General features: G+C 38.7%; 4 protein-coding genes and 1 pseudogene across 20 annotated transcripts in view; 4 read left to right on the top strand and 1 right to left on the bottom strand.

The window, feature by feature from the left end:
* Positions 1–9,885: 9,885 nt before the first annotated feature.
* Positions 9,886–11,177, bottom strand: LOC137248506 (kelch-like protein diablo; annotated as a pseudogene).
* A 117,937-nt stretch (positions 11,178–129,114) lies between these two features.
* east (enhanced adult sensory threshold) lies at positions 129,115–463,661 on the top strand. 12 transcript variants are annotated; one of them, XM_067781718.1, is made up of 9 exons: positions 129,115–129,658; positions 308,168–308,193; positions 415,873–419,412; positions 420,358–421,014; positions 421,077–421,203; positions 423,395–423,640; positions 423,704–424,140; positions 449,521–449,687; positions 450,357–463,661. In XM_067781718.1, exons 3-9 carry the CDS (start codon positions 416,146–416,148, stop codon positions 453,394–453,396), a joined length of 7,941 nt encoding a protein of 2,646 aa, XP_067637819.1. In that variant the 5' UTR covers positions 129,115–129,658; positions 308,168–308,193; positions 415,873–416,145; the 3' UTR covers positions 453,397–463,661. The 12 variants fall into 12 exon arrangements, 11 of the variants coding, with proteins under 11 accessions (XP_067637819.1, XP_067637820.1, XP_067637815.1 ...); XM_067781719.1 differs by lacking the exon at positions 129,115–129,658 and adding an exon at positions 307,903–307,919; XR_010952555.1 differs by lacking the exons at positions 129,115–129,658; positions 308,168–308,193 and adding an exon at positions 383,193–383,348 and having other exon boundaries at positions 450,357–459,576; positions 459,639–463,661.
* A 43,545-nt stretch (positions 463,662–507,206) lies between these two features.
* On the top strand, positions 507,207–514,859 carry LOC137247912 (general odorant-binding protein 28a-like). Its single transcript, XM_067778838.1, has 3 exons — positions 507,207–507,428; positions 507,508–507,596; positions 514,415–514,859. Exons 1-3 carry the CDS (start codon positions 507,293–507,295, stop codon positions 514,637–514,639), a joined length of 450 nt encoding a protein of 149 aa, XP_067634939.1. The 5' UTR covers positions 507,207–507,292; the 3' UTR covers positions 514,640–514,859.
* An 11,656-nt stretch (positions 514,860–526,515) lies between these two features.
* Polr2E (DNA-directed RNA polymerases I, II, and III subunit Rpb5) lies at positions 526,516–527,305 on the top strand. The gene has a single exon (XM_067778837.1). The coding sequence runs from the start codon at positions 526,610–526,612 to the stop codon at positions 527,240–527,242; it is 633 nt and encodes a 210-aa protein (XP_067634938.1). The 5' UTR covers positions 526,516–526,609; the 3' UTR covers positions 527,243–527,305.
* A 24,122-nt stretch (positions 527,306–551,427) lies between these two features.
* The window catches only part of LOC137249799 (zinc finger protein 892-like), a 185,026-nt gene continuing 159,737 nt past the window's right edge, over positions 551,428–576,716 (top strand). For all 6 annotated transcript variants that reach the window (XM_067781728.1, XM_067781727.1, XM_067781726.1 and 3 more), the window contains exons 1-2: positions 551,428–551,812; positions 552,396–552,529. In XM_067781728.1, the coding sequence (XP_067637829.1) occupies positions 551,580–551,812; positions 552,396–552,529 (367 nt within the window). In that variant the 5' untranslated portion in view covers positions 551,428–551,579. The remainder of the gene's footprint in view (positions 551,813–552,395; positions 552,530–576,716) is intronic.

Below are 576,716 nucleotides of genomic sequence, written 5' to 3'. Positions count from 1 at the left end.
TTGACGCAAAATATAACTTTAGAAAAAAACTTTGTAAAATGGGTGTGACACCTACCATATTAAGTAGAAGAAAATGAAAAACTTCTGAAGGGCGAAATCAAAAGCCTTTGCAATCTTGGCAGGAATACTGTTCGTGGTATTGCATATATAAATAAATTAGCGGTATCCAACAGATGATGTTCTGGGTCACCCTGGTCCAGATTTTGGTCGATATCTCGAAAACGCCTTCACATATACAACTATCACCACTCCTTTTTAAAACCCTCACTAAAACCTTTAATTAGATACCCATATCGTACAAACGCATTCTAGAGTCAACCCTGGTCCACCTTTATAAGGATATCTCAAAAAGGCGTCCACCTATAGAACTAAGGCCCACTCCCTTTTAAAATACTCATTAGCACCTTTCATTTGATACCCATATCGTACAAACAAATTCTAGAGTCAGCCCTGGTTCTCCTTTATGGCGATATCCCTAAATGGCGTCCACCTATAGAAATATGACCCACTCCCTTTTAAAATACCCTTTAATACCTTCCATTTGATACGCATGTCATACAAACACATTCCAGGGTTACCCTAGGTTAAATTTCCTACATGGTGTTTTTCCCTTATTTTGTCTCCATAGCTCTCAGCTGAGTATGTAATGTTTGGTTACACCCGAAATTAGTCTTCCTGACTTGTTTTAAATAACTTTTAAGCGATTAGAAAGAGTTAAGTTTCGAAATTGGATTCTTATAACTGGCAGTGATGTGCATCCGTTGATACCCATTTCGACTATATCGGACCAATTTTCGACATGAACAATGAATGACCAAACAGTATTAAATGAGTAGAAAATATAGTACCGCGCCGGTACTTTTGATATTCGGCGGCGGCGTATGAAAAACGACGAAAATCGGCGGCGGCGGCGTTCATCGGCGGCGTATATCTCTAGTACCTAGGACCTAACTAATTATTTTCTATCATTTAGTATTATTACTACTTAATGTAAGTATTGTTTTCAATAAAACCGTTTAACTTAAAATTTTTTTAAATTATTTTTTATCAAAAACTTGAGCCGGTTTACTTTGATTAATTTGGAAAAACCTTTTTTTGATCAAAGTATATATGTTGTAAAGTATTTAACTTTTGCATAACCTTAAGTTTGAGAACGATAAAAGAGAAAATTTACTTTACAAAAAATTAGCTTGGACATATTTTTTCATTAAAATAAATTTGAAAAAAATATTGAATTTTCATATTCAGTTATCTCAGACACACTCCAACTACTAACTAAAGAAGTAGCTTAAAGTCATGTTTCTGGCATTTGCCAGATATTCATCGATATTTCGAGAACATGCCATGTAGAATACAACTTAAAACAAGTAAGGACGGGGCTTTCTTCGGCTGTGCCGAAGACGTGATACCTTTCATGATGAACTATAATCCGATTAAATTTGTCCTGAGGTGTACAGGGTAGTGTGCTGGCCTAACTAATAGTGGGGTTCCGACTCCAATAACGGGACAGCTCACATCAAAATACTTTAAACAATTATTCTAAAACATGGACGCTAGTTGTAAGTTGTTCGGCATGCTCTTCGAGTCCCGAGAAAAGCAACATCAATAAACCTGAGTGAAAGAATTCTAAGCGGGGTCGCCCCTCGAGTGCATTTCTTTCTTCTAAAGTTTCTGAAGGAAAATACAATCCCGCCAATTTGTAAAAAAAATTTTCTGAACAATGGATTTGTATGGGATATATCCCAGCCAGCATTTTTTGAAAATTTTGATCAAAAAATATTCAAATATCATACCCCCCGATGATTAAAAACGTTCAAATTTAAAAGCATGGGCTTTAATTGTTTTAGAGTAATATTTGAATGCTTTTCACGGTCATTTTCTGATCATATTCGTGAACATATTTTAATCATTTTGGTTGAGATTTTTGAATGCGATTATCATGCACTTATTCTTCATATCTCATACAAAATAAGATACTACCTACATGTTAATTTTATTTCATCACGGGAAGAAAGCATGCGGAAGTGAGCTATTTGAACCAAAGGTAATTCGCAAACAAACTAGGCCAATATACATCTGCGAATACAACATCCAGCATCAGCTATGATTGTCAACATCTTAAAATACGATATGGTACGGGGTGTCGAAGCCATATCCAGGTACATATGTCAAGAGAGTTTCACTTACCTGGGGTTCAAATAGTTCACAACTTTTGTATTGTCCAACTATTTACGTATTTTCTGGGAAACCGAAGGTGGAGAAATGGTTGGGGAAACCTTCGGGCAAGAGCAGCATTTGCATTACATTGTCTTGAAGAATGTCTTAATCATTGTACAGGTTTACAAGTATGATATGTATGAGAGGGAAACAATTTCTTTCCCTTTCTAACACACGGCAGTTTGACACTTCGGTCAGTGTCAAACTAGCGTGGAACCCTGGCACCTGCATGGAACATGAGTTTTGACACTGAACGAAGTGTCAAAATTACCGGGGTTGCTTCGTTGAAAGCGACACAGGGAAGCAAAAAAGGGATCGGAATATCAGAAATGGGTTGCTGTGATGGTAAATTTTTTTGAACGAATTTAGTAGGAAATTTTAAGTGCACCCATATGGGTCCTTCAGAAAATTATAAAAAAGTCTTCAATTGGGGTATCTGAGGACGCGTAGTTATTTCAGTATTAAGAATACAAACACGGTAGTTAAGTTTTTCTACCCGTTCAAAAGTTCTCCGCGAAAAACAGTTTGAAACCGAGGTCGACTGCAATAACCCGTCCAAAAAAGCGGAAAGAAAAATGAAAAGACGCGTTTTGTCCTGTTATCAATAGTCCAAAGGCGGAAAAGTATTCGAATTATTGGAAGCGAGGCAAAAACGCGTCTATTAATACCTTCCCCACCGGTTTTGGTCGTGTTTTGGCAATCGGTATACCGGTAATAAAGTAATAAAGTATCACAATTTGTTAATTAAAATTGTCCAAAACATATGGATTTTAAAGAGAGATGTAATTAAGTGCTCCTTTGAAAATAAATAAGGATATTTCTTTGTAATATTAAAATTGAGGAATGAGGGCTTCTTTTGAATTTTTGCTGAGAATGATACTTTTTGCAATCATCCCTGTACGCAAATATATGTATGTTTTATGTGCAAAACAGTTATTTTAAAACAAAATTTCTGTGGATATCGTAAGTTTTTAACCAATTATTTTGATTTATAACAATTATACTGCCTTCTACGCAATAAAGTTTATATAATTCTCTATTTCAGACATTGCTGTACAAGAAGACTGAAGAAACCAACTTGGTAAGTAACATTTCAGTATAATTTACAAGTTATATATATGTGCATACATTTAACTAAACCATTTGATTATTTCCAGAAATGTCGGATCACTGCTGTATTTTGGGATGCGGATTAGGAGTCCCCCGGTACCCTTTTCCGGCGGAGGATGAAATGCCCAGGTGAGTAGAAAAAACTTTGGTAACGTTTTACAAGTCGGTGCACCACCTTATTTTTTATCAAAAATGGTAATTCTATACGGCAGCATGACACTGTTAATACGCGTCCAAAAATATCGAAAGAGGTGTCAAAAGACGCGTATTAATCTCGGCAACAATATTCCAAAACCGGAAAATAAAATTTTTATCCCTATCCGGAGATATTTGCAGTTGAAGTTGGCGATTTTCATGTGGTTGTAATTGTACCCACAAAAAAAATTGTGAACGCAGAAGGATATCACCGTGGCGGTAGCCACGGTTATACCACACCCGGACGTGGCATGGCGTAGCCCAGGGTTATTTTTTATAAGCGCGGCCGAAGGCCGCCAACGCAGAAAGGTGTTCTGCGCAAAAATACAATGGATTTCACCCCCGGTTTCGGAGGGACCCGTGGGTCTTTTTTCGGTTTTTCGTTAATATCTTTTGAACGAGTTCCGGTTTCGGATTATTAATACTGATGTCAAGGCGCGTCGTTTGACACCTCTCTCGATATTTTTGGACGCGTATTAGCAGTGTCATGCTGTCGTATAGAATTACCTCAAAAATTATCAAAGGTGATATCAAAAAACGCGTCTTGACCTCTGTTTTTAGAACCCGAAAGCGAAAATGTAAATTTTTAAAAGATATAAGCAAAAAATCGGTTCAAAATTTCATGTGGTATTTGTAATTTTGATGATTTCGTGGAACCCACAAAAAAAAAAAAAAACACTGTGGGTAAAAGCCAGGCTAAGCTCTATAAATTTATAATGTCTTAGTTTACAAATTATTTATTGTTTATATGTTATTGTAATATTATTGAATTTTTCGCTCTTGTTCTGTTACTGTTCTGACTAGCACTATAAAAAATTTTTGCCAAATTGTTGTGCTAGGAAAACTTAATAAAATACAAAATACAAAAGTGTTTTGGGCGGATATGGATTTGGTTTATGCAAAATTTTTGGGTTTGTAGGTAATGGTATCTCCATTGTACCTACCATACCTTCGTTACAATATATATGTATATCATATGCTGGTGTGTCCTGTAAAGGAATTTTTTTAGGACGGTCATACTCTTGTCAGTGTGTCACGTATAAGGGATGGTTGCACCTGACAGGATGTTCTGGGCTAGATCCCAAAACCCGACTTCCCGTTAAAAAAAAAAAAATAAAACTACTAATATGCATCCAAAAATATCTGAAGTGGTGTCAAAATACACGTATTGACCTTGACAACAATAATCCGATGGAGGAATAGAAAAATTTTATCTCTGTCCCGAGATTAAATAATTTTAACATCTAAGTTTGTTTTTTAATAACGTTTGTTGTTTTTTGTTCCAGAACAGATGTTATTCCAAGCGGAGAAAAATGGGTATTATAACAATTCCTTTTTTTGCTTAATATTCCCGCACTGTTTTCCTGTTTTATTTAAAATTTCACTTTGTTTTCTACTTCAATTTTTCATTTCATTCATATATTAACATGCTTCATGAGCTCAGGTTGATTTAAGCAACACAATACTTTTTTAACTAACCGCTTAACTTAAAACGGCTTAAGTCTTGAATTATATTATGAGTACGCATGCTTTTTTTCCGACAGGCGGCTTGAATGGCTTCGTTTGTTGGGTGTGGTTGGCCCAACAGCTAAGAATATTTTTGCATGCCAGAGGCCTTTCTCCGAACGCATGCGACTGGGACGATTCCTAAGGAAAAACGCGGTTCCAGATATAAATTTAAGTTTATGTTCACCTATAGCGATAGTTGATAGACCACCTGAGCTTAGTGATAGTTTCATTGAAATCGGTAGTGATGATTTCGCCCCGGTACTTTCTTCTACAGGACTAATAGCAAGCCCCTTGGCTTCAAATAGTAACGAATTTGAAGCTGAGGGATCCTTGGAGGAGGCTCATCAACCAATTAACCATGTAGAGCATCCATATGCTTCCACTTTAGAAAATTCTACTTTGATGAGGACATGGGCTAATAGTCGACAAACACAGACAAATAATTATTTAAGCGATGGCACTCCTAGAAAACGAAAGTATCGGGAAGAGATAAATAGATTAGTTGAGGAAAATGTTCGACTCCACAATAAGGTGCCATTTTTAGAAGAGAAGGTTGAAGCTTTAGAAGGGAGTAGAAGTGTTGCTGTCCTTGATCGGGATACACAAATAACAGAGCTAATTGGCAATTTGCCCAAACATCTTCAGGCATGTGTGAAGAATTGCCTGATAAACACACCCCGCACTCCGAAAGGTTATAGATTTGATAGGGAATTAAAAACCTTAGATCTGGTCGTAAAGTTTTTAGCACCTATCGTATATAGATATTTAAGGCCCATTCTAAACTTTCCTTCGAGGAAAACTCTTGAACTATTTGTTCAAGGATGGCCTCGAAATCCTGGCTGCAACTCTAGCAGTATTAAAGCCCTGGAGCTTAAAAGCCGTGGCTTCACGGACGCGCAGAGGTATGTTTCAATATGCATTGATGAAATGTCTCTGAAAACCCATGTCCAGTATGAGAGAAGTAGAGATGTAATAATAGGTCTGGAAGATTATGGTGACGAAAATCGCACCTCCAGAGTTGCTTCAAGTGTTTTGACGATATTGGTCCAAGGTATCGGTGGGGAGACTTGGACTCACCCCCTAGCTTATTTTTTTGTCCACAAAGCGTGCAAAGGAGATATTGTGAAAAAATATATATTCGAAGCCATTGGACAGCTCCAGGGTATTGGTCTGCGTCCGTGCCAAATTGTTTCCGTTCAAGGAGCAAATTTCGTAGGGTTTTCTAGGTTAGTTGGTGTGACCAAGGATAGGCCTTTCTTCGAAGTAAATGGTCAAGAGATCGTTTACTTTTTTGACGCTCCCCATCTTCTTAAAAATACCCGAAACTGTTTAGAGAACAAAAAAAACCACGTCAGTTTTCAAGGACGTCCTGTAAATTGGAAGGACATCATCCAATTGTACAATCAGGGGAAAAATAGCGATTTCTCATGCACACATAAGTTGATATCGGTACATATTACACCAAAAAATCAAAATAAAATGAGTGTGAAATTAGCTTCACAGATTTTCAGCAACTCAGTTGCAAGTGCAATGTTCGCCCTTTATAGCTCCGGGCTTTTAAATTCCGCAGAATCTTCTTCATTTTTTAATACAGCCGAATTTGTACTTTTTTTGATAAATTATTTAATATTTTTAACAGTCTTGTTTTTGGAGCAACTGGAAATTTCAAAGAACCTTTCACTGCGTCTGCGGAGCAACTAAGATTCCTTGACGAAGCTGAACTTTTTTTAAAATCCATGAGAGTCTATGAAACCGATAATAGTAATGTAGATCATGATATCACAAATAGCTTTCAGTTCATTAAGGGGTGGCTCCTCAATATAAGTAGCTTGTGATATTTTTGGCGATTTTGGTCACGTGAGGGATTTACCCATTTAATGACACGGAAATTAAATCAGGACAAACTAGAGAATTTTTTCGGACACATCCGTAGAGGTGGGTCTTTTAATCCAAAAATAGCTCCACAGCGTTTTACATACCTTTTTAGACAAACCTGGGGCGTAGGATACATAAGATGTGTTGATAAAGGAAATTGCGAATTGCTTCCAGATCTGGGGCGTCACTTTCGACTAGCACCCTTGAGCAAGCATGTAATGACGATTTGGTCCGCGACACCTCCTGGCAGACTTTTCAAGGTCTTCCTAGGCCCACCCCAAGCTCTTTTCAAAATGTTCAAGTTGACGTATATGTTGATATAGATGAAAGCAGTTTTCTTCATCGAAGTGCCTTTATATATTTTTGCGGTTATTTATATTTCAAAATGCATAACTGTTTAATGCCTTTACCCAGATTCGATGGCGATATAAGTGAAAAAGACTCCCTCTTCACGATGGGTAAGCAGTTTAGTAACTGTCAACTTGTTGAGCCTCCGTCCGAATTTATTGACTTTATCAAAAAGATAGAGCAAATTTTTTCAGAGAATTTCGATTCCACTTGCCATAGAGTCGGATTTTCCCAAATACTATTTGAGAAGATGGTGGATGTTGAGCCTTATTTTTGTTGCGAAAATTGCAACCCAGACGTAATTAAAATAGTTTTTATTAGAATTAGAACATACTTTTTAGTAAACTATTTTAATAAAAAGGCTAATGAGCCAAATTTAAAAAATAGAGAATTTGATGTTTTAAAACGCAATTAATTCCAGCTTTCAGTCTGGGGTCTGTCTGCTTTAGTCAGAAGTTTTGTGAGAAATAATTTAATTGAATCGTATTTTTTAATATATTGATTTAAACATTTGAAAAGAGCTTAAATTTTTTACTTTTAATTCTAAACCTTAACCTTAAATTTTTCTTAAGCAGATTTCGGGTATTTTTTTTAGCAATAGCCCCACCCTTCTCCCCACCTTTCTGATATTTCCGGGAAAAGTTTATAGGGTTTCGCTGTGGGTGATTTTGTATATACTGTAAATATTCATTTTTGAATTATGTACCTGATTTATTTTTATTAAGTAGTTTTATTTGCCTGGAATGTGCAATTTTTGTTAAACAAGTAGTTTGTTTTGTTTTGTTTTTTTATGTATTAATGTAAATATTATGTATATTATTTATACGGGTGAAAATAGGCCTACAGGGAAACCGAACACCCAAAAAAATCGGTAATGCGCCTAAATTGCAAACTCCTGGATGGTGTGGAAAAGCAATTATAATAAATAAAGCGATAATTGATAAACTCTGAGTTTTTTATTTAATATAGTAGTATGGTATTACATACATATATGATTAAAATACTTTGCGGGCTTAGCTGAGCATAAAAATGTGTGGCCAATATTCCTGTTATGTCAAAATTCCACAGTAAAAACATGGTTGTAAAAAAATCCATAGGAATATTGTACCATTATAAATTGTTAGCTTAATTAATCCTTAATTTAATTCATTAATTTTTATTTAGACATAGACAAATATTTTTCAGAACTTCCCGGTCTTACACATCTGTTTTATTGTGCTAAGACATACAATTATTACCGGCTTCATAAATCACAGGAACTTACTTAAACAAGGAAAGTATTCGTGATGATAAGCGCCCACCATTATTAAGTGCATTTTGTACGTCCTTCATTTCTGGTAACTTTCCTATATTGCCTCTGACGGCCATTGATGGAGGTGTAGTTAAAAGTCGGTGGGATACTCGCTGAATATCAGCTTGGCTGATTTTTTCTAAAAAAAAAAATAACATGTTATAAAAACAAACTAAAAACACTAGAATTTTATTTACCGATCTCGCAAATGAAATGTTCAGGCCGTTTACGATGACCTGTGGCTAAAACTTCACCCTCAACTACAACAGGTCTTGATTCGAGGTTCATTAAAAGGATTGATTGAAGTTGTATTTTAGAGCGGTTTAATTTATCTTTGCTTGATTCACTAGCCATATTAAGAAGTTCGCTTGTAATAACCTCATCAATCGTAAAACTGCCTCCGTTATTGTGCAGGCTGCTGCTTAAACCCATACGTAGCTGCTGCAGGGGCGATCCATTCGCGTGCATGAATACCACTCTCGATGAATATTGATTTATTTGAAGCATTGCGCGACAGGTTCATGCCCTTTATGGGAATACCTTGCGTACTATTACCCATGTCAACAAGTGAAAGATCATTAGGATGCTGTGCCACCATATAGTGCAACCATGAATTGATCGTTTGCAAATGAAAAAAGTGTTTCCAATCGAATGCAGAAGGGACGGTGTCAGCAGGCAATACTTTCTTCATATTATGATCGATTTTCTCTTGAAAGTTGTATGTCTGAAAATTTGTATTCCGCTGTTAGTGGAATTTCTTTAGAGATGGTATTTGCTCTTCTAAGCCTAGTTAAAATTATTATTATTTTTTGTTTATTTTCAATTAGAAGGCTGTTAAAATTTCTATTAATTATTTTTTGTTAAACTTGTTTTTAACTACTGTGGATTTATCAAGTTTTATTCATAGTATTTTTATGTTTTTGCCTATTTTGTTCGTTTACAAATATGTAAGTAAGTTTTCGTCTAGTCCCGTGCATTGCAATAGCAACTAAATGTTCAATAATTCTTGTTTTACTTGCTATAACACTACACAGGATATATAGCTCTTCACAACAACTCATACTATGTGGAAGTGTTTTATTAAGAATTAATAACAGGATATATGACTGCGCTTTTTGTAGTTGAATCTTGGGATGTGATTCAATCACACGGATGTGATACAATCCACATCATCATCACAGATTAAACAATGCATCTCGTTCGATCTATAAATGTTATTTATGCGCATAAGCTCGTACATATTGTTTTGATTAGCTTTAAATATGCAGATTCGATTTTTTCAGTTTAAGTTTGCTTACGACATGGTTATGGCTTTAATAACGTTTCTCTGCGGCATCTAATCAAACCACAGAATCTTTGCGTATCCTAAAATTTAAAAAATGATTTATTAATTTATTTATTCATTTGTGTAAACATTAAGAAATGCTATTAAAATTACCACATATAATTTTCGGTCTGTGGTGCCCTCATAACACCAACTCCTAACCTAAACTCTATAATTCATACAACCGCACAAACGCCATTGATTTCTTTCAGGATCATATACTTCAATTGCGGAGCCATCAAAGCCGCCAACTGTATACAACTGACCATTAACTACGGCTATTCCAACCTAAAAAAGGTCAATTAAGTCTTACTTTTCCCTAGATTTTAGTCAAATTTACGCCACTGCGACGCGAAGTCATAGCTACTATGGGCTCCAAGTATTTGTATGGGGATTGTAGCGTTCTGCTGAAGATAATTCCATGCAATCATCACGTCCACCCACTGCATAAATGTACATAGTTATTGAAAACAGCACAACCCAAATGTTTGCGACGGGTGGACATTGGCTTGACGGCACACCACTTATTTTGTCTAAAAAATTTGAAGTTTAAGTAAAAATATGAGATAATATTCACGCAAAATACAAGCAAACATAGTAGCATAAGACAGAATACCATCGTTCCCGAGATGGTCGGGCTAGTACTTTTATGATGCTTTGTTACCGGAACGTACCGGATCTGTATCCGGCACCTTCGGGGAGTGTCTTTATCGTTAATACAACAACAGAATACCATGACATGTATAACATGGCATTGCACGATTAACTTTTCTATTTAACTTACCTGGGATCATAACGCTCTACGGTGTTAAGGGGACACTGGCCGTCAGAGCCACCGATTGCATACAGATAGCCGCCCAATACAGCTACGTCCACGCCCAAACGGCGCGTAGTCATCGGACCAACCTGTTTCAAACAAAAAATTTTATTAAGATCATACATTTAAAATTTTCGTGCACATATACTATGCACCTTCGACCATTTATTCTCTTTAGGATCGTAACGTTCAACATGATTCAAACATTGTACTCCATCTTGTCCGCCAACTGCATATAAAAATCCATCAAGCACCGCCACGCCCACACTGGTACGGCAGGATGTGGTTGGCGCAACATCACAAGACCATTGATTTGTTTGTGGATCATAACGTTCAATACTATTCAAATAACTTTGACCATCATGTCCGCCAACAGCATATAGTAGATCATTTAATACACCAGCACCAACACCACAACGACGCTTACTCATTAGATTCTTCAACAATGATATGAGCAGTATAACAGAAATCAATAAGTAATTCCATAGCATTCTCGTCAATATCTCGTATGGTTACTTCGGTTTGTCTGGACTCTTCTAATTCGCCAGTAAACATGGCGCGAAAGTATGGACTGCATGCCGAACACGATGTGCAAATATTTTATGACCGCCAACATGTAGTACAACATCACATAGTTCACGATGACGACGTAACATATTCAATCCGGATAATGTTACCTTGGGATGTTTTTCGGAGGTGTGCGATAGTCGTGCCGGTGATGGTGGACGGTCAATGGCACCAGTTGAGGCACCTGCGCTGCCACCTGTGCCAGGCAACATAGGATCGCCCATCCTGTTCACCGCTAAACGCAGCGGGGCAGAAGCCCAACCCCACACCGCGTCTATCTGTAATACAAAAAAGTTATTGATTAACTTCGACCTAGAATAATCATAACAAAATTAGAATATATATTTGAAATTGAGGAACTTGGGCCCGCCAGAGCCTCGCCTGCTAAATATGTGTATGACACATTCATATTTGTAACAGGATTCTCCTCGAGTAGATGAGGTTCACAATTGTGGAAGCTTAGAAGCTATAAAGTTTTGTATTGCGCTTATGAACCCCTTGAATCCCTAACCATATGCCTATTTTTTATGAGCACCCGTTTCATGCTTAAACTTTGACGGATAATGGGAATGTCACTGTTACACCTGAGAATCCGATTTTGATCGCGAACAAGAGATACCTAATGGTGTGTTCTTTTCTAGAAAACCCAATTGTCAACCTCACCTACCCGTGGCGTATCCTGTTTAATAAACATAAGGGATAGAGGCTGTCGGTGGGCGGTATGGCCTAGGTTTCATGCGGGTGGTGCTTGTTACCAGAACGTACCGATCTGCATCCGGCAAAGGACCATCAACATCGATTACACTCCCCAATGACAGTGTCCTTATCGCTACAACAACAACTCTTAAATTTGAACTGGGTTACCTGGAAGTTGGCAAAATATCTCTGTTTGTAAGTAATGAGACCCCTTTTCTTATTCAGTAGAACATATTTTGTGAAAGGAGCACACAAACTCACAAGAGGGTTTAGAAGAAGCAAAATGGCGACATTATGTTCAGAAAAGAAAACGCCATAAGAGTTTTCGAGAATTAAGAGTATGATAACGACACGTGTTTTTAACACTTTTAAAAGAAGGATAGTCGCCACGAAACATATTCCTATCCCACAATGTGTTTGTTATTTTGCAGTAAGCTCACAATCGTCGAGATTCCTTGCAATTTTTTTGAAAATTTAACCGCTGAAGAAGGTTCAACATCATTCTCATCATCAATACTTCATCTCCAGTTTTAATCCAATGATCCCGAATCGCACCATTTCCACATGCATGATCGTACAACATACGCAAGTACATAAAACTGTGCACAAAATAAACTAAAACAAACACCTTGCCTCGCCCACCATGGCAGTTGCTGCAGTGTTAATGTGCCCACAACAGCTGTGAATAGACATTGCCGCCCTACCTACATTAAACCCATCTTATTACTATTCAAAAACAATAAAAAACAAGTAAAAACGGGACTGTCTTCGGCTGTGCCGAAGACTTCATACCTTTAATGAATGGGGCTGAACAATAATCTTATCCCGCTAGTAATCTCCGAATAATCGGATGTATAAGATAAGAAATATATAGTGAACAGATCTACATACCTTAACCATTTTTAAGATAAATATAAAATAAAAAACAGGTAGGTACTTTGTGTGAGGATGCAAAATTTCAGGTTTTTTGTGGTCTGCGTGTAAAAACTATGACTACGAATCACGTATTTCAACAATATATGACGTAAACGTAACTATTTGATGAAATTTGATGAATTTTGAAGCTTCTAGCCGTAAAAAGGGGGCAAAAATTAGAGTTTATATGGGGTATATAATATATATACCACCGATCTCTATGATTTTTTCAGACAACAATATATGCTATATACGTAATAATATGGTGAAATTTGAAGCGTCTAGCTGTTAAAAAGGGGCAGAAATTGCGCACAGTTTCTTATCTGAACAATCGGTTGTATGATATATATACTATATATACCACCGATCTTTATAATTTTTGAGACAACAATATATGCTATATACGTAAGCATTCGTTGAAATTTGAAGCCTCTAGCTCTTAAAATAGGGCAGTAATTACGAAAAGTTCCTTATCTGAACAATCGGTTGTGGGGGATATATACTATATATACGACCGATCTCATCAATTTTTTCAGGCAACAATACGTGCAATATACGAAAGTATATGGTGAAGTTTGAAGCTTCAATCTGTTAAATTGGGTAAGATATTACAAAAATCCTCTTTTTCTGAAAAATTGGTTGTATGGAGGATATATTCTATAGTGGTCCGATCCGGTCGGTTCCGACAAATGTCTAATCGGACACCCAAATACACCCGCTCACCAAATTTTATCAAGATATCTCAAAAATTGAGGGACTAGTTTGCATACAAACAGATTATTTCGGTATACTTAATGGTGGGTCTATCTATTTTCCTTTAAGGACTTACAATTTTCGGTTTCGTGACGAAATTAATATACCATTTCATTTTCATGAAAGGTATAATGAGCAATAGCAAACATATCTGTGCCACTGGCATTGTATGACGACCGACTGTACAAACGTGCATAAATGGTCTACCTATTCTGAGCCAATTAAGATTTAAAATAATTAATTATTTGATAAATACGTCCACTTGCAGTTAATAAGGTTTATACATAAAGATATATAGTAATTGTGCAGTTTATGGGCCCCAACCTAAAATTGGGCCTTTTTTTTGAGTGAGGTATCAAAAGACGCGTATTCACATCTAGATCAAGAATTCGGAAGCGGAAGTAAACTTTTTTTTACCCGTTCAAAAGATATTAACGAAAAACCGAAAAAAGACCCGCGGGTACTTCCGAAACCTGGGGTGGGAGTCATAGTATTTTTGCGCAGAACACCTTTCTGCGTTGGCGGCCGCGCTTATAAATAATAACCCTGGGCTACGCCATGCCAAGTCCGGGTGTGTGGTATAACCGTGGCTACCGCCACGGTGATGCACAATTTTTTGTGGGTACAACACAACCACATTAAAATCGCCAACTTCAACTGCAAATATCTCCGTACAGAGATAAAATTTTTCTTTTCCGCCTGCGTAGTATTATTCTCGAGATTAATACGCGTCTTTTGATACCTCACTCGAAAATCTTGGCCCAACTTTAGGGTGGGTACCGTAAACTGCACTACTACCCAAAATAATCAAAATTACACCAACCACATGGAAATTGCAATTTTGTTTGCAAATATCTCCGGAAAGTTATACAATTTTCAATTTCCGCTTTCGGATTCGTGTTCCTGGGTCTTTTGACACCCCTCCCGATATAGAAGAGTTTTATATTGGACGCAGTTATATCGGCAAGTAATCTTGTCGCTGATTCAATAGCTCTGCTATCTATACTTGCTGCATAAGTGAGTGTCTCGTGAACTTTAACAATCACATATACCACCATTTTTTTCAAGCTCCTTCAAGACTGCATCTTTATTTGGAAATTTGTCGGTAGACTATACAAATTTTAATGAAATAAAGGTCTGCCAATATATGTACATATATTGTTTACTTACATTAAACGCTAACTTATCTAAAAAGTACGAAGCACCGGTTTGATATGTAACTTCATAACAAGGGCCTGAGTCAATTACCAGCCGGACAGTCTAAAATTTCCGAATCTTGGTGCATTTCTTGGTGCAACTCGCAAGTTGCCATTGTTTTAATCTACAATCCACAGCAATCAATATATATAAGACATTTTATTGTAAACAAGCAAGAACAAGAGAAATTGTTTTTCTTCGTACATGGTTGCTTTTTCCGTACTTCGCCAACTTAAAACAAATTTTATAAAATTATCAAAAAAATTTAAGAAAACATGGAAATTTTTGACACAAACTATATCTCTTGTAAGAATTTACTATAAATTATAGTTTTTAAAAACTTTATTCCAATATTTCAACATTTTTTACGCAGTTTTCTTTGGCAGCTAATACGCTTTTTTTGCATCTATGAAGTACAACAGTGCCAAATAGCATCCACAAAAAAACGAACAAGAACAAGCATTTTCATCAGGTGAGCGTGGCTGTGTATGTGCGTTCTGCTACATATCCTACTTGTAGACCTGTACAATGGTCTTAATAATAAAAATTTTATATACATATTTTTTCTGAACTTCATGAATCATGATTGAAAAAATGTGTGTATGTGAAAAAATAAGATTTTCAATGAAAAGTAAAATTTTAACAAGTATAAAATTCATTATTCAGTCAACAAAGATTGTCAGAAAAGATTCAGAAAGCTGAATGAAAAATTATTAAAATTTTTGATCACCTAAAGAAAACACATTTGATTCAAATATGATTCCAAAATGTGAGTGAAAAACTATATTCAGTTTTTGATCATCAAAAGTATTCATATTTGATTATTTCTTTTGTTCAGTTGTATGATAACTCATTATTTAGTCAGAAAGAGTAATCAAATTGTATTGAAATGTACGGAAATTCCAAATCTAATCACCTAAATGCTGAGTGGATTTATGTACATTAGGGTGGTCCTTATTTGTATGGAGACAATTTTATCATCAGATTTCCAAAGTCTCAACCCCTAAATCGATAATAATATAGCCGAAGATATAACACAAAAAATTGTATCCCGATTGGAGATGGTTTACGCGTGTCGCAGGGGGGTCAAAGTTGAAATTGCTCTATGGAGACTCAAAAAATAAAAGTGCTTTTTCTTTTTATCTAATACTCGAAATCGGTAGCCCCATAGTAGAAAATATCAGATGCAAATTATGGTCCCGATTGGAAACGCCTAAGGGGTGCCGCATGGGGGGTTGAAGTTCAGACTACCCTATGGAGACTCGAAAAATAAAAGTAATTTTTCTTTTTATCTAATACCCGAAATAGATAGCACTATGGTCGGAGATATCACATAAAAAATTTGGTTATGATTGGAAAAGCCTAAGGGGGTAAAAGTTCAGACTACCCTATGGAGACTCGCAAAATAAAAGAGAAAGGGAAAAGAGAGGAATGGTCTTATGGGTTTTTTGTCAATATTATAAGCAAATTAATTGCATAAAGCAAATTACGTTTTCGCGTGATCAAGAACTGAAGTTGATATTTCGTTTCAATATGGTATCGCGACAAAAAATTAAGATTTATTTAGTGGGCCTCATCGAAAACCAAATTACGGGTGCCAAGTTGCCTTCTAATGGGCAAGTGTTACGGGCTTTTTCTACAGTATTAGAAAAATAAAATTAAGTGTTCGCGAGAGTGCATATCTTGTGATAAAAGAGACGGAAGTGTTTTGGCAAAAAGCACGCATCCCTCTCAAGCCTAAACATCATGGTGTTGCGAAGTTAGAAGCGTTATATATGAGATGGCGTTCGATTTTTAAAAGCAGTAAACGCCATTCTGCACACCAAAAAGTGAAAGAGTCGAGATTTTGCGAATAATTGGACAATTTATTTGATATAACTCACGAAAAAGCATTGAACACGAAGTAACAACCAAACTGATAAGGAGTTTCTTATCAATCAGAGGAAGAAAGTACGTTTAGGCGCATTTTCAAGAATAAATTCTACCGGAAATAATAAAGAAGTGCTTAAAAAAAGCTGCGATGTAGACTCGCCTGGAGGTAATAAACATTCTTTGTTACTTTTTACAATTATGTAATTCCAAATATTATTTCAATACTGCGTTAGAAGAAGCCGTTGCAGACAGCGAAAATGAAGATTTTGATCGGGGAACAATTGCTCACTAGAAATATCATGTCGAAATGAACCAGAAACAAAAGAGGGCAGAAAAGTTTAATTACACCCAAACAAGTATCAGTTCGTGATAAGCGTAAAGTAAGTTGCTCACTAGAACGATCAAGTCGAAAATTGGCAAAAAACAAACGAGGGCAAACAAATTTTATTACACCCAAACTAGTATCAGTTTTTGACAGTTGTAAAGTCAGCGATCGAAATGTAGTCAGAATACTAATTGCAGTATCCGAAGCCCTTGGTGCAAATGTAAAAACTCTAACCGTAAACCGGAGTAGTATCCGACGAGGTCGTCTGCAAAAGCGCCGATACATAATGAAGCAGCTAAAACGATCGTTTGAATCCAAAGCAATTACGTCAGTTACCGTTCACTGGGATGGGAAGTTGTTGCCTGCAACAGAAGGAACAGGAAAAGTAGACAGGCTTCCAACAATTATTTCCTGGGAAGATGAAGAACAACTACTCGGTGCTCCAGCAATTTCGAACGGAAGTGGTAAAGCACAAGCTTCTGTAGTATATGACTTACTTGTTAGGTGGAAAGTAAACGACAAAGTTGAAGCGGTATGTTGTGATACAACGGCGTCGAATACGGGCAGGTTACAGGGAGCTTGTGTTTTCTTGGAACAAAAACTTCGCAAAAGCTTGTTGCATTTGCCGTGTCGTCACCATATATACGAAATAGTGTTACGCAGCGCTTTCGAAGCAAAAATACCCTTATCAAAAGGACCTAATATTGAAATTTTTAAAAATTTTAGAGACGCCTGGTCCAATTTAGACAAACGTAATTTCAAAGCTGGAATTGAGGACGGCTTCGTCAGAACAGCAATACCTTGTAAAGAAGAGCTTGTAGATAGCTTCCATCACATTTTAGTATCAAGACAGCCTCGTGAAGACTATAAAGAATTTGTAGATTTAGCACTTGTTTTTCTTGGTTTTTCTTGGTTTTTCTCCAAAGAGCTATACATTTTCAGCACCAGGCGCCTTCCACCACGCTCGGTGGATGGCAAAGGGTATTTATACTCTAAAATTATATATCTTTTGAGAAGAGTACATATTGGAAAAAAAATTAGAAACAGCACTTCGCATAAAATAGCAGTTTATAGTTAAAATTTATTTAGAGAATTGGATGCACGCTTCTAAATCCATAGCTGCCCCAGGCGATAACTTCTTTTTTGTTAATGAGTTATACAAATACAAAAACTTTGGCAAGGTGATAGGTGAAGCCACGTTCTCGAAGTTCAAAAATAATTTATGGTATCTCTCACCGGAAACAGTTTATTTGGCACAACTTGATGAAAAAACTTTAAAAGAAACAAAGCAAAAAATGGTTGCAGCTCTAGGAAAATACAATTACTTTGTAGGAAAAAATTATGACTTTGTAATAGGAAGTGAAGAAAGAGTATTTGCCAATGCTCTAGATCAGTTTGAAGGTAAAAGCAGCTTAGATTTTTTCGATAGGTTTTGCATAAATAAAGAGTTTCTTCATTCAGACCCAAATTCTAGGGGTCGTAAATGATACGGCAGAGAGAGGAGTTAAACTTGTAGAAGAGTACAACAAAATCTTATCCAAAAACGAAGAGGACAAACAAACAATACATATTGCAGGTAGTCAAATACTATAAAGAAAAATGCCCAAACGCTACAAAGCAATCTTTATCACAACCATTGGTTATTTAGAAATTTATTGTTTAATTATGATGTAAAATAAACGAACATGATTTATACTAATTATTCACATTTTTTGAGCCTCCATCGGTTAATCTGGACTTTCACCCCTCTGCGACACGCCTTAGGCTTTTCCAATCGTAACCAAATTTTGTATGTGATATCTCCGACCATATGATATCTATTTCGGGTATTAGATAAAAAAGAATCACTTTTATTTTTCGAGTCTCCATAGGGTAATCTGAACTTCAACCCCCCTGCGACACCCCTTAGGCGTTTCCAATCGGGAGCAGAATTTTCATCTGATATTTTCTACCATAGGGCTACCGATTTCGAGTATTAGATAAAAAGAAAAATCACTTTTATTTTTTGAGTCTCCACAGAGCAATTTCAATTTTGACCCCCCTGCGACACGCCTAAACCATCACCAATCGGGATACAAATTTGTGTGCGATATAGTTGACCGTGGTGCAACCGATCTAGGGGGTGAGACTGCAAAAAATAATACATTCGATTATAAGGACCACCCTAATGTACATATACTAAATATTCGAGCGATTTTGACGAATTGAAGCTACTAGAAATTAAAATTAGGAGGTAATTCCCTGTATTCTATGCGCGTCCACTATCTATCACAACTGATTCAGCTATATGTTATACACAGAAATACAACAGAGGGTTGTGTTTCCGCTTTTCGAAACGTATACGCGTGTAAAAAAAACACGGCTATTGTAAGTCCTTAAAGGAGAAGAGGTAGGCTCACCAGAAACCATACCGAAATGAACAGAATGAAGAGCTGGGGTTATTTAAAGGCTAATTAATGGTGACTTATAACCACGGTTGCCACTTTGGGTCCATTTGGACCAAAAATGGTTCCTTCCAACCTCATTTGGTCCACTGGTCCATTTTCTTCAATTTTGGTAATTTTTAGGCAGTTGCCACTGTTTTGGTACTTTTCTTTCTTTTTCACTCAGGTAAAAATTCACAATATTGCCCAAAAAATTTGCAGCACATTCGTTCACCCACATATAATTTTGAATTTACTTGAATGAATTTCTCGCCACAAAAAATTGCTCAGTCAATAAAAATGTACGAGAACAGTGACATTTCACCTAGGAAACAATTTAGGCGAGCCATTAAAAAGAAAAGTGTTGGCAAACACACTGTCGTAAATTGTTGATGAAACAGCCGACTTATGAAAAAAACTCCTGTTTAATATTTATAATAATAATGACTAGATATTTCCATCGATTATTAAACACTTAGTGAAAGATTTTTGTCACTAGTAGAGCTAAAAGTATGTATTTCAAATGCACTTGCGCCTCTAAGAAATTTGACAAGGCTTGCAGCTGATGAAGCGTGGAGTTTAATGAATTGAAAACTAAGTAAAAGAATGAAACTAATTTATTTTGTATTAAGTGTACTTGCCACTTACTTATTCAAGCGAGAGATATTGAGAGTTTGTGAAGGCACGCCGATATTTAAATGTTTTTCACCCAGCACAAGAAATATTTTAACTGGAAGGCAGAAATACTTCCTGAAGGCGATAACTTTATAAATGTAGAACGAATGCGATTAAAAAATTTTATTTTTATATTCAGCAAATGCAAAAGAGATTTGACTTTGGAAGAAATATTTTGTGTAAAATTATCCCCGTAGGTGCTAGCATTAACCCCTGATGCCAGGTATCAAAACTCACACTTACTGAATCTAGGCTATGATATAAAGTTTAACCGTTAAGAGAAAAAGTAAGCATCTATAGAAATAGAACTAACAAAATTGCTTAGTTTCATTTATGCTCTACTGAGTTTTCCACATAGTTCGACCAGAACGCAAATTTTTGAACCCTTCCTTACTAAAACTTACCTGTGCTATACATTTTATTTCATTTTATTTTTGTTTGTTCCTTGAATTTAAGCAAAGTATTTATTATGTCCAGTAAAATTTTATATAGGAAACCATGGAAACATCCTAAAGTTTTGTATTTTACAACGATTACGACCTCCTTATATACCAATAAAATGAGACCAAAATTTTGTCGTTTTTTTGAGATTTGGTCCTTTTTTCCGTGAATTTTCATCCCAAATGAAAACATGGTATGGCAACCGTGTTGGCGATGGAACAGAGCAGAGATCTGCAATCAGTAGTTGTAAACTGAACGCGACATAGGCAAAGTCACAATAAAATATGATTTTAAGTTAGTTAACACTCGAATAGAAGAACTTGACTGTTCAAAGTTGACTTCGAAGAAACCTTGTAATGTTGATGCATTAAAAGAAATGGATAGGATGAGAAACGTTACAAATAACTAAGAAAAGATTACATAAATAATTTAAAAAATATTTTACCCTACTAAAAATTAAAAAAAAAAATCATATTTAAATTAAATTTAGGAAAAAAGCTTTTCTAAGAACAAGCTTATATTACTTATAATAAAACGATCTAAAAAGTAAAAAATAAAATTAAAGAAAAAAAAACTTTTTTAAAAATAAGCTTTTATTATTGGTTAATAAAATTAACTAAAAAGTAAAAAATAAATTGACTGTAAGGAAATATAACACTTTATAAGTTCATTGTAACCCTTAACGATAATTAGGCTTTTTTGTCGCATCATTGCACTTCTGGGTGCAGATTTAATGTGGGAAAAGCGTCTTTCATTAAATATAGGTGCTTTTTTACATCTATCTACGTTTACGCTTAAACTTTATATGGACTGCTAAGCGTTGAACTTTATCTATTCTTCTGAAATCGCTGCGCATAAAATTAGTACTCCTACATTTCAATACGCATTATACTCAGATGTAACTGAAATATGTGTCTATGTTTCACCTCTACACTAATTCTATTGATTACCTCTACAAATGGTGTGTATTCACTATTCATCGCAACCGATTCAGCTATATGTTGTATACTATGGCCACCACAGGTTTGTGTCTGCGCTTTTCGATACATGTTCTGTAGTTTCCGCTAGATGGGTCTCCTAAGCAATATCTAAGTGGGGATAAGCGTTTTTTTTACGCGGAAATGTAAACGTATATACGTGTAAAAAAGCAGGGCTAATAGCTGTATTTTTTTACATCTATACACGTTTACGCTTAAAATTTATATGGACTCCTAAGCGTCAAACTTTAAATACACCTCTGAAATTGCCGCGCATAAAATTATAAATAAAAAATAAATGTAAGGCGCGATAACTTCCGAAGAGATTTTAGGCCGAGCTTCTCTTCCAATTTGCGTCGTGCTCCTTTTTTAATTCTTCCTACAAATTGGCGGGACAAGACCTACTTGTTTTATGCCGAACCTCGTGTGCACTTTGCCTTATTCTACACCTTTTTACTTTATAATGAGAAAATTAAGATTATATTGAGAGTATATAACTTAAAAATGAGATATATGATTCTGTGTTGAGAAAATACAAATTGATAATTATTTTTTTGTTGTTTTTTGACCTTTAGTTTGTAAAAATGTTTTTAATTGTCGAGCTCGAGGCCATACAATATTAGATAACACACAAAAACTTTTTATTTATATATGTTATATATTGTCGTTTTTTTATTTATCGAGATTTCGCCTTCAATTAGAAGTCATCTTCAGGAATCATTGGATGTACCAGGTCGACTGTGTGTTTTTTTCTTATTATGACTTTACATTTTCTCATTATTAATTTATATATGCTCATTATCAATTTGTATTTTCTCATTATCAATTTGTAAAAATGTTTGTAAATTGTCGAGGACTGGTACATCCAACGATTCCTGAAGATGACTTCTAATTGAAGTCGAAATATCGATAAATAAAAAAACGACAATATATAACATATATAAATAAAAAGTTTTTGTGTGTTATTTAATATTGTATGGCCTCAAACTCGACAATTTACAAACATTTTTACAAATTGATAATGAGAAAATACAAATTGATAATGAGCATATATAAATTAATAATGATAAAATGTAAAGTCATAATAAAAATAAAACACTTTTTTCTTTGTTTCGTTTACATTTAAGTATACTGCAATACGTTTTACAATTTTAAATTGAATATAGAAAAAAAAAAATGGATTTTAAAGATGATTCTGCGATATGCAGATTAAATATGAAATATAAAGGCGCATAAAGTTTTCTAGTTGCAATCACCTTTTCCATACGAATTGCGTGGAGTCTTTTATAGCGGGAAGTTCATCTTGTCCGATTTTTGATTGGAAGTAGTTGTTAAGCGTATTTGAAAACAATGCATGTCATACACATGCAATTATTCACTTGTATTTTACGAATTTATGTGTAATTAAATTTACGTAAACTTTTAGCAAAAGAGCAATGCCAGCACGGAACGTAAAAACAATAGTCAGCAAGATAGGGCGCGCATGATCAATGCAGGTTATTCTGGCATAATCTTTGGGAGTTATGTACAAAATGGCAGGGCATTTTTTAAGGATTTTTCACTAGGTGGCCAAAAGAAAAATATCTCCTCGACATGACTGACCATACCGGTCAGCTTTTGAATATTGCCATTTTTGGTCAAAAAAAAAAAAAACATGCTGTGGCAACCGTGGTTGTGACTCACTCATACCAAAACATTTGCAATAAAACAAGTAATCCCAGGAATAGTTATTTTTCATATCCAACTTATTACATACTTGGCCAAAATTTTTTTATTATATGCTGACAAAAAACCCTCGAGCACGTGCAGAATTTATATATGTCACGGAAGTCGTGAGTACCTATGTTCTTTTCCATATAAATCCTCATTGATAGTATATTTGATGAACTATCATTAGAGTTGGGATTCTACCGGGTATTTACCATTTTTATGGGTAAATACCGGGAAAATACCCGGAATATTCCTTTTTTGTATCTTTTTTTGCGTATTTAAAAATCGATTGAATCGAGGCTGCTTGGAATTACAATTCAGCAATTAAATTTATACGCCATTTGAAATTAAAAAAATTTCGTTTTTATTTTAAACAAACAACCCAGCAAACACTCGGAGTCAACAATTAGTCTGAAAGGAGTCCAAACTTTGGATCGTTTGCACTCGTTATGAACTCATTTAGGAACCTGAAGCGAATGCTATATGACCTTCTTCCGATATCATATATGAGCCTTATTGGCGTCATATACTGCTAATTTTGAGCCTTTTAATGACACTACTTCAGGGCTTTTAGGAAGAATTTTTGACATACATATATCCGAAGCGGAAAACATAGGGGAGAATGTGATAAAACTCACATGAGGATAAGATAGAAATGAAATAAGTATTAGTTGAGTTAATTATTTATTTAGAATAAATTGTCGCAGAAAAATTTCAGAGTTTTTTTCCGGAGCTGCCTAGTTTACTAATTCTAATATTTTTCGTTTGTTTATAATTTCATCAAATCGGAGTCATAAAAGACTCTAAGGTGATAGCATTTTTGAAGCTTTTAAACCATAGTAAACTCCAGAACTGTATGAGAATATTTATAAGGGACACATATTTACCCAAACAAACAGTCTCACGGCGCTCATAATTTAAGAATCCGAAACGAATCCAAAATAAGTGGGCAATATAGGAATAAGAAAAGCGTCGAAACGCGTAGGAGGGTAAAAGAAAATTTAATTTTTGCCTTTTATTTAACGGCCTAAAAGCTCCTAATCTTGCATGCAAAAATTATCATTTATCAACTATTTATGTTCGTCACAGCGAGTTTGGAACAAATTTTGAAACTTTGTTACGATCACTGTTCATTTTAATACAAAATGAATTACATTTGTACATTATTTTTACCCTTCCTATTCTTTTATTGTATAATAGGCCGGGTCGATTTATGGGGAGGCAAAAAAATCGCCCATTGATCTGTGAAAATCATATTCTAGGGATCAAAATAAGAAACTTTTCCGAAGGAACCATACCTCTAAAACGAATTCTGATGCCCCCCCTTTGGGTCGAACTTGCAAATTTTGAAAAATCCCACTTTGAAATGCCTATGTTTTTTTTTCTTTTTGGAGTTTATTTTTCTCTTTAGAAATTTATTTAGTCAGAACATATGTAAATGAAAAAATGAATTTAACTTAGTAATAGAAAAGAAATTAAAAAATTATTAGAAATTAGCGTTTTTACAATCCCCTTTTAAAAGCAAGGCACCACTGTGATGCATTTGCATGTCGTAAACATAGTTGTGTGGGTTTTTTATTCAACCATTTTAAAAAATGAAGGTATCACTGTGACACAATTGCAGATCGTAAAATTACTTGTGTTGTTGTTTTTAAGCCACCACAAGACACAGCAGGTATAATTAAAATTGCCCCTACCCAAAAGTTCGACCCAAAGGGACATCAGAATTCGTTTTAGAGGTATGGTTCCTTCGTCAAAGTTCCTTATTTTGATCCCTAGAATACGATTTTCACAGAGCAATGGGCGATTTTTAAATCGACCCGCCCTATTGTATAAGCATCTTTTTTAGGCTCAAATGATTTACGTTAATAGGCTCATATAGGACGACCATTGCAAGAAGGAAATACATTGGTTTCGGCCTCCCAAATGAGCACATACAGGCTGTAAAGGCTCCAATTTAGATATTTTTCCGACTCTTTTTCGACTCAAAATGTTTACTGGGTAAACTTAAATATTTGCAACGGCATGCATTATTGGCTAAATATTTTTGAAAAACGCTGGATTACAGATTAAAACTAATTCAACCGATAGCATAATGGATAACTACCCACCAATATAGGACAAATTGGATACATATTGGAATGAATTTGTGTGTTGGTTTCCCATATTTTCCAAAAGATTATTTTTACCCTTAAAAATATGTAAATAAATAAATGTAAGGCGCGATAACCTCCGTAGAGATCTAAGGCCGAGCTTCTCTTCCAATTTGCGTCGTGCTCCTCTTGATTTTCCCTACAAATTGGCCGGACGGGACCTACATGATTTTATGCCGACTCCGAACGGCATCTGCAAGGCAGATGAGTTTTCACTGAGAGCTTTTCATGGCAGAAATACACCCGGAGCGCTTGCCAAACACTGCCGAGGGGCGACCCCGCTTAGAGAAAATTTCTTCTAATTGAAAAACCTTATTTCTAAAATGTTTGATGTTGCTTTGCCCGGGGTTTGAACCCAGGGCATCCGGTGTGGTAGGCGGAGCACGCTACCATCACACCACGGTGGCCGTCGTGGGTATTTATTTTGGGTAAATATTTGGGACTTTACCCATTTTTACCATGTATAACCAATTTACCGTGTATTTACCATTTGGGTATTTACCCCTTTCCCATCTCTAACTATCATTCATTCGTTGATAAATTTCTTCGATTAGTACCAAAAACTTCATTAGAATTAGCAAGTTATATATTTTTTGACATTTTGGGGAAATCATGTATGTTCAGAAAATTTCTGACATTATTTCAGTTAGGTGTTGTTCACGCATTTTCGAAATTTAGTTGTGGCCAGATTATGATTACTAAGTGGCCACGTTCGTATTACTTAAAAAATGCCCTGCAAAATGGCATATCGTTGGGTGGTTAACGGAGAAACGGCGGCTAAGCAAAAAGGAGGTAGAAGGTCGAAGAACTTAACCAAAGAAAACGTTACGGTAATGATATCCTGGCTCAAAAAATATAATAGTCTGACCCCGAAGCAAATTAAAATAAAGGTACATGGACAGTTTAACGTGGATTTGAGCGCGATGTCAGTGGCACATTATTTGGAAAGTACAATGTACAGCTGTAAATAAATGCACACTCAATCCGTAGGAATGAATTTGTAGGATAATAAATAAAAAACGAGCAGAATATGTAGGAAACTAAATACGTACATTCAAAACGGTAAGCAAATAGTATGGATGGATGAAACAAACTTTAATTGTTTTTATTTATTTGTAAGAGCTTTTTGGTCGTTCAATTTAAAGCAAAAACATTAGTTTTTCTTTTTTTCTCCGACGCGTTTCGACACGTTATTGTGTCTTCTTCAGGGAGACTATGCATTTATTTTGACAAGAAAACATAATTAGAAAATATTTTTCTAAATTATGGTACATACATACCATAACATAAATTTTAGACTGCAAATTAACTACACATTTTTACAAAAATATATACATTTAACATAAACAAAATTTTTACATTTAAAAAACCATCTACACTCTATCCCAGCTGTTCGTCAATTGTTGGTTATCACACATTTGTATGCAAAGCTGATATTATCTACATCCTCTTTGTAATTCATTGCATTATTTATCTGCTGTTGGATTCGAAACCCTTCCAACGTTAATCTTTTCTTCATTTTGCTTTCCACATCTATTATTCGTGTATTGTCGAAATCAGCTGATCAGCGCCAAGGCTGTCGTCATCTTTCTATTTTTTGCGTCTGCTTTATGTTCGCCTATTCTCACTCCCAAAGTTCGCTTCGTTGTTCTTATACATATATATTTTGTCGCAGGGTTCGCCTTTTCCATTACATTTAATTTCATAAATAACGTTGTGTTGTTGTTCCTTTTTTGTTCCGTCTTTAGTTTTTGTAAATATTGTATTAAGTGTTTGATGTGGTCGATGAGCAAAAGCTATAGTGTTGTTGGGTATGTATGTGCCTAACGTTTTCATGCCTGTTATTCCTGGTACATATATTATGCCGGTAAATATTTTCTTTTGGTTGTCTGCTTTTGTGTTCTGATTTGAATGTTTGCTATTGTTCATTTTTGCTGTGATCCATTTTTGTATTAGAGTGCTCGGGAATCCATTTTTGTATAAAAAGTTCTTGATTTTAACATTGTTTTATTTTCTGAACTCCTGGTCGCTGAGATTATAAATTTTTTCAATCAGGTTCAACGCAGTGTTTCTTTTTTGAGTCCAGGGATGATTCGAGTTAAAATTAATCATCCTGGACGAGGCATACCAGTTTGTTTTTATGCCATTGTTGAATCTGTGGAGTTGGATATCCAAAAACGCCAACTTTTTATTTTCTTCTTCTTCACAAGTAAATTTGATTTTTGTATGTTGGTTATTGATGGTTTTCAACATCATTTCTACGTCCGTTTTCTTAATTATAGCAAATGTGTCGTCTACATATTTCTTTATGTATTTTATATAGATTCCTTTTGATCTTAATTCAGCTATACTATCGTCTAGTATTTTGTCTAAGACAATGTCCGCTACAGTCGGGGATAGAGGATTCCCCATTGGCATTCCAAATATTTGTCGATATATTATTTCGTCGCTAACAAAGTAGTTGTTGTCTCTCAAACAAAATTCTAGGAACGATAGAAATTGCTTCCTCGTAAGAGTTGTTTGGTTATCTAGAGTTGGCCACTGTTGCATAATTGTTCGGATTGCTAAGTGGATTGGGATTTTCGTAAAAAGCGAAACGACGTCAAAGGATACCAGTATTTCGTCGTCTTCGATTCTAGTTTCTTTTAAATTTTCTTTCAGTTGTAACGAGTTCTTGATATTATAATTTTCCGAGACAATATTCTTTAATATTTTTCCAATAAATTTAGCGAGTTTGTAGCATGGGACGTTAACTGACGATGAAATGGGTCTAAGTGGAATGTTTGTTTGCCGAATGTTTATTTTGCCGAATGTCACACTGCCAATGAGAAGTTGGCCATCGCGCTACTCTACAGCTCCCTGCTTCCAGAGGACTTGACATCCACGCAATTGGTGCAATAACGACGGCTGGCATATTGCATATACAAATACGACGGACGAGGTGCGTTCGTCGCGGAAACATGCTCGCAATGGATAGCGGAAATGATGGCAAAGTGGTTAGAATTAGGAAATAATCTTAGTGATTTAGTTTTAGTTTGTGATAAGGCGCCCTGCCACTTCAGAATTGAAGAAGCAGTTGCAGAGCATCTGGACACATCTGTTTTTACGAAGAACCTACTGAACATGGTGGAACAAAACAAGACAAGGCGACATTTATACAAGTAAACATAATACTTATACCTGGTGCTTTCAGTTACTGAGTATTTGTAATGGTAATGGTAATTCTTCTTGACTCTACCAGCTCTGCTACAAAGTCACCCACCATAACCCTTCGCAGTCTGCATAACAAATTTAGGTCTCAACAATTTTTATATACGAAGTTAAAGTATGCTAATTGTAAATTGTAGGAAATCTCTTTGGAGAAATATCGCGCAAAATTATTTTACTACTTTTACTTTACTTAAAGCGGTATATAATGACAGAGAACGATGCATGACTTTCTGTGTCATGGTTGCCAATTTGGTCCATTTGAACAAAAAATGGTCCCATTCAACCCCATTTGGTCCGCTGGTTCTTTTGAGGCAGTAGCCGGCGATTATGGTACTTTTAATTATTTTTCTTCTCTTTTCACGGTTATCAAACTTTTCGTGATAGATTTTTTCACTAGTCGAGCTAAGAAAATGTTTTTCAAATGCCCGTGTGCCTCTGAGAAATAAGGCAGGGCTTGACATTGTTGTAGTCATTACGATGACCGCCGAGTTAAATGAATTAAAAACTAAGTAAAAGAACGAAACTAAGGGCCTCATTCTCTATTGCGAAACGAACATTCGTTTCGCCTCGGAAACGAGTCGCTATTTATTTGCACTATGTCAAACGATGGCAACCATTGTAAATTTTACCAAGTAGCGCAACTAACAGCTGATCGGTGAAAATTCGCACATTCACACGCACAGTTCTCGACTCAGTTTTAGAAAAAAACTTTCGATTATTTAATTCAAATTTTAAAGTGAGATAATCCTTACAAATTTATGTATACAGAACATATATAGCATTTTTGTTGTTATTAAAACAAGAGTTTTATTTATATTAAAGCTTTTATAATTTTTTTTTTTAACTTTGAAAAATCTCCGAACACCATTCCTTCATTATATGACATTCGACTGCCTAGTCCACTGCCTTCCACCCTATTCGCAACATAACCTCTACTTAAGCTGCCAAACTATATAGTAAAAAATGATGGCAACGTATCATTTGACAATTGATTTCGCCTTCTTGTTTGACATAAAGTAATAAACGCAAAGGACGAACGAAAATGACAGGAAATACCGTTGCTAGACGAAATCGTTTGGAGACGAATCGTTCACCTGAGCTATCGATCGAAATGCAGAACGAAGCCCTAATTGGTTTGTTGTTTGGTGTACGTGCCACTCACTTAATTTATGTTCAAACATACCGAGATTTTGTGAAGGAATATATCAACGCGCCAAACAAAAAGTAACACTTTCAGAGGTTTTTTACAAAGAAATTCTATGAAAAAATTGCATGTCGATATTTAAAACTTTCTAACACAGCTCAAAGTAACTCAATGAGATGAAGGAATTCCAGGAGTATTGTGGTGTTAAGGTTAAGTAGCTTGGCATACAAAATATTTTATTTTAACTGGGAGTAAGGCAGAAATCACTGATGACCTGATACGAAATATTCATTCTCTCTCAATTCGTTTCCAGGAATGGGTCTTGAAGTTCATTCGATTGTAGACAAAAGTTCATTCGTTTCCAAGAATAGGTCTTGAACATCAGATGGCTATAGAGTTGCCTAAAATACGCAAAAAAAACTCCAAGAAATCCTTTCGGTTTCATTATTTTCAAATAAATCAGCATGCAAGCTGATAAAAACTTATTAAAATTTATAAAAAAGGCAAAGTTTTGTAGAAATATTTTGTGGTAGATAAGTGAAAAAATATGAAATAATATTGTCACGGATATTAGCATCACTAAGCTATACCATCACTAAGGCGATGCTAAGGCCATGCCAAGCAGTATTTACGTTAATAATCAAATCAAGTATACACATATATAAGGCAGCCCAGAGAGATGTCACACACAGATGCATTTACTTATACGCCTATGTGCGCGCGAGAGACTGTAAACTACAAACATTCACATCAATAATTCAATCTTTATGTATCTACATAAACGAATAAATAATTGCGTCTACACATATGTACCATGTACGAATACGAGCAGCGGAGAGTCAATGCGCAAACACATGCATATATCTGAGAAGTTTGAGAGCTACTGGACTAGTAGATTCTGGAAGCGCCTAAAAGATGTATAAAATTGTGCAATTTTAGTTTTAGCTGAGAAGTTTGAGAGCTCATGGACAATGCTAGTACATTCTGGAAAAATGCGAACGAGGAAACCAAAGGGTATAAAAGGCAACAGATGAAGAGGCGCTGTAATTCAGTTTGATTTGAGTTGATCAGCAGTTACGACTAAGACGATATCTAGCGAGCAATAGCAGTATTATTTTGAATAGTGGAGTTTAATTTGAGCTATCAGTTTGGTTATTAAGCTATTCGTTGCACAGTTACTGTTGTGAAGTATTTTAATAAAGGCCATTTTTCCATTATTCAATATTGGAGTTATTTATTCAACAGTTTAGTGATTCGAACTTAACAGAGGATTGCAAATAAGAGGATTTGCAGCAAATTCGTTACAATTGGTGTCAGAAGTGGGATTGTTGAATAAATTCCAGAGGACAACAAGGACATGGCAAAGTTCAGTGAATTGAAGATCCAGCAACTAAAGAAGGAGTTGGAGAGCCGTGGATTGAATACAAGCGGCGTTAAACTCGAACTTCAGGCACGGCTACGAGAGGCAATGGAAGCAGAAGGAATTGATGTGGACGAGTATGTCTTTTATCCTGATGAGGACGAGACAACAGCAAAAATTGAAGAGAAAAATGAAACACCGCAGACAATGGCGAACACAGACCTGAACATGATGTTGGCTGCAATATCGGCACAAATGTCCGAAATGTCATCACAAATTTCTACACAGCACGAAGAACAGAAGACATATATGGCATACCAACTGGAGTCGCAAGAGACACGTATAACATCTAAGATGGAAGCACAAGAGGAGCGCTTATCGTTGCAGGTGGCGCAAATGTCTTCGCAGTTGGAAGCACAGGAAGCAAGGGTAACATCAAAGCTGGAAGCACAGGATACAAAAATTGTGCAGCTCGAGGACAAAATTGATGCTGAGATAGAAGCTTTGAGAGGTCGTATACAGGAGTTGCAATTAAATCGCCCAACTGCTTCGGCGAGAAATACGAAGGTAAAAACTTCATCTTTTGACGGTTCTGTTCCTTTCCAGGTCTTCAAGCTACAGTTTGAGAAGACCGCAGCAGTGAACAACTGGAATGCGGAAGATAAAGTTGCTGCACTGTTCGTGGCACTGAAAGGGCCTGCCGCGGAAATCTTACAGACCATCCCAGAGTACGAGCGGAACCACTACGAAACATTGATGAGCGCTTTAGAGAGACGTTACGGAAGCGAGCATAGGAAACAGATATTCCAAATTGAGTTACAAAACCGCTACCAAAAAGCAAATGAGACATTGCAGGAGTTTGCTTCAGATATTGAAAGATTGGCTCATCTTACAAATGCAGACGCACCCGTGGAATACACTGAAAGGGTAAAAATCCAGAGCTTCATAAATGGCATACGAGATGTGGAAACGAAGCGGGCTACATATGCGAATCCAAAACTAACGTTTGCTGAAACGGTATCGCATGCACTGACTCAGGAAACAGCCTCACTTTTGAGTAAACCAGCGTACAAAGCACGCCGTGTGGAAGCAGAAAGGCCAGAGTGGGTAGAAACAATTTGGAAGCACTGAAGGGATCTCAACAGAAGAATGCCGGAGTTATTAAATGTTTCAAGTGCGGCAACCCAGGTCACATTGCACGTCATTGCGATCTTGGTCCTAATAGTTCCAACAATGTGGGTGGCCATAAACGCAAAGCTGGAGGAGATGAGCAAGAGCGAGTAAGAGATAGAGAGCTAGATCCAGCTATTGAATGCCCTGTGATATCTGTGTCGCAAATTGGTAGAAAATCGAGCAGTCTTACCGTCAGAGGGAATGTGGATGGCAAAGAACGAGTACTGACTGTAGATACGGGCGCATCTCATTCCTTGATCCGATCTGACTTGGTCAACAGGAGAGTAAAACCGTTACCTGGAGCAAAGTTGCGTACGGTCACTGGCGAGTATAACCAAGTTCAGGGAGAAGTGATATGTGAAGTATTGATTGGGAAGGTCATGGTTCTACACAAATTGAAAAGATCAGTGATACCATCTACCGCATACAAACCACTGGGAAACCACGGGTTAGAAGAGTGGTACATTTGGAGATGCTAGCGGCAGTTAGATCGGGAGATTTGTCTGATCGGGACGATCAGACTTAGGTGGAGGGCAGTGTCACGGATATTAGCATCACTAAGCTATACCATCACTAAGGCGATGCTAAGGCCATGCCAAGCAGTATTTACGTTAATAATCAAATCAAGTATACACATATATAAGGCAGCCCAGAGAGATGTCACACACAGATGCATTTACTTATACGCCTATGAGCGCGCGAGAGACTGTAAACTACAAACATTCACATCAATAATTCAATCTTTATGTATCTACATACATAAACGAATAAATAATTGCGTCTACACATATGTACCATGTACGAATACGAGCAGCGGAGAGTCAATGCGCAAACACATGCATATATCTGAGAAGTTTGAGAGCTACTGGACTAGTAGATTCTGGAAGCGCCTAAAAGATGTATAAAATTGTGCAATTTTAGTTATAGCTGAGAAGTTTGAGAGCTCATGGACAATGCTAGTACATTCTGGAAAAATGCGAACGAGGAAACCAAAGGGTATAAAAGGCAACAGATGAAGAGGCGCTGTAATTCAGTTTGATTTGAGTTGATCAGCAGTTACGACTAAGACGATATCTAGCGAGCAATAGCAGTATTATTTTGAATAGTGGAGTTTCATTTGAGCTATCAGTTTGGTTATTAAGCTATTCGTTGCACAGTTACTGTTGTGAAGTATTTTAATAAAGGCCATTTTTCCATTATTCAATATTGGAGTTATTTATTCAACAGTTTAGTGATTCGAACTTAACAGAGGATTGCAAATAAGAGGATTTGCAGCAAATTCGTTACAATATATTTCGATTGCGTTGCTTTGCTTTGTTGCTCTGGCACCGCCATAAGATAACAATGAACGGCTAGCCCCTTTTTTCACTTTGATGCGACCAAAACGTTTATGTACATATATCCACATACAATAAAAAACGCAAAAAATTTATAAGAAAAATTCGAAATTAGATCACTTGGTGAAGTATATGCGTTGTCGTCCGCAAAAGGCTGTTAATTAAACATGTTGTATTAACCTATACGTATACCTACAATTTATCTCAGCTGTCAAAAATGGAATGTCGCAACGCGCCACAAAAACATGGCCTTTATGCATCCATTTACATCAATGCGAAGACTAAGAAGCTGACTTTTTCACCGATCGAAAGTCGCTACCAAAACCCGTTTCGTGTGCAGCCCTTCGATGAAAGGTGTTGTCACAGATAAATTTTCCACGGGTGAAAAAGAGTTATTTTTTGCTTTGGGTTTGTAATCCTGACATCAATTCGAGTTTTTTGATATTCCAATGGACAATTTTGAGCAAATTTCCGGTGAAAATCATAAGTTAAACCTTTACCATGTAAAATACCCCAACGTTATTCTGAAATGCCCAAATATGATTTTCAGCATGATGGCATCTATGGCCAATATTATAAAAAATGCACATTTTCCCGCGCTCTCAGAGAGCGAGAAGTTTCATATAAAGTCATCAGTGACCGAAATACTTGTCGAAAGCGATAACTTCTTAAATGAAGAACTAATTGCGATTAAACATTTTATTTTTATATCCAGATTTTGGTTGTATGTACAGAACCCCATAAACTTCAATAAAAACACTGTTTACTAATTTCTAGTACCTAATTAAATGAAATCAGGTTCCGTTTTTGCACAGTTGAAACTTTTAAAACGTTAATCTGAGACCTGGGGATAGATTCGGTAAATATGAGTATTTCAAAAGCACACTTCCTGAATCCAGGCTCTGATATGAAGTTTCAACATTTAGGAAAAAGGTAGGCATCTATAAGAATAGCATTACCAAAACTGCTTCGAATAATAGCTTGATTTCATTTATGATTTATTGAGTTTGCCACATAGTTCGACTCCAGAACGCTAATTTTTTAACTGTTTCTTATTAAAACCTAATACTGTTTTCACACAGACGGCTTATTGAATAACAAAGGCATTTTTCTACATTAAGACGCTTATTGAGCTCAATCTTCCCTACAAATTTCGAATCTATAATAATTTCATTAGTAGCTAATCGAATACCTAATGAAGTCAAAAGCATAATGCAACTCTGTTGGGAGCGTTCAGTTTCTTAGTTTTTGGTGTGTTCAGTGCTTAAAAATGTCATTTGTCAAAGTAAATGTCATTGTCTGCATGGCGGAATGATACAAGGTGGCCGCATCGAACAGCTGATTATAACCTTTTTTTTCATTTGATTAGATACATCAACTTCCGGCGCAGTACGATTTTGACATTTGTCCATCGAATTTACAAAAACAAAGTACATGGAATTCTTATTTATGTATGTAGGTATGTCACCATGCTGCCACCTTGTATCGTTCCGCCATGATTGTCTGTCATATAGCATTGTCATTTTATTCGCTTGACATTTCATCCTTCATACTATTCGAGCAGTTACTTCTGTGTGAAAGCAAAAAATTTACGATTTCATTAGAAGGTGAAATGAGATCATTAAGTTTCTGTGTGAAAACAGTATAACTGCGCTATACATTTTCTTCCATTGCAATCAAAAACACAATGCTGGAACTAAGAGCTTTGTCAGCAAAACTATGTTTGTAGGTTCAAAACGTTGGGATGGTGAAAGACATACTTAGATTTATCTTAAAAATGTGAAAATGTAATACCTAAAAGTACACCTAATTTTTGTGTGTGCAGTTTGAATTAAAGCAAAGCCTCCTATTCGCTATGTTTAGTAAAACTTTGTATAGGAAACCTTGGGAATATCCTAAAATTTTATATTTAACAACCACTACGACAATTTTGTAAATTGGCGAATTGCTTGTGTCACAATAAAATGAAATGAAAGACTGCTTGTATTAGACAAACGAAGTACTCCAACGGATGGTTTGCTTTAAAGTCTGTTTTTTTCTTCCAAAAATTCATTAAGTTTCATAGAGGACAAGTTGCCAACAATGCCAACAATAATAGGTAATTTGATCAGACGATACAAAGACAACCCGTTTTTTTTTTGGGTAGTGTTATCCATGTTGATGTTTTTCCGGATATAGATCCGATACGTTCCAGTAGCAAGCACCATTAAGAAGAAACTGGCTCGACCGTCTCGGGAATGATTTAATATGACTACATTGAACCTTCTAGGCCAACCCGCCTCCTACCCTCTAACTCCGTGAGGAACTTGGGATCAATAGTGCCTCGCCTGCTAAATATGTGCATTAGGGTGGCCCATATTATATAGGCGAAAAACTAAATCGGATTTACAGATCTGGGCACCCCCCAAATTTTTTGCTATCGCCGAAACAAATATTCTGGGAAAGTTTCAATTTAATATTCCAACGGGAAGAGGGTGCTTAATGGCATATAACATTAAGGAAAAAAATGGAAAAATCCGCAATTTTAGTAATTTTTTTTTAAATAACTACAACTACGTAGGAAGTAATGAATTAATTTATTTTATAGAATAATGTTACTAAATAGCGCAATCTTATATAATAACAAGTAAGGAAGGCTAAGTTCGGGTGTAACCGAACATTGCATACTCAGTTGAGAGCTGTGGAGACAAAGTAAGTGAAAATCACCATGTTGTAAAAAGAACCTAGGGTAACCCTGGAATGTGTTTGTATGACATGTGTATCAAATGGAAGGTATTAAAGAGTATTTTAAGAGGAAGTGGACCATAGTTCTATAGATGGACGCCATTTAGGGATATCGCCATAAAGGTGGACCAGGCCTATTTGTTTGTACGATATGGGTATCAAAGGAAATGTGTTAATGATAATTTTAAAAGGGAGTGGGCCAAGTTCTATATGTGGACGCCTTTTCGAAATATCGTCATAAAGGTGGACCAGGGGTGACTCTAGAATTTGTTTGTACGATATGGGTATCAAATGAAAGGTGTTAATGAGTATTTTGAAAGGGAGTGGGCCTTAGTTCTATATGTGGACGCCTTTTCGAGATATCGCCATAAACGTGGACCAGGGGTGACTCTAGAATTTTTTTGTACGATATGGGTATCAAATGAAAGGTGTTAATGAGTATTTTAAAAGGGCGTGGGCCTTAGTTCTTAAGGTGGACGCCTTATCGAAATATCGCCATAAAGGTGGACCAGGGGCGACTCTAGAATTTGTTTGTACGATATGGGTATCAAATGAAAGGTGTTAATGAGTACCTTAAAAAGGAGTGGGTCTTAGTTCTATATGTGGACGCCTTTTCGAGATATCGCCATAAACGTGGACCAGGGGTGACTCTAGAATGTGTTTGTACGATATGGGTATCAAATTAAAGGTATTAATGAGGGTTTTAAAAAGGAGTGGTGATAGTTGCATATGTGAAGGCGTTTTCGAGATATCGACCAAAATGTGGACCAGGGTGATCCAGAACATCATCTGTCGGGTACCGCTAATTTATTTATATATGTAATACCACGAACAGTATTCCTTCCAAGATTCCAAGGGCTTTTGATTTCGCCCTGCAAAACTTTTTCATTTTATTCTACTTAATATGGTAGGTGTCACACCCATTTTACCAATTTTTTTTCTAAAGTTATATTTTGCGTCAATATACCAATACAATTACCATGTTTCATCCCTTTTTTCGTATTTGGTATATAATTATGGCATTTTTTTCATTTTTCATTTCATTTTTTACACCAATACAAAGTGAGTTCAGGTAAGTACGTCAACTGAGTTTAGTAAAGATATATGGATTTTTGCTCAAGTTATCGTGTTAACGGCCGAGCGGAAGGACAGACGGTCGACTGTGTATAAAAACTGGGCGTGGCTTCAACCGATTTCGCCCTTTTTCACAGAAAACAGTTATCGTCCTAGAGTCTAAGCCTCTACCAAATTTCACAAGGATTAGTAAATTTTTGTTCGACTTATGGCATTAAAAGTATCCTAGACAAATTAAATGAAAAAGGGCGGAGCCACGCCCATTTTGAAATTTTCTTTTATTTTTGTATTTTGTTGCACCATATCATTACTGGAGTTTAATGTTGACATAATTTACTTATATACTGTAAAGATATTAACTTTTCTTTTAAAATTTGAATTTAAAAAAAAAATTTTAAAAAGTGGGCGTGGTCGTTCTCCGATTTTACTAATTTTTATTAAACAGGCATATAGTAATAAGTATAACGTTCCTGCCAAATTTCATCATGATATCTTCAACGACTGCCAACTTACAGCTTGCAAAACTTCTAAATTACCTTCTTTTAAAAGTGGGCAGTGCCACGCCCATTGTCCAAAATTATACTAGTTTTCTATTCTGCGTCATAAGTTCAACTCACCTACCAAGTTTCATCGCTTTATCCGTATTTGGTGGGTGTGGTTATTGTCCGATATCGTTCATTTTAAATAGCGATCTGAGATGAGTGCCCAGGAACCTACGTACCAAATTTCATCAAGATACCTCAAAATTTACTCAAGTTATCGTGTTAACGGACAGACGGACGGACGGACATGGCTCAATCGAATTTTTTTTCGATACTGATGATTTTGATATATGGAAGTCTATATCTATCTCGATTCCTTTATACCTGTACAACCAAACGTTATCCAATCAAATTTAATATACTCTGTGAGCTCTGCTCAACTGAGTATAATAAAGTGGGATAAAAAAAACATGCCTTATTTCTCTGAAGTTGCCGACCCCAAGCTTTTAACAACTCTCTTTGTCGTTTTTGTCGGAACCCACTTTCTGTTAGCTGCTACCACTTGTAGGAGCAACTGCTTCTCTTCTTCATCATTTGTTAGAAGCTTATTGAAGTAGTCAAACAGTTTGTCCCCATGCTCAGCAATATCAGTAACAATTTTAATGTTTCTTACGATTTGTTTCCCTCCAATGTAATGCTGATTGATGTTCCATGCATTTGGATCTGTGTTTAAACACGTTGAATTTATCTTTAACTTTTCAAACACCTGTAAGGATCTTTGATTGGAATAATCGGCCAATTCGGCTTGGTCACTTAAAAGTGACGAATGACCTCTTACTTTTCGGTCAGTAGGTTCACACCTTATCTTTCTATCGCTTTATTTGTTACTTTATCTGAGAACAAACTCAACCCAACTAATTCATCAGAGAGGTACCAAAGATGTGATTTTATAGAATTTTTAACCACTTCACTTATTTGTGGATCAATAGCTTCATAAGTGGTCATGTCTTTCCATAGAGAAAGGTCTGCCCAAGGAGCATTTGTAGCCATAGGGACCTCAAACCAATACTTCACATATACAAGCATTCCAAATTTCACAAAGCGTTCTAGCTGTGATTTTTCCCTTTGTGTGGTTTTAAAACCATCTTCCTCATGAAACAAGAAGATTTTGATGGCGTGTAAGAGTGTTGCCATCCAGCGAGCACGGTGTAAGGCACCTGGAGCTCTCCAATGAACGTTATCTAGAGAATGTCCCAGACCTAGTAGTGATAGCTCTATTAACTCAATGTAATCGTCTCTGGATTGGGTTTTCGTCATTATGATTTCTAATAAAGAACTTACTGCATTCAAAGTTATTTAAGTGAATTGATGGCCATGCTGCCTGGAACCTTTTAAACAAGGGAATCTCAGGAGAGCTAGATGGTCCAAAACAAAGAGTAAATATCTTACTGAGAACAATCTCTAAAATATGATGCCTGCATGCTAGCCATAATAGATCTTTGCCAGTTTTATGTTCCAGCAAAACACAAGCTCCATTTTTCAACCCTGTATTGACTGCTGCCACCGTGGTGTGATGGAAGCATACTCCGCCTACCACACCGTAAGCCCTGGGTTCACACCCCGGGCGAAGCAACATCAAAATTTTAGAAATAAGGTTTTTCAATTAGAAGAAAATTTTTCTAAGCGGGGTCGCCCCTCTGCAGTGTTTGGCAAGCGCTCCGAGTGTATTTCTGCCATGGAAAACTCTCAGTGAAAACTCATCTGGCTTGCAGATTTCGTTCGGAGTCGGAATAAAACATGTAGGTCCCGTCCGGCCAATTTTTAGGGAAAATCAAGAGGAGCACGACGCAAATTGGAAGAGAAGCTCGGCCTAAAATCTCTTCGGAGGTTATAGCGCCTTACATTTATTTATTTATTTTATTGACGGCTGTAGTGTCAAAACACATGCCGACTATATTTTTCTCCAAATCCCATTCTGCTAGTACGTCATGTACTGCATTAGCTGAGTTATCGCCAGTGCCACTTACAAGTTTTGGTACTCCAAGCAATTTTTCCTTATCATCTGCAGAAACTAATACTGGCAAAGGATCTACTTTTTCATTGCTCAAAATATCGGGAAGAATCTTACCATCCCAATGAACTATAACTGGATCATCAAAAGAAACAGATTGCTTTATTTCCTCAAATATAGCTTTTAGCCCTTGTTTTCTTTGGCGTTGAATAATGCTGCGTGATAATGGCAACGAGCTAGGGTCTTGGCCCAGTGCTGCTGCGATTGGGACCATCAATCTTAAGGCTTTCCATCAGACATTTTATTGTGGTCTAAAGACCTTATCACATGCTTAGAAAACAAGTTTTGCTTAGCAGCTTTCACAGGTTTGTCACTGCTCGGTTCATTAGCATGATGGTCAGTGATCTGGTACCGGGAGCTCTTCTTTACAAAAGTTGAAAATGGATATTTTCATCTTCAGAGGAACAGGAAGTGTCGCTAGAGAGTGCATGAGCTATATCAAATAAAGAGTCAAGCTCACATGTAAATTCATGATCACGAGCTTTTTGATGTTTTGAATTAAGATATTTATTATTTTTTTAGCAACACCCACTTTGAATGGAGTCTCTCACTCTTATCAACGCAGTGTTTAATTAATGTTGTTGGTATGAGAGCTCTTCCCCATAACTGAGTTACCTCCTCAACTGTCATATGACTTGCACTATGCACTAAGTTAAATTTATGCAAGTGCCAGTGAAAATGCAAAAGCACTTGCCGATTAGTAGGTAGTTGATTTAGTCTTAATAGAGATTCCACATCTGTAATACCAAAAAGGAAAACACCATCAGACTGCCTTGTTGCAGTAGAATTGGACGCCATGGTTTGTTATAAGTTATTGATGAAATGTTTAAAACAGGTATAACTTTGGGTACTGTTATGAGAATTGTTTCGTAATAATATTAAGTTTTGTCAATCTAGATCTTATTGATGATATTTTTCGGCAACTGTTTTAGATATTTAAAACACCTGCAACAAAAAAAAATAATAATTATTAAAATAATAATTTTTTATTTTTTCGACTTTTTGTTATCAATCGTGAAACTTTGGGTTCTTTGAGATCCCTTTTCCCATCCATAAAAACATCTGAAAAAATTACAGAAGTATATTGAACCCCATTCTAAAAAAATGGAGGGGTTCCCAGAGTGAATTTTTGAAGTTAGTTTTTTGGGCCACCCTAATGTGCAAGATCCATTCACATTTCCAACAGGATTCGCCTCGCGTAGGTGAGGTTGACAATTGGGTTGCGGACACTGTGAATTGCGCTTATCAACACTTAGAATCAACCGGATGGTCGCTCTTGGTACTGGTCCAACCACTCTAGCCCAAAATGACATGATAATTTTCTTACAAAATAATGATCCCAAGCATAATGTAAAAATCGAAAAAATTTGCTGAATTTTCCTTCCTGATTTTTTTTTTTTTTTCTCGGACGTTGTGGCAGCGCACTGCCCTCAAGTGGCCCGATGAAACCAGGCTAAACCTGTTTTTGGTTTTTTTTAATTCATACATACTGTTTTTTTTTTTTTTTTTTTTTTTTTTTATGTATCCTAATTCTTATTTATGTGTTATTTATAATTTTTTTGTTACCGAGTCTTTGAGAGGCAGTGGCTTCTTAAGCGCCGAGATCTAAAACCGCTCAGCTACAGAGAAACTCATCAGCTGAGAAATATAGATTCACAAAATACAATAGACTAAAACTAAATATAATTTTTTAATTATTAAGAGAAGATAGAACCGTCTTTTTTATGGCAAAGAGCGAATCCGAAACATCAATTATTCTCGAGTGAGAGTTATAATCTTCACACAAACATAGAAAATGTTCGTGTAGTTGGAAATTGCTTCTGCATTGTTTAAGAATTATAGGTTTATAATGCCTTGAAACTCGGCATGGAACATTCAAGTTTACTTCGTTCAAAAGAAATGGGCTTGAAATCGATCAATTTAAAAGTCTAGCCATAAATAGTACACCTAGCATTTCTCTACGACTTGCAAGTGTAGGAAGATTTATTAGTTTTAATCGATTAGTGTAAGGAGGAAGATTATACGGAGAGTCCCATTGAAGATTTCTCAAGGCGAAAAGTAAAAACTGTTTTTGAATTGATTCTAGTCTATCCACATGAACTTGATAACGCGGATTCCAAATTATTGATCCATATTCTAATATCGGCCTCACCAATGATGTAAAAAGGGTTTTTGTAACGTAAGGATAATTCAATTGGGAATTTGTGGGGCCATTTAAAACGGCAATTAGCAAACTGTGCTAATACGCCATATCATCTGATTATGTATAGAATTTATATGAAAGTATGCCGAGGCGCTTGCAAGAACTAAAAACAATCGAGTTAGGTGGTTAGGTTGAACTGGCTGGTTCATAAGGACCTCACATAGACTGATTGAGTCCGTAGTGTTACCAGAAGTTTGTTTTAACGACCAAACTGAAAAACCCTATCAAAAAGCAGGACCTATGTTATAAAATAACTCCGTCCTCTTGGCAAATACTAGAAGCTTCCTAGGACTTAAGCCACTTGCTGCTTCTAGATCTAACACCTGTATCACTCCTAATAGCTGGAGTCTTAGCCTGGCAGGTGCAGGGCACGAGCACAGAACGTGCTCGATCGTTTCATCCTCCAACCCGCACTTTCTCCATCTGCTATCACTGACCAAGCCTAATTTAAAGGCATGTGATGCCAGAAGGCAGTGTCCAGTCAGAATACCCGTCATGAGTCTACAGTCCTCTCTTTTTAATGATAGAAGCAACTTTGTTAGTCTAAGGTTGTAAGACCTACACATAATCTTCTACAATTCGACAATTTACAGCCCCGCACATGAACCCACGCCTTTCCCGCTTGGTCGATCAAGTGCACCTCTCGGCTTCGCTTAATCTTGCCCAGTCTAATTGGGACGTCTACGGAGCAAGCTTCAAGGGATGCGCCCTTCTTAGCTAGTTCGTCCGCTTTTTCATTCCTATCTATTCCCATACGCCCTGGGACCCAATATAGATGTATGCTTCTCCCTGTCCCGATTCCCTCCAGAGACTGCTTACACTCTAACACGCATTTAGATGCTGTGCTATGCGAGAATATTGCCTTAATTGCTGCTTGACTGTCAATATAAAAGTTAACACGGTTGCAGCTTAAGCTATTCTCTTCCAGGGTTTCTACTGCTTTGGTTACGGCTAATATTTCCGCTTGGAAAATGCTACAGTAATCCGGCAGCCTGTAGGATCTGCTTATTTCCGGATCAGCACAATATACCGCACACCCTACTCTTTCCACTACTTTGGAACCATCTTGGCTTGGTTTAGTTTTGCAGACCGACAATCCTTCTTTTGGATTCGTTTTTCACCTAAGTCGGACGTCTTTAAAAAACATAAGCCTTTGGACCATAATTGGTAAGTAAGAATTTACTAAATAAAAAAATAAAGTTTTTTATATACCATTTTGTGTATACATATAAAAAAAGAAAGAATAAATATAAATGCTTTGTTATAATTGCATTGAAATATGTAGCACATCTAGTCTTCAGTTAAATTCCTCCACTAGTTGACAAAAAAATTTTAAACTAGGACAAATCTAAAAATTCAAACTAAATCCTTTCACCCAATTTCTCGAAAGATATATCCGAGTATAGGTTTCAATTAGTTTTTATTAACGCTAATAAAAAATATTTTCATTAAACTATAACAAAGAATTTTCTAAAAATCGTAGATTATAAACTTGGTAATCATCGCATATTTAGTTGGAGATACACCGATCGGGTACAGTTTTACTCTCTCACCACAATTTACAACGTTTTTCAAGAGGTGGTTGAGATATTGATAAAAACCACGCGGACGGGAACATGGCAGCAGAGTGGAAGAGTGTCAAAAAATACATTTAGTGCCTAAAATAAAACATTTGGCAAAAAAAAAAAAATAACCCTATGTACAAAAAAAAAAAAAGGGGGAATAGCAAAAGAACGGTCTATGCATGTAAAATGAGAGTATCAAATGAAGTTAAAGCCCTTCTCATTATAATAAAAAAAAGTTAATATTTGAAGCTAAAAATAGTAAGTGCTATTAAATGTTGTTTTATGTAATAAATAGGCGACACTAAACCAAAGAAAAAGGTTTAAAAAGGTGTGGTTAATTCACTATACAAAAAAAAAAAGACACATATTTACGTAGGATTAATCATCCTATCGGCCATAAAACAAAAAAAAAGGAATTTCATAAAAATTGAGTTGCGGCAAAATTTCAGATACCCTAATATTATTTACGCGGTTTCTTACACTCATCATACTTATATACATATGTACATACATGGTTTCTCAAAAATAAATGCAGATCAACACACATACATGGAAGCGCCTTCATCGTGGACTGTAGCAGTAATTCAAAATGTAAGTCAACCTTTAGTAAATTAAATTTTTCTCTTTGATTGTGTTTGGTATTTCATTACTCAGAGAGTGTGTTATGTTAGCATTGTTGTAGAGGTGAGTTGGTTGGATAGGGTTTGAAAAAAAAAATGTTCGAAGTTTGAAGCACCAATGTTGCGAAATCACTAAAAGCCTTCCGCGATTTACAACCAGATTGACTGAATTTTTTTGTGTGTGCGTGTCGGGTATTTGACGCTAGCCCCACGACTATCAAATAAAAAGCCATCAATCAACATTTGCAATGAGAAACCGTAGCGTTCGGACGTGAATATGTCGTCATCGGGTGATGACTTTTTTTTACTTGCAACTACAGCAGTTTTATTAAATAAAAAGAAAAAGAGTGATAAAAAGAAATTGTGGATGAAAAGCTTGTACGCAAAACGTAATAGGTTTACACATGTGCATCTTTTAAACCAATTAAAATTGTCATGTAAAAAGGAATATAAAATTTGTTTGCGAATGGACTCGGAAACATTTGACTAACTTTTGTATATGGTGACGCCGTTAATTGAAAAGAAAAATACAAGGCTCCGAGCTGCAATAGCACCCGACATGCGGTTGTCAGCAACATTGCGATATTTGGCGACTGGAGAAAAATATGAAGACCTCAAGTTCTTAACAGAAATGTCTCCAAAAATCCCTTGGTTTGATTGTTTTGGAAACTTGTGAGGCTATTATTTCATGTCTCTCAAATGCTATCAGGGTAAGTACCTTAAAACAAGTAAAAAATCTAGGTTTAAAAGAAGCCAAATAGGGATGTGACAAATTTACTTAATATAGCTTGATTACTTTTTTATAATGTTTATAACTCTTTAAAAATGCCCATAATAAAATAATGTATCTTATTTTTTGCTGTTTCAAAAATAATACAACTTTTATTACCATATAAAAATATCCATAAAATTGTGTACATATAATTAATAAATAAAAAATATATAAACTTAAAACACTTTCAAAAAAAGTAATACTGAATTCTATGAGTCTCTTGTTGGCTTAACATTAAAATTATATTGTTTTTAATATTTACGAGTCAGTAAATGTAGAGAAAAATTGTGAAATTGATTCGGAGCCTACACTTTCATCTTCAAAATTAGAGCTGCTATTACTGTTAAACTGAATCGGTGTGGAAGTATTTCTCCTGGATCTGATTGGTGTTGATTGGTATGAGTACTGCATTATTGGTGAATTGGTGCGGCTTGATGTTGTTGGTGTTTGGTAGGAATATCCTGCGTTTATTTGAAAGGAGTTTCTGTGCAAAGTTCCAATCTGCCCCTCAAACATTATTTCGTCTACAAATTTTTCCACGAGAACTCTTTGACCAGGAGTCATTCTTTCCAATTTTACTGCCCATGAATCAGTAATTGTTGTTGAAATATTTTTTTCTTTCGGAGAAAACCGTTTTGGCGCAATTTCCCCCAAAGCATCGACAGCATCTGGCTTCCTCTTGGCTTCTCTTCTTACCGTGTTCCTAAATAGATTCTGAAATGAAAACAAAATAGGGTAAAAAATAAATACTATTTTTTAATTTTGAATTTTTTTCAGGTTCCGCAGTCAGAAGATGAGCGGAAGTCTATAGCCCATGGCTTTGGTGAGGCTTCGAATTTTCCAAATTGCATTGGAGCGACCGATGGAAAACACATTGCGATCAAAAGGCCACCTGACTCCGGCTCACAATACTTCAACTATAAAAAATTGTATAGCATTGTCCTGATGGGAACAGTGGATGCCAACTATGAGTTCATAGTTGCGGATGTTGGAACAAATGGCCGCGTATCAGATGGTGGTGTTATAAAAAACACGGAATTTGGGAGAGCTATTTACAGAAAAGCTTTACCACTTCCTACTCCATCACAGTTGCCAAATAGCGATAAGGTATTGCCATACGTTTTTGTTGCTGACAACGCTTTTCAAATGCAAGAAAATTTAATAAAGCCCTATCCTGGTACCAACCTAACTAACACACAGCGAATATTCAACTATAGGTTGAGTAGAGCACGACCAATTATCGAAAATGTGTTTGGGATTTTAGTAGCACGATTCGGAGTCCGGCAAACGACTATTCAGTTGGCACCAGAAAAGGCGCAAATAAGAGTTCTGGCTTTGTGCTATTTGCACAATTTTTTACGCCAAAAAAAATGCTATTCCTTTAGCCACTTAATTGACCAAGAGGATGTAAACTCTGGAAATATAGTTCAAGGGTCATGGCGCAATAATGAAACACACCTCAATGCATTGGAGAGTACATATTTAAGAAACTCCTCGAACAAAGCGAAAGAAGTTCGCAAAAATTTTGCACAGTACTTTATGAATGAAGGAGCGGTTTCGTGGCAAAAAAAGTACATCCGCTAATACATCCAACAATAATACGGACAACAATGTATATTTAATATTCCATTTGATTAAATAAAAAAGCAAAACATTTGAAATTGGTATATATTAGTATTTTATCTTTCATTTAGGGGGAATGCGGCAATATCTAATTTTGTAAATAGCACACCAATACCAAGGACTTTCTGTGTTTATACTATTACAATTTCTTCACACCCATCTTTTTTACTGCTCGCTACTGTATAGCGATTGTATTGCACAACACTGTATACTTTATAAATTCCACAAGTGAATTTAAAAATGCAATTTATTTAACTCACTTCTTTCCCTGCGGTGCTCTTTGATGCACATGGAGTGTCAATATCATTTAAAAACTCCATTTCATTATAGTAAAAGAGAGTTGTCTCAAGCAATTCATCGGCGCCAGCCCCACTTCGGCTAATTTCAGCTAGACGTTGTTTTTCCCGGCGGTAATTTGTACGCAAAACGTTAATTTTTTTTTACGTCCTCCACTGTGGCGTTAGGGTACTGTTCTTTATAAATTTCCAGCAGAATTTCGTATTGTTTTGCTTTTTCCTCACGAATCGAATATGCTTCCAGCTTTATATTCCATAATGCTTATAAACATTGATAATTTTCAATAAATTTTAATATGAATTGCTGTTCTTCCGCGCACTTGTTCATTTTGAATGTCGACACAAACTAAATACAACACTGCGTTTTGTCAATCATACCCCGCGACTATCAAATAAGCTAGCGTCAAATGAAAAAATCAAAAATTTTTGATTTTCATCAACGTGTAGCCGACAACAAATACGTGTGTCACGAAGCCACCCGACTGCACTAACACACACAAAATTCAGTCAATCTGGTTGTAAATCGCGGAAGGCTCTAACATTATTGCTCTCTGCTAATGTGAAATAACAACCACACATGCATTATAATTTATTCCCCGAATTTAATATGGATTTTACCAGGCATGCTTAACGAACGAAACGAAATCATTTCGTTACGATAATCAACGCTAATAAACGAAACGAAGTCACTTCGTTTCGTTTATTAACGTTAAGATCGTACAATTAACGTTAATTTGACGTTCTTAACGTTAATAAACGAAACGAAATGACTTCGTTTCGTTTATTAACGTTGATTATCGTAACGAAATGATATCGTTTAGTTCGTTAAGCATGCCTGGATTTTACATTGGTCATCTCTGTAAAAATTTATGGATGAGAAGGTGGGTGACCGTGGTGTTACATGGACATGCACATAGATTACGTGGTGCACCTTTAGCGTTGCGTGTGAAGCGTTGCAAGTGAAGCTTTAATTGTGTACACTTTTTTGATAACGTTAACACACGATAACGGTGTTTGTACAATTATTTTTACGCCTCCTATAAAACAACATTAGTAGCATAAAACGGGGCAAATAAGCTTTAAAAAAAGGAGGAGGTTTCAATCCTTTTAATTTTAAGGTTATGCGAATTCCACACAGAAGCTTTATTAGGTTAGGTTAAGTTCAAGAGGCTGCCGTCCACATTGGAGCGGCACACTTAGGCCTTTATAGGCCCATTGTGAAACCACACGGATTTGTTCCCACTCTCCTAATCAAACCACTTCGTTGAGTTTATGAAGCTAACTAAGTGTCGTGTATTGACCTCAGCTATATCAGTCAGATCTACGAGAAACATCTTGCCCATAAAACATTGCCTTCTTCTACCGAGCGCTGGACATTCACAGAGTAGATGCCTAACAGTTACAGGTTCTTTTTCGTTGCCGCAGCTTCTACAATAATCATTAAATGGAGCGCAAATCCTTTCCGCATGCGGTCCAATACAAACATGACCCGTAAGAAGACCTACAACTAAGGAAACATCCCTCTTACGGAGGGTGAGAAGCTCTCGCGATCTCTTCTCATTCCATTCCGGCCATGTGAGTTTTGCCGTGTGGCATCTATCATGATTCTTCCACCTGGCTCCTGCTTCCATCAGTAGAGCCTCCTTTATCTTGAGCTTGCAGATGGAGAGCGGCATGCCCAACCTCTTCCAGGATAGCGAAAGTGGAAGGGAGGTACCCTTTCTTGCAAGCTCATCTGCCCTCTCATTACCTGGTATGCCCTTATGTCCCGGAACCCATACCAGATGCAGAGTACACTGTTCAGCCATCACGTTAAGTGAACTGCGACAGCTTACTACAGTTTCAGAATTATCTGTGACAGAGTCAAGGGATTTGAGTGCTGCTTGACTGTCTGAGAAAATGTAAATGTGCTTCTGAGAGACTGCCTTCTCCCTAAGGCAGTCCACAGCGTCTGTTATGGCCGCAAGCTTGGCCTGAAATACGCTACAGTGATCCGGAAGGCGAAACGATCTTTTGTATCTCCAATCGTTCCGAATAGACATCCCCTCCGACCCTGTTATCCAGTTTAGATCCATCTGTGTAGATATGAATGCTGTTAGTGGGCCAATCAGAGTCATTCACCCACTGTTTCCTCTTAGGGATTAATATCTCGTATCCCTTGTTAAATTTGGTATGTGGTTTGCAGAAATCTGTACATTCTGGTATGCAAAATCTGTCGAGAATTTCAGTATGTTTGCAGTGCGCCCATGTGGTCAGTTTCCTCAGCCTTATAGCTGCACATGCTGCATATTTAATGCCTACTATATCTATGGGTAGTAGGTTCAGTATTACATTCATAGCTTCCGTTGGCGTTGTGCGGATGGCTCCGCTTATGCATAGTAGTGCAGATTATTGCACCTTTTGAAGAGCAAGAACCGTTGAGGATTTATTCAGGCTGGGCCACCATACCGCCACCCCGTATAGCAATATTGGCCTAACTATGGCCGTGTATATCCAATGTACTATCATAGGGGGCATACCCCATTTCCGTCCAATTGCCCCTTTACATGTGTAGAGGGCAAGCGTGGACTTACGGACACGTTCCGTGGTGTTTTGTGTCCAGTTCAATTTCTTATCAAGTGTGAGCCCTAAATACTTGGCGGACTCACTTAACTTAAGCACTGTGTTTGCCAGCACTGGAGTTGAGAGACGTGGTATCTTATACCTCTTCGTAAAGAGCACCAGCTCTGTTTTATGTTGGTTCACGCCCAGACCATTATCAACGGCCCATGCTTCGACCCTTCTTAATTCCACCTGCATCATATCGCAGAGAGTTTGTGGAAACTTCCCACTTATCACCAAGGCAAGGTCGTCAGCATATGCTATAGCTTTACAGCCCCTCCCCTCCTCCATGTCCCTTAACAGCTGATTCACCGCCAAGACCCACAGCAGAGGGGATAGGACTCCACCTTGGGGAGTTCCCCTACTGACGAACCTGCTCACCGATACCCCTGTAAGTGCTTCCTGTACTACCCTGTATAGCAGCAATTGGTGCACAAGACCCACCAGCTGAGATTCGATGCGCAGATCAGTCAGTACCTTAATTATTGAGTCGGGTTTAATGTTATTGAACGCTCCTTCTATGTCTAGGAAGGCGGCCAGGCAGTATTCCTTGAAGGAGAACGATCTCTCTATGCACGATGTAATTTCGTGCAATGCCGTTCCCGTTGATTTACCCTTCATATAGACGTGTTGTGCTTCAGAGAGTTGGTCATTCACTGCCTCCCTGATATATGTTTCCATCAGCCTCTCCATCACCTTTAGTTGAAAGAAAGATAGACTAATGGGTCTGAAGTCCTTAGGCTTCGCGTGGCATGCCTCACCTGCCTCAGGAATAAATGCCAGTTTAGATATTTTCCATATACTTGGGATGTGGTTTAGTGCCACGACACCTCCTATTATAGCATATAGCCAGCTAGTGCTCCATTCCAGTGACTGTTGCAGTCGTATAGGTGTAACTCCGTCCGGCTCTGGAGTTTTGAATGGTTCAAAAGATTGGATGGCCCAAGATACCTTATCCCTTGTAATTAAGTTGTCCAGTATAGGTTGCACTGTTGCTTGAGTCAAGCTTTGTGTATCCCCTGGTTCGTTCCTAGCTGCACCTGGAAAGTGTGTATCCAGCAGTAGATCCAGGGTTTCCTCCCCAGTTTCGGTACACGAACCATCAGGCCTTTGCAAGCATCCTGGGGCCGTATTAGCCGATCTGAAAAGTACTTTCCTGAGTCTATCCCCTTCAGACACTGTTTCCATACTGCTACAGAAATCTCGGCCGGAGGATCTTTTGGCTTTCCTTAGCTCAAACTTATAGTTTCTAAGATGTTCTTTGTATACTTCCCAATGCTGCTCATCGCCAGTGGCTTTAGCTGCATTGAAAGTGGTCCTACTTAATCTGCGAAGGTTTTCGATTTGTGAATTGCACCATGGTGGCTTCTTTTTACCCCTTTGAATTCTCTTGGGACAGACTTTATCTAGTGCCTTGCGGCATTCCCCCGTGAAGTTATTTACCAGTCTTTCTAGTTCTGGTATGCTACGTGGTGTTTCGGGTACGCTCTCAAGTGGCAATATCTAATATCTATCCTATTGTATTTTTGCCAATTTCTATTTTTAATATTTCTGGTGGCAGCGCTCTGCTTTTTCACCAAGCCTAAGTCGAATTGGATGTAACGATGGTCAGAGAATGAGTGGTCCTTAAGGACCCTCCAGTCTCTGACCAACTCTTCCGCATCTTCTGAGACTAAGGTGACATCGATAACTTCCCTTATTGTCTTTGTAATAAAGGTTGGTTCAGTTCCCCTATTGCTTATGGTTAGTCTGAAGTTTAGGATGAAATCAAGAAGTAACTCACCCTATTCGTTTTCATCATTACTCTCCCAGGTGGGGTGGTGCGCGTTTACATCTCCTCCCAGTATCAGCGCACCTGATGTAGCTTCCACCAGCTTCCTAACGGTCGATGTCGGCACCATCTTCTCATGGGCTAGATTAATTGATGATAGCCTGATTTTACCCATACTCAGGCTCAGGTTGATAGTTGTTGTGTCTTCATCACTAAATTGAGGAAGAAACAAAACATTAAGCTTGGTATTAACAAGTATACACGATCTTGGCTTTCCCGAGGTGCCACAACTTACCAGTGTGTAGCCGGTGGACTTGAGTCCGTAAATGTTTTGTCCTACCATACACGGCTCTTGGATGAGGACAATATCAGCTGCCCCTTTAGATGTCAGTCGGAGCAGCAGTGCAGCGGAAGCTGCTTTACTATGGTGCAGGTTTATCTGGAGGACCCGCACCAACATCGCACATTTTCTCCTCCTCCTTGAGCGTAGAGTTAGCTGCATCCTCCATCATCAGCTCCTCCTCCATATAATGCAGGTGTAACCCGCCTATCCCCATGGATGAGGTAGACGAGGCGTAGCCGTCCAGCGTATTCGGCTCACGCCCACCTGCCTTCGTAACCACGTCCTCGTCGCTACCTTCTTCTTCTGGCTCCAACTCGACTGCCAAGTTCCTAGCGGCGTTGACGTCGTTACTGTAGACCCTTACAGTCACGGTGTCTAAACCATAATTTATTTCGCCTCCAGTTTTGTCAGCGATTCCTCATTCAGTAGGAGGACAGCCTGACGTGTGGTTGTGTCCCCCTTCTTCACGCTGACAACTCTCCAATTGGCGGCTGGCAGCGTCGGGTTGAGGATCCTTATCATACTGAGTATCCTCTCTGGTTGAGCTGGTTTTGGCGGTAGCCACACCCTTGCTCGTGGCCGTGACGGTATGTCTTTGAAGTCGACCGCCCTGAGCTTCGCTCCAGCGTAGACTTCACCTACAGACTCTACCGCCTTTTTGTATATGGCTGCGGACCTCTCGTCTCCGCATGCCACGACTTTGATACTACCCTGAACCACCCTGCATCCGGTGGCGGTCCAGGATTGCGCGTAAGAACGTCCGGGGTAATATTCGACAGCTCGATTTTCATTTCACCCATTTCCATTTGTCGTTTTTTATTGCGCCGTCTTCCTGATTGACGTCAACCTTCGGCCTCTTTGGTTTGGTAGGCACTACTTCCGCCGACCTTGCCCTTTTGGTTGCCACTTGTGGCCCCCTTTCTTCTGCCAGACGAAAGTCGGGTATCACTTCTTTCGCCCATTGAATCTCTGCCAGTATTTCTCCTACGCTGTCGCTTTCCGCTCTACTCTCAAGGTCTGGCATACGTGCGGATCTGGTTAGGATCCTAGCAGCCGCTCTCCTGTGCTTGTATCCAACTACACTGGTATTTGGCCGCTCACTAGGCTTCGTGAAGGCCGTGGGTGTCAGGGGTGGGCCACGCGGCACCAGCTTCAACCGAGGCTGCATTCTGCATACCTGCTGGGTCTCTGATAGTGCCAGGAGTATCCCGGAGAACACCCCTTTGTCCTGGCTCACTGCCTAAAGTTTTGTTGGGGAGATGGTTCTTACCCGGCATCACAACTGGTCTTGAACTATCCCCTTTTTTAGCCATATTCTGGCGGTTAGAATGACCCTGCATCGTACTGGTCACCGTTGTGGCGGGCAGAAGCCCTCCCGGCCTTTGAAGAGAGCCGGTCTCTTTTTGTTTTTTTTTTTTTTCTTTTTATTACATTCGTTCATGTTCCCACGAGTGGCGGAGAAAAGGAACGTCCACCCGGGCAGAGATCCGCAATACCCGGGTAAGGTCTTCATACAACCTGGTGCGACCTGGTGCCAGGAGGGCTCCGTTCGCGACTGGACTATTTAGGGGCCCCCAGCCTGGCTGATCCTCGGCACGGAAACGCATAACGCCTTGATCCAGCCCCCGAGAAGGAAAGGAAACAGGAAAGAAGGAAAGAGAGAGAAAAAGTAAAAGAAAAAGAGAGAAAGATACCCCAGAAACCATGGTCAAGAATCATTTCCGTGTAGCCAGGCTATTAATGAGTCAGGCACACAGCCCTGATTCCTTATCTTAGCTGGACACCGTCCTGACTTCGCACAGGCTCAGTACTGTAGTGTCCATTTCCAGTCGGCACCCTCGTGGAGGGTTCAGTTGGGGATTTGCGCCAACCCCTTTATTAAATCATAAAAAATTGTTTATGAAACAATTGAATTTTCCATCTTTTTACATATGTACAACCATTAGCTTCATCAGTTGCTACACGGTAAAATTTCATATTTCTTTTTTTATATACAAAAAATAAGTCAAATGGAAAATTGTCTTTTTTTTTGGCCGTTGTGAACAATTTGAATAGAACGCAGGTTTAGTTATGTATAGACATCACACCTGAGCGTAAAGGTACTGGTTTTATTCAAAAGCCGTTTTATCTTGTGCTGCCAATGCTGCAGGAGTTCAACTGCAGATATTTACTTTTTCGGCTTTTTATTAAATATTGAAAATAAAAAATCTTTAACTTTCATTTGTTGTTAGAAAAAACAATAAAGTTTTAAGCACCAATCTAAGTTGACTAGATTTGGTATTCCATTAGGCATTCAATATTGCGCTGATTAAATAATCAGAAACCTATATTTTTGTGTAAGGAATTAAGCTCAATAAGAGCCTTGATATAGAAAATCTGATTTATGACGTCGCAAGCTGTCTGTGTGAAATTGCGATTAGGTTAAACATATACATATAGAATTTAGAACGTATAAGTTACCACTGCATACAAATTTTTTTTATGTAAATAAAATGTATTGATTATGTGAATGAAGTGAAATCCAATATGATCGAGTAAATTTAATCGTTGTGGTAACCAAGTAAAAGGGTAAGTGATCCTCACATAGGGACATTAACAAAATTTCATGTGCAGATTTGAATGTCAAGGTAGGGAGGGTATAGAAGCACGAGCGCCCCGACATCTAGGTAGCTCATTTTTAGCGGAAGGAATTTTTAAGCCAGGAGATTGTATCGCCTTTATTAACAGCAGAGTTTTATTTTTTGTTTTTTGTTCGTTAGTGGGAAATTAGTGCACCAAATAAATTTTTTTTGTGATAAATAAACAGGGACTCTGAAATAAAATGTAATGGGGTCTGGTGCTGTGCGGAAAGGGAACCCCCCACCACAGTTTTGCTAGCCAATAGACGGGTCCCGATGGACCCACTCCTCGCAGTGTGAGCAAGTTAAAAGACCTTAAGTCCTTTTTGGATATTTTTCAATACCAAAAACATTACAGGTTTCTCCTGTAAGGTCACCCCTCCTAACTTAGGCCTGGTCTAATTTGAGACCTTGTACCTCTTTGTAAACAAGACCATATTCGTCTTCTCCGCATTGACTTTCAACCCGACATTAGATGCCCAGGTATGAATATCCCGAAGCGCCCGATCCATCAAAGGACTAATCGTTGGAAGGCACTTTCCACTTATGACAATTGCAACGTCATCTGCGTAAGCCGTAAGTTTTACGGGTCCCTCATCGAATCGCCTGAGCAGTTGGTTGATGACCAGCGTCCACAGCAGAGGTGATAGCACCCCTCCCTGCGGCGTGCCCTTGTCCACTGATTTCGTGGCCTCTTACAATCCCCATTGTGATGTAATCTTTCTGCAATTTAACATGCAACCGATCCTTCTGATTAAGGCAGGATGTACTTTAATGTAATTAAGACCATCCATAATCGCCCATTTAGAAACATTATTGAAAGCCCCGGCAATGTCCAAGACGACTCCTAGAGCATACTCTTTATATTCCAGGGATTTCTCTATGCTTATTACCACCCTATGCAATGCGGTGTCTACCGACTTGCCTTTGGTGTACGCATGCTATGTTGTGGAGAGCAGCTTTTCATCCACGTTGGATTTTATGTACACATCTATCAGCCTATCAAAGGATTTGAGCAGAAATGATGTTAAGCTAATGGGTCTTGAACTCAGCGCATTGCTCCACCATGGTGGCTTTGCTTTTCCTCTGAATCTTCTTAGAGGGCAAGCTTTGTTATACGCAGTCATAAGCGTCCTTGTTAGGGATTCATTCGACTCCTCCAGTTCCTCCACATTGGCAACATCTTTGTGTTGTCCCAGTTTTGTTTCTACATGTTTCTGGAATTTAGTCCAGTTCGTTGACCTAGGGTTTCTAAAGGTTCCTCCCTTCTCTATCCTCTTTAGGAGGATGCTGAAGCTGATATACGCATGGTCGGAGAAGGATGATCTATCAAGAACCATCCAATCATACCTTGATATATCACGCTCAGAGCTCAATATAATATCCAGAACATTGCTTGATGTTGGACCAATGTATGTATGTAGGGACATTTCCCTTATTGGCTACCTGCAAATTGGTTTGCAAGATGTACCAAAATAGAGATTCACCTCTCTCGTTCGTATCTGCTCCTCCCCACGCATTGTGGTGCGCATTTGCATCTGCGCCTATGACCAACCTCCCTTTGCGCCCTTCCTCCTGTACTAGCCTTTTGCACTCCATCGGTGGAACCTCCGCAGCATGGCCATGTAGCAGGACGCCAGGATAAATGCCTACTTATTCAATTGCTCAACGGCCACCGCTACGAGGTCCTCAGTGGTGTAATTAGGCAGCATATATGAATGCAGCTGTTTCCTTACCATTACTACAGCTCGCACCCGTCCTTCCGTTTGTGCGTAGTAAACGCCAAACCCGCGCGCGCTAAGTCCAGAAACCTTTCCTCCCGATGAGAGCCACGGCTCCTGGATCAGCACCACGTCAAACGAACCCTCCTCAAGGGTTAGGAGGAGTTCACTCGACGCCATTTTACTGTGTTGGAGGTTTATCTGTAGGGCTCGCAGCACCATTGGGCTGTTTGTCCCCCTCCAGCACCTTCGTCGTGACGTCGTCCACCACTTGCCCTTTTGGTTTAGAGTATTCGAGGCCCCCTTCAGCCTCTCGTAACTGTTGTGCCGGGTGCTCTTCTGTGCGAGTCACAGCACCATTTGGCGGTTGGTCCTCTTCTAACACCTTCGTGGTGACGTTGGGGACCTCCACCTGTCTTGTTTTCCCTTAGGCTTTCGAGGTCCTTTTCGACTTCGCCCGCCTCTAGCGTGTTCGGCTTTTTATCCTCGGGACTTCTTTTCCTGAGTCGCATGTAAACTTTGCCAGTGCCAAAGGATATTTTGCCAAGCTGCTTGTACAAAATATCCTCCGCCTGCTTGTTTATTTGGAAGATGTAGAACTGACCATAATCGGTAGGCCGAGATACAGTAAGTACCTTCCAATCCTGTGTCGGTATGTTCATCACGCATGGTATCCATACCCCAAATTTTGGTACCGTGGGGATTTGCGCTTTATCAACCACCTCAAACCACGCATTTGTGCCTTGCCTTTGGAGGTTTGGAACCATTTCCTCCACCCACCGCAAGCTCGCGATGTTGTCGCACGCTATCATCTTCACACCATCCCCCCGAATCAAAGGTTGGAAGGGGCTTACTTGGTTGTTCCCGAATCATCTTAAGCATTAAGCTAATAAGCTCCCTTTCCACAGATCTCCACCTTTCAGTAGTCATTTTACCGAAAGGACTACTTCGATCAACCAGCGCCACAGTCAGTGACTGCTTTACCACATCGCTCATCTTCTCGGGGAAAGCCGGACTCGCTTTAGCACCTCCAAGAAAGCCGGAGTCTTAGCGTTATCTCCCTTTGGCTTATCTCCTACTTCCGTAGTTGGAACTTCCCTCTGACTCGCAGCTTTCGAGGTAGTTGCTACCTCGCTATTGGGGCCCATCTGTCTTACCACTTTGGGCCTACTTGTCTTGTCTATGCGCCTGCCCTGCCTCGCGGCTCTAGGACAGTGGTCTTTCTGCCTCTTGAAAGCATGCTTGTCGCCTTCCGCCGAACGTTGCCTCTTCATTCTGCCATTCGACGCTTCTTCCTCCTCGTACCGGTTGCAGAACCGAGGGTTTCTCGCAGCAAACCTTTTGAATTGCCTTCGACCTACTTCTACCGTCTCCTGGGTCCATTCCAAGCGCTCGATCTCCACTTCTCCCAAGCGTTGTACAATTCTTAGTGCTGCACGGTACTGCGAGAGAGCTCTTTTACTTCCTTTGCTCCGTACTCTTCTCCACTCTTCTACTCCGTTTCCATTTGGGTGCTTCTCCAACACGGAGTTCATTGAATCAGCACTACTCTCGCTCCCCGAGTCCGACGCACCGCTTAAATCGTATTTGTCGTCCTTGGATTGCGACTCAGTCCTCCTCTTTACAGCGTCCTTATTAGAATCAGGTAATGAGTTGTTCATCTTGATCGTACGACCACCTGTCCGACAAGGCGGGCTCAGCGGTCCAGTATTATAAACGGGAAAAGAACCGTCCGCCACCGCAGTGCCCCTTACTATGGTAAGGCCATAAATACTTCCCGAGGTGGCCCGGTATCGGGAAGGCTCCGTTCGAATACAGCCGAATTTATCCCCTGGCTGCAAATCGTCCAATAGGCACGGTCCGCATAACACCCTGGATTAGGGGGTTGGCAATTCTTGGTCACCGACATCCCGCCGCCCTCCTATGAGGCGAAACGGCGTAGATGTCAGTCCTAAACAGCTCCGACTCATAGTCGGGCGCTATGGAGTTCGGCTAAGCCCTCACACCAACGACAAGGTGCCTACCCTAGTGAGGGGGAAAAAAAACAATCGAGTGGTTTGTAAACCAGAGTATATTAATTTTGTTCGCATAACGGTACTTCGTAACGGCATAAACTAATCGAGATAGAAATAGACTTCTATATTTATATCAAAACTAGCAGACCCGGCAGACGTGGTTCTGCCCTAAATTTGGCCTATCTGCATATATTTTAATAAGCTTTTTCCGTCTAACTCTGCCCTACCCCTCTACACTTCTTCCTAATCTTTTTATTCACTCCCCCTCCGTCTTTTTCGCTTCATCTCCATCTTCGTCTCATTCTATCTCTTTCTCAGTCTCCTTCTCTCTTCTCTCAAGTTTTTCTCCTTCTTCTTCATCCCTTATTGCCAGTCCCAGAGGGTGGTATGTACCTATTTTGTTCCAGTCCCATTCCGAGCCTCAGTCCCACTCCGAGTCTCAGTCTCAGTCCCAGTCCTATTCCTAATCCCAGTCCCAGTCCGCCTCTGGTATACTTCCCGGAAAAAAGCATCGTAAATACTAATATAGGCAAATTTATATACGAAATTTCAGCAAATCGAATAGGACGTATGTAGTAAATAGGTATGTGGGTATTATTAATTCTTGTCTTTATTTCGGCTTCGCATGCATATTTATCAGTTTTGCCAGGCTGATGCGACTAAATCGAATATCACAATGAACTTTAGAGCTCTCAGCAACAGCCTTCATTTGATATCCATAATACACACACATTTTAGGGGTATCCGGGTCCATGTTTTGACCTATATCTCGAGGCCCTAGTCACTCAGCGGCGTAAAACTTACTCTCTATTATAGCACACATCAACAGCTTCAATTTGATACCCATAATGTAAAAACACATTCTACGTGTATACGGGTCCACGTTTTGGGCTATATCTCGAGACCTTAGTCTCCCAGTTTTATAAAAATTATCCTTTACTATAGCACTCATCAAAAGCTTTCATTTGACATCCATATTGTATAAACACATTCTAGGGGTACCCGGGTCCACGTTTTGGGCTATATCTCGAGACCCTAGCCTCCCAGCTGTATGAAAATTATCCTGTACTATAGCACTCAACAACAGGTTTCATTTGATATCCATATTGTAGAACACATTCTAGGGGTACCCGGGTCCACGTTTTGGGGTATATCTCGAGACCCTAGCCCCCCAGTTGTATGAAAATTATCCTGTACTATAGCACTCATCAACAGCTTTCATTTGATATCCATATTGTGCAAACAAATTCTAGGGGTACCCTGGTCCACGTTTTGGGCTATATCTCGAGACCCTAGCCTCCCAGTTGTATGCAAATTATCCTGTACTATAGCACTCATCAACAGCTTTCTTTTGATATCCATATTGTATAAACATATTCTAGGGGTACCCGGGTCCACGTTTTGGGCTATATCTCGAGGCCCAGCCTTCCAGTTGTATGAAAATTATCCTGTACTATAGCACTCATCAACAGCTTTCATTTGATATCCATATTGTATAAACACATTCTAGGGGTACCCGAGTCCACGTTTTGGGCTATATCTCTAGACCCTAGCCTCCCAGTTGTATGAAAATTATCCTGTACTATAGCACTCATCAACAGCTTTCATTTGACATCCATATTGTATAAACACATTCTAGGGGTATGAAAATTATCATGTACTATAGCACTCATCAACAGCTTTCATTTGATATCCATATTGTATAAACATATTCTAGGGGTACCCGGGTCCACGTTTTGGGCTATATATCGAGACCCTATCTTCCCAGTTGTATGAAAATTATCCTGTATTATAGCACTCATCAACAGCTTTCATTTGACATCCATATTGTATAAACACATTCTAGGGGTATCCGGGTCCAAGTTTTGGCCTATATCTCGAGACCCTAGTCATCCAGGGGTATTATCATGTACTATAGCACTCATCAACAGCTTTCATTTGATATCCATATTGTATAAACACATTCTAGGGGTACCCTGGTCCACGTTTTGATCTCAAGACCCTAGACACGTAGCGAAAAAAAGGTAGACGTTGGCCGATTCTCAGACCTACCCAATATGCTCACAAAATTTCATGATAATCGGTTCAGCCGTTTCGGAGGAGTTCAGCCTCTAAAACCGTGACAGAAGAATTTTATATATTAGATGATCTGGGCGAAAAAGGGAAATTCATATAGTCATGTCCGTCTGTCCGTAAACAAGATAACTTGAGTAAATTTCGAGGTATCTTAATGAAATTTGGTATGTAAGTTTTTGGGCACTTGTCTCAGATCGCTATTTAAAATGAACGAAATCGGACTATAACCACGCCCACTTTTTCGATATCGAAAATTTCGAAAAACCGAAAAAGTGCGATAATTCATTACCAAAGACGGATAAAGCGATAAAATGGTAGGTGGGTTGACCTTATGACGCAGAATAGAAAATAATTAGTAACATTTTGGACAATGGGCGTGGCACTTTTAAAAGAAGGTAATTTAATTTTAATTTTTCCCCAAATTACCTATTAAATAAATTATAAAATTAAAAAATTGCTTCAAATAAATGTTTCCATACATTTAAAAAAAGCAATACGGGCAACCCCCGATTAAATCATACAAACAGACGAAATTGGTTAATTCGTTGTAGTTCTATAAATAGAACAAAAACAGCAACAAAACCAAAGTTTTTTTGAAAACCGCCGTACCAAGCATAGCTTTAACACATAATTGCATACGAAGTACCTATGCAATGTGTAAAAGATTAAAATATGCAAAAAGAAGGCAATTGGGAAAAACTTTACAACAACTAAGGCATGAAGTAGCTGAATGCGTTTATAACCATTTCAACTATCGTAGGAGTGCGGGTTCGAGTCCCAGGAGAAAAGGCTTCGAAGAGATTTACAAGGTATAATCGAAACAGCTGTCGCCTTGTCCGTCCTGATATCACGTTGTTTAAATTTTTCCCAAATATTAAAGTAATTTAAAAGTTTTGCAAGCTGTAATTTGGCAGCTGAGTATGTAATGTTCGGTTACACCCGAACTTAGCATTCCTTACTTGTTTTTTTATAATTCCATATATATATATATAAATATTTGTTAATATCGACTTGCACACCATTGCTTAAATTTTTATTTTCTCTTTTTATGATCATACCTATTGTTGTACTAGAGAAAGACTTCAACATCTTATTATACTAATATCTTTTAATAAATAAATACTAAAATGTTATGTTATTTTTTGTATTGGTCACGAAAAACATCTATGCTGAATAAAGCACAAATAAATAAACTTAACGGATAAGACGATATAAACCCCGTATTTATATAACCTGCTTTTTATGCTCAGCTGAGCAAATCTCACAGAGTACGGGTGTGTTCGACCAGCCCATAAAAAGCTCAATATTGATAAAGTGCTACTTTATTGATGGAAAGTTGTTGATACTCAAACTGATAATTTGCTGGAGGATTGTTATGATGAGTTTGATTTGCTAATGCTTATCAATGGATTATCAAAACCATCAATTTGCGTTTGAGCGTAACAAGACATGCCAGCTATCCCTTATTTAACATAACTAACACCCATTGCGAACACCAAAGGATATCAAGTCTTCCTGGTGGAGGTCTCTCCTTCGTCTGCCCTAAATACGGTTGCTGATATGAATACTTTGTGTAACATGACCTAGCGGTCAGCATTACGGATAGGACCATAAATCGTTGACAGGAATTTTCTCTCACACACTCCAAAGGGCCAAACCATCGTCTCTCGACACAGACGAGGCACACATCTGGGCAGGTATGATGAGAGATTGATATAGCATGATTGACAAGAGTTTGATTTCTAAATTAATATTGCTTTCGCTGTTAATTCTGGTTCCTAGATATAAAAAGTCCTTCACAATATCGAATTTAAATCCGCCAACGCAAGTACATCGTCCTGTCCTCGTTGACTTTTTTGCCTTTATCCAATCCAGAGAAGGCAGAACTTACTTACATTTTATTAATTAGAAAATAACTTACGTCTAGCGGCCCTGGCATAGTACTCTAGAAAAGAATCGGTAAAAAAAAAAAAAAATTAGCTTTAATCTTTCACAAAATACGCGTGCCACACCCTTGTATACGATACCAAATAGACTGATTTCGCGATAGTTGGCGCAGTTGGCAGGACCATATTTTGCAAAGCAGCCGATGAATGCGTCTTACCAACTCCTTGCCGCCGTATTTGAATAGCTTCACAGGCAACCCATCAGCTCCCGGTAGAGCTGGATTTCGATTTGATTCTTAATCGATTTAATCGATCTTTTTTTCAGAAATGTAGAATCGATTTAAAAAAAAAAATTGTTCGATTCTTTAGGCATTGAAGTTTTCATCACTATCTACTTTACGGACGCTTCAGGAAATACATATTCTGTAATTTTTGTTTTTATAAATTTAGCTTTATTGTGTTGGTGGCTTCGAGATAAAGGAGAAAGATGAAGAAATTTCTTCGCACTTCTGGCAAGCAATATATTGAACATGTGTTTATCTATTTCGTGGTATGATATTGTGTTCAGTACGAAATGAAAACTAAAAACTAACTAGAAATGTCTTCGTCAAGAGCTCCTATAGAATCTTTTTTTGAACCTAATAACAACAACATAAGGAACCTCAGTCTGTAGATGAGCGAAAAACCAACTGGATTGTGCTTTCATTAGAAAGATTGCCACAGATATGCAACCCTTTAGGATTGTCGAAGATAACGGATTCAGATCTTTTACACAATCTTGGATCCTCGGTACGTTTTGCCTTCACGAATAAAACATTAAGAAACACACTTTTAACAAATATATAAAATCAATACTTTTTAAACGGTTTTATTTAGCTTGAGTTGACAGGCAGGCCGCATGCACGGCCGCACGCCGCTAGGTGGCGCATGGATCGAGATATTCACAAAAATCCTATTTGTGGTCCGATTTGGCTCATATTTGGAACACATATTACATGCAAGAATAAAAAGCGACTTATGAAAAAAAATCGCCGCGAGGTGGCGCAAGGATTGAGATATTCACAAAAATCGTATTTGTGGTCCGACGTGGCTCATGCTTGGAACACATAATACATACAAGAATAGAAAGCGACCTATCAAAAAAATCGCCGCTAGGTGGCGCAAGGATCGAGATATTCACAAAAATAATATTTGTGGTCCGATTTGATTTGGTCCATATTTGGAAGACATAATACATACATGAATAGAAAGCGACCTATGATGCCCGATTTGGCTCATATTTGGAACAAATATTGCATACAGTCCAGTAGAAGTTACATCAAAATATTTTGGAGTTGGAGAAGGGACAAGCATACGTGGCGCAGAGTCGAGTAAAATCTTTGGAAGGATTATGTATTGAGGACTTAGGTTGTAACAAATTGTCAGGAAAGAGTCGTTGTAATAATGAGTCACTAAATGAACTAAATATAATGAGAAATAATAGGCAATTAAATAAAGACTAAAAACTTGAAAATAAAATAATTTAAAAAAAATTTTAAGTTAAACGGTTTTATTGAAAACAATACTTACATGAAATAATAATAATACGAAAAGCTAGCAAATAATTAGGTAGGTCCTAGGTACTAGTCATCACACACCTTATCAATCTACGGCGTTGATCATACAATTAAATAAAAGCGTTGGACGGGTCATATTTCTATTGATAGTCATAAGTAAAACCAACTGAACCTTAATCAGGTTATGCTACGCCTCACATTTTTAGAAATTTCACGCGCCTAACGCTTTTATTTAATTGTCTGATCAACGCCCTAGATTGATAAGCAGTGTGATGACTAGTACCTAGGACCTACTTTCTTATTTTATAGCTTTTCGTATTATTATTATTTCATGTATGTATTGTTTTCAATAAAACCGTTTAACTTAAAAATTTTTTTTATTATTTTATTATGACATAAGACAGCAGAAAACACGAAAACAGAAGTGGCAATTTTTATGAAATTTCGTCAATTAAATTCCTTATTCCTTTTTATTTTCAATAAGCTAAGAAAATACTACTATAAGTTGTTTAACTGAAACTAACGCAAACCATGACACAAATTGCCGTATGTTGTCAACTGAAAGTTCCGTATACCTTATTGGTTAAATAGCTGCACACGTATACTCAGAACATGTTACTTAATAAATACTTCCTTTTTATATGACGCTGAACATAGATCGATTCAAATGCCGTTAATGTTCCCAAGGTTTGTTTCCCTACATTTGAAATAAAAGATTCAAAAACACGCAAAAAGTTTGACATATCGGTAAGGACTATACTAATTATCTCACTCCGATGAAAGGATCAAATGAAGACCCATGTGGCATTCCTTGATGCGAGAAGAGAAACTGTCCAGCTTTATTTGTCAGGAAAAATCGTGTAAATGGTTAAGTACGTAAGCAAGTACACTGTTACAAAGAATAAGCAAAATTTAAATAAACTTTGTTTGCTTCGATTTAATCGACTAAATCGATTTTTTTCTAGAATCGAATCGAAAAAATCGATTCTTAAAAAAATCGAATCGAATCCAGCTTTAGCTCCCGGCCATGTTCTTTGTTAACCTGGGGAGGTCGGGAAGAGGAACATCTCCATGCTAAATTCTTTAAGCATGTAAAAGGGAAAGAGGGCGAATTAGTATCGGTTCCGATTGCACCTCGTAGTTCAGAACCAGTCATTTTACCTACAGGGGAGCTATAACAAACATTTTATAATATAGGATGTTAACTTTGTTTCAAAATCTATAGATTGTACTCTATAGTGCTGTTGCAGAACGCCCTGTGTTCAATAATTTTAGTAGTAAATTTTATAATCTGGTAACCTTGCAATGTGAACTCGCCGCTGTCTGCCAAGTCCCATTTTGTGATATGAAAAACCGCCATTCGTTGGCAAGCAGTTGTATAAGGCACACAGCGGTAAGTAAAAAATTTGTCATTTTGTAATGTGATTTTATTAACTTGTAACCTGCGTTTACTGCGCCTTCACATAACGCCATGTCCGTAATTTGCCAATAACAGCAGCGAGCATTTATTGCTAAAAAAATGTTCTCCGTCTAAATGTACAACAGGTGTATATCAATGTTTGTAATTGTTCGCCATTTAACGCCAGTAACATAACACCGATAAAAGCCACTACAACGCCACGTCAACATCGCCGCTTCAGTCAGGAACGTCGCAGCGCTAGCAAAGTCGTAGCACCAATTCGCAACGCAAGGTAAATGTATTGTGACGAATATTAGTGACACTAAGTGATACTCACATCCCTAGTCTGATGCTAAGTAAATGAAGTCAAAACAACAATAAAGCAGTCACTTGTATCTACATAAACGAATCAATCATTATGTCTACACATATGTACGTACACGCAGCGGAGAAGCAACGCACAACTACATGCATATATCTAAGATACTCCCGAAAGTATGCAATGAGAGAAGCTATAAAATCGTGGATCGCATTTGCGCCCCACATATCAAATAAAGATTCGGGTAATTACTAAATTAATAGTCACCAATCTCCGTGGTTAAGCCACGGATCTGCATCTATACATATATGTAATTTAATAGCCAGGCTTCTGTATTAAGTGCTTCTATACACCCGCCAAATATGTTGCACACTCCGCCACGTAGAAGTGATCGCCTTATGAATACTAGTAACATGGTTAAGAACGCCGCATTATCCCCAATAACGGAAACGTCATCCAGCACATGTGAATCTGCCTCAAGGACACGTTCAGAAACACAGGTAGGTATACAATACCCCTAGTAAGTCCACGGTAACCGAACCAGTACACATCGATGATGGAGCCCCAATTGTCTCAGCCAGCCAAACAGTTATAACCACGGGTACTTCGTTGACGCCAAGCCATACCCAAAACACGTATAGCCATGATGGAGCTCCATCTGAAAGCAACTCAGGTACAGTTACAAGAACGGGAGTCCCAGAATTATGCCCTTCGGTCAACGGGATTGAATAACGGTAGTTCTGCTGTTACCTACGCCAGCAGCGTCGTCGCGCAGTCGCAAGTAATGCTGCCGCAGTCAACGCAGACGCGGATTGAGCTGTCGCCAATGCCAACTAGCACACATTCATTATTTTCAGCTCAGTCTTCAGCCGCTCCAACGTCGACACCTAAAGCCAGTGGGGCTTGCAATAACATACAGTATGTACCCTATAATTTGTACCCTCCCAAGAAATTGTTAGATTTGCCTGAATTTAGCGGTAGGGCTGCCACCGGCCCATGTTTTATGCATCTTTCGTAGAGTCGACAGCGGCATACATATATAGCAACTTCGAAAATAACCAGCGTCTCCAAAAGTGCCTTAAGGGTGATGCACGTGAAGCGGTCAAGTCGCTACTCATCCACCCTCTCAATGTAAATTGCATTCTAGAACAGTTGAAGTTTAGGTTTGGACGACCAGAGCAGCTGGTTCGTAGTCAGTTATCGCAGATTAAAGAGATAGCACCATTTTCCGAGAGTATGTTAGGGAAAGTTATATCGTTTGCAATGAAGGTAAAAAACATCAGCGCACTTTTGGAATCTGCCGGTTCCGAGAATCATATTGCCAATCCGATGCTACTCGACGAACTTATCGCAAAGATACCCATGAGCAAACGCATTGAGTGGGGTCGGCATGCAGCCACCATACTTGCTCGAACCACAATATTACATTTTAGCGACTGGCTCACCCCACTCGCCAATGTCATATGCACCATCAATGATGACTGTCAACTCGCTGTTCGTGAACCTAAACGCCGTACAGTCCTCCATGTAGATCACAGTGGGCAAAACGGCTCGTATGAGCCTTTTGCTCATACGGGCACGCTTTGCACTTTTAAGTGCTAGGTGAGGGACGATCAAGTGCAGGTATGTGGGGCGAAGAGCACAGGAAGAGAATAATATAAAAATACACATAAGATTGATAAAGAGAGAGTATTTGTGGAAAATAGAGCCGCCAGTGCTCTTATTATGTTCAAATTATTATGCGTTTTAGGATAAACTAGCCTTTACCGGCGGCTTCGCTCCCAGCAAAGGCCACAAATATGTAATGTCGCTTTTATGATTCACAACTCGAACTGAATTTTCAGTTGTAGTTTTAAAAGTTCCTTTATGATTCAAATCATAAACAAAGCAAGTTTAAAAATTAGAAAAATGGTCGCCTTAAATTAAACACACATCCAACACATGCTCCAACAATTTTTGCAGTGTGGATTTAACGATATATGTATGTGAGCTGAAGAAATTTGAAAATTCCTCCATAATTTGAAATCTATAAATGAAAGCAGTTATGTTTATAATAAAACTGGTAAAGTTAGTCGTTGTTTATGCGATTGCTAACTTTTTTATTTGTAAACTGATACATTTCTTCCTAGGCTCACGGCAACACTGCCAACAAGTCTGAAAAAGGTTTCGTTTTCCGCCGATTGTATACGAAACGTGCATTAGTACGTTTTTCTACTACTACTTCCTCTAATGCTACTACCTTAAAAATACTTTTTTAAATAATTTTATGTATATATTGCAAAATTAATCGGCTTGCATATAACTAAATGTATGTGAAGGCGAAATGAATGTCAATAATGCGCTGCTTAACATAAAGTCGACTTCAGTCTATGGTTATTCCGTTTTTCGTATTTCTTGCCAAAAAATGTATGTTTTTGTTTTCGTACTATTGCAACACAGTTTGGGAATTGGTTTTCGAGGTTGAGAGAGAATATTTTCATTTCAGTTTTTTAGTGTTTCCGCAACCTTCTTGCGGTGAATATCCTTTGAGACGAAGCGTACCATATTTTCAATGTATTTTTTTACTCCCCTAACACCCCAAAACACACAAACGTCTCCCAAGCACACTCTGGCACTGAAACTGATTTAGGAGCCGAAAATAGACCCATCCCTGATCTAGATGATACTACTCTGCAGAGTTGTCCTATTTGCCAAGGTCAACACAAGCCATCAGAGTGCAAACGCCTAACTGGAGCCCCGGTAGCGGACCGATTGACCCTAGTTAAATCAGATTATGTTTTGCCTTCCTAAATGGGGTCACATCACCAGCAATTGTAGAAGACGAAAGGTTTGGGGCATCGATGGATGCAGTAGAGCACATCATAAATTACTTCATAAGTCCCGGTCAGAGCGTCTGACAGCTCCATCAACATCGTCGTCACGAAGCGCCTCCCTTGTTACGTCTAGGTCTACGTTGCCACTAAACAAAGCTCAACAGCAGCCACTTAGCGATAAGGGAGCGACCGTTTTAAGCTGTTCTACCAACTCGCCGAAAGTTAAGTTACTCTACCGCATTCTCCCTGTCACACTGTACGGAAAGCAACGTCGCGTGGATACATATGCCTTACTAGATGAAGGTTCGTCTATAACGATGATAGAAGACAGCCTCGTGAAGGAGTAAAACCTAGTAGGACGGCCCTACAGTCTGAACGTTCAATGGTTTGGGGGACATTCGGTTCAAGAGCCCGCAATTACAAATAAGCGGTGCTGGTATGAACAAAAAACACAAGCTGCGACAGGTCCATGCCGTACGTAATCTAAAGCTGCCTACAAAAAACCTTAGTTGGAGTGACTTGGAAATGGACGACAATGAAGCAAGTCAACTGCCAGTGCAGCCGCACTCAGGAGCGACACCTCGACCTCTCATCGGGATTGATAACTGCCACTTGGGCATAGGTTCAACAATCATCACGATGAGGAAACACGGTCCGTTTGCAGCCAAAACAGAACTGGGTTGGGTAGTGTTTGGTCCTGTCAGTAAATCCCCTCCTTGCCGATGGTTGCCGATTTTTTTGAGACCGAAAGTTTTGGCGTTAGACCATCGCCACCAATCGAAAGCGACGCCGAAATCCGCGCACGATCTATTTTGGAGTCAACAACTTGTCGTGTTAGACGAAGATTTCAGACGGGTCTTACATGGAAGGGTGATAATATTCAGTTGCCGAGCAGTTACAAAATGGCGCTCAAGAGGATAAAGAGCGTTGAAAGGAAAATGAACTGCGATGCCGATTTTGCTAAAGCTTATAAGCAAATCATTGATAGCTATATAAGGAATGGGTTACGCACGTAAACTTACCACGTCGGAATCTATTTTGTCATCGCCGCGTACCTGGTACTTTCCCCATTTTGCCGTAGTAAATCCGAATAAGCCTGAAAAACTTCGATTCGTGTTCGATGCCGCCGCCCAGGTCAATCGTATCTCCGTTGAATAGCTTCTTACTTAAGGGACCGCAGGAGTATAAGCCTTTGCCTTCGATTCTCTTCCGCTTTCGTGAACGACCGGTGGGCCTGTGTGGCGAAATGTTTCACCAGATATTAATAAGTCCGGAATATAGGTATGCCCAGCGGTTTCTGCGTAATGGTGACTCTGGCCAACCACCCGATATATACGAAATGTGTGTCATGAAGTTTGGAGTTGCTTGCTCCCCTTGCGCGGCTCATTATGTTAAGACGCGAAATGCGTTGGAGCACGTAGACGACAATCATTACACGTCACGGGCCGTGACTGCAATCTTGGAAAATCACTATGTAGACGACTTGGTAGATAGTTTCGACTCAGCAAAAGCGGCCATAACCGTTGCAAAGCAAGTAAGGGAGATCCACAAGGATGCCGGTTTTAAGCTCCGTCATTTCACCTGAAACTCGGAGGAAGTGATTGCAGCATTGGGTGGAGTGGACGTCGATAAGGTCATCGGATTAAAAGATGGACTGGAGACTGAGAGAGTTGCATTGGCATTCTACGACGGGCTGTTTTAGGTTTGGACTGAAGTTTAACAAAGTAAGCGAGGCGGTAGTGAACGGAGGTAGGTGCCCTACAAAGAGGGAACTTCTCAGTGCGTTATGTCCATATTCGACCCACTGGGATTTCTAGGTAACTTCGTTATAAGAGCAAAGTTATTGATGCGAGGAGTGTGGAGGCACGAAACACATTGGGATGATCCACTCCCAGCAAACATAGGCGAATTATGGGAAAGATGGCGAAAGCAACTGCCAGCGGTAATGGAGTATACCTGCCCTCGCTTCTATTTCCGAAATGGGGTGCCGAAATCTCTACAGTTACACGTATTCGTCGACGCCAGCGAAAATGCCTTTGCTGCTGTCAGGTATTGGAGAGCGACGAATGCCCGAGGTGAGATAGAGGTCACATTCATCTCCGCGAAATCAAAGTGCGCTCCACTAAAAACTTTGACCATACCGCGATTAGAGCTGCAGGCCGCATTTTTAGGAGCTCGTCTTCAACATGCTGTGCGAGAAGCACGTTCTTTCAAAATCGAAAAATGTTTTCTTTGGAGTGATTCGGGAACAGTGATCAAATAGATTCAAAGCAAACATCGTAAATATAAGCGCTTCGTGCAGCATAGAATCGCCGAAATCTTAGCCGTTACTCACGAGTCCGATTGGCGTTGAATACCCACAGCACAAAACGTGGCCGATGTTGACACCCGAGCCAATCATAATATCGTGCTCGGTCCTACGACTCGTTGGGTATAAGGTCCATCATTTCTGCGCGAAGAGGACTATGCCTGGCCTACTGAAGATGGAATCTCTGCCGATGTTGTTCATGAAGAAGAATTGTGAAAATTTTATTAACTTTGATCGCTTCTCTTCATACAATAGACTATTACGAACTACCGCCTCGGTTGTGGTGTTCGTCAAGATATGCAGCCGAACCCAAATTAAAAATCCGTATGATCTCAGAGCTGACAATCTCGAAGCAGCGAAGCTTCTCCTATGCCTCACCGTTCAGAACGAATGCTTTCCCGAAGAAATCCAACAGATCAAAGATGGAAATGAAATACCAAATAAGAGCCCTTTGGTGCAGTTGTCGCCGTATCTGGATGAGAATGGTGTGCAACGTGTTCTTGGACGTATAGATGCAGCCAGCTGGCTCCCGATATGTACTAGACGCCCTATAATATTGTCACCGAAACATGCGTACAAGAAACTGATAACGGAGCATTATCACATCCTCATGGGCCATCCAAATGCGGAAGCCACCATATGCGCTATTCGCCGAGAGTACTGGGTGCCGCGTCTAAGAACGCTTATACGAAATGTCGTCGCTAACTGTAAGGTTTGCCGCCTACGCAAAGCAGCACCAGTCCCGTTATTAATGGGGCCGTTGTTAGTGGATCGACTTACGCCCTACGTAAGGCCACTTAACGTAACAGTGAGGCGGAGTACAGAAAAGCGGTGGGTAGCACTCTTTACATACCTAACCACGCTGGGTGTGCATCTGGAGGTAGCTCACGACCTGAGCACTGACTCCTGCATCATCGCAATCAGAAATTTTATTAATCGTAGGGGCGTCCCTACAAGGTTGAGGTCAGAAAATGGGAAAAACTGTGTTGGTGTGAACAACGAAGCCAAAAGATTCGCTGAGGTATTCGATTGCGAGCGTGTCCAGGGCGAGCTTTCTCGACGAGGCGTAGATTGGGTGTTCAGCTCACCGTATAACCCAGCTGAAGGTGGTGTTTGTGAGAGAATGGTGCAGTGTGTCAAGCGAGTTCTGCATTAAACGCTTAAAGAGGTTGCACTTCGGGAACATACACTATATAGCTTTCTTGTTGAGGCGGGAAACATCGTCACTCGTGGCCTCTAACGCACTTGCCCATCTCTTCGGACCAAGAACAGCCACTGACACCGAATGACTTCTTATTGGGGCCGAACAATACTGCGCATACGCCCAGCGTGGACAACGTATTGGCAGGTCAGCTCAGAGATCACTTCTGGAAAAGGTGGGTGCTGGAATATCTCCCCACGCTAATACGTCGAACGAAGTGGTGTCAGTCTGCGAAACCGTTGAAGGAAGGAGAGCTGGTGTTCATCTGCAATCCAAATGTGCCAAGAAGAGAGTGGTGCCGTGGGGTGGTGGAGCGATTGTATCCTTCGAAAGAAGAAGGTGAAGAGAAGAGCTGTAGCCAAGTTGGCCGTTCTGGAAGTTGAGTCTGGTGGATTGAATGATTCACGGGGGCGGGGATGTTGCAGAACGCCCTGTGTTCAATAATTTTAGTAGTAAATTTTATAATCTGGTAACCTTGAAATGTGAACTCGCCGCTGTCTGCCAAGTCCCATTTTGTGATATGAAAAACCGCCATTCGTTGGCAAGCAGTTGGATAAGGCATACAGCTGTAAGTAAAAAATTTGTCATTTTGTAATGTGATTTTATTAACTTGTAACCTGATTTAGAAATAAATCACGCAACCTACCATCAAATAAACTGACATCAATTTTTTACAAATGGGTGCGTTAAATTCGCAAGTCCGAGCCAACGACAAGTCCAGTTTTGGACAACTCAAGGTAATGTTTCCCCATAAATGGCGAAGACGAAAAAATATTCTCCCTAAAACAACCGTTTAACAATTTTCTCCTTAAGCGCTACGGACTTGTAACCAATTTGTCACCATTCAATTTGACAAAAACTGCATTTAAGTATTCCAAAATCCTTAAAAATTGTGATGTCGACTTGTAAAGACCCCCTTCGGGAAAGTAATTGACATATGTGTATGTTTTGTCGTTTACTTCAGTTGTCCTCGCTCCGAATTGCACCAAACCCATTTTTGATACGAGATAGCCGACAAAATTTTCAAGTCCATGATATTCGACATCTTTTAATGGGCTGATGCGCTGCAGGAATTCTTGTTCCTCACGCTCTTCTGTAAGCTATTTGGAAAAATTACAAAAAAGTATAATTTTACCTCCAACATTTCTAATCTAGGAAAGATGTTAATTTCTGTAGACATGTTCTGGCCTAGTAAGTCGCTATTTATTTCCATCAATGAAATGCCGGTTCGAAATTTGCTTCAGCACATAAAATAGTTTCGTAACGTCCTTTTGAAATTATTAACACATGTATGTATGTATGTAAAAAATTTAAAAGGTAGTGGGCCTTAGTTCTATAGGTAGACGCCTTTTCGAGATATCGCCATAAAGGTGTACCAGGGGTGACTCTAGAATTTGTTTGTACAATATGGGTATCAAATGAAAGGTGTTAATGGGTATTTTTAAAGGGAGTGGGCCTTAGTTCTATAGGTGGACGCCTTTTCAAGATATCGCCATAAAGGTGCACCAGGAGTGACTCTAGAATGTGTTTGTACGATATGGCTTTCAAATTAAAGGTATTAATGAGGAGCTTAAAAGGTAGTAACCCTTAGTTGTATATGTGAAGGCGTCTTGAGATATCGACCAAAATGTGGACCAGGGTGACCCAGAACATCATCTGTCGGATACCGCCAATTTATTTATATATGTAATACCACGAACAGTATTCCTGCCAAGATTCCAAGGGCTTTTGATTTCGCACTGCAGAACTTTTTCATTTTATTCTACTTAATATTGGAAAGTGTCACACCCATTTACCATCATCATCATCATCATCATCATCCTCCTCAACTCCTATTGGAGCATAGGGCCTCGACCACCGACTTAAATCTTATTCTGTTAGGTGCAGTTCTTGTGATGTCATTCCACGTATATCCTGCGTCTTCGAGTTCTTTATCCACAGTTCTGCGCCAAGTTTTCGCAGGTGCACCAGGTCGTCGGCTTCCTTGTGGATTCCATCGCAATGCTTGTCTGGCTATATTTACTGGAGGTCTTCTGAGAGTGTGACCAATACACGACCATTTACGCTTGGTTATTTCTGTGGTAGCCTTAGGTTGATTTGTTCTAGACCATAAGTCGTCATTTGAAATTCTTTCCGGCCATCGAATTTTCAGGATTCGGCGCAGACATTTATTAATAAAAACTTGTAGACGTTTCTGAATTGAAGTTGAGCTTTTCCACGTCTCGCAAGCATAAAACAGTACTGATTTAACATTCGAATTAAACAGTCGAAGCTTCGTTTTTAAAGATATTTGGCTGGACCTCCACACGTTTGCCAGTTGCCCAAAAACCATTCTTGCTTTGTTTATGCGAGACTGAACGTCCTCATCTGCACCGCTCTTATTTGAGACAATACTACCAAGATAAACAACGGACTCTACACCTTCGATTTCATTTTCGTCAACCGTAAGCGTCAATGGCCTTGATGAAATACTATAGCCGCATCTTATGACTTTGGTTTTCGCTGTATTGATGCTTAGTCCGGCCTCCTTTGCATGTGTGTTGACAGCTTCTAAATTGTGTTGAAGGTCAGTACTTCTGTGGCTTAGCAGACAGACATCGTCTGCATATTCTAAATCCCCTAGCTGAGTGAAAGGCGTCCACTGTACACCGTGTCCACCATTTTCTGCGTTCCTCATAATCTCGTCTAATGCCAAGATAAACAAGAGCGGGGAGAGTATGCATCCCTGTCGCACCCCGCTTTTAATTTCGAAGGGTTCTGAGAGGCGCCCATCGTGACTGACCCGGCACTTAAATTCGGCATACATTGCCTTTATAATGTTGATTATTTTATTGGGCATCCCTCGTTTTCGTAGTATTTACCATTTACCATAGTTTTTTCTAAAGTTATATTTTGCATCAATAAACCAATCCAATTACAATGTTTCATCCCTTTTTTCATATTTGGTATAGAATTATGGCATTTTTTTTCATTTTTCGTAATTTTCGATATCGAAAAAGTGGGAGTGGTCATAGTCAGATTTCGGCCATTTTTTATACCAAGATAAAGTGAGTTCAGATAAGTACGTGAACTAAGTTTAATAAAGATATAGCGGTTTTTGCTCAAGTTATCGTGTTAACGACCGAACGGAAGGACAGACTGTCGACTGTGTATAAGAAGTGGGCGTGCTTCAACCGATTTCGCCCATTTTCACAGAAAACAACTATCGTCATAGAATCTATGCCCCTACCAAGTTTCACAAGGTTTGTTAAATTTTTGTTCGACTTATGGCATTAAAAGTATTCTAGACAAATTTAATTAAAAAGGGCGGAACCACGCCCATTTTGAAATTTTCTTTTATTTTTATATTTTGTTGCACCATATTATTACTGGAGTTGAATGTTGACATAATTTACTTATATAATGTAAAGGTATTAAATTTTTTGTTAAAATTTTACTTAAAAAAAAATTTTTTTAAGTGGGCGTGTTCGTCATCCGATTTCGCTAATTTTGATTTAGCTCACATATAGGAATAGGAGTAACGCTCTTGCCAAATTTCATCATGATATCTTCAACGACTGCCAAATTACAGCAAAACTTTCAAATTACCTTCCTTCAAAAGTGGGCGGTGCCACGCCCATTGTCCAAAATTTTACTAATTTTCTATTCTACGTCATAAGGTCAACCCATCTACCAAGCTTCATCGCTTTATCCGTCTTTGGTAATGAATTATCGCACTTTTTCGGTTTTTCGAAATTTTCGATATCGAAAAAGTGAGCGTGGTTATAGTCCCATTTCGTTCATTTCAAATAGCGATCTGGGATGAGAGCCCAGGAACCTACATACCAAATTTCATCAAGATACCTCAAAATTTACTCAAGTTATCGTGTGTACGGACGGACGGACATGGCTATATGGATTTCTTTTTTCGCCCAGATCATTTTGATATATATAAGTCTATATCTATCTCGATTAGTTTATGCCGTTACGGATTACCGTTATGCGAACAAAGTTAATATACTCTGTGAGCTCTGCTCAGCTGAGTATAAAAATTACCTAGAATGTATCGACGGGTGGTCGTGAAGCCCTCCTTTTGAGCGAATAGCGCTGAAAAAGTTTTCAAGGCAATCTTGGTTAAGCTTGGTAGTTAATATATATGTAGCTTGCACCGCAAGTATTCTGCAGATACTCAAATAAATTTGGAAGGGCTGTATTTGATTGCAGTATACCGCGCTGGAACGGTAGAAACTTTTGTTTTGTTTATGCCGTTACGATGCACCGTTACGCAAATAAAATTAATTTACCCGAGCTCTATTAATTTAAGCTTCAAATTTAGAGGCGAGCCTTTTGGAACATTTCTACGCAGCACAATGTATATGTATATGCATCGTTTTTGAGTTAAAATACATATATATTCCCAAAACGTGCAATTATTAACAAGTATCGTGTTATGGAATTTACAACAATAGTGCTTCCAAAAAGTGGTGGTGTAAGTAAGATATATATACCAGCAGAGTTTACGTCCAACATCTGCATGGATAACACTGCGGTACAAAATTTTGCGGTCGGAGATTTTTAAGTCGATTAAGGGTAATTTGGAGGCGCTGATTACGAAAATAATATCAGTTTTGTCAAATTGGCTCTAGCTTTTGAGATAATGACTTTTAAATATTTCACGAAAAAACCTAATTAAAAATACCAATATGGTTTTAAATTATATTTTTATTGCGCGCCTGCAGAAAAATATTACAAAAATAAAAAAATATATATTATTTTCATTAATTAATTTTAAAAATATTACAAAAAAGATTTTCTGTAGGACCTCCTATAATGTTGTTGCTCAGGACAATCCCGTATTAAGTTCCAGCAGTAGTCTGCCATCATGTGGTCGTCCCATCGACCTTGGTATCTTTCTTCCATTATTTGTATGTCCTGGTGGAACCGTTCACCTTATTCCTCACTGTAATCGCCTAGGTTGTCCGGAAATTTGTCCAAATTACTAGGTATGTAAATAACATAATTTAATGCTCATTTTAGCTCCCAGTTTGTGAAAATTGAGAAGCATATCAGCAACAAGTTTTGCATAGTCTGGTGATTTATGATTACCCAAAAAAATTTTGACTACATTAACAAAGCTTAGCCAGGCTTCAGATTCAATTTGTGAAATATGGTTTAAGAATTTAATGTCTTTTATAAGGGTACGAATTTGAGGACCATCGAAGACTCCCGCTTTAAAATTTTCCATACTAAGGACTGTAAATTTTTGCATACATATTCGAAACAGTCACCTGTCTTATCCAGAGCTTTGATGAACTGATTCATTAGTCCCAGCTTGATGTGAAGTGGTGGAAGAATGATTTTTTCTCGGCTTATGAGTTGGTCATGAATCATATTTGCTGTTCCTACCTCCATATTTTCTCTCACCGGCCAGTCCTTTCTAATCACATTTTCACTTCTTGCACGACTGTCCCATAAACATATAAAACAGGGGTATTTAGTATACCCACCTTGTTGGCCCAATAAAAAATTCACCATCTTCAAGTCCACGCAGACTGACCACTTATGTTTTGCATAAAAAATCTTTGCTAAAACAATTTTTACATTTTCGTATTCTTCTTTTAGTTTGGTACTATGACCGATTGGAATCGAAGCAAGCTTATTTCCATTGTGCAATACACATTTCAGACTTCTTTTTGAGCTATCTATTAAAAGCCTCCAATGTTCGAGGTTATATTCGGGAAGGGACATAGCACTTAAGAGTCCAGAAATATATTGTTACAATATATAAGATTTTCTTCTTTGGTGAAGTAAGGCAGAAGGTATTGCTCTTTGTTCCTAAAGGATTTAATAACAACACCAGGTTGTAGACAAAATTTTTGTTTTAGCCTCGAAGCCAGAAGTTCAGACGACTTTTTCGATAAATTCAAGTCACGAACCAAGTCATTGAGCTCTTCTGTAGAAAATCCCTGTTTCGTACAACTACTGTCTTCGAACTCACTTTCACTGCTGTTTGTCGAATTTTCTAGTGTCTCTAACATTTGAGCATCATCACAGTTTGCGGTAGATGGTAATAAAAATACCGGAATTGGCAAATCATGACTGTGCAATACGGGGGGCTCAGCCGATTTTACATTAGGATAACCCCAAGTACGTTTTTTATGGCTGTTGACCTTTTACATTAACTGCACAAAAGTAGCAATCATTTAAATTATTAGTTAGCTCAGTCCATATCATGATTAGGTAGCTCAGTCCATATCATCGGAACTTCAAAATGAAGACCTTTACGTCCTCCTTGGCTACAGTATCGCAAAGATTCTACACAAGACTTACACACGATATGGGGCACCAAATTCATTTGTGTAAGGTTTCTCTCAAAGTATGCTTTGTAGGTATTTTTCACAAACTCTGTGTTTGGGTTTCTTTGCGTTTTAAGGCAAAATTTCCGAATTTTACAGTAGAAAGTTCTTTGTAATTATCTTCTGACAAAAAGTAGCTGCTATCATGAAATTTGGTATGTGTATAAAATATTTCTTGAGCCTACAATCAAGACTTTGGTTTTTGACCACACTGTACCGAAAGTCCTGTTATCTGTACTTACGTTTTTTTTTGCTGTCATGTTGGCTCACTTTCCAAACACTATTTTGTTGGTTACCTTAAATTTTAAGTTATTCAATTATATTTTTCAGATTACATAGGGGCACATTAAAGGCGTATTTATTGTAATTTTTTAGTACATACATACATTTGAAATTAAAGTAAACTTATACAATTCCAAATTTAAATACAATATATTAAACAGTATTGTTGTAAACAAAATAATTCAGTCATCTTCGTCTGTCTCAGGCAATGTATCTATTATCTTTCCAGTATGGGATAAGCTAATCAGCCCTATTCTGCATTTCGACTTGGATTGGAACTTTTTCGATTTGGCAATTTTGGTATTCTGTGTTCCAATCTCTTTCGATCCAACTTCTCTGCATTTCGATCGTAGTTCCGTTTTTCTAAGTTTGAAATTAGTTGGCGGAAAATATTTTATTTTTATTTTTTTATTAACTTATAACAAAAAATGTAAGTAAAACTTGTTAAGAAACGTAGAAGGCTTGATGATGATTGTTTTTTATATGTTTCCAGGTCAAAAACAACATGTCGATGTCGAAGTCCTTGGACGTATTTGCCCCGCAAAAGTATCTAACACATACTTGAAAGCAGGCCCGACGAGAGGGGGGAGGAGGATTTCCCGGCCCGGGGTTTCTCAGGGGCCCGCGATTGAGAGGTAGGTACTAAGACATTTTTTTTAATCCAGGAGAGTCTTTAGTTGTTCCATGTGCAAATTTTAGGCCGAATTTCAAAAGCAACGAATATTAATGATGATTTTTTGCCTGGGCCTGAGGAGACAATAAAAACATCAAACAAAAATGTGTTTCACAGGGCAGCCGCGATTTAGAGGTACTAAGACATTTTTTTTTTTAATTCAGGAGAGTCTTTAGTTGTTCCATGTGCAAATTTTAAGCCGAATTTCAAAAGCAACGAATATTGATAATGATTTTTTGCCTGAGCCTGAGGAGACAATAAAAACTTCAAACACAAATGTATGTTTACATGAATCCGAAATTGTAAAGTTTTCGTGGTGACACTGATGAAGGTTCACCTTCAAATCTGAAGAAGTCAACGAACTAATTCGTCGAAGTCATCAAAAGTGTCCTGTTATTTGTCCACGTGATTGTCATGACGAGGCATTTCCTACCTCGTTGATGCTTTATTAGCTGATTTGAAGTTGATCAGGAACCAATGGGAAATAATGTTAGACGAATGCAAAACAGTCGCTATTCAATTGAACATCTCGCCAAAGTTTCCGGACATTCGAAAGAGAAAACCCAAAAGACGTTCTTAAGATAATTTAAATGAGATGATTACGGATGATTCAGAGTCTGATTTTAAAAACAATACATTCTTGGTGATCGTTGATTCGGTAATCACTGGCATTACTGAACGATTTTCAGCTATGAGAAATTTGAACGAGACGTTTTCCTCTTTGTGGCAATTTGAAGACATGGATGAAATTACGGTTCGGGCGAGCGCAGCAAATTTTGTCAAAAAATACAAGTCGGACATTTTTCAAAGCTTACAATGCGAAATAATTAACTTGAAACACATTTATGAAGCAAATTTTGATAAAGGTCTGTCACAAATCTCGCAATATTTGCCTTTCTGTTCTCGCCAGGCCATTTTCGTATGCGTTGCTTTCCAACTCCACAAATAATGCTGTGGCTATTGATTCCATTATAATAGACAGCCATAATCTGTGTCTGTTCGTTGGGTCCAGTTATATGCCAAAGCAAGCTGTCGGAGTAGAGGAAGGTGAAGCGAAAACGGAAATAATCATTGCGGAAAGAATAAATAAATCTTTATAAAGTATTTTAGGGCAGTGCAATGAAATTAGCATCCATAAAATTCAGAAAATGTCAACTATATTCGTGCAGTAAAAGAACGACAAAAACACACATACAATTATAAAACCACTTCACTTAAAAAAATTTAACACTGCGGCAATATATTCTATTGCTTTATTTTTTGTACAAAATGGCGTGGATAATAAAATATAAACGTTTTTCAGCATTTTTTACAAATTTTCTTTAATTTATTTTGTTCCAATATTCACACATTCCGTACAAACAGCTGATTTCGAAAAATCATTTGCTCTTCCTCTTCTCGTTACGATTCCGTCGTAATGCAGAATACCCAACTTCGATTAAAGCGGAGCGTAGAACGGGAACGTAATCGAAATGCAGAATACGGTTGAATATATTCATAGTGAAATTGTTTTGGTGTGATATTTTTTTCGCAAAGAGCTTTTAGGTCGTTATATTTTGAAGATGAAATGTGTAAGACGTTATCATACAAGGTAAGTATGAGAGAATTTCGTCTTGACCGCACAATTGTACTGAGATCGTACCTATACCTTTTTTTCGCTATCATCAAAATAACCATAGTGTACTTTAACCAATGGAGAATTTTTTTCGAAGATTGCGCAACGCAAAGACGTAAATGATATTTTAACTGAAGCTGGAAGCAAAGCTTGAGAAAAGGTTTTCCAATCATTAAATCCGAATTATGAATTGAAATGCATGTATAATTTTCTGGTATAGTTCTAGCGTTCGAAATAATTGTATACCATTCACTTGCTATGTATGGAGTCCACGGGCATCATGGTATGCCCAGGCAACAGATAAGTTAATTTAATGTGTTTTATGTTAGCAGCCTTCTCTAAGAAACATATTATCATTGCTTGCATAGCTCTGTTCCTGTTCTGCCCAACACAACTATCACAATAGAGACTTATATCAGAATGAGTCCCCCTTTCATCCACGATATTTAAATATTTGAAAATTGCACTGGAAATTTCGTTACATCCTCGTTTTCCATCCGATTCACCCCATAAAAAGCAATAACCCTTTGTTGTGCCGTTTTCGTAAACGTTTTCATTATAAAAAGCATATTTTCTTGAATAGAAAAGGTTTACGCTTTTTCCGTGTGGTGTATTCAATACTTTCTGAAGGTCGAAGATAGCGCAGATATGCGTCCCATTCTCTTTGCTTTTTCTTTGGTCCTCTAAGAAAATTTCTTTTGATTTATCTCTGTCCCGTATGTGCATTTTATTTTCCTCAGTTTGTTGCAAAAGGTTTTGTACTTCTCTGTCCGAATTCTTATACTTTTCACAAATAATGCATCTTTTCTTTTTTTGCAAATGGAAGCCTATATGGTATTAATTTTTGAAAATGGTACGAAAAACTCTTAGGGATAATTTAGCTTGCTCCTGATTTGTATTTATCAAGTGCTGCGTGTAACACATATGTATACAAAGTTGGCACGTTTCGAAAGTACTGTGGAAGATATACATAACTTAGTACTTTTGTCCCTACAATAGTGGGAAGGAACTGCTGGTAGGTGTTCAATGAATGATTTCAAAAGAGCCACATTTATTTCCTCAGACTTATTATGGGGAGGAGGTCTTTTTTTGGTCAGGCAAGAGGTGTTTGAAGAGTTATGTTTTTTTGTAACACATATTAACGTGTTTTGGGAAATATTAAGTGTTTCAGTAAAAACTGCTGACAAACTTTAAAACGCTTTTCGTTATAGGTAATGGAATATGCATAGCTCCACTGTTTTTTAAGGCTCTCTGATGTTCTTCTTTGAATGCGTTTTCGGGTCATGCACAAAGAAGCCAATCTCTTTGTCGTATCTTGTTGCCTAAGCCCCAAAAGTGTTCATTTAGCACCAACCCATCTTGCTCACTAAGCTTTTCACAACACTTGTTTCCACACTTTTTACTTACGCAGGGATTTGGTTTAACTTCATACAGCTTTCGTTTTTTACCCCGAAGTCTTTAAGGAAGTTTTTGTTTCTTCTTATACACTCTTGTTCCAACGCATATCTCGTTTTCTAATTCCCTAGAATATGTTTTCAGACTAAGTATCGCTATATGGCACCAGTGAGTTATTCTTGATCGTTAACTGGTATAAAAACACAGTTTTGTTATTTTATTTTAAAGATAATATAAAATAATTAATCACCTTATTTTGTAAAAGCTCCATATTAAAATAATAAAACAATTTTATTGGATTTCACGAACTTCAGCAGAACTGATTTGTATCAAACTAAAATATATATTTTCGTTTTCAGCCATATTTTTTTATTTTTGCAAAATGGTTGCTTAAATCATGCATATAGGCTAGAAGGGGGAGGCTTCGACATGAGGGAGGCTTCGAAATTTTCAAATTTGGCTCGCATTATAAATGTTATTTCTTTCATTCCAAGTATGAACAGCGGCGAAGTTGAGTTCGATGCTTGCATATGAATTGATCAGTGATTGCTTGAACGCGGTAGTGAATAGAACATTTTTTTTACTTTTGGTAAGTGTACATATAAAAAAATGGGTGCAAGTATTAGTGTGTAAAAAGTGCAAATTACGACGTATAGGTTTCGTTTTTTGCCAAATAATATTATATTAGAAGTGTGATTTGGTGCTTTTGATGATGTTTTAAGAAACATGAGCAAATATATTTTTAAGCGGAAAACTTGAAACAAGTGCACGAGGGAGGATTCGACAAGGTTCTTTGGGAGGTTTCGACAAATTGTCGAAGCCTCCCTTCGGTTCAATTTTACTAAGAAAATAATATTTTGCAGCTATCAAGATGCCGAATGTGTATAAAGGGAAGTATCCTGACAGAGTGATCGACGAGGATAATATGGAAAAAGCCCTGGAGGATGTTAAGAAAAAGAAAGAATCCCCTTCAAGTGCTGCTCGCAAATATGGAATAAAGCGAACAACTCTTATATCTCGATTGTCAAAGCAGAAAACAAATATGGGAGTTTTAAAAGATTTTCAATCAAAGTTTTCGTCGAACCAAGTTCTTACGGCATCGCAAGAAAGAGATTTGGCAGCTTATTTTGAAAAATGTTCAAATGTGCATCACGGACTAACTTACGACCTAGCCAGACGATTCGTTTACGAATTCGTGTCTATATACAAAATAAAACATCCAGCAAACTGGGAAAAGGAAAAGAGAGCTGGGGTAGATTGGCTGAAGTGTTTTATGTATAGAAATAATGAAATAAGTCTACGAAAACCTGAAAACACCAGCATATTGCGCATTTCTGGATTTTCCGAGGAAGCGGTTTCAATTTTTTTTTCAAACTTAAAAAAGTATACGAATCACACAACTTTACTTCTGATCGAATATACAACGTAGATGAGACTGGAATAACTACTGTGTTAGATTCTCCTAAAGTAAGCATTGGTTTGGTTTTATGTTTGAAATATACCTAATGTTAGTACATATGTATATAAAAATTCCAAGGTTATTGCTGAGAAGGGAAAGCGAACGGTGTCTCAAGTCGCATCCGCAGAGCGGGGAACTTTAATAACTATGGTAGGGATTGTCAGCGGATCTGGTAACCATATTCCACCGATTTACGTTTTTCCCCGGAAGCGAATGAATCCGAATTTTCTTAGTGGATCAGTTCCAGGCTCAAAAGCACTTCTATCGAAGAACGGATGGATGAACTCAGAGCTTTTCATAGATGTGCTTATCCATATTAGAGGCTACGCTCGCTGCACTATCGACGATCCTATACTGCTTTTGATGGACAATCATGTTTCGCACTGTAGCCTAGACAGCATCATTTATAGCCGCGATAACGGAATATGTTTAGTTTCTTTTCCACCACATACCTCCCATAAACTTCAACCACTAGATGTATCAGTTTTTGGACCTTTAAAAAAATTTTGTAAACAATCCTTTAACGATTTTATGGTGAATAATCCTGGAAAGAAAATAGACATTTCACATATCGCAGAGCTCACAAAAAATCCATTTTTGAGAGCTTTTTCTCCCGAAAACATTGTAAAAGGATTTTCAGCCACTGGGATATTTCCATACAATTCATTAATCTTTCCTCAGTCAGACTTTTCCCACTCCGAAATCGAATTAAACTCTGATAGTGCCGCCGAAAGCCACGAAGTCGAGTGCTTGTCGTCCGAGATTATTCAGAAGCCGTCATCTGAGCCGAATTGTTTTTCTCCAGAAGTTATCCGTCCAATTCCTGTATTGAGAAAAAAGAAAATCTTCCCAAAAACCAAGGAAAGTCGAGAATTTATACGGATTCTCCAGAAAAGTTACGCTTAGAGGAATTGAAAAAGCAAAGCAGTGATAAATTGAAGTTACCGAAACTAAAAATGTGGAAGAAAGTCAAAGCATTGCGAAATCCAAAAGCTAAGAAACACCGAAAAATAAGTTCCTCATCATCTAGTGAAAACACTTCCTATAGCTTGGCTGATTCTGATAACTCATTTGACTTTGGTGAGGATCTCAGCAGCGAGCAAACGGCATTGGAGGTTGCTGAAGAAATTCATATTGAGGACAAAGATCCTATGAAGGAGCAACTATCTGTGGAGAACGAAATGCAAATCGAGGAAAACAGATTTGTACTGGTTAAATTCACAGACAAAGCCGATTTCTTTTATATTGGTGTAGTCGTAGAAGTGGGAAGTACTACGTGCATAGTCAAATTTCTTAGACGGCAGCTCAAAAAACAGCTATTTTATGAACCGATTATTGAAGACAAAAGCTTGGTTTCAAAGCAGGACATATTGCGTACTTTGCCAACACCTGAACATCCACCAGGAACTTCACGAGCGCACAGAAAATTTATTTTTAACTGCTACTTATCGAATTTAGATGTGCGTTAAAATATGTAATGTTATAAGTAATTTTAATGGATAAAATGTATTTATGAATTGAAATGAGTGAATTGCATTGAATTAAATGTTATAAGTAGTGCTAATGGATAACATGTATTTTTGAATTGAAATATAAAACACATAGTATGCAAATTAGTTTGAAATATTTATTATACGGAATATATTTTCCAAAAATTCCACTTAAAATGCATATTTTACTTATAGGTTTTACAAGTGTCGAAACCTCCCCTTCACTGTCGAAGGGTCCCATAGGGCTGACGAAGCCTCCCTGAAAGTGGGAGGTTTCGTCAAATATTCCCGTGATAGTTTTTTGATTAAAAGGTTGAAAAAAAATTTGATAAGAAAAGTAACGACAAGTTGGGAGTGTCATAAACATGCATAAAATCAATAACTATGAAAGAAAATAACTGCTTCGTACTCCAGTTTCTCTAAAAACAGCATTGTCTGTTAACCTGTCGAAGCCTCCCCTTTCTACCCTACAGTATAATTGCAACAAGTGCTTTTGCGAACAACATAAATATACACGATCAAAGTGAAAATAAACATTACTCGTAAGATACCACAGAGAAGCACTTTTGAGGTAAGTAGCAATTTGCGATCACAAAAATAAATATAATGAATAATGAAATTAATACAACTGGATGGGTCATATAATTTTTTTTAAAAAGTTTCGTAATCTTGCGCATAAATAAACAAAATTATACGATGTTACCTCGTTGCTTGCTAATAGGCGAATGAATCGTGCATCAAGTGATTCGTACGATCATCGCGCTCCGACTAATACAGTCACAGTTTCAATTTTGGTTATCCCTGCTAATACCAAACTCCAATGAAGAGTAAAGATATTTTGTCAGGATAGCACAATAGCTGTATTTTTTTTTTCTCATCTATATACGTTTACGCTTAAACTTTATATGGACTGTTAAGCAACAAACTTTAAATACACCTCTGAAATTGCTCGTATAAAATTAGTACTACCAAATTTCAATACGTATTATACTAAGATGTAACTGAAATATGTGTCTTTTGCCGTCATCCGGTGGCAAAATCCTGGGCCAGATAAATAATTTTGCATGTAAATGCAACAACAACGATTTGAGCCAGATAAATCCAGATAGAAGTCTGGTTCAATTTGTGAGCCAGATAATTTGTTAATTACTTCTTTTAAGTTTGGCAATGCTACCTTTAATAAACCTACTTTTTCAACAATAGATGGGGCTGCTTAGCCTATCGCCGTATGAGTTAAATGAAAAACAGCGGCGACATCTGCCTATCACATTTCACGTGTGCGAAAATTTCACGACATCTGCTTCTCAAGTCTCTCGATGATCCAGAGCATTCCCGTGAGAATTGAGCGTGAGCCAGAGCTGTAAAACTCACTGGAAGGCGGCATTTGTTTCACCGGGTGTACCGAAAAGCGAAGACACAACCCTCTGTTGTAATTCTGTGTATAACGTATAGTTGAATGAGTTGTGATAAATAGTAGACGCGCATAGAATACATAGAATTAGTGCAGAGGGTGAAACATAGAAACATATATCATTTACATCTGAGTACCTATAATAGCCGTGTTTTTTAACACGCTCGTATACGTTTCGTTTGCGCGTGTTAAAAAACGCCTATCTTCGCTTAGATAATGCTTAGGAGACCCATCTAGCGGCTGTGGTAAAACAACTAGCTACAGCAACAGGGTGTACCGAAAAGCGGAGACGCAACGCTCTGATGGCCATAGGGTGTAACATATAGCTGAATCAGTTGCGATGAATTGTGGACACACATATAATACATAGAATTAGTGTACAGGGTGAAACAAAGACACATATTTCAGTTACATCTGAGTATAATGTGTATTGAAATTTAGTAGTACTAATTTTATGCGTAGCAATTTCAGAGGTGTATTTAAAGTTTATCGCTTAGCAGTCCATATAAAGCTTAAGCGTAAACGTATATAGATGTGAAAAAAAACACAGCTATTATTTCATTGCATTACTTCAAAAGTACGTCGAAACTCGCGTTTTAAGTTCTTCACATTCACTCGATTGCATACAGAAAACTTGCTCGATTGAAGCAAATACCATCTTTGTTCTATAGTGAATTGAATTAGATTATTTAACTTACATAGTACACTAAAAACCACCACTCTGAAAATTGAAATAAAAATGTTACCATACCCTGTTTGTGCCCTGACGGAGGTATTATATATCAGCTTAATCTTCCATGAGATCCCATTTGTCGCATCGCATGTTATTGCTTTGTTTTGCCTTGACATAAGCCGTGTTTTTTAACACGCATATATCCGTTTACGCTTAAACTTTATATGGACTGCTAAGCGTTAAACTTGTATCTACTCTTCTGAAATTGCTGCGCAGAAAATTAGCACTCCTAAATTTCAATACGCATTATACTCAAATACAACTGATATATGGGCAAATCCCAAAAACGTTTACTTTTTTGTATACTCGGGTTTTACACACGGCCAAAAAACTAAAGGCCAGAAAAAGTACAAGGACATTAAGTTTGACCTTCTGATTATCCGATCTGATGATTTTACAAATCAAAAAAGTTGATAGTAAGTTTTTGCAGAACTTCGAAACGTAAAAAACGTCGGTTTTACACTTTTTCAAGCGATACCTTGATTTTTTTCGATAAAATTTTGAGGCATCGCTAGAACGCTATGGAACTTAAACTGAATGTTGTTTTTGAGACGGAGATTCGAAAAGTATGAGCAAAATTAATGTTCCCCTCCAATACTCAAAACTATAATCAATCAAAGTAGCGATACTTTTTTTTGTCATTTTCAATATTGACAGTTGTTTGCTTATAGCTTTTTGAGGCAACTGAGTATTGAAATTTGGATTATGCACGATAATAGCCTAACAGGGACTAAAATACCTGGGGCTTAAAATTCGATGTGCCCCTTTCCAGTTTTGAAGGTAGAGGCAGAAAAGTCGAAGCACTTGGTTGCGTAAATTTTTTTCAGGAGAATGTTTTTTTGTGGGCACAGCTACAATTTTATTTTATCACTTCTTACCCGTTGCTAATTTTTTCTCTACACCACAGTAGTATACCATCAATTGCCGCATCTTGGAATATTCACCCAAGGAAAGTTATTGATGTTTGTACATGGGGCAAATGCACGAAATTTTCGACAAAAATTGGCAATCGTCAAAAAGTGTAGACAAAATTTTTATTTTTTTAAACCAGGTTAATTAAAAGTAAATGAAAAGAAACACAAATTTGGTACAAAACTTAAAAAAAAATAATTTTTCTACACTTTTTGACGATTGCCAATTTTTGGCAAAAATTTCTTATATTTGCCCCATGTACAAACATCAATAACTTTCCTTGCGGCTAAGTATTCTTCCTGTTCGAAAACTTGGTCAAAGTCTTGACTGGAAAGGATGCACAAATCGTTTAGTATTTAAGCTTTCAAACCATAAAGGAAAGTCCATTTCTTGGTACTGGACTTTTTGAGAGAACAGTTTTATTCCTACTCTTGCTTATGTCCGTTGGAGCAAAATGTTCGGAGCAAACGCAAGGACATTTGGGAAGGATTTCTTCCCTTACTTCGAGCCAATTTTCTTTCACAAACGAAATTTTTGGGAGTTTGAAAACCCTATACCTACAATACCTTCATTTTTTCATTGGTATTTTCTATTTGCGCATTTCCAATGCACACAGCTCATTTTTTCGCGTTAATTTAAAATACCAATTAAAATATTTGGCGGGTATAGGTTAATTTCAAATCCATCAAAATCACAAAAAATTGTAGCATTTTTCAATCTGGTAACTAGATTTTCATGAGATTGTCATTGTCCCCGCAAAAGTTAAGTGGCTAACGTCACATTAAATGAAACTACCTCCATTTTTAATCATGGGATATATGTATAATCTTTTTTTAAATATTATTTGGACTATGAATAAAAACATTTTGCGATGAGCCAACTCTGGAACAAGCTGGGTGAAACATGAGTTGATAAGATTGACTCCCAAAATTGAAAGGCATACATATATGTTGGTATTAATGGAATCCTTGGTATGAAAACTTCATTTTTTTTTCAAAATTTCCCGATAAAATCATTGCTTCAATGACATTCGGTAAAAGTTTTGTGATGACAAAGAGTAATCGAAGAATAAAGATGTTGCAGGGACGAAAAATAGTGTGAATCAAGCTTCACAAAACCTCTAGTAGGTCACATTCACCACTCACCACAGCAGAATTTGTTAAACTACCACTGTCTGTATTTATTATTTAACAATTATTTGTACACTTTTAATTCAGCTATGTGTTCAGAATTTACATTTTTACCCTCTAAACCTCCAATAAGTGTATTTTGTGTACTTAAATTATGTTAAAAATTGTGATAAAGTTTTTGGTGTGGTGAAATTGGCATACTAGAATTTTGTTACGCTCCGCTGCTTTCCACCGAAGTTCGCGCATGCAAAATCTTTATTCTTCGATCATTTGGTGATGATAAGCATTTCACTTTATTAACTTTATGTTAACTACGTATATGTTTAGTCTTTTGCGTAAATAATTATTTTGATACGATCGCACTTCTAAAAGCTTTTCGTTTCCAAAGAATGAATCAGCTGTTTCTGTTTACTTATTTATAGTGATGGCTGAGTAAAGGGCCAATTAATGGTGAAATATAACCATATAACCATAATCAGATAAAACAGCTGATCGAACCTACCTTATGGAAATCAATGTAATCGATTAATGGTGCCATATCATAACACTAATGCCATAGCCAACCAATTGGTTTTTGGTTTCTCCCCATATCCATAACCTAAAAATATTTGAGTCGGTGAATTTAATAACTTTTTGTAGATTTTATTCATTGTTTTGGATACGTTAGGACTAAGAGACTTATTTGTTGTGGAATATGTTTGTAATTTTTTGCGTTTTCTTCGTTTTTATGAAACTTTCACGATTTTTAGGTTAAGGCACCATTAATCGATCACATTGGAGATGGTTATGGATATGGGTATGGTTAAGACTATGGCGTTAGGGTTTACTTACTTACTTACTTACTTAATTGGCGCTTAACCGTCTAAACGGCGTAATACTAGGTTCAAACACACACCAAATTGGCAATTTATACTTTTTGGGCAATTTATTACGCAATTTGTCATATAATAAATTGTAATAATAAATTGCCAATTTAAAAAAAATTGCGTAATGAATTGTTTCAAACTGCAAATGCAACATTGTAAAGTGTGTTTATTGAGTATATTTAAACGTCAGTTACGCATGGCTGAACTATATGGTTGGCTCATCTCATCAGCTGATTTTATGTCTTTCATTTCACTGGAGTAGGGATTGTCAAAAGAAGATGGGAAAATCAAAATGAAACAAAAACATTGAATACATTTTCTTACAACACACAAAAATTTCAAAGTTTTATGTTTTCATTCCATTCCATTCACCTAATACCAACACGCACATTTTGACAGTCTCAACAAAGATATGTTGTTACTGTAGAGATGAGCCAACCAGCTATCAAATTACTATTGTGTAAGCTAAATCGAGTTGTATGAACAGCACTCAATTCAAATCGAAATTTCCTCAATTTATTTTTCTGTTTGAACATAGTATTAGGGTTAAGGAAGTTTAATTAGCCCTTAAGTGACGATTCCATAACAGGTAGTGTACACTTTCAATTTGTCACGGGCCTGCTTTTCCGCATGCTGAACTTGCATTTTAAGTTTATTTGTTTGAATTTTATATATGTAGATATATATAGATAGAAGATGTAGATAAAGTGAAGTTAACAAAATTTTTTAACGGCAACAGAATACTAAACGTTGAAAAGGAATAACAGCCAAACTCAGCTCTGCAGTCAAACTTTAGCTGTTTAAAAAAAACGTAAGTTTGTACGGCAGCCATAGTTCTGAAAAATCTCATTTCTAGCGAAGGTGCCACGCTCCCTTTTCCCCAATTCCACATTTCAATGGACGTGATAGGACGTCATATAGCTCCTTACCAATTTTCATTATTCTACCAATACTACATCCAGAGATATGCAGTATGATATATTCCATTTGTATGGATTGTTAGGGATTGACCGACCTCATATAATTCCTTACTGAATATCAATGTTCTAGCATGAATACCTTCAGAGTTATGCAGTACCAAAGAATGTATGTAAAATCGAAATTATTTTTAGCCTACGACCATCCTTGAAATTTTTATAGTGGGTGGTGCAAGTTTGGTCGTGATCGGTCGGTCCGTTTAGGACGCAACCTGATCTATACCTACACACATATGTACATACACCGATATTAACAATTTTTTTAGACAACATTGTATGCCTCATATGTATGTAAAAACAGCCTATGAAATTTCTTCTAGCAGTTGATATGAGGAAAAAATGTACAAAACCCTCTTATTTGCTATAGTGGTCCGATCCGGTCGGCTCGGACAAATGATTAATCGGACACCCAAATATATGAGCATACCAAATTTCGTCAATATATATCAAAAATTGATGGACTAGTTGGCGTTCAAACAAACAGATGGACAAGGTTTAATCAACTCAAGTCGTCATCCTGATCTTTTCGGTATACTTATTCTTCTCCTTTCAGGACTTACAATTTAGAGAGTCGAGACAAACTTGATATACCATTTCATTTCACGATACACAAAATAGATCGGTACTTTGTGTGAGGATACAAAGTTTCACCTTTCTTGTGGTCTGAATGAGAAAGCTGTGAACATATGCCGTGTACCCAAGTAGTTGATGAAATTTTAACTTTTTGCTGTTAAAATGGGGAAGAAAAGATGAAAAGCGATTGGTTCTTATGGGGTCTATAATATTTATACGACCGATCTCTACGATTTTGCAGACAATGTGAAGCTTATAGCTGTTGAAATGGTGAAGAAATAGCGAAATGTTCAAATTGTTGTTGTTGTAGCGATAAGGACAATACCTGAAGGTTTTAACCCTCCCATAGATTGTGGCGTCTGGCCAGACGAGAAGGCTTTATTTTCGTGAATAACTTTACTGCTACCCACCCAATACCAAAGTTGATTATTTCACATTTTAGCGTTGTCGTCTGCCTAAACGAACATATTTTTAAACCCATAAACCTCACATTTCGTATTCATTTCAAAATTTATCAATAAAAATTCAAACTTATTTCTGGGTAATCTGGGTGTGCAACGAGCTTTCTTCAAAATTTAAATAAAAATTCAAATATTTTGTATAAAGCTCAAAGTGTCAAATTTCGTCTGGCCAGAAGATAACGCTAAGATGTGTTAAATTAATTCACCGCCAAGCGGAGGGTTAGGGAGTGTTCTCGATGTTGATGGTCGTTTGTCTGATATTGATCCAGTATGTTCCGGTAACAAGCACCATTAAGGTACAAGGCCGACCATTTCAATAAAGATTTAATATGACCACATGCAACCATCTAAGCCATACCGTCCTCCCACCACCTAGTTCCATGAGGAACTTGGGGTCGCACGAGCCTCATACTAGGTACAAACACACGCCATATTGGCAATTTATACCATTTGGGCAATTTATTACGCAATTTATCATATAATAAATTGTAATAACAAATTGCCAATTTAAAAAAAATTGTGTAATAAATTGTTTCAAACTGTAAATACAACCTTGTAAAGTGTATTTATTGAGTAGATTTAAACGTCAGCTGCGCATGGCTCAACTATATGGTTGGCTCATCTCATCAGCTGATATTATTTTTTTCATTTCACTGGAGTAGGAATTGTCAAAAGAGGATGGCAAACTTAAAATGAAACCAAAACATTGAACACATTATCTTACAACACACAAAAATTTTAAAGTTTTATGTTTTCATTCCATTCCATTCACCTAATTCCAACACGCCCATTTTGACATTCTGAACACAAGTATGTTGTTGCTGTAGAGATGAGCCAACTGGCCATCAAATTACTATTGTGTAAGCTAAATTGAGTTGTATGAACACCACTCAATTTGAATTCATATTGCCTCAATTTATTTTTCTGTTTGAACATAGCATCAGATGTTAAGGAAACACGATTCGCCATCGGTGGGTGAAGTTGAAAATTGGGTTGGAGAAGCTATAAAATGCGCTGGCAACCCTTGAATAATATGGATATTTTAGTTGCCTCTTACGACAGGCATTCCTGTCGCTGGTATATTCAAAACCCTCTAACCTGTTGTGGTAAATGTTTCTTATCTTAGCAATCGGTTGTATGGAATATATGCTATATAAACTACCGATCTATAAAATTTTTCAGACAACAATGTATGTATATATAAGCAGTAGGTAAAATTTAAAGCCTAACACTGGCTGTGTTTTTTTTACACGCGTATACGTTTCGTTTGCGCGTGAAAAAAACGCCTATCATCGCTTAGATAATGCTTAGGAGACCCATCTAGCGGCTGTGGTTAAACAACTAGCTACAGCAACAGGGTGTACCGAAAAGCGGAGACACAACGCTCTGATGGCCATAGGGTATAACATATAGCTGAATCAGTTGCGATAAATTGTGGACACACATAGAATACATAGAATTAGTGTAGAGGGTGAAACAAAGACACATATTTCAGTTACATCTGAGTATAATGCGTATTGAAATTTAGTAGGACAAATTTTATGCGCAGCAATTTCAGAGGTGTATTTAAAGTTTGTCGCTTAGCAGTCCATATAAAGTTTAAGCGTAAACGGAAATACGCGTGTTAAAAAACACGGCTACTGTTAATAAAATGGGACAGAAGTTACGAAAAGATTATATTCTGAACAATCGGTAGAATGGATATATGCTTTATATACTACCGATATCTACGATTTTTTCAGAAAACAATATGAAAAATCGATTTTATAGTAGATATATGCTATAGTGGTCCGATCCGGTCGATTCCGACAAATGTACAATCCGACATCGAAATAGATCCGCCGAAAAAAACTTCATCAAGATATCTCAGAAATTCAAGGACAAGTTCGCGTTCAAACGACAGACGGACATGGCTAAATCAACTCACCTCGTCATCCTTATCCATTCAGTATACTTATTGGTGGGTCTATCCCCTTCCCTTAAAGGACTTACCATTTTGCGATTCGTGAAAAACTTAATATACATAGGTACAATTTAATTTTTTTTTTTTTTTTTCAAAAAACTTATCGACAACGTTTTTAGCGGACATTTTTGGGTCCGATAGGGTATACATATGAAAATTTTTTTAGTGGGTCATGAAAAAAACATTAAAAATCGAAGTCGAAAAAAAGTCAAAAAAATTAAATTTCGCAGGCTCGAAAATTATTTTTTTGGGTATGCGTAGTGGAACTTTTTTTCCTGAGCCCAAATCCTATCGAAAAATCGATGGCGCGGTATCGGTAAAATTTCGTCCATACAAATCGACCCACCCTAATGTACATACAATTTTCAAACATAACAAAAAGAACCTCAAGTATGGCTTACAAGAGGAAAGTAAACAATGGTGAAAACGGAGCTCAGTTGAAAAAGCCTCACTCAAGGTTTATTTACAATTAGAAGTTGGAAAACTGACTTCATGAAGTGCGTATATAGAAGTACATACAGCAACATCAGAAATAAACACTTCCACTTTGATAAGAGAAGAAGTTGAGGAAAATTTTGAGGATATGACGATTCAATATTTTCAAGCAGTGAAAGTGAGGAAGATAACTATGACATTTGCGAAGAACTTGCAAATTGGGCTAGTGCATACATGGTCACTTTTGGTACCTTAAATGCTTTATAGCGGTTACTTATAAAATGTAAATTTAAAGTTCCGAAAGACGGTAGAACCATATTGAAAACGCCAACCATAGTAGTGCAAAGAAGTCGGTGATGGTCGTTATGTGCATTAAGGCTTGGCTTCCTCCAAAAGTGGTGCCACTATGTTACAACCGCTAAAAAGTAGCCGGTATACTCACCGTTTTCAGCGGCACCGCTTTGTTGGAAACTACGAGCAGTTACGGCAGACAAATTCCAAAATTTTGTTTTGCAAAAATGTCTTTTCTTTTATAAATAATTTAAATTATTTGACAAAAATGTTCAACAGCGGTGGCAAAAAACGGTGATTTACGAGTTTCTAGCGTGACGGCCGTAATATTTAATGATCTGCCGCTATATTACGTTACGATGAACATCTTCGTGATAAAAAAGCAAGAGCGTTAAATAAACCCGACTGCTTTTGTCTAGTTCATCATAAAATAGTAAAAATTACTAAAATTAACTACATACAACGAAAAAAAGGCTGGTATTTCAAGGTACACTAGTAAATATCATGCGCCTTATTTTACTCGTCCACTACCTTCTAATTTATTTAACCCTTTCACTACCGCCAGCTAGTACGCATTATAAGTATATTTCTAAGTAATGGTAATTACTGTAAGCAGCTTCGAAAGCACTTAAGTGAAAGCAAATTCGCCTCCTTATATGGGCGTCGTTAAAATTTCATGTCCACTTGAGTGGACATGGGTAGCCAAGGTAGTCAATTTAAAAGGCAATTCCCCGCTTCCGCTTCTGGGGTACTTATTTTTCTAATGAAAACTGAAACTGAACGCAATACTCTCACGGAAAAATACTCATTTTGTGGAACATTCTCTCCGCTTCTTATTGAGGATAGTGTTGAAAAAGATGATTTTCAAATGCTGGACTGAGGTCTCGTTCCATTTCACTTTCCTCACAACTCGTATCGTCACATCCCACTTCTTCATCTCCTTCATAAAGTTTCCTAGTTAGTGCTGTGGAATCAATTTCATCATTATCTGACTCATCGTCTAAATCTGAGAAATTATTTAGAATGTCAAACATCTCGTTTTCTGTCAACACTTTGCGCCTAGCCATCATAACGTTTTCCTACAAAGTATTATTATCTTCCCTTAACTCACAACTTTTGACTACTCATGTCCATTATAAAGGATATAAGGTTTTATGTTTCTAGAAAACTCGCCTGTATTACAATCTTTTTTCACTTACAACCGTTCAAAGAGAGAATTTCGAGCTAAAAAAAAAATTAAAGAACAAACACACCAATAATAATATAACAACCACTGATGACATGATACGAAACTTTTATTCTCTCTCAATTCGTTTCCAGGAATGTGTCTTGAAGTTCATTCGATTGTAAACAAAAGTTGGTTCGTTTCCAAGAATGGGTCTTGAACATCAGATGGCTATAGAGTTGCCTAAACTACCAAAAAAAAACTCCAAGAAATCCGTTAGGTTTCATTATTTTCAAAAAATCAGCAAGTAAGGTGATAAAAACTTATTAAAATTTATAAAAAAGGCAAAGTTTTGTAGAAATATTTTGTGGTAGATAAGTGAAAAAATATGAAATAATATATTTCGATTGCGTTGCTTTGCTTTGTTGCGCTGGCACCACCATAAGATAACAATGAACGGCTAGCCCCTTTTTCACTTTGATGCAACCAAAATGTTTATTTACATACATATGTATATCCACATACAATAAAAAACGCAAAAAATTTATAAGAAATTACGAAATTAGATCACTTGGTGAAGTATCTGCGTTGTCGTCCGCAAAAGGCTGTTAATTATACATGTTGCGTTAACCTATACGTATACCTACAATTTATCTCAGCTGTCAAAAGTGGAATGTTGCAACGCTCCACAAAAACCTGGCCTTTATGCATCCATTTACATCAATGCGAAGACTAAGAAGCTGACTTTTTCTCCAATCGAAAGCTGCTATCAAAACCCGTTTCGTGTGCAGCCCTTCGATGAAAGGTGTTGTCACTGATAAATGTTCCACGGGTGAAAAATAGTTATTTTTTCTTCGGATTTGTAATCCTGACAAAAATTCGAGTTTTTTGATATCCCATTTGACAATATTGAGTAAGTTTTCAGTGAAAATTATAAATTAAACCTTTACCATGTAAAATACCCCAAAGTTATTCTGAAATGCCCAAATTTGATTTTGAGCATGATGGTATCTATGGCCAATATTATAAAAAATGCACATTTTCACGCGCTCTCAAAGAGCGAGAAGTTTCATATCATGTCATCTGTGATAACAACCTTCTTTCACAAAAGCATTGTACAGGTTTACAAGTATGATATGTATGAGAGGGAAACAATTTCTTTCCCTTTCTAACACACGGCAGTTTGACATTTCGGTCAGTGTCAAACTAGCGGGGAACATGAGTTTTGACACTGAACGAAGTGTCAAAATTACCGGGGTTGCTTCGTCGATACCGACACAGGGAAGCAAAAAAGGGATCGGAATATCAGATATGGGTTGCCGTGATGGTAAATTTTTTTGAACGAATTTAATAGGAAATTTTAAGTGCACCCATATGGGTCCTTCAGAAAATTATAAAAAAGTCTTCAATTGGGGTATCTGAGGACGCGTAGTTATTCCAGTATTAAGAATAGAAACACGGGAGTTAGTTTTTCTACCCATTCAAAAGTTCTCCGCGAAAAACAGTTTGAAACCGAGGTCGACTGCAATAACCCGTCCAAAAAAGCGGAAAGAAAAATGAAAAGACGTGTTTTGTCCTGTTATCAATAGTCCAAAGGCGGAAAAGTTTTCGAATTATTGGAAGCGAGGCAAAAATGCGTCTATTAATACCTCCCCCGGCGGTTTTGGTCGCGTTTTGGCAATCGTCCCCGGTAATAAAGTATCACAATTTGTTAATTATAATTGTCCAAAACAAATGGATTTTAAAGAGAGATGTAATTAAGTGCTCCTTTGAGAATAAATAAGGATATTTCTTTGTAATTTTGCAATAAAAATTTTACACAGTTTTCGTTAGCAGCTACTACACTTTTCTTGGACCTAAGAAGTACAACAGTGCCAAATAGCATCCACACAAAAAATTAACAAGAACAAGCATTTTATCAGGTGAGCGTGGCTGTGTATGTGCGCGCTGCTACATATCCTACTTGTAGACCTGTACTATGCACAAAAGTCTGCACAATACTACAAAATTTTAAAGCAATTACCGAGAACACTGTTTTTATACTTAAAATAAACCTCTAGGCCTGTTTTCATAGACAATAATGCTTAATTGAAAATAACACTCACTTCAAAGTCATGTCCACTGTAGTGGACATCAGTAGCGAAAGGGTTAATACATATTGTGTTACCGACATTGCACTTGACGATGAAATAAATTTATTTAAAAATGATGTTATTAAAAAGATATATGTCTAAATAGTTCAACAGGCAAGCACTTCGACTTTGCACCGCATATAGAAAAGTCTCAACATAATAACTTCCTTCGCACTCCTACTCAGTTCTCATATTCTTCAAACAACCAATTAGCCACAAGTGGGTTCCAAAAAAATGGCAAATTAATAATTGCGTACAGTGTTGAACAAAACATTTCAGACTGAACATAATAGCTTAAACTTTATATGGACTGCTAAGCGTTAAACTTGTATCTACTCTTCTGAAATTGCTGCGCAGAAAATTAGCACTCCTAAATTTCAATACGCATTTTACTCAAATACAACTGATATATGGGCAAATCCCAAAAACGTTTACTTTTTTGGATACTCGGGTTTTACACACGGCCAAAAAACTTAAGGCCAGAAAAAGTACAAGGACATTAAGTTTGACCTTCTGATTATCCGATCTGATGATTTTACAAATCAAAAAAGTTGATAGTAAGTTTTTGCTGAACTTCGAAACGTAAAAAACGTCGGTTTTACACTTTTTCAAGCGATACCTTGATTTTTTTCGATAAAATTTTGAGGCATCGCTAGAACGCTATGGAATTTAAACTGAATGTTGTTTTTGAGACGGAGATTCGAAAAGTATGAGCAAAATTAATGTTCCCCTCCAATACTCAAAACTATAATCAATCAAAGTAGCGATACTTTTTTTTGTCATTTTCAATATTGACAGTTGTTTGCTTATAGCTTTTTGAGGCAACTGAGTATTGAAATTTGGATTATGCACGATAATAGCCTAACAGGGACTAAAATACCTGGGGCTTCAAATTCGATGTGCCCCTTCCAGTTTTGAAGGTAGAGGCAGAAAAGTCGAAGCACTTGGTTGCGTAAATTTTTTTCAGGAGAATGTTTTTTTGTGGGCACAGCTACAATTTTATTTTATCACTTCTTACCCGTTGCTAATTTTTTCTCTACACCACAGTAGTATACCATCAATTGCCGCATCTTGGAATATTCACCCAAGGAAAGTTATTGATGTTTGTACATGGGGCAAATGCACGAAATTTTCGACAAAAATTGGCAATCGTCAAAAAGTGTAGACAAAATTTTTATTTTTTTTTAAACCAGGTTTTATTTAAAAGTAAATGAAAAGAAACACAAATTTGGTACAAAACTTAAAAAAAAAATAATTTTTCTACACTTCTTGACGATTGCCAATTTTTGGCAAAAATTTCTTATATTTGCCCCATGTACAAACAGCAATAACTTTCCTTGCGTGAATATTCCAAGATGAGGCAATTGATGGTATACTACTGTGGTGTAGTGAAAAAATTAGCAAACGGGTATGAAATATTTGACGGTTACCCGGTTTCATATTTTTGCCGATATCTCCAAAACCGGGTTTCGGGTATCAACAAAATTTTACCTAAATATACCCCACATAGATATATACATCGTGATCAAATTTCAACACAATCGGTTAAGAAGTGTTTAAATATCTAAAAAAATTAAAGGTTTTCCGGGTTTATATTTTTATCAATATCTCCAAAACCGGATCTCAGGTATTACAACTTTCTTTCCTAAACATACTTCGTTCACATATCTATACATTTTTAAAGCAGGAATGCACCTTAACGTTAAGCTAATCGTTTATCAAAAAATTTCCACCGTTTCCGTTGAAACACTTCGAAATATTGTCGATAAAGAAATTATCAAGATAAATTGTATCTCGTTTTTAACCGAAACGAAAAGCTTTCGTTAACGTTAAAAATGTTAACAAAAATGTGATACTTTATGTTTGAATTGTGCTGACAATGATATAGCCAAGGTGAAGCCGTAAGGTGGTAACAGCGAGCGGACATACACACACAAACTCCATGTAGTTTGTTTGTGTAATTCGTTGGTGGTAATGTCAAAAATACTCTGAGAAATGTTCGTACTGTCAAAATTCATGAGAAAAGTTGCAATCAGCTAGGCTAATGCTTTCACCTTTAATGACTCCGCCATCAATCAGCTTTGCCAGCGTAGTTTAAAATTAATAATCAACATAAACGATTTGATTTCGTTTTGATATGGCAGAAAACGAAACGAAATCATTTCGTTAATTTGACGTTCTTAACGTTAATAAACGAAACGAAATGACTTTGTTTCGTTTATTAACGTTAATTATCGTAACGAAATGATATCGGTTCGTTGGTTAAGCATGCCTGTTTTAAAGTTTCAAAAGAATCGGTAGAAAGGTGTTAAAATAAATGTGTTCCAAACTTTGCAGTAAAAAATATTCGGCGGTTATTCGGTTTTATATTGTCACGAATATTAGCAAAACTAAGGAGTAGGATAGGATAGGATAGGTTATGTGGTAGCTGCCCTGATAAGGATAGCTCACTTGGACAACACGAAGGTCCGTTGTGATACCACATACACCAAAAATAACGGCGACTTAGATCTAGCTACTTAGAGAATCGTTGGGTAGCAACGATAAAGCTCCGAATGATCCCGATCTCAACTTTGGATATCGGGAGATCCAAGTGAGTCGCGACCGAAGTACTTTCGCCTAGTTCTGGCAAAAGCTGGACAATCAAGCATAAAGTAATTTGGTGATTCCACCTCATCATCCTCCATACAGCTGCAGCAGGATGGAGTTTCCAGTATATTGAGACGTACCGCATGGATACCCATGGGACAGTGCCCTGTCAAAACCCCAATGACCATTGATAGGTGAGCCTTAGTGAACTACTAACTAAGGAGTGATGCACATCAATAATTCAATCATCATGTATCTACATAAACGAAACAATAACTGCGTCTACATATATGTACCATGTACGTGTACGAGCAGCAGAGAGTCAATGCACAAATACATGCATATATCTGAGATACTCCTATAAGTATGCAATGAGAAAAACTATAAAATTGTGCAATTGTAGTTACAGCTGAGAAGTTTGAGAGCTACTGGACTAGTAGATTCTGGAAGCGTCTAGAAGATGCGAACGAGGAAACCAAAGAGTATAAAAGGCGACAGATGTAGAGGCGCTGGAATTCAGTTTGATTTGAGTTGTCAAGCACTTTCGATTAAGACGATATCTAGCGAGCAATAGCAGTATTATTTTGAATAGTAGAGTTTCATTGAGCTATCAATCAGTGTGGTTATTAAGCAAGCTATTCGTTTCACAGTTTCAGTATTATTTTGAAGTACTTTAATAAAGGGCATTTTGCGTTATTACATATTGGAGTTATTTATTCAACAGTTTAGTGATTCGAACTTAGCAGAGGATTGCAAATAAGAGGATTTGCAGTAAATTCGTTACAATATTTTGCTCGATCTTTTGACTATATCTTTTTGAGGCGTTACGTAAGACGAGTAACGGCGATGCACTATAGTTCTAATGTACCCCTCAATGTTCCTAACAAAAATATATTTGCGTGATACCATGTTTAAAAAAAAATGTTTTCCTCCAAAAAACCAAAGTTTGGCGGATTTCCCCATATGTGTCTACATATGTTTCACCTCTATGTATTACCTCTACAAATGGTGAGTGTTACACTATTCACTGCAACCGATTCAGCTATAGGTTATACACTATGACCACCAGAGGTGTGTGCCTCTGCTTTTCGGTACAACATGTTCTGTAGATAGTTGCCGCTACATAAGTATCCTAAGCATTATCTAAGTGAGGATAAGAGTTTATTTTTACCCACAAACGTGTAAAAAAAACACGGCTAATATTTATGAGCAGAAAGTCAGTTGTCTTCAAAATAAATTAATTGAGACGCTGGAAGAAATGAAGGGAGTAAACTAAAAAACTTAGTTGAGGCCAGTAATAACATAAAAAAAATATAGTTTAGAAAAACTAAACAACACGCCGTAGCACAGAGGTTCGTGTATCCGCTATTAAATGCAAATCGTTATGTAGCGAGTTATTTAACCGCTGCCTTGTTCAATAATTGCGGCTAGTTGCGTCTCTTTGCGCGCATAGCGTAGAGAGTTACAAACATACTGTTACGAATATTAGCAAAACTAAGGAGTGCTGCTAGCTCCAAGCCGATGCTAAGCAGTGACGTGAATGCACATCAATAATTCAATCATCATGTATCTACATAAACGAAACAATAACTGCGTCTACATATACATATGTACCATGTACGTGTACGAGCAGCAGAGAGTCAATGCGGCGAGGAGACAACAAAAATTGAAGAGAAAAACGAAACATCGCAGACAATTACCAGCACAGAGTTGAACATGATATTGGCTGCAATAACTGCTCAAACATCGACAGTAACATCCAAGATGGAAGCGCAAGAGGCACGTATAACAGAAATGTCATCACAAACATCCACAAATATGGCATCCCAACTGGAATCGCAAGAGACACGTTTAACATCCAAGATGGCAACACAGCTCGATGAACAGCAGACATATATGGCATCCCAACTGGAAGAGCAGAAGACATATATGGCATCCCAACTGGAATCACAGGAGGCACGTATTTCAGAAATGACGTCGCAAGTGTCATCGCAAGTGGAAGATCAAAAGACATATATGGCATCTCAATTGGAAGCGCAAGAGGCACGTATATCTTAAATGTCGGCAGAAATTTTGGAACAGGAATCATCAAAACTGGAAGCGTAGGATGCAAAAATTGCTCAATTTCAGGCAGAAGTAGATGATTTAAAAGGTATGGAGCGGTTACAACTAAATCGGCCAGCTGTTTCAGCAAGCAATCCAAAGGTAAAAAGACCATCTTTTGACGGGTCTGTTCCTTTCCAGGTGTTTAAGATTCAGTTTGAGAAGACCGCAGCAGTGAACAACTGGAGTGCGGAAGATAAAGTTGCTGCACTATTCGTGGCATTGAAAGTATCTGCTGCTGAAATCCTACAGACTATTCCCGAGGGGGAACAACTACGAAACATTGATGAGCGCTCTAGAGAGGCGATACGGAAGCGAGCATAGGAAACAGATATTCCAAATTGAGTTACAAAACCGCTACCAAAAAGCAAATGAGACATTGCAGGAGTTTGCTTCAGATATTGAAAGATTGGCTCATCTTGCAAATGCGGACGCACCCGTGGAATACACTGAAAGGGTAAAAATCCAGAGTTTCATAAATGGCATACGAGATGTGGAAACGAAGCGGGCTACATATGCGAATCCAAAACTAACATTTGCTGAAACGGTATCGCATGCGCTGACTCAGGAAACAGCCTCGCTTTTGAGTAAGTCAGCGTTCAAAGCACGCCGTGTGGAAGTAGAAAGGCCAGAGTGGGTAGGCACAATTTTGGAAGCACTGAAGGGATCTCAACAGAAGAATGCCGGAGTTATTAAATGTTTCAAGTGCGGCAACCCAGGTCACATTGCACGTCATTGCGATCTTGGTCCTAACAGTTCCAACAATGTGGGTGGCCGTAAACGCAAAACTGGCGGAAATGAACAAGAGCGTGTCGGATGTAAAGAACGAAAACTTGCCCCGGCTATTGAATGTCCTGTGATATCTGTGTCGCAGATTGGAAGGAAATCAAGCAGTCTTACCATTAGAGGTAAAGAGCGTGTACTGACTGTAGATACGGGGGCATCTCATTCCTTGATTCGATCTGATTTGGTCTACAGGAGAGTAAAGTCATTACCTGGAGCAAGGTTGCGTACGGTCACAGGCGAGTATAATCAAGTCCAAGGCGAAGTGGTATGTGAGGTATTAATTGGAAAAGTCATGGTTCTATACAAATTCGTTGTGGCGGAGATCGTTGATGAAGTCATATTGGGAGTGGACTTCTTGGTTGACCATGACGTCAGGATCGATATACGGAGAAAAATTATGCGCTATAAGAACCAGGACATACCACTTAACTTTAGTTTGGAAAAAGGTTTCAGCAGTAATCGGGTACTGGTGGAAAAGACTCGACAAAGACCACGAAAGTCAAAGGCAAAGGTTGACAGATCGAATGGGCCAAATAAATCAAAATCAAAAGTACCTGCGAGAGAAACACTGGCATTGACAAAACCTAAAAGACGCAGGAAAACGAAGCAACGAATTTCCGAGAAAGAATGCGAGGGTAGTTTCAAGCCAGAGCGCACTACTGTGGGGAAACGTGGGAACGATACTGATTATGCAAAGCAAATCCGTCCAGCGAAAGCTCTACGAAGTAGTTCATCGGCCAAACAACAGAGTGTGAAGGAACGAACCAGGGTATTGAGTGGTACGATGAAACACAGGTAACATGAGAACAATAATTCGAAAAGTTTATTGGCGGGAGATTTGGTACTGTTATACAACCCTCACCGGCGGAAAGGTGTTCCATCCAAATTTCGGTGCAGTTGGGAAGGCCCGTACAAGGTTGCGAAGAAGATCAGTGATACCATCTACCGCATACAAAGCATTGAGAAACCACGGAGTAGAAGAGTGGTACATTTGGCGATGCTAGCAGCGTTTAGATCGAGAGATTTGTCTGATCGGGACGATCAGACTTAGGTGGAGTGCAGTGTTACGAATATTAGCAAAACTAAGGAGTGCTGCAAGCTCTAAGCCGATGCTAAGCAGTGACGTGAATGCACATCAATAATTCAGTCATTATGTATCTAGATAAACGAAACAATAACTGCGTCTACATATATGTACCATGTACGTGTACGAGCAGCAGAGAGTCAATGCACAATCCTATAAGTATGCAATGAGAAAAACTATAAAATTGTGCAATTGTAGTTACAGCTGAGAAGTTTGAGAGCTACTGGACTAGTAGATTCTGGAAGCGTTTAGAAGATGAGAACGAGGAAACCAAAGAGTATAAAAGGCGACAGATGTAGAGGAATTCAGTTTGTTTTTATACTTAAAATAAACCTCTAGGCCTGTTTTCATAGACAATAATGCTTAATTGAAAATAACACTCACTTCAAAGTCATGTCCACTGCAGTGGACATCAGTAGCGAAAGGGTTAATACATATTGTGTTACCGACATTGCACTTGACGATGAAATAAATTTATTTAAAAATGATGTTATTAAAACGATGTATGTCTAAATAGTTCAACAGGCAAGCACTTCGACTTTGCACCGCATATAGAAAATGTCTCAACATAATAACTTCCTTCGCACTCCTACTCAGTTCTCATATTCTTCAAACAACCAATTAGCCACAAGTGGGTTCCAAAAAAATGGCAAATTAATAATTGCGTACAGTGTTGAACAAAACATTTCAGACTGAACATAATAGCTTAAACTTTATATGGACTGCTAAGCGTTAAACTTGTATCTACTCTTCTGAAATTGCTGCGCAGAAAATTAGCACTCCTAAATTTCAATACGCATTTTACTCAAATACAACTGATATATGGGCAAATCCCAAAAACGTTTACTTTTTTGGATACTCGGGTTTTACACACGGCCAAAAAACTTAAGGCCAGAAAAAGTACAAGGACATTAAGTTTGACCTTCTGATTATCCGATCTGATGATTTTACAAATCAAAAAAGTTGATAGTAAGTTTTTGCAGAACTTCGAAACGTAAAAAACGTCGGTTTTACACTTTTTCAAGCGATACCTTGATTTTTTTCGATAAAATTTTGAGGCATCGCTAGAACGCTATGGAATTTAAACTGAATGTTGTTTTTGAGACGGAGATTCGAAAAGTATGAGCAAAATTAATGTTCCCCTCCAATACTCAAAACTATAATCAATCAAAGTAGCGATACTTTTTTTTTTTGTCATTTTCAATATTGACAGTTGTTTGCTTATAGCTTTTTGAGGCAACTGAGTATTGAAATTTGGATTATGCACGATAATAGCCTAACAGGGACTAAAATACCTGGGGCTTCAAATTCGATGTGCCCCTTCCAGTTTTGAAGGTAGAGGCAGAAAAGTCGAAGCACTTGGTTGCGTAAATTTTTTTCAGGAGAATGTTTTTTTGTGGGCACAGCTACAATTTTACTTTTATCACTTCTTACCCGTTTGCTAATTTTTTCTCTACACCACAGTAGTATACCATCAATTGCCGCATCTTGGAATATTCACCCAAGGAAAGTTATTGATGTTTGTACATGGGGCAAATGCACGAAATTTTCGACAAAAATTGGCAATCGTCAAAAAGTGTAGACAAAATTTTTATTTTTTTTAAACCAGGTTTTATTTAAAAGTAAATGAAAAGAAACACAAATTTGGTACAAAACTTGAAAAAAAAATAATTTTTCTACACTTCTTGACGATTGCCAATTTTTGGCAAAAATTTCTTATATTTGCCCCATGTACAAACAGCAATAACTTTCCTTGCGTGAATATTCCAAGATGAGGCAATTGATGGTATACTACTGTGGTGTAGTGAAAAAATTAGCAAACGGGTATGAAATATTTGACGGTTACCCGGTTTCATATTTTTGCCGATATCTCCAAAACCGGGTTTCGGGTATCAACAAAATTTTACCTAAATATACCCCACATAGATATATACATCGTGATCAAATTTCAACACAATCGGTTAAGAAGTGTTTAAATATCTAAAAAAATTAAAGGTTTTCCGGGTTTATATTTTTATCAATATCTCCAAAACCGGATCTCAGGTATTACAACTTTCTTTCCTAAACATACTTCGTTCACATATCTATACATTTTTAAAGCAGGAATGCACCTTAACGTTAAGCTAATCGTTTATCAAAAAATTTCCACCGTTTCCGTTGAAACACTTCGAAATATTGTCGATAAAGAAATTATCAAGATAAATTGTATCTCGTTTTTAACCGAAACGAAAAGCTTTCGTTAACGTTAAAAATGTTAACAAAAATGTGATACTTTATGTTTGAATTGTGCTGACAATGCTATAGCCAAGGTGAAGCCGTAAGGTGGTAACAGCGAGCGGACATACACACACAAACTCCATGTAGTTTGTTTGTGTAATTCGTTGGTGGTAATGTCAAAAATACTCTGAGAAATGTTCGTACTGTCAAAATTCATGAGAAAAGTTGCAATCAGCTAGGCTAATGCTTTCACCTTTAATGACTCCGCCATCAATCAGCTTTGCCAGCGTAGTTTAAAATTAATAATCAACATAAACGATTTGATTTCGTTTTGATATGGCAGAAAACGAAACGAAATCATTTCGTTAATTTGACGTTCTTAACGTTAATAAACGAAACGAAATGACTTTGTTTCGTTTATTAACGTTAATTATCGTAACGAAATGATATCGGTTCGTTGGTTAAGCATGCCTGTTTTAAAGTTTCAAAAGAATCGGTAGAAAGGTGTTAAAATAAATGTGTTCCAAACTTTGCAGTAAAAAATATTCGGCGGTTATTCGGTTTTATATTGTCACGAATATTAGCAAAACTAAGGAGTAGGATAGGATAGGATAGGTTATGTGGTAGCTGCCCTGATAAGGATAGCTCACTTGGACAACACGAAGGTCCGTTGTGATACCACATACACCAAAAATAACGGCGACTTAGATCTAGCTACTTAGAGAATCGTTGGGTAGCAACGATAAAGCTCCGAATGATCCCGATCTCAACTTTGGATATCGGGAGATCCAAGTGAGTCGCGACCGAAGTACTTTAGCCTAGTTCTGGCAAAAGCTGGACAATCAAGCATAAAGTAATTTGGTGATTCCACCTCATCATCCTCCATACAGCTGCAGCAGGATGGAGTTTCCAGTATATTGAGACGTACCGCATGGATACCCATGGGACAGTGCCCTGTCAAAACCCCAATGACCATTGATAGGTGAGCCTTAGTGAACTACTAACTAAGGAGTGATGCACATCAATAATTCAATCATCATGTATCTACATAAACGAAACAATAACTGCGTCTACATATATGTACCATGTACGTGTACGAGCAGCAGAGAGTCAATGCACAAATACATGCATATATCTGAGAAACTCCTATAAGTATGCAATGAGAAAAACTATAAAATTGTGCAATTGTAGTTACAGCTGAGAAGTTTGAGAGCTACTGGACTAGTAGATTCTGGAAGCGTCTAGAAGATGCGAACGAGGAAACCAAAGAGTATAAAAGGCGACAGATGTAGAGGCGCTGGAATTCAGTTTGATTTGAGTTGTCAAGCACTTTCGATTAAGACGATATCTAGCGAGCAATAGCAGTATTATTTTGAATAGTAGAGTTTCATTGAGCTATCAATCAGTGTGGTTATTAAGCAAGCTATTCGTTTCACAGTTTCAGTATTATTTTGAAGTACTTTAATAAAGGGCATTTTGCGTTATTACATATTGGAGTTATTTATTCAACAGTTTAGTGATTCGAACTTAGCAGAGGATTGCAAATAAGAGGATTTGCAGTAAATTCGTTACAATATTTTGCTCGATCTTTTGACTATATCTTTTTGAGGCGTTACGTAAGACGAGTAACGGCGATGCACTATAGTTCTAATTTACCCCTCAATGTTCCTAACAAAAATATATTTGCGTGATACCATGTTTAAAAAAAAATGTTTTTCTCCAAAAAACCAAAGTTTGGCGGATTTCCCCATATGTGTCTACATATGTTTCACCTCTATGTATTACCTCTACAAATGGTGAGTGTTACACTATTCACTGCAACCGATTCAGCTATAGGTTATACAATATGACCACCAGAGGTGTGTGCCTCTGCTTTTCGGTACAACATGTTCTGTAGATAGTTGCCGCTAGATAAGTATCCTAAGCATTATCTAAGTGAGGATAAGAGTTTATTTTTACCCACAAACGTGTAAAAAAAACACGGCTAATATTTATGAGCAGAAAGTCAGTTGTCTTCAAAATAAATTAATTGAGACGCTGGAAGAAATGAAGGGAGTAAAATAAAAAACTTAGTTGAGACCAGTAATAACATAAAAAAAATATAGTTTAGAAAAACTAAACAACACGCCGTAGCACAGAGGTTCGTGTCTCCGCTATTAAATGCAAATCGTTATGTTGCGAGTTATTTAACTGCTGCCTTGTTCAATAATTGCGGCTAGATGCGTCTCTTTGCGCGCATAGCGTAGAGAGTTACAAACATACTGTTACGAATATTAGCAAAACTAAGGAGTGCTGCTAGCTCTAAGCCGATGCTAAGCAGTGACGTGAATGCACATCAATAATTCAATCATCATGTATCTACATAAACGAAACAATAACTGCGTCTACATATACATATGTACCATGTACGTGTACGAGCAGCAGAGAGTCAATGCGGCGAGGAGACAACAAAAATTGAAGAGAAAAACGAAACATCGCAGACAATTACCAGCACAGACTTGAACATGATATTGGCTGCAATAACTGCTCAAACATCGACAGTAACATCCAAGATGGAAGCGCAAGAGGCACGTATAACAGAAATGTCATCACAAATATCCACAAATATGGCATCCCAACTGGAATCGCAAGAGACACGTTTAACATCCAAGATGGCAACACAGCTCGATGAACAGCAGACATATATGGCATCCCAACTGGAAGAGCAGAAGACATATATGCCATCCCAACTGGAATCACAGGAGGCACGTATTTCAGAAATGACGTCGCAAGTGTCATCGCAACTGGAAGATCAAAAGACATATATGGCATCTCAATTGGAAGCGCAAGAGGCACGTATATCTGAAATGTCGGCAGAAATTTTGGAACAGGTATCATCAAAACTGGAAGCGTAGGATGCAAAAATTGCTCAATTTCAGGCAGAAGTAGATGATTCAAAAGGTATGGAGCAGTTACAACTAAATCGGCCAGCTGTTTCAGCAAGCAATCCAAAGGTAAAAAGACCATCTTTTGACGGGTCTGTTCCTTTCCAGGTGTTTAAGATTCAGTTTGAGAAGACCGCAGCAGTGAACAACTGGAGTGCGGAAGATAAAGTTGCTGCACTATTCGTGGTATTGAAAGTATCTGCTGCTGAAATCCTACAGACTATTCCCGAGGGGGAACAACTACGAAACATTGATGAGCGCTCTAGAGAGGCGATACGGAAGCGAGCATAGGAAACAGATATTCCAAATTGAGTTACAAAACCGCTACCAAAAAGCAAATGAGACATTGCAGGAGTTTGCTTCAGATATTGAAAGATTGGCTCATCTTGCAAATGCGGACGCACCCGTGGAATACACTGAAAGGGTAAAAATCCAGAGTTTCATAAATGGCATACGAGATGTGGAAACGAAGCGGGCTACATATGCGAATCCAAAACTAACATTTGCTGAAACGGTATCGCATGCGCTGACTCAGGAAACAGCCTCGCTTTTGAGTAAGCCAGCGTTCAAAGCACGCTGTGTGGAAGTAGAAAGGCCAGAGTGGGTAGACACAATTTTGGCAGCACTGAAAGGATCTCAACAGAAGAATGCCGGAGTTATTAAATGTTTCAAGTGCGGCAACCCAGGTCACATTGCACGTCATTGCGATCTTGGTCCTAACAGTTCCAACAATGTGGGTGGCCGTAAACGCAAAACTGGCGGAAATGAGCAAGAGCGTGTCGGATGTAAAGAACGAAAACTTGCCCCGGCTATTGAATGTCCTGTGATATCTGTGTCGCAGATTGGAAGGAAATCAAGCAGTCTTACCATTAGAGGTAAAGAGCGTGTACTGACTGTAGATACGGGGGCATCTCATTCCTTGATTCGATCTGATTTGGTCTACGGGAGAGTAAAGTCATTACCTGGAGCAAGGTTGCGTACGGTCACAGGCGAGTATAATCAAGTCCAAGGCGAAGTGGTATGTGAGGTATTAATTGGAAAAGTCATGGTTCTATACAAATTCGTTGTGGCGGAGATCGTTGATGAAGTCATATTGGGAGTGGACTTCTTGGTTGACCATGACGTCAGGATCGATATGCGGAGAAAAATTATGCGCTATAAGAACCAGGACATACCACTTTACTTTAGTTTGGAAAAAGGTTTCAGCAGTAATCAGGTACTGGTGGAAAAGACTCGACAAAGACCACGAAAGTCAAAGGCAAAGGTTGACAGATCGAATGGGCCAAATAAATCAAAATCAAAAGTACCTGCGAGAGAAACACTGGCATTGACAAAACCTAAAAGACGCAGGAAAACGAAGCAACGAATTTCCGAGAAAGAATGCGAGGGTAGTTTCAAGCCAGAGCGCACTACTGTGGGGAAACGTGGGAACGATACTGATTATGCAAAGCAAATCCGTCCAGCGAAAGCTCTACGAAGTAGTTCATCGGCCAAACAACAGAGTGTGAAGGAACGAACCAGGGTATTGAGTGGTACGATGAAACACAGGTAACATGAGAACAATAATTCGAAAAGTTTATTGGCGGGAGATTTGGTACTGTTATACAACCCTCACCGGCGGAAAGGTGTTCCATCCAAATTTCGGTGCAGTTGGGAAGGCCCGTACAAGGTTGCGAAGAAGATCAGTGATACCATCTACCGCATACAAAGCATTGAGAAACCACAGAGTAGAAGAGTGGTACATTTGGCGATGCTAGCAGCGTTTAGATCGAGAGATTTGTCTGATCGGGACGATCAGACTTAGGTGGAGTGCAGTGTTACGAATATTAGCAAAACTAAGGAGTGCTGCAAGCTCTAAGCCGATGCTAAGCAGTGACGTGAATGCACATCAATAATTCAGTCATTATGTATCTAGATAAACGAAACAATAACTGCGTCTACATATATGTACCATGTACGTGTACGAGCAGCAGAGAGTCAATGCACAATCCTATAAGTATGCAATGAGAAAAACTATAAAATTGTGCAATTGTAGTTACAGCTGAGAAGTTTGAGAGCTACTGGACTAGTAGATTCTGGAAGCGTCTAGAAGATGAGAACGAGGAAACCAAAGAGTATAAAAGGCGACAGATGTAGAGGAATTCAGTTTGATTTGAGTTGTCAAGCAGTTACGACTAAGACGATATCTAGCGAGCAATAGCAGTATTATTTTGAGTAGTGGAGTTTCATTTGAGCTATCAGTTTTGTTATTAAGCTATTCGTTGCACAGTTTGAGTGTTATTGTGAAGTATTTTAATAAAGGCCATTTTTCCATTATTCAATATTGGAGTTATTTATTCAACAGTTTGATACGAACCTAGCAAAAGGGCAAATAAGAGGATTTGCAGCAAATTCGTTACAATACATACAAGGTGAAGCTAATATAGGCGTGTTGAAAATAGAGAAGTTGCATGAAAATGTTGAAAACTGCCAAAAAAAGCATTAAAAATTAATAGAAGAAGAAACTTCAGTAAAACTCGAGATTAGGGGACACTAAAACTTATCATTAGCCGTGTTTTTTTTACACGCTTATACGTTTCGTTTGCGCGTAAAAAAAAACGCTAATTTTCGCTTAGATAATGCTTAAGAGATCCATCTAGCGGCAGTGGTTATATAACTAACATAACAGCACAGGGTATACCGAAAAACGGAGACACAACGCTCTGTTGTATGTCTGTGTATAACATATAGCTGAATCAGTTGCGATGAATTGTGGACACACATAGAATACATAGAATTAGTGTAGAGGGTGAAACAAAGACACATATTTCAGTTACATCTGAGTATAATGCGTATTGAAATTTAGTAGGACAAAATTAATGCGCAGCAATTTCAGAGGTGTATTTAAAGTTTGACGCTTAGCAGTCCATATCAAGTTTAAGCGTAAACGGATATACGCGTGTTAAAAAACACGGCTAATACTAATTATTAATATCTGTTAATTTTTCTATCAATTTATAAATGAATATAATTAGTATTGTAACGAATTTACTGCAAATCCTTTTATTTCCAACCTTCTGCTAAGTTCGAATCACTAAACTGTTGAATAAATAATTCCAATATTTAATAATGCAAAATGGCCTTTATTAAAGTGCTTCACAATAACACTACTTTTGCTTACTGATAGCTTGCTTAACTCAAACTGATTAGCGCGCCTCCACTGTCGCTGCTTTTATACTGTGCGATTTCTCGACATAATGATTGAATTATTGATGTGCACGCAAATCACTCCTTAGCATCGGCTTAGAGATGATAGTATCCCTTAGTACTGCTAATATTCGTTACACAGCCCTCCACCTAAGTCTGATCGTCCCGAGCAGACAAATCTCTCGATCTAAACGCTGCCAGCCTTTTCAAATGCACCACTTTCATTTTGGTTCGTGGTTTGCCAATGGTTTGTATGCGGTAAACTACATATATCGTTGATCCGTTTTATAACTTTGTATGGGCCTTCCCAATTACACTGCAATTTCGAGAACAACCCTTTTTTCGTTGTGTATACCAGCACCAAATCTCCTTCCTGAAAACCTTCCGAATTAATGGCTTTATCGTACCTGGCTTTCATCTTGTCACTCATAATCTTTGCTCGTTGCCTTACAAGATCGTGTATCTCTCTCAGCTCTTCTTCCAAGACACCAGTGGATTTCTTGACATTTCTCTCCGCATCGGCATCTACCCCAAACTTCAAATCAGCTGGCAGTCGAAGGTCATTGCCAAAAATTACCTTTGCGGGAGTTTGGACCGTTGTGTCATGTACTGCCGATCGGTAGGCCATCAAGAATAATGGTATGCGGGTATCCCACTCCTATGGTACTTGTCTACTACTTTCCTTAAATGCTCCTCCAAGGTTCTATTGAAACGTTACACCATACCATCGGACTGAGGATGCAATGCAGTTGTCCGTGTTTTTCGAATGTCCAATGATTTACACATTTCCTGGAACATAGCTGATTCGAAATTCCTGCCTTGGTCAGAATGTAACTCCATTGGTACCCCATGCCTTGCAAGCCAATTGTTTATAAACACTTCTGCTACTGTTTCCGCTTCTTGATTTGGGATTGGGTATAGCTCTGGCCATTTGCTGAAATGATCCATAACCACCAGTACATATTTGTTTCCGCAGTTGCTAGTAGGAAATGGACCTGCGACATCCATAGCGATCCTTTCAAATGGCGCACCTGAGTTATATTGCTTCATCTGGCCATGACTTCGGGTTTTGGGCCCTTTCGCTCTGCTGCAAACCTCGCAGTTCGCAATCCACTCAGTGACCGACTGACGGCAACCAACCCAATAGAATCTCTGTTTAATCTTCTCGAGCGTCTTTGTGATTCCAACCTCCGTTTGGAGCTCGCTGAGCACGTCAGGAATCCTCTTTCTGGGAACAACTATCAGTTTCTTCTTGCATTGACCATCCCCACTCTCCCATACTCGATGCAAGCAACCGGATATCAATTCTAAACTGTTCCACTGTGCGCAATATGACTTCGCAATGGGACTCTCTGCTGACATCTCTTCTCTGTTTGGTCTTTCGTTTCGTTCGAGCCCTTGCGTAACATGTGACAGATCTGTATCTTCTAGCTGACACTTTCTTAGTTGTTCCTTGTCCCATTTATCCCTCATTCATAGCCATTAGCCGGACATCTATAATGTCTTCTTTAGCCTCGGCCTTTGAACAGTGCTTGCATTCCAAACTACATGGTCTTCGTGACATTACATCGGCATTCCCATGGGTACTACCTTTCCCATGCTCAATGGAAAAGTTATAGCTTTGTAGCCGCTCGATCCACCGTGCCAATTGTCCTTCTGGATTACGGGATTGCAGAAGCCATTTCTCCGCTGCGTAATCTGTCCTGACGCGGAATCGCTGGCCGTAGAGGTATTTGCGAAAGTGTTTAATACACGCAATAGTTCCTCTCTGGTTTTCCAATTGAACGGCTGTAATATGCAACTACCTTCTCTTGTCCATCGACCAGTTGTGATAAAATGCCTCCTATAGCATATCCGCTCGCATCTGTATCTAGAATAAAGGTTGCTCCTGGAATCGGATATGCCAAAATTGGGGCAGTGCACAAACGCTCTTTCAATGTTTGGAAAGCCACTTCTTGCTCCTTCTTCCATTCAAAAGCTTTATTTTTTCTTGTAAGCTCATGGAGGCTATGGGCTACGCTGGAAAACTTTGGTACAAATCGCCGGTAATATGTGCACAGTCCAAGGAAATTTCTTAATTCATGCAAGTTCTGTGGTCTTGGCCAATCCTTTACTGCCTCTATCTTTTCATTCGCTGTACGGATACCTTCTGTCGTTACCTTGTGACCCAAATAATTTACTTCCTTTTTAAACAGCGCACACTTTTTGGGACTTAGTTTCAGACCAGCGCCAGCTATTCTCTGGAAAACTTCCTCCAAGTTTTTAAGATGTTCTTGCCCAATACGATGATGTCGTCTAGGTATACCAAGCATGTTTTCCAATGCAGTCCTTTCAATACCTTATCCATGAGTCTCTCAAAAGTAGCTGGTGCATTACAAAGTCCAAAAGGCATTACTGTAAATTGCCAAAGACCATCTCCTACGCTGAAGGCTGTTTTTTCTTTGTCTTCCTCCTTTACCTCCACTTGCCAGTAGCAACTTTTCAAGTTCAGTGTGGAAAACCATTTCGTACCAGAGAGCGAGTCCAGAGTGTCGTCAATTCTTGGCAAGCTATTCTTTTTCGTGACGTCGTTCAACTTGCTCTAGTCCACGCAAAACCTCATTTTCCCATCCTTCTTCTTCACAAGTACCACAGGTGAGCTCCATGGATAGCTGATGGTTCGATGACGCCGCTGTCGCTCATTTCTTGTACGATTTGACTCACAACTTCCCGTTTTGCCAGTGGAACACTACGAGGAGCTTGACGTACCGGCCTCGCGTCTCCAGTGTCAATTTGATGTTTCACAAAATTAGTGCGGCCTAGTTTGGAACTGGTCAAATGCAAGTTCTGTGGTCTTGGCCAATCCTTTACTGCCTCTATCTTTTCATTCGCTGTACGGATACCTTCTGTCGTTACCTTGTGACCCAAATAATTTACTTCCTTTTTAAACAGCGCACACTTTTTGGGACTTAGTTTCAGACCAGCGCCAGCTATTCTCTGGAAAACTTCCTCCAAGTTTTTAAGATGTTCTTGCCCAATACGATGATGTCGTCCAGGTAGACCAAGCATGTTTTCTAATGCAGTCCTTTCAATACCTTATCCATGAGTCTCTCAAAAGTAGCTGGTGCATTACAAATTCCAAAAGGAATTACTGTAAATTGCCAAAGACCATCTCCTACGCTGAATGCTGTTTTTTCTTTGTCTTCCTCCTTCACCTCCACTTGCCAGTAGCCACTTTTCAAGTTCAGTGTGGAAAACCATTTCGTATCAGAGAGCGAGTCCAGAGTGTCGTCAATTCTTGGGTAGCTATCCTTTTTCGTGACGTCGTTCAACTTACTGTAGTCCACGCAAAACCTCATTTTCTTCTTCACAAGTACCACAGGTGAGCTCCATGGACTAGCTGATGGTTCGATGACGCCGCTGTCGCTCATTTCTTGTACGATTTGACTCACAACTTCCCGTTTTGCCAGTGGAACACTACGAGGAGCTTGACGTATCGGCCTCGCGTCTCCAGTGTGAATTTGATGTTTCACAACATTGGTGCGGCCTGGTCAAATATGTTTGCGTACTTAGGAGCAGTTGCTTTGCCTTACCCTGATAATCTTCCTCTAGCCCCTTCGTCCATACCGTGATGTCATTTGAAAGATCAGTCTTACTAGATGAAACGTGTTCCTGGAGGTGTTCACTGTTAATAACTACTTCAGCCTCTTGGCATCTTCCCAAAATAGCTCCTTTGGTCGGTTTCAGTGGTGAATTGAACTCATTGAGTACTCTTACCGGAATACGTCCATCTTGTTTTGTCATAGCCAGGGTTTTTCCTACAAGTATGTTCGGTGTTGATTTGTTTGCTGCTTCGACAACCCACAATTTGTTTGTCCCACAATCTCCATCAACCTTTGCCCAGATGACTGCTTCTGATTTTGGTGGTATTTGCTGACTCTCTTCCACCAGCACTCGCTTACTGCTGTAGCCTTTCTGGTAGCTGAAATTAAGTGGCACAGCCATGTTCTTATATCACATCGTCTTGCTTTGCATATCGATTTTGATGCCTTGGTCGATTAAGAAGTACACTCCAAATATGATTTCACCAACAATCTCTGCCACTATAAAATTCTGTAGTACCGCGACGCTCCCAATTGCCACCTCACATGCTCCTTCTCCAATTACCTGGGTGTCCTCTCCCGTGGCTGTATGTAATCTTGCTCCAAGCAATGGTCTCATCTTCTTGTTGACTAAATCTGATCGAATGGGATGCACCCGTATCTACAGTCAGTAAACGTTCCTTTCCATCCACATGTCCTCCGACAGTAAGATTGCTTAACCTTCTTCCAATTTGCGATATAGAGATTATGGGGCATTCAATTGAGGGAGCCAGCTGTCGCCCCTTGCGGCTGACTTGCTTTAGTTTAACGATTGGGTGGATTTGGAGATTTGCTCATCTCCTTCAGCTCTGCGTTTACGGCCATCCACATTGCTGGGACTGTTAGGATTGGTACTGCAATAACGTGCAATGCGCCCTGGCTTTCCACATTTAAAGCATTTGGCGCCACCATCGTTTTTCTGCTGCGTTCCTTTTAATGCTTCCAAAATTGTGTCTACCCAGTCTGGCCTTTCCACTTCCACGCGATGAGCTTTGTATGTGGTCTTACTCAAAAGTGACGCTGTTTCCTGAGTCAATGCATGGGATACCGTTTCAGCAAATATTTGCTTTGGGCTTGCGTATGTAGCTCGCTTTGTTTCGACGTCCCGTATGCCATTTATAAAAATCTGAATCTTTACCCTTTCAGTGTATTCCACAGGTGCATCCGCATTTGCAAGATGAGCCAATATTTTAATGTCTGAAGAAAACTCCTGCAAGGTCTCGATAGATTTTTGTTAGTGGTTTTGCAATTCTAATTGGTAGATTTCTTTCCTGTGTTTGCTTCCGTAACGTCGTTCTACAGCAGCCATCAATGCGTCATAACTGTTCCGTTCGTACTCTGGAATAGTCTGTAAGATTTCGGCAGCTGGTCCTTTCAATGCTACGAAGAGTGCAGCGACTTTATCTTCAGCATTCCAGTTGTTCACTGTTGCGGTCTTCTCAAATTGTAGCTTAAAGACCTGGAAAGGAACAGAACCGTCAAAGGATGGTGTTTTTACCTTCGTATTGCTTGCTGAAACTGCTGGGCGATTTAGTTGCAACTCCAGTATATGATCTTTCAAAGCATCCATCTCGGCCTCTATTTTATCTTGTCGGTCACTAAAAGCCTCTAGCTGCGATGAGACTTTTATTTCCTGTGCCTCCAGCTTCGTTGAGATACGCTCTTCCTGTGCTTCCTGTGTTAATTGTTCTGCAATTTGTGACGCCATGTGTGTTTTCTGTTCATCCAATTGTGCTTCAATCTTCGATGTGATGCGTGCCTCCTGCGATTCCAGTTGGGATGACATTTGTAACAACATTTATGAAATGCGTGCCTCCTGTACTTCCAATTGTGATGCCATATATGTCTTCTGTTCTGCCAGTTGAGATGAATGTCTACATATATATGTCACTAGAGAGCATGCATTAATATACATAAGAGCATCTAACGTATAAGAGAATTTACGGGTTGCCACCTCTATGTATATTCTTACATCTTTCCTCCAAGATATTACGTACAATTCTGTGTTTTATATATACTTACATATATAAAATAAAATAACATTCTTAAATTCATACTTTTACGTCTTATATCTTTCCCCCAAGAAGTGATGTAAACTTTAAAAGTAATAATTCATATGTGCAAATTATATATCATATTATCAAATTAAAATTTTTAGCTTTAATTTCAATTTTTCAATTTATGCACAAACATCACTGTAGGTTAAAGAAAATGGAATATGAAATATAAATGAATATATTAACGTCAGTAATATTTTTACTTTAGAAAATTTATGAACTTAGTTTAAAATTTAATCAGTGGTCGACTGAAACCGTGATCTTGGTCGTAAAAGATAAGGCGAGCGTTCTGTCGTTGCCTCTTTTTTAGCATTAGCTTTGTTTTGTGTGTTTGGCAAAACTGGCATTGTATCATATGATGAAATATTTGACCCTTTTATGTGCCGTGTGTTTCGCTGATACACTTCTCCTGTGCTTAACTTGACCAAGTAAGATCTCGGCGTATTTAGTTTTTCAATAATTACACCTTCTACCCATTCATTTTTAGCCCACACCCACACCTTTTGCCCCTCCTTAAACATTTCTTTTTGTTTTGTCTGTCTATCAAAATACTTTTTATTTTGTGCATTTTGTTTTCCAATTCTGTTAGGCACCTCTGTAACTATTTTCGGCTTTAAAGATTCCTCTGAAATTGGGATTGGGGTTCGAGTTATGCGCGACATCAACAGTTGTGCAGGCGAGGCATCCATGCCTTTCACAGGGGTGTTTCTATACTCTAAAAGCGCCAAATTTAAGTCACTCTTGGAATCCGAGCATTTTTTAAGTAATTTTTTGGCTATTTGTACGCCCTTTTCTGCAAAAACTCTGCTTTGTGCATAATTTGGTGAACAGAAAATGACTTTGAATTCATATTCTTTGCTAAAACTTCTAAACTCATTGCTGATAAAAGGATTGTTGTCCGAAACAAAATATTTTGGTATTCCAAAAGTCGCAAATACACATGTAACCAATTCAGGACAATATTTTGCAGGCTTTTGGGTACCACTATTTTTTCACCCAATAAAACTAAGCCTCCTTCACAAATAATATCATTTTTAAATCTACTTAAATATTTTAGACATGGTGATAAAAAATTTGTTGTCTTAGGCCAACCTATTTTAAAATATTTCATTACTTCTTTTACGTCGGAATCCTTTTGAGTCTCATTTTCAAATAGTTTTCGCTTTTCATCCGACATACTTATCAATACTTTTTTCAAAGAGGGGAACTAAAGGTTTATGGTCTGTTTCAACCACAACTTCACGCCCATATATAAAGTAATGGAATTTTTTACAAGCAAACAAAATTGCCAGAAGCTCTTTTTCAATTTGGCCATAATTTTTTCTCTGTGTCACTTAGTGCACGTGACGCCCATGAAATTGGTTTTTTATCTTGCAATAGGCAAGCACCTATCCCATACGAGCTAGCGTCAGTTTGGATCACAATTCTTTTCAATTGATCAAAATTTTGTAAGGACGTAGCATTTTCCAACAGATTTTTAATTTGGTTCACGCAATCCGTGTGTTTTTGCAACCAACTAAAGTGCACATTCTTCCGTAGCAGCTCTCTAAGGGGTTCAGTTATGTTTGCCAAGTTTGGCAAAAAGTCCCGTAAATAATTTATCATTCCCAGTATTTTTTGTAGACCCACCTTGGAGTCAGGATTTTTTAATTTTAAAAAGATTCAATTCGGTTTTCATTAATTTCCAAGCCGTCCTTTGAAAGTGTAAACCCCATGTACTTCACTTTTGACAATCTGAACTGCAGTTTGTCTTTGTTAAATTTTATATTATTTGTAGCAGCTACCTGCATCACCTTTTTAAATATTTTGTCGTGCTCCTCTAAAGACTTTGAAAAAGTAAGTAAGTCGTCAAAATAAATGAATACGCCTTCTATGTTTCCAAAAATTTTTGTGGTATACCTCTGGAATGTCATTGGAGCAGGTTTAAGTCCAAAAGGAAGCCTCAAATACCGATATACCCCAAATGGAGTACTAAAAGAACAACGTCCAACGGGATATGGAAATAGCCATCTTTAAGATCAAGAACCGAATACACTGTCATGCCTACAAGCTTTGACCTAAGCTCTTCTAATGTCGGTATATTAAATTGCTCTAAAACCAATGATCTATTTAAATCTTTAGGATCAAGACAGATACGTATGCCATTATTTGGCTTTTCAACAATGACAATGTTTGAAGCCCATTCAACGGGCTCTGGAACTGATTTAATAATTTCCATTTTCTCAAGTTGATTTAGTTCATCTCTTAGCGGCTGCATTAATTTTTGCGCAACTCTACGGGCTGGCTTAGCGATAGGTGTCGAACCTTTCTTTAATTTTAGAGAGTAAGAACCTGGAAATTGTCCTATCCCAGAGAAAACGTTTTTGTACATATGAAGCATCTCGTGATCTCCCCTATTTTTATTATTGTTGCTATATTGAACTTCTGAAACCCTTTTAATAAATTTCAATTCCTCACATGCTTCTCTTCCTAATAATGGTACCACTCCGTCGTTTTCCTTAACAATAATAAATTTGTAAGACTTTTTAACATTATTAACATCACATGTTAATTTTATCTCCCCTTTTACATCAATCTCATGCCCACCAAAAGCTTTTAGTGACACATTGGTTTTTTTCATCATATGATCCATCCCTAATTGCCTGATATTTTTTTCGGAGAGAATATTCTCATCCGCACCCGTATCCAACTTAAATCTAATGCTCTTACCCTCAACCTTTATGTCACCGTACCACGCTTTCACTCCACCACCAACAGCAGCAACAACATCAGAATAATACACTGCTTCTTCTTCTACAGAGCTGTTGTCATCACATGAAGAAGAACTGTCGTCTAGTTTGACGGCATTAATTTTTTTTCTATTACGGTACTTACAGGCAGCACCAAAATGGTTAAGCTTTTTGCAATTGAAACATACTTTGTTATAAGCTTGACACTTGTTCTTCACGTGACGAGTCAGGCATTTCTTACAATTTACAAGTTGAATCTCACCTTTGGGTTGTTTTTTAACTTTACCATTTACATTTTGTTTTCCTTTAACAACATTTACAAAACCCCTAGTTCCCGAGGACGAAGGTACCTCTTGTATAATCCTGGTGTGCTCTTTGTTGAGCTCGTACAACTTACAAATTTCTAAGGACTTCTCCAATGATAGCTCCCGATCAGCCAACAACTTTTCCTGCAGTTTCTTGTCGAATACACCCATCACTATGCGATCTCTCAAAATAGAATCCTCCAATGTACCATAGTCACATGATTTCACCAGATGCCTCAGGTCTTTCACAAATAGCTCAAATGATTCGCCATCTTTTTGTATTCTTGAATTAAATACAAAGCGTTCAAATATTATATTTTTCTTTGGAATGCAGTATTCGTAAAATTTTTTTAAAACAGTTTCCAAGGACTTCGCCTCAGTTTCGGAGAGGTTTAGAACTTCAAATATTTCAATGCCGCCTTCTCCAACCAATAACATAAATACTGCCACTTGCACCTCTTTTTCTAGTTTCACTAATCCAATTGCTACTCCATCTGTCAAAAAATTTTGCTTGAACTTTTTCCAATTGTCCGCCAAGTTTCCAGCTATAGCTAATGGGATTGGCGTGGGCAAATTTGATGGCATCATTCTTTGTGGATTAGTGATTGGAACTTCCTTCTCCTTTGTGTCGTTGGTTGTATCAGTCATAAAAGTTTTTGGGCTTTTTTTTTTCTTGAATAAAATATAATTTTTTTTTTTCACACAAGTGTATAACCTTAAATTTTATTTAAGTATATTGAATACACCCAGATTCAATAATTTGTCCGCAGCGCCATGTAAGATCTTTACTTGTACTTTATTGATTGACTTCATTTGAGTTTTACAGTTTCGCTTATGCTATAATGTCTACATATATATGTCACTAGAGAGCATGCATTAATATACATAAGAGCAGCTAACGTATAAGAGCATTTACGGGTTGCCACCTCTATGTATATTCTTACATACTCTTCCACGTTAATTCCCTCTGCTTCCATTGCCTCTCCTAGCCGTTCCTGAAGTTCGAGTTTAACGCCGCTTGATTCAATTCACGGCTCTCCAACTCCGTCTTCAGTTGCTGGATCTTCAATTCACTTAACTTTGCCATGTCCTTGTTGTATTCGAAATCTTCAGAATTTATTCAACAATTCCTCTTCTGACACAAATTGTTACGAATTTACTGCAAATCCTCTTATTTGCAACCTTCTGCTAAGTTCGAATCACTAAACTGTTGAATAAATAACTCCAATATTTAATAATGCAAAATGGTCTTTATTAAAGTACTTCACAATAACTCTGATACTTGACAACCAAAAGCTTGCTTAAATGAAACTGATTCTCGCGCCTCTAATGTTGCTGCTTTATACTGTGTAATTTCCTCGTTACATCTTCTAGGCACTTCCAGAATTTACTTAGTTACTGGTGTATAATTATAACTACAGATGCACGTGTGTAGCTCTCATATGCGCGTGTATTTGTGAGCGACACTTCCAAAATTATAATTGCACTCAGATAAAATACCTGCATGTGTTTGTGCGTTGCTTCTCCGCTGCGTGTAATGATTGAATTATTGATGTGCATGCAAGTCACTGCTTACATCGGCTTAGAGATGATAGTATCTCCCTTAGGGCTGCTAATATTCGTTACAGTATATTAACATAATGTATAGAAATAACCTTGATATTTATAAATACCAGTATCGCCTGTGGTCGAAATTCGACCAACGTGTATTTTTTCATCTCAGTCTATGCATCAAGTGTTCGAAATATAGCAAACTGGTCTAAGTTACTTAAATTTTTCATTAAAATTTTGAATTTGATCCAAGACGTTGTACTTTTTGATTGTATTTTCTTAAATTTTCTACAAACTTTTAAAATGTAATTATAACGTTTTGGTGTGGAGCTCCTTAAACAAAAATATAAAAAATATGTAAAATCAAATGAAATTAGCATATAATTATGGTGAAATTACTTGAAATTGAATTGAAAAATAGGGTTTTCCACACCATCCGGAAGGTCCCCGTTGGCCCGCTACCGAAGTTAGTTTTGGGTGCTCGGTTCCCCAGTAGGCCTATGTCACCCATATCGCTCATTTACTTCACAAGTGTCATATTTCAAAAAACACGAACTTTTAGTTAAAAACGAAGAAATGCGCTAAAGGAATTTAGCCTATTTCACGCCACCCGTTAGGTATGCAGCTGGCGCTTTACCGAGTTTAATTTTGTATAAATACATATGTAAGTGTGACACAAAACGAAAATTTCGAATAGAATAGATGATACCTTCATAAAAAATAAAATAAAAATATAAAAAAAAAATATGTAATGAGAAGGAAGGTAGAGTTTACTAAAAAAAATTTAATGAAAGAAAAAAAAAAAAAAATAAAGTACTTGAAGTGCGAAAAAATTAAGTGAAGTGAATAAACAGCACTTAGACTTTTTTCCGGGTTTTAATGTTATCATTGTGGAAATATAAAGATTCTAATGTTCGGATATTTAATGTTGGGGTTCACATTGAGATCTATGTATGTATGTACGTAATTAATTTGTGTTAAATTTGTAAACACTCCTTTTCATGAATATATATGACCATATCTACCATAATTACTAGAATAAATTAGAAAGAAAAGAAAAACAAACAAAAACATTGATATTGTAACGAATTTACTTCCAATCCTCTTATTTGCCCTTTTGCTAAGTTCGAATCACTAAACTGTTTAATAAATAACTCCAATATGTAATAATGCAAAATATTGCTCGCTAGATATCGTCTTAGTCGTAACTGCTTGACAACTCAAATCAAACTGAATCCCAGCGCCTCTACATCTGTCGCCTTTTATACTCTTTGACTTTAACATTCGCATCTTCTAGGCGCTTCCAGAATCTACTAGTCCATTAGCTCTCATACATCTCAGCTGTAACTACAATTGCACAATTTTATAGCTTTTCTCATTGCATACTTATAGGAGTATGTCAGATATATACATGTATTTGTGCATTGACTCTCCGCTGCTCGTATACGTACATGGTACATATGAGCCGTTTATTTTGAAAGTGCATTCACGTCACTGCTTAGCATCGGCTTAGAGCTGGCAGCACTCCTTAGTTTTGCTAATATTCGCAACAATATATGTGACCCGGTCTATGAAAAGGTGGCTTATGACTCAAAAAAAATTTTTCCTCTTTTTTTCTGGTTTCGTTAGTTTTCGAGACGCTCTTTCACATTTTAAATTACATACAACAACAAATTTTGAGTGTTTAGGTACTTCTAAAAAGGATAAGGAGAAAGTATATTAATCGTTCCCGAGATGGTCGGGCTAGTACCTTTATGGTGCTTAGTTACCAAAGCGTACCGGATCTGTATTCGGCAAACGATCATCAACATCGATAACAATCCCCAAAACACCTTCGGGGAGTGTCTTTATCGTTAATACAACAATAACAACATCACACAAATGAATATAAAGTATTTAGGAATATAAATGATAAATAATTATTCCAGAATAATCAAATTTAAGGTACATTTTTGCTCCCGACGATACATTAATTTTAGAAAAAGAAACGGAAAGGAGGGGAAGGAATGGAGAAGCAAATCGGAACGTAAAATGAAAAGGGGAAGGGAGAGGGAAAAGAAAAGGAGGCAGAGGAAAGGCGGAGGTGAAGGGGGAGACTGAGGGGAAGGAGAATGAGAGGGAGGGAGATAAAAAGATGGAGAAGAGGAAGACCAATAAGAATGAGGCTAAAGAGATGCTCAATGCCCAAAAAGAAATCAATAATAAATTAGACGCACTAATTGACAAAATTCTTTAAAAAGTTGTTTATTATTTACTAGGAGATCCACTGATATGGGCTGTGTGCTTCCAGTCATTCCCCGAGAGAGGAATGGAAAAAAGGACTCATGTGGGGAAGGGGACCGGTCTACTTGTTCAAGGATGAGTCGAATATGGACGGAAAGGTTGGTGGGGGTTCCTTTGTCAAAAGTTAAATGTAAGCCGAAAATTCAAGTTGGCTGGTCACTGCATCATCTGACATCCTTTGCTCTGAAAGCAATGGAGAAGATTGTATACCACGAGATTAGATCAAAGGCTCTCGATGGAATACTACTACGATCAGCATGCATATAGGACAGGCAGGTCGACATAAACTGCATTGTGTCAGCTGTCCACAGAAATCCGAAGTGCTTTCGAATGCGTGAAGGTTGGGCTATGCGCATTTGTGGACATAGAGGGGGTATTCGATCACGCGGCCCACGAGAGTGTGAATGGGGCAGAAAAGGGAGTGAAAAGGGATACAACGTCCAATCCGTATGTGGATAAACCTCGATTAGGGACGGTACAGTAGAGATCAAGACAACGAAGGGATGTCCACAAGGGGGCGTCCTGTCCTGGTAGTAGATGAACTTCTACAGAGTCTCTCACAAAACGGAATCCGATGTCAGGGGTACGCGTATGATATTATTATAATTGTAAGAGGCAGAATTGAGAGCACCCCTAGCGACATAATGCAAAGGGCATTGCGGTTAATGAAAGAATGGTGTACTGAGGTAGGGACACGACCAAGGTGAAATACTTGGGAGCAACGTCCGACTCTGAGCTCTTATGGAGGAAGCACGTCGACAACATCATATCAAAGGCCACAGGAGTAATAATGGTGTGCAGACGTATTGCAGGAAGATCCTGGGGATGCAGCGCAAAGATCCTAAGATGGATGTACACTAATATAGTTAGACCTAATATATAGTGTATGAAGCAGTTGTGTGGGCATCAAGGACAACCATGGTGACCGTACAAAGTCACTCACAAAGCTTCACCCTTGACATTATGAGCTTCAACGTCTGCATGCGAACATGCCCGATGGCGGCAATAGAGGTGCTGTATAATTTAACGCCTCTAGACATAATAATTTAGCAGGCAGCCAGGAGTACTTTAGTAATGATAGCTAAAGAGGGATGTGGAAGAGGCAAAGTGATACAGTCATGGAACATGGAGAAGCTGAAGGAGCAGGTTCCACTCATCCAACTTCCCAGCGATGACACGAGGAAGCTAACTAAGTTTGAGAAGCGCTTCACAATAGAGCTGGGGAACAAGTGTGCGGGGCACACCTCTAGAATTGAAGCGCTTCACCAGGAACAAACTATAATATGGTACACCGATGGTTCGAAGACACCGAAGGGCATAGGAGCGGGAATCTTCGGCCTCTGAACCAAAATATTCCTACCACTTGGAAAATATCCGAGCATCTTCCAAGCCGAAGTTTTCGCCATAAGCCGGTGTGCAGAGATAAATTTACAGCGGGGATATACAAACGAGAGAATCGCTATACTCACCGACAGTCAGGCTGCGCTCAAGGCAATGTCTTCAGTCGAGATTAAATCATAAACAGTCCTTGAGTACGTAGAGAGGTTAAGCAGTCTAGGGGCCAACAACATCATCCGTTTAGCCTGGATACCTGGACACAGAGGAGAGGATGATAACGAGCTTGCCATGTTGGCGGCGGCTGAAAAGCCAATAGGACCCGATCCCATCATGCCAATAGGGTCACACACAATAAGGGAAGAGTTCAGGCAAAAAGAAGCGTACCTCAGAGAACGACATGCGCGAAAGTCCAGGATAGGAGGGTACATCTCAAAGCGATATAAAGGCATGATTAACCTCCCAAAAAGCAACCTTAGAATTTTAACAGGCATCCTCACAGGTCAATGCAGTTTAAAGAGTCTCATGCATAAGCTAGGTATATCGTCTAGTAGCCTCTGTCGATTCTGTGATCGCGAAGATGAGACTGTAGAACACATCCTGAATGCGATGCAGTCGCGAGAGAGACTTAGGATCCTAGGATCACCAAAATTAGAAAGTAGTCATACACACTCTTCGAAGTCGAGAACCATTCTGGATTTTCTTAGAGAAGTCGGTTTGGACGAGGTGTTGTCAAGAAAATTAGGGCACAATAAAAAAATAGGTCGCAGTACTTAACCTCACAACATATTTATGAATCTATCTACTGCAGTGTCTTCCCACTCTCCTCTACTCTCTCGTTTTCCTCCCCTGTTCCTTTTCTTCTCTTTTCTTTCTTTTCCACTCCTCTCCCACACGGCGGCCATCTCCTTCCACACTCTTCCTCACCGTTCGTCTGTCCCTACTTTGCCACTACTTCTCATTCTCCCTCTTCCTATTTTCATCCTTCTCTCTATCCTCTTTCCTCCCTCCACTGCACATTTAAATAATAAATGGTAACAAATGCACATAGCTTTGATATTCTAGATGAGAATTCATAGAAATCAAAAGGCGACTATCGGGCATTTTCTTCTTTTCTTATTGAAAAGTTGGAAATATTTACTACTTTTATTAATAAAATTTTTTTTGACAGAAAATATTTTTTTTTTACTCACAGTGCTCGTTATTAGATTTTCACAACGAAAGAACAGGGGCCCTATTCAGTAACTATGAGTTTTGAAATGTACATTTTTCTTTCATACAAATTATATGAAGAAAAAGTGTACATTTTAAAACTCAGTTACTGAATAGGACCCCAGGAATCGTCCAATATGAAAAACTGATATGATAAAATGAAAAAATTAATTTCACAGCGAGCATGAATTTTTCTTTTTTCCACTTCATCGAATGTAAATTGACCCCCAGGGGACATGATATTTGAATATTTTTTTATCAAAACTTTCAAAAAATGCAGGTCGGGTTATATTTTGTGAAACACGCCCCTGTCTTTTAATTCGATTTAAAATAAAAATATATTTGTTGAATTATGATTCCTTTTTACAATTTGTATACTAAAATACTAAAGTCCACTTGCAGAACATTTAAACTCACGTTCGTTTTAAAATTTTCCTAAATTGTATAAATTTAACTGCTCGATATAAGCAAACTCTGAGTTTAGAAGATAATTTACCGTTCTGCGGGTGGATCTAAATATCTAAAGCTTTCCTTCATGACTCATGTGTAGATATCAGTTTACATTCCAATAAACAAGTTCTTAAATACCTAAAATAAATTTATACAACATCAACAAAATTGTGAATGACTTAACGTATTCGTAATAGCTAATTGGATAAACAAAACACACCAACGATAATAACGACAACATTGCCAGAAACATACATACATATGTACATTAAATAAAGCAAGCAAGCGCAAATCGCCATATTGAAACTAGTCGAAATTAATAAAGTGAAATTATTTGTAAGCAGTAGGAACAATGAATTTCCAAAAGCAGCATACGTACATATGTAAACATTTTCAAGGTTTCGCTTGAATTTCTCACCCTGTCTACCGCCTACCGCCAACCCCACGAACATCCATACAGTCATACAACGCTTGGCAGCAGCAGCACGTCATATTAAAAACAGCACCGCTACAAAACGATTCAGTGATAATTATAAAAATATATACATATATTAAATTGTAAGAAACAAACGAACTGTGCATTCGTCGGATCGAACCCAATTACACGAAGACTACGAGGCCACAAAGCCACGAAGTGTTCGTATTTTTGTAGTACGTCAGATATACGAAAGCATATCACATCAATCGACTGAGAACAGAAGAGCACGTAAACGCTGTCACAAACGTCGACATAACAACGCACAAATGCTCAAAAATATATACGCCAACAACAAATATCTACATATATAACTGAAAATAGTTGTAGCAATATCAAGAATATGGAGTAAGTAATGACGCCGAAGAAGGGAAGTGGCAACAAGTAGCATAAGATAACTTGCTAAACCACAAAGGATATTAGAGAAACAGATAGAGGTGACAGAATTGTTGCTTTATCCATAGCGATAGTCGGAGCCTTCGCCTTCATAGTATAAATATTTATTCGTATATGTACAGTGAACTAACCTTCAAACGACAAGTGACTGTCGTGCATACATTATACACATGAACATAGTGTTCGTGTTTGAGCGTATATTTTGTTGTTGTGCATTGAAAAATTCCTAATTGTGCACAACTGTTGTATTCTAGCAGAAAGCAGCTGCATTTAACGAAAGCGATAAAAGAGAGATTGTAAAGTTGAAACAAAAAACAGATATGGAAAGCGACGAATATGATGATTGAATGCAATAATAAAGGAGACGAGTAGTATGCAGTACCTCAGGTAAGTGTATATACATATGTATATTCTTATATTGTTTGTACATATATATGTATGTACATATTTGTATGTTTACCTTTCATGCAGTTAGACACTCCTTGTAAGATTCAATACTTTCGAGAAAATTTTTCATGGCTTTTCCTTATTTCATAAGCTTAAATGTTAGAAGTAAGATTTACATACATATTTAATAATGTATAAGGAAATATAAAGCGTGAAAAAAATTATAATAAGTTGATCTAGCAATTAACTAGATCAGCTCTAAAAAAATGCTATGTGAGGTTGTATCACCTGAAGCTAAAGATGTTCAAATATTTTGTTTATGAAAACATTTCAAAACAGATATGTATGTACATATGTACAACAAAAAAAATGTGGGAAGTTGAGTTCAAAAGATTGATGTATATGTATACTTATTTGTAGTTTTAAAACAGATAAATATGTATATATGTATACGTGTCGGTTTGTATATGCAATATCATGGTTTAAGATTGTTGGCTTTGTTGGTAGCTTTGTATTTAGTTGGCTGCTCTGCTCATCTGCCACGACTCTTGATGTTATTGCTCTGTTGACTTTGCCCGCTGATCAGATCGCCAAAATAAAAAATGGAAAAAATAGTTCATAAATAGCTGCAGAAGAAAACACGATGTTCGCCAACGAATCGAAATTTTGCGAACAAAGCACTACAAGAGCAGAAATGACGTGTGTTTGTTCTGTTTTTTGCTGCTTTTCTCCATTAAATGCTGTTTTCGTTTGCTTTTTTCATTTCTGGTTTTTGCATTACTTTCACATATACAGCAAAAAAGGTACGCCCTACATATAAACTTATATATGTACTTACATATCTACATGCACTATTTGTAAGTTGGCTTCGTTTCATACGAGTCACAGCTGTTAATAATACACATACGAACAGCGTGAATGCTATTTCAAATCACATCGTTTTCAATACGGAGGTTTTTGCTTATTCCTCATTCTATACACCAACGACTGTACATAATTCGCAAATATCGATGGGGTCAAAGTGCAGGTAAGAAGCATGCTTGAACAATTGATATTCAATTTAAATAAGGGGGAGAGGTACAAAGGATCGTTAATGAATGAGTACAATAATCAAATTTTGATAGATGCGCCTTTGAAGGTAATTGGTTATCAAAAAGCTTAGTCGCTATGTACATACATATGTTACCTACATGTATGTTCCGGATATCGATTCGAATAGCTTTTCCTATTTTCACAAATCGGTAAATTTTTTCGACTTCGATTAGGTAACTGTTCAATGATGCAGTAACATAGGCGGTTGAAGTCAATATTACAAAATGGAGTCGTGTTTGACAATACACGCCCTTCTTAAGACGTATTTTGAGTATAACTTCCTGATTTTTTTTTCAAATTTTTTATAAAAAATACTTCATTGATTCCGTTTGGAAATATTAAATAATGCACAGGAAAATAACCTGTGGTCTATATCTCCTTTTTGAATATGAAATAATGCTCACTGGCATTACTTATGTGGTACCGAGACCCAACATTTACCTATGTAGACTAAGCGCCAAGAGGGAGACTCTTTTTTGTTAAACTCACCTACCTGTGGTTAGTCCCGTTCCTTTAGCAGGCGAAGTTCTGCTGAATTTGAGGGTGGGCGGGATTTCGCAGAAGTTTAATATGGTCACATTAAAACGTTCCCGAGGTGGTCGGGCTTGTATCTTAATCGTAATTGTAACCCACGTACCGGACCGGATCTATATTCGGCCAAGGATCATTAACACCGATAACACTCCCCTAATCCTTCGGGGATTGTCTTTATTGCTAACACAGCAACAACAAGGGAGGCTTCTTAAGCTGAACAAAATCGTAGAACTTTTCCTATCTATCACCGGCCTCTCGTTTGTCTCACAATCCTAATTCTAACTATAGCGGAAAGAATTCCCGAAGGTTTTCGGGAGTTTGATCGATGTCGATGGGCCGTTGGCGGATATAGGCCATCAGCATCCAAAAAACAGCTCCATTAAGATACTAACCCGACCATCTCGAGAACTGTTTGATACGACCACGTTGAACCTTTTAGATCATCCAACCTCTTGAGAAGGTTGCGCTACTTAACCCCTTGAATTCCCAACTTCTACCACTCTTATTTTCTTCTTATTAGCTTCTTTTCCACTTTACATTAATCGACCCACTCAGTTTCCCTTTCTCTTTAATTATTAAATGAAAGGTGTTAATGAGTATTTTAAAAGGGACGCCATAGTTCCATAGGTGGACGCTTTTCGAGATATCGCCATAAAGGTGGACCAGGGGTAACTCTAGAATGCGTTTGTACGATATGGGTACCAAATGAAAGGTGTTAGTGGTTATTTAAAAGGGAGTGGGCCTTAGTTCCATAAGTGGACGCCTTTTCGAGATATCGCCATAAAGGTGGACCAGGGGTGACTCTACAATTTGTTTGTACGATATGGATATCAAATGAAAGGTGTTAAGGAGTATTTTAAAAGGGAGTCGGCCTTAGTTCTATAGGTGAATGCCTTTTCGAGATATCGCCATAAAGGTGGACCAGGGGTGACTGTAGAATGTTTTTGTCCTTACACCGCGAGTCATTGTGCCTCTACCTAGCGTGATTCTTGTGCTGACGCAATGCGAAATTCCTCAACGTGCTTGTTATTTAAACCGCAAAAACACTCCCCTGTGGTATAGGAATATAACGGATATGACAGCCTTTTGCCCGATTGAATCAGGTACGCTCCGGTACTAGAGCCTTTTGAAATTAGCCCGACTTCCTCGGGAACGATTTTTTTTACCCCTCACGCTTTCAATTCCGTGGTGTTTCGTCGCCTCTTATGACAGGCATTCCTATTCTGGGATAGATGGTAGACCCTATTTGTCAACAGATCGGTCTTTGCAGGAGTGTGGGTTCGGATCCACCAAAAAGGCTTTGAAGAGATTTAAAAGGTATAATCGAAACAGCTGTCGCCTTGTCCGTCCAGCATTGCACTAATAATGATTGTGTTAAATATGTTTAAGCAGCTTTCTTTGTAGGATTAAAGGGCCAATTAATGGTGACTTATAACCATAAAACCAAAACCAGATAAAACAGCTGATCGAACCTACCTTATGGAAATCAATGTAACAGATTAATGGTGCCATACCATAACGCTAACGCCATAACCATACCACAGCAAATCAATTGGTTTTTGGTTTCTCGCCATATCCATAACCTAAAAATATTTGAGTTGGTGAATTTAATAACTTTTTGTAGATTTTATTCATTGTTTTGGATACGTTATGTTATGACCAAGAGACTTATTTTTGTGGAATATGTTTGTAATTCTTTGCGTTTTCTTCATTTTTATGAAATTTTCACGATATTTAGTTTAAGGCACCATTAATCGATCATATTGGAGATGGTTATGGATATGGGTATGGTTACGACTATGGCGTTAGGGTTAAAGAAGTTTAATTGGCCCTTAATTGCGACCGGAAAGGGGCCATATGGACCCTTCAGTGTGTAAGCATGGTGATGTACGGCACCGCCAAAGTGTTATTAGTGTTATTAGCGTTAATACTAAACCCTCAGATTGGGGACCGAATACATCTTTGGTAACCATGGCGTATTTATCTATAAAATGATCAGAAGTCAGATCCAGGAGAATACACCTTTGGTAACCATGGCGTATTTATCTATAAAATGATTAGAAGTTAGATCCAGGGGAGGGGGGCGATAGGTGATCACAGCTGTTTACTATTGTGAACTTTTTTAAAGCCTTCTACACTTGTAGGAATTCATAATGGGCGCTTTCAGCAAACACAATCGTTGAGTGATAGTTTTCTGAACGCGCCGTTGAGTATTATAATCCACTGAACGGATGGGACTTTACGTAAATTTTTTAACGTGATCACCGTGTTTATTCGGCTATCTGACAGTTCTTTGACCTTTTTGGTTATGAATTAAATTTTTCCCTTTTGATATTATAGTGAAGTGTGAAAAATAGTTTAAGGATTGTTATTTTATCACTCAACTGACGGAGACATTTGCAACGTATCAACAACAAGTAAGGAAGGTTAAGTTCGGGTGTAACCGAACATTACATACTCAGCTGAGAGCTTTGGAGGCAAAATAAGGGAAAATCACCATATAGGAAAATAAACCTAGGGTAACCCTGGAATGTGTTTGTATGACATGTGTATCAAATGGAAGGTATTAAAGAGTATTTTAAAAGGGAGTGGACCATAGATCTATAGGTGGACGCCATTTCGGGATATCGCCATAAAGGTGGACCAGGGGTGACTCTAGAATGTGTTTGTACGATATGGGTATCAAATGAAAGGTGGTATTGAGTATTTTAAAAGGGAGTGATCCTTAGTTCTATAGGTGGACGCCTTTTCCAGATATCGCCATAAAGGTGGACTAGGAGTAACTCTAGAATGCGTTTGTACGATGTGGGTACCAAATGAAAGATGTTAGTGATTATTTAAAAGGGAGTGGGCCTTAGTTCCATAGGTGGACGCTTTTCGAGATATCGCCATAAAAGTGGACCAGGGGTGACTCAACAATTTGTTTGTACGACATGGATATCAAATGAAAGGTGTTAAGGAGTATTTTAAAAGGGAGTTGGCCTTAGTTTTATAGGTGAATGCCTTTTCGAGATATCGCCATAAAGGTGGACCAGGGGTGACTGTAGAATGTGTTTGTACGGTATGGGTATCAAATGAAAGGTGTTAATAAGTATTTTAAAAGGGAGTGGGCCTTAGTTCTATAGGTGGACGCCTTTTCGAGATATCGCCATACAGGTGGACCAGGGGTGACTCTACAATTTGTTTGTACGATATGGATATCAAATGAAAGGTGTTAAAGAGTATTTTAAAAGGGAGTGGGCCTTAGTTCTCTAGGTGGACGCCTTTTCGAGATATCGCCATAAAGGTGGACCAGGGGTGACTCTAGAATGTGGTTGTACGATATGGGAATCAAATGAAAGGTGTTAATGAGTATTTTAAAAGGGAGTCGGCCTTAGTTCTATAGGTGAATGCCTTTTCGAGATATCGCCATAAAGGTGGACGAGTGGTGACTGTAGAATGTGTTTGTACGATATGGGTATCAAATGAAAGGTGTTAATAAGTATTTTAAAAGGGAGTGGGCCTTAGTTCTATAGGTGGACGCCTTTTCGAGATATCGCCATACAGGTGGACCAGGGGTGACTCTACAATTTGTTTGTACGATATGGATATCAAATGAAAGGTGTTAAAGAGTATTTTAAAAGGGAGTGGGCCTTAGTTCCATAGGTGGACGCTTTTCGAGATATCGCCATAAAAGTGGACCAGGGGTGACTCAACAATTTGTTTGTACGACATGGATATCAAATGAAAGGTGTTAAGGAGTATTTTAAAAGGGAGTCGGCCTTAGTTCTATAGGTGAATGCCTTTTCGAGATATCGCCATAAAGGTGGACCAGGGGTGACTGTAGAATGTGTTTGTACGGTATGGGTATCAAATGAAAGGTGTTAATAAGTATTTTAAAAGGGAGTGGGCCTTAGTTCTATAGGTGGACGCCTTTTCGAGATATCGCCATACAGGTGGACCAGGGGTGACTCTACAATTTGTTTTTACGATATGGATATCAAATGAAAGGTGTTAAGGAGTATTTTACAAGGGAGTGGGCCTTAGTTCTCTAGGTGGACGCCTTTTCGAGATATCGCCATAAAGGTGGACCAGGGGTGACTCTAGAATGTGGTTGTACGATATGGGAATCAAAAGAAAGGTGTTAATGAGTATTTTAAAAGGGAGTCGGCCTTAGTTCTCTAGGTGGACGCCTTTTCGAGATATCGCCATAAAGGTGGACCAGGGGTGACTGTAGAATGTGTTTGTACGATATGGGTATCAAATGAAAGGTGTTAATAAGTATTTTAAAAGGGAGTGGGCCTTAGTTATATAGGTGGACGGATTTTCCAGATATCGCCATAAAGGTGGACCAGGGGTGACTCTAGAATGTGGTTGTACGATATGGGAATCAAATGAAAGATGTTAATGAGTATTTTAAAAGGGAGTCGGCCTTAGTTCTATAGGTGAATGCCTTTTCGAGATATCGCCACAAAGGTGGACCAGGGGTGACTCTAGACTGCGTTTGTACGATATGGGTATCAAATGAAAGGTGCTAATGATTATTTAAAAGGGAGTGGCCCTTAGTTCTATAGGTGGACGCCTTTTCGAGATATCGCCATAAAGGGGGACTAGGAGTGAATCTAGAATGCGTTTGCACAATATGGGTATCAAATGAAAGGTGTTAATGATTATTTAAAAGGGAGTGGGCCTTAGTTCTATAGGTGGACGCCTTTCTAGATATCGCCATAAAGGTGGACCAGGGGTGACTATAATGTGTTTGTACGATATGGGTATCTAATTAAAGATATTAATGAAGGTTTTGAAAGGGAGTGGCCCTTAGTTGTATATGTGAAGGCGTCAATAAACCAATCCAATCACTATATTTCATCCCTTTTTCGTATTTGGTATAGAGTTATGGCTTTTTTCATTTTTCGAAATTTTCGATATCGAAAAAGTGAGCGTAGTCATAGTCGGATTTCGCCCATTTTTAACGCCAAGATAAAGTGAGTTCAGATAAGTACGTGAACAAAGTTTAGTAAAGATATGTCGATTTTTGCTCAAGTTATCTTGTTAGTGGCCGAGCGGAAGGTCACTGTGTATAAAAACTGGGCGTGGCTTCAACCGATTTCGCCCATTTTCACAGAAAACTGTTATCTTCATAGAAGCTTTGTGCTTACCAAATTTCATAAGCATTGGTAAATTTTTGTTCGACTTATGGCATTAAAAGTATTGTAGACAAATTAAATGAAAAAGGGCGGAGCCACGCCCAGTTTTTATACACAGTCGACCGTCTGACCTTCCGCTCGGCCATTAACAAGATAACTTGAGCAAAAATCGACATATCTTTACTAAACTTTGTTCACGTACTTATCTGAACTCACTTTATCTTGGCGTTAAAAATGGGCGAAATCCGACTATGACCACGCTCACTTTTTCGATATCGAAAATTTCGAAAAATGAAAAAAAGCCATAACTCTATACCAAATACGAAAAAGGGATGAAATATAGTGATTGGATTGGTTTACTAGAGTTGAATCATGACATAATCTAATATATAAAATTCTTCTGTCACGGTTTTAGAGGCTGAACTCCTCCGAAACGGCAGAACCGATTCTCATGAAATTTTGTAAGCATATTGGGTAGGTCTGAGAATCGGCCAACGTCTACCTTTTTTTTCGCTACGTGTCTAGGGTCTTGAGATCAAAACGTGGACCCGGGTACCCCTAGAATGTGTTTATACAATATGGATATCAAATGAAAGCTGTTGACGAGTGCTATAGCACAGGATACCCCTGGGTGTCTAGGGTCTCGAGATATAGGCCAAAACGTGGACCCGGGTACCCCTAGAATGTGTTTAAACAAAATGGATGTCAAATGAAAGCTGTTGATGAGTGCTATAGTACAGGATAATTTTCATACAACTGGGAGGCTAGGGTCTCGAGATATAGCCCAAAACGTGGACCCGGGTACCCCTAGAATGTGTTTATACAATATGGATATCAAATGAAAGCTGTTGATGAGTGCTATAGTACAGGATAATTTTCATACAACTTGGAGGCTAGGGTCTCGAGATATAGCCCACAACGTGGACCCGGGTACCCCTAGAATGTGTTTATACAATATGGATGCCAAATGAAAGCTGTTGATGAGTGCTATAGTAAAGGATAATTGTCATACAACTGGGAGGCTGGGGTCTCGAGATATAGCCCAAAACGTGGACCCGGGTACCCCTAGAATGTGTTTATACAATATGGATATCAGATCAAAACTGTTGATGAGTGCTATAGTACAGGATAATTTGCATACCCCTGGGTGACTAGGGTCTCGAGATATGGGCCAAAACGTGGACCCGGATACCCCTAGAATGTGTTTATACAATATGGATGTCAAATGAAAGCTGTTGGTGAGGGCTATATTACAGGATAGTTTTCATACAACTCGGAGGCTAGGGTCTCGAGATATAGCCCAAAACGTGGACCCGGGTACCCCTAGAATGTGTTTATACAATATGGATTTCAAATGAAAGCCGTTGATGAGTGCTATAGTACAGGATAATTTTTATACAACTGGGAGGCTAGGGTCTCGAGATATAGCCCAACACGTAGACCCGGGTACCTCTAGAATGTGTTTATATACAATATGGATATCAAATGAAAGCTGTTGATGAGTGCTATAGTACAGGATACTTTTCATACAACTGGGTGACTAGGGTCTGGAGATATAGGCCAAACGTGGGCCCGTGAACGCCTAGACAATGGTTTTACATTGTGGATATCAAATTGAAGCTGTTGATGAGTGCTTTAGTACAGGGTAGTTTTCATACTTTTTGGTGAATAGGGTCTCAAGATATAGGCCAAAACGTGGATCAGGGTAACACTAGGATGTGTTTTCACATTATGGGTATCAAATTGAAGCTGTTGATGTATGCTTTAGTACAGAGTAAGTTTTACACCGCTGAGTGACTAGGGTCTCGAGATATAGGCCAAAACATGGACCCGGATACCCCTAGAATGTGTGTGTATTATGGATATCAAATGAAAGCTGTTGCTGAGACCGCTAAAGTTCATTGTGATATTCGATTTAGTCGCATCAACATGGCAAAACTGATAAATATGGATGCGAAGCCGAAATAAAGACAAGAATTAATCATACCCACATACCTATTTACATACGTCCTATTCGATTTGCCTGAAATTTCGTATATAAATTTGCCTATATTAGTATTTACGATGCTTTTTTCTGGGAAGTATACCAAAAACGGACTGGGACTGGGATTAGGACTAGGACTGGGACTGAGACTGAGACTAGGAGTAGGACTGGGACTGAGACTCGGAATGGGACTGGAACAAAATACATACCACCCTCTGGGACTGGCAATAAGAGATGAAGAAGAAGGAGAAATATTTGAGAGAAGAGAAAAGAGAGAAGGAGAGAGACGAAGATGGTGATGAAGCGAAAAAGACGGAGGGGGAGTGAATAAAAATATTAGGAAAAAGTATAGAGGGGTATGGCAGAGCTAGACGGGAAAAGCTTATTAAAATGTATGCATATAGGCGAAATTTAGGGCAGAACAACGTCTGCCGGGTCTGCTAGTTTACTTATATACTGTAAAAAAAAAATTTGACTTAAAAAATGTTTTTTTTAAAGTGGGCGTGATCTTCATCCGATTTTGTTAATTTTTATCAAGGACACATATAGTAATAGGGGTAATGTTCCTGCCAAATTTCATAATATACCGTCAACGACTGCCAAATTACAGCTTGCAAAACTTTGAAATTACCTTCTTTTAAAAGTGGGCGGTGCCACGCCCATTGTCCAAAATTTTACTAATTTTCGATTCTTCGTCATAAGTTCAACCCACCTACCAAGTTTCATCGCTTTAGCCGACTTTGGTAATGAATTATCGCGCTTTTTCGATATCGAAAAAGTGGGCGTGGTTGTAGTCCGATATCGTCCATTTTAAATAGCGTTCTGAGATGAGTGCCGAGGAACCGACATACCAAATTTCATCAAGATACCTCAAAATTTACTCAAGTTATAGTGTTAACGGACAGACGGACGGACGGACATGGCTCAATCAAATTTTTTTTCGATGCTGATGATTTTGATATATGGAAGGCTATATCTATCTCGATTCCTTTACACCTGTACAACCAACCGTTATCTAATCAAAGTTAATATACTCTGTGTGCAAAGCACGCTGAGTATAAAAATAGTGTTCGTTGAAAACGCCCAATGACAGTGACTGAAAAACTGTCACAGTGTTAGTGGTTGAACTCTTGGGAACTCGCCCGAAATTTTGTGAGCATATTGTGTAGGTCTGAGAATCGGATCTTATCTTATGCCCCAAAATGGTAAGGGTGGTCCACCCCATATATTGTTTTAGACAGTTTTTGTTTTTAATTAGCGAGCTTTGCTCATATTGCTTTATACAATGGTTTTTGTTTCTGTTTGAAACAACTTTAAAAAAACCTTACAACCCTTATGGAGGGTGGGAGTAGGAATGTCTGTGAGAGCCCTCCCCCCTGTGACTGGGAATAAGGGATGAAAAAGAATTAAAAGAGCTAGAGATAAAAAACGAGAGAAGAAAGAGACTGAAAAAGATAGAGAGTTATACTACGTTTCCACCAAACTCAAACTCCGTGTTTGACAACCTTTTCATGCTAAATATCTCTTGACAGAAATTGAATTTTTCATTTTCGCGTTAGAATTATTGATATTGAGGTTAAAGCGTGTATTTTGATACCTCTCTCTATATTTTTTGGCATGTTTTAGCCGCCGTATGAATTAGGCAAACACGGAGTTTGGGTTTGGTGGAAACGTAGTATTAGACGAAGATAGAGAGATAAGAATAGATGGATCGTGGGAGGGGAAGGACAGGGAGCTAGTGAAAAAAGAAGGCTCGGAAAAGGCGGAAAGGTAAATACAGGAAGAATAAATGATTTTATTTTACCTGCTTTTAGAACACAAGCAGACAAATGTAATTTGTACTATAAATGGCTAAAATTCTACAATGAATTGCCAAATGATGTTAAATCTAGTAATATAATGGAATTTAAACACAAATTGTACAATTAATGTAGAACACTGCCACTCTAGTGCAGGGTGGGCAAATTTCCGAATCACCAATAGCATTGCATACATCCCGAGTACTCTACGCTGGCACTAGAAAGCTTTCCTACGTATACAAAAGTAGCCGAAGCTCATACTGTAACGCATCACTCAACCAAAGGAGTGTATCGCCGTTCAGATGTTGCCTTCGCACTTTAAATACGTTAACAGCGTCAGATACAACAGGTAAAATCCTTGCATTGGTGTCATTCATCTGCTACCCATCTCTCACTCCATTTGAGCAGTCAATAGATGCATATAAATAACTTTAATTATATTATATACATATTAATTACTATAAATAGGTACAAATAAGCTCGGCTTAGTATAATAAATAAATAAAATAAATAAACAATTAATGGAATGAGAAGAAGGCAAAATACGTTTACAAGCAGGTTACGCAGTGTTACGGCAGGAATAACGAGCGAACGAAAGTAAAACAACGCATATCATAACATGCCATTTATTCACTTTTATATTGTGAACACCAAGTCAGGCATGCTTAACCAACGAACCGATATCATTTCGTTACGATAATTAACGTTAATAAACGAAACAAAGTCATTTCGTTTCGTTTATTAACGTTAAGAACGTCAAATTAACGAAATGATTTTGTTTCGTTTTCTGCCCTATCAAAACGAAATCAAATCGTTTATGTTGATTATTAATTTCAAACTATGCTGGCAAAGCTGATTTATGGCGGAGTCATTAAAGGTGAAAACATTAGCCAAGCTGATTGCAACTTTTCTCATGAATTTTGACAGTACGAACATTTCTCAGAGTATTTTTGACATTACCACCAACGAATTACACAAACAAATTAGATGGAGTTTGTGTGCGTATGTCCGCTCGCTGTTACCACCTTACGGCTTCACCATGGCTATAGCATTGCCAGCACAATTCAAACATAAAGTATCACGTTTTTGTTAACGTTTTTAACGTTAACGAAAGCTTTTCGTTTCGGTTAAAAACGAGATACAATTTATCTTGATAATTTCTTTATCAATAATATTTCGAAGTGTTTCAACAGAAACGAAGGAAATTTTTTGATAAACGATTAGCTTAACGTTACGGTGCATCCCTGGTATAAGTAATGCTTCGTTAAATTCTATACATTAACGAAACTAACTATAGTGATGCCATCTTAAAATAATCAAAGTTTTCAAAGAATACTATCTTAACAAATATCGATAGAGAAGTGTATAATAAAATGTAAATCTAAGTTAAATTGGCAACACTCAGTAAAATAAAATTGAGATAATAAAATAAGCTACATACCCAGAAAAATGGAGTAAACGTTTATAAGGAATATGTTGGCAGCATTATGATACGCCCTATATTGTCAAAACTTGTATCGTATCAATGGAAACTGGTTATGTAATGTTCTCTTTTTGTGGTTCGATTTTTATTTACTTTGTCGTTATTGGTTGTATAGATCAGGGACCCAATTTACTTATTCTTAAACGGTTTTATTTAGGTTAACTTGACAGGCTGCACGGCGCTGCAGCGCGAATTTTGTAATTAAAATTTAAGTAACTTCCCGATAAGCTAAAAGCTTGAAACTTGGAATATAGTAAAGAACCCGATGACAATGCAGTAATAAGAAAAAATCGCCGCTAGGTGGCGCAAGGATCGAGATATTCACAAAAATCGTATTTGTGGTCCGATTTCGCTCATATTTGGAACACATAATACATATAATAGAAAGCGACCTATGAAAAAAAATCGCCGCTGGGTGGCGCATGGATCGAGATATTCACAAAAATCGTATTTGTGGTCCAATTTGGCTCATTTGACATACAGAAATAGAAACCGCCTTAGTAAAAAAAATTCATGCTAGGTGTCGCAAAAATTGAGATATTCAAAAAACTCGTACTTGTCTGTCCGATTTGGGTCTTTGAACAAATATTATATACATTCCGGTGGAAGTGACATCAAAATACTTTGGAGCACATACATAAGTTCAAATTTTGTTAGTGAAATTTCTGTAAAAAATTCATTTCGCGGTAGAACTGACGTCAAAATCCTTTGGAGCACATAAGTTCAAATTTTGCTAGTGAAATTTCAGTATAAAAATTCTAGTCCCGTTAGAAGAGACGTCAAAATACTTTGGAGCACATAAATTCAAATTTTGCTAGTGAAATTTCAGTATAATAAAATAAATAAAAAAATTTTTAAGTTAAACGGTTTTACTGAGAATAGGGCGTTGATCAGACAATTAAATAAAAGCGTTGGGCGCGTGAAATTTCTGAAACTGTGAGGCGTAGTATAACCTGATTAAGGTTCAGTTGGTCTTACTTATGACTATCAATAGAAATTTGACGCGTCCAACGCTTTTATTTAATTGTCTGATCAAAGCCCTAGATTGATGAGGAGTGTGATTACTAGTACCTAGGACCTACCTAATTATTTTCTATCTTTTAGTAGTATTACTACTTAATGTAAGTATTGCTTTCAATAAAACCGTTTAACTTAAAATTTTTTTTTAACTTATTTTATTTAAATTTTAAAATTGAAAACCATTGCGTACAAAACAAATGTGATATCTTATCCGTCAACTGCCCGACAAGATGATGGCTACCTTTTATCGTTTTGGCAGTGTTTTAACAGGATGTTCAGCGTCACTCTGGTACAACTTTAAACTGGATACTGTATTAGAAAGAACCCCGACATACGCAGTATATATATATCTCCAACCATCTCTTCAATTGTGATGTGGGACCAACTCCTCTAATACCCTTTCTTCAATTCAACCCTGTCGAAACTGCACGTTTTCTTGGACTGCCGTTTTTTGTAATTAATTAATTTATTAATTTTGTGTTTTGACACAATTTTTGTTCAGCTTGCGAACCCAAACTAATGTGTTCATATTCACGCTGGTATAGAGATGGGATTTTATTTGTATGGGTAAATACAAGGTAAATACCTGGAATATTCCTTTTTGTATCTTTTTTTGGATATTTAAAAATTATTTGAATTGAGGCTGCTTGGAATTACAATTCAGCAATTAAATTTATACGTCATTTGAAATTCAAAAATTTTCGTTTCGATTTTAAACAAACAACCCTGCAAACACTCGGAGTCAACAATTAAACTGAAAGGAGTCATTTAGGAGCCTGAAGTGAATGCTATATAAATTCCAGCACGCTCATATTTTGCCTCTAACATAAGTCTTATACAGGCCTCCTTCCGATATCATATATGAGCCTTATTGGCCTCCTTCTTTAATGACACTACTTCAGGGCTTTTAAGAAGAATTTTTGACATATATCCGAAGCGGGAAACATAGGGGAGAAAATTATTGTGATTCATCATGCCAGCTAAAGTCAGACGGTTGCCTACGTCAAAGAGTGAATTTATCTCGTGTTCTTATACCGTATATATACAAGTACCGTCCATTTGTTCTTTAAAAGACCAAACACCCAAGTTAAATTTGTCTATCTGACATTATTTTAAGAGGGTATTTTGCTAAAAATAAATCATATCTGTTTACAAACCGTTTAAGCCATTTTTTTTTGTATTTAATTACCCAAGATTTATGCTGTTCCGCATCAATTGTCTTCCCACTTCCAGAACTAGGGCTTTCTGTTTGAGTTCCCAAGTCGGAAATATAAATGGTATATAGCTCAATTGTGCCCAACTTGAAGGATTCGAATCAGTTGGAATGGAAACAGCTCCTGTATACTACCGATCACGTTTGTAAATACTCACATCTGACGGACAGGTGATAAAATCAGTTTTTAAAAATTATTTTCGGTAAGACGAGATGGATTTGTTAATACAACCCCATAGCTCTCTTTTTCACCGCTTCCGTCTTTGTTCGCAAGCTGGCGCTTTGGAAAAAAAATGGCTACTTTGCTGTCCTCTCTGTTGTAATACGCACGGCAATCTTCATACCTTGAGCTCTATCTTCTATGATCTAAATGGAACTGTAAGAGCATTCAAGGGGTTGATAAGCGCAATAAGAACCAATTGTCAACCTCACCTACCCGAGGGGAATCCTGTGAAAGTATCATACAAGTGTTTAGCTTCGTTATGGAACTAGAGGTGGGTGGTGGGATGGCCTAGAAGGTTCAGTGTGGTTATTTAAATCGTTTCGGGTCGAGCTTGTATCTTAATGGTGTTTGTAACCGGAACATACTGCATCTATGTTCGAAAAGGACAATAAGCATAGATGTTTGTTGTTGCTACAACAACAACACGTACTTGTAAGCTGCCAAATATTATAAGTGTACTTGTACATGTGTACAACACAGAACAGTAGGCTGTTCTTGGCGTATTCTTATCGCAAATGATGGTGTTTTATTTAAAAATAATTCACAATTTCACAAATTTAAAATTTAAAAATCTTGCAAAATATTCTATAGTGGTTAAGATTTTTTTCTTTTTGACAGTCCGATTCTTTATTCAAATGCAATCACACTTTGTATGAAACAACGTTTATGCGATAAAACTTAAAACTATTTTGTCCCTGGTATAGGTTAATAAAAATCATATAAGGTTGGCATATTTGATATAAGCCTTTTTCAAGGTTAATATTTTTTGGTGGGTACAGCTGCGAAGCATTCTTATTGATTCACATAACATGACGATAAAACATAAAAGACAAAAAGGAACCATGACGATGGTTTCCATGTTGTCTGACTTAAAAAGGGAATCTGTGAAGATTAGCGCTCTTTAGCCATAAGTCACAAATTGCGACAGCAACACAATCTGTTGTACCCTAGCGGGTTTGAGGGTTAGAATATACCCGCGGTAGGTATGCCCGTCGTAAGAGCCGACTAAAATACCAAGTAGATTCAAGGGGTTGTGAAGCGCAACCCTTTCAAGGGGTTGCCAGCGCAATATATTCTACAAACCCTATGGTCGACCTCACCTATCCGTGGCGAAGGGGTGCCACAAGGTTGTGTCCTATCCCCACTTTTGTTTAATTTCTATATATCTAAGCTACCTTCGCCACCAGAAGAAGTTACTATCGTTTCCTACGCCGATGACTGCACAATAATGGCCACAGGCCCAGGCCCACAAATCGATGAGCTTTGCAACAGAATAAACGGCTACCTCCCTGATCTCTTCAGTTTTTTCGCCTCGCGAAACCTAGCATTATCGCCGACTAAATCCTCCGCGACCTTATTTACAACATGGACGTCCCAAATGTCGACCATTTTGAACATCCACGTCGATGGCACTACGCTAACACTGTCCCATACCCCAAAATCTTGGGTGTGACGTTTGATCAGGATCTACATTTTGGTGAGCATGCAGCCGCAGTTGTACCGAAAATCCAGAGCCGTAATAAAATCCTCAAATCCCTTGCTGGCAGTACTTGGGGAAAAGACAAAGAAACGCTCATTACCACATACAAAGCAATTGGCCAGCCGATTGCATGCTACGCGTCCCCTATATGGTCGCCAAGCCTAAAAACTACTCACTGGAAGAAGCTACAGGCCTACCAAAATACTGCTCTCAGAACCGCCACGTGCTGTCTTCTTATGTCCCCAGAACATCATCTACATAATGAGGCGAGAATACTCCCCATCAGGGAGAGAAATGAGATGCTAACCAAACAGTTCTTGTTGGATACCCAGAAACCTGGGCATCCCAACAGACATCTGATTGATGAGCCAACTCCGCCTAGGGGCTTAAGGAGTCATCTCCGCATTATGAGGAAATACGGCACCTGAGAACTCAGCCGCATGAAGCAAAAAACACAAGCAGGTCGTCAGTGAACTCCACAAACAGGCGTCGGCCCTTTATGCCAGGAATTGGCCGGTGAATCCAGTACTCAAAGAACAGTACTCAAATCTTGCGGAAGAGGAACGCATACTCCCCATGGAAACGCGAGTCACTCTAGCTCAACTTCGTTCTGGATACTGTAACAGGCTAAACTCTTACCTATCCAGAGTCAACCCCGACATACAAAATGTATGCCCGCTTGCAATGTGTCCCCACATGGCACCAACCATCTCTTTAATTGTAATGTGGAACCAACGCCTCTAACACCCCTTTCATTATGGTCCACCCCTGTTGAAACAGCAAGTTTCCTTGGATTCCCGTTACAGGATATTGTAGACAATTTGTGATTGGTCGCACCTATTAGGTGGGGCGAAGCACTGCTACAACAACAACTTGGTCGTTGTATGCGACAACGCGCCATGTCATGCAAGCATAGGAGCTGTCATAGAGGACCATACGGGTGGAAGGTCCAAACTTCTACGGCTGGGGCCATATAGCCCTATGCTAAACCCAATAAAAATTATTTGGGCAAAAGTGAAGAGCTACGTGAAAAGCCAAATGGAAGTTCCCATTACAGTAGGTTCCGGCGTATGCGAGCAAAGGTTACAATTGGTGGAAACGCTTGTAGACGCCGCTAAGGCCACGATAACTGGTGGAAATTGCGCCAGGCCAATACAGCACAGCTCCATTTTCTACGCGGCTGCAATGGCAAGAGAAGACATGCCGGTTGGTGAATGAACCTTTATTTTTCTTTGTTACATGAGCTATTTGTATGCTTTTTCTTATAACTCTTACTTACTTAAAATAATCGTATTAACCGCCTGTTATAACTCGTGCTTATACTTATTTAAACTATTCATATTCACATTTTAAATGTATGTACATATACATATATACTTATACTGCTATTCCTTTTTCATTATCATCTTGTTGCTATTGTATGTATACGTAGCGTGTGAATTAATAAAAATTTACTATTTCCAAAGTACCTACAATTGACGCTTTCTAAAATCCAATTTACACTTTCTGAAATCCAATTTACGTTTTGTAAAATCCAATTGACGCTTTCTAAATTCCAATTGACTATTCTAAAGTACAATTGACGCTTTCTAAAATCCAGTTTACGTTTTCTAAATCCAATTGACGCTTTCCAAAATCCATTGACGTTTTCTAAAATCCAATTGACGCTTTCTAATTTCCAATTCTCAAATACAATAGACGCCCTCTAAAATCCAGTTAACGTTTTCTAAAATCCAATTGACGCTTTCTAAAATCCAAATTGAAATGGTGTAGTTCACGTCATTAATCCGATCCAACAATTCAGAGATATGGTATTTAAAATATTTCGGGCCCAGCATTTTCAATATACAATTTTTGAATGTTGTTGTTGTAACGATAAGGACACTCCCCGAAGGCCTTGGGGAGTGTTATCGATGTTGATGGTCTTTTACCGGATGCAGATCTGGTACCAACCCCGACCATCTCGGGAACGATTTGGTATGACCACATGCGAACTATTAGGCTATATCGCCCTCCCACCCCCTAGCTCCATGAGAAGTTCGGGGTCGCCAGAGCCTCGGCCGTATCAAAAGCTTTTGATAGGTCTAGCGCAACGAGTACTGTTCTATGGTGGGTTTGATTTAAACTGCAATTTATCTGGGTGCTAATGGCATTTAGCGCGGTGGTGGTGCTATGGAGTTTTCTGAAGCCATGGCGATGACAGGCTAGCTGCAAATTTGCTTTGAAGTAGGGGAGCAAAATGGCTTCAAGCGTCTTGGCTTCTGGCGATAGGAGAGATATAGGGCGATATGACTCCTATGTTAGCTGGTTTCCCAGGCTTTAGTAACGGAACCACCTTGGCCATTTTACATTTTTCGGGAATGACAAAGGTGGAAAGAGACAGGTTGAAGACATGTGCTAAATATTTGAAACCCTCTTTCCCTAGGCTTTTAAGAATCGGCATGGCTATGCCGTCTGGGCCCACTGCTTTGGATTTTAGCATGACCGATGGCATCCTCAACCTCTTTGGCGGTGATGGTAATTGGTGACGCGCTGAATTTATGTTTATGTGCGTGTCTGTTGGCCCTCCGGCTATCTTTGTCGACCGTAGAATGCATTATATATTGTCGGCAGAAAGCGCTCGCGCATTTTTTTTGCATCCGACAGCACTTTATCGCCAAAGGCGATGGAAACTTTGTCATTATGCCTAGACGGATTCGATAGGGACTTAAGGGTCGACCAAAGCTTACCTACACCGGCAGAGAGGTTACAACCGCTTAGGTGCTCCCATTTCACCCGCTTGTGTTCATCCACAAGCATTCTGATGCTTTGGTTTATATCCCTTATTTGGGGGTCGCCAGGATCAAGCTGTCTTATAAGGTCACGTTCTCTCGCCAAATTTGCGGCCTCCGCCGGAAAGTGGGGCCGAATTTCGGGAATTCTACCGGCGGGAATGGTCGGATGCGAATGTTACCATCGGCTGCTAGTTGACTCAGTTACGAGTTCTGCGCTCACGATTGATATATCCAGCGAACTTTGACAGCTTCCTACCATACGTGTGGGGGCGTCTCCGTTAATTGTGCAGAACGTCGTTTCTTCTAATTGATCCGCCAACATCTCAACCCCTACTGTCCACCCGCAAGTTTGAATGCCATAGATCGTCATGGGTTGTGCCGCTTCATAAAATCGACTATCTCCTTGATCTTCCCAGTTAATCCATTACAGTTTAACTGCAGAATTCTGAAGTGCATGGGGGAGACGTCGTCACTCTGGGAGTAAGTGACGGGTGACTATACCTGGGTTGTGGAAGGCTAGGACGCAACTGCTGTTGTGGCCCTGGGACTGAACGTCCTTGGGTAAGCATTGGGGTACCCGGTGTATTTGGGTATGCGGCCTGGCAACATGGCGCAATGAAACCCGTCGGGGGGTTGCCGTCGCGGAGACCACAACATCTAGGAAAGTGGCACCGTCCATGGTAGGAGCTGCATTGGGCGGATGTCGCAAACATATATATTATGTGCTGGCAAACGGTGCAAAGGGAGGTAGGGACTAATAGTCTGTTTCTCTGACCTACACAATTGCTGCCGGAAAAGAGGGGGAAGAAGACGGGGGCAGGGGCTGATGCTCGGCATTGCTCCCGACTCTACTACGGAGATTGTAGGTATGAGTGGGAGCAGCCGTATGAGTTGGTGTCGCCGTGGAGCGCGAGCAGCAGCGGGTACTTCTTGTGGCTTGATGAACAGCGGGGTTGCTGGAAGGTAGTGGGGGGGGGGGGGGGGGGGCGCTAAGGCGTAGACAACGGGACGCCCTAGGGCGTGAACAGCAAGGAGCCACAAAAGATTTATAGAAGTTACATGGACGTCTGGTTTTGGGATCTAGCCCAGAACAACCTGTCCGATGCAACCATCCCTTACACGAGACACACTGACAAGAGTATGACCGTCCTAAAAAGATTCTTTTCCGGCAGATGCAGCATAACCATTTCTCAGGACCGGGGTCAGGAGACGGACGCGGATTGGGTTCGATACCTTCAGGGAGCAAGAGAATATGGAGTAGTCCTGCTTCGAGGAGCTGCTGGGAGGATGACAATTTGTGGGAGGGACGCAACATATTAAACGACCAAGTCGCTAAGGCTGTTTCCCTGTTGCTCCCACAAGTCCAACATATTGCGTGCCCATAAAGGACAGGCAGATGAATTAACTTATCCTCGTTGTCTGTCGACATTCACAACCCCTGATGCTGCGATTGCTCCTATTAAGTGGACGTTTGGTCCTCTGGCTGCAGGAACCTGCTGCACAGCACGGCTGCCGACCTTTATCCGCTCTTTAGTAAGGCAACAAAACAAGTTGAAGTTCGTCTCGTCGATCCAAAATATTTGCTTGCGCTCTCTAATGTAATTATTTAGTTCACCAACGTAGCTAGCGCGCTTCTCCTTGTTCTCTGCGCTGTTCATTGTAACAGGCTGCACGTGAACCGTTTTTAACCTACAGAGCTTATCCCCGAGGTAGTTTCCTACGGTGGTCCGGGAGAGGACTACTTCGAATTCGCTCACAAATTTCCTTCAGGGTGGGGTGGCTTGAGGAGAAATGTAGCATGATTTCTCCTCAAGCCACCCCAACATAACGTCAACCTGATCATTCGTGAGAAATTTCGGCCTATTTCCGCCTCTTGGTTTGAATATCTTTTCACCGGCGTTCACCCATGACCATGCCGTTTTGTAAGCGACACCCAAAGTCTGAGCCAGAGCCACCCAATTTTCGCCCCTTGCACCTACGTTAACAATCCTCTCCCGGTCATGCGATGAGGTTCTCATGTGCACTCTTCTATTGCGCGCATTCATTCCTGAGTAGGTACACAGAGTCCTCTACAATCGTTTGTACACAGGTTGTGTGAAAGGAATGCCCACACGGCGAAACTGTACTGACCTCTTTGCCGCGACGCATACAGCTTAAACAAATGCCACAGTCATCTTTCATTTGCATTTTATCAGTTTTTTTTTTTAATTTGATAACAAAATGTATGAATTTAGCACAGACCGATACAATCTTCGCTTGAAAACAATTATTTTACATATAAAAAAAATTTTGCATTGACAAATACCGCTCATAAAAGTATATTTCCAAGTGATGCATAATGTGAAGTGAAAATTTTCTAAAATCCAATTTACGCTTTCTAAAATCCAATTGACCGTTCCTAATTTCCAATTTACGTTTTCCCGATCTTGGAATTGACGCTTTCTAATTTCCAATTGACTATTCTAAAATCCAATTGCCGCTTTCTAAAATCCACTTCACAATTTCTAAAATCCACCAACAAAATGGTGTAGTGACAAATAGGACCCGTTAGATCCATAACCTGTTATTATACTCAGTTGAGCAGAGCTCACAGAGTATATTACCTTTGATTGGATAACAGTTGGTTGTACAGGTATAAAGGAATCGAGATAGATATAGACTTCCATATATCAAAATCATCAAGATCGAAAAAAATTTGATTGAGCCATGTCCGTCTGCCCGTTAACACGATAACTTGAGTAAATTTTGAGGTATCTTGATGAAATTTGGTATATAGGTGCCTGGGTACTCATCTCAGATCGCTATTTAAAATGAACGATATCGGACTATAACCACGCCCACTTTTTCGATATCGAAAATTTCGAAACACAGAAAAAGTGCGATAATTCATTACCAAAGACGGATAAAGCGATGAAACTTGGGAGGTGAGTTGAACTTATGACGCAGAATATAAAATTACTAAATTTTTGACAATGGGCGTGCCACCGCCCACTTTTAAAAGAAAGTAATTTAAAAGTTTTGCAAGCTGTAATTTGGCAGTCGTTGAGGATATCATGATGAAAATTTGGCAAACGTTACTCCTATTACTATATGTATGCTTAATAAAAATTAGCAAAATCGGAGAGCGACCACGCCCACTTTAAAAAAAATTTTTAAAAAAATTTTAATTTCTTTACAGTATAATAGTAAATTATGTCAACATTCAACTCCAGTAATGATATGGTGCAACAAAATACAAAAATAAAAGAAGATTTAAAAATGGGTGTGGCTCCGCCCTTTTTCATTTAATTTGTCTAGGATACTTTTAATGCCATAAGTCGAACAAAAATTTACCAATCCGTGTGAAATTTGGTAGGGGCTTAGATTAGGACGAAAACTGTTTTCTGTGAAAAAGGGCGAAATCGGTTGAAGCCACGCCCAGTTTTTATACACAGCCGACCGTCTGTCCTTCCGCTCGGCCGTTAACACGATAACTTGAGCAAAAGTCGATATATCTTTACTAAACTCAGTTCACGTACTTATCAGAACTCACTTTGTATTGGTATAAAAAATGACCGAAATCCGACTATGACCACGCCTCATTTTTCGATATCGAAAATTACGAAAAATGAAAAAGTGCCATAATTCTATACCAAATACGAAAAAAGGGGATGAAACATGGTAATTGGATTGCTTTATTGACGCAAAATATAACTTTAGAAAAAAACGTTGTGAAATGGGTAGTAGAAAAAAACGAAAAAGTTCTGCAGGACGAAATCAAATGCCCTTGGAATCTTGGCAGGAATACTGTTCGTGGTATCGCATATATAAATAAATTTGCGGTACCCGACAGATGATGTTCTGGGTCACCCTAGTCCACATTTTGCTCGATATCTCGAAAACGCCTTCACATCTAAACTACCACCACTCCTTTTAAAACCCTCATTAATACCTTTAATTTGATACCCATATCGTACAAACACATTATAGAGTCACCCCTGGTCCACCTTTATGGCGATATCTCGAAAACGCGCCCACCTATAGAATAAGGGCCCACCCCCTTTTAAAATACTCATTATCACCTTTCATTTGATACCCATATCATACAAATAAATTCTAGAGTCACCCCTGGTCCACCTTTACGGCGATATCTCGAAAAGGCGTCAGCCTATAGAACTAAGGCCCACTCCCTTTTAAAATACTCATTAACATCTTTCATTTCATCTCATATCGTCCACACAAATTCTAGAGTCACCCCTGGTCCACCTTTATGGCGATATCTCGAAAACGCGCCCACCTATAGAATAAGGGCCCACTCCCTTTTAAAATACTCATTATCACCTTTCGTTTGATACCCATATCGTACAAACAAATTCTGGAGTCACCCCTGGTCCACCTTTATGACCATATCTCGAAAAGGCGTCATCCCATAGAACTAAGGCCTACTCCCTTTTAAAATACTCATGAACACCTTTCGTTTGATACCCATATCGTACAAACAAATTCTAGAGTCACCCTGGTCCACCTTTATGGCGATATCTCGAAAAGGCGTCCACCTATAGAACTAAGGCCCACTCCCTTTTAAAATACTCATTAACATCTTTCATTTCATCTCATATCGTCCACACAAATTCTAGAGTCACCCCTGGTCCACTTTTATGGCGATATCTCGAAAAGGCGTCCACCCATAGAACTAAGGCCTCCCTTTTAAAATACTCACTAACACCTTTCGTTTGATACCCATATTGTACAAACGCATTCTAGAGTCACCCCTGGTCCACCTTTATGGCGATATGTCGAAAACGCGTCCACCTATGGAACTACGGCCCTTACCCATTTAAAATACTCATTAACACCTTTCATTTGATACCCATATCGTACAAACAAATTCTAGAGTCACACCTGGCCCACCTTTATGGCAATATCTCGAAAAGGCGTCCACCTATAGAACTAAGGCCCACTCTCTTTTAAAATACTCATTAACATCTTTCATTTCATCTCATATCGTCCACACAAATTCTAGAGTCACCCCTGGTCCACTTTTATGGCGATATCTCGAAAAGGCGTCCACCCATAGAACTAAGGCCTCCTTTTAAAATACTCACTAACACCTTTCGTTTGATACCCATATTGTACAAACGCATTCTAGAGTCACCCCTCGTCCACCTTTATGGTGATATCTCGAAAATGCGTCGACCTAGAGAACTAAGGCCCACTCCCTTTTAAAATACTCATTAACACCTTTCATTGCATACCCATATCGTACAAACAAATTCTTGAGTCACCCCTGGTCCACCTTTATGGCGATATCTCGAAAAGGCGTCCACCTATAGAATTAGGTCCCACTCTCTTTTAAAATACTCATTATCACCTTTCGTTTGATACCCATATCGTACAAACAAATTCTGGAGTCACCCCTGGTCCACCTTTATGACCATATCTCGAAAAGGCGTAATCCCATAGAACTAAGGCCTACTCCCTTTTAAAATACTCATGAAGACCTTTCGTTTGATACCCATATCGTACAAACAAATTCTAGAGTCACCCTGGTCCACCTTTATGGCGATATCTCGAAAAGGCGTCCACCTATAGAACTAAGCCCGCGCCCTTTTAAAATACTCACTAACACCTTTCTTTTGATACCCATATCGTACAAACAAATTCTAAAGTCACCCCTGGTCCACCTTTATGGCGATTTCCCGAAAAGGCGTCCACCTATAGAACTAAGGCCCACTCCCTTTTAAAATACTCATTAACACCTTTCGTTTGATACCCATATCGTACAAACAAATTCTAGAGTCACCCCTGGTCCACCTTTGTAGCGATATCTCGAAAAGGCGTCCACCTATAGAACTAAGGTCCACTCCCTTTTAAAATACTCATTAACACCTTTCGTTTCATACCCATATCGTACAAACACATTCTAGAGTCACCCCTGGTCCACCTTTATGGCGATATCTCGAAACGGCGTCCACCTATAGAACTAAGGTCCACTCCCTTTTAAAATACTCATTAACACCTTTCGTTTGATACCCATATCGTACAAACAAATTCTAGAGTCACCCCTGGTCCACCTTTATGGCGATATCTCGAAACGGCGTCCACCTATGGAACTAAGGACCACTCCCTTTTAAAATACTCATTAACACCTTTCGTTTGATACCCATATCGTACAAAAAAATTCTAGAGTCACCCCTGGTCCACCTTTATGGCGATATCTCGAAAAGGCGTCCACCTATAGAACTAAGGCCCACTGCCTTTTAAAATACTCATTAACAACTTTCGTTTGATACCCATATCTTACAAACAAATTCTAGAGTCACCCCTGGTCCACCTTTATGGCGATATCTCGAAACGGCGTCCACCTATAGAGCTAAGGTCCACTCCCTTTTAAAATACTCATTAACACCTTTCATTTCATACCCATATCGTACAAACAAATTCTAGAGTCACCCCTGGTCCACCTTTATGGCGATATCTCGAAACGGCGTCCACCTATGGAACTAAGGATCACTCCCTTTTAAAATACTCATTAACACCTTTCGTTTGATACCCATATCGTACAAACAAATTCTAGAGTCACCCCTGGTCCACCTTTATGGCGATATCTCGAAAAGGCGTCCACCTATAGAACTAAGGTCCACTCCCTTTTAAAATACTCATTAACACCTTTCATTTCATACCCATATCGTACAAACAAATTCTAGAGCCACCCCTCGTCCACCTTTATAGTGATATCTCGAAAATGCGTCCACCTATAGAACTAAGGCCCCCTCCCTTTTAAAGTACTCATTAACACCTTTCGTTGCATACCCACATCGTACAAACAAATTCTAGAGTCACCCCTGGTTCACCTTTATGGCGATATCTCGAAAAGGCGTCATCCAATAGAACTAAGGCCTACTCCCTTTTAAAATACTCATTAACACCTTTCGTTTGATACCCATATCGTACAAACAAATTCTAGAGTCACCCCTGGTCCACCTTTATGGCGATATCTCGAAACGGCGTCCACCTATGGAACTAAGGATCACTCCCTTTTAAAATACTCATTAACACCTTTCGTTTGATACCCATATCGTACAAACAAATTCTAGAGTCACCCCTGGTCCACCTTTATGGCGATATCTCGAAAAGGCGTCCACCTATAGAACTAAGGTCCACTCCCTTTTAAAATACTCATTAACACCTTTCATTTCATACCCATATCGTACAAACAAATTCTAGAGTCACCCCTGGTCCACCTTTATGGCGATATCTCGAAAAGGCGTCCACCTATAGAACTAAGGTCCACTCCCTTTTAAAACCCTCATTAATACATTTAATTTGATACCCATATCGTACAAACACATTCTAGAGTCACCCCTGGTCCACCTTTATGGCGATATCTCGAAAAGGCGTCCACCTATGGAACGAAGGATCACTCCCTTTTAAAATACTCATTAGCGCCTTTCTTTTTATACCCATATTGTACAAGCGCATTCTAGAGTCACCCCTGGTCCACCTTTATGGCGATATCTCGAAACGGCGTCCACCTATGGAACGAAGGATCACTCCCTTTTAAAAAACTCATTAACGCCTTTCTTTTGATACCCATATTGTACAAACGCATTCTAGAGTCACCCCTGGTCCACCTTTATGGCGATATCTCGAAACGGCGTCCACCTATGGAACTAAGGATCACTCCCTTTTAAAATACTCATTAACACCTTTCATTTGATACCCATATCGTACAAAAAAATTCTAGAATCAACCCTGATCCACCTTTATGGCGATATCCCTAAATGGCGGCCACCTATAGAACTATGGCCCACTCCCTCATAAAATACTCTTTAATACCTTTCATTTGATACATATGTCATACAAACACATTCCAGGGTTACCCTCGGTTCATTTTCCTACATAGTTATTTTCCCTTATGTTGTCACCATAGCTCTCAGCTGAGTATGTAATGTTCGGTTACACCCGAACTTAACCTTCCTTACTTGTTTAACGTGATTCATTGTTCGTGTCTTAAGACATGTTTGTTCACATTTTACTTACAGTTTTTGTTTTTATACTCAGTTGAGCAGAGCTCACAGAGTATATTAACTTTGATTGGATAACGGTTGGTTGTACAGGTATAAAGGAATCGAGATAGATATAGACTTCTGTCCGTTAACACGATAACTTGAGTAAATTTTGAGGTATCATGATGAAATTTGGTATGTAGATTCCTGAGCACTCATCTCAGATCTCTATTTAAAATGAACGATATCGGACTATAACCACGCCCACTTTTTCGATATCGAAAATTTCAAAAAACCGAAAAAGTGCAATAATTCATTACCAAAGACAGATAAAGCGAAATTTGGTAGGTGAGTTGAACTTATGACGCAGAATATAAAATTAGTAAAATTTTGGACAATGGGCGTGGCACCGCCCACTTTTAAAAGAAGGTAATTCAAAACTTTTGCAATCTGTAATTTGGCAGTCGTTGAAGATATCATGATGAAATTTGGCAGGAACGTTACTCCTGTTACTATATGTACATTTAATAACAATTAGCAAAATCAGAGAAGGACCACGCCCACTATTAAAAAAAATTTTTTTTAAAGTAAAATTTTAACAAAAAATTTAATATCTTTACAGTATATAAGTAAATTATGTCAACATTCAACTCCAGTAATGATATGGTGCAACAAAATACAAAAATAAAAGAAAATTTTAAAATGGGCGTGGCTCCGCCCTTTTTGATTTAATTTGTCTAGGATACTTTTAATGCCATAAGTCGAACAAAAATTTACCAATCCTTTTGAAATTTGGTAGGGGCATAGATTTTATGACGTTAACTGTTTTCTGTGAAAATGGGCGAAATCGGTTGAAACCACGCCCAGTTTTTATACACCGTCGTCCGTCTGTCCTTCTGCATGGCCGTTAAACGATAACTACAGCAAAAATCGACATATCTTTACTGAACTTAGTTCACGTACTTATCTGAACGCACTTTATCTTGGTATAAAAATTGAACGAAATCCGACTATGACCACGCCCACTTTTTCGATATTGAAAATTACGAAAAATGAAAAAAATGCCATAATTCTATACCAAATATGAAAAAAGGGATGAAACATGGTAATTGGATTGGTTTATTGACGCAAAATATAACTTTGGAAAAAACTTTGTAAAATGGTTGTGACACCTACTATATTAAGTAGAAGAAAATGAAAAAGCTCTGGAGGGCGAAATAAAAAACCCTTGAAATCTTTGCAGGTATTAAATATATAAATAAATTAGCGGTATCCAACAGATGATGTTCTGGGTCACCCTGGTCCACATTTTGGTCGATATCTGGAAAACGCCTTCACATATACAACTACCACAACTCCCTTTTAAAACTCTCATTAATATCTTTAGTTTGATACCCATATCGTACAAACACATTCTAGAGTCACCCCTGGTCCACCTTTATAGCGATATCTCGAGAAGGCGTCCCCCTATAGAACTAAGCCCCGCGCCCTTTTTAAATACTCATTAACACCTTTCATTTGATACCCATATCGTACAAACATATTCTAGAGTCACCCCTGATCCACCTTTATGGCGATATCTCGAAAAGGCGACCACCTATAGAACGAAGACCCACTCCCTTTTAAAAATACTCATTAACACCTTTCATTTGATACCCATATCGTACAAACAAAGTCTAGAGTCACCCCTGGTCCACCTTTGTTGCGATACCTCGAAAAGGCGTCCACCTATAGAACTAAGGCCCACTCCCTTTTAAATACTCATTAACACCTTTCGTTTGATACCAATATTGTACAAACGTATTCTAGAGTCACCCCTGGTCCACCTTTATAGCGATATTTCGAAACTGCGTCCACCTATAGAACTAAGGCCCACTCACTTTTAAAATACTCATTAACACCTTTCGTTTGATACCCATATTGTACAAACGCATTCTAGAGTCACCTATCTTTACGGCGATATCTCGAAAAAGCGACCACCTATACAACTACCACCACTCCCTTTTAAAACTCTCATTAATATCTTTAATTTGATACCCATATCGTACAAACAAATTCTAGGGTCACTCCTGGTCCACCTTTATGGCGATATCTCGAAACGGCGTCCACCTATGGACCTAAGGATCACTCCCTTTTAAAATACCCATTAGCACCTTTTTTTTTTGATACCCATATTGTACAAACAAATTCTAGGGTCACCCCTGGTCCACCTTTATGGAGATATCTCGAAACGGCGTCCACTTATGGAACTAAGGATTACTCCCTTTTAAAATACTCATTAACACCTTTCATTTGATCCCATATCGTACAAACAAATTCTAGAGTCAACCCTGATCCACCTTTATGGCGATATCCCTAAATGGCGTCCACCTATAGAACTATGGCCCACTCCCCCATAAAATACTCTTTAATGCCTTTTATTTGATACACATGTCATACAAACACATTCCAGAGTTTCCCTCGGTTCATTTTCCTACATGGTTATTTTCCCTTATATTGTCACCATAGCTCTCAACTGAGTATGTAATGTTCGGTTACACCCGAACTTAACCTTCCTTACTTGTTTATACTCAGTTGAGCAGAGCTCACAGAGTATATTAACTTCGATTGGATAACGGTTGGTTGTACAGGTATAAAGGAGTCGCTATAGATATAGACTTCCATATATCAAAATCATCAGTATCGAAAAAAAATTTGATTGCGCCATGTCCGTCCGTCCGTCTGTCCGTTAACACGATAACTTGAGTAAATTTTGAGGTATCTTGATGAAATTTGGTATATAGGCTCCTGGGTACTCATCTCAGATCGCTATTTAAAATGAACGATATCCACTTTTTCGATATCGAAAATTTCGAAACACCGAAAAAGTGCGATAATTCATTACCAAAGACGGATAAAGCGATGAACTTGATAGGTGAGTTGAACTTATGACGCAGAATAGAAAATTAGTAAAAGTTTTGACAATAGGCGTGGCACAGCCCACTTTTAAAAGAAGGTAATTTAAAAGTTTTGCAAGCTGTAATTTGGCAGTCGTTGGAGATATCATGATGAAATTTGGCAGGAACGTTACTCCTATTACTATATGTATGCTTAATAAAAATTAGCAAAATCGGAGAACGACCACGCCCCCTTTAAAAAAATTGCTTTTAAAGTCAAATTTTAACAAAAAATTTAATTTCTTTACAGTATATAAGTAAATTATGTCAACATTCAACTCCAGTAATGATATGGTGTAACAAAATACAAAAATAAAAGAAAAAAACGAAAATTTACCAATCTTTGTGAAATTTGGTAGGGGCTTAGATTCTAGGACGAAAACTTTTTTCTGTGAAAAAGGGCGAGTTTTTATACACAGCCGACCGTCTTTCCTTCCGCTCGGCCGTTAACACGATAACTTAAGCAAAATTCGATATATCTTTACTAAACTCAGTTCACGTACTTTTCTGAACACACTTTGTATTGGTATAAAAAATGGCCGAAATCCGACTATGACCACGCCCACTTTTTCGATATCGAAAATTACGAAAAATGAAAAAAAAAAATGCCATTGAAAATAATGTCAAATTTGTATTATATTTCAAAATAGGAAATGTGTATGTACTTCGAAAAAATGCTGTAAATTTAGTATTATTTAAATGTGGAGAATAAAATCAAAGCACGAGAATTAGTATCGCTTAGTTCGGCAAACAAACAGAAACGTAAGCAGTGCACGGACTTTACCACTTTATTGGTAGATCTACCAACTTTTTAGCCCATTTTCATTTTCTACCACTTCCACCACTTCCACTACCACCAGCCAAAAAATCTACCAACATTTGCCTTTGTAAGGAAATTAAGAAACGATTCAATTTCGAAGACGAAAAATTACACCTTTTGGAATATTTTGATGCAAATGATTAGGAAAAAACAGAAAAAATATTTTCCGACGATATTCTTAAAGGATGGATACAATTGGGAACTGAAAAGAGTCTTCTAGTAGAAAATTGATTTGAAAATTTGAGTGAATAGATGTGATCCTTAGCAATATTACCTCAAAGTTATGCAGCCGCAGAAAGGTCGTTCTCTATATTGAACGACATAAAAACCGCCAAGCGTAACGGATTAAAAATTTCAAGCATTTCAAATCAAATATTAATAAGTAAAAGAGTATTGTGTCGGGCGGACTTTAGTTCAGCCTCCAATTGAATTAATAAGATTTTATAAAAAATTTTAATTTGTAGAAGGTGATTTTGTTCCTTGTTTTTAATAACACCCATATGGCACTAGATTTTTCTTTTGTTTTTTTTTCTGCCAATTTTCTTTTGTGTAAAATTTGGTTTTTCTTTTGAAATATTTGTGCACAAATTCAATACAAGAAATACATTTTTTTATGAAAGAAAGTAGTAGTCATCTACTCGCAAATATTTTCCTGCGCTATTTTCATCAGATATTAATGAACAATTTTGAACGAAAATAAAAAAGTTTTAAGTAAACGATAACATGCCAGTGTGGCAGAAAAATACTGGTACATTGAAAATTGTTGATGTAATGAGACGTATCGTTAAATTTTCCTCAGTATTTCAAGCTCAAAATACAGAAAAAAAGCAAGTATCATATAGGCATAAGCTATATATATACAAATTTGCATACATTTTTTTGTTTTGTTTACATGTTTTTTAAAGTGTTATTTCCGTGAAATGTGCTTTATTTGTTTTACAATAAAATATGAATTGTTTTGTACAAATATAAAGTGTAGCTATAGTTTTCTTGTAGAAAAAATCTACCAACTTCTACCACTATTTTAATTTTTCGTCTACCAACATTCTCTTTTGAAAATTCCGTGCACTGACCGTAAGCAATGTTTATATGTAGCTTGTCGCCGTGACGTAAGGGCAGAAGAATCATGCAAATATTCAGACGCATGTAGTTTTCATATTTGCCTTTTCATTCCGAGGAATGTAATCGCGGTTGAGGCAAACGAGCAAACGCCTGAATTGATTATATTCACGCATGCAATAAGTTGGTTGATTTTAAATCAATGTCGATTATGTTCGTATCAAGTTGGGTCATTGAACACGATCATGTTGCCGAATGTAATCGAACGTTGTCGTGTTCGATTTTTGCTGTTCTCTGATATGTATGTAGATGGTCGTTAGGCAAATTTACAAGGAAACTTCTTTATGAAATTATAGTAAAAGTTTACATGTACATTTGTATATTTAATAAATTGCAGAATTACTATAAAACAGAATATGATTAAAATATAAGTGTTCACTTCGTACATACATATACTTGCATATTAAAAATATAATATCACCAACAAAGTAAATACGTAGCAGAATTATAAAGAAATTTATTAACATAGACATAAAAACATCAAATATTTGAATTGTAAAGACCTAATCAAATGATCCTGAGGCAAGGGGGAAGGGTTTAACTAACGCCCACTCCCTTTTAAAATACTCATTAACACCTTTCATTTGATACCCATATCGTACAAGCAAATTCTAGAGTCAACCCCTGGTCCACCTTTATGGCGATATCTCGAAAAGGCGTCCACCCATAGAACTAAGACTTACTCCCATTTAAAATACCAATTAGCACCTTTCGTTTGATACCCATATTGTACAAACGCATTCTAGAGTCACCCCTGGTCCACCTTTATGGAGATATCTCGAAAAGGCGTCCACCTATAGAACTAAAGCCCACTCCCTTTTAAAATACTCATTAACACCTTTCATTTCATCCCATATCGTACAAACAGATTCTAGAGTCACCCCTGGTCCACCTTTATGGCGATATCTCCAAAAGGCGTCCACCCATAGAACTAAGGCCTACTCTCTTTTAAAATACTCATTATCACCTTTCGTTGGATAACGCCATATTGTACAAACGCATTCTAGAGTCACCCCTGGTCCACCTTTATGGAGATATCTCGAAAAGGTGTCCACCTATAGAACTAAAGCCCACTCCCTTTTAAAATACTCATTAACACCTTTCATTTCATCTCATATCGTACAAACAAATTCTAATGTCACCTCTGGTCCACCTTTATGGCGATATCTCGAAAAGGCGTCCACCCATAGAACTAACGCCTCCTTTTTAAAATACTCATTAACACCTTTCGTTTGATACCCATATTGTACAAACGCATTCTAGAATCACCCCGCGTCCACCTTTATGGTGACATCTCGAAAAGGCGTCCACCTATAGAACTAAGGCCCACTCCCTTTTAAAATACTCATTAACACCATCTATTTGATACCCATATCGTACAAACAAATTCTAGAGTCACCCCTGGCCCACCTTTATGGGAATATCTCGAAAAGGCGTCCACCTATAGAACTAAGGCCCACTCCCTTTTAAAATACTCATTAACACCTTTCATTTCATCTCATATCGTACAAACAAATTCTAATGTCACCTCTGGTCCACCTTTATGGCGATATCTCGAAAAGGCGTCCACCCATAGAACTAAGACCTCCCTTTTAAAATACTCATTAACACCTTTCGTTTGATACCCATATTGTACAAACGCATTCTAGAGTCACCCCTGGTCCACCTTTATGGAGATATCTCGAAAAGGCGTCCACCTATAGAACTAAGGCCCACTCCCTTTTAAAATACTCATTAACACCATCTATTTGATACCCATATCGTACAAACAAATTCTAGAGTCACCCCTGGCCCACCTTTATGGGAATATCTCGAAAAGGCGTCCACCTATAGAACCAAGGTCCACTCCCTTTTAAAATACTCATTAACACCTTTCATTTCATCTCATATCGTACAAACAAATTCTAATGTCACCTCTGGCCCACCTTTATGGCGATATCTCGAAAAGGCGTCTACCCATAGAACTAAGGCCTCCCTTTTAAAATACTCATTAACACCTTTCGTTTGATACCCATATTGTACAAACGCATTCTAGAGTCACCCCTCGTCCACCTTTATGGTGATATCTCGAAAATGCGTCCACCTAGAGAACTAAGGCCAACTCCCTTTTAAAATATTCATTAACACCTTTCATTGCATACCCATATCGTACAAACAAATTCTAGAGTCACCCCTCGTCCACCTTTATGGCGATATCTCGAAAATGCGTCCACCTATAGAACTAAGGCCCACTCCCTTTTAAAATACTCATTAACTCTCATATAATCAACGATTTGTCGTTGTGTGTGGACGTGTTTCTTACCGCTCTCTCGTTTTATTTTGTTTACTTTCATTTTATTTTGTCATAATGGACGATTGTTGTGCCAAGTGCAATAAATGCTATTCGAAATCTGACTCTAATATCGTGCCGTGTAATGGTTTTTGCAAAAGATTATTTCATCGTGCATGTTGCAAAAATATATCGGATTATGATGTGAGACTAATCAAATCTAATCGTCACTTGCTCTACTTGTGTGAGGAGTGCGTTGATATGCCGGATAAGCTCTGCAAATCACTTGACTCTCTGCTATCTGCTCAAAAACTTGGTTTTGAACTAATTTCAAGTGCTATTGACAACAAATTTTTTAATTTTTCAAAACAATTTGATTATCTCAAAGAATTGTTAATGAACTCGTTGAAATCATCCAACAACAATCTGAACGTTGCTGAAAGTTCTCCGAATGTCAACAACAAAAACAATGCGTCAACTTACCCGTCTAGTCCTATCATACACAACAACAACTCATGCGTCGCCAGTTTGCAATCAAATCCTCTGCAAATATCAAACGGTCTTTCTTCCAACAATAGTCGTGCTCTGCCTACATTTTCTTCTTCGTCTACATCTACTTATTCTAACGAATCAGATATGCTAAACGCTTTCTCAAGTAATCAATCTTCTGTTTTAATCTCTCAACATCCATCCACACCTACACATACAAATGAACAAACACAATCATCAAAATCTCGCACTAATAACATTTCTACTTCTGCCTGTACATTGGCATCTACAATTTCTACTTCTACACTTGCATTTAATACGCAACCACTCGTGTCAAATACTCTCACTATCAATAACGATAATACTCCTACAAATACATCAGCAGCAACTAAAGCCGGAGTCATTGGTGCCGTATGTCGTATCGCTGTATCCGTATCCCTAACGTAATCAGCTGTTTATCGTTACGACGGTAAACCAAAACCCAATTGGTTGGCTACGATACGGTTACGACCTTAGCGGCACCAATAATCGATTGCATTGATTCTCATAAGGTTGGTCGAATCAGCTGTTATAAGGTTACCGATACGGTTACCGATAAAGCACCAATGTCTCCAGCTTAAGGTAAAGTCTATTGCCAACTCCAAGCAGAGAAGAAATATGAAAAATTCAAGCAATCCGTCTACTGCCACTAACAGTGAGTTATCAAATACTAGCACCGTGCCCTCTTCTTCTTCCGCTACATCATACGCCAATGCTGCTGCCAGCGCTCTTAATAAATCACCTCTGCCATCAAATGCCCACATTACAGTGAAGCCTAGCATAAATGCACCAAAAGAAAAAGTCGTGTATTCATCAGTAGTTAGTGGCAATAACAATAATGCTGAGTTAGATGTCTTTGTACCATACAAGTGGATTCATTTATCTTCATTCAAGCCTTCAGTTACAGAGGAGAAAATTGTCAAATACATATCTGAACACATTAAAATCGATGCCTCTGCTTTGGCTTGTTTTAAGTTGGTGAGGCGGGATGCTGACATCAACTCCTTGGTCAGGGTTTCTTTTAAAGTGCGCGTGCTATCAGCTGATTATAACAAGCTATTCGACGCTGCTTTGTGGCCCTCTAACGTCACTGTAAAGCCTTTTCGTTTTTTTCCAAAAAACGGAGGAAACCAAATAGTGTCGTAGGGTTACCTAGTGATATGTATTGCAACACTTATGACATCCCAAACTTCGTCTCGGGTGCATCTCTGAGAGTCTACTTTCAAAATGTTGGCGGCATGCGCACCAAATCTAAAGACTTTCTTTTAGCTACGTCTCGTTTGGACTACGACGTATACGTCATCGTTGAAACGTGGCACAACGAAGACATCTTTGATGAAGAGTACTTTGACCCTAAGTTATTCCTAACTTTCCGTAAAGACAGAGACTTCGCGAACACCGGTCAAAAGAAAGGTGGTGGTGTCCTAATTGCAGTTAACAGAAGCCTGCATTCATTAAAGTTTCAACTACATAATCAGGATACGCTGCTCGATCAGCTGTGTGTCTGTGTTTCCAGTTCGTCTGGCTCTACTTTCATTTGTTGCTCGTATATACCGCCCAATAGTGGTGATTACTTATATAATGGTCATGTGGAGAACATCGTTAATTTATGCGAAACTCATACTGATGCCAACTTCTGTATACTTGGAGACTTCAATCTACCAGATATTGTCTGGTCAGATTTTCAATATAATGGAATTTTCACACCTACCAATGTCACGCGTTCTAATGAAATTAGCCACATAGATAATACCTTAAGTTGTAATTTGATTCAAATCAATAATTTATTTAATACTCTCTCGAGGTTACTTGATCTTATATTCGTCGACGAGAATTTAATATATCAACTCTCTGAGAGTACTTTTCCTGTATGTCTATCTGATAGGCATCATATACCAATAGCTATTCATCTACATAACTTTGATGCTATCCCTACATCACCTGCTTTAGATAATTCCTCTTTCAACTTTCGATCTACTGATTTCGGCGAGCAACAATGTATTATTTGAAATTAACTGGGAAAACATATTTCCTCTAATGACGTCAGTGTTTGTTATGATATTTTCTTATCGAATTTGACTGAAACATTTCAAAGTATAGTGCCTCGTTTTGGGCCCAGGCTTCATAAATTACCATGGTATAATAAAACTCTTAAGAGGTTGAAAAATAAGCGTAACAAACTCAATAACTTATTCAAGGCAGATTCAGATAATATCCTTCTCAGAGAACAGTTCACTACCAGTGTGCGTCAATTTAATGTCCTTGACAAATTCCTTTACAATCGCTATATGGGTAGGCTCGAAAATGAGCTTAAAGAAAATCCCAAAGCCTTTTGGAACTTTATCCGATCCAAACGTGGTTCGACGAATATACCGATCTGCATGAGCTTTAATGGTGTACGCTCCCAGTCCCTACCAGAAACAGTTGAGCTGTTTGCTGATTTCTTTAAATCAAACTTTGATGATGCTACTGTAGATCTGAATGACTCTTATTCGCGATCCGGGCTCTATAATCGTCTAGATTTTGGCTCCCTCGTGATCTCCGGCGATGACGTCAGCAATGCTATGTCCTCCCTTAAACCCTCGTTAAAATGTGACAGTGACGGCCTCTGTGCCTTTGTCCTGAAGTTCTGTAGTTTATCTTTGTGCATACCTCTTCGGCATATATTCAATTTATCCCTGTCTTCCGGAACTTTTATCGATAGGTGGAAAAAAAGTTCCATTTGTCCAATCTTTAAAGCTGGCAATAAAAATGACGTCTCTAATTATAGGCCTATCGCCAAACTAACAGTTTGCTCGAAGCTTTTTGAGAAAATTATAAAAGATAAGCTAACTTTTGTCATCAAAAGCGTCATTGAGCCGTACCAACATGGGTTTGTGGCTGGTCGCTCGACTGTTACGAACCTAGTGTCGTTTTCTGATTTCTGCATCTCTGCATTTCAGGACGGTTGCCAGGTAGATACGATTTCACGAAGGCTTTCGATAAAGTATCGCATAAAATCTTATTATTTAAACTGGAATCCATTGGATTTCACTCTGTTTTCCTATCATGGTTAAAATCTTATTTGTCGAATAGGTCCTTGTGCGTCGAAATTGAAGTCTGTAAGTCCCAACCTTTCTTGGCAACATCCGGGGTACCTCAGGGTAGCATTCTTGGTCCTCTTTTATTTGTGCTCTCTATTAATGACATTGGTTCCTGCTTTAATTCGTCTGATTTCCTTTTATATGCAGACGATCTTAAGATTTTTCGTAGAATTAATGGCCCGTCAGATGCAGTGCTCCTACAAAATGATCTAAATAATCTTGTTGCTTGGTGTAATGCCAATAGTCTCTACTTAAATGTCAAAAAACGCTTTCAAATGTCTTTTTCCAAGTCGTCTACCCTGCATACCACGCCCTACGGTATATCAGGTGTTCCACTGGCTTCTGTCAAAGAAGTTATTGATCTAGGTGTTGTCTTCGACACCTCTTTCTCCTTCGTTAGTCATATCTGTTATGTCCTTCCGAAGGCTTACAGAAACCTTGTCTTCCTTCGCAGATATGCAAAAGACTTCAAGGATCCCTATACCAGGAAGGCACTTTTTATCTCTTTAGTTCGCTCAAAATTAGAATACGCCTCAGTTGTCTGGAATCCCATCTATAGTGGCCACTCTGCCAGAATAGAGAGGGTTCAAAGAAAATTCATTAGATTTTGCTTAATTTCTATTAACTTTGACGATCCAACCCCATCCTATTACTCGCGATGCATGCTTATCAATCTCCAGTCTCTTGAAATCCGGAGAGCTGCGCATATACTAATGTTTGTTTATGATCTCATCACTGGCTCTTTGGATTGTTCAGCTCTTCTAGCTAAAGTTAATTTTGATGTACCTAATAGGTGTCTTCGTACTTTCTTGCCCTTTTACTTGCGTGTCGGTAGAGCTAACTATTGCATGTTTGATCCGCTTTTCCGAGCACTTACCGTATTTAATAAACTCTCAGGGAGTTTCCTTCTTGATTTTTTTTTGTCGAGAAGTACGTTCAAGTCTTCTCTGGATTTTGGCTGTAATTTATTTTTATTGTTTATTCATCTCATTGTTATCTTTTTTCTTTTCTATTATTTACACGGTAATTAATATATAGTTTGACTATTTAGTTTTTATATATTTCTATTCATTTGTATCTAGTCTGTAAGATTCTTTTCGATCATAGACTTAATAAACATATATATACATATATATATATATATATATATATATATATATATATACATATACATATATATACATAACACCTTTCATTGCATTACCGTATCGTACCAACAAATTCTAGAGTCACCCCTGGTCCACCTTTATGGCGATATCTCGAAAAGGCGTCTTCCCATAGAACTAAGGCCTACTCCCTTTTAAAATACTCATTAACACCTTTCATTTGATACCCATATCGTACAAACAAATTCTAGAGTCACCCCTGGTCCACCTTTACGCCATATCTCGAAAAGGCGTCCACCTATAGAACTAAGGCCCACTACCTTTTAAAATACTCATTAACACCTTTTATTTGATACCCATATTGTACAAACGCATTCTAGAGTCACCCCTGGTCCACCTTTATGGTGATATCTCGAAAATGCGTCCACCTATAGAACTAAGGCCCACTCCCTTTTAAAATAATCATTAACACCTTTCCTTTGATACCCATATTGTACAAACGCATTCTAGAGTCACCCCTCGTCCACTTTTATGGCGATATCCCTAAATGGCCTCCACCTATAGAACTAAGGCCCACGCCCTTTTAAAATACTCATTAACACTTTTCATTTGATACCCATATCGTACAAACAAATTCTAGAGTCACCCCTGGTCCACCTTTATGGTGATATCTCGAAAATGCGTCCACTCCCTTTTAAAATAATCATTAACACCTTTCGTTTGATACCCATATTGTACAAACGCATTCTAGAGTCACCCCTCGTCCACTTTTATGGCGATATCCCTAAATGGCCTCCACCTATAGAACTATGGCCCACTCCCTCTTAAAATACTATTTAGTACCTTCCATTTGATACACATGTCATACAAACACATTCCAGGGTTACCCTAGGTTTATTTTCCTACATGGTAATTTTCCCTTATTTTGTCTCCATAGCTCTCAGCTGAGTATGTAATGTTCGGTTACACCCGAACTTAGCCTTCCTTACTTGTTTTTTTTTCGTACCGAATGAAAATAGAAGGAATAAAATATAGGCAAAAAATGTGTCCGGACGTGATCTGTAATCCATGCCAAAATTCAGCATACAGCACTTGAAGATTTATATAAAAATGAAGTGCATTGAGTCAGAGTTTTGCGATAAAAGTCGCCAATTGGGAGCACCAAGCGAGGTCAAATCCTCTCCCAACTCAGTGAAGCTCTTCACTTTCCTCTGCTTACAAACTGCGGTTACTTTCTTTCTGGGCAGGAGCGTATTTGTCTACCCGCGTAACATGACCTGGTTAGCGAAGCATTTTGTTTTTATTCGCTGCACTATCGACATATCTGCGTACAGCTCATATGGCTCATCATTAAACCTCCTTCGATACTCGCCGTCGGCATCATAGACAGGACTATAAATCTTCCAGAGAATTTTTCTCTCGAATATTCCAAGAACCGTCTCATCTTCTATCGACACCTTCCATGATTCCGAGCCAAACATCAGGACAGGTATGATGAGTGATTTTTAGAGCGCGATTTTTGTTCGTCGAGAGAGAACTTTACTTTTCAATTGCCTAAATAAGCACTTGTTGGCAAGAGTTATTCTCCGTTTGATTTCTTGGCCAACAATATTTTTGCTTTTAATGCTGCTTCCCAAATAGATGAAATCTTTCACAGTCTCGAATTTATATCCGTCGACTGTGACGTGGCTAAAAGGGCCACTATGCCAGCAAGTACTTCGTCTTGTCCTCATTTACCGCAAGACCCACTTTTTTTGCTTCTTTGTCTTATTCCAACTCTTCGCCTCCATAATTGAACAGCCCGGCTGGTATCCCGTCATTACTTGGCACTTTGTGATTTTTAATTCGGGATATTGGCATTCTCACTTCGCCATAGTTGGATGCCGGAGAGTGTTTTTCATCATCGGCGATCGGTTCGTCTTTCCCCGCACTCTGTTCGCCAGTTACCAGGTCGCCATTATCGTTCCTGCAGGAATCTGTTCCGGTCTCCCGTCATTAAAAAGGCATGAAATATGTATGGTAAACCGAAAATAAAAATAATATTTTTTCGGGATAAATGTCCGGGGAGATAGAGCCCACTTTTCTTCCAGAATATGGTGTGCTAATGGGAACAATAATTGGTCATCCTACACGTTTTAGGCCGACTCCATGTGCATCTGATAAGGCAGATAACTTTTTTGCTGAGAAACATTTCATAGCAGAAACACAATCGAAGGGTTTCCCAAGCCACCAAATCAATTTGATTTTCGTTGTTCGCCTGCTTTCAAAAAAGGAAGAAAAGATATGCTCCGAAATATAATTTTTGCATCGGCGTAGTCGTTTACTCAAGTAACAGTTTTAAATACTCCGAACACTAGTAGTGAAATATGAGAGAAGTGCAATAAATCGAAATATTTCAAAAGCGCTACGTCATAAATTTTTTATTTTTTTTCAAATTCGATTACAAATAGGTAAGTAAAACAATTCCGGAATGCACGATCTTCGCTCATTTGTTTATGCGTTCAACCAGTCATTATGAATAGTGCGATAAACAAGACCAAGAGGGCGGCAGGATTGAAAGAGCAATATATATGAATACTTCAAGTGCAAGAGAAAAGTTTTACGCTTGGGGCCATACAGCACAATGCTTAATCCAATAGAAATAGTATGGTCCAAAATGCCATGTAAAGGCTGACTTGTTTGTCCTGGTCTACAAGTAGGATATGTAACAGCACGCACATACACAGTGACGCCCACCTGATAAAATGCTTGTTCTTGTTCGTTTTTTTTTTTTTTGGGGATGCTATTTGGCACTGTTGTACTTCTTAGGTCCAAAAAAAGTGTAGTAGGTGCTAACGAAAACTGCGTAATCTTTTTATTGTTATATTACAAAGAAATATCCTTATTTACTTTCAAACGAGCACTTAATTACATCTCTCTTTAAAATCCATTTGTTTTGGACAATTTTAATCAACAAATTGTGATACTTTATTACCGGGGACGATTGTTAAAACACGACCAAAACCGTCGGGGGAGGTACTAATTGATGCGTTTTGGCCACGGTTTCTATAATCGGAACATGTTTTCGCCTTTGGATTATTGATATCAGGACAAAACGCGTCTTTTCATTTTTCTTTCCACATTTTTGGAGGGTTTACTGCAGTCGACCTCGGTTTCAAACTGTTTTTCGCGGAGAACTTATGAACGGGTAGACAAACTTAGCACCGGTGTTTGTATTCTTAATACTGGAATAACTACGCGTCCTCAGATACCCCAATTCAAGACTTTCGTATAATTTTCTGTAGGGCCCATATTGGTGCACTACATTTTCATACTAAATGCCTTCAAAATAATTTACCATCACAGCAACCCATATCTGATATTCCGCTCCTTTTTTTGTTTCCCTGCGTCGATTTCGACGACAGCAACCCCCATAATTTTGACACTTCGTTCAGTGCCAAACGCATGTTCCACTGAGTTCCACAATAGTTTGACACTGACCGAAGTGTCATAGCTCCGACACATAAGCAGTTTTTCATATAGATGAGTTGAACACATGCTTATGCATTATTAGTAGATTGCACGTATTTTTATGGAGAATGGTAGAATGAGCGACACTGGCGCCATCTGATATTTAAAAGTAGCCAACTCCCCAATTTTGTTCCAAGCAAATCATAATAAGAAGAATTTGACATTTGCTTTCGCTAATGGTGTTGGCACACTTTGCAAGTGAAATTATTTTTCCTACTGGTTGGTAAATTTTCTAACATTTTTCGTAATTAAAAACTGCAATATAACAATGGAATACGACACAAAATATGTTATATTCTTGTTGTATAGGGAGAATATTTACAACAGTAATTCGCGAAATTTTGTATGTGAATGGGCAAAGCGTAATAAACTTCAATTGCCAAGTCTGAAGTTCCTTCATATTTACAAACGCAACATCTTGGTTGATTGTGGCGATGTTGTTGGGATGCATAAGCTTGTGTTAAACGCATCTATATGAAAAATGTCATTGTACCGCTGCCTTCAAACTGCAGTGTGTTAGAAAGAGAAAGGAATTGTTTTCTTCTCATACATATCATACTTGTAAACCTGTACTATGGTTTCGGAGCAACGGCTCTAGTATTTGGAAAGAAAAATAGACGTAGCAAACTCTAGAGGGAAAGGAGGAGACTTTGCTCGGGCAGCACAGATGCAGTAGCCTTCCGAGATTTCATAGTTGGAGAATAGCTGTTTTTAAAAATTTTCAACATAGATATATGTATATATCTTATTTGAACTTATATTATTACATGTTTTAAAGTATGTTCACTAGACTAGGTCGATTTATTAACCGATATCGCGCCATCGATTTTTCGAGAGGATTTGGGATCATTAAAAAAAGTTACACTACGCATACCCAAAAAAATAATTTTCGAGCCTGCGAAAAAAAAAATGGCGAAAGGGTAAACTTTTCGACCAAAACACTCTCCAAAACCCAAAAAATATTTTTTTTTTTTCAAAAAACTGTTATCGCCAACGTTTTTACAACAATTATATGAGCCCTTTATTTTGAAAGTGGTATAAGTCATTTCCTACTCATGGTCTTAAACGCATTGTTATTTCTGAACGAACGCATATATAGATGATTCTACAATTATATACTAACTAGCCTTTACCCGCGGCCCCGTCCGCAAGGAGAAAATGAAATATGTGGGCTATTCACGTTAGCCTGCTTATAAAGTTATCTGTTTAAAATTTTTTTTCTGTCTAATGCATTTTATTTTTGTAATTGAGTAAAAAAAAGAACTTTATGAGCTGATAACCTGATAGGATCCCAAAATGATAACGAAATTATCCAGAAAAAGCCACGAAATGACCCCGACGCTATCGCGGACGGATCCCGAAAACCATCCACAAAAGCCCCGGAAGAGTTTCCAAAAGTTCCCGAAGTAGTCCCAAAAAAACCCGAAATGACACGATTCTAGACTTATCCAGATAACCACACAGAAATGATGCCTGAAGGGTACCAAATTGATCCCGAAATAGTCCCGAAAAAGTTCCGAAATTACCCTGACGGGCTCCCGGACGGATCTCAGAAACCATCCAGAAAATATCCAGGAAGGGTCCCTAAATTATCCCGACTAACTCCAGAAAAAGTTCCGAAATGGCTCCGAGGGGATCCACGATGGATCGCGAAAACCATAAAGAAATGATTCCGGAAGGATTCCAAAATGATCCCGAAAAAGTCCGGAATTGACCCAGATGGGATCCCGCACAGATCCAGAAATGATCCCGGAAGGGTGCAAAAACTATCCCGGAAAAGTAACAAAAAATTCCGAAATGGCTCCTACGGCATCCCGGACGGATCCAGAAATGATCTCGGAAGGGTCCCCAAATGATCCCAAAATGGTCCCGAAATGACCCTGATGGATCCGGCAAACCATCAAGAAATTATGCCGAAAGGGTCCCAAAATGATCCCGAAATAATACAGAAAAAGTCACGAAACGAACTCTAGAGGATCCCCAAATGATCCCGTATTAGCCCCGAAAAGGTCCCGAAATAACCCCGACGATATCCCGGACAAATCCCGAAAACCATCCAGAAATGATGCCGGAAGGAATCCCAAATGATTCCGTAAAAGTCCCGCATTGATTCCGACGGGATCCCGAACGGATACCGAAAATCATTCAGAAGTGACGCCGGAAAGGTCCTCAAATGATCACCTAATAGTCCCGAAATGACCCTTAAGGGGTCATGGACGGATCCCATAAACCATCCAGAAATGATCCCGATGTATTCCCGAAGAAGTCCCGAAATGACCCTGACGGGATCTCGAACGCACCCCTAAATGACCCTGACGGGATCCCGGACAGATCCCGAAATCCATCCAGAAATGATCTTGGGAAGGTCCCAAAATTATCCCGAAATAGTCTCGGAAAAGTTCAGAAATTACCCTGACGGGTTCCCGGACGAATCCTGAAAGCCATCTCTAAATGATCCCGAAAAAGTCCCGAAATGACCCTGACTAGACCCCGAAAGAATCCCGAAAACTATCCAGAAATGATGCCGGAAATGTCCTCAAATGATCATTTAATAGTTCCGAAAAGACCCTGACGGGATCCCGAACGGATCCCGACAACCATCTAGAAATTATGCCGAAAGGGCCCGCAAATGATCCCGTATTAGTCGAGAAAAATTCCCGAAATGAACCCGACGGGATGCCGGACGAATCCCAAAAACCAGCCAGAAATGATGCCGGAAGGGACACCAAATGATCCCGAAAAAGTCCCGCAATAATTCCGACGGGATCCTGAGCGGATACCGAAAACCATCCAGAAGTGATGCCGAAAAGGTCCTCAAATGATCACCTAATAGTCCCAAAATGACCCTGACGGCATCCCGGACAGATCCCGAAATCCATCCAGAAATGATCTTGGGAGGGTCCCAAAATTATCCCGAAATAGTCTGGGAAAAGTCCAGAAATTACCCTGACGGGTTCCCGGACGAATCCTGAAAGCCATCCTTAAATGATCCCGAAAAAGCCCCGAAATGACCCTGACGGGATCCCGAAAGGATTCCAAAAACTAACCAGAAATAATGCCGGAAAGGTCCTCAAATGATCTCCCAATAGTTCCGAAAAGACCCTGACGGGATCCCGAACGGATCCCGACAACTATCCAGAAATTATGCCGAAAGGGTCCGCAAATGATCCCGTATTAGTCGAGAAAAAGTCCCGAAATGACCCGGACGGGATGCCGGACGAATCCCAAAAACCATCCAGAAATGATGCCGGTAGGTATCCCAAATGATCCCGAAATAATCCCGAAATGACCTCGTCGGCATCCCGGACGGATACCGAAAATTATCCACAAATGATGTCGGAAAGGTCCACAAATGATCCCCTAATAGTCCCGAAATTACCCTGATGGGATCCCGGACGGATCCCGAAAACCATCCAGAAATGATGCCGGAAGAGCCCCCAAATGATCCCGAAAAAGTCCCCAAATGACCCCGACGATATCCCGGACGGATCCCGAAAACCATCCAGAAATGATGCCGGAAGAGCCCCCAAATGATCCCGAAAAAGTCCCCAAATGACCCCGACGAGATCCCGCACGGATCCCGAAAACCATCCAGAAATGATGCCGGAAGAGCCCCAAATGATCCCGAAAAAGTCCCCAAATGACCCCGACATACTCCAGAAAAGGTTCCGAAATGGCTCCGAGGGAATCAACGACGGATCGCGAAAACCATACAGAAATGATTCCGGAAGGATCCCAAAATGATCCCGAAATAGTCCGGAAATGACCCAGATGGGATCCCGCACAGATCCAGAAATGATCCCGGAAGGGTCCAAAAGCTATCCCGGAAAAGTAACAAAAAATCCCGAAATGGCTCCTACGGAATCCCGGACGGATCCAGAAATGATCTCGGAAGGGTCCCCAAATGATCCCAAAATGGTCCCGAAATGACCCTGATGGATCCGGCAAACCATCAAGAAATTATTCCGGAAGGGTCCCCAAATGATCCCGAAATAAAACAGAAAAAGTCACGAAACGACCCCTAGAGGATCCCCAAATGATCCCGTATTAGCCCCAAAAAAGTCCCAAAATGACCCTGACGGGATCCCGAAAGGATTCCGAAAACAATACAGAAATGATGCCGGAAAGGTCCTCAAATGATCCCCTAATAGTCCCGAAATGACCGTGACGGGATCCCGACAACTATCCAGAAATGATGCCGAAAGGGTCCGCAAATGATCCCGTATTAGTCGAAAAAAGTCCCGAAAGGACCACGACGGGATCCCGGACGAATCCCAAAAACCATCCAGAAATGATGCCGGTAGGTATCCCAAATGATCCCGAAATAGTCCCGAAATGACCTCGTCGGCATCCCGGACGGATCCCGAAAATTATCCAGAAATGATGCCGGAAAGGTTCCCAAATGATCCCCTAATAGTCCCGAAATTACCCTAATGGGATCCCGAACGGATCCCGAAAACCATCCAGAAATGATGCCGAAAGGGTTCCCAAATGATCCCGTATTAGTCGCGAAAAAGTCCCGAAATGACCCCGACGGGATCCCGGACGGATCCCGAAAACCATCCAGAAATGATGCCGAAAGGGTTCCCAAATGATCCCGTATTAGTCGCGAAAAAGTCCCGAAATGACTCCGATGGGATCCCGGACGGATCCCGAAAACCATCCAGAAATGATGCCGGATGAGCCCCAAAATGATCCCGAAAAAGTCCCCAAATGACCCCGACGAGATCCCGGACGGATCCCGAAAACCATCCAGAAATGATGCCGGAAGAGCCCCCAAATGATCCCGAAAAAGTCCCCAAATGACCCCGACGATATCCCGGACGGATCCCGAAAACCATCCAGAAATGATGCCGGAAGAGCCCTCAAATGATCCAGAAAAAGTCCCCATATGACCCCGACGAGATCCCGCACGGATCCCGAAAACCATCCAGAAATGATGCCGGAAGGGTCCCCAAATGATCGCGAAATAGTCCCGAAATGATTCCGGAATAGTCCTGAAAATGTTCCAAAATAACCCCGACGGGATCCCGGACGGATCCCGTAAACTATACAGAAATGATCCCGGAAGGGTCCCAAAATGATCCCGAAATAGTCCCGAAAAAGTCCCGAAATTACCCCGGCGTAATCCCGGACCGATCCCGAAAACCATCCAGAAATGATCTCGGAAGGGTCTCGATATGACCCTTACGGGATTACAAATAAGGTGAAGCTAATTATAAAACCATGTTAATAAGGCAGCAGGCGCATTGGAGCGAATACAAAGTTAGATAGAAACATACAGGTAAAGCTAATAAAAGCGTGCTAATAAAAACAATTGATGGAGGGCGGATGGCGGGAGTAGAGGAGAGGACCACTGATCGTTCCTCCAAAATTGTCTAGATCTCGTTCTGTATGTACCAGATACCAAAAACTATTGATTTAGGAGAAAATTTAGATTGAGTTATAACAATTTATGGATTTTACACCAGAGGGGTAGATAAAGGGGGGCGGGCGGAGGGTGTCACTGCTTACTTTGAAAGCCCTCGACTTATTTGACCCCTTGAGTCTGTGATATTGGTGAAGGCCAGTATACGTAAAGTTATAATGTGTAAAAATTATGAAAAATAATTTCTCGAAGGGTCGTGGGACCCCCACCCCTCTATCCATGTTCGAAAAAAATGTCGCTAGTAGACTACTGTCTATGTCCCAAATTTCATCAAAATCCGTGTAGCCATATAATAATTAAATTATAACTGTTCCTAGGGGGCGGGGACCACGCCCCTTTTGAAAAATATATAGCTAGTAGATCCTTCTAGACTATTGGCTATATGTGTGCAAAATTTCATCCAAATCGGTCCAGCCGTTCTTGCGTTATTGAGTCACAAAGACACACGTCTGGACAAACATCCAAACATCCAAACATCCAAACATCTAAACATCCAAACATCCAAACATCTTAACATCCAAACTTTCCCATTTATAATATATACTAGCCTTTACCCGCGGCCCCGTCCGCAAGGAGAAAATAAAATATATGTGCTATTCACGTTAGCCTGCTTATCAAGTTGTCTGTTTAAAAATTTTTTCTGTCAATGTATTTTATTTTTTAATACAGTAAAAAAAAGAACTAACTGAGCTGATGGGCACGCTTACATGAATAGTACAATACACTTTTTTCGAATTAAAAAAAATACATTTTGTTTCTAAGTTAAATTAATTGATATGACAGGGGTGAAAGAATTACTACTCATAGAACAAAGGAGTGAAACTACAATTAGCTAAAACCAAAAAGAAGTTTTTAAATGAAAGCAGTGTTGCTTTTTCGGGTATTTAGTTGTTTAAAATATTACAAAAATTTTAATTATAGTTGTAATAGTTCGTTACAGGATTCATTTAAAAATAGAACGAAAAAGCTGTGATATATTAAAGATAAAACATACCGAATTTTAATTACGAATAATTTGCCGTAAATCAACGGGCATGTGTGCTGAATTACCGGTTTCGAAGAGACCTAAAATGATCCCGGAAGTGTCCCTAAATGACACCAAATAGTCACGAAATAATGCCGACGGGATCTTGAACAAATCTCGAAAACTATCCAGAAATGATACCGGAAGGGTCCCAAAATAATCCCGAAGTAGTCACGAAAAGTCCCGAAATGACCCTGACGGGATCCCGGACGGATCCCGAAAACCATCCAGATTTGATTCCTGAACGGTCCGCAAATGATCCCGATATAGTCCGAAAAAGTCCCGAAAAAACTCTGACGGGATCCCGGATAAATCCCGAAAATCGCCCAGAAATTATCCCGGAAGGATCCCGGACGGATCCCCAAAAGTATACAGAAATGATGCTGGAAGGTGAAATGATCCCCTTAAAGAAAGATGAAAAATGAAATGATCCCCCTATAGTTCCGAAATGATCCTGACGGGATTCCCGACGGATCCCGGAAACTATCCAGAAATGATGCCGGAAAGGTTCCCCAGTTATCCCCAAATAGTCCCAAAATTACCCTGACGGTATCCCGGACGGATCACGAAAACCATCCGTAAATGATGGTGAAAGGGTCCCCAAATGATCCCGCATTAGTCTCGGGTTCCGAAATGACCTCGACGGGATCCCCGAAGGATCCCGGAAACTATCCAGAAATGATACCGGAAAGGTTCCCAAGTTATCCCCAAATAGTCCCGAAATTACTCTGACGGTATGCCGGACGGATACCGAAAACCATCTAGAAAAGTGGCCGGAAGATACCCCAAATGATCCCGAAAAAGTCCTGAAATGATCCAGACGGGATCCCGGACGAATCCCGAAAACTATCCATCTAGGTATCCCAAATGATTCCGAAATAGTCCCGAAATGACCCCGCCGGGATCACGGGCGGATCCCGAAAAAGTCCTGAAATGACCCCGACGGGACCCCGTACGGATTCCGAAAATCATCCAGAAATGATGAAGGTAGGTACCCAAATGATCCCGAAATAGTCCCGAAATGATCCCGACGGGATCCCGAAAACCAACCAGAAATGATGTCGGTAGGTACCCCAAATGGTCCCGATATGACCCCGTCGGGATCCCGAACGGATCCCTAAAACTATCCAGAAATGATGCCGGAAAGGTCCCCAAATAAAACCCTAATAGTCCCGAAATTACGCCGATGGAATCCCGGATGGATCCGGAAACAATTCAGAAATGATGCCGGAGGAGACCCCAAATGATCCCGCTAAAGTCCCAAAATTACCCCGACAGGGTCCCGGACGGATCCCGTAAACCATCCAGAAATGATGCCGGTAGGTACCCCAAATGGTCCCGATATGACCCCGTCGGGATCCCGAACGGATCGCTAAAACTATCCAGAAATGATGCCGAAAGGGTCCCCAAATGATCCTGTATTAGTCGAGAAAAAGTTCCGAAATGACTCCGACGGGATCCCGGACGGATCCCGAAAACCATCTAGAATTGATACCGGAAGGTGCCCCAAATGATGCCGAAATAGTCCCGAAATGACATCGACGGTATCCCGGACGGATCCCGAAAACCATCTAGAAATGATGTCGGAAGAGACCCCAAATGATCCCGCAAAGGTCCCAAAATGACCCTGACAGGATCCCGGACGGATCCCGAAAACCATCCAGAAATGATGCCGGAGGAGACCCCAAATGATCCCGCTAAAGTCCCAAAATGACCCCGACAGGGTCCCGGACGGATCCCGTAAACCATCCAGAAATGATGCCGGAAAAGACCCCAAATGATCGCAAAAGTCCCAAAATGACCCCGACAGGATCCCGGACGGATCTCGTAAACCATCCAGAAATGATGCCGGAAGAGACCCCAAATGATCCCGCAAAAGTCCCAAAATGACCCCGACAGGATCCCGGACGGATCCCGAAAACCATCCAGAAATGATGCCGGGAGAGACCCCAAATGATCCCGCAAAAGTCCCAAAATGACCCCGACAGGATCACGGACGGATCCCGAAAACCATCCAGAAATGATGCCGGAAGAGAACCCAAATGATCCCGCAAAAGGCCAAAATGACCCCGACAGGATCCCGGACGGATCCCGTAAACCATCCATAAATGATGCCGGAAGAGACCCCAAATGATCCCGCAAAAGTCCCAAAATGACCCCGACAGGATCCCGGACGGATCCCGAAAACCATACAGAAATGATGCCGGAAGAGACCCCAAATGATCCCGCAAAAGTCTCAAAATGACCCCGACAGGATCCCGGACGGATCCTGTAAACCATCCAGAATGATGCCAGAAGAGACCCCAAATGATCCCGCAAAAGTCCCAAAATGACCCCGACAGGATCACGGACGGATCCCGAAAACCATCCAGAAATGATGCCGGAAGAGACCCCAAATGATCCCGCAAAAGTCCCAAAATGACCCCGACAGGATCCCGGACGGATCCCGAAAACCATCCAGAAATGATGCCGGAATGGACCCCAAATGGTCCCGAAATGACACCGACGGGGTCCCGGACGGATACCGAAAACCATCCAGAAATGATGCCGGCAGGTACCCCAAATTATCCCGAAATAGTCCCGAAATGACCCTGACGGGATCGCGGACGGATTCCGAAAACCATCCAGAAATGATGCCGATAGGGTCCCCAAATGATCCTGTATTAGTCGAGAAAAAATTCCGAAATGACTCCGACGGGATCCCGGACGGATCCCGAAAACCATCTAGAATTGATAGCGGAAGGTACCCCAAATGATGCCGAAATAGTCCCGAAATGACATCGACGGGATCCCGGACGGATCCCGAAAACCATTCAGAAATGATGCCGGAGGAGACCCCAAATGATCCCGCTAAAGTCCCAAATTGACCCCGACAGGGTCCCGGACGGATCCCGTAAACCATCCAGAAATAATGCCGGAAGGTACCCCAAATGATCCCGCAAAAGTCCCAAAATGACCCCGACAGGATCCCGGAAGGATCCCGTAAACCATCCAGAAATGATGTCGGAAGAGACCCCAAATGATCCCGCAAAAGTCCCAAAATGACCCCGACAGGATCCCGGACGGATCCCGAAAACCATCCAGAAATGATGCCGAAGGAGACCCCAAATGATCCCGCAAAAGTCCAAAATGACCCCGACAGGATCCCGGACGGATCCCGTAAACCATCCAGAAATGATGCCGGAGGAGACCCCAAATGATCCCGCTAAAGTCCCAAAATGACCCCGACAGGGTCCCGGACGGATCCCGTAAACCATCCAGAAATGATGCCGGAAGAGACCCCAAATGATCCCGCAAAAGTCCCAAAATGACCCCGACAGGATCCCGGACGGATCCCGTAAACCATCCAGAAATGATGCCGGAAGAGACCCCAAATGATCCCGCAAAAGTCCCAAAATGACCCCGACGGGATCCCGGACGGATCCCGTAAACCATCCAGAAATGATGCCGGAAGGGTCCCCAAATGATCGCGAAATAGTCCCGAAATGATTCCGGAATAGTCCCGAAAATGTCCCAAAATAACCCCGACGGGATCCCGGACGGATCCCGAAAACTATACAGAAATGATCCCGGAAGGGTCCCAAAATGATCCCGAAATAGTCCCGAAAAAGTCCCGAAATTACCCCGGCGTAATCCCGGACCGATCCCGAAAACCATCCAGAAATGATCCCGGAGGGTCTCGATATGACCCTTACGGGATTACAAATAAGGTGAAGCTAATTATAAAACCATGTTAATAAGGCAGCAGGCGCATTGGAGCGAATAAAAAGTTACATAGAAACATACAGGTAAAGCTAATAAAAGCGTGCTAATAAAAACAATTGATGGAGGGGGATGGCGGGAGTAGAGGAGAGGACCACTGATCGTTCCTCCAAAATTGTCTAGATCTCGTTCTGTATGTACCAGATACCAAAAACTATTGATTTAGGAGAAAATTTATATTGAGTTATAACAATTTATAGATTTTACACCAGAGGGGTAGATAAAGGGGGGGAGGCGGGCGGAAGGTATCACTGCTTACTTTGTAAGCCCTCGACTTATTTGACCCCTTGAGTCTGTGATATTGGTGAAGGCCAGTATACGTAAAGTTATAATGTGTAAAAATTATTGAAAAATAATTTCTCGAAGGGGTCGTGGGAACCCCACCCCTCTTTCCATGTTCGAAAAAAATTTCGCTAGTAGACTACTGTCTGTGTCCCAAATTTCATCAAAATCCGTGTAGCCATTCTGTCGTGATTCAATCGCAAAAACGAAAAAATATAATAATTAAATTATAACTGTTCCTAGGGGGCGGGGACCACACCCCTTTTCAAAAATATATAGTTAGTAGATCCTTCTAGACTATTGGCTATATGTGTGCAAAATTTCATCCAAATCGGTCCAGCCGTTCTTGCGTGATTGAGTCACAAAGACAAACGTCTGGACAAACATCCAAACATCCAAACATCCAAACATCCAAACATCTAAACATCCAAACATCCAAACATCTTCACATCCAAACTTTGCCATTTATAATATATACTAGCCTTTACCCGCGGCCCCGTCCGCAAGGAGAAAATAAAATATATGTGCTATTCACGTTAGCCTGCTTATCAAGTTGTCTGTTTAAAAATTTTTTCTGTCAATGTATTTTATTTTTTAATACAGTAAAAAAAAGAACTAACTGAGCTGATGGGCACGCTTACATGAATAGTACAATACACTTTTTTCGAATTAAAAAAAATACATTTTGTTTCTAAGTTAAATTAATTGATATGACAGGGGTGAAAGAATTACTACTCATAGAACAAAGGAGTGAAACTACAATTAGCTAAAACCAAAAAGAAGTTTTTAAATGAAAGCAGTGTTGCTTTTTCGGGTATTTAGTTGTTTAAAATATTACAAAAATTTTAATTATAGTTGTAATAGTTCGTTACAGGATTCATTTAAAAATAGAACGAAAAAGCTGTGATATATTAAAGATAAAACATACCGAATTTTAATTACGAATAATTTGCCGTAAATCAACGGGCATGTGTGCTGAATTACCGGTTTCGAAGAGACCTGAAATGATCCCGGAAGTGTCCCTAAATGACACCAAATAGTCACGAAATAATGCCGACGGGATCTTGAACAAATCTCGAAAACTATCCAGAAATGATACCGGAAGGGTCCCAAAATAATCCCGAAGTAGTCACGAAAAGTCCCGAAATGACCCTGACGGGATCCCGGACGGATCCCGAAAACCATCCAGATTTGATTCCTGAACGGTCCGCAAATGATCCCGATATAGTCCGAAAAAGTCCCGAAAAAACTCTGACGGGATCCCGGATAAATCCCGAAAATCGCCCAGAAATTATCCCGGAAGGATCCCGGACGGATCCCCAAAAGTATACAGAAATGATGCTGGAAGGTGAAATGATCCCCTTAAAGAAAGATGAAAAATGAAATGATCCCCCTATAGTTCCGAAATGATCCTGACGGGATTCCCGACGGATCCCGGAAACTATCCAGAAATGATGCCGGAAAGGTTCCCAAGTTATCCCCAAATAGTCCCAAAATTACCCTGACGGTATCCCGGACGGATCACGAAAACCATCCGTAAATGATGGTGAAAGGGTCCCCAAATGATCCCGCATTAGTCTCGGGTTCCGAAATGACCCTGACGGGATCCCCGAAGGATCCCGGAAACTATCCAGAAATGATACCGGAAAGGTTCCCAAGTTATCCCCAAATAGTCCCGAAATTACTCTGACGGTATGCCGGACGGATACCGAAAACCATCTAGAAAAGTGGCCGGAAGATACCCCAAATGATCCCGAAAAAGTCCTGAAATGATCCAGACGGGATCCCGGACGAATCCCGAAAACTATCCATCTAGGTACCCCAAATGATTCCGAAATAGTCCCGAAATGACCCCGCCGGGATCACGGGCGGATCCCGAAAAAGTCCTGAAATGACCCCGACGGGACCCCGTACGGATTCCGAAAACCAACCAGAAATGATGAAGGTAGGTACCCAAATGATCCCGAAATAGTCCCGAAATGATCCCGACGGGATCCCGGACGGATCCCGAAAACCAACCAGAAATGATGTCGGTAGGTACCCCAAATGGTCCCGATATGACCCCGTCGGGATCCCGAACGGATCCCTAAAACTATCCAGAAATGATGCCGGAAAGGTCCCCAAATAAAACCCTAATAGTCCCGAAATTACGCCGATGGAATCCCGGATGGATCCGGAAACAATTCAGAAATGATGCCGGAGGAGACCCCAAATGATCCCGCTAAAGTCCCAAAATTACCCCGACAGGGTCCCGGACGGATCCCGTAAACCATCCAGAAATGATGCCGGTAGGTACCCCAAATGGTCCCGATATGACCCCGTCGGGATCCCGAACGGATCCCTAAAACTATCCAGAAATGATGCCGAAAGGGTCCCCAAATGATCCTGTATTAGTCGAGAAAAAGTTCCGAAATGACTCCGACGGGATCCCGGACGGATCCCGAAAACCATCTAGAATTGATACCGGAAGGTGCCCCAAATGATGCCGAAATAGTCCCGAAATGACATCGACGGTATCCCGGACGGATCCCGAAAACCATCTAGAAATGATGCCGGAAGAGACCCCAAATGATCCCGCAAAGGTCCCAAAATGACCCTGACAGGATCCCGGACGGATCCCGAAAACCATCCAGAAATGATGCCGGAGGAGACCCCAAATGATCCCGCTAAAGTCCCAAAATGACCCCGACAGGGTCCCGGACGGATCCCGTAAACCATCCAGAAATGATGCCGGAAAAGACCCCAAATGATCTCGCAAAAGTCCCAAAATGACCCCGACAGGATCCCGGACGGATCTCGTAAACCATCCAGAAATGATGCCGGAAGAGACCCCAAATGATCCCGCAAAAGTCCCAAAATGACCCCGACAGGATCCCGGACGGATCCCGAAAACCATCCAGAAATGATGCCGGGAGAGACCCCAAATGATCCCGCAAAAGTCCCAAAATGACCCCGACAGGATCACGGACGGATCCCGAAAACCATCCAGAAATGATGCCGGAAGAGAACCCAAATGATCCCGCAAAAGGCCAAAATGACCCCGACAGGATCCCGGACGGATCCCGTAAACCATCCATAAATGATGCCGGAAGAGACCCCAAATGATCCCGCAAAAGTCCCAAAATGACCCCGACAGGATCCCGGACGGATCCCGAAAACCATACAGAAATGATGCCGGAAGAGACCCCAAATGATCCCGCAAAAGTCTCAAAATGACCCCGACAGGATCCCGGACGGATCCTGTAAACCATCCAGAATGATGCCAGAAGAGACCCCAAATGATCCCGCAAAAGTCCCAAAATGACCCCGACAGGATCACGGACGGATCCCGAAAACCATCCAGAAATGATGCCGGAAGAGACCCCAAATGATCCCGCAAAAGTCCCAAAATGACCCCGACAGGATCCCGGACGGATCCCGAAAACCATCCAGAAATGATGCCGGAATGGACCCCAAATGGTCCCGAAATGACACCGACGGGGTCCCGGACGGATACCGAAAACCATCCAGAAATGATGCCGGCAGGTACCCCAAATTATCCCGAAATAGTCCCGAAATGACCCTGACGGGATCGCGGACGGATTCCGAAAACCATCCAGAAATGATGCCGATAGGGTCCCCAAATGATCCTGTATTAGTCGAGAAAAAATTCCGAAATGACTCCGACGGGATCCCGGACGGATCCCGAAAACCATCTAGAATTGATAGCGGAAGGTACCCCAAATGATGCCGAAATAGTCCCGAAATGACATCGACGGGATCCCGGACGGATCCCGAAAACCATTCAGAAATGATGCCGGAGGAGACCCCAAATGATCCCGCTAAAGTCCCAAATTGACCCCGACAGGGTCCCGGACGGATCCCGTAAACCATCCAGAAATAATGCCGGAAGGTACCCCAAATGATCCCGCAAAAGTCCCAAAATGACCCCGACAGGATCCCGGAAGGATCCCGTAAACCATCCAGAAATGATGTCGGAAGAGACCCCAAATGATCCCGCAAAAGTCCCAAAATGACCCCGACAGGATCCCGGACGGATCCCGAAAACCATCCAGAAATGATGCCGAAGGAGACCCCAAATGATCCCGCAAAAGTCCCAAAATGACCCCGACAGGATCCCGGACGGATCCCGTAAACCATCCAGAAATGATGCCGGAGGAGACCCCAAATGATCCCGCTAAAGTCCCAAAATGACCCCGACAGGGTCCCGGACGGATCCCGTAAACCATCCAGAAATGATGCCGGAAGAGACCCCAAATGATCCCGCAAAAGTCCCAAAATGACCCCGACAGGATCCCGGACGGATCCCGTAAACCATCCAGAAATGATGCCGGAAGAGACCCCAAATGATCCCGCAAAAGTCCCAAAATGACCCCGACGGGATCCCGGACGGATCCCGTAAACCATCCAGAAATGATGCCGGAAGGGTCCCCAAATGATCGCGAAATAGTCCCGAAATGATTCCGGAATAGTCCCGAAAATGTCCCAAAATAACCCCGACGGGATCCCGGACGGATCCCGAAAACTATACAGAAATGATCCCGGAAGGGTCCCAAAATGATCCCGAAATAGTCCCGAAAAAGTCCCGAAATTACCCCGGCGTAATCCCGGACCGATCCCGAAAACCATCCAGAAATGATCCCGGAGGGTCTCGATATGACCCTTACGGGATTACAAATAAGGTGAAGCTAATTATAAAACCATGTTAATAAGGCAGCAGGCGCATTGGAGCGAATAAAAAGTTACATAGAAACATACAGGTAAAGCTAATAAAAGCGTGCTAATAAAAACAATTGATGGAGGGGGATGGCGGGAGTAGAGGAGAGGACCACTGATCGTTCCTCCAAAATTGTCTAGATCTCGTTCTGTATGTACCAGATACCAAAAACTATTGATTTAGGAGAAAATTTATATTGAGTTATAACAATTTATAGATTTTACACCAGAGGGGTAGATAAAGGGGGGGAGGCGGGCGGAAGGTATCACTGCTTACTTTGTAAGCCCTCGACTTATTTGACCCCTTGAGTCTGTGATATTGGTGAAGGCCAGTATACGTAAAGTTATAATGTGTAAAAATTATTGAAAAATAATTTCTCGAAGGGGTCGTGGGAACCCCACCCCTCTTTCCATGTTCGAAAAAAATTTCGCTAGTAGACTACTGTCTGTGTCCCAAATTTCATCAAAATCCGTGTAGCCATTCTGTCGTGATTCAATCGCAAAAACGAAAAAATATAATAATTAAATTATAACTGTTCCTAGGGGGCGGGGACCACACCCCTTTTCAAAAATATATAGTTAGTAGATCCTTCTAGACTATTGGCTATATGTGTGCAAAATTTCATCCAAATCGGTCCAGCCGTTCTTGCGTGATTGAGTCACAAAGACAAACGTCTGGACAAACATCCAAACATCCAAACATCCAAACATCCAAACATCTAAACATCCAAACATCCAAACATCTTCACATCCAAACTTTGCCATTTATAATATATATTAGATTAGATTAGATTAGATTAGATAATAAGAATTGCATCTTTTGGCTATTGGACTCTAATAAACAGGAGGCGAGGAGAGATACCAACAAATTACCCCTGAACTTAAACGACATGAAATGACTTATACCACTTTCAAAATAAACAGCTCATATGGCCTTAGACCTAAGTAAATGCAAATTTATGAGTTTAACTAGAATATCATATCAGCTACATATTTAGTTTGTCGAGGTCATCAAAAGTGTCCTGTTATTTTTCCACGTAATCATCATGACGAGGCATTTCCTACCTCGTTGTTACACAGAACCTTACCAAATGAGGAGAAAGTGGAGCGGGACTGGTTAGTGTGTAGTGCCAGTAGCAATGCTTTATTGCCTACCATGTCGTCTGTTAAGCACCAATACTTTAAATCGACCTAAAATTTGTTCAGCGGATATTCGAAATTGCAGGTGTGGAAGAAGCTATACGATAAACTGCCGTCACACGAAAATACTCAAGATCACATTAAATGTTATATTCAATGGCGATCTTTACAAAATCTAATTCAAAAGGAGGCTACAATTGATACACTTACCAATGACCAGCTAATCACTGAAACTGAAAAGTGGAAAGACATTTTATACAGAATTTTGGACCCTATTTTATTTTTGGGTGAAAGAGGCCTACCTTTCAGAGGCGAAAGTTTATATCTTGGTGAACGAAACAATGGACATTTTTTGGACATCTTAGAACCCATAAGCCATTATTATCCGATCATTTGGAGAAAGATAAGATTTCACAACAGCAGCACAAACTTTTACAAGTTCACTATCTTTCCCCAGACATTCAGAACGAGTTTATAGAAATTTGAGCAAAACACGTGAGGGAAACTATATTAGATCAAGGCAAGAAAGCCAAGTATTTTGCTATTATCGTTGATGCTGTGTTTGATGCTAGTCACGTTGACTACGTTCATTTTGTGCTAACTCCATTTCAATTCGAAAGCAACAAATTTTACAATTCAAGAACGGGTTTTGGCTTTACAATGCACCAAAAAACTGGTCAGAAAATCGCTGATTTAATTTGCCTTACTGTAGGTAAACATGAAATCCCATTAAAAGATTACTCGCCTTGTGCAACCCACAGTCTCAATTTATGTGCTGTTGATGCTGCAGAATGTTGTACGGCTGCAATTACTTTCTTCGGAGTTGTACAAAAATGTTTTACTATTTTCACCAGCAGTCCACAACGATGGGACATCCTCAAAAAAATGTACCGAGCTCTCTTCACAGTCTTTCAGATACTAGGTGGTGGGTCGGCTACAATTGAGGTATTTAGACCATTCGCAAACCATGTTTCAGGATTAACACAATCACTAAACGCATTACTTAAGCCAAATTTGACTGCACAAGCGTACATCAACAAATTCGAATGTATGTATCTTGCTGTCCTCAATTTTGTTCAAAATACTGACTACCATTAATGAAAGAAACGTCGTACTCCAAGCTAGAGACGCCACCATAGATGTTGAGGTCCGACATATGGTTCCCCCATAAATTCAGAAAACAAAAATTCGGAAACACATTTTTTCAGAAAACATTAGTCAGAACCCTTTTTTCAGAAAGCCAAAATTCAGAAGTCAAAAATCCGGAAACAAAAATTCAGAAATCAATATTCAGAAGTCAAATTTCAGAAGTCAAAATTAAGAAGTAAAAATTCAGAAGTAATCAGAAAGCAAAGAAATATCTTTTTGCGCAAAAATTTTACGTTTTTTTGCTGTCTGATTACTTTCTGAATTTTGACTTCTGAAAATTTTCTCAGCCTGTAACACAGCAACGTCGGAAGAAGACGTCATATCCAATCGAATTATGGAAATTGGGTGAACTCCGTAAAAATAATTCTATCTAAAGGTGGCACAACGTCATTCAAAGTGCGTTTGGGACACACCCTAACATATTTAATTTCATAAATAAAAAATGAACATGCAATAACAGAAACAAAACTGGAGCAATTTTCAGCTGGAGACGAGCCATATCGGAAACGCAAGATAAAATATAAAGACTTAGTAGTTTTTTTAATATTGTAAATTCATTTGAAAAAGATAAACGCAAATCCTCTTATTTGCAATCCTCTGCTAAGTTCGAATCACTAAACTGTTGAATAAATAACTCCAATATTGAATGATGGAAAAATGGCCTTTATTAAGTACTTCACAATAACTTATATTTTGCTATTCGCTGGCTTAATAACCAAACTGATTGATAACTCAAATGAAACTCTACTATTGGCCGCCAGATCGCGTGCTTAATCAAACTGATTGATAGCTCAACTCAAACTGAATTACAGCGCCTCTTCATCTGTTGCCTTTTATACCCTTTGGTTTCCTCGTTCACATTTTTCCAGAATGTACTAGCATTGTCCATGAGCTCTCAAACTTCTCAGCTATAACTAAAATTGCACAATTTTATACATCTTTTAGGCGCTTCCAGAATCTACTAGTCCATTAGCTCTCAAACTTCTCAGATATATGCATGTGTTTGCGCATTGACTCTACGCTGCTCGTATTCGTACATGGTACATATGTGTAGACGCAATTATTTATTCGTTTATGTAGATACATAAAGATTGAATTATTGATGTGAATGTTTGTAGTTTACAGTCTCTCGCGCGCACATAGCCGTATAAGTAAATGCATCTGTGTGTGACATCTCTCTGGGCTGCCTTATATATGTGTATACTTGATTTGATTATTAACGTAAATACTGCTTGGCATGGCCTTAGCATCGCCTTAGTGATGGGATAATTTAGTGATGCTAATATCCGTGACACTATTGTACACAATATAAAATTTTAGATTTTACTGTTTTTTCTTTATACATAATTCTTACCAAATAAATAAAGGTTTCTAAAGTTTGGGAAAAATTTAATGTTTTTTCTGTCGCCTGATTACTTTCTGAATTTTGACTTCTGAATTTTGCCTTCTGAAATTTGACTTCTGAATTTTCACTCCTGAAATTTGACTCCTGAAATTTGACTTCTGAGATTTCACTTCTGAGTTTTGACCTCTGAATTTTGTCTTTCTGAAAAAGGGTTCCGACTAATGTTTTCTGAAAAAATGTGCTTTTGAATTTTTGTTTTCTGATTTTATGGGGGGCACCCGACATCTAGATGCCTTATTAGCTGATTTAAAGTTGACCAGGAACCAAAGGGGAAACAATTTTAAACGAATGCAAAACCGTTAGGTTAGGTTAGGTTAGAGTGGCTGCCTCCGCTGTCCGAGCGGAAACCACGCGGGGGGCCCCTATTTCCTGTTACCCTACTTTCGAAGAAGAAGAAAGTTTAAACCCCAGTGAGGCTAAACCAGCGCGTTTGCCTAATGAAACGCAAGATGTCGTTTGGGTTTATAGATTCAAGCTCCGCAAGGCACCCAAAAGAGTGCCTGTGGAGGCATTGGTACCAGGTAATTGACAGTGCGGGACAGTGGCACAGATAGTGCTCAACGCTTTCTATCTCTTCCTCGTCCCTACAGCTGCGGCAGAAGTCATTTGTCTGCAGGCCCATATAGGCACCGTGAGTGCCCATGAGACAGTGACCTGTAAGAAGGCCGACTAGTGGGCTTATAGAGATACGGTTGAACAATATCACCGATCGCGATCTCTTTTCATCCAGCTTAGGCCAGATTTGCTTGGATATACTACATGTAGGTCCCCTCGCCCATCTGGCGTTTGCCTGATCCGTGAAAAGAGATCGCAGGTGGTATTTGCAAGTGTTTAGAGTAGGGCTGGCCCAACCAGCGGAGGTTATTGTTTGCAAGTTGGTGGCTTCCCTAGCTAGCTCATCCGAGGCGCAGTTTCCTGAGATGTCACAGTGGCCAGGAACCCATATTATGCTTAGGTTGCAATTTTCAGCTAGTTTGTTGAGGGTTTCTCTGCACTTTAATGCCACTAGTGACGAGGTGTTACTGCACCTCAGCGGGTTAGGGGATCAGAATATACCCGCGGTAGGTATGCCTGTCGTAAGAGGCGACTAAAATACCAGATTCAAGGGGCTGTGTAGCGCAACCTTTCAGGTTGCCAGCGCAATATATAGCTTCTCCAAACCCAATTGTCAACCTCACCTATCCGCGGCGAATCCTGTTTCACTAACAGACGAGGCTCTGGCGACCCCAAGCTCCTCATGGAACTTGGGGGTAGGGAGGGAGGGAATGGCCTGAAGTTTAATGTGGCCACATAAATCGTTCCCGAGATGGTCGGGCTAGCACCTTAATGGTGCTATGGTACCGGAGCGTACCGGATTTGTATCCGGCAAAGGACCATCACATCGATAACACTCCCCAAAACCTTCGGGGAGCAACCTTATCGCTACAACAACAACAACAACAACAGGTGTTACTGCATTGCAGGGATTTTATGGCAGCTTGGCTGCCAGAGAAAATTGAAATAGAATTGGTCAACTGCAGGTTAGCAAGATAGCGGGCTGCTTCCCAGATAGCTATGAGTTCAGCCTGAAAAACACTGCAGTGATTGGGTAGGCGAAAGCTCTCGCTTAGATTGAGCTTCTCCGAGAATATTCCGCTGCCGACTCTGTTGTTTAGTTTAGAGCCATCTGTAAAAACAGAGATTTCGTGTGATCCCGGCTCCACGCCGTTTGCCCACTCGTTCCTCTCTGGGATTCTTGTGGAAAATTTGTTGTCCCAGCAAGGGGACGATGTTGTATGGTCCAATTTCAAGAAGGTTTCGGGGACTTGCTTCAGGATCCGTGTGTGACCAAACCTGCAGTCCCTCCATGGTTCAATAGCGTTGAGCCTTGCCACGTTGCAGGAGGCACAATATTTACCATATAGATCAGTTGGGAGAAGGAATATTATGGTTTCAAGAGCTTTGGTGGGATTGGAGGGAAGGGCACCACTGGTGAGCATTGCCGCCATCCTCTGCACTCTCGTTACTTTACTCTTGTTAGATTCGATATCGATATACTGCCGTATAGATCCAATGGACTATGAGTGGCTGGAGACCCCACCTTTTTCCGATTGCCGACTTACAAGCGTAGAGAGCCATTGTGGCTTTCCTGGATCGTTCCTCCACATTTCGCTTCCAGTCCAGCTTCCTGTCTAGAATAACTCCGAGATATTTAACCTCGGTAGAGAGTTTGATTTTTTTCCCGTTTAGGGACGGGAGGGTAAATTCCGGTATACTGCGTTTGCGGGTAAAAAGCACCATCTCAGTTTTTTCACTGCTGATGCTGAGTCCCCATTCCATAGACCAAGTGTTTGTTATATTAAGAGCATTTTGCAAGAGTTCGCCAAGCACCGGAAGGTGTTTGCCGGTAACTGTCAAGGCTATGTCGTCGGCATATGCAATGACTTGGCATCCGGTAGGCTGTAGTATAGATAACAGAGCGTCACCGTCAGGTTCCATAGTAGAGGAGAAAGAACGCCCCCCTGGGGGATTCCTCTGTTGGTATACCTTATTAACGATGAGCTGCCCAGCTCAGAGATAACGATTCTCTTATTTAGAAGGAGCTCGACGAATTTCACAAGAGGCTCTTCCACCCCTAGTGAACGTAGAGATTTTGTAACCGCTGCTGGGAGAACGTTGTTGAAGGCTCCTTCTATGTCGAGAAAGATACGCAGCGTAAATTCTTTAAAGGCAAGACCCTTTTCTATCTTAGTAGTGAAAGCATGTAGAGCTGTCTCTACGGATTTTCCCTTAGAGTAGGCGCGTTGGTTGTTGGAGATAAGTGCCTTATTTGCCGATCGTCTAATGTAGGCGTCCAGCAATCGTTCTAGAACTTTTAGGAGGAAGGAGGTCAGACTTATTGGTCTGAAATGCTTTGGACTGTTGCCCGATATCCTGCCTCCTTTGGGTATGAAGACTACCTTTGCCTTGGTCCATTCCGTGGGCATATAGACCAGGTTGAGGCAAGCCTTTTAGATTTTAGCTAGCAGCGGGCTTATAAGATCGCTTGCAGCTTGCAATTCAGCGGGAAATATTCCATCCGTTCCCGGAGATTTGAAGGGTTTAAAGGACTTGATTGCCCAGATAACTCCTTTTTCGCTTACAATGTGGTCCAGGGGTTGAAATGGCCCTGGGTTAGATTGCGTGTTTAAGATGTATGGTTGAGATCTGCAGCCTGGAAAGTGAGTGCTGATCAGGGTTTCCAGAATTTCCGTACTAGAAGTGGCCCATTCTCCGCTCGTTGTGCGAATGCAGCTTGGAGGTATGGGGTTTTTGGAGAGGACCTTTCGTAGGCGCTTGGCCTCTGAGACTTCTTCGATGTCATTGGTGAAGTTCTTCCAGGAGTCCCTTTTGGCCTTCTGGATTAACTTCTTAAAAGATTTTAAGGCATCCCTATAATGGGACCAGATTCCCGTGCGCTTAGCCTCGTTAAAGAGTTTTCTGCTGTTTTTCCTCTGCTCGGAGATTGCTTGGTTCCACCAATAGGGTTTCTTTTTACCCCTCACCTTAATCTCCGGACAGGCTACTGTGAAGGCAGCGTTACAAGATTTGGTGATAAGATCTACTGCTTCTTCTATTTTTGACGATGAGTCTAGCTCACCGAGAGAAGCAAATGTTGTGTCTAAAGGAGGCGCTTCATCAGTTGTTATCGGTAGGCTCGGCCTACCGTGAGAAGCGTTCTTTAGGAGAGTAGAGGATAGGACTTGTTTATAAAGGTTCCAGTCCGTACGTCTCCTATTCCTGTAAGCCACCCTAGGCGGTGTACGCAAGAGCAGAGTGAAAATGATATACATATGATCAGAGTAGGAGTTTTCCTTGGAAACTCTCCAATTTTTAACAAGGTCAGAGAATGCCCCAGAAACTAGAGTAACATCTAGAACCTCCTTCCTGTTTGAGGTGATGAAAGTTGGTTTGTCTCCAGAGTTGCATATACTTAGATTGTTACTTATAATATAATCAAAAAGAGACTCACCACTACTGTTAATATCGCTAGAGCCCCAAGCAGTGTGATGTACGTTGGCATCGGCCCCAATTATTATCGGGAACCCTTTACTGTGGGCCTCCCGTACCGCTTTGCAGAGCCGGTCCTGCACAGAAGTTGGGCGATCGTGCGAGAGATATGCGGACATCAGCCAGATTGTTTGACCCTGTAGCTCGAGGCTAATACAGGTAAAGTCCTCGTCGCTAAAAAGAGATAGTAAAATAAATACTAGATTTTTCTTTACTAGAATACAAGATCTGATTCTTCCTGCCACGGGCGGTGTCACCAGCCGGTAGTCCTTAGAAAAGAGTCCACAAACCTTGCTGCCAACGACCCAAGGCTCCTGGACTAGAACGACGTCCTAATACGTTGTGCTGAGGTGTAAGATTAGGGCAGCCGAGGCTGCCTTAGAGTGGTGCAGGTTTATCTGCAGTACCTGCGCGCCCGTTACGGTTCGTTTGCGGCATCGACGTCCATCCTCTGCTGATCCGCATCGTCGGATGCCTCCTCTACGATAGTATCGTCGAATGCTGTTGATGCTGCTGCTTGTGCCATTACAATCACGTCGCCTAGTGTTGTGACGTCAGTGCATGCGGATACAATAAATAATAATGTTGTGACGTCAGTGCCAGTGAGTGCCCAACCATCCGTACTATCGACAAGTGCTGCTGCTTGCACTACTAAAACTTCAACGCCTAGTGTTGTGACGTCAGTGCCTATGAATCCTCAATCATCTGTAGTATCGATTAGTGCTATCTCAAATATTAGTACTGCAGCTGCTTGCACTACTAATACAACGGTGTCCAATGCTGTGACGTCGACGCCTCAGAGTGTTATTTCAACTTCAAATAATTCTCGCAATACGTATGCATCCATAATTACGGCCTTGCCAATGACGGGTATTTCGGCTTCTTCTTCATCCACTCATGCGTCTATTAAGGATGATGGACAGGGGGCAAATGTGTCTAAAACTAGAACTAAAATGAAAAATACTAATTCTCGAATTCTTATTAGAGGATCTAACGCATCGAGCGATTTGGTGGTTGCTGATCGTTACAAATGGCTACATATATCGTCTTTTTCGCCATCTGTAACTGAAGATAATATAATTGAATATGTGGCTAGGCAAGCTAGTTTAAATAAAACCGCATTAAGTTGTACGAAGCTAGTAAAAAAAGATGTTGCGTTGGCAAATCTGAATAGAGTTAGCTTCAAGTTGGGAGTTCCTGAGTCATAATTTGACAAATTGCTCAGCTCCGAAATTTGGCCGACTAATGTTACGGTTAAGCCTTTTCAGTTTTTTCGGAAGGCTCACAAAAAGCCTCCTCGCACACAGTAGGGAGAAATCGTCCCGCTAATAAAAGCAATAACGACTTAAGGATATATTTTCACAATGTATCTGGCATGGGAACCAAGCCTGATCTTGTGTATAATTTTAGTGCGCAAATGGATTTGATATCTTTGTCTTCATCGAGACATGGCTCAATGAACAATTTTTTGATAGTGAGTTCTTTGACCCAAATCTTTTGAATGTCTATCGCAAGGATCGGGATGCTGGGAAAACTGGTTGCATTCGCGGTGGTGGTGTTTTAATTGCTGTCAAGCGGCAGCTGCGTTCATTTTTATTTCCGCTCAACAATGACGACTCGCTACTTGACCAAATCTGCGTGTGTATAAATGGTTCTGGTTCTGGTGCGCAAGGCTCCCTATATCTGCTTGCCTCGTATGTTCCACCAGGCAGCGCATTTGATGTATACAAAGCACATGCTGATAACATAATCTCTCTTGTTTTACGAAACCTTAATGATGACCACCTCTGCGTGCTTGGAGACTTCAACCTTTGTAATATTCGCTGGTCAACAAATAATTCTAGTTATGGTCTCACACCTAATAATCTTTCTTTGAATCACGAACTGTATTTCATTGATAATTTATTGAGTCTCAATTTAAAGCAAATTAGTAAAAGTGTTAATGCCCTAAATAGATTATTGGATCTAGTATTTATAAGTGACAACATTGATTGTGAAGTCAGCGAATGCTCTAATGCAGTTATTCCCAAGGATAGGCATCACCTACCCCTGGTCATTACTTGTAGTTTTTATTATTATGCGTCGGATACTTCAGATAGCAGATTAACGTTCAAGTTCAATTCGTGCGATTTTCCTAGGTTTAACGATTTTTAATGTAAATAAACTGGGACGAACTACTGGAGGGACTTGATACCTCTAACTGCTTCGCCACGTTCAAATCCATTCTAATTAGTCACTGTTTGGATAAAATTCCGGTAAACCGAAAGAGGCCGTATAAACTTCCGTGGTATTCGAAAGAATTCAAAAAACTGAAGAACATAAAAAATAAATATTTGCGTAACTTCAAACTATCAAAGAATCATATATTCTTTACTAAGTACAAGCACTATTTAAAGATATTTAATCATTTAGATAAGTTTCTGTACAATAACTATATTTATAATATTGAGTTGAATATTAAATCGAATCCTAAAACTTTTTGGAACTATATAAAGTCAAAAAAAGGTGGTTCCAGTGTACCCTCTGGAGTTTTCCTTGATGATCAACATGCGCGATCTCTAAGTGAGGCAGCGAACTTATTTGCTGAGTTTTTTAAGTCAAATTTTTCTCAGGATGATAATAATAAAGCGGTTGATTTTTCATTGGATGCCGTTAGTATCCTGAACTTCTGTACGCTTACTCTCTCCTGTGAGGATGTTAGTAAGGCTATTATACTTAAATCCTCATCCCAAACTGACGTTGATGGGTTTTCTTCTGTCTTGTTAAAAAACTGTCCAGCCTTGGTCTATCCGTTGACTCTGATTTTCAATAAATCATTATCATCTGGGACGCTCATCGATGATTGGAAGCTCACCTCGATTATGCCCCTTTTTCAAATGTGGAAATAAGAACGATGTGCGTAACTATAGACCAATATCCAAGCTGTCCACAATCTCTAAAATTTTTGAGCATGCTGCGAATGCCAAGTTGAGTTTTGCTGTTAAATCCCTTATATCACCCCACCTGCACGGGTTTGTTGCTGATAGGTCCACGGTTTCAAATCTTGCTGTTTTTAGTGAATACTGTGTAGATTCTTTCTCTGCTGGACTACAGGTTGATTGCATTTACACTGACTTTTCAAAAGCTTTTGATAGAGTTCCTCACACAGTTCTGATAAAAAAATTAAGTTGTATCGGTTTTCATTCAACGTTTCTTTTGTGGATTCTTATTTAAGTAATAGACACTGCGTTGTTACCATTGATGGGAAAATGTCTAGTCCGTTCGTAGCGACTTCTGGCGTTCCCCAGGGAAATATACTAGGCCCACTTTTATTTATATTATTTATTAATGACATCAGCAGTTGTTTTTCGTTTGCAAAGTGTTTACTTTATGCAGATGACTTAAAAATATTCTCAACTATTAAATCGCAAGAAGATGCCATAAAGCTGCAGGATGATATAAATAAGCTTCACCAATGGTGCCTGAATTCCTGTCTCTCTTTAAATACGCAAAAATGCTTCCAAATTGTTTATTCAAAATCAACTAACAATTTGTCTACAAAATACAGTATATCTAACTATGAACTTCAATGTGTTGATGAGATTAAAGACCTGGGTGTCGTTTTTGACAAAAGGTTTTCCTTCATTAATCACATTAACTACGTAACATCGAAAGCATATTCTATGCTCGGATTTGTACGGCGCAATGCTTCAAAATTCTCAGACCCCTATACCTTTAAGCTGCTCTACACGTCATACGTTGGATCTCATATTGAATATGCTGTCTTCATTTGGAGACCAAGCAACCAAACGGCCATTTGTAGAATTGAGAGAATTCAAAAAATTTTCCTTAGATATGCCCTTCGCCCGTTAAACTTTTCGGAGCCGATTTTTTCCTACTCTGCACGTCTTTTACTTTTAAGCCTCAAGTCTTTGGAAAATCGTAGATCTATACTGTGCTTGTCATTCATGTATAATGTTATTAATGGCTACATTGATTGCCCTTATTTGCTGGAAAGGATTCGATTTAATGTTCCCCAAAGATCTCTCAGAAATTCCTTTCCATTTTATTACGATTATTTCAGAACGAATTACGCTGGTAATGCTCCCATTACGCGTGCTATTCGGGAGCTTAACTCAATAAGTAATTCCGCTGCTCTTGATTTTTCTATACAAAGAGCTGAATTTATGAATATTTTGAAGTCTGCTTTCTAAGTAAACCGATTACTTTTAGGCATAAGTATTTTTTAAATTTTCATTGTATCATAGTCTGTAAGGATTAAAATTCATAGACTTAAACAAATAAATAAATAAATAAATAAATAAAGTTCGGCATCCGACGGGTCGGATTCCAGCAGAAGCTGCTCGTCCATGCCCGTAAAGAACTGACCCGCAAACTCAGATACCGAGAGTGTATCGGTATCGTCATCCGGAGTGCTGCGTGCCAGTTCGATATCGGCCCCATGTCCACTCAAGGTGTTGCATGGGTCCGTGAGATTCGTTGTGGCGGTTGCGGGTTCGCTCGAGGCGGTATCCCCAATTACCAGATCCTCCGGCGCGGTGGCGGCTCCTTCCCCAGTGCCATGGGCAGCAGATCCACTCGGGGTGTTTCTGTCTGACCCCTCGCCCTGAAGTACAGGCTCACCTTCGTCCGGTGTTTCCTCCTTCGTACCATCCCTTCAAATTTTCAACGTGATGGAGTAGAAGCCGTAGCTTAGTACTCCACCACATTCGTCAAGCCAAGGGAGAGAAGCCTCGTTTATGATGAAGCCAACAGAACGCTGCTTCGCCCTTGTCTCGCCGACACGGACTATTCTGCAATCGTTCGAAGGTAGCCCCTGATTCGACTCCGCGATGGTATCCAGGATCTCGCCAGGATCCGCTATGCCGTCTGGGACCCAGGCCCAAGCTCTCGGTCTGTTCGGAATTTCTTCCACACCGACCGCATCCAACCTGGCCCCAGGCCACAGCTGTCCTAGCGAAGCTATGGGGAGTTTGTAGAGCTTGCACGAGCGTTCGTCGGCGCAGGAAACAAGCTTGACCCTACCCTGGTACCAGCCAGCATCACGGATAGTGGGAGCCGGCCCCGGATACTTGGTCATGATGTCCTTAAATATCTTGAGAAGGCCGTTAAGGACATCCTTCCAGTTATCCGGGGTTATGTTCCCATCCGGGTGACCGCGATTCAAAACTGCCAGCGTAAAGTTGGCCTTAGCCGCCTCGCTGAAGGTTTTGGTCAGGGCAGGGGGAGTAGAGGTCGAAGGCCGGTGCCTTTTGGGATCGCTCGAGGCATTTTCCATAGACCTTTGTCTATTAAGGGCCGGCATCTTCGGGTCAGAAGGTAGTTTGGTGGCAGAAGAGGAAGGGGGGATGGGGTTGTTGTTGCTGCTCTTCTTGGCAGCAATAATCTTCCTGGCCCAGGCCAGAGAACTTTTTTACTCTGCCGTTAACTTGTCGCTGGGAGAGTTGCCAAGTTTCTCAACGATTTTGACGGGATTGCGAATGTTCCGCTGGATGCGGACCGAAGTCGGGGTTCGCTTTTTTGCCTTGGAACCCTCAAGGGGTTCAGCCGGCTTGCGAGGTAGCTTTGCAGCGGTGGAGGTAGTACTTTTGTCCGTGGAGGATTTAGTGCTGTTACCAGCCACCTGCTGACAAGAGGTCCCCGGTACGTTCGTGGGACGGGCCTCCTGTGCTTGCTCAGTCGGATGTTGCTTTCCCTCTTTGGGGCTAGCTTTGCCGGCTGCTGCGGAATTGGACTTGCCCTCGAGGGGTTTAGTTCTTCCGCTAGCTTGCACAGGTGGCCGAAGATTTGTTTGTTGCCGTGAAGGCCTGGTCGGCGCCGTCTGTGCGGTTCCCGACGAATTGTGGACTTTTTTATTGCCTAGTCCAAGGGCGGCATCTTTACCCGTGCAGGGATCCGAGGCCAGATTTTTGTTGTTCATGTTACATCTGGTTCGTCAGCTGCCTACTAAGGTGAGACCGTTCGGCAGCCAGAAAGTTAAGGGATAGGGGAAACAATGCGGTCGACTGCGGCAGAGCCCCATACCGCAGCAAGTCGCTGTTACTCCCGGAGGTGGACCGGTATCCGGGAGGCTCCGTAAGAATACAGTCGGATGCCCCTGACTGCAAACCATCCAATGGGCACGGAATCGCATAACACCCTGGATTAGGGGTGGACCACCTTTTCAACTGGGCGTGGTCCAGTTCCCACCTTGAGGCCACGTTTAAAAACCATTTCCATATGCCTGAGCTATTAAGGAGCTGGGGCACAAATGGAAATGATTCCTAAACTTAGCTAGCACTCCCCTGGAAGGGGAAGCTGTTGTGCATATTACCAGCCGGCACCCTCTGGGAGGGTTCAGCCCAAGGATTTGTGCCAGCCATGCAAAACAGTTGCTATTCAATTGAACATCTCGCCAAAGTTTCAGGACATTCGAAAGAGAAAACCCAAAAGACGTTTTGAAGATAATGGAAATGAGATAATTGCGGATGATCCAGAGTCTGATTTTAAAAACAATACATTCTTGGTGATCGCTGATTCGGTAATCACTGGCATTCCTCAACGATTTGCAGCTATGAGAAATTTGAACGAGACGTTTTCCTTTTTGTGGCAATTTGAAGACATGGATGAAACTACGGTTCTGGAGAGTGCAGCAAAATTTGTCGAAAAATACAATTCGGACGTTTCTCAAAGCTTAGAATACGAAATAATTCACTTGAAACACATTTACGAAGCAAATTTTGATAAAGGTATGTCACCATTGGAATTGCTAAATGCCACTATGTAGCTAGTGCAGAACGTTCTTTCAGCGTCCCTGCAAGAATCAAAAACTTTCATATATCGTGTTGAAGAGCGAGTTTCAGGACTTGCCACGTTTTGTGTCGAATTAAATTTCGATATTATTATAAAAAATTTTGCATCGAGAAAAGCAAGAAAAGCCACTCTTTGATATCCGAACCTTCTATATTTGAATAATTAAAATTTATAATCATCATTAAGTTTATCAGAAATGTATTAAAATGTTACCAAATATCTAGAAAAGATTATTTGAAACAATATGTGGCTGTTAAAAGAGAATTATATTTCTACGTTACAATAAAGCGGTATAAATAGTAAATATTCTGTGTTAATTTTATTTTCAGCTCTTAGTTCAAAAATCATTTAGTTGATGTGGCATTTTTTTTGATGTAATGCATCAATAATGTGTCATGAATGAGACGTCATTAATTCAAATTAATCAAATGTATTGGAGTTCTTTTTATAGGGGGCCCGCAAATTTTTTAGTCCCGGGATCTTGACAACCCGAAATCAGTTTCAAAACAGTTCCTTCTCTTTTCGTTGAGTCATTTATCGTGGGATCCGACAAGAATTATCTGCAAAAGCCGGCTGAAGCTAATAAACCTTCCTTTTCTTGAAAGCCGCAGGGAAATGTTAGGTTTGCTGTTCATGCCGAAATTATGATAAAGAGTTATGTTCGTTTGGTGATTCTTTCAGAATTTGTTTGAAGAATGCCTTATGATTCAATAACACGAGGTTTTGCATGTAGCTTTTTTAAAAATGTGACGACACTCCGCACTCATGGTGGGTTTTAAGAAGAAGTGCAGAAGTGTGGAAAATGAAATCCCCTTGTTCAAAGAGGCACAAATTCGACAAAAATCTCCTTTTGAGACATGACGATTGATAAAGCTTTAGCCAAGGGCTTTGTTAGGGATTGTGGCCGTAATTTGACACTGAGGGAAAATGATGATGTGCATAACGCGTCATAGATAAATCCTAAGATGTATACATGGACTGCGGTTTAGGAGCTGAAAGCTTCTCAGTAATTTTAGCTGTCGCTGTCAGCTCGTCTTTCAAACTCCGCTAGTATCTTCCAAACAGAAGTCTTGGGTCTTATCCTGTAACTATATTCGAAGAAAAATGCTCACGAAAAAAATTCTTTCGAATAGAGTTACACAATAACACACCCTAGCACTTACTCAAGCAGCGCTCATGACGCTTAACTCCCTCATCACTTCGTCTAAGATCGTCGAGATACATCATTTAAGAAAATAAATCTTTAGGATCATTGCCACAATCACTGCCCACTGGCCTGCATGGAGAAATAACTGAGATCCCTTTTTACAGCATTGGCATGAGTTGCGCCGAGAAGAGCTGCAAAGGAACAGTCACGCACTGCCTTTAGCTATGTCCAGCTTGAGCACACGCTAGGTTTCAAACTATTGGCAGTTACACGCAGCCGGAACTTCCGCAAGTTGCTTAGTACTCCGTAAGCGAGATCTGGAAGTTCAAACGGCGAGCCGATTGTTTTGAAAAGGGCGCCGAACATTCTCTTGACCAGCAGCAAGAAAGTGCACCAAAACAGCACCTCGTTCTTTGCTTGCGCGTCTTTAGCATATACATGGGTAACCTTTAATAATTAAACAATGGAATGCCGTACGTTAAAATTTTATTCAAAAATACGCTATCTCAAACTTTGTTTCAAAAACTCCCTATCTGAGCATAAGTTCAATGCATTTTGACACAAGAGGGAGTTAATGAAAAGCAGCTGTACTTGTACACAGGGTATTATAACTTTGATTGGATAACGGTTGGTTGTACAGGTATAAAGGAATCAAGATAGATATAGACCATATATTAAAATCATCAATATCGAAAAAAAATTTGATTGTGCCATGTCTGTCCTTGAGATATCTCCACCAAATTTGGTACACGAGCTTACCTGGACCCAGAATAGATTGGAATTGAAAATGAGCGGAATCGGATGATAACCACGCCCACTTTTTATATATATAGCATTTTGGAAAACACAAAAAACCTCATTATTTAGTAAATAATACACCTAGAATGTTGAAATTTGACGGTGTTTTTTTTTAAATTTATAACTTTTTTTGAGTTGGATGTAAAAATTTGAAAAACTTCTGAAAACCGTCTTTCGTAAGCTAGAAAAAGAAGAAAAACTTTGAGCCAATTCTAAAGAGGTCGGGTTCAAAATTGGTCGAAATGGGATGGAATACCCCATATGTATTATTGCGCAGCCTTGTAACACTATTAAGCATACAAAACAAACAACAACAGCATTTCAAGTGCACTAGGTATGTAATTTTCGGTTTCACCCGAACTTAGACTTCCTTACTTGTTCTTGGTGTGACACTATACTCAGCAGACGCAATAAACTAACAACAAAAGAAATAAGTAAGGAAGGCTAAGTTCGGGTGTAACCGAACATTACTTACTCAGCTGATAGCTTTGGAGCAAAATAAGGGACAATCACCATTTAGCAAAATTAACCTAGTGTAACCCTGGAATGTGTTTGTATGACATGGGTTTCAAATGGAAGGTATTAAAGAGTATTTTAAAAGGGAATGGGCCATAGTTTTATAGGTGGACGGCATTTCAGGATATCGCCATAAAGGTGGACCAGGGGTGAATCTATAATGTGTTTGTACGATATGGGTATCAAATGAACGGTGTTAATGAGTATTTTAAAATGGAGTGGGCCTTAGTGATATAGGTGGACGCCTTTGACATGGGTTTCAAATTAAAGGTATTAATGAGGGTTTTAAAAGGGAGTGGCACCTAGTTCTATATGTGAAGGCGTTTTCGAGATATCGAACAAAATGTGGACCAGGGTGACCCAGAACATCATCTGTCGGGTACCGCTAATTTATTTATATATCACCCTGCAGAACTTTTTCATTTTCTTCTACTTAATATGGTAGGGTTCACACCCATTTTACAAAGTTTTTTCTAAAGTTATATTTTGCGTCAATAAACCAATCCAATTACCATGTTTCATCTCTTTTTTCATATTTGGTATAGAATTATGGCATTTTTTTCATTTTTCGAAATTTTCGATATCGAAAAAGTGGGCGTGGTCATAGTCTGATTTCGGCCATATTTATACCAAGATAAAGTGAGTTCAGATAAGTACGTGAACTAAGTTTAGTAAAGATATATCGATTTTTGCTCAAGTTATCGTGTTAACGGCCGAGCGGAAGGACAGACGAACGACTGTGTATAAAAACTGGGCGTGGCTTCAACCGATTTCGCCCATTTTCACAGAAAACAGTTAACGTCATAAAATCTATGCCCCTACCAAATTTCACAAGGATTGGTAAATTTTTGTTCGACTTATGGCATTCAAAGTATTCTAGACGAATTAAATGAAAAAGGCGGAGCCACGACCATTTTGAAATTTTATTTTATTTTTGTATTTTGTTGCACCATATCATTACTGGAGTTGAATTTTGACATAATTTACTTATATACTGTAAAGATATTAAATTTTTTGTTAAAATTTGACTTAAAAAAAAATTTTTTTTTAAAGTGGGCGTGTTCGTAATTCGATTTTGCTAATTTTTACTTAGCACACGTATAGTAATAGGAGTAACGTTCCTGTCAAATTTCATCATGATATCTTCAACGACTGCCAAATTACAGCTTGCAAAATTTTGAAATTACCTTCTTTTAAACGTGGGCGGTGCCACGCCCATTATCCAAAATTTTACTAATTTTCTATTCTGCGTCATAAGCTCAACTCACCTACCAAGTTTCATCGCTTTAGCCGTCTTTGGTAATGAATTATCGCACTTTTTCGGTTTTTCCAAATTTTCGATATCAAAAAAGTGGGCGTGGTTATAGTCCGATTTCGTTCATTTTAAAAAGCGATCTGAGATGAGTGTCCAGCAACCTACATACCAAATTTTATCAAGATACCTCAAAATTTACTGAAGTTATCGTATTTACGGACAGACGGACGGACATGGCTAAATGAATTTCTTTTTTCGCCCAGATCATTTTGATATATAGAAGTCTATATCTATCTCGATTAGTTTATGCCGTTACGGATTACCGTTATGCGAACAAAGTTAATATACTCTGTGAGCTCTGCTCAGCTGAGTATAAAAATAAAAGAAAATAGCTTATTGTCTGAGGACTTTATACTCCGGCCTTGACTTTGACAGAAGAGTTAAGTCTACAAGAACTATTCACCTGTTTATTCTGAAATTTCGGATAGCTCTTTTCCTTTAAGTATTCATGCAAGTGTTCCGGATAAACCGTTAGTTTAGAACATTCGTTTGATACTACCTCACGAGGTCCGAATATATCAAATAAATGTATGCATAATATTTCAAATATAAACCGATTCCACAAATTCTTAAATGGATATGAATGTTCCAAACATACGGAAGTAATAAGTTAACATGCTCAATAAGTACCTTTTGTTATGGCATCTCCATTATTTACTAATGGCATTTTTACGTGAATCGATTTACTAGTCGAGTTTTTGACGTTGAATGATGCATTTTGAATTGGTTTAGGTTTCGTATGTTCATAGGTTTACCAAAGTGCACATCGGCTGCATGTTAAATTGCAGGAATATTACATCACAATGGGGATTGTACGGGGTCACGAAATCAGTGGACAGGGGAACGTCGCAGGGAGGGGTGCTATCACCTCTGCTGTGGACGCTGGTCATCAACCAACTGCTCAGGCGATTTGGTGAGGGACCCGTAAAACTTACGGCTTACGCGATATTCATACCTGGGCATCAAATGTCGGGTTGAAAGTCAATGCGGATAAGACGGATATGGTCTTATTTACAAAAAGGTACAAGGTCCCAAATTGGGTCAGGCCTAAGTTAAGGGGGGGGGGGGGCCCTACAGGAGAAACCTTGCACAAAGTATCTAGGAATCATCCTAGATAGTAAGCTGTCATGGAAGCTCCACGTGGAGGAGAGGGTGAAGAAAGCTTCACCGGCACTTTATGCATGTAAAAGAATGCTGGGGTGTACGTGGGGCAAGGGTGCTCAAATGGCGGACGAGGCAATGCATGTGTACACAGATGGTTGCAAAGTTGTGGAAGGAGTAGGGTCTATGGTATACTGTGCTGATCCGGAAATAAACAGATCCTACAGGCTGCCGGATTACTGTAGCGTTTTCCAAGCGGAAATAGTAGCCGTAACCAAAGCAGTAAAAACACTCGAAGAAAATAGCTCAAGCTGCAATCGTGTTAACTTTTATATTGACAGTCAAGCAGCAATTAAGGCAATAATCTCGCATAGCACAGCATCTAAATGCGTGTTAGAGTGTAAGCAGTCCCTAGAGAGAATCGGGACAGGGAGAAGCATACATCTATATTGGGTTCCAGGGCATATGGGAATAGATGGCAATGAAAAAGCGGTTGAACTAGCTAAAAAAGGCGCATCCCTTGAAGCTTGCTCCGTAGACGTCCCAATTAGACTGGGCGAAATTAAGCGAAGGCGAGAGGTGCACATGATCGACCAAGCAGGAAAGGCGTGGGTTAAAGCGCGTGGCTGTAAAGTGTCGAAGATTATGTGCAGGTCTTACAACCTTAGTCTAACAAAGCTGTTCTGTGCTCTTGCCCTGCGCTTGCTAGGCTAAGACTCCAGCTATTAGGAGTGATACAGCTGTCAGATATAGAAGCAGCAAGTGGCTTAAATCCTAGGAAGCTTCTAGTATTTGTCAAGAGGACGGAGTTATTTTATAACATAAGTCCCGGATTTTGTTAGGGTTTTTCAGTTTGTTCGTTTAAACAAACTTCTGGTAACACTACGGACTTATTCAGTCTATGTGAGGTCCTCATGGACCGGCCAGTTCAACCTAACCTAACCTACCAAAGTGCACGATTCCTTGGAGTCCGTACTTTTCATAAAATTACCTATGTTCGGCCACTATAATAGATCATGGTATAGTTAATAAATTCATCATAAAATTAAAAAAATTGTTTTAAGGAATTATGCAGTTCTGTACTTATCGGGTATTTGTAAACTGATTGCTTCCTATTTCTACTAATATTTTCCGAAAAAATCGCAAAGAAACAATACAGTTAACGGGTGTCCATTCGATTTGGGAGCAAAATGGCTGCAACTGTCAAACAATTTGTCAGCCGAAGAAACCTCTTGTGATTGAATAATGATTCTCCCTGAGTGAGTTTCGAACTCGAGTCGTCAAATTCCTTACACCACAGGACTGCCATTTCTAATCGTCGCCTATAATTTTTCTATACCTTTAAATAACCAATTAACCGAGTTCCAAGCTGTGATGAGAATAAATAAGTAAAGCTTAATAGTAAGAACCTAAAATTGCTTTCGCCAAATATTAACGATGTTACCTTTCTAATGTTGGTTGGGTTGAGTGAGAGTTGGGTGAGAAACATGAGTCGGCTTACAAGTACGTATATACCATGGTGGACACCAGGTGAAGTAAATAAAAAAGGACAGAAGATGTGCTCTATCTGAAACGGTAGTGATGTATTTTCGACGGGCAGAAGAGGGTAAAATTTTTACCCGCTTTAAAAAAATAGGAGTAGAAAATTAAATACCTTGCTACGAAAGCCATTACAGAAATTGCTTTTTTCAGCGTATCAGTGCCACTTAACGCCAATGCAAAATTGAATACAAAGGACCAGTGCGAGTTAACATTAATTTTAGGATCGAATAAAAATAAAAAATTCAATTGCAGTTGAAACTTTCATTGAAAAACCGACATAAAAGAAACATGTATTATTCATATAAAGTTCATATGTACGTCAGTTATTTATTTGAACTTTTCTGCCTTTGGCGGAACTTAAAAGGGTTTCGGGTTCGATGAAAAGTTTTACAGTCACACTTGGAAGTGATGGTGATAGCCTTAAATGTGTTTCCGCCCCTTAAAATTCATTGGCATGTTAATCTGCTTTATTGATTTGTCGTTGAGAGTTGGGATTAAAACAAATGCTTTTCCAATATATAATAACAAACTTAATCAGAAGATTCCCCAAAAATTCTTGGCAGTTGAATTCATTATGTATTATTAATATTACAAAGTTATTATTTACCAAAATATATCAGGGGATAGACTAGCCCAGCGGCATTCGGCCTAGAACCATAATATGCTGATCCGAAGCGAGCTGGATTCATATATTCTAAATTACAATCCTTAAGTGTAACATTCCTCTTATCTTAGTGTTCTGATTTTTAGGGGCCAAACAGCAACAGTGAGTTACAATTTTTTGTATATTTATAATACCTCTGTTTAGGCGAAGTTTTTTCAAAATAAGGTATAATATGATAATTTCCGGGTTCTTGAAGGAATGAGAAAAACATTTTAAAACAATTTCAAAAGCAACGAATATTGATAATGATTTTTTGCCTGGGCCTGAGGAGACAATAAAAACATCAAACAAAAATGTGTTTCTCAGGGGGCCCGCGATTTAGAGGTACTAAGGCATTTTTTTAATTCAGGAGAGTCTTTGGTTTTTCCATGCGCAAATTTTAAGCCGAATTTTAAAAGCAACGAATATTGATAATGATTTTTTGCCTGGGCTTGAGGAGACAATAAAAACATCAAACAAAAATGTGTTTCTCAGGGGGGCCGCGATTTAGAGTACTAAGGTATTTTTTTTTTAATTCAGGAGAGTCTTTGGTTTTTCCATGCGCAAATTTTAAGCCGGATTTCAAAAGCAATGAATATTGACAATGATTTTTTGCCTGGGCCTGAGGAGACAAGAAAAACATCAAACAAAAATGTATGTTTACATGAATCAGAAATCGTAAAGTTTTCGTGGTGACACTGATGAAGGTTCATCTTCAAAAAGTCTTCCAACAATACCACCAACTCTGTATCAAAGTTCAGATTATTTAAACGAATTCGATATCGGTACCTTGAATAATGAGTTTTTTCGATCTGAAGAAGTCAACAAAATAATACATCGAGGTCATCAAAAGTGTCCTGTTATTTTTCCACCTGATTGTCATGACGAGGCATTTCCTATCTCGTTGTTAAACAGAATCTTGCCAAATGGAGAGAAGTGGAGCGTGACTGATTAGTGTGGAGTGCCAGTAGCAATGCCTTTTTTTGCATACCATGTCGTCTGTTAAGCACCAATACTTCAAATCGTCCTAAAATTTGTTGTGCGGATAATCGAAATTCCAGGTATGGAAGAAGCTATACTATAAATTGCCACGAAAATACTCAAGATCACATTAAATGTTATATTCATCTTTACAAAATCTTTCAAAAGGAGGCTACAATTGATACACTTACCAATGAACAGCTAATCATTGAAACTCAAAAGTGGAAAAAAATTTTATATAGAATTTTGGACACTATTTTATTTTTGGGCGAAAGAGACCTAGCTTTCAAAGGCGAAAGTATATATCTTGGTGAACGAAACAATCGAGACATTTTGGGCATCTAAGATCTCATAAGCCATTATGATCCGATACTTAGAGATCATTTGGAGAAAGTTAGGATTTCACAACGGTAGCTCAAACGTTTACAAGTCCACTATCTTTCCCCAGACATTCAGAACGAGTTTATAGAAATTTGTGCAAAGCACGTGAGGGAAAATATATTAGATCAAGGCAAGAAAGCCAAGTATTTTGCTATTATCGTTGATGCTATGCCTGATGCTAGTCACGTTGACTACGTTAATTTTGCGCTAACTCTCATTTCAATTCGAAAGCAACCAATTTTACAATTCAAGAACTGTTTTTGGCTTTCGTGCATTGTAACCAAAAAACTGGTCAGAAAATCGCTGATCTCAACTTGCTTCAAAATACTGACTACCATTAATGAAAGAAACGTGGTCCTCCAAGCTAAAAACGCCACCATAGATTTTGAGGTCCGACATCTAGATGCCTTCTTAGCTGATTTCAGGAAGCAATGGGAAACAATTTTAAACGAATGCAAAACAATTGTTATTCATTTGAACATCTCGCCAAAGTTTCCAGACATTCGAAAGAGAAAACCCAAAAGACGTTCTGAAGATAATTTAAATGAGATGATTACGGATGACTCAGAGTCTGATTTTAAAAACAATACATTCCTGGTGATCGTTGTTTCGGTAATCACTGGCATTACAGAACGATTTGCAGCTATGAGAAATTTGAGCGAGACGTTTTCTTTTTTGTGGCAATTTAAAAACATGGATGAAACTACGGCTCGGACGAGCGCAGCAAAATTTGTCGAAAAATACAAGTCGGATATTTCTCAAAGCTTAGAATGCGAAATAATTCACTTAAAACACATTTACGAAGCAAATTTTGATAAAGGTCTGTCACCATTGGAATTGCTAAAGGCATAAAATAAATTAAAATAAATGTAAGGCGCGATAACCTCCGAAGAGATCTAACGCCGAGCTTCTCTCCAATGTGCGTCGTGCTCCTCTTGATTCTGCCTACAAATTGGCCGAATGGGACCTACATGTTTTATGCCGACTCCGAACGGCATCTGTAAGGAAGATCAGTTTTCACAGAGAGCTTTTCATGACAGAAATACACCCGGAGCGCTTGCCAAACACTGCCGAGGGGCGACCCCGCTTAGAAAAATTGTCTTCTAATTGAAAAACCTTATTTCTAAAATTTTGATGTTGCTTTGCCCGGGGTGTGAACCCACGGCATACGGTGTGGTAGGCGGAGCATGCTACGATCACACCACGGTGGCCTGTGGCTTCCATCTACATATGTTCAAAATCTGTATACGATTTTCCCCAACACTTGTGTTGCTTTACGTATCTTTTGCACTATCCCGTCCCTGTTGCTAGTGCAGAATGTTCCTTCAGCGTTCTTTCAAGAATCAAAAACTTTCGTAGATCGTGTTCATCTTAAGAGCGAGTTTCAGGACTTCCCACGCTTTATGTTGAATCCGTTTTGGCAAGACAGTTAAATTTTGATATTACATATTATACAAATTTTGCAGCGGAAAAAGCAAGTAAAGCCACTCTTTGACATCCGAACTTACTATATTGAATAATTAAAATTTATAATCATCATTAAGTTTATCAGAAATGTATTAAAATGTTACCAAATATCTAGAAAAGATTATTTGAAACAATATGTGGCTGTTAAAAGAGATTTTATTTCTACGTTAAAATAAAATAGTATAAATAGTAAATATTCTGTGTTAATTTTATTGTCAGCTTTTAATCCAAAAATCATTTAGTTGATGTGGCAAAATTTTTTTTTGATGTAATCCATCAATAATGATTCATGATTGAGACGTCATAATTTCAAGTTTTTCTCTACGGCCCTGTGTACAGGGGAAGATCCTTGGTTGAATACGTGAATGGAAATAGTTGGTTTTAACAAGGACCTGTTTCAATTTTTTTGGGAACAAATTAAACATCTGTATATGTGACCCGGTCTATGAAAAGGTGGCTTTTGACTCAAAAAAAAATTACTATTACTAAGAAACTGAAGAAATGCATTGTTTATCTTTAACAGCTGTTTCTCGCAATTTCTTTTTTGAGTTATAAGCCATCTTTTCATAGACCGGGTCACATATAATGATACTATCAAAAATATGGAAGTATAAGTTTAGCACGGCCTTACTTATGGAAGCGAACATCAAAGATACCCTAAATGATGAATTTCTGTAATTAAATTCAGTAAAGGTCCATCGATATTAACCTAATAGTTTATGTGAAAAAAGCACTAAAAGTCGCATATTTTACTCCTGTAAAGCGCAAAAAGGAACACTTTTTCGGGGACGACATTGGTGAACATTTTTCAGATAGCTGAATGACAGAACAAAGAAGAATTTAGAGCAAGACAACTGACGGCTTACTTCACCTGGTTATTCCACCATGGTATATACATTCACTAGTAGGCGCCATATTAGTTTTGGTTTGAAGATATCATACCAAAATGCTGACTGGATATTGTTTGCAGGGATATACTATGTTAATTTCATAACGCATTATGTTCATATTAGTGTCTTTTATTTTCAGATACAATTTTATTTGCTTAATCCAATCCAAAAAGCTGATTTCTGTTTTAATAAGATAAATATTATGGTATTTAAAGAATGATTTTTAAATTAAACGATACCTTCTGTTGTACCAAAAATACCAGAAAAACTATAATAAAAGCCGTTTCATAGGTATTTGCTTATAAAGCTTTATGTAAACAATCTACAGCTACACTATTTAAATAAATTTTAGGAATAAGTCGGTCCCTGGTCCACTTCCCGGGAAGGAAGATCTCCAAATACAAACCAAAGCAAAAAGCTACCCTTGTACCAAATTTTATGCAAATCGTTCAATTCAGAAATTTTTTTGAGATAGGTTGGTCCGTGGTCAACTTCTCAGAAAAAAAGTTTCCTTATTATTAACCCAAGCCATAACCTATCTATGTACCACATTTCAACCTGCGTAGTGAAACACAAAACTCCTTGGAATTGTGCGTGCATTTGTGCTTGCACATTAAGTTGCCGGTTTTGTGTATTTCAATGCACACTAAGAGTTTTGTGTAACTTTGTGCCGCACATATACAGTACACAAAAACAATTCGAGCTTCGCCAAGTATTTTATTATTTTGTGTTTGGCAGAGTGCATCGTAAAGTTGAATACTATACAACTGAACTGTGTAGTTTTGTGAGGATGCACACTCTGTTTCCGAGTCCATACATCCATATACAAACTAATCAAACCAAGCTTGCTGGTACAATTCACAGCGAACACACCCACGAACTGCATTTGGACTTTCGTGTTACATTTTTGAAGATTTCATTCTAATAAATTTTTCATAACACTCCTATAGAAGTATACCTTCAAAAATCGCGCGATTTTTATTCTGCGCATTTAAACATTTTTGGAGATTAATGTCTTAAATCGCATCATAATATAAAATAAAAATTTGGTCGACTCAACACCAGATACATCGGCCACTATACTTTTTGGACGGTCTAACAGCCGCAACGCAATTCAGTCTTATGGTGTGCGGTGTTAAATAGTCCCAAAGCGTTCCTAAATCAATTGACATTTATTCTTTTTCCCAAGAAACCAAGTGTCAATTGACATTGGTTTCATAGACACTATTACACGTCACCATAGAATTATTTCGCTAAGCATACCTATGCAGCACTGTAGTGCCATAGTAAATTGCATTAAAATAAATTGTAGTTGGCAACCCTCTTTAGAAATGTGCAAGATGCAACCACACATCAGATGCACTTGGCATCACTAAAATTGTTAGAGTCGAGCAACTTGGAGAGTTTCTGATTGGCTGAAACTGCCGTTGCTCGACGCCATGATTTATTTCGACGCCATCATTAGTTTCGTTGCTAAGCAATGTAAGAAAAAATATGCCAAGCCGCAGAGTTGCGTTAGCGGCAGTTTTTAGTTTGAAGTGAACCGGCAGCTGCATAAGCACGAAATAAAGAAAAACGTAGAAGTGGTTAAAAAAGACTAAAGTATAAAATAAAGTTGTAAGAGAATATAAAAGGAAAGTGCTACATATATGTAGTTATAAATAAGGAACTAAAAAGTGTACGGTTATAAATAAAGTTTAAATAAAGAAGAATACAGAAACTAAAAACTGTTTTTACTGAACTACGGAAGTAAGGAAAAATTAAAGTAAGAAAAAATTAAGGGTGAGTGTGTGCGCTTGGCAGCCGGGTGAGTGCGTGCAGAACGCTTCTGCAGGATCCGAATATGGATCCTCCACATGGCGAGCGTGGGCCGAAGCCCTGTAAAAACGGTGTGTGGCCGAAAGGAGGCAAGCCTCCCAACAGGCGTGGGTGCTCAAAGTAAAAAAGAGAAGCCCTGCACAAAATTTAAAAAAATAATGGAAAAATGAATAATCTACAAAAATTACAAAAAATATAAAAGTTAAAAACCTATCTACAAAAACAATTAAAAAAAAAACATCAAAAATCTACAAAAAAAAAACTACAAAAATTTAAATCCATTTACAAAAAAAATACAAAACATTTAAAAATTCTTACAAAAAAAATATAAAACATTAAAAACTATTACAAAAAAAATATAAAAATTTGAAAAAAATATATAAAAAAATTTAAAAAATTTGGAAAATCTAAAAAAAAATACAAAAATTTCAAAAACCTTTTCACAAAATTATAATACTTAAAATCATTACAAACAAAAATATATAAAACTGAGGAAAATTTACAAAAAAAAATTTTAAATCATTAAAAACCAAAAATATGTAAAAATTAACAAAACCCCACAATTTGAAACTGTAAAAGAAAAAAAACTTTACGAAATCAACAAATAAGGCAGTGGTGGTGGATTTTTTTGGTCGTGGCTAGTGGTAGAAAAAAAAAAATCGGTTGGAAAAATATACATATACACATAATACCAAGACTTAATAAAAATCGGAAATAATACGAAAATTCAAAGCTTATAAAACAACAAACTAATCGGCAGCAGAAATAATAAAAGAAATTAGAAAAAACTGGAAAAAATGAAATTTTGAACTATAAAATCAAAAAATTGAAACTGTACCAAAAAACTAATGGAAAAACGGCACTAGCCACGCCATTTCAATAACGGCACTAGCCACGCCACGGTCATAACGGCAAACCACTATACATCGAAAAACCGAATAGCGGAAGGCTAGTGACGCCATCAGGAACAGCAAGTGCAGCGGCAGAATATCAGGTGGCAGCAGCAGAACAGCAAACGCAGCAGAAAAACAGCAAACGGTAAAACGCAGAGGCATTTGGTATGGAATTTTTTCTTAATTATTATACTCACTTTTATACTATTTAAACTCATTTTATAAAAACTACTTAAAACTACTTTTTTCAATACGTTACAAATCCAATTTTCATACCATTTTCTATTATATTAACTAAAAAAAAAAGAGAAAAAAAATTAATTTTGATTAATAAATACATACATACAATACATCCATCAAATTTATTAAAGCTTTCAAAAATACATACTTTCACAAATTTCTTTTAAAATATTTTCATAAATTCCCTTTAAGAATACTTTCATAATTTTCTTTTGAGCTCAACTCAACTCGTTCCAATTTAATTTCCTTTAAATGCAATTCTCTATTCAAGCTTCATAAATAAATTCCACATATCTAGCAACAAAAATTTTAATATTTTGTCTATTCGTTCCAACGCGTATGGACTTAAGAAGCGGGAAGGTTGTTTCTAAAGATTCCCATCCGAGTTCAAGTTCCAAAAATTCAGAGCAAAATTTAGATTCCGAAAACTCAGAGCAAGATACAAATTCCAATAATTCAGATTCTGATTCATCTTCAAGTGCATCGTCAACTGATACTTTAACAAGCGAACGTAATTATAAATTATCCCTGAGCGCAGACTTTTTAGGATTTGCTGATCAACCTGTAATTCCAAATTCTAGTTTTTCTATTCTAACTCCGGTTCTTAACCTTACAACCATGGCCACAATAGAGGAGAAAAAATCGTTTATTAATACTTGTGCCTCGATTATGCGAGACAACTGCAGTGGAAACCCGTTAGCACTTGGCTCGTTTATAAATAAAGTTGAATTAATGGAAGTATTCTCTAACGAAAATTTAACTCCTACTTTTATTGCATTTTTAAAATCCAAGCTCGAAGGCAAAGCTCGCGAAGTCCTACCAACGCATATAGAATCAGTCAACCAAATTAAAGAAGCGCTATGTAGTGAAATTAGGCCAGACAACTCGAAAGTTGTCGCGGGAAAAATTGCAGCCTTAAGAGTAACCAATAACAATTTTTCAGAATTTTCAAAGCAGGTAGAAGAGCTTTCTGACTCGTTAGAGCGCTGTCTAATCATTGAAGGTATGACGAAGCCCATGAGATGGCAGTTGAACAAACCATTAGCGTTTGTAGATTAAATAGTAGGTCAGATATGGTGAAATCAATCCTTGCGTCAACAACCTTCAAAGACTCAAAGGACGTAGTAGCAAAAATGATTATAGAGCGAGATCAGGAATTTAAAGAGCGGCAAGTGTTAGCGTTTCGGCCACGTCCGATAAGATATAATAATTTCCGTGGAAATTCTAGAGGTAACAGTAATTTCAGATATAACAACAATAGTAATTTTCGATTTAAAGGTAATGCAAATAGGCAACACAATAATACAAATTTCCGAAATAACAATTATAACAGAGGCAATAATCGCAATTACAATAGAGGCAATAGCAATTCCAACAATAACAATAATAATCGGTCCGGAAATAACAGAAATTCAAATAATCAGGGTTCAAATTCTAGAAATTCAGTCAATGTTCGTTCTTTAAATGTCGAAGCCCCTCAGGCGCGAACACTGAAGGAGCAGGAGCAATTCGACTAAATACTTCTCAATCAATATATTGTCTAAATTTAAATTTTTCCGATTTCGTCGAAGTCGCTTGTGGCGATTCTCATAAAATATGTTCTTTTCTAGTAGATTCACAGGCAGACATTTCATTAATAAAAATTTCCAGTTTGGCAAATACAAGTATAATCGCATCAAATACATTTTTTCCTCTGACTCTTCACGTTGTCAATGACAACTTTAATATTCCTTCGGACGGTATAATAGGGAAAGATTTTCTAAAAACGAACAAATGCATAATCAATTATACTAATGACACAATTACATTCGGACAAGGGACAGAAAAGGTAAATATTTCAATTTTGCATAGCACTTTAACAAATACTCTTGTAATTCCACCAAGATGCGAAGTTTTTCGTGTTTTTAGTTTGAAAAATTCGACAAGTCCAGTTTTTGTTGATTCTCAGGAACTTTGTAACGGTGTTTTCACAGCAAAATGTATCGTTGATACAAAAAATCCAATAATAAAAGTTATCAACACCACCGACGAGGTCAAGTACGTAAAAGATTTCAATATTCAAACTGAAGACATTAAAAACTTCAATGTCTATTGCATAAATGATACACCTATTGATTCAAAACGTATAGAAGAGCTTAAATCAATTTTGGCAAAACAAATGCCTTCTTATGCTAAAAAGAAATTACTTGATTTATGTTTGAAATATTCTGATATTTTTGCATTAAAAACCGACTTAATGACGCTTAATAATTTCTACGAACAAAAACTTAGATTAACTGACAAAAATCCTGTCTATATTAAAAATTACCGTTTGCCATACACACAACGCGAAGAAATCAATAAACAAGTCGAAAACCTATTACAGAATGATTTAATCGAACCTAGTTTTTCAAATTATAACAGTCCTTTAATTTTGGTACCGAAAAAAGATCCAACAGGCAAAAAGTCGTATCGTATGTGCGTAGATTTCAGAGCAGTCAATAAAAAGCTTATAGCCGACAAATTTCCACTAGCACGCGGTGATGACATACTCGACAATCTTGGCAGAGCCAAATACTTTTCAACTTTAGACCTTTTTTCTGGATTCCACCAAATACCCCTTCACCCTAAATCTAGAGACGTAACTTCTTTCAGTACAGATCGAGGAGCTTTTCGTTGGAAAGTTTTACCTTTCAGGTTAAATATTGCACCAAACTCTTTTTCTCGTATGATGTCAATAGCATTCTCAGGCATTTCGCTAAACCAGGCTTTTATGTATATTGACGACGTTATCGTCATTGGTTGTAGTGAGACACACCACCTTAAAAATTTAGAAAAAGTTTTCGAAACCTGTAGAAAGTTTAATTTAAAGCTGAGTCCAAACAAGTGCAATTTCCTTCGTTCCGAAGTAACTTTTCTAGGCCATAAATGTACGTCAAAAGGTTTGCTGCCAGACGATTCAAAAATAGACGCTATTAAAAGGTATACTAAGCCCAAAGACAAAGATGCGGTTAGGCGATTTTCGCATTTGCAAATTATTACAGGCGACTTAAACCGAATTTTGCGTCACTGGCAGCGCCTTTAAATCGTTTAAATCGGAAAAAAGTTGAATTTGTTTGGGACGAAGCGTGCGAAAACGCTTTCGAAAAACTAAAATTAGCATTAATGTCTCCTCAACTACTACAATACCCAGACTTTACAAAAGAATTTATAATTACAGTAGATGCTTCTAAGAGTGGGTGTGGCGCTATATTAAGCCAAAAGCATGGTGATAACGATTTACCAATTTGTTTCGCGTCAAAATCTTTTAATAAATCAGAACAGAAAAAAGCAATTATCGAATTAGAACTCCTAGCAATACATTTCGCTATAAAGCATTTTCGTCCATATGTTTATGGTACAAATTTCACAGTAAAATCCGATCATAGACCACTAGTTTATCTTTTTAACATGAAAGACCCTTCGTCTAAACTTTCTAGAATTCGATTGGAACTATCAGTATATAAATTTACGATTGAATATATAAAAGGAAAATCTAACGTTGTGGCTGATGCTCTTTCACGCATTAGTATAGACAAAATAAAAGAATCTACAAAGCACGTTTTAGCAGTCCAAACACGATCACAAACCAAACAAAAGGAATTACAAAATAAAGGCGATAATTTTACTGATACTTTTTGCGAAACGCCTAAAGTACAAGTTTATGACAAATTTTCATACAATTTTTCAAAAAAGATACCGCGAATAACGTCGACTATACAATTTAATAAAAATAATGAGATCTCTAATATACAAATTTATGCGCATTTAAAACATAAAAAACTAAATTTACTTAGTTTTGTGAATGCTAACGGAAAAACAAATTTAGATGAATTATTTTCGAGGCTTGAAAAAGCAGCCGGCAGTCACAATATTAAGCAGTTAGAATGGCCAAAAAATTATATATTTTTCAAAGAATTTTCAATTACAAATTTTAAAATCAGCGGTAATAAAATTTTAAAATCATTACAAATAATATTAACAGACCCTGTAGAAACTGTAACAGAAACAGAGCAAAAACAAAAACTTATGACAATTTATCATGAGGACCCTTTGTTAGGCGGTCATTGCGGTATAAAACGATTATATTCCAAATTAAGAACAAAATACTATTGGAAAAAAAATGACAAGAGACATTGCGAAATTTGTCAAAAATTGCAATAAATGCCTTTTGAATAAAGTAAAACCAAAAACAAAGGAAACTCTTGTCTTGACTCCAACGCCCTGCAAACCCTTTGACATAGTAATTGTCGATACAATAGGTCCACTTCCGGAATCCAAATATGGGAACAAGTTCGCTGTTACTATGATTTGTGACTTTTCTAAATACCTGGTAACAGTAGCTGTACCAGATAAATCAGCAAAAACTATTGCTTGCGATATTTTTGAAACCTTTATATTAACATATGGTACAATGAAAGCTATTATATCCGATTTAGGAACGGAATATAAAAACGAAATATTCTCTGAATTGACAAAACTTTTAAAGATTGATCATGATTTCTCAACAGCTTACCACCACGAAACTGTTGGTACTGTTGAAAGAAATCATAGAGTCTTTAACGAATACTTGCGTGCTTATCTAAATGAAACGTATTCAGATTGGGATACATATTTAAAATACTTTACATTTTTACACAATACTACAAGTAGTTCGGTTTTTGATAATAAATTTACTCCCTTTGAATTAATATTTGGCAGAAAAACTACAATGCCACATGAATTGCAAAAAGAGCAAATTGATCCGATCTACAATGTAGAAAACTACACAAAAGAGCTTAAGTTTAGAATGCAAAAATCGCATAAAATGGCAAAAAATTTGATTAATAAGCATAAGATTAGAAATAAAGATTTATACGATAAAACGGCTAAGCCTTTAGAAATTAAAATTAATGATAGTTTTAGTAGAAACAGAACCTAGGAATAAACATAAAAATATATATCAAGGTCCCTACATAGTAAAGAATATTGATGGGCCAAATTTAACAATTTGTGAGATAAGTAAAGAAAGAGAAAAAATTGTAAAATTAATTAAATTGAAATTGGAAAAAATTAATTAAATTGATAGTATATTACTAATCATCTTTAGATATAAATATCTTTTAAAAATCCGCCAATGAAGGCTAAAAATGTAACAAATAAATATACATTTAATTAGGTAGATTTTACAATAAGAAAAAACCGGTTTACTTCAAACATTAAATTCAATTTTCAAACTAACTTTTATATATTTCATTTTATTAAAAATTTTCTTTTCATTTTTAATCATCTTTTCAGAAGTTGCACTGTGATGAACGAATGAGTCCCGGGTTAGAACACCCTAATGCTAGCAAACTCCTTCGTTCATAACATTACAACAACATATTAAAGCCTAAAGAAGAATGTGGCAAGATTAATTACTAATCTCACCAAATTCTTCTTTTCTAAAGGGGGATGATGTAGTGCCATAGTAAATTGCATTAAAATAAATTGTAGTTGGCAACCCTCTTTAGAAATGTGCAAGATGCAACCATACATCAGATGCACTTGGCATCACTAAAATTGTTAGATTCGAGCAACTTGGAGAGTTTCTGATTGGCTCAACTGCCGTTGCTCGACGCCATGATTTATTTTTGCGCTTGGCAATCGGGTGAGTGCGTGCAGAACGCTTCTGCAGGATCCGAATATGGATCCTCCACAGCACGCCCAAGTTATTATACTCAGTTGAGCAGAGCTCAACAGGTATAAAGGAAACCAGATAGATATAGACTTCCATATATCAAAATCATCAGTATCGAAAAAAAATTCGATTGAGCCATGTCCGCCCGTCCGTCCGTCCGTCTGTCCGTTAACACGATAACTTGAGTAAATTTTGAGGTATCTTGATGAAATTTGGTACGTAGGTTCCTGGACACTCATCTCAGATCGCTATTTAAAATGAGCGATATCGGACAATAACCACGCCCACTTTTTCGATATCGAAAATTTCGAAAAATCGAAAAAGTGCGATAATTCATTACCAAATACGGATTAAGCGATGAACCTTGGTAGGTGAGTTGAACTTATGACGCAGAATAGAAAACTAGTAAAATTTTGGACAATGGGCGTGGCACCGCCCACTTTTAAAAGAAGGTAATTTAGAAGTTTTGCAAGCTGTAATTTGGCAGTCGTTGAAGGTATCATGATGAAATTTGGCAGGAACATTACTCTTATTACTGTATGTGTGCTTAACAAAAATTAGCAAAGTCAGAGAACAACCGCGCCCACTTTAAAAAAAAAATCTTTTTTAAATTCAAATTTTAAAAGAAAAGTTAATATCTTTACAGTATATAAGTAAATTATGTCAACATCCAACTCCAGTAATGATATGTTGCAACAAAATTCAAAAATAAAAGAAAATTTCAAAATGGGCGTGGCTCCGCCCTTTTTCATTTAATTTGTCTAGGAGAATTTTAATGCCATAAGTCGAACCAAAATGTACCAATCTTTGTGAAATTTGGTAGAGGCTTAGATTCTGGGACGATAACTGTTCTGTGAAAAAGGGCGAAATCGGTTGATGCCACGCCCAGTTTTTATACACAGTCGACCGTCTGTCCTTCCGCTCGGCCGTTAACACGATAACTTGAGCAAAAATCGATATATCTTTACTAAACTCAGTTCACGTATTTATCTGAACTGACTTTGTATTGGTGTAAAAAAAGGCCGAAATCCGACTATGACCACGCCCACTTTTTCGATATCGAAAATTACGAAAAATAAAAAAAATGCCATAATTATATACCAAATATACCATATTAAGTAGAAGAAAATGATAAAGTTTTGCAGGGCGAAATCAAAAGCCCTTGGAATCTTGGAAGGAATACTGTTCGTGGTACTACATCTAATCTAATATCTATATCTAATATCTAATCTAATATATATTATAAATGGGAAAGTTTGGATGTTAAGATGTTTGGATGTTTGGATGTTTAGATGTTTGGATGTTTGGATGTTTGGATATTTGGATGTTTGTCCAGACGTTTGTCTTTGTGACTCAATAACGCAAGAAGGGCTGGACCGATTTGGATGGAATTTTGCACACATATAGCCAATAGTCTAGAAGGATCTACTAGCTATATATTTTTCAAAAGGGGCGTGGTCCCCGCCCCCTAGGAACAGTTATAATTTAATTATTATATTTTTTCGTCTTTGCGCCTGAATCACGCCAGAATGGCTACACGGATTTTGATGAAATTTGGGACATAGACAGTAGTCTACTAGCGACATTTTTTTCGAACATGGATAGAGGGGTGGGGGTCCCACGACCCTTCGAGAAATTATTTTTCATAATTTTTACACATTATAACTTTACGTATACTGGCCTTCACCAATATCACAGACTCAAGGGGTCAAATAAGTCGAGGGCTTTCAAAGTAAGCAGTGACACCCTCCGCCCGCTCCCCTTTATCTACCCCTCTGGTGTAAAATCCATAAATTGTTATAACTCAATCTAAATTTTCTCCTAAATCAATAGTTTTTGGTATCTGGTACATACAGAACGAGATCTAGACAATTTTGGAGGAACGATCAGTGGTCCTCTCCTCTACTCCCGCCATCCGCCCTCCATCAATTGTTTTTATTAGCACGCTTTTATTAGCTTTACCTGTATGTTTCTATCTAACTTTTTACTCGCTCCAATGCGCCTGCTGCGTTATTAACATGGTTTTATAATTAGCTTCACCTTATTTGTAATCCCGTAAGGGTCATATCGAGACCCTTCCGGGATCATTTCTGGATGGTTTTCGGGATCGGTCCGGGATTACGCCGGGGTAATTTCGGGACTTTTTCGGGACTATTTCGGGATCATTTTGGGACCCTTCCGGGATCATTTCTGTATAGTTTACGGGATCCGTCCGGGATCCCGTCGGGGTTATTTTGGAACATTTTCGGGACTATTCCGGAATAATTTCGGGACTATTTCGCGATCATTTGGGGACCCTTCCGGCATCATTTCTGGATGGTTTTCGGGATCAGTCCGGGATATCGTCGGGGTCATTTGGGGACTTTTTCGGGATCATTTGGGGGCTCTTCCGGCATCATTTCTGGATGGTTTTCGGGATCCGTCCGGGATCTCGTCGGGGTCATTTGGGGACTTTTTCGGGATCATTTTGGGGCTCATCCGGCATCATTTCTGGATGGTTTTCGGGATCCGTCCGGGATCCCGTCGGGGTCATTTCGGGACTTTTTCGCGACTAATACGGGATCATTTGGGAACCCTTTCGGCATCATTTCTGAATGGTTTTCGGGATCCGTCCGGGATCCCGTCGGGGTCATTTCGGGACTTTTTCGCGACTAATACGGGATCATTTGGGAACCCTTTCGGCATCATTTCTGGATGGTTTTCGGGATCCGCCCGGGATCCCATTAGGGTAATTTCGGGACTATTAGGGGATCATTTGGGAACCTTTCCGGCATCATTTCTGGATAATTTTCGGGATCCGTCCGGGATGCCGACGAGGTCATTTCGGGACTTTTTTTCGACTAATACGGGATCATTTGCGGACCCTTTCGGCATCATTTCTGGATAGTTGTCGGGATCCCGTCACGGTCATTTCGGGACTATTAGGGGATCATTTGAGGACCTTTCCGGCATCATTTCTGTATTGTTTTCGGAATCCTTTCGGGATCCCGTCAAGGTCATTTTGGGACTTTTTTGGGGCTAATACGGGATCATTTGGGGATCCTCTAGGGGTCGTTTCGTGACTTTTTCTGTTTTATATCGGGATCATTTGGGGACCCTTCCGGCATAATTTCTTGATGGTTTGCCGGATCCATCAGGGTCATTTCGGGACCATTTTGGGATCATTTGGGGACCCTTCCGAGATCATTTCTGGATCCGTCCGGGATGCCGTAGGAGCCATTTCGGGATTTTTTGTTACTTTTCCGAGATAGTTTGTGGACCCTTCCGGGATCATTTCTGGATCTGTGCGGGATCCCATCTGGGTCATTTCCGGACTATTTCGGGATCATTTTGGGATCCTTCCGGAATCATTTCTGTATGGTTTTCGCGATCCGTCGTTGATTCCCTCGGAGCCATTTCGGAACCTTTTCTGGAGTATGTCGGGGTCATTTGGGGACTTTTTCGGGATCATTTGGGGCTCTTCCGGCATCATTTCTGGATGGTTTTCGGGCTCCGTGCGGGATCTCGTCGGGGTCATTTGGGGACTTTTTCGGGATCATTTGGGGGCTCTTCCGGCATCATTTCTGGATGGTTTTCGGGATCCGTCCGGGATATCGTCGGGGTAATTTGGGGACTTTTCCGGGATCATTTGGGGGCTCTTCCGGCATCATTTCTGGATGGTTTTCGGGATCCGTCCGGGATCCCATCAGGGTAATTTCGGGACTATTAGGGGATCATTTGTGGACCTTTCCGGCATCATTTCTGGATAATTTTCGGTATCCGTCCGGGATGCCGACGAGGTCATTTCGGGATTATTTCGGGATCATTTGGGATACCTACCAGCATCATTTCTGGATGGTTTTTGGGATTCGTCCGGGATCCCGTCGGGGTCATTTCGGGACTTTTTCTCGACTAATACGGGATCATTTGCGGACCCTTTCGGCATAATTTCTGGATAGTTGTCGGGATCCGTTCGGGATCATTTGAGGACCTTTCCGGCATCATTTCTGGATAGTTTTTGGAATCCTTTCGGGATCCCGTCAGGGTCATTTCGGGGCTTTTTCGGGATCATTTAAGGATGGCTTTCATGATTCGTCCGGGAACCCGTCAGGGTAATTTCTGGACTTTTCCGAGACTATTTCGGGATCATTTTGGGACCTTCCCAAGATCATTTCTGGATGGATTTCGGGATTTGTCCGGGATGCCCTCAGGGTCATTTTGGGACTATTAGGTGAGCATTTGAGGACCGTTCCGGCATCACTTCTGGATGATTTTCGGTATCCGTTCAGATTCCCGTCGGAATAATTGCGGGACTTTTTCGGGATCATTGGGGTCCCTTCCAAAATCATTTCTGGATGGTTTTTGGGATTCGTCCGGCATCCCGTCGGTGTCATTTCGGGACTTTTTTTCGACTAATACGGGATCATTTGCGGGCCCTTTCGGTATCATTTCTGGAAAGTTGTCGGGATCCGTTCGGGATCCCGTCAGGGTCTTTTCGGAACTATTGGGAGATCATTTGAGGACCTTTCCGGCATCATTTCTGGTTAGTTTTCGGGATCCTTTCCGGGTCCGATCAGGGTCATTTCGGGACTTTTTCGGCATCATTTAAGATTGGTTTTCAGGATTCGTCCGGTATCCGTCAGGGTAATTTCTGGACTTTTCCCAGACTATTTCGGGATAATTTTGGGACCCTCCCAAGATCATTTCTGGATGGATTTCGGGATCTGTCCGGGATGCCGTCAGGGTCATTTTGGGACTATTAGGTGATCATTTGAGGACCTTTTCGGCATCACTTCTGGATGGTTTTCGGTATCCGCTCAGGATCCCGTCGGAATTATTGCGGGACTTTTTCGGGATCATTTGGTGTCCCTTCCGGCATCATTTCTGGCTGGTTTTTGGGATTCGTCCGGCATACCGTCGGGTTCATTTCGGGACTTTTTCTCGACTAATACGGGATCATTTGCGGGCCCTTTCGGCATCATTTCTAGATAGTTGTCGGGATCCGTTCGGGATCCCGTCAGGGTCTTTTCGGAACTATTAGGTGATCATTTGAGGACATTTCCGGCATCATTTCTGGATAGTTTTCGGGATCCTTTCGGGGTCCAGTCAGGGTCATTTCGGGACTTTTTCGGGATCATTTAGAGATGGCTTTCAGGATTCGTCCGGGAACCCGTCAGGGTAATTTCTGAACTTTTTCGAGACTATTTCGGGATACTTTTGGGACCTTCCCAAGATCATTTCTGGATGGATTTTGGGATCAGTCCGGGATGCCGTCAGGGTCATTTTGGTATTAGGTGATCATTTGAGGACCTTTCCGGCATCACTTCTGGATGGTTATCGGTATCCGATCAGGATCCCCTCGGACTCATTGCGGGACTTTTTCGGGATCATTTGGGGTTCCTCCCAAGATCATTTCTGGATGGATTTCGGGATCTATCCGGGATCCCGTCAGGATCATTTAGGGGTGCGTTCGAGATCCCGTCAGGGTCATTTCGGGACTTCTTCGGGAATATATCGGGATCATTTCTGGATGGTTTATGGGATCCGTCCATGACCCCTTAAGGGTCATTTCGGGACTATTAGGTGATCATTTGAGGACCTTTCCGGCGTCACTTCTGGATGATTTTCGGTATCCGTTCGGGATCCCGTCGGAATCAATGCGGGACTTTTACGGAATCATTTGGGATTCCTTCCGGCATCATTTCTGGATGGTTTTCGGGATTTGTCCGGGATCCCGTCGGGGTTATTTCGGGACCTTTTCGGGGCTAATACGGGATCATTTGGGGATCCTCTAGGGGTCGTTTCGTGACTTTTTCTGTATTATTTCGGGATCATTTTGGGACCCTTTCGGCATAATTTCTTGATGGTTTGCCGGATCTATCAGGGTCATTTCGGGACCATTTTGGGATCATTTGGGGACCCTTCCGAGATCATTTCTGGATCCGTCCGGGATGCCGTAGGAGCCATTTCTGGATTTTTTGTTACTTTTCCGGGATAGTTTTTGCACCCTTCCGGGATCATTTCTGGATCTGTGCGGGATCCCATCTGGGTCAATTCCGGACTATTTCGGGATCATTTTGGAATCCTTCCGGAATCATTTCTGTATGGTTTTCGCGATCCATCGTGGATCCCCTCGGAGCCATTTCGGAACTTTTTCTGGAGTTAGTCGGGATAATTTAGGGACCCTTCCTGGATATTTTCTGGATGGTTTCTGAGATCCGTCCGGGAGCCCGTCAGGGTAATTTCGGAACTTTTTCGGGACTATTTCGGGATCAATTTGGTACCCTTCAGGCATCATTTCTGTGTGGTTATCTGGATAAGTCTAGAATCGTGTCGTTGTCATTTCGGGTTTTTTGGGACTACTTCGGGAACTTTTGGAAACACTTCCGGGGCGTTTCTGGATGGTTTTCGGGATCCGTCCGCGATAGCGTCGGGGTCATTTCGTGGCTTTTTCTGGATAATTTCGTTATCATTTTGGGATCCTATCAGGTTATCAGCTCATAAAGTTCTTTTTTTTACTCAATTACAAAAATAAAATGCATTAGACAGAAAAAAAATTTTAAACAGATAACTTTATAAGCAGGCTAACGTGAATAGCCCACATATTTCATTTTCTCCTTGCGGACGGGGCCGCGGGTAAAGGCTAGTATCTAATATATATTATAAATGGGAAAGTTTGGATGTTAAGATGTTTGGATGTTTGGATGTTTAGATGTTTGGGTGTTTGGATGTTTGGATGTTTGGATGTTTGTCCAGACGTTTGTCTTTGTGACTCAATAACGCAAGAACGGCTGGACCGATTTGGATGAAATTTTGCACACGTATAGCCAATAGTCTAGAAGGATCTACTAGCTATATATTTTTCAAAAGGGGCGTGGTCCCCGCCCCCTAGGAACAGTTATAATTTAATTATTATATTTTTTCGTCTTTGCGACTGAATCACGCCAGAATGGCTACACGGATTTTGATGAAATTTGGGACACTGACAGTAGTCTACTAGCGAAATTTTTTCGAACATGGAAAGAGGGGTGGGGGTCCCACGACCCTTCGAGAAATTATTTTTCATAATTTTTACACATTATAACTTTACGTATACTGGCCTTCACCAATATCACAGACTCAAGGGGTCAAATAAGTCGAGGGCTTACAAAGTAAGCAGTGACACCCTCCGCCCGCCCCCCTTTATCTCCCCCTCTGGTGTAAAATCCATAAATTGTTATAACTCAATCTAAATTTTCTCCTAAATCAATAGTTTTTGGTATCTGGTACATACAGAACGAGATCTAGACAATTTTGGAGGAACGATCAGTGGTCCTCTCCTCTACTCCCGCCGTCCGCCCTCCATCAATTGTTTTTATTAGCACGCTTTTATTAGCTTTACCTGTATGTTTCTATCTAACTTTTTATTCGCTCCAATGCGCCTGCTGCCTTATTAACATGGTTTTATAATTAGCTTCACCTTATTTGTAATCCCGTAAGGGTCATATCGAGACCCTTCCGAGATCATTTCTGGATGGTTTTCGGGATCGGTCCGGGATTACGCCGGGGTAATTTCGGGACTTTTTCGGGACTATTTCGGGATCATTTTGGGACCCTTCCGGGATCATTTCTGTATAGTTTACGGGATCCGTCCGGGATCCCGTCGGGGTTATTTTGGAACATTTTCAGGACTATTCCGGAATCATTTCGGGACTATTTCGCGATCATTTGGGGACCCTTCCGGCATCATTTCTGGATGGTTTTCGGGATCCGTGCGGGATCTCGTCGGGGTCATATGGGGACTTTTTCGGGATCATTTGAGGGCTCTTCCGGCATCATTTCTGGATGGTTTTCGGGATCCGTCCGGGATATCGTCGGGGTCATTTGGGGACTTTTTCGGGATCATTTGGGGGCTCTTCCGGCATCATTTCTGGATGGTTTTCGGGATCCGTCCGGGATCTCGTCGGGGTCATTTGGGGACTTTTTCGGGATCATTTTGGGGCTCATCCGGCATCATTTCTGGATGGTTTTCGGGATCCGTCCGGGATCCCATCGGGGTCATTTCTGCTTTTTTCGCGACTAATACGGGATCATTTGGGAACCCTTTCGGCATCATTTCTGGATGGTTTTCGGGATCCGTCCGGGATCCCGTCGGGGTCATTTCGGGACTTTTTCGCGACTAATACGGGATCATTTGGGAACCCTTTCGGCATCATTTCTGGATGGTTTTCGGGATCCGTTCGGGATCCCATTAGGGTAATTTCGGGACTATTAGGGGATCATTTGGGAACCTTTCCGGCATCATTTCTGGATAATTTTCGGGATCCGTCCGGGATGCCGACGAGGTCATTTCGGGACTATTTCGGGATCATTTGGGATACCTACCGGCATCATTTCTGGATGGTTTTTGGGATTCGTCCGGGATCCCGTCGTGGTCCTTTCGGGACTTTTTTCGACTAATACGGGATCATTTGCGGACCCTTTCGGCATCATTTCTGTATTGTTTTCGGAATCCTTTCGGGATCCCGTCAGGGTCATTTTGGGACTTTTTTGGGGCTAATACGGGATCATTTGGGGATCCTCTAGGGGTCGTTTCGTGACTTTTTCTGTTTTATTTCGGGATCATTTGGGGACCCTTCCGGCATAATTTCTTGATGGTTTGCCGGATCCATCAGGGTCATTTCGGGACCATTTTGGGATCATTTGGGGACCCTTCCGAGATCATTTCTGGATCCGTCCGGGATGCCGTAGGAGCCATTTCGGGATTTTTTGTTACTTTTCCGGGATAGCTTTTGGACCCTTCCGGGATCATTTCTGGATCTGTGCGGGATCTCATCTGGGTCATTTCCGGACTATTTCGGGATCATTTTGGGATCCTTCCGGAATCATTTCTGTATGGTTTTCGCGATCCGTCGTTGATTCCCTCGGAGCCATTTCGGAACCTTTTCTGGAGTATGTCGGGGTCATTTGGGGAATTTTTCGGGATCATTTGGGGCTCTTCCGGCATCATTTCTGGATGGTTTTCGGGATCCGTGCGGGATCTCGTCGGGGTCATTTGGGGACTTTTTCGGGATCATTTGGGGGCTCTTCCGGCATCATTTCTGGATGGCTTTCGGGATCCGTCCGGGATATCGTCGGGGTCATTTGGGGACTTTTTCGGGATCATTTGGGGGCTCTTCCGGCATCATTTCGGGATGGTTTTCGGGATCCGTCCGGGATCCCATCAGGGTAATTTCGGGACTATTAGGGGATCATTTGTGGACCTTTCCGACATCATTTCTGGATAATTTTCGGTATCCGTCCGGGATGCCGACGAGGTCATTTCGGGATTATTTCGGGATCATTTGGGATACCTACCGGCATCATTTCTGGATGGTTTTTGGGATTCGTCCGGGATCCCGTCGGGGTCATTTCGGGACTTTTTCTCGACTAATACGGGATCATTTGCGGACCCTTTCGGCATAATTTCTGGATAGTTGTCGGGATCCGTTCGGGATCCCGTCACGGTCATTTCGGAACTATTAGGGGATCATTTGAGGACCTTTCCGGCATCATTTCTGGATAGTTTTTGGAATCCTTGCGGGATCCCGTCAGGGTCATTTCGGGGCTTTTTCGGGATCATTTAAGGATGGCTTTCAGGATTCGTCCGGGAACCCGTCAGGGTAATTTCTGGACTTTTCCGAGACTATTTCGAGATCATTTTGGGACCTTCCCAAGATCATTTCTGGATGGATTTCGGGATTTGTCCGGGATGCCCTCAGGGTCATTTTGGGACTATTAGGTGAGCATTTGAGGACCGTTCCGGCATCACTTCTGGATGGTTTTCGGTATCCGTTCAGATTCCCGTCGGAATAATTGCGGGACTTTTTCGGGATCATTGGGGTCCCTTCCAAAATCATTTCTGGATGGTTTTTGGGATTTGTCCGGCATCCCGTCCGGGTCATTTCGGGACTTTTTCTCGACTAATACGGGATCATTTGCGGGCCCTTTCGGTATCATTTCTGGATAGTTGTCAGGATCCGTTCGGGATCCCGTCAGGTTCTTTTCGGAACTATTGGGAGATCATTTGAGGACCTTTCCGGCATTATTTCTGGTTAGTTTTCGGAATCCTTTCCGGGTCCCTTCAGGGTCATTTCGGGACTTTTTCGGCATCATTTAAGATTGGTTTTCAGGATTCGTCCGGTATCCGTCAGGGTAATTTCTGGACTTTTCCCAGACTATTTCGGGATAATTTTGGGACCCTCCCGAGATCATTTATGGATGGATTTCGGGATCTGTCCGGGATGCCGTCAGGGTCATTTTGGGACTATTAGGTGATCATTTGAGGACCTTTTCGGCATCACTTCTGGATGATTTTCGGTATCCGCTCAGGATCCCGTCGGAATTATTGCGGGACTTTTTCGGGATCATTTGGTGTCCCTTCCGGCATCATTTCTGGCTGGTTTTTGGGATTCGTCCGGCATCCCGTCGGGTTCATTTCGGGACTTTTTCTCGACTAATACGGGATCATTTGCGGGCCCTTTCGGCATAATTTCTAGATAGTTGTCGGGATCCGTTCGGGATCCCGTCAGGGTCTTTTCGGAACTATTAAGTGATCATTTGAGGACATTTCCGGCATCATTTCTGGATAGTTTTCGGGATTCTTTCGGGGTCCAGTCAGGGTCATTTCGGGACTTTTTCGGGATCATTTAGAGATGGCTTTCAGGATTCGTCCGGGAACCCGTCAGGGTAATTTCTGAACTTTTCCGAGACTATTTCGGGATAATTTTGGGACCTTCCCAAGATCATTTCTGGATGGATTTCGGGATCTGTCCGGGATCCCGTCAGGGTCATTTAGGGGTGCGTTCGAGATCCCGTCAGGGTCATTTCGGGACTTCTTCGGGAATATATCGGGATCATTTCTGGATGGTTTATGGGATCCGTCCATGACCCCTTAAGGGTCATTTCGGGACTATTAGGTGATCATTTGAGGACCTTTCCGGCGTCACTTCTGGATGATTTTCGGTATCCGTTCGGGATCCCGTCGGAATCAATGCGGGACTTTTACGGAATCATTTGGGATTCCTTCCGGCATCATTTCTGGATGGTTTTCGGGATTTGTCCGGGATATCGTCGGGGTTATTTCGGGACCTTTTCGGGGCTAATACGGGATCATTTGGGGATCCTCTAGAGTTCGTTTCGTGACTTTTTCTGTATTATTTCGGGATCATTTTGGGACCCTTTCGGCATAATTTCTTGATGGTTTGCCGGATCCATCAGGGTCATTTCGGGACCATTTTGGGATCATTTGGGGACCCTTCCGAGATCATTTCTGGATCCGTCCGGGATGCCGTAGGAGCCATTTCGGAATTTTTTGTTACTTTTCCGGGATAGTTTTTGCACCCTTCCGGGATCATTTCTGGATCTGTGCGGGATCCCATCTGGGTCAATTCCGGACTTTTTCCGGATCATTTTGGAATCCTTCCGGAATCATTTCTTTATGGTTTTCGCGATCCATCGTGGATCCCCTCGGAGCCATTTCGGAACTTTTTCTGGAGTTAGTCGGGATAATTTAGGGACCCTTCCTGGATATTTTCGGGATGGTTTCTGAGATCCGTCCGGGAGCCCGTCAGGGTAATTTCGGAACTTTTTCGGGACTATTTCGGGATCAATTTGGTACCCTTCAGGCATCATTTCTGTGTGGTTATCTGGATAAGTCTAGAATCGTGTCGTTGTCATTTCGGGTTTTTTTGGGACTACTTCGGGAACTTTTGGAAACACTTCCGGGGCTTTTGTGGATGGTTTTCGGGATCCGTCCGCGATAGCGTCGGGGTCATTTCGTGGCTTTTTCTGGATAATTTCGTTATCATTTTGGGATCCTATCAGGTTATCAGCTCATAAAGTTCTTTTTTTTACTCAATTACAAAAACAAAATGCATTAGACAGAAAAAAAATTTTAAACAGATAACTTTATAAGCAGGCTAACGTGAATAGCCCACATATTTCATTTTCTCCTTGCGGACGGGGCCGCGGGTAAAGGCTAGTATATTATAAATGGCAAAGTTTGGATGTTTAGATGTTTGGATGTTTGGATGTTTGGATGTTTGTCCAGACGTTTGTCTTTGTGACTCAATCACGCAAGAACGGCTAGACCGATTTGGATGAAATTTTGCACAAATATAGCCAATAGTCTAGAAGGATCTACTAGCTATATATTTTTTAAAAGGGGCGTGGTCTCCGCCCCCTAGGAACAGTTATAATTTAATTATTATATTTTTTCGTTTTTGCGACTGAATCACGCCAGAATGGCTGCACGGATTTTGATGAAATTTGGGACACAGGCAGTAGTCTACTAGCGAAATTTTTTTCGAACATGGAAAGAGGGGTGGGGATCCCACGACCCCTTCGAGCAATTATTTTTTAATAATTTTTACACATTACAACTTTACGTATACTGGCCTTCACCAATATCACAGACTCAAGGGGTCAAATAAGTCGAGGGCTTACAAAGTGAGCAGTGACACCCTCCGTCTCCCTCCCCCCTTCTCTCCACCTCTGGTGTAAAATCTATAAATTGTTATAACTCAAAATAAATTTTCTCCAAAATCAAGAGTTTTTGGTATCTGGCACATACAGATCGAGATCTAAACAATTTTGGAAAAACGATCAGTGGTCCTCTCCTTCTCCTCCCGCCATCCGCCCTCCTTCAGTTGTTTTTATTAGCACGCTTTTATTAGCTTTACCTGTATGTTTCAATGTAACTCTTCATTCGCTCCAACGCGCCTGCTGCCTTATTAACTTGGTTTTATAATTAGCTTCACCTTATTTATAATCCCGTAAGGGTCATATCGAGACCATTCCGGGATCATTTCTGGATGGTTTTCGGGATCGCTCTGGGATCCCGCCGAGGTCATTTCGGGACTATTTCGGGACTACTTCGGGATTATTTTGGGACCCTTCCGGGATCATTTCTGTATAGTTTTCGGGATCCGTCCGGGATCCCGTCGGGGTTATTTTGGGACATTTTCGGGACTATTTCGGGATAGTATCGCGACTGTTTCGCGATCATTTGGGGACCCTTCCGGCATCATTTCTGGATGGGTTTCGGGATCCGTCCGGCATCCCGTCGGGGTAATTTCGGGATCATTTGCGTACCTTTGAGAGATAAATTCTTGATGGTTTCCGGGATCATTACGGGACTTTTTCGGGGTCATTTTGGGTCCCTTCCGGCATCATTTCTGGATGGTTTTCGAGATCCGTCCGGGATCCCATTAGGGTAATTTCGGGACTTTTTCGCGGCTAATACGGGATCACTTGGGGACCCTTTCGGCATCATTTCTGGATGGTTTTCGGGATCTCGTCGGGGTAATTTGGGGACTTTTTCGGGATCATTTGGGGGCTCTTCCGGCATCATTTCTGGATGGTTTTCGGGATCCCTCCGGGATCTCGTCGGGGTCATTTGGGGACTTTTTCGGGATAATTTGGGTTCCCTTCCGGCATCATTTCTGGATGGTTTTCGGGATTCGTACGGGATCCCGTCGGGGCCATTTCGTGACTTTTTCGGGATCATTTGGTGTCCCTTCCGGCATAATTTCTGGATGGTTTTCGGGATCCATCAGGAATCCCGTCGGGGCCATTCCTGTACTTTTTCGTGACTAATACGGGATGATTTGGGGAGCCTTTCGGTATCATTCCTGGATGATTTTCGGGATCTGTACGGGAACCCATAAGGATAATTTCGGGACCTTTTCGGGACTATTTGTGAATCATTTTGGGACCCCTCCTGGTTAATTTCTGGATGATTTTCGGGATCTGTCCTGGAATTTTAGTATCATCTTGGTACCCTTCCGGGATCATTTTAGGTCTCTTCGCAACCGGTAGTTCAGCACACATGCCTTTTTAAAGTATGAGCTTTTACGGCCGTGGATTTGCTACAAATTATTCGTAATTAAAATTCGGTATGTTTTATCTTCAATCTAACACAGCTTTTTCGTTCTATAATCGAGTAAGGAACTGTTATAACTATAATTACACTTTTTGTAATATTTTGACCAACTAAATACCCGAATAAAAAGCATCACTATTTTCGTCTAAAAAATTTTCTTTGGTTTTAGCTAATTGTAGTTTCACTCCTTTGTTCTATGAGTAGTAATTCTTTCACCCCTTTCATATCAGTTAATTTAATTTAAAAACAAAATGTATTTTTTTAATTCGAAAAAACTGTATTGTACTATTCATGAAAGCGTGCCTTTCAGCTTATTTTCTCATTTAGTTCTTTTTTTTTACTAAATTACAAAAATAAAATACATTAGACAAAAATAATTTTTAAACAGATAACTTGATAAGCAGCCTAACGTGAATAGCACATATATTTTATTTTTTCCTTGCGGACGGGGCCGCGGGTAAAGGCTAGCATATTATAAATGGCAAAGTTTGGATGTTTGAATGTTTAGATGTTTGGATGTTTGGATGTTTGGATGTTTGTCCAGACGTTTGTCTTTGTGACTCAATCACGCAAGAACGGCTGGACCGATTTGGATGAAATTTTGCACACATATAGCCAATAGTCTAGAAGGATCTACTAGCTCTATATTATTCAAAAGGGGCGTGGTCTCCGCCCCCTAGGAACAGTTATAATTTAATTATTATATTTTTTCGTTTTGGCGACTGAATCACGCCAGAATTGCTACGCGGATTTTGATGAAATTTGGGACACAGACAGTAGTCTACTAGCGATATTTTTTTCGAACATGGAAAGAGGGGTGGGGGTCCCACGACCCCTTCGAGCAAATATTTTTTAATAATTTTTACACATTATAACTTTACGTATACTGGCCTTCACCAATATCACAGACTCAAGGGGTCAAATAATTCGAGGGCTTACAAAGTAAGCAGTGACACCCTCCGCCCGCCCCCTTTATCTCCCCCTCTGGTGTAAAATCTATAAATTGTTATAACTCAATATAAATTTTCTCCTAAATCAATAGTTTTTGGTATCTGGTACCTACAGATCGAGATCTAGACAATTTTGGAGGAACGATCAGTGGTCCTCTCCTCTACTCCCGCCATCCGCCCTCCATCAATTGATTTTATTAGCACGCTTTTATTAGCTTTACCTGTATGTTTCTATGTAACTTTTTATTCGCTCCAATGCGCCTGCTGCCTTATTAACATGGTTTTATAATTAGCTTCACCTTATTTGTAATCCCGTAAGGGTCATATCGAGACCCTTCCGGGATCATTTCTGGATGGTTTTCGGGATCGGTCCGGGATTACGCCGGGGTAATTTCGGGACCTTCTCGGGACTATTTCGGGATCATTTTGGGACCCTTTCGGGATCATTTCTGTATAGTTTTCGGTATGCGTCCAGGATCCCGTCGAGGTTATTTTGGGACATTTTCGAGACTATTCCGGAATCATTTCTGGACTATTTCGCGATCATTTGGGGGCCATTCCGTCATCATTTCTGGATGGGTTTCGGGATCCCGTCCGGGTACTTTCGGGATTATTTGCGTACCTTCGAGAGATAAATTCTTGATGGTTTCCGGGATCATTACGGAACTTTTTCGGGGTTATTTTGGGTCCTTTTAGGCATCATTTCTGGATGGTCCTCGGGATTCGTCCGGCATCCCGTCGGGGTCATTTCGGGACTTTTTCGCGACTAATACGGGCTCTTTTCGGGATCATTTGGGGGCTCTTCCGGCATCATTTCTGGATGGTTTTCGGGATCTCGTCGGGGTCATTTGGGGACTTTTTCGTGATCATTTGGGGGCTCTTCCGGCATCATTTCTGGATGGTTTTCGGGATCCGTTGGGGACTTTTTCGCGACTAATACGGGATCATTTGGGAACCCTTTCGGCATTATTTCTGAATGGTTTTCGGGATCCGTCCGGGATCCCATCAGGGTAATTTCGGGACTATTAGGGGATCATTTGGGGACCTTTCCGGCATCATTTCTATTAATTTTCGGGATCCGTCCGGGATGCCGACGATGTCATTTCGGGACTATTTCGGGATCATTTAGGATACCTACCGGCATCATTTCTGGATGGTTTTTGGGATTCGTCCGGGATCCCGTCGGGGTCATTTCGGGACTTTTTCGCGACTAATACGGGCTCATTTGGGAACCCTTTCGGCATCATTTCTGGATGGTTTTCGGGATCCGTCCGGGATACCATCAGGGTAATTTCGGGACTATTAGGGGATCATTTGGGGACCTTTCCGGCTTCATTTCTATTAATTTTCGGGATCCGTCCGGGATGCCGACGAGGTCATTTCGGGACTATTTCGGGATCATTTGGGATACCTACCGGCATCATTTCTGGATGGTTTTTGGGATTAGTCCGGGATCCCGTCGGGGTCATTTCGGGACTTTTTCTCGACTAATACGGGATCATTTTCGGACACTTTCGGCATCATTTCTGGATAGTTGTCGGGATCCCGTCACGGTCATTTCGGGACTATTAGGGGATCATTTGAGGACCTTTCCGGCATCATTTCTGGATTGTTTTCGGAATCCTTTCGGGATCCCGTCAGGGTCATTTTGGGACTTTTTCGGGATCATTTAAGGATGGCTTTTAGGATTCGTCCGGGAACCCGTCAGGGTAATTTCTGGACTTTTCCGAGACTATTTCGGGATCATTTTGGGACCTTCCCAAGATCATTTCTGGATGGATTTCGGGATCTGTCGGGGATGCCGTCAGAATCATTTTGAGACTATTAGACGATCATTTGAGGACTTTTCCGGCATCACTTCTGGATGGTTTTCGGTATCCGTTCAGGATCCCGTCGTAATAATTGCGGGACTTTTTCGGGACCATTTGGGGTCCCTTCCGGCATCATTTCTGGATGGTTTTTGGGATTCGTCCGGCATCCCGTCGGGGCCATTTTGGGACTTTTTCTCGACTTATACGGGATAATTTGCGGACCCTTTCGGTATCATTTCTGGATAGTTGTCGGGATCCGTTCGGGATCCCGTCAGGGTCTTTTCGGAACTATTAGGAGATCATTTGAGGACCTTTCCGGCATCATTTCTGGATAGTTTTCGGGATCCTTTCGGGGTCCCGTCAGGGTAATTTCGGGACTTTTTCGGGATCATTTAAGGATGGCTTTCAGGATTCGTTCGGGTACCCGTCAGGGTAATTTCTGGACTTTTCCGAGACTATTTCGGGATCCTTTTGGGACCTTCCCAAGATCATTTCTGGATGGATTTCGGGATCAGTCCGGGATGCCGTCAGGGTCATTTTGGGACTATTAGGTGATCATTTGAGGACCTTTCCGGCATCACTTCTGGATGGTTTTCGGTATCCATTCAGGATCCCGTCGGAATCATTGCGGGACTTTTTCGGGATCATTTGGGGTTCCTCCCAAGATCATTTCTGGATGGATTTCGGGATCTGTCCGGGATCCCGTCAGGGTCTTTTAGGGATTCGTTCGAAATCCCGTCAGGGTCATTTCGGGACTATATCGCGATCATTTCTGGATGGTTTACGAGGTCCGTCCCGGATCCCTTAAGGGTCATTTTGGGACTATTAGGTGATCATTTGAGGACCTTTCCGGCATCACTTCTGGATGATTTTCGGTATCCGTTCGGGATCCCGTCGGAATCATTGCGGGACTTTATCGGAATCATTTGGGATCCCTTTCGGTATTATTTCTGGATGGTTTTCGGGATTTGTCCGCGATCCCGTCGGGGTTATTTCGGGACCTTTTCGGGGCTAATACGGGATCATTTGGGGATCCTCTAGGGGTCGTTTCGTGACTTTTTCTGTTTTATTTCGGGATAATTTGGGAACCCTTCCGGCATAATTTCTTGATGGTTTTCCGGAAACATCAGGGTCATTTCGGGACCATTTTGGGATCATTTGGGGACCCTTCCAATATCATTTCTGGATCCGTCCGGGATGCCGTAGGAGCCATTTCGGGATTTATTGTTACTTTTCCGGAATAGTTTTTGGACCCTTCCGGGTTCATTTCTGGATCTGTGCGGGATCCCATCTGGGTCTTTTCCGGACTAATTCGGGATCATTTTGGGATCCTTCCGGAATGATTTCTGTATGGTTTCCGCGATCCGTCGTTGATTCCCTCCGAGCCATTTCGGAACTTTTTCTTGAGTATGTCGGAGTCATTTGGGCTTTTTCGGGATCATTTGGGGGCTCTTCCGGCATCATTTCTGGATGGTTTTCGGGATCCGTCCGGGATCCCGTCGGGTTCATTTCGGAACTTTTTCTCGACTAATACGGGATCATTTGGGGACCCTTTCGACGTCATTTCTGGATAGTTTTCGGGATCCGTCCGGGATCCGGACGGGGTGATTTCAGAACTATTTCGAGATTATTTGGGGTACCTACCGGCCTCATTTCTGGATGGTTTTCGGTATCCGTCCGGGATCTCGTCGGGGTCATTTGGGGATATTTTCGGGATCATTTGGGGCTCTTCCGGCATCATTTCTGGATGGTTTTCGGGATCCGTCCGGGATGCCGTCGGGGTCATTTCGGGACTTTTTCGCGACTAATACGGGATCATTTGGTAACCCTTTAGGCATCATTTCTGGATGGTTTTCGGGATCCGTCCGTGATCCCATCAGGGTAATTTCGGGACTATTAGGGGATCATTTGTGGACCTTTCCGCCATCATTTCTGGATAATTTTCGGTATCCGTCCGGGATGCCGACGAGGTCATTTCGGGATTATTTCGGGATCATTTGGGATACCTACCGGCATCATTTCTGGATGATTTTTGGGATTCGTCCGGGATCCCGTCGGGGTCATTTCGGGACTTTTTCTCGACTAATACGGGATCATTTGCGGGCCCTTTCGGTATCATTTCTGGATAGTTGTAGGGATCCGTTCGGGATCCCGTCAGGGTCTTTTCGCAACTATTGGGAGATCATTTGAGGACCTTTCCGGCATCATTTCTGGATAGTTTTCGGGATCCTTTCCGTGTCCAATCAGGGTCATTTCGGGACTTTTTCGGCATCATTTAAGATTGGTTTTCAGGATTCGTCCGGGATCCCGTCAGGGTAATTTCTGGACTTTTCCGAGACTATTTCGGGATAATTTTGGGACCTTCCCAAGATCATTTCTGGATGGATTTCGGGATTTGTCCGGGATGCCGTCAGGGTAATTTTGGGACTATTAGGTGATTATTTGAGGACCTTTCCGGTATCACTTCTGGATGGTTTTCGGTATCCGTACAGGATCCCGTCGGTATAATTGCGGGACTTTTTCGGGATTATTGGGGTCCCTTCCGACATCATTTCTGGATGGTTTTTGGGATTTGTTCGGCATCCCGTCGGGGTCATTTCGGGACTTTTTCTCGACTAATACGGGATCATTTGCGGGCCCTTTCGGTATCATTTCTGGATAGTTGTCGGGATCCGTTCGGGATCCCGTCAGGGTCTTTTCGGAACTATTGGGAGATCATTTGAGGACCTTTCCGGCAGCATTTCTGGATAGTTGTCGGGATCCTTTCCGGGTCCCATCAGGGTCATTTCGGGACTTTTTCGGCATCATTTAAGATTGGTTTTCAGGATTCGTCCGGGATCCCGTCAGGGTAATTTCTGGACTTTTCCGAGACTATTTCGGGATAATTTTGGGACCCTCCCAAGATCATTTCTGGATGGATTTCGGGATCTGTCCGGGATGCCGTCAGGGTAATTTTGGGACTATTAGGTGATCATTTGAGGACCTTTCCGGCATCACTTCTGGATGGTTTTCGGTATCCGTTCAGGATCCCGTCGGAATAATTGCGGGACTTTTTCGGGATCATTTGGTGTCCCTTCGGGCATCATTTCTGGATGGTTTTTGAGATTCGTCCGGCATCCCGTCGTGGTCATTTCGGGACTTTTTCTCGACTAATACGGGATTATTTGCGGGCCCTTTCGGCATCATTTCTAGATAGTTGTCGGGATCCCGTCAGGGTCTTTTCGGAACTATTAGGAGATCATTTGAGGACCTTTCCTGCATCATTTCTGGATAGTTTTCGGGATCCTTTCGGGGTCCCGTCAGGGTCATTTCAGGACTTTTTCGGGATCATTTAGAGATGGCTTTCAGGATTCGTCCGGGAACCCGTCAGGGTAATTTCTGGACTTTTCCGAGACTATTTCGGGATCATTTTGGGACCTTCCCAAGATTTGGGAACCTGATAGGAGGTTATCAGCTCATTTAGTTCTTTTTTTTACTCAATTACAAAAATAAAATGCATTAGACAGAAAACAAAATGTTTAACAGATAATAAGCAGGCTAACGCGAATAGCCCATATATTTAAATTTCTCCTTGCGGACGGGGCCGCGGGTAAAGGCTAGTATATTATAAATGGCAAAGTTTGGATGTTTGTCCAGACGTTTGTCTTTGTGACTCAATCACGCAAGAACGGCTGGACGGATTTGGATGAAATTTGGCACACATATAGCCAATAGTCCAGAAGGATCTACTAGCTATATATTTTTCAAAAGCGAGGGGGTCCCCGCCCCCTACGAACAGTTATAATTTAATTATTATATTTTTTAGTTTTTGCGACTGAATCACGCCAGAACGGCTACACAGATTTTGATGAAATTTGCGACACAGACAGTAGTCTACTAGCGAAATTTTTTTCGAACATGGAAAGAGGGGGGGGGGGGTGGGGTTCCCACGACCCCTTCGAACAATTACTTTTTACTTATTTTTACACATTATAACTTTACGTATACGGGCCTTCACCAATATTACAGACTCAATGGGTCAAATAAGTCGAGGGCTACCAAAGTTTTTTTTTCCGCATAGTTTCCGGGATCCGTCGGGGATCTCGACGTGGTCATTTCGGGATAATTTCTGCATAGTTTCCGGGGTTCGTCCAAGATACCGTCGGGGTAATTTTGGAACTTTTTCTCGTCTAATACGGTACCATTTGGTGCCCCTTCCAGCATCATCTCTGGATGGATTTCGGTATCCGTCCGGGATCCCGTCAGGGTAATTTCGGGACAATTAGGGGATCATTTGAAGACCTTTCCGGCATCATTTCTGCATAGTTTCCGGGATCCGTCGGGGATCTCGACGGGGTCATTTCATTCACTATTTCGTGATCATTTCTGCATAGTTTCCGGGGTTCGTCCGAGATACCGTCGGGGTCATTTTGCGACTTTTTCTCGACTAATACGGAATCATTTGGGGACACTTTCGGCATCATTTCCGGATGGATTTCGGTATCCGTCCGGGATCCCGTCAGGGTAATTTCGGGAGAATTAGAGGATCATTTGAAGACCTTTCCGGCATCATTTCTGCTTAGTTTCCGGGATCCGTCGGGGATCTCGACGGGGTCATTTCGGGACTATTTCGGGATGATTTCTGCATAGTTTCCGGGGTTCGTCCAAGATACCGTCGGGGTCATTTCGGAACTTTTTCTCGACTAATACGGTATCATTTGGGGTCCCTTCCAGCATCATCTCTGGATGGATTTCGGTATCTGTCGTGGATCCCGTCTTGGACATTTCGGGATTTTTTCTCGACTAATACGGGATTATTTGGGGACCCTTTCGGCATTGTTACTGGATGGTTTTCGGGATCCGTCCGGGATCCGCGCGGGATCATTTCGGGACTCTTAGGGGATCATTTGAGGACCTCTACGGCATCATTTTTGCATAGTTTCTTGGATCCGTCGGTGCTCTCGACGGGGTAATTTCGGGACTATTTCCGGATAATTTGGGGTACCTACCGTTTTATCACATCTGGATGGTTTTGGTATCCGTCCGGGATCCCGTCGCGATCATTTCGGGACTTTTTCTGGATAATTTGGGGTCCCTTCCGGCATCATTTCTGGATGGTTTTCGGGATCCGTCCGGGATCCCGTCGGGGTCATTTTGGAACTTTTTCAGGATCATTTGGGTTCCTTTCCGGCATCATTTCTGGATGGTTTTCGGGATTCATCCGGGATCCCGTAGGGGCCATTTCGTGACTTTTTCGGAATCATTTGGTGTCCCTTCCGGCATAATTTCTGGATGGTTTTCGGGATCCATCAGGAATCCCGTCGGGGCCATTCCTGTACTTTTTCGTGACTAATACGGGATGATTTGGGGAGCCTTTCGGTATCATTCCTAGATGATTTTCGGGATCTGTGCGGGAACCCATAAGGATAATTTCGGGACCTTTTCGGGACTATTTGTGAATCATTTTGGGACCCCTCCTGGTTAATTTCTGGATGATTTTCGGGATCTGTCCTGGAATTTTAGTATCATCTTGGTACCCTTCCGGGATCATTTTAGGTCTCTTCGCAACCGGTAGTTCAGCACACATGCCTTTTTAAATTATGAGCTTTTACGGCCGTGGATTTGCTACAAATTATTCGTAATTAAAATTCGGTATGTTTTATCTTCAATCTAACACAGCTTTTTCGTTCTATAATCGAGTAAGGAACTGTTATAACTATAATTACACTTTTTGTAATATTTTGACCAACCAAATACCCGAAAGCGATACTATTTTCATCTAAAAAATTCTCTTTGGTTTTAGCTAATTGTAGTTCCACTCCTTTGTTCTATGAGTAGTAATTCTTTCACCCCTTTCATATCAGTTAATTTAATTTAAAAACGAAATGTATTTTTTTAATTCGAAAAAACTGTATTGTACTATTCATGAAATCGTGTCTTTCAGCTTATCTTCTCATTTAGTTTTTTTTTTTACTAAATTACAAAAATAAAATACATTAGACAAAAATAATTTTTAAACAGAAAACTTGATAAGCAGGCTAACGTGAATGGCACATATATTTTATTTTCTCCTTGCGGACGGGGCCGCGGGTAAAGGCTAGTATATGAATAAATTAGCTGTACCCGACAGATGATGTTCTGGATCACCCTGGTCCACATTTTGGTCGATATCTCGAAAACGCCTTCACATATACAACTAAGGGCCACTCCCTTTTAAAAACCTCATTAATACCTTTAATTTGATACCCATATCGTACAAACACATTATAGAGTCACCTTTGGTCCACGTTTATGGCGATATCTCGAAAAGGCGTCCACCTATAGAACTAAGACCCACTCCCTTTTAAAATACTCATTAACACCTTTCATTTGATACCCATATCGTTCAAAAAAATTCTAGAGTCACCCCTGGCCCACCTTTATGGCGATATCTCGAAAAGGCATCCACCTATAGAAATAAGGCCCACTCCCTTTTAAAATACTCTTTAGCACCTTTCATTTGATACCCATATCGTACAACCAAATTCTAGAGTCACCCCTGGTCCACCTTTATGGCGATATCTTGAAAAGGCGTCCACCTATAGACCTAAGGCCCACGCCCTTTTAAAATACTCATTAACACCTTTCATTTGATACCCATATTGTACAAACGCATTCTAGAGTCACCCCTGGTCCACGTTTATGGCGATATCCCGAAAAGGCGTCCACCCATAGAACTAAGGCCCACTCCCTTTTAAACCACTTATTAACACCTTTCGTTTGAAATCCATATTGTACAAACGCATTCTTGAGTCAACCCTGGTCCACTTTTATAACGATATTCCGAAAAGGCGTCCACCTATAGAACTAAGGACCACTCCCTTTTAAAATACTCATTAACACCTTTCATTTGATACCCATATAGTACAAACAAATTCTAGAGTCACCCCTGGTCCACCTTTATGGCGATATCTCGAAAAGGCGTCCACATATACAACTAAGGCCCACGCCCTCTTAAAATACTCATTAACACCTTTCATTTGATACTCATATCGTACAAACAAATTCTAGAGTCACCCCTGGTCCATCTTTATGGCGATATTTCGAAAAGGCGTCCATCTATAGAACTAAGGCCCACGCCCTCTTAAAATACTCATTAACACCTTTCATTTGATACTCATATCGTACAAACAAATTCTAGAGTCACCCCTGGTCCATCTTTATGGCGATATCTTGAAAAGGCGTCCACCTATAGAACTAAGGCCCACGCCCTTTTAAAATACTCATTAACACCTTTCATTTGATACCCATATAGTACAAACAAATTCTAGAGTCACCCCCGGTCCATCTTTATGGCGATATCTTGAAAAGGCGTCCACCTATAGAACTAAGGCCCACTCCCTTTTAAAATACTCATTAACACCTTTCATTTGATACCCATATAGTACAAACAAATTCTAGAGTCAGGCCTGGTCCACCTTTATGGCGATATCCCTAAATCGCGTCCATCTATAGAACTATGGCCCACATCCTCTTAAAATACTCTTTAACGCCTTTCATTTGATACCCATATCGTACAAACAAATTCTAGAGTCAGGCCTGGTCCACCTTCATGGCGATATCCCTAAATGGCGTCCATCTATAGAACTATGACCCACTTCCTCTTAAAATACTCTTTAACACCTTTCATTTGATACCCATATCGTACAAACAAATTCTAGAGTCAGGCCTGGTCCACCTTTATGGAGATATCTTGAAAAGGCGTCCACCTATGGAACTAAGGCCCACGCCCTCTTAAAATACTCATTAACACCTTTCATTTGATACTCATATCGTACAAACAAATTCTAGCGTCACCCCTGGCCCACCTTTATGGCGATATCTCGAAAAGGCATCCACCTATAGAACTAAGGCCCACTCTCTTTTAAAATACTCTTTAACACCTTTCATTTGATACCCATATCGTACAAACAAATTCTAGAGTCACCCCTGGTCCATCTTTATGGCGATATCTTGAAAAGGCGTCCACCTATAGAACTAAGGCCCACTCCCTTTTAAAATACTCATTTGATACCCATATAGTACAAACAAATTCTAGAGTCAGGCCTGGTCCACCTTTATGGCGATATCCCTAAATCGCGTCCATCTATAGAACTATGGCCCACTTCCTCTTAAAATACTCTTTAACGCCTTTCATTTGATACCCATATCGTAGAAACAAATTCTAGAGTCAGGCCTGGTTCACCTTTATGGCGATATCTTGAAAAGGCGTCCACCCATAGAACTAAGGCCCACTCCCTTTTAAAACACTTATTAACACCTTTCCTTTGATACCCATATTGTACAAACGCATTCTAGAGTCAACCCTGGTCCACTTTTATAACGATATTCCGAAAAGGCGTCCACCTATAGAACTAAGGCCCACTCCCTTTTAAAATACTCATTAACACCTTTTATTTGATACTCATATCGTACAAGCAAATTCTAGAGTCACCCCTGGTCCATCTTTATGGCGATATTTCGAAAAGGCGTCCATCTATAGAACTTAGGCCCACGCCCTTTTAAAATACTCATTAATACCTTTCATTTGATACCCATATCGTGCAAACAAATTCTAGAATCAGGCCTGGTCCACCTTTATGGCGATATCCCTAAATGGCGTCCATCTTTAGAACTATGGCCCACTTCCTCTTAAAATACTCTTTAATACCTTCCATTTGATACACATGTCATACAAACACATTCCAGGATTACCCTAGGTTCTTTTTACAACATGGTGAATTTCCCTTACTTTGTCTCCACAGCTCTCAACTGAGTATGTAATGTTCGGTTACACCCGAGCTTAGCCTTCCTTACTTGTTTTTTATTTGCACTTACAGATGAAGAGTCACTAGAGGATCTTTGCTCAGGCTGTCAAGTATCTGGAAGTGTTACAAATTTGGTGTCCTAGAAATTTCTGCTATCTGTAAAAAGCTAAACATTTCATACCAACACTTCAACACTCCACCATTAGTCCTTCCATTGTTTTTTTTCTCCAAAAGTGTAAATGTCGAGTGATTCTTTAGCAACATCTTGCATCAGGAAGTAGCAATTTTCTGCTGCCTTCGGGAAAAATGTTAAAAAGTGGTAAAGGACAAATAGGCCTGATTACATTCACGACAGCGGCTACGCGACATACGTCAAATTATTATACATATATTCTTTCGAGGGTCGTTATTTTCGGCATGACACAGCAGCACGAAAATCAATGTTGTTGTTGTTGTTGTTGTTGTAGCAGTGCTTCGCCCCACCTAACAGCTGCGAGCGATCACAAATTGTCATCAATATCCTCTAACGGGAGTCCAAGGAAACTTGCTGTTTCAACAGTGGTGGACCATAATGAAAGGGGTGTTATAGACGTTGGTTCCACATTACAATTAAAGAGATGGTTTGTGTCATGAGGGGACACATTGCAAGCGGGGCATATATTTTGTATGTCGGGGTTGATTCTGGATAGGTAAGAGTTTAACCTGTTACAGTATCCAGAACTAAGTTGAGCTAGAATGACTCGCGTTTCCCTGGGGAGTATGCGTTCCTCTTCCGCAAGTTTTGGGTACTGAGCACTGAATTCACCGGGCAATTCCTGGCATAAAGGTCCGACGCCTGTTTGTGGAGTTCACCAAGGACCTGCTTGTGTTTTTTTGCTTCATACGGCTGAGTTCTCAGGTGCCGTATTTCCTCAAAATGCTTACGGAGATGACTCCTTCAGCCCCTACGTATGACGCAAATAAAAAAACTTATAATCAGCTGTCCCCTGCTACCACCTTGTATAGTTCCATCATGTGTTAATGTATGTACATATGTGGCTGACGCGCTCACAGTAATGAAGCAACTGATGCTTGCCGTGTTCAACATAATCAGGCCTAATAGTGGAATTTATAAGTCTTAGTATTAAACCGAAAAGCAACCTTTTCAATTAGAAACAAGTTTTTGTTAGCGTGGTCGCCACTGTGGTTTAACAAACACTCTAAGTCGATTTTTTGCAATTAAAATCTACATAGGTCCTTTAACGCCCATTTGTTGGAACAATTATATAGGAGCATGACAGAAAAGCACGTCCTGTCATGTTACTTATGATATAAAGTCCAATACCTTTTTAGATACCAAAACTTAATCTCTTTAGGATCAAGCACACATGGATCGAAGGACATCATGTGACCAGATTAACCTATAAATGCGAAAATAAAATAATAATAAAATATTTCTAAAAATGTAAGGCGTAGCATAATCTTATTAAGGTTCAGTTGGTCTTATATATGACTTTCAATAGAAATTTTACGCGTCCTACGCTTTTATTTAATTGTCTGATCAAAGCCCTAGATTAATGAGGAGTGTGATGACTAGTACCTAGGATATACCAAATTATTTTATAGCTTTTAGTATTATTACTACCTAATGTAAGTATTGTTTTCAATAAAATCGCTTAAATTCCAATTTTTTTTTTAATTATTTTATTTTCAAGTTTTTAGTCTTTATTTAATTGCCTAATATGTCTCTTTATATTTAGTTCATTTAGTGACTCCTTATTACAAGGACTCTTTCCTGACAATTTGTTACAATCTAGGTCACATAATACTTCCAAAGACTATACTCTACTCGGCGCCAAGTATGCTTGTCCCTCCTCGAACTCCAAAATGTTTTGATGACACTTCTACCGGACTGTATGGAATATTTGTTCCAAATGTGAGCCAAATCGGACCACATATACGAGTATTTTTAATACTTCGATCCTTGCCACACCTAGCGTGATTTTTTTTTCATGAAGTGATTTCTCTTTCTGTATGTAATATGTGTTACAAATATGAGCCAAATCGGACCAAAAAATACGATTTTTTTTAATACATCCATAAGATCCATGCGCCACCTGGTGGCGATTTTTTCATATGTCGCTTTCTATTCTTGTATGTAATATGTGTTCCAAATATGAACCTAATCGGACCACAAATACGATTTTTTTGAATACATCCATAAGATCCTTGGGCCACCTGGCGCCGATTTTTTTTCATGTGTCGCTTTCTATTCATTTATGTAGTATGTGTTCCAAATATGAGTCTAATCAGACCACAAATACGATTTTTTAGAATATTTCGATCCATGCGCCACCTATAGGAGTTTTTTTCATATTATTGCATTGTCATCGGGTTCTGAACTATAATCCAAGTTTCAAGCTTGTAGCTTATCGGAAGTTACTTAAATTTTAATTGCAATTTTCGATCACAACAGCCCACAGAGGCATTTTTGCTTGGTTTAGATGCGAAAAAGTAAAAATTTTCAAGTCATTTTTTTTTTTTTTTTGAAATTTGAATGCAGTTTGTTTTTAAAATGTCTACAGTATATAACGGTAATATCATTTCTTATAATTATTTTTCTTCATTGTATAATCTGCTGTCAAACTGTGAGTTGTTGATGACGCGCTAAGTAGTACAATTTACAGAAATGAAATACCGCGTGGTTTAAAATTAAATAAAACTTTGTGGTGCAACAAAAGCTAAAATATTTTTTTGGTTATTTAAAACCTACGCCTTATTATATAATGTATTTTGTAAGTGTTCAAAAGTTTTTTGGTTGACTATTTTTTACGAAATTATGAGTTTTTAATGTGTACTATTTTTGTGCTGAAAATATATAAAACCGTGAAAAGAAAAACCTGCCAAAAGTTTGAACCACGCTGTACCACAATAATTTTTGAATTTCTAAAATAATTCAATATTATTGCATATAATTCAAATGATTCTTCATCCCCGTAGGGCCCCTTTCGATATAATGACGATTCCAAAGAGGGAGTTGTATGAGATGTGTGTTGCAGAACGTGGCCAAAAGCAAAAGGATAAAGCCGTTTTATACCACGTGTGTACTGTTTTGGGAGGGGTAAATAGAGACGAGGGATTGTATGATGAATGCTGCAGTAAAGTTAGAGTTTTTTATCAAACTTTGTATGAGATGGATTCAAGTGAATTACACCAAAGTTAATTTTATTGGGGTTAAGATACTTGGCTTGGATATCGTACTCCAGGCTCTGGATAAGGAACTGGTATCAGTCTTAGACCGGCCATAGTGACGAATTGTCACACGTGATTAGTTATCACGTCTTGCACAAGGTGCCCTTGTTTCTACTGATAATGGCGGATCTAGATAGGACAACTCAATAAAACTCCCACCCCTGAGTCACTGTGCCGAGCTCAGGGGAGGCAGGACCCTGTTAAGGGTCAAGATCGGTACACAACGGTGTTAGGGATTTTGATTTTGACTCTGTTTTGGACTTGATGACTTTGGGCTGGTAGGTGCGGTATTCTGCCACCTTAGTAGGTCGGGGTGAAACCTTACCGAAATGGCTGGTAGGCTAATGCTGCGTCAACCCTCGCGTGGCCTCCCTGCGTAGCATAGATAACCACGAGACCATTGAAGGGCGACTACACAATCAGCTCCGGATAGCGGCCTTGAGGGGGGACTTTTTATAATGGACAAGACTAACACGATTTTGCCAAGTGTGGGGTGCGGAAGAACAGAGGTTTTGATGGAAATCCGTCAAATCAATCTTCAGCACTCTAAGGCGGCTTCCGCAAATTTGTTGCTCTGCCTTGAAAAAGGCGGAGTGGATATAGTCCTTGCCCAGGAGCCGTGGCTGAGTAGTAACGGCAGAAAGATTTCTGGATTAAGGACTGGAAAATTCAACACCTTGGTGCATGGGGAGGCAGGTAGGCATAGATCCTGTGTGCTTGTTAAGAAAGATATTAAAGCTTTTATTCTCTCTAATTTCAGCAATGCTGACGTAACCACGGTCTGCCTCGAGCGAGGCAGTAATGAAATGTGGGTGGTCTCAGCGTACATGCCCCATGGGGACGTAGCGGGACCACCTGCGATACTGGGCGAAATCACCGCTAAAGCAAGGCGGAGAGGTGTTGGCGTGATCATCTGTGCCGATGCTAATGCCCATTATAGCATCTGGGGAAGCTCGGATACCAACACTAGAGGTGAGTCTTTATTTACTTTTATTGTAGATGAGGGGCTTTGTATATGTAATAGGGGGAATGACCCGACTTTTATTACTGCGGTAAGGGAGGAGGTCCTGGACCTAACCCTGGTTAGTAGAGAACTGGAAGGTCGGATATCTGGCTGGAGGGTTCTCAACGAGCACTCCTTCTCTGATCACCGATATATTCAGTTCTCGATGAACCAAGAACGTCCCGGTAAAATATCTTTTAGGAACCCTAAAAGTAATAACTGGAACTTGTATTGTAGGAAGCTGGGAGAGCTGTTGCCGGCAGCGCCTACCATTAGTTCGGATCTGTCCGAATCTGAGATAGACGTTCTGGTGGAAAACTTCACCTCGGCAATCAATAGCGCCTACACTAACTGCCTCAGGCTTAACTATATCCCGAAGTCTTGGCACACAGTTAGGGTTATTTTCATTCCGAAGGCCGACAGAAGCTCTCATGTATCACCTAAGGATTTCAGGCCAATCAGTCGCTCGTCGTTTCTTCTTAAGACGTTTGAGCGGTTGATTGACCTGTACCTACGGGAAAGGATACCTCGGGGGTTACTGTCGGCTTCACAGCATGCGTACTGCAAGGGCAGATCGACGGAAACGGCTTTCCACTCAATTGTAAAGCAAATAGAGGGATCCTTAGAACACAAAGAGTATGCTCTGGGTGCCTTTCTAGACGTCTTACCGGGGGCAATCGAAAGAGCTCTGGTGTGTTTAGGAGTCGAGGCGGCTGTGGTCGAATTTTGTCAAGAGCTAAATGTAAGCTGCAAGTTTAAGTTGGCTGATCACTGCAGCGTATTCCAAGCGGAAGTTGCTGCGATTAAGGATGCGGTGGAGAGAATGCTATCCAGTGCTACTACGGTTAGGGAATTTAACATCTACTCTGATAGCCAAGCTGCTATCAAGGCCTTGAGCTCAACTACAGTGCGATCGAGGGTGGTCAGGGAGTGCCTGACCTCGCTTTTGCATCGAATTATTTTACAATTAAGATTATCTGGGTCCCGGCCCATAGTGATATCCCAGGTAACTATTAAGCGGGTCTCTTAGCCCGCATCGGTACAACTGAACTGATTTCAGGATTCCGCTGGCCACCTGTGGATTGCTTCTCCATAACTGGGCCTCAAGTCAGCTCAGCAAACGTTGGGCGGACACCACGTCTTGCAGGATAGCAAGATCTTTCTGACCGAAAGTGGATGGCAGGAGGTCTGCTGAAATAATTGGGTTCACTGAGGCTCACCTATCAATGGTAATTGGGGTTTTGACAGGGCACTTTTCCATGGGTATCCATGCGGTACGTCTCAATATACAGGAAACTCCATCCTGCTGCAGCTGTATGGAGGATGATGAGGTGGAATCACCAAATCACTTTATGCTTGATTGCCCAGCTTTTGCCAGAACTAGGCGAAAGTACTTCGGTCCCGACTCACTTGGATCTCCCGAGGATTTATCCAAAGTTGAGATCAGTATCATTCGGAGCTTTATCGTTGCTACTCAACGATTCTCTAAGTAGCTAGATCTAAGTCGCCGTTATTTTTGATGTATGCGGTATCACAACGAACCTTCGTGTTGTCCACCTAACCTGACCTAATTTTCTTGGAAAGTTTGCTTCATGGTTTGAAGAAGATAAGGAATTTAAATATAGGTATGTTTAATTGTGAACAAAAGAACAAGATAAGGCTAAGAAAGTTTTTGTTTGGGGTAAATTCAAAATTTTTGGAGGGGGTCCAACCTATGTTTAAGTACTTCCTTTATATAAACGGACCAAAAGAAAAGAAAAATTTCTCTTGAAACAAAGACATAATCTTGGTGAACTTTGATATTCAAATTTTAACATAACCACTGTAAAATGTTTTATGAGGAACAAATATATAAAGGTAGAGTGCATAAATAGACCTTCGACATAATCTTTAGCTAAGTCCAGCAATGTGCGCTCCACCTCAGGGATCCGACCAATGGAGAATATATTCGGACTTTTTTTGCCGTCTAAACCTTCGTGCAAGTTCACTTTGCTATAAGCGGATTTTGTTACACTATTTAAACCTGTCTTTCAAGCTGTTGCTTTGTACTCGCACACTTGAATGGTGGGATGTGTAGAATGGCGTGCAATGGGGTAGTTTCTATCTTATGCTAAACAGTGTTACCCTGCATACCCCCTTACGGACTTTTATGTGTGGCTGTCCACCAAACAAGAACCCCAAACTAAAGTATGGGTTTGACAATTGCCCTGAATACCCAATGAGAGAGTTTGTGTGATAGGCTCCATGTGCATCCTAGCATCCTTTTGCATGTATGCCCGTATGAGTTTCTTCTGAAAAATGTATCTGTGTGACGCCATCTTTCAGAAAGAGATCATGTCCACTTTGTTACATAATTTATGTTGTACAGTGTTTTCAAATGGTTCAAATGCAAAATAAAATATTTCCTAGCTTTTAAGCCTCCGATAGATTGTGGCGTCTGGCCAGACGAGAAGGCTTTATTTTCGTGAATAAGTTTACTGCTACCTATCCGATCATGAAAAGCTTTAGTGCCTTTTTAAGGTTAGAGGCGGTCTTTATAATAATTCCGAAATCGATATTCTTTTCTTTTTATTTTATCTGTTTTTTTTTGTACCAAAGTTGATTATGTCACATTTTAGCGTTGTCGTCTGGCTAGACGAACATATTTTTAAGCCTATAAAACCTCATAGATCGAATTCATTTCAAAATTTATCAATAAAAATTCAAACTTATCACAGTGTGCGCCGAGTTTTCTTCAAAATTTAAATAAAAATTCAAATATTTGTGGATAAAGTTCGAAGTGTAAAATTTCGTCTGGCCAGACGACAACGCAATTTATTCGCCGCTAATCGGAGGGTTAAATTAACCAAATTTATTGAATTGCTCGCAATTATTGAGTTATTTGCGTACCTACATACATATGTATGTTTATTTTTTTTTCTATTTGCGTCTTATCGCCGTTTATCAGTGCACGTGTTTTTAATATTTTTGTAAGTAAGTGTCACCTTTGGATGCCGTCTGGTGGTTTTATCTTATCTTCTAGATTTTCATAGATTTGGTTTTGTTATAGGAGTGGAAAGTGAATTTTGAAGTGAAATGAAAACAAACAATAGAAGAATGAATTCTAATTAGAAACAACAAAATCAAAAGTTTTTAGCATAGAGAAACCTTGAGCTTTAGCAAGTGTGATTTTTGTAATTTTAACTTTTCTTTCATGTATTTGTACTTTAAAAATGTGAATTTGGAAACTCACACTTAAAGTAGGGCTGATGTCTTCAGCCGGTTAATGAGTAATACCCGGGCACATTGAATATGCTTAAATCATTTGGATGAAATTTGATGCATATGTACAAACGTTTGTAGATACATATTAACCTCGATTTGTATGGACGAAAGTTAACCGAAATCGCGCCATCGATTTTTCGATAGGATTTGGGCTCAGGAAAAAAATTCCACTACGCATACCCAAAAAAATAATTTTCGAGCCTGCGAAAAAAAAAATGGCGAAAGGGTAAATTTTTCGACCAAAACACTCCCCAAAGCTCAAAAAATATTTTTTTTTTCAAAGAAACTGGTGTAAAAACGCGATAACATATAATATAACATAATCTTGTCACATTCACCATTTAACGTACACCTTTTAGGACTTGGGGTATCTTTATTGACCTTGCAGTAGCGTGCCACGATTGACTGTGCCAAAAGATTTTGATAGTTCTAGCGCATCCAGTACTGCCTGTGGTGGGGTGAGGTTTCATTTTCTTACTTTCGTAATTAGCTCTTAACCGTTTAAATGGTTATGGCCGCCCAACAAGGCGCACCAGTCGCTTGCTGTGCTAACTGGCACCAATTGGTAACACCAAAGAAATTTAAATTGTTAATCCACAATTTATTTGGCTATTAATGCCATTTGGCGCAGTGGTGGTGCTATGTAATTTTCAAAAGTTCTGTTGGTTATGGGAAAGCCGTAGATTTGCGATAAATAAGGATAAGTTTATTGTGTCTTTCACAATACGAGATATACCCGCGGCAGGTATGCCTAGTGATGTACTGAGTAAGTAGTATCGATACTTTTCCAAAAAATATTTCGTACTCGATGCTTTTTTTCCAAGTACTGAGTAAAGAAGTATCGATACTTTACCTCGATATTTTTCCCCGATACTTTACCAAGTGCCGATGGTCTATATGTTTAAGATCAACAAAGTTCAGTCCATTAACACCATAACTTGCGCATAGAATGAGATCGTCGACGATGCGGTAAAAGCTAAAAGCTCCGAATTTAACTTAAACCGACTTTTTGATAATGGTTGAATGGAACACGATTTCTGCATATGGTAGTAAAAGTATGTGTTTATTGTCCAGAATCTTTAGTTCCAACAAAATTATAAAATCAGCTAACTCCATAAAATTTCAATACATTTTAACTTGTCATGCAATAAAGCTTTTTCGTTCTACTGTGAAATTGTACCTAGAATCCAGACAAAATCCTCAAACCTCTTTCCGGCAGCACTGGGGAAGATCACAAAAAGGTCCTCAGTGATATCCACAAAACGGCGGCGGACCTCTATTGGATGGGGCGAAGCCCTGTTACAACAACAACCACTACAGATATGGCAGTGCAAAGTAAATAAGTTTTATTTAAAGTTCTGTCTAGTTAATCTCTCCACAAAACGTTTAATGCCATAAAAAATATTGGACGTCATTTACCTTTGATGAGATTAAGACCCAGCTTGTTGGATTTGAATTACTTCACGTCTTTATTATTATATACACATTGCATTTCTTTTCATTGTAAACCTTTTCATTATACCACACAAGTGTAACAACACGTTTTCCTTTTTATACTCAGTTGAGCAGAGCTCACAGAGTATATTAAGTTTGATTGGATAACGGTTGGTTGTACATATATAAAGGAATCGAGATAGATATAGACTTCCATATATCAAAATAATCAGGATCGAAAAAAAATTTGATTGAGCCATGTCCGTCCGTCCGTCCGTCCGTTAACACGATAACTTGAGTAAATTTTGAGGTATCTTTATGAAATTTGGTATGTAGGTTCCTGAGCACTCATCTCAGATCGCTATTTAAAATGAACGATATCGGACTATAACCACGCCCACTTTTTCGATATCGAAAATTTCGAAAAACCGAAAAAGTGCGATAACTCATTACAAAAGACAGATAAAGCGACGAAACTTGGTAGATGGGTTGATGTTATGACGCAAAATAGAAAATTAGTAAGATTTTGGACAATGGGCGTGGCCCCGCCCACTTTTACAAGAAGGTAATTTAAAAGTTTTGCAAGCTGTAATTTGGCAGTCGTTGAAGATATCATGATGAAATTTGGCAGGAACGTTACTACTATTACTCTATATGTGCTAAATAAAAATTAGCAAAATTGGATTAAGAACACGCCCACTTTTTAAAAAAAAAAATTTTTTAAATTCAAATTTTAACAAAAAATTTAATATCTTTACTGTATATAAGTAAATTAAGTCAAAATTCAACTCCAGTAATGATATGATGCAACAAAATACAAAAATAAAAGAAAATTTGAAAATGGGCGTGGCTCCGCCCATTTTCATTTAGTTTGTCTAGAATACTTTTATTGCCATAAGTCGAACAAAAATTTACCAATCCTTCTCAAATTTGGTAGGAGCATAGATTCTACGACGGTAACTGTTCTCTGTGAAAATGGGCGAAATCGGTGGAAGCCACGCCCAGTTTTTATACACAGTCCACCGTCTGTCCTTCCTCTCGGCCATTAACACAATAACTTGAGCAAAATCCGATATATCTTTACTAAACTTAGCCCACTTACTTACCTGAGCTCACTTTTTCTTGGTATAAAAAATGGGCGAAATCTGACCATAACCACGCCCACTTTATCGATATCGAAAATTACGAAAAATGAAAAAAATGCCATAATTCTATACCAAATACGAAAAAAGGGATGAAACATGGTAACTGGATTGGTTTGTTGACGCAAAATATAACTTTGGAAAAATCTTTATAAAATGGGTGTGACACCTACCATATTAAGTAGAAGAAAATGAAAAAGTTCTACAAGGCGAAATCAACAGCCCTTGGAATCTTGGCGGGAATACTGTTAGTGGTATTGCATATATAAATAAATTAGCAGTACCCGACAGATGATTTTCTGGATCACCTGGTCCACATTTTGGTGGATATCACGAGAACGCCTTCACATATACATCTAAGGGCCACTCGTTTTTAAAACCCTCATTAATACCTTTAATTTGATATCCATATCGTACAAAAACATACCAGAGTCACCCCTGTCCCACCCTAATGGCGATATCTCGAAAAGGCGTCCACCTATAGAACTAATGCCCCCTCTCTCTTAAAATGCTCAGTAACACCTTTCGTTTGATACCCATATCGTACAAACATTCTAGAGTAACCCCTGGCCCACCCTAATGGCGATATCTCGAAAAGGCGTCCACCTATAGACCTAGTGTCCACTCCCTCTTAAAATTCTCAGTAACACCTTTCGTTTGATACCCATATCGTACAAACATTCTAGAGTCACCCCTGGCCCACCCTAATGGCAATATCTCGAAAAGGCGTCCACCTATAGACCTAATGCCCACTCCCTCTTAAAATGCTCAGTAACAGCTTTCGTTTGATACCCATATCGTACAAACATTCTAGAGTCACACCTGGCCCACCCTAATGGCGATATTTCGAAAAGGCGTCCACCTATAGAACTAAGGATTACTCCCTTTTAAAATACTCATTACCACCTTTCATTTGATACCCATATCGTACAAACACATTCTAGAGTCACCCTGGCCCACCCTAATGGCGATATCTCGAAAAGGCGTCCACCTATAGACCTAATGTCCACTCCCTCTTAAAATGCTCAGTAACACCTTTCGTTTGATACCCATATCGTACAAACATTCTAGAGTCACCCCTGGCCCACCCTAATGGCGATATCTCGAAAAGGCGTCCACCTATAGACCTAATGTACACTCCCTCTTAAAATGCTCAGTAACACCTTTCGTTTGATACCCATATCATACAAACATTCTAGAGTCACCCCTGTCCCACCCTAATGGCGATATCTCGAAAAGGCGTCCACCTATAGACCTAATGCCCACTCCCTCTTAAAATGCTCAGTAACACCTTTCGTTTGATACCCATATCGTACAAACATTCTAGAGTCACACCTGGCCCACCCTAATGGCGATATCTCGAAAAGGCGTCCACCTATAGAACTAAGGATTACTCCCTTTTAAAATACTCATTACCACCTTTCATTTGATACCCATATCGTACAAACACATTCTAGAGTCACCCTGGCCCACCCTAATGGCGATATCTCGAAAAGGCGTCCACCTATAGACCTAATGCCCACTCCCTCTTAAAATGCTCAGTAACACCTTTCGTTTGATACCCATACCGTACAAACATTCTAGAGTCACCCTTGGTCCAGCTTTATGGCGATATCTCGAAAGGGCGTTCATCCATAGAACTATGGCCTATTCTCTCTTAAAATACTCTTTAATACCTTTCATTTGATACACATGTTATACAACCACATTCCAGGGTTAACCCAGATTGATTTTCCTTATTTTGTCTCCATAGCTCTCAACTGAGTATGTTATGTTCGGTTACACCCGAACTTAGCCTTCCTCACTTGTTCTCATTAAATTATATTAAAACTATTTTATTTTTTTTACTATAACCACTGAAATCCAAAAGATTATGGACCCAGTGGCTGTATTTATCGAGTAAAATTGAAGAACACGTAAAAGTTGGACAATCTAAGTAATTCTACTGAATAATCAATATTCATCGTAGTGAAGATTTGTTCGCGCTTTATGTATGCGTGTATGAAAGCGCAACACGTGGGTTACAAAAAAAAAAAATTCGAGAACATTCTTGCATCAGATAAGTTGTAAATTTTTAATAGTACCGTAGCATTTGCTTTACTACACAAAATGTATTTGGTAGACGAAAATCCTGGCAATGGTGTAACCGTCACTCATCACAAATTAAATGGTACTAGAAAACCCGCAGACGTTGTCCTGCCCTAAATTTGGCCTATCAGCATACATTTTAATAAGCTTTTTCCGTCTGACTTTGCCCTCTTCACTTTTTCCTAATCCTTTTATTCACTCCTCCCTCCATCTTTTTCGCTTCATCTATCTCCATCTTCGTCTCATTCGATCTCTTTCTCAATCTCCTTCTCTCTTTTCTCTTCTCTCAATTCCTTCTCATTCTTCTGCATCCCTTATTGTCTGTCCCAGAGGGTGGTATGTATTTAATTCCAGTCCCAGTCCCAGTCCCACTCCGAGTCTCAGTCCCAGTCCTAATCCTAATCCCAGTCCCAGTCCGTCTCTGGATAATATATTACTCCGTACTAAAGTACTCATCAACAGCTTTCATTTGTTATTCTATAAACACATTCTAGGGGTACTCGGGTCCACGTTTCGGCCTATATCTCGAGACCCTGTACGTCGATCGCAACCAAACCTATGTAGTAACCACCGCGTGAGGTTTACACAACTTGTGTGAAAGCTTGAACAAAATCGACCGACGCATATCTTCAAACACCGGCGACCAACTAACACACATTTTAGCCTTTCTTTATATATATATAGATTTTTATATTTCACACTTCACTATAATATTAAAACGAAATGCAGATTTTCTTTGCTTTTGAAATTCGGCTTAAAAGTTGCACATGGAGCAACTAAAGGCTCTCCTGAATTAGAAAAAATGTCATAGTACCTCTAAATCGCGGGCCCCCTCAGAAACCCCCCACCCTCTCGGCGGGCCTGGTGATGTGCTATACTTGATATCATTCGCTATAATATTTTTTATTGATAAGCAGGTTGTTTAATTAAACACCAAGCAATTACACGGAAGTATATCCGCACCACCTGAAAATATGAGTGCCACTGCGTATACGTAACATCTTATTATTACGTATAAACAAATAAAAGAAATTGAAATAAAATAATATTTCGACTATAAACTGAGATATAACCTATAACCTATCCTATCTTTCAAGTTAGATCAAACTACACACGGGGTGCAAAACGAATTCAAAATCGGTTTAGTAGTTTGGGAGTCCATCACGGCCAAAAATTTTGTGACACGTGTTTTTTATATATTAAGATGAATTACAAGTTGCGGAAGTTCCAAATTGATGCTGTGATGAAATCTAGTGGCCTGATGGACGTCATGGCCGGCAATGTTCCTGGTGAAACTGCAAGTGCCGCTGAGAAAAGTCAATACGACAGAAATAATGGCAAAGCAAGGCGATTTTAATTTCATAGGTGGACAATGAGCAAGCGAATCATATTCTTATGTGTAAGACTGCGAAAAAGATTGCAGATAAATTTTCCAATTTGCATGAGAAACGTAACGAGGTGAGCATTATGACTCTATATGACGAATATTTTTCGTTGAAAATGACTGAGGGCGAATCAGTTGCGGCGTATGTGACAAAGGTGAGTAGAATGGCACATGAAATCGAAGACCAAGGTGAAAAACTATCTGAGAACATTAAAACGGTGTGGATCATTAGCAGTTTGACGCCCAAATTTCGTAATTTCAAGACAGTTTGGTACAACGTAAGAGAAGCAAGAACGTTGGATAGTTTGATGGCTCGTTTGCAGCTGGAGGAGGATCAAATGAGCAAAGTGGATGATACACCATCAGATGTGGCTTTCAGTGCGAAATTCAAATCAAACAACAGCGGACTAACAAAACGTGTAACAAATGTTATGAAATTGGACATTATAAGCGTGAATGTCCGAAGCGCGGTGAAAAGTTTGCCGAACGCAAAAAGGCTGGCAGTGATGTTGCATTTTGTGGCAAAGTCGGTGATGGGTTCACTACGAATTTTGAGAATATTTGGATTGCTGATTCAGGTGCAACAGAGCACATGACAGGTCGCATTGAATGGTTTACAGATTATAATAAGTATGAAGTTGGGCGATTTGTACAAATAGCAAATAATGATCGTTCATTGATTCGTGGTACGGGAAATATTTTAATTGAAGCAAAGGTTAAAGGCAAATGGCTACAGAGACAGCTTAGGAATGTTCCTGAACTGAAGCAGAATTTGTTTTCAACGGCATCCGCCACCTCAAAGGGATTTCAAATGGTTATTTCTTATGATGGTTGAAAACTGACAGATGTTGATGGTGAAATATATGCTGTGGGTGTGAAAAATAACAGTAAGCAATTGAGAATGCTATTTAGATAGAGAATTATTGAACGAGCGTGCGCTGCAACCGTCACGCTTGAGCAGTTGCATCATCTGTTTGGGCATCTGAATGTAGATGCAATAAAACGTATGTGCAACCAGAATTTGATTGAAGGCGTCAATTTGTCGAGTGAGCCAAAGTTTTTCTGCGAAGACTGCCATCTTGGTAAAATGCAACGTGTTTCACATAAATCAGCGCAAACCCGAGTGACCGCGAAAGGCGAATATTTGCATGTCGATCTGTATGGGCCGATGGAAGAAGTAGGTATTGGGGGAATGTCTCACTTCCTTCTGGTTAAAGATGGGGCAACGAGTTTTAAATATGTGTACAATCTGATTAATAAATATGAGGTGTATGAAAAACTTAAGGCTTTGTTGTCACTTGTTCGCAGCACAACAGGTAATCTGTGAAACACATTCGTTTTGATAATGGTAAAACCAAGCCAAGCCGTCTAATTGAAAGTGGATATTCAGCTGTAATTCTAGATCCAAGCACATACGAAGATGCGGTAAATTCAGAAGAATCTATAAATTGGAGAGACGCAATTGAAGATGAGTTGTGTTCATTGAAGAAAAATTCGACATGGGATTTGGTGAAGCGCCCAAAGGGCCACAACGTAATAGGAAGTCGATGGGTTTTAAGCGAATTTTCATGGAGGTTCCAGAAGGACTTGAAGTTGGCGAAAAGAACCTAGTTTGCCGCCTCAAGAAAAGTTTGTACGGACTAAAATAAGCATCCATAGTGTGGAACAAGAAATTCACAAAATTCCTGAACGATTATATCGTGATCCAATCGAAGGCAGATCCATGTGTGTTCGTCGGTATTTTAAATGGCACTAAGGTTATCCTAATGTTGTATGTGGACGACGGATTGATTTTGTCAAAAAGCAAACAGACACTAGAAGTAATGATGGCTCATTTGAGTGACAATTTTGAGATGACACGAGGAGAAGACGGTAATTACGTTGGCGTTGAAATACACCGAGATCGAGAGAAGAAGACAATTTTCAAAAATCAAAGTGCATATACTAAAAAGGTTATAGAGAATTTCAATATGCAACATTCGAAGCACATATCCAGTCCAGCAGACAGCAATAGCACGTTAACTAAATCATGTGAAAATGGGTGTGTTGAATTCCCATATCGACAAGCGATAGGATCGCTTATGTTTGCTGCGATTGTGTCCAGACCAGACATTTCATATGCAGTAGGAAAAGTCAGCCGATTTATGGATAATCCAAAGCCCTCGCATTTTCGGCAGTCAAGCGTATTCTACGATACTTGAATGGGACAGCTGAAAGAGGAATTCAATACTCTGGTCCTCCCACGACATTGAAAGGATATTCTGGCTCTGACTTTGCGCGTGATGTTGATACGCGAAAATCTACCACAGCTTACGCATTTTTGGCGGGTGGAGGTGTTATTATCTGGAAGAGTCGCCGCCAGAAAACAGTAGCACTTTCAGCCACTGAGGCTGAATTATGGCAGCATGTGATGGTGTAAGGGAAGTCTAGCATAGACTTTATTAAAAACGGCTTATTAAAAAAAGTTTTGATTTTAAAAAGGTGTGTAAATATATTTTATTTAAATATTTAAAACTTATATTTTGTCAATTCTATTATTTCACGACCGACTCTCAGAAGGTATCCAATTTTTATCCCCGAATCACTCAAGCGCTGGGTTGCATTCGGTCAACTCGTACAAGAACAGCTGATGCATGTTTGATGTGGTGAGTTGCGCTTAGGCTGTCGTTACATCACCCTCCTTTGGGAAGAAGAAGTCGGCAGAGTGATCAATTCTGCTGGCTTCTTCTTGCCCGACAATATTGTAACGAATTTACTTGCAAATCTTCTTATTTGCAACCCTCTGCTAAATTCGAATCACTAAACTGTTGAATAAATAACTCCAATATGTAATAATGCAAAATGGCCTTTATTAAAGTACTTCACAATAACACTCAAACTGTGCAACGAATAGCTTGCTTAATAACCAAACTGATTGATAGTTCAAATGAAACTCTACTATTGCCCGCCAGATTGCGTGCTTAATCAATAACTGCTTGATAGCTCAAATCAAACTGAATCCCAGCGCCTCTACATTTGCTGCCTTTTATACTCTCTGATTTCAACGTTCGCATCTTCTAGGCGCTTTCATTTCCAGAATCTACTATTTGCCATTAGCTCTCAAACTTCTCAGCTGTAACTACAATTGCACAATTTTATAGCTTCTCTCATTGCATACTTTCAGGAGTATCTCAGATATATGCATGTGTTTGTGCATTGATTCTCCGCTGCTCGTATACGTACATGGTACATATGTGTAGACGCAATTATTGTTTCGTTTATGTAGATACATAATGTCTGAATTATTGATGTGAAATCACGTCACTGCTTAGCATCGGCTTAGAGATAGCAGCACCCCTTAGTTTTGCTAATATTCGTGACAAATCTCCCGATCTAAACGCCGCTAGCATCTCCAAATGTACCACTCTTCCACTCCGTGGTTTCCCAGTGGTTTGTATGCGGTAGATGGTATCACTAATCTTATTCACAACTTTGTACGGGCCTTCCCAACTGCACCGAATCTGGGATGGAACACCTTTCCGCCGGTGAGGGTTGTATAACAGTACCAAATCTCCCTCCAAGAAACCTTCCGAATTTTTGTTCTCATTGTACCTGCGTTTCATCTTACTACTCATTATTCTTGATTGTTCCCTCGCACTCTGTTGTTTGGCCAATGAACTTCTTTGCAGAGCTTGCACTTGACGAATTGACTTTGCATCATCATTATCGTCTGGACGTTTCACAACAGTAGTGCGCGCTGGCTTGAAACCATTCTTGCATTCTTTCTGAAAAATTCTTTCAGTCGTTTTAGTGCGTCCATTACGGTTTGTTGATGCCGGTCTTTTGCTCGTACTTTTAATTTCGCTTTATTTGGCCCATTCGATCCATCAACCTTTTCTTTTCACTTTCGTGGCCTTTGTCGAGTCTTCTCCACCATTACTCGATTACTACTGAACCCTTTCTCCAACTTGAAGTTAAGGGGTATATCCTGGTTCTCGTAACGCATCGCCCTTTTCTGCATATCGATCTTGATGTCATGGTCAACCAAGAAGTCCACTCCCAATATGACTTCATCAACGATCTCCGCCACAACGAATTTGTGTAAAACCATGACCTTCCCAATTAAGACTTCACAGATCACTTCTCCCCGGACTTGGTTATACTCGCCAGTGACCGTACGCAACCTCGCTCCAGGTAATGACTTTACTCTCCTGTAGACCAAATCATATCGAATCAAGGAATGAGATGCGCCCGTATCTACAGTCAGTACATGTTCTTTACCATCCACATTCCCTCTGACGGTGAGACTGCGCATTCAATAGCTGGATGTAGCTCTCGATCTCTACCTCTTACTCGCTCTTGCTCATCTCCTCCAGCTTTGCGTTTACGGCCACCCACATTGTTGGAACTATTAGGACCAAGATCGCAATGACGTGCAATGTGACCGGACTCCCCGCATTTGAAGCATTTGATAACTTTTTCACTTCGCTTTTGCGACCCTTCCAGCGCCTCCAATATTGCGTCTATCCACTCTGGCCTTTCTACTTCCACACGGCGGGCTTTGAAAACTGGCTTACACAGAAGCGACGCTGTTTCCTGAATTAGAGCTTGTGACACCGTTTCTGCGAATGTTGGCTTTGGGTTTGCGTATGTAGCTCTCTTTGTTTCGACGTCCCGTATGCCATTTATAAAGCTCTGAATCTTTACCCTTTCAGTGTATTCCACAGGTGCGTCCGCATTGGCTAAATGTGCCAGCCTTTCAATATCCGACGCAAACTCCTGCAAAGTCTCATTAGCTTTTTGGTAGCGGTTTTGCAACTCTATTTGGTGTATCTGCTTCCTGTGTTCGCTTCCGTATCGCCGTCTACAGCAGCCATCAATGCGTCATAACTGTTCCGTTCGTACTCTGTAATAGTCTGTAAGATTTCGGCAGCGGATCCTTTCAATGCTACGAATAGTGCAGTAACTTTATCTTCAGCACTCCAGTTGTTCATTGCTGCGGTCTTCGCAAACTGAAGCTTAAAGACTTGGAAAGGAACAGAACCGTCAAAGGATGGTGTTTTTACCTTTGGATTGCTCGCTGAAACAGCTGGGCGATGTAATTGCAACTCCTGTATACGACCTCTCAAAGCATCCACCTCGGCTTCGATTTTTTCCTCAAACTGCGTTATTTTCTCGTCCATACGCGCTTCGAATTTTGATGATATACGCGTCTCCTGCGCTTCGAGTTATACTGTTATACGTGCATCTTGTTCTTTCAGTTGTGTTTCCATCTTTGATGTTATTCGTGTCTCTTGGGATTCCATCTGTGATGACATATACGTTTTCTGTTCTTCTAGTTGAGATGACATATACGTTTTCTGTTCTTCTAGTTGAGATGCCAGTTGAGATGCTATATCTGTCTTTTGCGATTCCAGTTGAGAAGCCACTGTCGATGTTTGAGCAGATATTGCAGCCAAAATCATATTCAAGTATGTGCTCGTAACTGTCTGCGTAACTGTCTCTTTCATTTTTGTTGTTTCCTCGCCTTCAAGATGAAAGTCATACTCTTCCACGTCTTCCATTGCCTCTCGTAGTCGTGCCTGAAGTTCGAGTTTAATGCCGGTTGTATTCAATCCACGGCTCTCCAACTCCTTCTTCAGTTGCTGGATCTTCAATTCACTGAACTTTGCCATGTCCTTGTTGTCCTCTGGAATTTATTCAACAATTCCTCTTCTAACACCAATTGTAACGAACGTTCAACGTTCAACGTTCGCATCTTCTAGGCGCTTTCATTTCCAGAATCTACTATTTGCCATTAGCTCTCAAACTTCTCAGCTGTAACTACAATTGCACAATTTTATAGCTTCCCTCATTGCATACTTTCAGGAGTATTTCAGATATATGCATGTGTTTGCGCATTGATTCTCCGCTGCTCGTATACGTACATGGTACATATTTGTTGACGCAATTATTGTTTCGTTTATGTAGATACATAATGATTGAATTATTGATGTGAATTCACGTCACTGCTTAGCATCGGCTTAGAGATAGCAGCACCCCTTAGTTTTGCTAATATTCGTAACAATATGTTAAAGTGATGAACTCAAACATATGTATATCAGCTTATCTTCCGGTTAATAATAAAAAAAATTATAACTTATTTAATATGTAGAAATATAATAATGAAATTTACTTATACATGTTATTTTAATTCATGATAATTAAATTTATTTGTACAGTGTAATTGAACATTTTGCATTGCAATATGCAATTAATTTGCATGGTATATGTATACAATTTGTTATAAGTATTCAGTTTTTAATGATTTTTTTTTTAAATAAAACCATTACTCAGAGTATTTTGTAAAGTTTTACGTATTATAAATTATAATATAGTCTTTTTCGTTTTGTTACAATTTCATTTATCTGGAGTGTATAGTTTAACATATGTGTGTCTTATGTTTTTGAAACTAGGGGGTTTTTGTTATGCCAATTGGCGTATTTGAAAATCATTTTATAAGTATAAGTTTTCAGCTTTTTGGATTTATATAATTCATCTTTCCCATATGTTTATGGCTTAGCTCTTAGCTACTAAGTCGTGTCTTTACATCTTATATTTATTTATAAATTTGATACATTACAAGTTTTTTTTTTGTTTGAAACATTGTATAGAAATGCGCTTCAAATAAGTTATTATTTAGATATTACAATTCTAAATTTGTAACTTTTGTATTTGTAAATAAAACGTGAGTTGCCTAAAGGTTTATTGTACCTTTTGTACACGGTTTTTGTGTACAGTTTTTAATTTTTTCTTTTCTTTATCAAAAACTTTTACATTCGTCCCATCTATTTTTTTAACTACGTACGGTCCCTGATATATACTTCCATGTTTATCGCGCGGTTGTTTTTGTATTAGAACCTTATCATTTACGCAAATTTTTGACGGGCAGGCATGTTTGTCATAAGAATATTTATTTCGAACTTTATGTTTGTTTAAAAGTTCTTGCGCCAATATATGTGATTTTTGCATGCGGTATTTCGACTCTTTCGCGTAATTCTCTACATCATAAATTGGATCAAATTTTGCTTTTTGAAGTTCACTAGGTAAAATGGGTTTTTTACCGAATACTAATTCGAACGGTGTAAATTTATTATCAAAAACTGTATTCGAAGTGGTATTGTGAAAGAACGTGAAATACTTCAAGTAAGTATCCCAGTCCGACAACGTGTCATTAAGATATGCGCGCAAGTATTCGTTAAATACTCGATGGTTTCGTTCGATTGAATCTAACGCTGTGGAAAAATCGTGTTTGATTTTTAAAAGTTTTGTCAGCTCTGAAAACACTTAATTTTTGTATTCCGTGCCTAGATCAGATTTAATAGAATTCATTGGACCATATGATAAAATAAATGACTCGAATACCGCAGAAGCTATAGTTTTCGCACTTTTATCCGGAACCGCTACTGTTACTAAGTACTTCGTTAAATCGCAAATTATGGTAACTGCGAACCTGTTACCATACTTCGATTCTGGCAACGGTCCTATTGCATCAATGACAACTATTTCAAATGGTTTACAAGGTGTTGGTGTTAACACTAGCTTTCCAATAAATTTTAGTACGAACTTTTGCGTACAGCTTTTTACACCGCAATGTCCACCTGAGATGGCATCGTTGTGATAAATTGACATAATTTTGAGTTTTTTGTCTTCCGTTGTTATGATCTCTACCGGGTCGGTTAGTATTATCTCTAACGTCTTTAATATTTTGTTTCCACTTGTTTTAACTTTAAAATAGTACAATATTTGAAAAATAAATCATCTTTTGGCCATTCTATCTTATTAATACCGTGATTGTCGGCTTCGGATTGTAACCTCGAAAGTAACTCGTCTGGATTTGTTATTTCGTTAGCAATCTCACTATTAACTAGTTCAAATTTTTTATGTTTGATATGCTCGTGAATTTGTAATTTTGAAATTTTGGTTTTCTCATCATAGAAAATTGTGGATCTAATACGTGGAATTTTATTAGAAAATGTAAATGAAAATTTGTCATAAACCTTGACTGTCTGTATTGTATTGTCTGAGTCGTTAGAAATAGTTGGTAAATTTGTATCAGATTGTTGTTTTGACATCGCTCGTGTTTTTACCGCAATAATTTGTTCAGTCGAGTCCTTTATTTCGTCAAATGAGATGCGCGAGAGTGCGTCAGCACCAACATTACTTTTTCCTTTGATATACTCTATTGTGAAGTTGTACTCGGCTAGTTCGAGATGTATCCTTGCTAATTTTGACGTCGGATCCTTCATATTAAACAAATAAACCCTTGATGATCTGATTTTACTTGAAAATTGGTTCCATAAATATATGGTCTGAATTGCTTTATGGCAAAATATATCGCTAATAACTCTAATTCAATAATTGGTTTCTTTTGCTCCGCCTTAGTGAATGATTTAGACGCAAAACAAATGGGTAAATCGTTATCTTCATGAACCTGACTCAATATAGCACCACAACCTGCCTTGGATGCATCTACCATAATTATGAACTGTTTTTTTGAAATCAGGATACTGTAGTAACTGTGGTGACATTAAAGCGGATTTTAATTATTGAAATGCGTTTCCACAACCACTATCCCAAATAAAGTCTACCTTTTTCCTATTCAAGCGGTTTAAAGGTGCTGCAAGAGAGGTAAAATTAGGTTTAAACCTTCGATAATAATTCGCAAACGCTACAAAGCGTCGCACAGCGTCTTTGTCGGTTGGTTTTGTATATTTATTAATTGCTTCGATTTTTGACGGGTCTGGCAACAAGCCTTTTGCCCTTGACCCAAAAAGATTACTTATGGTCTAAGGAAATGACATTTATTTGGATTTAATTTAAGGTTAAACTTTCTACATGTGCTGAATACTTGAGACAGATTTTTAATGTGATGCTTTTCGCTACATCCAATCACTATAATGTCATCCACATACAAAAAAGATACGTTAGGCGGAATGCCTGAAAAAGCAATCGTCATAATTCTGGAAAAAGAATTAGGTGCAACGTTTAACCCAAAAGGTAAAACTTTCCATCTGAATGATCCACGGTCAGTGCTAAACGATGTTATGTCGCGTGAGTCGGGGTATAGAGGTATTTGGTGGAAACCCGAAAAGAGGTCAAGTGTTGAAAAATATTTTGAACGGCCAAGATTGTAAAGAATATCATCTACTCGAGCGAGCGGAAATTTGTCGGCTATTAGTTTTTTGTTTACTACGCGAAAATCTACGCACATTCTATACGCTTTTTCGCCGTTTGTGTCTTTCTTTGGCACAATTATAAGTGGACTATTATAGTTTGAGAAGCTTTCTTCGATTAAATCATTTTCCAATAATTTACTAACTTGGTTGTTTATTTCTTCGCGCTGAGTGTGTGGAAGGCGATAATTTTTGATGTACACTGGCGTTGTATCTGAAAGTCGGAGTTTTTGTTCGTAGAAGTTGTTTTGTGTCATTTTGTCATTATTTAACGCAAAAATGTCCGAATACTCTAAACATAACTCAAGCAAATTACTTTCTGCATATTTGGGTATTTGGTTTTGTAAAATTTGTTTTAGTTCGCTAACACGATTGGTTCGATTGTCTGTTTTATTGATTTTGTAAACATTATATTTAGATAGTTTTTCTGTACGAATGTTGCAACTTTTTATGCATTTAATTGTATTTATGGTATTTATAACTTTTACTATCGGATTATCGGTATCTATGATGCATCTTACTGTAAAGACGTCTTCGGCTATTTCTTGTGAGTCCACGAACAGTGGTTCTGGTGACTTTCCTAATTCAAAAATTCTGAAAACTTCGCATCTTGGCGGAATAACACAAGAGTCACTTTCCGTACCGTGTAGGATTGGAAGTGAGACTTTTTGCCTTTTATCCAAAAAGAAAAACTATTTGTCGCATAGCTGATTTCGCATTGGTTTTGTTTCAAAAAGTCTTTACCTAATATTCCATCGGACGGAATTTTGAAATCGTCATTCACCAAGTGCAACGTATGCTTAATAAAAAATTTGGAAAATGTAAATTTGTTGTGAACGTTCCCAAGGTAGGAAACACATCTGAGGTAACTCCCGTAATATTAATTATATCATTATCATTGATTGATAAATTTTTGCTAATGCATGAGATTTTAATTAATGATATGTCGGCTTGCGTGTCGACTAAAAAGGTGCAACATTTGTTAGATCCGGTTATGTTTAATTGAATAAAGTCAGAGAAATTAAGATTTAGACAATAAATGTTTTTTGTAGAAAAATTTTTTTAAGAATCGGTTAATCGTAAGTCTCTTGGGGGCATGAGCGTTTAAAGCACGAACGTTTGCGTTGTTAGTACTCCTAGGAGTGGAAGTTCGTCGATTCGCATTATTCACGCGATCGTTATTACTACTATTGTTGCTGTTGTTGTTCTGATACCGGTTACCGTTTGAAAAACAAAAATTTTGACGTTGATTACCACGATTTGAATTGTGAAAGTTATTGAAATTTTGCCTATTTTGCTTGTAACCATTGAAGTTACTATTATTTTGATTGGAAAAATTACGACCCCGATAGCCACCTTGAAAATTTCTGTTACCGCGAGACCTGAAAGCGAGTACTTGGCGTTCTTTAACTTCGTTAGACTGTTCAACTATTAATTTTGCTACGACATCTTTTGAGTCGGTGAATGAAGTAGAAGCGAGAATTCACTTAACGAGGCTTGACTTTGCATTCAACCGGCAAACGTTTACAGTTTGCTCAATCGCCATTTCATGCGCTTTAGCCTGGGTTATACCCTCAATAATTAACGAACGCTCCAATGAGTCCGACAATTCCTCAATACGTCTAGCAAAATCAGTATAGTTGTTGTTATTTACTTGTAACGCCGCGATTCTTCCAGCCACGACCTTCAAGTTGTCTGGTTTTATCCTATTACGTAGAGCTATTTTAATTTCGTTAACTGAAGTTACCTGCGTCGGTATTGCTTCACGAGCTTTACCCTCCAGTTTTAATTTTAGGAATGCTATAAAAGTACCAGTTAAAGTTTCATCGGCAAACTCTTCGAGTAATTCAATTTTATCTATAAAGGTCTCGAGTGCTAGAAGATCACCGCTGTAGTTTTCTCTAATCGAAGTAGCACACATGCTAATGAAAGTTTTCCTTTCCTCAAGTGTTGCCATGATTTGATCGTTAAGATCTGAAGCTGAATTAGAAGAAAGTGAGGTAACTTTTGTATTAAATGAATCGTCAGGATTTGACTTTAAATTAGAAAAAAGGTGAAGTTAATTTTGCACTGTTTGTATCGTTAAAATTTTACAAGAGGAATCTTCGAAGCCTGCGAAATCTGTCGACAAGGATAATTTATTTTTCTGGTTTGTGACGGTTTCGGTCGAAGATGACGTTGAACTTTCGTAGCTTGAAGCTGATTTATCGGAATCGGATTCTGAATCTGAAGTTTTTTGCATTTGCTTCCTATATCTAAGGTTGTACATATGTATGTAGTTAAAAAGTTAAAAAGTTCAGTTCAAACTATGGAATTTTAGAAGCACTTGTTTGAATATCAAAATTTATATTTGAAATTGAAATGTTGAGCAGAAGAAATTTGAAAAAAAAGGAACTTATTTACAGTGAATTGTCGCTGACGAAATATTTAGAATTCAGTGGAAAATTTGATTGACAGTGCACTATTGGTATGAAAAATCTGTAGCAAGTAACTGAATTTGAAATTGGTTCAAAAGTATATAGGTACATATGTGGTAATCACAGACGCACCGGTTTATTAAAAAATCTTAATTGGTTTTTCCGGAACCATCGTTTTATATGAAAAATCTCATTTGGTTTTTTTTTGAAACCACCTTATGTAATGGAAAAATCCAAACTTTACCATATGTACGTGGAAATAGGTCAAAATGCCCGAAAATTTGAAAAGAAAAATATTTGTAAAAGACTATTTGAAAAATTGGTTTATGAACACGTTAAGAGGTTAGGGAAATACCGTGTGCAAAAATGGCACTTTTGGATTCACTTTAAATCGCTTTATAACATACATAACCTATAAAGTTCACATGCAAAAGGAAATATACGTGTGTAATAATAATTGTACACATGCAAGCAAAACAAGTGTAGTATCTTCGAATAGATGTGGTTAATATTTAAGCAATATTTTCCATTTAGCATTTTACCAATTATGTAAAACAAATATAGTTTTAACACTAGTTTTAAGCAGAAGTAGTTAGCACTAATTTGAAAAGAATAATTTTGGTTGTAGCTGGTTTTAAGCATAGTAGTTTTAAATTTGAAAAATTAGTAGTATTTTTAAACAAAAGTAGTTGTAATGAAGTAGGTTTGAGATATCGTATTTTTGACTATCTTTAGTTAACAAAAGTGATTTTTTCTCTTCGCGCAAAATAATTATATTAACGAAAAGTGTTAAGTTGAAGTTAACATTATAGACTTAGTCACTTCAGTTAAGCTATTGTAGTTTTAAGTTTATAAAATTAACATATTTTAGGTGCTCCCGCGCCGCAGTCACAAATGTGAGGTTATTGTAGGTACTCCCGCGCCGCAGTCACAAAAATTTAGGTTATTTTAGGTGCTTATTACAGTTTTCGGTATTCCCGTAATTAAACGTGAATATGTTGTTTGTCAATGGCATGATGTATGCGATGCAGCCAGATAAAATCAAAGGCTTGGAAAAAATGAGAGATGGTAGCGTACGGCACCATTTTGTGTTCACGCCCACGTGTATGCTTTTGATATTCACTCGCGGCTGGCCCGCGCCTCACGATCGCTATCTAGCATACACTTTATTAAAAAGTTATATTTTCTCCAATGTTTTATATTCAACACAAAAACGGCTTATTAAAAAAAGTTTTGATTTTAAAAAGGTGTGTAAATATATTTTATTTAAATATTTAAAACTTATATTTTGTCAATTCTATTATTTCACGACCGACTCCCAGTAAGTATCCAATTTTTATCCCCGAATCACTCAAGCGCTGGGTTGCATTCGGTCAACTCGTACAAGAACAGCTGATGCGTGTGTGATGTGGTGAGTTGCGCTTAGGGTGTCGTTACAGAAGCAGTTTGGTTACATCAGTTACTTCATGACGTAGGCTGTGCACAAGAAAGTCCACCGTCACTTTACATCGACAATCAGAGCGCAATTCGACTTATCAAAAATTCGGAATTGTATCAACGAACCAAACACATCGATGTTCGACTACATTTTATTCGGCAGCTATACGTGTCGAAGAAGATTTCGATTTACTACGTTTGCAGTGAAGAGCAATTGGGCAATGTTTTTACTAAGCCGGTAACAACTCAGAAGTTTACCAAAAACGTAGAGATGTTGGGAATGAAAGACTTGAAATAATTAGTGGGAGTGTTGGATTTGTATTACTTCACGTCTTTATTATTCAACAGCACCGCCTATCGGCTTATATACATATTGCAATTTCTTTTCATTGTAAACCTTCTGTTGTCATTATACCACACAAGTGTAACAACACGTTTTTCTTTTTCTCATTAAATTATATTAAAACTATTTTATTGTTTTACTATAACTACTGAAATCCAAAACAGCTTCTCTTCCAATTTGCTTCGTGCTACATATTTAATGACGATTCCTAACGGCATCTGCAAGGCAGATAAATTTTCAATGGGAAGCTTTTCATGGGAGAAATACACTCGGAGTGCTTGCCAAACCACTGCCGAGGGGCTACTATTTTTAGAAAAACTTTTTTGTAACTGGAAAACTTTTTTTAAACACCATAAGTCGACCAAAAGTATTTGAAATCATTTAATGTTCGTGACGTTTCTCTTTAAATGTATCCCTAAAATATACGCAAGAGCACACAAATGGGTTTATAGGGTCCGGTTTCGTCCAAACTTAAACTTCCTTAAGCGCCAAATACACGACACGAACATTTCCGCGAACATTCCCGTTATGTCATGTTTCTGCGACCTTTTCTGTCGTGTATGGTGGTGTTTGCCAGTTCGCGCAAATGTTCGCCAAAAATCAAAATATTTTAATTTTTGGCGAACATTTGCGCGAACTGTTCGTGCGTGTATGGCGAAATAGCTCATAATCGTAGTAATTTCTGAACGGAACAGACGTGCGCGGAAAAGTAAAATGGACAATAAAAAATTTCTGAGTGAATTTATTGAAATGTATAAATCTTTGCCATCATTGTGGCAAGTAAAAAGCAAAGATTATTGTAATAGAATTAAAAATAATAATGATTATGCGACTTTAATCGAAAAATTAAAAGAAGTAGATCCTGTTGCCTTGCTCATACGAACGTAATTTTTAAAATCATTTTGTGACGTGAATTCCAGTTCTTTAATAAGCTTACTTTGTCCAAGAACTGCTCGTTTTTAAACCATTCTTTGCACCAAATTCTTTTTTTGCGATCTTCTCTCTTTTTTTCCGCTTAATTGCCACAGCGGGCAATATTGCTGCAGCACAATTGTTGTCCGTATTCATCGCTGTCTGAAAGAGAACTAATGTTCGGCCAAAAGTTCGTATGGTGTATGGCCAAAGCTGCGAACAAGATTGCGGAATGTTCGCGGAAATGTTCGTGTCGCGTATTTGGCGCTTTACTTGTTTTTCATTAAACTCAAAACATACGATTTCATTTAAACAAGTTTCTTCACTTTTGGTAAAACTTTCGAAGTACTCACTTGGATCGAGTATACTCGATACCTTTTACTGAGTATGAGTACAAGCATCGATACTTTGATCTGAGTATTTTATATGAGTACCGGTATCGATACTTTTTCTAAAAGTTCTATCACTAGGTATGCCTGTTGTAAGAAGCGACTAAAATACTCGAATGGTTGGAGGGGTTGTGTATGGGCAACCCTTTCAAGGGCTTGCTGGCGCAACTTATAGCTTCCTCAACCCGATTGTCAACCTCACCTAGCCGTGGCGAATCCCGTTTCTTTAGCAGTCGAGGCTCTGGCGACCACAGATTCCATGGAACCAGGGGGTGGGAAAGGGATGGCCTAGAAAGTTCAATGTGGTCATATTGAATCGTTTGTGGTCGGGCTTGTACTTTTAAACCTACTGGGAGTGTTTTTATCTCTACAGCAACAACAATAACACGAGATATATCGGACGAATTGAATTTGGTTGGTTAACTGGTTGCGATTTTGCGCAAGATTTAACTTTTGTGCGGTTCTACTATATTTTATTAATATTAAAGTGCGGTATTTAAATCACAAGAAAACGCTCAAGAAATTTTTTTATGTTCCTCTTGTAAGTAAAACTGGAACCAAGGCGAATTCAGTACCAGGTGTTGTTATCTCAACAGCTGATTGCTTCTTCTTGATTATTTTCCATACAACGCCTTGTACTACAATATGTCAGTTAATCGAAATCAATGAACTTTTTTTTTTGACTTGACATTCTTCTTCACGGCGAATTTGTTGAATTCGCTTTGCCACTACCAGGTATGACCTTGGCTGGAACATTTTTTGTTTGCAAATATGTTTTCTCCTCTTTTGTTATGCATTTTCTATACAAAATTTATTCAGAGATTCATCCTGTAACCTTAAATTTAATCCTGCAGGTATCCTTGAGCGTTTCAATTCATGCATTAGAAGGCATCTCCAACGATATTTTGTAAGGAAAATGGATAATGAAACAGATTTTCAAATAAAAAACTATTCAATTTTGATACCAAGGGGAAAATAAAAAAATTTCTGGGGCTTTTCTGATGATCTGGACACCGCGCTTAACATGGAAATGGTGGAGAACAAATGAAGTTAGCGTCACTCTAATTTATTTATGGCTATTGATGGGGCATGTTATGTCGTATGAGTAACAAAAATTTACTAACCGAGCTAGAAGATAACGGTGGGATACAAAGAACGTGAAACCAGGAAAAAGTGCATTTAAACCGGTAAAAAAAACTGATGAAGCCTATAGCTAAATAACGAAGTTCTAGATTGCACGTTCATGAAAAGTGTAGACCTTAGCAGAAATATGCGAACGAGGCAACAGAGAGTATAAAAGCAGCGCAAACGGAGGAATCAGGAATCAGTTTGATTTTAAACGCTGTAATTGAAGAACGCGAGTATTGTAATTGTGAAGTAGTACGAAGTACCAAAGTAGAGTAAATAAAGAACATTGGCTATATTGAATAAGTGAGTTATTTATTCAACAGTTCAGATATTCGAACGTTAACAGTAACTGCAAAATAACCAGGAATTTCCCAAAATTCGTTACAATTGGTGTCAGAAGAGGAATTGCTGAATAAGTTACAGAGCACAACATGGACATGGCAAAGTTGAGTGAAGTGAATATCCAGCAACTGAGAAGGAGTTAGAGAACCGTGGATTGAATACAACTGGCAATAAACCCGAACTTCAGGCACTATTACGAGAGTTTATGGAGTCGGAAGGAATTAATGTGGAGGAGTATGTCTTTCAATCTAACGGGGAGGAGGCAACAACAAAAATGGAAGAGAGACACGAAACATCGCATTACGAGCACAGACCTGAAAATAATATGGGCTGCAATATCTGCACAAACGTTGAAAATGGCATCTCAACTGGAATCGAAGGATGGACTCCCAAGAGACAGCCATAACATCCAAGATTGAAGCACAGGAAACGCGTATTTCAGAAATGTCGTCACAAATGTCATCTCAACTGGAATCGCAGCAGACTCGTATAACAACCAATATGGAAACACAACTGAAAGAACAAGAGACACGCATAACAGTATAACTCGAAGCACAATCTTACAGACGATTCCCGAACGAGAGCCGAACAACTATGAAGCGCTGATGACTGCTGTAGAACGAGATTACGGAAGCGAACACAGGAAACATATCTACCAAATAGAATTGCAAAACCGGTACCAAACAGCTAGTGAGACTTTGCAGGAATTCCAATCACCACTCAAACTTACCAAAGGAGCTATATTAGGAATATGCCAAGAAGCTGAAGTAGTTATTAACTTTGAACAGCTCCAGGAAAACGTTTCAACTAGAAAGACTGATCTTTCAAATGACATCACGGCATGGACGGAGGGGCTAGAGGTAGACTATCAGAGTAAGGCAAAACATCTGCCCCTAAAGTATGCAAACATATTTGACCAGGATTGTTCCAAAACATGCTGCACCAATGTTGTGAAACATCAAATTGACACTGGATATGCGGAGCCGATCCCTCAAGCTCCTGGCCAAGCAGGAAGTTGGGAGTAAAATCATACAAGAAATGTGGGACAGAGGCGTAATCGAACCATCAGCTAGTCCATGGACTTCACCGGTAGTACTTGTGAAAAAGAAGGATGGAAAGAGGTTTTGCGTGGACTATCGGAAGTTGAACGACGGCACGAAAAAGGAAAGCTACCCATTGCCAAGAATTGATGACACTCTGGCCTCTCTATTTGGTATGAAATGGTTTTCCACACTGGACTTGAAATGTGGCTACTGGCAAGTGCAGTTGAAGGAGGAAGACAAAGAGAAAACAGCCTTCAGTGTCAAAGGTGGTCTTTGGCAATTTACGGTGATGCCCTTTGGACTATGTAATGCACCAGCTACTTTTGAGAGACTCATGGATCAGGTATTGAAAGGAATACCTTGGAAAACATGCTTGGTGTTCATAGATGACATCATCGTATTGGAAAAGAACTTTGATGAACATATTGAGAACTTGGAGAAAGTTTTCGAGAGAATAGCTGCACTGGTCTGAAACTATGTCCCCAAAAGTGTTCACTGTTTAAAAGGGAATTAAGTAATTTGGGTCACAAGATAACGACGGAGGGCATCTGCACTGCGAATGAAAAGATAGAAGCTGTAATGGATTGGCCAAGACCACTGAACCTGCATGAATTAAGAAGTCTTCTTGGGCTGTGCACATATTACCGTCGGTGTGTACCAAATTTTTCCAGCGTAGCCCATATCCTCCATGAACTTACAAGGAAAATAAAGCTTTTGATTGGGCGACTACAAAGATATTACTTTTCCATTGAGCATCGAAAAGGTAGTACCCATGGGAATGCTGATGCAACGTCACGAATACCATGTAATTTGGAATGCAAACACTGTTCGAAATCTGAGGCTAAGGTAGACATCCTAGATGTCCGGCTTATGACTATAACATATACGGATGAATGGGACATAGAACAATTAAGAAGGTGTCAACTCGAAGATTTGTCACATGTTATGCAAGGGCTCGAACGAAACGAAAGACCAAAGAGAGAAGAGATGTCAGAAGAGAGTCCTATCGTGAAGTTATATTGGGCATCGTGGAACAGTTTAAAATTTATATCCGGTTGCCTGAATCGAATATGAGAGAGTGAGGATGGTCAATGCAAGAGGAAAATTATAGTTGTTCCAAAGAAAATGATTCCTGACGTTCGCAGCGAGCCACATAACGGTCCAAACGGAGGTCATCTTGGAATAACGAAGACGAAAATTAAGCAGATATTCTATTGGGTTGGTTGCCGTCAGTCGGTCACTGAGTGGATTGCCAACTGCGAGGTTTGCAGAAAAGCATACGGGTCCAAATGAAGCAATATATTTAAGGTGCACCATTTGAAACGATCGCCATGGATGTCGCAGGTCCATTTCCTACTAGCAACCGCTGTAACAAATACGTACTGATGGTTATGGATTATTTCAGCAAATAGCCAGAGCTATACCCAATTCGAAATTAGGAAGCGGAAACAGTACCAGAGGTGTTTACAAATAATTTGGTTGCAAGGTATGGTGTACCAATGGAGTTACATTTTTACCAAGGCAGCAATTTTGAATCAGCTGTGTTCCAAGAAATGTGTAAGACATTGGGCATTGGAAAAGCACGGACAACTGCATTGCATTTTCAGTTCGAGGGTATGGTGTGGAACGATTCAATAGAACTTTGGAAGAGCACTTGAGGAAAGTAATGGATAAGTTCCATAAAGGGTAGGATACACACATATCCTTATTATTGATGGCTTACGAATCGGAAGTGCATGAGCCAATGGGCCAATCTCCCGCAAATGTAATTCTTGGCAATAACCTTCGACTGCCAGCTGACTTGAAGTTTGGGAGAAATGCCGATGCAGAAAGAAATGCGAGGAAATCCACTGGAGCCTTGGAGGAAGAGATGAGGGAAAAACATGATCTTGCAAGAAAACGAACCAGGATTATGAGTAACAGAATGAAAGCCAGATACGATAAAGCATTTAATTCGTAAGGTTTTCTGGACGAAGATTTGGTGCTGTTATACAACCCACAACGAAAGAAAGGTTTGTCCCCGAAGTTTCAGTGTAACTGGGAAGGCCAATACAAAGTTGTAAAAAGGATCAACGACGTTGATTACCGGATATAAATCATTGGCAAACCACGAAACAAAAAGAAAGTTGTTCAGTTGGAAAGGCTGGCAGCGTTTAGATCAGAAAATTAGTCTGATCGGGACGATCCGACTTAGATGGAGGGCATTGTGGCGAATGTTAGCAATTTCGATGCGTCAGTAGTAAATAAATGTTACACAACAACAGTATGAAGAATATTTCACACACATGTAGACGACAATAAAGCATATGGCCGTACATAAACTACATATATACATGTATATAGCTAAATAACCAACTATGAGATACACCTGTTCAAGAAGGCATGTTCGGGAAAAGTCTAGACCTTAAGAGAAATGGGCGAACGAGCCAACATGAGAATATAAAAGCAGCGTAAACTGAGGAATCAGGAATCACTTTTATTTTAAACGCTATAATTGAAGAACGCGAGTATTGTAATTGTAAAGTACTACTAAGTACCAAAGTAGTGTATATAAAGAACATTAGCTATACTGAATATTTGAGTTATTTATTCGACAGTTGAGAGATTCGAACGTTAACAGAATCTGTAAAATAATCAGGAATTTCCCAAAATTCGTTACAGTATTGATAAAAAAAGTTTTCCAACTCCTTTATTGTATTCAAAAACTTACGAGAAGGCTTTACTAAACTACCTTTAGATAACAAGTACACTTATGAGAGAAGCCCTCCTCACTCACATGCTGAGAGATTCCTTATTATGTAATCAGTCACATATTCCATTACATCCTAGTGGGCGCTGATCTGGAACGCTACAGTGGGCATCTTTGTTATAAAACAATAATGCGTTATCCAAATCAAAGTCCAATCATTCGGTTTCATCTATCTCAACGTTTCCACGTGCCCTGGATGTCTCTGTATTTCAACCTATAATATCTATAATTAAATTTTGTATATATGTATCTGTGTAGATACCGAAATAAAGTGCAAATTAAACATCTTTAACCCTTATGCCATAATCGTAACCATACCCATATCCATAACCATCTCTAATGTGATCGATTTATGGTTCCTTAACCTAAAAATCGTCAAAATTTCATAAAAATGAAGAAAACGCAAAAAATTACAAACATATCCCACAAAAAATGAGTCTCTTAGTCCTAACGTATCCAAAAAAAAAGAATAAAATATAGAAAAAGTTATTAAATTCACCAACTCAAATATTTTTAGGTTATGGATATGGCGAGAAACCAAAAACTAATTGGTTGGCTATGGTATGGTTATGGCGTTAGCGTTATGGTATGGCAACATTAATCGATTACATTGATTTCCATAAGGTAGGTTCGATCAGCTGTTTTATCTAGTTATGGCTTTATGGTTATAAGTCACCATTAATTCGCCCTTAAGTGATATTTTACTTAAGAAGTACCTAACCTGAATTTGAACTGTATCACTATTGGGTGACCATGACTTGATGTCTCTGATGTTTTTAATATCTATTTTTAGAATAGCTTACTCCGCAATGTACGATAAAAATGGTAAACAGGCCGCGTGTTTTGGGTTGACAAACAAAATCTGCAGAAGGAAAATGAAATGTTAGTACATTTTAGCTGAGTGCAAACTGAGCCGGCCTTTAACAATGTATATAGTCGTTGTTGTTGTATCGATAAGGGCACTCCCCGAAGGCCTTGGGGAGTGTTATCGAGTTGATGGTCCTTTGCCGAATGCGGATCCGGTACGTTCCGGTACCAAGCCCGGCCATCTCGTGAACGATTTGTTATGCCACATGCGACCTTCTAGGCCATCCCGCCTTCCCACCCCCTAGATCCATGAGGAGTTCGGGGTCGCCAGAGCCTCGGCTGTTAATGAAACAGAATTCGCCACGGATAGGTGAGGTTGACAATTGTGTTTGGAGAAGCTATGTTTTGCGCTGGCAACTTGAAAGGGCTGCGCTACACAAACCCCTTGAATCCGGTATTTTAGTCACCTCTTACGACAGGCATACCTACAGCGGGTATATTCTAATCCCCTATCCCGCTGGTGGAAATGTATATAGTCAACTCGCCCTTTATTTCCATAGAAAAGTCCCTGTTTAGTACTCTCGTTACTAGTAATCGAGTCGAGAATGATTGGAGAACTATTGCAAGTTCAATTCACATTAGAAACTCATAATGAATAGTCCGATTGGAGAACTATGATTTTTCTCGATTTGATAAATACATATGTACAATTTCGTTTGAGAGCGCTATGTTTCTCCGGTGTTTCGCGAGTCATCCGCTAACATTAGAGATTATCTAACTTCAGTATTTGTGGGGAATGCTTGGTATTCAAAATTTCCATTGTCAAATTTTTTTCCAAAATTGCTTTGTTTATTTGTAGCAAACGAATGACATCACGCCACTAGCTTCGCTTTAACATTACGTAAGCGTAATTATCCGCAAGGCTTTTAGGTAACCAAACGCTTTTTTTGCGAATGTTAATAACGAAAGAAGCAAGCTAATAACGATTGACTAAGCTACAATAGCTTCTCACAAATGGAAGATTTTATCTGTTCGCCATATTGATTTAGAAAAAGTATGTTCTCTGATTTGTCAATAAGTAAAATATATAGGCGCACACGATTACGTAAATAAATTGCATCTGCGCCACTTCATTTAAAAATGTCGCTGACGTTAGTAATAGCTCATAACAAGAAGACATCGAATATGAACCAAAGGGGAAAGGGAAATGTGCTCATTAAGCGGAAAAAGAGAAATTAAAGCAACGACATAATGAACAAGTAAGGAAGGCTAAGTTCGGGTGTAACAAAACATTACATACTCAGTTGATAGCTGTGGAGACAAAGTAAGTGAAAATCACCATGTTGTAAAAAGAACTTAGGGTAACCCTGGAATGTGTTTGTATGACATGTGTATCAAATGGAAGGTATTAAAGAGTATTTTAAGAGGAAGTGGACCATAGTTCTATAGATGGACGCCATTTAGGGATATCGCCATAAAGGTGGACCAGGCCTGACTCTAGAATTTCTGTTTTTTTCTGTTAAATTTCTTTTTTGACCATGAATGAACTAATAAATTACAATGAAAAATATTTTCTACCAGCAGATTTGGTTTGTGCGTTAATGGGTTAAAGCTTCAGAGCTTCCGCAACCCAATTGACAAACTCACTTACGCGATGGCAATCCTGCTACAATCATGAGTGTATCATACACATATTTAGCAGACGAGGCTCTGGCGACCCCAAGCTATTCATGGAACCAGGGGGTGGGGACGGGATAGCCTAGAAGGTTTAGTGTGGTTATGTTAATTCTTCCCGAGATAGTGGGATTTGTACCTTAATGGTGCTTGCTACCGGAACGTACCGGACCTATGTATATTCTGCAAAGAACCATCAACATAGATAACACTCCCCAAAACCTTCGGGGAGTGTCTTTATAGTTGATACAACAACAACAGATGAACTTTACTGAAAATGTAGCATTCAAGGGATTCAAGGGGCTGTGTAGCGCAACATATAGCTTCTCCAACCCAATTGTCAACCTCACCTTCGAGCGGCAAATCCCGTTTCACTAACAGACGAGGCTCTGGCGACCCCAAGCTCCTCATGGTACTTGGGGGTGGGGAGGGATGGCCTGAAGATTTAATGTGGCCACATAAATCGTTCCCGAGATGGTCGGACCTCACCTTAATGGTGCTGTGCTACCAGAGCGTACCGGATCTGTTTCCGGAAAAGGACCATCACATCGATAACACTCCCCAAAGCCTTCGGGGAGTAACCTTATCGCTACAACAACAACAATAACAACCGAAAATGTTAATATTTTTTTTTTAATTATTTATGAAATATGTTTCTCGTTTACTCGCATTACAATGTATTATGAGCATTTGTAAAATCCAAAACTCCCTGAAGTGACTTCCTTAAACTAAATTTTCATAGATGTATATTGGAACAATTTTACGCTATCTTTAGTAAAATTTGGGTTGAAGGCAAACAGGTTTCGGTTTGCGATCAAATAAATAAAAGTAAGGCGCGATAACCTCCGAAGAGATTTTAGGCGGAGCTTCTCCTCCAATTTGCGTCGTGCTCCTCTTGATTTTTTCCTACAAATTGGCGGGGCGGGACTTACTTGTTTTATGCCGACTCCGAACGGTATCTGCAAGGCAGATGAGTTTTCACCGAGAGCTTTTCATGTCAGAAATACACTCGGAGTGCTTGCCAAACACTGCCTAGGGGCGACACCGTCTAGAAAAATTTTCTTCTAATTGAAAAAACTTGTTTCTAAAATTTTGATATTGCTTTGTCCGGGGCGTGAACCCAGGATCTACGGTGTGGATGGCGGAGCACACTACCATCACGCCACGGCGGCCGCCATCAGCAGAATCATTTTTCGTTCTGGGCTTTAGTGGAGAATTGATTTAAGTACCTATGACATTGCCCTCGCTAGGTTCTACATCTTGTCGATGATGTGAGGCGTTAGCCGAACTCCATAACGCCCGACTTTGTGGCTGAGTGGTTTAAGGGCTTGAATCTACATCATTCGGCCTTATACGGGGGTGGCGGGATGTCGGCGAGAAAGAACTGCCGACCCCCCAATTCAGGTTGTTATCTGGACCGTGCCTGTTGCATTATTTCCAGCCAGGGAATATATTCGGCTGTATTTTAACGGAGCCTTCCCGATGCCGAGCCACCTCGGGAAGTAACGATGGCCTTGCCTGAGTAAGTTTAGCTGCTGCTGTGGACGTTTTCCATCCCCATATTCATTAGTAGACCTCTGAAGATGTAATGGTAATAAGGAGAATTAGAGAGGTGGAACGGGGTCGCAAGCCAAGAAGGGAAAGGTTTTGTAAGCAATGCGTAGGACTCGGGGAGCGAAAGTAGTGAGCTTTGAGATGGAGCAGAAAGTGAATTCAAATGAAGAAGTATATTGGAGCAGGGTACAGAGCAGAGGGAGTAAGCGAACTCTCTCGCAACGGTTGGGAGTAGTTCTCGACCCAAAAGGTCGAAAGCAGTTCAAGAGATTCGCTGCGAGAAATTCTCCGGTACGAGTAGGCAGAAGCAACGTTCAACTGAAGGCGACAAGCTTGCTTTCAAGACAAGTGGATGGCAATCTGTAGGAAAGCTGCAAGTAAAAGAGAAAGGACGTAAAAGGTGGCGCTTTGCAAACCATGAATGTGAAAGCAGGAGATAAGCCAAATTGAGGTAACGCTAATGTAAAACTATGACTCCGGCTGTTCCCTAGAGGACGAATGCAAAAAATACTGCTAGAAATAAGAAATAAATGTCAAATGTACTTAGCATATATATTTATATTAGACTGGGTCGATTTACTAACCGATATCGCGCCATCGATTTTTCGAAAGGATTTGGGCTCAGGAAAAAAAAAGTTCCACTACGCATACCCAAAAAAATAATTTTCGAGCCTGCGAAAAAAAAATGGCCAAAGGGTAAATTTTTCGACCAAAACACTCCCCAAAACCCAAAAAATATGTTTTTTTTTTTTCAAAAAACTGTTATCGCAAACGTTTTTACAATAGCTTTTTGATAAAAAAATATTTTTTTGGTTTTGGGGAGTGTTTTGGTTGAACAATTTTCCCTTTCGCCATTTTTTTTCGCAGGCTCGAAAATTATTTTTTTGGGTATGCGTAGTGGAACTTTTTTCCTGAGCCCAAACCCTATCGAAATATCGATGGCGCGATATCGGTTAACTTTCGTCCATACAAATCGACCCAGGGTAATGTACATATCTGATTTTGAAAGGTTTCCTAATGATACTGCGAAGACGAATCTATACCAGCTGATGGCAAAGCGAATTGAATCCAATTCGCCGTGAAAAAGAATGTGAAGTGAAAAAAATTAGCACTGATTTCGATTAACTGACACATTGTTGTACGAAGGTCTTGTATGAAAAATATCAAGAAGAAGCATTCAGATGATGTGACAACACCACCTTCTACCTTCGCCTTGTATACTGCGCTAAAAAAAGCCCTTTTAATCCTTTTTGATATGTTAGCTTAGTTTTATAGTGTACTTTGGTCGATATCTCCAGTTGATATATATATAAATCTAAACAAACTACAAACATATACCACAAAAAATTAATCTCTTGGTCAAAACGTATCCAAAACAGTAAATAAAATCTACAAAAAGCTAATAATTTCTCCAACTCAAATATTTTTAGGTTATGGATATGGCGAAAAACCAAAAACCAATTGGTTGGCTTTGGTATAGTTATCGCTTTAGCGTTATGGCATGACACTATTAATCGATTTGATTGATTTCCATAAGGTTGGGTCGATCAGCTGTTTTATCTGGGTATGGTTAAGTCACCATTAACTGGCTCTTAACTGACGCCAGTTGGAAGCAAACAGTTTTCCTCCACCTGCCTCTCTCAACTCAGTGGAGGTCACGCCCTTCCACTACTTCAAAACTGCGATGCCGACTAAAATACTTTATTGGCCGAAGCGTCTTCGTCCGTTCCCATAACATGGCTTAGCCAGTGAAGTTTTTGTGTTTTTATTCGGAGCACTAAAGTCATATCTGCGTAAAGTTATACAGCTCATCATTATACCTCATTCGATACTCGCCGTCGGTATCAAGGGCAGGACCATACATTTACCGGAGAACTTTTCTCTCGAGCACTCCAAGAGCCATCTCATCTTCTCTCGACACGGTCCATGATTCCGAGCCATACATCTGGACAGGTATGATGAGCGACTTGTAGAGCGTAATTTTTGTTCGTCGAGAGAGGACTTTAGTTTTCATTTGTCAACTCATTATTAAAAATTATGCCTTAACCGTCCGTGTATAGATGGGTACCCGGGTACCTTTTGCATATTCAAAAGCTATTTTTAAATAATCTACAAATAGAAACGAGTTAAAATTTTGTGGCATCGTATGGGAATTAGTTTTCTAAAAAGGAGAGACAATTTTTTTAAATATAATTTCATAAAGATGATTTTTTTAATAAATTAATTTTTTATTACTAGTTCTCATGGCTGGGATACCCAGGTACCACTAGTAGTTCTCACGTATGAACTGCCTTGTGGTACCCGTGTACCCAGCCATGCGAACTAAGAAGAAAAATTATTCATGAACAGGACGGTTAATTATCAGGAAAAATGTATTAAATGTAAAAAATGTTAGGGAACACTTTAATGGTTTAATATTTCTTATTAAAATTTTGGTATTGTAGTATTTAGATGTTGTTTTACACGTATGGCAGCCTCTTTTGGGCACCCCAGTTTTGTTTCTTAATGTTCCTGGAATTAGGTCCAGTCTACTGACCTTGGCTTTGTAAAGGCCCTTGCTTTCTCTACGCTTTTGGGGGGAATGCTGAGGCTGATATACGCAATGATGCCCTATCAAGGGCAATCCAAGCAACCCTTGATATATCGCTTTTATAACTCAACATATCTACCCCTGTTGGCTATTTGAAAATTGCTTTGCAATATGTAACAAAATAAAGACTCGCCTCTATCAGCAATGCATTCGCGCCAATGACCAACCGGGCTTTTCTCCTTAACTCGTCCACTAGCCTCTTGCTATCCCCCTAGGAAATTTTTTAAAATGGTGTGTACAGCATATCCTCCGCCTGCTTGTCTTCATATTTTTATATACGAAATGTTTCTTGACCGTTTTCTTAAAACGTGGATACTGCGCTTTAAACATGAGTTTTGAGTGTTAACGCATTGGATCGGATTGTTCCTTCGCAAGTATAAGCGTAGTGTATGACGCCATAACATTCTCAGTCCCTTAACTCGCCGGGAACTAAATTCTCTGCTGCTGCCATTTCTTGACGTTACTAATGTTGCCCCGAATGAAGGACATTTGCCTCTCATCGGTTTTAACTTGTAATATTTTTATCATGATAACAATTACCTATAAGCTACGAATCTTTAAAAACTTGCATCACCTTATTTTGGCGTTTGCATTACTTTGAAATAACGCACATTGAAAGTTTGCCTCCTACAATAAACGCAAGGAAAACTCAAATTTCGATTATTTGTCATTAAGTAAACATTCAAAATAACAATTTTTTTGCCATGAAACACGAAATATGTTTCAAATTATTAAAATAAAAGTAAAAATTCAAGGTTTTTGTAAACTCAAAAAATTGAAAAAATGGACTGAGAACGTAGGCAAAAACACAAAGGCCCAAACATATGCGATAGTGTGGTTAAGTTATGTATATTGGAACGACCCACGTGTCTGAAGGAACACATAACACAGTCTTATACACACACAAGCATTCACTTTGGCTATTTCTACACAGGCACTAACGAACTATAAATATAAGACCAACGACAACAACAGATCAGAGCAAAACTCTACTCTGATGATGGCATTGTGGTGATAACTTCTGCATAGACGCCAAAATTACAAATAGAACCGATCACCTGACTTTTAATTGACTATCGTGGTCTCATTTGTATCTCTTTCTATCACCCGCTGAAGATAGCCGGCCCTATATGCCGCCATATTGAACATCCTGTCAAAACGCTAAAAAGTAGCCATCTTGAACATCCTGTCAGGCAGTTGACGGATAAGATCTCACACTTATTTTATCCACAATGGCAAATGAACAGTTTCGCGTCAATTCGATTAGTAAATTGTGAATCGGAATTTGGAAAGCGGCGTTTGCATTTTAGAACTGTCAATTGAAATATAGCAAAAAGGAAATGTGTTTTTTTGTTAAGCAATAATTAGAAGGCAGCAATTGTCAGCTATTAGTTTTTTTATACTCAGTTGAGCAGAGCTCACAGAGTATATTAACTTTGATTGGATAACGGTTGGTTGTACAGGTATAAAGGAATCGAGATAGATATAGACTTCCATATATCAAAATCATCAAGATCGAAAAAAATTTGATATCCGTTAACACGATAACTTGAGTAAATTTTGAGGTATATTGATGAAATTTGGTATATAGGTTCCACTCATCTCAGATCGCTATTTAAAATGAACGATATCGGACTATAACCACGCCCACTTTTTCGATATCGTAAATCTCGAAAAACCGAAAAAGTGCGATAATTCATTACCAAAGACGGATAAAGCGATGAAACTTGGTAGGTGCATTGAACTTATGACCCAGAATAGAAAATTAGTAAAGTTTTGGACAATGGCCGTGGCACCGCCCACTTTTAAAAGAGGTAATTTAAAACTTTTGTAAGCTGTACTTTCGCAGTCGTTGAAGATATCATGTTGAAATTTGGTAGGAACGTTACTCCTATTACTATATGTATGCTTAATAAAAATTAGCAAAATCGGAGAACGACCACGCCCCCTTTAAAAAAAATTTTTTTTAAAGTCAAATTTTAACAAAAAATTTAATATCTTTACAGTATATTAAATTATGTCAACATTCCACACCAGTAATTATATGGTACAACAAAATACAAAAATAAAAGAAAATTTCAAAATGGGCGTGGCTCCGCCCTTTTTCATTTAATTTGTTTAGGATACTTTTAATGCCATAAGTCGAACAAAAATTTGCCAATCCTTGTGAAATTTGGTAGGGGCTTAGATTGTAGGACGATAACTTATTTCTGTGAAAAAGGGCGAAATCGGTTGAAGCCACGCCCAGTTTTTATACACAGTCGACCGTCTGTCCTTCCTCTCGGCCGTTAACACGATAACTTGTGCAAAAATCGATATATATTTACTAAACTCAGTTCACGTACTTATCTGAACTCACTTTGTATTGGTATAAAAAATGGACGAACTCCAACTATGACCACGCCCACTTTTTCGATATCTAAAATTACGAAAACTGAAAAAAAATGCCATAATTCTATACCAAATACGAAAAACGGGATGAAACATGGTCATTGGATTGGTTTATTGACGCAAAATATATGGGTGTGACACCTACCATATTAAGTAGAAGAAAATGAAAAAGTTCTGCAGGGCGAAATAAAAAAGCCTTGAAATCTTGGCAGGAATACTGTTCGTGGTATTACATATATAAATAAATTAGCGGTATCCGACAGATGATGTTCTGGGTCACCCTGGTCCACATTTTGGTCGATATATGGAAAACGGCTTCACATATACAACTACCATCACTCCCTTTTAAAACCCTCCTCAATACCTTTAAGTTGATACCCATATCGTACAAACACATTTTAGAGTCACCCCTGCTCCACCTTTATGGCGATATCTCGAAAAGGCGTCCACCTATAGAACTAAGGCCAACTCCCTTTTAAAATACTCATTAACCCCTTTCATTTGATTCTCATATCTTACAAACAAATTCTAGGGTCACCCCTGGTCCATCTTTATGGTGATATCTGAAAAAGGGGTCCACCTATAGAACTAAGCCCACGCCCTTTTAAAATACTCATTAACACCTTTCATTTGATACCCATATCGTACAAACGAATTCTAGACTCAGCCCTGGTCCACCTTTGTAGCGATATCCCTAAATGGCGTCCACCTATAGAACTATGGCCCACTCCCTCATAAAATGCTCTTTAATACCTTTCATTTGATACACATGTCATACAAACACATTCCAGGCTTACCCTCGGTTCATTTTCCTATATGGTTATTTTCCCTTATATTGTCACCATAGCTCTCAACTGAGTATGTAATGTTCGGTTACACCCGAACTTAACCTTCCTTACTTGTTTTAAATTGTAATCGTTGTTCGCGGCCTACTGTTTTGGGTATTTCCATATGGCTTTTAATAGGACTTTTTACTTTTCCCGCTATATTTTCTAAGGGGCTTTGCATTGGTCCATAAGTACCTAATCAAAAAATCTCAGACCTTCCACCCAAATATTCTTGGATGACAGATCCAAGTATGAATGCCATGAAGCATTGTCATATACTCCGCCAAAATTGCTTAGGCTTCCTACTTCTACTTCCCCATGCCATCTTTGTATGTCGAGAACTATAGTACCTAATGTTGAAGTAGCACCGATTAGTGTCACGTTGGGTGGTCTGGCCCAGGGATTCTGCAGTCCAGTACGATTGCAGACTTTTGACCGAACTCTTGTATGACGACAAAACAAATTAATGTTGGTAGTGTTGATTCAAACATATTTTGCTACTTTGAATATATATAGGCGTATTTGTCCCGCTTTTCCTTATCCTCTACGCTGCTTATGGTTTTCGGCTCATTAAATGCAGCCTGCCCCCGACATAATTGCCCATCCTAGTCCGGGAGGGGCCTGTTCTAAGATCTCTTTTAAAACAATCAACGATTCGCTTTAATGTAAAACTGCAATTTTTTAACCGGCGCACCATCGCTCCGTTTGAGCCGTGACCAAGCTGTTTTATAAGGGACACCCAATATCTGGTTCAAGCTTACCAAATTTTCTCTCCTTGCAGCTGCATTCAATATTCTCTGCCGGTCTTGCGAAGAAGTTCTGATGTTCACTCTTCCGTGTGCATTAATTAGCACATAGCTTCCCGTATCACGATTGTAGCTCTGATTTATTGCCAGTAGTATTCACTCCGCGAGCTTCCAACTCCTTTTTGAGCTGCTGGATATTTAACTGGAACTTAACTTCGAAATGTTGTTGTTGTTGTAGCGATAAGGACACACCCCGAATGCCTTGGGGAATGTTATCCATGTTGATGGTCCTTTGCCGGATGCAGATCCGGTACGTTCCGGTAACAAGCACCATAAGGAGACTAGCCCGACCATCTCGGAAACGATTTGGTAGGACCACATGAAACCTTCTGGGCTATACCGCCCTCCCATCCCCTAGATCCATCATGAGTTCGGGGTCGCTAGAGCCTCGGCTGTTAATGAAACCGGATTCGCCACGGGTAGGTGAGGTTGGCAATTGGGTTGGAGAAGCTATATATTGCGCTCGCAACCCCTTAGAGAGGTTGCGCTCCACAACCTCTTCAATCATTTTGGTATTTTAGTCGCCTCTTACGACGGGCATACCTACCGCGGGTATATTCTAAGCCCCCTAACCCGCTCGGATACTGCGAAATGTCCTAGTTATCTTCGAAATCTTCGAAATTTATTCAACAATTCCTTTTATGATACCAATTGTAACGAATTATAGGAATCCTTAATTATTCTGCACCTGCTGTTATAGTTCGAATCGCTGAAGTGTCGAATAAGTAACTCAAATATTAGTATAGATGAATTTCATATCAAAACTTATAAAAAAGGCACATTTTGAACCCGACCCCCTCAGATTTTGATGAAATTTTGCATAGAGGTACACTTTACCTATACAAACACCACCTCGTTTTTAGAAATTGCATTTTTGAAAAATTGTGGGCATAGCAAGGTGTCAAAGTTGTGAAAAATGCGGTAATAGGTACTTTTGAACTTTGATAACAACGGAATGGATCAACCGATTTCTAAGATCTTGGTACCATTAGAAAGGTATTCAAACAGGATTTCGAAAACATATCCTGTAAGAATTATTTTTTAAGTTTTTTAAAAACTAAATTTGAAAAAAATTACAAAGATCAAGCATTCAAGAACAAAAAAATGCTTTTCAGTGTAATAAAAATTTCCTCAGCGTATGGTTTTGATAGCCGATTAGAATACCTTTCCAATGGTACAAAGATCTTGGAAATCGTTTGAGCCCTTCCGTAGTTATCACAGCTCAAAAATACTATGATATCAAAATATAGAGAGATGAATTTACTTAAAAGTTTTTATTAAAAAGGAAAAAAACGCCATTTTAGTTTTTGGATATGTTATATATATTAAATAGATCTTTCTAATAAAAATATATTTTATTTTAAAACACTTGGCCTTTGAACTTTTTTCCAAGTTTTAAGTTTTATTTTTGAAACAAATATTTGTCAGTGTAATAAATTTTACAGTGTACATTTTCGAAAGCCTTTCGAATACCTTTCCAATGGTATCAATATCTTTGAAGTTATGCTGTTCCGTAGTTATCACAGCTCAAAAGTACCTATTACCGTCATTTTTCACAACTTTGACACCTTGCCACGCCCAAAATTTTTCAAAAATGCAATTTCTAAATATGAGGTTGTGTTTGTATAGGTAAAGTGTACCTCTGTGCCAAATTTCATCAAAATCTGAGGGGGTCGGGTTCAATGCATATCGGTTTTGATATGAAATTCATCTATAGCAAAATGTTCTTTATTGACAACACTACTTTGTTTATTATACTACGCGTTTGTTAAACTACGCTTAAACTTATTCTGCAGTTGTTCAGTCTACTTTAACTAAAGTTTAAGCTGAGCTTAAGCGGCCCATCTGGCAGGGTTAAACTCCAGTTAACTTATCAGTTATTTGCGTTCGTTCGAAATGGCGTCGAATATACCCAACAAGCATTTGGGCTTGAGTACCATTAGAGCGTGGTAGCACAACGGGCCACACCGGCCTATGTGAGTATCCGCTCGGACAGCGGAGGCAGCCACTTTAACCTAACCTAACCATTAGAGCTCATGTTGATAACTTGGGATACTTTTAAAATCCCAAGAGTTGTTTCGAAATGGTGGCTCAACTCGAGAATGATAGCGTACTCAGCAATAAGAGGGAATTTTTTATAAAGCAAAAAATGCTATTACTTAAGTTGAAAAAATTTAATTCCCAACTTGTGGTTCTCTAACTGGACTCAAATATAAGATTCCATACTACAGTATTTTCATGAAAATAAAATAATTTCAAATTCATTACTGCTATCAACCAGGTGTTTATTTCTCACATTAAATAGCTGTTGGCTTTGGTGGTACCACCTTGGAGTTCTTTTTCCAATTCCACCTCAACTCGATATCCAATGTAGGAAACAACTGGAGAAGTACGTTGAATATTCATTTGAGAACTGTACATTTCTCAAAATCTCTCAAAGGTTGGATAGTGATTGGAGAATGAAGTTGGAGAACTATCTGGTTTAAGAATAATTAAATAATGATGTTGGATATCACTTCCGGAACTAGATATCCAAAACTAGATCCAGCTGTTGCCGTATTTACAAATTATCTAGATAATAAAAAAGCCAATGTTGCCGCACAAAAAAGCATACCCCAAAGGCGGCCTTAAACTGTGACTGAAAAACTGCTCAGTAGTTTAACTGGAGTTTAAATTTGACTAGAGTTAAAGCAAACTTAGTTTAAGCTTCGCTTAACCAACTACTGAAAAACCGGGCTCAATAGTACTTAACAATTAATTTACTCGCGTACTTCACTTTTAGCTTGTTAAAATCAAACTGATTCGTTATTGCTCGGCTAGCGTTGCTTTTATATTCTCTGTTGACTCGTTCGCATATTTCTCCAAAGGTCTATACTTTTCGCGAACAGCTGCCTATTTATTTCTCCTTTATATGAGCAGTTTATTTTGAAAGTGGCATAAGTCATTTCCAACTCATAGTCTTAAATGCATTGTTATTTTTGAATGAATGCATATATAGATGGTTCTATATAAAATAATAATAAGAATTGCATCTTTTGGATATTGGACTCTAAAAAACTGGAGGCGAGGAGAGATACAAACAAATTACCACTGAACCTAAACGACTTGAAATGACTTATGCCACTTTCAAAATAAACGGCTCATATATCTGCTAAGCTCAGCTTATTTCTAAGATAGTTCGTTGTTTTATTGTTTCATATTCATTTATAGAATGCATTGAGTCATTCAATTGGAAATAACTGCTTTATATAAAAAGAATTCGCACTGAAAAATAGCGCTTATCAGAAGGCTATTACTTTGATTACATCGAAGACGGTGGCAACTGAACACAACGGCAATGAGGCAAAGCTTGACTTTCTAAACTCCGATTGGCGCCCTCGAAAATCTAACTAAGCAAATTTTATTTGACAATTCCAAAACCTAACTGACTCTTTCTAAAGTCCAGTTCACACTTTCTAAAATACATCCGAAAATATAAAAAATTTTATAATTTACCATACTTTTTAAATCACTCAAACTACTTTTTTTAGACATTTACGCTTAATACAAACTCAAATATTGAGAGTTGGAGGAGGATACTCAACAAGCAATTCTGTAAGCGTTTTTAAAAATAACTTAAAGCAAACTTGTTTGATTAATAGGCATTTTATACCTCTCTTACACTACTTTATTCTGTCTTGGATTTCAAGCCTGAAAAATTGACGAAGCTTTATCGAAAGATCAAATTACAAGAACAATTTCTCAAAAGAGAAATCGAGACCAATTTTCCCCAAGATAAATGATTTTGGCATATTATTGTTTACTTTTAAAATTTAATTTTTAATTTTAGTTTTTTTCACAATAAAAATAAAATGCAAATAACACGGAAACGTTAATTTACGCTCTCTTGGTTGCAAAGCTGTCATGGTGGAGCCATGAGCTGAGTCTTCTTAGAAGACAGGTAAAAGAAATGTTTAAGCTGGCAATGAGTGCAGAAAGCGAAGCATGTCGGGAGACGAGAATAAATTTCAGTGCGGACATAGAGTACGCTAGCGAAATAGCACGGTTGAGGAAAGTCCTAGCAAGGGGAAATATATTCCAGGGACTAATAAAGATAACGGGGAATGGTCACGTAAGTCCGTTAGGTGCTTTTCTATACACATTTCAAATCGGGAGATGAATCAGAAAAGCCACCGGACAGTACTCAAATTTCGATCACGGAGCGGGTTGTGACGGGTTTTGGCGACCGATACCAAGATCGAATGGGCGGTGAAGACATTATCTAAGTTTGAATCGCCGGGCGCAGATGGCATATTCCCAGCCAAGCTATAAATTTCAAGTAGAGCGGTCGTGGAATGGCTTAAAATGATATTCAATGGGTGCATAAGACTGAATCATGTACCACACACCAAAGGCGGGGAATATCGGTCATATGTATCCCAAAGACTACAGGCCCATTAGCTTGACTTCATTTCTGCTCAAAACCTTTGAGTGGCTGATGGATGTGTACATAAAGTCCAACGTAAGAAGTATGCTATAGGAGTCTTCTTCTAGGAGCCGTGGCTTTCAACAATGTTTCTAAACGGGCGATCATGAATGGTCTTAACTACATTAAGGTACATCCAGCCATAACCAGATAGATCGGCTGCATGTTAAATTGCAGGAAGATTACTTCACAATGCGGATTGTATGAGGGCACGAAATCAGTGGACAGGGACATGCCGCAGGGTGGGGTGTCATCACCTTTGCTGTGGACGCTGGTCATCAACCAACTGCTCAGGCGGTTCGATGAGAGACCCGTCAAACTTAAGGCTTACACAGATGTCGTTGCAATTGTCATAGGTGGAATGTGCTTTCCAACGATTAGCTCGTGAGATCTGGCGCTTCCGGATAGCCATACCTGGCCATCGAATGAATGTTGGGTTGACAGCCAACGCAGATAAGATGGATGTAGTCTTGTTTACTAAACCTAAGCTAGGAGGGGTAACCCTGCAGGATAAACCTGCACCTAGAGAGTAAGTTGTCGTGGAAGCTCAACGTGGAGGAGAGAGTGAAGAAGGCTTCGACGGCTGCACTGTATGCCATTCTGCACATTCCACCTGTAGACCTGGTAGCAAAGAACATAGCGTTAACAACTGCAACGAGGCTCGGGGCAGCTTGAGTGTAGACTATACGGCCATAGTAGTATAGCGTCATCAATTACAGGACGAACAGATTACCTGCTTCCTTATTCGAAAGGGCTCTTAAGCTACAATAGAGGTGGATGGGTAGCGCAAGGGTGCCCGCATGGCGGACGAGGCGATACATGTGTACACCGATGGTTCCAAAGTAGTCGAAGGAAAGCGTGAAAAGCGGGTTTTACCCCCAAATGTAGAAGTATGTATAAACAAAAACACAGCTAGTATTTCATTGAAAAAATAGAAAAATAGGGTTTCTGTATGGATATTCGGTAGATATATTATAGGTTTGTTTTGAATAGTTGGATTGAAAAAAATCTGCAAATAAGTTAGCAATATCTTGATCATTGCTAGAAGTTTTATTTTGGTATTTCTTAGGCCCGGTTTTCCAGTAGTTGGATAAGCTAACCTTAAACTAAGTTTGCTAAAATTTTAGTCAAATTTAAACTTCAGTTAAATCACTGAGCATTTTTCAGTCACAGTTAAAGGCCGCCTTTTGGGGAGACTTTTTTGTACGACAACATTGTCTTTTATTATCTAGATAATTTGCAGATACGGCAACAGCTGGATTTTGTTAACCCAACAAACATTTAAAAGATATTTCTCCAGCGAAATATATATCTGGTTCCGGAGGGGATATCCAACATCATTATCTAGTTATCGTAAACCAGATAGTTCTGAAGTTAATATCCAACTTCATTCTTCAATCGCTATCCAACCTATGAGAAATTTTGTAAAATCTCCAACGTCATTATCATTTTTAAATTATTATCCAACCTTTGGGAGATTTTGAGAAATGTACAGTTCTCAAACGTTTCTCCAGTTGATATCCTACATTGGGTATCGAGTTGAGGTGAAGTTGAAAAAAATCTCCAAAGTATTTAATGTGAGAAATAAACACCTGATTGATAGCAGTAATGAAGCGTAATTTATCAAAAATAAATCATATATGTATATTTTATTTTATTTTCGTGAAAGTACTGTAGTATTGCAATCTTACAATTGACTCCAGTCAAAGAACCACAAGTTGGGAATTTTCATTTTTCAACTTAAGTAATAGCATTTTTCGCTTTATAAAAAATGTTCCCTTTTTGCTGAGTACACTATGATTCTCAAGTTTAGCCACTGTTTCGTAACAACTCTTGAGATTTTAGACGTATGCCAGTTATCAGCATGAGCTCTAATGGTACTCAAGCCCAAATGCTTGTTGGGTATATTCGACGCCATTTCGAACGGACGAAAATCACCGATTGGTTAACTAGAGATTAACTCTTCCAAATCGCCCGATTAAACTCAGCTTAAACTTCAGTTAAAGTAGATTGAAAAACTGCAGAATAAGTTTAAGCGTAGTTTAACTGACAAACTGAGTTGAACTTGTACTGAAAAACCGGGCCTAAGTAAACAATAAAAGTTCTTCATTCTAGTAAGTATAGAAGACCAATACGAAATAAAATATATGAATGAATTGAATTTGTATCACGTTTTGGTACGTTGAGGAGGCAAAAAAATAATATACTTCAAGCCAGCGAGCAGTAATTATTGGGCTTAGCATAGGTGGAAACTCTCAAAGGCGAATCGCTTTACGTTTAGGTTGCTCCAAAAAGATGGTAGAGAACGCCTTAAAAATTTTAAGAAAAATAAGACAACTGACGCCATTCCAAGGAAAAAGTGACCACGTAAAACATCGCCATGTACTGATCCCAAGGTTGTGCGATTGCCAAAATCTTACTCCCACCTGACGTCCTCTGATATGAACCGAGAAATATATAAAGAACTCGCAGTTCCAATATATAGTCGAACGATGCGGCGTCGTTTGGATGAAGCATATCTTTTTGGAAGAGTGGGACGTAAGTGCCCTTTAACTACTCCAGAAGAAGAAGAAGACGAGTAGAGTTCGCGCGCTCCAATGCCAACTTGACAGCGAATCAGTGGAAGTTTGTGCTATGGAATGACGAATCTAAAATAGATAGGATATCTCCCAGTACAAAACGATATGTTCAACAGTCCCCACGCTCCCAATTTAACCCCAAATACACATCAACCGTTGTAAAGCATGGTGGAGGGAACATACAAATTTTGGGATGTTTTCTTGGAATGGTGTAGGGCCGATCCACAGAATCCGCTTAATTATGACTGCCCCTCTTTATGTGGAAACACTAAGAGATATTATTTTGCCTTGGGCGGAAGAGAATATGTCTGTTGCTTGGAAATTCCTACAAGATTCAGATCCGAAGCACACGGCCAGGTGCTTACGTGGGCATCAAATAGTGCAGATTTAAACCCCATTGAGCATTTGTGGGCAGACTTGAAAAGGGCAATAAGCCAAGAGAACCGCAAGAATTTAGACACACTTTTTGAAAAGGTGAAGGAGCATTGGTATGCTATACCTGTGGAAAGATGTCGCTCTTTAATTAATTCCACGCAGCGTTAATGCTGAGGAGTTTAAAAACAACGTGGATTTCCAACATTAAATACTCAGCTGAGAGCTTTGGAGACAAAATAAGGGAAAATCACCATGTAGGAAAATGAACCTAGGGTAACCCTGGAATGTGTTTGTATGACATGGGTATCAAATGGAAGGTATTAACGAGTATTTTAAAAGGGAGTGGGCCATAGTTCTATAGGTGGACGCCATTTCGGGATATCGCTATAAAGGTGGACCATGGGTGACTCTAGAATGTGTTTGTACGATATGGGTATCAAATTAAAGGTATTAATGAGAGTTTTAGAAGGGAGTGACCCTTAGTTGTATATTTGAAGGCGTTTTCGATATATCGACCAAAATGTGGACCAGAGTGACCCAGAACATCATCTGTCGGGTATCGCTAATTTATTTATATATGTAATACCACGAACAGTATTCCTGTCAAGATTCCAGGGGCTTTTGATTTCTCCCTGCAGAACTTTCTCATTTTTGTCTACTTAATATGGTAGGTGTCACACCCACTTTACAAAGTTTTTTCTTAAGTTTATTTTGCGTCAATAAACCAATCCAATTATCGTGTTTCATCCCTTTTTTCGTATTTGGTATAGAATTATGGCATTTTTTTCATTTTTCGGAATTTTCGATATCGAAAAAGTCATAGTCAGATTTCGGCAATTTTTATACCAAGATAAAGTCAGTTCATATAAGTACGTGAACTAAGTTTAGTAAAGATATATCGATTTTTGCTCAAGTTATCGTCTTTACGGCCGAGCGGAAGGACAGACGGTCGACTGTGTATAAAAACTGGGCGTGGCTTTAACCGATTTGTCCCATTTTCACAGAAAACAGTTATCGTCATAGAATCTATGCCCCTACCAAATTTCACAAGGGTTGCTAAATTTTTGTTCGACTTATGGCATTAAAAGTATCCTAGACAAATTAAACGAAAAAGGGCGGAGCCACGCCCATTTTGAAATTTTCTTTTATTTTTGTATTTTGTTGCACCATATCATTACTGAAGTTGAACCTTGACATAATTTACTTATATACTGTAAATATATGAAGAAGAATTTCCGAGCTCTAGGCCACACATATGCACCTTGAATGCACCTTGTCGACTCATTCGCAAGTCCCTGAAGACGATTTCTAATTGAAATCGAAATATCGACGAAATAAATAAATACAACATATATGGTATTGTAATTCATTGCATTTTTATTACTCATATATATGTGTGGCCTAGAGCTCGGGAATTCTTCTTCATATAACTTTTGAAAGGCCGAAAATAAAAATAAAAATAACAATAATACTGTAAATATATTCAATTATTTGTTAAAATTTGACCTTTAAAAATTGTGTTTTTTAAAACTTGGCGTGTTCTTCATCCGATTTTGCTAATTTTCATTTGACACATATATAGTAATAGTAGTAACGTTCGTGCCAAATTTCGTCATGATATCTTCAACGACTGCCAAATTACAGCTTGCAAAAGTTTTAAATTACCTTCTTTTAAAAGTGGGCGGTGTCACGCCTATTGTCCAAAATTTTACTAATTTTCTATTCTGCGTCATAAGGTCAACCCACCTACCAAGTTTCATCGCTTTATCCGTCTTTGGAAATGAATTATCGCTTTTTTCGGTTTTTCGAAATTTTCGATATCGAAAAATGTTGTCGTGTAGGGCACATACGCCAAACCGTGTTTTCTCTAAATTCATCAGTGCTATCGAACTTTAATAATCGATACAATTTACTGCAGTTGACCACCCCCGGTTTAACTTAGTTTGACATTTGATATTTTCAAGGGTTTGTAAACAGTCGCGCATATTCACTTTTTTACCTTGGTAGATTTAAAACTAGTTTTACAAAAGTGCTGTGGAGTGCAAAGTTAAATTAACTTTTGTAAGAGTGGGTACACCTGGGGCGCATACGCCATCTCGAAAGTGGGGTAGTTTCGCCGGCGTATGTGCCCCATGAAAATGTAGATGCACGATATAAAAAGACTAGATGCTGTTATAAAGTTTCATATTTAGGTTGTTGGTATAAATATGGTTCGCAACTACAAAAAAAAACTGATCGAAGCAAATTGGATGAGGGAAAATTTAAACTTGCAATCAAGGGAGTTCTTTCTAAAAAGTTAAACATAAGTGAATCTGCACGTACATATGGCTTAAGTCGCACAACATTAAAAGACAGAACAACACAAATTAGCAAAAAAAGAGCTTAAGCACTTGATGACTCGGGAAATTCCTCGTACTACGAACCCTTCCTCTTCTCTTCAAAATACAGCCAACGCAAGTATTCACAAAAAACAGGAAAACGAGATAGCAAATTACTTTAAGGTGTGCTCTAATCTCCAACATGGATTCACGTACAGCGCTGCGCGGAAGTTTGTTTTCGATTACGCCCATGTGAACGATATAAAAACTCCTGTAACTTGGACAACTAGGCCTGCGACTTTCTATCTATACTACCACCTAAAAAAACTCCAGAGAAAGTTCGCACGTTACCTAAACTCAGAATAGCTCATAACTCTACAGATCCAAGAAAGGGATCATCTAAAATTCTTACATCCACTCCATCGAAGGAAGAAAAAGAAAGTACTCCATTGAAGAAAATACCACCGCGGAAAAGGGCTAAAAGGAGCCTGAATTTTAAAAAGCGTAAACCTTCGGATGAGTGATCAGAACATATAAGTTTAGCGGATACGGATAAATCAATTGGCTCGTTCACTTACACCGATAACTCGGATATAAATAACTATGTTCTTGTGCGTTTTGAATGTCAAACAGATAAATTTTACGTTGGCCGAATTGTACGTGAGTGGGAAGATTTATACGAAATTGAATTTCTACGAAAAAGAAACCAATCTTGGGTATTTTTTCAACCATCTATTAAAGATGAGTCATACGTACCCAAAACATATATTGTACTCAAACTTCGCGAACCTGTTCATCCACCTTGAACTCCTCGAGCTGCTGCAACATTTATATTTGAGTCCGATGTATCACAATTTAATGTTAACTGAAGTGTATGTGGTGTTATTAAATAAAACGTATATGTTATTTTCATAACAATACATCCACTAGTTTACTTATAAAAGGTTTAATAAAAATATGAACAGTATACTTATTTCTTTTAAAATAATTTCATAGGTGGTGGCGATTGTATCCCACCCCCTCGGCGTATGTGCCCCATGGATGGGGCAGTTTCGCCAAATTGGGTAAGTTCATATAATCATTAAAAAAATACTAAGGTATTAAAAAGCAGACATACAGATACAAAAACGAAAGCTGAAATGTGTATGTTTCCTGAGAAGCAAACTTCAAGAAAAAACAATTAGTGGTTTGATCTCCACAGCAATTAAAAAAAAAGTGGCGAATGTGCCCCCTTCTACCAACCAACCGTTATGCAATCAAAGTTAATATACTCTGTGTGCAAAGCACGCTGATTATAAAAATTTAAGAATTATACTTTTTTAAAATGTATCTGTACTAGCTTTTTTATGTAGGTGCCCATCGGGACAGCTTCACCGAAGTGAGCATTTTAGTTTAAATTCTTTTTAATGTAAGAAATTGTTAAACTTGTATCGTAATTTTTGTTAACTTACCCTATCAAAATAAAAAACAAAAACTAAAACTCAACTAATGTGAAAGAGATATTTAGGCCTGGGAAATTAGTAGGCTTGCTGGCGCTATTTTGTTGGCCACATCTGCAGGTGATGTTTGACACGTATGTAAAGAATTAAAGAAATGGCACGATAGGGGGTCACCCAGTCTGAAACCTCGTTTAGTTTCGAACGGCTCGGATAGGTCCTTCCCAATTCTGACTGAGCTTATGGTGTTGCTCAACGTCATTTTGCACAGCCGTATAAGTTTTGCGTTGAAACCAAATTCAGACATAGCGGCATATAGCCAGCTCCTTTTCGCGCTGTCGAAGGCGGCTTTAAAACCGACGAAGAGGTGATGTGTGTCGATCCTTTGGCGCATTCTGAAAGTCTAGTCGATGTAAGATTTACCAGGTCTGAAGCCGCACTGGTAAGATCGAATCAGCCGATTCACGGTAGGCTTCAATCTTTCGCACAATACACTTAACAGGACAGGTATTAAGAAGGCTCATTCCGCGATAGTTGGCGCAATTTGCAGTATCCCCTTTCTTGGGGACTGGGCAAAGAACACTTAGATTACAATCGTCGAACAGCACTCGTCCGACCATATTTTGAGAAGAAGCTGTTGCATGCGCCTTACCAACTCCTCGCCGCCGTATTCGAATAGCTCCGCAGGCAATCCGCCAGCGCCGGTGCACTTGTTGTTTTTCAATCTGATTATTGCTTTCTGACTTTGTCATAATCGGGTGGGAGGACAAATATTCCATTATCATCGATTACGGGATCGGGTTCGTCATTCCTGTGCTATAAATCGCTGTCTCCATTTAGGAGAGCAGAGAAGCGTTCTCTCCATAACCTAAGTACTCTCTGGACATCAGTTATAACGTCACCGTTTTCGTTATTACAAGAGTTTGCTCTTTAGACCTACTCAATTATAATAAAAAAAACACATTTGCATTTGGATATTGTGCTCAAAGTTGATACCAAGATAATTTGAAAAAACTTACTTTTTTTATAATTCGAAACAAACCTATAGATCTTTGAAGGGACGTACGGCTCACAGTAAATATCTAAACTTTAAAAGAATTGGTGCCGCGAACGTAGCAGGAAAAAGGGAAAAGTTTACTAACACGAGAACTAAAACTTTTGCACATTTCATTTTATGCTTTATCTGGCTGCGGAACTTAACCGCTCTGGAACAATATTCTATAAAAGCGTGCAATTACTGGCATATGCTGATGACATTACTCCAGACTGGAAAAAGAAACTGTAAAGATGGGTTTGATAGTGAATGATGACACAACGAAGTACCTGCTGTTATCGAGCAAAGAGTCAGGGCATATGCGCCTTGGCAACCACGCTACTGTTGGCAGCCATAATTTCGAAATAGTAAAAGACTTCGTTTATTTGGGAACCAGCATCAACAATAACAACAACATCAGCTCTGAAATCCAGCGAAGAATCACTCTTGCCCATAAATGCTACTTTGGACTAGGTAGGCAATTGAAAAGTCAAGTCCTCTCTCGGCAAACGAAAATCATACTCAACAAGTCACTTATCGTACCCGTCCTACTATATGGTGCAGAAGCATGGACCATGACAACATCAGATGAAGCGGCTCTGGGAGTGTTCGAGAGAACAGTCTTCAAATATTAATGGACCTCTACGCGTTGCCGATGGCGAGTACCGAAGAAGATTTAACGATGAGCTGTACGAGCCTTATGCAGACATCAACATAGTCCAGAGAATTAAAACGCAGTGGCTGCGCTGGCTAGGCCAAGTTATGCGAATGACAGATGACGCTCCGACTAAAAATGTGTTTCCATCGGAACCCGCCTATGGAAGCAGAGGAAGAGGGCGGTCCCCAATCCGCTGGAAGGACTACCAGCCCTGACAACCAGTCATCCATGCATTGCACATACACTTCAATTGTGTGTTAATTTAGGAATGAAACTACCGCTATGTTGTGGAGTCATCAAAACTGGTGATGAGTTTCAGTCGTTCGTGTAAACGTACATATGCTCTCGAGAAACATTTAACACAAACTGAAAAGGTAGTTAAAAAACTATTCCAAAGTTGTCCAACTAGACGGAATTCAGTTATTTTTACGTTGGAAAGAGTTAAAGAGCTTAGATCTTCTATTGTTGCAGTAATTCTGATCATTCGATTTTCAACAAGGCCGGCCAAAATATCGCAATTTCGGACAGTGACTGGGATGCAGTTGATGTTTTAATAGATTTACTCACCCCTTTCGAAATTGCGACAAATGTGCTTAGCAGTGACAGCGAGATTACAATTTTTAAAGTGAAACCCATCATTAAAAACACTGATACAAGGATGGCAAAAACATTCAAAGAAAAAGTAGCTGCAGACTTGAGAAGGCGTTTTTCTTTTGAAGACATTGAAGACCCATCTCTGGAAAATATCAGTATTGCACATATGGCGAGTTGTCTTGATGCGAGGTTCAAACAGTTGAAGCACGTTGAGACCGATGCTTTTTGTAAAAAAATAAAAAATCATGTGTAAAAAATGTGCAATAAAATGGGTACTGCCGATATGAATGCCCAAAAAAAAGCTTCGGAAAACAGTGATCTCACGGCCATGGATATACTCCTAAATGGTAATGACAGTAACACAAGGGGGGAAGGCGAGTTTCAGCGCTATTTATTCGAAAAACAAATAAACCACAATCTCAGTGCCAGCAATTGGTGGCAAGACCATGGAAAAATATATCCCAATCTGACGAAAATCGCCAAAAGATTTCTTGCGGTATTTGCCACTTCAACAGCTTCTGAAAGGGTATTTTCAAGTGCTGGAAATGTAGTTCGTCCCACACGAAATTGTTTGAGTCGGGAAATGATATCGGCACTTATTTTCTTACACCCAGGCGCGGATCTACGGGGGGAAATAGGGGACACCCCCCCCCCCCAAAGGTCGAGAAATTTTATTTTCAAATACTTTACAGAACAAAATTAAATATCCAAAGAAAATAAATATTCAAATGTCTAATACTTAATTTTGGCATTTCACGATGCACGGCAATTTATACATGAATACCGCTTTTATAAAAACAAAACGAAATTTATGAAACATTTTGATACTATTTCTCCCCCCACAGCCAAGCTCACGATCCGCTATTGCTTACACCAGAACAAGAAAAAAATAGTTTAACATCATATTACATATTTCTCAATACGAGATTTTTTGTATTCACTGCTAATTGATTTAAATGCCCCACGAATTTATTGTTATTAATGTTAAATAAACATATATGGTACATCAACTTGTTGCTTTCACTGGATATCCAAAAATACGGTTATTAACCGGATCTTCATAAATCCGGATATCCGAATAGTTTCATAAACGAATATTAACCGGATATCCATGCCTTCCGGATTTTATCCGAGCCAACGGATATCCGTATGGATATCCGGATATTCGAATATGCGGATAGTCCCAGGCCTAAAAGCAACCGAAGAGTATGTTTTATACCAGAGCCGGCCAAAAGTTGCACATTGTGCAATTTGAGTTCGTATTTTCACACAGACACTAACGATGTGCGATCACGATCGTTTACTTTCGCTTGTCATCCACTAAAATTAACAGTGGATGCAAAAGGAAAAGTCCATGGTACTTTTTGGGCACATAATAAAAACCAGGCATACTTAACGAACGAAACGATATCATTTCGTTACGATAATCAACGCTAATAAACGAAACGAAGTCATTTCGTTTCGTTTATTAACGTTAAGAACGTCAAATTAACGTAAATTAAATAAAATGATATCGTTTCGTTCGTTAAGCATGCCTGATAAAAACAATATGCTGCAATGTTAAAGTGACATTTAATACGTTTTAGTTAGTATTATTAAGTTCCTTTGGACATACATATTAATATTGACAATTTAACATAAGTAACTTTTTATACGTTCTACTTAGTTTTATTAATTTTTATACATTTTTTTTGTTGAATAACTTTATGTTTTGAAAATATATATTTCTATCTTTACATTTACTTTGTTTTGTAGTTCTTTCTTAATGAAAAAGTGATTTTTTTAAGTAAATTTTGCATTGAAGAAACACCATACCTTCTTTTATAAAAAAAATTTATCTGGCTAGCTCGACCTCCACGTTCTTGGTTATATGAATATAAGTAAATATAGTTAGGATTAGCTTGAAATCAAATAACCAGAGTCGTTTTTAATTTCGGACTTCACAGTCCACATTTTCTTTTGGCACACTGTGGGGAGTTGTTACTCAATTTTTACACACACTTATGCAATTGTTTTAGTATTTGTGTGGCCGGCTCTGTTTTATACCGTTATCTTGGTGATAACTCAATCTGAGTGGGGTGTTTTCCTCCGCATATGACAGCTTAACATTTCGCAAAATATCCCTGTACTCCTCAGTGATTATTGCGCCTTTATCCAAAATATGGAACCCAAACCTTAAGAAGAGAAGCCTCTGGAAAATTATGTTTCCTTCTCCATGCCTAATTGTCCTTTTGGTGCATCAAGAAGAAAAAGCTTTGCCCGTCGCGCCATGTACAGTACTTTTGGAGTCCTTTCCGCACAAATTAATCTTCACTTCGATGCTAAATAAAATATTTCGCATTTTTTTTCCTACAATGGGACCGCACCAATGCAGATGTACAGTGGCATAAACTTGTCTCTTCTGTTTGTGTACCGTGGAGTACAAGAACGTTTTGCGAAATGTTAAGCTGACAGTCGTGACCAATAGAAAAGGCTAAGTTATACAAAACATGGAGGAGATACCGGTGATTAAAATAACAGATTTTTAAGAAAAGTTTCATACACCTATTATTTTGACCAACGAAATTTTTTTATTATGTTGCAGTTATTATGATACAGAAATTGATGAATTATAATAATTTTCATCTATTTAGTACAAGTAACTAAAGTTATTAATATTACCATACAAAATTTGTTTTCATTCAAACCAAACCGCGAACCAAAGCTGTGTACACCTAATATTTTGGCCATGAGTGTATATGTAGATTTATCTTTTTTGAAATAAAAACATATAGATTACCTTTCTCTTTAAATATATTCAATAAAATTAAAAATTAAATATGCAAAAAAAAATCGATTGTTTTTCATGTACCATTAACCGCTGTCCACATATGTGGACATAAAAATACTACTGTTTTCCCAAAAAGAAAAAAAAAATGTTTACTTAAGTTATCTAGACCCCAATTATTAAAAACAAGTCATAAAAAACAATTTTTCCTGTGTAGTTTTTGAGCGGGATTGAAGAGGATAAAGAAGAAGCGCCTGTTGGGCGGCCATAACCGTTTAAACGATTAAGCACCAATTAAGTACATAAATAAAGTCGACGTAAACGTACATACATATGTACATATGTATATGTATAAACGTTATTGGATAGTGCAAGATAGAATTTGTTGGCCACCGTGGTGTGGTGGTAGCGTGCTCCGCCTACCACACCGTATGCCCTGGGTTCACACCCCGAGCAAAGCAACATCAAAATTTTATAAATAAGGTTTTTCAATTAGAAGAAAATTTTTCTAAGCGGGGTCGCCCCTCGGCAGTGTTTGGCAAGCGCTCCGGGTGTATTTCTGCCATGAAAAGCTCTCAGTGAAAACTCACCTGCCTTGCAGATGCCGTTCGGAGTCGGCATAAAACATGTAGGTCCCGTCCATCCAATTTGTAGGGAAAATCAAGAGGAGCTTGACGCAAATTGGAAGAGAAGCTCGGCCTTTGATCTCTTCGGAGGTTATCGCACCTTACATTTATTTTTTTTAAGATAGAATTTGTTTTGTAGCTCAGAGGGGTCTGATTTGGTGGAAGCTCCCATAAATATGAATTTACACTAGTAAAAATAATCTGCCAAGTTTTGCGCATCCAAAAGTCTAATTAATTTGCATTCTAATATGCGTATATATATACATACATAAGTATATGAATATGTGTTTGCTTTTATTGTGTTTACGACGTGGCCTATCTTCGTCATCATCGAGTGGGCATTTCACTGCTCAACAGTGATTAACAAATCACGAGGTCAACGTTAAAGTTAGCAGTGACGCCGCAACAATCTAAACACGAAGTCAAACGAACGGTTAGTGGAAAGCAACAACGTAAGCGGGAGCAAACGACCAAAGGCGCAATAAAAAGTCAAGCACCAAAAATAAGCGAAAAACGGCAGCCAGAATAACAGCCCACGACGGTACGGCAACAACGACGAAATATAAAACGTATACCAAAAGCAATTGCCAGAAACACGTTTCTTACTAATAAACATATGTATACACATATGTAAGTATGTATATAAAAACGTTAATTATTTGCTACGCTCTTATACAAAGTGTAGTTGCTAAAATTAACCACAGCAACGTACATACATTACAAGAATTTCATACACAAATTTCCAAAGCAAAATATCACTTTCCCAAAGTTTTTATAGTGTACTTTACTTAATTTTGTCTGATTCAAATAATCAGTTAAACATACAATTTTTACAATCAATAGCTAATTTTACCTCTTTTTCATTCGTTTACTTTCAGAATTCATCAAAAACAAGGACGAAAAGGTATGTAAAAAGCATTTATAAATGTGATGAAAATTTCAATAAACTAAAATTCAATATGGCCTCGAAGTGGAGGCATTGTGGTTGTGCCAAATACAAAAATAACGAGCACATGTATGATCAAACGAGTAGGTAAACAACGGAAGCAAGAGAGCGTGGCGTATTTTGATGTAGTAGACGTCACTGCTACTTTAAAAAAATAACGCAGTCGACGCTACACTGACGATGATTTGCTACGTAGTTTTTCTTTTAGTTTTGCCTATTGCTACTCCATTCTAGTGCCAATTGCATACGACTTTGTTACAGATATTGTTGTTGGCTGCTGAGTGAGTGATACGATATTTTGAGCCATCTTTGCGTTGCTCACTTCAAAGTTATAATCGGCTTTGACGTGAACGTCGCTGCTTTTGAGTCTGTTTACGTTTGCGTTGATCTCGCTGTTTAGTGCCGGCTTTAAAGAAGTAATTCTGTATGTATTTTTGGCTTTTATGATATGTTGACTACATACAATATGCTTACGTTTGGCTCTTTTAACATAAACATCAGAATGATTGACGACACATTAACGTTTACATGCTTTTTAATTCCTCTTTGCACTAAGTTTCTTTGTTACCGACTGATGTCACTATATTTGTATATGCCTATGTACATCTACATATGCCTACACGCATATGTATGTACATATGTATTTATATTTGCACACAAAATTTAGTGCATGTCTAATAAAATTGCGAATTATGACAAAGTACGTATGTATGTACATAGGTACTTTTTATAAGAACAACGCACACACATACGTCCATAGATGATTATAAATATCTAAATAAATTCAAAAACACAACTACAACATTGAGCTTCAGGCACTTGCAGAATCAGTAATAATGTATCTACATACATAGTATAGGTACATAAATTTATGGATTGCTTCTATGGTCATATGTATGTACGAATGTATGTATGTACACATAAATATATGTTTATACAACTGTGCATGCACATGTTTCTTATTTATCTCTGCTAACGCCGGAAGTTGTTTTCTGCCACGCTATTGAATAGTCAACGATGGTGAACAACATTTCGCATTTATTTTTTTTTATTTATAGGTACCTAAACATAATTTTTATTTATTCGCAGGCCTATTCGTTGAAAGGCAATTGATTTTAGTATGGAATGCCCGTTATCTCAAATGAGTATAATGCCTATAACAGAGCTTGCCCTCTTAGAAGATTCAGAGCAAAAGCAAAACCGCCATGGAGGAGCAATGAGCTGAGTCTTGTTAGAAGGCAGGCAAAATAAATGTTTAAGCTGGCAAAGACCGCGGAAAGCGAAGAATGCCGGGACGAGTATAAGAATCTAGTGAGGATCTACAAGCGTGAAATTTCCTGGGCGAAGAGAGTCTCATGGAAAAATGTCTGTGCGGTCATAATGTTCTCCAGCGAAAGAGCGCGGTTGAAAAAAGTCCTAGCAAGGGTAACATAGTCCCGGCACTAATAAAGAAAGGAAACGGGGACTCACATTCCCCTTCGGGAGATAATTCAGAAGAGCCATCAGACAACACTCACACTTCGAAAACGGAGCGGGTAGTGCTGAGCTTGGTGGCCGTTACCAAGATCGAATGGGCGGTGAGGACGTTCTCTAAGTTTAAATTGTCGTGGCCAGATGGTTTATTCCCGGCCTTGCTAAAAGTTTTAAGTAGAGCGGTCGTGGAATGGCTTAAAATAATATTCGATGGGTGCATAGACTGACTCATGTACCGCACACTTGGAGAACTGCCCGTCTAGCTTTCCTACCAAAGGCGGGGAATATCGGTCAAAAGTATCCCAAAGAATACAAGCCCATTAGCTTAACATCATTTCCGCTCAAAACCTTTGGGAAGCTGATAAATTTGTACATAAAGTCCAACGTTTATGAAAAACTGGTATCCACAATACAACGTGCGTACACCAAAGGCAAGTCGGTAGACACTGCACTGAAATCTTCTTAGACATTGCCGGGGATTTGAACAATGTTTTTAAATGAGCGATTATGGATGGTCTTAACTACGTTAAAGTACATCTAGCCATTATCAGATGGAGCAGATGTATGTTAAATTGCAGGAAGATTACTTCACAACGGGGATTGTATGAGGCCATTCGACAGGGGCACGCCACAGGGTCAGGCGGTTCGACGAGAGACCCGTAAAACTTACGGCCTACGCAGATGACGTTGAAAATGTCATAAGTGGAAAGTACCTTCCAACTATTAGCTCTTTGAATTATCGGGCGCTTCGGTATATTTATACCTGAGCATCTAATGTCGGGTTGACAGCCAAGGCGAGAAGACGAATATGGTCTTGTTTACTAAGAGGAACATCTCATGTCGGGTTGACAGCCCAGGTGAGAAGACGAATATGGTCTTGTTTACTAAGAGGAACAAGGTCGCAAATTGGACCAGACCCAAGTTAGGAGGGGTGAACCTACAGGAGAAACCTTGCACAAAATATCTAGGAATCATCCTAGACAGTGAGTTGTCGTGGAAGCTCAACATGGGGGAAACAGTGAAGAACATGCATGTAAAAGAATGCTGGGGTCTATCGCTCTCGTGTAAACCCTACCCTTTACTGTTGAGTCCTTGTTTGGTGGGTGGACAGCCACACAAAAAAGAACATACCTCAAAAACTTAGTGGGGATATTCAGGCTATCAATGCTTAGCATTGCGAGAGCCCCGAAAACAGGCCCAACGGCTGCACTGTATACCATTCTGCACATTCCACCTGTAGACCTGGTAGCAAAGAACATAGCGTTAACAACTGCTGGGAGGCTCTTACAGCCGCAATAGAGGTGGCATATGACAGTAGATGGGAATGAAAAAGCGGATGAACTAGCTTAAAAGGGAACATCCCTCGAAGCTTGCTCCAATTAGATTGGGCGAGATTAAAAAAGCGAGAGTTGCACATGATCTATCAAAGGGCCGTAAAATGTCGAATATCATGTGATCTACACAAACTTAGACTAAGCAAGTTACTCATATCATTTCAACGAGAGGACTGTAGACTCATGACGGGTATTTTGACTGATAGGATGCAGTTTTCAGTTCAAATTAGGCTTGGGCAATGATAGCAGATGTAGGAAGTGCTAAATGCATTTCTAGAACCAAACAGTAACTTTGCTTAACAAAAAAGGCACCCTAGCAAACACTCAGAGAGCACTTCTGTCATGAAAAGCATCTCGGGAAGGTTTCAATTGCTTTGCAGTTGCCGTGCAGAGTCTGAACAAAATCATGTGTTTCCTATTCCCGGCCTGAGCATCCTCGCGTCGTTGCATTATTATTCATATTGTAACGAATTTACTGCAATTCCCCTTATTTGCAATCTTCTGCTAACGTTCGAATCACTAAACTGTTGAATAAATAACTCCACTATTCAATAATGCAAAATGGCCTTTATTAAAGTTCTTCACAATAACACTACTATTGCTCGCCAGAGAGCATCTTAAGTCCAACTGACTGTCTCGCCTCTACTGTTGCTGCTTTTATACTGTGCGGTTTCCTCGTTTACATATTTCTAGGCGCTTCCATTTCCAGAACTTACTAGTTAGTGGTATATAATTATAACTACAGATACACGTGTATAGCTTCTCATATGCGCGTGTATTTGTGAGCGACACGTCCACAATTATAAGTGCATACTTTTGGAAGCATCTCAGATAAGGTATTTGCATGTGTTTGTGCGTCTCTTCTCCGTTGCGCGTACGTACATATGTGTAGACATCATGATTGATCTATTGATGTGCATACAAGTCACTGCTTAGCATCGGCTTATAGATGATAGTATCCCTTAGTGTTGCTAATATTCGTGACACTGCCCTCCACCTAAGTCTCATCGTCCCGATCAGACAAATCTCTCGATCTAAACGCTGTTAGCATCTCCAAATGTACCACTCTTCTATTTCGTGGTTTCCCAATGGTTTGGATGCGGTACATGGTTGTTGTTGTTGTTGTTGTAGCAATATTTCGCCCCACCTAATAGCTGCGACCGATCACAAATTGTCATCAATATCCTCTAACGGGAGTCCAAGGAAACTTGCTGTTTCGACAGGAGTGGACCATAATGAAAGGGGTGTTAGAGGCGTTGGTTCCACATTACAATTAAAGAGATGGTTGGTGTCATATGGGGACACATTGCAAGCGGGGCATACATTTTGTATGTCGGGGTTGATTCTGGATATGTAAGAGTTTAACCTGTTACAGTATCCAGAACGAAGATGAGCCAGAGTGACTCGCGTTTCCCTGGGGAGTATCCGTTCCTCTTCCGCAAGTTTTGGGTACTGTTGTTTGAGTACTGGATTCACCGGGCAATTCCCGGCATAAAGGTCCGACGCCAGTTTGTGGAGTTCACCAAGGGCCTGCTTGTGTTTTTTTGCTTCATACGGCTGAGTTCTCAGGTGCCGTATTTCCTCAAAGTGCTTACGGAGATGACTCCTTAAGTCCCTAGGCGGTGCTGGCTCATCAATCAGATGTCTGTTGGGATTACCAGGTTTCTGGGTATTCAACAGGAACTGTTTGGTTAGCATCTCATTTCTCTCCCTGATGGGGAGTATTCTCGCTTCATTATGTAGATGTTGTTCTGGGGACATAAGAAGGCAGTCCGTGGCGGTTCCGAGCGCAGTATTTTGGCAGGCCTGTAGCTTCTTCCAGTGGGTAGTTTTTAGGCTTGGCGACCATATAGGAAACGCGTAGCATGCAAACGGCTGGCCAATTACTTTTTATGTGGTAATGAGTGTTTCTTTGTCTTTTCCCCAAGTACTGCCATCAAGGGATTTTCGGAACAATTGCGGCTGCGTGCTCACCAAAATGTAGATCCTGATCAAACGTCACACCCAAGAAATTAAATTAATTTACACTGAAATGGCAGTCCTTGGTCGGGAAAAATCCCGAGTCGCTCCGGTACATAGAACCGACGAGCTTGGGATGCGGTACATGGTATCACTGATCTTCTTCACAACTTTATACGGGCCTTCCCAACTGCACCGAAATTTGGCTGGAACACCTTTCCGCCGGTGAGGGTTGTATAGCAGTACCAAATCTCCCTCCCGGAAACCTTCCGAATTATTTTTCTTGTCGTACCTGTGTTTCATCTTACTACTTATTACCCTGGGCCGTTCCCTCACACTCTGTTGTTTGGCCAATGAAATACTTCGTAGAGCTTGCGCTTGACAGATTGGCTTCGCATAATCAGTACCGTTCTCACGTTTCACAACAGTAGTGCGCCCGGCTGGAAACTACCCTCGCATTCTTTCTGGGAAATTCGTTCCTTCGTTTTTGTGTGTCCATTTGGTTTTGTCAATGGCAGTGTTTCTCTCGCAGGCACTTTTGATTTCGCTTTATTTGGCCCATTCGATCCATCAACCTTTGCCTTTGACTTTCGTGGTCTTTGTCGAGTCTTCTTCACTAGTATTCAATTTCTACTGAACCCTTTCGCCAAACTGAAGTTAAGTGGTATATCCTGGTTCTTATAACGCACAATCCTTCTCTGCATGTCGATCCTGATGTCATGGTCAACTAAGAAGTCCACTCCCAATATGACTTCATCAATAATCTCCGCTACTACGAATTTGTTTAGAACCATGACCTCCCCAATTAACACTTCACATACCACTTCTCGCTGGACTTGGTTACACTCGCCAGTAATCGTACGCAATCTTGCTCCAGGTAATGGCTTTACTCTCCTGTTGACCAAATCAGATCGGATCAAAGAATGAGATGCGCCCGTATCGACAGTCAGTACACGTTCTTTGCCATCCACATTTCCTCTGACGTTAAGACTACTCGATTTTCTTCCATTTTGCGAGACAGATATCACAGGATATTCAACAGCTGGAGCTAGCTCTCGATTTTTACATCTGGCACGCTGTGGCTCATCTCCTCCCGCTTTGCGTTTACGGCCACCCAAGTTGGAACTACCAGGACCGGTGCTGCAATGACGTGCAATGTGACTTGGGTTACCGCACTTGAAACACTTCATAACTCCGGCATTTTTCTGTTGTAACCCCTTCAGTGCTTCCAAAATTGTGTCAACCCAGTCTGGTCTTTCCACTTCCATGCGATGAGCTTTGTACGCTGGCTTACTGAAATGTGAGGCTGTTTCCTGAGTTAGTGCATGCGACCGTTCCGTTTCAGCAAATGTTAGTTTTGGATTCGCATATGTAGCACGTTTCACTTCCATATCTCGTATGCCATTTATGAAGCTCTGGATTTTTACCCTCTCGGTGTATTCTACGGGTGCGTCCGCATTTGCTAGATGGGCCAGTCTTTCGACATCCGACGCAAACTCCTGCATAGTGTCATTCACTTTTTGGTAGCGATTTTGCAACTCAATTTGATATATCTGTTTCCTATGCTCGCTTCCGTAACGTCTCTCTAGAGTGCTCATCAATGTTTCATAGTTGTTCCGTTCGTACTCTGGAATTGTCTGTAAGATTTCAGCTGCATGCCCTTTCAATGCCACGAACAGTGCAGCAACTTTATCTTCAGCATTCCAGTTGTTCACTGCTGACGTCTTCTCAAACTGAAGCTTGAATACCTGGGAAGGAACAGAACCGTCAAAGGATGGAGTTTTTACCTTCGATTTTCTCGCTGGAACAGCTGGGCGATTTAGTTGTAACTGTTGCATAAGACCTTTCAACGCTGCTATCTCGGCATAAATTTTGTCCTCGAGTTGTAAAATTTTTGCATCGTGCTCTTCCAGTTTCGCAAAGAGCTGCTATGATACATGTTCCGAAATTTGTGTCCACATTCCAGATATACGTGCCTCTTGCGCTTCCAGTTGAGATGACATATATGTCTTCTGTTCTTCCAATTGAGATGAAATTTGCGACGCCATTTCTGAAATACGTGCCTCCTGTGACTCCAGCTGAGATGCCATTGTCGATGTTTGTGCAGATATTGTGATCGTCACTGTCTGCGGTGTTTCGTTTTTTTCTTCCCTTTTTGTTGTTGTTTTGTCGCTATCAAAATGAGAAACATACTCCTCAGCATTGATTCCTTCAAATACCATAGCTACACTTAGTCGTGTTTGTAGCTGGGATTTATTGCCAAAAGTAGCCAATCCACGGACTTCCAACTCCTACTTCAGTTGCTGGATCGTCAATTCACTCAACTTTGCCATGTCCAAGTTGTATTCCCTATCTTCGGAATTTATTCAACAATTCCTCTTCTGACACCAATTGTAACGAATTTACTGCAATTCCCCTTATTTGCAATCTTCTGCTAACGTTGGAATCACTAAACTGTTGAATAAATAATAAGGTCGCCGATGATTTCGTCGGTGACAATGTCAGGTTTCGCAAGGCGAGGCAACTGTAAATATAAGGGAATTATGTTATTACATAATTTATCAATGGTTGGGCCGGGACCTGTAGCCATTGTCGTCCAGTCATCGGGCGTCCTACAGCAACGTGCCCTGATTGACTGTATTAAAAGCTTTTGATAAATCTAAGTAAGCCACGTTTACTTTCCTGCGTCTGGCGTGGTGGTAGTGCTATATCGTTTCCGAGACCTTTGCTGATGATTGGCACGACGCAGCTTTGCGTTGAAGTAAGGGAGTAGAATGGCTTCGACTGTATTGGACTGCAGTCGTTAGCTGGTTTACCAGGCTTAAGTAGCGGTACTACACTCGCCATTTTCCATTTTTCGGGGATGACAAAGGTGGCCAAAGTCCGGTTGAAGAAAATTCCTCATTAGTAATAGAAGACGCGCTATTTCGCCCGCTTGTGTTTGTGCACAAACTGTCTGATGCATTGTCTATACGATCAGGTTTTTGCTGTTCTAGCCATAAGGACACTCCCCGAAGGTTTTGGGGAGTGATATCGATGTTGATGGTCCTTTGCTGGATATAGATCCGGTACATTCCAGTAACGCGCCGCTAAGGTACTAGCCCGACCATCTCGGAAACGATTTATTATGACCGTATGGTACCTTCTAGGCCATACCGCCCTCCCACTAAGTTCATGAGGAACTTGTGGTCGCCAGAGCCTCGGCTGTTAAAGAAACAGGATTCGCCACGGGTAGGTGAGGTTGAAAATTGGGTTGGAGAAGCTATAAATTGCGTGGAAAACCCCTTGAAAGGTTTGCGGTATACAAACCTTTGCTTTGCACACAAAGTATATTAACTTTGATTGAATATCGGTTGGTTGTACAGGTATAAAGGAATTGAGATAGATATAGACGTCCATATATCAAAATCATTAGTATCGAAAAAAAATTTGATTGAGCCATGTCCGTACGTGCGTCCGTCCGTCTGTCCGTTAACACGATAACTTGAGTAAATATAGAGATATCTTCACCAAATTTGGTACACGATTATCTGGACCCACAATAGATTGGCATTGAAAATGAGCGAAATCGCATGATAACCACGCCCACTTTTTATAAATATAACATTTTTGAAAGCACAAAAACTTGATTATTTAGTAAATAATACACCAAAAATTTTGAAATTTGACGTGTGGACTGATATTGAGACTCCCGATAAAAATTTGAAAAAAAGTTTAAATGGGCGTGGCACCGCCCACTTGTCATTCAATCAATCAATAAATTTTACAAATATTATTAATCATAAATCAAAAATCGTTAAACCTATCGTAACAAAATTTGGCAGAGAGGTTGCCTTTACTATAAGGAATACTTTGTAGAAAAATGAACGAAATCGGTTAAGGACCACGCCCACTTTTATATAAAAGATTTTTAAAAGGGTCGTGGACGAAAATAATATGCTATAACTTAGCAAAAAAATAGTTTTGAATCAATGATATTTCACTTCAAGTTTTATTGTAAGAGGAAAAGGGGAGAGATTTTTTTTTAACGGGCGGTGCCACGTGTTATGTAGAAAAGTAGTTTATCTGAAATGAAATGTACAATTAAAGTTCACGCTGAGTATATAATGTTCGGTTAGACACATTTACTTGTTGTTATTAAAAAATTTCACCAGTGCCTTTATTAGTGTTTGTTTGCACAAATATTTCAATTTCAGCTAAAGTTTTTGTTAGGTTCCACACCGATCCTCACGTTGAGACTTATATCTTATTATTAGTCATAGTTTTAAGATTCTCAGCTGCCACTTTCTGCCACTAACTATATTTTGCGACAGTTTTCTGATAGTGTCAACATGATAAATTTTTGTCATATGTTATATGTATGTATTATTTTATCAAGTCGACGATATGCAAATGTAAACTTTTGTGTTTGTTTGTTGTTTTGTTATTATTATGCGTGCAAGACCTTTTAATAACTTTCATTTCTTTATTTAATCCTCTTAACACGTTGACTGGAAGCCAACTACGAATTATCTCGTACTACCTAAAACTACCACTTTTTGTGTAGCTACGAGTAAAACCGTATTATAATAGTGTTAGTATCGATAAATGGCTTCTGGGAAAAGAAAAAAATTTGGGTTTGGCTTCCGTAAGCTTTTTTTATTAAAAAAAAAATTTTTATGGAAAAATTCATTCAATATAATGCAAAAATTCATTCAATATAATGGAAAGTTTAACTCAAATACAAGAAATAAAGTAATATATTATTTGTATTTAATTAGCCAGCTTTGCTCATATTGCTTTATACAATGGTTTTTGTAATTGATATTAGAGAAAAATTGTAAGTTTACAAACGGCGATGGTTACTAGGACATGTTTCTGAATTTCACTTCTTCATCAGCTAGCTTTTCGGGAGCTGAGCGTTGAACTCGAGTCTCCAACATTCATATCAGTGCAAGCCTTTTAGCTGCTACGCCAAATTATACTAAGCTTTCAAAAGCACGCCTAAAAATCATATCACACCATTAAGAATAAACTACATACAGAGTGTATGTGCCTACATGGTGATCAAAAGGAATATAAACAAAAAAGTCAACTCTTAGAGACCAATTGTACAGCGAACAACGGAACATTCATGTGGCGTAGCAGCTAAAAGGCTTGCACTGATATGAATGTTAGAGACTCGAGTTCAACGCTCAGCTCCCGAAAAGCTAGCTGATGAAGAAGTGAAATTCAGAAACATGTCCTAGTAACCATCGCCGTTTGTAAACTTACAATTTTTCTCTAATATCAAGTAATATATTATTGTTTGTGGAAGTTTTTAAAACAATTTTCCTCATAAAGGGCTGGCTTCTCTGGACAGGCTGGACAGAAGTAACGCGTTTCTCGTCGTTTTTTTCTTGGGTACATACACGACATGGCTTTGTCGGACGCTGTGTTTTTCCGTTGGTGGTAAACACTCTAAATAATGGAGCTCTTTAGATCTATTTTTTTTTTAAACTGGTTGAAAATCTCCAATCAACGCCAAGACGAATTCTTCTCTGAACTTTATCAGTTTTATTTTAGATGAAGTTACTTTTTGGTAAATTCTGTGAGCATTTTGTATATATATCTCTATAATATGTGCCATCTAATAGTCTTTCTTAGAGATGAGTAGTACGAAATCATTTGATCTGATCGGTCAATGCCAGACATTCCATTATTGTAATCTCTAAATTATTTTCGGTTTCATAGAAATTCTTCCATTGTGATTGGGCACCTCTACCATTTCAATAGCGTGCATGTTTGAAATGGAAAGGACTTCTCGTTTGTCTTTCTATTTGCATACAGTAACAGGACCATTTGTCTGCCAAAAACACTACCCTCTTTTTAGTTTACGATTTACCACATCTTTGGGGTTTCCTTTTCTGTTACTTCGTAGGGTTCCACACACATAAGTTTTTCGTGTATATAACAGTTTTGTAAGACCAACTGAATTATAAAAATTATCCATGTAAAGCGCGTAGCCTTTATCGAGATAGTCCTCAAGTAAATGTAAAACAACGTCAGCAGTGTGACCTACATTATGGGTAGTTTCCTCAGATTTTCCGCTGTAAATTTTTATTTTTATTACAAGACCGTCGAACTCACATATTTCATATAGCTTGACACCATATTTGTGTTTTTTATTTTTTATGTATTGGCGGAAAAGCAATCTTCCCCGCCATAGCATCATGGATTCGTCAATACAAATATTTTTACTTGGTACATAGTTTTCACGCATAACATCGTTGAAATGATTTAGGATTGGTCTCACCTTGTATAATCTGTCGGTAGATGGTTGTGAGTTATCAACCAAATGAAAATAACGAAGTATCAACTGCAATCGATTGCGGCTCATATGTGTGCGCCAAAAGTTTACATTATATAGCTTGTTTGTGTTCCAGTATTGTTCTATTGTTGGAAAAGTACAAGGTCCCATTTGCAATAAAAGTGCAATAAAAACATTCATCTCTGTAGCACTTATGTCTTGCCAATTTGATATCCTTTTAGATTTTTTTATAGCATTTTGATTCCCATTTTCCAATGTTGCAATTTCTTGCGCAGCATATAAATTAGTTTGTTCTACCAGTAATGCAAGAAACTCATCCGAAAAAAAATAAATCCACCAGCGTTTGTACTGTAAAATTTGATGTATCTAATTTCACACCAACATTTTCTTCGAAAAGAAATAATTCAGGATTGTGTTGAAATTCTGTCCACAAATCATCATTCTCATTTGACGTTGTTGCTTGAAAATCATCGTCATTATTATCAGATTCGGAGACGTCTTCAGGTTCGGAGATGACTTAATCTTCACTATCACTTGTATTCTCAGAAGGCTCATAAATGTCGTTACTACCATCGCTGAAATGATTTTCTGAATCACATAGATTTGCGTTGTACTCAATTTCACTTTGATTCAGTGACCTTTTCCTATCCATATTGGGTTCTTGATAATTATAACAGTAATTTTAGAGAATGTTTATATATCTAAAAAGAAAGAAACAAAATACTATAGAAAGCAAAACTGATGTTTTTTTTTAGGAAAAAAGGACCTACCTACTACGAGATAATTCGTAGCGAGTTCTTTCCCAAACGCCAACTACGAGATAACTCGTAGGTCCTTTTTCTCCTTTAAAAAACATCATTTTTGATTTTTGATGATACCAATGACCTAGAAATAGAGTTTTTAGTAATATAATGTGAAAAAATCAAAATGTCATTTTTGGCCAGTTTTCTGAAAATGGCCTTGGCAGTCAACGTGTTAAACAGTATTCGCGATATACACATCTTACCACTTTTGCCCCCACATCAACTTACTTTTTATATGAATGCGGTGAAAGTGGGTGGTTGTGGGTCGGTATGAAGGTATCAGCCGCACCAATTTTATTGAAAAAATTATTTTCACATATTTGTAAAGCCGAGACTAAAGTTTCACGTTGGCCACCAACTCCATATAAGACCTACGACTGTGCATCGTTCTGTATTGCGAACGATAGCTCAGGCGAAACTTATTAAAATCACTTAAGTTTTTTAAAGTTGTTCATGTTTTTTTCACTCAATTAAATAAATCTGGAAACAAAATTGATTTGTTTATTTTGGGTTTGTTTACATTTACAAAAAAAAAAAAAAATTATTATAAATTATAATTTGTTTTCGGGATAATGTATGCAGCTATACGATAAAAAAAGTTCCACTACGCATACCCAAGAAAATTGTTTTCGAGCCTGCGGAATTTAATTTTTTTGACTTCTTTCGACTTGGATTTTTAAGGTTTTTCATGACCTACTAAAAATATTCATTTGATTGTAAAACGTTGTCGATAATAAAAAGTTTTTTTCAAAAAAAACTGTTATCGCCAACGTTTTTAGCGGACATTTTTGGGTCGGACGGGTATACATATGAAAATTTTTTTAGTAGGTAATGAAAAAAAACTTAAAAATCAAAGTCGAAAAAAGTCAAAAAAATTAAATTTCGCAGGCTCGAAAATTATTTTTTTGGGTATGCGTAGTGGAACTTTTTTTCCTGAGCCCAAATTCTATCGAAAATCGATGGCGCGATATCGGTTAACTTTCGTCCATTTAAGTCGACCCACCCTAATGTATATGACAAAGCGAAAATGCATATGCAAACCTCGTTCCGTAACATTCACTTGCCAGTGCAGTTGGAACTATCAACATTTCTAAGATTTCTAGCCACAAGATGTTAGCAAAAGTCGGTAGGAAATGAACATTTTTCGGCTCTGAGCCAACCGACAGAGGCAAGAGTCATCGGGGAATGTTTAAAAGTTTTTGGAGTGCATTTTTGTAAGAAATTGATAGTTTTCCAAAAAACTGAGGATGAGGAGAGTAGCATAAAGGAACATTTTTCCAAATTATGCGGTATCCCGGGGTCATAGGATGTGTCGATGGAACCCATGTGAGGATAAAGCATCAGTTATCTTTTCCACCGTTAATTGATGATGATAACAGCAACAACGCAGTTGTGGAAGATATCAAATCACTAGCTACAAATATTCGGCTACAAATCGCAGAAAATTTTGCAGTAAATGTTTTTTTTTTGTGAAGACTGGTTTGTATATTCTTGAAAAATTATCCTTTCTTCGCTTACCTTGTTTTTTTTCCCCCTCGTGCTCGTCCTACTCTTCTTCCTTTTCTTCCTTCCCCTCTTCTTCCTTCTGCACTCCTTCTTTTCTTCCTTTTCATACTCTTCCTCCTCTTTTTCTACTCCTCTCTTCCCATCTCTTCCTTCTCCTCTTTTCACTCTTCCTTTTCCTCTTATTCTTGTCTTCCTCTTCCTGCTCTTTCTCCTTCTCTTTAGCTCCCTCTTTTTCCTTCTCCTCTTCTTTTTCCTTCTCTTCCTATTCCTCCTCTTCCCACACTTTTCTTTTCTTCCCCTCCACTTTCTGCTCTCCCTCGTCGTAGTCCTACTCTTCCACTTCCTACTCTTTCTCCTTTTCCCCTCCATTCCCTTCCCTGTCATCTTTCCTCCACATTCTGCTCCTTTTTCTCCTCTTCCTACTCCTGCTCTTCCACTTCCTACTATTTTTCCTCTTGCTCCTCCCACTACTCTTTCTATTTCTCCTCTTTATTTTATTATCCTCTTCCATTTGCCTTTTAAAACTTTTTAAAGATGGGCCATAATCCAGCTTATTCCTAATTTGAGAAAAAGGAAAGATAATTATTGTTGCAGGTGGTATACTTAGCGACCACTGAATTTCAACCACGGTGCAAACTCTAGTAGTAATAAAGACGGGTGTTATTTGTAAACTTTGTTTATTTTGCAATATTTCAACGAAGCTTTGCAAACTTGCAGCAATAGACTTCATTGCATCCTCTTGGGTGCTCCAGCTTCCGCAATTCTCTTCACCTCCTGAACTTGAATTTTTGCAGCTTCTGCCTGCTACTTTGCATATTTCGCTATGCTTTCTTCGAACAATATTTTTGTGTGTTGATGTTGTTGTATTTTTAAGGTCTGTGTTATGTGATGATATGTTCTGTGCGGAGGGTGATGTCGGATTTTTAGGTGTGTCTGAACATGTGATCGTGGTGGCTGTCTGTTATTGCTGTGATTGTTGGAGTGACTGGTGCTATTGTTGCTGTTGCTGTTTCCATTCTTGTCTCTTGCGAGAAAGATACTCCAAACACTTGTCCTGCCGGTGCAGTTGCCTTTGATATGACAAGATCCTGTCCATAGTTCTCTCTGTTTCCATGAGTGGTGTGTGGCAAAACGGGCCACCACCTGTACCATTAAGGTTTCGCGCATTATCGGCTTGCGTTTTGTCCTACTCTTGAAGTCCTACCAGATTTACAACAAAAATTATTACAAATAACTTGCTAGTAGTAACAAATAAACGCTTCTTATTGGAGGGCCAAGAGCATTGGTTTTGTCGGCTACCGCATTCTATTTTGAATAGCAGCTAGATTTGTCTTCCCCCAATTGAGGAGCACCTCTTGCAGGTCCAAATTAACTTCCAATTCGCTTACTAGCACTCCAAATTGCACGCTGGTTTTCTTGTTACTAAAAAAAAAAAAGTTAGTTATAATAAAATTACCTCTTTTTAGCTGCTATATCCATTTTTAATTCAACGAACGATAACTAATTTATTTTCGTTTGAATTTGACATTTTAATTCTTTATTTTATTGACTTATAGTTATAGAGAATGTTCACTTTTTACGTCCTCGTCATGTAAGGGTCAGCTGTTTTCGTCCTAAGCTGTTATCGTTATGCATATTAGACTGGGTCTATTTATTAACCGATATCGCGCAGTTTTTTGGAAAAAAAAATATTTTTTGGGGTTTGGGGAGTGTTTTGGTCGAAAAATATACCCTTTCGCCATTTTTTTCGCAGGCTCGAAAATTATTTGTTTGGATATGCGTAGCCGAACTTTTTTCCTGAACCCAAATCTTATCGAAAAATCGATGGCGCGATATCGGGTAACTGGGTAACTTTCGTCCATACAAATCGACCCAGGTTAATGCATATTGCAAACGGGCGAACGATTCGTCTCCGAGGCGAAACAAACATTCGTTTCGCAATAAAGAATGAGGCCCTTAATTTGGATGAAGAAGAAAGGTGGAGTTTAAATCAAAAAAGGATTTAGAATAACGCAACCCTGGATAGTTTAAGTGTGCTGAAGCCCTGTATATGAGATTAGTTTTACACTCCAATGAATTACACAAAACTTATCTTCTTGAATAACAATTTTTTAGTGAAAATTTTCTTTTTTCACAATTTGATTTAACAAACAAAACTACATAATCAGGGCTGTCATGGAATCCAATTGTTGTCGGAATCGGAATTAAAACCGACAAAAAAATTACTTTGGTGTCATGAAATCCAATGTTATCGGTTTAATGTTCGAATTGGATTTAGTGTCGGTTTTAGGTGTCACAGAATCCGATAATATTGGTTTTGCTATCGGAAACAAACCAATCAGTTAAATGCTGTTGGATTTCAATGGATTTCATTTTTTCATAGATGTTTTTTTTCTTTTGCAGTTGATCATTTTTAAAAAATGTAAGTAAATAAAGGTAAATTTACATATATTTTCACTCTTAATAGGGGAAAGCATAAAAATTCAATGCAAAACAGTATTTTGATTGAATTCATGGAGAAACATACAGATATTGCAAAGGGCTTCACGAAGCACAACATCTAAAATCGTTGACACCGTGTTTCTTCCTACACTCATGCTAGAATCCTTGCCAACTGATATTTGATAGGATCCTTCAGTTAAAAATCGTAACGTAGCTGCTAGTTGGCAGAACTTTCGAGCAAGTTAAGCGTCCTTCAATGGTGTCCAATACCATTCGGAAAGCCTCTTTGTTTATGCGATAGTATGCAATGTAACTGCAAATACACTATAAATATTTAGAAACCCACATTAAGAAATTTAATTACGCTGTCTCTGGCAACTCAAATGGATTGCTGCGATCTCTCAAAATTTTCCTTTTGACCTTCTTGCAACTTTCTTCTTCCAATGACATAAATGCTACATGTGCTGACATTTTGATGTCAATTAATTAACATCAAAATTGCCGGTGCACCGATAACACTGCAAAACATCTGATTCTAACATCGGTTTTATTTACATTCGAAAACAGCTAAACCAATACGGTTTTATGACACCAATTTAAATCAACATTGGTTTGCAATTCCGATAAAACGCAAAACCGACTTGGATTCCTTGACATCCCTGAATTATTTTATATATATTTCAACAATGTTAAATTCAAGAAGACACTACATGTACTCCCGCTTCAAAAGAAATAAGAATGATAATATAATAATAGTTATTATTATTAAAAATAAATGTTGAAAATTCAGCGTTATAATTATTTGAATTAAACAAAATGTAACCCTCTCTTTTTAGGTTTCGTTTGAATATTGTTAAAATTATTCTCTATAAATGCTGGCTTAATTCTGTCGATTGATACATTTTTGTAAGTGTTGTGTATTTGTATTTTAAAATATTTTGGGTGCTTTTCAACGACTTCGTGTGGTCCTTCATATGGAGGCTTACATCCTGCTTTATTGTTATCAGCACGTACAGAAACGTGTTTACTTGATCACAAATCCTTTGGTACATAAATTGTATTTAAATTTTTATGATGCGATATACCCGAATGAAAACCTTGAGAATGAAGCCTAATTTTTGTAAGAAACTCGTTAAAATTAAAATTGTATTCAGACTGTACTACTATTTAACTAGGTAAATGTAAATTTTGCCATTAAACTAATTTTTATAGAAGTCCCCCTTGCTAAAATAGAAGCTTTCAACTGTGTATGCAAACGTTCAGTCATGCCATTAGCCCGAGGATTATATGCAGTTGTTGTGACCAATTGACATCCTACAAATTATTTTGCTAACTCTTTAAATATATTGGACGTAAACTGAACGCCCTGATCACTTGTAATTTGCAGAGCTACTCCAAAACGGGGTATGTACTCTTTAAAGAAAACAGAAGCAACTGACTTGGCCGTGGCTTCTTTAAGAGTGTAAGCTTCTGGCCAGGCGAGTATTTCGACCAATTATAATTAATATGTACTGTAACCATTTGAAATCGCCAAAGGTCCAAAAATATCTGTATGAAGATGTTCAAATCTACCTTTTGGAATGGCTATTTTACCAATAGGGGTTTGGTGTGTCTAAATATTTTGGATTTTTTGAAAACTTGTGGAAAGCTTTACCCATTCATTTGTTGTTTTATTCATAGATGGCCAAAAATATTCTGATTTTATTAAATGTCGTGGTGCTCTAGTTCCAGGATGAGCTACGTTATGTAATTTAGAATATAATTCTCTACGAGGATTTTGCGGTATTTATGGCCTAGTAGTTTCTTTTGATTTCTCAAAAAAAATTTTGAAGTTGAGGATAGGAACATATATTTCTTTCAATCTATAAATTCCGTTTGGGCTCTTTATAAAAACTTTTAAAAATGCATCTTTCTTCTGCTCTTCATATAATATTCAAAGGTTAAACTCACCAGTATCTAAAGATTTTACTTCTGGAATTCGCAAGAGCATGTCAGCTACAATATTTTCCTTGTCTGAAATATGTTTTATGTCACTGGTGAATTGAGAAATATATTCGCGTTGTCTTGTCTGACGAGGACTACGCTCAACTTTTGAATCTAAGAAATGCGTTAAAGGTTTATGATCGGTATAAACTAAAATGTGTAATAGTTGCATATATTGCTAATAACTCTCTATCAAAGCACTGTATTTAGCTTCGGTAGCTGTTAACTACTTTGAGTAAAAAGCTAAAAGTTCTGTTTTATTTCCAACGTGTCGTTCTAGAACACTTCCTATTGCAACGACTGAAACATCGTCTGATGTTTGCGGTAAATGTTGTCTAAAAAAAATTTAAGGCGCGATAACCTCCGAAGAGATTTTAGGCCGAGCTTCTCTTCCAGTTTGCGTCGTACTCCTTTTAGTTTTGCCTACAAATTGGCGGGACGGGACCTAACTTGCTTTATGCCGACTCCCAACGGCATGTGCAAGGCAGATGAGTTTTCACTGAGAACTTTTCATACTAGAAATACACTCGGAGTGCTTGCCAAAAACTGCCGAGAATTTTCTTCTAATTGAAAAAACTTGTTTTAAAAGTTTTGATGTTGCTTTGCCCATGGCGTGAACCCAGGATCTTAGGTGTGGTAAGCGGAGCACGCTACCATCACACCACGGCGGCCGGTATATTGTTCGTATTATTTGAATGTGTGAAATCGATTAATGACAAAGGATCTCGGTTGTGCTCTTATTATTGTATGTTTTATACGGATTCAACAAAAGATTTACCACACAAACTTGAATTGTTTTTTTGTTAAAATAGCACATGCTATTCTTTGTATAATTAACTGCACTTAATAAAATGAGAATTGGCAAAGATGATGAGAACAATGGATTGAAGCATATAACGATATATTGTATGAATAGAGCTTTCACAAATTTGGACAGGAATCAGGTGAACCAGCATTCGAAAGTATCTCTATGGTATAAAAAGTATATCATGGTATAAAAAAGAAGGTAGTTCAATTTACAAATTTTTGACGTATTTGGGAATTTTTGAAGTTTCATAATGTTTGCTGTTTTGCTAGATGCGTTGCCGTAACCATGATACAAAAAATGGAGGTAGTTCCATTTAGTGTGACGTTAGCCACTTGACTTTTGCGGGGACAATGACAATTTCACCAAAAACAAGCTACCAGATTAAAAATGTTACGAATTTTTCTAATTTTGATGGATTTTATATTAACGAATACGACTAAATTATTTCATAGTTATTTTAAATATAAAAGAAAAAAATGAGCCGCATGCGTTGGAAATATTTTAATTCGAAATATCAGCTTAGAAAAGAAGGTTTTTAATAAGTTTTTCGAGCTCCCGAAAATTGCTTTGGTGGTCCAAGTATTATTATTATTATTACTAGGTCTGGAGGCACTGCTACCAGTGTAGGTCTATTGTGGGTCAAAGTATACAAAGCAAGGGAATATAGCTTTCTTAAGTGTCCGTACATTTCCTCAGAACATGTTGACAAAACATACACGTTTGTCCATTGATTGCCCAAAGGAGGTTCTTATAAGCAGACACCGCAATTTCTAAAGAGTTTAGCATACTTAAACGCAATTTTATGAAATTAAATGGTGATAAATTGGCTATAAGTCCACTTTTTTTATTTATTATATAATTCTAGCGTAGCTCTTGAGAAGGGATTTCTTAAACCATTTTTTAGGGAGAACATTGCCCTGTAGCTCTGCTGGTTAGCCACTAGTTATGAGAGTTCTTTTGCTCGTTGTACCACGGGTCACCTTGGGGAAAGCCCCGCCTATACACATTATCTACCATTTTAGCATTGACATGGATGTGGCGTCCCACAAACGTAACAAATTAAACACCTACCACTCACTCCAGACTTTAGAGGTACACTTTTTCTAAACATGCCTTGAGAAATATCCACTTTAGAGGCATGATAATAGGGTCATGCTAGAACAACAGGATTTTTCGTGTATTTTTTTTCTGTCTAGCGGTCAAGCTGCCATAAAGATATGAGTCATTAACCAATATATGAGTCATTATCCACTATTTTTCAATAAAAGTGTATGTTTTTCTGTATTCTCAAGAGATATATATGCATATAAATCGTGCTGGCATATTACTATTGTCTCAGATGACCATTGCGTTTTCATCCTGAAGGAATTTTCAATACCGGAAACCACAATTTAGCCTTAATCAGTAACGGTATGGCAACGCTTTTAGCAAAACAACAAACATTATGAAACTTCAAAAATCCCCAAATACGTCAAAAAATTTTGAGTGGAACTACCTTCTTTTTTATGCCATGGCCGTAACTGTTTAAGGCGAAATTGTGATTTTTCGGGATGGGAATTTTTTTCATGATGAAAACGCAATGGTCATCTGAGACAATAATAATAGGCTTAAGCATTTTGTGCATACTTAGTTGTTTTTGGTGAAACAGTCATTGTCAACAAATTTAAATTTGTAATCCATCAGAAATGAAGGTACTGACACTCGTCGTTAGTAATAATTGTGTGCCAGCCCTAATAGTCACTGGATGGATTGCAGCCAACGCCATCTAACAGTCAGATCGGTTGCACGAGCAGAAGGTGTAATGTGAAAAATATAAGTATGGCAGCGCTGTCTTTTAGGCAAGAATCTGGCGATCAGCCAATCAGGTGCTCGCTTTGATTCTTGCTTAGCTGACGCAGCCCTCTGTAGGAAAACATCGGTAACTTATTATAAGAAAGATGTTTAAAAAAAATGTGAAAATATGGCAATGATGTAGACACGAAAAAAAAAGAAGATTGATTGAGAATAGAGCACTGAATGCGAACGGATATACATAAAAAACCCAACCTTGGCATTATTATTACAAATAAACCGGAATTATTAATTCAACAAGTTTATGAACACTACAGTGCACTATGAAGACATGCATACATACCCACTAGTTAGGACGTTTGGCCAATTTTCCTGTAATGAAGGTCAGAGTAACAAAAACTAGTTTTTCGCAAATAACTCACTTTCTAAAATATCGCAGCGTTTTTCGTCTATTACAAAATTGTAGATCATGACATTCTCAGCAAGTTTTCCTAAAAAATATTTGCATAGGGTTAACCATTTCTGCTGTATAGCGCTGAAACCGCGAACTCGCCAAAAAGGCGCTGCCAACCAAATTCTTCCAAATTTGTAAATTTTCTTAGTTGAGGTTTTAATGTAAGGTCAAACCGTGATGCCAAAACGTGGAATTTTGAGCTAAAAGTGTAAAAAAGGTTTCCGCAAGCTAACAGAACACAAAATACGCATTTTCGAAATGAATGTTTTTTATTTGCTCAGTTGAACAAAAAACTGTGTAAGAAGCACGCTGCTTTATTAAAAACCAACCAATTACACGCACCACCTGAAAAGACGGGTACCGGTGAAATACACACAAGCATACAAGTAAAGCTAATATGAGCACGTTAAAAATTGTGCCATGCGAACACACCCTTATTGCTTATAACATCATATTGTTACGAATATTAGCAACACTAAGGGGTATTGCCATCTCTAAGCCGATGCTAAACAGTGATTTGTATGCACATCAATAATTCAATCATTATGTCTACACACATGTCCATACGAGCAGCGGAGAAGCAACGCACAAACACATGCATATATCTTATCTAAGGTGCTCACAAGAGAGGGCAATAATTTGTGCAAGTATTATGAGAAGCAATAAACATAGTTGTGGCTCGTGATTTTGTAGCTGATAACTAACTAGTAAGTTCTGGAATGGAAAAGCCTAGAAGTATGCAACGAGGAAATCAGACAGTATAAAAAGGCGACAGTAGAGCCGCGAGAGTTTAGTTTCATTGAAGCTATCAGTCAGTTTTAATTAAGCGCGCAATCTGTCGGGCAATAGTAGAGTTATTTATTGTGAAGTACTTTAATAAAGGCCATTTTGCATTATTACATATTGGAGTTATTTATCTAACAGTTTAGTGATTCGAACTTAGCAGAAGGTTGCAAATAAGAGGATTTGCAGTAAGTTCGTTACAATATAAATAATTGTTTGCATATATAACTTTAAACGAGCAATTCTTGTATATTTGTATATTCGTATATATGTATGTTTGTATAGCCGAACGATTTCGGGAACGGCTCAACCTATTTAAATTAAATTTGGCACAGAGATAATGTATAACCTTCTAAGGCTTTCTACCTAGGTGTTGCCACTCAGAATGTTTCACAAGGTTGCCACCTATTCCAAATTTAAAAAAAAATGCATGAGATATGCCGATATTGGTATCAAACGAAAGGTATTTCACTCCGCATTACAATAGGGACATTTTTGAGTAGGGTTACCATTTAGGGTTGCCACCTATTCGAAATTAAAAAAACACTGCATGAGATATGCCGATATGGGTATCAAACGAAAGGTATTTCACTCCGCATTACAATAGGGCCATTTTTGAGTAGGGTTGCCACCTATGCGAAATTAAAAAAAATTGCATGAGATATGCCGATATGGGTATCAAACGAAAGGTATTTCACTCCGCATTACAATAGGGGCATATTTGAGTAGGTTGCCATTTATTGTTGCCACCTATTCGAAATTAAACAAAATTGCATGAGATATGCCGATATGGGTATCAGACGAAAGGTATTTCACTCCGCATTACAATAGGGACATTTTTGAGTAGGGTTGCCATTTAGGGTTGCCACCTATTCGAAATTAAAAAAAGTTGTATGACATATGCCGATATGGGTATCAAACGAAAGGTATTTCACTCCGCATTACAATAGTGACATTTTTGAGTCGGGTTACCATTTAGGGTTGCCACCTATTCGAAATTCTGCATGAGATATGCCGATATCGGTATCAAACGAAAGGTATTTCACTCCGCATTACAATAGGGACATTTTTGAGTAGGGTTGCTATTTAGGGTTGGGGTAGTTAGACGAAATAGTACTCTACTTGCCCATATTCTATTAACGCTTTAAAGGAGAACATTAAAGTTAAAAATATTCGTAAAAAAATCTTAATTTTCTTAATTTCACACACGCTAATAAAATTGAAATGCAATACCAAGGCACTGTGGAAAATTCTGTACAAAATATATTTAAATACATAGTTTTGGCAAATATGAAATAGATAATTGCAGTTTCTCACATATTACTATTAGAACGATTTCTCACGATAGCAAAAATATATCTCACCATGGTAATTTGCTACCGTTGAACACTAGAGGCATATGTTCAATTTGAAAACGACATCTAACCATTTAACCACTTACCGACAGATGGCGCTTAGGGAAGTAAGTTGACACTTAATTAAACTAACTGATAATTTTCATAACTGATAGTTGTCATACGTGGAATTTACAAGTTTTTGGAATGTAATAAAATTGTGAGATTTTCTTGGTGTATAACAAAAAAATTTTTGAAATTAATATTATACTATATACTTATACTATAGGCTGAAATTACCCATTTCAAATTTTTCATCCCAGTTCATTTTGCGGTTAGTGTTTGATATGTTTTTGAAATCTATTTTTAAGGAAATCAAATATTGGTAAGTAAAAATATATAATATACATATGTACATATAAAAAAAGTAGAGTTTGATTAATGATGACATGTAGAACAAAGTATGTTATGCGGCATACTCGAAGATTGCCGAGCAAAGCTGGGTCCCCAGGTACTGTATGTATATATGAAGTAAAATTTATATCTTAAGAACATTTTCCTTCAAGAGGAAAAGTGAGGGATTTCGCACGAATGGCATCACTGGGCTCAAATACAAAAAATTGCTTAGGCAGATAACTCCTTATAAAAAATGGTAAATGTAGATACAAATAATTCATACATATATTATTATACCCAACGTGTACTTCTACATAAAAGTATTATAACTTTAATTGGATAACGGTAGTTAATGGCATATAGGAACCGATAAAGATACATATACTTATACTTCCTCATATAATAGGAATCGAAAAAAATTTGGATTCAGTCAAGTCCGTCTGTCCGTCCGTTAACACGATAACTTGAGTAAAAATGTATACACCTTTACATAATTTGGTATAATGGCTTTTCTGGGCCTAGAGTGGTATTGAAAATGGTTAAAATCGAGCGGTGACTACCGCCCACTTTTCGACATTGAAAATTTGGAAAAATGGAAAAATGCGGTAATTCATGTCTAAAAATAGATTAATTGATGAAATTTCATATGTGGGTTGACTTTGTGATAAGAAAAATAAATTTGGAAAACGGCCGTGGCACCTACATTCAGAAGAGGGAAGTATGAGATAATTTAATCCGTTGCAGATATCATGCTGAAATTCGACATGGTGTTTGTCCTTGCCATTATACAATTCTTTTATGAAAATTAACAAAATCGGTTTGCGATCACGCCTGCTTAAAGAGAAATCGATATTTAAATTTTGAAAAATGGAAAAAAATGCTGTAATGCATTATCAAAGTCGACTTTATGACAAAAAATAGAAGTTTAGTAAAATTTTGGATTTTTGGCCTTATTTTTACATACGCGCATATTACTCTGCCCATAGTTAGCAGAAAAAATCTTTAAAGTTTTGCAAGCCGTAAATCAGAAGCCGTTACTAGCACTTGGCAATTTTGCAGAATACATTTTTTTTATTCAGCATACTTTGTACACAGAGTATATTAACTTTGGTAACATAACGGTCGATCGTAACGGTATAAACGAATCGAGATAAACATAAACTTCGACATATAAAAACGCTCAGGATAAAAAAGGAATGATTTAGCCATGTCCGTCCGTCCATCCGCCCGTCCGTCCGTCTGTCTGTGATCACGATAATTTTTGTAAATATTAAGATATCTTATTGAATTTTAGTATATGGGTTCATTGGCAATAATCTCTCATCGCTATTTAAAATGAGCGAAATCGAATGATAACCACGCCCATTTTTTGTGCATAAAAATATTGGAAAACATAAAAAACTGGTTATTTAGTAAACAATACACCTAGAATGCTGAAATTTGATGTGTAGACTGATATTGAGACTCTAGATAAAAAAATTTGATAAAATCAATTTTACAAACATTATTAATCATAAATCAAAAATCGTTAAACTATCACAACAAAATTCGCAGAGAGGTAACGAAATCGGTTAAGGACCACGGCCGCTTAAATATAAGCTATACCTTTGCATTACACAACATTTCTAGAGCCAAAAAAAAAAAATAACTGCCTCGTAATAAAACTTTTTTAGTAAAAATTGCCTGTATTATTTACTAAATAATCAGGTTTTTTATGTTTTCCAGAACCTTTGTTAAATATCGATGGGAGATGAGTGCCAAGGAACCCATATACCAAATTTCAATAAGATATCTCAATATTCTAATCTTAAGCTTATTGTACGGTGAAATGGACGTCGCTTGCGTATTTTTTTGGATTTTCCTGCAAACAGTTTAAAATTCGACGGACCTCCTCTGTTTAGTTATTATTACATTTTTATCATTTTAAACGTTTTTTTGGATGCTGATCCATTTTTTAGTTTTTTTTTTTTGGTTTCATAAATTTTTTTTTTTAAGTCAAGTATTGACGGCTCTGTCTAGAATGTCTCAGTTTTATTGAAATGCTATCATTGCTTTGCAATTTAGTAAATATACACTACGAAGTTTTGCGCAGCGTATGTATTTGCAATGAGTAAGCAAATGCATGGCCGTTTTTTTTTGTGTAGTTAAAAAATATATTACACCTGTTGGCAAATGCAGTGATGCTAGACCATTTGCACAAAATGCTGAGTTTCCTTATTGTTTTTCTTCTTAGTTTTGTTTTTTTTTTTTCTTAAAACTGTTTTATATTTCCTCATTAATTTCACAAAAAATTGCAGTATTATTCACAACGTGTAAACTCTTTACCAACTAAAACAAGTAAGGAAGGCTAAGTTCGGGTGTAACCGAACATTACATACTCAGCTGCCAAATTACAGCTTGCAAAGCTTTTAAATTACCTTCTTTAAAAAGTGGGCGGTGCCCCACGCCCATTGTCCAAAATTTCACTAATTTTATATTCTGCGTATTAAGGTCAACCCACCTCCCAAGTTTCATCGCTTTATCCGTTTTTGGTAATGAATTATCGCACTTTTTCGATTTTTCGAAATTTTCGATATCGAAAAATTGGGCGTGTTTATAGTCCGATTTCGTTCATTTTAAATAGCTATCTGAGATGAGGAACTTACATACCAAATTTCATTAAGATACCTCAAAATTTACTCAAGTTATCGTGTTTATGGACAGACGGACGGACCTGGCTAAATGAATTTATTTTTTCGCCTATATCATTTTCATATATAGAAGTCTATATCTCGATTAGTTTGTGCCGTTACGGGGTACCGTTATACGAACAAAATTAATATACTATGTAAGCTCTGCTAAGTTGAGTATAATAAAGTACCTATTTTAACTTTTATTTTGGCATAACATTTGGGATTGTGTTGTCTAAAACCAAGCTACCGGTGGGAAAGCAATATACAGCTTTCCGTGCATACGCTCTCGGGAAACTCCTCAAGTTTAAGTTAAATAGTATAATTGTTTGTACCAGGTGTATAAATTTCAAGGCCCCTTATAATTTTGTACATTTTATTTAAATCACCGAAGAATAATTTACGCTGGTATCTTTATTTATAATAACAAATAACTCTTCTAGCAATTTTTCTTGAATATAAACATATCTTAGATATATGTCGGGCGGTTATAGTATTTTATATGTAGAGATGTGAACGAAATCCGCGGAAAAATACGATTTTCACAAATATGTCAGTGCCATACACCCTATTGGGTAAACTAATTACTCAACGGTATAAAATATGTCTCAGAAATTAGGCTAGTACACTTAAAACAACCCTATGAAAAAACCGTTGCTCAGATCTTTCGGTTGATCCCTAAATTGTTTTAACTAATTCATTGGTACCACTCCATTTGATATACATATTTCGCAAAACAAATTCGAAATAGCTTTACCCAGGTCCATATTTTGGGTCTCATGTCCCTAGGGCCTAGTGTTTAAAATTTATCTTAAACTATAAGTTTGACCTCGGAAAGTTGCACCCTTAATATACACAAGTAATTTTTCCAAAAGCTAAGTTGTGATTTTTTTCTGGGCTAAAAGAATAGTTTTCTTAAAAACTCAGAAATTTGTATAAAAAAGTTAAAAAATTTAATTGTGTAGCTGTCACGGCCGTGGATTTCTAGTCGAAGTCCGCATCTTCACAGTTGAGTACTCTTATTCACTGAGCTAACTTGTACATGCTGATATTGTGAGAAACGTTCTATCAAATATTTTTGATTGAAAGAATTGAAGAAAAATGTTGTATCCTCATGATTCAATTACTAGAGGTTTGTTCTCCAATGATGACAGATCTTTGACGCTCCCAAATTGAAAAAATCTGGACGGGTTGCTTTTACGAAGTAAGGAAAACGGGGAATAATTCAATCCCCTTCAGTGAAAATTGTAGTAGAAAAGTATTCTTGGTAGTATATTAATAGTGATAATAAATTTATAAATGCCAAAAGTTTTTGGGGGAAATAACTCATTTTCTACTAAATATTTCGTGAATTGATAAAGTTATGTTGGTTTGGTCATTCTTTCAGAAAATGTTTGAAGAATGCCGTACGTTAGAATTTTATTCAAAAATGCACTATCCCAAAATTTGTTTCAAAAACTCTCTATATGAGTATAAGTTCAATGCATTTTGCCATAAGAGGGAGTTAATGAAAAGCATTCTGAGATGAAGCGTTTTTCAATCTAAATCTAATATAGGACGGTTTTGTGACAAATCCTGAATTGGGAAATTTTTGAAAAATATTTTTAAATTGCACGATTTTGAATAGGCAGCCGACATGGGGAGATATGCTACTCAGGAGCCGCAATGAACTGACAAAAACAAATATAAAAGAAAATGGCTTATTGTCTTAGAACTTTATATTCCTACCTTGACTTTGACAGAAGAGTTAAGGTTTTGTGCGGTCCTGCTACACAGGGAGTTTTTATCTTTTTATTCTGAAATTTCGGAAAGCTCTTCCGTTAAGTAATCATGGAAGCGTTCCGGACAAACCATTAATTTAGAATATTCGGAATACGTTCATTTGATACTACCTCACGAGATCCAAATATATCAAATAAGTATATACAAAATATTCCAAATATAAACCGATTCTCCAAATTCTTAAATGGAGACGAATGTTCCGAACATACGGAATTAATAGAACAGAAGGTCGACTTTTAATACGCGCCCAAAAATATCGAGAGAAGTGTCAAAAGACGCGTATTGACATCAATAACAATAAATCGAAGACGGAAATAAAAATTTTAGCTCGTTCAAAAGATATTGACGAAAAACCGAAAAAATGACCCCGGGTTTCGTTGGCGGCCTTCAGCCGAGCTTATAAAAAATTACCCTGGCCGGTCCACCAATGAGTTTAGATCAAAATTAAATGCGTGCAAAATCCCTTTGTACACAAAATCTTTTTCTGTGTACATTACAGCAATCACATGAAAATTGCCAACTTCAACTGCAAATATCCGCGGACAGTGGTAAAAATTTTCTTTTCCGCCTTAGGATTATTGTTGCCGAGGTCACCTCCCTCAATATTTTTGGACGCGTATTAGCCGTATACCCCTGTTCTAGAATTTTACCTGAATAAGTTAACATGCCAAATAAATACATTTCGTTATGGCATCTCCATTACTTACTAATGACTTTTTTACGTGAATCGATTTACTAGTCGAAGTTTTGACGTTGAACGATGAATTTTGATTTGGTTTAGGTTTCGTATATTCATAGGTTTACGAAAGTGCACGATTTTTTGGTGTCCTCACCTTTTACAAAATTACCCCTATGTTCAATGTTCAGTCATACTAATGGATCGAGGCATAGTTAATAAATTCACTATAAAATTTAAAAAAAAGGGCTAAGGAGTTATGCAGTTCAGTACTTATCCGGTATTTGTAAACTGATTGCTTCCTATTTCTACTACTAATATTTTTCAAAAAATCGCAAAGAAACAACACAGTTAACGGATGTCAATTCGATTTGGGAGCAAAATGGACGGAATTGCCAAAAAATTTGTCTGTCGAGCAAACCTCTTGTGATTGAATCATGTTGTATCATATTAATGAAAGGTGTTATACAAATATGAGACAATTTTTACTCATTACATTGAAATGTAACTCAATTAAAAGACAATTTTTTCAGGAAATAATAATAAAAAAATAAATTTAAGGCGCGATAACCTCCGAAGAGATCTAAGGCCGAGCTTCTCTTCCAATTTGCGTCGTGCTCCTCTTGATTCTTCCCTACAAATTGGCCGGACGGGACCTACAGGTTTTATGCCGACTCCGAACGGCATCTGCAAGGCAGATGAGTTTTCACTGAGAGCTTTTCATGGCAGAAATACAATCGGAGCGCTTGCCAAACACTGCCGAGGGGCGACCCCGCTTAGAAAAATTTTCTTCTAATTGAAAAATCTTATTTCTAAAATTTTGATGTTGCTTTGCCCGGGAGTTGAATCCAGGGCATACGGTGTGATAGGCGGAGCACGCTACCATCACACCACGGTGGCCGTCAGGAAATACCTTTCCTCATTTTTGGTAAGTTTTTTTTTCTGAGTGTAAAAGTGGAATCCTAGAAATTAGTCTTAAATATATCCAATGTTCAAACATCGACCTGTTACAATTCTATAATAAACTAGAGTAGCCGGAAGACTTTGTTTTGCCCGAAAGCTGGTTTGCCAATTTTTCAATAAAGTGCCCCGTACCCTTCTATCCGCGTCTTTTCTAATTTTTCTTCTTTTTCTTGTCCACCCCTTATTCCATTTATCTTCCTAATACTCCAGAATATATTTCCACTCCAATTACCGATCCCACTCGTACTTCCACTCCCACTTTTGCTCAGATTAACACTCCCATTTCCACTTCTTCCATAGTATGGTATCCATTGTTGCCATTTCAGCTCTTTTCAAGCTAGATTTAGCTTTTTTCCTCCGTTTAGCTTGAAAGATTGCGATTTAGCTTTAAGCTTTTTTCTTTCAGTGAATAACTTTTTGAAAAACGATTGATACCGGTACTAATTTAAAATATTCAGATTGAAATATCCGTTCTAGTACAAATACTTAGAGAAAGATATCAAGTATACTGGATCCAGTGAAGAAACTTCGTATTATATTGAGTTTTCCTAAGTCAATTGTTTATTGAATAATTGGCAGTAGGTATGCCCCTTTAATAATTATTAATTAACTAGCAGACCCGGCAGATGTTGTACTGGCCTACCTTGGTCTATCTGCATAGCTTGTATGAAGTTTTTACTTCTTACTCTCCCTCCCCCTCCCTTTTTCTTATCCTTTCATTCAATCCTCCCTCAATTGGTCTCTTTCTCCCTCTCCGTTGCATACTCACAAGTTCTGGGGGTGATGTTAATATGGATGAGCCAGTGCTTGAGCTATTGCTGCTTTTCGTTTGGTCTGCAGCTGCCGCCGCTGCTGCCGCTTCAATTCGATTGTCCAACAACTTATTTGCAAGCTCGAGTATCTTTTGATGTTTGCTCTCGGAAGTTGTAGTGCTATTGTCGCTATTATTGCTAATGCTTTGTGTTTTTCCACTCGCCGTGGTAGAGTTATTGGTAGTAGCGCTGCTATTAGACGCGGATATTGGTAAAATTTCAACCGCCTTATTCATACCCAAAAGATTGGTTTTCAAAATGCTGCGACTATTGCCCGCTGCGCTGCTGCTATTACTATTGCTGTTGTTGCTGTTTGCGCCGTTCCCAGCTGTATTACCAACTCTTACGACAGTAAGTGTAGTCGCTGGTATAACGCTATTTTCATTTGATTTTTCTTTCAACAACGATTTCTGTGGAGATGGATCCCCAGCTGTTTGCGCCTATTATTGTGACGGCATTAGAGCTTAATTGCTTCGTTAGTTTATCAACGGAGTCGCTGCGTGCGCGCTTACGACGTGGTGGATTGTTGACATCCCGTGCTGCATCATCAACGTGGAACAATATTTTCATTTGAACTAGTGCGTTTCGGTTCTTCGTCATCTTCAGTAATTTCGACTGTAGGAATGTCTGTACTGCTTCTTTTGCCTGTTGATGGGCTTGGTTTGGCATTTACTAATCCACCACAGTGTCCCTGATCGTAGGAAGTGAGACGCTGTCGCACCGTTTGTGTATAAACACTGGCATTGGATGATGCATTTGGCGATAGGACTAAATCATCATTACGATAATATTTCTCCAATAATATTAGATGACGCAAAAAAGAGCGCTGATTGCCGTAGGGCTTTTGTAAGTCCTCCCATAAGCGCCTTGTCGCCTCATCGTATTGCAAAAATGTTTGTACACGCGTCCAACCTTCAGGTGTACGCTCAGGTGAGCTGCTACCAAAAGGCACCTTGAAATGCAGGCCAAGATCTTCTTCACCTGGAAAGAGTTCACGCATAGATATATTTGGATTGGCACGTAACAAATTTGATATATCATTATTGCCAGCACCACCAGCTGTTATTGATGATGAGGAAGATTTGCGTGTTGATCCGCTTACATTCGTTTTTGAGAGCTGCTACTGCTGCTCTGAAGGATTGCCTTAAGTTTGGACATTTGTTTGCCGCCATTATTTGTCGGTGACATTGGCGCACTGGATGAATTAGAATCGGTTGATAAGGCCGCTGGTGCATCAAAATCTGCCATTCCGTCGTTTGTAAACAATGACGTCTTTTGTTTGATTTGTTGTTACTGTTTTTTAGTGTCAAAGCTATCATTGGTACTCATTTCTAATGCTGCTGCCTCGCCCAGGCACTCAATCGATGAACCATTTGAATCTGCTGGTGATGGTAAATTCTTCAAGGTTATTTCGCTTGAAATGGATAAATTTGATTTGTCAAGCTTTTGTGGAGTTTTATTGCTATTACAGGTCGATGCCTTAGCTGTCTCATCCGGCACTGCCGTTCCGTTACCATCTTCATCATCGGCGTTAGAAGCATCATTACTGCCGTCATGAATATTGACGAAAGATTACGAAAGACGAACATGACGAAATATTTGCCCGAACTCCCTCATAAAAACTTTTCGATGGCAAATTAGCTGTCGATTTGCCTGTTCATAAATTGAAATTTTATAATGCCTCTCAGATTTTTTTCTAGAGAGCTAGAAACAAACGCTCCAAAACACTTTCAATGCACTTCTTAAATTATGAAAAGTAAAATAGTCATATGAAGATACGGAAACCAAAATGATGTTTCTTTGGTAACAGATAACACCATGGCGGAACTATACAAGGTGGGAGCATGGTGACATACCTAAAAACATAAATAAAAGTTCCATGTACTTTGTTTTTGTAAATTCGATGGACTAGTGTCAAAATCGTCCTGCGCCGAAAGTTGATGTATCAAATCAAATAAAAAAGAACAAATCAGCTATCCCGTGCTGCCACCTTGTATAATTCCGCCATGGGAACACCATAACTTATAATCATTTATTGGCGTTCAACCATCCAAGCGATATTGGTTACCGTGGAAACACTAAATTTTTTTCCATTAAAATGGTTCGAATCCTTACCGTTTGCGATAATTTTTGACGAATTCTGCTTTTTGTGATTTGGTACTATCTGGTGGTTTTATCAATAGATTTGCAAAATAACGGCATAGCTTGCAAACAGCTGTGCCGATGCCCAACTGTACGGGAATGCCCATCTCGGACAGTGCCTTTTCGAGACGATGCGTGTCCTAGAAAAAAAATTTACGTGTGTGGCTGTTAATATAAAAAAAAAGAAATTTTGTCTAAATAAATTGAGGTTTTCTATAATAATAATGTGCTAATTAAACTCAAATATGTTTTACTTCAAATATCTTCAATTTGATGAGCGCTACTTTTTATTTTTTCATAGAAATCCGCACACAATGGGGAAATATCAAAAAAAAAAAATTTGGTCAAGAATCAAACATGCATCCCATTGTCATTTGTTTGCGCTCATCTAACGGCGATTGGAAGAGCTAAAGGGGATCAAATCTTTCTCCACCTGTTTTTCTCAATTTAGTGGAATTCGTTCAGTTAATGTTTTAGCGATAGAAACTCCTCTTTGCCGGATATAGATCCGCTAACTTACCATTGGGGTACTACACTGATAGTCTCGGGAACAATTTGGTTGGGAAAGCAGTGAAGCTATTAAGGTTTGTATAGCGCTTAAAACCTCTCAACATTCTCTTCTCTACTGCCAAATTCGGGTATTTATAAAAATTCTTTCTGGGCTGGAGTCTTTTTTATACAGCGAAGCCTTTGACCTCTCCCAATTGCCAGCGGGTTAGGGGGCTTAGAATATACCCGCCTGGGAAACCAGCCAACTTAGGAGAATCCTATCGTTCGATATCTCTCCTATCGCCAGAAACCAAGACACTTGAAGTCATTCATTCCGCTCCCCTATTTGACACCAAAATTGCGTCTTGCCAATCATCAGTATGGCTTTCGAAAACTATATAGCACTACTATCACCCCCTACACGTCATCAACACATATATAAAGTGCGGATTGAGCGCTAGACTTATCAAAAGCTTTTGATCACGGCACGTTACTGCAAGACTGGGAAGGGTCCTCTCTTCCTTCTAGTCTTAAAGGGCGGACCAAAATTATCTGTATGGGCGGCAGGCATTGGTGCAATTCAGGTGCGTAACATCTAAGCTCAGAAGAATTAAAGAAGGGCTGCCATAGGGTGGTGTCCTATCCCCGCTTTCGTTCAACTTCTCCATATCAAAGTTCCATTCGCCACCAGAAAGAGTTACCACTGTATCCTATGCCAATGACTGCACGATAATGGCTACAGGTCCCCACTCACCCATCGAGCAACTATGTAATAAAATAAACATTTATATCCCTCATTTCTACAGTTTTTTCCCCTAGAGAGTTCTGACATTGTCACCGACCAAATAACCCAAAAATACTGGGTGTGACGTTCGATCAAGATCTACATTTTCGAGAGCATGCCTCCGCAACAGTATCAAAAATCTTCAAATCTCTTGCCGGCTCCCTTAGGGTAAAGATAAAGTTGCGCTCATTACAACTTACTGTAGACGAACACAAAAAGGTCCTTAGTGATATCCACAGAGGCGTCTGACGTCTATGCCAGTAATTACCCGGCGAACCCAATTCTTAAAGTTAAATACACTGAACTCGCAGAATAGGAAAACAAAATCCCTAGTGAGCCGCACGTCAGTCTAGTTCAACTTCGAGCTGGATACTGTAACCGGTTAAACTCTTACCTATCCAGAATCAACCCCGACATACAAAATGTATGCCCGCTTGCAATGTGTCCCCACATGACACCAACCATCTCTTTTCTCTATCTTATTCTTCTTATTCTTTTCCATCCCCTATTCGCAGTTCCAGTTCCAGTAGCAGCCCCAGCCCAAATCCAAATCCAAGTACCAATCCTAGTCTCAGTCTCAGTCCTAGTCCTTGACTACTTTTAATTATTTTTTATTCTGTGTTATGGCACGATTAATATAATTGTTTGATTATTTTAAATAATTTTGATTGTTTTTAATTACATATTATAATTAAATTATTATTTTTGATAAATTTTAATTATTTCTCTATATCAGTTTAATTTAAAATCAACCAATTACAAGACATATCCGCACCACCCGAAAATACGGGGGCGTATACGTAACATTTTTTTATTGTTTGGTATAAAAAAAAGGGGAGCAACATACATATGTGCATACATACAAGTGAAGTTTATATAAGCGTGTTAAAAAAAATGAAGTGTTGATTTCGTTTGATTTTAATAAAACGAGTTTTGTAAATAACAAATCCATCAAAGATTGTCGTCTTGGAGGATTTCGAATGTCCGCAAAGTAGAAAATCTTCTCAACTGGAGCTTTTCAATATTGACGCTTCTTTCAGTATTTGGTGGTTTTCCAAACTTCCGCCAAGTTCACTTCGAACAAGGCCCTTCAAAGTTTCCTTGAAAGGCGGAATTTGTTCATCACTTGGGTCTAATAAACGTTTATTATTTTTGTATAATTTATGTAAACAAAGTTATCTCCCATCATCCACGAAATTTCGAGTATTTCAATCACGATGACGTTTGCTTGAGACTTATACCGTTGATTTCAAAACAAAGTTTGCCTTTTGGCTGGCCAATTGACTTTAACATCTGGTGTTAAAATAGAAGCAGATATTGCAAAATTTGCTTCGGTGTGCTAAGGAAAAGAAAATACAACCAATGTCGAATGTAAAACCTCTACTTTTATTTCAGAGAACTTTGGCCTTCTGCATTTTTTCCAAATATCGTTACATTTTTCGAAAACCCAAAATCAATTGGATTTGTAAAATATATATTTGGTTGGAATTGTATATCTTTCTAAATAAATTCTCAACAAATAGTATCTTCGTATGTCTAGAATGCAACTCCCTTTTCATTTTTCATAATTTGTATGTAGTCAGTGGTAGCGAGTAAATTGTACGTGTGACTTCAGCACCTGTAGTGGTTTGGTAAAAAATGTTGGTTACTGAAATCGACTACCTCGACCACGTCTTCATCTATATTTTTTCCGCGACTTTCACTTCTTCCAAAGTCTTTAAAAGCCTCTTTATCCGTTACTGTCATGATGATATTTGCATTGTTAAGAGCAAGCATGTTGTTTATTTCTCTAAACATTTCACAAATTTTGTGTGCTGAATTATTCCCTATATTCGTTCTGCAAGCTTTAGCTACTGATTTGCGTTTATAATTGTCCGAAATCCAATGGCACGTCTCAGCGGCACGTATGCTTGTCCCTCCACGAACTCCAAAGAATTTTTATTTATTTACTTCTACCGGACTGTATGTAATATTTTTTCCAAATATGAGCCAAAGCGGGACCACAAATACGAGTTTTGTGAATATCTCGATCCTTGCGCCACCTAGCGGTATTTTTTTTATAAAGCGATTTTTATTTCTCTATGTAATATGTTTTCCAAATATGAGCCAAATTGGACCAAAAATACGTTTTTTTTATACTCAGTTGAGCAGAGCTCACAGAGTATATTAAGTTTGATTGGATAACGGTTGGTTGTACATATATAAAGGAATCGAGATAGATATAGACTTCCATATATCAAAATAATCAGGATCGAAAAAAAATTTGATTGAGCCATGTCCGTTCGTCCGTCCGTCCGTTAACACGATAACTTGAGTAAATTTTGAGGTATCTTGATGAAATTTGGTATGTAGGTTCCTGAGCACTCATCTCAGATCGCTGTTTAAAATGAACGATATCGGACTATAACCACGCCTACTTTTTCGATATCGAAAATTTCGAAAAACCGAAAAAGTGCGATAATGCATTACCAAAGACAGATAAAGCGACGAAACTTGGTAGATGAGTTGAATTTACGACGCAGAATAGAAAATTAGTAAAATTTTGGACAATGGGCGTGGCACCGCCCACTTTTAAAAGAAGGTAATTTAAAACTTTTGCAAGCTGTAATTTGTCAGTCGTTGAAGATATCATGATGAAATTTGGCAGGGACGTTACTCCTATTACTATATGTACGCCTAATAAAAATTAGCAAAATCGGAGGAGGACCACGCCCACTTTAAAAAAAAAATTTTTTTAAACTAAAATTTTAACAAAAAATTTAATATCTTTACAGTATATAAGTAAATTATGTCAACATTCAACTCCAGTAATGATATGGTGCAACAAAATGCAAAAATAAAAGAAAATTTCAAAATGGGCGTGGCTCCGCCCTTTTTCATTTAATTTGTTTAGGATACTTTTAACGCCATAAGTCGAACAAACATTAACCAATCCAATTATTATGTTTTTACTAAGAGAAACTGAAAAGAAAGAAACATTTACTGGCATATTGCGATGGACCATTTCGAAAACCGCCAACGTAATCATCATCAGGCAATTTTGTAATGTTATCAAAGGTTTCACCGGGATTCGAACCGTGAATCACATGGTGAAATTGCAGTAGCCTTTAACCACTAGGCCATCCTGCTGGTATTTGTTTTCATGCTCAATTCAGGTTTTCTTATTTCTACACTAACAACACAATTGAGACATTCTGTCTCTATATTGATTTGTGTGCCATGTAGATTTGTTTTTGTAAAGTTCTTCTTCGTTGCGAATGAGAAGCTTTGTCAACTCGGGCTCAGTTGTACATATTGTCACGGATATTAGCATCACTAAGTTATCCCATCACTAAAGCGATGCTAAGGCCATGCCAAGCAGTATTTACGTTAATAATCAAATCAAGTATACACATATATCCCTGCAAAAATCGCGAGTACTCCATGCATGCATGTATGGAGTACTCGCTATGGACCAAGCGAGTGCTCCAAAATTAACCACAATTCATACAAAAAATATGGTCCAATTAACATTGCGATGTCCTAGGACCGGACCATATACTCCAGCTCCGCATTACATCAGAGTAATCCATGGAGTACCCACAGTCCAATAAACAGCGTGTAGTGATTACAATCGTTAAAAACGAGCAATGATCGGCTTACAACATGTTCGTGTAGAAACATGAGTTGGTCCATCGCTGCATTACAGTGGAGTAGAATGGTAAGTACTCCAGTGGACCACATGGTCCAACGATTTTTGCAGGGTAAGGCAGCCCAGAGAGATGTCACACACAGATGCATTTACTTATACGCCTATGTGTGCGCGAGAGACTGTAAACTACAATCATTCACATCAATAATTCAATCTTTATGTATCTACATAAACGAAAAAATAATTGCGTCTACACATATGTACCATGTACGAATACGAGCAGCGGAGAGTCAATGCGCAAACACATGCATATATCTGAGAAGTTTGAGAGCTACTGGACTAGTAGATTCTGGAAGCGCCTAAAAGATGTATAAAATTGTGCAATTTTAGTTATAGCTGAGAAGTTTGAGAGCTCATGGACAATGCTAGTAGATTCTGGAAAAATGCGAGCGAGGAAACCAAAGGGTATAAAAGGCAACAGATGTAGAGGCGCTGTAATTCAGTTTGAGTTGAGCTATCAATCAGTTTGATTAAGCACGCGATCTGGCGGCCAATAGTAGAGTTTCATTTGAGTTATCAATCAGTTTGGTTATTAAGCCAGCTAGTAGCAAAGTATAAGTGTTATTGTGAAGTACTTTAATAAAGGCCATTTTTCCGTTATTCAATATTGGAGTTATTTATTCAACAGTTTAGTGATTCGAACTTAGCAAAGGATTGCAAATAAGAGGATTTGTAGAAAATTCGTTAAAATATTTATGTATGTTTGTTTAATGGTGTGTTCAGTTTATACTTATACTTTTAAGATTTCATGAGCTTAACACCGGCTTATAATAATTGCATTTCAATTATAACGTTTTTTCTAAGAGAAACTGAAAAGAAAGAAACATTTACTGGCATATCGCGATGGACCATTTCGAAAACCGCCAACGTAATCATCATCAGGCAATTTTGTAATGTTATCAAAGGTTTCACCGGGATTCGAGCCGTGAATCACATGGTGAAATTTCAGTAGCCTTTAACCACTTTAAAACAAATCTACATGGCACACAAATCAATATAGAGACAGAATGTCTCAATTGTGTTGTTAGTGTAGAAATGAGAAAACCTGAATTAAGCATGAAAACAAATACCAGCAGGATGGCCTAGTGGTTAAAGGCTACTGCAATTTCACTATGTGATTCACGGTTCGAATCCCGGTGAAACCTTTGATAACATTACAAAATTGCCTGATGATGATTACGTTGGCGGTTTTCGAAATGGTCCATCGCAATATGCCAGTAAATGTTTCTTTCTTTTCAGTTTCTCTTAGAAAAAACATAATAATTGAAATGCAATTATTATAAGCCGGTGTTAAGCTCATGAAATCTTAAAAATATAAGTATAAACTGAACACACCATTAAACAAACATACATTAACCAATCCTTTTCAAATTTAATAGATGCATAGATTTTATGATTTTAACTGTTTTCTGTGAAAACGGGCCAAATGGGTTGATGCCACACCCAGTTTTTATACACAGTCGTTTGTCTTCCGCATGGCCGTTAACACGATAACTTGAGCAAAAATCGACATATCTTTAATGAACTTAGTTCACGTACTTACTTGAACTCACTTTATCTTGGTATGAAAAATGAACGAAATCCGACAATGACCACGCCCACTTTTTCGATATCGAAAATTACGAAAAATGAAAAAATTGCCATAATTCTATACCAAATACGAAAAAAGGGATGAAACATGGTGAGGTAATTGGATTGGTTTATTGACGCGAAATATAACTTTAGAAAAAACTTTATAAAATGGTTGTGACACCTACCATATTAAGTAGAAGAAAATGAAAAAGTTCTGCAGGGCGAAATAAAAAACCCTTAAAATCTTGGCAGGTATTACATATATAAATAAATTAGCGGTATCCAACAGATGATGTTCTGGGTCACCCTGGTCCACATTTTGGTCGATATCTGGAAAACCCCTTCACATATACAACTACCACCACTCCCTTTTAAAACTCTCATTAATACCTTTAATTTGATACCCATATCGTACAAACACATTCTAGAGTCACCCCTGGTCCACCTTTATGGCGATATTTCGAAACGGCGTCCACCTATAGAACTAAGGCCCACTCCCTTTTAAAATACTCATTAACACCATACGTTTGATGCCCATATTGTACAATCAAATTCTAGGGTCACCCCTGGTCCACCTTTGTGGCGATATCTCGAAACGGCGTCCACCTATGGAACCAAGGATTACTCCCTTTTAATATACTCATTAACACCTTTCTTTTGATACCCATATTGTACAAACAAATTCTAGGGTCACACCTGGTCCACCTTTATGACGATATCTCGAAAAGGCGACCACCTATACAACTACAACCACTCCCTTTTAAAGCCCTCATTAATACCTTTAATTTCATATTTCATATTTCTTTATTCAGTCTATGATTACAAAAATCTTACAGACTATATTAAACATTATTAAACATAAGGTTTATTTACAGTAAACTTAATTTAAAATGGAAAATAACATATTTTTAAAACTTCGACGAGATATCGCAAAATCAATACAATAATTATTATTGATTGAGTTAATAGCAATTAGAGCCATTAAGTGCGTAATTAGATCTAAACTGGTCAATTACAAACATAGTATATTGGCGCAAAGTCCGTGATGGAACATAAAAGTTCAAAGACTCTAACAGTATCGGGCAATCAATATTGCCATTAGAAATATCATAAATAAACATTATAGATGTAATTAATCTTCTACTTTCTAATGTGTGAAGATTAATTAGCTTACACCTAGAGATATATGGAGGAGGAGGCAGATCGAAGTTTATATCGTATAAACAGTACTTCATGAATATTTTTTGCACACGTTCGACTCTCTTATTGTGTACCTCATAATAAGGACTCCATATTATGGAACCATACTCAAGCCTTTACCGCACAAAGGCATTATATAATAGTTGTTTAGTATATGGGTCCTTAAACTCGGATCCATTTCTTTTAATAAAGGCCAGTAAGGAATATGCTTTGGGGATAATACAATTTAAGTGCTCGGTGAATTAAAAGACGAATCAAATACAACACCTAAATCCCGAATTTTATTCACCCTAAGTAACGGCTTATTAGAGACATAGTAAGACGAAATCAATTTATTACATAATTTGGAATAAGTTATGTAATAACATTTGTTGGCATTCAGCGCAAGCTTATTTTTACAGCACCACTCATTAAAATTATTTAACTCAGATTGTAGTATGAGAGTATCAGTATTGATTTTTTATGGCGATATCTCGAAACGGCGTCCACCTGTGGAACTAAGCATCACTCCCTTTTAAAATACTCATTATCACCTTTCTTTTGATACCCATATTGTACAAACAAATTCTAGGGTCACCCCTGGTCCACCTTTATGGCGATATCTCGAAACGGCGTACACCTATGGATCTAAGGATTACTCCCTTTTAAAATACTCATTAACACCTTTCATTTTTTACCCATATCGTACAAACGCATTCTAGAGTCAACCCTGATCCACCTTTATGGCTATATCCCTAAATGGCGTCCACCTATAGAACTATGGCCCACTCCCTCATAAAATACTCTTTAACACCTTTCATTTGATACCCATATTGTACAAACAAATTCTAGAGTCAACCCTGATCCACCTTTATGGCGATATTCCTAAATGGCGTCCACCTATAGAACTATGCCCCACTCCTTCATAAAATACTCTTTAATGCCTTTCATTTGATACACATGTCATACAAACACATTCCAGGGTTTCCCTCGGTTCATTTTCCTACATGGTTATTTTCCCTTATGTTGTCACCATAGCTCTCAACTGAGTATGTAATGTTCGGTTACACCCGAACTTAACCTTCCTTACTTGTTTAATATATCGATCCATGCACCGCCTAGCAGAGTTTTTTCTACTTTTTATTGCATTGTCATCGGGTTCTGAACTATATTCCAAGTCTCGAGCTTGTAGCTTATCGGGAAGTTACTTAGTTACTTAAATTTCAATTACAAAATTCGTAAACAACGCTCGCTACACAGAGTCAAGCTAAATAAAACCGTTTAAAAAACATCCCATTTTTCGGTAGCCACTATTAATTTGATCGGTGGTAGCGCAAAGCGATTTTTTGATATCCTATTGTAACGAATTTGCTGCAAATCCTCTTTTTTGCAATCATCTGCTAAGTTCGAATCACTAAACTGTTGAATAAATAACTCCAATCTTGAATAATGGAAAAATGGCCTTTATTAAAGTACTTCACAACAACACTTATACTTTGCTACTCGCTGGCTTAATAACCAAACTGATTGATAACTCAAATGAAACTCTACTATTTGCCGCCAGATCGCGTGCTTAATCAAACTGATTGATAGCTCAACTCAAACTGAATTACAGCGCCTCTACATCTGTCGCCTTTTATACTCTTTGGTTTCCTCGTTCGCATTTTTCTAGAATCTACTAGCATTGTCCATGAGCTCTCAAACTTCTCCGCTATAACTAAAATTGCACAATTGTATACATCTTTTAGGCGCTTCCAGAATCTACTAGTCCAGTAGCTCTCAAACTTCTCAGATATATGCATGTGTTAGTGCATTGACTCTCCGCTGCTCGTATTCGTACATGGTACATATGTGTAGACGCAATTATTTATTCGTTTATGTAGATACATAAAGATTGAATTATTGATGTGTATGTTTGTAGTTTACAGTCTCTCGCGCACACATAGGCGTATAAGTAAATGCATCTGTGTGTGACGTCTCTCGGCTGCCTTATATATGTGTATACATGATTTGATTATTGACGTAAATATCGCTTAGCATCGCCTTAGTGATGGTATAGCTTAGTGATGCTAATATCCGTGACACTATTTAAGTCGCCTGAAAAAATCGCTAGCCTTATCCTCTATCTTATTTGCTTATTGGAAAAAATTACAGTCTCTCGCGCACACATAGGCGTATAAGTAAATGCATCTGTGTGTGACATATCTCGGCTGCCTTATATATGTGTATACATGATTTGATTATTGACGTAAATATCGCTTAGCATCGCCTTAGTGATGGTATAGCTTAGTGATGCTAATATCCGTGACACTATTTAAGTCGCCTGAAAAAATCGCTAGCCTTATCCTCTATCTTATTTGCTTATTGGAAAAAATTCCTCCAATTTTTATCTTCTGAGGAAGTTTGTTTTGAGTGTTCATTTCATATTTGGCACGTGTGACGAATAAAAATCAGGCTTAGAAGTAAAATAGCTGTGTTTTTTTTTACATCCATATACGTTTACGCTTAAACTTTATGTGGACTGCTAAGCGTTAAACTTTATCTGCTCTTATGAAATTGCTGCGCAGAAAATTAGTACTCATAAATTTCAATACGCATTATACTCAAACTGAAATATGTGTATGTTTCCCCTCTATGTATTACTTCTACAAATGGTGTGTGTCCACTATTCACCGCAACCGATTCAGCTATAGCTTATACACTATAGCCAACAGAGGTTTGTGTCTCCGCTTTTCGATAAAACATGTTTTGTAGTTAGTTGCCGCTAGATGGGTCTCCTAATCAATATCTAAGTGAGGATAAGCGTTTTTTTACGCGCAAACGTAGACGTATATACGTGTAAAACTACACGGCTAATGAAAAAGTCTATAGTACGAACATTCGACGGAAAATAGTTAACTGTCCCCGATTTTCGAATTGCTGTCCTTATTATTTTCAATGCCAATATAGTTTAAATATAGCCGTGTTTTTTATACCCAGCTGTACTTGTACACATGGTATTATAACTTTAATTGGATAGCGGTTGGTTGTACAGGTATAAAGGAATCGAGATAGATATAGACTTCCATATATCAAAATCAGCAGTATCGAAAAAAAATTTGATTGAGCCATGTCCGTCCGTCTGTCCGTTAACACGATAACTTTAGTAAATATTGAGGTATCTTCATCAAATTTGGTACACGAGCTTATCTGGACCCAGAATAGATTAGTATTGAGAATGAGCGAAATCGGATGATAACCACGCCCACTTTTTATAAACATAAAATATTGAAAAACACAAAAATCCTTATTATTTTGTAAATAATACACCTAGAATATTTAAATTTGACGTGTGGACTGATATTGAGACTCTTGATAAAAACTTGAATAAATTTTCTAAAATGGGCGAAATCGGTTAAGGACCACGCCCACTTTTATATAAAAGATTTTTAAAAGGGTTGTGGACTAATAAAATAAGCTATATCTTTGCAAAAAAGAGCTTTATATCAATGGTATTATAACAATAAATAGGAAAAACTGCAAATCTAAAAAATGGGCGTGGCACCACCCCTTTTGTGACTAAGCAATTTTCTATGCTTCGGGAGCCATAACTCGAAGAAAAATTAGTTCAGAATATAACTATATGTATATGTAGTAGTGCGCAGCCTTGTAACACTATTAAGCACACAAAACAAACAACAACAGTATTTCAAGTGTGAAGTGAAAACTTAGACTTCCTTACTTGATTTACACGTATATTCGTAAAAAAAACACAGCTTATATCACACCTCAGCCTACCAAGTAATAAGTATTTAAAATTAGTATCAGCTAGAGAAAAAAAATTAAAACATGTTCAATCGCGGTTCGATTACTTAAATTATTTGCTCAATAATGTTTTTCAAAAATTTTTGTAGACGACAGGTTTATTGCATTGTTTACATATTTTAAAATGTTTGCTCAACTGGCTGCTCAGATTTTATCTATTAACTAGATTTTGGAAACGAATAAAAATATGTAGTCTGATTGTCAGTATACACATTTAAAAGAAAAGCTGATATGAGACACAAATGGGCAATTCATGGCAGTTCAATTTAATAACCGCGAGCAAAAAACAAAGCTATCTTCCATTCTCTGGCCATTAACGATAGCCATTCTCCCTGTCAGCTATTATTTGACAGGTGGGTATGGCAATGGAGGAATAGAAAGCTTTTTCATTTGTATAAATTCACAATGGTATAGAAAAAAAGGAAAATACAATTTCAAAATCAAATAATTCTTAAAAATACCTTAGGAACCATTTTCTTATTCCTTCATATTGATAAGCTGAAAAACCTCAGAATGTTAATTTCTGAAAATTGACTAATACTATGTTCAAATAGAAAAATAAATTGAGGAAATTTCGATTTGAATTGAGTGCTGTTCATACAACTCGATTTAGCTTACACAGTAGTAATTTGATAGCTGGTTCGCTCATCTCTACAGCAAGAACATACCTTTGTTCAGACTGTCAAAATGTGCGTGTTGGTATTAGGCGAATGAAATGGAATGAAAACATAAAACTTTGAAATTTTTGTGTTTTGTAAGAAAATGTGTTCAATGTTTTGGTTTCATTTTGAGTTTGCCATCTTCTTTTGACAATCTCTACTCCAGTGAAATGAAAGACATAAAATCAGCTGATGAAATGAGCCAACCATATAGTTCAGCCGTGCATAGCTGACGTTTAAATATACTCAATAAACACACTTTACAATGTTGCATTTGCAGTTTGAAACAATTTATTACGCAATTTTTTTTAAATTGGCAATTTATTATTACAATTTATTATATGACAAATTGCGTAATAAATTGCCCAAATAGTATAAATTGCCAATTTGGTGTGTGTTTGAACCTAGTATAAGCTTGTACCTGAAACTTGTATGTAAATATACATAACGTTAGCTTAGTGTGAAAATGTGCTAAGTCACTTTTTTCAAAAATTTTATTTTAATACAGTTTTAAAACTGAATTCAAAATACATCGATCACAAAAAAAATATTTTTGTATGATTTTAAACGGGGATTGCCCGTATTGCTTTTTTAAATGCATGAAAACATTTATTTGAAGCAATTTTTTTTTTTTTTAATTTTATAATTTATTTAATAATTTGGGAAAAATTTAAGCAACGTGACATCAGGACGGACAAGGCGGCAGCTGTTTCGATTATACCTTGTAAATCTCTTCAAAGCCTTTTCTCCCGGGAGTGGGAGTCGAACCCATACAAATCATACAAACAGATAAAATTGGTTAATTCGTTGTAGTTCTGTAAATAGAACAAAAAACAGCAACAAGACCAAAGTTTCTTTGAAAACCGCCGTACCAAGCATAGCTTTAACACATAATTGCATACGAAGTATGCAATGTGTAAAAGATTAAAATATGCAAAAAGAAGGCAATTGGGAAAAACTTTACAACAACTAAGGCATGACGTAGCTGAATGCCTTTGTAACCATTTCAACTATCGTAGGAGTGCGGGTTCGACTCCCACTCCCGGGAGAAAAGGCTTTGAAGAGATTTACAAGGTATAATCAAAACAGCTGTCGCCTTGTCCGTCCTGATGTCACGTTGTTTAAATTTTTCCCAAATTATTAAATAAATTAAAAAAATATTTTTATTTTTCATTTTTACGTGCTGTGGGCAATGAGGTGTAAATGTGCTAAGTCGTCAGCTGTTAAAAAGAATGTGCTAAATCAACCTGTCAATAATATCAATCTGAATTACTAGTCATTTCTTTAATTCATTCAGTCTAAAAGCACGTGCTTTGTTGTTGTTGTTGTTGTATTAACGATAAAGACACTACCCAAAGGCTTTGGGGAGTGTTACCGATGTTGATGGTCCTTTGCCGGATATAGATCCGGTACGTTCCGGTAACAAAGCACTATTAACGTACTAGCCCGACCATCTCGGGAACGATTTATATGACCACATTAAACCTTCTAGGCCATCCCGCCCTCTCCACCCCCTAGTTCCATGAGAAACTTGGGGTCGCCAGAGCCTCGGCTGTCAATGAAACAGGATTCGCCACGGGTAGGTGAGGTTGACAATTGGGTTGGAGAAGCTATATATTGCGCTGGCAATCCCTTGAGAGGGTTGTGAAGACAACCCCTTGAAATTGGATTCACCCAATTGAGACATGCCTTTGGTGTTTGATAAATACTTTGCACTGACCATAATCTACTTCAATTCTTACATGTAGATAACTATGTATGTACATGCTTTGTTACAGACTGGTTAAAAATAGAAAACAATTCAAGCTTAAACTTATATAAGCTGTTATTAAGATTAATAACACTACTGAATCGATTTGCTAGATGTATAGTCCTAGTTATAGGTTCATTCATAGCCTATTCGTTTTATGAGTTATTTCGATAAATAATCTATTATGTCGAAGATCACGCAGTGGAATATATGGAATGAACAAATTAGATAAATCAGAGCAATTCGTGCTAAAGTTTATTACATTATAGGCCAGCATGAGTGAGATAAAAGTTCTTCTGTTATGCAAAGCCTGAAGATCAAGCAATTTGCGCCTGCTGGTATATGATGGGAGGCATCTGGCCATTGAAGCAATTTTTGTAAAAATTGTTTAAACTTTCTCAATTTTATAGGAGTTAGATTCATAGAAAGGATTCCATATTATTGAGCAATATTCAAGACCACTTCTGACCAAGGATATATAAAGTGCCTTCAACGTCATAGGGTCCTTAAAGTCACTTAAAGTTACGTCTACTCAACCCAACCATTGCAACAAATTTTGAAACAACGAAGTCAATGGTACTAGAAAAAGAGAGCTTGGAGTCAAAAGTTACACCCAAGTCTTTACTCTCTTGACAACGATTAAGAGATTTAGTATCTAGTTTGTAGATAAAGTATGTGGGAGTTGTCTTTTTGGAATAAGACACAACACAGCATTTGTTTGAATTTAAAAATAAATTATTATCTGCGCACCATCTGGCAATAGAGTCCAGATCAGAACCATTAGAAATAGTTGGACAAATAAATATTCTTTTTTGTGAAATATATAGTTTTAGTGTTACATTTCAATTATTAAAGGGAGGAGTGATGGGGAAACATATTGAGTAAAAAGTGCTAAGTCAGGAGAAAAAATTTGTTTTGAGTGCGGAAATTGTGCTAAGTCTTAAAATAGCTTCTGGGTTAGCATACATTATTTGTATTTATCTTTTTCAAAGCTTCTACACTCAAAAGTATTTCAACTAGGGTATCCTCATTCACAGTTTTGAAAAAAGGATTATTTCAAAAATTATTCATTTTTTTCGTCTCCTGTAAAATTCGCAAAAGTTGACTTGGGACATTTTCACATTAAGCTAACGAGAAGCAAACTGGAGTTAATTTCCATGTATGAACATTGCCTTAAACAACTACGGCATACATTTTTCTATATAAAATATGAGGCGCGATATACCTCCGAAGAAAATTTAGGTGCTTCTTATAGTTTTTCCTACAAATCGGAGGGACTGGGTTCACATGTTTTGACATTTACGAAGGCAGATGAATTTTCACTGAGATTATTTCTATGGCAGAAACACACTCGAAATCACTGCCGAGTTCGAACCCGCTTAAAAAAGTTTTATAGTTGACAAAACTTGTTTCTAAATATTTTTGATGTTGCTTTGCTCGTGACTTGAAGCCAGGATTTTCCGTGTGGTAGGCGGGTGAAGCTACGTTATAAAGTATAAGCGGAACTCAAAATTGGGAAACTGAATCTCACACGTGTCTCGTAAAAACAATTTATTTTTAACCAATAATTTACTTTTCGAATAGACTTATTTAAATTTTTTTGTTATTTTAACTAACCTTGATACAAGTACGATCAACGGTAATATTTTATTATTTGAGGTACCTTGATGAAATTTGGTATGTAGGTTCCTGGGCACTCATCTCAGATCGCTATTTAAAATGAACGATATCGGACTATAACCACGCCCACTTTTTCGATATCGAAAATTTCGAAAAATCGAAAAAGTGCTATAATTCATTACCAAATACGGATAAAGCGATGAAGCTTGGTAGGTGAGTTGAGCTTAAGACGTGGAATAGAAAATTAGTAAAATTTTGGACAATGGGCGTGGCAGCGCCCACTTTTAAAAGAAGGTAATTTAGAAGTTTTTCAAGCTGTAATTTGGCAGTCGTTGAAGATATCATGATGAAATTTGGCAGGAACGTTACTCTTATTACTATATGTATGCTTAATAAAAATTAGCAAAATCGGAGAACGACCACGTCCACTTTTTAAAAAAAAATTTTTTTAAGTCAAATTTTAAAAGAAAAGTTAATATCTTTACAGTATATAAGTAAATTATGCCAACATTCAACTCCAGTAATGATATGTATGCTGCAACAAAATACAAAAATAAAAGAAAATTTAAAAATGGGCGTGGCTCCGCCCTTTTTCATTTAATTTGTCTAGGATACTTTTAATGTCATAAGTCGAACAAAAATTTACCAATCCTTGTGAAATTTGGTGGGGGCCTAGATTCTAGGACGATAACTGTTTTCTATGAAAAAGGGCGAAATCGGTTGAAGCCACGCCCAGTTCTTATACACAGTCGACCCTCTGTCCTTCCGCTCGGCCGTTAACACGATAACTTGAGCAAAAATCGATATATCTTTACTAAACTCAGTTCACGTACTTACCTGAACTCACTTTGTATTGGTGTAAAAAATTACCGAAATCCGACTATGACCACGCCCACTTTTTCGATATCGAAAATTACGAAATATGAAAAAAATGCCATAATTATATACCAAATACGAAAAAAGGGATGAAAAATGGTAATTGGATGGGTTTATTGACGCAAAATATAACTTTAGAAAAAAACTTTATAAAATGGGTGTGACACCTACCGTATTAAGTAGAAGAAAATGAAAAAGTTCTGCAGGGCGAAATCAAACGCCCTTGGAATCTTGGAAGGAATACTGTTCGTGGTATTACATATATAAATAAATTAGCGGTACCCGACAGATGATGTTCAGGGTCACCCTGGTCCACATTTTGGTCGATATCTCGAAAACACCTTCACATATACAACTACCACCACTCCATTTTAAAACCCTCATTAATACCTTTAATTTGATACCCATTTCGTACAAACACATTATAGAGTCACCCCTGGTCTACCTTTATGGCGATATCTCGAAAAGGCGTCCACCTATAGAACTAAGGCCCACTCCCTTTTAAAATACACATTAACACCTTTCGTTTGATACCCATATTGTACAAACGCATTCTAGAGTCACCCCTGGTCCACGTTTATGGCGATATCCCGAAAAGGCGTCCACCCATACTAAGGCCCACTCCCTTTTAAAATACCTTTTAACACCTTTCGTTTGATACCCATATCGTACAAACAAATTCTAGAGTCACCTATAGAACAAAGGCCCACTCCCTTTTAAAATACTCATTAACACCTTTCATTTGATACCCATATCGTACAAACAAATTCTAGAGTCACCCCTGGCCACGTTTACGGCGATATCTCGAAAAGGCGTCCACCTATAGAACTAAGGCCCACTCCCTTTTAAAATACACATTAACACCTTTCGTTTGATACCCATATCGTACAAACGCATTCTAGAGTCACCCCTGGTCCACCTTTATGGCGATATCCCTAAATGGCGTCCACCTATAGAACTATGGCACACTCCCTCTTAAAATACTCTTTAATACCTTCCATTTGATACACATGTCATACAAACACATTCCATGGTTACCCTAGGTTCATTTCACTACATGGTGATTTTCCCTTATTTTGTCTTCATAGCCCTCAACTGAGTATGTAATGTTCGGTTACACCCGAACTTAGCCTTCTTTATTTTTTTTAATATTAATAGATTCTCTTAAGTTTCACCTGACTGACTGGTGTCTCGTACAAACGGATGCTTTTTTGCGATTTTTCACACACATATTCAAATATTTTAAGAGCAGGTTTCTATTTTTATTATGATAAATACATATGTATGTACCACACAATGCTAATGCACTTAATAAATATTTTGCCTGAAAATGTGTAACAACCTACCAGGAGGTAGGTGATGATGAATAAGTAGGTGGCCGGTTCCTAGGTAGTAAAAATAGGAAAGGATATAAACCTACTGACAGTTGAAGGGTCGCGGCAGTCGGAATCCTCTGGTGCCTTAGCTCCTTGGGTGTGGGGTTTGTTTTTGCCATACCTCAACTGCATTATATTTAAAAGGATTCCTAATGGAAAGTAACAGGTCATACTAACAGAATGGAAAAATTTCGAAAGAAACAAATTTGTAAAAAGAAAAAGGAGAACACCTTAATGTACGTCATATTGATTGATCCGCGGTGTCTAAGATGGCAATTGACATTCGCTTTCTCTACCCTACCCAACCACGATCTTCGCAATAAAAAGATTCAAGAAGATGCCCATAGAAAACAACTCTCCCTAGCTCCCTATGTCACCGTATGCCTGGTATGTGGGATTCGCCTTTATGCCCTACATCTTCCTGGTTCCGCGTAGCTGGGGTCATGTGTTTCCCTATAGGATTTCCGAACAATAACTTCCTCCAACTAACTGTTCCACACCCACTGCAAGTCGTAAGGGATTTGGGTAAGAATTGGTTTGCGCACGGCGAACTGCAATGTTAGCGGCGGGTGTTGTGGTTTTGTTTGAAGATGAGGTTGAGAGCTTCCAAATGGGCACAACCTCTGTGGATTGCAGAAAATTGGTTGAAAACTACCTGCATGAATTAAAACTTTAACTATTTACCTTGCACGTGCATAGAACACTCCTCTGGTCCGGTTATCTTGCTGTATGATGTTTGGCGATATTAAGTAAAAAAGACTAACTGTAGCGTCGAGCGCCCTTTTATACCCACGGAAGACCAGACATTTGGCTTCAGTTTTTGCCATTTTACATGCCCATTTTTGCAAGGTTTAGTAGTTTTAAAATTTTGAGCTATTTGTAAGCCCACGATACTAACTGTCAGGGTGACAATCACACGTTTCTTGAATTGTATCGCATGCGACAAATTTTGATGTGCAAAGGAAGGAAACAAGTCGAAAATATACATTTTCTTTGATGGACCATTACAAATGTTATAAGGCTTTCTTAAGTTAAGGTCTAAAAAAAATAAAAAAAATCGTTCGATTTGTCCCATACCAACCATCGAATGCTCCAGTAGCAATTATTGTGAAGAGCGGGTGGAACTTTATCACCTTCGCTGGGTGCTTTTAAGCTGCCTCCCATGAAGTTAACGTCTTTAGAATCTCTAGAATCTAAGCTCTCTCTGAACATTGGTTACCAGGTCGCCCTTTTCGTTCTGACAGAAATTTGACCCGGGCTTGAAACCTTCCGTCTTTCGTCGAATTGGTCTTTTTCTATACTATGTGCCGTATTTTTCGATCGGGTGACAGGGATCTAGCTTTATGGAAACATCGAAGTCGATCGTCCTAATTACAAAATATCAAAAATTGCTGTGTAAATGTATTTTTATGAGCAATTTAGTTACTTTTTTTATCGCCAAATACATGGAAAAAAGCGGTAGATATTATAATTTTTGAAAATAATATAACTTTCAAAATCAGGTGATTCATTCTATTTGTAATTTTGACGTCTTTGCAAAAGTTATCACACTTGTTTTATCCACAATGGCCCCAACCGTTGGTTGGATTATAAAACTCAACAGTGCGTTCAGAAAATTATCACTCAGCTATTGTGTTTGCTGAAAACGCCCATTATGAACTCCTACTAGAGATATACGCCGCCGATAAACGCCGCCGCCTAATGTCAAAAATATTGGCGGGATGGCGGCGGCGTTCGGCGCATTACTATATTTTGTAATCTTTTAAGACTGTCTAGGCCATTTATTGTTCATTTCGAAAATTCGTCCGGTATGGTCGAAAGGGGTATCAAGTGATGCGCATCAATGCCATTTATATTTTATTTTTTTATTTATATGTATCTACAGGACATAGTCCCCACAGATAAGCACAATAGATCAAAACAAAATAAAATAAAACGAGCCGGACCCGTGCGCATCTTGCGCAACCAATATAAGTATCTTATCAAATATCAACAGAAATCAGCTGTTCCATCAATAAATTAAAACGCTTGCGCTGCCATCTGGCGTATGGTAGCAACTGCCGGTAATGCTGTGCAAATATTCACAATAGTGCCATAGTACAAATAGGTTTCTTTGTGTGCTCACAAGCGTTTATTATAAGCGTTTATTTACTTTCACTTGGCTGTTGTCTGTAATCAAATCTTGCAAATTAAATTTGATACACTTCCCGGTGTCCGATTGAGCTGAAATTTAGCACACATGTATAACTCAGATGGCAATGCAATATTACTTTTCGAGAATTCGATAAATTAATCCATAACAGAGTGATCGGCAAAGATTTGTATTCACAAGGGAATAAAAGCCTAAAAGCGGAGTTATTGGTGCGGTTTGTCGTATCGCTGTAGTCGTATCCTTAACGTAATCAGCTGTTTATCATTACGGCGGAAAACCAAAAACCAATTGGTTGGCTACGATACGGTTACGACCTTTGCGGCACCAATAATCGATTGCATTGATTCCCATAAGGTTGGTCGAATCAGCTGTTATAAGGTACCAATGTCTGCAGCTTAAGTCCTCAATAACGCAGGTAACTTCGCTTTGTTTGTGCATGCAACAAATGTAGAAGTTAGGCTGTTATCGCTAAATGTTGCATACTTTTTCTTGCATTCTTTTCTGCGCACTTGATTTTGTTTTATAGATTTTTGGCGATGGAAGAGAGCAGAGATCTGCAATTAGAAGTTGTCAACTGAACGCGACATAGGCAAAGTCACAATAAAATACGATTTTAAGTTAGTTAACACTCGAATAGAAGAACTCGACTGTTCAAAGTTGACTATGAAGAAACCTTGTAATGTTGATGCATTAAAAGAAATGGATAGGATGAGAAACGTTACAAATAACTAAGTAAAGATTATATCACTAATTTTAACAATATTTTACCCTACTAAAAATTTAAAAAAATCTTATTTAAATTATAAAAAAATCATATTAAAAAAAAGCTTTTCTAAGAACAAGCTTCTATTACTTGTTAATAAAACGAACTAAAAAGTAAAAAATAAATTGACTGTAAAGAAATATAACACTTTATGAGTTCATTGTAACCTTTAACGATAATTAGGCTTCTTCGTCTGCGACAAAAAGATTCCATATTGTACATAATTATATATTTTTAACATTAAAACTTTACACCTAAATTATTAAATCTTACAGTTTATATCACAGTCCTAATTGTTCTAATAAAATCGTGTTACTGTGATAGCAAGAAAAGGAAGCTTAAATGTTCTTAATTATACCATCAAAATTTAACACGCTTTTATTAAAACAATTGGGACTATGATATAAACTGTAAGATCTAATAATTTAGGTGTAAAGTTTTAATGTTAAAAATATATAATTATGTACAATATGGAATTTTTTGTAGCAGACGAAGAAGTTTAGCTATCGTTAAAGGTTACAATGAACTTATAAAGTGTTATATTTCTTTACAGTCAATTTATTTTTTACTTTTTAGTTAATTTTATTAACAAGTAATAGAAGCTCATTTTTAAAACCGTTTTTTTTTTTCTTTAATTTTATTTTTAACAAATTATTTTAATAAAATCTCGCGAAACAAAAGCGCAACGACCAATAATGCCCAAAGCTAGCTAATAGACCGAATCTCCATCTTACAACCAAAACTTTATTTATAGATTTGGATTCCAAATAAGAGCGAAAAAGGAACCCGTACATAAAAACAGCAATTAGAAATCTATATATATAAAAAGAAGTGTACATTTTGATTGTCGCTCCATAACTCGAGAACGGATAGAAAGATTGCCATGAAATTTTTAGGAAAGATACAGGAAGGAGAGATGATGGTTAGTTGATTTTGAAATCCCAAATCTGTTTAGCCATAAGAATATAAAAATCAAGTTCTGTGTATGTGTGTATGTTCGCTATGGAAACGTATTTCCCACACTTCAATCATCGCCAAATTTTGGTTATAGGTTCCTTCGATCAACGGGAAGGTTTTAGGCTAAAAATAATTTCGATATATAAAAGGGGCGTGGCACCTCCCATACAAATGGTATCTTTGGTACTGCATAACTTTGAAGGTATACATGCCAGAACATTGAAATTCAGTAAGGAGTTATATGCGGTCAATCCCTAACACCACCAAGAAAAAGTGGGATTGGGAAAACGGGGCGTGGCACCTCCAATACAAATGCAATATATCATACTGCATATCTCTTGATGTAGTAATGGTAGGATAATGAAAAGTGGTAAGGAGCTATATGACGTAGTGCTAACACCTCCAGTAAAATGTGGAATGTGGAAAAAGGGGCGTGGCACCTTCCCTACAAATTGGATTTTTCAGAACTATGGCTGCCGTACACCTAAAGTTTGACTGCATTGTTGGGTTTGGCTGTTATGCCTTTTGGACGTTTAGTAATCTGCCGCCGTTAAAAAAATGTGTTAGCTTCAGTCTATCTACATCTATCTATATATATAACAAGTAAGGAAGGTTAAGTTCGGGTGTAACCGAACATTACATACTCAGTTGAGAGCTATGGTGGCAACATAAGGGAAAATAACCATGTAGTAAAATGAACCGAGGGTAACCCTGGAATGTGTTTGTATGACATGTGTATCAAATGAATGGTGTTAATGAGTATTTTAAAAGGGAGTGATCCTTATTTCCATAGGTGGACGCCGTTTCGTGATATCGCCATAAAGGGGACCAGGGGTGACTCTAGAATGCGTTTGTACACTATGGGTGTCAAACGAAAGGTATTAATCAGTATTTTAAGAGGGCGTGGGCCTTAGTTCTATATGTGGACGCCTTTTCGAGATATCGCCATAAAGGTGGACAGGGGTGACTCTAGAATTTGTTTGTACTATATGGGTATCAAATGAAAGGTGTTAATGAGTATTTTAAAAGGGAGTGGGCCTTAGTTCTATAGGTGGACGCCTTTTCGGAATATCGTTATAAAAGTGGACCAGGGTTGACTCTAGAATGCGTTTGTACACTATGGGTGTCAAACGAAAGGTATTAATGAGTATTTTGAGAGGGAGTGGGCGTTAGTTCTATGGGTGGACGCCTTTTCGGGATATCGCCATAAACGTGGACCAGGGGTGACTATAGAATGCGTTTGTACAATATGGGTATCAAATGAAAGGTGTTAATGAGTATTTTAAAAGGGAGTGGGCCTTAGATCCATAGGTGGATGCCTTTTCGAGATATCGCCATAAAGGTGGGCCAGGGGTGACTCTAGAATTTTTTTGTACGATATGGGTATCAAATGAAAGGTGTTAATGAGTATTTTAAAAAGGAGTGGGCCTTAGTTCTATATGTGAACGCCTTTTCGAGATATCGCCATAAACGTGGACCAGGGGTGACTCTAGAATGTGTTTGTATGATATGGGTATCAAATTAAAGGTATTAATGAGGGTTTTAAAAGGGAGTGGCCCTTAGTTGTATATGTGAAGGCGTTTTCGAGATATCGACCAAAATGTGGACCAGGGTGATCCAGAACTTCATCTGTCGGGTACCGCTAATTTATTTATATATGTAATACCACGAACAGTATTCCTTCCAAGATTCCAAGGGCTTTTGATTTCGCCCTGCAAAACGTTTTCATTTTCTTCTACTTAATATGGTAGGTGTCACACCCATTTTACCAAGTTTTTTTCTAAAGTTATATTTTGCGTCCATATTGGCGGCCACCGTGGTGTGATTGTAGCGTGCTCCGCCTACCACACCGTATGCCCTGGGTTCGAACCCCGGGCAAAGCAACATCAAAATTTTAGAAATAAGGTTTTTAAATTAGAAGAAAATTTGTCTAAGCGGGGTCGCCCCTCGGCAGTGTTTGGCAAGCGATCCGGATGTATTTCTGCCAGGAAAAGCTCTCAGTGAAAACTCATCTGCCTTGCAGATGCCGTTCGGAGTCGGCATAAAACATGTAGGTCCCGTCCGGCCAATTTGTAGGGAAAATCAAGAAGAGCACGACGCAACTTGGAAGAGAAACTTGGCCTTAGATCTCTTCGGAGGTTATCGCGCCTTACATTTTTTTTTTTTTATATTTTGCGTCAATAGACCGATACAATTACCATGTTTCCTCCCTTTTTTCGTATTTGGTATATAATTATGGCATTTTTTTCAATTTTCGTAATTTTCGATATCGAAAAAGTGGGCGTGGTCATAGTCGGATTTCAACCATTTTTTACACCAACACAAAGTGAGTTCAGATAAGTACGTGAACTGAGTTTAGTAAAGATATATCGATTTTTGCTCAAGTTATAGTGTCAAAGGCCGAGCGGAAGGACAGATGGTCGACTGTGTATAAAAACTAGGCGCGGCTTCAACCGATTGCGCCCTTTTTCACAGAAACCAGTTATCGTCCCAGAATCTAAGCCTCTACCAAATTTTACAAGGATTGGTAAATTTTTTTTCGACTTATGGCATTAAAACTATCCTAGACAAATTAAATGAAAAAGGGCGGAGCCACGCCCATTTTGAAATTTTCTTTTATTTTTGTATTTTTTTACACCATATCATTACTGGAGTTGAATATTGGCATAATTTACTTATATACTCTAAAGATATTAACTTTTCTTTTAAAATTCGAATTTAAAAAAAAATTTTTTTTAAAAGTGGGCGTGGTCGTTCTCCGATTTTGCTAATTTTTAGTAAGCAGACATATAGTAATAAGAGTAACGTTCCTGCCAAATTTCATCATGATATCTTCAACGATTGCCAAATAACAGCTTCCAAAACTTCTAAATTACCTTCTTTTAAAAGTGGGCGGTGCCACGCCCATTGTCCAAAATTTTACCATTTTTCTATTCTGCGTCATAAGTTCAACTAACTTACCAATTTTCATCGCTTAATCCGTATTTGGTAATGAATTATCGCACTTTTACGATTTTTCGAAATTTTCGATATCGAAAAAGTGGGCGTGGTTATTGTCCGATATCGTTCATTTTAAATAGCGATCTGAGATGAGTGCCCAGGAACCTACATACCAAATTTCATCAAGATACCTCAAAATTTACTCAAGTTATCGTGTTAACGGACAGACGGACGGACGGACGGACATGGCCCAATCGAATTTTTTTTCGATACTGATGATTTTGATATATGGAAGTCTATATCTATCTCGATTCCTTTATACCTGTACAACCAACCGTTATCCAATCAAAGTTAATATACTCTGTGAGCTCTGCTCAACTGAGTATAAAAATCAAATTCTGTGTGTGTGTTCCCTATGAAAACGTGTTTCCCATACATCAATCTTCTCCAAATTTTGGCTGTAGGTTCCTTCGATCAAGACGAAAGTTTTTCATATTTCATATTTCAGAATTAAGAATTTTAAATTTAAATGTTTTTGTTTTTTGGCTATGCGAACGAACTATCTTCGCTCCCAAAAATGATCATGTTAACAAAGTCAATGATCGCATTCAAAACCAATTTCCTGGTGAAGCGACGAAATATAAATCGATCAACACAGTTACAGATGAAGATAAAATTGTGAATTATCCAATTGAATTTCTAAACTCTTTAGAACCACCTGGAATGCCTGCGCATATATCAACTTTGAAAATTGGCTCACCAATCATGCTTCTTCGGAATTTAAACCACCAAATTGTGCAAATGGACTTTGCGTTTAGAAATTAATACCGAATTTAATCGAAGCAACAATCATCAGCGGTAAAAGCAAAGGTGAAGATGTGATCATACCACGGATGCCAATCATTCCTACAGAATTTTAAGCGCTTGCAGTTTCCTGTACGCCTTGCTTTTGCAAGCACAAGGACAATCGCTTACTATTGCATGCTTAAATTTAGAGAGTCCGTGTTTTTCCCATGACCAGCTATATGTTGCTTGCTCTAGAGTTGGAAAACCAAAAAATTTGCTTATCTTTGCACCGAACGAAAAAACCAAAAATATTATGTACCCACTTGCATTACAATAAGATACAATAATAAAATGTTTTAAACGAAAATTTCACCAAATATGCGTACAAAATTCAATTCAATTTACAGAACAATAAATTAAATTATCAGAAAACAAAACAGAAAAAATAACGCAACATTCATTCTATCTCGGGCGTTACAACGTACGCCTGGTAAAGCTAGTAATATATATGATAATAATAATTACACAATACAAGGAGTTGATTAAAAAAAACAAACAAAAGGTATTGGCGACTTAAATACATTCAATTCATAATTACAAAAATATACTGTATAATTATTAAGTCATTCAAATTCAAAGTCGAAAAGGCTTACAGAGGTATAGGCAGGGCCGGCTGTACAATATACGCGAACTACGCGACCGCCTAGGGCACCAAGTTCTAGGGGGCACCAAATTCGATAAACACTTTTATACTAAAAATCCTTTTTGCAAAAAAAAAAAAACAGAAATTTTGTAGGGGCCCTATATTAAGTTTCATTAAAAAAAATTTAATTTTCACCTTAGTTATATTTTACAACACAACTTGTCTAGTCTCATGCTCCATTTAGTATTTTGTTGACGATACCAATGTCGGTTGCGAGTGGCGAGCGTAGCTTTTCGAAACTGAAATTAATCAAAACGTACTTGCGTTCGGCCATGACTCAAGAAAGGCTTGTCGGTTTAGCATTGCTATCAATAGAGCAGGAAATTGCGCAAAAATTAGATTTAAGTAAAATTTTATCAACTTTCTCTGAGTTGAAGGCGCGGAAAATGAAGTTTTAGTAAAATCTAAGATAATTAAAAATACTTTTGTGTGTTATATTTTCGTTCTTTTGTTGAAAAAAAATATATTTAATATGCAAAGGAAATATTTTTTTGTATGTTTGTTTAATGGTGTGTTCAGTTTATACCTATATTTTGTATTGTTCTTTTGTAATGTTATCAAATATTTTTTTGTTTTATTGACACTAAGTTTGAATTTAATATTTCTGATCTCCAATTTCTTTCTATAAATACGGGAGAAAGGGGCTGCAAATAATAACTCGCCTAGGGCCCCAAATTCCCTTGAGCCTGCCCTGTGTATAGGGGGTTACACCTTACATATTTAACGTAGTAAGCAGGTACTTTTTAATTCTGAAAATCGGGTCGCAAGCATCTAAGTTTTTGCAATGATTATTGAAATCATGACAAATGCCACGAAGTGCGTCATGCATTTCGAAGTTCGATCTGCATGTAATTATATGCAATTGTTGAAAATATCTTGGCGGTCTGACTGGCACATTGAACTTAATTTCGCCAAGCAGAAATGGGCTAGCTATCATCCCTCTTAAGAGTTTTACTCTAAATTAGACATTAAGCATCTCCCTACGGCTCTGTAATGTAGGCAACTGTAATAGTCTTAACCGGCTGCAGTATGGCGGAAGATTTCTTGACGTGTTCCATGGCAAGTGTTTCAAAGCAAATAGCAAAAACTGTTTTTGGACCGATTACAGTTTATCGCAATGAATCCGATAACGTGGGCTCCAGATTATCAAAACATATTCCAATATTGGCCTAACCAATTATGTGTTATACAAATCCAATTGCGAAATTCAATACTTTCTAACCGTTCAAAAGTTATTTGAGAAAATATGTAGGCGCATTCAATGCCATCTAACACGGAGTTTGCATCACCAAGTTATTAAAACAAAACACTAAAAGAAAAGTTATATAATAAATTTAAATGCTCATTTCGCATAATTTTTTCAAAAAATTAATAAAGAGCAATGAATTTAAATAAAATGACCCAAGTCGCACATGTTTTCAAATTGTCCTCAAGTTGTTAAAAAAAAGGAAGTTACCGGAAAAAGTGCCTATTTTTTTTAAAAATTCGATATTAGTTGAAAGAATAAGCGAAATCAGTGATGCAAAAACCTTTAGTAGGCTCCAGGGGTTTAAATACTCCTTTGAAATGATTCTCAGCTCATTCTTAAGTTGAAGATATATGCACGTATGAGAAAGGTTTGAAAAAACACTTTATTTGCTTAACTATAAAATAGCGTCCAAAATGTTAATTTTGATTTTTTTTCACACTTCATCATTCAACACCCAAGTCTCCCCGTTTGATATTTCCTAAAGATGGTGTCCCTATCCCCATCTAGTCCCTTGGAGTGAATCACATTAGATATAGCCTATCGGCCATGTTTAAATATCATCAACACGTTACGGCTTCTGTTACAAATGTGAATACGTAGGCACATATTTTAACCCGGTTAGGCTTCATCCTTCGCAAGAGCACTCAAAGTGGTGAAGCAAAAGCTTTCCCAAGACAGTCGAACAAATGACCGGTTGTTGTACTACCCGAACGTAGGGGATAGTTGAACTAGTCTGAAAACTGAAGGCGGTCATCCATAACGAGCTCTTAAATCATAAGGTCGGAAACGAAGGCTATTGAAGTCAATGTTTTATTTTAATTTTAAAACTTTTATCCACGGTCTTTGTAAAGTTTAAATTATGTAGGATTATACGATTTTCCCCCATGAGTTACGCAATGACATCCACTTAGACTGCTTATGATTTCGAGGGCGGCATCCTTAGCCAAATAGTCACTCCCTAACGTCTCAAGGTGTTTCTTTCGTGTAACTCAGCAGCATAGCTCGACAAAAACATCCGTCAGAAAGTCGTGGGCGCAAGACCTAAATATTCTAGGAAAGTGACGTCGACGAAGATATGAGTGCCAAGTCGCAGTCGCAGGAGGCGTTGTAGAGACTGGTGGTCGGGATTGCTACTGTTCGCACGTCGGGAATTGTAGCTCTTAGAAACAGCCGAAAAAACTGAAGGCGTTTTTGGCGCGATCAACAATAAGCCAGCATTGATGCTAATCGTTAAAACTGTGCCATAAGAGTCATCATTATTAGTAGATAATTGATAGCAATCGTAAGTCGTCTTTGTGCTGACGACGAGTATTTGAGTTAGCCTAGAACATCTCCTTCGGTGAAACTACGCTACAAAAGTGTGACCATTTTAAGCATTTCTCCCTCCCTCCGCAAGGAGCTATTCCTTAAATTTTTTAACGATCCAAGAGATTTTGAGGCGAAACCCCCAGATCTTTCCGAAATGACCGAAACGTCGATTTCCTTAAATACATATCAACAAAATCTTTACAAATATTTTTTTATTTTTTATTTTCGTATTACAAGCCTCCCAGATACTCATCCGCAACTTTATGATATTGTTCCAGATCGTAAAACATACCATTGACGTCTGCAGAATGTTTCCATATTCATTAGTTGTGGAGAATGTGATAATCTGGAGTCCAGCCATTCAGTTTAGAAGTTTACGCCGATCACTTTATCGGCAGCGGCGGCGGAGAAAGCTTGAAAAAAAAAACGTTCACAATAGTAAATAGCTAAGATCACCTGTTAGGGTCCGGACAAACACAATTTTTTATATATAGAAAAAAAAAAAAAAAAATTATTATAAATTATTATTCTGGCCTTGAGCTCGAATTCGCACCAGGAATCCTTTACGAATAGGCCGATAAAACAAAAACAAATGCATATGTAACTATTCATAGATGTTGCACATAACCAGAGGCGGAGTAAGGCGTGGGCGGTGTGGGCCACCGCCCACGGCCTCGCGGTGATAAGGGCCTCGCGGCCCACAACGAACTTATAATTGAAAAAGTATGAAAAATACCTAAGAACACGACACAAGGCTGTTCTTATAATAAGCTAGCTGACTCCTTAGGCGTTTTTCTGCGTAATTGTACCTTTAAAACTTTTAACTAAAAAAAGGACCTCTGGTAATTTTTTAAAGAAACCGATCTTAATTTTGCTTAGTCCGAAGAAGATGATTTTATGGCAATTATCGAAAAGAAACTTGAGATGTGTGGACTTTTTCTGCTTTTCGCTTTATAGAATGTCAAATCTCCCACCATCTTTGTATAAAACTTTAGAATTTAAATTAATGTCATTATTTGAGAATTGTTAATATTGTGTCCGTTGTTACACTGAACGCCTCACTTAAAATAAATTTTTAACTTAAAGATATTCCAATCCTCGGCGCCACAAATTTATGTTTATGAAATAATCAATATTTCTGTTAAAATCAATTATTTCGAAATCTCATCCCTTACGTTTCTGACAATTCGTTTATATTTAGTCCGGCAACATTAGTTGGCGTTAAGCTGCTGTAGCGGGGGTCCCCTTTAGGAGAAAGAGTATTGCTCGGGACTTCCCCTTATTAAAAAAGCATTGTGTATCAAAACAAGTGCATATGATATGTTACCTGTCAAATTTGACGCATAGCCATTTCCAATGAAAGTACAAATCGCGTTTAGACGGAGTCTTGCTCGTTTCTTTAAATAAATAATAGCGTCACATATTTCTAAAACTATAACAAGTGTTTAAAAAGTTGAGATAGGTAAGAAACTGTTGTGTGATTGAAAATTGAGGTTATTATTTTTTTATATCTTTTATTTGTTGCGCTAGAATCCGCCTAATTTTACGGGTACAATATTGGCACTTTCTTCATAATTTATCAATCATGTCAGGCTTAATTACCAAGAGAGATAGAGATAAAGGGAGAAAATGGGAATCTGGTTCAGCAAAAAGAAAAAGAAGAGCGGAAAGAGCTGTATCAAACCATGTTTTAAGTTCAGGTATGATGAAGTTTCTCAGTCGAGCTGAATCTAGTAGTACTGAGTCAATTGAATCGCTTGCTTCCACTTCTCAACAACATGTGTCTGTATCTGACAATTCCGAAATTACTCCAGATGCACCGAATATTGATACCGAACGACGGGAATCGGAAAAAGAAATAGATTGCCAATCAAAATCTTATGCTGAAATTTCTATGTTGCCCTTAAGTAGTGCAAGTACCAATCAAGAGAGCACGATTGAAATAAGTTCGCCATCTGCTAGTAGAGCCAGTGATGTAGTGGAGCAATCATTTGCCATTTTTGATGCGGGATTGTGGATGTTTCCCATGACGGATGCTAAGCGTCATGATATAGTTCAAAGCGGTCCCACACAGCAGTTAAATCATCCTGATGAACATTATCCTCAAGATGATGATCATAGACACTTTTCCAATTTTCATTTCTCAAGAAAACTAAATAATGGTGAAACACAGCATCGGCGGTGGTTGGTATATTCAAGCTCTAAAAATAAAGTTTTCTGTTTTCCATGCAGACTTTTTAGCAATTCACAAACTCAAATGGTACAGGAAGGGTGTTGTGATTGGAAACACTTGGGTGATGTTTTGCGCAGGCATGAAAATACTAAAGAACATATGTTACATATGTTCCAATGGATAACATTAGATAAGGGAATAAAGCACGAAAAAACATTAGACCAAGAAAACGAAAGACGAATTCTTGAATCTCAAAAACATTGGTACAACTTGTTTGAGAGATTAATTGATATCATAAACTTCTTAGCCTCTCATAATTTGGCATTTAGAGGTCACATAGAATCTCTCAAAACTGACGAAAACACTAAGAATTCTGGTAACTTTATAGACTTATTTAAATTGATAGCTAAATATGATCCTACGTTACAAGAACAGTTAAACCGCATTAATAATAAACAACTTACACACCACTATCTAAGCCATGATATTCAAAATGAATTGATTACATTAATGTCAAACACAGTTACCTGTGAAGTGATTGGTAGGATAAAAGAGGCAAAATATTATTCTATTTTACTCGACTGCACTAGAGATTCTAGTAGAGTTGAACAGATGTCGGTTATTTTAAGATATTGTAATACATTAACTGGAACCATAGAAGAAAACTTTATCGGATTTCTTGCTGTCACCGAAACGACTGGAGAATATTTGGCTAATGCAATACTGGGAGAGCTAGAAAAAAATGGCTTAGATATTCAAAACTGTCGTGGCCAAGGATACGACAATGCTGCTAATATGGTAGGCATAAATAGTGGAGTTAAAACTCGAATTCTAAATATAAATCCCAGGGCATTTTTCACACCTTGCGGTTGTCATAGCTGGAATCTGTTGTTGGTAGACGCAGCCAATTCTTCGTTGGCAGCAAAAACATTTTTTGGTTTTCTTCAGAAGATTTTTTTGCTTTTTTCAAGTTCCAGCAAACGCTGGAAAATAATCAAAGATAAATTAAAGCTTATGATGAAGCCTTTATCAGACACAAGGTGGGAAAGCAGAATCCAGGCGGTGAAGGCTGTATTATTGCAATTTGATGATGTTGTTGAATGTATAGAATACTTAAAATGCCAAAAGGAACAATCGGACACACTCAGTGATTGCGATTCCATTTTGAACGAAATGTTCAGTTTGGAATTTATCGTATCATTACATATCTGGTATGAGTTATTAACTCGTGTCAATACCATTAGCAAATTATGGCAATCTGTACAAGTCCATTTAAGCATTACTCTTGAACATTTGCGTACATTTTGTGGATTCGAAAAATGTTTGTCTGACTCTCGTCATTTTATTGAGAAAAGCAGTTACGATTTGCCCAAAGATTTTAAAAATAAAAGAGTAGCCAAAAAGAAAAGGATGTTTGATTATGAAGGCAGCGACCAACCTATAAAGTCTGCAGAAAGCCGGTATGAAACCCATTTTTTTAATACCATGGTTGATTCTGTGATCAGTAGCATGGAATCGAGATTTATGTCTTTAAGTCAACATTTTGAAGGTTTTGGTTTTCTATATGACTTAAACCAGTTAAAACGAATTCCAAAGGAGCAACTACTGAAAAACTGTCAGGATTTATACATTGTTCTGCAAGTAGGTGAGAGCAGTGACTTCCAGCCTTATGAGTTGTATGAGGAGTTACAAAATATGATTCCAAATTTACCCAACTCTATTAAAGACGTGAAACATCTGCTACAATATATTATAGAGAACAATTTGAAAGAAATTTACCCAAATGTTTACATTGTCATTAGGATATTGTTAACAATACCTGTAAGTACTGCTTCCGCTGAAAGGAGCTTTTCAAAATTGAAACTAATTAAAAATTATTTAAGAAATACTATGGGTCAAGAAAGACTCTCGGCTTTGGCAGTTTTATCTATTGAAGCAGATATAGCATCTAAGATAAGTTACAAACCTATCATTGAGGAGTTCAGTAAGACCAAAAGTAGAAAATTTTTGTTTCTTTAATTTTTTCATCATAATAATTTTTTAAAATTTTTTTTTAATTTTTTTATTGTTTCAAAAAGTTATATGTATGTAAAAATGTATGTTTGTTTCTGAACGAATAAAAACCGTCTCATTTCAAGTGATTTTTTATTTTGAATTCCCTTTTTGTTGCACCATGAAAGGGCCTCGCAAAATGTACCTCGCCCACATAAATTTTTTGTCTTGCGCCGCCACTGCACATAACCCAATATGTGCCTATTTAAAAAAAAGCCATATTATCTTTTACTGCATACAAAAAATTGCATTTTTCTAATAATTTTATATTTTTCGTAAATTATTGAAAATAAATAATTTTTAAATGTCATTTGTACAATTTTCGTTGTCTATGAGTCAGTTTGAAAACCCTCTGGTTGTTTAGTAAGTTAGCCTTTTTCGTTTTCAATTTATGCACTTCTTTGGATCGATGATCTTTCTTTAATTAGAAATATGTATTCTTCAAATTCTGTATTTACGGCTTTTATTTCTTTCGTTTGTTGTCGTCTTTTCAAATGAAATTTATTTTGCTTAGAATTTCGCGAAAGAACAAAGAAAGTTGTAACGGATCTTTTCTAGGTATTTTGCATTTAACACTTCGCTTTAGTCTTTATTTTATAAATTTGTATCTCCAAATATCGCTCCCGAAAACTTCCTTACTGCTTAGCTTTCTTGAATAATATGTGTGCTTCCGATTCCTTTGTTTCAGATTTTCAGGTAGGTTCGTGAATGTTCTTTTCAATTTCCGCAATTCAATGTTGAATATTTCAACTGTACTCCTCTTTTAGGTTAAAACGCTAAACAATTTTAACGAGAAATTAGCTTAAATTCTGCAACTTCATTTGATGAAAAACGATTGTGAAATTTCACACGATGACGCGCTATTAAACGTTTATGAGCTTTTTAAAAGCCTGGCTGATCGCCAATTGTGGGTTTACAACCACTTAAAATTGATACACCGACTTGTAATTTTATAGTTTATTTTAAATAAAAAAATACCACTATTTATTTTCGTTAAAATTTTATTATAAAAATTATTTTATGGTACAACCCCCGAAAGTATGCTTGCGTTTTCGTTTTTAAGAATTTTATAGAATGAAAATTTTTTGATTATAATAATTTCAAAATTGAAATATAAAAAATTAACAAGAACAATTCATTCAATTTCTACAAAGTAGTTTTATATAAAGTTGAATATAAATATAACTAATATTAATACCATAAATTAAAATAACATAACCCTACAGTTACCATGGCTCAATTATATGGTTGGATTATCTCATCAGCTGATTTTATTTTTTTTTCATTTTACTGGCATAGGGATTGTCAAAAGGAGATGGCAAACGCAAAAAGTAACCAACACATTGACAATTATTTACTTCCGTGGTGGTAAATTTTTGATTAAAAAATAGTTTTACATCACTTTAAGTAATTTTTTTAGTAAATCCATCTAATTTAGCGCATTATTTTCCCACAACACACAAGAATTACAAAGTTTTATGTTTTCTTTCCATTCCATTCGCCTAACACCAACACGCATATTTTGGCAATCTGAACAAAGGGATGTTGTTGCTGTAGAGATTTGCTACCATATAGTTGAACCATGTTTGTTTCATTAGGGGACTCATTAAAGCTATAAATTTATAAGTTGTAAAATTATATCCGTTTACACACACTTTTATATGTTCTTGATAAACTTAATTATTGATCAGCTCTATTATTGTCAAAAACAAATTGTGATTATTATATAAATAAAACAAGTAAGGACGGGAGGGACTATCTTCGGCTATGCCGAATACTTCATACCTTTCATGAATTGGGCTGAACAATAATCTTATCCCGTTCGTAATCTCCAAATAATCGGATGTATAAAATAAGAAATATATAGTGAACAGATGTACATACCTAAACGATTTTTAAGATAAATATAAAACAAAAATGGCAAAAAACCCCCCTATCTGAACGATCGCTTGTATGTATAGCTCCGATCGAAATGATTTTTACAGGAAATCTATGATATATTAGAATATATATCACCAAGTTTCACGTTTTCATATTGGAAACTAAGGGAGCAATGGCCAAAAATTTTTCTATCTGAACGATCGGTTGTATGGGATACTATATACATATAGATCCGATCAAAGTGATTTTTTCAGGAAATCTTCTATGATATATTAGAATAAATATCACCAAGTTTAACGATTTTATATTGGAAATTAAGGGAGAAATGGCTAAAAATCTATCTATCTGAACGATCGGTTGTATGGGATATATATTATATATAGCTCCGATGGAAATGATTTTTTCATGAAAACTTCTATGATATATTAGAATAAATATCACCAAGTTTAACGTTTTTATATTGGAAATTAATGGAGAAATTGCCAAAAATCTTTCTATCTGAACGATCGGTTGTATGGGATATATACTATATATAGCTATGATCAAAGTGATTTTTTCAGAAAATCTTCTATGATATATTAGAATATATACCACCGAGTTTCACGTTTATACTTTCTAAATTGCGGCAGGAATGACCAAAATCGTCTTATCTGAACGATCGGTTTTATGGGAGATATATGTTATAGTGGTCTTATCCTACCGGATCCGACAAATGTCTAATATATTAAAAATACATCCTTGTGCCAAATTTGATTGAGATATCTCAAAATTTGCGTTCAAACAGACAGACGGACGGACGCACAGACGGACACGGCTATATCAACTCAGCTTGTCGCCTTGATCAATTCCGTATACTTAATGGTTAGTCTATCTTCTTTATTTCATGTGGTCATACTAAATCGTTCCCGAGATGGTCGGGCTGGTGTCTTAATGGGCTTGCTACCGGAACTTACCGGGCCTGCACCTTGTTACTTTGGCCTCCGGTTATGGCTCCGCGGGCTATATTGAAAACTGTTTGTATTGCATCTATCGTGTATCTCCATTTTCGAAATCCAAAATGAATATTTGACAAGCCACCTGGGCTTTCCAGGGTCTGCTGCAGACACTCAATAATAATATGTTCGAGAATCTTCCCTATTGAATCCAACATACAAAGTGGCCTGTGGGCCATCTTACCAGGTTTCAGCAAAAGAACCACTCTTTGACGTTTCCTTCTTGGATACAGGCGTTGAAGAGATCCGTCAATAGCGATGTTCTAAACCTTATCGCTGATTTAAGGGCTATATTTGGCATTTTGCGCCTTTAGAACTTTGGCATCATCCGCTGAAGGGCTTACCATTGCCGATTTTGTACCGCTGTACCCTGTACGGAAACTTCTTATGGCAGTTGGATCATGCCGTTCTATCCTGCATTGCTGATGGATCGAGTCACAAATCTCATCGGGCGTAGTAATCTAATCGAGGTGATAGTTGGCGTGGCTTGTTACGACACGACCAAATGGTTTAAGCTTCAATTAATGATGATAACTTGTCATGTGGGTTGAATCTCAGACCTTTAGTAAGATAAGACAGTACAGCATACCCAAATTATCTAGAAATTCGGTATTACCCACATTTTCATCTATGAACACAAACATGCATACATACATATGTATGTACATACAAAACATATAAATAATAAATATGTATTGAAATGCTGAATGCATTGAAATGGCAGTCATCGGCAAATCAACGATCGAAACGAAGTCCTACGAACGCTCTATTTTTACAAGCTAATCGTTATTGCATACACATCTATGGTCATATGAATGTATGTATGTAGGCTTGGTTATGTAGATGCATGCATAATTATATTTTTTTACACACTGGCAGTTAATTTCATTTCTCCGTAGGCTTTTACAAAATTTAAAAAAGGAAGCTTTGACACCTACATATGTATGTAGGATACCAATTGATATGTATATTCAATATATATGTACATGCATATATATATGTATGCACACATATGCATTGCCATACAAAAATACATGTACATATCTACACACATATATAATCCGTCTGCATTATGAACTAGGTATGTATGTATGTAGGTACACACATATCTACCTACCATTCGAGATATACATTCCAGTGCCGATCGTCCTCAATTTTCGGAGTGCTCCCCACCTTCCTAGTTTTAACTTTTCCTTACGAAGCTTTGCAAGAGTATTTTGTATAAGCGATGTACGGTGAAATTTTGGTCTTTCGATACGATCTAATTTACTTATACATATATGTATGTATGCAAATGTATGTACATATGTATCTACATGGATGTTTGCATTACATATGTATATCTAAGCCACCCAGCCAGGGCAAAACTTGTTTACGTGCAAGTTCACAATCGCAAGTGGCTATATGTAAGCATCTGTCTCCTAATGCAACAAACGTGTGAATAGTCATGCACGTACATACATATGTACATACATATGTATGTGTGCATGCATTTTCTCTAAACTTGAGCAACAAATCCCCTACCCAGGTGCAATATGCGCCTAAAAAGGAGAAGTATTTAGTATGCATTCGCTGATTTACAACCAAAAATGCAGTTGCATCCACACCCAAAACCAAGCGGCCATTTTCCTGTGCTGTGACTGCTGCTTACCTATATATATGTAACTGTATTTATTTAGATAAGCATGTAACTTATTGTAGAACGCGCATCCATTGTATTCGATGGCAACGTCGACCATCAGCAGCAGCGACGTCGGCGTCAACGTTGGTTTTTTGTCTCTTTTCGATGGTAACGAACAGCTGGCTAGGAATGTTTTCAATGAATAGAAAGAGCGAAGTGCTTACTAAAATGAGTGATTACTTCCGGAAGCAGGAGTGCCACATCAAACTTTTTTAGCACAAAAGTTCATTATTGAAAAAGCCAAAGCTATTATTTGGCCCTTTTTCAAATTTAATTGTTAGTATTAAGTTCAACGCGGCATCCCCATCATAAGAAAACGGTCACTAAACGGTCTCCATGCAACAATTAAAACGTAGTCTTACAAGAAGAAAATTCAAAATATTCTTGTGATCTGGATACCGATTTGAAAGTGGTTCATGACAGTAAGACGTGAAAATTATTGAGTTTTGCTACTTAACCAAAACCAATACCAAATGATTGTTTTCTATGTTTTTCAACATATCATGATTCGATTTTTATTTGTTCTGTAATTATCCCATAAGTCTAGAAATAGCTTATAAACTGTTGGCCTGATTGAAAAACATTATATGCCAAGATTTTAGGGCGAAAGAGAATCTTTATCGGGGTGATAATCGTTTTTGCTGCTGCATATAAAAAAATATAGATTTTTTGAGCAGTACTAAAGCGACAATTTTTTGTTTTTTGAAAGCCGACGATTTCGAGAAACCTTAGAACCGATACAGTTTTACTGATTTTGCCTTCATAATCTAAGTCTGTGATTCTTTTCACGTAGTAAATAACTGAGAAATTATAAATAAATAAATGTAAGGCGCGAGAGCTTCCGAAGAGATTTTAGGCCGAGCTTCTCTTCCAATCTACGTCATGCAGAAATAAACTAGGAGTGTTTGGCCAATCACTGCCGAGGGGCGAACCCGCTTAAAAAACTTTCTTCTAATTGGCGGAGCACGCTACCACCAGACCACGGCGGCCGCTTTTATTGTATTCCTTAATATTTGCAAAGAAAATTATATGGCCGTTTTATGCTTAATGTATATGTTCACAACACGTCCGATTGGAAGACACTGAAGTGATTTGTTAAAAGGAACGAAAGATCCATGGCCAATACATGTAAGGCGCTTTATTCTGATCAACTGATTGCTTCGTCTTACTTACTGAATGCAGAAAATGTTAAATTAGTTTGCATTGTTTACATTTTTGTTTTCTATTAGCGTTGTTTTGCAAATTTTATTATTTTTGTTGAATTTTGTTAATTTATTAATAATTATGAAAACTATTCAACTCGTTGTGCAATAAGTGCTCAATTACTTGTGCATATGCATTTTGATAAATAAACACCATACATATATCGGTCGTATCATGCCACAAAAGGTAGTGGTGTGAAAAAAAGCTCATCATCACACTGCAGGCATTTCCCTCCCACCACGACAAAATTTAACCAGCCTTAGAAAGGAACGAACGTTTCTGCATCATCTGCAAATAACGCTAATTGGGCTGAAAAACAAAAGTAACGCCCATCCAACAAGTTGTTTATAAGTAAAGAATTTATCATTTCTTTTCATATAAGCCATAATGCTGGTAAAATATAAATTTTTAAGTAAAAAATCAAGTCATGAAACAGTAATAGCAGACAGGTGAGGCCAGTAGTACAACAACGGCCATAAATTAAAGTAGTAAAAAGAAACAAAAAGTCTAGCCCGATGAATCTCCCCTTTGAAAGATGGAACATCAAAGAAAAGAAAAAAGTATGAAATTGAGAAGAGAAAGTTGAAGGAAGTGAGAAAAGTGAATCAAACAAGTGGAACGGGAAGAATGAGAGTAAAAGTAAGAAGGCTAAAAGTTTGAGGAAAAGGAGGAATAAGTAGTTAACAGCAAGAGCAAGACCACCAGTGGGTTAGGGGGTTAGAATACAGAGCGTAGAGGGGATTAAAATACCCAATTCAAGGGGTTTGTGTAGCGCAGCTTTTCAACCTACCAGCGCAATACATAGCTTCTCCAAACCCAATTGTGAACCTCACCTATCCTTTGCGAATCCTGTTTCATTAACATCCGAGGCTCAGGCGACCCCGAACTCATGGATCTAAGGGGGATGGCCTAGAAGGTTGCATGTGGTCATAACAAATCGTTCCCGAGATGGTCAGGACCGGATCCGGATCTGCATCCGGTAACGGACCATCATCGATAATACTCCCCAAGGCCTTCGGGGAATGTCCTCATCGCTACAACAACAACAAGAATAACATTGGGAATATTAAGGGTAATAGTGAGACTTAGAGTAAGAGTAGAGTTGGGTCCTGGGACCGTATACCGGCAATGCCGAGTTTTTGTTTTACAAGCCCCCCATATATTCATCCGCAACTTCATATTATTGTCCCAAGTTGTCAGTTATCTCATCGACATCAACGGTCTGTTTCCATATTCCTTAGTTGTGAGCAACGTGTAACGCTTGAACCACTCAGTTAACTTTGAGTTATGAGGGCGAGAATTGTCAAAATGCGAGTTTAGTTGTTATTTTGACTTCACCTGTTAGGTTTAATTGCATCATGAACTCAAATAAAATTATTTTTATAATCTTACATTTTGTTTGCTTATTCGACTTGTATATGCGTGGTGAGCCTCTTAAAATTCTCTTGCAAGTTATAGCGCTTTTGGTTTTGTTGAACGAGCTTAACTTTTCTTTATAACTCTTGAAAGCGTAGGTCGATTGTGCACATTTTTGGCACACTTGTTTGTAATCACTTTCACTACTTGCTGTTGACGTTATTAAAAATTTTTAAATATATATTTTTCTGAAAGCTGTTGGAAAAACAATAGAATTTATAACTTCTCCATAACTTTATGACATTTTGATATTTTTACTTGTTTCGTAATTAGTTGCTGTCAAAAATATAAACATCACAATTTTTAATGGACGCAAGGTATTTCTACTTTTATGTTAAAGCGCAACAGTTTTCTAGGGAGTTTCAACTGTTCAGATATACAGAGCACTCGAGAAAAGTGAGAAAACTCTACCTAAAAAATCTACTAAACTCAATATTTTCAAACCCATGCAACGCACGTAAATCAAAAACTTTTCACACCAGCAGGTTACCAACGGATCGTCTCTGGATTAGAGTTCAAACTCCTAGTTTTGACTCAACCGCTCAAAACAATAGTAACGAACACTTTGTTCAGTTTAAATTAATTTTGGTTTTTTCACTGTTAAGCGAAGAATGTAACCATTATAAATGTCGTTTCCTATTTCATCCGAGTTCGAAGCGAAACGCTTAAACAAAATATATTTACTATAATCTAACAAGTTGTAATTGTATTTTCATTTTCAAGTTATATTGGGTATGCTTAAATGTGCAGACCACTTTTACATTGAAAACTCAGATTTTCGGAGCTATAATAACGGACAATTCCAAAATCAAAAAAAGAAGTATGAGGATTGATAGACATGGTCAAGGTGAGTATAACTAGACAATTTTTTTTTGTGGGTAAATGACAATAACAGGAGTAATTAAGGGTCAAAGTTCATATGAAGCATTTTTTTAAATCTAAATTTCTCTTTAAATATTGTACCGATTTTCATTTAATTTTTTTTTCATTGTATAGGTAGTAAAATTACCTTTCATTTGGTATGCTGTTTGTATTTCTATCCCGTAAAATACTTGAAAAATTCGATGTTTAAAAGTGCTATATTTATTAAGTAAATTACACATATTTATTTGTACATATGTATGTAGACCCCGAAACTGGCCAGCACACAAATACGATCGAAGGGTTATGGAGGCATGCCAAGGTCTTTATGCCCCAATTCCACCACAAAAAGCAATTCTTTTGCGGCTATTTGGCAAATTTTATTTTTTTGCGGCATTGCAAGGCTACTAATATTGACCCTTTAACAACATTTTTTAAAATGGCTGGGAACCTTTACAACCCATGCAACCCACGACTTAAAGAGGAGGAAGATGAAGATGATTATGAGGTCGATATGTCGGCGTGAGTTAAACGTAAGTTACAAAATAAATACTTATTTTTTAAGGGGCTATGTATGTATGAAAGTATTCTGCGCAGAAATACTGTGGATGACGGTGGGGTGCAATAAAGCCATACGCAATAATGCTATACGGCTTTATTTCCAATTAGTTTGAGAAATAAAGCCATATGGCCTTATTTCCAATTGCTAATGGAAATAAAGCCAGTATGGCCTTATTGCCATTTTCAAAACATGGTTGTGGTAATTTTATTAGGTTGTACCTAAAAACGCGCAAAAGAGTGCGTACCGTGGCATGTTGCCACGGTTCGGGCAACCACCCGGACTTGGCATGGCATAGCCCAGGGTTATTTAAATAAGGGCGGCCGAAGACCGCCAACTCGGAAAGGTGTTCTGCACATAAAGGAAACAAATAACAGGTGTTCTGCGCAGAACTACCGTTAATTTGCCCACAATTAAGTTTTGGTATACCAGGAACAGGACAGTTGGTATTGCATTGATGGGACTAAGGATATTATTTATAATTTTAAATGAAAGCTTAAATTATTTCCCATCTACCAGACTATATTTTCATATATTTAATACAGCAATTAAATTAAAAAAAAAATTAAGTTTTTAAAAATTTTGATATGTTTTTTAAAAAATTATATTATTTCAGGAAATTCTTTGCAGTTATATACTTAAGATATACATCAAATGAAAGTTATTGGAAATACCTATCCAACGACGTTGATAATCGGTTCAATACTTAAGAAGTAATTTAGATTTAAAAAAAAGCTTATTATGAACTTTGACCTTTAATAACTTTTGTTGTTGTTTTTTCGTTTTTTTATATCAGCATTGTCTGTATACTGCACTTGTTCCGAAAAACTTTTCATGGGAGACTTTCGTAAAGGCGACGACATAGCCGGATAAAATGTAAAAAAAACGGACAGTTTTTGGTTGAAATGTACCAAAGTGGCAGCCTTATACCACGCCATAAACTCATAAACACTGTCTGAGAATGAGATTGATGAGCATTTTTGAGAGTAAGTGCTGCAGAGTGGTAGCAGAAATGAATGCTGTTGCTCCGCTACGAGTGAGCAGTTTGGCAAGCATTTAGTTTTATTTTCTACCCCCGACAATATAGTCAATGAGACGGTATGTCGCGCAAAGTAGCAAAAGCATTCGACTCAATATAAAAACGCAAAAAAATATATACAAAAACAACATTGGCAGAGTTTAGAAGAACTGTGTAAAAGAAGGAACGTCAACTGCCAGTGGCTGAAGAAATTTTAAACGTAAGAAAAAGTACGAACAACAAGACAGCAGGAAAAACTGAAGCACGAAGTGCTTGTACGAACAAAGGCGTAAACGAATTGACATGGAAATTTAGCGAAGTGTTAACTTTACCAAAGGCGGTAAGCGGTACGTCGCTGCTGAACTTTGGCGATGTTTGGGGAAAACTCTCTGTTGGCTTCGACGACCGCAGCGATGCTTGCATTTCATTTTAGCAGCAATGGAGTGAATTAGGCGATCTCACGTGCTGAACTCATTCTCTCTGAGCACATTTGTCATTTTACAAATTCGTATTTTGTTTCGCGTGCCTCTTTACTGGTTCTTTTTTGTTTCTTTCCTTGCTTCAAACGTATACTATTTGCTCATTTTTTTATTTCAATATTCGCTGTCCGCTTATATTACATTCAAGTTTAACAAATTCGTGTGTGCATTTCGTATGAGTTGTGCGTGTGTAAAAAAGAGGTTGAAAAGTCAAAATAAACTTTACCAGGCAAATGAATGGCTAAAGTGGTTAATACCATTAAGCGAAGAGATGTAAAAAACGTAAAAATTTGAAGTGAAAATCGGTAATTGAATTACATTTTGCAAAAGGCCAAAGCATAAATTTGCACATTAGGCAACATTTATAGTTCGTCGGTCGGTTCCATAATGTTTGTCAGCTCGTACGGCCTCGGTTATATTGTCGCGAGTTTGGCGTTGCAAGCAAAAGCAAAAACCTTCGGTGTGCGCGTTTGAATATTATATATTGAACGTTGTTATTTATTTATATTTTCGAACATTAGGTCATTCAATTTGGAAGCAATATTGTTAAGCATAAAGTGAGTGATTTGTAAAAAAAGCAATAAAATCAGTTGGATGCAAAGGTAGTTGTGAATACAAAATTTGTGAAATGTCTTAAAGCTGTAGTTGTGTGCATAGAATATGCATACATTGTTTTTGTATAGTAGAAATTTTCACTGACACCAAAACCCCAAAAAAGTGTAAAATCCACTAATTTTATGTGATAAAAGCGTGCAGAAAGAGAAAGAGTAAAATGTGAAACTGGTAAATGAAAAAATGGCGTATGTAAAGTCGCCGTCGTCGCAGTTGCTAAGATGACAACAACAACAGCGGCGAAGTAATTGACGTTCGGCAATTTCCGCTTTTTGATGCTTGCTATGTTTCCTCCTTTTTGTTTTAATTTCCTTTTTATCTTTGTTTTTCTCTTTTGTTTGTTTTATGTAGTGGGTAATGTGATAATGGCGGATGTTAAAACAAAATCGCTGATTGCAAAGTCACACATACATCGGCGAACAGCTGCTGTGCCGAAGTACGATGACAGCGTTAATACCGGCGAGTAATGGTAGAAAATGGCGTTCTATAGATTTACACTAGACTTGTTTTTGTTGCACAAATGTACATATTTATCGTGGCCCCTTTTGTCCGTTGTGTACAATTTTCCTTTAATTATGTTTGCACATTTTTGTTTGTTATCTAAGCATATGTGCGCGTGTGTGTAGGTCTGTCACCTTTATTTGCAGTTAATATTAAGATTTCGTCGGCATTGAAACAATTTATTCTAATAAGTGTAAGGTAAGTTGTTTTTTTGACAAACAATTATTATTGGGGAAAATTTTTAGAATAGCACCCCCCGAGTTCGGGTAAAACTTGGTATCAAATGAAAGAGGGAGCTGTCCCGATCACAAATATATATATATTTTAAAGTGCGCAAACTTAGATATAATTTAAAAGTTATTTGTTGTTAAAGTTTGCAAATTTAGCAAATTTCTATAGCACTTTAAATTACAATTTACACATCTTTCAAAACCTTAATCCACATACATATCTATATAAATTGGCAACGCTAAACTTAAATTGCATTTTTGTATATTTCACATTTCATTTTTGCATTGTTTTTACTTATTATAAATGTTTTTATTAAATCAATCGCGCTTTTGTAGCAACATGCACATTTATATATTGATGCCATTACAAAGCTGTGCTGCCACATAAACAAACAAAAAAAAAAAAACAAATATAAATATTACCTTACCACCATTCAGTTAATAAAGAAAAAGGAAAATATATCCCACTCAGCATTTAGGTGATTAAGTTTCGAATTTCCCTACATATCAATACAATTTGATTACTCTTTCTGACTAAATCATGAGTTATCATACAATTAAACAAAATAAATAATCAAGTATGAGTACTTTTGATGATAAAAAACTGAATATAGCTTTTCATTCACATTTTGGAATCATATTTGAGACAAATGGTTTTACTTTAGGTGATCAAAAATTTTTAACCATTTTTCATTCAGCTTTCTGAATCTTTTCTGACTACCTTTGTTGACTGAATAATGAATTTTATACTTGTTAAAACTTTACTTTTCATTGAATGTCTTATTTTTTTCACATATTCACATTTTTTCAATCATGAAGTTCAGAAAAAAATATATTAAAATTTTATTTTTCAATACAAAAAATAATGTACTGCTCCTAAGAAAATATGCCCCCAACCTTCGGCTTCCCAGAAAATACAAATCTAACCATTAGACAATACAAAGGTTGTGAAATATTTGAACCCCAGGTAAGTGAAACTCTCTTGACATATGTACCTGGATATGGCTTCAACATCCCGTACCATACCGTATTTCAAGATGTTGACGATCATAGCTGATGCTGGATGTTGGAGTCGAGGTGTATATCGGTCAAGTTTATTTGCGAGTGACCTGTGGTTCTAATAGCTCACTTCCGCATGCTTTCCTCCCCTGATGAAATAAGATTACTATGTAGTATCTTATTTTGAATGAGATATGAAGAATAAATGCATCATAAACGCATTCAAAAATGATTCAAAAATCTCAATCAAAACGATTAGAAAATGACTGTGAAAAACAATCAAATATTACTCTAAAACAATTACAGCTCAATTTTACAATGATATCAAATATGACCAAAAAGCGTTTCGAAATATGAATCATAAATGATTATTCAATAATAATCACATTTATGGTACATTTTGCTCCGGACGATACATTAATTTTCGAACAGAAAATGCTTTTAAATTTGAACGTTTTTTATAATCTGGGGGTATGATATTTAAATATTTTTTGATCAAAATTTTCAAAAAATGCTGGCTGGGATATTTTTACTACTCATTTTGAAAAGTTGAAACATCTTTCCGCGTAGGCGGCCTTCGGCCGCGCTTATAAAAAATAACCCTGGGCTACGCCATGCTAAGTCCGGGTGTGTGGTATAACCGTGGCTACCGCCACGGTGATGTCCTTCTGCGTAGTACAACCTTCTGGGCATTTTATAAGCGCGGCCGAAGGCCGCCTATGCAGAAAGGTGTTCTACGCAGAATTACTGTGCATGGCGCAGTCGGTGTTGGATCGGGTAACATAACAATAAACATAAAGAGTTATAAGGTAATATCAGCTCGTTCACGAATGCAAAAAAGAGCTTTTTCAAATTTTTTGTAAATAAAGACTAGAAAAGTTAAATATATATATAAATCCGATGAAAGGTATTTTTATGAGTTATTTTTCGATTCTGCACTTGTTCCGTTTTTTAGATGTGGCAGCACAGATTTGTAATGTCATAAAATATATATACGTATACACATATAAAAGTTGTATAGAAATTTGTAAACTTTAACAACAAATAACTTTTAAATTATAAGTTTGCGCACTTTAAAATATATATATTTGTGATCGGGAGAACTCCCTCTTTCATTTGATACCAAGTTAAACCCCGAACTCGGGGGTACTAAACTAAATCGCTGCCACTTCATTTTGTACAGAGCTGGGTAAATGCAATTGTATTACATTGCCAAGTATATTCATAAGTAATTGGAAAAAGTAATAAATTCCCTTTCTTCTAATGAATTGGTTAAACTGTGTTCGGCCAGCAACAAGTTTGTAAAAATTTTACCCAAAGGAAATCAAACAGTTGAAGGCTTTGGGGAGTTTTATCGATGTGATGGTCCTTTGCCGGATACAGATCCTGTATGCTCCGGTAACAGCACCATTAATGTGTTGCCCGACCATCCCGGGAACTATTTATTTAGCCACATTAAAACTTCAGGCCATCCCTCCCCACCCAAGTTCCATGAGGAGCTGGAGGTCGCCAAAGCCTCGTCTGTTAGTGAAAAGGGATTCGCCGCTCGAAGTTGAGGTTGACAATTGGGTTGGATAAGCTGTATATTGTGCTACACAACCCCTTTAATCCCAAAAGGTCGCATGTGGTAATAACAAATCGTTCCCGAGGTCGGGCTTGGTATCGAAAAGTACCGGATCTGCAGGACCATCAACAACGATAACACTCCCCAAGGCTTTTGGGGAGTGCCCTTATCCCGCTTCCCAAGGTAGTCGGTTCTATGTACCGGAGCCACTCGCGATTTTTCCCGACCAAGGATTATCATTTCGGTGTAACCACATTTAATTTGTTGCGTCCCTCCCACAAATTGGGTATCGAACCCAATCCGGGTCCGTCTCCTGGCCCAGGTCCTGAGAAATGGTTTTGCTGCATCTGCCGGAAAAGAATCTTTTTAGGACGGCCATACTCTTTTCAGTGTATTTCGTGTAAGGGATGATTGCATCGGACTGGTTGTTCTATGCTAGATCCCAAAACCAGACGTGCACGTAACTTCTATAAATCTTTTGTGGATCCTTGCTGTTCACGCCCTAGGGTGTCCCGTAGTTACGCCTTGGCCCCCCCCCCCCCCCCCCCCCCCCCACCATTACCTTCCAGCAGCCCCACTGCTCAGCAAGCCAGAACAAGTACCCGCTGCTGCTCGCGCCCCACCGCACCACCAACTCATACGGCTACTCCCACTCATACCTACAATCTCCGTAGTAGAGTCGGGAGCAATGTCGAGCATCAGCCCCTGCCCCCGTCTTCTACCCCCTCTTTTCCTGCAGCAATTGTGTAGGTCAGGGAAAACGACTCTTAGTCCCTACCTCCCTTTGCACCGTTTGCCAGCACAGAATATATATGTTTGCGACATCCGCCAATGCAGCTCCTGCCTTGGACGGTGCCACTTTCCTAGATGTTCTGGTCTCCGCGGCGGCAACCCCCCGACGGGTTTCACTGCGCCATGTTGCCCGGCCGCATACCCAAATACACCGGGTACCCCAATTCCTACCCAAGGACGTCTAGTCCCAGGGCCACAACAGCGATCGCGTTCTGGCCTTCCACAACCCAGGCGTAGTCACCCGTCACTTACTCCCAGAGTGATGACGTCTCCCCCTATGCACTTCAGAATTCTGTTCTGGTCTCCGGGAAGGCAACTCCCCGACGGGTTTCATTGCGCCATGTTGCCAGGTCGCTAATCCAATTACACCGGGTACCCCAATGCTTACCCAATGACGTCCAGTCCCAGGGCCACACCAGCAGTTGCGTCCTAGCCTTTCACAACCCGGGCGTAGTCACCCACCTCTTACTGCTAGGGTGACGACGTCTCCCCCGTTGAACTTCAGAATTCTGCAGTTAAAATGTAATGGATTAACTGTGAAGATCACGGAGATAGTCGATTTCATGAACCGGTACAACATCCGCATCGCCGCGATTCAAGAGACCAAACCCACAGCAAGATCTGCTCTGCAGACCTGTTCTGGGTATAATGTCCACAGAAAAGATCGTGAGAGCGGAAATGGAGGCGGCCTCGCGCTTATCTTACTCCACTCAGTGCAATATCATTTATTTGATCCCGACATCGGCCGCAGGGACAGTGTCTCAGAACGTCAAGGCTTATCTGTCCGGTCAGGCGATGCAAACCTAGAAATCATCAACATCTACATCCCTCCTGCCACCTGTTGCCCCAGTGGATACCACCCTAACATCAGCGCCTTACTCACTGGCAATAATCGCATTATTTTAGGCGACGTCAATGCCCATCACGAACTGTGGCATTCAAACTTGCAGTCACACAGTAGGGGTGAGATGGTGGCGGATCAAATAAAAGAAACGACGTTCTGCACAATAAACGGAGATGCTCCCACACGTATGGTAGGAAGCTGTCACAGCTCGGCGGATATTTATATCGTGAGCGCAGGACTCGTAAACTGCGTCAACTGGCACCCGATGGTAACATTGGCATCCGACCACCTGCCTATACTTATTCCGCTCGAGCGTACCGCCGACTTCATTGTCACAGAAAAACGCATTTTCATAAACTTTAAAAAAGGAAAGTGGGACGAATACAAATCCTTTACAGACAACCGCTTTGCTGCTCTCCCAATCCCGACTGATGCTCGCCAGGGGAAACGTGCATTCCCCATGGTCATTGAATCCGCCTCGGCTCGCTTCATTCCCGCCGGTAGAATTCCCGAAATTCGGCCTCACTTTCCGGCGGACACCGCAAATTTATCGAGAGAACGAGACAACTCGATCCCGGCGACCCCCAAATAAGGGATATAAACCAACGCATCAGATTGCTTGTGGATGAACACAAGCGGGCGAAATATGAAGAGCACCTAAGCGGTTGTAACATCTCTGCCGGTGTAGGTAAACTTTGGTCCACCGTAAAGTCCCTATCGAATCCGTCTAAGCTCAATGACAAAATTTCCATCGCCTTTGGCTATAAAGTGCTGTCAGATGCGAAAAACTTCGCCAGCACTTTCTGCCGACAATATATAATGCATTCTACGGTCGACAAAGATAGACGGAGGGCCAACAGACACGCACATAAGCATAAATTGAGCTCGTCTCCGATTACCATCACCGCCAAAGAGGTTGAAGATGCCATCGGTCATTCTAAACCATCCAAAGCAGTGGGCTCAGACGGCATAGCCATGACGATGCTTAAAAGCTTATGGAAAGAGGGTTTCAAATATTTAGCACATGTCTTCAACCTGTCTCTTTCCACATTTGTCATTCCCCAAAAATGGAAAATGGCCAAGGTGGTCCCGCTACTAAAGCCTGTGAAACCAGCTAACATAGGAGAGTCATATCGCCCGATATCTCTCCTATCGCCAGTAGCCAAGACTCTTGAAGCCATTTTGCTCCCCTACTTCAAAGCAAATTTGCAGCTAGCCTGTCATCAGCATGGCTTTAGAAAACTCCTTAGCACCAACATGGCTTTAGAAAACTCCTTAGCACCACCATCGCGCTAAATGCCATTAGCACCCAGATAAATTGTGGTTTAAATCAGAAGCCCCACCATAGAACAGTACTCGTTGCGCTACACCTATCAAAAGCTTTTGATACGGTCAACCATGGCACGTTACTGCAAGACCTGGAAGGGTCTACCCTTCTCCCATGTCTTAAAAGGTGGACCGCAAATTATCTGGGTTGTCGGCAGGCATAGGTACAATTCAGAAACGAAACATCAAAGCCAAGAAGAATTAAACAAGGGGTGCCACAGGGTGGTGTCCTATCCCCACTTTTGTTTAATTTCTACATATCAAAACTACCTTCGCCACCGGAAGGAGTTACTATCGTTTCTTACGCCGATGACTGCACTATAATGGCCACAGCCCCGGGCACACAGATCGATGAGCTTTGCAACAGAATAAACGGCTACCTCCATGATCTCTCCAGTTTTTTCGCCTCACGCCAGGTGCATTATCACCGACCAAATCAGCCGCGACCTTATTTACAACTTGGGACGTCCCAAATGTCGACCATTTTGAACATCCACGTCGATGGCACTACGCTACCGACTGTCCTACACCCCAAAATCTTGGGTGTGACGTTTGATCAGGATCTACATTTTGGTGGGCATGCAGCTGCGATTGTACCGAAAATCCGGAGCCGTAATAAAATCCTCAAATCTCTTGCTGGCAGTACATGGGGAAAAGATAAAGAAACGCTCATTACTACATACAATGCAAATAGCCAGCCGATTGCATGCTACGCTTCCCCATATGGTCGCCAAGCCTTAAAAATACTCCCTGGAAGAAGCTACAGACCTGCCAAAATACTGCTCTCAGAATCCCAACGGGCTGTCTTCTTATGTCCCCAGAGCACCATCTACATAATGAGGCGCGAATACTCACCATAAGGGAGAGAAATCAGATGCTAACCAAACAGTTCCTTGTTGGATACCCACAAACCTGGGCATCCCAACAGCTGTTGATGAGCCAAAACTGCCTAGTGTTGTATGAAGCCAAAAAACACAAGCAGGTCCTCAGTGAACTCCACAAACAGGCGTCGAACCTTTATGCTGGGAATTACCCGGTGAATCCAGTACTCAAAGAACAGTACCCAAAACTTCCGGAAGAGGAACGCACACTCCCCAGGGAAACACGAGTCACTCTAGCTCAACTTCGATCTGGATACTGTAACAGGTTAAACCCTTACCTATCAAGAATCAACCCCGACATACAAAACATTGCTTGTAACGTGTCCCCACATGACACCAACCATCTCTTTAATTGTAATGTGGAACCAACACCTCTAACACCCCTCTCATTATGGTCCTCCCCTGTTGAAACAGCAAGTTTCCTTGGACTCCCGTTAGAGGATATTGATGACAATTTGTGATCGGCCGCACCTATTGAATGGGGCGAAGCACTGCTACAACAACAACAACAAAAACAACTGACTTTGTATCATCAGTATCGTCTTGACGTTTCACAACAGTAGTGCGCGCTGGCTTGAAACCACCCTTACATTCTTTCTGGAAAATTCGTTCCTTCGTTTTTGTGCGTCCATTTGTTTGAGTCAATGCCAGTGTTTCTCTCGCAGGTACTTCTGATTTTGCTTTATTTGGCCCATTCGATCCATCAACCTTTGCCTTTGACTTTCGTGGTCTTTGTCGAGTCTTCTCCACCAGTACTCGATTACTACTGAACCCTTTCGCCAAACTGAAGTTAAGTAGTATATCCTGGTTCTTATAACGCATAATCCTTCTCTGCATGTCGATCCTGATGTCATGGTCAACTAAGAAGTCCACTCCCAATATGACTTCATCAATAATCTCAGCTACAACGAATTTGTGTAGAACCGTGACCTCCCCAATTAAGACTTCACATACCACTTCTCCCTGGACTTGGTTACACTCGCCAGTAATCGTACGCATGGCTTTACTCTCCTGTTGACCAAATCAGATCGGATCAAGGACAGAGATGCGCCCGTATCGACAGTCAGTACACGTTCCTTGCCATCCACATTTCCTCTGACGTTAAAACTACTCGATTTTCTTCCAATTTGCGAGACAGATATCACAGGACATTCAACAGCTGGAGCTAGCTCTCGATTTTTACATCTAGCACGCTGTTGCTCATCTCCTCCCGCTTTGCGTTTACGGCCACTCAAGTTGGAACTACCAGAACCGGGGCTGCAATGACGTGCAATGTGACTTGGGTTACCGCACTTGAAACACTTCATAACTCCAGCATTTTTATGTTGTAACCCCTTCAGTGTTTCCAAAATTGTGTCTACCCAGTCTGGTCTTTCCACTTCCACGCGATGAGCTTTGTACGCTGACTTACTCAAAAGTGAGGCTGTTTCCTGAGTCAGTGCATGCGATACCGTTTCAGCAAACGTTAGTTTTGGATTCGCATATGTAGCTCGTTTCACTTCCACATCTCGTATGCCATTTATGAAGCTCTGAATTTTTACCCTCTCGGTGTATTCCACGGGTGCGTCCGCATTTGCTAGATGCGCCAGTCTTTCGACATCCGACGCAAACTTCTGCAAAGTCTCATTCGATTTTTGGAGCGTAACGTCTCTCTAGAGCACCCATCAATGCTTCATAACAGTTCCGTTCGCCCTCTGGAATGGTTTGTAAAATCTCAGCTGCAGGCCCTTTCAACGCCATGAACAGTGCAGCAACTTTATCTTCAGCATTCCAGTTGTTCACTGCTGACGTCTTCTCAAATTGAAGCTTGAATACCTCGAAAGGAACAGAGCCGTCAAAAGATGGAGTTTTTACCTTCGGATTGCTCGCTGGAACAGCTGGGCGATTTAGTTGTAACTGTTGCATGAGACCTTTCAACGCTTCTATCTCGGCATCAATTTTGTCCTCGAGTTGTAAAATTTTTGCATCCTGCTCTTCCAGTTTCGCAAAGAGCTGCGATGATACCTGTTCCGAAATTTTTGTCGACATTCCAGATATACGTGGCTCTTGCGCTTCCAGTTGAGATGACATATATGTCTTCTGTTCTTCCAATTGAGATGACATTTGCGACGCCATTTCTGCAATGCGTGCCTCCTGTGACCCCAGCTGAGATACCATTGTCGATGTTTGTGCAGATATTGTGCTCGTCACTGTATGCGGTGTTTCGTTTTTTTCTTCCATTTTTGTTGTTGTTTTGTCGCTATCATAATGAAAGACATACTCTTCAGCATTGATTCCTTAAAATACCATAGCTACACTTAGTCGTCTTTGTAGCTGGGATTTATTGCCAAAAGAAGCCAATCCACGGACTTCCAACTCCTCCTTCAGTTGCTGGATTGTCAATTCACTCAACTTTGCCATGTCCATGTTGTATTCGAAGTCTTCGGAGTTTATTCAACAATTCCTCTTCTAACACCAATTGTAACGAATTTACTGCAAATCCTCTTATTCGCAACCTTCTACTAACGTTCGTATCGCTAAACTGTTGAATAAACAACTCCAATATTTAATAATGCAAAATGTCCTTTATTAAAGTACTTCACAATAACACTGATACTTCACAACCAATAGCTTGCTTAAATGAAACTGATTGTAGCGCCACTACTGTTACTGCCTTTTATACTCTTTGATTTCCTCGTTGCATCTTTTAGGCGCTTCCAGAATTTACTTAGTTACTGCTATAAAATTATAACTACAGATGCACGTGTATAGCTTCTCATATGCGCGTGTATTTGTGAGCGACACTTCCACAATTATAATTGCATACTTTTGGGAGCATTTCAGATAAGATATCTGCATGTGTTTGTGCTTTGCTTCTCCGCTGCGTGTACGTACATATGTGTAGACATAATGATTGAATTATTGATGTGCATCAAGTCACTGCTTAGCATCGGCTTAGAGATGATAGTATCCCTTAGTACTGCTAATATTCGTTACAATATCAAAACTACCTTCGCTACCGGAAGGAGTTACTATCGTTTCTTACGCCGATGACTGCACAATAATGGCCACAGGCCCGGGCCCACAGATCGATGAGCTTTGCGACAGAATAAACGGCTACCTCCCTGATCTCCCCTGTTTTTTCGCCTCGCGAAACCTGGCATCACCTACTAAATCATCCGCGACCTTATTTACAACTTGGACGCGCCAAATTTCGACCATTTTGAACATCCACATCGATGGCACTACGCTACCGACTGTCCTACACCCCAAAATCTTGGGTGTGACGTTTGATCAGGATCTACATTTTGGTTAGCATGCAGCCGCAATTGTACCGAAAATCCAGAGCCGTAATAAAATCCTCAAATCTCTTGCTGGCACTACTTGGAGAAAGATAAAGAAATGCTCATTACTACTTACAAAGCAATTGGCCAGCCGATTGCATGCTACGCGTCCCCTATATGGTCGCCAAGCCTTAAAACTACTCACTGGAAGAAGCTACAGGCCTGCCAAAATACTGCTCTCAGAATCGCATCGGGCTGTCTTCTTATGTCCCCAGAACACCATCTACATAATGAGGCGCGAATACTCCCCATCAGTGAAAGAAATGAAATGCTAACCAAACATTTCCTGTTGAACACCCAGAAACCTCGGCATCCCAACAGGTATCTGATTGATGAGCCAACACCGCCTAGGGGCTTAAGGAGTCATCTCCGTAAGCATTATGAGGAAATACGCACCTGAGAACTCAGCCGTATGAATCCAAAAAACAACAAATTAAATTTGTTGTTTTTGTTGCAGGTCCTCAGTGAACTCCACAAACAGGCGTCGAACCTTTATGCCGGGAATTGCCCGGTGAATCCAGTACTCAAACAACAGTACCCAAAACTTACGGAAGAGGAACGCACACTCCCCAGGGAAACACGAGTCACTCTAGCTCAACTTCGATCTGGGTACTGTAACAGGTTAAACTCTTACCTTTCCAGAATCAACCACGACATACAAAATGTATGCCCCGCTTGCAATGTGTCCCCACATGACACCAACCATCTCTTTAATTGTAATGTGGAACCAACGCCTCTAACACCCCTCTCATTATGGTCCACCCCTGTTGAAACAGCAAGTTTCCTTGGACTCCCGTTAGAGGATATTTATGACAATAGCTTGAGCATAAATTGAGATCGTCGACGATGCGGTAAAAGCTTCGCATTTTTCTTAAACCGACTTTTTATAATGGTGGAGTGGCAGACAATTTCTGCATATGGTGGTATAAGAAAAGTATGTGTTTATTGTCCAGAATCACTTCAACAAAATTATGAAAAGCTGCTAGCTCCATAAAATTAAATACATTTTAACTTTTCATGCAATAGAGCTTTTTCGTTCTACTGTGACGTCCCGTAGTCCGCGCCTTAGCCCCACTCACTACATTCCAGCAGCTCCGCTGCTCAGCAAGCCACTACTATTCCCCCAGCTGCTCGCGCCCTATGGTGCCTCCAGCTCATACGGCCGCTCCCACTAACAACTAAAATCTGCGTAGTGGAGTGGGCAGCAATGCCGTATATCAGCCCCACCCCTGTCTTCTTCCCATTTCTTTTCCGGTAACAATCGTGTAGGTCAGGGAAACAAGACTCTTAGTCCCTACCACCTTTTGCACTGTCTGCAGGCACAGAATATATATGCTTGCGACATCCGCCCAATGCAGCTCCTGCCGTGGTCGGTGCCAAGATGTTCGGGTCTTCGCGACGGAAATCCCCCGACGGGCTTCATTGCGCCGTGTTGCCAGGCCCCAAACCCAAATACACCGGGCACCCCAATGCTTACCCATGGACGACCAGTCAATCGTGAGCGCAGGACTCGCAACCTGCGTCAACTGGCAGCCGATGGTAACATGGGCATCCGACCGCCTTCCAATACTCATCTCGCTCGAGCGTACCACCTACTTCATCGTCTCTGAAAATGGCACTTTCATAAACTTTAAAAAAGGAAAGTGGGAAGAATATAAATCCTTTACAGACAGCCGCTTTGCTGCCCTCCCTATCCCGACTGATGCTCGCCAAGGGGAGCGTGCTTTCCGCAAGGTCATTGTATTCGCCGCGGCTCGCTTTATTCCCGCCGGAAGAATTCCGAAATTCGGCCTCACTTTCCGGCGGAGGCCGCAAATTTAGCGAGAAAACGTTACCTCATAAGACAGCTCGATCCCGGCGACCCCTAAATAAGGGGCATAAACCAACACCTCAGATTGTGTGTGGATGAACACAAGCGGGCGAAATGGGAGGAGCATCTAAGAAGCTGTAACCTCTCTGCCGGTGTGGGTAAGCTTTGGTCCACCGTAAAGTCCCTATCGAATCCGTCCAAGCACAACGACAAAATTGTCATCGCTTTTGGCGATAAAGTGCTGTCGAATGCGAAAAAATGCTAGAGCGCCTTTTGCCGACAATATATAATGCATTCTACGGTTGACAAAGCTAGACGGAGGGCCAACAGACACGCGCACAAACATAAATTCAGCGCGTCCCCAATTACCATCACCGCCAAAGAGGTTGAGGATGCCATCGGTCAAGCTAAACCATCTAAAGCGGTGGGTACTGACGTCATAGCCGTGCCGATGCTTAAAAGCTTAGGAAATAAGGGTTTTAAATATTTAGCACATGTCTTCAACCTGTCTCTTTCCACCTTTATCATTCCGAAAAATGGAAAATGGCAAAGGTGGTCCCGCTACTAAAGCCTGGGAAACCAGCTAACATAGGAGAGTCATATCGCCCGATATCTCTTCTATCGCCAGTGGCCAAGACGCTTGAAGCCATTTTGCTCCCCTACTTCGAAGCAAATTTGCAGCTAGCCTGTCTTCAGCATGGCTTTAGAAAACTCCATAGCACCACCACCGTGCTAAATGCCATTAGAACCCAGATAAATTGTGGTTTAAATCTGAAGCCCCACCATAGAAGAGTACTCGTTGCGCTAGACCTATCAAAAGCGTTTGATACGGTCAACCATGGCACGTTACTGCAAGACCTGTATGGGTCTACCCTTCCCCCATATCTTAAAAGGTGGACCGCAAATTATCTGGGAGGGCGGCGGGCATCGGCGCATTTCAGAAACGAAACATCAAAGCCGAGAAGAATTAAACAAGGGGTGCCACAGGGTAGTGTCCTATCCCCACTTTTGTTTAATTTCTACATATCAAAACTACCTTCGCCACCGGAAGGAGTTACTATCGTTTCTTACGCCGATGACTGCACAATAATGGCCACAGGCCCGGGCCCATAGATCGATGAACTTTGCGACAGAATAAACGGCTACCTCCCTGATCTCCCCAGTTTTTTCGCCTCGCGAAACCTGGCATTATCACCGACTAAATCATCCGCGACCTTATTATTAACAACTTGGACGTCCCAAATGTCGACCATTTTGAACATCCACGTCGATGGCACTACGCTACCGACTGTCCTACACCCCAAAATCTTGGGTGTGACGTTTGTTCAGGATCTTCATTTTGGTGAGCATGCAGCCGCAATTGTACCGAAAATCCAGAGCCGTAATAAAATCCTCAAATCTCTTGCTGGCAGTACTTGGAGAAAAGATAAAGCAATTGGCCAGCCGATTGCATGCTACGCGTGTTTAGAATAATAATGAATTAATAATTTGTTTGTTTTAAATTTTCTTGGGGGGGGAGTAAATATAGAGTTAACTACTTTACTCTTTACTTTAATTTTGAAAATAATTTTTAATTGAGTTTTCATGCTAACTTAAAATTTTTAAATAACTTCAAAAAAAGAAAATTCTAATTAGTTGGAAAAATATTTAAACATTTTTTTGGAAAGGGAGTTAAAAATTTAAATAAAATATTTATTTTTATATAAAAAAAAGTAAATTTAAATAATTTATATAAAATTGTTAAAATATAAAAATAAAAATTATACTTACATAAAATTAAGTTTAATAAAAAAAAAATATTAAAATTAGTAAGTAGTTGATTGATGATTGTAAAGATTTTAAACGAATCAATTGCGTTTTTTTGACGTGATGACAATTAAATACATCGTTGTTGCTGTATATGCAATGGCTTTGTTATGCAATGGCTTTGTAATTAGTGAAGAGGACGTTAAAGGTTACGAGTGATTCCAACAAATGGTATACAAAATGACGATGTTTCGTTGAGTATTGAGATACTTCGATATATGAATGAATTGCAGGGAGGAATTAGCGGTATTATCTTAATGAATTTTGAGTTTAATATAGACGACAGCAAATGATGTGCGTTAGTCTAGTTCAAACATTTTCGCATATTCTTTCAGTTCTTCAATGCCAATGTTGATTTAAATATCAGATAGGACGTGAAAATATAATGTCAATGGGTCAGCGGTTCTTTAAAATTATTTTCAGCTTCTTAGTTTTGTTATTAATAAACACGATTTTCGTTTAGGTACACAATTTCTTGGTTTCTTTTATTAAAATTAAGCGGCAGTTTAATTTAAACTCATTGAGCTTTGCATTGAATAATTCTTATAGATATTAAATCTGCTTTATTTTATTTTTTAGTATATTAATTTACAAATCACATATTTGTTTGTTAGAGCTTTGTTAGTGGAGAGGGTTTTTGTCATAGCACTGATGTATTGTGACGATGTTTTTACTTGACCCATCAGACGTAATATATATGTACATCCAATTAAATTATATCTTCTGAAGTTGGTTCAGGTAACTAAAACAAATTTTCTTTGACAGCACGACACTTAGTTGCACTTTTTTTTGCTATATTTTATTGGTCAATAGCTTTGCGATACGTAAAGCGTCACATTCAGTAATTGTATTACATATAGACTTATATAAAAATTTAGGTCCGTTGGTAGAATCGCCAATATATTTGGTGGTTAACCAAATATTAAGATATTTATTTTTTAAAAATATTATGTTATTTATTTTTGAGTTTAAATATTTTTCCAACTAATTCCAATATATTTGGTGGTTAACCAAATATTTAAATATTTACCAAATTATATAGTGTTAAACTATATTAAAAATTTATTTCACAGTCAAATTAAATATTTTCACATTTTAAAAATTCTAAAATAATTGATTTGAAAATTTTCATTTTGAAATAACATTAAAAGTAAAATAACATAAAAATAATTTACAAAATTAAAGTATATCGTACAAAGTAGATAACCCTACAGCGTCCCCTATATGGTCGCTAAGCCTAAAAACTACTCACTGGAAGAAGCTACAGGCAAAAATACTGCTCTCAAAACCGCCACGGGCTGTCTTCTTATGTCCCCAGAACACCATCTACATAATGATGCGAGAAACGCCCCATCAGGGAGAGAAATGAGATACTAACCAAACAGTTTCTGTTGAATACCCAGACACCTGGGCATCCCAACAGACATCTGATTAATGAGCCAACACTACTGTTTAAGCGACTTAAACTATGAACATTTTTCGTTCGTTTGTTTCAGTAGCCATTGAGTGTGCTTGTAATTCTCAACTGGTTAGTGAAATATTCTAAAGACATAGTTTGAGTTTTTTAATTAAAGTCGAGGTTCTTCGGATGGTGTGCTAATACATCAGAGCCCAGTGCTCGCCTCCATATCACACTTTGAAGGGGTTCTTCAAATAGAAGATGAGGTGGCTCATTAGAGCGAAACCTCAGAGTGCCCAACTCTCGCCCCAAATTAAATAAATAGAGGTTTTTCTTGTAGAAAATGGGGTGCCAATACCTCAGAGCCGTCCCGTGCTCGCCTCCATATCACATTTTAAAGGGTTCTTCAAATAGAGGGTGAGGTGGCTCAGTAGAGCGAAGCCTCAGAGCCCCCCAGTGCTCGCCCCCAAATTAAATAAATAAAGGTGTACTGATGCTATGCATCCTCCCATGACTTAAATACACCAATAACAATAAAACTACCCAACTCAATAAATGGAATACATTAAATCAAAAACCCCATAAACTCAATACAGTCCATTAATAATAATAATTTATAAATTTAAAAAAAGGAATGCTTGGTGGGAGTTGAACCCGCAACCCCGGGCGTTTGGTCGGGTACGTCAGCCACTGTGCCACGACTCATACGCTTACAAGCACATAAAATTACTCATTTATAACTCTTATTAAACTGCTCGCCCTCAATTGCCCAAAGCTTAGACAACCACCTAGGGGCTTAAGGAGGCATCTCCGAAAACATTATGAGGAAATACGGCACCTGAGAACTCAGCCGTATGAAGCAAAAAAACACAAGCAGGCAGTCAGCGAACTCCACAAACAGGCGTCGGACCTTTATGCCAGGAATTGACCGGTGAGTCCAGTACTCAAAGAACAGTACCCAAAACTTGCGGAAAAGGAACGCATACTTTCCAGGGAAACGCGCTTCAATCTAGCTCAGCTTCGTTCTGGATGTTGTAACAGGCTAAACTCCTACCTATCCAGAATCAACCCCGACATACAAAATGTATGCTGTTTATAATGCTATTAAGAAAATATACAAAAGTACCATTAATTATAAAAAGAAGAAGTACATGGAAGACAGAGTGCTCAACTATGGCGGAAACATGAAGCAGATGTGGAAGTGTCTTAAAGACCTTTGTAAAGCGTACAGATAATAAAAAACATATCACTAAAATTGTAATTAATGTGGAATGCCTAGAGAAGGAACATGATATAGCTAATGCTCTAAACAACTTTTTAGTGCAGAGTATAGTAGAAATTAATGATAGTATCGAAGAATTGCCCACAACGCACGAAATGTACGCAAATCATTTTACCACAAGTGAATCATTTCATTTCAGAGCCATCGAGTTAGATGATATAATAAATATCACTAAGTCATTTAAAAACAAATACGGTGGAGAGAAGCTCTTATCTGAGGGTGTCTTCAAGGATGCCATGGTGTACATTAGTAACTTTTACAAAGATATTATTAATGAACCCCTAAACAGTGGCATTGTTTCTAATTGCTGGAAAGTGTCATCAATAGTACCCGTGGAAAAAGTAAAGAGCACAGTGAAACCCGAGGAGCTACGCCCAATAAATAATTTACCCCAGATGAGAAAATTATTGAAGTAGTGTTGAAAAATCAAAAATACAGCACCTGAGAACACAGCCATATGAAGAAAAAACACAAACAGGTCGTCAGTGATATCCACAAAAAAACGTCGGACCTCTATGTTAGGAATTTCCCGGCGAACCCAGTTTTTAAAGAAAAATATCCAGAACTCGAAGAAGAGGTACGCACTCTCTCTTGGGAGACGCGCATCACTCTAGCCTGGATAGTGTAACAGGTTAAACTCTTACCTATCCAGAATCAATCTGACATATATAATGTATGTGCTGCTTGCGAAGTGTCCCCACATGACACCAACCATCTCCTTAATTGCAATGCCTCTAATACCCCTCTCACTCTGGTCCAACCCTGGTTGAAACTGCTAACTTCCTTGGACTCCCGTTAGATGATACGATGACAATTTGTTAATGTTAATTCTAGTAAACAATGACTGTGTGGCGTATACGCAACATGCTTTTCCCGAGATTTAGCTATCTGTGCATAATCTTATATAATGTCCACAGGACACTTCTTATAAATGACTTAACCTTTTCATAAATGACTTACCATTAATGCTTAAACATTCCCGGGCTCTTATGTATGCGGATGATGTAAAACTTTGCCATACATTCTTTCCCTCGGACTTGGTTAGTCGGACCCTCCTTAAAGTTGATTTGGTCTCATTTCAGAGCTGGTGCACAGCGAACCTACTCGTTTTAAGCTGCTCAAAATGCAAACATGACTTTTCACCGAGTAAAACCATTTTTGACACTATATACTCTAAATTCTACACATCTGGAGCGATTATCTGCCGTTAATGATATAGGGTTACTTTTCCACCCAAACTATATTTTAATACGCATATTTCATCCATTGTAAATAAAGCAACGGGCATGCTTGGCTTTGTTAAACGTTGGGCCAAAGAGTTTAACGATCCTTAGGTTAGGTTGGACTGGCCCGTCCATGAGGACCTCACATAGACTGAATGAGTCCGTAGTGTTACCAGGAGGGTGTTTTAGCGACTAAACTGAAAAACCAAGACCTATGTTATAAAATAACTCCGTCCTCTTGGCAAATACTAGAAGCTTCATAGGACTTAAGCCACTTGCTGCTTCTAGCTCTGACAGCTGTATCACTCTTAATAGCTGGAGTCTTAGCCTGGCAAGCGCAGAGCACTAGAACCAAACATGGTCGATCGTTTCCTCCTCCAACGTTTCCCCTGACCAAGCCTAATTTAAAAGCATGTGACACCAGAAGGCCATGTCTAGTCAGAATACCCGTCATGAGTCTAGAGTCCTCTCTTTTTAATGATAGTGGCAACGTTGTAAGGATCTGTTTATTTTCGGATTAGCATAGTATACCGCAGACCCTATGCTTTCCTGTACTTTGGAACCATCTGTGTACACATATATCGCCTCGTCCTCCATTTGAGCACCCTTGAGCCAACTATCCATATTGTGGCTTAAAGAGCCCCCTCGAAGGGCAGATAGGGAATCGGGTAGCCTGTTCGTCCTGCAATTGATGACGCTATACTACTATGGCCGTATGGTCTGGGCTCAAGCTGCCCCGAGGCACTGAGCATCGGTGTTTTTTCCTGAAAATTGTTTTATGAGATTTCTGCTCAATTATGCAAGTACAAATTTTTCTATTTTTTCTTATCAAAGAACTGAATGATTTTTCATTATGAATCTCTGCTTTTATACAGAAATTTCATTTTAAAGAATATTTCTAAACAAATGTAAATGCGTTTTTTATTAGCTTCAGTTCAGCGATATAAAAAACAGGATTATTGACGTTTTAAACTGGTGCATAGTAGACCCCGCGTGCATTGCTGTCCTCTTTATTGCACAATTGCGTGTGCTGTAGTGTTAAGGAAATAAAGCCCCCGGGTAGGTTGAACTGGCCGGTCCATGAGGACCTCACATATACTGATAGAGTCCGTAGTGTTCCCAACAACATTTTGCGTTACCATTCATAATTCAAAGATTCAGAATCGGGAAGACGGTATCTTCGTAGCCACACAGGCGTCTCTGAAAATTGCGCGATGGATGCACAATGAAGTTCAAACTTCTACTTTAACCCAATTTCAATTGTTTCTCAACGTTTAAGTGGTTGACTTCTTTTGAAACGACTAATATTAGCTGTATTTCGTTGCTAACTAGTACAATTACCGAATTGCATGGAAAGCAACAATAAAAAGTAATTGAGTTGAGTTGGCTAAGCGCTCTCAGTTGAAACCGCTTAAGGGCCAAATACACGACACGAACATTCCCGTTATGTCATGTTTCTGCGACCTTTTCTGTCGTGTATGGTGGTGTTTGCCAGTTCGCGCAAATGTTCGCCAAAAATCAAAATATGGTAATAGTCTAGTTGAGGGGTCGACTGCTAATACGCTACCAAAAATATCGAGAGAGGTGTCAAACGACGCGTCTTGACATCAGTATTAATAATCCGAAGGCGGAAAATAAAAATTTTAACGCGTTCAAAAGATATTAAGGAAAAACCGAAAAAAGACCCGCGGGTACCTCCGAAACCGGGGGTCGGATCCATAGAATTTTTGCGCAGAACACCTTTCTGCGTTGGCGGCCTTCAGCCGCGCTTATAAAAAATTACCCTGGGCTACGCCATGCCAAGTCCGGGTTTGTGGTATAATCGTGGCTCCCGCACGGTGATGCACAATTTTTTTGTGGGTACAAACACAACAACAACCACATGGAAATCGCCAACTTCAACTGCAAATATCTCCTGACAGAGATAAAATTTTTCTTTTCCGCCTTCGGATTATTGTTCTCGAGATTAATACGCGTCTTTTGACACCTCACTCGATATTTTTGGTAGCGTATTAGCAGTCGACCCCTCAACTAGACTTTTACCCAAAATATTTTAATTTTTGGCGAACATTTACGCGAACTGTTCGTGCGTGTATGGCGAAATAGCTCATAATCGTAGTAATTTCTGAACGGAACAAACGTGCCCGGAAAAGTAAAATGGACAATAAAAATTTCTGAGTGAATTTATTGAAATGTATAAATTTTTTTTTACACTTAATTGCCACAGCGAGCAATATTGCTGCAGCAAAATTGTTGTCCGTATTCATCGCTGTCTGCATAGATTAGATTGATACGAATCTTTTGTTTACGCTCATATTTTCGCTCTCACGAGGGATTTATCTTCTAGTTGTTGCTGGCAACAATCACAGATAAATCCCTCGCGCCAGCTGAAGCGGGTGCCAGAACAAAAAATGTGCCAGCCAAAACAAAAAACGTGCCAAAAATTTTGGTAAACTTTGGTTTGACCTACGACTGTAGAATAGCGTTCAAAAATTATGGGAAAAAGGATAAAAAAACTTGTTTTAGTGTAAATATTATTAGTTCGAAGGCGGAGGGTAAATATTATTTCTCATTCAAAAGTTATCACTAAAAACAGGGTTTGTAAATATGAACTCCCGATGCAACCATTCCATTTTGATCACAGAACCTGGAACGCCAGACATGTAGGATAAGCGCTTTCGATTAAATAATGTTAACTGTTATATCATAGGTCCGATTTACTGAAATTTCAATAGAATATATGGTTTTCACTGCGAGTTAAATGCGTTACAATATTTGACTAATTAATTTAATCGAAATGTTAGTTTTACTTAGATTTGTTTATATTTAACTCTAACTAGTCGTATTATTGTAAAATAACTTTAAGGAAATAAATATTTTACGACTATCATTTTATTAAATGATTGAAACTATAATCGCCGAAATGTATGTCAAAAATCCCCATTTTCAGATCTATTCATTTTTGATTGGAGTGGCATCATTGATAAATGTTATAAAAAATGTGCATTTTGACAGCGCTCTCTCGAAACAAAGAGTTGCAAATCCATTCATCTAAGGCTGTCTGAAAGAGAACTAATGTTCGGCCAAAAGTTCGTATAGTGTATGGCCAAAGCTGCGAACAAGATTGCGGAATGTTCGCGGAAATGTTCGTGTCGTGTATTTGGCGCTTTAGGTAATTGTCGACCTGATTGATAGTGTTGTATAGTGTTGCATATTCAAAAATAGGGCACTATTGTGAACGAGCGAATGAAACGAACATACGAATGTGCAGATAAACAAAAATAACAAAATAACAGCGTGGCGGCAGGGTGACATACATAAAAACAAACACACGCATTTCATGTATTTTGTTTTTGTAATTCTCTGGTTGTGTGTCAAAAACATACTGCGCTAGAAGTAGAAATGTCATAGCGGCGAAAAAAAGTAACAATTAGCTGATAAACCTCCACCATCTGTATAGTTTTGGCATAATGAAACTGTTTAGCATGTTGAAGCGTTTTCTTCAAGCTCGCTTGAAAAAAAATACACCTATTATAACTTGTATCTTAGGTAAATTGCTAAAACAACAAAAAATGCTTGGAAAAGTGTATTAAGATTTCTGACCCAGTGATGTAAGACTATTTTGAAACTTTCTTTTGTCCTAGTTTTATAAGAATTCACATATTATTTTTACACATCTACAGACAAGTGTATGTATGTATATATGTACGTGCTTACTAGAATATATATGCCACTTATATACGTGCATACATACGCAGGAATGAATGTTTGTTCTAATCCTGCTTCAACGCTTATGTTTCCATATTTATATATGTTTGTATCTACGAAACATTTAAGAACTGTCAACAGATACACAACTTGATCTTACTTACGTACTGCTGCTCATTTTGTTTGCATTAAGTAATGTACTTACAATTTGATTCGCAGTTGCCTTCGTAACCGGTTTTCAGGAGCATATAAAGTATTTCGCTCATTTACTTCAATAGCGTCATAACTCAATAAACACGATTTTTGAGTTAATAACATATTAACGTACCCAATATCATGTTCTATGTTGTATAAAAAAAATCTTTGTGATCAGCTAAAAATTTACCACGTGCTATAAAAATGAAAATTTGCCTTTAAATGCACAACATATAGCAGTTAAAACCTTTGAATGGCTCTCCTGGAAAATTGTGTTTTTTGAGTTATGACATAATTGAAGTAAATGAGCGATTTGTTAACAAGTGTTTGATAAGTTTTCCTTCCATTTTTTCCTCTGCAGCTTTGCTATTCTTCAGTTTACAGGACTCATATAAATAAACTTGTTGCTTGGTTTTATGAGGGTTAGTTAGTTTACGTCACTTAACCAGCTTCCAATATTATGTTGAAGAGCTGCAGACAAATGTAATGAAAGCAATAACTACAAACTTTTTACGTTCAATGCTAAATTGTTTTTTCATCTTTTGTTTAGGTGAAGGCGTCTCAATTATTTCGCTTTATTCTTTTAAGTTGAAATACTGTTTTTATGGCTAACGTAGCTGTTGCAAGGTGGGCTTTAGGTATTCAAGTTTAAGTTGAAATTTTTTTCTTTTTCGGATTTTGTTGGTTGCAACATCTTTGTAGATTATTTAGTAAGATACATATGTATATCGTTAGCTTAATGTGAAAATGTGCCAAGACACTTTTTTTGAAAAATTTTATTTTAATGCAGTTTTAAAACTGAATTCAAAATACATCGATCACAAAAAAAAATATTTTCATTTTTCATTTTTACGTGCCTTGGGCAATGATGTGTAAATGTGCTAAGTCGTCAGCTGTTAAAAAGAATGTGCTAAGTCAACCTGCACTGAAAGAAAAAGACTGGTAAAATCAACCGAAATGCGGGTCAATTCAACCGAACAAGATGTTGAATCAACTGCGCACAAATCAATCGTGTAATTGACCGTTTTAGTAGTCAAATGAACAAAAAAAGGTTGGTGCGACAGCTTTGTACGAAAGTACCTATGTTGCCATATACATAAATAAATAAATAAATGTAAGGCGCGATAACCTCCGAAGAGATCTAAGGCCGAGCTTCTCTTCCAATTTGCGTCGTGCTCCTCTTGGTTTTCCCTACAAATTGGCCGGACGGGACCTATGTACATTTTTTATGCCGACTCCGAACGGCATCTGCAAGGCAGATGAGTTTTCACTGAGAGCTTTTCATGGCAGAAATACACTCGGAGAGCTTGCCAAACACTGCCGAGGGGCGACCCCGCTTAGAAAAATTTTCTTCTAATTGAAAAACTTTATTTCTAAAATTTTGATGTTGCTTTGCCGGGGATGCGAACCCAGCGCATACGGTGTGGCAGGCGGAGCACGCTACCATCACACCACGCTGGCACTTATTAACCGAACGTCAATTGGGCTTACATCAAATATACTGGCACACATTACACATTATACACTTTATTATTTTGTTTCATTAAACGCACTTTCACCAAATTTTATATTTTATAATTTATATTTTTGAACGTCGCTTTGAAAATAGAAATGAAAATAGTAGTCACAAAACTGATTCTCAATTCTTTCAGTTGCAGCTCAGCTCATTCTCAATTTCTTCTCTCGCATGTAGTTGATTGTTTCGAACAATGCTTTTAGTATAAATGTTTGACATAACATTTTAAATAGAGAACTTGTAAATTATAGAAAAGTAAAGAATCAAATCGCTAGAAGGTAATTCACCACTGGAGTAACTTTATATGTAATTCGGCAAGTTTAATTTTCGTAACACTTTAAGCTGAAACGATTCCAAAACAACTCAAACTTTTATGTTGTCGGAAACATCAGCATTAAAAAAGGATGTTTTTTTATTATTAAATTCGTTCGCGTGAGTGAAAATTCGTAAAAACTTGAACAAAATGTTACTAACTTTGGAAAAATCCTGTTCGTTCAAATAAAACTTTTGCAACAAGAGGGCGCAATTTTGCATTTCACTTGGAGGAGAAGTTGCAAAATTGTACCCGATAAATAGGTGTCCCGGTATCTCATAATTTTTTGCACAGTAAATTCAAAAAATGGTTTTTCGTTTTGTATTGATAGCTTTAAAACTAGTTTTTTGTCGTTTTCCCATTTTCAGACCAATTCTAAATATTCTCGCGGAATTTTGTTCTCGCGGATTTTTTTTATTCCCGCGGAAAAATTCTTCCAATTCTTTTCTCCTAGGGAGAAGAATAAGTGGGGAATAGGAATTTCGAATTTTCGAAGTCAGCTGTTTTGTCAATTGAAATTTCGTTGCGCATTTCTTATTTTGTTTAAAAAATTGAAAAGTTTTATTATTGTTGCCAATTGGTTTGAAATTAAGAAATAAGGTATAAACAATGCACATTATTGCATTTCATGTGGTATTCACTGAAATAAGTAATGAATTGGTGCCGCAGCAACATCAACAGAGGAGCATAAGAAGAAGACCGGCGGGATAACACAAATCCGCCGGAGTTGCCTGCATTCATTCCGCAAAGCAATTTTCTGGCGGCCAAGTCGAGTTGAGTTCGCCTTTCGCCATATGCCAAAATCTATTTAAGCCTTCTTAAAAAATCACTGCGCAATTTCTGGATGGCTGCATCAAATATGCGAAGAGCTCTTCCGTTGCTTATGATATACTTTTCGACTTAAAATAAATATTGTGGTTGTTGTTGTTGTTGTTGTATTAACAGTGAGAATATTGTGGTAGAATGTAAATACATATTTGTACAAATAAGTGTTCTTTCTTAAAATAACCAATTTGCTTTAACTATTTTGATGCATTCCCTTTAATTTAACTAGTGAAAAAACTCCTATGAAATGGCCTCTCCCTCACATTCATAATACCTACTTTTCTCCCATAACCGGTTTCCGCTTTTTCGAACATTGTTCAGAATAAGAGGAGAGGGAGAAGTGAAAAAACTCACAAGGAATTTTTATTTAGAATACGAGGAATGGGAGAAGGGAAAAAACTCGCACGGAATTTTCGTTTAGAATTGGGCTGTGGTGTTTTTTCGATTTGGTGGTTTTCTTATTTTGGTATTTTTTTTTTAAACAAGTGGCACCATCATTATAAGTACAAAGTAGAGAGCGCAGTGGGCGTAAAATTCTCTTTGAAATTTGCTCATGTATTGACTGTTTATCGCTGTTGGAATGACCAGTGAGATCAGTTGTGTTAACAGAAATATCAGTTAGATTGACCGGGAATCTGTAAATTTTACAGAATTTTGTTAACTTAAGAGCGACAATTTCTCTTCTGTTGACTTGACTAAACTAATTTGTTCGTTTGACAAAGAGCTCGGTCGAATTAACCGTAATTCGATCAATTTCACCGAATTTCCGTTAAGTTAAGAACAACAGAACCGATTTGTTGATTTTACTAGCACCATTTCTTTCAGTGTGTCAATAATATCAATCTGAATTACTAGTCATTTCTTTGGGCGCGCATTTTCTTTATTTATCTAATTCATTCAGGCTAAAAGTACATGCTTTGTTGTTGTATTAACGATAAAGACACACCCCGAAGGCTTTGGGTCGATGTTGATGGTCCTTTGCCGGATATAGCTCCGTTACGTTCCCGTAACAAAGCACTATTAAGGTACTAGCCCGACCTTCTCGTGAACGATTTATATGACCACATTAAACCTTCTAGGCCATATCGCCCTCCCCACCCCCTAGATCCAATAGAAGTTCGGGGTCGCCAGAGCTTCGACTGTCAATGAAAAGGATTCGCCACGGTTAGGTGAGGTTGACAATTGGGTTGGAGAAGCTATATATTGCGCTGGCAACCCCTTGAGAGGGTTATGAAGACAACCCCCCGAAATTGGATTCACCCAATTGAGACATGCCTTTGGTGTTTGATAAATACTTTGCACTGACCATAATCTACTTCAATTCTTACATGTAGATAACTATGTATGTATGTACATGCTTTGTTACAGGTCCTATTAAGGTGGCAGACACACTATAGCAAACAACAATATTATATATTAAATAATTTATACCTCATTTATTGGCAATTTAATACCGCAAAAAAAAATTTAAAGCTGCGTCCGGTTCCGAGAAACGGGAGTGTCTGCTAGCTTAAGACTCAAGCCAGCAGACACTTCGTGAAAACACGACCTACGAGTTCCGAACGACTTGGATAATTGATATTACATTTATTGGCAATTTAGTACCGCAAACAAAAAATTTAAAGCTGCGTCCGGTTCCGAGAAACGGGAGTGTGCTAGCTTAAGACTCAAGCCAGCAGACACTTCGTGAAAACACGACCTACGACTTCCGAACGACTTGGATAACTGATATTACATTTATTGGCAATTTAGTACCGCAAAAAAAATTTAAAGCTGCGTCCGGTTCCGAGAAACGGGAGTGTCTGCTAGGTTAAGACTCAAGCCAGCAGACACTCCCGTTTCTCGGAACCGGACGCAGTTTTAAAATTTTTTTTGCGGTACTAAATTGCCAATAAATGTAATATCAATTATCCAAGTCGTTCGGAAGTCGTAGGTCGTGTTTTCACGAAGTGTCTGCTGGCTTGAGTCTTAAGCTAGCAGACACTCCCGTTTCTCGGAACCGGACGCAGCTTTAAATTTTTTTTTGCGGTACTAAATTGCCAATAAATGTAATATCAATTATCCAAGTCGTTCGGAAGTCGTAGGTCGTGTTTTCACGAAGTGTCTGCTGGCTTGAGTCTTAAGCTAGCAGACACTCCCGTTTCTCGGAACCGGACGCAGCTTTAAATTTTTTTTTGCGGTACTAAATTGCCAATAAATGTAATATCAATTATCCAAGTCGTTCGGAAGTCGTAGGTCGTGTTTTCACGAAGTGTCTGCTGGCTTGAGTCTTAAGCTAGCAGACACTCCCGTTTCTCGGAACCGGACGCAGCTTTAAATTTTTTTTTGCGGTATTAAATTGCCAATAAATGAGGTATAAATTATTTAATATATAATATTGTTGTTTGCTATAGTGTGTCTGCCACCTTAATAGGACCTTTGTTACAGACTGGTTAAAAATAGAAAACAATTCAAGCTTAAACTTATATAAGCTGTTAATAAGATTAATAACACTACCGAATCCATTTGCTAGATGTATAAACCTAGTTCTAGGTTCATTCATAGCCTAATTCGTTTTATGAGTTATTTCGATAAATAATCTATTATGTCGAAGATCGCGCAGTGGAATATATGGAATGAACAAATTAGATAAATCAGAGCAATTCGTGCTAAAGTTTATTACATTAGATACAGGCCAGCATGAGTGAGATAAAAGTTCTTCTGTCATGCAAAGCCTGAAGATCAAACAATTTGCGCCTGCTGGTATATGATGGCCAGTGAAGCAATTTTAGTAAAAAAATTTTAAACTGTCTCAATTTTATTGGAGTTAGATTCATAGAAAGGATTCCATATTATTGAGAAATATTCAAAACGACTTCTGACCAAGGATATATAAAGTGCTTTCAACGTCATAGGGTCCTTAAAGTTACGTCTACAGAGCCCAACCATTGCAACAAATTTTGAAACAACGAAATCAATGTGACTAGAAAAAGAGAGTTTGGAGTCAAAAATTACACCCAAGTCTTTACTCTCTTGACAATGATTAAGAGATTTAGCATTTAGTTTGTAGATAAAGTATGTGGGAGTTGTCTTTTTGGAATAAGACACAACACAGCATTTTTTTGAATTTAAATATAAATTATTGTCTGCGCACCATCAGGCGAAAGAGTTCAGATCAGAACCGTTAGAAATAGTTTGACAAATAAATAGTATTTTTTGTGAAACATATAGTTTTAGTGTTATATTTCAATCATTAAAGGGGAGGAGTGATGGGGAAACATATTGAGTAAAAAGTGCTAAGTCAGGAGAAAAAATTTGTTTTGAGTGCGGAAATTGTGCTAAGTTATAAAATAGCTGCTGGGTTAGCATACATGATTTTTATTTATCTTTTTCAAAGCTTCTACATTCAAAAGTATTGCAATTAAGATATCCTCATTCACAGTTTTGAAACAAAAGGTTATTTCAAAAATTTTTAATTTTTTTCGCCTCCTGTAAAATTCGTAAAAAGTGACTTGGCACATTTTCGCATTAAGCTAACTATATATAAAATAATAAAGTGCAAACAAAGAAAAAATTGAAATAAAGTTAAATTAATTTTAAAAAAATTTTAATAAAATGGAATAAAATAAAATAATATGATTTAAATTAAAATTTCAAAGCTTCTACACTCAAAAGTATTGCAATTAAGGTATCCTCATTCACAGTTTAAAAAAAAAAGGTTATTTCAAAAATTTTTAATTTTTTTCGCCTCCTGTAAAATTCGTAAAAAGTGACATTTTCGTATTAAGCTAACTATATATAAAATAATAAAGTGCAAACAAAGAAAAAAATTAAATAAAGTAAAATGGAATAAAATAAAATAATATGATTTAAATTAAAGTTGAATTAAATAAATAAAATGAAGTAAAATAAAATTAAATTAAACAAAATAATAAAGTGAAATGAAATAAAATTAAATGAAAAGAAATCAAGTCAATTTTTAATCGACGAGTTGTCCGATAGGTATCGGAAAGTTTTTCATTTATTGTCGATATGTTATCAAAATTTTGTGGGTTTTTTATCTGATTGTTACAAATTTCTTTTCGGGGTATTATCGAAAAGTTAACGATATGTAATCAAAAGAATATCGATTTGTTTCTGGAAACTTACACATTTTTTATCGGAGTGCTGTCAATTTGTACCGATATTTTATCGAAGATGTATCGATTTCTTATAGGAGTGTTACCAATTAGCTATCGGCATGTTATTGATTTGTTAAAGACGACTCATCGGTTTTTATGAAACAGATATGTACCTTAAACTTCAATATAAAATAGATGATACATGTGTAACACCTCGATAGCAAACCGATAAGGAACAAATAAGAAGCCGGTGACGATGACAAAACGCTAACTCGACGCTAATGATCGGTATAAAGCCGATGACAAAACAGTTACTTGTCGATATCGGTTGTTACCGATAAGAAGCCGACGAAGTTTTAGACCAAAAAAGCGCAAACTTATTTGATTCTGGTTCAGTTACCCCTGTTGTGATTTAACTTCAACCCCTGGGTGGGCTCTAGTTAACTTAAAACATGCCCGGTTCCAAAGGGGGGGGGGGGGGGGGCTTTTTTTTGGTATTGACTGTAACGACCCAGCAAACACAGTTTCTAACGTTAGAGAAATATTGTAATTTTACATTAGAATTCTAATGTAGTTCTCTAATGCATTTCGAATCGAAAACTAGGTTAGAATTCGACTGTAAAACGATTCGAATAACACTACAAATGTTGAGCTCAATATTTAAGTACGGGTTTAATTTATTATAATAGAAAAAGCCTTTGAAATATGTTCCTTTTTAATACATAAGCTTATAACCAAATAAAAGTATTTGATATAATGAAACAATGAAAATTTCGCTGATTTTAAATAATTGAACTTAATTGCGCATCACTTCAAAATTCTCATTAGAAACCCATTAGAAATTGACGTTAGAATTCGATTAGAATTCTAACCATTTCCTCGATATGGAGAACGAAGTCCCCTTTTTGTCGAGAATGCTATAATTCGCGACAGTTTCGCAAATCGTCCTCTAACCTTCTACCTTAGAAAAATACATTAGAATTCGATTCGTCTTCTAATCGTTTTCTAACCTAAAACTGTTTGCATTGACAAAAATGCAGTGTGACTTAGATAGTTTATATAAATGGCTATGTGGTAACATTCTTAAACTTAACGTGAGTAAAACAAAATATATGGTTATTAGCCGAAAAATCGAAAGCGAATTTGCGAGTATTCAGCTCAGGGTGAAAGATGAAATGTTAGAGCAAATAAAATCAATAAAATATCTTGGGATTGTAATTGACAACAGACTCAAATTTGATTAACATATTCGATACACTGTAGGAAAGATAGCTAAACAAGTCGGTTTTATGCAAAGAACCTGTAAATTTATAAATAGAGAGTTTAAGGATATTGTATACAAAACATTGATTCAATCTCATTTTAAGTATTGCCCATCAGTCTTATTCATTATACCAGATACAAAAATAGATAGACTTCAGATATTGCAAAATAGGTGTATGAGATTTGTGTTACGGGAAAAGTCAGATGCGTCGATAAGCGACATGCTAATAAAACTAAAATGGTTAAGTATCAGACAAATTATTTTTTATTATACTATGAAAATGATCTTCAATATACGAAAGGGAAATGTACCTGAATACTTAACAAATAATGTTGTATATATTAACGAAACCCATAATTTTATTACCCGTAGAAAAAATTATTTTAAATTGCCACTCTATAGAACTGAAGTGGACAAACAAAACCTTTTCCATAAAGGATTTAAAAACTTTAATGAAGTGCCTAATGAAATAAAAAAATTGTGAAGAAATTTATGTATTTAAAAGCAGGCTATAATAAACATTGTAAAACCTTACCTATAAGATAAGTTCTACAATGTGATTTAATAAATATTGTTCAAACTAGGCTTACGCTGTAATATATAAATAAATAAATAACCTAAATGTTTGTTGAGGAAGTATATAATACTAATCTACATAGTAGTTTCTTATTACAACGGATTTTTACTAATTTTTCTTGCTTTTTTACGTTATTATTATATATATTTAAAAAAAAAATGTTCCCCCCTAGAACGTAAAAAAGCAAGAAAAATTAAAAATTATTAAAAATCCGGTTTGTGACAAGAAACTATGTAGATTAGTATTATATATTTCATTACAGTCAATACAAAATACAGTCCCCCCCCCCCCTCCCCTGGAACCGTGCATGCTTAAAAACAATACTTTTCACGCGGAGTTAGGTTAGGTTAGGTGGTAGCTGCCCTAATAAGGGGAGCTCACTTGGACAACATGAAGGTCCGTTGTCTTACGCGGAGTTGGTCAAATATAATTTTTTTAAGTTTCCACATATTTAAAACAACACAAAAGTTTCGGAGGTCGTAGACACAATTGATTTTTAGATATTCGCGTCAATGAAGGGATGTTCCAGCGAATCTTCAATCTTCTACCTTTGAGGCTTAAATTTTTTTTTTTTCGTAATTCGAAAAAAATTCTTTTTTTATTCAACTATCAGCTGTAACCAGCTTACCTGCGTTGCATCTCGCCTTTGACATTGAAGTTTTCATTGGGGTGGCCTATGACTTGTGATGGGTTGAGAGATTTGGTTCTTTAACAATTTACCTTTAATGGTGGCATATCTGATGTTTGAGACATTGTCTGAACTTTGTACATTAATGATTTACGGACTACTTCTGTATAGTTCACGGGTTGTTTTGGGATCATTTTAAAATTATTCGGGATCAATGCTCGAGTATTCCGAGTTCATTTCCGTATTGTATTTGGAGGATTTGTTGAGATAATTTCAAGACTGTTTCGGCATCGATAAGCATTTTTTCGAAATCAATACATAGTTGACAAACAAGGTGGAAATAGCGTATGCGATAAAGTCTGATAGGACGCTCATGGCATTTCCGCTTAAAAGCCAGGTTAACTTTAAGCAGATATTGCACTTTTGCAGCTTTTTTTTTTTAATCTTTAAAGGAAGTCACTACGTGTATGTGTATGTATGTTGGCAATTTCTATTATACTAATTTTACAAATAGTCTAACTATAATTTTTTCTTTATTTCCTTACAGCCGTTGTTTAATTCAATGTTAATGCTGAAAACGAAGTTAGAGAAAGTAGACACAGTTTTTGTGTTGAAAAGCAAACATTGTAGGCGGGAACCTAAGACTTCGCTTAATACAAATAAGTACGTAAACTTATACGAGTGTATGCGTCAAATGACCTAAACACTTCGAGATATAAAACGGTTTACTTCTAAGGACTTCACTAAAGTTCAAGTATAAATTTATATCAATCACAAAATCCAGCTTGGGCTGTAGCTACGAAGACGTAAATATAAAAAAATGTCGACACGTAAAGCGACGTTGGCAACAACAACCATGGCGACTGCAATAGCTGCAGCTCTACATGCTGCAGCAACGGCAACAAAAACAGAAAATGTAACACCAAAAGGAACCACAGCGGCGGCGAGTGTGCCAATAGCAAAAACAGCTTTAACAAATACAATATTAACAAATTCTGACTCAGCCACAACCACTGCATGCTCAAGCGAGAAAGCAGAAGTAATGGAGTCGAACCCGTCGGTTAGTTTTGCTGCTGATATCGAGACGAGCGAAGTTGCTGAAACCGTTAATACAAATACAACTACAAGCAACAAAGATTCATTGAAAATAGACAACAAACGTGCCAACAGCGAACCAAGACGTATAACGCGAAATTCACCGTTATTGCTTGCATCGCCAACTGCATCGAGGAAAGAGTTTCGTAATAGCGAAGCTTGTGACTCGGAATTGGCAAATAGTGAGAGTGAAGACGGTGGTGGTACACGAAGATCACTGCAAATAAAAGGACGCAAGTCCCTAAAAGATTGTAGAGATACAAAAGTTAGCGTTGAGAAAGATAAAACAAACGAGGTGGATGATAACAGCGTAGAAATTAATGCTACTGATAAATCGATAAAGGAAGTAAAGGCAAAAGAAACTACGGAAGCTGCTAAAGAAACAAAAAGCCACAAAAATAAAAGCGAAAATGATGATGGGGCGCAGATAGACAATAATGGCCACATGAAAGCGACAGATACTTGCGATAATGCTACAACTACAACGGTAACAGCGACTACAACATCAGCAACATCCACAACAAATAGGCTAACTAGAAAATCTGTTGCGCAAGAATTGGCGGCCAATACGCGAGTTACACGTAATCGACGACCTGAAACACCACCCATTAACTCAGCATCTACACAGTCGACCAATACGTCGACACGTCCTCGTCGATCCACAGTTGGCAAGAAACCTTCAGCTACCACATGTGAATCAACAGCAACAAAACGTAAACGGGTAAACGATGATGAAAGCTCAACAAGCGGTAGCCAAGAGCTATTGGGCAGTAAATGCATCAAAGTGGAGCCGAAAGATGAAGCAGAAATCACGGAAGATGAATTGCCCCCACACACAATTTCAATTACCAGTAATTCCGATATAGATATTACAAAAATTAAATCAGAGCCAGGCGAAAGTGACGAATCGGCAACTGAAGCAAGCACATCTGGTACAAGTATGACGCGCAGTCGCAGCCGTTGGACCGTACGAAAGCCACAACAAGCGAATATGCAAAGTTCACCAAGTACACGTGCCACACGTCAATCTAAAAACGCCTCACCTTCACCATCACCTACTACATCATCAGCGTCTAGTGCTAGTGGTAGCACAACAACCGAATCTAAGCGGAGGCGTGTAAACGTACAAGGAAATTCGTTAGCGCGTAGTAGTTCAGCATCGACGCTACTAAAGACTGCTGTAGCAACAGGTAGCGCAAACACAGCTGCGACATCGCTTCATGTACCTGACGAAGATTCGAAAGACAGTATGGCCTCATCGTCCATAGATGATCTGTCACTAATAGAAATTAAAATGGAAAAGCTAACTCCTGATTTAGGTGACGAATTACATATAACTGAAGCGGAGGAACAGCCTGCAGATGACGCATGTAGCAGCATAACTGTGCCACTCACTGTTAACACAGATCCAGAAATTATTAAAGAAGCTAAAGTTGCGAAAACGTCGACAAAGAGTGATGAAATTAAACAAGCTGCTTTGGTGACTGAAAAGGAAAGTTTTGCAGTTGCCACTACTAGCAGCAATAGTTCCTCAGCAACTAATGAAGAAACAGTTAAGGCAGCCTCATTAAGTCCAGAAATGGTCAGTGAAGGTGTGAGCGAAATCAGCGTAAAGCAATTTTATAAGAAGCCGAAATTCCTAGAAAACAATTTAGGTATTGAAGAGGATCCCAAACTGGGAGGAATTGTGCAACAAGCAAGCACGGAAAAGGTAACAGAACAAACAACACTTGATGGTGATGAGCAAGTCGTGCTTAATAGCGCTGATGATGCCACATCAATATCGCCAATTGAAAAATGTATAGTAAATGATGAAAGTGATGCGCTATCAGTAGAGAGTGAAGAAATAAAGGAGGGAGATTTACGGGTCGATGATAGCAACGAAGAGAAGAAAACGACAAACGATGATGATGCAAATAGCGTAAGCACAGAAGTTTTATCGCCCTTGGTAATTGAGGAAGATGAAATCGTAGAAGCTGATGTGGGTGACGATGTAGAAGTGGTTACAGAAGCTTCAAATGCCAAAATCATTGAAACTGATAATGATAAAGAGCAAAATTGTAAAACCATAGACGTAATTGACGGTGAAGATGACGTCACAATGGAAGAAAGCGAAACAGTATCGATGGATAATAATCCGTCAGTACATGAAGATGTTATGGATGATCAACAGTTAGATGTAGATATGGAGACTGGCGGAAATGAACATTTGGAAAGCAAAGCAAGTATGTTGGATGAAACAGATGAAAATGTTGAAGATAAAAATGTTGAAGAAATCAATGAAAAGACTAAAACTGAATGTGATAGTAAACAAGCCAAGCTTAAAATTGAAAATAAAGTTGATGAAAAGAATGAAATCATCAAGGATGAAAACGAAACAAAAACACTATGTTTAGTTAATGAAGATACAATGCAAAGAAAATACTCAGAGGATAAACCCGTTGAAATGGAAATCGATGACACTGAGTGTATAGATATAGCCGCAGCCATAGATGCAATACAATCAGAAGAGGAAGAGGACGAAGCAAAGTTATGCATCGATATACAAGATGAAGAGAGCACCTCTGCAAATATGGAGATTATTGAAAACATAGAAGATGATGAAGTTGTTGCTAAAATTGATGCAGAATTAAAGAAGTATGACGATCTGGAAAAGTTTAAAGTCGTTGAAAAGTCAGCCGCTGTTGACAATACTAAAAATATTGGTGATGAAAAGGATAACAAAGATAAAGAATTTATAAAAAATGAAGATGAAGTAAAAGAGAAAGAAGTTAAAAATGAAGAAGAAATTAAAGATAAGGAAGAAATGAAGGATAAAACAAAAGTAAAAGATAAGGCTGAAATGAAAGATAAAGTAGAAATAAAACTGTCGGAATGTTTGAATTCGAAACCTCAAAATATTGAAGCTGTTGTGAGCAAAAAAAATGAAAGTGTTGCTTCTGTTGGGGTTGATCCAAATTCAAAAGCTGCTGTGGACAAACCTGAAGATAAGGTGAGTTGAAGTCGAAGTGTATCAAAACAAATCGTAGGGTAACAGGTAAAATGCATTGACAAAACCACGTTCTTTGCACGAAATAAATTATTTTTCATCGACTCCTTAGAAAAACGAGATAATAGGCACGCAGTTTTAAGGAGAGTTTAATACAACTAAAAACATCGTTAAGACGCGGTTTATGAGTTTAGACCACGTTAAAGCTGACTAGAGTTTAACCGTGGTCGTTTGCATACTATATTACTGCCCATTTCAGTTTAAGCCAAGAATGTGGCAATGTTAAATTCTAGTCAACTTGAACTGTAATCGAAGTCAGCCCCAAGTATCTTAAAATTGTATCAAATTCTACAAACGACAGAAATCGTTCGGAATGTGCTTGATGAGCAATTTCGACATAGAGCGGTTTTCAAACATGTTTTTGTTCAGGGTGTTTACAAAATACCTTCCAAAATAGAGTGAAGAGCATAGATTAATTATTATGGTCTATACTATAGTTTCCAAGTAATTTGCGAGCCTGGAAACTTTTAGCTTCTTTTCAGACAAAGTCGTGTCGCATACGAGAATGATATGATCTATGTATAGTCTTATCTGCACACCGGCAAAAGGCGGCCCAATTTGGTAACAAAATGGCTAGGTTGAACATTGAAATGAATTGTAAATATCCTTGATATGATCCTAAGGCTGCCATTGAAGATGAAGTATATTGGATCTTTTTAAAAAGCCATAATAATAGTGCTATTTTCCAAGTTATATCCTCCCGTACATGAGATTAGCCTTCAGCAGGCTATCTGCTTGTTCGTTTTCAAAAACTTCTTTGGGGCTTCAAACCCGGGCTAAAAGGTTAACGAAAAAAGATGCAACGGACGGCGTTTAGTCATCTACCCCTGTATTCTTTACTGCTCGTATACACACTATATACTCTATTATCTAAATTTTCTCTTTTAGGCAACAAATAGCTCCGATCGTGAAGATAAAGAGGGTATGCCAGCTTCCTCAACAAGTTCCCCCGTTAAATCGTTAGCTACGAAAGAAGATGACACCACATCAATGAAGTCCGGCCAATCGGGTGATAGTAGCTCTTGGGTAACACTCGAATTGGAGAACGATGAGGAAGCTTTGCGTCAAAAAGAGCAGCATTTTCAAAATTTAGGTCTTCTAACACACAAGGCAGCCGAAAAGCGACGTCAAGAATATATTCAAAGTTCCGCAGCAGCAGAAGCCACACGTGCTCAACAGCAAACCAGCAGTGGCAATGGTGGCAAACGAAATGGAAAATCATCATCTAGTAGTGCAGTAGCACATGAATACACTGGCACTTTAAAGACAGTTATTAAAATAAATAGGAATACAAGCGGCAGTGGTTGTCATACCTCAGCGTCGGGCGTTAGTAATGGACGTAAAAATAATGGGAATGCGAGTCAACATGCAGCGACATACGGTGGGTCATCCGCATCCCGAGACGCCGGAATTGGTAGTACGGTGCGTAGGCAATCACTTAAAATGACATTCCAAAAGGGGCGTGGACGAGGGCAAGGACATACTGATCGCACGGCTGATCAGCATAGCAATGTGGAGGATGCCTATTATACCATACAAAATGAGGTAGTACTTTAGTTAATGTTTGCGGACCTCTGAAAATTACATTATATTTCCTTTTTTTGCAGAACGAAGGTGGGCTTAAAGCTGGCAACGCCGGTTCTTCGGCGGAGCATACAAATGTTCAAACGCATGGTAGAAAATCATACAATCGATCTAACACTACTAGCCATTCTACAAATACCGCTACCATTGGTGTGTGTTTTAGATTTAACATTATGCATTTAGCTTTAGTAGAAATTATATTTTTAATTGGAAGGTTTGTTTTTTTTTTCGTTAAGCTATTAACAAATTTGTATGGGTAAACATTTTAAGATGCATGTAGATTTTTGATTTTGTTGTTAATATGAAATTAATTTTTGAACTGAGTCTTGATAGCAGGAATACTCAGAAAGCTTTTGATATAAATGATGAGTATGCGGTTTTTGAACATTTCCATCAAATAATTTATTAATCATTTTCATCAAAATTTCTTCAGAGTACATTAAAATATTTTTCTAATGTTGAAGGAGAAGGGAGTTTAATATCTCCATCAGAACTCTTGGGGAAATTAAAGCGTTTAAGTTATTCACTGGTGCGTTTTGCATGACTGGTTTGTTTTATTCATTTAAACCCTTCTACAATATTAGCCAGAAATAAGGAATGTGGCCAACTTTTTCTCTGGGAACTGTCCCATCGCAATGGGGGGCTTGTGTTTCGAGACCCCAATGACCCCAGTTAGCACTAATGCTGGCTAAAAATTCTTTCCTTGTTGTTGTAGTGATAAGGGTACTCCTCTAAGGCCTTGGGGAGTGTAACCAACGTTGATTTACCTTTGCCGGATGCAGATCCGGTACTTTCCGGTAACAAGCACAATTAAGGCACCAGCCCGACCATCTCGGAAACGATTTAGTATGACCACATGAAACCATCAAGGCCATCCCGCTCTCCCACCCCCTAGACCCATGAGGAACTTGGGGTCGACAGAGCCTCGGCTGTTAAAGTAAGAGGATTGGCCACGGGTAGGTGAGCTTGACAATTGGGTCGGATAAGCTATATTTTGCGCTGGCAACACCTTGAAAGAGTTGCGCTACACAACCCCTTGAATCAATTTGGTGTTTTAGTCGCCTCTTACGACAGGCATACCTGCCATACCTATTTCGTTATGTGAGGCACTGTAGCACTTCATCCGTTTCCATCTTGGTTAATGATGATTCGCTCCGATATGTATTCGAGGAGATTAAAGCAGCTCTCTTCCTCCAGTCTGTGCCTTGTTATTTTAAAATAGTTCATACAAACTGGTGGAACTAACAGTTTTTATGCCAACACCGAACAGCAGATTACATTTGGTTTTAGCACTTTTTTAACCATGTCAAACTAGTGCCGAAGATATGACCCTTGGTAAAACCCAGCGCATCATTAAAAAATAACCAGCGGGATAACTCAACGGCTAATGACTGACTCCCAATTAAAGGCTAAATTTCCGTTCTCTTCTTGATATGACATATATATGTCGGTATTTGTAATTCTACTGCCAACTTGCAATCAGCTTCTGTCATACGTGTGGACAAGGAGCGGTCAGCCGAACTTTCCAATTTTGTAAAATATTTTCGTAGGATGTATGCCACTTTAAGCTGAAATACTGTCACTGGCTGCAAAAAATATCGAAAGTACTTCGATGCATTAAATGAGTTTAATTTGAGCTTTACACAAATATGATATACTAGGAATTAAAGTTCAAGTGCTTTGGTGACTAGGTCATCTTATGTGAATGACCCAGGGGACATTCACATAGACATCAGCTCGTGGATTTTTCATTTGGTGTCAGTTTTCACAAAAAAGACCGCATATTTGCAAGACAGACAAAATCGCCATACGGCTTTGCGCCGATTAATGAATAATTAAATGAGATATATCTCCTAATATATGTATATATGTGCTGTCCCAACCGAAATATTGGGGTCTAGCAGGCGCAAGAGGTAGGACAAAGTGATTTTCGTACAAGAGGTTTCTGATATAGTCAACAGTATTTGGAAGTGGCCGAAGTGACGGAGTAGGAATTTTTATAAAGCACCCGGCACGTGTCGCTGGCTACTTCGGGATGTCTGAATTACTGATTTATCTCAACTCCTAGCCGTATATGACAAGCATAATATATCTATCTATTGCATACTGACTTGCATTAAATTACTACAAGTTAGCATAATTATTTACATTTAACAACAACTTTCTTGCCTTGTAATAACTTTTATTTTATTAATTCATATTCTTTATTGGGTTTGTAAATGCACACACCTTTCTTCCCAGTTTGAGCATATTTAACATTTGCTTGTTTTAATGTATAAGTAGTTTCAATGCGTAAAAAAAATGCATTCATCAACGTTTATTTCTTGTCATCCCTCATTAGACTCTTCACATTCAGATGGCTACGATACAGCACATCACCATCACCACACCAACACCAGCACATCACATAAAAAGGATGAGAAAGAAGAAATACTCATACCGGAGAAAGCGTCTTCATTTAAATTCCATCCTGGCCGATTGTGTGAAGATCAATGCTTTTATTGCAGTGGCAAATTTGGCCTTTACGATACGCCTTGTCATGTGGGCCAAATAAAATCAGCTGAACGACAGCAAAAGATACTCGCAAGTAAGTTTATGCACATTCTCGTATTTGTACAATTAATAATTTCAAATATTTATTTTACTTCAGATGAGGAGAAATTAACAGTTGATAGTTGCTTGTGCGATGCTTGTTTCCGGCATGTAGATCGGCGAGCGAATGTACCATCGTATAAGAAACGTATGTCTGTAACAACAAATCAAATTGACAGCGGTGCCACTACTGCCACGACATCATCCACTATAGTGGGTTCGGAATCAATTGAAAATACCACAGCAATGGAAGTAGAAGATAATCCCCGCTCACACAAGTGTCTTGTGCCTGATTGTGCTAATCCAGCTGCACATTCGTTACGACGCAAATGTATACGGAAGAGTGTAAAGAAATTTCTTCTGAATTTCGATATGCCAACCGGTTCGACATGTGTTTGGCTATGCCAGGCGCATTATGACACCGTCATACAATGCTCGGGATGTGTGTTGTGTAAAAGGCGTTTGGGCAAGAATCATATGTATCACATAACGTCGGTAAGTGAATATACATAACTACACCAAACTTTTATACATTTGAGACTAACAGTGGTTAATAATATTTATTATACAATCATTTTTAATTGTATTATGAAAACTTTTAAGGCTACAAACATTATACACTTTCCATTCTGACTCTCGTTGAAAGCGGTTGTGTGTTATTCTCTCCCTTTGTGCCTTATAAAAAGTGACACTTAGCGATAACGGACTTAACGGTCCTTTTTCTCTTTCTTTTTTCACAAGCAATAAAATTATTATTTTAAGTTGATTTTTCCAATTTTTTTAATAAAATACGAAAAGATATTGGTTTTGCGGTAAGAGATTGAAATTTTCTTGTGGTTCCCATGAGGGAAGGGTTCAAGACAGTGAAGAAAAAAGCAAAAAAGAAAAAAAGGCAAAAGATCTGGACGATATTGTGGGGGATTCTTTGAATTCACCGACGACAATGTCTACAACAAGTGATTCACAAGCACCTGTAGCTCTCAAAATACCAGCAGCCTCTGAACAAGCAATTAAAAATGTAGATAAAAATGCAGTAGAAAATTTAAATGATACAATGGAAGCTGAATTTCCAGAGTCATCCGACGTTGATGAACAGCCCACGTCCTAGACTGAAAATTCTGCTCCTGTCTTAACGGTTCCCAGACCAGTGAACTTGTAGTCGGAATCCCTGACATACTCTCTTGACGATGATGTAAAATTTATGATATTGGTAGATGTTCTACCTGATCAAAACGGTAAAAAGAAAAATGTGTATTCTAACCTTTTCTTTTTAGATCTAATTGAAGAGTTTGATCTAAATGATTTGACTTACCTGACCAAATTCGGTAATGGCAGAGCAAATCTCACATTCTCTTCAGCTCTAGCGGCTAATAATTTTTTAAAAAATTATTTCTTGTCCAAAAATTTAAAAGCGTACATCCCGGTTACCTTTATTTGTAAATTTGGTGTCATCAGACACATTCCTACTAAGTATTCAGATAATGACGTTATGGCCTCCATTGAGTCGCCAGTCAATGTTGTATCTGCGGAAAGATTTTAAAGAAAGGTGGACGATGTTTTGACCCCTACCAACACAGTTAAAATTGGTTTCAAGGTCAATGCTATTCCCAAAGAGGTTCACTTCAAAAGGTGTATCTCCAAAGTTGATTACTATATTCCGCAAGGTAAGCAATGTCAAAAATGTGGCCTTTTTGGGCATATTGCTGCCTTTTGTAGATCAACAAACTCGCGATGCTTAGCCTGTGGTGGGTGTTCACCCTGTCAGGAGGCATGCACTAGCACTTCTTGCATTGTATGCGGTGTGAATGAGCATACCTCCCTATATAAACACTGTCCAGTTAGAGTAGAATGCCAGCGCTTCCCAAGGCAGTCGGTTCTATGTACCGGAGCGACTCGGGATTTTTCCCGACCAAGGACTGTCATTTCAGTGTGACCCCATTTAATTTGTTTCGTCCCTCCCACAAATTGTCATCCTCCCAGCAGCTCCTTGCAGCAGGACTGCTACATATTCTCTTACTCCGGGAAGGTATCGAACCCAATCCGGGTCCGTCTCCTGACCCCGGTCATGAGAAATGGTTTTGCTGCATCTGCCAGAAAAGAATCTTTTTAGGACGGTCATACTCTGTTCAGTGTGTCTCGTGCAAGGGATGGTTGCATCGGACAGGTTGTTCTGGGCTTGATCCCAAAACCCGACGTCCACGTAACTTTTATAAATCTTTTGTGGCTCCTTGCTGCTCACGCCCAAGGGCGTCCCGTAGTCTACGCCTAAGCGTATCCCCACTACCTTCCAGCAGCTTCGCTGCTCAGCAAGCCACAACAAGTACCCGCTGCTGCTCGCGCCCCACGGCGCCAACAACTCAAACAGCTGATACCACTCATAACTACTACCTTCGTAGTAGAGCTGGTAGCAATGCTGAGCATCAGCCCCTGCCCCCGTCTTCTTCTCCCCCCCTCTTTTCTGGCAGCAATCGTGCAGGTCAGGGAAACAGAATCTTAGTCCCTGCCTCCGTTTGCACCGTCTGCCAGCACAGAATATATAGGTTTGCGACATCCGCTCAATGCAGCTCCTGCCTTGGGTGGTGCCACTTTCCTAGATGTTCTGGTCTCCGCGACGGCAACCCCTCGACGGGTTTCATCGCGCCATGTTGCCAGGTCGCAAACCCAAATCATCCGGGTACCCCAATGCTTGCCCAAGGGCGCCCAGTCCCAAGGCCACAACAGCAATTGCGTCCTGGCCTTCCACAACCTAGGCGTAGTCACCCCTCACTTACCCCTAGAGTGGCGGCGTCACCCCTCATGCACTTCAGAATTCTGCAGTTCAACTGTAATGGACTAACTGGGAAGATCACGGAGATAGTCGATTTCATGAAGCGGCACAACATCCGCATTGCTGCGATTCAAGAGACTAAACTCACAGCAAGATCTGCATTGCAGACCTGCTCTGGTTATAATGTCCACAGGAAAGACCGTGAGAGCGGAAATGGAGGCGGCCTCGCGTTTATCATACACCACTCTGTGCAATATCATATATTTGATCCTGGCATCGACCGCAGTGACAATGTCTTAGAACGTCAAGGCCTATCTGTCCGGTCAGGCGATGCAAATCTAGAAATCATCAACATCTACATCCCTCCTGTCACCTGTTGCCCCAGTGGATACCGCCCTAATATCGAGGCCTTACTCACTGGCAACAATCGCATTATCTTAGGCGATTTCAATGCTCATCACGACCTATGGCATTCAAACTTGCGGGAGGACAGTAGGGGTGAGATGTTGGCGGATCAAATAGACGAAACGACGTTCTGCACAATAAACGGAGACGCCCCCACACGTATGGTAGGAAGCTGTCATAGCTCGCCAGATATCTCAATCGTAAGCGCAGAACTCGTAAACTGCGTCAACTGGCAGCCGATGGTAACATTGGCATCCGACCACCTGCCCATACTTATTTCGTTCGAGCGTACCGCCGACTTCATCGTCACCGAAAAACGCACTTTCATAAACTTCAAAAAAGGAAAGTGGGAAGAATATAAATCTGCAACAGACAGCAGCTTTGCTGCCCTCCCTATCCCGACTGATGCCCGCCAAGGGGAGCGTGCCTTCCGTAAGGTCATTGAATCCGCCTCGGCACATTTCATTCCTGCCGGGAGAATTCCCGAAATCCGGCCCCACTTCCCGGCGGAGGCCGCGAGCTTAGCGAGGGAACGCGACCTTATAAGACAGCTTGATCCAGGCGACCCCCAAATAAGGGACATAAGCCAACGCATCAGATTGCTTGTGGACGAACACAAGCGGGCGAAATGGGAAGAGCACCTAAGAGGTTGTAACCTCTCTACCGGTGTAGGTAAACTTTGGTCCACCGTAAAGTCCCTATCGAATCCGACTAAGCACAAAGACAAAGTTTCCATCGCCTTTGGCGATAAGGTGCTGTCGTATGCGAAAAAATGCGCAAGCGCTTTCTGCCGACAATATATAATGCATCCTACGGTCGACAAAGATAGACGGAGAGCCAATAGACACGCACATAAACACAAACTCAGCGCGTCACCAATTACCATCACCGCTAGAGAGGTTGAGGACGCCATTGGTCGCGCTAAACCATCCAAAGCAGTGGGCCCAGACGGCATAGCCATGCCGATGCTTAAAAACCTAGGGAAAGAGGGTTTCAAATATTTAGCGCATGTCTTCAACCTGTCTCTTTCCACCTTTGTCATACCCGAGAAATGGAAAATGGCCAAGGTGGTCCCGCTACTAAAGCCTGGGAAACCAGCTAACGTAGGTGAGTCATATCGTCCGATATCTCTCCTATCGCCAGTGGCAAAGACGCTTGAAGCCATTTTGCTCCCTTATTTCCAAGCACATTTGCAGCTAGCCCCTCATCAGCATGGCTTCAGAAAACTCCATAGCACTACCTCCGCGCTAAATGTCATTAGCACCCAGATAAATTGCGGTTTGAATCAATATCCCCACCATAGAACAGTACTCGTAGCGTTAGACCTATCAAAAGCTTTTGATACGGTCAACCATGGCTCGTTACTGCAAGACCTGGAAGGGTCCACCCTTCCCCCATGTCTTAAAAGGTGGACCGCAAATTATCTGGGTGGTCGGCAGGCATCGGTGCAATTCAGAAACGAAACATCAAAACAAAGGAGAATTAAACAAGGGGTGCCACAGGGTGGTGTCCTATCCCCGCTTTTGTTTAATTTCTACATATCTAAGCTACCTTCACCACCGGAAGGAGTCACAATCGTTTCCTACGCCGATGACTGCACAATAATGGCCACAGGCCCAGGCCCAAAGATCGATGAACTATGCAATAAAATAAACGGCTATCTCCCTGATCTCTCCAGTTTTTTCGCCTCGCGAAACCTGGCATTGTCACCGACTAAATCTTCCGCGACCTTGTTTACAACATGGACGCCCCAAATGTCGACCATATTGAACATCCACGTCGATGGCACTACGCTACCGACTGTCCTACACCCCAAAATCTTGGGTGTGACGTTTGATCAGGATCTACATTTTGGTGCGCACGCAACCGCAATTGTTCCAAGAATTCAGAGCCGTAATAAAATCCTCAAATCCCTTGCTGGCAGTACCTGGGGAAAAGATAAAGAAACGCTCTTGACCACATACAAAGCAATTAGCCAGCCGATTACGTGCTACGCGTCACCCATATGGTCGCCAAGCCTAAAAACCACCCACTGGAAGAAACTACAGGCCTGCCAAAATACTGCTCTCAGAATCGCCACGGGCTGTCTTCTTATGTCCCCAGAACACCATCTGCATAATGAGGCGAGAATACTCCCCATCAGGGAGAGAAATGAGATGCTGACCAAACAGTTTCTGTTGAATACCCAGAAACCTGGGCATCCCAACAGACATCTGATTGACGAACCAGCACCGCCTAGGGGCCTAAGGAGTCATCTCCGTAAGCATTTTGAGGAAATACGGCACCTGAGAACCCAGCCGTATGAAGCGGAAAAACACAAGCAGGTCCTTGGTGAACTCCATAGACAGGCGTCGGACCTTTATGTCGGGAATTGCCCGGTGAATCCAGTACTTGAAGAAAAATATCCAGAACTCGCAGAAGAGGAACGCATACTCCCCAGGGAAACGCGTGTCTCTCTTGCTCAACTTCGTTCTGGATACTGTAACAGGTTAAACTCTTACCTATCCAGAATCAACCCCGACATACAAAATGTATGCCCTGCTTGCAATGTGTCCCCACATGACACCAACCATCTCTTTAATTGTAATGTGGAACCAACGCCTCTAACACCCCTTTCCTTATGGTCCACCCCTGTTGAAACGGCAAGTTTCCTTGGACTCCCGTTAGAGGATATTGATGACAATTTGTGATCGGTCGCGCCTATTAGGTCGCCCCACCTACATTGCTACAACAACAACAACAACAGTAGAATGCCAGAATATTAAAAAGATCTGTACCATTGAAAATATTTCTTACAAGGAATATAAATCCAAGTATGGAAATACTTCAAATAGTTTTGATCTCCATGCAGATTATAACCAAGACTTTCCTGATACCCTGCAATCCAAAGCAAGACATTTACGTAATGGCCAAGCCGATGTAAATCGCAAGGATAGTTCAAAGAGCGGTTAAAGTTTTGCATTCAGAGTCAAATTACCCAACTGTCGAGCCGGAGCATTTTGAACATTCTGGTCCCTCTGTAAATAATCATATTGTTTCAGAGTACGAAAAGCTAGTACAAGCCTTGTTAAAAGCGATTTCAGACTTAAATAAAAAATTCAACATGCCCGACATGTGTAATCTCGTAACAACTTTCGAAAATAATTTACATGTCATTGCCCCGAATGGCAATGATAATCCAAACTTTTCCAGTCTTAATGATGCAATATAACGTTCAAAGATAAAGATTTGATAGGTGAATATTAATTCAAATCAAATTGATTTCTGTCGCTTTTCTGGAGCTTTTAGATTCAATGAAAACAATTTTAGATTAAAATTACTTAATTATAATATGGTTTCAAAATTCCGCTCGGATGGTTATGGCGGTGTAGCCATTGCGGTGAGAAATCATATTGAATTCAAAAACATAAGTTTTCAATCACAAGCTGATATTAAAGTTACCAAGACAACAAATCTTGAACCTATGAATGTATTACAGACAGGGGCGTGGGCAAAGCCAACATGGTAGTGTTCTTGATCTTATTTTCACCAATGCTTTTAACCTAAACTTTTCTTGGAGTATACTCAATGTATACTCGGGGAAAAAGTCATAATAAGCCCATCTTAATTGAAACCGCCTTCTTGCCAATTTCAGTAAAGCTGTTGTCCCACCAAGTTTTCCAGGAATAGAGCAATTCTTTAAAGCAAATTTAAAAGAGGCAACGCATACGTGTGCGCAAAACAGGGTCCCCAAAAGCTGGTGGAATATTGAACTTAACACTGCTTTTCGCAAAATGCAAGCTGCGAGACAAAAAGCAAATAGATATGGTACTGCTGCAAACTATCAGGCATTTAAAGATGCTTTAAAGACTTGGAAGGCTATGGTAAAAGATGCAAAACACGAGAATTTTGCAAAACATTTGGAGAGTCTTCAGTGCCACTCCAAACACCAAAGAATTCTGGCAATCCGTTCGTAATATTAAAAACTCACAAAGACCTATGCTCTTGTCATCTTCTTGGGAATCTACACAGAATGCTGCCTTCTTAAATCTTTTACAGTGTTAAGTACCTCTAAACGAGGGCCTTTTTATACCACATCTATCTAATACTAAAGAATCCTTCTCCTTTAATGAGTTATCAACTGCTTTGCATAGCAAGTCGAAGGCTACTGCAGCTGGTTGTGATGGCATCAAGTAGGATATGTTTTGGGCGCTCCCGGTGGAAGGTTTACACCAAGTTCTGGTGGCTATAAATCATTGCTGGCAGAATAACATAATTTTGGATTCATGGAGGCTTATTAAAATTGTGCCCTTGCCCAAAAGAGACAAAGACCTCAGTAACATTGACAATTTTCTACCTATTTACTTGTTATCTCTTTCAGTTAAGATTATCAACTTGATATTTAACAAGAATCTAAGGAAGTCGTAAGTTCGGGTGAAACCGAATATTACATACCCAGCTGTACACTTGATTTCTGTTGTTGTTTGTTTTGTGTTGTTGTTGTTGTAGCAGTGCTTCGCCGCATCAAATAGGTGCGACCGATCACAAACTGTCATCAATATCCTCTAACGGGAGTCCAATAAAACTTGCTGTTTCGACAGGGGTGGACCATAATGAAAGGGGTGTTAGAGGCGTTGGTTCCACATTACAATTAAAGAGATGGTTGGTGTCATGTGGGGACACATTGCAAGCGGGGCATACATTTTGTATGTCGGGGTTGATTCTGGATATATAAGAGTTTAACCTGTTGCAGTATCCAGAACGAAGTTGAGCCAGAGTGACTCGCGTTTCCCTGGGGAGTATGCGTTCCTCTTCCGCAAGGTTTGGGACCTGGATTCACCGGGCAATTCCTGGCATAAAGGTCCGACACCTTTGTTTGTTTTGTGTGCTTAATAGGCTGCGCAATATTACATATACATATGGTTCTATTCTGAACAAATTTTTCTTCGAGTTATGGCTCCATAAACATAGAAAATTCCTTAGTCATAAAAGGGGCGGTGCCATGCCTATTTTTTTAAATTTGAAGTTTTTCCTATTGTTATAAATCCACTTGGGAAATTATCACAAGAATCTCAATATCAGTCCACACGGCAAATTTCAACATTCTAGTTGTATTATTTACTAAATAAACAAGTTTTTTTGTGTTGGGCGTGGTTATCATCCGATTTCGCTCTAACATACCAGCGAGTACTATCTTGGCGGTATATTCTGAAACTCAGGAAAAATATAGGTCTCGTAACTATACTGTATTTGCCACTTACGGTTCTGTATCTGTGGATACAATAGGTATTGTGGTCTTTAATGCATCTGGAAGCTATACAATCAAACTAAAGGTTGTAATTTTCACAGATAGCAAATCATCTTTAATACTTTTACAAAACTTCTTTACCGATAATCATATAGTCAGCGATATCATTAATATAGTTGAGAGGTCACAGATTCGAAAATGTGATCTGATCTGGGTTCCGGGTCATGCTGGTTTCATATTAAACGACATAGCGGATCAGACTGCGAGACGTGGGTTGGAGTCTGGTCTTTGCCTCACCACTTAGTATACACCAAAAGATGGTTTAAATTTAATAATACACAGACTCTGAGGCTGCTGGAGTGAAAGCTACAGTGCGGAGTGTCAGTCCAAGGGCAAGTTATTTTACGAAATCTTTCCGTCCTTACCTACTAAGCCTTGGTTTAAGAAGATCGACATGCCGTCTTATGATATAAAACTTTTAAAGCGTCTACTGACCGGCCATGCATATGACAAACCATATTTCTGCAAAATGGGTCTAATTCCCTCAGATGTATGTGAAATATGTGGAACACAATAAAATATCAATCACTTAGTTTTTAATTGCAAAAAATTTGATAATCTTAGAACTTGTTATTGACATAAGTACCTAGCTTAAGGTTTTGAATTCAACCCTGATATAAATGAAATGTAACTACCTTTTATTTCAGCTCTGTACATGTATATTGGAATTTTAAATTTGTAATGGCTTCCAACGGCTTCATTTTCTTACGAACATTTCATTTCATTTCATTTATTTATTACGGCAAAAAAGCCCAATTCATAAATTAAATTATATTACAATTTACTATCTTATTGCTAAGGTTTTACAATATTCATAAAGTTTTGCTTTAAAAGCCCCGATTTCATTACAACTTTTTATATCTATAGGCAGTTCATTGAAACTTTTTAGACCTTTATAAAAAATATTTTGCTGATCTATTTCAGTTCTGAATAAAGGCAGTTTGAAATTGTGTTTATTCCTTGTATTAATGTTATGTGTTTGCTTAACTAATACTACGTTTTTACTTAGATATTAGGGGGACTCATGATAGCATATAAACTTATAAGGTGTAAAATTATATCCATTTACACACGCGGTTATATGAACGCACCTAGTAATACTCTTGATAAACTTGATTGTTTTTCAGCTGTATTATTTCCAAAAAAATTTTTTTGATTGTTATACAAACTAAAAAATACCAAGATTAAGTGAAAAATCAAAACTATAACGCCTTTACTTGCTGATGTTGGATATTTTTGATGAAAATGCCGTCTGTAATGTCTGCAAGGTTGCATTCCTTTGAGTTTACCGCGTTTACACAATGAAATGTGCGCGTAAATTTATACAAATTGTGTAAATGATTTTTCATACAAAATTTGACAGCTCGTGCGTAAACTAGATAAATTTATACGTTTACACACTTTATAAGGCATTTATACGGTTACATGAGTCCCCCTATTCAGGTACATTTTCACTTTTAATATTAAATATAAACTTCATAGCGTGAAAAAAAATCTTTTGCTTTACAGCAGAAGGAAAAGCACGAATATATAATAAAACCCTACCCCTACCCTTTCAAATAAAATGTCGTTATTAATATATTAGTGTGTGCTTTTTTATGCTTTTCAATATTGCCGCCGCAATATTTATTTTAATATTTATTCACGAATAAAAAAGTTCCGTGAGTAAGTCGCCCTATTTTTTATAACACATGCCGCGTTACAATTTACGAAATAAAAAAGGGAATAGTGCTCAAAATTCAGCAAAAATGGTGAATTCAGATCAAGATTCATCCAGCGACAATGATGGAGAATGAACTGTAGTCGAATCGAACAACACAGCTGCTGATTTGCAAGAAAAAATTCGCCAACTGCAACTTTCTTTGGAAGCCTCCGAAAAAGAGAGATTTTTTCTGAAGCAAACAATTGTATCCTCAACTGCCGCCGTCGAAGAGAAGATTAATACATCATTTGCAGACTCCGGTCATATCAGTGCTGCCGCACCTGCTACATCAACAGCGGCCGATCATACTGCCTATTCTATATCGCATAAAAGTTTCAACGCCGCCGCTTTTGCAACACAAACTTCAAACGCTGCTACTATGCCGATGTATATCAATGCATCAACAATCGCCCAGTATCCTGCAAACTGTATGCCACATATGAATTTTGCTACCACAACTGCTCTTACAACACAAGCTCCTAACGTCGCTGTCGTAGATGTGTTCTACGCCCGTTCCAACGCCTTAACAAGTTTTGCCAATACTATGTCAGGTGTTCATCATATGCCTATTTATGCACAACCTACAACGCCGCATTTCAACCTTACAAAATGTAACTATATGTCTAATGCCAATTTCGCTATTAACAATTCTACAGCCGTCACATCGCCGAACAACGTAACATCGCCTCACATAATGTATAACAATACACAGCCTACACTTATGCCATCGCACACACCGCATTTTATTCGTATATTACATGATTTACCGCAGTTTTTAGGCTCACCAGAAGAGTGGCCAATGTTCATAGTCGCCTTTAACGAAACAACAAATATGTTCGCATACGCCAATGTAGAAAATTTACTACGTTTTTAGAAAGCTCTCAAAGGCGATGCACGTTTAAAAGATGAATCCCTGTCAATCCACCCGTAAAGCGTGAATGCAGTGATTCCGTCGTTGCAGCTCCACTTCGGACGCCCCGAACTACTTATTCGTAGCCAGTTGAACAAAGCCAGATCATTTCCACCAATGCAAAGTGGAAAAGCTCATGAAATTGCCAACTTCAGCTCTATGGTCACAAATTTAGTCGCCTTTCTTCAGAATGCCGGTGCCGCACCTCATCTGTCAAACCCCACATTGCTCGATGAACTGGTAAATAAATTATCTTTTTATAAACGTGAAGAATGGGCACGTCATACTTTTACGATAAATAAACAATTCCCTACAATTTGCGAATTCAGTTCGTAGTTGCAACGTACCTTGGTACGTTGTTATGGCAACAGAACTAACTTCACCACAGTCCAGCTGTGATAAATTACCACGAAATTCTGGCACAATTAAAATAATAAAACCAGTCCTAGCCGTATCGGAAGAAAAATTAATGTGTGTATTTTGTAAGGGCAATCACCGATTGTACCAATGCCAAAAATTTAAAGATTATGCTTACAATGAACGTTGGGGAATCGTAAAAACTAATCGACTTTGTTTTTGTTGCCTTTCCACAGGCCACAATGTACAAAACTGTCCGTGTCGTCGATCATGCGGTGTATCGCAATGCCATAAATACCATAACAAATTGTTACATAGTGGGATCGTTAGAAATGACAATACCGGCAACAAAGCGCCTGCTGAGTCAGCTGTTGTCACTGTAAGCACTTTTCGCTTGCCTGTAAATGACAAGAAGCAAGCAACGAATGAATGTAATAACAAAGTAAATACAAATGTAAACAAAACTTTATTAAAATTTTTACCAGTCGAGTTACATGGCCCAAAAGGTAGTATTCGCGTCATAGCGTTCATTGACGACGGTGCTAAGGTGACATTATTGGAAGAGCAAATAGCAAATCAGAATGGCCTCAGAGGTGGAAAGGAGCTGCAGCGGCTCCAATGGTTCAATGACCAAACAACCAACGAAGTTTCAAAACGGGTAAATATAGAAATTTCAAATGTAAATAACAACCAGAGATTTGCCATGAAAGGGGTGCGAACAATAAAGAAGTTGTTGTCTCCACAAACATTGTGTGTTGAGAAGTTTACGCAAGTGTTCACTGAATTAAATGACATACCTGTGGAAAGTTATACAAATGCAATTCCAAAAATTCTGATTGGACTGTCGCATACAAATTTAGTACGCCCGTTGAGTGTTGTGAACTTCACCGAAGGATTCACAGTACATGAAACTAAATTTGTTTGAACGCTGTTCGGGTCAGACGAAGATAATTTTAATAACTCTATTATTTTTCATGTGGATATCAGTGATCAGGGTATAAATGAAATACAAAAGCAATTAAGTGATGACTTTGCGCTAGAAGCATTGGAGCAAAATTGCCGGTAAAGTATTTTAAACACCACAACTAAATTGGTGCGAGGTAGGTATGAGACAGGTCTTTTGTGGTGTGAAGAAAATATAACCATGCCTTATAGTTATGATGTTGCATTAAAACGCAAATTTTGTTACAACCTTTATGTAAATTGAATATTGGTTGGCATGATGCTATACCCGTTGATATATACCACAAATGGGTTCAGTCGTATACAATGCTCGGCAGCGTGAGCGAGCTAAGTAGCCCTCGATTTTATGGTAACAATTTTTTAAATCCGTCTTCGGAAGTTCAGCTGCATATATTTGCTGATGCAAGCGAGTTAGCGTTCGCAACTGTCGCATATTTTCGAATTAGTTATCGCGACGAAATTAGCGTGTGTTTCGTCGCAGCCAAAGTCGGTGCAGTCCGTTAAAGCCAATGTCCATTCCTAGGCTGGAGTTACAAGCTGCGGTGCTGGCAACTCGATTGTGTAAATTAATCACTGTACAGTGAAGCCGCAGTCAATAATATATTGGTCAGACTCAAAAACCGTTATACAGTGGATCCGATATGAAGCTCGTCTGTATAAGCAGTTTGCAAGCCACCGAATTTCCGAGATCCTCCATTCATCTGAGGTGGCCCAATGGAGATGGGTACATGGTACGTTGAATCCGGCTGACAAAGCAACGCGGCCCCAACAAATACAGATTTTGCTAACGATTTGCGCTGGTTTAACGGACCTGATTTTCTGAGACAATGCGAGGTTGGTTGGCCATTGCTGCCAAACAATACAGCGATGGGTGAGGGTGATGAAGAATGAAGGGCGAAACCACTGTATATGGTGGAGGTACCTGACGACACAATACCGTTCACGAAATTTTCTAACTATCATAAGTTTCTTAAAGTCATGATTTGTGAGAAGAAACGAGCAAGCACCAAAAAACCCATTAAAAATATCAGCCTATGAAATTAAAGAGACAGAAATAATGTTATGCAGGTTCGTTCAAGAAGCTGTATTTACAGCGTAAGGTGCGCAACTTTCGAAACACAGTCCCATATTTAACTTAACACCCTTGTTGGACGACAGAGGGCTATTACGTGTTGGTGGTCGTATTGACAATGCTTTGAGTCTACCTATTGATACAAGAAGGCCAATTATTTTGTCAAAATGCCACGCAATGTCGCGGCTCATAGTACGACATTATCACGAAGTTTTTTACCACCAGAACCAAGAAGCAATAATCTGCGCAATCCGGTAAAAATTGTGGATACCGAGTCTAAGATGTGTTGTGCGATCAGCTAAACGCGAATGTCAGGTTTGTAAAAATGCTGTTGCGACGCCCAGACCTCCGCTCATTGGGCAAATACCTTCAGATAGGCTGGAGCCATACATTAGGCCGTTCTCGTATACGGGACTTTATTACTTCGGACCAGTTATGGTTTCGATAGATCGGCGACGAGAAAAGCGATGGGTAGCATTATTCACCTGTCTAACGATTCGCGCTATACATTTAGAGGTGGCCATAGACTTGTCGACTGATGCAGTTATTTTATATCTGCGGAATTTCGTTAACCGCAGAGTGCTTCCTGTTCGTATACGCAGTGATCAAGGAACAAACTTCGTAGGAGCAAGCAAGGTCGATTGGTTACACACTGCCGTGGGCGTTGAGGAGGAGTGCACTCATCGAGGGGTATTCAATACGCCAGGGAATCCATCGGCGGGCGGTATTTGGGAGCGTAAAGAGAGTATTGGGTTTAACGTTAAGGGAAACAGCTCCGCAAATCGAAACGTTGCAGAGCTTACTTATTGAGGCTGAAAACATAATAAATTCGCGTCCGCTTACACATCTGCCAATTGAAAGCAACGATGCAGATCCACTGACACCGAACCATTTTTTATTGGGATGCCGAAATTACTTACAGATTTCTGGCAATACCGATACAATATGCTTACGCAAGCAGTGGCGTATTTTATAAAATTTAAAACAAACGTTTTGGCGCAGATGGGTATTAGAGTATTTGCCTATCCTAGCCCGTCGAACAAAGTGGCTTCAGAGGGTTCGTCCTATTCAGGTTGGTGATGTTGTGGTTGTTTGTGATGGCAATGAGAGCATAGGCGAATGGAAGCGTGGCGTCGTTTTAAATGTCAAACAACGTTCGTTTTAAATCAAAACAACGAGTGGCAACTTAAAGAGACCCGCTTCGAAGCTAGCGGTTCTGGATGTTAAAGGTGAACCTCAAATCGCAGACGCTCCTTCGTTTCACGGGGGGTGGGATGTTATTGACATATGTACCTAGCTTAAGGTTTTGAATTCAACCCTTTCAAACCTTTTATTTCAACTCTGTATATGTATATTGGAATTTTAAATTTGTAATGGCTTCCAACGGCTTCATTTTCTTACGAACAGCCGAAGGAAAATCACGAATAAATAATAAAACCCTACCCCTACCCTTTCAAATAAAATATCGTTATTAATATACTCGTGTGTGCTTTTTTATGCTGTTCAATATTGCCGCCGCAATAGAACTACTTTTACATTTTTTTCTGTTTAAAAGGTCTTCTCAAAACTAAATACCTCAAATTATTTTCAGAATTAATAAAATTAATTAAAGAAGCCAACATTGAATATTAAGGGCTTTTTTATTATTTCATTCAATTTTAATTAAACAATTTTTTGATCCCTATTGCTAAGCATCTTTTTTTATGATTTACAAGAAACATTTTTCCTTTTTATACTACTTAGCTCCCTGCCCAAGTGGCTTTTTATACTCAGTTGAGCAGAGCTCACAGAGTATATTAACTTTGATTGGATAACGGTTGGTTGTACAGGTATAAAGGAATCGAGATAGATATAGACTTCCATATATCAAAATCATCAGTATCGAAAAAAAATTCGATTGAGCCATGTCCGTCCGTCCGTCTGTCCGTTAACACGATAACTTGAGTAAATTTTGAGTTATCTTGATGAAATTTGCTATGTTGTTTCCTGGGCACTCATCTCAGATTGCTATTTAAAAAGAACGATATCCGACAATAACCACGCCCACTTTTTCGATATCGAAAATTTCGAAAAATCGAAAAAGTGCGATAATTCATTACCAAATACGGATTAAGCGATGAAACTTGGTAGGTGAGTTGAACTTATGACGCAGAATAGAAAACTAGTAAAATTTTGGACAATGGGCGTGGCACCACCCACTTTTAAAAGAAGGTAATTTAGAAGTTTTGCAAGCTGTAATTTGGCAGTCGTTGAAGATATCATGATGAAATTTGGCAGGAACGTTACTCTTATTACTGTATGTCTGCTTAATAAAAATTAGCAAAATCGGAGATCGACCACGCCCGCTTTTTAAAAAAAAATTTTTTTAAATTCAATTTTTAAAAGAAAAGTTAATATCTTTACAGTATATAAGTAAATTATGTCAGCATTCAACTCCAGTAATGATATGTTGCAAAAAAATACAAAAATAAAAGAAAATTTCAATATGGGCGTGGCTCCGCCCTTTTTCATTTAGTTTGTTTAGGATACTTTTAATGCCATAAGTTGAACAAAAATGTAGCAATCCTTGTGAAATTTGGTAGAGGCTTAGATTCTAGGACAATAACTGTTTTCTGTGAAAAAGGGCGAAATCGGTTGAAGCGACGCCCAGTTTTTATACACAGTCGACCGCCTGTCCTTCCGCTCGGCCGTTAACACGATAACTTGAGCAAAAAATCGATATATATTTACTAAACTCAGTTCGCGTACTTATCTGAACTCACTTTGTATTGGTGTAAAAAATGGCCGAAATCCGACTATGACCACGCCCACTTTTTCGATATCGAAAGTTACGAAAAATGAAAAAATGCCATAATTATATACCAAACACGAAAAAAGGGATGAAACATGGTAATTGTATTGGTCTATTGACGCAAAATATAACTTTAGAAAAAAACTTGGTAAAATGGGTGTGACACCTACCATATTAAGTAGAAGAAAATGAAAAAGTTTTGCAGGGCGAAATCAAAAGCCCTTGGAATCTTGGAAGGAATACTGTTCGTGGTATTACATATATAAATAAATTAGCGGTACCCGACAGATTATGTTCTGGATCACCCTGGTCCACATTTTGGTCGATATCTCGATAACGCCTTCACATATACAACTAAGGGCCACTCCCTTTTAAAACCCTCATTAATACCTTTAATTTGATACCCATATCGTACAAACACATTCTAGAGTCACCCCTGGTCCACGTTTATGGCGATCTCGAAAAGGCGTCCACATATAGAACTAAGGCCCACTTTTTTTTCAAATACTCATTAACACCTTTCATTTGATACCCATATCGTACAAAAAAATTCTAGAGTCACCCCTGGCCCACCTTTATGGCGATATCTCGAAAAGGCATCCGCCTATAGAACTAAGGCCCACGCCCTTTTAAAATACTCATTAACACCTTTCATTTGATACCCATATTGTACAAACAAATTCTAGAGTCACCCCTGGTCCACCTTTATGGCGATATCTCGAAAAGGCGTCCCTATAGAACTAAGGCCCACGCCCTTTTAAAATACTCATTAACACCTTTCATTTGATACCCATATTGTACAAACGCATTCTAGAGTCACCCCTGGTCCACGTTTATGGCGATATCCCGAAAAGGCGTCCACCCATAGAACTAAGGCCCACTCCCCTTTAAAACACTTATTATCACCTTTCGTTTGATACCCATATTGTACAAACGCATTCTAGAGTCAAACCTGGTCCACTTTTATAACGATATTCCGAAAAGGCGTCCACCTATAGAACTAAGGCCCACTCCCTTTTAAAATACTCATTAATGTAGGGATTTACTACACGTTTTTATGAAATACTTGTTATTGTTAAAACTTTAATTTTTCTTTAAAAATCGAGTTTCAAATTTTTATATTTCATGTTATATTTGATGTGAAAATTTTCATATTACTTTTACTTTTGAATTTATCATTAAACGAATATTTAATTAAAAATGTATCGTGAATATTGAACGAATAAATTGAACAATACCAGATGAGTTGAATATCCATAATTACATATCCTGAATATCCAGATGAGTTGAATATCCATAATAACATATCCTGAATATCCATAATAACACACATTCATAAAATTTGGGGACCCCGCCAGGAACCGAAGAGCGTAATCCTTGCGAATTTAAGCTGGAAATTTTATTCAAAGCGGAATATTAGATATATACAACAAACGTATTTCTAGACGTAATCCTTGCGAATTCAAGCTGAAATTTTACTCAAAGCGGAATATTAGATATATACAACAAACGGCCAGCAATCCATACAATCAATATTTCTGGAAAGTTTCTTGGTGTTACTCTATCTTCAGATAAGAAAGATATAGTTCTTCCCATCTAATTTGTATACCATTAGTTAAATTTTACAGCAGTGTAAGTATCTTTTGTATTTTTGTTCATGTGAACGTTTTGAGGACGAATGCTATTAACGGTACAAAGCGGAAATCGTCAACTAGAACACGTCGTACAGTCAAGTTACGACTTATTTGTTGAAGGAGTATAACACAAACTCAAAAGTACATCTGAGTCAGCAGTCAAATTGCCCAATACATACGCACATACATATCCTCAATTATACTCACTGCATCTTGAATCATTTAGAAAGTTCTATACATTTTTGCTCTCAGTTAGTCACCAACAGCGCAGTTATCTATAAAGTAATTCATCACTGCAACAGCAATCGACGGCGTTTATGAGTTACCTTTACATTTGATAAATAATTATGTATATTACAATGTCTAGTTGTTCTACTTTCGTCATCGAATTACGTTAATACGTGGATCAGAGCGTCGCTAAAGTGTGTGGTAGTGATTTCGGTCACTACGTTTCGTGTGCATTTCCTGTGCAGTCATTCAGCTGTAACGTTACAACATATCCACATCAATTATTAAATATTTATATATATCCCACACGGCATTTAGGTGATTCAATTTTGAATTTCCCTACATATCAATACAATTTGATTAATCTTTCTGACTAAATAATGAGTTATCATACAATTGAACAAAAGAAATATTCAAATATGAATACTTTTGATGATCAAAAACTGAAAAGCATTTTTCGATCACTTTTCGGAATCATTTTTGAAGTCCTTTAATGACTAAGTTTTAATATTTCATAAAAACCAACAAAAAGAAAAATCAAATATGCTTACCTTTGATGATCAAAAACCGAATATAGCTTTTCAATCACATTTTGGAATCATATTTTAATCAAATGTGTTTACCTTAGGTGATTCTGAATCTTTTAAGAATATATATCTTGACTGAATAATGAATTTTATACTTGTTGAAATTTTACTTTTCATTAAAAATTTTATTTTTTCACATACACATATTTTTTCAATCATGAAGCTAAGAAAAAATATATAAACATTTTATTATTTATGCAAAAGATATTCTTCAAGACAAAAATAATGTAATGCTATTCGTGAACGAATATTTCCCCAACCATTTCTCCCCTTCAGCTTCCCAGAAAATACATAATGATTGGTCAATACATATGTAGGTTGTGAGCTATTTGAACCCCAGGTAAGTGAAACTATCTTGACATACCTGGATACGGCTCCAACATCCCGTATCGTATCCGTATTTTAAGACGCAGACGATAATGCTAATGTTGGATGTTGTAGTCGCAGGTGTATATCGGTCAAGTTTGTTTGCGAGGTAGCTGTGGTTCGAATAGCTCACTTTCGCATGCTTTCTTCCCCTGGTGAAATAAGATTATTATGTAGTATCCCATTTTGAATGAGATATGAAGAATAAATGCATTATAATGGCATTCAAAAATGATTCAAAAATCTCAACCAAAACGATTGAAATATATTCACGAATATGATCAGAAAATGACTGTGAAAAGCAGTCAAATAATACTCTAAAACTATTAAGGCTCAATTTTAAAATAATATCAAATATGAATAAAAAGCGTTTCGAAATAGGAATCATAAATGATTATTCAAGAATAATCACATTTATGGTAAATTTTTCTCCCGACGATACGTTAATTTTCGAACAGAAAATGCTTTTAAATTTGAACGTTTTTAATCATCTTGGGGTATGATATTTCAATATTTTTTGTTCAAAATTTTCAAAAAATGCTGGCTGGGATATGATTATTATATAATTTGATTTTAATTTTATAATATATTTATAGAAGTCTATAGGATTGTTATTTTTTTTTTTTTTTTGTGAACCTTTTTCAAAATGTTTCATTCTCCGCGTGAAACGGGCGCGGGAGATAGACAAACAGGTCTCTTATAGATATAGAGGATCCATGTGAGTTCTCATCAGATAATATACGCAATCCTTACGATAGGAATGAAATTTGTGCCACTTCGGTAAAATTACCGCAATTTTGGTCGAACTGTCCAGAAGGATGGTTCGTACATGCTGAGACGCAATTTGCTACAAAAGGTATAACTAGAGATTTGACTAAATACGAGTTTGTAATAACTGCCTTGCCACAAGACATTATTGCAAATGTATTAGATGTTATTCAAAATCTACCTGAAAGTGGAAAATATGACAATTTAAAGAAAACTCTTATTGATAGGCACTCCTTAAGCGAACAGAGAAGATTGGATAAAATTTTATCAGATACTGAGATAGGTGATCGGAAGCCTTCTGAATATTATAGGACCCTTGACCAACTAGCAGGTAATACTATCGATTCAAATTACCTTAAAAATCTTTGGTTACGTAAACTTCCAAAAAATCTTTATGCTGCATTGACTAGTGCTAATTTAAATAATATTAATGATCTTTTGCAACTGGCAGATAAAATTTGGGAGACAACCAGTGGTAATGAAATTTGTGCAGTTAGAAATATAGTTGTTACATCTTCTATTAATATTGATGAATTTGGAAAAATTGTAGAGAATTTGGCGAAAGTCACAACAAAAATATGTGAAAGTTTTAATAATTTACAATTAGATATTAACGAGATTAAAACACAAATTAATGACAGACAGTCGGGAATTTTAGTTTTCGCAGGAATTCTCAGTCGCGAGGTAGATCAAAGTCTCAAAACTGGTTATGTAAGTATCATTATCGTTTCGGCAGTAAAGCTCGTAAATGTGAAGAACCGTGTGCTTTCCAGAAAAATGGTCCTAGTCAAACAAACTAGACAGCGCTGTTGTTGCAGCGACTAACAACAGCATTTTGAATTTTTCAACACGTCGCTTGTTTGTATTAGATAAAGAAAGCAAGCTAAAATTCTTAATAGATAGTGGTGCTGAGATTTCAGTTCTTCCTTCATCTAAATTCAAAATTTACAAAAAATCTTCAGATATTATTTTAACGGCTGCTAATGGCAGCATGATTTCGACTTATGGAAAAAAATTATTAAAACTTAATTTGGGACTCCGTCGAGAATTTCCGTTTGTATTTCTTATTGCAGATATTTCAGAACCGATCATAGGTGCAGATTTTTTAGAAAAATATGGACTTTTAATAGATATAAAGAATAAGAAATTAATAGATCCTCTAACTAGTTTATCTGTAGATGCTATATCCGGGTTTTGCAATATTTCATTGCCTAAATTATTTTCAGTTGAAAATCAATATACAAAACTTTTAAAAAATTTTCCTTCTTTAACTTCTGAGCCAGATTATAATAAAAAGGTTAATCATTCGACAGTTCATCATATTATAACGAATGGAATATTACCTTTTTGTAGGCCAAGACGTTTAGATCCTGTTAAATTTAAAATAGCAAAGACTGAATTCGATTTTTTATTAAAATCAGGAATATGCCGTCCATCTAAATCACATGGAACATCGCCATTACATTTAGTACCTAAGAAAGACGCAAATGACTGGCGTCCTTGCGGAGATTATCGTAGGATTAATTTAATCACTGTACCTGATCGATACCCTTTGCCACACATACATGATTTACATATCGAATTCAAAAATAAAACAATATTTTCAAAGATAGATTTGGTTAGGGCTTACCATCAGATACCTGTTGCGGAAGAAGACATTCATAAGACTGCCATAACTACACCTTTTGGAATGTTCGAATTCGTCAGAATGCCTTTTGGATTACGAAATTCAGCTCAAACATTCCAAAGTTTTATAAATGAAGTGTTGCACGATTTAGATTTTATATTTGTTTATTTGGATGACATACTGATAGCTAGTAAAGATGAATCAGAACATTTACAACATCTTAATATACTATTTCAACGTTTAGATAAGTACGGATTGAACATCAAGCCATCTAAATGCGTTTTTGGAGTAGGTAAAATTAATTTCCTAGGTTACAACATATCGTATGAAGGTATTCAACCATCAGCAGAGAAAATTCAATCAATTCTTGATTTTGGACGACCAATGTCAATCAAACAAATGCAAAAGTTTGTGGGAATGGTTAATTTTTATCATAGGTATATACCAAAGCTTGCTGGAATGCTAGACCCAATATACAGCATGATAACGAAAGCATCGAAGAGCAAAGATAAAGTACCTGATTGGTCTGATGAAACATTGCAGGCATTTGAGAAAGTAAAAGAGTTTTGCTAAGAAAACATTGTTAACACATTTCAACAGTGAAGCAATTCTTTCTGTTGCTGTAGACGCATCAAATAGGGCTATTGGAGGAGTTCTTCAACAGGAAATCAACAATACTAAAGAACCGTTAGCTTTCTTTTCTAAGAAACTTAGTCCGTCTGAATGTAAATATAGTACTTTTGATAGAGAGTTACTCGCTATTTATTTAACTATTAAACACTTTAATTCATCACAAAAATTCACTAGTTTATGTTCCAAAAGATTTATATGATTGCAAGTTTGTATTAGTTAGAGTTGACAGAAAGAGAACTGGATTACAAGAGCCATATGAAGGACCATTTGAGGTAATAGAGAAAACACCAAAGTGGTTCAAAATTAATTATTATAATAAATTCATGAATATTTCTATAGACAGAATTAAACCTGCATATTTGGATGCGAGTAAATATAATTGTTTGAATAAAACAAAAAGAGTTACATTTAATTTGTTAAATATGGAACAATTTGGAAGAGGGGAGTAGTGTAGGGATTTACTACACGTTTTTATGAAATACTTGTTATTGTTAAAACTTTAATTTTTCTTTAAAAATCGAGTTTCAAATTTTTATATTTCATGTTATATTTGATGTGAAAATTTTCATATTACTTTTACTTTTGAATTTATCATTAAACGAATATTTAATTAAAAATGTATCGTGAATATTGAACGAATAAATTGAACAATACCAGATGAGTTGAATATCCATAATTACATATCCTGAATATCCAGATGAGTTGAATATCCATAATAACATATCCTGAATATCCATAATAACACACATTCATAAAAATTAACACCTTTCATTTGATACCCATATAGTACAAACGAATTCTAGAGTCACCCCTCGTCCACCTTTATGGCGATATCTCGAAAAGGCGTCCACATATAGAACTAAGGCCAACGACCTCTTAAAATACTCATTAACACCTTTCATTTGATACTCATATCGTACAAACAAATTCTAGAGTCACCCCTGGTCCATCTTTATGGCGATATCTCGAAAAGGCGTCCATCTATAGAACTTAGGCCACGTCCTTTTAAAATACTCATTAATACCTTTCATTTGATACCCATATCGTACAAAATAAATTCTAGAGGCACCCCTGGTCCACCTTTATGGCGATATCTCGAAAAGGCGTCCACCTATAGAACTTAGGCCCACTCCCTTTTAAAATTATCATTAACATATTTCATTTGATACCCATATCGTACAAACAAATGCTAGAGTCAGGCCTGGTCCACCTTTATGGCGATATCCCTAAATGGCGTCCATCTATAAAACTATGGCCCACTTCCTCTTAAAATACTCTTTAATACATTCCATTTGATACACATGTCATACAAACACATTCCAGGGTTACCCTAGGTTCTTTTTACAACATGGTGATTTTCCCTTACTTTGTCTCCACAGCTCTCAACTGAGTATGTAATGTTCGGTTACACCCGAACTTAGCCTTCCTTACTTGTTTTTATATATTTGTACTTCACACATATGCTATTAAATTTTTTTTTGATCTGGTATTATCGGTTTAGCCGACGCCAATCACGCTCAACACATGTTGAACAAATCTCCAAAACAAAAAAAAAAACATAAACGCTAAAGTGATGTTAAGTAAACCGTCATGATCCCATTTACAACGCCACAAGTACTGCGCATGATCGTGTGCTGGCCTCTTTTCAACTTATTTTGTTTTATATTTTTATCCACACCACAAGTAAAGGCTTCCAGTCTCTTCAATTCCTTGCGTTTGGGATACATTCTCTCATATTTGGGTAAATCACAAAAGTCTCCTATTCGTTGTAAAATTTTAAATATTTAGTTTTTACCATGGTTTCCAATATAAACTTTTATTTAAGCATAGCAAATACGATACTTCGGAGATCTTGTTAGTTACCAAGTTTCTTGGACATACAGAGCCTAAAAACCCAACTGAATATCACTTTGCCAACAAGTGCTAGTTTGAAGAGAGTAGGCAATTGAAAACTAGAGCCATCTCGGCGAATAAAAATCACACTCAATTAGTCCCTCATCATAACTGTACCGAAGATCTATGGTTCTTCCTTTGATGTCAAGGTTGTTGTTGTTGTGGCAATGCTTCGCCCCATCCTATAGGTGCTGCCACTCTCAATCCAAGGAAGGAGTCCAAGGAAACTTGCTGGTCCAACAGGGGTGCATCAGAGAGAGGGGTGTTAGAGGCGTTGGTTTCACATTACAATTAAAGAGATGGTTGTTGTCATGTGGGGACACATTGCAAGCGGGCATACATTTTGTACGTCGGGGTTGATTCTGGATAGGTAAGAGTTTAACCTGTTACAGTATCCAGCTCGAAGTTGAACTAGACTGACGTTCGGCTCCCTAGTGATTTTGCTTTCCTATTCTGCGAGTTCAGTGTATTTAACTTTAAGAATTGGGCTCGCCGGGTAATTACTGGCATAGAGTTCAGACGCCTCTGTGGATATCACTAAGGACCTTTTTGTGTTCGTGTACAGTAAGTGGTAATGAGCGCAGCTTTATCTTTACCCTAAGGGAGCCGCCAAGAGATTTGAGGATTTTTGATACTATTGTGGAGGCATGCTCTCGAAAATGTAGATCTTGATCGAACGTCACACCCAGTATTTTTTGGGTTATTGGGTCGGTGACAATGTCAGAACTCTCTAGGGGAAAAACTGTAGAAAATAGGGAGATAAATGTTTATTTTATTACATAGTGGATCGTTGGGTGAGTGGGGAACTGTAGTCATTATCGTGCAGTCATTGGCATAGGATACAGTGGTAACTCTTTCTGGTGGCGAATGGAACCGTGATATGGAGAAGTTGAACGAAAGCGGGGATAGGACACCACCATGTGGCAGCCCTTCTTTAATTCTTCTGAGCTTAGATGTTACGCACCTGAATTGCACCAATGCCTGCCGCCCAGACAGATAATTTTGGTCCGCCCTTTAAGACTAAAAGGAAGAGAGGACCCTTCCCAGCCTTGCAGTAACGTGCCGTGATCATAAACTTTTGATAAGTCTAGCTCTCAATCCGCACTTTATATGTGTGTCGATGGCGTGTAGCGCGGTGGTAGTAGTGCTATGTAGTTTTCGAAAGCCATACTGATTATTGGCAAGACGCAATTTTGCTGTGAAATAGGGGAGCTGAATAACTTCAAGTGTCTTGGTTACTGGCGATAGGAGAGATATCGGACGATAGGATTCTCCTAAGTTGTCTGGTTTCCCAGGCGGGTATATTCTAAGCCCCCTAACCCGCTGGCAATTGGGAGAGGTCAAAGGCTTCGCTGTATAAAAAAGACTCCAGCCCAGAAAGAATTTTTATAGATACCCGAATTTGGCAGTAGAGAAGAGAATGTTGAGAGGTTTTAAGCGCTACACAAACCTTAATAGCTTCACTGCTTTCCCAACCAAATTGTTCCCGAGACTATCAGTGTAGTACCCCAATGGTAAGTTAGCGGATCTATATCCGACAAAGATGAGTTTCTATCGCTAAAACATTAACTGAACGAATTCCACTAAATTGAGAAAAACAGGTGGAGAAAGATTTGATCCCCTTTAGCTCTCCCAATCGCCGTTAGATGAGCGCAAACAAATGATAATGGGATGCATGTTTGATTCTTGACCAAATTTTTTTGATATTTCCCATTGTGTGCAGATTTCTATGAAAAATAAAAAAGTAGCGCTCATCAAATTGAAGATATTTGAAATAAAACTGATTTGAGTTTAATTAGCACATTATTATTATAGAAACCTCAATTTATTTAGACAAAATTTCTTTTTTTATATTAACAGCCACACACGTAAATTTTTCTTCTAGGACACGGATCGTCTCGAAAAGGCACTGTCAGAGATGGGCATTCCGGTACAGTTGGGCATCGGCACAGCTGTTTGCAAGCTATGTCGTTATTTTGCAAATCTATTGATGAAACCACCAGATAGTACCAAATCACAAAAAGCAGAATTCGTCAAAAATTATCGCAAACGGTAAGGATTCGTCCATTTTAATGGAAAAAAATTTAGTGTTTCCACGGTAACCAATATCGCTTGGATGGTTGAATGCCAATAAATGATTATAAGTTATGGTGTTCCCATGGCGGAATTATACAAGGTGGCAGCACGGGATAGCTGATTTGTTCTTTTTTGTTTGATTTGATACATCAACTTTCGGCGCAGGTCGATTTTGACATTAGTCCATCGAATTTACAAAAACAAAGTACATGGAACTTTTATTTATGTTTTTAGGTATGTCACCATGCTCCCACCTTGTATAGTTCCGCCATGGTGTTATCTGTTACCAAAGAAACAGGGGTGGTTTTTCATAACTTGATAGTCGACGTTTGTCGGTTAAATATTTCAATTCGATATCGAAGTCCCGACGAGATCATTTTGGTTTCCGTATCTTCATATGAGTATTTTACTTTTCATAATTTAACAAGTGCTTTGAAAGTGTTTTGGAGCGTTTGTTTCTAGCTCTCTAGAAAAAAATCTGAGAAGCATTATAAAATTTCAATTTATGAACAGGCAAATCGACAGCTAATTTGCCATCGAAAAGTTTTTATGAGGGAGTTCGGGCAAATATTTCGTCATGTTCCTTATTTCGCCAACGTAACAAAGAAAAGTTTAGGGTTATACCAATTATTTAATTTTTTTCAGGCTCCTACAGTTCCACAATATTCATGACGGCAGTAATGATGCTTCTGAGGCTGATGATGAAGATGGTAACGGAACGACAGTGCCGGATGAGACAGCTAAGGCATCGACCTGTAATAGCAATAAAACTCAACAAAAGCTTGACAAATCAAATTTATTCATTTCAAGCGAAATAACCCCCTTGAAGAATTTACCATCACCAGCAGATTCAAATGGTTCATCGATTGAATGCCTGGGCGAGGCAGCAGCATTAGAAATGAGTACCAATGATAGCTTTGACACTAAAAAACAGTGCCAACAAATCAAACAAAATACGTCATTGTTTACAAACGACGGAATGGCAGATTTTGATGCACCAGTGGCCTTATCAACCGATTCTAATTCATCCAGTGCGCCAATGTCACCGACAAATAATGGCGGCAAACAAATGTCCAAACTTAAGGCAATCCTTCAGAGCAGCAGTAGCAGCTCTCAAAAAACGAATGCAAGCGGATCAACACGCAAATCTTCCTCATCATCAATAACAGCTGGTGGTGCTGGCAATAATGATATATCAAATGTGTTACGTGCCAATCCAAATATATCTATGCGTGAACTCTTTCCAGGTGAAGAAGATCTTGGCCTGCATTTCAAGGTGCCTTTTGGTAGCAGCTCAAGTCAACGTACACCTGAAGGTTGGACGCGTGTACAAACATTTTTGCAATACGATGAGGCGACAAGGCGCTTATGGGAGGACTTACAAAAGCCCTACGGCAATCAGAGCTCTTTTTTGCGTCATCTAATATTATTGGAGAAATATTATCGTAATGGTGATTTAGTCCTATCGCCAAATGCATCATCCAATGCCAGTGTTTATACACAAACGGTGCGACAGCGTCTCACTTCCTACGATCAGGGACACTGTGGTGGATTAGCAAATGCCAAACCAAGCCCATCAACAGGCAAAAGAAGCAGTACAGACATTCCTACAGTCGAAATTACTGAAGATGACGAAGAACCGAAACGCACTAGTTCAAATGAAAATATTGTTCCACGTATGGAAGTTGATGATGCAGCACGGGATGTCAACAATCCACCACGTCGTAAGCGTGCACGCAGCGACTCCGTTGATAAACTAACGAAGCAATTAAGCTCTAATGCCGTCACAATAATAGCTCGCCCGAAGGCGCAAACAGCTGGAGATCCATCTCCACAGAAATCGTTGTTGAAAGAAAAATCAAATGAAAATAGCGTTATACCAGCGACTACACTTACTGTCGTAGGAGTTGGTAATACAGCTGGGAATGGCGCAAACAGCAACAACAGCAATAGTAATAGCAGCAGCGCAGCGGGCAATAGTCGCAGCATTTTGAAAACCAATCTTTTGGGTATGAATAAGGCGGTTGAAATTTTACCAATATCCGCGTCTAATAGCAGCGCTACTACCAATAACAACTCTACCACGGCGAGTGGAAAAACACAAAGCATTAGCAATAATAGCGGCAGTAGCACTACAACTTCCGAGAGCAAACATCAAAAGATACTCGAGCTTGCAAATAAGTTGTTGGACAATCGAATTGAAGCGGCAGCAGCGGCGGCAGCTGCAGACCAAACGAAAAGCAGCAATAGCTCAAGCACTGGCACATCCATATTAACATCACCCCCAGAACTTGTGAGTTTGCAACGGCGTGCCATGGGGGCAGCAAGTAGCAGCGCCTACTCTACCAACACTAGTAATGCTACAACCACGCCTGCAACTAGTATCCCAACAGTATCGCCACTCACCACAAGCCTCATAAATAACAAGCGTACCCCACATACTACAAAAACTACAAATGCACCAGGCCAAGCTGCAAATGCTACAGTAGTGGTATTGCCGGATACGCTGACGTTGCGCGAACGACAGCAACGTAGTTGGCGGCCAACGTTGATGCCTGTTGAGGAAAATTTGCATTTACTTACCAAAGACGGACCACTTTATCAAACTGCGGATGGGCGTAGGCTGCCAGCACTAGTGCAAGTACTCTCAGGTGGTAAACCATTCCTCATCTCAATATTCGATTATAATCGTATGTGCATATTAAGACGAGAGAAATTGTTGCGTGATCAAATGTTAAAGACAGGCAAAAATCCGCATGAGATCAAGCAGCAGCAGCAACAACAACAACAGCAGCCGCATTCACAACACCAGCAACAACAACCACCTTTAAAATCAGGCGAAGCGCCGAATATGCATGGAACGAATTTCAGTAAACACGCAAGTAAACAGCAGCACCATCATCAGCAGCAGCAACAACATCAAAGTCAACAACACCAACAGCACCAGCATCAAAATCAACAGCAGCAAAATCAAAATCAACAGCGTATGCAGCATCTACAACAGCAACATCAAAAAACACAACAAGAATTAATGCATTTACAACAAATGCAACAAATGATGCAAATGCAAAAACAAGCTGCTCACAAAGCAACCAGCCGTTATCAACCAATTGCACCCAAAGCAACTCCAACAGCAACTGCACACAATGGGGGTGGTACCAATAGTGGGAGCAGTATGAATACTTCGGCCACTACACTTGCATCGCCAGTTGTCAACAATGTTAATGTACCAAATTCGAATAACAACAGCGTTTTTACATCGCCCATGTTGCCGTTATTGGCCAACGCATTCGCAAATCCAAATCCAAATCCACTTGCTGTTGCAGCAGCCGCGGCTGCAGCTACAGCAAAATTAAATAGTAATGCATGGATTTGGAATTTCCCCAACGAATCGAATCATTTGATTAACGGTAATATGCCAACACATACACAAGGTCCGCCAAAATTGCCACAACTGTTACATAAGGGTCCACCAATTGGTAGCGGCGTTGGTGGCAGCGGTAATATCGCTGCAACGATTACATCAAAACAACAGCAGCAACATCAACAACACCAACAAATGCTTATCGATAATACACTAATGTCAAAAATTCCAAAGACTCTAACCGTAATACCACAACACAAACTTATGGGCAGCAACAGTACCAATAGCAATGCGACGGTTAATATGAGCCATAAAGAGTGATGACAGCTTAACTGTTATACGAGTGTAAAGGGTAGAAGAGAACGTAGACAGCGGCGTTTGTTTGGCGCATGGTTAAGTAGTTGAGCGGCAGTGGGATATGTGTAAAATTGAGCTCTCTTCGCGAAGGGGAATTTTTTTGCACATACGTATTTGTACATATACTAAAGATAAACTTCCAACTTACGCTTTTATTGTTGCGCCCCACAAGGGCCATGAGATACGAGAGTAAAGGTTATGTATTTTCCTAGATAGTTAAGTTGTTTTTGCCGGTAAATACGTAGTAAGTATATAAAGAGAAAGAGAGAATTGAATTTAAAACACTGGTATTTTTTTCTCTTATCCAAGTCGTACCATGTAAGGCATTCAACAGCACATCAGTGATATTAATAATGTAAACAGGGTTCTAGTGCCAATATCATATGCAACTTCAGCTTCAATTAAGCTATACGCGGTTTGATGGAATGCTTCTGCTTTAAAACGAAGAAAAAATGTTGTCAACTGCAAGTTTCATAAGTTTTGAAAAAGTTTCATTTTTATCTTTTACGCATCGCTATATTTAAAACAAAAAATTACATTCCAACACCCTGCACATATTTGTAATAACACTTTTGCAGTGGCATATCTTTTACGCTTTGCGCTATATTGCTGAAGATCGCAATATGGAAGAAATGGCCAAAAGTTGTATAGTATATAGCTTCAACATATACTACAAATCGGCAAAGTTTCAAGTCACATCGACTATTGTTCAATGGTTTCTTCCTAAATTGATGCCATACTAGCTAATCTGCCGTCCATAGCAAAATGGCAGTAAAATTCACTTACTGCCTTTTTAGGAGTTTTGATGCCAATATATCTGCGACACCAATTTACCCATTAACTTAAAAATTAATCGTTAATAAAGATAAATCAATGTGGTTTAAAATGTGTTTTATGTTTCCAATATCTTAAATTTCCCAACCAAAAAAGCAGTAAATCATTTTTTCAAGCAAGTAAGCAGTATAAGATAAATATTGCTGCTCTTTTTCTCTAAAAAATATTATGAAACTATATTGTGAGAAAAAGAATAAGAAAGCAGTAAATTTCATTTTACTGCTTTAATATTTACCTGACTGCTTTACTGCTTTAATTATGTACCAGAATCACATGATAAGATTTTCCACAAGTCATTTAATAGGTCATATTCATAAATTTTTGTTTCGTACCCAATAAAACCATTTATTTAGTTAAGACAAACGTAAAACTTGCACTTCAATATCTCTGATTTCGCTTTTTACACTAAACTGCCCTTTTGCTATGGAAGGCAGTATAGCTAGCTATAGGTATTAGGGTGCGTCCATTTGTGTGGACGAAAGTTAACCGATATCGCTCCATCGATTTTTCGATAGGATTTGGGCTCAGGAAAAAAAGTTCCACTAAGCATACCAAAAAAAATTATTTTCGAGCCTGCAAAATTAATTTTTTTTTTTACTTTTTTTCGACTTCGATTTTTAAGATTTTTTCATGACGTACTAAAAAATCTTCATATGTATACCCTGTCCTACCCAAAAATGTCCACTAAAAACCTTGGCAATAACAGTTTTTTGGAAAAAAAAAATATTTTTTTTTTGCAAAAAACAGTTATCGACAACGTTTTACAATCAAATGAAAATTTTTTTTAGTAGGTCATGAAAAAAACCTTAAAAATCAAAGTCGAAAAATTTTACAAAAATGAAATTTCGCAGGCCAGAAGGCTTTGGGGAATGTTATCGATGTGATGGTCCTTTGCCGGATACAGATCCGGCACGCTCCGGTAACAGCACAATTGAAGTGCTAGCCAGACCATCTCGGGGACGATTTATATGGCCACATTAAACCTTCAGGCCATATCCTTATTTTTTTGGGTATGCGTGGTGGAACTTGTTTTCCTGAGCTTAAATCCTATCGAAAAATCGATGGCGCGATATCGGGTTAATAAATCTACCCAGTCTAATAGTAATATCATTCGTAATTTTAACGTTTCATTGCATCCTTATGCAATGCTTAGATTCAACATTTGCATGAAAAAGTTTTAAAATAAATTTTGGCCAAACATTTTCCGAAATTCCGCTAAATCACTGATAAGCTGTTAAATGGACCTATAATACGAACAGTGTGCAATACTCAAGCAGCATAAAGTAAGAACGACCTTTAAGATGTATATATATATATGTGTGTGTGGGATTGGGTTTCTATATAACATCTCGACCCTTTCTCAGCAGCCTTGTGGCACGCGACACGAAGAAGCAACAAAGGTCAAACGAGTAGCAATAGTTAGTTGACGACGAGAACTCAAGCCATAACGACGGAAAAACGGCGCGTGTGAAAGTTGACCATCTTGAATATTGCAATAAATAAAGTGTCATATTACATTCAACCATTTGTAAATTTCATTAATTAACTTTGTAACTCAAACCTTTATTTTTAAAATTAAACATTCTATTTAAACTTCGTAAGAAGGACAGTCTTATAGCACTAACCCCCTTTTACCCACATATATGTATATATACATATGGAATTAAAATTGTATTTACGCGATAATTTTAGTCTGGTTTTCTTTTATAAAAAATTGTCTTTTTTTTTGCGTAGACAAAATTCACAATAAGTAAAAAAATATTAAAAATCAATAAAGACTCAATCAAGCCAATTCGACTATTGCGTGGTTTTGGCGCTTACGTTGCTTAAACCGCTGAAGCGCCGAAACTTCGCAAAAGTTGAATGTGTTTGAGCGTTTAGATATTCAAACTATTTTCTATAGACTGAATGAATGAAATTTAGCATTGAGCTACAATTTGCTTACTAAAAAAAAACAATCGCGTGTACTTCCATAAAAAACTTAGTTTTTTTCTATTCTAATTGAAAAATTCGTTCAATTAAAAATAAATTTATCATAACAATAATAATGAAAAAAAATTTTGTGTAGGCCTCGAGCTCGTCTCAAACCCATGATCTTAAAATCATCAAGTTTTCGTTTTAAACTTTTTATTAAAAAGTAAAAATTATTATTTTTTAAATTTTCTTTAAAAAGTTTATCGTTTCCATACAATTTTCTTTTCAGGTTAATCAATGCTAATGCATTTGACTTGACATTCTTCTGCATGGCGAATTGGATTTTTTCGCCTTGTCATCACCTTGTACGCCTTGAGCCCAAGTTTCATTGGTTTATTTTTTTATTTTTGTTTTTTTGTTTTTTTGAACCTGTTGAGCTTTAATAAGTTTTGTATAAAATTCTCGCACATTTGGGTAAAGTAGTTCAAACTCTAATTTTTTTCTCTATAAAATTTGTAATGCTTGCTAAGTTTTTGTTAACAAAACAAATACAAAACAAGCACGTTATTACTTTTTGCTGCGGATATATTATATACTGTACATTTATAAGAAAAAAAAAAAGATATGATAATTGACTAACAGTTAAACAATCAGTTGGAAAAAACTGGGGCCGAATCGTAACATAAGATCCGTGATCGAATAACGTTTTTTAAATCACAATAGTTCCGAACTGGTGTATCGGATTAAGGAAATTCACATATTTCAACAACAATGCGTACTCACTAGATCCGTAATATATTATTATTTTTTCAAATAGATAGCCTAATTTTTATCACTTGAGTGAAAATAGTTTTCGTTCTGTGATCATATGTTACGATTCCATAGCTGTATTTGAGAAAGAAAATTTATCTCAATTTGAATGAAAAATAAAAGTTGTTAAATGTGTAGAGCTCAAATGATGTAATTTTTGTAAAAAGACGGGTCATAGACTAGCCAAAGGCTGGCTATTAACGTAAAACTGGCTAATACATGCACGTATACATACATTTGCAATACACTGTATTAAGTATTAAATGAAATTTGCATATAAGACGATATTTTACCGCGATGTATTGTTAAATCAAATGTTAGCGGTTTATTATCAGGGAGAATATTATGTATAACATTTAAAAACATATTTTTTCAATTAAAAACAATAGGAATAAAAAAGTAAACAAATATTTTAATATTAATACATATGTACATATCGCGCGTTTTATTTTATATTCCGAGATTATAGCATAGCCCGCATAACGTAATGAAAATGATGGGCGTGAGCACAAAAATAGCAACAGAAATTATTAACATGTTCCTATATTTTTTCTATTATTAGCTTTCATTAATTTTAGTAAAATTATGAATGGAGTGTACAACGTAAACTAAGTAAACCAATTTCAAAAACGTTTGCAAAAAACTCGATAGCTCGCAATCCTAAACAAAAATTGCATGCGAGTTTCGCTGCCATTTGAAAGGATTTTTTTCTCTTATTAAATTGAAGGGAACGCAGCAAAATATTTCCAAGTAAGTCGTTTCTATAACGTAGAAACACTTATTTATAAAAATGTTTGCTAAAATACATTCATATTCTACCAGTTCGGCACGGCCGCCGAAAAAATGCTTTGCCAAATGGAAAAATGTAATTACAGCGGATTTGTATTATCGCGCCGCCTACTTTTAAGCTCATCTGTTGGTCTTACTATGACACCAATTCATTACTAATTTCGTCCGAAACCATATGAAATGCAATACTGTGCTGACTTCGAAAATTAGCGATTCAAATTCCCCAATTATGGTTCTCCCTAAGAGAAAAGTTTTAATTACTTTGGGCTTAATATCTTCAAAATTTACACTTAAAATTTTCAGAATTTTTCTCAGTATGTAGTTTTGTACAAAAATTAGTTTTAATCTCAGAAAGTAAAACTTCGAATACCACCGTATTTATTTTTGACATTTTTTTTTTTTTGGAAGTTTGTTATATACATTATATAATTGTAGTTGTCAAGAATCATCGCGATAAACTTAAACTATAAGTGTGGATTGGGAAAAAATGTAAAATGGTCACAAAACTATCAATAAAAAATTTGTGAAAATTTCAGGTAAAAAGTTGACATTTTTATAAAGATTTCGACAAATTTCTTGAGTTTTTTAATTTTTCCGAAAAGTTATGAAATTGGTTTTACAGTTTTCGGTATAATTACAATTCAATAAATCTTTCGAAAATTAATATAAAAAAATTGTTAATTTCTGCTGTTATTTCGTATGCTTCTTCTTGTTCTTCTTCTTGTATCGTAAGACGAATTCAGTACCAGGTGGTGTTATTCCATCAGCTGATTGCTTCTTCTAGATAATTTTCGCCTTGATACAACAATATGTCTTAAAAATGAAAGTGTCGTATTTACGTGTGCACCACTGCATATTAAAGTTGAGCGAAATAAATATTTCGAAATTTTTTCTAAGTTTGACTTTAAAACTAAGTTATTGTATGTATAAGATTTTTTGGTGCTTGGGTTGTTTTTTCGTGTAACTTTTTTTCTTGATTTAAACCACAATTCTTCAAGGTTTTTTCTTAACTTTTTGCAATTGTAGTTTTTAAATTTTGTTTTAAATTTACCTTTTTTTTAAATTATATGCGTTCATGTTCAATGAAAATAGACAATGTATACACGGTAGTAACAAAACCAATTTATGCCCAATTCGCCGTACTTCAAATGAAAGGAAAATATGTTGTTTGCATGCCTTGCACCGAATTCATCTTAAAAGAAATTAAAAAAAATACAAGGCGAATTCATACAAGGATGGTAGCAAAGCGAGTTGAACCCAATTCACCGCAAGCAAATGTTAACTATAATCTTTCTGTATCTAGGCGTTGCTTGTAAGTTATCAAGAAGAAGCAATCAGCTGATGGTATAACACCACGTTGTACTGAATCCACCTTGGCAAAATATAAAAAAAGCATGCGTTAACATTGCTACTACATACTTCATTTTAGAATTTGTTTCAAAAACGGCCTACGTCGGAATTCGGTTGAAGAATTTTTCGTATTCAATTATTTCAGAATTTTGTTTGACAAAGCCCCGGCTAATGTCAAAATGTATTGAATTTAAGCTCAGATAGAACGTTTAAACGAAATTTGAGATAGTCAGCCCAATTCTGCATTTCGACTTGGATTGGAATTTTTTCGATTTGGCAATTTTGGTATTCTGTGTTCCAATCTCTTTCGATCCAACTTCGAATCGTTCGATTTTTTGTATTCTGCATTTCGATCGTAGTTCCGTTTTTCTAAGTTGCAAATTAGTTGGCGGAAAAATATTTTCTTTTTATTTTTTTATTAATTTATAACAAAATTTTAACAAAAATGTAAGTAAAACTTGTTAAGAAACGTAGAAGGCTTGATGATGATTGTTTTTATATGTTTCCAGGTCAAAAACAACATGTCGATGTCGAAGTCCTTGGACGTATTTGCCCCGCAAAAGTATCTAACACATACCTGAAAGCATCCTTGTTAAGTCGAAAGTTTTTTTTGAACCTAAATAAGAAAATAAGTCATTAAACTTTACCACTTTTAAGTTCAATTTATTGCATTTCGCCACTCATCTCAAATGGATTACACAAATCTCGCAATATTTGCCTTTCCATTCTCGCCTGGCAATTTTCGTATTCGTTGCTTTCCAACTCAATAAATAATGCCGCGGCTATTGATTCCATTATAATAGACAACTATAATTTGTGTCTGTTCGTTGGGCCCAGTTATATGCTAAAGCAAGCTGCCGGCGTAGAGGAAGGTGAAGCGAAAACGTAAACAATCCTTGCGGAAAGAATAAATAAACCTTTATAAAGTATTTTAGGCCAGTGCAATGAAATTAGCATCCTTAAAATTCAGAAAATATCAACTATATTCGTGCAGGAATCCGTTTTAACAAAACTTTGTGGCCACGGCAGGGAATTGGCCAAAAGAACGACAAAAACACACTTACAATTATGAAAGCACTTCACTCAAAAAAATATAACACTGCGGCAATATATTCTATTGCTTTTTTTGTACAAAATGGCGTGGGTAATAAAATATAAACGTTTTTCAGTGTTTTTTACAAATTTTCTTTAATTTATTTTGTTCCAATGTTCACACATTCCGTACTAACAGCTGATTTCGAAAAACCATTTGCTCTTCCTCTTCTCTTTACGATTCCGTCGTAATGCAGAATACCAAACTTCGATTAAAGCGGAGCGTAGAACGGGAACGTAATCGAAATGCAGAATAGGGGTGAGTGTGTTTTTAAAACAGTTTCCGAAATCGGAGGTTATTCAAAGATTTTCTGGGATAGGGCGTTTTCGACACGTTAGACGAGAGGCTAATGTTCCACTCAGCAGTCGATACGTTGTCTTAAATTTTGTTTTCAATATTTTCAATTCTTTTTTTTTAAGGATAATTAGTTAAGTTTTCTACATTAAAGCCCTTATTGAACTCAAGTATATAAAATACTTATTCTTAAATATCTAATTTTTGCTTTATTGAATGCTTTATCGAGTGAAAAAGCTAGCTGGTTTTGCTTGTTGTTTCGGATTTTTTTTGTCAATGTAACAAACGACAATCAAAAATAAATATTTTTCAATAATTTTCGAAGAATAGAAAAACACCAGAAAATGCAATTTTTGTAGCAATTGCAGTAAAAGAAAATATGTTTTTTTTTTTTGAAATAGGCGCATATTTGGCTGGATGCAACATCTATGAGTTTTTCCGCATGCATTTTGTTTGTCTTTTAGGTTAAAACGGAAACGATTGCTTTCCATTTTAAATATATTTTGTAAGAAGCATAATATTTTGCTGGGGCTGCTGATAGATTTTCGTTATTAAAGCAATTATAGCCCTGTGTGAAAGGGAAAAATTAATTATTTTCTTTAAACGATTCACGTTTCTGTGTGAAATTGATATAAGCTATTTATTTTTTTTTTTTTCGCACTACTAATACGTACATTTATAAAGAACTTTACTCACTTATTGCTATAAGTATATACAGTAGACTGGGTCGAAAAAAAGAAAAATTTATTATTATTATTTTTTTTGATCCTTCAAAATACAGCCGAAAAGGTTTTTTCGTTGTAACTTGGTTATTTGACGTCCGATTTTTTAAATTTGTATGCCATTATTTTGGCCTTGAAAAAAAAAAAAAAAAATTTCGAAATGTAGAATTTCGAACTTCGAAAGCCAATATCTATTTTTTTTTTAATACATTTTTTTATTTTTAAATCGGACGTCATATAACCAAGTTACAACGAAAAACTTTTTTTTTTTTATATGGCGACCAACCCAGTCTAATATACAGTGGTCGCCACATCAAACGAAACATCTTATATTAAGATAATATTCACACCTGCTTTTATCTTTAACTGTTTTGTTAATTTAAAATTTAATTCTTTCTCTCTCCGATTTCCAAAGAATTCAAGTCCAATACTTAAAACAAAATTGCATAAAATGAACGTAGAAAATTTGTATTATATGAGAGAAAAATAGGAGCACCCACGGCAAAAAAATTCTCAAAACTAAACGGTCGTCGATAGCTTTTTGAAACTTGCACATCGTAGGTAGAATTGAATGATTGAAATTATTTCAATCCTTGAAAATTTTTGTATCAAATTTTGTGTATTGAATTGCTGTGAATTTTGTTTTGAGTATTGCACTTGAATTCTTAGAAATAGGAAAGATAAAGCATTCTATTTTAATTGATAATTAACAAAACGGTTAAAGTAAACAGAATTTGTAAAAAAAAATAGTGTTGCTATTTTTGTGTAAATTTAAAAGAATTCACTCACCCATTGATCTAAGTAGATGCATACATATAAACTATATCCAAAAACCGTATACATAGAATTAAATATAATAGTGATAGAGCCCTATATTTAATAAATATATATAAAATTATAAATAGTTTAGTATTACAAATAATATTTAGTAGTGTGAAAGGCGAAAGCATACATTTTAGCAATAATAACAATTACAAAAATATAGTATACAAAGTATATAATAATTAGGAAATAATCGTACAGAACGTGAAATGAATCTAACCTCAAAATTTGCCCTTACAAAATTTAAAAATTAAATTAGTTTAGTACATAAAAACAAACAAACGTAGCAACAAAACAATTCAAAAAATGTTAAGGAAAACAGTGCCTAAAAAAACAAACAAAAACAAGAACAAAACAAAACAGTTATTTAACACACACACATACAACAAAAAACATATGCTAAATTCTGCAGGAACTAAAAGCTAAACTTATTATATAATACAGAAAAATTTGTATTTATATTTACGTTCTGTCACATTTAAAATATTTAAAATGGTGGTATTTATAAAATAAAAAATTTCTAAAAAAAAGAAAGTAACAAACAAGTTGAACAAGTTAAAGCAGATGTGAAGCTTATAAGAGTATATTCATTTATTAAATTGATTATTACATATATAAATATATATATATATAAATAAAAATAAATAAAAACCTTGTTGTTTATTATATACACCCACATACATATATACATACATACCGACATATTATATTCATAAACATACATATAAAAAATAAAAAATAAACACTCATAAATTTTATTTATGATAGAATTATAAAAAAATGCAAATGCTTACTTAAAATGAGAAATGCATAAAAAGCACTAGCAAGGAAAAAAGCAAAAAAAAAATATTGAAAGTGGCATTTCATACATACATACATACATGTATCTATGTGTGTTATATTGCAACTTATACCTTAGTCATATACACTTGTTTATTTGTTAATTTAGCTTAAGCTGAAATACTATATACATACATGTATGCTTACACACACACATCATTAATATATATATCTTAGTTGTATAAGTTAAATCTATTAAAAATTCTTTATGATTTGACTTTGTTTACTTATTAATAATGTAATAATCAAGTACGTAATAATTATAAATTACTCCTATTTCAAATACATTTACAATTGTATACTTACATATGTGTTTAAATTTAGCGCCCAGCAATTGAAAGGTTATAAATATATTGTCAAAATTGTAGACCAAATGTCGAAAAAAAATAGTTGTAATCAACTTATGTAGTACTACTGGCGTAAATGCAAACAAACATACATAAACTCTTTAAGATTCCTAATTTAAAGATTCTTTTCTGCTACAAACATAAATGCAAACATATATAGTTATACATATGTTTATACATAATCATTTACAATGCGTATATCACGCTTTCTAAATATGTACGTGTACGTATTATCAAATTATCATAATTTCTTTATGAGCATAATTTAGCTATAATTTTAAATCAATAAATATATATCATTTGCAATGCTTTTATTCAAGTTTTAAAGGCTATTGTTGGTATGAAAGTGGCAATGTTATAAAAAAAGAAATATCTAATATACAATTGAAATCTTTGTTTCCTCATACATGCATACATATTTTGGCTATTGCGTTTTATTAAGTTGAAGATTCGAATTGAACACTTGATGGATCATATCGTTAGCTTAATGTGAAAATGTGCTAAGTCACTTTTTTTGAAAAATTGTATTTTAATGCAGTTTTAAAACCGAATTCAAAATACATCGATCACAAAAAAACAATATTTAAATTTTTCACTTTTACGTGCTGTGGGCAATGATGAGTAAATGTGCTAAGTCGTCAGCTGTTAAAAAAAATGTGCTAAGTCAACCTGTCAATAATATCAATCTGAATTACTAGTCATTTCTTTGTGCGCGCATTTTATTTATTTATTTCATTCATTCAGTCTAAAAGTACGTGCTTTGTTGTTGTTGTTGTATTAACGATAAAGACACTCCCCGAAGGCTTTGGGGAGTGTTACCGATGTTGATGGCCCTTTGCCGGGTATAGATCCGGTACGTTCCGGTAAAAAGCATTATTAAGGTACTACTAGCTCGACCATCTCGGGAACGATTTATATGACCACATTAAACCTTCTAGGCCATCCCGTCCTCCCCAACCCCTAGTTCCATGAGAACTTGGGGTCGCCAGAGCCTCGGCTGTCAATGAAACAGAATTCGCCACGGTTAGGTGAGTTGACAATTGGGTTGGAGAAGCTATATATCGTGCTGACAACTCCTTTAGAGGGTTGCGAACACAACCCCTTGAAATTGGATTTACCCAATTGAGACATGCTTTTGGTGTATGATAAATGCTTTGCACTGACTATAATCTACTTCAATTCTTACATGTCGATAACTACATGCTATCTTACAGACTAGTTAAAAATAGATAACAATTCAAGCTTAAACTTATATAAGCTGTTATTAAAATTAATAACACTACTGAATCGATTTGCTAGATGTATAGTCCTAGTTATAGGTTCATTCATAGAATAATTCGTTTTATGAGTTATTTCGATAAATAATCTATTATTCCGAAGATCACGCAGTGGAATATATGGAATGAACAAAGTAGATAAATCAGAGCAATTCGTGCTAAAGTTTATTACATTATAGGCAAGCATGAGTGAGATAAAAGTTCTTCTATCATGCAAAGCCTGAAGACCAAGCAATTTGGGCCTGCTGGTATATGATGGGAGGCCGTCTGGCCAGGGAAGCATACGTAAAGCAATTTTGTAAAATTTTTTGGAACTTTCTCAATTTTATAGGAGTTAGATTCATAGAAAGGATTCCATATTATTGAGCAATATTCAATACCACTTCTTACCAAGCATATATAAAGTGCCTTAACGTCATAGGGTCCTTAAAGTCACTGGTGTTACGTCTACTGAACCCAACCATTGCAACAAATTTTGAAACAACGAAATCAATGTGACTAGAAAAAGAGAGTTTGGAGTAAAAAATTACACCCAATTCTTTACTCTCTTGACAACGATTAAGAGATTTGGCATTTAGTTTGTAGATAAAGTATGTGGCAGTTGTCTTTATGGAATAAGACACAACACAGCATTTGTTTGAATTTAAAAATATTGTCTGCGCACCATCCGGCAATAGAGTCCAGATCAGAACCGTTAGAAATAAAATAAATAAATAAATGTAAGGCGCGATAACCTTCGAAGAGATTTTAGGCCGAGCTTCTCTTCCAATTTACGTCGTCCTCCTTGTTTTTTAATTTTTCCTACAAAATGGCGTGACGGGACCTACTTGTTTTATGCCGACTCCGAACGGCATCTGCGAGGCAGATGAGCTTTCACTGAGAGCTTTTCATGGCAGAAATAAACTCGGAGTGCTTGCCAAACACTTCCGAGGGGCGACCTTATTTCTAAAATTTTGATGTTGCTTTTCCCGGGGTGTGAACCCAGGGCCCTCGGTGTGGTAGGCGGAGCACGCTACCATCACACCACGGTGGACGCCCATAGTTAGAAATAATTTGACAAATAAATAGTATTTTTTGTGAAATATATAGTTTTAGTGTCATATCTCAATCATTAAAGGAGAGGAGTAATGGGGAAACATATTGAGTAAAAAGTGCTAAGTCAGGAGAAAAAATTTGTTTTGAGTGAGGAAATTGTGCTAAGTCATAAAATAACTGCTGGGTTAGCATACATGATTTTTTATTTATCTTTTTCAAAGCTTCTACACTCACAAGCATTGCAATTAAGCTATCCTCATTCACAGTTTTGAAAAAAAGGTTATTTCAAAAATTATTCAGTTTTTTTCGTAAAAAGTGACTTAGCACATTTTCACAATAAGCCAACGATATGCAACTCCTGTCCCTTTTGATTACTTCCAAACAGATTGGGACTTATACCGTCAATTCAGCCAGTCAGCGACCTCCTTTTCCAATTCATCAGTCTTTTCGTTACTTTCTATCCCTTTATGACCGGGAACCCGGTATAGTTGTAGGGTCCGGCCTGATCGAAGTCTCTCCAATGCTTGTTGGCATTCCAGGACATTTCTTTATGAAGTACTGCGTGAGATTATTGTCTTCATGGCCGCCTGACTTTTAATATAAAAATTAACGCGGTTGCAGCTTAATTTCTGCCTGAAAGACACTGCAGTGATCTGACCGCCCGTATGATGTACATATTTCTGGATCCACCAACCGTCGTTATGCACGTGAATGGTTTCACCGACCTTGCCCCAACCATCCGACTCTATTGTGGCTCCAATATCTCTTTTGAAGCTCAGGCACGGCGCCGCCCTATATTAGATGACCCTACACTGCTATGCGGCCTGCAATCAAGGACTTAAGCCTTTTTATTGTTTTAAGGATAGAAGCACTCCCCGAAGGTTTTAAGGAGTCTTATTGAGCTGATAGTCCTCTGCCGGATGTTGTTGTTGTATTAACGATAAAGACGCTCCCCGAAGGTTTTAGGGAGTGTTATCGATGTTGATGGTCCTTTGCCGCAAATAGATCCGGTACGTTTCTGTAACAAGCACTATAAAGGCACTCTAGTTCTCGGGATAGATTTATATGACCACATTAAACCTAGATTGAGTTTTCATGACAGCTAAATATTTAGTATAATTCCTAAATATTTTGTGCTGTACTTTTGTAGGGGTTCCCTCCCAGATTCGGCCTAGTTGTTGTTGTTGTAGCAGTGCTTCGCCCCACCTAACAGCCGCGACCGATCACAAATTGTCATCAATATCCTCTAACGGGAGTCAAAGGAAACTTGCTGATTCAACAGGGGTGGACCATATGGAAAGGGGTGTTAGAGGCGTTGGTTCCACATTACAATTAAAGAGATGGTTGGTGTCATGTGGGGACACGTTGCAAGCGGGGCATACATTTTGTATGTCGGGGTTGATTCTGGATAGGTAAGAGTTTAACCTGTTACAGTATCCAGAACGAAGTTGAGCTAGAGTGACACGCGTTTCCCTGGGGAGTATGCGTTCCTCTTCCGCGAGTTTTGGATACTTTTCTTTGAGTACTGGATTCACCGGGCAATTCCCGGCATAAAGGTCCGACGCCTGTTTGTGGAGTTCACCAAGGACCTGCTTGTGTTTTTTCGCTTCATACGGCTGGGTTCTCAGGTGCCGTATTTCCTCAAAGTGCTTGCGGAGATGACTCCTTAAGCCCCTAGGCGGTGCTGGTTCATCAATCAGATGTCTGTTGGGATGCTCAGGTTTCTGGGTATTCAATAGGAACTGTTTGGTCAGCATCTCATTTCTCTCCCTGATGGGGAGTATTCTCGCGTCATTATGCAGATGGTGTTCTGGGGACATAAGAAGACAGCCCGTGGCAATTCTGAGAGCAGTATTTTGGCAGGCCTGTAGCTTCTTCCAGTGGGTAATTTTTAGGTTTGGCGACCATATGGGTGACGCGTAGCACGCAATCGGTTGGCTAATTGCTTTGTATGTAGTCATGAGCGTTTCTTTATCTTTTCCCCAGGTACTGCCAGCGAGGGATTTGAGGATTTTGTTACGGCTCTGAATTCTCGGAACAATTGCGGCTGCGTGCTCACCAAAATGTAGATCCTAATCAAACGTCACACCCAAGATTTTGGGGTGTAGGACAGTCGGTAGCGTAGTGCCATCGACGTGGATGTTCAAAATGGTCGACATTTGGGACGTCCATGTTGTAAATAAGGTCGCGGAAGATTTAGTCGGTGATAATGCCAGGTTTCGCGAGGCGAAAAAACTGGTGAGATCAGGGAGGTAGCCGTTTATTTTATTGCATAGCTTATCGATCTGTGGGACTGGGCCTGTGGCCATTATTGTGCAGTCATCGGCGTAGAAAACAATAGTAACTCCTTCTGGTGGCGAAGGTAGCTTAGATATGTAGAAATTAAACAAAAGTGGGGATAGGACACCACCCTGTGGCACCCCTTGTTTAATTCTTCGTGGTTTTGATGTTTCGTTTCTAAATTGCACCGATGCCTGCCGACCACCCAGATAATTTGCGGTCCACCTTTTAAGACATGGGGGAAAGGTAAACCCTTCCAGGTCTTGCAGTAACGAGCCATGGTTGACGGTATCAAAAGCTTTTGATAGGTCTAGCGCTACGAGTACTGTTCTATGGTGGGGGTTTTGATTTAAGCCGCAATTTATCTGGGTGCTAATGGCATTTAGCGCGGTGGTAGTGCTATGGAGTTTTCTGAAGCCATGCTGATGAAAGGCTAGCTGCAAATTTGCTTGGAAATAAGGGAGCAAAATGGCTTCAAGTGTTTTAGCTACTGGCGATCGCAGAGATATCGGACGATACGACTCTCCTATGTTAGGTTAGTTGGTTTACCAGGCTTTAGTAGCGGGACCACCTTGCCCATTTTCCATTTCTCGGGTATAACAAAGGTTGAAGACATGCGCTAAATATTTGAAACCCTCTTTCCCTAGGCTTTTAAGCACCGGCATGACTATGCCCTCTGGGTCCACTGCTTTGGATGGTTTAGCGCGACCAATGGCGTCCTCAACCTCTTTAGCGGTGATGGTGATTGGTGACGCGCTGAATTTGTGTTTATGTGCGTGTCTGTTTGCCCTCCGTCTATCTTTGTCGACCGTAGAAAGCCATTATATATTGTCGGCAGAAAGCGCTCGCGCATTTTTTCGCATCCGACAGCACTTTGTCGCCAAAGGCGATGGAAACTTTGTCTTTGTGCTTAGTCGGATTCGATAGGGACTTTACGGTGGACCAAAGTTTACCCACACCGGTAGAGAGGTTACAACCTCTTAGGTGCTCCTCCCATTTCGCCCGCTTGTGTTCATCCACAAGCAATCTGATACGTTGGTTTATATCCCTTATTTGGGGGTCGCCTGGATCAAGCTGTCTTATAACGTCACGTTCTCTCGCTAAGTTTGCGACCTCCGCCGGGAAGTGGGGCCGGATTTCGGGAATTCTCCCGGCGGGAATGAAACGTGCCGAGGCGGATTCAATGACCTTGCGGAAGGCACGCTCCCCTTGGCGGGCATCAGTCGGGATAGGGAGGGCAGCAAAGTGGTTGTCTGTATAAGATTTATATTCTTCCCACTCCTTTTTTGAAGTTTATGAAAGTGCGTTTTTCGGTGACGATGAAGTCGGCGGTACGCTCGAGCGAAATAAGTATAGGCAGATGGTCGGATGCCAATGTTACCATCGGCTGCCAGTTGACGCAGTTTACGAGTTCTGCGCTCACGATTGAGATATCTGGCGAACTGTGACAGCTTCCTACCATACGTGTGGGGGCGTCTCCGTTTATTGTGCAGAACGTCGTTTCTTCTATTTGATCCGCCAACATCTCACCCTACTGTCCGCCCGCAAATTTGAATGCCATAGATCGTGATGGGCATTGAAATCGCGTAAGATAATGCGATTGTTGCCAGTGAGTAAGGCTCTGATATTAGGGCGGTATCCACTGGGGCAACAGGTGGCAGGAGGGAAGTAGATGTTGATGATTTCTAGGTTTGCATCGCCTGACCGGACAGATAGGCCTTGACGTTCTAAGACATTGTCCCTGCGGTCGATGCCAGGATCAAATATATAATATTGCACAGAGTGGTGTATGATAAACGCGAGGCCGCCTCCATTTCCGCTCTCGCGATCTTTTCTGTGGACATTATACCCAGAGCAGGTCTGAAATGCAGATCTTGCTGTAAGATTAGTCTCTTGAATCGCAGCAATGCGGATGTTGTGCCGCTTCATGAAATCGACTATCTCCGTAATCTTCCCAGTTAGTCCATTACAGTTTAACTGCAGAATTCTGAAGTGCATAGGGGGAGACGTCGCCACTCTAGGGGTAAGTGACGGGTGACTACGCCTGGGTTGCGGAAGGCCAGGACGCAATTGCTGTTGTGGCCCTGGGACTGGGCGTCCTTGGGCAAGCATTGGGGTACCCGGATGATTTGGGTTTGCGACCTGGCAACATGGCGCGATGAAACCCGTCGGGGGTTGCCAGCACATCTAGGAAAGTGGCACCACCCAAGGCAGGAGCTGCATTGGGCGCCCTTGGGCGTGAACAGCAAGGAGCCACAAAAGATTTATAAAAGTTACGTGGACGTCGGGTTTTGGGATCAAGCCCAGAACAACCTGTCCGATGCAACCATCCCTTACACGAGACACACTGAACAGAGTATGACCGTCCTAAAAAATTCTTTTCCGGCAGATGCAGCAAAACCATTTCTCAGGACAGGGGTTAGGAGACGGACCCGGATTGGATTCGATACCTTCCCGGAGCAAGAGAATATGGAGCAGTCCTGCTGCAAGGAGCTGCTGGAAGGATGACAATTTGTGGGAGGAACGCAACAAATTAAATGGGGTTACACTGAAATTACAGTCCTTGGTCGGGAAAAATCCCGAGTCGCTCCGGTACATAGAACCGACTACCTTGGGAAGCTATTCGGCCTAGTCCAATTTGGGACCTTATATTTTCTGGTAAATAATATTAGATCGGAGTTTTTCAGCGTAATCCCACTTAAGATGACTAGGAATATACATCCCGAAACGCATGGTCCATGAAGGAGCTGATTGTTGGCAGACATCTGTCACTTGTGATGACTGAAACGTCGTCTGCATACGCAGTGAGTTTGAGTGGTACTCTACCTAAGCAATTAGTTGACGATCAATGTCCACAGCATTTATTACAATACTGCGACGGATGTACCTCAAAGGACAGTCTACCTTGATTGCTCTTCCACGTCCAGGAAAACACCTAAAGCATATTCGTGGCTTTCTCTATATTCATGACCACCCTATGCAATGCTGTATCGACTGATTAACCTTGGGAGTAAGCATGCTAGCCTGAAGAGAACAATGTTTCATTCATATTTTTATAGTTTTCGGTTGAAGGTAACAGGTTTTTCTCGCTTTCGGTATAAAGATTACTCGAGCAAACTTTGAAAACTGTTCTGAACAATTACAAACTTTTGATCTACCATCTGCAAGCAGGAAATATCCCACCTCTATCCGGCGTTTTTAACTTGGCAAAAGTTTTTACCGCCCATTCGGGCCTCCTTGCTCTTCGATGAAAAATTGGGGATTGCTCTTAGCAAAGTTTTTGTTTTCTTCCACTGTCTCTCGGCCCATTCCAAGTGCTCACCTTAGCAGTGGATGAGATCGACCACTGCACCCAAGCGCTGTATAATTTTTAATGCTGCCCGGTATTGTAAGAGAGTTCTCCTTTCCCGTCCTAACGTTAGTTCTTTGTCCGGGCTGGCAAACCGTTATTTTGCCGAGCGCAGTGACTGCACAATCATCGTTATACGCGGCCGAATCATCCTTTAGTTGTGAAGTTTTGAATTCATTTTGGTGCTCAGTGGCCTAATGTTAAATGTCATCAATACATTAAAATGCCCCTGGCTGGCACGTTACGCATAACATCCTGAATAAGAAGGTTGGAAGCTCATGGTCACCGACATCTTGCCCCCTCATATGGAGCGACAATTGCTCAGCCCCATAGTCGAGCGGTTTGGAGTTCGGCTAAGTTCTTACACAAACGGAAGGTGCCTGATATAGTGAGGGTAAATGGGCATAGACTTAACTAAACTTTGTTTTACGTTTACCATAATGCAATAGCGCAACTTATTTAAAGGTCGCAAATCCTTCGCAAACTTCGTAAGTCGTATAACCTCGCAAACTTATAAAAAAATGTTTCATTTGAAAGATCCAGGGTTTTTGCCTCAAAATCTCGCAGACCGTTCAAAAATTTTCAGGAGTAGCTCCTTGCGGGAAGATTATAGAAATAGAGATACATAAAATAGCCACACTTTTGTCTGTATATCTAGTGCAAAGCGTAGTTTCGCCTGGGGTTAACTCCTAATAATCGTCGCGAACACAATCATTTGTGGCGGTCACGCACAAAGACGACTTATGGTTGCTGTCAATTATCTACTAATAATCATGACTCTCGTGGCACAGTTTTAACGATTAGCATCAACGCTGGCTTATTGTTGATCGCGCCAAAAAACGACTTCAGTTTTTTCGGCTGTTTCCAAGAGCTACAATTCTCGACGTGCGCAGTAGCAATCCCGACCACCAGTCTCTACCACGCCTCCTGCGACTGCGACTTGGAACTCATATCTTCATCGACGTCACTTTCCTAGAATCTCTAGGTGTTGTGCCGAAGACTTTCTGACGGATGTTTTTGTCGAGCTATGCTGCTGAGCTACACGAAAGAAACAATTTGAAACGTTAGGGAGTGACTATTCGGCCAAGGATGCCGCCCTAGAAATCATGGGTTAAAATCGTATAATCCTCGGCGCATCTACATAATTAAAATTTTACAAGGACCCTGGATAAAATTTTTAAAATGTAGACCAAAGTTTGCAGACGTTTGTGTTCACAACATTGATTTCAATAGTCTTCGTTAAATTAAAACGATATTTTAGAATGAAAGCCGGCCGATTTTAAGTTGAAACAAGTAAGGAAGGCTAAGTTCGGGTGTAACCGAACATTATATAATAAATAAACATTATATACTCAGCTGCCAAATTACATCTTTTAAAACTTTTAAATTATCTTCTTTTAAAAGTGGGCGGTGCCACGACCATTGCCCAAAATTTTACTAATTTTCTATTCTGCGTCATAAGGTCAACCCACCTACCAAGTTTCATCGCTTTATCCGTCTTTGGTAATGAATTATCGCACTTTTACGGTTTTTCGAAATTTTCGATATCGAAAAAGTGGGCGAGGCTATAGTCCGATTTCGTTCATTTTAAATAGCGATCTGAGATGCGTGCTGTAGAGTTATCTACTTTATTTAAATATACTTTATTTTTGTATTTTATTTTTTGAATTACTTTATTTTTGAATATTATTTCATAAAGAAAATTTTAATATCAGTGTATTTATAAATTTTGAATATCAATATTAATATAAAAAGTTTAAATAAATAATAAATAACATTTTAAAAATATATAGTTTAATTTAACCTATAGGGGGAGTAAATATAGAGTTAACTACTTTGTACTTTAATTTTTAAAATAATTTTTAATTAAGTTTTCGTTTAAATTTGAAAATTTTTGAATACTTCAAAAAAATTAAAATTATAATTAGTATTAAAATATTAAAACTCAAAAATAAATAAAAATAAATTTTTTAAATAAAATAAATACATATTTGGTTTATTTCCAAAAGTGCCCAGGAACTTACATACCAAATTTCATTAAGATACCTCAAAATTGACTCAAGTTATCGTGTTTACGGACAGGCGGACGGTCGGACATGGCTAAATGACTTTCTTTTTTCGCCCAGATCATTTTGATATATAGAAGTGTATATCTATCTCGATTAGTTTATGCCGTTACGGGGTTCCGTTATGCGAACAAAATTAATATACTCTGTGAGCTCTGCTTAGCTAAGTATAACATGTTAACTGCTGATTTCCGGCGTTATGATATAAGAGCTCATTATGGATTACCGCGTAACTTCAGCTTTCAGACTAGTTCGACTGTCCACTACGTTAGGGTAGTGGCACACACGGTCATTAGTTCGACTGTCTTGGAAAAGCTTTTGCTTCACCACTTTGAGTGTTCTTGCGTTGGACAAAGCCTAACCTGGTTAAAATATGTGCCTACGTATTCACATTTGTAAAAGGAGCCGTAACGTGTAGGTGATATAAACTTGGTTGATAGGCTATAATCAATGTGATTGGCTCCAAGGGACTAGTTTGGGATAGGGCCGCCAACTTTAGGAAATGTCAAACCGGCGGACTTGGGTGTTGAATCGAGTACTTTGATACTTTCTTGGTATCAAAAACTTTTCTTGATCCCCTTAAATGAGTACAGGTATCGAGTGCAAGGTGGTATCGAAGGAATACTAGGTACAGATAAATAGTGACAATAATCTTTCAGTATTCAGTTATGAAAATGTTACTCATACGCCCCGTCCGCAGACAAATTTAAAACTACAATACACTGCAAGGAACACTTACATATTTATTTGTTTACTACGGCGTAATTAATAATCATTTCTATTCATAAAAAAAAGAAGATTTACAAAGATGTTAAAAAATAAAATTTATATGAAAATATCATTTTTAAAACGCTTTGTAAACCTTTTGTATTTTTATACTCAGCTGAGCAGAGCTCCTAACGGACTGAGGCTGATTGACTTTGCCGGTGCTCGAAACATGGTCATATCCAGCACGAGGTTCATGCATAAAAAGATACATCAAAATACATGGCTGTCTCCTGGTCGAAATACTCGCAAACAGATCGATCACGTTGCGATAGACGGACGGCATGCCTCCAGTGTGTTAGATGTGCGTACGATCCCAAGACCTAACATCGACTCGGACCATTATCTCGTTGCAGCCAAAATACGCACCCGCCTCAGTGCGGCTAAAACCAAGGAACAAAAACACAAGGAAAGCTAGACGTCGAAAAGCTTCAATCACAACAGACTGCCAATGATTTCGCAACTCGACTCTCACACCTGCTCTCTGAGAGCACAACTCAGCCTGAAGGAATACAGGAGCAGTGGGAGCACATCTCCAAAGCACTTCGTACTGCCGCCGAGGAAAAAATTGGTTACCGGCGGCCACGAAAAAACAACTAGTACGATCAAGAATGCCGCGTTGCAATCGAAAGAAAAGACGTTGCCTACAGGGCTACGTTTAAAGCGAGCGCAACAAGAGGAGTGTGTGAGCGATATCGTGAGTTGAAAAGGGAAGCGAGACGCCTTTTCAGGAAGAAAAAATCAGAAGCAGAAAGGCGTGGGTGCGAGGAGCTGGAGCTGCTAGCCACCAGGAATAACCCCCGAAAATTTTACAAAAAATACGGTGACAGACGGAAGGTTTAACGACCGGGGCAAACTCCTGTAGGAACGAAAACGGCGACCTTGTAACTGATGTCCAGAGAGTGCTTAGATTATGGAGGGTACACTTCTCTGTTCTTCTAAATGGAGGCAGCGATTCACCGCACAGAGATGAAGAACCCGATCCCGCAATCGATGATGATGGAATATATGTCCCCCCGCCCGATCATGACGAAGTTATAATAGCAATAACCAGATTGAAAAACAACAAGGCCGTGGGCGCTGATGGATTGCCTGCGGATCTATTCAAGTACGTCGGCGAGGAGTTGGTAAGGCGCATGCTGCAGCTTCTTAGCAAAATATGGGCGGACGAGTGCATGCCCGAAGATTGGAATCTAAGTGTTCTTTGCCCAGTCCACAAGAAGGGGGATACTGCAAAATGCACCACCAACTATCGTGGAATCAGCCTTCTTAATATCGCATATAAGGTCCTTTCAAGTGTATTGTGCGAAAAATTGAAGCCCACCGGTAACCGGCTGATGGGACCTTATCAGTGCGGCTTCAGACCTGGTAAATCTACCATCGACCAGATTTTCACAATGCGTCAAATCTTGGAAAAAAACCCGTGAAAAAAGAGTCGACACACATCACCTCTTCGTCGACTTTAAAGCCGCATCCGACAGCACGAAAAGGAGCTGCCTATATGCCGCTATGTCTGAATTTGGTTTCCCCCAAAACTTATATGGCTGTGCAAAATGACGAATTGGGAAGGACCTCTCGGAGCCGTTCGAAACTAAACGAGGTTTCAGACAGGGTGACCCCCTAACGTGCGATTTCTTTAATTTGATGCTGGAGAAAATTATACTAGCTGCAGAACTTAACCGTACTGGAACAATATACTATAAAAGCGTGCAATTACTGGCATATGCTGATGACATTGATATCATTTACCTAAACACCCGCGCTGTTAGTTCTGCTTACTCCAAACTGGAAAAATAAGCGGTAAAGATGGGTTTGATGGTGAATGAGGACAAAACAAAGTACTTGCTGTCATCGAGCAAAGAGTCAGCGCATACGCGCCTTGGCAACCACGCTACTGTTGGCAGCCATAATTTCGAAATAGTAAAAGACTTCGTTTATTTGGGAACCAGCATCAACACTAGCAACAACATCAGCACTGAAATCCAGCGAAGAATCAATATTGTCAATAAATGCTACATTGGATTAGGTAGGCAATTGAAAATTAAAGTCCTCTCTCGGCGAACGAAAATCATACTCTACAAGTCACTTATCGTACCCGTCCTGCTATATGGGGCAGAGGCATGGACCGTGACAACAGCAGATGAAGCGACTTTGGGAGTTTTCGAGAGAAAAGTTCTTCGAAAGATTTATGGACCTCTACGCGTTGGCGATGGCGAATGGTAACAGTCGAATGGTAACAAGAAATTTAACACCCTTGCGATATGTAACTTAATTATACTGATATTTCATCTCAGTAGTGATATCGACTTCGTCGGCGCTCGAAACATGTCATATCCAGCACAAGGTACATAGTAAAAATATACGGCAAGCTACATGGATGTCCGCAGATCGAAATACTCGCCAGTCAGATCGACCATGTGTGATAGACGGACGACATGGCTCCAGTGCTTTAGATGTGCGCACGTTCCGGAGACCTGACATCGACTCGGATCATATTTCGTCGCAGCCAAATACGCACCCACTTTTGCGCGGCCAAAACCAAGGAACAAAAAGCACAAGGACAATTAGATGTCGAAAGTTTGCAATCGCAACATACTGCCGCTGATTTCGCAATTCGACTTTCACACCCGCTTTCTGAAATCACAAGTCAGCCCGACGGAATGCAGGAGCAGTGGGGACATATCTCTAAAGCACTTCGTACCACCGCCTAGGAAAAAATTGGTGGACAATTGAAAATAAAGTTCTCTCTCCTGCTATAGTATGGTGCAGAAGCATGGACCTTGACAACAGCAGATGAGACGGCTCTGAAAGTTTTAGAGTGAAAAGTTCTTCAAAAGATTTACGGTCCTCTACGTGTTGGCGACGACGAGTTCCGAAGATAGTATTAATGATGATATACGAGCTTTACGCAGACATCAACATAGAACAGCGAATTAAAATTCAGCGGCTACACTGGCTAGGCCATATTATGCGAATGAAAGATGATTCTCCGGCCAAAAAATTTTTTTTTATCGGAACCCGCCTATGGAAACAGAGGAAGAGGGCGGCTCCTACTCCGCTGGAGGGAGCAGGTGGGGTGACCAATTCGCGCTACTTCACCCAAGGAAGAAGCGACTTTCGCACCGTGTGGAACGGCCATAACCGTTTAAACGGTTAAGCGCCAGTTAAGTAATTCTGGCATTTTCAACTTGCTGACACCATGACTGTGCAGAAAAAAAATTTAGTTAAATCAATTTAATTGTAGATTTACACAAGTTAAGAAATTTCTGTAAAAAAATTATCTGATCAATAGCATTAATGTATATAGTAATTTTATTAATAACTACTGGCTGCACTCCTATCCAATGTAATTAATTTCCTACAAAGGCATAAGTACCTCAATTTTGCAATGGATAATTTGATACTTTGTCTGATATACAAATGTACATATATTTAAAAAAAAATCCATGCTATTTATATTTTAATGCACTATGGGCCTGGTGGCATATTTTTATACTCAGTTGAGCAGAGCTCACAGAGTATATTAAGTTTGAATGGATAACGGTTGGTTGTACATATATAAAGGAATCGAGATAGATATAGACTTCCATATATCAAAATAATCAGGATCGAAAAAAAATTTGATTGAGCCATGTCCGTCCGTCCGTCCGTCCGTTAACACGATAACTTGAGTAAATTTTGAGGTATCTTGATGAAATTTGGTATGTAGGTTCCTGAGCACTCATCTCAGATCGCTATTTAAAATGAACGATATCGGACTATAACCACGCCCACTTTTTCGATATCGAAAATTTCGAAAAACCGAAAAAGTGCGATAATTCATTACAAAAGACCGATAAAGCGACGAAACTTGGTAGATGAGTTGAACTTAGACGCAAAATAGAAAATTAGTAAAATTTTGGACAATGGGCGTGGCACCGCCCACTTTTAAAAGAAGGTAATTTAAAACTTTTGCAAGCTGTAATTTGGCAGTCGTTGAAGATATCATGATGAAATTTGGCAGGAACGTTACTCTTATTACTATATGTACGCTTAATAAAAATTAGCAAAATCGGAGAAGGACCACGCCCACTTTTAAAAAAATTTTTTTTTAAAAGTAAAATTTTAACAAAAAATTTAATATCTTTACAGTATATAAGTAAATTATGTCAAGATTCAACTCCAGTAATGATATGGTGCAACAAAATACAAAAATAAAAGAAAATTTAAAAATGGGCGTGGCTCCGCCCTTTTTCATTTAATTTGTCTAGGATACTTTTAACGCCATAAGTCGAACAAAAATTAACCAATCCTTTTGAAATTTGGTAGCGGCATAGATTTTATGGCGTTAACTGTTTTCTGTGAAAATGGGCGAAATCGGTTGATGCCACGCCCAGTTTTTATACACAGTCGTCCGTCTGTCCTTCCGCATGGCCGTTAACACGATAACTTGAGCAAAAATCGATATATCTTTACTAAACTCAGTTCACGTACTTATCTGAACTCACTTTATCTTGGTATGAAAAATGAACGAAATCCGGCTATCACCACGCCCACTTTTTCCATATCGAAAATTACGAAAAATTAAAAAAATGCCATAATTCTATACCAAATACGAAAAAAGGGATGAAATATGGTAAGGTAATTGGATTGTTTTATTGACGCGAAATATAACTTTAGGAAAAACTTTATAAAATGCTGTGACACCTACCATATTAAGTAGAAGAAAATGAAAAAGTTCTGCAGGGCGAAATAAAAAACCCTTAAAATCTTGGCAGGTATTACATATATAAATAAATTAGCGGTATCCAACAGATGATGTTCCGGGTCACCATGGTCCACATTTTGGTCGATATCTGGAAAACGCCTTCACATATACAACTACCACCACTCCCTTTTAAAACTCTCATTAATACCTTTAATTTGATACCCATATCGTACAAACTCATTCTAGAGTCACACCTGGTCCACCTTTATGGCGATATTTCGAAAAGGCGAACACCTATAGAACGAAGGCCCACTCCCTTTTAAAAATACTCATTAACACCTTTCATTTGATACCCATATCGTACAAACAAAGTCTAGAGTCACCCCTGGTCCAGAAAGGCCCACTCCCTCTTAAAATACTCATTAACTCCTTTCGTTTGATACCCATATTGCACAAACGAATTCTAGGGTCACCCCTGGTCCACCTTTATGGCGATATCTCGAAACGGCGTCCACCTATGGAACTAAGGATTACTCCCTTTTAAAATACTCATTAACACCTTTCATTTGATACCCATATCGTACAAACGCATTCTAGAGTCACACCTGGTCCATCTTTATGGCGATATCTCGAAAAGGCGTCCACCTATAGAACTAAGGCCCACTCCCTCTTAAAATACTCATTAACTCCTTTCGTTTGATACCCATATTGCACAAACGAATTCTAGAGTCACCCCTGGTCCACCTTTATGGCGATATCTCGAAAAGGGGTCCACCTATAGAACTAAGCCCCACGCCCTTTTAAAATACTCATTAACACCTTTCGTTTGATGCCCATATTGTGCAAACAAATTCTAGGGTCACCCCTAGCCCACCTTTATGGCGATATCTCGAAACGGCGTCCACCTATAGAACTAAGGCCCACTCCCTTTTAAAATACTCATTAACACCTTTCGTTTGATGCCCATATTGTGCAAACAAATTCTAGGGTCACACCTTTATGGCGATATCTCGAAACGGCGTCCACCTATGGAACTAAGGATTACTCCCTTTTAAAATGGTCATTAACACCTTTCATTTGATACCCATATCGTACAAACGCATTCTAGAGTCACCCCTGGTCCATCTTTACGGCGATATCTCGAAAAGGCGTCCATCTATAGTACTTAGGTCCACGCCCTTTTAAAATACTCATTAATACCTTTCATTTGATACCCATATCGTACAAACGCATTCTAGAGTCAACCCTGATACACCTTTATGGCTATATCCCTAAATGGCGTCCACCTATAGAACTATGGCCCACTCCCTAATAAAATACTCTTTAATGCCTTTCATTTGATACACATGTCATACAAACACATTCCAGGGTTTCCCTCGGTTCATTTTCCTACATGGTTATTTTCCCTTATGTTGTCACCATAGCTCTCAACTGAGTATGTAATGTTCGGTTACACCCGAACTTAACCTTCCTTACTTGTTTGATCTAAACTTCACATGCGAAATCGGAAATCGATACTTGAATCAGTAATCCATATATTACCTTAAACTTAATTTAAAGATTTTGTGGTGTGTTTCTTCCGTTGGCGTTGGCTTATTGCAATAAAAACCTTAGTCATTGGTGAAGTAATCCAAGCCGATTTTGACCTTTGCCTAGCATATCACGCCAACCATTCCTGTTTTGAGGTAACTGACGCCAACTGGGAGCAAAAAGGGGGATTAAGTTTTACACCTGCTATCAAATTCGGGTGCCAATAGAAACCCTTTTTGAACCGTAGCTTTCTCTATCCTTTCACTTAACCTGTGATGATATAACAATATCTAAATAAATCAGCTGATCCAGAAAAAAATAGGTATTGTGTGAAAAGAATCAATTCAGTAAAAATAACCGGTTCCGAATGTAATAACAGGTTGCATAAAAAGAACCGGTTCCATAAAAGAAAACGATTCCTAACTGTAGGGAAGTCAGTAACTAGTGATGCAAATTCTCGGTTCAGAACTAGACCTAAAATATCAAATGAGAACTAAGAGGATCGTAATAGATTTTTTATAGTTAAAAAATCTACAGTTTTAGATTTTATATTTTATGTTTAACATATACTTGAAAAAAAAAAAAATTTTACTAGCTTTAAAAAGTTTCGACTATGCCTTCTCTCCAAAAATATATTATAGCGTTTCCCACTGAAACTTTCCTATTATCTATAGTGTATGGATAAAGAATTTGGCTAAATGGGTTCCACAACTTCCTTCTCTAAGGACAGCGTCATGTGAAATTCGCTAGCTGAAAGCATGCAAAGGAAATTGTAGGCGAACTAGTATTGATTTAGCAATAAAATCGTGCCCGTATTGAGCTACAGACTTCCCCTACATAGCAGTTTCATTTAAGGAACAGGCCCCATAAAAGTTACCTGTTCAATAAAACTAACCGATTTGTTAGTGTAACCAGTTCCCCGAAGATAAATAGTTCCATACAAGTAACTGGTTTCATAAGGGCAAATGCTAATTTGGTCGTGTTATCATAGTTGCTTCATGTTATCGATAACGCAATGACTACAGTTCTGCCAATTCGGTCGGCATTAAGGCATCGAGTTACGGGAATCCCGGGACTCCCGAACCATTTTGCCATCCCGAAAACCAGGAATTACATTTATTAAAATTCCAGGATTTCGGGATTTTTTTTGGATTCTCATTTTGAAAATTTAAATAACTTTAATTGGTGAATGGTGAGCCTGTTGTTATTTTTGTAAGGCTATACGCCTTCTCTCAACGTTACAAATCTCAATGATCCCATTTCAAATAAAACAGACATTTTTCTAGGCAATAAATCACGTGGTGTACATTTAGAAATTGAAATTAGTTACAATTTCCTCCAAGTAGCTTTGAGTATGAAAGATGTTCCTGTTGTTGTTGTTGTTGTTGTTGTTGTTCTTGTAGCGATAAGGTTACTCCCAGAAGGCTTTGGGGAGTGTTATCGATGTGATTGGTCTTTTGCCGGATACAGATCCGGTACGCTCCGGTAACACAGCTCCATTAAGGTGCTAGCCCACCATCTCGGGAACGATTTATATGGCCACATTAAACTTTCAGCCCATCCCTCCCTCCCCACCCCCAAGTTCCATGAGGATTCGCCGTTCGAAGGTGAGGTTGACAATTGGGTTTGGAGACGCAATATATTGCGCTAAACAACCCCTTGAATCTGGTATTTTAGTCGCCTCTTACGACAGGCATACCTATCCTGGGTATATTCTAACGCCCTAACACGCTGGGGGTGAAAGATGTTCCTAACTGTCGCTTATATGTATATGTAACAAGCTAAGATCTAGCTCTTCAGGAGTTACTTTATATGATCTTATAGTTTAAGGATATTTTTTTAGAATAAAGAATTATTTTGCATTAACTAATTTTTTATTTGTTTTGAATTCGTTTTGAAGCATAGAAATAAAATAAGTATATACAGTAGACGCTCACAAGTTAGAATCACTTTGTTTTTAGGGTGATTCTAATTTCTGAAAAATGAACGTTTTTTTATTTGTATAAAACCTTAAAAATTTAGTTGATTTGCATTAAAAAAAACTGTAATTAAATTGTCTCTTATTCAATTTTATTCATAAAAAGGAGAAAACATAAGGTAACAATCCAGTACAATACATATCACATGTTTTTTTTTTTTTTTGTTAAATGTGCATTATTAGGGCGGGTCGATTTAAAAATCGCTCTTTGCTCTGTGAAAATCGTATTCTAGGGATCAAAATAAGAAAGTTTGCCGAAGGAACCATACCTCTAAAACGAATTCTGATGTCCCTCCCTTTGGGTCGAACTTTTGGGTAGGGGCAATTTCAATTCTACCTGCTGTGTCTTGTGGTGGCTTAAGAAAAACAACACAAGCAATTTTACGATCTGCAATTGTGTCACAGTGATACCTTCATTTTTTAAAGTGGTTGAATAAAAAACCCACACAACTATGTTTACGACATCTAAATGCATCAAAGTGATGCCTTGGTTTTAAAAGGGGGTTGTAAAAACGCTAATTTCTAATATATTTTTTTTTTAATTTCTTTTCTATTACTAAGTTAAATTCATTTTTTCATTTACATATATTCTGACTAAATAAATTTCTAAAGAGAAAAATAAACTCCAAAAAGAAACAAGTAAGGAAGGCTAAGTTCGGGTGTAACCGAACATTACATACTCAGTTGAGAGCTGTGGAGACAAAGTAAGTGAAAATCACCATGTTGTAAAAAGAACCTAGGGTAACCCTGGAATGTGTTTGTATGAAATGTGTATCAAATGGAAGGTATTAAAGAGTATTTTAAGAGGAAGTGGACCATAGTTCTATAGATGGACGCCATTTAGGGATATCGCCATAAAGGTGGACCAGGCCTGACTCTAGAATTTGTTTGTACGATATGGGTATCAAATGAAATGTGTTAATGATAATTTTAAAAGGGAGTGGGCCTAAGTTCTATATGTGGACGCCTTTTCAAAATATCGCCATAAAGGTGGACCAGTGGTGACTCTAGAATTTGTTTGTACTATATGGGTATCAAATGAAAGGTGTTAATGAGTATTTTAAAGGGGGTGGACCTTAGTTCTATAGGTGGACGCCTTTTCGGAATATCGTTATAAAAGTGGACCAGGGTTGACTCTAGAATGCGTTTGTACAATATGGGTATCAAACGAAAGGTGTTAATAAGTATTTTAAAACGGAGTGGGCCTTAGTTCTATAGGTGGACGCCTTTTCGGAATATCGTTATAAAAGTGGACCAGGGGTGACTCTAGAATGCGTTTGTACAATATGGGTATCAAATGAAAGGTGTTAATGTGTATTTTAAAAGGGCGTGGGCCTTAGTTCTATAGGTGGACGCCTTTTCGAGACATCACCATAAAGGTGAACCAGGGGTGACTCTAGAATTTGTTTGTACTATATGGGTATCAAATGAAAGGTGTTAATGAGTATTTTAAAAGGACGTGGTCCTTAGTTCTATAGGTGGACGCCTTTTCGAAATATCGCCACAAAGGTGGACCAGGGGGGACTCTAGAATTTGTTTGTACTACATATATGGGTATCAAATGAAAGGTGTTAATGAGTATTTTGAAAGGGAGTGGGCCTTAGTTCTATAGGTGGACGCCGTTTCGGAATATCGTTATAAAAGTGGACCAGGGTTGACTCTAGAATGCGTTTGTACAATATGGGTATCAAACGAAAGGTGTTAATAAGTGTTTTAAAAGGGAGTGGGCCTTAGTTCTATAGGTGGACGCCTTTTCGGAATATCGTTATAAAAGTGGACCAGGGGTGACTCTATAATGCGTTTGTATAATATGGGTATCAAATGAAAGGTGTTAATGAGTATTTTAAAAGGGCATGGGCCTTAGTTCTATAGGTGGACGCCTTTTCGAGATATCGCCATAAAGGTGGACCAGGGGTGACTCTAGAATTTGTTTGTACGATATGGGTATCAAATGAATGGTGTTAATGAGTATTTTGAAAGGGAGTGGGCCTTAGTTCTATAGGTGGACGCCTTTTCGGAATATCGTTATAAAAGTGGCCCAGGGTTGACTCTAGAATGCGTTTGTACTATATGGGTATCAAACGAAAGGTGTTAATAAGTGTTTTAAAACGGAGTGGGCCTTAGTTCTATAGGTGGACGCCTTTTCGGAATATCGTTATAAAAGTGGACCAGGGGTGACTCTAGAATGCGTTTGTACAATATGGGTATCAAATGAAAGGTGTTAATGTGTATTTTAAAAGGGCGTGGGCCTTAGTTCTATATGTGGACGCCTTTTCGAGATATCGCCATAAACGTGGACCAGGGGTGACTCTAGAATTTTTTTGTACGATATGGGTATCAAATGAAAGGTGTTAATGAGTATTTTAAAAGGGCGTGGGCCTTAGTTCTTAAGGTGGACGCCTTTTCGAAATATCGCCATAAAGGTGGACCAGGGGCGAATCTAGAATTTGTTTGTACGATATGGGTATCAAATGAAAGGTGTTAATGAGTACTTTAAAAAGGAGTGGGTCTTAGTTCTATATGTGGACGCCTTTTGGAGATATCGCCACAAACGTGGACCAGGGGTGACTCTAGAATGTGTTTGTACGATATGGGTATCAAATTAAAGGTATTAATGAGGGTTTTAAAAGGGAGTGTCCCTTAGTTGTATATGTGAAGGCGTTTTCGAGATATCGACCAAAATGTGGACCAGGGTGATCCAGAACATCATCTGTCGGGTACCGCTAATTTATTTATATATGTAATACCACGAACAGTATTCCTTCCAAGATTCCAAGGACTTTTGATTTCGCCCTGCAAAACTTTTTCATTTTATTCTACTTAATATGGTAGGTGTCACACCCATTTTACCAAGTTTTTTTCTAAAGTTATATTTTGCGTCAATAGACCAATACAATTACCATGTTTCATCCCTTTTTTCGTATTTGGTATATAATTATGGCATTTTTTTCATTTTTCGTAATTTTCGATATCGAAAAAGTGGGCGTGGTCATAGTCGGATTTCGGCCATTTTTTACACCAATACAAAGTGAGTTCAGATAAGTACGTCAACTGAGTTTAGTAAAGATATATGGATTTTTGCTCAAGTTATCATGTTAACGGCCGACCGGAAGGACAGACGGTCGACTGTGTATAAAAACTGGGCGTGACTTCAACCGATTTCGCCCTTTTTCACAGAAAACAGTTATCGTCCTAGAATCTAAGCCTCTACCAAATTTCACAAGGATTGGTAAATTTTTGTTCGACTTATGGCATTAAAAGTATCCTAGACAAATTAAATGAAAAAGGGTGGAGCCACGCCCATTTTGAAATTTTCTTTTATTTTTGTATTTTGTTGCACCATATCATTACTGGAGTTGAATGTTGACATAATTTACTTATATACTGTTGGGGGTTAAGATACTTGGCTTGGATATCATACGTGGTTCCAGGCTCTGGATCAGGGACTGGTATCAGTCTTAGACCGGCCATAGTGACGAATTGTCACACGTGATTGGTTGTCACGTCCTGCACGAGGTGCCCCTGCTTCTACTGATAATGGCGGATCTAGAGAGGACAACTCGATAAAACCCGCACCCCTGAGTCATTGTGCCGAGCTCAGGGGAGGGAGGACCCTGTTAAGGGTCAAGATCGGTACTCAACGGTGACGAACCGGATTGTTAGGGACTTGATTTTTGACTATGGATAGGAATTGATGACTTTGGGCTGGTAGGTGCAGTATTCTGCCACCTTAGTAGGTCGGGGTGAAACCCTATCGAAATGGCTGGTAGGCTAATGCTGCACCTGCCCACGTCCCGTTAAAACCGTGGCGGGCCTCAAGGTACGTTCCGGCTCCGTCGCCGTTAAGTTGGTGGTGTAGGTGCGGTTGAAGATTTTCCCGCTTGGCGTCCGGTCTGGCTCTGAACGCATTACTCATAAGGTAATGCGTCAACCCTCGCGTGGCCTCCCTGCGCAGCATAGATAACCACGGGACCGTTGAAGGGCGACTACACAATCGGCTCCGGATAGCGGCCTTGAGGGGGGACTTCTTAGAATGGACACGAAGATGAATAAAAAGGAGGGTAGGAGTGACGGCGAAAGTCGTCATGGTGCGAGGGACGCGACAGGTGCGGAGAGTGCTCCGAAGCAGGTCGCCGCCAGCCGGGAAAGCTCCCGGCGGGTCAAAAGGGCTGATCAGACGGATCAGCGCAGGGGTTTGGTTTCAAACCCCGTAGGTACGGGTAGTTCGGGTAGTGGAGGGGTGTCGAAACCGACACCCAATGTAGGCCCATATGGGGCTGTGACAGGGAAAGGCAGAGGACCGGCGAATGCGACGGACCAGCTCAGTACTAGTAAGGAAGCCCTGTCGCGAGGAGCTTTCCCAACGGGAGCCCTGGGGTCGAAGCCTGCCGGGAAAGGTAGGCGATCGACGCCGCGTAGGAAAGCTCTGGGTGATCGGCGCCTAGCTGAGAAGATCTTGGAGCGCTACGGCGGAAGGGATGCAGCTCAGATGTCTGAGAAGCATTCCCGGACGCTGGAGTGGGCCAGGAGCGTCGTAGCTTGCGACGACCACACACCGGTGTCGAACGATGCGGGTGAGCAGCAGGGTTTGGGGGCTATGAAGCGGCAAAGGTCGGATGAGCGGAATGCCTCAACGACAAAAAGGGCCCGAGGAGGTGGGGACGCAATTTCGTTTAGCGAAATCGCTAAACGTGCAGGCTCCATCACCCTCGGGGTCCTGGATAGGAGTAGGGAGGATGGTGCCATCTCCCGAGAGGAGTGGCCGTGGGTCGCCAGCGCCATATCAGCGGCCTATATGACCGCTGTTATGGAGAGCCCAGGTACGCGGCCATGCTTCGAATACTCGGGGTGGTATCATGGTTTTAGACTGATTACTTGTGCTGACGAGCGGTCGGCCTGTATCTTTAAGAAAATAATTTCTTTGGTAGGGGAGGTCTGGAGGGGGGCCAGACTCGAGGCCGTGGAACGGAGGGATCTCCCCCTTCGACCGAGGGCTCGGGTGTGGTTGCCTGCCGGGCCATCTCAGCCGGAGAAAATACTCGAATTAATGCGTTACTGCAACCCGAACCTTCCGACGCATAACTGGAGGGTCCTCAGAGTAGAGGAGGCTGTTGGGCCACGTCGGCAAGTGCTGATTCTGCTAAACGCAGAGTCCACCATCCTCTCTCTGACACGAGGGGGGTTATCTCCTATGGCCTCGAGCGTGTGGTTCTCAAAATCTACCACGCCGATTCCAGGGGAGATGGTTCCTCTCCCACAGAGACTGTTCGGGAGGTGGAGGCGTCCGCAGGGGAGCCAGTACCCATGGTTGTGGATGCTGACTCCGCTAATTTGGACAGCGAAAGCACTGTTGACGTCCCGTCAATAGCGGGATCTGTCATCAGTGCTAGTCGTCTGGCTGATAGGGCCTCCGAGGGCGAATCATCGATGGCGGGATCCGTCATCAGTGTAAGTCGTCTGTTGGGGGAGGAGGAGGATCTCCTAGTCTCCCAAGGCGAAGCCGCCAAGGATGGGGTGCAGAAGAAGAAGAGTGGTGTTGATGGAAATCCGTCAAATCAATCTTCAGCATTCTAAGGCGGCTTCCGCAAACTTGTTGCTCTGTCTTGAGAAAGGCGGAGTGGATATTGTCCTTGTCCAGGAGCCGTGGCTGAGTAGTAACGGCGGAAAAATTTCTGGATTAAGGACGGGAAAATTGAACACCTTGGTGCATGGGGAGGCAGGTAGGCCTAGATCCTGTGTGCTTATTAAAAAGGAATTTAAAGCTTTTATTCTCTCTAATTTCAGCAATGTTGACGTAACCACGGTCTGCCTCGAGCGAGGCAGTAACGAATTGTGGGTGGTCTCAGCGTATATGCCCCATGGGGACGTAACGAGACCACCGCCTGTGATACTGGGCGAAATCACCGCTGAAGCAAGGCGGAGAGGTGTTGGCGTAATCATAGGTGCTGATGCTAATGCACACCATAGCATATGGGGGAGCTCGGATACGAACACCAGAGGTGAGTCTTTATTTACTTTTATTGTAGATGAGGGACTTTGTATATGTAATAGGGGGAATGACCCGACTTTTATTACTGTGGTAAGGGAGGAGGTCCTGGACCTCACCCTGGTTAGCAGAGAACTGGAAGATCGGATATCTGGATGGAGGGTTCTCAACGAGCACTCTTTCTCTGATCACCGATATATTCAGTTCTCGGTGAATGAAGAACGTCCCGGTAAAATATCTTTTAGGAACCCTAAAAGTACCAACTGGGACTTGTATTGTAGGAAGTTGGGAGAGCTATTGCCTGAGGCGCCTATCGTTGGTTCGGACCTGTCCGAATCTGAAATAGACGGTCTGGTGGAAAACTTCACCTTGGCAAGCAATAGCGCCTTTCAACAGTCCTGCCCACTGAAAACTTACAGGGGGAAGGGCAAGCCGCCCTGGTGGTCTGATTCCCTTGACGACCTAAGAGCGTCCAGTAGGCGGCTCTTTAATAGAGCCAGGAGGAGTAAACTACCCTCGGACTGGGAGCTCTATAAGGTGAGTCTGGGGATTTATAAATATGAAATAAGGTTAGCCAAGCGAGATTCATGGCGAAGCTTCTGCGAAAACGTAGAGGGCTGCAATGAATCCGCGAGGCTTAGAAAAATACTCTCTAGGAATCCCGCCCCTCGGGGGTATCGGAGAGATGATGGTGGGGACTGGTCGATGAGTAGCGAGGAGTCCCTGAGACTTTTACTGGACAATCATTTTCCCGATGTCCCAGTTGCGCAGGGATCTTCGCTTGCGTGGTCGGCGGTTGCTGGCCATGCAGAAATGCCTGCCATCCCACTACGGGAAAGTCAAATATCCTGGGCTATAAATTGGTTCAAGCCCTATAAGTCACCCGGTCCGGATGGCATCATTCCTGCGCAACTTCAAAGGTCTTTAGGGATTTCCTGCCGCTGGTTGGCCATCATCTACACTAACTGCCTCAGGCTTAACTATATCCCTAAGTCGTGGCACACGGTTAGGGTCATCTTCATTCCGAAGGCCGGCAGGGGCTCTCATGTGTCACCTAAGGATTTCAGGCCAATCAGTCTCTCGTCGTTTCTTCTTAAGACGTTTGAGCGGCTGATTGACCTGTACCTACGAGAAAGGATACCTGGGGGGTTACTGTCGGCTTTACAGCATGCGTACTGCAAAGGCAGATCGACGGAAACGGCTCTCCATTCGATTGTAAAGCAAATAGAGGGGTCTCTAGAACATAAAGAGTATGCTCTGGGTGCCTTTCTAGACATCGAGGGGGCTTTTAACAATGTTCTACCGGGGGCAATCGAAAGAGCTCTGGTGGGTTTAGGAGTCGAAGCGGCTCTGGTTGAATTTATTAGCAAACTTCTATGCGGCAGAATTGTCGCAGCGGAGTGGGGAGGAGCCATAATAAGGAGGAAGGTGTGCAGGGGCACGCCACAGGGAGGTGTCCTATCTCCTCTGCTCTGGGTTGTGGTAGTCAACGAGCTTCTTGTGGAGCTGGAAGCCAATGGCTGTCGGGTGGTTGCCTATGCAGATGACCTCGCTATCCTAGTCAGGGGCAAATTTCTGGGCACCCTGCGCGATGTTCTGCAGGGATACCTGGATACTGTGGCTAGGTGGGCTGAATCATGTGGAGTGGCGGTCAACCCGGGAAAAACAGAATTGGTTCTTTTTACAAGGAGATATAAGATACCCGACTTCAGAACTCCTTCGATTGGAGGGGTACCGTTGGTACTTACTGACAGGGTTAAATATTTGGGAATTGTTCTGGACAAGAAGCTGTCCTGGAGGCCCAATGTGGAAGATAGGGCCAGGAAGGCCGCGGTTGCCTTGTACTGCTGCAGGGGGGCTATCGGAAAGAGATGGGGGCTCTCGCCAGGAGTAGTACACTGGCTTTATGAGATGGTGGTCAAACCGATTTTGCTATATGGGGTGCTGGTCTGGTGGAAAGCACTGGACACGGCGAGCACCTCCAAAATGCTAGTGTCAGTGCAACGGACGGCGCTTATCGGTATCAGTGGCGCTATGAGAACAACACCTACCTTGGCACTGAATGTCATGCTGAATATACATCCAGTAGATATTGCGGGAAAGGCAGCCGCGGCCCGGTCGTTGGTCAGGCTTCGTGATATGGGTTATATGCTTTCTGATTTCGGACACTCTAGCCTTCTTACTAGTTTCGACTTTATCCCGGACAGGACGGACTATTGCATGCCGGTGGCCGCTCCCTATACAACCTTCACCCCAGTCATTCCCCCGAGGGAGGAGTGGAGAAGAGGAATTATCTGGGGCATGGGACCGGTTAACTTGTTTACGGATGGGTCGAAGTAGGACGGAAAGGTTGGCGGGGGGGTCTTTTGTCAAGAGCTAAATGTAAGCCGCAAGTTTAAGTTGGCTGATCACTGCAGTGTATTCCAAGCGGAAGTTGCTGCGATTAAGGATGCGGTGGATGAAATGCTATCCAGCGCTACTACGGTTAGGGAATTTAACATCTACTCTGATAGCCAAGCGGCTATAAAGGCCTTGAGCTCAACTACAGTGCGATCGAGGGTGGTCTGGGAGTGCCTGACCACACTTGCGATTGCATCGAATTATTTTACAATTAAGATTATCTGGGTCCCGGGCCATAGTGATATTCCGGGTAACTGTCAAGCGGATCTCTTAGCCCGAATCGGTACAACTGAACCGGATGAAGATGGCTGTAGGGATTTCGGGATTCCGCTAGCCACCTGTGGATTGCTCTTCCATAGCTGGGCCTCGAGTCAGCTCAGCAAACGTTGGGCGGACACTACGTCTTGTAGGATATCAAGATCTTTCTGGCCGAAAGTGGATGGCAGGAGGTCTGCTGAAATAATTGGGTTCACTAAGGCTCACCTATCAATGGTCATTGGGGTTTTGACAGGGCACTGTCCCATGGGTATCCATGCGGTACGTCTCAATATATTGGAAACTCCATCCTGCTGCAGCTGTATGGAGGATGATGAGGTGGAATCACCAAATCACTTTATGCTTGACTGCCCAGCTTTTGCCAGAACTAGGCGAAAGTATTTCGGTCGTGACTCACTTGGATCTCCCGAGGAGCTATCCAAGGTTGAGATCGGGATCATTCGGAACTTTATCGTTGCTACCCAACGATTCTCTAAGTAGTTATATCTACGTCACCGTTAGTTTAGTTTATTATATGTGGTATCACAACGGACCGTCATGTTGTCCAAGTGAGCTTCCTCTATCAGGGAAGCTACCACCCAACCTAACCTAACCTAACCTAACTGTAAAGATATTAACTTTTCTTTTAAAATTTGAATTTAAAAAAAAAAAAATTTTTAAAGTGGGCGTGGTCGTTCTCCGATTTTACTAATTTTTATTAAACAGGCATATAGTAATAAGTATAACGTTCCTGCCAAATTTCATCATGATATCTTCAACGACTGCCAAATTACAGCTTGCAAAACTTCTAAATTACCTTCTTTTAAAAGTGGGCGGTGCCACGCCCATTGTCCAAAATTTTACTAGTTTTCCATTCTGCGTCATAAGTTCAACTCACCTACCAAGTTTCATCGCTTTATCCGTATTTGGTAAGGAATTATCGCACTTTTTCGATTTTTCGAAATTTTTGATATCGAAAAAGTGGGTGTGGTTATTGTCCGATATCGTTCATTTTAAATAGCGATCTGCGATGAGTACCCAGGAACCTACATACCAAATTTCATCAAGATAGCTCAAAATTTACTCAAGTTATCGTGTTAACGGACAGACGGACGGACGGACGGACATGGCTCAATCGAATTTTTTTTCGATACTGATGATTTTGATATATGGAAGTCTATATCTATCTCGATTCCTTTATACCTGTACAACCAACGATTATCCAATCAAAGTTAATATACTCTGTGAGCTCTGCTCAACTGAGTATAAAAACATAGGCATTTCAAAGTGGGATTTTTCAAAATTTGCCCCTACGACCCAGCATGAGAATTCGTTTTAGAGGTATGGTTCCTTCGGCAAAGTTTCTTATTTTGATCCCTAGAATATGATTTTCACAGAGCAATGGCCGATTTTTTTGCCTCCCCACAAATCAACTCGGCCTAATGTGCATATATGTACATATACGCTAAATCAAAAAAAGATCCAAAAAACAAAAACTCCAATTACAATAAATATATTTTTTCATTAAAAATACATAAAAGATCGATAGAAATACATTAAAAAAGCCAAAAAATGAATTAAAAACTTCATAACGATGTGCAATGATTTCTGTTAGCCTCATGATAGGTGTTAGAGCAGCGTTTAAAATTGATGATTTATTAGATTTGATACAGCTGATGGCAGATGGGGCCACATCAAATTCTAGGGCTAACCGCTTCACTGGAACACCTCTGTCAAGCTTTTCCAAAATCTGAACTTTGGTTTCCAAAGACAAAGTATTTTTCTTACGTTTATTTGGCATTTCAGCGAATTACTTTTACTTTTAAACAAAGAATGCCGTGTGCACGTGACACGTATCGAATTTCACACAAAAACTAACAAAAATTGTATAGACCCGCGACGAATATTCAACGACTACCGAGCGTAACATGAATAAATTGGGGACTCCCCTTTTTATATCTATTTTGCAACAAAAAACCAAATACGCTCAGAAACTAGAATTTTCGATTCTAATTTCAGATCGTGTAATATATTGAATAAGCTGATTCTAATTTCTGGACATTCTAATTTTTGAGCGACTACTGTATTGGTAAACTACTCACACTTATACAAATCAAAAAGAAATGTTATTTTTTTTTTAATTTTATTAAAGAACACTTCAAAAACACAAATAATCAGAGACTGAAATTGAACTGAACTCATTACTAAACTGAAAATGGCTTTTATACATTTTTTTAAAAATATTTTCTTCAAACAAAAGTTAACTATGGTTATTTTTCAAAATTATTTAAGTATATTTTTTAATATTTTTCAAGGTAGATATTCATTCTATACCAATCTATATCAGATGTACTGATCATTTATTAACTTCTCACTCTCTTCAAATCGAAACGTCCTCGATTCGACAAATACTTAAATAATCTTAAATATTCTTAATAACTAAATTGTAAAACACCAATATTTTATTTACATACTAGCAGACCCGGCAGACGTTCTGTCGTAGATTTGGTCTATCTGCATACATTTTAATAAGTTTTTTCCGTCTAACTCTGCCCTCGCCCCTCTACTCTTTTTCCTAATCTTTGTATTCACTCCTCCCTCCGTATTTTTCGCTTCATCTATCTCCATCTTCGTCTCATTCTATCTCTTTCTCTTTCTCAATCTCCTTCTCTCTTTTCTCTTCTCTCAAGTTTTTCTCATACATCTTCATATTTTATTGCCAGTCCCAGAGGGTGGTATGTATTTTTTTCCAGTCCGATTCCGAGTCTCAGTCCCATTCCCACTCCGAGTCTCAGTCTCAGTCTCAGCCTCAGCCTCAGTCTCAGTACCAGTCCTAGTCCTAATCCTAGTCCCAGTCCGTATCTGGTCTACTTCCCGGAAAAAAGCATCGTAAATACTAATATAGGCAAATTTGTATACCAAATTTCAGGCAAATCGAATAAGACGTATCTAAATAGGTATGTGGGTATTGTTAATTCATGTATTTATTTCGGCTTCGCATGATATTTATCAGTTTTGCCAGGTTGATGCGACTATATCGAATATCACAATGAAAATTACTTTAGAGCTCTCAGCAACAGCTTTCATTTGATATCCATAATAAACACACATTCTAGGGGTATCCGGGTCCATGGTTTGGCCTATATCTCGAGACCCTAGTCATCCAGCGGTGTAAAACTTACTCTGTACTGAAGCACACATCAACAGCTTCAATTTGAAAGCCATAATGTAAAAACACATCCTATTGTTACCCTGATCCACCTTTTATCCTAAATCTCGAGACCCTAGTCACCCAGGGGTATGAAAATTACCCTCTACTAAAGCACTCATCAACAGCTTTCATTTAATATCCATATTCTATAAACATATTCTAGGGTCTCGAGACCCTGTGCGTCGATTCTAAATTTTCTTTGCTATAAACCTCACGGAGTCCGGGGCCTTTCCAACGAATGCAAAACCGTGGAAATCGGTTCGAGTCTTCTGGAGTTATAGCGTCAGGAAGGAAAACCCGACTTATTTTTATATTATAGATTAAATTTTAAAATGTTATTCTATATTTTAATTGAATTATTATTAGCGAATGTTATCTTTATGATTTTTTTTTTTTTTTCATTAATTAAAACTGTTGTTCCAAAATCTTTTTGTACAACATTTTCTAGATATACCTTATTCACTTTATTACCTAAACGTTTATTTCTCCGTACAAAAACTAGCTCTCATTCCTTAAAAGTCCTTCTGCTTTTGTTTAATTACGTCAATAGGTTTCGCTTGTATTACCGAATGAACAGTGTTATTATAATGATATGTTGCTAAAAGATCTAAATCAATAATATCAGTAATATTCCTTTCTATATTCAAACACCTAGATATTTCAATTATTGTAGAATGTACCCGTTCTATTTGTCCATTACTCTTACTATGAAGAGGTGGTATAAAAAACTGATCTACGTCAAAATAATTCTTTAACATTTTAGTTATTGTATTTGACTGAAACGACTTTTCATTATCAGATACAATAATTTTAGTTTTCTTAAAATGATTTACTAATAAAAATAATGCAAATTTTATATCTACTATTGATCTAGATGAAATAGGGATTATTTGAACAAACTTCGAAAATTTATCAATGCACGTTAAAAAATGCTGTTTATCAGTTGAAAATATATCAATATGTAAAATTTATCCTGGGTATTCAGGAACTGGAGTTTCCCCTATTTCAGCCTCTGGAGGATGCCTATTATATTTAATATCTAAGCAAATTCTGCAATTTTTCGTAATGCTTTTAAATATATTTTATGTGTTCTTTTTGAGTTATTATTAAATCTAGAAGCAGAACTCTGTTGACGGTTTGATGGCGTTAGCTGATTTTGTTGATTTTGAGATCTTTTCATAGAATTATCCTTGTAATCAGTTTCCCTTCTAAAGTTTGAGCTTTGATAATCAACCTCCATAGGGACCTGTTCTGAATTCATTTTATTATTAAAGGGTCGATGGATAGGTTGATGATGATTATTACGAGGTACAAAAGAAGGAAATGAAGGATTTTTAAAAAAGCTTACAGCAGCATACGTGTTTGCAAAGTCGTACCTTTGCCTATTATGTTGCAGCTCTTGATCTGTAGCAAGTGCTGTAGGCAAATCAGCTGGATTCGCAGAAAATAACGTATCACAAAGAGGACGCCTTAAACCCGATATAAAAACTTTAAGTGCATTTTCTCTAGCTCTTTGATTAAAAGCATTTGTTTAAACCTCATTACCGCTATACGTCATAATCAGGCCTGTTCTGAATTCCGATTCCGATCAATTTTTTCGGAATCGAAATGGATTCGTGTTCTCAATTTCGATTCCGACCAAAAATTATCAGTTTGAAAAGTATTGCCTCTGAGCAGTCGGAATGAAAATTAATTGACCGATTACACACAAATGTTGCGAGATTTGTCTTTCAAATAATTTTTTTTTTTAATTCTTCATTTTATTTGGAAGAGTTGTGTGTATTTTTTTGTTTAAATTTGAGTTAAGTTGGCATAATAAATCTTTCTTTAAAAACTTCTATCAAGAAATCTATTAGGCAAACAAATCGATGCTGATCGAAATGAAGTCGACCTATTCTGAATTCCGATCCAGCGCATTTTTACGATTCGCACGCACAATAGCACATCTTCTTGCGTCTGCGCATCCAAAAACCATATCTGCAGGCATTTTTTAATTAAAATAAAATTTTATGATACTTAAAGCAAAACACATACCCGAAATTGAGAAAACCAATCCATTTCGATTCCGAAAAAATTGATCGGAATCGAAATTTAGAACAGCCTGATAAACAAAAACAGCTGACTAAACTGATTACCGAATCGGAATGAAAACGATTCGAAATCGACTTCGAATCGATTTTTTACAATCAGAATTGAGAACACCAAATATAAACCGAGTCGAAATCAATGTCGTTTTACTTTTCATTCCGAGTCGGAATTCAGAACAGGCCTGAATATTTTTATTTATAATTAACGTTAACTGCTTCTCAACAGCATATTGATTAATTGTTTGATTTCTTTGCCTTAGTACATTTAATTCATTTTCTCAAATATGTAATGGCCCTTTGTCAGCATAAAGCTGAGCTAACCTCGATAATAGCGTTTTAAAATAAAAGTGGAGTATTAAAAGAACTCAAATTCTCATTCGCAGATGCCGTTATTCTATTACGAAGTATACCCGTCGCAATATAATAAGATTCTGAACCTTCATTATAATAGTTAATTGCGAACTTTGCCGCTTCCATCCACGCAGGGTACTCAACAATACTTCCCTTAAAATCAGGCTATGATTTGACTAAACTTAAATCGCTGTGAGTATTCTGAACCGGAACTATAGAGACTGGAGTATGTATTTCAACTCTCGATGGACTTAACCTTTGAAAAGCTAAAGACAATTCCCTTATCTGGCCTCCTAATTCATCTTTAGCTGTTTCTATGGAAGCTTCTACTAAGCTCAGAACAGTACCACGGTCAACCACTTTAAAAATAAAAAAATGAAATGAAATAAAACACTCAGAAAAATTAACAAATGTTTCAGAAAAACCAAATAAGATATTACTGAAGTGGTAAAACTAACTGAAGTTTATTAAATTGAATTAAATGAAATAAACTAGATTTTGTGAAATTGAATTAACTTAAGTTATAGAAAATTTAAATAAACTTAATTATATTAATATATATACTTAACAGCTTGAACAGTAAATATATCCTCAGTTTTGATTTCATTAAATATTGATTGATTTGAATTAATTTATTGATGATTATTTACATTAAACAATTGACCATCTCAATTGTATTTGCCTCTTGTTTCTGATTAAATAGCACTCGGCGATTAATGATTAATTAACAATAAACAGTTGATGATTTCAATTGATTTTTGTATTGTCTTGTAGTTTGAACAGTTGCATCTGTTTTCGGTTAATTTTTGGTCTGGTTATGAAAATGACGTTGTTTTTTTCCTATTTCATTAGATCAAGTTGGTTTCTTCAGTCTTTAGTTATTTATTGATAGCAAAATTTCACACAACTTATTATACTCAGCTGAGCAGAGCTCACAGAGTATATTAACTTTGTTCACATAACGGCAATCCATAACGGCATAAACTAATCCAGATAGATATAGACTTATATATATCAAAATGATCTGGGCGAAAAAAGAAATTCATTTAGCCATGTCCGTCCGTCCGTAAACACGATAAATAAAAAAAAAATGTAAGGCGCGATAACCTCCGAAGAGATCTAAAGCCGAGCTTCTCTTCCAATTTGCGTAGTGCTCCTCTTGATTTCCCTACAAATTGGCCGGACGGGACCTACATGTTTTACGCCGACTTCGAACGGCATCTGCAAGGCAGATGAGTTTTCACTGAGAGTTTTTCATGGCAGAAATACAACCGGAGCGCTTGCCAAACACTGCCTAGGGGCGACCCCGCTTAGAAAAATTTTTTTTCTAATTGAAAAACTTATTTCTAAAATTTTGATGTTGCTTTTCCGGGGTGTGAACCCAGGGCATACGATATGGTAGGCGGAGCACGCTACCATCACACCATGGTGGCCGCCTTATTTGCTTGTATCTGCATGAAAAGTAAAAAACAGAGAATTTAGCCAATTTGGAGCATTACAAAAAATACGTTTCATAGCATAAAGCAATAATTTCATAAAACTTTTACATATTTTGTGGTCAAAATATAGTTATATTTGTATGACAGAGGATAAGTTGTGGAGTACTCGCATACTCCTTAAGGATGACTTAAGGAAGGGTTAAAGTCATTTTCTTACCCAAAGAAGGCAGAAGATCATATAAATGCGATAAAGAATGTAGACCAACTAGCTTTACCTCCTTCATGCGGAAAATTCTTGAAAGTTCCTAAGATATCCATATTAGGTCCGTCCTTGATGGACCCAAGCTTTCTCCGGCACAACATGCGTACATTAAGGGAACGCCTACCAAAACTGCCCTCCATTAGCTCATAGGAAAAAAAGGTAATACAAGCCAACATAGGTTCGGTTACAACTACCCGCCTTGTGAGCAGAGGAACTCACCAGAGGGGTGTTCTCTCACGGCTTCTGTGCGTGGTCGCACTGAACGAGATTCTACCGGAGATCAATAAAAATGGAGTGGAGGTAGTCGTGTATGCAGACGGCGTTGCTATTGCTCTTAACCATGCCCTTAAACTAGCTACCTCTGGACCTTCACATACGTGAAACTGCAACTTGTTCGGTAGTGAGACTTCGCGAGTCTAACTGTTGGAACTCGGGGCAGTATGGCCACAGTTATATCCTCAGAAGGCTTCCCGGTGTGGCTCCGTCATCAGAATATTGTACGCCCTCGCTAAGCTTTAACAGGTGTCAAGAGGGCACTGAAGGGCGACGGGGTGAATGAACTGGAAGGACGCAATTTCGCTCTGCACCGACGGTTTCAAAATGGACTGCGGTGTGGGAACGGGTGTCTTCTGTGAACATCTTATGGTTTCGCTGTCATTCCTTCTACCCAGTTTTTCAAGTATCTTCCAAGCGGGAGTTTGGAGGACTCTGTGGGCACGCGACGGGTGTATTTACTCAGCTACCAAGCAGCGCTGAACCCGCTTAACTCTCCCATCGCTTCGTCTACGGAGTCAGCAGCTGCACTTACTTAGCAAACATAACTCATATACGGGTACGTGGACCTAAATCAATCAAAAGAAACATACATAGCAGATTCAAGGAGTCTTAAACTGGTACTCCTCGGATACCTGCAAGACAAGCAAGAAAACCTGACCGAATTACGATAATAGGAGAGCGGATGACCTCCTAAATAGGTCAAGGAAATAAATTTGGAGGATTACTGCCACAATAACGTTGCGCTAGCCACTTGGCCTGCATGCATCCAGAGAGATCCATTTTAACAGCATTTGCAAGAGCTGCGGCGAAGAGGGTAGCAAAGAAACAGTCGCGAACTACCTGTATGTACGCCCAGCTCTAGAACACACTAGGCTTATGCTAATATATATTGTAACGAATTTAGTGTAACTCCGCTTATTTTACACCTTCAGCAAACCTTCGAATCGCTAAATTCTTGAATAAATAACTCCAATATTCAATAATACAAAATCGTCTTTATTAGACTACTTTGAGGGTACTTCATAATAACTCTTATACTTCACAACCAATAGCGTGCTTAAATCAAACTGATTCCTGACTACTCAGCTTTCGCTGCTTTTATACTCTCTATTGCCTCGTTCACCAATTTCTCCTAAGGTCTAGTAACTTGGAGAACTTCGTGCTTGGTTACCAGCCATATATGTACATGTATATTTGTAGTTTAGTGTCTCTTGCATAGCCATATGCGTGTGTATATGTGAGTACTATTTCGGCTGATGATTACATGTGTTTTTGCGTATCTCACCGTTGCCTTGTATGTATGTGAGTAAATGATGATTGATTTGTTTACGTACACAGGAGTGGCAGCTTGCTATATTGTTGTTGTGCCTTTATTTAATAACTTTAGTGATGTGAGTATCAGTTAGTGGTGCTAATATTCGTCACAATATTTTAGCAGGTTAATTGTATGCACCAAATGCGTCGAATGAGTACCGTACAAAAGCAAGTGGTTCCAAGTGGTGCATCAAAATGGCACCCCGTGCGCTACTTGAGCTAAGATCTTTGGTGTCCGGGCGACACGGCAACCTATCAACCAATTAGCGTATTGACAATTTTGCGAAATATTGAAGAAATTGCGAATAATTATTGTGACCACTGTATAATACATGCGTCATGTTACTCATACGACATGGCGAACCATCAAGAACTAAGCAAAGTAATGTATCCAAAATTTTCGCTTTTAGATCGGAAGCTCAATTTTGTTTATTCACATTATTTGTGCATTCACAAAATTTTATACTATTTATAAGTTTTGGGAGTTTATTGACTTAAGGCTAAAAAATCAGGTTCTGGCCCATAGTACGCTGCTATGTAAAGATGTGTGCATTAGACTGGGTCGATTTATTAACCGATATCGCGCCATCGATTTGTCGATAGGATTTGGGCTCAGGAAAAAAAGTTCCACTACGCATACCCAAAAAATAATTTTCGAGCCTGCTACATTTCATTTTTTTTTTTTACTTTTTTCGACTTTGATTTTTAAGGTTTTTTTCATGACCTACCAAAAAAATTTTCATTTGATTGTAAAATTTTCATGTATAGGTCGTGGAAAAACAAAACAAAAAACATAACCTTAAAAACCAAAGTCGAAAAAATGTCAAAAAATTAAATTTCGTAGGCTCGAAAATTATTTTTTTGGGTAAGCGTAGTGGAACTTTTTTTTGCTGAGCCCAAATCCTATCGAAAAATCGATGGCGCGACATCGGTTAACTTTAGTCCGTACAAATCGACCCACCCTAGTGTGCATGCTGGTATGTACGAATATCGCCAACCCTCTTCCCATTGACAAAAATCAATTGTCCATTGAATTTGGAATATGATTGTGTGTATAGGTATGTATATGTATGTATTCTTTATACAGGCGGCAAATTAATTGATGTACAAGTAACTTATAATTTCACAGCTGAGAGATTTAATTTTAGCAAATTAGTAATAAATACTTAAATTATTTTTTTAAACAACTCTGAAAACAATAAATAATAACCAAAAATTTACAATAGAAATTCGGCAATGCTTATGCGAGTGCCATTGAATATACAAACATGCATGGCATGCATAGGCGTATATGGACATGATGAGTCCAGTGGGGCCGCAAACCCATAATCAACTGAACAAATGACTGCAATAATGCATTTAAAACATAGTCCAACTCTCAGAAAAAAACATGCATACATACACATATATCTTAAGTGACGAACGCGTTTCCCAAAAAAAATGTTTAATCAAACCATTGTGAATTCCTACAATTGAAAAAACTCTCAGAATAGTAAGCAGCCTGAATCACCGGTTAAAGCGCTGCTCGATTACTTAATTCGTTTGCTTAATAGTGTTTTTGAAATATTTCTATAAACGACTGGTACATTGCATTATTTACATATTTTAAAATGTTTGCCTAACTGGCTGCGCCTATTATCGCTATTAACTAGATTTAAAAAATGAAAATGTAGTCTGATTTCACATTCGAAAGAAAAGTTGGTTTAAAATACAAATGGACAATTCATTGCATTTCAATTTATTAACCGCGAGCAAACAAACAAACATTTCTTCCATTATCTGGCCATACACGACAGCCGTTCTGCCTGTCAGCTATTAGGGCCGCGGTACAATGAAATTTTTTATATTGATGCTTTTAACATAAGCTTATGCATTCCAATAACATCGCCACAATCAACCAAAATTTTGGGTTTATAAATTTGAAGAAACTTCAGACTTAGCAATTGAAGTTTATTTTTCGCTTTGCACAGTCACGTACAAAATTTCGCGAAGCACAGTTATAAATATTCTCCCTATAAAACAAAAATACTTGCTGACATATTTTGTGTCGAATTCATTTGTAATATTGCAGTGTTTATTGCGACAAAAAGTTAGAAAATTACCAACGAGTGGGAAAAATTATTTCACTTGCAAAGTGTGCCAGCACCCGTAGCCAAAGCAAATGTCAAATTCTTCTTCTTATGCTTTGCTTGCAACAAAATTTGGGAGTTGGCTACTTTTCCATGTCAGATGGCGCCAGTGTCGCAAGATATATCGTTCTCCATAAAATGACGTGCAACCTACTCATAATGCATACGATTAAGTAAAACGCATATGCATATATGAAAATCTGCTTATTTAACGGGACTTTTATTTAACAGATAGTTATGACAATGGAGGAATAGCAAGATTTTTCACTTGTATGAATTCACCAAAATCTTTCTATTCCTCCATTGCAATACCTACCTGTCAAAAATGGCTGTCACGAATTGCCAGAGAATGCAAGAAAGATTTGTATTTCAAATCAATTTAACTTTTGAGGAAAATTGAATTTTTGACAATATAGAATTTAATTTTTGACTTTATTCAAGGCGGGTCCGTACAAGGTGATAGCATATTAAATTTAACCTAATTTGCCTTACACAAGAATTTAAGAATGCAAAGAAAATTGGGCCGAGCTTCTATTCCAATTTGTGTCGTGCTAATTTTTAATTTTTCCTACAAATTGGCGGGACGATACATTCAAATTTTGAGATTCTGACCAACATCTGCAAAGAAATGAATTTTCGCTTAAGGGCTTTCATGCCATAAACATGCTCAGAATGTGTGCCAAACCACTACCGAGAGGGGACCCCGCTAAAGTGTGTTTTTTTTTACTTGAAAAAATGTTTCCTGACGATTTTGATGTTGCTTTTCCATGGTATGGAACACTCCCCAACACACCACGGCGACCGTCGATAATGTGCAATTGCTTATGAATTTCTATCATCACCTCAAAGTTGCCGTGCTACATTTAAAATTTGATTAGGAGCAAGGTCTCCCCTTCTTATAAGGGGTATGTGCCAACTATGGATGCCAATCCCTTATTTTTAAATAAGTAAAAAATCTTGTTACAAGCAGTATTTATACCGACTTTTTCAAGTTGTATCGATAGCTCTGTTCAAGAAGCATTGATGGACATTAAAAACATTTCAAAAATGTTAAATAAAGCGCTAAAATATTGATTTAAAGATGACACAAACACATATGCCAACACAGACGCTGTAAGTGTGAAAATATGGTGACGCTGTGTGTGTAAGCTCAAAACCCTACTTTGTTATAAGTGCGAAAGATTGAAGCCCACCGTGAATCGGCTGATTGGACCTTATCAGTGCGGCTTCACACCTGGTAAATCAACCATAGACCAGATTTTCGCAATCCGCCAAATCTTTTGAAAAAACTCGTGAAAAGAGAATCGACACACATAACCTCTTCGTCGATTTTAAATTCGCCTTCGGCGGCACGAAAAAGAGCTGCCTATATGCTACTATGTCGTAATTTGGTTTTCCCGCAAAACTTATACGGCTGTGCAAAGAACGTTGAGCAACACCATCACGAACCTGTACGAGCTTTACGCAGACATCAACGTAGTCCAGCGAATTAAAACACAGCGGCTACGCTGGCTAGGCCATGTTATGCGAAAGATGACGTTCAAGCTAAGAAAGTATTTTTATCGAAACCCGCCTATGAAAGCAGAGGAATGGGGCGGCCGCTGGAATGACCAGGTGGAAGACGATTTAAACTCCTCTGGTGTGACCAATTGGCGCCAGTTGGTAAGCGAAGGAGTAACTGGCGCGCCTTGTCGGACGAACATAACCGTTTAAACGGTTAAAAGTCTATTAAGTAAGTAAGTAAGAAGGAAAGTATTTTCTCAGTAAGAGGTGTTTTGCCTTTGTACTAAACATAAGAATATAGTAAATTTTTATACATGCAAGAGCATGAAGAGGTATGTAATGAAACATGTGCAAATACGTACTGATTCACAAAGTGTTTACAAAAAACAAAGAACGTGATTAAGTATTACGGGTTGCGTTGAAATTACTGGTAAGTTTATGTTATTTTTAACATTATTGGGATGATCTATATGAAAATATAATTTCCAGAAATACTTAAAATAAATTAAAATAAAGTAGAATAGAATAAAAAAAAAAATAAAATAAAATAATACAAGTATAAAGCGTGTTGAGTCAGTTCAAAAGCATTTTTGATATTCGCATTACATGGCCTTAACTGGGACTCAAGTCTCCACCTTCCACCATACAGAAATAGTCTTCTTCTTATTAGCTTGCCCACTCTGGAAAACTGGAGAATATTACTGGGGGTATTGTTCATCCATAAGCTCATTATAGGAGAAATTGATTCTGCTGACCTTCTCAGCCGATTGTTTTTTGCAGTTCCTCCTAGGGTTTTCAGACACTATGTTCCTTTTTATTTACCCCTTTGTCGTCGAAACTTTGCTAAAAATAATCCTCTGCTTATCTGGTGCTCGCACTACAATGACTTGTATAGCTGTATCAGTCTTGAATGTACTTTTGCCACTATACGTAATGTAATACTCGCCTATCTAAACTAAGAGATACAAGCTAATTTATTTTTTAAAAGCTTGAATTATTATTTCTTCCGTAGAAAACAGGCACGATATCGTATAAGGATGGATTGGATACATCGGTACTTCAACCGGTTCGCGCGTTCCCCCTACTGGGCATTCGGCTCCTTTATGAGCACGTCGCGTCAGCCCCTTATGGGCACCAAGCTCCTTTCTGAGCACCTCGCGTAAGCTCCCTAATCTTATATTTAGTATATATATATATTATACTTTAAATTTTTAGCAGTCGACCGCTTTCTTTTTGAGTCGACTATAATTTTAAATAAATAAATAAATAAATAATAGGTGGTTATTTGGCGACCTTTATACTTTGTAAATATATTTTAAGCTGGCTTGAGGTTTGTGGATCATAAATTAAAACGCAAGAGTTATTTATTTTATTCCCAATATATTTCGATTACACACGGTAATCGTTTTCAGATGAACTATAACAAACATAGAAACACAAAAAATTATATAATATAATATAAATTACGTAAACCACATTTCAAGCGATATTTTTAATACTCATCCTAGTAAGTGCATCACCGTTCAGATGTTGCCTTCGCACTTTAAATACGTTAACAGTGTCAGATACAACTGGCAAAATCCTTGCATTGGTGTCATTCGTCAGCTACCCATCTCTCACTCCATTTGTGCAGTCAATAGATGCAGATAAATTAATTTAATTAGATTATATATTAATTACTATATATAGGTATAAGCTAGGCTTAGTATAAGCTGTAAGATATAAATAAATTAAAATTAAATTAAATTAATTAGGTACATTCATGAGTTATCACGTCTTCACTGTTTGAAGTGGAGTTTATCACTGCCATCACGTCAAGACGTGATAACTCATGTATGTACCTAATTAATGTTTAAAGTATTATATTTTCAAATCCGATTTCGACAATGGGATTCCATGACACCCCTGATTGTTGGATTATTGTAGGCTGGTCCCGCAACTGTTTAGTAAAAAGTGGATTTTCGATTGAGAAAATACATAAAGTCATTAAATTTTTCAAGCGGAGCGATGTTTTAATTACATGTTTCGGGAATTTATCTAATTTAAAAAAATACATATATACAAAGAAGCTTCTAACGGGCACCTCCTTTGGCCGGACAGTTTTTTATGCACCAAGTTTTAAGTAAAATTTTTTAGAACGAACTTCCCTCCGTTAGGCGGGCATACTCCTGGTCAGACGCGGGACGATATTTGCTATAAAATTAATGAAACCCCACTACTGAGCGGACACAAATCTCTTATCAGCGGACATTGAGACCTGTTTTCCTAGCAAAACAATCGAAAACATCTCTTGGCCGGACGACAGCTCCTCGTAAGCGGACAAAGTGTAAACTACATATCAATATATACTTTTGATAAACGTAGTGCTGGTTGCATTCATATTTTTTTGCCAAATGAAGAAGGGGTTCCCCGGATAAACCAATTTTGCGTTAGATAAATATTTTCTTAAGTTTAAGAAAGACAAGTTTCGTCTTAGAAAATACTAAAAGTTCCCTAGAGCCCACCCTAATAGCTGCTTCTATACCTGAAAATTTGATTTCCCAGAAGTTGTGACATCTTGCATTTCTACGTTTGGTTTCACGCTTGGTTGATCATGTGCAGCTATTTTCTCCTTTCCCAGTTTTTTCGCCTTTTCATTACCATATATGCCCATATTACCGGAGCTTTATAATGATTGTGAGCTTCTATATATTCCAGTACATCCAAGTGCTTATTAGCACTCCAACATACCTCTAGATGTTGTGCTTGCTAAACCATTGTCGATGTGATGTTAGCTGTACAGTCACTTGAACATATTGTGGCGAATGTTGATATCACTAGGCTAGTTAGTAATCACGCAACAACAAAAACATAAAGCTATCCATACTTACGTACAAGGCAACGAAGAGATACCTCACACACACAGATGTAGTCATCAGCCGAAGTTTTTACTCACACATACACACGCATATATGTAGCTCAATTACCAAGCAGGAGATACAGCAGTTCTAGAAGGCGAAACGTCTAGACTTTAGTACAAATATGCGAATGAAGCAACGGAAAGTTATTCAGTTTTGATTTAAGCACGCTATTGGTTGTGAAGTATAAGTGTTATTGTGAAGTACTCTCAAAGTAGTCTAATAAAGGCCATTTTGCATTATTGAATATTGGAGTTATTTATTCAACAGTTTAGCGATTCGAACGTTAGCAGCAGGTTTGGAATAAGCGGAATTCCCCAAAATTCGTTACAATATCTAGAAAAGTCCACTTGAATATTGAGTAAATGTTGCAGGCGCCGTTAATAGTGGTGACGTGTAAGGCGATGGTAGATCTACTGATATGACCTTTTGATCTCTCACTACTAATATTATGTTTTCGTTCACTTTCGGTAGAACATTTAACTCCAAACAAATAAGCAAAGTGAGACGGCCTGAAAGTTCTTGATACCTCGAACTTTCGGGTCATTTCAAATCGCTGCCGTGGCAGACAGCCACGTATCAGAAGTCGCTAGGAACGGAGCGTGCCAGATCCATATTTTTCAAAGCGCTGCCCATATCCGTAACACCGAACACCAAAACTTCGTGGGTATTTTCGCTGCTAGAAGAACTTAACTGTTTCAGCACCACAGTCCACATTCAACCCCTTAATGCAAGGTTGGCTACGCTGCTGACATAATATGTACATATTGGCATCACACATATGTAGATATATAGGTACACATGCAAATTTTTAGAGTAGTAAACTCATTAAGTATATAAATACCCCGCCCAATTTAGTGTTGTCATCAGTAAAATTTTCAAAGTCACTAAGCTCAAGTCGTAACGGGTATTTTGTTCTATACTTTGCCGCAAAATTGTTTTCGCATATTTTCTTACTCATCAACAAAATGGCTAAGCTCATCTTTGTGGCTACTATTTGTATTCTAAGTGCTACGGTATCACAAGCATTTAATAAGGAGGAAGCAGTGAAGGAATTGATGAAGAAAGCGGAAAACTGCAAAGGAGAAGTGGGTGCCTCAGATAGTGAGTGCAGGATTTTTTAGTGGAAATAAAAAGTTGATAAATGAATTTACACAAATACTAACTGAAAATAAATTTACAGCTGATGTGGAAGAAATGGTTAAACAAGAGGCAGCTTCAAGCGTGCAAGGAAAATGTCTGCGCGCATGCTTAATGAAGCATTTTGGCCTGGTAAGTTTTAAAAAGTTAAAAAAATCGCATATTCGTATTTATATATTTATAACCCAGACCAAAACAGATGCAAATTTAAATTCTGACAGAACAACAGAATTTCCCCTTGCCCGTGGGCCCATCAGTCGAAAGCTGCCAAGTAGTCGATTATGCGCTCATTTTCATTTATTCAGATAATCGTTTATCTTCAGTGCTTACTTACTTAATTGGCGAGTAGGAACAAATCCGTGTGGTTTCACAATGGGCCTATAAAGGCCTAAGTGTGCCGCTCCGATGTGGACGGTAGACACTTGAACCTAACATAACCTACTTAATTGGCGCTCAACGGTTATGGCCGTCCAACAGGGCGCGTCAGTCGCTTCTTCATTGGGTTAGCTGGCGCCAATTGGTCACACAAATTGAAATCCTTTTCCACCGATACAAATACTTTCTTAGCCGGATCATCATCTTTCATTCGCATAACATGGAGTAGCTAGCGTAGTCTCTGCTCTTTAATTCGCTGGACTATGTTGACGTCTGTGTAAAGCTCGTCCAGCTCATCATTAAATCTTCTTCGGCACTCGTCGTCACCGTCGTCGCGTAGAAATCTTTCGAAGAACTCTTCTCTCAAAAAATCCCACTCTTTTTCCAGCTTGGAGTAAGCAGAACTTACGCGGATGTTCAGGCCCTTAATATGAATGTCGTCAATGAATGGCTCGGTGAGGTCCTTCCGAATTCAGACTGAGAGCTGATGGTGTTACTCAACGTTATTTTGCACAGCCGAAGAATTTAGCAAGGAAACCAAATTCACACATAGTGTGCATAGTGAACATCTGGATGGTAGATTTACCAGGTCTGAAGCCGCACTGATATGGTCCAATCAGCCGATTTACGGTGAGCTCCCATCTTTCGCATCATACGCTTGATACGATCTTTTATGCGATACTAAGCAGGCTGTAGTTGATGTATATTGGAACGATTTTCCGATTCCGTTCTCTCAAACGAGAACGAACGCCGAAACCGGTTTGTCTCGAAACCAAATTTGACAAGGGATGACGGAAAATCGTTCCAATATACATCATTTATCCACCCTGTCGGAAATCAACAAAACAAAATAAGGCACGCTATAGTTGTTGTAGTTTTCAGGATCCTCCTTCTTGTGGACTGGGCAAAGAGCATTTAGATTCCAGTCGTAAGGCAAGCACTTGTTTCTTACCAGCTCCTCCGCAGACGATCCATCAGCACCCGCGGCCTTGTTGATTTTTAATCTGGTTATCACTATTTTTACTTTGTCATAGTCGGATGGAGGAATATTTATTCCATTATCATGGATTGCAGGGATCGGGTTCATCATCTTTCCAGAGCGTTTCATCGCTCCCTCTATTTAGGAGCACAGAGAAGTGTTTCCTCCAGCCTCTGGTCATCGGTTACTACGTCGCCATTTTCGTTTTTGCAGGAGTTTGCCCTAGTCTTAAAGCCTTTTGTTTGCGGGCGTTATTCCAGATGGCTCAATCTCCTCGCATTGTTGTAGCAGAGCTTCGCCCCACCCAATGGGTGCGACAGATCACAGATTGTCATCAATATCTTCTAACGGGGGTCCAAGGAAACTTGCTAGTGTCATGTGGGGACACATTGCAAGCGGGGCATACATTTTGTATGTCGGTGTTGATTCTGGATAGGTAGCCTGTTACAGTATCCAGAACGAAGTTGAGCTAGAGTGACTCGCGTTTCCCTGGGGAGTATGCGTTCCTCTTCCGCAAGTTTCAGGTACTGTTCCTTGAGTACTGGATTCACCGGGCAATTCCTGGCATAAAGGTCCGACGCCTGTTTGTGGAGTTCACTGAGGACCTGCTTGTGTTTTTTTGTTTCATACGGGTGAGTTCTCACGTGCCGTATTTCCTCATAATGCTTACGGGGATGACTCCTTAAGTCCCTAGGCGGTGTAGGCTCATCAATCAGGTGTCTGTTGGGATGCCCAGGTTTCTGGGTATTCAAGAGGAGTTGTTTGGTTAGCATCTCATTTCTCTCCCTGATGGGGAGTGTTCTCGCCTCATTATGTAGATGGTGTTCTGGGGACATAAGGAGACAGCCCGTGGCGGTTCTGAGTGCAGTATTTTGGCAGGCCTGTGGCTTCTTCCAGTGAGTAGTTTTTAGGCTTGACGACCATATAGAGGACGAGTAGCATGCAATCGGCTGGCCAATTGCTTTGTATGTGGTAATGAGCGTTTCTTTGTCTTTTCCCCAAGTACTGTCAGCAAGGGATTTGAGGATTTTATTACGGCTCTGAATTTTCGGTACAATTGCGGCTGCATGCTCACCAAAATGTAGATCCTGATCAATCGTCACACCCAAGATTTTTGGGTGTGGGACAGTCGGTAGCGTAGTGCCATCGACGTGAATCTTCAAAATGGTCGACATTTGTGATGTCCATGTTGTAAATAAGGTCGCGGAGGATTTATTCGGTGATAATGCCAGGTTTCGCGGGGCGAAGAAACTGGAGAGATCAGGGAGGTAGCCGTTTATTCTGTTGCAAAGCTCATCGATCTGTGGGCCTGGCCCTGTGGCCATTATTGTGCAGTCATCGGCGTAGAAAACGATAGTAACTCCTTCTGGTGGCAAAGGTAGCTTAGATATGTAGAAATTAAACAAAAGTGGGGATAGGACACCACCCTGTGGCACCCCTTGTTTAATTCTTCGTGGTTTTGATGTTTCATTTCTAAATTGCACCGATGCCTGCCGACCACCCAGATAATTTGCGGTCCACCTTTTAAGACATGGGGGAAGGTTAGACCCTTCCAGGTCTTGCAGTAGCGTGCCATGGTTGGCCATATTAAAAGCTTTTGATAGGTCTAGCGCAACGAGTAATGTTCTATGGTGGGGGTTTTGATTTAAACCGCAACTTATCTGGGTGCTAATGGCATTTAGCGCGGTGGTGGTGCCATGGAGTTTTCTAAAGCCATGCTGATGACAGGCTATCTGCAAATTTGCTTTGAAGTAGGGAGCAAAATGGCTTCAAGCGTCTTGGCTACTGGCGATAGGAAAGATATCGGGCGATATGACTCTCCCATGTTAGCTTTAGTATTGGGACCACATTGGCCATTTTCCATTTTTCGGAAAGGACAAAGGTGGAAAGAGACAGGTTGAAGACATGTGCTAAATATTTGAAACCCTCTTTCCCTTGGCTTTTAAGCATCGGCATGGCTATGCCGTTTAGGCCCACTCCTTTGGAAGGTTTAGCATGACCGATGGCATCCTCAACCTCTTTGGCGGTGATGGTAATTGGTAAAGCGCTGAATTTATGTTTATGTGCGTGTCTGTTGGCCCTCCGTCTATCTTTGTCGACCGTAGAATGCATCATATATTGTCGGCAGAAAGCGCTCGCGCATTTTTTCGCATCCGACACTACTTTATCGCCAAAGGCGATGGAAACTTTGTCATTGTGCCTGGACGGATTCGATAAGGACTTTACGGTGGACCAAAGTTTATTTGCACCGGCAGAGAGGTTACAACCGCTTAGGTGCTCCCCCCATTTCGCCCGCCTGTGTTCATCCCCAAGCAATCTGATGCGTTGGTTTATATCCCTTATTTGGGGGTCTCCGGGATCGAGCTGTATTATAAGGTCACGCTCTCTCGCTAAATTTGCGGCCTCCGCCGGAAAATGGGGCCGAATATCGGGAATTCTACAGGCGGGAATGAAGCGAGCCAAGGCGGATTCAATGACCTTGCGGAAAGCACGCTCCCCTTGGCGGGCATCAGTCGGGATAGGGAGGGCAGCAAAGCGGCTGTCTGTAAAGGATTTGTATTCGTCCCACTTTCCTTTTTTAAAGTTTATGAAAGTGCGTTTTTCTGTGACGATGAAGTCGGCGGTACGCTCGAGCGAAATAAGTATAGCAGGTGGTCGGATGCCAATGTTACCATCGGCTGCCAGTTGACGCAGTTTACGAGTTCTGAGCTCACGATTGATATATCCGGCGAACTGTGACAGCTTCCTACAATACGTGTGGGGTGTCTCCGTTTATTGTGCAGAACGTCGTTCCTTCTATTTGATCCGCCAACATCTCACCCCTACTGTCCGCCGGCAAGTTTGAATGCCATAGATCGTAATCGGCATTGAAATCGCCTAAGATAATGCGATTGTTGCCAGTGAGTAAGGCGCTGATATTAGGACGGTATCCACTGGGGCAACAGATGGCAGGAGGGATGTAGATGTTGATGATTTCTAGGTTTGCACGGACAGTTACGCCTTGACGTTCTAAGACACTGTTCCTGCGTATGTCCCTGTATGATATTGCACATAGTGGTGTACGATAAACGCGAGGCCGCCTCCATTTCCGCTCTCGCGATCTTTTCTGTGGACATTGTACTCAGAACAGGTCTGCAGAGCAGATCTTTCTGTGAGTTTAGTCTCTTGAATTGCACCAATGTGGATGTTGTGCCGCTTCATGAAATCGACTATCTCCGTGATCTTCCCAGTTACTCCATTACAGTTTAACTGCAGAATCCTGAAGTGCAAGGGGGGGGGGGGGGGGGGGGGGGGGGGGGGAGACGTCGTCACTGGACGTCCTTGGGTAAGCATTGAGGTACCCGGTGTATTTGGGTATGCGGCCTGGCAACATGGCGCAATGAAACCCGTCGGGTGGTTGCCGTCGCGGAGACCACAACATCTAGGAAAGTGGCACCGTCCGTGGCAGGAGCTGCATTGGGCGGATGTGCAAACATATATATTCTGTGCTGACCTACACGATTGCTGCCGGAAAAGAGGGGGGTGAAGACGGGGGCAGGGGCTGATGCTCGGCTTTGCTCCCGACTCTACTACGGAGATTGTAGGTATGAGTGGGAGCAGCTGTGTGAGTTGGTGGCGCCGTGGGGCGCGAGCAGCAGCGGGTACCAGTTGTGGCTTGCTGAGCAGCGGGGCTGCTGGAAGGAAATACGGGGCACTAAGCCGTAGACTACGGGACGCCCTTGGGCGTGAACAGCAAGGAGCCACAAAATATTTATAGAAGGTACGTGGACGTCTGGTTTTGGGATCTAGCTCAGAACAACCTTTCCGATGCAACCATCGCTTACACGAGACACACTGACAAGAGTACGACCGTCCTAAAAATATTATTTTCCGGCAGATGCAGCAAAACCTTTTCTCAGGACCGGGGTGAGGAGACGGACCCGGATTGGGTTCAATACCTTCCCGGAGCAAGAGAATATGGAGCAGTCCCGCTGCAAGGAGCTGCTGGGAGGATGACAAATTGTGGGAAGACGCAACAAATTAGATACACTGAAATGACAGTCCATGGTCGGGAAAACCCCGAGTGGCTCCGGTACATAGAACCGACTGCCTTGGGAAGCGCGGTTATTATGTTCGAATGTGCCTTCTAGGCGCTTTTAGAATGCGTACTTCACCGTCGGATGAGATATTGAAAAATTTTGATTTTATGCGGATAGCAACGAGACGTTCGTCCACAGGCGTGAACGTTAGAAGTTGGCATCAAAGTCTCTCTCCCATAAAAAATCCAACACCGAAACCGCACTTATTTGCATGGCCACTCAAGAAATTGTCACAATCCTTGATTCATCCATCGTATTTTTTGGATGGCGGTGATGTCGGCTTTTGCTTTCACAAGGACATCAACCAGCCGGGCATCGGCCCCAATACCATTAAGGGAACGGATATTCCAGGTGCATGCCCTTAAATCGTAAGCTTTTAAACGTTTGCCGAGGTCGTCATTAGTTTATGGTATTCTCTTGGCTTGATTGGTTTTTTTATTGGAGTCTGCTTTTACGTGTCGGGTTCCAATCCCATCAGAGGGGATGAAGCACGTTTATACAGCAAGAAGCTTGATGCAAGACAGACATCCGCTTGCAGCTGCACCTTATGGTGATCAGACGAAGTCCATCAGCTAGTCCTTAAAGCGATTTTGACGGAGTGGCCTAGTTGGGTTGACGCCTTCTCACATTAGGTCACCACCAGTCGGATGTTCAGTGCCTACGCCATTCCCTGTGAATTGCGATCAGAAGCTTACCACACTTACGTGGACTTCACACAATGCTCCACCCTCCTCGCTTAGCAAACACTCCGAGTGTATTACTGCCATTAAAAACTTCTCATCGAAAACTCACCTGATTGCAGATGCCGTTCTTGATCGGCATAAAATAAATAGGCCTCCAATTTGAAGGAAAACTTTAAAAGTAGCACTACGCAAGTCGGAATAGAAGCTCGGCCTTAAGGTTTTTTTTTTTTTTTTAATACATTTTGGAGAGCAGAATTATTCCAAATGAGCCAGATGGTCATTTGAGGTTATCGTTACTCATAGAAAAAGTTTAATAAAAGAAAAAATCTAATTGAAGAAAGTGGCGCCTTGCGAGTCGACAAGCCGTTTCTTTATTTTGATAAATTTTTATTGTGAAACAATGGACAATGCTTACAAACATTCCCGTAACTCCCACTTTCAAAACTTTTCCTCAGGATTTTAGTTTAATGGTTATTAAGGGAGGGTGTAGAAAATTACAGAACATAACGGCACCACATATGGAATACGTTAGTTCCTTTCGTTTTCGGACTTGCAGTGCATTTAAGAAAGCCATTTTTGTTCGTAAAATAGTTCTTTGTTCATACTAACATGAGGAATCTTCGTCGACCTTTTGCCAGAAAAGTTTTAAAGTGTACAGTTTTCGAAAAATCCACAAAATTTTGTGTGGTTTCCTTTTTTGTTTGGTACTGGCGATTTAAATATAACACGTGTAGACATTCCATGTTCCATGCGGTTGGTACTAGGGCGAGGATATACATAAGTATATATCACATTGTTAAATTTACATGAGACAATTTTGTTTGTATAATTTAGATGGATGACAGTGGTAAATTTTTGAGATCCGCAGCCGTGAAGCATGCCGAGGATTACTTTAATAATGATGCGGATAAATTAAAAGTAGCTAATGAAATCTTGGACGCTTGTGTAAACATCGCTGTACCTGCTGATCATTGCGAAGCAGCAGAAGCCTATGGAAAATGTTTTGTAGAGCAAGTTAAAGCTCACGGTATAGAAAAATTTGATTTCGAAACATTATAATTATTGGAAATGGATACTTAACATCTTTAAAATTGGTCATCGAAAGCTAGACGACCGGCACCAATCTTGATTAACTGCGAACCTAATAAGTATGATTCAAACTCTACCCAGGAGAATGACAGTATGGACTACTAAGTATCCTTCTTGGGGAAGTAAAAGCAATAAGAAACTTATAAATTAATTAATGCGTTAAAAGTCTAAAAAAAAATAAATAAATAAATAAAATATCCCTGATGTGGAGTTTAGCCATTGTTATTTTAGGCCCAGTTTTTCAGTGCGAGTTTAAACTACAGGCCTGTGAAGCCATTACGCTCAGAACAGCCATGAGATATCTTCTAAGGTCTCCAGAACCAAAGAGTATATATTTGTCAAGAGGCGTCACTCGACACTTTTGTTGTTGCCAAAGCAAATTACTCGATGTTTTCTCAAGGTAGTCGTTGGTTTTTTTTATCAGATGTATTTATAAAAACGCTTTCTATACATTTTGGTGGGGTATTTGTGTTTATTTTACTGATTGTATTAAATTAATTAATTAATTCTCTTTCCAAAAATCGTAATTATGCAAAGTCACTTTACCGCATAACTATATAGGATTCAATTAAAAAAAACTAAACAAAACTTCCTTGAGAATCACATTCGACATGACAGGGTTGCTTTGGCAACAACAAAGTATCGAGTGACGCCTCTTAACAGAGACATCCACAAAGAGCCGCCAGACTACTATGCCAGGGATTACCTGGTGAATTCCGTCTTTAAGACAAATACATGGAACTCGCAGTTGAGGAAAAACAACCTCCCCAGGGAAACACGCGTCACTCAACCTAAAATTTCATCAGGATAATGTAATAGGGTAAACTCTTAGTTGACCACAATCAACCCCGACATACCCAATGTATGTCCTGCTTTTAACGTGTCCCAATATTACACCAACCATCTTTTCAATTGCTATGTGGAACCACACCCTTTATCCCTTTGGTCCAACCCTGTTGAAGCAGCAAGTTTCGTCGGAGTCCGATTAGAGGATATCGATGAGAGTTTGTGAGTGATCGCACCAATTGGATTGGGCGAAACACTGCACAACAACAATAGGGCTGATTACATTACGACGGCGGTGTAGCCGCCAAATCTGTCATATAATTTTTACACATGTTCTTATGAGTGCCATTATTTTTGGCGCGACAGAGCAGCCAAGATGAAAACTCAATAAAAATTATTTTAAAAATTAAAGTAAAGAGTACAAAGTAGTTAACACTATAACGACACTCAATCACGAAAGCCGGTGTTGCCAGATTAAACCTAATTCTATTTTGGGAAGCTACAGTGAGTGGCGTCCTTTTTATTTTTTCAATAAAAACTACATTAGAAGTAAGTTACAGATAATAAAAGCTAAAATCATTCTTTTGGGCGTTTTTTAAAAATAATAAATTTTTTTTTCTAAATTTTTCGCTACTGTTTGCTGTAATTTATATTAGTGGCTGCCGCTTTCAAAGTAATGAAGAAGCCAATGCTTGGCTACGGTTGTCGTCAAGCTTTCCTTTATTGTGGTTGTCGTCTGTAGACGCCGTGTTGAATGTAATCAGCCATATTAGGTGTTTTTTTTTGCAAGCGAGCTTGAAAAAACGCTTCAACTAGCTAAACAGATTCATTATCGCAAAACCATACAGATGGTTACTTTTTTTTAGCTGCTTTGACATTTCTACTTCTAGCGCAGTATGTTTTTGACACTCAACCAGAGAATTAAAAAACAAAATACATGAAATGCGTGTGTTTGTTTGTATGTATGTCACCCTGTCGCCATGCTGTTATTTTATTATTTTTGTTTATCTGCACATTCGTATGTTCATTTCATTCGCTCGTTCACAATAGTGCCCTATTTTTGAATATGCAACAGTATACAACACTATCAATCAGGTCGACAATTACATAAGCGGTTTCAGCACTTTTGAACCAACTGCTGAAGTGGAAGCTGCGAATTCATACAGGAGTGGATAAATTTATTTAAAAAATCTAAGTTTGAACAATTAATATTTAAATTGTCTTTATTAAAGAAAATAGAGTAGATATAAGTGAATATAAGTGAATAAAACACAACAAGAAAGAGAAGAAAATCATTTTATATAAATAAAGCTTTGCCAAAAAAATTTCTTTATAACACAAGGCGGTAAGTTACAATTAAAGCTTAGTGCGTTCAAAAATAGAAACAAAATGGCGGACGCTTCGGCGTCTACGCACGCCGATAGTGAAGATGTAGGGACACAAAGCGGTTCTAAGAAAAAGAAAAAAAATAATGCTGCGGCCCATGAAATGCATCCATATAAAGAGAACAATTCGAAAAATCAAAAAAATTTACAAAAAGATACCCCAAACATGGCTGCGCTGCAGATTCCCATGCAGGGTATGCTTGTACCTAGAGGTACGTATAAAAAATTTTTAGAAAAGATTGAAATAAAAGACATTCACCCCTCTAAAAGTGATGTGCAAAAAGAGACACAACACAATCAGTTATCTGACAAAAATAAACCTGATCAAACTGTACCTGAAAGGATGAGTACTGATATCAGCAACAAAACGTTAATGATACAGCCTGCAAAGGACATTACCAATGAATCTTCAGAAATACTACCCAAATGTGACGAAAAAACTAACAATTTAACTGACATTGAAGTAATAAAATATGACAAAAACCACAGCGGTGAATTTTGTGTATTTTTTGATACGAGTCAAAGTGAAAATTTCAACAACACGTCCATCAAGAATGGCCTTTTCCTAATAGACAAAATAAGAAAATTTAACATACCAGGAATCAAGACAGTAAGGGCAATTGGACGTTCCTTATACAAAGTCTTCTTTAATACACGTATAGATGCCAATAACACAATTGACAATAAACAACTAAAAGACAATAATATCAGAGTTTTCATACCAAAAAGCATGGTGGAAACCTATGGTGTTATAAAACAAGTTCCTCAAGACTTCTCCGACAAAGAAATTATGGAAAACATAATTTCAGAAATAAAAGTTACGTCTGTAACACGAATTCTTAGAAGAGACATAGACAACAAAGACAAATTCATACCAACATTCACAGTCAAAATAAGTTTTGCAGGAGTAGAAATACCTGAATCAGTAAAGATTTTCTTTGTAGACATGAAAGTCCACCACTTCATACCCAAAGTAAGACAATGCTACAACTGTGGAAGACTTGGACACACCAAAAAAACATGCAAATCAAAAAACAGATGTATACTTTGTGGAAATGAAACAGGTTGTGAATCAAAATGTGTAACAGGGAACAACAAATGTATTCTGTGTGGTCAAAATGGACATGTTTCACTGAATCAAGACAAATGCCAAAAGTGGACTCAGGAAAAAAACATTACAGAAATTATGGCTATAAAAAAACTCTCCAGAAGGGAGGCCTATGACACGTACAAGCAACTGAATAACTATACAAATCGTTTCGATTTGCTTGATGAAGAACAATTCCCAAATCTTCCAACACAGAAACCTAAAACTGTCAACAGAGACAATATAATAAACAGGAAATTTACGAAAATTAAATATAGCAAGGTGGTAGAAATGCCAGAAAATAATAACAGAGCAAGGGAAAGAAATATGGTTGCAAAAGATGCTCTGAAACACAATCCATCATTTGCCTCAAACGAATGGTTTAAAGTATCAGAAATTGAAAAACTAGTGACACTCTTGTGTCAAAAATTTCAAATAAACTCTGAAGAACCTATTGTAAAATTGTTAAATAATCTGTACAAAAAAAATGCAAATGAGAGACTAGCGTCAATCAGCACAGAAAATTACATACTAAATGATAATGCGTATTCTACAATATAACTGTCAAAGCTTGAAATCCAATAAAAATTACATTGACTTTTTCATCCAAAAATATAACATTGATATAGTAGCACTACAAGAAATATTTTCACATGACATTAACACTAATAATCACAAACTAATTGATTTTAATCTTATTAAAAAAACTCGGCCTGATGGTTACGGAGGGGTAGCCATAGGCTGCAGGAAAAATATTCTTTTTAAAAAAATTAAATATTCTACATCGTATGACATCCTTATGATGAAAACCACTAGTCTACAAACCAATTTAACTGTATGCACAGCATATTTCCCACCAAATTTAAACTGTAACATTTTTCAACAGGAAGTAACCAAGCTTTTTGACAAATTATCGACACACTCTAATGTAGTTATCCTGGGTGATTTTAATGCTAGATGTCTGACATGGGGTGATACAATAACAACGATGAAAGGAAAAATTTTGGAAAGCACGGTTCAATTATACAATTTTATGTGTCATAATGATGGCACTATAACACACAATATTGACTCAAACACTGGCTCATTCTTGGACTTTAGTTTCTCTAATCTCAGACAAAATGTTCTTTGGACTTGCAGCCAATCCTTCATAGGAGGAAGTCGCCATCACCCTATTATAGTTGAAGTTGAAGATATAAGAAAACAGCCTATTCACTTTATTGCCAAAAACAAACTTAGTGCTGAACTAACAAAAATATCTAATGCCAACTGTTCTTCAAATATAGAAAACTCTATTAAAAACGCAATCAAAAAGGCTACAATCCATCTGAACAATTTCAAACACACCCCAAAGGCATGGTGGGATGAACAGATGGAAAAAAATTATCGAGTTCTTATTGCAAAAACCAAAAAAGCATGACTAACAGGAAGAATTGAAGATATAAATGATGCACTAGAGGAAAAAGTAAAATGGAAAAAGGCTATAAAAAAGGCAAAAAGCCAAAGCTATAAAAACAGAATTGAAGAACTCAATCGAGATCCTCATAGTAAAAATGCATGGAAATTTGTACGCAATGTGAAAGGAAATGCCAGCTTTGCAAAATGTAGCTGGCCGGAAGAAAACAATACTCCCTACCTAAATTTCCTAAAAGAACAAGTCACTAATCTTACAGACAACAACTTAGTCATTAGACAAATTGATAATGATGACTATATTAATTTCACACAAGAAAAATTCGATGATATACTTATCAACAAAAGATCGACAGCTGGAGGACTCGACCGGATAACATATGAGATGCTGAAAAAATTGCCAGTGGAAGCTAAAAAAGCACTAGCTCAAATGCTAGAGAATCATCTAAACAGTAATAATGTCAAAGACAGTTGGAGGAGAATAAAAATAGTACCTATTCTAAAACCAAACAAAAATCCGGACGATATTACAAACTATAGACCAATAGCCCTAATCTCTGTCATTGCAAAGACTGTGAACATGTTAGTGAAAGAAATCCTGGTACAACATTTGGACACAAATAAAGTGATACCAACCAAAAGCTATGCATACAGAAAAAATAGATCTTCAGTCATGTGCATAAATGAAATAACACATTATATTGCTGATCAGAAAAGAAAGAAAAGGCATGTATTTGTATGCGTATTAGATCTTAATAATGCGTACAACTGTGTAGACCTAACAGCTCTAAAATCTATGTTAATTGAAATACACACCAATCCTACTATAACAATGTGGATTCATAACTTCTTTTCAAGAAGGTACTATATCTTAGGAAAAGAGTCGATAGAAATAAATAATGGACTGCCTCAAGGCAGCTGTCTGTCACCAATTTTATTTAACTTATACACTAGATATCTACATACTATCAGTGATGAGTCTACGCAACTATATCAATATGCAGATGATTTTGTAATAATATGTCATGACAATATCAAAGAAAGAGCACTTAATACACTACAAAACAAAATCATTAATTTTCAGGACATATGTAATTCACTTAAACTATCATTTAATTTCTCAAAAACAAAATTCATGTACATGACATCTGGTAAAAAACAATCTTTCAATGTTAATATACAGAATACTCCAATTGTACAGGCAGATGAAATAAAAATATTAGGTAGAGTTATGGATTTTAGATCCACTATAAAAGATCATGTTAACAAAATCAAAAAAGAAGTGCAGAAAGCAGTAAACCTTATATCAAAGCTAACTACAATTAAGGCAGGACTAAGTCCAAAATATAGTTTAAACTTCTACAAAGCCTTTGTGAGAACAAAGACTGAGTATGGTTGTACTACCTTTGCAAATGCGCCTAAAGGTTACAATTCAAAACTTCAAATAATCTCTAATGAAACTATAAGGAGATGCTTAGGAGTACCTCCAAGTACTCCAATTCATAGTAGATATGCATTGGCAGGAGAACTACCGCCATTAACAAGAGCTAAATGGTTGACAGCAAAGGAGCTAACCAAACAATGGTTTATTAATGACTCACTTATATCTCAACTCCAAAACAACCCGGAAATAAACTCTAGTTACAGCTACATATACAATAAGTTTAAAAATATCTTTGACAAAATAGACACAAACATCACATTCCGTAGACACTGTACTCTACACCTATTAGGCACGAACCTTGACAGCTCAAAAAATTAGTATTCTAAAGAACAACTTAAAGCTATGTACAATGAAATAAAGACAGACTTACATAACAAAGGCTTTTTTATTCTTGCAACGGATGCTTCGGTAACAGAAAGCAGCACAGGCTGCAGCATACATGATATATACAAAAATTTATCATACTTATACAGGCTTGATGATAAATACTCATCTACCTTTGGGGAACTGACAGCCATCAAACAAGCGATAAAAATTTCAGCAATGGAAAAATGTAAGAAATTGGCCATCTTCACAGACAGCCTATCCTCAATAAATGCTCTAAAAAAGAAAACAACAAATAATTTCATAGTTGCAGAGATTCATAATAAATTGAATAGCTCAAACCTGGATGAAATCCAAATTATTTGGACGCCCAGCCATGTTGGAATTTTGTTTAATGAAAAGGCGGATATTGCTGCCAAAGAAGCTGCTACAAGAGGGGCAGCAATAGATACTGCTCTCACACCTCAAGAAGCTCTAATAAAAATAAAACAGATTTTAACAAATGAATGGAACCACGAATTTCAAACAATAAGTATCTCCAAAGGTACTTATTTTGCAACAATATGTTCAGACACGTATCAGAACCTCTGGTACAATAATAAGCAAATTCATATGGATCCATATGAAATTAAGCTCATTAATAGACTCATTACAGGACACACGTACTCCACACAATATTTAAGCAGCTTCAGGCATGATGTGTCTGAAGTATGTTCATTTTGCACCTCCATAGAAATGCCAGAGCATCTTATATTTGAATGTACTAAGTTTGAAACGCTGCGAAACAAGTACAATATTTTTAAAAATTCCACATCCTTATTAGAACTACTTAAATCAAAAAGTATAAAAATATATGAAGAACTTGTTAAATTTATATGTGAGGCACAGCTTTCTAAAAAGTTATAAGGTGTGTTTAATAACCAACACAAAAAAATTTTTGAATTATTAGATTTAGAATAAAATCACAGATTTTCTTTTCTCGCTTTACATACATTAAAATATAAAATACAAATACACAATGTAAATATATATAAACAAACATCTAAATGTAATGTAATCATAGAATATAAGTTATAATTAATATCGAAATGAAGAAATTAGAGTAGATATAAAAATATTATTAAAAAGAAAAATTCAATGTAAATCCACTCCAAAACATCCACTGTTGGTTTTTTGGCAACATAAACAACTCTACAAAAATCTTGTTACATGGTGTATAAGGTGATATCACAAACATCTTAACCAACCAGCTGTATTCAGATGAATACAGACAAATCCACAAAAAAAAAAAAAAAAAATAAGCGGTTTCAGTTGAAACCGCTTAGCCAACGCAACTCGATTACTTTTTATTGTTGCTTTCCATGCAATTCGGTAAGCTAGCTAGTGTTTTAGTTGTAATAGTTTGCAACGAAATACAGCTAATAAATAAAGTTTTACTTTTTGTTGCGTTCCAATGAAGCCTGATCCAGATACGGATAGAAATTTAACATGCAAATGCAACAACAATGTGGACCATAAAGCATTGTGAATGATGACTAAGTTTGATATCTTCTGCATAAACGTCAAAATTCCAAAGTGATTGGATCACCTGATTTGTATTTGACTATCGCTGTCTTATTCTGTCTCTCTTTCTATCACCCGCTGAAGATAGGCGCCGCCATATTGAACAGCCTGTCAAAACGCTGAAAAGTATGTTATGGAATCGCATTTACAAGGGAAGCAGTAAGGAAGGCGGTCGGCATGATTTTGTGGTGCACAGTGGCTAGTCATTGTCGGCTGGGGCGGGTCCTTGCCAACCTTACTGTTCCTGCGCCATAAACAGAAAAAAGTTCCTATCATGCCTATCAAAAAACTCAGCTGTCAAATTCAAAAAAAAACCGACAGAAGCGCAGAGACCGACTCAAAACGCTCATAAATTCAAAATAAAACAACATCCGGCCGAACCGGATGTCACGGACAGACCGTTAACATTCAAAAAAAATTTCAACCGCAAAAAAATTTACCGAACCGGACATGGCCGGTTACTAACGCTGAAATTCAACAAAAAAACGCTGAAAAATTAAAAATACAAATAAAAGGGCCGAATATACAGAGGGGCGCCGCGGGTGTTGTTGCGACGCCCGGTGCTTGTCCCACCCTCAAAATCCATGGCCACCGACGCACCTAAAATTTCGGTGGCCCCTTACCTGTATACCCTATGCCTTCTAAATGAATGGAACCATCAGCATTCCCATCATAAATACAATTTATTTATAATTCATCTTACAGAAATAAAGGGGGTAATTCCAGAGTAGTTAAATTTTGTTGTGATTACATTAACGATTGTTTAAATTTTACAATGGTTTACAATTACCATATATACCTTCGCAAGAATTAAATAACAAATTATTAATTAATTTTTTTTTTTTATTATTTAAACTAGAAGTCTTTAAGAATAGATAGGAAAAGACGTGGGCATGGAAAAGGCGGAATGGTAAGTAGTGTGTACTTGGGATTTCGTAATCCCTTACCCGTTTGCGGTTTGTTCGGATTTCCGATATCAGTTCTTTTACCCAAATCTGTTTTGATATCTTAATTTATTTGGTTTTATTTTAGGTTAATTTATTCGCGTTTAAGTTCAATTTATTTTAGTTTTATTTCTGGTAAATTCAGTTTAATCAATAACCTCTCAACCCGTACGCGTATTATAACGAATATGTTAATTTGTGTATGTTAGAATTGGTGTTATGTAAATGGGTAGGGGGTATATATATATCGAAGGTAGTAGAAGAGGGCGAAATAATTATATAATTAGATTTACTTATACCAAGGGATTTATAGGAATAAAGGAAAAGAAAACCACTTAATATATAACCAAATTCTACTTCCTGCATTTAGGTGTGTACGTATATAAGTAATTTGTAATAGTGGTCATTACGTAATGTTTAACCCGAACCCTAAAAGGGACTATGTGCTTATGCACTTGTAATACTAACGATACTAATGACATATATATAAATTAATCTTGCTAAATTCAAAGGTGTAAACGTTTGCTCTTTTTTTTTTTTTTTGAATTACATTCACCAAAATGGAGTTGACAAAATGTATTAATATAAAGTACTATGCATGATGTATTATACTATGACCTAATGTGATCTACTACTTCAAAGATTTTATCATTAATTCATAAGATTAAATGGAACGATAAATGAATCATAGGCAGCCATGGTTACAAAGTGGCAATGAAAACGAATACTAATTCTTCCGGTTGTCATCTCCCGGTAGGTATTTGCTTGTATGTAACCATGTTTGCTATAAATATATATGTATGTATTTCTATACTAACGTATGCCTATGCGTAATTTTATGTACGCCTCTACTTACATGTAATTTACCATAGGCGATATCAGCACCTAAGCAGGTAATTAAAAGGGGGTTGCATACATATGTGCAACTCTAAGTAGGCATATGCTTATTTATACATATACCCGTATTCGCTATTAGCACCCAAGTATATATTTACAGGTGGTTGCATTCAATACGCAACTCTAAGTGGGTATATGCCTATATATGCATATGACTATAATTAATACAGGTACTTGACCATATGTCTTCATGTTATGGTATATATATGTGTATATTTTTATTGTTTCATTTTCTTTGTGTGCCTATGCTTATGTATATACGTATACAAGTGTATTTAAGCTCTCCGCATGGGGGCTTTGGAACGGACACACCCCTTTATGTGGTTCTGGTTGCGATGGCCGGCTCTGCATCAGACCTAGGTGCACGATCGTACCGTTGTTGTAGTTGGTATTGTTGTTGCTGTCGTTGGCTTGGGCGCGCTGTTCTAGTACCGTTGGTGGTTGTCGGATGACTCCGTCGATGATGATAGCACGCTGGTGGTTGTCGCGCTCGGAGATGCGTCGTCGAGTGCGTGCGCGCGTTGGCGCGCTGGTGGTTTTGGTGTACCTTGCCACAAAACCCGGATGCATGTCCCACCAAACGACCTTCACAAAGGAAGTAGTCATATGTATTGCCAAATTTGCGTACCGGTTGAGATGTCTTGCACTCATTTAGCAACTTTTTAAATGGTGTAATAGTTAGGCCCTCAATGCCGGCTTCTTGAACATAGCAAAATTGGTAGCCCCGAATGAACTTGCTTTTTCTGGTAGCGAACGCAGTTTTAAAAAGGTTTCAAAAACTTTATTTCTATTATCGTCGTGTACAAAGGCATTTACGATTTTCAATGGTACAATTCCTTGTGAATTCGCGATTTCAGATTAAGCATTGCTAGCTTTTGGTGTAGATATATCAAAATTCTTGGCCGGAAAACTCGTGGCTGTCTTTTGGGTTCTTCACCAATACGCCCTTATTTATGTGCACAGCACGCGATGACGTTTTACGATGCGTTGAATATAGCTGGGGATGGGCAGTAATGATTAATTCTTACTATGAACCAGCAACTACACTTCAAGGCTGGAGCCTGTTTTTTTTGCGTCCATTCGCCAGCTAACCAAAAAAGGAAGAGAGACCAAGCTTTTTTCGTTTCCGCGCAAAACGTGTCTTTTTCCTCCGCTTCTTTTTTTCCTTCTTTTTTTTTTTTTTGATGCCGATTTTTCCATCTTTTTTTTTCTTGTTTTCGATACCTTGTATCGCAACTTTCGCCATATCGCCAGGTGTGTTCGCGTGAACACGCTCCCAAGTGGATCGTAGCCGTAGACCGTAGCAGCAGACCGTAACAAGTAGCCATATTGAACAGCCTGTCAGGCAGTTGACAGATAACATAACACACTTAGTCATCATTCACAATACCATAAAGCCCCCATTACTGATACTTAGCATAGACTTGACTTGACTTGGCGTAAACTTGGTAACTTAGCCTTGATTATACTCCACTTGGCATACAATCTAGCATCATAATCAGCGTTGAAATTTATTTTTAAATAAATGTCAATTTGTATGACAAAATGTCAAAATGAAATGGAAACAAACAAATGGCATCTAAAAAGGTAAACGTCACTTAGAAAATCAAAATTCAACAGACTTCTAAGTGCAGTTAAGTGTTGCTAAGTTTTAAGTAATCAGTAACATGCAATGTTGATTTAACAGAACTGTAAGTGAGAGTTCTCAAGCCAAGTCAAGTCTATGCTAAGTATCAGTAATGGGCTCTTAAAATATCAGATGTTTATTATGGTCAATTTTTACGTCATTTTCCTTTAGCTCTTGCTTTTTTCTCTCTTTCTTTCATTCGCTCAAGCAGTCAAGTGTGACGTAGTTGCGCAGAACGAAGCAATTTTAAACCCGTGAATGCGCAATCTTCAAGGTGTTATTTGTGATGGTTCATGTACCATTGGAACACGAGGTATGACATGCATTTCCAAGTATCGATAACAAGGTTATAACAATCGATACTATTCCAGTGCTATTTCGCAGACATTTCTGTTGTCAAATCGGCGTCTCTTGTACGCGTTTGGACAAAAAATTTCCGCATTTGTATAAAATAAAAAGTTTTCCACAAAATGGATGATGAAGCTGAGACGTACAAATTGTGGCGCATTCGTAAAACTATAATGCAACTTAGCCACGACCGAGGATATTTAGTGACACAAGATGAATTAGATCAAACATTGGAGCAATTTAAAGAAATGTTTGGTGACAAGCCTAGTGAAAAACGACCTGCACGCTCTGATCTTATCGTACTGGTAGCACATAATGATGATCCAACTGATCAAATGTTTGTGTTCTTCCCAGATGAACCTAAAATCGGTATAAAAACGATTAAAACCTATTGCACACGTATGCAGGAAGAAAATATACATCGTGCTATCGTTGTGGTGCAAGCAGGAATGACACCGTCAGCCAAGCAATCGCTTGTCGATATGGCACCCAAATATATTTTAGAGCAATTCCTGGAATCTGAACTATTGATCAATATAACTGAACATGAATTAGTCCCCGAACATGTAGTAATGACACCAGAAGAAAAACAAGAATTGTTGGCACGTTATAAGCTCAAGGAAAACATGTTGATGCGTATACAAGCAGGTGATCCTGTTGCTCGGTATTTCGGCTTAAAGCGTGGTCAAGTGGTGAAAATCATACGGTCGTCGGAAACAGCTGGACGATATATATCTTATAGACTTGTGTGTTAAATATCTGAATCATATAAGCTGCAGAATAATCAGTACGAAAACTATTTAATATTTTTCAATGGAGACTATGTTATTACATACATGTTGTTGTTATTGTTATTGTAGCAGTGCTTCGCCCCATCCAATAGGTGTGACCAATCACAAATTGTCATCAATATCCTCTAACGGGAGTTCAAGGAAACTTGCTGCTTCAACAGGGGTTGACCATAATGAGAGGGGTGTTAGAGGCGAAGGTTCCACAATACAGTTGAAGAGATGGTTGGTGTCATGTGGGGACACGTTACATTCAGGACATATGTTTTGTATGTCGGGATTAATTCTTGATAGGTAAGGGTTTAACCTGTTACAGTATCCAAATCAAAGTTGAGCTAGAGTGACTCGCGTTTCCCTAGAGAGTGTGCTTTCCTCTTCTGCAAGTTTATGGTATTGTTCTTTGAGTACAGGATTCACCGGGCAATTCTTGGCATAGAGGTCCGACGCCTGTTTGTGGAGTTCACTGAGGACCTGCTTGTGTTTTTGCGCTTCATACGGCTTTGTTCTCAGGTGCCGTATTTCCTCGTAATGCTTACGGAGATGACTCCTTAAACCCCTGGGCGGTGTTGGCTCTTCAATCAGATGGCTGTTGGGATGCCAAGGTTTCATTTCATTTCTCTCCCTAATGGGGAGTATTCTCGCCTCATTATGTAGATTGTGTACTGGGGACAAAAGAAGACAACCCCTGGCGGTCCTGAGGACACTATTTTGGCAGTCCTGTAGCTTCTTCCAGTGAGTAGTCTTTAGGCTTGCCGACCATATCGGGGACGCTTAGCATGCAATCGGCTGGCGAATTGCGTTGTAAGTGGTAAAGAGCGTTTATCTTTTTTATTTGAGGATTTTATTACGACTGGATTTTCGGTACAATTGCGGCTGCATGCTCACCAAAATGTAGATCCTGATCAAACGTCACACCCAAGATTTAGGGGTGTAAGACAGTCGGTAGCGTAGTGCCATTGACGTGGATGTTCAAAATGGTTGCTGTTGTTGTAGCAATGTTTCGCCCCACCTAATAGTTGCGACCGATCACAAATTGCCATCAATATCCTCTAACGGGAGTCCAAAGAAACTTACTATTTCGACAGGGGTGGACCATAATGAAAGGGGTGTTAGAGGCGTTGGTTCCACATTACAATTAAAGAGATGGTTGGTGTCATGTGGGGACACATTGCAAGCGGGGCATACATTTTGTATGTCGGGGTTGATTCTGGATATGTAAGAGTTTACAGTATCCGGAAAGAAGTTGAGCCAGAGGGTCGCGTTTCCCTGGGGAGTATGTGTTCCTCTTCCGCAAGTTTTGGGTACTGTTCCCTGATTACTGGATTCACTGGGCAATTCCCGGCATAAAGGTCCGACGCCTGTTTTGGAGTTCAGCAAGGACCTGCTTGTTTTTTTTTGCTTGATACGGCTAAGTTCTCAGGTGCCGTATTTCCTCAAAATGCTTACGGAGATGACTCCTTCGTTCTGCGCAACTACGTCACACTTTATGCTTGAGCTTGATCTTTTGTTTACATGCGCAATCTTGTGTGTGTGATTTGTGTTTTCGACAGCATACACTTACAGACATATGCACTAGGGCATCCGATATTTAACATATTTTTCCAACTCGACAAACCATAAGTTTTAACTTTAGTCGTGTTTTTTTTTTTTTACACGCGTAAACGTTTCGTTTGCGCGTGAAAAAAACGCCTATCCTCGCTTAGATAATTCTTAGAGACCCATGTAGCGGCAGTGGTTAAATAACTACAGCTACAGCACAGGGTGTACCGAAAAGCGGATACACAACCCTCTGATGGCCATAGGGTATAACATATAGCTGAATCAGTTGCGGTGAATTGTGGACACACATAGGATACATAGAATTAGTGTAGAGGGTGAAACAGAGACACATATTTCAGTTACATCTGAGTATAATGCGTATTGAAATTTAGTAGGACAAATTTTATGCGCAGCAATTTCAGAGGTGTATTTAAAGTTTGTCGCTTAGTAGTCCATATAAAGTTTAAGCGTAAACGTATATAGAAGAATAAAAAAACACAGCTTTTAAGTCGGAAAACCAATTATTAGGTCCAAAACATACCTACATTCACTTTAAATCATGATAGAAAAACTAAACTTTTTTTATTTTAAAACTACAAGAACCACATCATAATGTGCATTTGCTTTTTGCACAAAGTTCCTGACAGAAGTAAAATGTTCAATATCAACCCTGGGACGATAAATATTTTGTTCAAAACGCTTATTTTGGTACCTCTCGACATTTTCGGACGTGTTCGAACTACCGACCCTTTTGTTAAGCAGCACTATTACGCTAGATTTTTTTAAAGGGCAAAATCCCATTAAATTTTATTTGGAAAAATATCACTTTTTAAAGAACTGATCATATCAGTAATTTGTTTGAAAATTTTAATCAAATTTTCAAATAACATACCCTAAGATGATTTAAAACGTTCAAATATAAAGTATTTTCTTTTCGAAAATTAATCTATCGTCGGGAGATAAATGTACCCTAAATGTGATTCTTCTTGAATAATCATTTATGATTCATATTTCGAAACTCTTTTTATTCATAATTGATATCGTTGTAAAATTTTCACAGTCATTTTCTGATCATATTCGTGAAATTTTCTACTTACTATTCCAAAAACAAAATAGAAAAATTAAAAAATAACAATAATTATCATGAGAAAAAAATTATTGTTCTGGCCTTGAGCTCGAATCGAACCTTGAATCATTTATCAATAGGCCGATAAAAACAAAAACAAAAACATTCGTGAACATATTTCAATCGTTTTGGTTGAGATTTTTGAATGATTTTCGAATACGATTATCATGCATTTGTTCTTCATATCTCATCTTATTTCATCAGGGGGAAGAAAGAATGTGGAAGTGAGCCATGTGGACCAAAGGTAATTCGCCAATAAACTTGACCGATATACACCTGCTACTACAACATCCAACATCAGCAATGATCGTCAACATCTTAAAATGCGATATGGTACGGGATGTTGAAGCCATATCCAGGTACATATGCCAAGAGAGTTTCACTTACCTAGGGTTCAAATAGTTCACAACCTTTGCATTGTCTAATACGCCAATTACACGGCTCAAGTATCCTTGTGCCAATTACCAATTTGCACAAGGATTTGCCCGGTGTGTGCACTGGTTGCGCTATTTGCGCAGAAAACTGCGCTAAAATCAAAACGATTTTGATATTTACGCATGTCTGCAAATATTGCACATGCTTTTTTCTTCGTGTGTGGTGAATCTTACACAGTTTACCTGTAGTTCCTGATAATATAACATCAGTAATTATTGCTTTAAAATGTTAATATCGAAGGCGCAAGGACCATCTCGAGCTTGTAACAGGAATTCACACAAATTCAATAATAAATAATAATTTTTTATACAATTAGAACACATGTTTCATTTGTTGCGGTAGTTGAAAAATGAATATTGCGCAGTGCTGCAATGAGTTGAGCTGGTCTTGCAATTAAAATTTATATTTTATAAATACAATGGAAAATAAATGCTTCTGTGCGAGTTTTTCGACTAATACCGTGAATTACCAGCACTGTGGAAAATAAATAGTGAATTTTTATAAAATTAATGCCTTTTTTATACAATTAAAATACATGTTTCATTTGTTGCGCTACTTTAAAAATGAATATTGCGCAGTGTTTTTGAGCCGTGTATGTAAAAATTTTCATTCGCACAAATTTCGTCGTTTTATATTTGCCCAAGGTTTTTGTGTCATGTATGGGCCGTATTATGGTTGGATTTGTATTTTCTGGGAAGCCGAAGGTGGAGAAATGGCTAAGGACATATTCAGTTACGAGCAGTATTTACAATATTTCTTGTCTTGAAGAAAATCTTTTGTATAAATAATAAAATTTTAATATATTTTTTCTGAACTTCATAATTGAAAAAATATGTGTATGTGAAAAAAAAGATCTTCAATGAAAAGTAAAATTTCAACCACTATAAAATTCGTTATTCAGTCAACAAAGATAGTCAGAAAAGTTCAGAAAGCTGAATGAAAAATGATTAAAAATGTTTGATCACATAAAGTAAACACATTTGTTTCAAATATGATTCCAAAATGTGATTGAAAAACTATACTCAGTTTTTTATCATCAAAAGTATTCATATTTGATTATTTCTTTTGTTTAATTGTATAATAACTCATTATTTAGTCAGAAAGAGTAATCAAATTGTATTGATATGTAGGGGAATTCAAAATTAATTTATTTCGTTTTAACTTTTTTAATAAAATGTTATGGAGCGAGTCGGGGAAATAAATTCAAAATAACACACCCTATTATGTGTACACAATCGTTGAGTGCTGCCAACTCTCATAGTACTGATCCTGATCACAATCATAAGATTGCGCATTCATGAGTTCAAAATTGCTTCGTTCTGCACATCGACGTCACACTTGACTGCTTGAGCGAATGAAAGAAAGGAAAAAGCAAGAGCTAAAGGAATATGACGTAAAAATTGCCCATAAAAACAGCTGATCTTTTGTTTACATGCGCAATGCGCAATCTTGGTTTTGTGATTTGTGGATCCCGATCGTTTCAATGGGATTTGATCCAGAGCACGATGACTCAATGGAACGCTATTTTCTGTGTTCGCTTATATTTTATCGATTGCATGTCCCATTCTTATCATTCTACTAGATTCGATTCTTTTTAGAATCGATTTTTTCGATTCGATTCTAGAAAAAAATTGATTAAATCGAACCAAACATAGTTTATTTAAATTTTGCTTATTCTTTGTAACAGCGTACTTGCTTACATACTTAACCATTTACACGGTTTTTCCCGACAAATAAAGCTGGATAGTTTCTCGTTTCGTTGCCTGCCGACAAAATTGGAAGCGTCAAGGAATGCCACATGGGTCTTCACTTCATCCTTTGATCGGAGTGAGATAATTAGTATAGTTTTTACCGAAATGTCATACTTTTTGCGCATTTTTGAATCTTTTATATCAAAATGTAGGAAAACAACATTGGGAACATTAAGCAATATACTTGCTTCTTTACTACTTATTATTACAATATGTATAATGTTCTCGCTTCGTTTATGGCATTAGAATCGATCTATGTTCAGCGTCATATAAAAAGGAAGTAGTTATTACATACGTAAGGTAGGTAACATGTTCTCAGTATTCGTTTTGCAGCTTTTTAATCAATGAGGTATACGGACCTTATTGCGGCCGCCGAGGTGTGATGGAAGCGTGCTTCGCCGGGCAAAGCAACATCAAAATTTTAGAAACAAGGTTTTCAATTAGAAGAAAATTTGTCTAAGAGGGGTCGCCTCTCGGTAGTGTTTGGCAAGCACTCCGAGTGTATTTCTGCCATGAAAAGCTCTCAGTGAAAACTCATCTGCCCTGCAGATGCCGTTCGGAGTCGGCATAAAACAAGTAGGTCCCGTCCCGCCAATTTGTAAGAAAAATTAAAAGGAGCACGATGCAAATTGGAAGAGAAGCTCGGCCTAAGATCTCTTCGGAGGTTATCGCGCCTTACATTTATTTATTTTTTATACGGAACTTTTAATTGAAAACATGCGGCAATTTGTGTCATGGTTGGCGTAGTTTCAGTTAAAAACATTATAGAAGTATTTTCTTAGCTTATTGAAAATAAAAAGGAAAAAGGAATTTAATTGACGAAATTTCATAAAATTTGCCACTTCTGTTTTCGTGTTTGCTGCTGTCTATGTCATAAAAAGTATTGATTTCATAAATTTGTTAAAAGTGTGTTTCTTAATGTTACACGTTAAGGCAAAGCGTACCGAGGATCCAAGCTTTGTGTAAAAGATCTGAATCCGTTATCTTCGACAATCCTAAAGGGTTGCATATCTGTGGCAATCATTCTAATCAAAGCAGAATCCAGTTGTTTTTTCGCTCATCTACAGACTGAGACTTCCTTATGTTGTTATTAGGTTCAAAAAAGGATTCTATAAGAGCTATTGATGAAGACATTTCCATCAACGTTGGATGTGACCACTTCAAATGATTTAAAAAATTGTTTGTATTTCTACCTGTTTTGCATTTTTTCGTACGATTTGCATTTTGCAGAATCGACCTGCACTTGACTAAAATATTTCCAGACAACAGATCTTCGAATCTTCGGATTACTTATAAGATTGAATTCCCCTTCAGTCACTTCGAATTGGTTTACTAGAATCTAAAACTGTGGTATTAATTTCGTACTGAACACAATATCATACCACAAAATAGATAAACACATGTTCAATATATTGCTTACCAGAAGTGCGAAGAAATTTCTTCATCTTTCTCCTTTCTCTCAAAGCCACCAACACAATAAAGGTAAATTTATAAAACAAAAATTACAGAATATGTATTTCCTCAAACATTGTGTGAATCAAACTAAGTGTGATATCTCTTGCACAGACGTCAAAATTCCAAAGTGACTGGATCACCTGATTTGTAATTGACTATCGCTGTCTCATTCTGTATCTCTTTCTATCACCCGCTGAAGATAGGCGGCCCTATGCGCCGCCATATTGAACACCCCGTCAAAACGCTAAAAAGTAGCCATATTGAACATCCTGTCAGGCAGTTGACAGATAAGATATTCACTTGCGGCGTTATTATGTATAATGAAAAGCGACGCGAGGAGTCACTTTCACCCAAGTGAAACCAAATTCGTATCATAGAAGACCATTCATTCGCTTCAGTGACTATCGGTGACTGCACGTCATTGTCTTACGTTTTTTCGTATTATATAGCGACGCAAAGTGTCACGCACACTCATTTTTGCTGTCAAAATATTCAATTGCTTCTGGATCGCGTTTGCTTCATTCACTTCGCTTTTTTATTATCGTTTTTTATAATTTTTGAGTAAGAATTTGAGAATCTTAACACTTCGTGAAAAAAAAAGATTGAAATTTTCCATAGATCACCGATAAAGGTTATATTTTTAGAGCTTCATTCAATGGGGATGCATATTTCGTTAAATTTTACAGGAATACAAAAAAAGCGAAACCTATAAAAATTATAGCCAGGGACCCAAACTGTTATTCCTTTTGTAATAAAAGTCCTTCAGAAAAAATTATTGGTGGTTCAATGTGGTCACATTGAATCGTTCCCGAGATGGTCGAACTTGTACCTTAATGGTGCTTGTTACCGGAACATACCGGATATATATCCGGTAAAGGACCATCAACATCGATAACACTCCCCGAAACCTTCGGGGAGTTTCTTTATCGCAACAACAGCAGTTGGTTATGGTTTTTCGATAACAAGTTTCTAGTGTTAGTAGGAAAAATTGTAGTGTCTCTACAGGTTTCAAATCCAGATATTTACGAGAATGGATTGGTAAAAAATTCATTTCATTTGGACGAACCGTATCTTAGTTATGGGGTCGCACTTTTATTCTGTTCTTAAGAAATAGAAGTACGGATATAACTTTTATTTTCGGCCTTATAAAATAAATGTCCGGATTTTTTTTTTTTTTTTTGATTTTTATGAAAAGGGATGCATGATTCGTCATGATGCTATAATCCGAAATGCTATGGGTATCCCCGGAATCCGATACACTTTCACCAAGGAAAAGTTTTTAACCGGTTTTACGAGTCAACAAAAAAAAATGTTGATTTTTTGCCGGCTCAAGGTCTAAAAACCCAATTGAAAAACAAAGTTTTTCGGTTTTTTATGCCAATATATTTCGGCTACACTGCGGTAACCTTCCTCAGGGCCACTGAAGACAACATAAAAACATAGAAAACAAACAATTAACAATCACATATTTCACTAGTAAAAATTAACAAAATGTTTACAAACAAAAGTTTTAACAAAAATTCACAATTACATCATTTGACATTAACATACATACATTGTTTGGTATTTAGGTCTGCACCGTCTAATCAGGAGTTTGCTACTGTCCTATTGTTGTTTAGTAGATGACGTATTCGTATTTTTGTGGGCGTGTTAATTATGTGTAACATTTCCCATGTGTATCGTTTGTTGTAGTTTTGTTCTTGTGCGAGAATCTCTGCTGCATCGAAGTTTGGTGAGTGCCCACTAGCCGCACAGTGTGTGATGAGTGCAGTTTTTTGAAAATTAACGTGATAACATTGTTTATAGTCTGATTTGTGCTAGGACAGTTTCGTTTTTATACTCAGTTGAGCAGAGCTCACAGAGTATATTAAGTTTGATTGGATAACGGTTGGTTGTACATATATAAAGGAATCGAGATAGATATAGAATTCCATATATCAAAATAATCAGGATCGAAAAAAATTTGATTGAGCCATGTCCGTCCGTCCGTCCGTCCGTCCGTCCGTTAACACGATAACTTGAGTAAATTTTGAGGTATCTTGATGAAATTTGGTACGTAGGTTCCTGAGCACTCATCTCAGACCGCTATTTAAAATGAACGATATCGGACTATAACCACGCCCACTTTTTCGATATCGAAAATTTCGAAAAACCGAAAAAGTGCGATAATTCATTACAAAAGACAGATAAAGCGACGAAACTTTGTAGATGAGTTGAACTTATGACGCAGAATAGAAAATTAGTAAAATTTTGGACAATGGGCGTGGCACCGCCCACTTTTAAAAGAAGGTAATTTAAAATTTTTGCAAGCTGTAATTTGGCAGTCGTTGAAGATATCATGATGAAATTTGGCAGGAACGTTACTCCTATTACTATATGTACGCCTAATAAAAATTAGCAAAATCGGAGAAGGACCACGCCCACTTTAAAAAAAAAAAAATTTTTAAAGTAAAATTTTAACAAAAAATTTAATATCTTTACAGTATAAAAGTAAATTATGTCAACATTCAACTCCAGTAATGATGTGGTGCAACAAAATACAAAAATAAAAGAAAATTTCAAAATGGGCGTGGCTCCGCCCTTTTTCATTTAATTTGTCTAGGATACTTTTAACGCCATAAGTCGAACAAAAATTAACCAATCCTTTTGAAATTTGGTAGGGTCATAGATTTTATGACGTTAACTGTTTTCTGTGAAAATGGGCGGAATCGGTTGATGCCACGCCCAGTTTTTATACACAGTCGTCCGTCTGTCCTTCCGCATGGCCGTTAACACGATAACTTGAGCAAAAATCGACATATCTTTAATGAACTTAGTTCACATGCTTACTTGAACTCACTTTATCTTAGTATGAAAAATTAACGAAATCCGACTATGACCACACCCACTTTTTCGATATCGAAAATTACGAAAAATTAAAAAAATGCCATAATTCTATACCAAATACGAAAAAAGGGATGAAACATGGTAATACTAATTTCACACAGACGGCTTATTGAATAATAAAGGCAATTTTCTACATTAATTCTATTTTCACACAGACGGCTTATTGAATAATAAAGGCAGTTTTCTACATTAAGACGCTTATTGAGCTCAATCTTCCCTACAAAATTCGAATCTATTATTATTTCATTAGTAGCTAATCGAATGCCTAATGAAGTCAAAAGCACAATGCAACTCTGTTGGCAGCGTTCCGCTTCCGTTTCCGTTTCTTAGTTTTCAAAGCAAATGTCATTGTCTGCATGGCGGAACGATAAAAGGTGGCCGCATCGAACAGCTGATTATAACCTTTTTTATTTGATTTGATACATCAACTACCGGCTCAGTACTATTTTGACATTTGTCCATCGAATTTACAAGTACATGGAATTTTTTTTGTTTGTAGATATGTCACCATGCTCCCACCTTGTATCGTTCCGCCATGATTGTATGTCTCATCCTTCATACTAATCGAGCAGTTACTTCTGTGTGAAAGCAAAAAATTTACGATTTCATTAGCAGGTGAAATGAGATCATTAAGTTTCTGTGTGAAAACAGTATAAGGTAATTGGATTGTTTTATTGACGCGAAATATAACTTTAGAAACAACTTGATAAAATGGTTGTGACACCTACCATATTATGTAGAAGAAAATGAAAAAGTTCTGCAGGGCGAAATAAAAAACCCTTAAAATCTTGGCAGGTATTACATATATAAATAAATTAGCGGTATCCAACAGATAATGTTCTGGGTCACCCTGGTCCACATTTTGGTCGATATCTGGAAAACGCCTTCACATATACAACTACCACCACTCCCTTTTAAAACTCTCATTAATGCCTTTAATTTGATACCCATATCGTACAAACTCATTCTAGAGTCACCCCTGGTCCACCATTATGGCGATATCTCGAAAAGGCGTCCACCTATAGAACTAAGCCCCACGCCCTTTTAAAATACTCATTAACACCTTTTATTTGATACCCATATCGTACAAACATATTCTAAAGTCACCCCTGGTACACCTTTATGGCGATATCTCGAAAAGGCGAACACCTATAGAACGAAGGCCAACCCCCTTTTAAAAATATTCATTAACACCTTTAATTTGATACCCATATCGCACAAACAAAGTCTAGAGTCACCCTTGGTCCACCTTTATTGCGATACCTCGAAAAGGCGTCCACCTATAGAACTAAGGCCCACTCCCTTTTAAAATACTCATTAACTCCTTTCATTTGATACCCATATTGCACAAACGAATTCTAGAGTCACCCCTTTGTGGTGATATTTCGAAACGGCATCCACCTATAGAACTAAGGTCCACTCCCTTTTAAAATACTCATTAACACCTTTCGTTTGATGCCCATATTGTACAAACAAATTCTAGGGTCACCCCTGGTCCACCTTTATGGCGATATCTCGAAACGGCGTCCACCTATGGAACTAAGGATTACTCCCTTTTAAAATACTCATTAACACCTTTCTTTTGACACCCATATTGTACAAACAATTTCTAGGATCACCCCTGGTCCACCTTTATGGAGATATCTCGAAACGGCGTCCACCGATGAAACTAAGCATTACTCCCTTTTGAAATTCTCATTAACACCTTTCATTTGATACCAATATCGTACAAACGCATTCTAGAGTCACCCCTGGTCCACCTTTATGGCGATATCTCGAAAAGGCGACCACCTATACAACAACCACCACTCCCTTTTAAAACCCTCATTAATACTTTTAATTTGATACCCATATCGTACAAACACATTCTAGAGTCACCCCTGGTCCACTTTTATGACGATATTTCGAAACGGCATCCACCTACAGAACTAAGGCCCACTACCTCATAAAATACTCTTTAATGCCTTTCATTTGATACGCATGTCATACAAACACATTCCAGGGTTTCCCTCGGTTCATTTTCCTACATGGTTTTTTCCCTTATGTTGTCACCATAGCTCTCAACTGAGTATGTAATGTTCGGTTACACCCGAACTTAACCTTCCTTACTTTTTAGTTTTGCTTTTGTTGTGCCTACGTATATACTTTCACAAGCTTCGTTCGAGTTTCCATTACAAGGTATTTTATATACTAAATTACTTTTTTCGGTTGTTGGTATTTTTGTTTTTGTTCTGTTGAATATTGCTTTTAATGTGTTAGTCGGTTTGTGTGCTATCTTTACTTTTTCTGTATTATAGCAATCCGACTTCGCTAAACGTTCCGATAGCTGAGGTACATATGATACCGTTTTAAACATTGTTTTTTGTGTTTTCTGAATTTTGTTTCTGGTGTTGTATTAAAGGCCGTTTTAGTAAATTTTTGATAGTAGAATCCGGAAAATCGTTGTTTTTTAATAATAATGTAATTTCGTTTTTAATTTCTTGGTGGTACATTTCGTCAGAAATTTGCAGCATTCGTCGTATACAGCCCATTGCTGTATTAATTATCATCGTTTTTGGATGCTTTGAGTTAAAGTTGATGATTCGTCCAGGTGAAGTAGGTTTTCTATACCACTTTACTTTTAATTCGTTTTTCCTTCTGATTATGATCGAGTCAAGATAAGCCAATTTTCCGTCCTCTTCGAGCTCCGTTGTAAATTTTATATGTCTATCAAACGAGTTAAGCGCGTCCAATGTATTTTGTACCTCATTTTTGTTTATTATCGCAAATAAGTCGTCAACGTATTTGATGATAAGTCTGGGTTTTTGCCCTAGCTTTTTAATAGTAGTATCCAATAGCTGTTCCATTATAATATCGGCGATCACAGGCGAGGTTGGTGATCCCATTGGTAATCCTTTAAGTTGTGTATATATTTTGTCGTTGAATTTAAAATACCTGTTATCTTGGATGCAAAACGTCACTATCTCCATAAATATTTGTTTCGGTATTTTCGTATGTTCCTTTATTATTGCCCATTTTTCTCGTATAACGTCCAGCGCCAGTTGTATTGGTACGCTTGGGAAGAGTGACACCACGTCAAAAGAAACGAGTTTTTCGTCGTCGCAAATGGGTGTATTATTAATTTTTTCCTTGAAATCGATAGTGTTTTTCACATTATATACTGAGTTGGCTGTTACGTTCTTTAGGATATTTACAATATACTTGCATAGACCGTGAGACGGGGACCCAACGGCGGAACATATGGGTCTGAGTAGCATGCCAGGTTTATGTATTTTTGGGAGCCTATAGATCCTTGGGGCTAGCGCAGTGGTTGTCACGAGTTTATTTCTTTCATCTTTCGTAATTATATCCAATTTAAATAGATTGTCTACTAAATTATTGTTTTTGGTTTGTAGTCTAGAAGTAGGATCTTGCCTTTGAATTCTGTACGTGCTTAAGTCCTTTAAAATATCTTCCATTCTTTCGTTGTATTCCTTGGTCTCCATTGCCACAGTTTTACTTCCTTTATCCGATGTTAGAATTTTAATATGGTCATTTTCTTTAAGGAACTTTCGAGTTTGCTTCACTGTATCAATTATGGCACAGTCTAATGTCGTTTTTCGGTTTGTTGCTGTGTGATCTTTTATTAAGAGAGAGAATTTGGTACGTGCTTCTTCCTGCTTTTCTTTATTTTCCAGTGTCTGTATTAAGTCCTCACCATCGGCAATGTATTGAAACAGCGGAAATTTGGAATTTTTTACTGGCAAAGCGAACTTTGGACCCTTAGCCAGCAGAGCTTTAACATCTGGCGGGAATTCAACATTGGTTTTGTTTACAAACCAATCTTCGTGTTTGTTTTTGTTCACAAAATTGTTGTTTCGTGCGTTCCTCAGTTTTTCATATTTTTCTTCTTGCCGCCTTTTTAGTATTGTCTTTAGATTATTTGAAATATTTTCTTCCCTCTTAGTAAATTCCAACAAGTCCTCCTCGTTCATCTCATTTTTAAGTTGTATTGTTTTTTCTTCTATTTGTTGTTGTTGTCTTTTTAATATGTTATGTTTATGTTTGATAATTAAGTTTAATATTTTAGAGTGGTAGTAGTGTGTGTGCCTGTCTAAAGCTTTGTATATATCTGGATGTGTGTCAGAGTCAAACAAAAATAATTGCTTACATCTAGTGGAATTTTTTATAAAGCTAGGGATTAATTTTGATTTTCTGCATTTTAAAAGATATTTTAAATTTGACTTTGCTTTTACCAATTTCTTAGATATATTTTGAAGTTTATTTATTACTGCCTTAGAGTTGTCATAGTTTTTCCTTATTTTTGCATACCCCATCTTTTGTTGTTGCATGCTTACGGCGTGCCTTCCGCTCATTATACTTTGATGATTTTAGCGACCTGTTTTTATCAAATATTGATTTTTTGTCGGCTCAAGGTCTAAAAACCCAATTGAAAAACAAAGTTTTTCGGTTTTTTATGCCAATGCAGTGTAGCCGAAATATATTGGCATAAAAAACCGAAAAAGTTTGTTTTTCAATTGGTTTTTTAGACCTTGAGCCGACAAAAAATCAATATTTGATAAAAACAGGTCGCTAAAATCATCAAAGTATAATGAGCGGAAGGCACACCGTAAGCATGCAACAAAAAAAGATGGGGTATGCAAAAATAAGGAAAAACTATGACAACTCTAAGGCAGTAATAAATAAATTTCAAAATATATCTAAGAAATTGGTAAGAGCAAAGTCAAATTTAAAATATCTTTTAAAATGCAGAAAATCAAAATTAATCCCTAGCTTTATAAAAAATTCCACTAGATGTAAGCAATTATTTTTGTTTGACTCTGACACACATCCAGATATATACAAAGCTTTAGACAGGCACACACACTACTACCACTCTAAAATATTAAACTTAATTATCAAACATAAACATAACATATTAAAAAGACAACAACAACAAATAGAAGAAAATACAATACAACTTAAAAATGAGATGAACGAGGAGGACTTGTTGGAATTTACTAAGAGGGAAGAAAATATTTCAAATAATCTAAAGACAATACTAAAAAGGCGGCAAGAAGAAAAATATGAAAAACTGAGGAACGCACGAAACAACAATTTTGTGAACAAAAACAAACACGAAGATTGGTTTGTAAACAAAACCAATGTTGAATTCCCACCAGATGTTAAAGCTCTGCTGGCTAAGGGTCCAAAGTTCGCTTTGCCAGTAGAAAATTCCAAATTTCCGCTGTTTCAATACATTGCCGATGGTGAGGACTTAATACAGACACTGGAAAATAAAGAAAAGCAGGAAGAAGCACGTACCAAATTCTCTCTCTTAATAAAAGATCACACAGCAACAAACCGAAAAACGACATTAGACTGTGCCATAATTGATACAAACTCGAAAGTTCCTTAAAGAAAATGACCATATTAAAATTCTAACATCGGATAAAGGAAGTAAAACTGTGGCAATGGAGACCAAGGAATACAACGAAAGAATGGAAGATATTTTAAAGGACTTAAGCACGTACAGAATTCAAAGGCAAGATCCTACTTCTAGACTACAAACCAAAAACAATAATTTAGTAGACAAACTACTTAAATTGGATATAATTACGAAAGCTGAAAGAAATAAACTCGTGACAACCACTGCACTAGCCCCAAGGATCTATGGGCTCCCAAAAATACATAAACCTGGAATGCCACTCAGACCCATATGTTCCGCCGTTGGGTCCCCGTCTCACGGTCTATGCAAGTATATTGTAAATATCCTAAAGAACGTAACAGCCAACTCAGTATATAATGTGAAAAACACTATCGATTTCAAGGAAAAAATTAATAATACACCCATTTGCGACGACGAAAAACTCGTTTCTTTTGATGTGGTGTCACTCTTCCCAAGCGTACCAATACAACTGGCGCTGGACGTTATACGAGAAAAATGGGCAATAATAAAGGAACATACGAAAATACCGAAACAAATATTTATGGAGATAGTGACGTTTTGCATCCAAGATAACAGGTATTTTAAAGTCAACGACAAAATATATACACAACTTAAAGGATTACCAATGGGATCACCAACCTCGCCTGTGATCGCCGATATTATATTGGAACAGCTATTGGATACTACTATTAAAAAGCTAGGGCAAAAACCCAGACTTATCATCAAATACGTTGACGACTTATTTGCGATAATAAACAAAAATGAGGTACAAAATACATTGGACGCGCTTAACTCGTTTGATAGACATATAAAATTTACAACGGAGCTCGAAGAGGACGGAAAGTTGGCTTATCTTGACTCGATCATAATCAGAAGGAAAAACGAATTAAAAGTAAAGTGGTATAGAAAACCTACTTCATCTGGACGAATCATCATCTTTAACTCAAAGCATCCAAAAACGATGATAATTAATACAGCAATGGGCTGTATACGACGAATGCTGCAAATTTCTGAAGAAATTAAAAACGAAATTACATTATTATTAAAAAACAACGATTTTCCGGATTCTACTATAAAAAATTTACTAAAACGGCCTTTAATACAACACCAGAAACAAAATTCAGAAAACACAAAAAACAATGTTTAAAACGGTATCATATGTACCTCAGCTATCGGAACGTTTAGCGAAGTCGGATTGCTATAATACAGAAGAAGTAAAGATAGCACACAAACCGACTAACACATTAAAAACAATATTCAACAGAACAAAAACAAAAATACCAACAACCGAAAAAAGTAATTTAGTATATAAAATACCTTGTAATGGAAACTCGAACGAAGCTTGTGAAAGTATATACGTAGGCACAACAAAAGCAAAACTAACAAGTAAGGAAGGTTAAGTTCGGGTGTAACCGAACATTACATACTCAGTTGAGAGCTATGGTGACAACATAAGGGAAAAAACCATGTAGGAAAATGAACCGAGGGAAACCCTGGAATGTGTTTGTATGACATGCGTATCAAATGAAAGGCATTAAAGAGTATTTTATGAGGGAGTGGGCCTTAGTTCTGTAGGTGGATGCCGTTTCGAAATATCGCCATAAAAGTGGACCAGGGGTGACTCTAGAATGTGTTTGTACGATATGGGTATCAAATTAAAGGTATTAATGAGGGTTTTAAAAGGGAGTGGTGGTTGTTGTATAGGTGGTCGCCTTTTCGAGATATCGCCATAAAGGTGGACCAGGGGTGACTCTAGAATGCGTTTGTACGATATTGGTATCAAATGAAAGGTGTTAATGAGAATTTTAAAAGGGAGTAATGCTTAGTTTCATAGGTGGACGCCGTTTCGAGATATCGCCATAAAGGTGGACCAGGGGTGACCCTAGAATTTGATTGTACAATATGGGTGTCAAAAGAAAGGTGTTAATGAGTATTTTAAAAGGGAGTAATTCTTAGTTCCATAGGTGGATGCCGTTTCGAGATATCGCCATAAAGGTTGACCAGGGGTGACCCTAGAATTTGTTTGTACAATATGGGCATCAAACGAAAGGTGTTAATGAGTATTTTAAAAGGGAGTGGGCCTTAGTTCTATAGGTGGACGCCTTTTCGAGGTATCGCAATAAAGGTGGACCAGGGGTGACTCTAGACTTTGTTTGTACGATATGGGTATCAAATTAAAGGTATTAATGAGGGTTTTAAAAGGGAGTGGTGGTTGTTGTATAGGTGGTCGCATTTTCGAGATATCGCCATAAAGGTGGACCAGGGGTGACCCTAGAATTTGTTTATACAATATGGGTATCAAAAGTAAGGTGTTAATGAGTAGTTTAAAAGGGAGTAATCATTAGTTCCATAGGTGGACGCCTTTAGAGATATCGCCATAAAGGTGGAGCAGGGGTGACCCTAGAATTTGTTTGTACACAATGGGTATCAAAAGAAAGGTGTTAATGAGTTTTTTAAAAGGGAGTAATCCTTAGTTCCATAGGTGGACGCCGTTTCGAGATATCGCCATAAAGGTGGGCCAGGGGTGACTCTAGAATTCGTTTGTGCAATATGGGTATCAAACGAAAGGAGTTAATGAGTATTTTAAAAGGGAGTGGGCCTTAGTTCTATAGGTGGACGCCTTTTCGAGGTATCGCAATAAAGGTGGACCAAGGGTGACTCTAGACTTTGTTTGTGCGATATGGGTATCAAATGAAAGGTGTTAATGAGTATTTTTAAAAGGGGGTTGGCCTTCGATCTATAGGTGTTCGCCTTTTCGAGATATCGCCATAAAGGTGTACCAGGGGTGACTTTAGAATATGTTTGTACGATATGGGTATCAAATAAAAGGTGTTAATGAGTATTTTAAAAGGGCGTGGGGCTTAGTTCTATAGGTGGACGCCTTTTCGAGATATCGCCATAAAGTTGGACCAGGGGTGACTCTAGAATGAGTTTGTACGATATGGGTATCAAATTAAAAGCATTAATGAGAGTTTTAAAAGGGAGTGGTGGTAGTTGTATATGTGAAGGCGTTTTCCAGATATCGACCAAAATGTGGACCAGGGTGACCCAGAACATTATCTGTTGGATACCGCTAATTTATTTATATATGTAATACCTGCCAAGATTTTAAGGGTTTTTTATTTCGCCCTGCAGAACTTTTTCATTTTCTTCTACATAATATGGTAGGTGTCACAACCATTTTATAAAGTTGTTTCTAAAGTTATATTTCGCGTCAATAAAACAATCCAATTACCTTATACTGTTTTCACACAGAAACTTAATGATCTCATTTCACCTGCTAATGAAATCGTAAATTTTTTGCTTTCACACAGAAGTAACTGCTCGATTAGTATGAAGGATGAGACAGACAATCATGGCGGAACGATACAAGGTGGGAGTATGGTGACATACATACAAACAAAAAAAATTCCATGTACTTGTAAATTCGATGGACAAATGTCAAAATCGTACTGCGCCGGTAGTTGATGTATCAAATCAAATAAAAAAGGTTATAATCAGCTGTTCAATGCGGCCACCTTGAATCGTTCCGCCATGCTGACAATGACATTTCCTTTGAAAACTAAGACGTCCCATACATGACACAAAAGCCATGCGCAAATATAAAACGACGGAATTTGTGCAAATGAAAATTTTGACATACACGGCTCAAAAACACTGCGCAATATTCATTTTTAATGTAGCGCAACAAATGAAACATGTATTTTAATTGTATAAAAAAGGCACTAATTGTATAAAAAAAACACTATTTATTTTCCACATTGCTGGTAATTCACAGTATAAGTCGAACAACTCGCACCAGAAGCGTTTATTTTCCATTGTATTTATAATTTTTATATTTTAGTTGCAAGACCAGCTCAACTCATTGCAGCACTGCGCAATATTCATTTTTCAACTAGCGCAACAAATGAAACATGTGTTCTAATTGTATAAAAAATTATTATGTATTATTGAATTTGTGTGAATTCCTGTTACAAGCTAGAGATGGCCCTTACGCCTTCGATGTTAACATTTTTAAGCAATAATTACTGATGTTATATTATCAGAAACCACAGGTAAACTGTGTAAGATTCACCATACACGAAGAAAAATGCATGTGCAATATTTGCAGACATGCGTAAATATCAAAATCGTTTTGATTTTAGCGCAGTTCTCTGCGCAAATAGCGCAACCATTGCACACACCGGGCAAATCCTTGTGCAAATTGGTAATTGGCACAAGGATACTTGAGCCGTGTAATTGGCGTATAAGAAGCGGAAACGGAAGCGGAACGCTGCCAACAGAGTTGCATTGTGCTTTTGACTTCATTAGGCATTCGATTAGCTACTAATGAAATAATAATAGATTCGAATTTTTTAGGGAAGATTGAGCTCAATAAGCGTCTTAATGTAGAAAACTGCCTTTATTATTCAATAAGCCGTCTGTGTGAAAATAGTATTAATGTAGAAAATTGCCTTTATTATTCAATAAGCCGTCTGTGTGAAATTAGTATTACCATGTTTCATCCCTTTTTTCGTATTTGGTATAGAATTATGGCATTTTTTAAATTTTTCGTAATTTTCGATATCGAAAAAGTGGGTGTGGTCATAGTCGGATTTCGTTAATTTTTCATACCAATATAAAGTGAGTTCAAGTAAGCATGTGAACTAAGTTCATTAAAGATATGTCGATTTTTGCTCAAGTTATCGTGTTAACGGCCATGCGGAAGGACAGACGGACGACTGTGTATAAAAACTGGGCGTGGCATCAACCGATTCCGCCCATTTTCAAAGAAAACAGTTAACGTCATAAAATCTATGACCCTACCAAATTTCAAAAGGATTGGTTAATTTTTGTTCGACTTATGTTTTTTTTAAAAGTGGGAGTGGTCCTTCTCCGATTTTGCTAATTTTTATTAAGCGTACATATAGTAATAGGAGTAACGTTCCTGCCAAATTTCATCATGATATCTTCAACGACTGCCAAATTACAGCTTGCAAAAATTTTAAATTACCTTCTTTTAAAAGTTGGCGGTGCCACGCCCATTGTCCAAAATTTTACTAATTTTCTATTCTGCGTCAAAAGTTCAACTCATCTACAAAGTTTCGTCGCTTTATCTGTCTTTTGTAATGAATTATCGCACTTTTTCGGTTTATCGAAATCGAAAAAGTGGGCGTGGTTATAGTCCGATATCTTTCATTTTAAATAGCGATCTGAGATGAGTGCTCAGGAACCTACGTACCAAATTTCATCAAGATACCTCAAAATTTACTCAAGTTGTCGTGTTAACGGACGGACGGACGGACATGGCTCAATCAAATTTTTTTTCGATCCTGATTATTTTGATTCCTTTATATATGTACAACCAACCGTTATCCAATCAAACTTAATATACTCTGTGAGCTCTGCTCAACTGAGTATAAAAACGAGACTGTCCCAGCACAAATCAGACTATAAACAATGTCATCACGTTAATTTTCAAAAAACTGCACTCATGACACACTGTGCGGCTAGTGGGCACTCACCAAACTTCGATGCAGCAGAGATTCTCGCACAAGAACAAAACTACAACAAACGATACACATTGGAAATGTTACACATAATTAACACGCCCACAAAAATACGAATGAACTATAAAACGGACTGTGTTGGATGTGCTCACGCGGATCGTCATCTACTAACAATGATGACATGATACGAAACATTCATTCTCCCTCAATTCGTTTCCAGGAATGGGTCTTAAAGTTCATTCAATTGTAAACATTGGTTCATTCGATTGTAAACAAACTTCATTCGTTTCCAAGAATGGGTCTTGAAGATCAGAGTTGCGTAAACCGCGCAAAAAAAATTCCAAGAAAATCGGTGCGTTTTCATTATTTTTCATTTCAAGTGTATTCAACTACATAAGCGGATCAAAACGGTTTTCAATAACAATTTTTGTTTGTATCGGTCAACATAAACATGTCCAGCGACGAAGAATTGGTATTGCTAAATTTCCTTCGTCGCAGAAAGGAAAAGAAAGCAAAGAGAAAATATTGGGCACATCCATATATTCAGAAAAATGTTGATTGTAGACTGTTTGTATGTGCAAAGGAGTTGTCTCATGATGATATAAAGTTCCGAACATTTTATCGCATGTCAAAATCTACATTCAAGGATTTGGTTATGCTCGTTGGTGCTTCCATACAGAAAGAAAACACCAATATGCGTGAAAGTGTCCCTCCTGAAGAACGGCTTATGGTAACATTAAGGTATGTGTATAACATTGTTTCATTCAATGTATGGGATTCAATTGTGTAGGGCCTCATTTTCGGAAAAGGTTCAGTAACGTTGTTGTTGTTGTTGTTGTAGTAATGTTCCGCCCCACATAATAGCTGCGACCGATCACAAATTTCCATCAATATCCTCTAACGGGAGTCCAAGGAAACTTGCTTTTTCGACAGGGGTGGACCATAATTAAAGGGGCGTTAGAGGCGTTGGTTCCACATTACAATTAAAGAGATGGCTGGTGTCATGTGGGGACAAATTGCAAGCGGGGCATACATTTTGTATGTTGGGGTTGATTCTGGATATGTAAGAGTTTAACCTGTTACAGTATCCAGATCGAAGTTGAGCTAGGGTGACGCGCGTTTCCCTAGGCAGAGTGCGTTTCTCCTGTTGTTGTGTTAACAGTGGTCGTTCCTCTTCTGCTAGTTTTGGGTATTGTTCTTTAAGTACTGAGAATCCTAGTATTAGATGTTGCTACAACAACAGCTACCCTGTTCTGATGACAAATTCGATTTGTTATAGGAATATTTTCTGAGTCGGAGATTTTCATTAGATATGAGTATCTTTGAATTGAGGCCACTACTGAGTTGGTGGCGAACATGTTGTTGTGTATGTGCGTGGTCTAAATTCTTTATAACTTTTTGTTTAGGTATCTGGCTACAGGATGCACGTTCAATGCGCTTGCTTTATATTTTCAAAGAGGAGAACGTACAATCGGAGTAATTGTTGAAGAAACAACAAAAGCTATATGGAATTCATTAAAAGATTGTTATATGACGTTGCCATGTTCGCATGTGCGAATTCAAAAATATCCAAATTCGGGTTCAGCTAATTTCAATTACAAAAACTACCATTCAGTAATATTACTTGCCTGTTGCGATGCCGACGGGATATTTACATCAATAGAATGCGGATTTGCAGGACGAAATAGCGACGGGGGAGTTTTTAGAATTTCGACGTTTGGACGTTGGTTAGAAAGTTACAACAATTTACCATCCCCAAAGGAACCACCGCATGACGACAGTGGAAATAAGTTTCCATATTATTTCGTAGCAGATAACGCCTTTCCTTTAAGGAAAAATGTTATGCGGCCTTATCCGGAAAGAAACATTTTCAACAAGATGCGCATATTTAATTATAGACTAAGTCGCGGTAGGAAGAACATAGAGTGCAGTTTCGGGATGATGGTAAAAAAATTTGGAGTTTTCTCAACACCTATACGATGCCAAAAGTACGAAACAATCATTTCAAATATACAAAGTGCTTGTATCGTACATAATTTTATAAGGAAAAAAGATGGCATATCATACACGACCTTTCTTCCCGATATCGAAAACCAGCAACCAGTTCAACGGAACCCAAGTACTCTGCCGGAGTTCGATAATGTAAACATAATGGAAAATTCTGCCCCACAAAACTTACGACACTATTTAAGCAATTATTTTTTATTACCAAATGTTTCTTTGCCCTGGCAGTGGAATTATTGTTTATAAAAACTGTTAGACTGCTTTACTTTCTTGTTGGGTTTTTTTGCGATCAGTTCAATAATTTTTATTTTTTATGATTTGTAGGCTAGTCTGATCTAATTTATGCTGGTGCAAATAAAACAATTAATTCACCTTACGCCCGACGTTTCGCTGAATATTTCAGCATCCTCAGGGGCAACACTATTTATTTCCAAATTAAATAAACAAACAAAAAATATTTTATGTTGAAAAGCACATACATATAAATTAACACAGTAGTTTTAAAGTAAACAAAATTTCTACACTTTATTGTTGTAAGTGCTTTACTTTCCATTTAACAACATTTATTGCAATAAATTAAATTCAAATAGTTGAGAATACGCGTCTTTTGACACCTCTCTCTATATTTTTGAACGCGTATTAGCAGTCGACTACTATTCTGGACTTTTACCAGAAATTGTGTTTGTCGTAATGTCTGCTTTTATATTATGACTCTTTGATTATGAGGAAGAACAGGTCAACGTTACAAACAGTGTAGTCGACCCCTGTTCTAGAGTATTACCAAATTTCTAAATTTTTTTTTTCAATATTTTGTGTTCGAATTTTATTTTAAACTTCCCTTAGTGTTCTTTCAAGTTGTATGTCGGGGTTGCTTCTGGATAGGTAATTTAACCTGTTACAGTACCCGGATGGAAGTTTAGCTAGAGTGACGCGCACTTCCCTAGGGAGAGTGAGTTCTTCCTCTACTAGTTCTGGGAATTTTTATTTGAGTACCGGATTTGTCGGGCAATTCCTGGCATAGAGGTCCGACGCTTGTTTGTGAATATCACTGAGGATCTGTTTGTGCTTTTTTTTTTGCTTCATACGGGTCTGCTCTCAGGTGCCGCATTTCCTCATAATGTTTACGGAGATTACCGCTTAAGCCCCTGGGCGGTGTAGCCTCATCAATCAGATCTCTGTTGGGATGACCAGATTTCTGGGTATTCAACAGAAACTATTTGGTTAGCATTTTATTTCATTGTTGTTGTTGTAGCGATAAATCGTTATCGATTTTGATGGTCCTTCACCGGATATATATCAGGTATGTTCCGGTAACAAGCACCATTAAGGTACAAGCTCGACCATCTCGGGAACGATTTAATATGACCGCATTGAACCTTCTAGGCCATACCACCAATACATTTTTCTGAAGGACTTTTATTACAAACGAAATAGTAGTTTGATCCCTGGCTGTAATTTTTATAGGTTTCGCTTTTTTTATTCCTGTAAAATTTGACGAAATATGCATCCACATTGAACGAAGCTCTAAATATAATCTTTATCGGCTGTCTATGGAATATTTCAATAATTTTTCTCACGACATGTTAAGATTCTTCAGTTTTTACTCAAAAATTATAAAAAACCACAATAAAAAAGCGAAGTGAATGAAGCAAACGCGACCCAGAAGCAAGTGAATATTTTGCCAGCAAAAATGAGTGTTCGTGACACTTTGCGTCGCTATATAATACGAAAAAACGTAATACAATCACCTACAGTCACCTATAGTCACTGAGAGTCACCGAAGTGAATGATTGCTCTTATATGATACGAATTTGGTTTCACTTGGGTGAAAGTACTCTTCGCGTCGCTTTGCGTTATACATAATAACGCCGTTAGTTTCATTCACAATGTTAGATAGTGATGAAAACTTCGATGCCTAATGAATCTAACGATTTAAAAAATATCGATTCTACATTTCTAAAAAAAAGATCGATTAAATCGATTAAGAATCGAATCGAAATCCAGCTCTACATTCTACTGTACTTTGGCATAAATGAAACTTTGATTAAGGCATTTATATTTTAATTCGTGTTTATATGAATAAAAAAATTACATAGGATATAACCAATAGATTTTGCTAAAAGTAGCTCTTTTACGTAGAAGATTAAATATTCTTTTTAGAGCACAGAATTTTAAACTGTTCAAATCAATCATGCGAAAGGATACAAGAGTGGAACAAAAACATTACAAGAAAAGAAACTTCTGGCTAGGAGAAAGTCAAAGTCTTCTTATAAACCTTTGGAAATCAAAAGTGGATGAATTGCGAGGTGTGCGTAAAAATGTTCGCATTGTACAAACGATTTCGAAAGTATTGCAACAGCTTGGATTTTCATTCACTGCACACGAAGTAAAAACAAAAATGCACAATCTCACTGCTAGATATAGGTAATTTATAAATAAAGTAAGCTTTTGGTAGGTAATAGTCTAGTTGAGGGTCGACTACTAATACGCTACCAAAAATATCGAGAGAGGTGTCAAAAGACGCGTCTTGACATCAGTATTAATAATCCGAAGGCGGAAAATAAAAATATTAACGCGTTCAAAAGATATTAACGAAAAACCGAAAAAAGACCCGCGGGTACCTCCGAAACCGGGGGTCGGATCCATAGTATTTTTGCGCAGATCACCTTTCGGCGTTGGCGGCCTTCGGCCGCACTTATAAAAAATAACCCTGGGCTACGCCATGCCAAGTCCGGGTGTGTGGTATAACCGTGGCTACCGCCACGGTGATGCACAATTTTTTTTGTGGGTATAAACACAACAACAACCACATTAAAATCGCCAACTTCAACTGCAAATATCTCCGGACGGAGACACAATTTTTCTTTTCCGCCTTCGGATTATTGTTCTCGAGATTAATACGCGTCTTTTGATACCTCACTCGAAAATCTTGGCCTAAATTTCGGTGGGTACCGTAAACTGCACTACTACCAAGCTTTTTTTGGTAAACTTTATTTTTTGGATATAGGAAAGAGGTAACACAAATTGAAGAATCGGGCGGCATACCTTCAGATTGGCCTTTTTATACTGAAATGCATGAGCTCATGGCATTGCTGGAACCTCCTTCAAATAACAAGAACCGTACGGAAGAAAACATACGCGGTGAGATACCTGTCCATTTATTCCACAATAGGCATTGAGTTATCGAGCTCTGGCTCACGATCAAATATCATTGGAACGATCTGTATCAGCTTAATGAGAACTGTAGCGCTATTCACTAACTTTTAACGTATCTACATACGAGATTTTTAACATAAACACTTTCGTTTGTTATATCGTACATGCGATTCACTAACTTAGCTTTAACAACACTTGTTAACTATCATTTCGATGTGGCAATGTTGGTAGTGAAATGTCTAAATTTACGAAAAGTTCAAAGAGGAATCGAAAAAAACAATCAATTTCTTGTACGCGCCAATAATTTTATGCAGCTATTTTAGCAAAGGGAAGTATGTTTGATATATATTTTATATTTAGATCATTTACTGCTTTTATTTCTCAACTCGAAAGCCATATTTTTTTAAATAAAATGTAATTTTGCACAAACCAAACGAAAGTAAACAATGTTTTAACAGCTTACACAAAATCTGCATTAAAATAACACATGCCAAATCGACTACGTTAAATTATCGGATTTGGAGTTGGCAAAAAGTTAGTGAATCGAAAAAGTGTTAAAATTTATGTTGCTAATTTAACATCTCCAAATGTAGTTAAAAAAGTTAGTGAATAGCGCTACTGGGGCCCTATTCAGTAACTGTGAGTTTTAAAATGTACACTTTTTCTTCATATAATTTGTATGAAAGAAAAATGTACATTTCAAAACTCATAGTTACTGAATAGGGCCCCTGGTAGCACTAATATAAAACATCTGTTTTGTTTGCGATTCAAGAGACTAAACTCACAGCAAGATCTGCATTGCAGACCTGCTCTGGGTATAATGTCCACAGGAAAGACCGCGAGAGCGGAAATGGAGGCGGCCTCGCGTTTATTATACACCACTCTGTGCAATATTATATATTTGATCCTGGCATCGACCGCAGGGACAATGTCTTAGAACGTCAAGGCCTATCTGTCCGGTCAGGCGATGCAAATCTAGAAATCATCAACATCTACATCCCTCCTGTCACCTGTTGCCCCAGTGGATACCGCCCTAATATCGAGGCCTTACTGGCAACAATCGCATTATCTTAAGCGATTTTAATGCCCATCACGACCTATGGCATTCAAACTTGCGGGCGGACAGTAGGGGTGAGATGTTGGCGGATCAAATAGAAGAAACGACGTTCTGCACAATAAACGGAGACGCCCCCACACGTATGGTAGGAAGCTGTCATAGCTCGCCAGACATCTCAATCGTGAGCGCAGAACTCGTAAACTGCGTCAACTGGCAGCCGATGGTAACATTGGCATCCGACCACCTGCCCATACTTATTTCGTTCGAGCGTACCGCCGACTTCATCGTCACCGAAAAACGCACTTTCATAAACTTCAAAAAAGGAAAGTGGGAAGAATATAAATCTGCAACAGACAGCAGCTTTGCTGCCCTCCCTATCCCGAATGATGCCCGCCAAGGGGAGTGTGCCTTCCGTAAGGTCATTGAATCCGCCTCGGCACATTTCATTCCCGCCGGGAGAATTCCCGAAAACCTGCCCCACTTCCCGGCGGAGGCCGCGAGCTTAGCGAGGGAACGCGACCTTATAAGACAGCTTGATCCAGGCGACCCCCAAATAAGGGATATAAACCAACGCATCAGATTGCTTGTGGACGAACACAAGCGGGCGAAATGGGAAGAGCACCTAAGAGGTTGTAACCTCTCTACCGGTGTAGGTAAACTTTGGTCCACCGTAAAGTCCCTATCGAATCCGACTAAGCACAAAGACAAAGTTTCCCCCAGCGGGTTAGGGGTGGTCAGAATATACCCGCGGTAGGTATGCCTGTCGTAAGAGGCGACTAAAATACCAGATTCAAGGGGCTGTGTAGCGCAACCCTGCAGGTTGCCAGCGCAACATATAGCTTCTCCAAACCCAATTGTCAACCTCACCTATCCGCGGCGAATCCTGTTTCACTAACAGACGAGGCTCTGGCGACGCTAAGCTCCTTATGGAACTTGGGGTTGGGAGGGAGGGGATGGCCTGAAGGTTTAATGTGGCCACATAAATCGTTCCCGAGATGGTCGGGCCAGCACCTTAATGGTGCTGTGGTACCGGACCGTACCGGATCTGTATCCGGCAAAGGACCATCACATCGATAACACTCCCCAAAGCCTTCGGGGAGCAACCTTATCGCTACAACAACAACAACAACAAAGTTTCCATCGCCTTTGGCGATAAGGTGCTGTCGGATGCGAAAAAATGTGCGAGCGCTTTCTGCCGACAATATATAATGCATCCTACGGTCGACAAAGATAGACGGAGAGCCAATAGACACGCACATAAACACAAATTCAGCGCGTCACCAATCACCATCACCGCTAGAGAGGTTGAGGACGCCATTGGTCGCGCTAAACCATCCAAAGCAGTGGGCCCAGACGGCATAGCCATGCCGATGCTTAAAAACCTAGGGAAAGAGGGTTTCAAATATTTAGCGCATGTCTTCAACCTGTCTCTTTCCACCTTTGTCATACCCGAGAAATGGAAAATGGCCAAGGTGGTCCCGCTACTAAAGCCTGGGAAACCAGCTAACGTAGGTGAGTCATATCGTCCGATATCTCTCCTATCGCCAGTGGCAAAGACGCTTGAAGCCATTTTGCTCCCTTATTTTCAAGCACATTTGCAGCTAGCCCCTCATCAGCATGGCTTCAGAAAACTCGATAGCACTACCTCCGCGCTAAATGTCATTGGCACCCAAATAAATTGCGGGTTGAATCAATACCCCCACCATAGAACAGTACTCGTAGCGCTAGACCTATCAAAAGCCTTTGATACGGTCAACCATGGCTCGTTACTGCAATGTCTTAAAAGGTGGACCGCAAATTATCTGGGTGGTCGGCAGGCATCGGTGCAATTCAGAAACGAAACCTCAAAACCAAGGAGAATTAAACAAGGGGTGCCACAAGGTGGTGTCCTATCCCCACTTTTGTTTAATTTCTACATATCTAAGCTACCTTCACCACCGGAAGGAGTCACAATCGTTTCCTACGCCGATGACTGCACAATAACGGCCACAGGCCCAGGCCCAGAGATCGATGAGCTATGCAATAAAATAAACGGCTATCTCCCTGATCTCTCCAGTTTTTTCGCCTCGCGAAACCTGGCATTGTCACCGACTAAATCTTCCGCGACCTTATTTACAACATGGACGCCCCAAATGTCGACCATATTGAACATCCACGTCGATGGCACTACGCTACCGACTGTCCTACACCCCAAAATCTTGGGTGTGACGTTTGATCAGGATCTACATTTTGGTGCGCACGCAACCGCAATTGTTCCGAGAATTCAGAGCCGTAATAAAATCCTCAAATCCCTTGCTGGCAGTACCTGGGGAAAGATAAAGAAACGCTCATGACCACATACAAAGCAATTAGCCAGCCGATTACGTGCTACGCGTCACCCATATGGTCGCCAAGCCTAAAAACTACCCACTGGAAGAAACTACAGGCCTGCCAAAATACTGCTCTCAGAATCGCCACGGGCTGTCTTCTTATGTCCCCAGAACACCATCTGCATAATGAGGCGAGAATACTCCCCATCAGGGAGAGAAATGAGATGCTGACCAAACAGTTTCTGTTGAATACCCAGAAACCTGGGCATCCCAACAGACATCTGATTGACGAACCAGCACCGCCTAGGGGCCTAAGGAGTCATCTCCGCAAGCATTTTGAGGAAATACGGCACCTGAGAACACAGCCGTATGAAGCGAAAAAACACAAGCAGGTCCTTGGTGAACTCCATAGACAGGCGTCGGACCTTTATGTCGGGAATTGCCCGGTGAATCCAGTACTTGAAGAAAAATATCCAGAACTCGCGGAAGAGGAACGCATACTCCCCAGGGAAACGCGTGTCACTCTTGCTCAACTTCGTTCTGGATACTGTAACAGGTTAAACTCTTACCTATCCAGAATCAACCCCGACATACAAAATGTATGCCCCGCTTGCAATGTGTCCCCACATGACACCAACCATCTCCTTAATTGTAATGTGGAACCAACGCCTCTAACACCCCTTTCCTTATGGTCCACCCCTGTTGAAACGGCAAGTTTCCTTGGACTCCCGTTAGAGGATATTGATGACAATTTGTGATCAGTCGCGGCTATTAGGTGGGGCGAGCATTGCTACAACAACAACATCTGTTTTGTTGAAAATAAGAAGAAACGTACGCAAAAATTGAAGATACTGATAGAATTATTAACGTTGAAATAGTTTCGCTTGTAAACAAAAAATTTATTTTCCTTACATTTTTTCCAAGTTGTTTACTCTTTACGTGTTTTTGCTTTTAAATATGGCGAAATCTTTTATATGTACACATATTTTTTTCAGTGCTACCATGGGTCAACTATATGGTTGGCTCATCTCTTCAGTTGATTTTATTTTTTCATTTCACTGGGGTAGGAATTGTCAGAAGGAGATGGCAAACTCAAACAGACCAATTCTAAATATTCTCGCGGAATTTTGTTCTAGCGGATTATTTTATTCCCGCGGAAAAATTCCTCCAATTATGTTTTCCTAGGGAGAACAATAATTGGGGAATAGGAATTTCGAATTTTCGAAGTCAGCTGTTTTGTCAATTGAAATTTCGTTGCACATTTCTTATTTTGTTTAAAAAATTGAAAAGTTTAATTATTGTTGCAAATTTGTTGGAAATTAAGAAATAAAATATAAACATTGCACAGTATTTATTGCATTTCATGTGGTATTCACTGAAATGAGTAATGAATTGGTGCCACAGCAACATCACCAGCGGAACATAAGAAGAAGACGGCCGCATAACACAAATCTGCCGGAGTTGCCTGCTTTCATTCAGCAAAGCAATTTTCTGGCGGCCAAGTTGAGTTGAATTCGTCCTTCATCATATGCCAAAATCTATTTAAGCCTTATTAAAAAATCCTTGCGCAATTTTTGGATGGCTGCATCAAATTTGTATACCAAGAGCTCTACCGTTGCTTATGATATACTTTTCGACTTAAAATAAAGAATATTGTGGTTGTTGTTGTATTAACAGTGAGAATATTGTGGTAGAATATAAATACATCTTTTAGCACAAATTTGTACAAATAAGTGTTCTTTCTTAAAATAACCAATTTCCTTTAACTATTTTGATGCATTCCCTTTAATTTAACAAGTGAAAAACTCCTATGAAATGGCAGAGAAATCTCCCTCTCCCTCACATTCATAATACCTACTTTTCTCCCATAACCGGTTTCCGCTTTTTCGAACATTGTTCAGAATAGGAGGAAAGGGAGAAGTGAAAAAACTCACAAGGAATTTTTATTTAGAATACGAGGAATGGGAGAAGGGAGAAAACTCGCACGGAATTTTCGTTTAGAATTGGGCTGAAATTGAAATCAACACATTGACAACATTTTCTTACTACACACAAAAGCTGCTAAATTTTATGTGTCCATTCCTTTCCATTCGTCTAACACCAACACGCTGATTTTGACAATCTCAACAAAGATATGTTGTTGCTATAGAGATGAGCCAACTATATAGTTGAGCCATGAGTGCTACCAACTCAAAAGTGGTTAACTGTCAATAAATCTGCTACAGAAACGGAACGAACAGAACTGTATATGGATCAAAAATTGAACCAGATAAATATAAGGATCACAACGCTGTTGTTGCATTTGCTTGTTAAATTTCTATCCGTATTTGGTTCACGCGTCATTGGAACGTAACTAAAAAATCTACTACAGAAAACGAAACGAACAGAACTGCTATACGGATTAGAAATTGAACCAGATAAATATCAGAATCACGTTCTTGCATTTGCATGTTAAATTTCTATCCATATCTGGTTCACGCGTCGTTGAAACGTAACTAAAGAAAGACCGAGTCCTACACTGGACATAGCAATAATTTATAACAAGGGTCGACTGCTAATATACATACAAAAATTTCGGTAGAGGTGTCAATAAGCGCCCCTTTGGCCTCGCTCAAAAACAATTTCCTCGTCAGGTCCAGCATAGAGGTTTGCGTCGATCTCTTTATCAGTGGCGGCGTCGTGGCGGTTCTTATTTTAAAAAACTTGATTTTTCTATTTAAAAAAATTATATTTAGGAATGATTTTTAATAATCGGGGATTGCCCATATTGCTTTTTTTTAAATGTATGAAAACATTTATTTGAAGCAATTTTTTAATTTTATAATTTATTTAATAATTTGGGAAAAATTTTAACAACGTGACATCAGGACGGACAAGGCGACAGCTGTTTCGATTATACCTTGTAAATCTCTTCAAAGCCTTTTCTCCCGGGAGTGGGAGTCGAACTCGCACCCCTACGATAGTTGAAATGGTTGTAAACGCATTCAGCTACGTCATGCCTGTTGTGAAGTCTTTCCCAATTGCCTTCTTTTTGCATATTTTAATCTTTTACACATTGCATACTTCGTATGCAATTATGTGTTAAAGCTATGCTTGGTACGGCGGTTTTCAAAGAAACTTTGGTTTTTGTTGCTGTTTTCGTTCTATTTATAGAACTACAACGAATTAACCAATTTTGTCTGTTTGTATGATTTTTAATAATCGGGGATTGCCCATATTGCTTTTTTTTAAATGTATGAAAACATTTATTTGAAGCAATTTTTTAATTTTATAATTTATTTAATAATTTGGGAAAAATTTTAACAACGTGACATCAGGACGGACAAGGCGACAGCTGTTTCGATTATACCTTGTAAATCTCTTCAAAGCCTTTTCTCCCGGGAGTGGGAGTCGAACTCGCACCCCTACGATAGTTGAAATGGTTGTAAACGCATTCAGCTACGTCATGCCTGTTGTGAAGTCTTTCCCAATTGCCTTCTTTTTGCATATTTTAATCTTTTACACATTGCATACTTCGTATGCAATTATGTGTTAAAGCTATGCTTGGTACGGCGGTTTTCAAAGAAACTTTGGTTTTTGTTGCTGTTTTCGTTCTATTTATAGAACTACAACGAATTAACCAATTTTGTCTGTTTGTATGATTTTTAATAATCGGGGATTGCCCATATTGCTTTTTTTTAAATGTATGAAAACATTTATTTGAAGCAATTTTTTAATTTTATAATTTATTTAATAATTTGGGAAAAATTTTAACAACGTGACATCAGGACGGACAAGGCGACAGCTGTTTCGATTATACCTTGTAAATCTCTTCAAAGCCTTTTCTCCCGGGAGTGGGAGTCGAACTCGCACCCCTACGATAGTTGAAATGGTTGTAAACGCATTCAGCTACGTCATGCCTGTTGTGAAGTCTTTCCCAATTGCCTTCTTTTTGCATATTTTAATCTTTTACACATTGCATACTTCGTATGCAATTATGTGTTAAAGCTATGCTTGGTACGGCGGTTTTCAAAGAAACTTTGGTTTTTGTTGCTGTTTTCGTTCTATTTATAGAACTACAACGAATTAACCAATTAGGAATGTTTTTGTTTATATGTATTTAAGGCAGACCTGTTAAATAATGATTACTAATAGTAATGATTAGCCGTTCCATTGATTATTTTCTCTATACTTTTCAATTGATTAAAAAAGTAATCACAAAAAAATTATGATTTTTTACGCTTATTTAAAAAAAATCAAAGGTAATCAAAAATCAAAAAAAATCAAGGTAATAGTCTAGTTGAGGGGTCGACTGCTAATACGCTACCAAAAATATCGAGAGAGGTGTCAAACGACGCGTCTTGACATCAGTATTAATAAGCCGATGGCGGAAAATAAAAATTTTAACGCGTTCAAAAGATATTAACGAAAACCCGAAAAAAGACCCACAGGTACCTCCGAAACCGGGGGTCGGATCCATAGTATTTTTGCGCAGAACACCTTTCTGCGTTGGCGGCCTTTGGCCGCGCTTATGAAAAATAACCCTGGGCTACGCCATGCCAAGTCCGGGTGTGTGGTATAACCGTGGCTACCGCCACGGTGATGCACAATTTTTTTTGTGGGTATGAACACAACAACAACCACATGGAAATCGCCAACTTCAACTGCAAATATCTCCGGACAGGGATTCGTTTCCGCCTTCGGATTATTGTTCTCGAGATTAATGCGCGTCTTTTGACACCACACTCGACATTTTTGGTAGCGTATTAGCAGTCGACCCCACAACTGGACTATTACCAAAATCAAAAATAATTGATTATTTTTGATTTTTTTTTTTAAATTTTTTTTGATTTTTTTTCCACTTTGTTGAAAGAATTCTCGTTTGTTGCATGCATGGAATAATTTCTACATACAAGTACGTTTTAGGATGCAATAGTAAATCGTAAGCGCTTACCGAGGCGAATATATACATGCAACATATAGGGCGAATAGTATATGAACGTTGATTCAAACATATTGTAACGGTTTTAATGCAACTCCTCTTATTTGCAACCATCTACTAACGTTCGAATCACTAAACTGTTGAATAAATAACTCCAATATTCGATAATGCAAAATGGTCTTTATTAGACTACTTTCAAAATAACACATCTATTGCTCGACAGATAGTGTGCTTAATCAAACTGATTTTCGTGCCTCTACTGTTGCTGCTTTTATACTCTGTGCTGTGTCGCTCGAATACTTCTAGGCGTTTCTATTTCTAGAATCTACTACTTATTTATCAGCTATAAACTTATCAGCTATAACTACAGATGCAGATTATTTTATAGCTTCTCTCATAGCCCATACGCGTGCACAAGTGGGTGATACTTGCACACTTACTGCATACTTTCGGGAGTATCTCAGATATTAGCATGTTGTTGTTGTTGTTGTTGTAGCAATGCTTCGCCCCACCTAACAGCCGCGACCGATCACAAATTGTCCAAATCAATATCCTCTAACGGGAGTCCAAGGAAACTTGCCGTTTCAACAGGGGTGGACCATAAGGAAAGGGGTGTTAGAGGCGTTGGTTCCACATTACAATTAAAGAGGTGGTTGGTGTCATGTGGGGCACATTGCAAGCGGGGCATACATTTTGTATGTCGGGGTTGATTCTGGATAGGTAAGAGTTTAACCTGTTACAGTATCCAGAACGAAGTTCAGCAAGAGTGACACGCGTTTCCCTGAGGAGTATGCGTTCCTCTTCCGCGAGTTTTGGATACTTTTCTTTAAGTACTGGATTCACCGGGCAATTCCCGGCAAAGGTCCGACGCCTGTTTATGGAGTTCACCAAGGGCCTGCTTGTGTTTTTCGCTTCATACGGCTGGGTTCTCAGGTGCCGTATTTCCTCAAAATGCTTACGGAGATGACTCCTTAAGCCCCTAGGCGGTGCTGTTTCATCAATCAGATGTCTGTTGGGATGCTCAGGTTTCTGGGTATTCAACAGGAGATGTTTGGTCAGCATCTCATTTCTCTCCCTGATGGGGAGTATTCTCGCCTCATTATGCAGTTGGTGTTCTGGGGACATAAGAAGACAGCCCGTGGCGATTCTGAGAGCAGTATTTTGGCAGGCCTGTAGTTTCTTCCAGTGGGTAATTTTTAGGCTTGGCGACCATATGGGTGACGCGTAGCACGTAATCGGCTGGCTAATTGCTTTGTATGTAGTCATGAGCGTTTCTTTATCTTTTCCCCAGGTACTGCCACCGAGGGATTTGAGGATTTTGTTACGGCTCTGAATTCTCGGAACAATTGCGGCTGCGTGCTCACCAAAATGTAGATCCTGATCAAACGTCACATCCAAGATTTTGGGGTGTACGACAGTCGGTAGCGTAGTGCCATCGACGTGGATGTTCAAAATGGTCGACATTTGGGACGTCCATGTTGTAAATAAGGTCGCGGAAGATTTAGTCGGTGATAATGCCAGGTTTCGCGAGGCGAAAAAACTGAAGAAATCAGGGAGGTAGCCGTTTATTTTATTGCATAGCGCATCGATCTTTGGGCCTGGGCCTGTGGCCATTATTGTGCAGTCATCGGCGTAGGAAACGATTGTGACTCCTTCCGGTTGTGAAGGTAGCTTAGATATGTAGAAATTAAACAAAAGTAGGGATAGGACACCACCCTGTGGCACCCCTTGTTTAATTCTCCTTGGTTTTGATGTTTCGTTTCTAAATTGCACCGATGCCTGCCGACCACCCAGATAATTTGCGGTCCACCTTTTAAGACAAGGAGGAAGGGTAGACCCTTCCAGGTCTTGCAGTAACGAGCCATGGTTGACCGTATCAAAAGCTTTTGATAGGTCTAGCGCTACGAGTACTGTTCTATGGTGGGGGTATTGATTTAAACCGCAATTTATCTGGGTGGTAATGGCATTTAGCGCGGTGGTAGTGCTATGGAGTTTTCTGAAGCCATGCTGATAAGAGGCTAACTGCAAATTTGCTTGGAAATAAGGGAGCAAAATGGCTTCAAGCGTCTTTTCGTTTTTCTCTTCAATTTTTGTTGTTGATTCTTCCACATCAGGATAAAAGACATACTCGTCAACATTAATTCCTTCCAACTCCAATACCTCTTGTAGCCGTGCTTGAAGTTCGATCTTATTGCCGGTTGTATTCAATACACGGCTCTCCAACTCCTTCTTCAGTTGCTGGATCCTCATTCACTTAACTTTGCCATGTACAAGTTGTATTCGCAATCTTCGAAATTTATTCAAAAATTCCTCTCCTGACACCAATTGTAACGATTTTAGGACGAGGAATTGCACCTCTTATTTGCAACCTTCTACTAACGTTAGAATCACTAAACTGTTGAATAAATAACTCCAATATTCGATAATGCAAAATGGTCTTTATTAGACTACTTTCAAAATAACACTTCTATTGCTCGACAGATAGCGTGCTTAAATCAAACTGATTTTCGTGCCTCTACTGTTTCTGCTTTTATACTCTGTGCTGTGTCGCTCGCATCTTCTAGGCGTTTCTATTTCTAGAGTCTACTACTTATTTATCAGCTATAACTACCGACGCAGATGATTTTATAGCTTCTCTCATAGCCCATACGCGTATATATGTGAGTGATACTTGAACAATTATTGCATACTTTCGGGAGTATTCCAGATATTTGCATGTGGTTGTGCATTGCTTCTCTACTGCGTGTACGTACATATGTGTAGACTCGTTTATGTAGATTCGTTTATGTAGATACAAGTGGCAGTCTGCTTTATTGTTGGTGTGGCTTCATTTACTTAGCATCAGACTAGTGATGTGAGTATCACTTAGTGTCACTAATATTCGTCACAATATTCTCAGGTAAGTGTATGCACAGGTGCATTATTTGCTACAAATTATATAAAATAATAAAGGTTTCATCCTTAAGTCAAGCCAATTTCGTTTTGTATCCAAAATTAATATATCCGCTATTTTGGATTAAGTTATGGCTATGCACTGATTGTTTTGTAATCAAAGTTTATCATATTGTTCGCTTTATTTTAGTAATATTGATTTCATATCATCGCCACTATGGGAGTGTTCTTCGTCCCATTTAGAGAGCTTTATCATAAATAAGCATTTTTTTCGTTAATCTCTTGAACGACTCAAAATTTTTGTTTTACGCCTTCGGATTATTAATACTGAGGTCAAGGCAATTCTTTTAGGACACATATTAGCTGTCGACCGCCGTTATAGACTTTTACAATATATATATATATATTCTTGGAAAATATCCAACCATGTCGAAAAAAAAATTTATGATAGCAAACAAATGTGTTTGGAATTTCCATTGTTAGTAATAAAAATATGACTCACTATGCAAAACTTAAAGTTTTATAGGAAATATCCTAGACGTAATCATAAGGAAATAAAAAGAAGTTTCAATCTAATGTACATGGACATATATTAATAAATTTATCTGGGATATAACAACCTTTGGTTATATCATGCTGATGAATGACAACTTAGAGGAACGCTCCAGTTGGAAGTGAAGCTATCAACCTAAGTAGTATTACTCATACATATTGTTTGAGCATATTGTTTTGTCGTGAAGCAATACGCACTCCCCCGCAAGGTATTCGTCGGATACATCTATAGACATGATAATTTGTAGGTGGGTATCTATGTACCCATATGCCTAGATAAACGCTCACGATATACCGTTTCATCCACCAATGTACTTGTATGTACAAAATAATCAGTGCATAGCCATGACGTACCCCAAAATAGTGGTTGTATTTATTTTGGATATAACAAAATTGGCTAGACTTAAGGATGAAACCATAAAGGAACGTTGCTAAATGAAAGCTTTTGGACGCCAATCTATGAATCCAACATTTTTTTACATATTGTCTGGGCAATTAGAAAAACGGCCGTTTTCGATCCCACATTATTTTATATAATGAGTGTATTAAAATATGCACATGTGTGTATTCTCACCCGAGAATATGTTTAGATCAACGCTCATATACCATTCGCCCTATATGTTGCATGTATATATTCGCCTCGATAAGCGCTTACGATTTACTATTGCATCGTAAAATGTATTTGTATGTAGAAATTATCCCGTGCATGCAACAAACGAGAAATTTTCTTTCAACAAAGCGAAAAAATAATCAAAAAAAAAAAAATTGCAAAAAAATATCACAAAATAATCGAAAAATCAAAAATAATCAAAAGTAATCATCATGATTTTTTTTGATTTTTTCTATCGGAACCCGCCTATGGAAGCAGAGGTAGAGGGCGGCCCCACTCCGTTGGAAGGACCAGGTGGAAAGCGATTTAAACTCCCTTGGCGTGACCAATTGGCGCCGGTTGGCGGACAGAAGGAGCGACTGGCGCGCCTTGTTGGACAGCCATAACCGTTTAGACGGTTAAGCGCCAATTAAGTAAGTAAGTAAGTAATCAATTAGTAATTGCTTTTTTCGGAAAACAATTAATCATTGGCCATTAAAATAGGCATCTAATTAATTGATTAGTAATGCTAATTCAAATTTAACAGGTCTGATTTAAGGAAATCAACATTTCAACAATCAGCCATTTCGGAAAGATCCCGGATTTTCGCCTCAAAATCTAGCGGATCGTTCAAATAATTTCAGGTGCAGCTCCTTACGGACAGACTGTCCTCCGGAGTCTGGTCCATAGTGGATTCGAACCTAACCCCGGCCTAAGGGACTGGTACTGCTGCGTCTACCTAAAAAATAGAAATACTTAAAATGGCCACACTTTTGTCTCTATAGGCCGTTCCATTGGTTTATCGAGCTCTGGCTCTGGCTCAAATCTCATTGGAACGATCTGGATCAACTTTATGAGAGCTGGCAGCACTAATATAAAACATCTGTTTTGTAGAAAATAAGAAGGAACGTACACAAAATTTTAAGATACTGATAGAATTATTAATATTTAAATAGTTTCACACGTAAGCAAACTATTTATTTTCCTTACATCATCTTCAAGTTGTTTACTCTTTCAGTGTTTTTGCTTTTAAATATGGCGAGATCTTTTATGTATACACAAATGTACACGTATTTAGTTCAGTGCTACAATGGCTCAACTATATGGTTGGCTCGTCTCACCAGCTGATTTTAATTTTTTCATTTCACTGGAGTAGGGATTGTCAGAAAGAGATGGCAAACATAAAAAGAAACCAACGAATTTACAACATTTTCTTACTACTTACAAATGCTGCTAAGTTTTATGTTTTCATTCCATTCCATTCGTCCAACACCAACACGCTAATTTTGGCAATGTGAACAAAGGTATGTTATTGCTGTAGAGATGAGCCAACCATATAGTTGAGCCATGAGTGCTACCAACTCAAAAGTGGTTAGCTGTCAAAAAATCGACTACAGAAAACGAAACGAACAGAACTGCTATACGGATCAGAAATTGAACCAGATAAATATCAGGATCACAACGTTGTTGTTGCATTTGCATGTTAAATTTCTATCCGTATCTCGCTCAAGTCTCAATGGAACGTAACTTATGTCTCGTGAAAAGCTTATGGTGATTTCTTTTCTGCACGAAAATGTCGCCTTCACGCCAACTCTTCAAAAAGTTGTGTTCTGTTGTAAAATCAGTGTAGCCTCAATAGAGGGCATCATTATCTTTTCTCAACAACCTACACCTAAAAATCACCAAAAAGGCAACATTACTTGCCCTCGCTGCCATGGACGGTCCAGAGAACAGCCCTGTCAATCAGCTGATGAATCACATTGATAAATAAACACAGTATACTAAAAAGAGTATACTAAAATTAATTTTATTTTAATAAATATAATTTGCGAAAGTTTTTGTTTATTTGGCGCGAAGAAACAGCTGATTACGTGACAGGGTTACAATTTTTGTTCTTTTCAAGTCATGCAGGGTGGCACTGAATATTTTAAGTGGCTACAATTTCACAGGGCGAAGTGAGAATCTTAAAAATGTTTGCCCCTGAAAATGGCGGTCTTTTCGTGTAGAAAAGAAATCCTATTAGTTTCACCGAAGGAGATGTTATGGGCTAACTCCTTATACTCGTCGCCGACACGATTTTTTTAAATCATCTGCAGCGGCGGCGTATATCTCTAGTTCAGCATCGAGTTGTGTGTACAACAAAATTATAGAAATGACAACAACCACATGAAAACTTTCAACTTTGCAAATGTTTTAAGGGAGTTTTTCTTTGCCGCCTTCGGACTATTGTTACGAGGGGCAATGCGTGTATTTTGACACATCTCTCGACATTTTTGACCGTGTATTAGAAGTATAATCCTGTTGTAAATTATTACATATGAATATCCCAATGCAGTAATTGCCACTTTCCCCTGCTCATTACATGGCCTATGCAGAGAAACAAGCTTGTACGCCTCATTAACTTTTATTCTATACCCGCTGCCACTTGTGCCTTCTTATATGCAAGATCTGTCAATGACAATTCGAAAGTTTCCCTGAAAAAACAGAAGAAAAGGATATCCTTAATAATCTTGCTGATTGGTGTCAGCCCAATAACCAATTTTTAAATGTTAAAAATACCCATAGCATCTGTTATGTCCTTCTAAGGGCTTACAGTAATCTTGCTTTCCTTCTTTAGTTCGTTCTAAAGTAGTGAATGTCTATCATGGGATTAGGGGGCTTAGAATATACCCGCGGTAGGTATGCCTGTCGTAAGAGGCGACTAAAATACCAAATTGATTCAAGGAGTTGTGTAGCGCAACCCTCTCAAGGGGTTGCCAGCGCAATATATAGCTTCTCCAACCCAATTGTCAACCTCACCTAACCTTGGCGAATCCTGTTTCATTAACAGCCGAGGTTCTGGCGACCCCGAACTCCTGATGGAACTAGGGGGTGGGAGCGGGATGACCTAGAACGTTTTTTGTGGTCATATAAATCGGTCCCGTGATGGTCGGGCTAGTACCTCAATGGTGCTTTGTTACCGGAACGTACCGGATCTATATCTGGCAAAGGATCACATCATAGCACTCCCCAAAACCTTCGGGCAGTGTTTTTGTCGTTAATACAACAACAACAACATGCAATTTGTATATGTTATTTTCAACAAATGAAGATTTTAGACAATATGTTAGAAACGCGTTAAGCCGAAAACCATTAAAACTGCTATACATAGGTGTAAACTTCCAATTTGAATCTTACTTACTTACTTAATTGGCGCTTAACCGTCTAAACGGTTATGGCCGTCCAACTAGGCGCGCTAGTCGCTCCTTCGCTCCGCCAACCGGCGCCAATTGATCACACCAAGGGAGTTTAAATCGTTTTCCACCTGGTCCTTCCAACGGAGTAGGGGCCGCCCTCTACCTCTGCTTCCATAGGCGGGCTCCGATAGAAGCACTTTCTTGGCCGGAGCATCACCTTTCATTCGCATAACATGGCAGCCGCTGCGTTTTAATTCGCTGGACTATGTTGATGTCCGCGTATAGCTCGCACAGCTCATCACTAAATCTTCTTCGGTACTCGCCATCGCCAACGCGTAGAGGTCCATAAATCTTTCGAAGAACTTTTCTCTCGAACACTCCCAAAGCCGCTTCATCTGCTGTTGTCATGGTCCATGCTTCTGCCCCATATACAAAGACGGGTACGATAAGTGACTTGTAGAGTATGATTTTCGTTCGCCGAGAGAGGACTTTACTTTTCAATTGCCTACCTAATCCAATGTAGCATTTATTGGCAAGATTGATTCTTCGCTGGATTTCAGTGCTGATGTTGTTGCTAGTGTTGATGCTGGTTCCCAAATAAACGAAGTCTTTTACTATTTCGAAATTATGGCTGCCAACAGTAGCGTCGTGGTTGCCAAGGCGCATATGCGCTGACTCTTTCCTCAATGACAGCAGGTACTTTGTTTTGTCCTCATTCACCATCGAACTCATCTTTACCGCTTCTTTTTCCAGTGTGGAGTAAGCAGAGCTGCGGGTGTTTAGGCCGATGATATCAATGTCATCAGCATATGCCAGTAATTGCACGCTTTTATAGTATATTGTTCCAGTGCGGTTAAGTTCTGCAGCTAGTATAATTTTCTCCAGCATCAAATTAAAGCAATCGCACGATAGGGGGTCACCCTGTCTGAAACCTCGTTTAGTTTCGAACGGCTCGGAGAGGTCCTTCCCAATTCTGACTGAGCTGATGGTGTTGCTCAACGTCATTTTGCACAGCCATATAAGTTTTGCGGGGAAACCAAATTCAGACATAGCGGCATATAGGCAGCTCCTTTTCGTGCTGTCGGATGCGGCTTTAAAGTCGACGAAGAAGTGATGTGTGTCGACCCTTTTTTCACGGGTTTTTTCCAAGATTTGGCGCATTGTGAAAATCTGGTCGATGGTAGATTTACCAGGTCTGAAGCCGCACTGATAAGGTCCAATCAGCCGATTCACGGTGGGCTTCAATCTTTCGCACAATACACTTGAAAGGACCTTATATGCGATATTGAGAAGGCTGATTCCACGATAGTTGGTACATTTTGCAGAATCCCCCTTCTTGTGGACTGGGCAAAGAACACTTAGATTCCAACCGTCGGGCATGCACTCTTCCGCCCATATTTTGCTAAGAAGCTACTGCATGCGCCTTACCAACTCCTCGCCGCCGTACTTGAATAGCTCCAGAGGCAATCCATCAGCGCCCACGGCCTTGTTGTTTTTCAATCTGGTTATTGCTATTCTAACTTCGTCATAATCGGGCGTGGGGACATATATTCCATCATCATCGATTGCGGGATCGGGTTCTTCATCTGTGCGCGCTGAATTGCTGCCTCCATTTAAGAGAACAGAGAAGTGTTCCCTCCATAATCTAAGCACTCTCTGGACATCAGTTACAAGGTCGCCGTTTTCGTTCCTACAGGAGTTTGCCCCGGTCTTAAAACCTTCCATTTGTCGCCGTATTTTTTGGTAAAATTTTCGGGCGTTATTCCTGGTGGCTAGCAGCTCAAGCTCCTCGCACTCACGCCTTTCTGCTTCTGCTTTTTTCTTCCTGAAAAGGCGTCTCGCTTCCTTTTTCAACTCACGATAGTGTTCACACACTCGTCTTGTCGCGCTCGCTTTTAACGTAGCCCTGTAGGCAGCGTCTTTTCTTTCAGTTGCAACGCGGCATTCTTCATCGTACCAGTTGTTTTTTCGTGGTCGCCGGTAACCAATTTTTTCCTCGGCGGCAGTACGAAGTGCTTTGGAAATATGCTCCCACTGCTCCTGTATTCCTTCAGGATGAGCTGTGCTCTCAGAGAGCAGGTGTGAGAGTCGAGTTGCGAAATCATTGGCAGTCTGTTGTGATTGAAGCTTTTCGACGTCTAGCTTCCCTTGTGTTTTTTGTTCCTTGGTTTTAGCCGCGTTGAGGCGGGTGCGTATTTTGGCTGCAACGAGATAATGGTCCGAGTCGATGTTAGGTCCTCGGATCGTGCGCACATCTAAAACACTGGAGACATGCCGTCCGTCTATCACAACGTGATCGATCTGATTGCGAGTATTTCTATCAGGAGACAGCCATGTAGCTTGATGTATATTTTTATGTATGAACCTCGTGCTGGATATGACCATGTTTCGAGCACCGGCAAAGTCAAACAGCCTCAGTCCGTTAGGAGAAGTTTCATTGTGTAGGCTGAACTTTCCGACTGTAGGGCCAAAAACACCTTCTTTGCCCACCCTGGCGTTAAAGTCGCCAAGCACGACTTTTATATCATGACGGGGCAGCGCTCGTATGTGCGTTCTAATTGTTCATAAAAAGTGTCTTTCACCTCATCGTCTTTCTCCTCTGTCGGCGCATGGGCGCAGATGAATGATATATTAAAAAATTTTGCTTTTATTCGGATAGCGGCGAGACGTTCGTCCACAGGTGTGAACGCCAGAACTTGGCGACAAAGTCTCTCTCCCACCACGAATCCGACGTCGAACTGTGCTTATTCGTATGGCCACACCAATATATGTCACAATTTTTGATCTTCTTTCTTCCTTGCTTCGTCCAACGCATTTCTTGGATGGCGGTGATGTCAGATTTTGCTTTGACTAGGACATCAACCAGCCGGGCATCTGCACCAATCCCATTCAGTGAGCGGACGTTCCAGGTGCATGCCCTCAATTCATTGTCCTTCAAACGTTTGCCATGGTCGTCATCAATAGAGAGTGTATTTATCCGAGGCTTGTTGTTATATTTCATTGGAGTATGGTTTTACGTGGCGGGTCCCAAGCCCAGCGCACAACCTGCTCCGCGGGGGTGAAAATATTACTTGACACGTTTATATAGCGAGCCGCTTGCTCCAAGACAGACGACCGCTTGCAGCCGCACCTAGAGGTGTCAGAGTGGCCTAGCCAGGTTGTCGCCTTCTCACATTAGCTCACCGCTAAACGGATGTTTAGCGGCTACCCAGAGGATACTTGGCCGCAAGCGACCGGCAGTAGTGAGCTGCTTGAACCGCATGCAAAAGAATCGCTCTGGCCATTCCCAGGTGAATGGCGGTCAGAAGCTTTCCCCACTTTCGTGGACTTCTACACACGGCCCCACCCTCCAATTTGAATCGCGCTTTTTTAAATTGTTCGTAAAAATTGGAAGGACGGAACATACTTCTTTTAAGCCGACACGGAACGACATCTGCAAGGCAGATGAGTTTTAACTGTGAAGCTTTTCATGGCAGAAATACACTCGGAGTGCTTGCCAAACACTGCCGAAGGGCGACCCCGCTTAGAAACATTTTCTTCTAACAATATTTGTTGTTATATCGGCCTACTGATTTGTAAGATCACGGGTTCAAATTGAGCTCAAGGCCTAACAATAATTAAATTATCATTATTATTGTTATGATAAATTTTTTCTTAAATGAAAAAATTCTTAAATTAGAATAAAGGAAAGAAAAAGTTTAGACAACTGGCAAAGCTCGTTGTATGGATCCATTTCGGGAACTGCTAAATTCCTTCATCGGCACCGTTTAGTCGCCGCTGCTATAACCATTCAGCTATCAGAGCGGTTGTTTACTTGTCTTCATTCTTTCTACTTCTATCCTTATTTCTTGCCAATTGATTGAAAAAACTTGTTTCTAAAATTTTGATGCTGCTTTGCCCGGGCGTGAACAGAGGATGGACCATTGAAGAATGTTTTTGTCGTTTCTCAAAGAAGCAGGTTTAACGCAAACGTTTCTATGCTACTTATTCAAACAAACTCAGATATAAGTAAGGGTAAATATCATCTTCGTAGCTGCAAAATATCATCCGTCTTGATGGATTTGAACGTGATAGACTCGCTAATTTTGAAGGCTTCATTGTGTTAAAAATAAGTTTGATGAGAACTGGGCTATTCAAATAATGGATAAAGTTTTATTTCATGTACATTTTCTATTTCCTGCTGGTAGCAGCGCTTCCTCTTCCAAGGCGCTAGTGGACATGTTATTGTTGTAGCGATAAGGTTACTCCCCGAAGGCTTTGGGGAGTGTTATCGATGTGATGGTCCTTTGCCGGATGCATATCTGGTACGCTCCGGTAACACAGCACTGTTAAGGTGCTAGCTAGACCATCTCGGAGACGATTTATATGGCCACATTAAAACTTCAGGCCATCCCTCCCTCCCTACCTCCAAGTTCCATGAGGAGCTTGGGGTCGCCAGACATCCTGGCATTTCATGCAGCATCAGCATTTATCTCAAACAAAATCAAATCAGCAGGCAGCACAAGATCGCCCGACGGTGACGGTGGTTGACTTCGACGCGGCTCGAAATATGGTCATCTGCAGTACCAGGCTCCATCATTAAAAAATACATCAAGCTACTTGGCTATCGACTGATCGAAGAACACGAAACCAAATCAATCACGTCCAGTACTAGTGTAGTTGCGGCTACTTTGCAGCAGCGAGGAGAGTTTGCCGTCGAAAAGCTGCTCACGAAACATACAGGTGATGAATACTCCACTCGGCTATGGCACCTGTTCACTGAGAGCTATATTCGACCTGATGATGTAGTTGTTGTTTTGGCCTTATATTACGTATCGCCGCTCCTGACATGCTTGATTTCCAGCGACCCTGCAATAGTAACTAAAACGATGAAAAATGTTGCTGCCTATTGGGACACATTGCGTAGGGACGAGGCAACGCCTGCTGTATTGGATCGTTACCGAAATGCCAGGAAGGAAGAGAGACGCATTATTGTCGCTTGTGTGCTACGAGTTCCCAATATGGTCGCCGCGCGTAAAAGAAACACACTAGAGGAGACCAGCGATCTTATAGTCTCTTATTCCTTGACCAAGAAAAATCCTTGAATCTCTTCGGGACCCTCACCGGGCTTTTTAATACATCAATGGAGAGTGGCATCTGAGACCACTACTCGAAACCCAATCGCACCTTTAGGTTGGATCTTTAATAACATACTAAGAAAGAAAGGTTCGTTTTCAAAATATTGGTTCATTGCTCCATGCTAGGCAAAATACTTATTTTGGTTGTTGTGCTCACTGGTATCTATTTTACGTTAGTGAGTGTTTTAGAAATAGTTGACCAACCAATCACTATTACATATTTTGCAAACACCATTGCTTTAAATATTCTAGCGTGAAAAATACAGCCCATTATATACTTGCATTTCTTGCTTTTCTTTTGCACAATGCTGTAGATGTTGATAATTTCTAAACTTGCATCGACCGCACAGATATGCCTTCATGTTCCAGTACACTGTCCCTACGGCTGAAGGTCGCCTCCATTTACGCTCTCGAAATCTTTTATGTGGACATTTTACACAGAGCAGATCTGCAACATAGATCTTGCCGTGAGTATAGTCTCTTGGGTAGCAGAAATGCGGATGTTGTGCCGCTTCACGTTGTCACTCTGGGAATAAGTGACTGGTGGATGCGCCTGGGTTGAGAGAGGCTAGGTCGCAGGTGCTGTTGTAGCCCTGGGACTGGGCGTTCTTGGGTAAGCATCGGAAAACCCGGTGTAGTTGGGTTTGCGGCTTGGCAACATGGCGCGATGAAACTCGTCGGGGGGGGGGTTGCCGTTGCTGGGACCACAACATCTAGGAAAGTGGCACCGTCCAAGGCAGGAACTAGCCCGACCATGTAGGGAACGATTTAATATAACCACATTATATTAGCCCCTCTAAACCATCCCCCCTAGTTCCATGAGGAACTTGGGGTCATCAGACACATGTACATGTATGATGCATGCATATTTGTAACTTGATTCGCCGCGCGTAGGTGAGGTTGACAATTGGTTTGCAGAAGCTATGAATTACGCTTATCAACCCATTGAAACGTGAGGCAGCACGGCGTGAGTGCGAGGAGTTTCAGATGCGGGTTGATAGGTTAGGTAGGTGCGTTTCATCGATGTTTGACAACATTCAATGCAATATTTGAAAATTGATTATCCTGTAATTTCATATAATCGCATATTAAAGTTTTGTTATTGTTTCAGTTCAAGTTAATAGCAATGAGCTCAAAATTAATGCGGAGACTGTTGATAAAAGTAAAGTTAGATGTGAAGATTTAAAAAAATGCGGTGAAATAGCAACATTACTTTCCGTCGGCAAATCAGAATTTTTCAATAGAGAGTGTATTTATCCGAGGCTTGTTATATTTCATTGGAGTATGGTTTTACGTGGCGGGTCCCAAGCCCAGCGCACAACCTGCTCAGCGGGGGTGAAAATATTACTTGACACGTTTATATAGCGAGCCGCTTGCTCCAAGACAGACGCCCGCTTGCAGCCGCACCTAGAGGTGTACAGACGCTGCCGATGAGATCTCCCCCGGCTAGCCCTTAAACCGATTATGTCAGAGTGGCCTAGCCAGGTTGTCGCCTTCTCACATTAGCTCACCGCTAAACGGATGTTTAGCGGCTACCCAGAGGATACTTGGCCGCAAGCGACCGGCAGTAGTGAGCTGCTTGAACCGCATGCAAAAGAATCGCTCTGGCCATTCCCAGGTGAATGGCGGTCAGAAGCTTTCCCCACTTTCGTGGACTTCTACACACGGCCCCACCCTCCAATTTGAATCGTGCTTTTTTAAATTTTTCGTAAAAATTGGAAGGAGGGAACATACTTCTTTTAAGCCGACACGGAACGGCATCTGCAAGGCAGATGAGTTTTAACTGTGAAGCTTTTCATGGCAGAAATACACTCGGCGTGCTTGCCAAACACTGCCGAAGGGCGACCCGCTTAGAAACATTTTCTTCTAACACTATTTGTTGTTATATCGGCCTACTGTTGTTGTTGTTGTTGTAGCAATGCTCGCCACACCTAATAGCCGCGACCGATCACAAATTGTCATCAATATCCTCTAACGGGAGTCCAAGGAAACTTGCCGTTTCAACAGGGGTGGACCATAAGGAAAGGGGTGTTAGAGGCGTTGGTTCCACATTACAATTAAAGAGATGGTTGGTGTCATGTGGGGACACATTGCAAGCGGGGCATACATTTTGTATGTCGGGGTTGATTCTGGATAGGTAAGAGTTTAACCTGTTACAGTATCCAGAACGAAGTTGAGCAAGAGTGACACGCGTTTCCCTGGGGAGTATGCGTTCCTCTTCCGCGAGTTCTGGATATTTTTCTTCAAGTACTGGATTCACCGGGCAATTCCCGACATAAAGGTCCGACGCCTGTCTATGGAGTTCACCAAGGACCTGCTTGTGTTTTTCCGCTTCATACGGCTGGGTTCTCAGGTGCCGTATTTCCTCAAAATGCTTACGGAGATGACTCCTTAGGCCCCTAGGCGGTGCTGGTTCGTCAATCAGATGTCTGTTGGGATGCCCAGGTTTCTGGGTATTCAACAGAAACTGTTTGGTCAGCTTCTCATTTCTCTCCCTGATGGGGAGTATTCTCGCCTCATTATGCAGATGGTGTTCTGGGGACATAAGAAGACAGCCCGTGGCGATTCTGAGAGCAGTATTTTGGCAGGCCTGTAGTTTCTTCCAGTGGGTAGTTTTTAGGCTTGGCGACCATATGGGTGACGCGTAGCAGGTAATCGGCTGGCTAATTGCTTTGTATGTGGTCATGAGCGTTTCTTTATCTTTTCCCCAGGTACTGCCAGCAAGGGATTTGAGGATTTTATTACGGCTCTGAATTATCGGAACAATTGCGGTTGCGTGCGCACCGAAATGTAGATCCTGATCAAACGTCACACCCAAGATTTTGGGGTGTAGGACAGTCGGTAGCGTAGTGCCATCGACGTGGATGTTCAATATGGTCGACATTTGGGGCGTCCATGTTGTAAATAAGGTCGCGGAAGATTTAGTCGGTGACAATGCCAGGTTTCGCGAGGCGAAAAAACTGGAGAGATCAAGGAGATAGCCCTTTATTTTATTGCATAGCTCATCGATCTCTGGGCCTGTGCCTGGGCCTGTGGCCATTATTGTGCAGTCATCGGCGTAGGGAACGATTGTGACTCCTTCCGGTGGTGAAGAAAGCTTGGATATGTAGAAATTAAACAAAAGTGGGGATAGGACACCACCCTGTGGCACCCCTTGTTTAATTCTCCTTGGTTTTGATGTTTCGTTTCTGAATTGCACCGATGCCTGCCGACCACCCAGATAATTTGCGGTCCACCTTTTAAGACATGGGGGAAGGGTAGACCCTTCCAGGTCTTGCAGTAACGAGCCATGGTTGACCGTATCAAAGGCTTTTGATAGGTCTAGCGCTACGAGTACTGTTCTATGGTGGGGGTATTGATTCAAACCGCAATTTATCTGGGTGCCAATGACATTTAGCGCGGAGGTAGTGCTATGGAGTTTTCTGAAGCCATGCTGATGAGGGGCTAGCTGCAAATGTGCTTGGAAATAAGGGAGCAAAATGGCTTCAAGCGTCTTTGCCACTGGCGATAGGAGAGATATCGGACGATATGACTCACCTATGTTAGCTGGTTTCCCAGG

This window comes from Eurosta solidaginis, chromosome 4, assembly GCF_040869045.1.
Source record: "Eurosta solidaginis isolate ZX-2024a chromosome 4, ASM4086904v1, whole genome shotgun sequence".
Lineage (NCBI taxonomy): Eukaryota > Metazoa > Arthropoda > Insecta > Diptera > Tephritidae > Eurosta > Eurosta solidaginis.
The sequence above is the reverse complement of the archived record's forward strand: the minus strand, read 5'-3'. Positions and strand labels throughout refer to the sequence as shown.

Excerpts from the sequence above, each read along its gene's own strand:
- east (XM_067781718.1), top strand. The coding sequence starts at position 416,146 with ATGTCGACACGTAAAGCGACGTTGGCAACAACAACCATGGCGACTGCA. Across the intron at positions 419,413-420,357 it reads TGGACAAACCTGAAGATAAG|GCAACAAATAGCTCCGATCG; the intron begins GTGAGTTGAAGT and ends TTTCTCTTTTAG. Across the intron at positions 424,141-449,520 it reads ATATGTATCACATAACGTCG|GACACGGATCGTCTCGAAAA; the intron begins GTAAGTGAATAT and ends TTTTTCTTCTAG.
- LOC137247912 (XM_067778838.1), top strand. The coding sequence starts at position 507,293 with ATGGCTAAGCTCATCTTTGTGGCTACTATTTGTATTCTAAGTGCTACG. Across the intron at positions 507,429-507,507 it reads AGAAGTGGGTGCCTCAGATA|CTGATGTGGAAGAAATGGTT; the intron begins GTGAGTGCAGGA and ends ATAAATTTACAG. Across the intron at positions 507,597-514,414 it reads TAATGAAGCATTTTGGCCTG|ATGGATGACAGTGGTAAATT; the intron begins GTAAGTTTTAAA and ends TGTATAATTTAG.
- Polr2E (XM_067778837.1), top strand. The coding sequence starts at position 526,610 with ATGGATGATGAAGCTGAGACGTACAAATTGTGGCGCATTCGTAAAACT.